This window comes from Phacochoerus africanus, chromosome 4, assembly GCF_016906955.1.
Source record: "Phacochoerus africanus isolate WHEZ1 chromosome 4, ROS_Pafr_v1, whole genome shotgun sequence".
NCBI classification, from domain to species: domain Eukaryota; kingdom Metazoa; phylum Chordata; class Mammalia; order Artiodactyla; family Suidae; genus Phacochoerus; species Phacochoerus africanus.
In genome coordinates, this window is record NC_062547.1 from 46,296,324 (window position 1) to 46,873,039 (window position 576,716).

The 576,716-nt window shown below is 41.8% G+C and overlaps 2 protein-coding genes across 3 annotated transcripts; one reads left to right on the plus strand and one right to left on the minus strand.

The window, feature by feature from the left end:
• The first annotated feature begins 51,978 nt into the window (after positions 1-51,978).
• Positions 51,979-124,213, plus strand: RRAS2 (RAS related 2). Of its 2 annotated transcripts, none has more exons than XM_047776235.1 (6): positions 51,979-52,390; positions 107,247-107,334; positions 108,264-108,366; positions 108,537-108,645; positions 120,808-120,926; positions 122,720-124,213. In XM_047776235.1, the coding sequence occupies exons 1-6, from the start codon at positions 52,283-52,285 to the stop codon at positions 122,805-122,807; spliced, it is 615 nt and encodes a 204-aa protein (XP_047632191.1). In that variant the 5' UTR covers positions 51,979-52,282; the 3' UTR covers positions 122,808-124,213. The 2 variants fall into 2 exon arrangements, with proteins under 2 accessions (XP_047632191.1, XP_047632192.1); XM_047776236.1 differs by lacking the exon at positions 51,979-52,390 and adding an exon at positions 52,790-52,809.
• Positions 124,214-132,104: 7,891 nt separating this feature from the next.
• On the minus strand, positions 132,105-467,858 carry SPON1 (spondin 1). The gene is made up of 16 exons (XM_047776237.1): positions 467,376-467,858; positions 447,108-447,214; positions 367,714-367,847; positions 316,293-316,366; positions 310,592-310,714; positions 263,717-263,865; positions 154,723-154,787; positions 146,076-146,277; positions 144,954-145,094; positions 144,177-144,252; positions 142,965-143,147; positions 139,087-139,257; positions 138,843-139,010; positions 137,887-138,051; positions 135,725-135,988; positions 132,105-133,842 (listed from the first exon to the last, which is right to left on the minus strand). Exons 1-16 carry the CDS (start codon positions 467,611-467,613, stop codon positions 133,679-133,681), a joined length of 2,424 nt encoding a protein of 807 aa, XP_047632193.1. The 5' UTR covers positions 467,614-467,858; the 3' UTR covers positions 132,105-133,678.
• Between the last annotated feature and the right edge of the window lie 108,858 nt (positions 467,859-576,716).

Below are 576,716 nucleotides of genomic sequence, written 5' to 3' on the forward strand. Positions count from 1 at the left end.
GCAGTGTAGGCAGCAGGATGGGGTGGGGAGGGAGACCCCTCAGCTTATCCAGACTCCGGGGTCCCTCACTTCTCCAGGGCCCCCTCCACACCCATTTCTCTTGGCCCAGCATCCATCCATCAGCTCCTGAGCTAAAGACAGACCCAGAGGTGAGCCAAAGCAACCAAAAATTCAAAAGGCACTTGATTGTGGTTGTGAAATTTAATAAATCAATGTTCCTACAGGAGCCAAATAGCCATGGTAGACTATAAAATGATCTAAAGTTTCCACTTAAACATCAGCATTAAATGATACTTAATTATTCCCCTTTTCACCCCTTTTCAACAGTTTCGATTACATCAAAAATAATTCTTTTGGCTGCTAATGGGTCTTTAACACCTCTCTAATACCAGTATGGCGCATAGGGGAAAAAAGAGAGAGAGAAAGAGAAAAGGCACACATAAATAATATTAGAAATAAAAATAGATATTGAAGCAGTGCTGCTAACATCCATCCCCTTTACATACTGTCATTGTCATCCCATTTCTTCCCATTCTCCAGTTCTTTGAAAACTTGTGATTAAGGGGATCTTTGTTACTTATTTTTATTTTTATTTTTTGTCTTTTTGCCTTTTCTTGAGCTGCTCCAGTGGCATGTGGAGGAGGTTCCTAGGCTAGGGGTCTAATCTAATTGGAGCTGTAGCAGCCGGCCTATGCCAGAACCACAGCAACGTGGGATCCGAGCCGTGTCTACACCTATACCACAGCTCACAGCAATGCCAGATCCTTAACTCACTGAGCAAGGCCAGGGATCGAACCTGCAACCTCATGGTTCCTAGTCTGATTCTTTAACCACTGCGCCACAACGGGAACTCCTGTTACTTATTTTTTCATTCTTTTCTTGTGTGCTCTGGGCACTGGAGTAGAGATTTCTGGAAAAACCAGTTTCTTTTATCCCCTCTTGCCTTTCATGTTGAGTTATTTTTAATGTTTTCTTGTAAATATTTTATAATAATGTAGTGAAATGGATCACAGTGTCATTTCCTAATACAAAACAAGATATGTGGGAAGAAAAGGTACAATTCTTTGATTAAAATTATTTCCCACTGGAGTTCCCACAGTGGCTCAGTGGTTAATGAATCCAACTAGGAACCATGAGGTTGCAGGTTCGATCCCCGGCCTTGCTCAGTGGGTTAAGGATCTGGCGTTGCCATGAGCTGTGGTGTAGATTGTGGACATGGCTCAGATCCCATGTTGCTGTGGCTCTGGTGTAGGCTGGTGGCTACAGCTCCAATTGGACCCCTAGCCTGGGAATCTCTGTATGCTGTGGGAGCAGCCCAAGAAAAGGCAAAAAGACAAAAAAAAAAAAAAGAATTTCCCACTGACCTAAAAAAAAAGAGATAAAAATAGTCATAGCAATTGACACAACAGATATTAACATTTTCTAATATAATGCAATTTTTAAAAATGTACCCTTTACAAAACTTTTATGCTTCTAGAAACAAATCTAACAAAAGCTATGTTCCTAGTATTTATCAAGAAAATTGTGAAACTTTAATGAAAAATAAAATGAAATAAAACTGAAGCAAAGGAAAAGATATAGCATAGCCAGGAAGAAGTTTCATGATTATAAAAGTGTCAGTTCTCCTAAATTATTCTAGAAATTTATGCAATCTCAAACAATATATGGGACAGGGTTTTGTTTGTGTGTGTGAAATTTTTATAGCTGATTCTAAAATGTATTTGAAAGAGCAAAGAAAGCTGCTGTCATATACAACATAGTCAGGAAAGGCCTTTCTGAGAGATGATCATGAGGAGTGAGGCGTTCTGGGCAGATTGAGCCAAGGCTCCGAGGCAGCAACTGGTTTGGAATATTCGAGGAATACAAGGGGGTCAGAATGGCTGGAGTGGACTGAATGAGTGGCAGAAATGAGGTCAGAGAAGGATCCAAGGGTCTTTGTAACCTGTGGTAAGAGCTCTAGAATTAACTCTGAGATGGGAAGTCACTGGAGTTTTTTGAGCAAGGAGAGAGCCAATATAATTTAAACATTTTAAAGATTTTGAAAGGGCTGGAAATACTCAGTAAACATGTTTTCAGGTGGTATGGAGATGCAGTGAAAACTGTGAAGGGGGACATGAATGAATGACTGAAATTTTGGAAAATGCTGCCTTGAGAAATTCCTTGGGTCACAGATTTGGTCTTTGTCATTCACTCAGTGCAAACAGATCGGGAAAAGAATCTAAGTTCTTGGAGCCAAGACTGACAAATGTGCAGTAGGGTTGGGCCAGGCCCAAGTCCTCTTCCTGCTCCTTTGGCTTGTGGCTGAGGCCCCAGGGAGTCTCTCCCACAGCTGGGCCTCTGATGACAGCCTCCCAGGGAGCCGGTCCAAAAGGCAGTAACTCTGTCTGGCTCCCGAAAAATATCACTGAGGACTTCCAGACTAATGAGACTTAAAGAAGGCTAAAGGTGAAAGGCACTTCAGAAAGAATAACAAAAATAGATTATAATACAACCAGCGTGTCCCTAGGGGAACTCATTATCTTCTCTAAAAAACTTCCTTCTCTGGTGTTCCCTAGTCCAGTAAAGGGCCACACCATTTTTCATTCATTCAGTCCGTCTGTCAGTCAACAAATATTAATTAAGCACATGTTGTCAGTATTGAATTCACTGTGATGAGCAAAAGAGACCAGGTCTCTGCCCTCATGGAGCTTATAGTCTAATGTGGAGAGAAAGTTCAAAACTAAAGAAGTAATTCTTAGAGTTCCCATTGTGGCTCAGTGGTTAACGAACCTGACTAATATCCATGAGGATACAGGTTTGATCCCTGGCCTCACTCAGTGGGTTCAGGATCTGGTGTTGTCGCGTGCTGTGGTGTGTGGACATGTGCAGAGGCCAGCAACTACAGCTCTGATTCAACCCCTAGCCTTGGAACTTCCATAGGCCGTGGATGTGGCCCTAAAAAGACCAAAAAAAAAAAAAAAAGTTATTCTCACAAAATGCTTAGTGCTGTGAAGCAAACAAATAGGGTTATGTAGTAGAGAAAGGGTACTATAAGAAGTGGGTAGGCCAAATGTGGTCCATTGTCTTGCTTTGTAAATAAAGTTTTATTGGAACACAGCCATGGTCATTTGCTTACATTTTGTCTATTCCTGCTTTCATGCTACAATGACAGAGTTGAATGGCTGCCACAGAGACCATATGGCTTTCAAAATGGAAAATATTAACTATCTCGCCCTTTACAGAAAAAGTTACCTACCAGTGTGACAGAGGATAATGGACATCTCTTACCAATGTCTGATGGAAATTCCTGCAATGACGGAAATGTTCTATGTGTGCTAACATGGTAGCCCCCAGCCATGTGTGGCTAGTGGGCACCTGAAAGTTGGCTAGTAACTGAGGAACTTTACCTCATTTAATTATTTTAGATTTAAATTTAAATAGCTACATGTGGCTGGTGGCTACGGCAAACACAGTTCTATATAATGGCGCAGGTCAGAAATGTAGAGGTCTTCCCCGAATCCTTATGTCTTCCCCATACCTCTTCTGAATACCTCCTAAAGTCCCAATAAGCCAATGAAAATCAAAATCGAAATGTATGTTCACCATAGTTGCGCTTGTGTGCAAATATGTACAAGGAGATGCCAAAGTCTGTATCTAATACTTGAAAGCTACAGCTATTGTCATTAGTTACTTTATTAAGTGGAGAAGCACGGTGGGTGATTGAATTTTGCATTGTCCTTCGTTCTATTGAATCATTATTACTATTATTATTATTATTATTTTGCTTTTTACGGCCACATCCACACCATATGCAAGTTCCCAATCCACACCATATGCAAGTTCCCAATCAGCACTGCAGCTGCTGGCGTATACCACATCTCACAGCAACGCCAGATCCTTAACCCACTGAGTGAAGCGAGGGATCAAACCTGCATCCTTATGAATTCTAGTAAGACTCATTAACTGCTGAGCCCTATTGAATCATTATATGTATTAAAAATCTGAGATTAAGCTTGCTTCATTCTTTTGATTGTTGGGAATGAAGAAACATTTATCTCAAGTCATGTGTCTGAATGTGAGGGTGAGAAAAAGAGAGAGGGAAAGGGAGACAAACTTCTCATTGACTCTAAGGAGAAGACCCCTGTTGTCATGTTGCTGGTCCATAAGGTCTGGTGGTCTTGCTCTGGATCTAAAGAGACTCAAAAGAACTCTTGGCAACAGGACTTCCATGGACCTTCATGGCACTGGTCTGGGAACGTGGCTTAGGACTCTGCACATGGACAAGTCTGCTCCATTTTCTCAATGCTACCCCCACTCATAGCTTCTGATTCTTCATACTTTCTATTTCCTTGCAACTTTTGCCTGCTCATCTTGGTTGCCCCTGGTTCACTCCAGATCATAACCCCTGAATGTCTGCTCCTGCTGCTAAATGTCTCATTCTCTCAACATTTCTCTGTTTAAATTCCTGAATAAGAAAATACAGTTATCCCAACTCCTGTTTTTGTGCCATCCCATACTGTAGGTCATTGGCCAGCCTGTGGATTTGTTACAGTTGAGTTCAGCTTTCTGCTCCCCAGTCAGTTGTAGCCAAAGGAAGGTGGGGTCCCATGGTAAAAGCGGGGTGATCCTTGACTGCAGGGACCATAAGCAGAGGGACCATGGGTATAACAGCTGACATGTTGACTACCAACCTAACAAGCCTGCACTGGCTGGGCCATTTCCAGGTGCCTAAATCTGTGATACTACGATTCTCTCATGAGGCTTTGGGCTCTGAAGAGCTGGTTCTGTGCCTTGAATTGATTCTTTACAGCTAGAGGTTCCCAGACGGTTGCTTGGTTGGGGTAAACCTGTTCCTCTCTCTCCTCCTGTCCTCCCCAACTCAGACTTCCCCTATCCACTCACCAATTTAGAAATGCTTCAGCAAGGGAGGGAAGGACAACACTTCCCACATGTGGGTCTCAGAGCCACAGAGAAACACTGCTGTCCCTTGGGAGGAAGCCTGCTGCAGAGGCTGCTGGAGAATTTCTGATTTTGTGCTTTGGACCTTGGTAATTTGGGGATGAAGTGGTTAGAGCCCGAGGAGAGAAGTTTGCAAATTCACCCCCAACAGCCTTGGCTTGGGCTCTGAAGCTTGGGCCACCTCTGACTCAGAGTTGAGTTAAGGAATTAAGTCTGCTACCTCCCAAATTTGGCAGGGACAGCAATGGGTGGTAGCTGCAGAGGCTCTCCTAGGAGATTCTCCTAGGCAGGCAGAATGGCCTTCACTTGGCTGTATCCACAGGGGTGGGAGGGGGTAAAAGAGACCTGGAAAGCTTCCATTCCTAGCACAGCCCTCCCCAGCTGCTCTGAATGACTTAAAATTAACCAATAGACCTTCTCTTTACCTTTGGAGGCTTTGGTCCCAATTAAAATGCAATCCCCCGTACTGCCCAAGACTGTCTTCAAAGCTGACCTCTGTCCCATGGGCTTTATGGTAGACTTGAGTTGCATATGCCTCCCTCTTATCCGGTTTGAAGAGGGAGATAGCGAGAGCAGTGGGAGCCTGAAGATGTGTGCGCGTGAGTATTGGAGATAGACATGGGACATGGAATTGACAGTAGAAACATGCTGAGAATTGGGGCTGGAGCCCTACTGAATGCAGATTATAATAGAGCTGTACCTCCAATAAAGACCTGGGTCTAATCCTGGCTGAGCCACTAATCCTCCCTGTCCTTCAGCAAGTTGCTTAATCTGTCTGGGCCTCAGTTTCCTCATCTGTAAAATGATGAGGTTGGGTAAGGAAGTCTCTAAGGGCCTTTCTAGTTCTGAATCACTGGACTTGAAACCAATGCCTTCTGGAGGAGAGCCAAGAGAGGAGGAAGTTTCCACTGGAATTTCTCCTTTTAGGCTTTGAAATAGAGCAGCAACAGTGGATCATGCCCAGAAAGTTGGAGGACAGGAAGGTCTTACAGCTAAACTCAGACTGCTCCAGCTTCCAACCCCAAATTCTAGCACTTGCCAATTTCATCTCCAATCCAACTGAAAAAAATGGGTCCCTTCTTCAAGGCACTTGACTGCTGTCTTAGTAGTTCTACACATCTAGAATGTCTGCAGTGTGAAGGGCATTCTCTGGAGGGTGCAAAGCACATCCTATGCTGTCTTCAGCAGCAGCCTCCCATGCATCACACGTTCTGCCAGGGGCAGGGTGCAGGTTCCAGAGGCACCAGGTACTGTAAAGACCGTACTTTACAGTGGTTCACGAGCTGCTGGACCCCACCCGAGTTTCTGATTCAGTGGTTCTGGGGTGGACCCACACAATAAAGTACTATCTAGCTATCTTTTTTAAAATGAGGACACTTTTTATGTACCGCTATGCAAAATTCTCTAAAGTATATTATTAAATGAATTTTAAAAATGCAAAGTATTTTATTTTTTGCTTTTTAGGGCCGCACCCACAGCATATGGAGGTTTCCAAAGCTAGAGCTACAGCTGCTGGCCTACATCACAGCCACAGCAACATCAGATCCAAGCCACATCTGTGACCTACACCACAGCTCACGGCAATGCCGGATCCTTAACCCACTGAGTGAGGCCAGAGATCAAACCTGCAATCTTATGGTTCCTAGTTGGATTCGTTTCTGATGTGCCATGATGGGAACTCCTAAAATGCAAAGTATTTTAAAAATAAGTAGAGGATGCTACCATTTTTATAGAATATATGTGTTGCAGTTGACCCTTGAACAGCATGGGTTGGAACTGCAGGGTCTTTCTACCCAGGAATATTTTTTAATAGTAAATACCACATTATGGTCCATGATTGTTTGAATCCACAGATATGGAGGAACCATGGATGTGGCAGGCTGACTATAAATTATATGTGCATCAACACCTGCATTGTTCAAGGATCAACTGTATATATATATATATTTATAATTGCTTTGTATTCATAGGATATCCCTGGGAGCATTCAAAAGACACTAGTAATGAGGGTGGGTAGTGGATTGGTTGACCAAATGTCTGGAGTATCTAATTTTTTACACTTTTTCACACTTTTTCATTTAGGACCAGGTAGATACATTGCCTATTTACAAAGAAGGAAAGAGGAAAAGATGGGTGGGGGGGGAGAGGAGAGAAGAAGAAAGGAAAGGACAGGAAGGAGGACAAGGGAGAAAGAAGGGAAGAAGGGAGAAAAGAGAGGGAAGAAAGAAAATAGAGGGAAGAAAGAAAAGAGAGGGAAGGAAGATGAGAGGGAGAATTACTCCTATTCTTTCCCTCTGGCCTTCTCCTCTCTATGCAGCCAAACTGCTGCCTCTCTCTCTCTCTCTCTCTCTTTTTTTTTTTTTTTTTGTCTTTTTAGAGCCACGCCCATGGCATATGGAGGTTTCCAGTCTAGGGATCGAATTGAAGCTGTAGCTGCTAACCTACACCACAACCACAGCAGCATCAGATCCGAGCCGAATCTGTGACCTACACCACAGCTCACGTCAATGCCAGATCCTTAACCCATGAAGCGAGGCCAGGAATCAAACCTGCGTCCTCATGGATGCTGGTCAGATTCGTTTCTGCTGAGCCACAGACAGGAACTCCAGCTGCATTATACTCTTATATACTCATTATATAAGAGTATAATGATCCGCAAGGTTGCTGTTTCACAGGTCTGGCTGTCCTCTACTGCCAACTCCTGTTGACAGTATTTGGGGTTCACGGAGGGCACTGCTCTCTTTTTGGCTCCTCTGGTCCAAATGTGAAATAAAACCTTGTCTTCCTTGTCCCATATCCCAGCAGCGACCAGCCCATAATATTTAAAGAGAGATGACTGATGCCTCTCGAATAAAGAAAGATGAGAATAACAAAGACCATCACTTCCTACGACTGCACAAACTCAGATTCTTCCTCAGGATCCCCTGCTGATCCACACCCCTGCTGGGTCCCAGGCTAGCCTCTCCCTGCAGGAGTCAGTGTTCACCATCACCAAGAACTCTCCAGGCATGTTCCCCACTTCAGAGGCCAAGCCACTCTCCTGCAGGCCCCAGCGAGCAGGGAGATTTTTCCCTTACCCCAGATTATGAGGTGGCTCACCAGAACTAACTTCTGGACAAAGGACCGAATTCTTGCCAGGGGGATTAACGATGGCAATATCCATCCCCTTCAGGAATTACCCCCCACATGCCCATAAGGATGTATTTTGGCCTTCTGATCCTCAGAGAGACAATGACAAGAATCTGACTTGAGTACATCTCTAGTGTCTTGTCAGAGGGCTTTAGAAATCAAATTAAAATCAAATTAAGGGAGTTCCTGTTGTGGCTTAGCGGTTCACAAACCTGACTAGCATCTATGAGGACATGGACGCCAGTTTGACCCCTGGCTTCACTCAGTGTGTTAAGGATCTGGTGTTGCCGTGAGCTGTGGTGCAGGTCACAGATGCGGCTTAGATCTTGAGTTGCTGTGGTTGTGGTGTAGGCCTGGGAACCCTAGCCTAGGAACCTCCATATGCTGTGGGTGTGGCCCTAAAAAAGACAAAAAAAAACCCAAAATAAATAAATAAAAATAAAATAAAATTAAGATATGTAAGCTGAGGAGGGGTGTAAAAAAAAAAAAAGAAAAAAAGATATGTAAGCTGGGTTATAAATTGCTGACCCAGGGAGAAGTATGCCAAACTAAGTTGAGTTTCAGTGGGTCTCTCCTCGAGGGCTCAAAAATCCTGGGTCAAAAATCCAGTCTTTCCCAGAATCTACTTGTTAGATAAGGAAACAACAACAGCCAGATCTTAGACACAACGTTAGAGAAATGAGAAACACAGTGGTACCAAGAGCCTGGGATGACATCATTACGGCTATACACATAGCTCTAAGTTTCACTGCTCTAAGAAAGAATGATGATGGATGGTGTAATTGTCCTTGGGTGGTGAGAGGATATTTGTCCACAGACACAAACTTGTAATTCAAGGAGAAATTTACCACCAATTCTTCTTCTTTTTTCTTTTTTGGTCACACCCACCATGTGCAGAGGTTCCCAGGCCAAGGAGCAAATCTGTGCCAAAGCAGTGACCCAAGCCACTGCAGTGACAAAGCCAGGTCCTTAACCCGCTGCACCTCCAGGAATTCCCAAATGCTTATATAGAGGATAGTCAGCAATGAGGAGGTGGGTAACAAGAAAGACAGAGGAGAAATGTTTTGGAGGAGTTGTTCACGTTGGAAGGGAAGGTAGTGAGGGCAGCCCATGTTTCTTATAGAGATTGTTGTCTGGCCCAGGCTAGCAGATTTGTTTTTGTTTTTGTTTTTTGTTTTTTAGGGCCACACCTGAGGCATATGGAAGTTCCCAGGCTAGGGGTCTAATCGGAGCTGTAGCCACAGCAAGATGGGATCCAAGCTGCGTCTGCAACCTACGCCATAGCTCACGGCAACGCTGGGCTAGGCCAGGGATTGAACCTGTGTCCTCATGGAGGCTAGTCAGATTCGTTTCTGCTGAGCCATGATGGGAACTCCAGGCTAGCAGATTTGAATTGCAGTGTGCTATGCTGCCAGCTCCATGGTGTGTGGACACTCAGTGGGCAGTCCGTGCTTCCACTTTAACAGAACCGTGATCTCGTTCTACCATCCGTGCAGCTATGTGCTGCATCAGGGGAAGTGAGCTTTGCTTCCAGCTCCAAGGGAGAGGTCTGACTAACTAGTCTAGAGGCAATCTTATTTGTTGCCCATGATTAGTCTAGGAATATGCATATGACCCAGTTCTGGCCAATGAGAACAGAGAAATCTGCTGGAGGACTCTGGGAAAAGTTTCTTTGTTCCAAAGCAAGAGCAATAGAGAGATGCTCTCTCTTCTTCCTCTGTATTTTGTGTGATGCTTGGAACTCTTACAGCCATCTTGCAGCTCGAAGGATGAAGTCAACATCAAAGACGACATACAGAGAGCTGGAAAGAACCAGGATTCTTATGATATTGTCGAGCTGCTGAATCCACCAACCTGGGAATCTACCCTATCTCTAAACATATTTTAAAGCAAATTTTATTGGAGTTTCAGTCACTTGGCAACTGAAAGCATATAGCCCACAAATATTTATTGGAATCCAACTATTAACAGTTTTAGATGATAACATCTCTACTTCTGTAGACCTTATCTTATAATGGACGAGGGCTAGACATCAGACAATTGACTTCACAGTTAACCCTTTAATTGTAAAAGTGTAAATGCTGTGAAGGAGGATATGCATAAGAGAGGATCTGACCTTGTCTGAGAGTGGCACATTTGTTTCTCAGTCTCTGTCTTACCTGAGCTTTTTAATTTCAATTGTGCTTCTTATAAGAAGGTAGTTTACATTCAGTTCTAAGGCTTTTGCTTCCTGGTAAGGGCTTGTGACATCTATTTGATAACTATAGGGATAGCCATAGAGTTGTTGTTGTTGTTGTTGTTTTGCCTCTCCCTTCCCTTTTCCATACCTAATCCATCATTGAGTCTCTTTTTTTTTTTTTTTCTTTTTAGAGCCACACTCATGGCATATGGAAGTTCCTGGGCTAGGGGTCAAATCAGAGCTGCAGCTTCTGGCCTACACCACAGCCACAGAAACGCAGAATCCGAACTGTGTCTTTGACCTACATCACAGCTCACAGCAATGCCAGATCCTTAACCCATTGAGCAAGGCCGGGGACTGAACCCCTGTCCTCATGGATCCTAGTCGGATTCGTTAACCACTGAGCCATGACGGGAGCTCCTGCCATGGACTTTAAATATAAGACCAACAGGACCAGAGCTGACATGCTTCTGAGAAAACTATGGAGCCCAACTGTGTTCTTTCTTGGATAGAAGAAGTCCAACCTGTAGTTTATCTGGGATGAGCAGATTCCATTTTGGGAACCAGCAATGCCAGAGAAATCCTGCGAAATGAGAGAACTAGGCGGGCTAGCACTTGGGGGTCTCTCACAGCAGTGCAAGTACTGAACAAATTACAACCGTTTTGTAAGTCATCACTTAGTGGACCTCTGATGACAAGATAGCAAAATCAAGGTCTTTTTCATTTTGTTTATTTGTTTGTTTGTTTGTTTAGTGCCTCACCTGCAGCTTATGAAAGTTCCCAGGCTAGGGGTCTAATCGGAGTGTAGCTGCTGGCCTATGCCACAGCCACAGCCACACCAGATTCGAACCCTGTCTGTGACCTACAGCACAGCTCAAGGCAATGCCAGATCCTTAAACCACTGGGCAAGGCCAAGGATTGAACCCACATCTTCATGGATACTAGTTGCATTCTTAACCCGCTGAGCCACGTTCTTAATCTGCCAAGACACAACGGGAACTCCTCAAGTCAATGTCATTTTCCTCACCTTCTTTCCTCAGAAATTAGCCCACATAACCAATGAAGTCAAAAAATGGAAACTGTATCTTTGATAACACTGTCTGAACTAGAGAAAGCAGGTGGGGAAATGTGTCCAGAATGTAGAGGAAGATAAAGCTGCTAGAACAGGTAGGTACCTGGGGTACCTCACCCACACATCGTCAGCCCATGTCTGATTTCAGCCATGGCTCAACCTTACCTTCCCTTACAGCATGTGCCTTGTGTCTTTTCTCTTTTTTGCCCTGGAGCTTCTCTGAGCTGCAGGGCTCATGTGCAAGTGAAAGTGTATTGCTGCTGGGGCCGGGGGTGGGAGGGGAATGTAAATTTCTGCTACTGGGGGTAGTTTTCAACCAAAGGGGGATCAAATACTGGTTAAGTGCTCCAGCATCCAACACTCTGGGCAGAAAATTCTGAGAGGCATGCTCTGTACTTCTCTGGCACCTGGTGCCCACAGCCACAACCTCAATAACATATCTTTTTAGAGTGGCCTCTTCTTCTTCCCTAACTTGTTTTTCTCTGTTTCTTTACTCCTGCCTTTTGCGATCATCTCTAAGATGAGCTACCTGCACCCAAGTTCATGTCTCAGGCTCTGCTGGTGGAAGAAAACAAACTAAGGCAGAAGCTACTTGAAGAGAGGATGCTGCTAATAAGCAGATTGATTTTCCTTGCTGTTCCCTAAAATGAGCCCTCAGGAACTGGAAGGGTACCAGATGGTCTGGAAGGCAGGAATGAGACCTTCCAGTGAACAAGCCAGCACTCTGCCTATGGGGAAGCAACAGGGAAGCCCTCTTCCAAAAATCCTGCCCCTAGACATGTTCTAAGCAGCATTTTAGTGCCACACTCTTTTCTTCCTCCAGAAGAATAGTAATTTTTAAAAACAGTCTCAAACCTACAGAAGGTTTGCAAGTATAATACTACGCATGTGTTAGTGGAAAGTGCAGGATTTCAATATTTGTGGAGTAACTTTTTTTTTTTTTTTGTCTTTTCTAGGGCCACACCTGTGGCATATGGAAGTTCCCAGGCTAGGGGTTGAATTGGAGCTGTAGCTGCCAGCCTACACACAGCCACAGCAACACCAGATCCGAGCCGTGTCTGCCACCTACACCACAGCTCACAGCAATGCTGGATCCTTAACCCACTGAGCGAGGCCAGGGATCGAACCTGCGTCCTTATGAATGCTAGACAGATTCGTTTCTGCTGAGCCACTAAGGGAACTCCTGGAATAACTTATATCCTCCCTGAACTATTTGAGAAGACGGCACCAACATGATAATCTAGCACCCCTGGGTCCTTTAGGGTATATTTCCTAAAAGCAAGAACAATTTCCTACTTAACCACACTACAACCATAAAAATCAAGAACTCAACATTAACACATTCCACCCACGCAAGTTTCTTCAGACTTTATGCAAATTTCACCACTTATTCCAATGAGATCATTTACGAAAAGCTTATCACATCAGAATCACATGTTGCATTTAGTTGTCATCTCTTTAGTCTCCTTTAATCTGTCCCTGTTCTTCATCTTCCCTTGACATTCCTGACCATGATATTTTGAAGGTTATAGTCTAGTTATTTTGTAAAGTGTTTCTCAATTTATTTATTTTATTTTACTTTTTGTCTTTTTTTAGGGCTGCACCCATGGCATATGGAGGTTCCCAGGCTAGGTGGTCGAATCGGAGTTGTAGCTGCCAGCCTACACCACAGCCACAGCAATGCCAGATCCAAGCTGTGTCTGCGACCTACACCACAGTTCATGGCAATGCTGGATCCTTAACCTATTGAGTGAGTCCAGGCAGCGAACCTGTGTCCTCATGGATGCTAGTCAGATTTGTTTCTGTTGAGCCACGACAGGAACTCCTATCTCTCAGTTTAGATTTGCCCAAGATGCAGTTCTGCCCATCTTTGGAAGATGGATCGCAGGAACAATGATGTGTTCTCATGGCTATTAGGCGGGACAGGATTTCATATCGTCCCATCACTGATGATGTTCACTTTGATCACTTGATTAAGGTGGTGTCTGCCAGACTTCTCCACTGAAAAGTTACTCTTTCCTTTTGTAACTAATAAGTATTTTTATTGTGGTAAAAATCACACGCATAACATAAAATTTACCATCTAACCATTTTTTAAGTGTATAGTACAGTGGCATTAATTATAGGCACATTGCTGCACAATAGCTCTCTAGAACTTTTTACTATATATATATTTTTTTGTCTTTTTAGGATTGCACCTGCAGCATGTGGAGGTTCCCATGCTAGGGGTCCATTCGGAGCTGTAGCCGCCAGCCTAACCTAGATCCACAGCAATGTGGGATCTGAACCATGCCTGTCTGCAACCTACACCACAGCTCAGGGCAACACTGGATCTTCAAACTACTGAGCGGGGCCAGGGATTGAACCCAAGTAAGTCCTCATGGATGCTAGTCGGTTTCGTTAACCACTGAGCCACGACGGGAACCCCTAGAACTGTTCAATCTTGCAAAACTGAAACTCTATCCATTGAGCAACAACTCTCTTTTTGTAACTAATGAGTATTTTGTGGGAATGCGTTTTGTAACCATGCAAATATACTGTACTTCATCAAGCTTTCAATTTACTTATTTATTTATATCAGTAGGCACTCATCATTTCCTCCCTCCCACTCCACTGTACATAGTGGATTATACTCCATGATCATCATTATTTATTTTGGTGTGCAAATAATCCTAGATTTGGCTGGTGGGGGTCCCCTCAGACTTCCTTCTATGCCCTTTTGACCTGTCCTCATTGTTTTTTGAGACTTACTTTCTGATACAAAAAGAGGTTCCAGGTTTATCTTGTACCAAAAACCAAAAACTGAGTGCTATAGCTATGCTCATAGTGAGTGGGACCCTAAGAATAGGCAGACCCTAAGAATGGGCAGCTGGGTAATGTGTGTGTGTGTGTGTGCATGTGCACGCGAGCACACACACACATGCACACGTGCACATGCTCACATAGACATTTATATGTATATTTATTTCTAAGTCTTTACGCATTTATTGAATTTCATCAGCTTCCACTAATTCCTAATTCAACATTACATTCTGGTTTTCCCCCTTTCAATATTTTTAACTCCATCCTCTGACAATGACGAATAGTATGACTATCTAGGACATTCTGTTGAGTGAAAAAAAAAAAGGAAGTTACAAAATAATATTTACACTATGAGATCCTGTTTTTCAAAGTTAATAAAGTTTACATACATTGCCAAAAAAAAAAGCCTAGAGGAATTTTATCAAACAGCTAGCACTGATGGTTTTTTTTTAATTTTTAATTTTATTATTTTATTTTTTTATTACTCAATGAATTTATCACATCTGTAGCTGTATAATGATCATCACAATCCAATTTCATAGGATTTCCATCCCCAAACCCAAGCACGTCCCCCCACCCCCCAAACTGTCTCCTCCAGAGACCATAAGTTTTTCAATGTCTGTGAGTCAGAATCTGTTCTGCAAAGAAGTTCAGTCTCATTGTATGGCTGACTTCACTTAGCATGATAGTTTCTAGGTCCATCCATGTTGTTAAAAATGCTGGTATTTCATTCATTTTAATGGCTGAGTAATACTCCATTAAGTATATGTACCACATCTTCTTGATCCACTCCTCTGTTGATGGACATTTAGGTTGTTTTCATGTCTTGGTTATTGCAAATAGTGCTGCAATGAACATCGAAGTACATGTGTCTTTGCGAGTCATGGTTTTCAAAAGTTTATTCAAAAGTTAAAAATAAATACTGGGATGTGAGAGATATTTTTAAAAATTTTAAAAAAGATAACTACTAATGGAGAGACACCCTGGAAGGTATGTATCTGAAGCAGGGGATTCTTCACATCTTTTCTCTGATTGTCACATTAGGAATATTAATAATCATGAAGCATGTTTTTTTTTTCCAGAAAACCAGGATTATAGGAGCTTTGTACTTTTGATGTTACATCTATATGTATGATACTGTTAAAAAATTTTGCCAAAAGCAGGAATTATTTTTTTAATAAGATTTTTTTTTTTGTCTTTTTAGGGCCGCACCCACGGCATATAGAGGGTCCCAGGCTAGGGGTCAAATCGGAGCTGTAGCTGCTGGGCTACGCCACAGCCACAGCCACAGAAACACTCAATCCAAGCCATGTCTGTGACTTACACCACAGCTCACAGCAACACTGGATCCTTAACCCACTAAGCGAGGCCAGGGATCGAACCTGCATCCTCATGGATGCTAGTCAGATTCGTTTCCACTGAGCCACAACGGGAACTCCGAGAACAGCCTACCTTTAGAGGTATACCCCCCTTATACCCTTCTGTCTTCTCCTGGGCTTATAAAGGGGGTGTAGAATTTGTCCAGCTTCTGCAGGGAATTCTAATGTCTATAAATAAATAAATAAATAAATATAAATATATATATATATTTATATATATATTTGGAACTCCCTTCTCTATGCCCTAGCACAAGGCTTCAAGTAGAGAAGAAAGAACCCACTCACCATGAAAAAACACTAGTTTCCACAGGCCAACTACCCTCAGGAAGAAAAGACCAGAATTCTGTTCTACAGCTGGACATCTGCTTAGGCAGTAAATTTCATGTCTAACTGAGCCTGAGAGAAGAAAATTAGAGGAGAATGGCTGGCTGGAGAGAGGAGGTAGGGCAGTGGAACAGTCTGCACACCCCACTGCTCAGAGCTGAAAGTTTCTGTGAGCTGAGCCGCCTTATTGTTATTCTGTCCAAGAGGGCCACCTGCCAGACAGAACACCCCAGCATTAAGAAGCTGCAAAGTGTGCCCAGGGTTGATATTCAGAGTTGGATGGCATGGCTGCTACTTAATCAGAATGTGAACTAGAAATAAATAACTTTGACAGCAGTACTGCTGCTATCACCCTAATAGTAGTAGCTGAGGACTTGTGGAAGAGCAGAGCCCCATCTCCCATGTCACATGTGCTGGGTTTTTTCCTCTTGCCCCTGTAGCTCCGTTCTCCATGCTTCCCTGCCCTTCTCTGTAGCCTGAACAGTTTACTTCCACGGACATTATCTCCAGGCTCCTTTGCCCTCTGGCTTCCAATTGGGACTGGGCAATAGGAGACATCAGCAAGACCTGAGAGGATGGGAGGAAAGAAAGATATTTATCCCCCTGCCCCAGTTCCCTCCAGGCTGGGGCACAATTTTACAATAGCTCCACTCATCTTCCTATGGCCACAGGCTGGTCCCTCTCCTGTGGTTTACAACTCATTCTCCATATCCCTTCCAGCCTTGGAGTCCTTCAGGCTTCCCCTGACTGCCCCTCGGGGCTTCAGCAGTCCTGCTTCTCTCCCTTAACCTGGTCCCTTCCTCTGCCAACAGTCCCTTCATGAGAGTCTCTTCAATTACTCTTGTGAATGCGGTGCCTGTTTCCTGCCTAGACTCTGACTGATCCATCAGACAGCGCCCTAGTGGGAGGTTCCTGCAACGCCCTCCCACAGAACTCTCACACCTTCTCCAAGAGAGAGCCTACTTTCGGAAATCTGTCTCACAGAGGTCATCGATGGCCAGTCACTGTCAGCCCAAGAAGCAGAAGTAACCAACAGAAGGAAGACGATAGCCAGGGCCAGACAAACTAAGACACTGTTCCCTACCTTCTTGCCTATCTCGAATACTAGAGGTTTAAAGAGGGAAAAGGGTTATTAGAGTCTCTGATGTGCCCCAATCAGATTACCCCTCTCACTGCCTGGATTCTAAACAAATCGAGGAGTTAAAGAATAAGGTAGGTAGATGGTGGATAAAATATCACCTTTTTAGTCATAAAGGCTACATTGCGGCATGTAGCCGACGGTGAGAGTCCACTAAGTCTACTAACTGATCTGCAAAATCAGGCACATTCACCATCCAGTGGAGGTAGTGCTGGACCACAGCAGCCTGCAGACATGGGGTCTCCCCAGGTAAGACTTAAAACAGGGAGAAGTTACAACTATAAGTGTAATAAAACTCATTGAGTAAAAAAAAAAAAAAAAGCTGGTGGGGAGAAGCAGGAGTCTCCACTCCAGTGCAATGGGATCTGTGGCGTCTCTGCAGTGCCAGGACACAGCCCACAGCCCTGGCACAGTGGGCTAAAGAATCCAGTATTGCTGCAGCTGTGGGGTGAGTCATAACTGCCGTGTGGATCTCAACTACCACTCAGATCTGATCCCTGTGCTAAAAACTCCATATAGCCACAGGGCAGCCAAAAATAAAATAAAATTAAAAAATGCCAGGAAGAAGCAGAGGAGAACTCCTTCCTGCGCAGACAGGTTCTCACCCAAGAAAAATGAGGGGAGAAGGAGTCCTTGAATCAAACCTATCCAAATTACAAATCAAAAAGTCACTCCACTTTCTGTGGACAGAATAAATAAATGAAGAGTATCACACCAATTCTCCCTCTTTGAAAATCCTGATGTTGGAGTAGCCTTCCCTGTATTAAGGAAAAGATGTATCTTTGCACTAGATTTCACCCCTCTACTTATGCTCTAAACAATTGAGGTCCCAACCTGTATTCTTAAACACTGAGTTTAAGATTAAATCTTTTTAACTCCAAATGGATTAGAGACTTGAATGTAAGAGTTAACACTATAAGACTCCTAAAAGAAAATGTAGGAATAAATCTTCATGACCTTGGGTTAGGTAAAGCCTGACATTCAACACCCAAAGCACAAGAAACCAAAGAAAAAGAAGGTAAATTGGACTTCATCAAAATTTAAAACCTTTAAAAGTTCCCTTGCAGTGCAGTGGGTTAAAGATCCAGCCTTGTTGCAGCTGTGACACAGGTGGAAACTATGGCATGGGTTTGATCCCTGGCCCAGGAAATTCTGTATGCTGCGGGTGCGGCCAAAAAAAAAATTAAAACCTTTCTACTTCAAAAGACATCATCAAATGAGTGAAAAGACAACTCACAGAATGAGAGAAAATATTTGGAAATAATACATCTGATAAGAGACTTGTGTTCAGAATATATAAAGAATACTTACAATTCGGAGTTCCCATCATGGCACAGCAGAAACGAATCCAACCAGGAACCATGAGGTTGGGAGTTCTATCCCTGGCCTCGCTCAGTGGGTTAAGGATCCAAAGTTGCCGTGAACTGTGGTGTAGGTTGCAGATGTGGCTCTGATCTGATATTGCTGTGGCTGTGGCATGGGCTGGCAGGTGTAGCTCTGATTAGACCCCTAGCCTGGGAACTTCCATATGCCTCAGGTGTGGCCCTAAAAAGCAACAAAACAAAACAAAACAAGCAAAAAAAAAACCTCTTAAAATTCAATGACGGGAAAGATAAATACCTCAATTAAAAAGTGGACAAAGGACTTGAATAGACATTTCTCCAAAGATGTACAAATGGCCCATAAGTAGATGAATAGATGCTCAACACCACTAATCATTAGTGAAATGCAAATCAAAACCACGGTAAGGTACCTCTTCTTATCCACTAGCATAACTATAATAATAAAAAAAAGACAATAACAAGTGTTGCTGAGACTGTAGAAAAACTGGAACCCTCAAACCTTGCTGATAGGAATGTAACATGAGACAGCTGCTTTGGATAATAGTCTATCAATTCCTCAAAATGTTACATAAACATAGAGTTACACTATGACCCAGGTATTCCAAGAGAAATGAAAATGTACATCCACACAAGACTTGCACATGAATCTTCATAGCAGGGTTATTCATAATAGCCCAAAAATGAAAATTAACCAAATGTCTATCAACTGATGAATGGATAAATAAAATATGGTATATTATTCAGTGATAAAAAAGAGATGAAGACCCTGGTGGTCTAGTGGTTAGGACTTGGTGCTTTCGCTGCTGCAGCCCAGGTTCAGTCCCTGATCTGGGAACTGAGATTCCACATTAAGCCACTGCATGCTGTAGCCAAAAAAAAAAAAAAAAGAAGAAACGACAAAGAGATGTTATATCCTACAACATCTCAAAAGCATTAGGATGGATATCTATCCATTTATCTAGAAAGAGGAGATAACATAGCAGACGAGCAAGAAAATATTTGCAATACAGAGTGCAAAGTTCTACTGCAGAGATAAGCTCTGAATACTACCGTACGGATTGGAGGTGGAGAATCACTGAAGCTTTCATGGGTTGATGATGTTTTGGATGTGCTAGATAGAGTGGTGGGCCCTGGGAATTCTGAAGTGAAAGAGATTATGGGAAAAACTCTTGAGCCCAAAGTCCACCCTGGATCAACTGCCCAATGTTTGGGATGAGGAATAAGGTGATGCAGCAGTAACACGGCTGGGAGTAGGCCCCTGAGGTGAGGCAGATGGTTTCTATAGAGACACCAGGATCTCAAGATATGTCTCACTAGGGCTGTGAAGGTAAGAGTTGGGTGTCCCAGGTTCTGATGGGATCTGTGCAGTGTTGACAGCTTTTCTTGCGTCTCCACCAGGTTACACACTCCTGATCCCCCCAGGGTACATCCCCCCCTCTTTGCACCTAGTCCCAGTGGTACCACCAAGGGGTAGACGGTGAGTGACTGGCCAAGGCAAAGTGCACTCTGAGTCTGAAGTGAACAGGGAGGCTGAGGGTGCAGCCCCCTGAGTCTGGCCCTGGGGACAATTGGGCTGACCCCAGAGGAGGCAGAAAAGATCCAGAGGCCAGATGCCTAGGATAAAAGGCTCCCTGCTGGGCGGCTCAAAAATGTCTCAGAGTCATTACCATGAAATTACCGCCCCGAGGCAGTAATAAGGTGATCCTAGAGACAGCCAGTATTTTGCATAATTCCCAATAGGCCAGTATTAAGTGGAGACTGTGACTTATATCTTCCAAGAATAATAGAAACATGTGGATGAATGCCATTGAAGGAACAGAGGCTAAGGGACACCTCGTGGCCCCTGTTAAGGAGCCATCCCTAGGGATCCCTGAAATGGCCCTGGGGAGGAGAGAACTCTAGCTTTTGTTTTTCTCCAAAACTGTGCTATATCTGGGTCAGGCAGGGCAATGATAGCATCTCCTGGCTCTAGGCACCTTTGCTCAGCCTGTAAACATGCTCAAGCCTCATTTCAGGTCTATAAAATCCTCCCTCACCTGCCTCAGTCATCGTATTATCTCTCTACTCCCCTTCACAGTCAGACTTCGGGAAAGGGTTTGCATCAAAGTCAGTAAAGCTGAAACCAATCCCTTATCTCCCTTGCTCCTCAGTAGGATTTTACACTCTTTTGAAGTCCTCTTCCTTTAGCTTCTGTAACATCACCCTTTCCGGCTCTTCTTCTACCTCTCTGATTTCTCTGAATGCATCTTTTTTTTTTTTTTAAATGAATTCCTGTCTCTGTCCCATTCCTTAAATGCTACTCACCCAGAGTCTGTCCTTGGCACCCTTCCTTTTCTGGGTGACCTCATCCATTCCTTTGGTTTTCACCAGTCCCTCACATGCTAATGACCTCAGCTCCCCATCTCTTTTCTGAGCTTCCAGCCTCTATATTGTCCTGCTATCTAGATATACTCTGGCCCCTCAACTTCATATTTACACAATTGAGCTCATCACCAGTTCCCTCAAATTTGCTTCTGTGATGTTCTTCAGTTCAGTTGGTAGGAAGCCTCATTTACTCAGATACGAAAATAAGAAATCTCAGGGTTCCGTTGTGGCATAGCATGGGGGTTAAGGATCTGGCGTTGTCACTGTACTCTCCTGGGTTTCTGCTGTGGTGAGGGTTCAGTCCCTGGCCCAGGAACGTTCACATGCTGCAGGTACAGCCAAAAATAAAAACCAGAAAGAAGGAAGGAAGGAAGGAAGGGAGGAAGGAAGGAAGGGAAAAGAAATCTAAGTAGCATTCTAGCCAATCAATCTGTGTCTAATGTCATGACAATTTAACATCTCAAATTCCCTTCTTCCCTACCTTCCTATCTCCCATCCCAATTCCTACCATCCCTAACTTGGTTCAGACCTTATCATCACCCATATAGATTTTGCAACCGTTTGCTAACAAGTCTTTCTGCTTCTCATCCTTCCCTCTCCTTATTCCAGCCTTCATGTTACTGTCTAAGTGATCTTTCTTGAGAACAGAAGTCTCTGACTCCATCACTTGGCTGAAAAATCCTTTAATGGAATCCAAATCTTTGACTTGGAATCTGTGACGAAGGCCTGAGAATGAGACCTGAGAGAAGGTCTGCAGGGGGAGTGTTGGGAGACATTTTCCTCACTGTAAAAAAGGGATGCACAGGAGCAAATGCTTTTCTTCTTTGGAGATGAATGTCTGCTTATGACATCTAGAAATGCTTTGGTTATCTCTTAACCTTGAGAGGAGACATTGCAGCCATGCTAAGATAAGAAGAGCAGACAGACAGAAAGCACTTGGATCCTGCTGATGTATGTGAGCCACTGAATTAACATGCCCTGGAAAGGCGTACTCCTAGATTTTTTTAGTACATGAAGATAACATATATCCTAATTATTTAAACTACTTTAGTTAGGTTTCTTGCTGCTTGCAGTTGAAAGCACCCTAATATGTTTCTATTATGTTTTCTTTTTTAAAAATGAAGACAATTCCAAAGTTTTTGTTGACATGAAGCCTCCTATGACCCTTTTAGGAAGAATTAGGTCTGTATCTTCATTTTTACATAGCAATAGGGACCTTGCGCTGCTGAGGCATTTAGAACCCAATTTTTGTTTCAGATTTCTTTTAACTTCTTACAGCCAAAACAGTTACTGCTGCAATGGATAGCCAAATGCATTCCCAAATTCACTCTCTTGCTTAGGCAAACACAATCTTCCCCGCCCCTCAGAGCCATACCTAGCCTGCTTTAGCCCTTAGATCAGTGCAAGGAATATAATAATAGCTAGTCAGCTACATTCTGTGGGGAGCTGGGTGTCACAGCTCAGCTCTGCTGAAACATCTAGTTATGCTGGGCTGGTTGTCATGGAAACATAGCTGATGATGTGAGCATATGGCCTAGAGCCTCTGTCTCTTACATTCCCAGTGAGGGAGGGGAGCTTGTGCTTGAAAGAAACGTGACAATGTCCTGTATTATCTGTTGTGCTTGTTGAATGAAGGGGCAAATAGGTTTCTGTGAAGAGATCTGAATTCAGGATGCTGTGAGGCTTTAGGACTTAGAGAGCTCTGGTCCCTCTGTGAACAGACACTAAGTAAGGCCTGGGCACCTAAAATGCACACAAAAGAATGTGTGGAGGGTGGAGGTGTGGCAAGGAGGATGCAGGGGAACAAATGTAGTGAATACTCACTGTGTGCCAGATACTCTAGTACAGATAATAACAATAATTGGCATGTTTGGAGCACATAGTAAGCGCAAGGTACTTTACATCATTATTTCATTTAATCCATGCAACAACCTCATGAAGCTGACCCCATTATTTTCTCATTTTTTCAGAAAAGGAAACTCAGTAAATAATTCCCCGAGGCCACATAACTCAGAAGTGATAAGCGTAGGCTTGAACCCAGGGTAGCCCATCTCTCAAATAGCTGTGGAAGCCCAAGCTATACTGTCTCTCTACTGTGATGACTGCTTCAGATATCTTATTTTGTTAAAAAAAAATTGTCTTATGGGAGTTCCTGTCATGGCTCAGCGGTTAATGAATCCGACTAGGATCCATGAGGATGCAGGTTCCATCCCTGGCCTTGCCCAGTGGGTCAAGGATCCGGCTTTGCTGTGAGCTGTGGTGTAGGTCACAGAGGCCGCTCAGATCCCACATTGCTGTGGCTGTGGTATAGCCTGGGAACTTCCATATCCTGCAGGTGTGGCCCTAAAAAGAAAAAAACAAAAACAAAAACAAACAAACAAACCAAAAAAACCCCCCAAAATCAAAAAAACAAAAATTGTCTTGGTATTAGAGTTCACATCAAACTTATAAGATATAGTACAAAGTGCTTGCCTGAAATATCCTCATCTAGTAGATGAAAGTCTTTTGAACTGTTAATCGTATTAACATGTAATCCTCATGATAACTGGGTGAGGTTGCTAAAATCATTTCCATTTTACAAATGAGGAGTCTTATGCTCAGGGAGATGAAGCAATTGGCCCAAGTGTCATATGGCTGATGGTAAAGAAAGAGTGGAAACCAGTGAGTGTCATTCAAAGCTGGTGCTCTATCTACTTCCCACTCTGCATTAGGGCCAGGCAGGCTACTTCTCCCTGTCCACTGTAGCTGCTTCTTCTTCGTTTTTTTTTTCTTCTTTTCTTTTTAGAGCTGCACTTGCTGCAAATGGAAGTTTCCAGGCTAGGGGTCAAACTGGAGCTGCAGCTACTCATGTACACCACAGTCACAGCAATGCCAGATCCAAGCTACATCTGCGACATCCACCACAGCTCACAGCAATGCCAGATACTTAATCCACTGAGCAAGGCCAGGGATCGAACCCACGTCCTCATGGATCTTAGTTGGGTTCATTACTGCTGATCCGTGGTGGGAACTCCCACTGTGGCTTGTGTTGCTTTGACCCCAAAGCCCACTCCTCTCTCACCAAGAGGCTCATGTATCTAACTGCTTTCTCAATTTCACAGGCAAACTTAGTCTGCCCGGACCAAAACAGCCAAAACAACCACCATCGCAACAGAAAACCCAGCACGGCCAAATTTGAACTAAAGGTCTTCTCCCCACAAAAGCTGCCCCTCCTCTCATACCCCATCCCAGTAGATGGCGCTGTCATTTACCCGCTTGTTCATTCCAGTAACTTGGGGGTACATCTTTAACATTGCCTCTCCCTTCCCTTTTTCTTATCTAATCCATCATCGAATCTTTTTTTCCTTTTCTTTTTAGGGCTGCCTCTGGGGCATATGGAAATTCCCAGGCTAGGGGTTGAATCAGAGCTGCAGCTGCCAGCCTACACCACAGCCATAGCAAAGCCAGATCAGAGCCTCGTCTGTGACCTACACTGCAGCTCATGGCAACACCAGGATCCTTAACCCACTGAGCAAGGCCAGGGATCAAACCCGCATCCTCAGGGATACGAGTCAAGTTCATTACCACTGAGCCACAATGGGAAATCCATCATTGAGTCTTGATGGTTCTACCACTTTGGTCTAGTGTCTCCACTACCCTGACTCATGTCATTATCATCTCTTGTCTGGATTACTATAGGAGCCTCTTAACAGACCTCCATGCCTCTACTCATGTGTCCTTCCAATCCAGTCTTCAGCAGACTCTATCACTCTTTTACTTAAATGATTTCTTTGGAGACTCTCCAAAATCTTGAACATGGCATCTCCGTCATGTTATGATATGTTTTGTGCTCACATAGCAGCCTCTATTTTTCCTTCACAGCACCTATCACGTTTATGATTAATCATTCCATTACTTATTTATATGATTATCTGTTAGATGTGTCTTTACATTAGAGTTCAGACCCTGCATTCTAGTCCTCACTCTGCCACCGCCTGTCTGTTTAGGCTTGAGCAAGAAGCGAGATTACCACTTTTGTGCCAGTTTCTATTGTCTGTCTTGTCTAGGTCCCCTGCTGAACTCTGAGTTCCTTTGGGAAGAATTTGACTAGAAACCAACTCTGTCTAACCTCAGAACCTCAATTTCTTAATTCTGGCAGTAGGACAAGAATTAAGAAAATAATTGTCCAGATGGGGAAACTGAAGCCCAGAATGGCAAAGTGATTTGCCCAACATCACACAGAGCCAGAGCGAGAACTCTAGCCTGCTGACTCCTAGCCCAGGGCTTTTTCCTTCCATCCACTGCCTCCCAAGCAGCAACACCTGGCAGAGGCAAGGGGAGCTCAAAGGCATGTCCATGTCTATCTTGAGTGCTGGCAGCATGACTATTAGACTATGTAGGGTCCCTATACCCGAATCTGTATTAGAGCTGAGCTCTGGATGAGCACTGCAGCTTGTTCTCACTGGCCCAAGACAGCACTGCTCTGCAGGAGTTCTAGGGGGCCTCTTTGTGAAGGGGATGTGTCCCTGTCTGGCCCCAGGGGACCTGCCTGGGTTTGATATCACCTTGGAATCCTTGATAAAAATTTCCTTGGGGTTCCTGTTGTGGCTTAGCAGAAACGAATCTGACCAGTATCCATGAGGACACAGGTTCAATCCCTGGCCTCACTCAGCGGGTTAAGGATCTGGCATTGCTCTGAGCTGTTGTATAGGTCACAGACATGGCTTGGATCTGGCATTGCTGTGGCTGTAGTGTAGGCTGGTGGCTACAGCTCCAATTTAATCCCTAGCCTGGGAACCTCCATATGTCATGGGTGCGACACTAAAAAGAAAAATTAAATTTGCCTGGGACTCACATGGGGCTCTGCCAGCTCATGTAGCACCCTACGGCATATTATAAGCAGACATCCTCTCAGGCAGACAAATAAGGAAAGGGAGCCACTCTGGGAGCCCATGTTAACCAATCTCCCTTCCTCTGGCTGGTTCAGCCTCAGCTGGGGACCCTGGGCTGCTCCTCTGCTGAGTGCTTTCCTTCAGGACACAGACTTCTGATTCCCTGGAAATCCTTCTCCTTCTCTGGCCATTGCTCTTCATCCTGGATCCTGTACAGTTTGTGCAAAGCTCATTCACCATCTACTTGTCCAGAGGTCTAGAGAACTCCACCTCCACACCTAGTGTTCCATACCAACCTCCTGAATCATGGCTCTTCTCCTCCTGAAGCTCACAGTCTAGGGAAAGAGAATCCCAGGTAGTTCTGGGGAGCCAACCTAATTGCCTCAACTCACTTCCTCTCAGAATCAGACATGGGCATATTGGTGGGACCTTGTGAGTGCAGACCCTGATAGAGGGGTCCACCATGATGGTGGGGGGAGGGACCTAGGGAAAGGCAGTGGGTCAAGGGGAGCCAAGGGCACCACACTGGGGGTCAGGAAGCCTCAGCTGGTCCCTCCTCTGATGTGTGACCTTTGGCAAGTCTGGTCCTTCTGCTGGGTTTCACTCTTCTTGACATAGTGTGGGGAGATTTCCCTGGTGATACCTAGGATTTGGAGCAGTGTGGACATGCCATGATGGGCCCTGTAAAGGGCTTATCCAACAACCAGAGCAGAATTTCCCAGTGTGGTAAGCATAGCCCACATATATCTTAACATAGCATGTTAGATGATCTTGGTGGTTAGAGGATGAATATTTTCTACTTTAATAGTTATGCATTTTTTTTTTTTTTAGGGCCACACTTGTGGCATATGGAGGTTCCCAGGCTAGGGGTTGAATCGGAGCTGTAGCCACTAGCCTACACTACTGCTCATGGCAACACCAGATCCTTAACCCACTGAGCGAGGCCAGAGATTAAACCTGCATCCTCGTGGATGCTAGTCAGATTCGTTTCTGCAGAGCCACGACAGGAACTCCGGTTATCCATTTCTTAATAAAGTATAGTATATTAGGGAAAATATATAGCAAGCACTTACAGGAGTGCTATATTTTTTTTCTTAGAAAATAATTTTTGGAATTCCCGTTGTGGCATGGTAGAAACGAATCTGACTAGCAACCATGAGGTTGTGGGTTCAATCACCGGCCTCACTCCATGGGTTAAGGATCTGGCGTTGCCATGAGCTGTGGTGTAAGTCGCAGACATGACTTGAATCTCGCATTGCTGTGGCTGTGGTGTAGGCTGGCAGCTACAGCTCTGATTGGACCCCTAGCCTGGGAACCTCCATATGCTGTGGGTGCAGCCCTAAATATACAAAAGAAAAAAAAATTTTTTGTTAGAGTTGCTTAAAGTATTTATTAACTGGAAGTACAGGTGGCATAGATACAGCATAGCACTTGAGGATGGTACTTCAGCAACTGCTACTTGAGCAAGGTGGACTTAGAGAACATTCCATTTCCCTTAAGTGGTTCCTTTTACACCTTCTCTGTTGTGAGACTCAGAACTAAATTCAAAACTCAGTCCTGCTGTAGAACACAGGGAACTATATCTAGTCACTTATGATGGAACATGATGGAGGATAATGTGAGAAAAAGAATGTATATATATATATATATATATGTGACTGGGTCAGTTTGCTGTGCAGTAGAAATTGACAGAACACTGTAAACCAACTATAATGGAAAAAATAAAAATCATTAAAAAAAACTCCTCAATCTCAGAAATTGTATTGACATCCATATTAGCCAGTATGTGGTGTTCTCCTTAGCTTTGGATCTGATATCCTTTCTAAATTATATATATATATATATATATATATAGTTTTTTGTTTTTTTGTTTTGTTTTGTTTTTGCTTTTTAGGACTGCACTGTGGCATATGGAGGTTCCCAGGCTAGGGGTCCAAATGGAGCTATAGCTGCCGACCTACACCACAGCCATAGCAACAGCAACACCAGATCTGAGCTGCGTCTGTGACCTGCACCACAGCTCACCATAACACCAGACCCTTGACCCATGGAGCAAGGCCAGGGATCGAACTTGCAATCTCATGGTTACTAGTAGAATTTGTTCCGCTGCACCACAATGGGAACTCCTAACTTATCATTTCTCTGTGGAGCCTTGCATTGCAAGCTGTGGAAGGCAGTGAGGTACAGTGATATACAAGTAACTTTCAAATTTGGAGAACTAAAAAGCATACATCTGATGAACATGGACTGACACTAGCTTAGTCCTTTGTAATTTACCAGGCAGTTTTCACATATCTTCTCTTGTATCCTTTTTTTTTTTTTTTTGACTTCATTAATAAGAGGAAGAGTTACCTGGGGGGATAAGTAGTATCATTATCCCACGTCACAGATGGGGAACTGAGGCACAAAGTGGTAAGAGGACCTGCTCATGGTCACATGTGTTGAGACTTAGGTCTAAGTCTGACTCCCATTTGCATACTTCTTCAGTGTGTTGATGAAAAATTGTCACCCATGGGCCCTAGAAAATACAAAAACAAAAAACAAACAAAAAATCCCCCCAAAACAACAACAACAAAAAAAACCCCCCAAAAAACAAAACCCAAAAAAAACCCCGAAACAAAACAACAACAACAAAAAAAGAAAAATTGTCACCCAGGGTCTGCCTCACCAAGGATGATGTCACTAGGCACTGCAGTTGCTGACCTTTAACACACCCTGAAAGGAGTTGAGGGTGGAGATCAGGAATGAGGCCCTTTGTACTCTGGGGAAAACTGGCAGAACAGGCCTTCAGATAGTTAGACACTTTCAGGAAAAGATTTTATGAGTCCAATTTACTACACCTTCTCATATCTAGATAAGCACTAAAATCATTAACGGTGACATCTGTTTCTCTTGACTAGCAGCAACTTTCAGCCAAAATGTGTCCTCGACAGCACGTATGCCCCTGCACCAAAATCACAGACATACTGGAGTTCCTGTCGTGGCTCAGTGGTTAACGAATCTGACTAGGAACCATGAAGTTGCGGGTTTGATCCCTGCCCTTGCTCAGTGGGTTAAGGATCCGGCGTTGCCATGAGCTGTGGTGTAGGTTGCAGACGCGGCTCAGATCCCGCGTTGCTGTGGCTCTGGTGTAGGCTGGTGGCTACAGCTGCGATTAGACCCCTAGCCTGGGAACCTCCATATGCCGAGGGAGCCGCCCAAGAAAATGGCAAAAAGACAAAAATAAAAAATAAAAAAAATCATAGACATACTGACCTCCCCTTTGCCTCTTCCCAGCAGTTCCTCAGAGCTGCCTGAGAGGCTGTCTTCCAGGCAATAGTCCTCATTTGGCCCCAAATAAAACTTAACTCACAGCTCTCATGTCATGCATCTTTTTTTCAGTTGACCAATGTCATTGTAATTACTTTGGTTTTGTGTTTTTAAAACGAGACGGACAGCCCCCTGGGTGAAAATGGAGGGGAGGAATGAAGCAGGTGAGGTAAGGCTGGGGCTCTGAGCTCACAGCATATGGTCCCCAACTGCTTGGATAATGTCTTCTTGCTGGGAGGGGGGCGGGGTGTGGCTGGCCAGGGCACAGCTGGATTTACAGCTCCTATCCCAGCTCTGGCTCAAGGCTGCCTTCAGCAGGTTGAGATGCTGGCAGAGCCCCTCCTGCCTGGTTGGCTGGAATTGTCACAGGCTTAAAACCTCATACCTCTGTGAGGTTTGCCTGTTAGCAGCCTGGGTCAGCAGCCCAGGGCCCTTGCAGAGCCAGGCATCTAAGAGCATCCTGCCAGCCTGGGCAGGGGTAGGGCAACAGCTCTTCGCCCCTGGCCCACACTTCTGACCTGCCAGGAAAAAAAAAAGAAAGAAAAAAAGTGGGCAAAACAAAACACTCCTCCCTTCACCTCTGTAATATTTAAGGGAGGAAAATGTGAAAAAAAGCATAAAGGAAACATACAGAAATTTCTTCTAATCATCCTTGCCCCTCAACCCAAGGATGACCACTGTTAACATGTTAGCATCTGTCCTTCCATGTTAATACTTTTTATGATGATAATAGCATGCATTGTTTTCTCTACAGAAAAAAAGGCATCAAAATAGTTACTATTTTGTAGGGATTTGGGGGTTTTGGTTGTATTTGTTTGGTTCCTTTCTTCTTCTGGGCAGGAAATTGTGAACATTTCCTATGCCAACCAATATTTTCCTAATATATATATATATATATTTCCTTTTATGGCCCATCTTGCAACATAGGGAAGTTCCTGGGCCAAGGGTTGAATTGGAGCTGCAGCTGCCGGCCTATGCTACAGCCATGGCAACGCTAGATTCGAACTGCATCTGCAACCTATTCTGCAGATTGCGGCAGTGCTGGATTTTTAACCCACTAAGCAAAGGCCAGGGGTCAAACCCGTAGCCTCACAGAGACAACGTCTGTTCCTTAACCCAATGAGCCACAACAGGAATTCCTGCCATATGATTTTTAATGATTGTACAGCATCCCATTATGGATATATCATAATTTAATTAATCAATAGTCTTATTTGGAATTTTAGTGGTTTCCATTTTTTTCTCTAATGCTGTGATGATTATTCAAGAACTTACATTTTGTAGTTCCCTCATGGCTCAGTGGGTTAAGGATCTGTCATTTTCATTGCTTTGGCTCTGGTTACAGCTGTGGTTCAAGTTTGATCCCTGGTCTGGGAACTTCTGCATGCCACAGCTAAAAAAACAAAAACAAAAACAGAAACAAAAAACTTACATTTTTACGCATTATTTATACTTTCTTTTTCTTTTTTTTTTCTTAAAGTATAGTTAATTTACAATGTTGTGGCAATTTCTGTTGTACAGCAAAGTGACTTAGTCATACTTATGTGTATTCTTTTTTGAAATACTACTTTCCATCATGGTCTATCCCAGGAGATTGTATATAGTTCCCTGTGCTATACAGTAGGACCTTATTGCTTAGCCATTCTTAATGTAATAGTTTGCATCTACTAACCCCAAACTCCTATCCATCCCACTGCTTCCTCCATACCCTTTGGCAACCACAAGTCTGTTCTCTATGTCTATGGGTCTGTTTATGTTTTGTAGATAGGTTCATATTGTGCCATATTTTAGATTTCACGTATGAGTGATACTATATGATATTTGTCTTTCTGACATTTCACTTAATATGATAATCTCTACTTGCATCCATGTTACTGTGAATGGCATTCTTTTTATGGCTGAATAGTATTCTATTGTATACATGTACCTATATACAATGTATACAATATATACAAAATATATATACAATATATACAAAAAAAGGTGTACCACATTTTTTTTTTTTGTCTTATTAAGGCTGCACCCATGCATTCAGAAGTTCCCAGGCTAGGGGTCATATTGGAGCTGCAGCTGCTGGCCTGCACCACAGCCACAGCAACACCAGATCTGAGCTGTATCTGTGACCTACACTACAGCTCATGACAATGCCGGATCCTTAACCCACTGAAGGAGGCCAGGGATGGAACCTGCATTCTCAAGGATACTAGTTGGATTCTTAACCCACCACAACAGGAATTCCAAGTACCATATCTTCCCAATCCACTCATCTGTCAATGGACTCTTAGTTTGTTTCCATGTCTTAGCTACTGTAAATAGTGTTACTATGAACACAGGGGTGCATGTATCTTTTCAAATTATAGTTTTGTCCAGATATATGCCCAGAAGTGGGATTGCTGGAACATATGGTAATTCTATTTTTAGTTTTCTGAGGAACCCCCATACAGTTTTCCATAGTGGTTGTACCAATTTACATTCCCACCAACAGTGTAAAAGAGTTCCCTTTTCTCTACACCCGCTCCAGTACTTGTTATTTGTAAATTTATTAATGATGGCCATTTTGACCAATGTGAGGTGGTACCTCATTATGGTTTTGATTTGCATTTCTTTAATAATTAGTGATGAGCATCTTTTCATGTGCCTACTGGTCATTTGTATGTCTTTGGAGAAATGTCTGTTTAGGTCTTCTGCCCACTTTTCAAATGAGTTGTTTCTATATATTTGGAGATTATGCCCTTGTCAGTTGCATCATTTGCAACTATTTTCTCCCATTCTGTAGGTTGTCTTTTTGGTTTTTTTATGGTTTCCTTTTCTGTGCAAAAGATCATAAGCTTGATTAGGTCCCATTTGTTTATTTTTGTTTTTATTTCTATTGCCTTGGGAGACTGACCCTAGAAAACATTGGTACAATTCATGTCAGAAAATGTTTTGCGTATGTTCTCTTCTAGGAGTTTTATGGTGTCATGTCCTATGTTTAAGTCTTTAAGCCATTTTGAGTTTATTTTTGTGCACGTTGATGGTGCATTATTTCCGATTATATTCTTACATTCTTGGAGTAGTATTGCAGGGTCAGACAGCATGCACATTTTTAAAGCTTTACCCCAAGAGTTTTACAGTGGTTTTATGTATTTATTTTGGGGGGCTGCATCTTCTGCGTGCAAAAACTCCCAGGCCATGACTGGACTCATGCCATAACAATAACCTAAGCCATAGCAATGAAAACACTGGATCCTTAACCCACTAGGTCACCAGGGAACGCCTCTACATTGGTTTTAAAACACGATTTTATTTACTGTAAAGATAACACTAGAGCAGTAATAATGAATTCCTCAAAAGAAGTATAATCTGTAAACTCCCTTCTCTGACAAATCAGTTTGGTTATTTGCCCATGTTCCTGTCCATATACAAAGAGGATTTTTACATGATTGTGTTTATACCTACCTTAGGTTATTATAATTCCCAGGAATGCATACTCACACAGGCTTCAGGATCTAATTTAGCTAAGAGGGAAAAGAGTTCCACCAAAATTCAGCAAAGGGGGCTGGAGCACAGTAAGGCTTGTTGGACTGGAGCTGGAAAAGCTCTTCTGGATCTAAGGCGGTTTTCCAGAACTCAGTAGGGCTTTCTGTTCTCCACACTAATGCTGTGTCATCTACCTCAGATAGCTATTCTTTGTGCTTTTGCTTCTTTCCATGTCTTTCTCTTTCTCTCCATTCCCCCGGCTAACTTCCTCCCACTCTACTCTGTAACCTTTCTCGCCTAATATTCCCTGATTCCTGACAGCACTCATGTTTGCAGCCTCTTATTCCCACAGTGGACTTCAAAAATCGACAATATCCTTTATGCTTCAGCCCCTGATATGGCTTGCCTGATTCTCTTAGTATTCCCCAGTTCCAATTCCAAATGATGAGAAACCTATTGGACCAGTTTTCTCCTGTTTGAGCAGAATTTTGCAGCAAAGGATCTCAGAGGATGTCAGCCCCTCCCTCCCCTCCAGCCAATGGGCTGCATGGAGAGGAGGGGTCATAGAGCCCAGAACATGGGTGTTTGGGCCACTCTGCTCAGCAGGTGCTGTGGGTGATACATACATAACTGAATCACTGCTGGACACCTGAAACATTGAACATCAACTAAACTTAAAAAAAAAAAAAAAAGATAAGGAAAAGGAACCCAACTCCAGTGAAACTAAACAAAAAAGAATGATAGTGGCTATGGTAGGTACCTGGGTTTTTATGTAGAGTACAATGATGTAGATAAAATTATCTAATATAGTGTTTGAATTATTATGTCATAAGCATGTAAAAACTTCATACTTATCCAGCTTAATGTGGGCATAATAGTTCATTGAGTGGGTAGACTGCAATTTATTTAAGCAATCTCCTATAGTCATTTAAATTTTTTTTTTGTTTAAAAAAAAGCAATTTGGAAAATTCTGTAATGAACAACTTATCAGTATATATTTTTACTTTTTTGGACTTTTCCTCTCGAGTGTATCAATTCGTACTGTTTTTAGCTGCAAGGAAGAGAAGGCACCTCTAAATGGCCTTTAAAATAGGCGGTTATCTTTCTTTCTTTCTTTCTTTTTTTTTTTTTTTTTTTTTTTTTTTGCCTTTTAGGGCCATACCCACAGTATATGGAGGTTCCCAAGCTAGGGGTCCAATTGGAGCTACAGCTGCCAGCCTATACCACAGCCACAGCAAGGCCAGATCCAAGCCTCATCTTTTTTTTTTTTTGTGTGTGTCTTTTTGTGTTTTTTGTTGTTGTTGTTGTTGCTATTTCTTGGGCCGCTCCCGCGGCATATGGAGGTTCCCAGGCTAGGGGTCGAATCGGAGCTGGAGCCACCGGCCTACGCCAGAGCCACAGCAACGCAGGATCCGAGCCGCGTCTGCGACCTACACCACAGCTCACGGCAACGCCAGATCGTTAACCCACTGAGCAAGGGCAGGGACTGAACCCGCAACCTCATGGTTCCTAGTCGGATTCGTTAACCACTGCGCCACGACGGGAACTCCCAAGCCTCATCTTTGACCTATACCACAGCTCACAGCAACACCGGATCCTTAATCCACTGAGTGAGGCCAAGGTTCCTAGTCAGATTTGGTTATTTGCCCATGTTCCTGTCCACATACAACCTCATGGTTCCTAGTCAGATTTGTCTCCACTGCACCACAACAGGAACTCCTGGGGGGTTATCTTTCTAATATAACAAGATATTTGGAGGCAAATGGCTGCTGGCTTTGGGTTCCTTGGCCTTTGGCCTTTTTCTCATGTTCATGTTCTCGGAATAGCTGCTGAAGCTCTAATCATAGCATCAGCATCCAAAGCAGAAAGAAGGGAGAGGTAATGCGGATCACATCGTCGTTGTGTTTTTCTCAACCCAGATTCACCCCAAGTAGACCTAGATTACGTCTCTCTGGCTAGAACTGTGTTGCAAGGTCACCTCTACCTGAAAGGGAGGCTACAAGAGCATTTTTCGGACTTCCTCATTTGGAGGCAGTGAGGAAGAAAAGAGATGGCATTGTGCCTTCCTGGTGCTTCCGAGGGCTTCTCAAATGTGTACAAGCTTCAGAAATGTTCCTGCAAATGACGTCTTGCCTGGAAGCCTATTTGGAAATACAGGTGCAAGTGGAGTTGCTATAGTTGAAGTGAGGATGGGGTTTGTAGCTCTGTGCGGTCAGTAGCCCATCACCCGGAGCAATTATTTCCCGCTTTCCAGATGTCAATATCATCTTGCAGTATGTACCCAGCTCTTCCGTTTGGAGGACTTGCCATATGTGTGGAGACTTGGGAGAGGGTTCCCATCTCCCATTGGGAAGACAAAGGCCAATATTCTTCACTCTTACCTCCTGCTTTCTTGCAAAACTCAAGGCATGTGATTTGGGTTCAGTCAATCAGGCATTCTTTCCTGTGTCTTTGAATCAGGAGCATGTGACAGTGTGGAGGTGACTGAGGTCATTTTCCTCTCAGCAGCAGGGCCACATGCACCAGACTCTTCCTGCTCTCTGGCATGTGGTGTGGTTCTAGCTGTCTAGCCCTCTGGAATTCTCTTATTTTCCTGCCTGTTTTCAGAACTTCCCTGTATAGCTTCCAAGAGATTCTGTGAAGCTCTGAGTTTTTTCAGTGCATTGACTTTTGGCTTAAGGTAGCCACAGTGTTTGTTTTGTTTTTGTTTTTCTAGGGCTGCACCCGTGGCATATGGAGGTTCCCAGGCTAGGGGTCTAATCGGAGCTGTAGCTGCCAGCCTACACCACAGCCTCAGCAACACGGGATCCGAGCCGCGTCTGCAACTTACACCACAGCTCATGGCAATGCCGGGTCCTTAACCCACTGGGCGAGGCCAGGGATCAAACCCACAACCTCATGGTTCCTAGTCGGATTCACTGCGCCACAACAGGAACTCCTAGCCAGGTTAATATCTCTTGCTTATAGCTTGAAACTCTGGCCAAAACATACCTTTCCTAAGAGTCCCACAGAAAATTCTGTGGAATTTCTAGGGTTGCAAGGATCATAGTTTAAAATCTGCTACCTTAGGATTAATCCCTTGGACTGGAATTAAGGGACAAAGTACAAAGAGTTTAAAGTTTCTTGATCATTACCGCCAAAGAGGGTTTCAAAAGAATGGTGTAAATTTACTCAGCCACAAGCACTGAGTATTCTCATTGTTTTAATTTTTGCTAGTATAATGGCAGGGAAATGGTTCCTATAAATGTTTTAATTTGCACATACTTTAAAACATGAAGCTAAACACATTTCCTTATGTTGCCTTATGGTTGTATTTCTATTTATGGAAAAAGTCTGTTTATTCAAGCTTTAATTTTTTTCTTTTTATGATAAATACTTATAAATTATATATTACTTCTTTGAAAACTTACTGCAAACACTTTTCTATTTTATCTTCCTCTTGTTACTTTTCTTTGTACAGAAGCTTCATATTTTTGTGTAGTAAAATCTGTTCATCTTTTCCTTTGTGATTTCTTCTTTTGCTTCAATGCTTGAAAGTTACTATTCATCCAAAGATCTGATAAATAGCTAATTCAATTTCCTGCCTGTTTTTCTATGATTTGGCTTTTATATATTTTACTCTTTTATCCAGCCGAGATATATTTTTAAGTATTGTACAAAGGTATTAATCTAGATGATCACACTGGGTTTTAGATTGATATGCTTTTGTGAATAAGCCAAGCCTCTAGGTTTTTGTTTTGCTTTGTTTTTGGGTTTTAGTAATACAAGGAATATTGTCCAGGGGGGCTGGGGCTTGTTATTGAGAGAAATGGGAATAAAATGGAGCAAGAACTTTCAGACAATAGAGATAGAAACAGAGAGAGCAAACGACTGAAACAGAGACAGAAAAGCTAAAATAGAGACTGAAAAAGAAACAAAGAGAAGTGAAGACTCATGGAGAAAAGATAGTCTCTTCAGCAAGACATATTGGGGAAGCTGGACACCCATATATAAACCAATGAAGTTAGAACACTCCTTTATACCATATACAAAAAATAAACTCAAAATGGCTTTAAGACTGAAATATAGGATGACACCATAAAACTCCTAGAAGAGAACATAAGCAAAACATTATCTGACATAAATGGTACCCATGTTTTTGTAGGTCAGTCTCCCAAGGCAACAGAAATAAAAGCAAAAGTAAACAAATGGAACCTAGTCAGACTTATAAGCTTTTGGGCAATAAAGGAAACCATAAACAAAACAAAAAGATAACCTACAGACTAGGAGAAAATATTTGCAAATATGAGACCGACAAGAGCTTAATTTCCAAAATATACAAACAGCTCATACAATGCAATAACAAAAAACAAATAACCCAATCGAAAAATGAGCAGAAGACCTAAATAGACATTTCTCCAAAAAAGACATACTGATGGGAAATAGGCACATGAAAAGATACTCAGATCAGTAATTATTAGAATAATTCAAATCAAAACTACAATGAGGAAGTTCCCGTTATGGTGCAGTGGAAACGAATCTGACTAGCATCCATGAGGATGCAGTTTCTATCCCTGGCCTCACTCAGTGGGTAAAGACTCTCGTGTTGCCATGAGCTGTGGTGTAGGCCACAGACATGGCTCATATCTGGCATTGCTGTTGCTGTGGCGTAGGCTGGCAGCTGCAGCTCTGATTCGACCTCTAGCCTGGGAACTTCCATATGCTGGAGGTGCAGTCCTAAAAAAAAATAAAAAGTAAAGAAAAGAAAAAAAAAGTCTTCAAATAAAAAATGCTGGAGGGGATGTAGAGAAAAAGGAATTCTTCTACACTGTTGATAGGAATACGAATTGGTGCAGCCACTATGGAAAACAGTAGGAAGTTTTCTTAAAAAGCTAAAAGCAGAGTTGCTGTATGATCCAGCAATGCTACTCTGGCATATATCTGGAGAAAATTCTAGTTCGAAAAGCTATATATGCTCCAATGTTCATAGCAGCACTGTTTACAATAGCCAAGACATGGAAGAACCTCAATAGATGAATGGATAAAGAAGTGGCACATATACAAAATGGAATATTGTTTAGCCAGTAAAAGAATAAAATAATGCCATTTGCAGCAACATGGATGGACCTAGCGATTATCATTCTATTTTTTTTTTAATTTTTAAATTTTAAAAAATTTTTTATTTTATTTTATTATTTTTTATTTTTATTTTTTTGTCTTTTGTTGTTGTTGTTGTTGCTATTTCTTGGGCCGCTCCCGCGGCATATGGAGGTTCCCAGGCTAGGGGTCGAATCGGAGCTGGAGCCACCGGCCTACGCCAGAGCCACAGCAACGCGGGATCCGAGCCGCGTCTGCAACCTACACCACAGCTCACGGCAACGCTGGGATCGTTAACCCACTGAGCAAGGGCAGGGACTGAACCCGCAACCTCATGGTTCCTAGTCGGATTCGTTAACCACTGCGCCACGACGGGAACTCCAAGTTCTTGTTATCTTCTATCACAGAGTGCTTCAGTAAATAGCTTCATATATCATATTTTGTACCTGAATATACTTGTTAAATAAGTTATTAGAATCATATTTGCTAGGCCAAAGGGCATGTAAATTTGTAATTTTGCTAGACACTACCCAGTCCTAAAGAATGTTTATATCTTGTTTGGGGTACCCCAGAAAAGTATTTCTCTGTGACAATGATTCTAGTGCAAGTAGCATGTTTGGAAGATACAGGAAACGCCAGAATGCTGAGGGGAGTGAGAGTGAAACAAGAAAGAAAGGCAACCACTAAAGGGATGTGTTATGAAGCCAGCTACCACAGTGGGTGACTAAAACATAATCCCACGTGGAAAGTATGAGAAATGGTGCAGGATACTTGCTTCTAGATTTTCCTCAACAAAGTTGAAGATACTGCAACTTCCAGGAGTCATTGGCTGATGGCTGCTCTGAGAGCATGAGGATGTGAGATGGGAATAGGGGGTTAACTCCCTAGTCTGGCCTCCTGATGGCCAGAATAGACTTCCATAGTGCAGAAAGAGCCCTCAGGCAAAGAGATGAAGTTCTTGGGACATTGAGTCCTTGAGTACATTGAAAGTACAGGATATGGGCTGGACTCAACTAGCAATGAATGAAAATTCCTGTTTCCCTTCACTTTTGCTCTGTAGTGTTATCAAATATTTGATCTTGCCAATTGTACAAGGGAAAAATAGTGCTAATAAAACAGAAAATAATAACTCTATGTAGGTTTAATGTTCAGGTCTATTATAATCCACATTGGCTTTTTTTTTTTTTTTGGTCTTTTGTCTTTTTGGGGCCACACCTGCAGCATATGGAGGTTCCCAGGCTAGGGGTCTAATCAGAGCTACAGTTGCTGGCCTACACCACAGTCACAGCAATGCCAGATCCGAGCTGCATCTGTGACCTACACCACAGCTGATGGCAATGCCGGATCCTTAACCCACAGAGCAAGGGAGCGAACCTGCAACATCATGGTTCCTAGTCGGATTCATTTCCACTGTGCCACGGTGGGAACTCCCACATTGACTTTTAAAATAATTTGATTCAAAATCAAACTTATGGGAAATCAGGGGGAGGGAGGGATAAGTTGGGGGGTGGGATGGGCATATACGAACATATTGGCATATGTATATAATAGATAACTGGCAAGGACCTGCTGTATAGCACAGAGAGATCTACTCAACATTCTGTAAAAACCTACATAGGAAAAAAAGAGTGATTTTATAGATATATATATCTGATTCACTTTGCAGTACATCTTTAATAAACCTTGTAAGTCAACTATACTCCAATAAAATTTTTTTAAAAATTAAAAAAAGTTCCTGTTATGGTTCAGGTTAAGAACCTGACTAGTGGAGTTCCCATCGTGGCTCAGTGATTAATGAATCCGACTAGGAACCATGAGGTTTCGGGTTTGATCCCTGGCCTTGCTCAGTGGGTTAAGGATCCGGCGTTGCCATGAGCTGTGGTGTGGGTCTCAGATGCAGCTCGGATCCCACGTTGCTGTAGCGTAGACCAGCGGCTACAGCTCCAATTAGACCTCTAGACCTCTAGCCTGGGAATCTCCATATGCCGCAGGATCGGCCCTAGTAAAGGCAAAAAGACAAAAAAAAAAAACCCAGCAAAAAAAAACAACAAAAAAACCCCCCAAACCCAACCAAACGAACAAATAAAAACAATAGAGGAGTAAAGAGGTTTAGTGGCCTGCCCTAAACTACTCAGTTTGTCAATGGTGGGGTGGGATTTGATGTTAGATTTTCTTGTTTCAAAACTAATGTGCCTTTAGAAAAACTTTTCTAAATGGGCTAAAACAGATCAGCCTCTTAACTTCTCGGTTTCTTGATATGTAAAACAAAAAGTAGTGAACATCTGTTGTTTGAATCTTGGAGTTCCCCTTGTGGCACAGCGGAAATGAATCTGACTAGGAACCACGAGGTTGCGGGTTCGATCCCTGACCTCGATCAGTGAGTTAAGGGTCCGGTGTTGCCATGAGCAGCTTGGATCCCCCATTCCTGTGGCTGTGGCTGTGGCTGGCAAATACAGCTCCGATTTGATCCCTAGCTCCTGGGAACCTCCATGTGTCTCGAGTGCAGCCCTAAAAAAAAAAAAAAAAAAAAAAGGCAAAAAATAGAAAATGTTGTTTGGGTCTTTCCAGCATCCATTCTCCATTCTTCTGATAGCATCAATATTACCACCTGGGAATTTGTTAGAATTGCCAATTATTGGACTTTACCCTAGACCTACTGAATCAGAAACTCCTGGGTTGGAGCCAAGCAATCTATGTTTTAACAAGCCCTCCAGGTGATTTTGATTCATGCTGAAGTTTGAGAAACCCTGGCTCAGGGCAGGAGAACTAAGTGGAACCATCTTGCCAATACCAGGGGAAACCCTGCTTAAGACTTGAGTCATAGAGAACAAACACGGCTGAGATACAGAGAGTGAAAGAATCCTGACGATACCATTTGAGTCTCTGAATCTAGTTTTTTTTTTTCCTGCTTTCTTTTTTAGGGCCACACCCTTGACATATGGAGATTCCCAGGCTAGGAATCAGAGCTACAGCTGCCGGCCTGCGCCACAGCCACAGCAAAGCCAGATCTGAGCCACATCTGCGACCCACACCAAAGCTCACAGCAATGCCAGATCCTTAACCCGCTGAGCAGGCCAGGGATCAAACCCGCAACCTAGTTGGATTAATTGTTCTTGAAGGTAGATCAACAGCTGTATCACTTAGTTACATGAGTCAATAAATTCTTTTTATTTCAGTTTGAGTTGGATTTCTGTTACTGGCAACCAAACAAATCAATCAGTTTTTCCTCTTTACATTTCCAAGTGGAGAGATTCTCTTTGAGCATTGGTTCCCAAGATATGGTCTCAAGATAAGCAGCATCAGCATTACCAGAGAACTTGTTAAAAAAAAAAAAAGAGATTTATCAGACCCTACCCGAGACCACTGAATCAGCGTTCTGGGGGTGGAGTCCAGCAATCTGTGTTGTGGTAAGCCCTCCAGGTGATTCTGATGCCCACTAAAATTTGAAAATCACCAGAGTAAGGCTCCTACCCTCTTTTTCCATTCCTTGTTCATCCTTCTCCATGAAAAAAGGTATGGCTTTTAGACTTTCCTCTTGAGTTTGGATGAATGATATATGCATGCTCAGTTTAACTCCTCCCTTTGTTTTCTTTGGGAGCCAGCCTAACCAAAAGGGGCAGTTCTTCTGTGTTCCTCTATGTGCTACAAGTTTTGGGGAGGCAGAACTCCATTAAGATGAGGCCTGCAGGAGTTCCCATTGTGGCTCAGCGGTTAATGAACCCAACTAGCATCCATGAGAATGAGGGTTTGATCCCTGGCCATGATCAGTAGGTTAAGGATCTGGTGTTGCCATGAGCTGTGGTGTAGGTTGCAGACGCGGCTTGGATCCTGCGTGGCTGTGGTGTAGGATGGCAGCTACAGCTCCGATTGGACCCCTAGCCTGGGAACCTCCTTATGCCACGGGTGCGGCCCGTGTCTTTCTAGACAAAAGGACAAAAAAAAAGATGAGGCCTGCAGTTTTCTCAACCCTGCCTGTAACTCAGTGGTGCATTCATGCTGAGAACAGTGAAAGCAAGCCCATGTGGCCACTCCTTTAAGCCATATGTGCCAGTCCATGTCATATCAGTAATAAAGCTGACAAGGAGCCCTTGTTTTTCTGTGTCCTGTTTTGCAGTTGGCTCAAAACTTGGGTGGGGAAGAGGGCTGTTATTTATTGGGTCCCCTAAGGCCACCACACTGACTAATAAAGGAGGTAGAGTAGATCTGTCAAGCTACCTCCCATTCTAGTATTTAAGACACTATGTCTCATATTCTCACTCCAGAGCTCCTAAGAGTTGCATGAAGAAAACCTTGTTTGTTTTAACCAGACCACTGGTGTACCTGCATGAGACACAATTATCCCATGCCTCATGGGGCACAGGAGGCAAGATTGCAATCACAAAACATTTCCTTTCAGTTTGCTCCCGAACCAGTGTAATTCTGTGGGGGCAGGGACAGGGCCTAGAAACCACTGTGTTTTAAAAAGCTTCCTAGGCACTGTCTACCTTGCCTTATTATCAGGTTCTGCTGGCTGTCTAACCTCAATCCACATGGCAGCATTTGAAGTTGTGGCCTTCTGTTCTGGAAGCTAAAGATGTCTTCACTTATTTAACAGAAGCAAAGACTTCTCCTCTCTTCCATTCTTTTGGTCTTTTCTGGGTTCTTTACAAATTTTTAAAACAGCCATAATCACAGTCCTGGTAAGGGGTGTGGGCAAAAGAGCTGTTTGGAGCCCAATAAACTGGGCCTGGGTGTGACAGGGAGCTCAGTTTTCAGGGCTCAATCTCCATAGAGAGGCAGGCTGCCTTTTTGGAAAGTAGCTGTGGGGAAGAGAGAAAGCAGCCATCACAGTTCAGCCTGAGTGATAAAAGATGACATAAGTGCTTTCTGCACATTGACCCTGATTCTCAATCTTTCTGGAATAGCTATTTCTCCCAGATTATATAACTACCACTTATTTTTACATAGTTAGCTCATCCATGTACAACTTTGGCTTCTGCTTTGCCCCATCATGAAAAGTTGTTCATCAGCATAATTTTGTTGTTGTTGTTGTTGTTGTTGCTATTTCTTGGGCCGCTCCCGCGGCATATGGAGGTTTCCAGGCTAGGGGTTGAATCAGAGCTGTAGCCACCGGCCTACGCCAGAGCCACAGCAACGCGGGATCCGAGCCGCATCTGCAACCTACACCACAGCTCACGGCAACGCCGGGATCGTTAACCCACTGAGCAAGGGCAGGGACTGAACCCGCAACCTCATGGTTCCTAGTTGGATTCGTTAACCACTGCGCCACGACGGGAACTCCCATCAGCATAATTTTATATTTTTCTTAACTAAAAAAAAAAATTAGAGATTGGGCTTTCATTAAAATAAAAAAATGCAGGAGTTCCCATCGTGGCTCAGTGATTAACGAACCCGACTCGCAACCATGAAGAGGCGGGTTTGATCCCTGGCCTCGTTCAGTGGGTTAAGGATCCAGCATTGCCATGAGCTGTGGTGTAGGTTGCAGATAGGCATGGCTCAGATCCCACATTGCTGTGGATCTAGGGTAGGCCGGCGGCTACAGCTTGATTTGACCCCTAGCCTGGGGACCTCCATATGCTGCGATGCAGCCCTGAAAAGACAAAAATAAATAAATAAAATAAAAATGCACATCAAAGCATACTGTCGAGGAGTTCCCTGGTGGCCTAGTGATTAAAGATTTGTCTCTGTCACTGCTGTGGCACTGGTTTGATCCCTGGCCTGTGAACATCTGCTTGCTGCGGGCATAGCCAAAAAAAAAAAAAATAGTTTTGAGAAAGTAAAAAGCCACAGAGAATATATTTGCAAATGACATAATCTGATAAGAGTTTAATATCCAGAATAAAGAACTCCTACAACTCAACCACAGAAAGATAAATAACCCAGTTAAAAAACAGGCAGAGGACTTGAATAGATATTTCTCCAGAGAAGATCTATGAATGGCAAATATGTGTAAGAAAATATGCCCAACATCATTAGTCATTAGGGAAATGCAAACCAAAACTATAATGAGATAACAGTTCAGACCTTCTAGGATGGCAATTACTTAAAAAAACAAGGAAAATAACAAATATTGATGAAGATGTGAAGAAATTGGAACCTTCTCACATTGCCGGTAGAAATGTAAAATGGTGTAGCTGCTGTGGAAAACAAATTGGCAAAAAGTTAGACATAAAATTACCCTTTGACCCTACAATTCCATTCCTAGGTATATACCCAAAAGATGTGAAAACAGGAACTCAGGTACTTTTACACAAAAGTCCATAGGGCATTATTCACAATAGCCAAACGGTAGAAACAACCCAAATGTTCATCAACAGATGCATACAACGGGATGCTATTCAGCCATGAGAAGGAATGAAGCATGAATATGGGCTACAGCATGGAGGATTTGTGTGTGTGTGTATGTCTTTTTAGGGCTGCACCCAAGGCATATGGAGGTTCCCAGGCTAGGGGTCAAATTGGAGCTGTAGCCAATGGCCTGCACCATAGCCGCAGCAATGCCAGAGCCAAGCTTCATCTACAACCCTACACGACAGCTCATGGCAATGCCAGATCCTTAACCCACTGAGCAAGGCCAGGGATCGAACTTGCATCCTCATGGATATCAGTCAGTAGGAATCTTGAAACGTTATGCTAAATGAAATAAGCCAGACACCAAAGGACGTATGTTGTATGATTACACTTATAATGTCTATAACAGGAAAATTCATAGAGACAGAAAGTAGATTAGGGGTTATTAGGGGCTGAGGTAGGAGAGAATGGGGAATTGCAAAAAATAATAAAGTATAGAAAAATGAAAAGTGGAAAATAAAACTCACCTGTGATCTTACTGCCTAGGATAATTGAATATCCTCTCAGTCTTATTTTTTTAAAAATATCTGTTCGCAATGATTCAGTACAATTTAGAGCTCAGACCTTACAGGTTCAAATATACACTTTGCCATTTACTAGCTCAATGACAGCTCTGTGCCCAAGCTTTTTTTTTTTCGTAAAATACAAACAATAGAACCAACTTTAGATGGTTGATTTGTGGACTGAATTGAATAATACGTTTTAACTGATTAGCACAGGGCCCAGCTTATAATAAATGCTCAGTAGATGGTAGCTATTGTGTATATATCTCAGTAAATGGTAGCTTTTTTATAACACTGGAATCATACTGAATATAGTGATTTGTATCCTACTCTTTCATTTTCCTGTATACATAAAAATTATTGCTATTACTATTTTTTTCTCTTTTGCCACCCTGAGGCATAGAGTTCCCTGGCCAGGAACCAGATCCAAGTAGTAGTTGTGACCTTAGCTGCAGCTTTGGCCACACCAGATCCTTAATCCACTCGTGCTGGGTATTGAACCTGCATCTCAGCGCTCCCAAGATGCCACCAATCCCGTTGTGCCACAGCAGAAATTCCAATAAAAATTACTTTTAATGGTCACATAATAGTCTATACTATGGCTATGGTATTATTTAATTGAGTCTCTGTCATAAAATATTTCGTTTTTGATTTTACTATTATTTAAAACAAATGCTAAAGTGGACACCCTTGCCTGATTCTTCCTGGCAGCCACAGCTGAGAAGGTGGTGTGATTGTGGCCCTGAGAAGCCTTCTCAGCTCTTGAGCTCCCAAGGCAGCATGCTACATTGAGTCAGGCCCCAGGCTGGAAGACAGAACCTGAGTTCCAGTTGTGCTTCTCTTCCCTCTCTAGGCAACGCTGGGGAGTTCTCTTTTCCATTTGGGCCTTTGCTTTCCCAGCTCTAAAATGAGAGCCTTAGAGAGAACGACCTCAGAGTGCCTCTTCTGCTCTTAAGACTCTGTGATTGATTCTCAGATGATCCTTCCCTAGGCTGTGGATTCCTCCAGCTCTGTTGTGGCCTTCCTTAGGGCTGTGTGTGCGCTCGCTCCAGCCTATGTTTCAGTTTCTATTCTTAGCAGTGTGATCTTTAAACAAGGAATAGATTTGTGCGTCTGTCTCATCTCAGATGCATGCAGCTCCTGCTGGGTTGTTTCATTTTCTAACAGCTATTCATTCACATTAGAAGCAGTGGCTCATTAAGGAAATGAGTGGATGGTGGTGCGCTTCCATCAACCATGATAAGAATCAAATGCTCTCTAATCTGGGGGGGTGGTGGGTGTGGTGGTGGTGTGGTTGGCCCTCTTTGGTCACCAGGCCTGGGCTCCATCTGACTCAGCTATAGATGAAGTCAGGGGAAGCTTGGTTTCAGCACCTCCCTCTCCACTCCACCCCCAGATCCTTTCTCTGGGATGGGCCAGGGATGGTATTTGGGCAATGGTCGTTTTTAGCGATGATGAGTAACTAACATTCCAGATGAGAGGGTCATTGTTTGTTCTGAAAAAAGAGTGGACCTGGATGAGTCTGCTCTTCTCCAAGAGTTCCCAATTGTGGCAGCATCTCAGGGGCACTTTAATATGTATTTAAATATACAAATTGACATTCTTGGTCTGCAACCTCAGAGATTCCTACTTATCAAATCTGGGATAAAGCCCAGGTTCTTCATTTTAAGATACTAGAGGGGATTCAGATGTGCATATAGCAGCACATGGGCATATAGCAGCAGGATTTGCAAACTCTTAAAATCCACAAAGGCCAGGCAGGTGACATCAAATGTGTGGGGTGTGGTATAAGAATGTTGGTCGCTCTGAAGAACAGAAACATCCATACCGTTTCTCAAAGGCAACTGTACTTACCTTTAGCCATTTGTCCTAGAATAATTCTGGCCCGGTGTTGGAAGATGTTCCATTTTGTTTTTTCAGGAAAACTTAGAAATCTAGATTTGTTTATGACATAGTCTAAAACCAATTCAGAATTCCAAAAAAAAAAAAAAATTGAATTCTGGGCGAAAACATACCTGTGGCCGAATCTGACCCTGAATTTGCCCATCGAAGTCTCTTGACAACCCTTTAGCCAATCACTCAACTTGAATCAAAATGGTACATTCAACAGCTCTCTTGATTGGCAGTCTCATGCTGCCTCTGTGCAGTGATTCTCTGTCAGATTCTGGATAATACCCAGCTTGGCATGGGGCAAAATGCTCTGAGCATAGCAATCAGGAGACCTGTATCCTGCTTACTTACAACTTGCTAGGTGACATTGGGAAAGAAATCCCTTCCCTAGTCACAGGATTTCTTTTGGTACGTTAAGGGGGATAACCTCTGTTGTCCTTTCTAAGGTTCTGGGTCATTTTTCTGATTTATGTACTTACCTTTCACCTCCTAGCTACTTGAGAAAGAAACTTTTTAGATTAAAATGAAAATTCATCTTTAATTGGCACGAATGACAACTAGTTCTTTCTCTCCCAAATACTCCTATGTCTTCAGTGATTGGTTTTGCAGGGGAGCTTCTCTTTGCTGTAGGCTTTTGGGATATTTTCTAAAGGTAGGAAAGCATTTTGGAATAGAATATCTATGTGGAACTGAGCATGTGAGCTTCTTGCCTGCCGAACACTCGACTTTGAAGTTACATTTAAAAAAATAAAATAAAATAGAGTTGATATAAGGAATATCTTGAAGTAAAAAGACATTTTCTTGGTAGCTCATTATAAAACCCTGCAAATGCACCTTTTATTCTCACAGCTTTGATATTTAATTAGTATACAATAAAATTTATTTTAAGAAGCATACAATTCAATGGTTGTTAGTATACTTAGAGTCAGGCAACCATCAAAGCTGTCTAATGCCAGAACATTTTCTTTCTTTTTTTTTGTCTTTTTTTTTGCCTTTTCTAGGGCTGCTCCCGTGGCATATGGAGGTTCCCAGGCTAGGGGTCCAATCGGAGCTGTAGCCGCCAGCCTACGCCAGAGCCACAGCAACTCAGGATCGGAGCTGCGTCTGCAACCTACACCACAGCTCACGGCAACGCCGGATCGTTAACCCACTGAGCAAGGGCAGGGACCGAACCCGAAATCTCATGGTTCCTAGTCGTGTTCGTTAACCACTGCGCCATGACGGGAACTCCCAGAACATTTTCATATCTCCAAAAAGAAACTCCATACCCATTATCAGTCACAGTGCATTTCCCCTCAGTCTTGGCAACCACTAATTTACTTCCTGGCTTTATAGATTTTCCTATCCTGGGTCTTTCATGTAGATGGAATCATACAACAATACCATCTCTTGTGACTTTCACTGAGCATCATGTTTTCAAGATTCATCCATGCAGCATGTATCAGTACTTCATCCCTTTTTATTGCTGAATAAGATCTCATTGTCTGAATATACTACATTTTATTTATCCATTCATCAGTTGACAGACAATTGGGTTGCTTCCATGTTTTTTCGGCTGTTACAAATAATGGGGCCATGAACTTGCATGTACACGTTTTTATATGGACACATTTTTTGGTTGTTGTTTTTTGCTTTTTAGGGCCACACCTGCAGCATATGGAAGTTCCCAGGCTAGGGGTCTAATCAGAGCTACAGTTGCTGGCCTACACCACAGTCACAGCCACAGCAACGCGGGATCCAAGCCACGTCTACGACCTATACCACAGCTCATGGCAACACCGGATCCCCAACCCACTGAGCGAGGGCCGGGATGGAATCATGTCCTCATGGATGCTAGTCAGATTTGTTTCTGCCGTGCCACACAGGAACTCCTGGACACACACACACACACACACACACATATATATATATATATATATATATTTTTTTTTTTTGTCTTTTTGCCATTTCTTGGGCCGCTCCTGCAGCATATGGAGGTTCCCAGACTAGGGGTCTAATCGCAGCTGTTGCCGCTGGCCTACGCCACAGCCACAGCAACGCGGGATATGAGCCGTGTCTGAGACCTACACCACAGCTCACGGCAACGCCGGATCCCTAACCCACTGAGCAAGGCCAGGGATCGAACCCGCAACCTCATGGTTCCTAGTCGGATTCGTTAACCGCTGAGCCACGATGGGAACTCCTGGTAACTCTGACTTTTTGAGGAAATGCCAGACTGTTTCTCAAAGCAGTAGCACCATTTTACATTCTTACCAGGAATGCATGAGTGTTTCGGTTTCTCTAAATCTTTGTCAACACTTTTCTTTTCCATTTACTCAATGAATTTGTCAACATTTGTTATTACCTGTTTTTTGATTATCATTATCCTAGTGGATGTGCAAGGGTAGCTGATTATAGTTTTAATTCTGCAGTTGAATCTGTTCTTGATTGGCCTGACCTAGATCATATGCTCATCCATCAGCTAATTACTGTGGACAGTAGAGGTTGATAATCGTAAATGAATTAAACCCTTGGAGCTGGGGGTGGGTATCAGTCACTCCCAAACTATAGAAAATAGGGAAATTTGGAGATATTATATGAAAAGAAGGGAAATTGGGAGATATTATATGAAAGGAAGGGAAAATAGAAGCCTGGGAGGCAACCAACACATGGTTTTGACAGGATGGATTTGCTTGCCTGGTCTCAGGGTTGGAACTGTCCTGTATATAGGGATTCTAGTGGTACAGAGTAGGAAGGAAAGAAAATCTTGGTCAGGCCTCAGGCAGAGAAGAAGCTCAGAAAATAAGTATTGAAATAGGTTCGGCTGAAAATAAGTTACTCCCTGAGAACTCTAGTCACTGGACATGTATTAGCACACCAGATTTTATTCATTACTGCCTTATCCTCTTTTCTTTTATTGGTCAAACTACTATCAGGTTCAGTACCCCCTGAGAGCGCCTCTGCCAGATGCAGTCACAGAATTCAAACAAATTCATTACAATTGTTTTAGGATCAATATCTGACTCCCTGAGTCTAAAGAGTTGTGATTGGTATAGCTTTTTTTTTTTTTTTTTTTTTGCTCAGGGATAAGTTTCTTTTGGATAGTTTTGAGAGTTGATAAGCCTTTCTGACGATATCTTCTTTTTTTAAATCATAAATTCTTGAAAGATTTTGGATAGTACTTTGGAAGGGAAGCTGCATAAAGAGGATTCATTGGCATATTTTTGGTCCTGAAAGATTATGGAACATTTCAGGGCTAGACAGACACTGAGAGAGGCATAACTGGCCCTTTCCCAGCATTTTCTCGCCATAGTTTCCTCTTTCTTTTTTCTTTCTTTTTTCCTTTCCACATTGTTAATGATCTGCATTAAGGCTTTTTCTGGCTACTATTGCTATGTAAAAAAATATCCCCCTCCCCTTGAAAAAATATAGATGCTTAAGACAACCATTTTGTATCATACTAAAAAAGCTAAAGAGATTTGCCAACTAAATGGAATGCCTGACCCTAGACTGGCTTCTGTACTAGAGGAGAAAAAATGCTCTAAAGCTCATCATTATTGAGTCAAGGGATAAAATTGGAATACAAATGGTAGGTCAGATAAAAGTATTTGTATCAATGTTAAATTTACTAAAGTCGATAACTGTACTATGGCTATGTACAAAAAGATCCCTATTCTTAGGAAATATACATTGAAGCCCTTAGGGATAAAGGGCCATAATATCTGTAACTTACCCTTAAATGGTTCAAAAATTAATTTTTATACATGAATTATGTGTGCCTATATATACATACCATAAATTTATATAAATGATTATATATCATATATATGAAGAGAGAAAAGTCAAGATAGAGAGGGGAGAATGATAACGGAAGTGGAGTAAAATGCTCACAATAGTTGAATTTGGATAAAGGTGCATGGGTGTTCTTTATACTTCATACATTCAAATTATTCCCAAATCAAATGTTTAAAAAAGCACACCCAGTTTACTTATTATTTTGTCCCTGATTTTGTAGGTCAGGAAGGGTGGTCTGGGCAGCTCTTGCTTAGGGTCTTTTATGCAGTTGCAGTCAGAGCCCAGCAGGGGCTGAAGTCATCTGAAGGCTAGATGGGGCTGGGTCTCCAAGGTGTCTCACTTGGCTGGCAGTTGATGCCCGCCATCAGCTAGGAGCTCAGCTGGACTTTTGACTGGTATGTTTACATGTGGCCTTAGCATGGCAGCCTCAGGGTAGCCAAACTTCTTACGTTGTTTCTCCCAGAGTGAGAATCCCAAGAGAACAGGTGGAAGCTGCATGGCCTCTCTGGACCCAGTCTTGGAAATTGTACAGCATCTCTTCTGCTGCATTCTACGTTCCAAGAGAGTCACTAAGAACTTGCAGTCATGTTCCAAAACTGCTCTAAATGCTTACTACATGCCAGACACTGTTTCATGTGCTCTATATGTTGTAACTCATTTGATTCATACTAAAATCCTCCTTACGGAAGGTAGTCTGTCTTTATTTTAGAGAAGACTGAGATGCAGAGGTTCAGTAAGTTCCCAACATCACACCATTATTGAAAGAGCTAGGATTTGAACCCAGACATTCTGTCCCCAGAGCTCACGGTCTCATCTATTACCTTATAATGTCTCTGTATACAGCTGATCCCTGTTACATTTGGTTAAACTGCCATACACATAGGTAATCACTTTTCATTTGCAAACACTTTTCATCTACAAGCACACTCCCCCAGCACAATCAAAATCATGTGACACAAGTCTAACCATCTCAGCTCTGACTTTTTTTTTTTTAGCTGCACTTGTGGCATGTAGACGTTCCTGGGCCCGGGAATGAGCCTCAGCCACAGCAGCAACCCAAGCCACTGCAGTGACAATGCCAGATCCTTAACCTGCTGTATCACAAGGGAACAGCTCTGACTTTTGCATATGTGGTTTGCTTTCCCTGGAATACATTTCTTCCAGTGATTCATCTGTCTACATTATTTGTTCTTCAGGTCTTTTAGGAAGCCTTTGCTGACCACCCAACTCCAGAGTGAGTGCTTCTCCTCCAGAAGAGCGTAGAAGCCACATGGTGCCTTTAGTTACAGCACTTATCATTATGCCTGACAATATGCCTGTTGTCCTGGCTGTTTCCCCACTGGACTCTTAGTTCCCTGAGGTCAGGGACATTATTTTGTTTATGAAAGGATTTGTAGCGCTAAGCACAGTGCCTGCAATGTAGTGTGAAAATATGTATAAACTAATCTCCCACACTCATCCCCTTGAATAAAATTACTGCATATTTCTCACATATAGACATAGCCAATAAGACACCCTCCCGACAGATACAAAATATGCCACATATACTCTTGTCCACGTGCCCTCAATCACTTGGTTCTGTCTCTGTGACATTCCTCATACAGGCTAACCACCACAAGCCTATCACACACACAATTATTGTGACAGCTCTAATCTTCAATCACTGTCATATACTGTTTTACATACAGTCACGGTCACCATCTGCACTCTCAAAACAGGATATTTGCCCTCCTACAAACTGAGTTAAGATGACAACAGCTTCATTTTTCACACACGCCTTTGCATACTGTATTTTTCATCCACACAATCCCTGACATACACAATTATGGTTACGCACTGCCTACTGTTTTCTTCCCACTCCCGCTTGACGCCCACTTTTACACTCGTTCTCACACACCCATTCACTCACGCATGCACACGCGTGCACACGTCCACTCACAGTCAAGGGAATGGAAACACAAGTCTTCAGGGACCGAGCCCTCGGTCAGCTCCTGAATCTCAGCCTAGGCCAGCGCAGCCCCGCCTCGCTCCGCCCCCTCATGCATATGCAGCACCTCAGCCTGGCGGCCCGGCCCCCAGACGGCCATTTGTAGCGGCGCTGGAGGCTGCGTTCGGCAGGCGCTGCGGAGACGTGTGGAGGAGCGCGCCCCCCGGACGCTGCGACCCTCGCCCCTGCGGTCACCCCGCTTCTCCGCGCCTCCTGCCGGACCTGGCCAGCCTGGGCGCCGCGCTGCCGCCCGGACCGGCCCTCCTGAAGCTCCCGGCGGTCGGGACCCTTGCCCGGCCGCTCGCCCGCAGCCCGCCGGCCGCACACGTCCCCGGAGCCGGGCCTAGGGCGGGCGGCGGCTCGGCGTGGCTGGGCTGGGCTCGGCGGCGTCCCCATGGCCGCGACCGGCTGGCGGGACGGCTCTGGCCAAGAGAAGTACCGGCTCGTGGTGGTCGGTGGAGGCGGCGTGGGCAAGTCGGCGCTCACCATCCAGTTCATCCAGGTACCTGGAACGGGCCTGCCGGGGGCGCCGGGGCGGCGGCGGGCGGGGGCTTGCTCTACCTGTGGCGGGGCGGCAGCGGGGACCCCGCCCCGGAGGCGCCGAGCGGGCCGGGGGCGGGCGGGCAGGGGGGCGCGGGGCCGGCTCTGCCTTTCTGCACTGCGGTCTGGGCGCCCGGCTCCTGCCTGCTGGGCGCCCTGCTTGGCGTCGGGGGAGTCGGGCTTCTCAGGAATGTGTCCGGGAGGGCGGAGCTGGGAGGGTAGCGCAGATCCACCTTATCGCTCCGGCGTGGCCCGAGTCCTTCGGGAGAGGTAGCGCCGCAGCACCGGGTTTCCTGCCCCGAAGCCGGGGCGCCGGGCTTAGGGCGTGAGGCTGGAGCCCCGCGCTCTGGGTTTCCAGCCGCCCCGGCCGCCTCCTGCACGGTGGGTGCGATCGCGGAGGCAACTTGGCTGCGGCTCCGCGTGGTGTTTGGGCTTCTCTGCGCACGCTGAGCGGGGGCTGCCCGCTTCTAGCCGAGTGTTTTCTCTTTGTGTGTGTTTGTGCATTTCTTTTAAGTGGTCTCTTAGGCAATGTGTCTGGGTGGGAGTGTGTAATAATGCCCCAGGGAAATGGTGGCCTCGAGGAAGTTAAGAATGTTCTCCGATAGGGCTGAGACCATTTCCTAGGAATTCCTGGTGCCTTCCTGCTTCTCGCAGTGCCAAGGTGAAGTTTGGGGTGGGCCAGGCTAGGAGATGACCGACCGACCGAGTCGCGTGTTCCGTGTCTGTTCCTATCATTCTCTCCTCCACTCCCAACCCTCTCTGGTAGCTGGAGGCGGAAAGCCAGGGTTGTAAAGGAAAGGGAGATGGAATTGTTGATTCTTAGGCTTTGCTCTTGGTAGGAGGTTTGCGTGATCTCTTTTTGAGACTGGTAAAAAGAGAAACCTAGATGTCTTTCTGCTTTTGTCAACCTGAAAGGTGTGGCATGTGCTGGGAGAGAATGAAAGTACTGCGTTATAACAGGTAACAAAGATACTCTCAATATATATGAAGAGTATTGTTAAGATGGTTTGATGAAATATTTGTTTTACCCATTGTTTTCAGTTGGGGTACCTGAATAGCTTATTTCGTTTCGCTTATATTGACATTAAAATACAAAGTACTGTAGCATAAATGTGATTGTTACCTTTCACATTGACTAAATGAACAATAATTGCTGCTATACTATTTCAAGGTATTAAAAACTGCTGCTAAAACCTTTGTATCCCGGAAGAGGAGATGTTTATGTATAATGAACATTTACAGTATGCTCATTAGTGGGTTAAGAAAATCACACTAAGAGGTGAGATTGGTTTTAGTTTAGCAAGCTGGCAGAATCAGGGATGCCGTCATGTTGCTATTTCCCCTAGGGCCAAGAGAGACTTTAACTGATAGCAAAGCAAAACAATTTATAGCTGATAGCAAAGCAAAACAATTTATAGCTAACTCTTTCTTTGGGGACGTGTGGGATGTGGTGAGGAGTGAAAGAATAATCCTGGGTTCCAGTATTAATAAAGAGTGTTAGCTAAAAGACTTCAACCACAAATATTTCTTGAGTTTTTTGGGGGGAGGGGCCGTCTGAATGCATTTGAACCTGTAAGTTAATTATTAAGGTATTGAAGTCTTTTGTTTTTGGAAATATTATTAGAAACCATGAAAATAACTTCATTGCTAATGATTTTCTAGAATTCATTTGTTTTAAGAAACACCTCTTTTATGACTAGACATGTACCTAGATGATCTAAAAGAAGTAAAGGAGGCATGTATGCATGAGTCATGTACTTACAGCTAGAGAACATTGAACCTTAATTTTCTTTTCAGTGAAATGGGTCTGATCACACATTCTTCATAATCCTTTAAATTGCAGGAACTTCCTTAGTCTTATATCTAGTATGTAGTATGTGCTCCATTAGCGGTGGCTGTATGTACACTTCTGTAACATAAATGCAGAGGGTCTTCAGGATTGGAAAAAGTCAGTTTGGGAAGGATTGAGAAAAGTTTTGTGAAGACGAGATGGTGGAAAGAGGGGGCATGTCTTATATGAGTGGGAATAGTATGGCAGCTTGGAGAGAGGAGGCAGGGAAGGAGGGGTGTGGGATAGGCCAGTGAAAAGGTGGAACTGAGACCCTGACTTTGAGGAGGCTCTCTGGAGAGGTAGGAGCTAGACCTGGATCAACTCTCAGCTCTACCACGTGCTGCATGTGTCATCTTACCCAAATTACTTAATCTCTCCCTACCTTAGTTTTGCCCATCTGTGAACTGGGGAAATACAAAGTACCACATACAGTTGTGAAAATTTAAATGAGTTAACATAGGTTCAGAGCCCAGAACAATGTCTAGTGCATAGTAAGGCTACAAACATTATTAATTGTTGTTACTATAGTAATCTTAGCTTATGATGCTAAGGTGACTATCATTTACACTTCTGAGAACTGCTATTTATTGTCAGACTCCTGGGAAATTAAAATTCATTTCTGTTGTCACTGTCTAGCAGTAGTAATTGGAGGGAGAGAAGACAGCAGAACTATAATAATCTTAAGCGGAAGTCAGTTCTCTTTGTAGGAGATCAGAATGGCACAAATTAGTTTTATTTGTTTTGTAAGACTCCTGAGATACAACCCTGTTTTTACAGTGTTCCGAATGTATTATTCTGTTAAGTAATCTTGAATAGAAAAGAATCTAATAAATTTGGAAGTGGAGAACTTAAAAACAACTTTGCCTTTAGTCCTTTCTTTAACCTTAAATTTACTTTTTGCCTTTTATGCATATGAGGAACTACAGAATTAGGACATTAAGGCAATAATTACTTAAATTGAGGTGGCTTTTCCTCTTTGAACATGAGTAGAACACATCATAAAACATCTGTGATTAAAAATGTAAAATATTACTAAGAGTGTGCATATGAACTCCTTGTTTTTGTTCATAGGGTCTTTTGAAAGATGTCTTAACATTTTGTTGGTAAATAGGACCACAAAGTGATGGGTGGACTCTGTAGAGAGGAAATGATATTATTCAATATTGTACAAAAAGAAATGGAGAGTGCGTTGACTTTCTGGGTTCTAGGTCTCCCTACTCAGGTGACGCTGGGGAATCTTTTAATCTTCCGTAATCGCTTCAGGGATTTAGTTTCTTTTCCATAAACTGTTGGGTTCGGGTGACCAAATTGCTGCACATTTGAAATTCTAGGTTCTTTCTTACTCAGTTAACTAGTTGTGTGTCGTAGGTTCTCCAAGCCTTAGTTTCCTGTATGAAAAGGGAAACTTAACGTTAGTACCCTCAGGGTCTTTGGAGTAAATGAAATAATTTATCCAAATCATTCAGCATAGTGCCATCTAGGAATAAGTAAAATAATAACTTTGCTGCTGTTATTTCTGTACATTTTTCCTCCAAAACTAAATTTGTGATTTACTCATTTTTCCTTGACATTGAATTGGTCTGTTGTAAGTCTTCGACCTCTTCCTTCCTCGACCTTGTACTTCCCTCCACTTCTGTGTGATATCTAGGTAATAAATGTTGATCCCATTTTGAGTTGGGAAACTTCTTTTGATCAGTTGGGAGTTGATTTTCAGAAATAATGGCGTAACAATTGGGGTTTCTCGCAACTCTGAGAAAAGACCATACGTGTTCTACAGAATTTAAGAGAGGAATTTCCCAGCCTCTGTTCTCAGCATCTTGACTTTTTATTCAGCAGTGTGTCAGATTTTGAGCTGTGTAGGGGGTAGCTGGTTGAGTTTTATTGAGTTTTAGTCATTGTTACAACCTGCTAGCCTGGACCTTACTCAGACATTGCTTTTTTACCTAGTTTGCCCTTTGCCTAATGCTTTTTCATTGCCTTTTCCTGGGGCAGAGATCCTAGAAGAGATTCAAGACACATGCATTTGTGTTAAAGTTAGTTGATCCTTGTGTGAAGTTTGTGATCCTAAATTGCTCTTCTGTTGCGTCTTGAATCCACGCCCTGCAGTTAGAAATCACTTAAAATAACTTATATCTGTGAATTTGAAACTGTACTGTAGACTTATTTTTAGTGTGCAAATTACTGTTTTACATTTTCAGAGTAATTTACAAATTAATTCTTAGCATTGAAATATAAGACATCCCTCTTAGGGGTGCGTACATACTAGAGATTTCCTCATTTTGGAGGGAGTTGAAATGGTTCTGATGGCACTTCCTAGATGCAAATGCTAGGCGCTCAAAGAACACTTTCTTTTAGAAGATGACTGCTTTTGTCAGAGGAGAAATTCTAACCTATGGATTTCTTAAAACTCACTCTTATGCATTTGTAACCTTTTTATATGTGTGGATGTCTGTCTGTTTTGTGATGGGGAAGCTGCAAGAGTTTAGTAGGGATATTTCTGTTGAGTAGGTTAAGAATTCGGCTTTCCCTTGGTATAATACCACTAGAAGGCAAAGTGATGACAGGCAGCGACCTACTGGGATGGGATTTTGAATTCATCTGTGTTGCTGAAATGTCAAGGATCTTTCCTAAGCTTTGAAATGAAAGTAGTCTGTTTAATTCAGTTAGAAAACTAATTTGGTAACTTTAAAGTGGGGGAGGAGTGCAGAAAGAGACTTTCTTAAAACATAATTGTTTTTAAAATTTTTAAAGTTTCCTTTTTCGAATTAAAAATGATCGTATAAAATAGAAGCAGATTTTGTGATGTTGCCTGAATGTTTATTCCTTTTTTTTTTTTTTCCTTTTGGCTGAGGAAAAACAGAAATGTCTTTAGGGTATTAGTTCCTTGCTGAAAAGTGATAATGAGTAAAAAGACTTTGCCTGTAAACAGTGTAAATTGTCATTGGATCTTCTTGAAAGGCCTTGAGCTTGAATTACTTTGGGTAGAGCCACTGAGTCTGTGTTTGGGATTGAAACTTAGTTTAAAGTAATGTCCTTGGTAGGCCTCTGATTTTTTTTTTTTTTCTAATGTTTCTCAAAGAAAAATGTCTCTTAGGCTTTTATGAAAAAGACAAAGAGGAGTTCCCGTCGTGGCTCCGTGGTTAATGAATCCGACTAGGAACCATGAGGTTGTGAGTTCGATCCCTGGCCTTGCTCAGTGGGTTAAGGATCCGGCGTTGCCGTGAGCTGTGGTGTAGGTCGCAGACGTGGCTCCGATCTTGCGTTGCTGTGGCTCTGACGAAGGCCGGCGGCTACAGCTCTGATTTGACCCCTAGTCTGGGAACCTCCATATGCTGCAGGAGTGGCCCTAGAAAAGGCAAAAAGACAAAAAAAAAATATATATATATATTCACACATATTCTGTGGTTCTGAAAGAAGCAAAGAAATATAAATTGTCTAAAATTGTGGTATTGGAGACATTAGACTTACGTTCATTGTTACCTTTTAAATTTTAGTTTAATGTTTTATGAACATAATGATTTTTTTATTGATTACATAGCATTAAATAACACTAAATAGTTTAGTTAAAGCATTAAATAACACTAAATCATAGTTTAAAGAATTTGTTGTTTATATATATTAGTAGTTTAATACTGAAAACCAGTTTATCTTGTAACCTCATATGGTGCTGTTTTTTCCTAGGAGAAAGAACTTTGTATAACAATAATTAAATGTTCAGTACTGGAAGTATGGGTATACATGTCAAAATGATATCTGGTGTTGCTTTTAAAAAAAACTTTACCTGAATTTCCCAGGTGCTACCATTTTATTGTATTTTATTTTCCCCCTGTGCATATATGCACACTTACTTCTTTTTGAATCAGATGAGTGTAAGTTGAAGACAACGCCCCCTTATTTTTAAATATACAGGGGTATTGGTTTATGTAAACATAATGTATAACCAAAATCAGAAATTAACATCGGTACATTACTAATCTAATATGCAGAACTTTTTCATATTTTGCCCAATGTTGCCCTTTATAGCAAAAGAAAATCTCATGCAATTATGCAGTGCATATTGTCCCCATATCTTCCTTAGTTTGGAACAGTCTTTGTGTTTTATGACAGCGACATTTTTGAGTACAAGTTAGTTATTTGTAGAGTTCCCTCAACTTGAGTTTGTTTCTTCATGGTTGGATTCATTCTGGCTCAGGAATAGCACAGAAATGATGTGTTCTTCTCAGTGTATTATATCAGGAGGTTGACTTGATTGCATATGTGCTTACCTTTTGACTCAGTAATCCCCAGTCTAGGAATTTATCCTGAAAATGTACTTCCAACAGTGTGAAAAGACATGTGTATGAGGTCACAGCATTGTTTAGAATTTAAAAAGTTAGAAGCAACCTATAGGATGGGGAGGGGTGAATATAATAAGGTTTATTCACCCAATGGAGCTATAAAAAGAATAAGAAAAGGTCTCTGTGAACTGATGTGAGATGCATTCCAGGATAAATTGTTCAGTGAAAAAAAAGTGCAAAAGTATCTACTGTATTTGTAATAGACTACTTTTAGTGTAAGAAAGAAGAGGAAATGAAATATGAATATATTTACTCATTGGGGCAAAAACAGCACAGAATGGATAAATCAGGTATTAAAGAAATTATTGGTTAGCTGTAGGGGTCAGTGGGAATAGAATAGGGATGATGACACTTTGAGGATACTTTTCTGACTTGTGCAGCCATATTTAATGCTTCACATACTCAGTATATAAACAGTAAACACCAGTAAAATCCAATAATGAAGAAAAAAAGTCACCCTAAGGTGGAATACAAACACACGAACCTTATTTCAAATGAATAACAGAACTACACTAAGCAGAGAAAGAAAAACTAATATAAGTAACTTTTGAACCCGGTATTTGGACTATGTCCTCAGGATAAAGACAGAAAGAACTCGAAACAAACACTGAATTCTAATTAATAGGCTTTTTTTCTCCACCTTCCTTCCAGAGGCATGGGTTGGCATGTCAGGAACGATTTTCTTTTTCTTTCTTTTTTTTTCTTTTTGTGGCCACACCTGTGGAATACGGAAGCTCCTTGGCCAGGGGTCTAATCGGCTAACCCTGAAGCCTAGGCCACAGCCACAGCAACACTGGATCTGAGCCGCATCCACAATCTATGCCACAGCTTACAGTAACACCGGATCTTTAACCCACTGAGTTGAGGCCAGGGATTGAACCTGCATCCTCACAGAGACAATGTCAGGTCCTTAACCCCACTGAGTCACAACAGAACTCCCTGAAACAATTTTCTATAGTAGGATTAAGTAAATGAGAAAGTGTATTGTGGAAATTGGGAGCCAGGTTCCTCACTATTGGAGAAGGGAGTTGAGTGTGGAAAGGGGAAGGCTAGGAGGAACTTGTTTTAAAAAATTGTAATGGAATATTTTATTTAATGCAGTATATCTAAAATATTATAATTTAAACATGTAATTAATATGAAAAAGTATTAATGAGTTATTTGACATTTTTGTACTGTTTGAAATCAGGCATGTGTTTTAGACTTTGAGCACATCTCAGACTAGCCACATTTCAAGGGCTCAGTAGGCATGAGTAGCTGAAGACACAGCCTAGCCCAGGGAACCAAATAGACTACTGTTTCCCTGAGCTGCCTCACACTCTGGGTCCTGTGAGCCTGGAACCCACATGTACTAGGAAGAACTCTTGATGCTTGATTGGAATTGAGGATGCCAACATGAGAAGTATATAGATATGGAAACAGGTGTGTATGGATACACATGCACACATCTGTACATCCTTTTTCCAGCTCTATTTGCTGAGAGAGCATAGAAACAATGACATCCTATTAACAGTTGATAACACCTAGATCCGGGTTTTTTTTTTCTTTTTCTTTTTTTGTCTTTTTAGGCCTGCACCCACGACATATGGAGGTTCCCATATAGGGGTCCAATTTGAGCTGTAGCTGCTGGCCTGTGCCACAGCCACAGCAGCAAGGGATCTGAACCGTGACTTTGACCTACACTTCAGCTCATGGCAACGTCGGATCCTTAACCCACTGAGAGGGACCAGGTATCGAACCTGCATTCTCATGGATACTAGTTGGGTTCTTTAACCGCTGAGCCACGATAGGAATTCCCCAGGTCTTGATTCCTAAATACCATGCTTTACTGAAAGGGACCTTGGAGAAATGGCTGATCCCTGGCCTGGGGCAGGGAAAAATAGAACATGAGCTTGGAGCATCTTGTAGTGCCAGAAAGTAAAGAAGTAGTGCTCAGAAAACTAAATGATAGTGGCATATCAGAGACACAGCCAGCCTGGAAGAACTCCCACTGACTAACTCTGGGACAATATCGTCAGAATAAATAATGATAGAAATTGATTATTGTCTGTAAATAATTTGCGAGTCCTTAGGGATAAATAAATAAATGGAGGAAGGGAAATCCTTCTGTAAGATAAACATAGAGGAGATGGTGGAAATTGAAAAATCACCATCTCGGAGTTCCTTTCATGGCTCAGCGGTAACAAATCCAACTAGTAGGACAGGGGTTTGATCCCTGGCCTCACTCGGTTTAGAGTCTGGAATCACTGTGAACTGTGGTGTAGGTGTGGGCACCGCTTGGGTCCCGAGTTGCTATGGCTGTGGCGTAGGCCAGAAGCTGGAGCTCTGATTTGACCCCTAGTCTGGGAACTTCCATATGCTGAGTGCGGCCCTAAAAAGAACCCCCCCCCCAAAAAAAAAGGAAAAAGAAAAATCACCATTTGGCAGTCATAACAACTTATTTAAGTAAGAATCATAAATGGATGTTAAAAGTAATGGGTAAAAGTTTGAGGGTAGGTGGATAGTCTCAAAGTGTCTCTTACAAGGTATTGTTAATTATCATCAAGGGGGAAATAATAACCATGGGGAGAAACCTGGAGATCGAAGTTAACATCTTTGCTGTAGCTTTAGTTAAGGATAATCAAAGTTTACTGTTATGCTAATGAGATCTGTTCTTCACAGTTACCAGAGCTAGAATTGAAATTAAGAATTGAAATTAAGCCTGAAGGAACCAAATTGAGGCAAAAAGGGGATCAACTTTTTCTCTGTTTAAGGAGAAAATTTTTGCTTAATTTTGTGGGCAGATGGCCTTTGAAGTGAAAGGGTGATAGGCTAGTACGGATTTTGGTCATGATCTTTAGCATAATGACCTCTCTTTGCACTAATCCTTTTTTTCTTTTTAGCCCTTACCTATGGCTCATGGAACTTCCTGGGCTAGGAGTTGAATTGGAGCTACACCTGCCCACCACAGCCACAGCAACTCCAGATCCGAGCCTCATCTGGGCAGCTGGTAGCAACAGCGGATCCTTAATCCACTGAGTGAGGCCAGGAATTGAACCGGCATTCTCACGGACACTGTGTTGGGTTCTTAACGGGAAGCCATGACGGGGACTCCGAGCACTAATCTTGGCTTTTGCTGTATAGATTTTTTATTTTTCTGTGTTCTGTGGCAGATTTAAAGAGGATTCTTTTTTTTTTTTTTTTCCTACTTGGATTTACCTTAAAATGATTCATATTCTTAAGATATTTAATTAGAAAGTCAGAATAATTGTGTCTTATTCCCAGTTGTGGAAAATGAGGAATTCAGAGTTTTGGTTGCTGTTTTCATCCACCCCTTTATTAGATTTAAGAGATTTTAAGAGATTTCTCTTTCAGCATTTATTTTGTTATTGTAATTGTAATAGTAAATAATGCTCAATGGTATTAACCACTTTCTCATTAGGAGTTATTGCCTTAATTTGCTATTTCTGTCGTTCTAACTGGTTTGTACTTATAAGTGATTCTCATTTAACAGCTAGTTTTTGTTTTGAATTATGATTTAGAGAACACTTTCAAGTACTTTTTTTTTTCTTTCTTTTTAGGGCTGCATACGTGGCATATAGAGGTTCCCAGGTGAGAGATATAATCAGAGCTACAGCTGCTGGCCTACGCCACAGCCACAGCAGATCCCAGTTGCGTCTGCGACCTGCACTTCAGCTCAGGGCAACGCCAGATTCTTAACTTACCGAGCCAGGCCAGGGATGGAATTTGCGTCCTCATGGATACTGCGCCACAATGGGAACTCCTCAAGTACTTTTAAATCTAAGATTATATTTGCTTTTTCATGATAAATGATGACTTAGGTATAAAAGTATTGGGTCCCAGTATTTTGGTATTAAAAGAGTCAAAGGTACTACTTTATCTTCCATTTCTTTACCTTTATCTAACTGACTTCAAATTTCTATTCTGCAGGAATAACTTGTATTCTCTTTGTATGCTTGTATCCTTCTCTTACACTGCAAATGGAAACATTTGTGAGGGTAAGGCTAGACGTTTTGCTCTTTTCACTAGTTTTCCCGGGGAGATGATGGAACATTTTCAAGTCTGGAAAGGTTTTCTTCTTCATTTTTTTTTTGTCTTTTTTCTTTTCTAGGGCTGCACCCGTGGCATATGGAGGTTCCCAGGCTAGGGGTCCAATCAGAGCTGTAGCTGCCGGCCTACGCCAGAACCACAGAAGCGCCAGATCCAAGCCGCGTCTGCAGCCTACACCCCAGCTCACAGCAATGTCGGATACTTAACCCACTGATTGAGGCCAGGGATCGAACCTGCAACCTCATGGTTCCTAGTTGGATTCGTTAACCACTGAGCCACGATGGGAACTCCCTCCTCTTCATTTTTTGAAATCATTTTCTCAATTATCTTCTGAAATACATATTTGTGCATTGATTCTTTGAAGTCTTTGTACCATATTTCTTAAAGAATCAGAGAGAAGGCTAAAAATAGTCTGTTCTAGGAGAATTTGTCAAATGTGCCTGATGAAAGTTTTTGGATGTCAAATCTAATTACTCTCTCAAACAGATTTAATGCCCTTGATATCTCAGTCTAATATTAATCAGTGGTGATGTTCTCTTGTCTTAAGGCCACAAAACTGGTAATTTCTAAAGCTTGGTATTGTTTAAGGAAACATCTCCTTCCAAGGAATGGTTTTTTTCTTGTGTGGCAGAATATATTTTTTAAATGTATTCTCTCATGATGAGTCAACCTTAGCTGTTCTCCGTGTTGGAAATAAAGACCTGATTTGAAATAAATCCCTTAGAATTATTGTAGGGCATTGAGATTCCCATTCTTTTTGATGCTGAAGGCCAAGTTGGTACTGGGGAGCTTCAGTTTTTGGAGTATCAGTAGCAGGGTTTCAACATATGTCAAAGTCTGTGAAATGTGCTAAGACACTCAGCCAAATTTAGGTTTTTTGGCTGAGAAGTCTAATTTTGGAGAATTAGAGATGCTTAAAAGGGATAGTTTTCAAGTTTATTAATCCTTCAAGTCAAAGCTTTCTGCATTGAGGCAAGTGGAAGAGACTTCAGAAAATAGTGGAGGAGAGTGTGTGTGTGTATGTGTGTCTGTCTGTCTGAAACCTGAGGTATGCTTATTTTATATAGTATTTTGTATAGATGTCTTTTTCACAATTTCTTTTATAAATTTTGTGCTTTCTTTTTCTTTCTTTCTTTCTTTTTTTTTGGTCTTTTTTAGGGCTGCGCCTGTGGCATATGGAGGTTCTTAGGCTAGGGGTCTAATTGGAGCTGCAGCCACTGGCCTACACCACACTAACAGCAACACAGGATCTGAGCCACATCTGTGGGCTACACTACAGCTCACAGCAACTCTGGATCCTTAACCCACTGAGAGAGACCAGGGATCAAACCTGCATCCTCATGGATCTTAGTTGGGTTTGTTAACTGCTGAGCTACAAAGAGAACTCCTGAAATCTTTTGCTTTTTATTCATTCTTAGATAATTTTAGTTTCCATTTGGATATGCCCTTAGTTTTTAAGTGATTTAAATTTGGTCAAGGATTGAGTGGATCTTTTCATAGATTTCTGGCTTTGTTAGGCTATGGTCAAAGAATGTGATCTGTAAAATTCCCTGTTTTGGAACATTAAGAATTTTTAATGGCTGAAAATAACATTGATTTTTGTAAATATTCCAAAAACAGAGAAGAATGAGTATTTATTTATAGCTTATAAGGTGCAAAATTTTACATAAATCTATTTAACTTGAATTTGTTGACTGTATTATTTAAGATTGTCTATATCCTTTTTTCTTGCATATTTAATCTGTGAAACCCTGAAATAATGTATTAAATTTCCCATGAAGGATGTTGTACTTTTTTTCTTGTGTTTCTGAATTTGTTTTTATTTTGATATTATTTGATATATAATGATTACATCTTTCTTATAATTAAATAGTAATAGTACCAGTCTTGTGCAGAGTTCTGCTTTAATTTTCAACCTATGATATTAATGTTGCCTTTACTGGTTTTTTTTGTATGCATTTATTTCATTTATATTTCACTTTTTTTGGTCATTTTATGGCAAGCTTTTATAACCAATATGTAATGTGATCTGAGAGTCTCTGTCTTTTAGTTGGGGCATTCAGCCTGTTCACATTTATTATATAATATCATTATGTATTTGTGAAATAAGCTAGATAAATTGTTTTGATCCTTTTTATATTTTTTGTATTTCATATTCTTTGTTTTTAGCCTTTATTTTGTAGGCTTGTTTTTGTTGCTTCATTTCTCCTGCATTGAGAGTATAAAAGTAGAGAGCATTTTAAAAGTAGAGAAACTTATTCCTTGTGGTTGCCTTCCTCATAGACCTAAATTGTCTATGAGATTAAACACTACAGCTGCTATCGTTTTGTTTTGTAAAAAGGCAGACCTGGAAACATTAATACTGCTTATTTAAGAACAGGGAGCTTGGCGTAGTGTAAAGAATCCTTGCAAGTCAAGACATTTCTCTAGATCTTGATTTAACCACTGTGTGACTGTGGCTTTGGACAAGATAATCATTCTGTGTCTGATTCACTTAGACATTTTTCTTTCAAACTCTATAAACATTAGAATGTTTACAGGTAAAACAAGTATTTTAGGAAGAATTTTATAGATTTGTACTTTTTCATGAATGTCTGCCTCTTGTTTCTATTTGTTTGTACTTTTTATTCTTCATATTTAGACCAGTAATACTTTTGTTATTCAGAAGTAAGCATATAGAAAAATATTTAATATTAATTGCTAGAATTGGGTCTTGAACAGGACATAATAAGTAGTTGGAAAAAAGAGGTCTTAGGAAAGATGAGTTGTATCTATTATGGTTCCATAGCAGCTGGTCACTGAAGAGAATATAGAACTGAACTGTTTTTGATTTTGGGTTTCAGAGTTTCTCTGTAATTAGAAGATTATCTATATGTAGCATATGCACGTTTGAGTTTTAGAAGTTCTAGCAGTTGAATGATAGTGTCAGTTTTATTCAGAATGATCTTTGGAGAAGATTGTCCTGTTTTAATTTCTCTCTGGAAATTCTGATTCAGGAAACGTAAAACATCTTGGGAGTGAGGTCTTAAAGATTTATCACTTTTGTCTTGTTTTCTGGTGGGTTTTCTTTTAATACCTTGGTTAAATGATGATATGTGGTTGAGATTACAACAGTCAGCAATTTGTTAGCTGAAAGGAAAAGAACAGTAAACAAGTAGTTGAGTCAAACTGCAGAGGAAGATTTGTGATAGATATAACATTTGTTTCAAAAATCTTGTGGAAAATATATGTGACTATTAGTGAGTTTGTCTCTTTTGCTTCTGAAATTAAGATGTGTCAAGGCAGAAAAATTTGCCTTATGCATAATATGCATGTGCACAAACACATGTATCTTACTTAAACTGAGAAAGGAATGAATTTAAGGTTAGAAAGGGATCTTGGGTTTTTGGAGTTAAAAAAGTGGAGATAAAAATATAAAACTAAGGTGTTAGTAAATGTCTGTGATCATTTAATGACTTGCAGATGTTTAAGTGAATAATAATAGTAGCTTAATTGAATACTACATGAATTTAGGATTTTCAGATATTGCCATGGTTCATGCCAACAACTTGGTTTGAATTAGCTTCTTTTTAATTGTTAAATTACTTAACGTTAAAAATTTCTTACAACTACTGCAGTTTTTTATGGCAAAAGCACTTTTCATTCAATTGGAAGTTAAGAATGGGGTAGAAATAGGTAAGCTTCCATTTTAGTAATTCCCATTTCATCAAATGTTGGGTTTTGGGATTATTTCCTTACCATTATAAAGTCTGATAGGTTCTATGATCCTCATTTTAGCAGGTGTTAAAATAGCATGGTAAACTTTGTCCTCTGTTATAGAGTGTGATTCTCAGTTTGTAATTTTACATTTAAAGACACAGACGGATGTTTTGTTTATTTTTTTCTCCTAACTCAAATTGCAAATTGTGTATCTAGTTAGATTTCCTTATAGCAGATAGTTTCAGGAAGGAGCCATTGGCTGAGCTGATTAGTCAAATGAAGTTGTCTGACATGGGTTACTTTAGTTTGTGGTTTTAGATGAACAGTACATGGTGCACAGCTGTTGATTCAACAGCTTTGTTCCAGCTGTCTTACTGGCCTGTCACAAAATGCCCCACATTCTTTTTCTTTTTTTTTTTAATGAAACTTTTGTAATATTCTGTACTTTATTACTTAAAATGGATTGTGCTAATCACTGATCACTTAAATGTTTTCTTCACTTTTATGCCTATCAGTAATTATTTATTTAGAATGATGCTGAAGTGGATTATGAGGAACAGGTTTAAATCTTGCCATATTTGTAATTTTTTGTTGTGAGTTAAAGGTGGAGTTGTAAAATATTTTTACAAGTTGTGTCAAACATTGAAAAGGGCACCAAACTTAAATAATGTCACCAAATGAGTAGTTGTGTCTGGATGATGAAACCGGCATCTTCTAACTAATTTCTTTTTTTTTTCTTTTCTTTTCTTTTTTTTTTGTCTTGTCTAGGGCCACACCACAGCACATAGAGGTTCCCAGGCTAGGGGTTGAATCGGAGCTGTAGCCACCGCCACAGCCACAGCAATGCGGGATCCGAGCTTTGTCTGTGACCTACACCACAGCCTACGGCAACGCCGGATCCTTGTCCTTAACCCACTGAACGAGGGCAGGGATCAAACCTGAAACCTCATGGTTCCTAGTAGGATTCATTAACCACGGTGCCACAACGGAAACTCCTAATTTCTTATTTTAACCTCACATTTGTGCTAATAAGCTTCAATAGACTTATAAGATGAAAAGCCTTGATTTTGTATTTATAAAGCTTTATAGAACCTGTGTAGGTAGACTTTAGTGTGTGTGTTTTTGATCAGGGGTTCCACTTCAATTCATTTTACAGAGCGACTAAATTATAATACTAAGGGTTTCAGGTTTTATTTATGTATCTATTTTTTGGCTGCACATGCAGCATGTGGAAGTTCTGGGCTAGGGATCAAACCCACGCCACAGTTGTGACCCAGGCCATTGCACCTTCTTAACCAGCTAGACCACAAGGGAACTCCTTATTTTGTTTTTTAATATGGAACAGGGACCTATGAAGAATATTTTGAATCAATATTTTGAATCAATAATAACTAATATATATCGAACATTTTTTGTATTGGATACCATGCTAAAACCCTTGCCTTACTTAGTCTTTACAACTTATTGGTTTTTTTTTTTGCAGATATGGAAACTGAGGCTCAGAAGTTAAATAAATTGTGCAGGTTCACACAGTAATGACTGAGATGAGACTTGAAGTTATATTTCCTTGATTTGCACCTAAGGGGGACTGTGCTCTATTACCTTGCCCCAATAAGGCATGTTTTATTTAACGAGTTACCTTAATAATGAAGTCTTTGCCCAAGTTTTTCTTAGATTAAATTCATGAATCATTTTCTATTTAGTTGAAATTAGGAGAGCTGGGATTGAATAGGGAGTGAAGTTTTGTTTAAAGTATCTATTTGCCTCCCTTTCTGTTCCCTCCTGCCTGTCCGTGATAAGTTTCCCATTACTCCCACACATGCTATTGTGGCTGCTGCTCTCCCCTGACCTGGCAGCCCCCAGACACCTGCCCTACATACACCTATTTGAAATTCTTGCTCACACAGTGCATTATGACTGGAGAAACAGTCTGATCACACTTACTCACAGTCTGCGTGAAGTGTACATCCATGACTCTCCTGAAGCTCTATCCTTTACCAAGCAGTCCCTTTTATCTGACTAATTCTTAGTCATCTTTCTAGATGTGACTCAGGGTTCATCCGAGCCTTTCCTGAGGGAATATCCAGATTGGATGAGGTGCCCCTCCCATGTGCTTCCATAGTATCCTGTGTGTTTTCTTCCTGAACCTTTCGAGAGCAAGTTGTGGAAGTGATGCTCCTTTTAGTGTTTATTTCCTGAAGAACAAAAAAAGAGTCTTTTATATAACCTTAGTACAGCTATCAAAATCAGATATTACAATGCTGTTATCTCACCTACATTATTCAAACGTCACCATCATTTCAATAATGTCCTTTATAACGAAAGAAAAACAATTTTTTTTTCTTGGTCCAGGATCTGCATGTTGCACTTACTTTTCATGTCTTTTTAGTCTTAACAGTTATTTGTAAAATACCCCACAATTTGGGTTGTCCGATGTTTTCTTGTCATTAGAGTCAGAGTGTGTAGTTTTGGCAGGGAAATCTCTGTAAAGTTTTTCTCTAGTACATCATATGTTTTCCCATAACTGTTGATGTGAAATCTGATTCCTTATTTAACCACTGAAAAATTACTACTGTTCCCTTTGTAATTAATATCTTGTGGTTAGAGATCCTGAGGCCAGGTTGATAACTCTTTATTTTTGAGGCTTTGTGGTCATATCTCTCTTTTTCTTCTTTCTCCCTTCCTGTTTCTTTCTTTCTTATTAAACTTACTCCAATTTGCATTTTTGTGACTTTTTTAAATGCCCTCAAAGAATGCTTGTATCTTACTCATGTTTTCTTTAGGGGCAAAAGCCCTGAGTTACTATATATTTTTTTTTTTTTTCTGCTGTGCCTGTGGCATGTGAAAGTTCCTCGGCCAGGGATGGAACCTTGGGCCACAGCAGCGACCCAGGCCACTACAGTGACAATACCCGATCTCTAGCCTGCTGTGCATAGGAGGACTACATTTTCTTTATTCAGTAGAAGAGTTTACACTTCCTTGGCCTTTATTTTTTTGCATCTATAAAATGAAGGTGTTGAAATTCAGATTATGTCTAAGATCCTTTCAGATTCTAAAGCAGATTCTAAGATCCTTTCAGTGAGTTTATGCGTTTTAAGAAATAGAGTTTATGAATTTAAAAAAATTAGATTGTTGTATTCTGTTTGACCTTTTCTACCGTAAGTTTTCTAAAGAGTTGATTTTCTGCTTCTTTCTGTATAACATATAAACATCTAATTGCTTTGGCTAGTAATAGAACTATTCTTATTTTGGGGCCATAATATTTTTCACACTTAGATAATGTCTCTTCCTAAACTGGAAAACAAAATGGTATTCTTTTTTTCTGGTGAGATGAAGGGTGAATGGGGTTATTAGTCCCATAATAATCAATCAATAGATCTATCATTCCTTGGAGTTTTCTAAATTACTTAACAGAGCAGAAAAAATTCAGTTCACTAGTGTTTATACCTTTAAAAACACAATTTATGTGTAATTTCTTTTGGAGGATTTTATAGTGTTTCTAATCATCATATGATTTCTAAAGAATTGAGAATCTTAATTTCCTGTGGTTAGAACAAATTTAGTTGTAGAATTTGTTGCGCTATAAACAGACTGAAAGAGTTAAGTTTTATTTCAACATTGTTAATACTTTTAAGTTCTTCAGTAAAAGCATTAGGTTATTTAGTGAGTTACTAAAAATTAATTGGCTGCATTTAAACTTTTTTGTGTGTGTGTGTGTCTTTTTGCCATTTCTAGGGCTGCTCCTGCGGCATATGGAGGTTCCCAGGCTAGGGGTTGAATCAGAGCTGTAGCTGCCGGTCTATGCCAGAGCCACAGCAACGCAGGATCCAAGCCGCATCTGCGACCTACACCACAGCTCATGGCAATGCCGAATCCTTAACCCACTGAGCAAGGCCAGGTATCGAACCCACAACCTCATGGTTCCTAGTCAGATTCGCTAACCACTGCGCCATGACGGGAATTCCTGGCTGCATTTAAACTTTTTTTTTTTTGTCTTTTCTAGGGCTGCACCCATGGCATATGGAGGTTCCCAGTCTAGGGGTCTAATCGGAGCTGTAGCTGCCGGCCTACACCACAGCCACAGCATCGCGGGATCCTTAACGCACTGATTGGAAGCCAGGGATTGAACCCGCAACCTCATGGTTCCTAGCTGGATTCGTTAACCACTGCACAACGGGAACTCCTGCATTTAAACTTTTAAAATCAATTCTTCCTTAAGAATTGTTAAGATAACAGCATTTACTTTTTGTGATGTTTACAGTGTTTTACATTTGTATAATGTTTTAGTTTTCAGAGAACTTTTAGGTAGGTGATTTTCCTTTTATACCAGCAACAACCCTTTATAGCTGGAAGGGTGCATTGACATTGTTGTGGTCATCATTATTTACATTCTATAGATGAGGAAATGGAGGCTTGGGAAGAAGTGGTTGGCTGAAGTTCCTGTGGCAAGTAAACAGTGAAGCTATGATTTAAGTTGGTTTTCCTGATTCTAGAGTATAGTAGTCTTTCTGCAGATTTAGGAATCTTAAACTGCAATAGAAATACCAAGACTTACAAAAAGGGAACTAAAAAGAGTGATACATACTCATGTAATGAATGAAATTTTTTGTCTTTTTGTTTGTTTTCATCTTTTTTTGAGGGCCACACCCGCGGCACATGGAGGTTCCGCAGGCCTATGCCACAGCCACAGCCACAGCAGATCTGAGCTGCATCTGCAACCTACACCACAGCTCATGGCAAGGCCGGATCCTTAACCCACTGAGCAAGGTCAGGGAATCGAACCCACAACCTCATGGTTGCTAGTTGGGTTCGTTAACCACTGAACCACCATGGGAACTCCATAAATGAAATTCTTTCTGTGCCTATTATCAGTATCAATATGGGAGGGGCACTGAGTAGGGGAGAGGTGAGGAGAGGAAAGAATAAGTGAGGTTTCATCAAGCACACTTGGTGACTTGATAGATTTCTACTAAAACTGCTGGTGATGGCACTAATGAAAGCTAGTGTCTGGCCCAAGATTTGTAATGGCATCCTCTCTCTATTGTGTAGCTTCAGAAGACTGAGGTATCCATTTTACAACCACTGTTGTATGAATGCAGGAAAATGACAGACATCAAATTTAGGTATTGATTACCTTTTGGGGTGGGAGGTGGAGGGGGGACTATGATTATCAAAGGACATATAAGGATCTACAATCATATTGCTGATACTTTATTTCCTAAGTTGGGAGGTAGGTATGCATAGTCAGTATTTTTTCTTCATAATGTTTTCTGAGATATTTTATGGTTATTTAAGAACAGAAATGTGCTCTAAATTGACTTAAATATGTAGTCAAATGGAAACTCTTAGCCTTTCATTTGGTGTTCGGTATCATGACTTGGTTGACAAGACACAAGTGTGTTCTTTAGGGGTTTTCCTTCAGAGTGGGAAAGAATTTTCCCCCCTGGCTATTCAAACAACAAATAAAACTTTGAGTATAATTCTTAGTACATTAAGAAGTTGATAGTTGTATTTGTGAGCAAAACTGTTTTGTCTGAATGTATAAGTGTATGTGTTGTGATTTGCTTTTAAAATTACTGTACCCAGTTTCTGAAGATTTCTCTCTCCAAAGCATTGTATCTGATTTCATCTTCTTGCTTACAGGAACTGATGATTCATTTTGCCTTAAATTTCCTGTATAAAGAACTGATACCTTTAACTTCCCAGCATAAAATTCTTAAATTATTAGTAGACATATGAAATGAATGATCACATAGTGTGGTTTTAGGTAGGTGTAAGGATTTAAAGAAAATCTAGAGTATTACTAGACCTGTGCTGTGTGCTACATACTGTTAAACATTTTTGCTTATGAAATTTACTCATTTATAAAATGTGCAATGGAGTTCCTGCTGTGGCGCAGTGAGTCAATGATCCGACTTGTCTCTTTTGGCGAAGCCAGTTTGATCCCTGGCTGAGGCCTGGCAGAGTGGGTTAAGGATCTGGTGTTGCTGCAGCTGTGGCTTGGATTCCACCCCTGGGCTGGAAACTTCCATATGCTGCAGGTGCTCTGAGAAAGAAAGAAAGAAAAATGTATATATTTATATATATATAAATGGGTAATTTCTAGGGTATTTTCATCAAAAGTTGATAAATTTTGGGGGTTGGATTATTTATATAAAATATGCTTCCTATTTGGGGGCCTTGTGAATGAAAGGAATTGTTTTTCCAGGTTTGGATGATTATAGGATTAGAAAAAATGCTGTTGATGGTTGTTTATCTGAAAGCTTTGCCTTTATTTGGCTACTTCTGCTTTTTCAGAGAGTTAAGGTGGGAGAGGAAAGGAATTTTGTGTTCTTCAGTGTGAAAGTATGTACACTTAGATGTTGCCGATTCCCTCAATAAAGAAGATCTTTTGATTTATAGATTGTAATATAAGGTGTCCTTAAGAGGAAATGGTGGGGTAGAGTGGATAAGAGGTGAAAGGTTGGGGAAAATGGAATGAATGCCCTTGTTCTTGAGTTTAGAGTTTTGAATTATCTCCTTTATGGGGGGTTACTTGCAAATTAACTCAGTGTAAGTTTCAGGGGTGTCTCTTGGTGAGTTTGGATGGATTCTGAATGTCACATAAAGACTCTTGGTGTTGATTTTGGGGAACTTGAAAAATGTTTTGCCTCTAGCATGGTTTAATTTTATTGTTTTTTTTTTTTTTTCTGGTATCTTTTTGTAAGGAGAGCCATCCTTCCCATTCTGGTGGCAAGTGGAAGCTGTGGTCCATTAAGACTTTTGTAATAAACAGCATTAGGAAAATGTTCAACTGGCAGGGGGTCTTTGAGTTTTTTTTTTTTTTTTGCTTGCTATAATGGTCTCTTGGCATCATGTTGAAGCCTCTGGACTCCTCAGAATGCTGCTTTTAAAATGTATAATATATATGTTTATAAAGGAGACAAATTACATTTAAATATAGTTATCAAAGTATTAAAAACAAATGTCTCTTTAAATGCATATTGAGTGTAAATGCTATTCTGATTTATTTGCAACAGCTATTATGTGAAATGTCTGTGATACCTATGCTGACAGTAATTGGTACTGCTACAGTGGTATATTGAAATAAATGCTAAATTTCTTTTAGAGGTTAGGGGAAAAAAAATTTTTTCCCCATCAACATTTTCGACGTTTTAATCCCGGGAACCTTTTTTTTTAATGCAGTAAAAATCAATCAGTCAAAACATAGTAAATCAACCATACTTCAATAAAATTAAAAAATCAGTCAGAGTTAGAACCAGATGACTATGGAATTGAGGCTCATATTCACCACATAATAGTACATACATACTATGTACTCTCTGAGTCTTAACTTTCCTCATCAGTAGAATGGAGATAGTAATAGTACTTGTGGGATTTCAGCTTATTTTACCTAGAACCCCCACAAAAGTAAATTCCCACAAGTACTGTTAGCATCTCCTTTTATCATAGTTGACTAGTATTGTCATTTTACCAGTTGCAGTGAAGTATGAAAACCTTACCTCCCTTTATGTCCCTATTTATGTAATTTAAAAAATTTCCTGTATATGCATGTAGAACTGCATCAGATAGTATTATAATTTTTGCTTCAGTGTTCAGGCATACTTTAGAAAACTGAAGAGAAGGAAAAACATGTATTTGTCTATATTTTTGCTAGCTGTTCTTCCTTTGGTTCCTTCTTTTATTGTTTTCTGTGTGTAGAACTCCTGATAGTCATTCTTTAAGAGTACATCTACTGGTGACAGATTCTTTTCTGTTTACCTTTTTTCCTGAAAGCTATGTTTTTTCTGGATGTAGGATTCTGGATTGATAGTTCAGCGCCTGAAAAGTGGTACCGCTTCTGGTCTTAATGTTTTCTGATGAGATATCTGCACTCATTCTAATTGTTTTTCACCTGTAGATAGATGTTTTTCTTCGTCTTCAAGATTTTTTCTTTGTTTTTAGGTTTGTTTGTTTGTTTGTCTTTTTTAGGTCCAAACCCAAGGCATATGGAAGTTCCCAGGCTAAGGTTGAATTGGAGCTGTAGCTACCTGCCACAGCCACAGCAGTGTGGTATCCAAGCCTCATCGGTGACCTACACCACAGCTCATGGCAACGCCAGATACTTAACCCACTGAACGAGGCCAGGGATCCAACCTGCGGCCTCATGGATACTAGTTGGGCTCATTACTGCTGAGCCACAACAGGAGTTTTTAGAAATTTAATTATGATATGCCTTGGTGTGGATTTCTTCAGGTTTTTTACCTTTTTAGGGTTTGCTCAGCTTCCTGAATGTGTAGGTTTATGTCGTTTGCCAAATTTGGGAGGTTTTCAGCTATTATTTCTTCAAGTAATTTTTTTTTTTTTTAAATGAGAGTTGCAACGTTTATTTCAGGTTCTCTCTTTTTTTTTTTATGCATTTTTTTTTCTTTTTTGCCACACAGGCAGTATGTGGGAGTTCCTGGGCCAGGGATTGAACCTATGCCGCACAGCGGCAACCAGAGCCACAGCGGTGAGAACGCAGGAGCCTCAACCCGCTAGGCCATCAGAGAACTCCCTCTTCAAGTACTTTTTTAGCCCTATTCTTTTGGTCTTCTCCTTCCCATATGCTGATAATATGAATGTCGGGTCTTTTATAGTCGCACAGGGCCTTGGGGCTGCTTCTTTTTTCCCTCCAGCCTGTTTTTCTCTTTTTTCAGATTGTGTGTGTATGTATATGCATATATTCCCCCCCCTCCCCCCGCCCCCTTCTTCCAGTCCATTGATTATTTCTGTCCTTCCATTCTGGTTATTTTGGTTATTCTGTTTTTCAGTTTTGTTCCCATTCCATTTGGTCCTTTATGACATACTTGTTTGCTGCACTTTGATTTCTTTGCTGAGACCTTCTTTTTCCCCCATTTATTTCAAGCATGCTTGTAATTGTTGAAACATTTTTGTCAAGACTGCTTTAATGTCTTTGTCAAATGATTCTGATATCTCTGTCATCTTGATGTGGGTATCTTTTGATTGCATTTTTTTTTTATTCAGTTTGATATTTTCCCAGTTTTTGGATTTTTCTTTTGAAACTAGCACGTATTTTGTTCTGAGGCCTTGGGTCTTACTCGAACTCATGTATATCAGCTGACTCCTGTTGATGCTTCTCTGACAGGAGAAGGGAGGTGGAGGTGCTGCTTCATTACTGCCAGGTAGAGGTAGATGTCCAGATACCTTACCCAGGATCCATTAAAATTTGAAGTGAGGGGAGACAGTCCTTATTACTACTGTGTGGGTGTGAAATTCCAGACTCCCCACATGATCTCCATTGATGCTATGGGGGAGAGAGAGTACTTACTGGTCGGTGGGGGTGAAAGTCCTGGCTTCCTACTTGGCCTTCTCTGACACTATCCAATGGGGTATTGAGGTGCCTCTGTGGCCTTCAGTGTGTGGGGTTCATTAATTTTAGGCATCTCACAGTTACATATTTTAAAAAAAGGCTGTGAGTTCCCGTCGTGGCTCAGCGGAAACAAATTTGACTAGCATCAATGAGGATGCAGGTTAGATCCCTGGCCTCAGTCAGTGGGTTAAGGATATGGCGTTGCCATGAGCTGTGGTATAGGTCACAGACACGGCTTGGATCTGATGTTGCTGTGGCTGTGGTGCAGGCCAGCGGTTGCAGCTTTCAGTTCGACCTTTAGCCTGGGAACCTCCATATGCCTTGGGTATGGCCTAAAAAGACCAAAAAAAAGAAAATTAAATTAAATGCTGGTGATACAAACAGTTCTTATGTGTTAAAAGAAAAATGACAAGTGAGCAGCAGACAATTAACAAAATACAGTGTTTTAAATCTTCACCTCTCACTGAATAGCAAAAAAAAAAAATTTTTTTTAAAAAATTAACAGCTGACAAAGATCAGTAAAAGGTTACCTGTTGTAGGTTGAAGATGTGAGGATATGTGTATGCAATTGTAAGTCAACAGAATGAATTGGTCTTAAATGTCATAAATTTTGACCCAGTAGTTAATTTTCAAGGAATTTTTCCTGATGAAGTAATTTTCTATAGGTATAAAGATTTATGTACAACATTTTATGACAGTGTTACTTAAAATAACAAAATTTTGGAAATAGTCTCCATGGCTATTAGACTATTAAAGATGGATTAAATAATAGTCCATGTCATTAAAATTAATTTTTGAGACTATTTGACAAGGTGGAAATGTTAAGTAGGAGTTTAAAGCAGGTTATAAAACTGAAAATAAAATATAGTGGAATTAATTATATATTGTTTTATTTTGTATTTGGCATTGTGGCTACTAGGGACCTGGAATTTTTAGTCATGAAAGAGGATTTTTTTTTTGTCTTTTGGGCAGGGACAGAGCCAAGTGTTGAGGGGTCTGAAGCTTATGTGATTTTTACGAACCCTCTTTAAGAAAAAAAATACAGAGTTATGTACACAGATGAGTATTTGTTTGAGAAAAGAGACATTTGTGTAAATGAAGGTCCTTAAAGCCCAATCCTCATTCATGTTGTGGTGAATTTGCCTCTGCTTTTAAATGATAAAATTTGGTTATGAAACATTATTAATTTTATTCATATCTTTTGGGTCTTGTATTTTTGACTACACGCGATAGACATTTTTCTAAACTTGCAGTGTTTCTAATTGTTTTTGCATTGATTTATACTTTTTGTGAATAATTTTGTTTCCATTATTGCATAATGGCATTTTAAACTCACTATAGCTCTTGCCAAATAAAATTTTACCATGTTTGATATTGATGTTTTCATCCTTGCTGTCCTCTGTTGACTAAATTTAATGCATTTTTTTTGCTCACCCCTTTATTGTTAGCCTTGTGTTTTTAAAACACTACGTTATTTAGTTTTATTTAAAAAGAAAAAAGACATCCTGTTGAGATTCTTCTAAGGAAGCCTCTTAATTTTATTACAATTATTTTGGTCTCAGTTTGGCCTCTTTGTATTTTTCCCTCCTTTCTTCTGTGTTTGACCTGTGTTTTAGTTATTTTAAATCTATTTTTATTACTGGCTGTGTGTGTGTGTGTGTGTGTGTGTGTGTGGTGTGTGTGTGTTTGTGTGTTGAGAGGAGATAAAGTAAATACAGTTTTCATCCATGATTTTTTTTCTCTAATGAGTTGTGGTTCTGAATATATATGAATGTGAGTATATATGAACTAGTGAAGAGTTGGTTGGAAGAGATTAAAATTATATAGTGCACATTTTCTTTTTCCCTAAAGCATTTATAGATTCCTTAAGTGGGGGAGAATTTATGTGGTTTGGATTATGTCGCATGAATTTATATTGTCACAATTCTAGTTGCAGTTTGACTGATAACTTGTCTTTTGGGTGAAGTCAAGTGAGAATTTGTAAGATAACCAGTTATTATCTTGGTTTTCATCCTCACATGCTTTTGGGGTCCTTTTAGGTATTGTATGTGTTATGTGTGTCTGTACACTCTAGTAATGCAGATTTAGTTTGCTAAGTTTATTGTTACAAATGAAAAGGCAGTTTTGTTAGTAGTGATAAAAATGCTTCTGAACCTAACACAACACTGCTTTCCTTTTCTTGTGTTATTAGTGGCAATGTGTATGTGGTCTTCAGACTTTTGGGAAGGTACTGGAGCTGACTCCTCCCTCACTCCTCCCACCCCTCTATATCCAGTGGAATAAAGTTAGTAGGTAGAATGAGACTCCCCTCCCTCCCCTTAACTCTGAAGAAGACAACTTCCTTTATTTTGCATTTTCTGGGTGGTGGTTGTAGCACTTGTTTTGAGGTTTGACCACCCTCTGTTCAGCTATTTTTATTTTTACATATCACTTTGAGTATACTCAGTGGTGTTCTAACTATAATATCTTCTGTAATGAAATTCATGCATGCATATTATGTCTTAAAACACCACTGTTGTTTTGACTTAATTTGGCTTAATTGGTATATGCTATTTCTACTGCATCTGAGTTTTTTTTTTTTTTAACAAATGAGTCCCTATTTTTCCACAGATGAACTGAATGGCAAAATCTTACTCTTAATAGATTTACAATGTTTCTTTTCTCTGTTTAAACAAGTGAAAATTTAAGATATGAAATGAGTTTCAACTGCTTGGTTTGCTTCCACCTCCCGCAATAGAGGACAGATAATTGGCTCTTATTGGAAGCCGTGTCCTCAATTAAAGTGAAACTCCTGATTTTGTCATGTCAGTTGGAATAAAGGTATAGGAAAACTTTTATCCCTTAAAATTGTTTTTCTTAACATCATTTAACTTCCAAAGGGCTTACTAAATAAATTTCAGAACGAGTGAAACTGTAAATATTCAACATAAAAGAATATATATATGATCTTTTTCAAAACTTTATTAGTCTTGGAAAGCATATATTCCCTGAAAAAAAGTTTTGTTCTCACAATAATTAGTGTAGTTGAATTTAATCTAGTATGTGCTGTGACTTTTTATTTAAAGTAAAAGCATCATGTAAAATAGTTAAAAATTGCGTACTTTCTGGCATAGAAATTCAGTATACAAAATGTTTAGAATTTTAGAAGCCATGTAATCTAATTACTTGCAGTTTTAAGTTGTTACTGTTTCTGGTTTTATGAAAAATATGTAAAGAATTAGGTATATGTCCTGAGATGTTCAGATTTTCTTATATTCTGCTGAAACCTCCACTATTTTCATGTTCTGTGCCATGGGATAATGAGGTCATTTTTAGTGTTATTCAAGGAAAGAAAACCAAACTCTTGGAGAGATTTTAATATGTCTGTTTTGTTTAAGGCCTTCCTACAATATTCCCAGATAGAAGGTCTTAAATTTGAGGAAGCAGACAAGAGATGTCTAGTGAGGTTCTAAACTCCATCCTCCCTCACAGTGGGATCAATTGCTGCTTCTTCCCCAGCCTCTACTCTGTTTCATAATTGGGCAGTGGTATTATATGCAAAAATCTTGTCATTTTACAAACCAAATAGAAGGTATATTGAAAGAAGAGATCTGTTGTACAACAGCAGAAAAAAGACAGTTCTTTGAAACACTTAAAAAATGTGTAATGTATCAGGAAAACTTAAATGCTACCCATAGTTTACAGAGAAGACTTGAATAAATAGGAAAGCACACTCTTGGATTTGAAGATTCAAATTCTTAACTATTTCAATTCTAGAAGTTAATTTACAAATTTAATGGCATTCTAAAATAAAAGAAACCCTAAAAGTCTCTCTCTCTCTCTATATATATATATATATAAATGAAACAACCCTCCAACCATTAACTCGGTGGAGGCAAGTGTTAGTGTAAGCTCATTTTGTAGATGAGTAAAATGAAGCTTAGAAATCAAGTAACCTTTCCAGGCTCATAAAGCTAGGAGGCAGTTGAAGCAAGGCATCGCAAGAAGGTGTTTGAAGGTTTAGATGTAATAATAGCTAATATTTAGCAAGCACTTACATAACTAAAGCATTACTGTCCCATGCAAAGTACCATATATTTTCTCAATTAGAATAGCATCTAAATATATTTAGAAAGTCAATATTTGTAAGACCTTTCTAGGGCAGTTCTAGAACTAGTGCATGCAATGTTTATAGACTTATAGGTCATTTATAATTCCTTCCTCCCAATTTCACTTTTTGATAACGTGCATCAGCAGTTGTTGTAGCGTTGTTTATTGCGTATTCCATCCTTCCCTTAGACCTGCTATTCTGCTTCTTTATATATCAAATTTCCTGTATGTGGATTTTTTAACCTGGTCTTCTGTTTTTTTTTTTTTTTTTGACTGTTCCTATATTGATTCCACTCTGTCTTAATTTCATGAATCATTAGGCTAAGCATCACTGCTCTACCATTCAATAAAAATTTCACTGTACAAATATTTATTGGGCAACTATGATATGCCAGGAACTGTGTAGGTGTAGGGAAAATAGCACTGAACAAAACAAAAATTTTTCATGCTCTTCACTTCTTCTAAAGAATTTGAGTATTTGTCTTTTATAATTTTTTTTTTTTTGCTTTTTAGGCCCACACCTGTGACATGTGGAAGTTCCAAGGCTAAGGGTCAAATTAGAGCTACAGCTGCCAGCCTGCGCCACAGCCACAGCAACGCCAGATCCCAGCCGAGTCTATGACCTACTCCACAGCTCATAGCAACGCTGGATCCTTAACCCACTGAGCAAGGCCAGGATCGAACCCACAACCTCGTGGTTCCTAGTCGGATTCGTTAACCACTGAGCCACGACAGGAACTCCTAGAATGCTTTTGCCTTCATATGTATCTTCTGTCTTTTTAGCCTTTGTTTAAAGCTTAATAGTTTCTTTTCTATAAGTTTCTAGGATATATTAGATTTATTTCCAGTTATCATATATTTTCTATTGATACTATAAAAGGTATCTTGTATTTAACCTATGTTTTCTAATGACTTGTATGCAGAAGTGGCTTTTTTTGGGCTGGGAGTTAATGTAGATTTAGTTTTATATCCAAATATCTTGCAGAGCTCTATTTCCTATAATTATTTTATATATTCCGTAGGTTTTTCTTTGTAAATAATCATATCAAATACAGTTGATCCTGAACAATGCAGGGGTTAGGGACACCCAACCTTCCTTATAGCTGAAAAATTCAAGTGTAATTTACAGTTGGCCTTCTGTTAAGGTGGTCTCTGTGTCTGTCAGCCAACTGTGGATCATGTAGTACTGTAGTATTTACTATTGAAGAAAATTCATGCGTGAGTGGACCCACGCCATTCAAACTTGTGTTGTTTAAGGGCCAACTGTAATTTGTGTGTGTGTGTTTAAGAAAGAAATGGAGGCGTTCTCTTGTGATACAGTAGGTTAAGGATATGGCTTTATCACTGCAGTGGCTTGGTCACTGCTGTGGCATGGGTTCAGTCCCTATCCTGGGAACTTCCATATGCCATGGGCATGCCCCCGCCCCCCTCCCCAAAAAAAAGAAAAGACAAAGAAAGAAGTGGAATAATTTATTTGCACCAAGCTAAGAATTATAACTCAGGAAGCAGTCTTTCAGTCAACTCTAAGTACTGTTTCAAGTGTAATCTGTTTTTAGTTATACCATTTTGTTTTCTTGACTTACTGCATCAGCTAGGATCTCCAATATAATGTAGCAATAGTGGACATTCTGTATGTATGTATGTATGTCTTTTTAGGGCTGCATCCACAGCATATGGAGGTTCCCAGGCTAGGGGTTGAATCAGAGCTATAGCTGCTGGCCTGTGCCACAGCCACAGCAGTGCCAGATCCAAGCTACGTCTGTGACCTACACCATAGCTCACGGCAATGCCGGATCCTTAACCCATTCAGTGAGGCCAGGGATCAAACCTGCATCCTCATGGATGCTAGTCAGATTCATTACTGCTGAGCCATGATGGGAACTCTGATTCTTTTTTTTTAAATTGAAGTATAGTTGATGTACAATATTATGTAAGTCCCAGGTGTATATATAGCATAGTGATTCACAATCTCTAAAGGTTATATTCCATTTATGGTTGTTATTCTCTGTCGTGCAGCATATCTTTGTAGCTTATTTTATTATTTATTTTTTCTTTGTATGGCTGCACCTGTGGCATATGCAAGTTCCCAGGCTAGGGGTTGAATTGGAGCTGCCGGCCTATACTATAGCCGGCCTATGGTATAGGCTTCAGCCACAGCAATGTAGGATCTGAGCTGCATCTGCGACCTGTGCTTCAGCTTGTGGATACTGAGTGAGGCTGGGAATTGAACCCATGACCTAATGGATACTAGTCAGGTTTTAACCCTCTGAGCCACAAGGGAGTGCTTGCAGATGTGGTTTGGTTAGTAGAGGGAGAAATGGTATGGACATTTCCTAAAGGTTTCAAAATATCCATATGAGTTTACTTGTTTACAATCAATTTATCTTTTATCATTAAGTTGCTTAAGTTACCACAAAGATGAGCTCACATTTTCAAAGTTTTTTTTCCTATTTTACATCAGACTTTTTTTTGTTGTGTGTGTGGTCTTTTTGCCTTTTCTAGGGCCGTTCCCAAGACATATGGAGGTTCCCAGGCTAGGGGTCTAATTGGAGCTGTAGCTGCTGGCCTACGCCAGAGCCACAGCAACTCGGGATCCGAGCTGAGTCTGTGATCTACACCACAGCTTATGGCAACCCCGGATTCTTAACCCACTGAGCAAGGCCAGGGATCAAATCCGCAACCTCATGGTTCCCAGTCAGATTCGTTAACCACTGAGCCACAACAGGAACTCCTCAAACTTCTTTACATGATTGGTTGTCAGGGCCTTGAGAGATGAATTTTGAAATACAGTTAAATTATTTGTTATTTTTATTTTGCTAATCCATGGTATTTTATATAAACTGACAGTATATTTAGTGCCTTTGAGAAAAAGTTTGGTTCCGGTGCTTTTATCTTAAGCCATTCTTAGCTAATGTTTTTGCATAACTTTTTCTGAAAACAAAAATTTGGTTGAGGGGAATCTCTGGGGCAACTTGAAATTTTGAAGCTTTGAAGGCTAAGGTCTACAGTAAAAACTTTCTGCTACATAAATTTTATTTACAAATTGAAATTAGCTAAATGTGCAAGTAAATAAGTGAGAATTGCTGAAAAGGGTATTTAAAAATTTTGACTGGATTAATTTCCAGTCTTCAGTGTCATTTGACGTCTGACTTTTGATAGAGAGCATGTGACTCTAGACAAGCAGGCAGTCATTCTAGGTAGATTGCCGCTTAAGAAAACGGCTTTTAAATGTTAGAACATGGGAAAAAAAGATGTTGCTCTCTTGTGGTTTTACAGAGTGCCAGAGGTTTAGTTGCTTGTATGTTTCACTCAATTGCTTTCTGTTCAATGAATAAGATCACTACCATGCATCATAACTTTGCAGACTCACTGCAAAGGAAATAGCAAGAGGTAAAATGACCTCAAATGAATGTGGCTTTTTTTGTGGGATGGGGTGGGTGGGCAATGCTACAACTACATAAACAAATTGAATTATGCAGAAAGATCTTTATTTAACTCATCTTTATCATCTTCTCACACTGTGACTTTTTTGGATATCATTCCTTGGTTTCTAAACATTTTTTCACAGTGATTAGTTCATTGTAAATAGATAATATAATTACAGTGAGTTGTTAGTATTTTTATAGTCTTATTATTTCTCTAGTGAGCCTTTTTTCTGTTTTGAACAGATAAGTTTACATGTTTTGAGCACCTTAAGATATGAGTGATCTTAGCCTCACTATGTGGGTTGATTGGAACTAACCCCCTTTACCTTGTCATGTTGGATTCTTTTACCTATGTTTTTGCTTGTTTATCCTGCAAGTTTCATTCTTTTAATCACACAGTTGTTTTGCACTCCGAAAAAATAAAACCAATGTTTGTATCTCTTTACCATAAGCCTTTTGGGTGGAATCATGGTCTTTTATCTGTTGAGTGTTGTGTATGAGATGATTTTGATAATACTTTAAAGGGAAAGGAGAAGTCCTTTGTTATGTATGGTAAGCTTGTAGTTATCTGTGCTCTTAGAAGGCAGAAAGGAGTCTGGATAGTTTATATCTGCATTTACTGCACTGCAAGTCATACTAACATGCCTAGGAAAAATGCTGTTTGCCAAGTTATTGCCAATGTCAGGATTGACTGAGGTCTGTGGGGAGGTCTGGACATTTTGCTTCATAAATATAGAGAAACTTAGAGGTAATGTATTTATTTCGTTTTCTGAAGGTAGCTTTCAGTATAATACAGTGGTTTGGGGGCATAGAATTGAGCCAGACTGCTTGGAATCAATCTCCACTCCACCACTTACTGTCCTGTGGCTTTGGGCAAATTACTTAACCTCTTATGTCTCCTTTTCCTCACCTGTAAGATGGAGACAGTAATAAAGGTACCTGCCTACTTTGTGGACTTCTTGTGAGATTTCAGTTAATATATGTACAGCACTTAGTGCCTGGCCCATAGTAAACTCTATAGAGGCATTGTTGCCAAGCCAATACATGTGACTTAAGATGTTCAGATGTATTTCCTTGAAGTTGAAAGTGTGAACCTTAATTTTTCTGAAAGTCTGATTTTTAGTTACTTTTGAATAGCCCCAAAAGTGGAGAATGAATCAGTCAAATGTCTGTGTTTGGGTTACTGTACACTGTTCTCCCTTCCTTTGGAAACATTTCTTCTGTCTTGATTGCTCCATGGCATGGCCTGGCCTGGCCCAGCCCCCGCCAGGCTCTCTGCTGGGATAACCACAGCAGGGGAGACTGTGGGAATGAGGGCCACACCTGGCTGGGTACAAGGGTCCTGCTGTGAAAGAAGGGTTTTGCTTCCTCATTAGGGCACCTAATTGAACAGGTGCCATCTCATCTCTGGGCAGTCTAGTGTTAAAAGAAGTAAACATACAAACAGGACTTATTAGGCCTGAGATTTCATTTATGCAGCAAATACTTCTGTAGGGTTTATATTGTGTGGCCTTAAAGGAGTTTGCAACAACAGCGTTTTCCTGTCCTAAAGAAGAGCTTTAGTCCTGACTGAAGGGAAGAATATTATGAAAATGTTTTGTTCTTTCCTACTGTCTCTGAAGATAACGCAATTCTCTTTTAGAAATTTATTTTACGGCTGTCCTCCTTTATGCACTAAAAGCTATGGTTTGTTTTGTAGAGGAAGATCAAGAGGAAAAACTTAAGTTCTCTCAAAGTTTCTCATTAGCTAACAAGGCTTTTTTTTTTTTTTTTTTCCTTTAGGTAAAGAAATTTCCTGTGAATTGTGTTTCCCAAATAATTTAATGAAATGTCAATATGAGTTTATTCACGTTGGCTTTAGTAATTTTTATTACTAAAGGTATTCTTCATCGTTACAGATATGTCTTGCCTTTTATAAACAGATCTGTTCCTTGCAAGATGTATAAATTTTGAATTCTGTTTTTCCTCTTGCATATGACTAAGTATCTGTGGAACTACTCATACCCTGCCCCCCGCCATTGCTGCTGTGGCTTGGGTTCAATCCCTGGCCCTGGAACTTCTGCAAGCCTTGGACGTGATCAAATTAAAAAAAAGATCTTCTTTTAATGTTCTTGGAATTAGGATGCATCTTCTAATTGATGGCATCCTTGAGTCAAGAAAGGTGGTGTTTGTTTTCTTGTCTTGCCTCCTGCTTGACAATGAATAGACTCCTTGAGGGCAAGAACTGATACTCATTTATTTTTATCTCCAATGTCTGATTTACATTTAGAACCCCTACTTTTGCTGAACTACATTGTAGCAATTTTTAAGATCATCTCAATAAGCATAAGTTGAAATGGGAGCTTCATCAGGACATTGTGCATGTAAAAGGAGGGCCCGGTAGCTGCTGATAGTAAAGTGCTGCTTCTACTTCTCCTTTGTACCCCTTCTCTTTCTCTTTTTGCTTGATTCTCTTGCATCCTACTGATGCCTGCCTTACAACGTATTACGTACATTTTACCTGATTCACTTGCTTTTAGCAGGTGCCAGTGATGTGAAAGAGTAAGAATGTCACATTCTTATCTATGATACACTTATTTTTTGAGCATCCTTTGGGTACTGTATGGTGCTAAAATCACTTTCCATTTTGTAAATGAGGAACTGGGGGAGTAAGTGTGTTTAGGGGACATAATGTGTAGTCCCTGTTGATGGAACAAAGGCCAGACTTCTTGCTCAAGGCTTGTGTTTTAGAATAATCCTCTTCTTAATGCGAGAAAAAGAATGTATATGTGTGTGTGTGTGACTGGATCACTTTGCTGTAGAGTAGAAAATGACAGAACACTATAATCCAGCTGTAATGGAATAAATAAAAATCATTAAGAAAAGAATCCTCTTAGGAATTACTTTCATTATTTTCATTAGCTTAAAATTATCTGATTTATAAATAGCTGTGATTGAGACTTTGGCTTTTCATACCCTTATCATGATAAACCAAATGTTTGCTTGAGAAGGTGGGATATGTCTAGTCTTCCTTTACCTTGCCGCTGAGTACCTTAGTTATCAGTCTTGAAAAATCTAGATGTAATCTCGTTACAGAAGAAACTGCTTAGTGGATCTAGTTGTTTTTCTTAAGTTAAGCTTTTACATTTGGGGTTTAGAAAAGTCCGATTTGGACCTTAATTAGTATTTTTCTGGAAATGACTGCCTGCCATGTAAATTTCTTTTTTTCTTTTTTCTTTTTCTTTTTTTTCAATGGCCATACTCATGGCATATGGAAGTTCCTGGCCAGGGATTGAATCTTAACTGCAGATGCAGCCTACACTGCAGCTGCAGCAATGCTGGATCCTTTCCCCACTGCTGCACTCAGATTCTTTAACCCTCTGTGCCACAGCAGGAACGCCTAAATTTTTAAAATGAGCTTTTTTTTTTTTTTTTAAAGAATTGTTTTAGATTCACAGAAAAATTGAAAAGATGAAACACAAGTTTCCATATACTGGCAATATCCAGATCCCCCATTATTAACATCTTCCATCAAAACGTACATTTGTTGTAATTATTGAACCAATATTTATACAGTATTATGAAGTAAAGTCTATACTTCATTCAGGTTTCCGTAGTTTTTACCTAATTATTCCTTTTATGTTCCATCATCCCACCAAGACACCACATTAGATTTAGTTTTCATGTCTTCTAGGCTCCTCTTAGCTGATTTTCCTTGTTTTTCATGACCCTGACCATTTTGAGGTGTACTTGTTAAGGATTTTGTAGGATGCCTCTCTATTGGAATTTATCTGTTTTCCTTGTAACTCAGCTGGAGTTATGGATTTTGGGGAGGAAGACCACAAAGGTAAAGTGCCATTTTCATCATATCACATCAGTGTTCTGTCAGCACCGTTATGACTGTTGATGTTGACCTTGACCATCTGTCTGGCTGAGGTAGTGTTTGGTTTCTCCACCGTAAAATTACGCCTCTTCTCTGGCTTTTTTCCATATTCTTTGGAAGGAAGTCATGACGTTCGGCCCACACTTTGAATGGGGGAATGATGTGTAATTTTGAATGAACACTTAAATGGCAGAACAGTTTAAAAATGTACCTGGAGTTAGTGAAATTTTTAAAAAAATTACTGTGTAAGTAAAACATGAAGGAATGTGCCTGCATCCAGAGATTTAGTGTCGCAAAAATTTTCAAGGTTTTTTTTCATGCTCAGTGTTTTCACCTCTGCTATTGCATGGTAGCTGTTAGATGTTCCCCTTGACCTGCTTTTTGTGCAGTCTATGTGATGCTTATTTTTGAGAAAATAAAATGAAAGGGAAATATGGGAGATCATTAGTCAAAAGCTCTTGAATAAAATTTGGTAATATTTTGATCTTTGACCGTTAGCTTTTCTGTACATAAAAATGTTATTTCTAAAATTGAGTGCTTAGTTGATATGTAAATTATGATTAGAGACCAGAACAGTTCAGGACCCAAAATGATCAAGGGAAAGCACCTTGTCGGAAACCCCCATGACAATAAAGCTCTCCCTGTAGTTCCCATTTGTGTGTTTCAATTATAAGGCTTATGTTAAACTTAGATCAGAATTTCCATTGTAGACTCTCAATTTCATAGTTGTGTAACTGCCTTACAAACTTGATTGTAAACAAAGACCTTTAATGGTAGGCCTTATTCGAGCAATTTAAGAAAGTTACTCAGTTTGCAGGGTAGAAAATAGATGTCTAGTTTCTCATTTTAAGTTGAGAAGTTGTGAAGAGATGCTTTGGTTCTAAAGGTGAGCTAAACATTTTTTTTGCCTTGTCTTCCAGTTATCTTTTTTTTTTTTTTGTCTTTTGTCCTTTTAGGGCCGCACCCGCGGCATATGGAGGTTCCCAGGCTAGAGGTCTAATCGGACTGTTGCTGCCAGCCTACACCACAGTTACAGCAGCGCCAGATCCAAGCCGTGTCTGTGACCTATATACCACAGCTCACGGCAACACCGGATCCTTAACCCACTGAGCAAGGCCAGGGATCGAACCTGCAACCTCATGGTTCCTAGTAGGATTTGTTTCTGCTGCGCCACGATGGGAACTCCAGGTTTTCCAATTTTCTGCAATGAAGAGGTATTATTTTATAATAAAAAAACTAAATTGAAAATAATTAACTTCTTAAAATCTTGAGGCTTATTATATTTTATTCATTTATTTATTTCATCTAACACAATTTTTTTTAAATGGTTTCTATTTTTTCCATCATAGCTGGCTTACAGTGTTCTGTCAATTTTCTACTGTACATCAAGGTGACCCAGTCACACATACATATATATGTTCTTTTTCTCACATTAACCTCCATCATGCTCCATCATAAGTGACTGGATATATTTCCCAGTGCTATACAGCAGCATGAGGCTTATTATATTTTAAAAGAAAGTCTTATTTGACTACTTTCCCAAGATTCCTAGAAATTTGGAACCAATACTTTTTGTGTTTTTATTGACTGTCTCATAATTAGAGAATGGAAATCGTTATTTCATGTGTCTATATATATATCTTTGCAATAAATTGTGGTGCCAGTATTGTGAAGACAGCTCAGCATTTGAGTTCCAACAGCTTGTGAGTAGAAAAAACATTGTTTTTCATCTACTCCTTGGGTTTATAAGCTACACACAAAATAATTAGGAAGAATGGGGAGGTCAAATTTTATAGGTCTTTATAGCCCCTTCCTATGTCTGCTATAATAAATTATCACAAGGTTGGTAGTTTTAAACAAAAAGTTTTCTCTCACTGTTCTGGAGAACAATTCCCCAAGTCAGATTGTCCAAAGGCATGGGTTCCCTTGGAGGCTCTGAGGCAAGGTCTGTTCCCTGCCTCTTCCCAGCTTCTGGTGATCGTTGACAGCTGTTGGCCATTCCTTGGTTTGTAGATGCATCTCTCCAATCTCTGCCTTTCCCTTGGGGTCTTCTCTGTGTTTGTGTGTCCCAAGTCATCTAGTCTTTTCTCTTATAAAGACATGGTGGTTGAATTTAAGTTCAGAAAGATCTCATCTGGAGATCCTTAACTGCATCTGCAAAGATCCTATTTCCAAATAAGGTTCACAGGTGCTAGGGGTTAGGAGTTAAACATGTCTTTTTTGGTACCACAGTTCAACCCTCTACAGTGAGTAAACCCTTTTCCCGAATTTTCTAATAAGCACTCTGTTTTTACTAAACAGAATAATAGTTATAGAACATGACATATATGTGTGTATGTGATTCAGAATTTAGTTGCATGTTTACTTTCTCTTCATGTGGTTTGCAATTGATGTGGCATTCTTTCACTGTGAAATTAGACTGTACACATACTGACAAGTTGTAATTTGTGACTTGAAATGGTGTGAGCAGTCTTAAATTCTGTGAACATTGGCCATTCAGCTCTTGACTTTTTAAACCTACATAGTTGGGTATTTTTGTAAGATGAATGTTTATATGGTTCTTTTTGATATGAATCATGTCTGTCTTCACTTAAAAGAATTTAAATTTATCCAGTGATCGAGTCTGACATAAATTTGTGCGCCACAAGGAGGGACTTTACAGAAACTATTGAGAATTGCTGAGTAGATAAGTGGGGTTAGATAACCAGAAGAAGCATGGTCCTTGGTATGAATAGACAGATCCACTTTCTGAGATGTGCTGGCCCAGCCTCCTGGCATGTGGTTTGTTTGGAGAGACATTCTGGTGAGCCTTTTTTTCCGATTTTTGAGATGAAAGTCATGAGGAATTCACTTTTTACTGGCTTATTAAGATAGTTTTTTTTTTAAGTTTAATTGTGCTATGGACCCATAGTTATAATATATGACAATGAAATTTCTAGACACCCCACCCCCCATTCTCTATCCAGAAGAGTCTTTTTTTGGAGGGGGGGGATTTTTGGTAGCACTTTTGTTGCTTTCATTCCCTTGCTTACGAATTTTCTCCTCCACTAAAGTGCCATTTCCGCAAGTGCCAGAACCATGTCAGTTTTATACACATTCAGTACTATGTCCCGGCTCCAATGTGGCAAAATACTTGTTGAATAAATGAACTTAATGTCATGGACATTCTTGAAATCCATACGTAGAAACATCTCATTCCCTTTAATGGCTATTTCCTATTCTGTAATATACATATGGTAATTCATTTAACTATTCTGTTATAGACATTTAAGTTATTAAATAGTTCTTGACAGTAGCAAAGCTGCCTGAACACCTTGTGTGTGTGCATATGTGTATATGTATCTTTGGTGGCTTATGATGTTGATATTCTTTTTGTTGTTGTTGTTGCTTTTTAGGGCTGCACCCGCGGCATATGGAGGTTCCCGTCTAGGGATCAAATCAAGAGCTACAGCTGCCGGCCTATGCCACAGCACTGCAGGATCTGAGCCATGTCTGCGACCTATCTACAGCTCATGGCAATGCCGGATCCTTAACCCACTGAGCGAGGCCAGGGATTGAACCCTCAACCTCGTGGTTCCATTCTCTGCTGTGCCGTGATGGTAACTCCTGATATCCTTCATTTTAGCTGTGTTCCTGTAAAACAGCTAAGCACATTTTAAAATGTTTTACTGAAGTAATTTTCAGGAAGAATTGACCCTCTGTGGGATGGATCTTGGCTTAATTCCTTTGAAAGGAAGTATCATAACCCTTCTGTCCTTTATGTAGTAAACCTGGGAAGGAAAGCAACAACCGATATAGGGTAAGATTAGAGCATCAAACTCTCCAGTGGTTTGCATTTCATTTAGAATAAAATACAAAGTCCTTACCAAGACCTGCGGAGCTCTGCCCACCTCCCTGTGCACTTTTGGAACTTGTTCCTTTTGTTCTGTACCTTCTTGCTGTTTCTCCAATGTGTTACACATACTCCCACCTCGCTGCCTATAACTTCATGTCCTCTGTGCCTGGAATGATCTGTCCCTAGATTGCAGGGTGGCTCACTCCCTTAACCGATCCAGTATCCTCTCTGTGTTGCACTGTCCCTGCGGTGCAGTTCTTGCCCATCTTCTGTGATGTCACTTCCTCCCTGTCGCTCCTGCTGCTGTCAACCCCTGTGATTTTTTTCAGAGTTCTCATCACCTCTTAAAATGTTTGTTTATTTGTTGATGGTCAGCAGACCAAAACTGTAAGCCCTGTGAGAGCTGGAATTCCATCCTCAGCTCCTGACACATTGTAGGTGCTTCATTGGCATCTGTAGACTGAGTGGATTAGTGAGTGAACCTAAGGAAGATTCTTGTGAAAATTTTAAAAGTTTGGTACCATGTAGGCTGGGAAAGTCACCACCCTCCTTTACTTCTTGTTTTGCTCTTCTAGGCCCCTTCCCTGCTCTAGAAGAGATGAGAAACAAAAAGGGTTTTAGGATATTCGTAGGTAGCAGTGGATAAAGGGGAAAGGAAATGAAAAAGGAAGTAACAGCCCAGGTAGCCAAAGTTACAGCCTGAAGGGAGCAAGTCAGCTCCCTGCCTGAGGGGAAGGAAGCCTTTCGTTTCTAAGTTTGGAGAGGAAGAGAACCAATTTTCAAATGTCTGTTTTGAGCCAAGCAGTGTGCTGGGTACTTTACAGTGTCATTTTACCTTCACAAATAGCCTTTTCAAGTAAGAATCACTATGGCCAACCTATAGGAGATTGAGATTTAAGAGATTAAATAAACTTCCCCAGATCATGGCAGCAGTTAAAATGTGATATCCAGATCTGACTGACTCCAAAATCATTCTGTTTCTATACTTGAAAGAGGGAGTCTGTGTATAATAATAATTTACATTTCACATAGTGGTATAAGAATTTCAGAAAATATTCACATACCTTATTTGACTCTTTAAAACAAACTTGTGAAAGTAGCCATCATCTCAGCCTTACAGGTAATAGTGGTGTCAGTGATGTGATTTGCTGCCAATCCTACAGCTAGAAAGTAGCAGGAGGTGGGGCTTTAAGCAAACCATTCTGACTTAAGATCTGAAATTCTATTATGCCACGAACTTAAAACAAAGACACTCTCAATAGCTCTTATAAATTATATTTGACACGCTGTAGGAGCTAAATATGTCATAATAAAATTAGAGAGCTGGAAAGAATCTTTTAAGAGATCATGAAAAGGAAATTCATCATTTACAGCTAAAAGCCAAGAAAGAGATTGGCTCATCAGGAACTCTCATCTGGTTGTCCAGCTGGGCCCAGAATCTAGGTTTCCTCACGCCCCTGTGCTCTGTTTTTATTACTGAAAAAGTTTATATTTAATTTGTCTAGGTCTTTTCCTCTGGTTAGTTACCTCTTTCATTCACATGTTTCAGATTTTGAGACCTACAAAATAATTTTCCTTTCCACTCCTGTCTCCCAGCAACCCAGTTCTCTACACAGGTAATTGAACTTAATCAGTTTCTTGTGTATGTTTCCAGAGATAATTTATGTATATGAAGCAAATATATAAACTGTGTGTATTTATTTAGTGATGTATCATGTGGATTACTTCATATTAGTATGTGAAGTCATTCTTTTTTTTTTTAAATGGCTGCATTCATGTTGAATGAATGATTCATAATTTAACCATTCGTTTGCTGAAGGACGTTTCCAATTTTTATTTTTTTAATTTTTTTCTTTCTAGGGCCACACCTGTGGCATATGGAGGTTCCCAGACTAGGGGTCGAATTGGAGCTGCAGCTGTTGGCCCACACCACAGCCACAGCAATGCCAGATCCAAGCCACATTTGCAAACTATGCCATAGCTTGCTACAATACTGGATCCTTAACCCACCGAGAGAGGTCAGGGATCGAACCTGCATCCTCATGGATACTAGTTGGGTTCTTAACCTACTGAGCCACAATGAAAGCTCCCTGTTTCCAGTTTTAAAAATTAAAAACAATTCAATAGTGATTGACATTGCACATATCATTTCTTTTATGAACAAATGTATCAGTAGGATAAATTTCTAGAACTAAAATTGCTAGATCAAAGTTTATGTTTTTAGAAAAATATTGCCATACTTAGACCTTTATTCTTTTTTTAAAAAATAAATTTTGGGAGTTCCCATCATGGCTCTAGTGGAAATGAATCTAACTAGTAACCATGAGGATGTAGGTTCAATCCTTGGCCTCGCTTAGCGGGTTAAGGATCTGGCATTGCCATTAGCTGTGGTGTAGGTCTGGTGGCTAGATGTGGTTTGGATCTGGTGTTGCTCTGCTTGTGGCGTAGGCCGGTAGCTGTAGCTCTTGATTCAACCCCTAGCCTGGGAACCAGTGCTGCTGGTGTGGCCCTAAAAAGACCAAAAATAAATAAATAAATAAATAAATTTTCTTGAAGTGTAGTTGACTTACAAGGTTGTATTAGTTTCAGGTGTACAGCAAAGTAGATCAGTTATACATACACATATATCCATTTCTTTTCCCATACAGCTTATTACACAGTACTGAGTAGATTACTCTGTGCTGTACAGTAGGTCCTTGTTATCTATTTTATGCATATAGTAGTGTGTATATGTTAATCCCAGTCTACTAATTTACTGCCCCTCCCATGTCCCCTTTGTTAATCATAAGTTTGGTTAGAAAATCTTTGTTTCTGTTTTGTAAGTTTTTTTTGTATTATTTTTATTCCACATGCTGTTGATCTCATAATATGTCTCTGTCTGACTTCACTTGGTATGATAATTTCTAGGTCCATCCGTGTTGCAGATGGCATTATTTCATTTTTATGACTGAGTAATAGTCCATTTTTGTGTGTGTGTATGTGTATGCACACATCGTTGATCCTCTGTTGATGGACATTTAGGTTGCTTCCATGTTTTAGCTATTGTAAATACTGCTGCAGCTCACATTAGGGTGCATGTATCTTTTCAAATTAGGGTTTTCTCCAGATATATGCCCAGGAGTGGGATTATTGCATCATATGGTATTTCTGTATTTGATTTTTTTTTAAGGAACCCCTGTACTGTTCTCCATAGTGGTTGCATCAGCTTATATTTCCACCAATAGTGTAAGAGGGTTCCCTTTTCTCCACACCCTCTCCATTTATTATTTGTAGACTTTTTGGTGATGGCCATTCTGATTGGTGTGAGGTGGTACCTCATTGTAGTTTTGATTTCATTTCTTTAATAATTAGTGATGTTGAGCATCTTTTCATGTGCTTCTTGGCCATCTGTCTTCTTTGGGGAAATGTCTGTTTAGATCTTCTGACCACTTTTTAATTGGGTTTTTTGTTTTTTTGTTTTTTTGTTTTAAAGCTGTGTATGTGATGTTTGTATATTTTGGAGATTAATCCCCTGTCAGTCATTTTGTGAAGATTTTCTCCCATTCTTTGAGTTGTCTGTTCATTTCGTTTATAGTTTCCTTTGCTGTCCAAAACTTTTAAGCTTAATTTGGTCCTATTTGTTGATTTTTGTTTTCATTACTCTAGGAGGTGGATCAAGAAAGACATTAGCTACGATTTATGTCAAAGAGTGCTCTGCCTATGTTTTCCTGTAAGAGTTTTATAATATCTGGTCTTAGATTTAGGTTTTTAATCCATTTTGAATTTATTTTTATGTATGGTATTAGAGAGTGTTCTAATTTCATTCTTTGACATGTAGCTGTTCAGTCTTCCCAGCACCACTTACTGGAGAGGCTGTCTTTTCTCCATTGTGTATTCTTGCCTCCTTTGATTAATTAACCATAGCTGTGTGGGTTTATTTTGGGGCTTTCTATGCTGTTCCACTGATCTGTATTTCTGTTTTGTGTGTGTGTGTGTGTGTGTGTGTGTGTGTGTGTGTGTGTGTGTGCTAGTACCATACTGTTTTGATGACTGTAGTTTTGTACTGAAGTCTGAAGTTAGACCTTTATTCTTAATGTATAAATGGAATGTTTTCATTTTAAATGAAACTGTTTTGACTGTCTTTTCTATTTGGCAGTTGGAGTTTATAATTAGAAATAATGTATTTTAGGAGTAATAGGATTTCTTTTTTAAACTGGTACATACTGTGTGCTTTGATGTTAATATCACAGGTTAAAGAAGGTTGTGATGGAAGCAGTATTGCTTTGGAGTCAGACCTGGATTTGGATCTCAGTTATACCAACCCACTGACTTTATGACTTTTGGTAGGTCACTTGACTGCTGACCTTCAGTGATTTTACTGAAATGGGAATTATGACACCAGCCATATAGAGCTGTTGTCTAGAACTCCTGCCTTTCATTGGTTCTAACTCACACATGTTTTTTTTTTTAATATACATATTTTTTTATTTTCCCACTGTACAGCAAGGGGGTCAGGTTATCCTTACATGTATACATTGCAATTACATTTTTTCCCCCACCCTTTCTTCTGTGCAACATGAGTATCTAGACAAAGTTCTCAATGCTATTCAGCAGGATCTCCTTGTAAATCTATTCTAAGTTGTGTCTGATAAGCCCAAGCTCCCGATCCCTCCCACTCCCTCCCCCTCCCATCAGGCAGCCACAAGTCTCTTCTCCAAGTCCATGATTTTCTTTTCTGAGGAGATGTTCATTTGTGCTGGATATTAGATTCCAGTTATAAGTGATATCATATGGTATTTGTCTTTGTCTTTCTGGCTCATTTCACTCAGGATGAGATTCTCTAGTTCCATCCATGTTGCTGCAAATGGCATTATGTCATTCTTTTTTATGGCTGAGTAGTATTCCATTGTGTATATATACCACATCTTCCGAATCCAATCCTCTGTCGATGGACATTTGGGTTGTTTCCATGTCCTGGCTATTGTGAATAGTACTGCAATGAACATGCGGGTGCACGTGTCTCTTTTAAGTAGAGTTTTGTCCGGATAGATGCCCAAGAGTGGGATTGCGGGGTCATATGGAAGGTCTATGTATAGATTTCTAAGGTATCTCCAAACTGTTCTCCATAGTGGCTGTACCAGTTGACATTCCCACCAACAGTGCAGGAGGGTTCCCTTTTCTCCACACCCCCTCCAGCACTTGTTATTTGTGGACTTATTAATGATGGCCATTCTGACTGGTGTGAGGTGGTATCTCATGGTAGTTTTGATTTGCATTTCTCTTATAATCAGCGATGTTGAGCATTTTTTCATGTGTTTGCTGGCCATCTGTATATCTTCTTTGGAGAAATGTCTGTTCAGATCTTTTGCCCATTTTTCCATTGGGTTGTTGGCTTTTTTGCTGCTGGGTTGTATAAGTTGTTTATATATTCTAGAGATTAAGCCCTTGTCAGTTGCATCATTTGAAACTGTTTTCTCCCATTCTGTAAGTTGTCTTTTTGGTTTCTTTTGGGTTTCCTTTGCTGTGCAAAAGCTTTTCAGTTTGATGAGGTCCCATGGGTTTATTTTTGCTCTAATTTCTATTGCTTTGGGAGACTGACCTGAGAAAATATTCATGATGTTGATGTCAGAGAGTGTTTTGCCTATGTTTCCTTCTAGGAGTTTGATGGTGTCCTGTCGTATATTTAAGTCTTTCAGCCATTTGGAGTTTATTTTTGTGCATGGTGTGAGGGTGTGTTCTAGTTTCATTGCTTTGCATGCAGCTGTCCAGGTTTCCCAGCAATGCTTGCTGAATAGACTTTCTTTTTCCCATTTGATGTTCTGGCCTCCCTTGTCAAAGATTAATTGACCATAGGTGTCAGGGTTTATTTCCGGGTTCTCTCTTCTGTTCCATTGGTCTGTCTGTTTTGATACCAATACCACAGTGTTTTGATGACTGTGGCGTTGTAGTATTTCTTGAAGTCTGGGAGAGTGATGCCTCCTGCTTGGTTTTTGTTTCTCAGGATTGCTTTGGTGATTCTGGGTCTTTTGTGGTTCCATATAAATGTTTGGATTGTTTGTTCTAGTTCTGTGAAAAATGTCCTGGGTAATTTGATAGGGATTGCATTGAATCTGTAGATTGCTTTGGGTAGTATGGCCATTTTTACAATATTGATTTTCCCAATCCAGGAACATGGAATATCTTTCCATTTCTTTACGTCGTCTTTGATTTCTTTGATTAAAGTTTTATGGTTCTCGGCATATAGGTCCTTTACCTCCTTGGTCAGGTGTATTCCGAGGTATTTGATTTTGTGAGGTGCAATTTTAAAAGGTATTGTATTTTTGTATTCCTTTTCTTTTTTTTTTTTGTCTTTTTGTGTTTTTTGTTGTTGTTGTTGTTGCTATTTCTTGGGCCGCTCCCGCGGCATATGGAGGTTCCCAGGCTAGGGGTTGAATCGGAGCTGTAGCCACCGGCCTACGCCAGAGCCACAGCAACACGGGATCCGAGCCGCGTCTGCAACCTACACCACAGCTCACGGCAATGCCGGATCGTCAACCCACTGAGCAAGGGCAGGGACCGAACCCGCAACCTCATGGTTCCTAGTCGGATTCGTTAACCACTGCGCCACGACGGGAACTCCTGTATTCCTTTTCTAATATTTCATTGCTGGTATACAGAAATGCAACTGACTTCTGAATGTTAATCTTATATCCTGCTACTTCGCTGAATTTATTAATCAGTTCAAGTAGTTTTGGGGTTGAGTCCTTAGGGTTTTCAATGTATAGTATCATGTCATCTGCATACAGTGACAGTTTTATCTCTTCTCTTCCTATATGAATGCCTTTTATTTCTTTGGTTTGTCTAATTGCTGTGGCTAGGACTTCCAAAACGATGTTGACGAGCAGTGGTGAGAGTGGGCATCCCTGTCTTGTTCCAGATTTGAGTGAGAAGGCTTTCAGTTTTTCCCCATTGAGTATTATATTTGCTGTGGGTTTGTCATAAATGGCTTTGATTATATTCAGGAATGTTCCCGCTATACCCACTTTGGCGAGGGTCTTGATTATGAATGGATGTTGGACTTTGTCAAATGCTTTTTCTGCATCTATTGAGATGATCATATGATTTTTGACTTTTTTTTGTTAATGTGGTGTATGATGCTGATTGATTTGCGTATGTTGAACCATCCTTGTGAACCTGGGATGAACCCTACCTGGTCATGGTGTATAATTTTTTTGGTATGTTGTTGGATTTGGTTGGCTAAGGTTTTGTTGAGAATTTTTGCATCTATATTCATCAATGATATTGGGCGATAGTTTTCTTTTTTGGTGGTGTATCTGTCTGGTTTTGGAATGAGGGTGATGGTGGCATCATAGAATGTCTTTGGGAGTATTCCTTCTTCTTCAACCTTTTGAAAGAGTTTAAGGAGGATGGGCACCAATTCCTCTTTATATGTTTGATAAAATTCACCTGTGAAGCCATCTGGTCCTGGACTTTTATTTGTAGGGAGTGATTTTATGACCTCTTCAATTTCATTTCTAGTGATCGGTCTGTTCATTTGGTCTGTTTCTACTTGATTCAGTTTTGGCAGTCACACATGTTTTTTTCTCAACATTTTAATATTTGAAATTGAGATGCTTCATAATCAAAGACATACCAAAGTTGTTTTGGCAGTTTTTTCATTCATGGCATGTACAATAATGATGGTCTTAGAACTGACTGCATCTTAGATATGCTAAAGTAGGGTGATTCTAAATTCTGGCACAAGTGATCTGTGCTAGGGTATGGTATAGGCAGAGAAAGTTCAGTGTGACAGGGAAAATTCAGAGTTGGCGTGGGTGTGTATGGGTGTTAAGGGAGTGGGTATAGCTGTGGAAGTTTTGTTCTAGGCAAGCAGTCAGCACAGCAGATCCACCACATAGTGGGGATGATACAGTGCAACTGATTGATGAAACACAAGAGCAGGTATTACGCGCAGATATAAGTCTATGGAAGTTGAAATTACGGTAAATCGTTGGTGGTAACAGGACTTTAGCCCAGGGTTGAGATTTAGAAACTGTGTATTCATTTTTGGTAGGAAGAGTTTATAATGGACTTATTGGAGAAAATATTTGCAAATTATGTATCTCATAAAGGATTTGCATCCAGAATATATAAAGAACTCTTAAACTCAACAATAAAATGACAGCCCAGTTTTAAAATGGGCAAAGATTTAACAGACATTTCTTCAAAGAAGACATACACATGGTTAGTAAGTATGTAGAAAGATGCTCAACATTCCACAGGGAAATGCCAGTCAAAATTGCAAAGAGATAACTATACTAGGATGGCTAGAATCAAAAAGACAGATGTCCAGTAACAAGTGTTGGTATGGATATTGAGAATTGAGAGTCCTTGAACACTGCTGATGGGAATGTAAAATGGAACAACCACTTTGGGAAACACTTTGGCAGTTCCTTAAAAAGTTAAACATGGAGTTACTATATGATCCAGCAACTCTACTACTAGCTATATACCCAAGAAAAACAAAAAAGTATGTTCACACAAAAGATTGTACATGAATGGCCATGGCAGCATTGTTTGTAGTAGCCAAAATGTGAAAACAGCCCAAATCTCCATTACCCAGTGGATGTATAAATATAGTATGGTATATCCATATGATGGCATGTCATGGGAGGAATAGAAAATGAAGTACTGATACATGCTACAACATGGATGAATATTGAAAATATGATGCTAAGTAGCCAGACACAAAAGACCACATGTTGTATGATTCCATTTGCATGAAATGTCCTGAACAGGCAAGCCTATGGAGACAGAAAGTAGACTAGTGGTTTAGTGGCCCTAGGGATGAGAGGGGATGGGGGAAATGGGAAATCGTTGCTAATAGTTGTGGGATTACTTTTGGGGGTGGTTTAAGTGTTCTAGAATTAGGTACATAGTGATGACAGCTACATAACCTTGTGAATTAATAAACACTAATGAATAGTATGCTTTAAATGGGTGACTTTTATGGTATGTGACTTATATCCCAATAATGCTCTTAGAAGACGAACAAAAAATGAGGACCTGGTTCTAGGAAGGGTCTGGATTACTTACTTAGCAGATTATCATTATAAGAAAAGAATTCTGGAGTTCCTGATGTGGCACAGTGGTTTAAGAATCCTACTACAGTGGCTTGGGTCACTGCGGAGGTATGGGTCACTGACCCGGAGCAGTGGGTTAAAGGATCCAGCATTGCTGCAGCTGTGGCTGGGATTCAGTCCCTGACAGAGCATATGCTGTGGGTGTGGCCGTAAAAAGAAAGAAAGAAAGAAAAATGCTGTAAGTGAATCACACAATTTAAAAAGAAAAGAGTTCAGAGTAGAAGAAGTGCAGTTTTGAGAGCTGAAACACATGTCGATTGGTAAAGTCTGTTAAAAAGACAGGAGAAATGGTGATATTGGGGTTTGGGAATAAAACAGAAGGAGTTGTCAGCATTGTAGTATTCTGCCAAGGTCAGAATAAAAAAGCTAACTGCTGAGACTCTGAATGTGGACCTTGTAACATTTGAAAATGCTTCTTGCCTAAAGTTGACATTGACTCTGAGGTCTGTGTGGTAGGGCTGAGCCAGCAGAGAGGACCTAGGGAACACCAGTGTGAGGAGGACCCTGATATGGAGAGGAAGGATGCAGACATAGGACCCAAGTTAAGCGTGGACAGTTTCATGCCCCTAGAGGTTAAGTGACATAATGCCACAGAGGCCAGCATTATGTTGTTGAGCGTGGTCCACATGAGGTAGGAGGTAAGGTTATAGCTGTGGGGATAGAAGGATGGGGTGGGGATGGAAACTCCCTAGAAGTGCAAAGTTCAGTCCAGGAAGAACCAGAAGACACAAGAAAGACTTGTGCCTTGGTATGAAAACAGGAATGTCTGGGATTTACTCTGATTTCCTATGAGGATGGTGTGAGATACATATAATATACAGTTAGGCTTGTATGGCCCTCTCTGTTTACCTGTTAATCTGTCTTGGGCAGTAATCATTGTGCTTTAAAAATTTTTTCTTAGTTCTTATCCTTAGAACTTCTGAAGCTTTTCCTTTTGGACCAGTGGTGCAGATATTACTAAAGTTTTATTTTGGTTTAGAATTTTGCTTCTGAAAAGGTCAAGCATGGCTTGCAGGGTTGGGGTGAGCTGTCTCATAATGTAGTGTGCTCTTATTTGAACTGATAATTCTGTCTTCTATCTGAGTGAGAGCTAGCTTTCCTGAGAGAATTACAAGTTTTAATTTGAGAGTAGAAGAAACAGTGGGGAGAGAGGAAAGAGGCTTTGTACCTAGATTGTTTTCAGAAGGAGACTAAAGCTAGGGTATGAGTGTAGTGGTAGTAGGGGGTTGGGGTAAAAGAGGAGGCTGCGGTGCAAGGGGTGCCCCAAGACAGGCTTTTCCCCTCTTTATAAGTGTAGCTTTGGGCTGGCTCTCTATTCTGGGAAGGGAAACAAAATTCTCTTCTCATTCTTCTTGGGCCAGATGACTCTGCTTAGGAGGTTAGAACTCAGTGTCAGTAATGGCTCAGGAGCATATTTCAGTGGTAGCTTTTGTGTCCTGGTCTCTGGACCTAAACACAGATTAGAATTCCCTGGGGAAATGAGCTTCTAATAACTGACTTAGAAACAAACTTTTTTAATAGAACCATATTGTAAGTTGACTTTGTATCGTACTTTTTCTTATTGCATACCAGGCCCATTGATTTGCAACCAGATACTTTGCTTGAGGTGTGTATGTCATCACTGAGATTGCACAGAAGTCATGTGAAAGGCACATGGTGGCTTTAGACAGTCTGAGACAATCAGCAACATTGACTGAAGGCCTAACTTTTGTTAAAAAGAAACTAAAGGGATTACTGGATTTAGGGTTGCTTTCATTATTCTGTTAGAGTTCTGGAGGATAAATTATGGAGATCTCTCTAATTATACATGTCAGATTAAATGAAGTACTAATTTCAGTCAGGAAAAAATAGGTACTTGAATAAAGGAATATCAAGCATATTGGAAACATTTGACATCAAAATAAGGGAGGGTGTTGTAGGGAACAAAGGTTCTCTGTGACTTGACAGCTGCTGTTAAAAAGTGACACCAGGAAGAGCCCGGCTCTGGCTCACAGCTGCCTGAAGTTGCTGTAGTTTTCTCTAGTGTTACCAGAGGAATTCGCACTGCTCCTGTTTTAGCAAATAGAGGCCACCGATGGCTAATCAGGTCCTCATTGTACTCTGGGAAATCAATTCCTAAGTCCCCATTACAAGCTTCATAATTCTGGGTTTCCCAACAGCAAATATTTTGAGGCTCTAACTATGTATGTGCAAGGTTTCTGTTTGTTAGTGGGTCTTGAGTGGAATGAGGTGAAGAAAGCTCAGGATTCAAAAGGATCTCATATCCTCTTCCCTTAATCGGACCCTTCCTGAAGTACTTAATGTGCTGGCTCCAGATTAAAAAAAATAATAATAATTTTGGGAGTTCCTGTTGTGGTTCAGCGGTAACGAACCCAACTGGTATCCGTGAGGATGTGGGTTTGATCCCTGGCCTCCTTCAGTGGGCTAAGGATCTGGTGCTGGCTGTGAGCTGTGGTGTAGGTTGCAGATGTGGCTCAGATCATGCGTTGCTGTGGTATATGTAGGCTGGCGGCTGTAGCTCTGTTTCGAGCCTTAGCTTGGGAACTTAGACGTGCTGCAGGTGTGGCCCTAAAAAGTCTCTCTCTCTATATGTATATGCAAAAGTAGGTTAGTGTAATATACACTCATCACATTACCCAGATTCAGTAGTTACCAAGGTTTTCCCACACCGTTTAATATGTTTCCTTCTGCTCTTTCCCTTTCCTCTCCTCTCTCTGCTGCTCATGTGTTTAGAGGACTCCTGATGAGAATCTCACTGTGCTCAGAAATGCCCTGTCATTTGTTTATAACTCCCAGGGGCACCTTGGGTCTAGCCTCCTGTCCTTTTTATATGCAAGCCTAGTGGACTTTAACCAGTGAGCTGGATTTGCTGAGTTTCCCAGAATCTCCAGTAAATTACCCTGCCAGAGTGTGGACCAGGCACCGCTTTGTGGCAGTGCTTGGGAACTGCACTTTCACCAGCAGCTTGGTGTCCGGAGACAGTGCCTTGTCATTCCTGCCCACTAAATGCAGAAGTTGCGTCAGCTCAGTCGCTTTCCTCCCTGGACCCCTCCTTATCTTCCTTAAGGCAGCTTCTTTGAATGGGAAGAGAAGGAAATGGCAATTCTCTTAAGCCAGGTGGAGCTCCTGTTGTGCAACCTAGTGGCATATATGTGGGACTGACATTCCCAGCTATCACTATTGTGTTATTAAGGACTTTGGACAGCTTTACTCAGACCAGATTTTATCAAGGAAATAGATCTCCCTATCTGCATGGGAGAGATTTTCTAATCTTAAACATTTCTCTATAACTCCCAACAACCTTAAAAGGACTTAGGTCCTTTTGCCTGTCTTTCCACCTGGAAGACATCTCAGCTTTTGAAAGGGGGCATTTCCTTTCTGGCTGAGATCCTTTTCCATTATGCTTTCCTGTGACTTCAAGAAAGCACATTACTTTCTCCACCCCAACCCTCATTCCCACTTTCCTTAGACTGAACTCTAGTTCACTGTCCTTTCCTGCCCTTGCCTTGAGCTGCTGCTGTCTTCTGCAGTGGAATACTGTCCTTGTTTCCCCCCCCCCCCCGCCTTGCTTTATGTTTATAAGTGAAAGTACACACAGTTCCTATGTAGGACTGCAGTATTAACTGCTTAAATTTTGTTGCGTTCTGAACAAGCATGGTATTGGAATTTCATGCTCTCTCTGTTCTTTGGTATGATTAATATTCCCCCCATTTCCCTTGCCCCAAATTATAGCACAATTACTAGATGTTGTATAAAAAGCAATGGGTTTTGTAAAAGTAGGGACCTTGTCCCTCTGGTGCCTCATGAGTGATTGTTAAACAAAAGAATGAAACCAAGAGAATGAGCAGTCAGCTGAAGGGTTTCAGGTAGTGAAAAATAGGACTGAGTGGGGAACACAGTCACCCTGGAGGGCCCTGCCCAAACTGGAGGGTTTTGCAAACTATGTAAAGAAAGGGATGCAGCCGCTAAGCAACTGGGAACCATTTACGTGTTTTATAGAGAGAGGTATAATTTGTATACGTACAAAGAAGTGCACACATCTTAAATGTACAGCTTGATGAGTTTTTACATATGTATATACTGTGTTATTACTGCTCAGACCCAGAAGATATTTCCAGGTCCCGATGAAGAACTTTTATCTTGATTCACATTTTGGATACCAAGTCCAAGGTTGATCAGTGGTATGACTAGGATTGGAATTACAGTAGGTGTTCCTGGCATTAGCAAATCTTTTTTTTTTTTGTCTTTTTGTCTTTTCTAGGGCCGCACCTTCGGCATATGGAGGTTCCCAGGCTAGGGGTCTAATCGGAACTGTAGCCACCGGCCTACGCCAGAGCCACAGCAACGTGGGATCCGGTTCCTAGTCTGATTCGTTAACCGCTGAGCCACGACAGGAACTCCAGCAAATCTTTTTACTTGAATAAAAATGCTAGTTCATACCATCTAACAGCATGGCAAAAACAATACACTGGTTAATATGGTTAACATTTATTAGTCATCAACATGTCTTGGCACTTTATATTCATTACTTTATTTGTTCCGTGAGGTTTTGTTACTGTCCTGTTTTACAGGTGCTGAAGGTTAGAGAGTTGAAGTAATTTCCCTCAAGTCCATCACTAAAAAGGAGCAGTTAGAAGTAAATCCAGGACTGTTCGTCACCAGAGATTGATCTTGTTGGTGATCTGCTGCCTCTAGTATCTGAGACCCGAGTTTAAGTAGCAAAAATGTTATTTCTTTGTGGTAGGAGGTGACAGTTTTATCTTTGTTACCTGCACACAATGAATTTTTTTTTTAAGGCATATTATGACCTGTAGCTTATTAGAATTATGAGAGGGAAAGGGATCTTTGACTCTGTGACAGGCCCTGGAGTGATGTTTGTTAAGGTTTTTGTGAGGAAAGATGATGCTTTCCATCGGGATGGCTCTTTATTTTATTTTATTTTTTGTCTTTTTGCCTCTTCTAGGGCTGCACACGAGGCATATGGAGGTTCCCAGGCTAGAGGTCTAATCGGAGCTGTAGCCGCCGGCCTACATCAGAGCCATAGCAACGCGGGGATCCAAGCCGCGTCTTTGAGCTACACCACAGCTCACGGTAACGCTGGATCCTTAACCCACTGACCAAGGTCAGGGATCGAACCTGCAACCTCATGGTTCCTAGTCAGATTCGTTAACCACTGCGCCACGACGGGAACTCCCAGGATGGCTCTTTAAAATCTACATGTAGCAAGGTTTCTTCAAATTTCGAAAATAGGACACAACAAAGGTGAAATGTGGACCCAAATATCCAGAAATTTCAGCAATTAATTTGTCTCTAAAATTAATGAGTGGAATAAATGCATACCAGTGTTAGCGGAATGACAAAATTCTTATAACATTAAGGTTATATTTTAAAGGCTAAAACATCCAAAGAAACAAGAAACTTCCACAGTCACAAAAAGGTAAAACGGTTATTTTAATGGCTCTCAAATTTGCTTAAACCAGCAATCCTTTATATATGTTATTTTCTTAATTTGGTGTCACAGTGGAAAAAACCCCTTTGCATTGAAAGAATTCTAGCTATTTTGCATGAAAAGATGTATTTAATATTTGTCCATTGTGTTTTTAGACAAATTGTGAGAGACATTTTGGCACATTTAGCCATAAACTGGGAGTAGTTGATGAAATTTAGGTTTTACAAGATGGATGCATGGCAAGAAATATTACTTTGGAGAAATGCATTTCAGGAAGCTAATCTTTAAATAGCAAGCTTTATCCAGCTTGCTTGGTGAAAGACTGCTGTTTTATGTTGTTTAGAGTAGTGGGTACAAAGAATAATGTTGTCAGTTATATTTACTTTTGAAGAGGTGTGGGTGCCAAAGAGTCAGTTAAGGATTGTTTTGCTATCAGTTTATTTTTAAATGGGGATTGGGTGGTGATGGAGATGGCTTTCTACTCAAAGCTGCTCCTTTTGCTAAATTTTTAAAAATAAACTTTGTTTAATAAATCATACACTTAAATGAAACCATCAAAAGGAAAATAGGATTATGGGTACCAAATTCTGTGATAAAGTTAATCCAAACATATAAATAAAAAAAGAAAGTGTCTTTCAAAAATAAAACAAAATATGTAACGTCATGGTAGCAAGCAATCAGCATCGCCTCCTGCCCCCAAACCAGGAGTTTGTTTGCTGCCCTGTTCAGAGTGCTTACTTCTGAGTAGCTTTCTGAGGTTTGCACAAGTCCCTATGCAGGGGTTGTCACTTAAGAATGATGACGTGTCCCTGGAGCCAGCAGATCCAGCTGCCAGGAGCCCTTGTCTGAAAGAATGAACACCTTTGGCGCTGGTTCCTAGCATTAAGGTGCCCTCCTCCAAAGTCATCCTTCAGATTTTGCGTTGAGCTAGTGGCAAAATAGGCTTTGAGGAAGTCAGTCAAGAGGGAGAGAGCAGAGGAGATACGCAGAACAAAAGATGGGATGTCAGTGTCCTAGTTAGTGCTCTTCTGTGTGAGGGGGGAGATAAGTTGTCTTTCAGATTCTTGTTTCTATTTTCTTTTTAAAGCCTCTAAAGAAGATTGCAAAGTGTATATATAAACATCAAGTGGTTCGCTAAGACGCTTCCCTTCTTACTCTGCTACCATAACTATCCCCTGGTGATGAGTTCCTAAGATAAAAGTTTGGAGGCTTTGCCAACAGAAGAAGGAAGAGAAGATGAAAAGCTAACAGATATATCAGTTGAAAAATAAGTTTGAGATCCATGCAGATGAAAAAAAAAATCCTGAAAAATAAAATCCTTCTTGTTTCCTTAAGAAAATAAACAAGTCAGCTGAAAGGGAACTAAGACAAGGGCATGAGAAGAGGGGAGAGAAGATGAGGCATTGAATTGTCCAGACTTCACGTTCTGTCACTTGTCTCAAACTACATTGTTGTAGTTTGTAAGCACTGATGCCTGCCATGTGGTTGCAAATAGACCTGAATTATAGCTTACTGTGTTCTTCTAGTTTTTCTAGAACTTCAAGTCTAGAGTCTTAGGTGTATATAAATTAATTATTAAAAAAAAACCCTGCACTGGGTCCTTTATAGTCTTTTTGCATATTTCAGATATGAAAATTCAGAGATATTTAATACTTTTCTCCACTTGGAAGCCACTCTGAATAGACTTCATTTAATGGGGAATTTTAATACAATGAAAATATTTTTGATGAATTCTAGATAAGTGGGATTCGATAAAGTAATTTTAAAATAAAGTTATTTTTCTTACAGTCCTATTTTGTAACGGATTATGATCCAACCATCGAGGATTCCTACACAAAGCAGTGTGTGATAGATGACCGGGCAGCCCGGCTAGATAGTAAGTAATCTTCCTTTATTTGATTGCTTACATATCATATTTTTAAAAGTAAGCTTTGACGTTTTGCTAGCTTGTTAAGTACTACGGTTGAGATGTTAGATAATCTTGAATATAAATCCGTCTCTTTCGTTCATTTTGATTGATGAATCTACGTATTAGGCAATTTTAATATTCCTCAGTAAGTGTAATGTAAAACAATAATTAGATTGAGCTTGTTCTGATAAAGTAGCCATGTCACTGAACTTGTTGAAGTTGTGTTTTTTGGGACATTTGGAAAAAACATGAGGTTTCAGCTCTCCTTACCTTTTGACGAAGGCTAAAATGGGTGAAGTAAATATAGAAAAGCTTCAATATTTGCTAACTTGCTTAGAGTTTATAGCATGAGGCCTTAGCAAATAGTGTTTTGTGCTTGACTAAACATTCCACCTCTCCACAAAAGAAAGCCTTGTTCTTTTACCTTGTGTGATCCTTTTATTCACAGAGATCAAGAAATCCATTAGCACCTGCACATTCAGTATGGTATTTGGGGGTGGGGGGTGGACCAAAATTTCTTCCTTGAATTTATAAGTATCTTTTTCAGTCCTTTCCATGGAGGAGGTAAACATCCAGGTGACTTCAGAGGTTACCCGACTGTCTGCCTAGATGTATTTGATATTTTTAACGTTGTAATTGCTATGCTAATATATTCTAAATACAAAATTAGCCTACCCTGATGAAGATAACTCTGACGTTGTCTGCCATTAGAATGTATTCATCTTTAGCATTGAGAATCAAGTACTAAGAGGATTCTTAGTACTTGAAATTTTAAAAAATTACGCTAAGTGTGATATGCTTCAAAGGTCCCACATTAATTGGGTCTGCCCTTGTGAGGAAGCCATTTTTATAAAAGGAAAACATGCACCCACTTACATTTCTTGTTTTTTCTTTAGTTCTGGATACAGCAGGACAAGAGGAGTTTGGAGCTATGCGAGAACAGTATATGAGAACTGGCGAGGGTTTCCTGTTGGTCTTTTCAGTCACAGATAGAGGCAGGTTGGTACCAATATTCAATTGTAGGTCTCCTGTTAATGTCTAGATCACTGTTTTATTGAATTTGCTTTCTTGTTTTTATAGAAAAAGGAAAAGTAGTAAAGTACTAAAAGGGGCATGGGACTTGCTGAATTATGATACTTGATCAAACTGATTAATTTTTGTGTTTTTAGTTTTGAAGAAATCTATAAGTTTCAAAGACAGATTCTCAGAGTAAAGGATCGTGACGAGTTTCCAATGATTTTAATTGGTAATAAAGCAGATCTGGATCATCAAAGACAGGTGAGAAGGAATTTTGCTGTTGGGAAGCCAATTATTTGTAATCATGTAAGTGAACAGATATTTTTAATGAGAAGGTGCCATGATCAAAAATACTGCGCTGAGTGTGGTGCAATGGATTTTTCAGCCTCTAGCCCACATCTCGAATACAGTTGTTTAACTTCTTAACTTTTGCTGGTATTTAGGTTCTATTTTATTTTTATATAACCTTGTGTTAATAGTCTTAAGATTTGGTTGGAAAAGTTCAAATCATCAGGAAAATTTGGTTGATAAACATCACTGAGGACAGCTTTCTATTGTGTAGTCAATTATTGTTTAAAACGTAATCTTTGATTTGTGTGCTCTATTTGTAAAACTTTGTTAAAAAACAAGTTTGAAACATGAACTTAAGAGAATATGGTTCTAAGATTTAGAAATGTTTACATGATGTAGAATAAATTTTACTGCCATGTCTCTTTCAAATCTGAGTTATTATGGATTTAAGCTGATTGATCTTTATTTCAAACCAGTATAAGCTGTTGGAAATAATTTAGGATATGACATTGCTTATGTCTGAAGACCTGGAGTAAACAGTCCATCTCTTTTTTAAAAAAATATGTATACACACACACACCCACACACACACACACACACACACTTGGAACTAATTCTTTCAGGGCTTCTGAATCTAATTATATTTCTTAAGTACTGCCCAGTTGTTCTTCTCAGTCAACTTTCTACCAAAAGCTTTCCACTGCTCTTCTCAGTCCTCGGAGGTACTCAAAGCACTTTTAGATGTCACTGGATCTGAGAAATAAAGGCAGAGTAGCTCTGCAGGGAACCAGGGGGGTTCTGGCCTTGTCCAACTCCAACCTTTATTCCACCCCCAAATGTTTCCTGCCCCGGTTTGTCTGAAACTTTTCCATGCTCGTAGTGCCAGTAAAGGACTAGGTGGCAGGCCTGGGGTGAGGTGGGAGTCTTTTCTAGGGTTGGTGGTGGCAGATGAAGGAGAACAGGGGAGTACACCCATCAGAACTCAACAGGTCATGTCATAATTAGCTTGGGGCAAGGGGTTATTTTTAAGTCCTCTGTATATGGAGGATTGCTGGTATTTGGAGTGTGGTTTCCAATTGCCTGCAGATATTAACATATTGTGCCACTTTGGCTTTGTTTTATACTGTAGACTTAAGAATTTTTCATCTAAGTTATTTTCTTTTTTTAAGAGTAATAGATTCTCAGAGTAAAATAAGGACAAGGTCATAGGGAATGATAGCTTTTATATTTCCTTCACCTTAAAGATAGATAGCTTGGAATATTTCTCTGCTTTAAAATATATACACAGATGTCAAGTATGTACATGCTGCAGTTCCTGTCGTGGCTCAGCAGAAATGAATCTGACTAGTATCCATGAGATTTGATCCCTGGCCTCACTCAGTGGGTTAAGGCTCTGGTGTTGCTGTGGGCTGTGGTGTAGGCTGGCAGCTACAGTTTGGATTAGACCCATAGCCTGGAAACCTCCATATGCTGTGGTTATGGCCCTAAAAAGACAATAAATAAATAAAGTATGTACATGCTGAAAAGTTCAAATATCTATCTATATCTGTCTATCTAGGGGAAAAAAGCAAATGGCTAAAAACTATTTAATTTCTTGCTCATTCCTATAGATTCTCCTCTCTGAAGCATAGGCACAAAGAAACATTTTGTTTCTCTCGAGCTTCATCTTCTCTTTTTTCTTTTCTTTTTTCTTTTCTTTTTAATTGTTATTTCCCCAATACAATTTTTTTTCTACTATACAGCATGGTGACCCAGTTAACACATACCTGTACATATTCTATTTTCTGTCATTATCATGCTCCATCACAAGTGACTAGACATAGTTCCCAGTGCTACACAGCAGGATCTCATTGTTAATCCATTCCAAAGGCAATAGTCTGCATCTGTTAACCCCAAGCTCCCGATCCACCCTACTCCCTCCCCCTCCCCCTTGGCAACCACAGGTCTATTTTCCAAGTCCATGATTTTCTTTTCTCTGGAAAGGTTCATTTGTGCCGTATATTAGATTGCAGATATAAGTGATATCGTATGGTATTTGTCTTTCTCTTTCTGACTTCTCTCAGTATGAGAGTCTCTAGTTCCATCCATGTTGCTGCAGATGGCATCATTTTGTTCTTTTTATGGCTGAGTAGTATTCCATGTATATATATACCACATTTCATCTTCTCTTGTAGCTATTCTCACTTAAAAGTCATGATCACTAGGTTTTTTTTTTGGTCTTTTTAGGGCCACACCCACAGCATATGGAAGTTCCCAGGCTAGAGGTCCAATCAGAGCTACAGCTGCTGGTCTACACCACAGCCACAGAAACATAGGATCTGAGCTGCATCTGTGACCTGTACCACAGCTGACAGCAACACTGGATCCTTAACCCACCAGGGGCTGAACCCTCATGAGGGCTCGTTACCACTCAGCCACAATGGGAATTCCTACTTTCTCTCTTTTTTTTCACTTTCTTATTTTTAAGCTTACAACACTTTCTTCTCCTTCCTTACTCTCGGCTGATGATGATGAATAATAATTTCCTATTTCACTGAGAAATTTCTCCATGACCACATGCACTAACCTAAGTACACGTGTGCCCCATCAGTTCTGCTTCTCTCCACTTACATGAATAAACTGAGCCTCTCTGACCAGCCTCTCTGGTAGGCACTGGAGCCCATCTGCCCCTCCTCAGCCTCTCACAGGCATCACCCCAGCAGTCATTCCATCCAGGGGTTCCATTTCTCTCCTGGGTGATCATTCCTGTCAGCGTGTGTCACATGCTTCAGTATTCTCATCTTTTTTTTTTTTTGTCTTTTAGGGCCACACCTGAGGCATATGGAGGTTCCCAGGCTAGGGGTCCAATTGGAGCTACAGCTGCCAGCCTACGCCAGAGCCACAGCAACACCAGATCCGAGCCGCATCTGCAACCTACGTCACAGCTCACGGCAACGCCGGATCCTTAACCCAGGGAGCAAGGCCAGGGATTGAACCCACAACCTCATGGTTCCTAGTCGGATTTGTTTCCATTGCGCCACCACGGGAACTCCCAGTATTCTCATCTTTAAAAGAAAAAGTAACCATAGCAAAAACTCCTTAGATGTGTTATCTGCACTTGCTCTCCACTTCCTTTCCTTTCTTTTTCTTGCTGGCACTGACTTCAGGCATGCAGCCCTGGTCAAGGTCACCACTTACGCAGATGTCAGTAACATTGGATACAGTTGCTTATACTTTCCTTTTTGAAACACTTTGTTTACTTAGCTCTGGTTCACCATTCCCTCCTCCCTTTGTTGTGCTTCCTTGTCTGTCTTAGGTGTCTTTGGGCTCAGGCACACTTTCCTCCAGGCCCTAGATATACAAAGACAAACATGCCTTAACCCTGCTAGCCTTTAGGCCATATGCTGTACTAAAAGTTTTTTACCTTTTAAAAGTCTCTTCAGGAGTTCCTGCTGTGGTGCAGAGGGTTAATAATATGACTGTAGTGGCTTGGGTAACTGTCGAGGCCTGGGTTTCATCCTTGGCCTTGACACAGTGTGGGTTAAAGTATCTGGGAGTTGCCACAGCTGTGATGTACACGGTACCTGCGGTTCAGATTCAGTCCCTGACTCAGGAACTTCCTTATGCCACAGGTATGGCTGAAAAAGAAGAAAAGGTTTCTTCAGAATTAAAGGTGCTGTTCTATAATGTCTTCTCACCCTTACTTGCTCTACCAATGAACCTAAAGAAGCCACAGGCATCCCATAAACATTTCATCCCACAGTTTGGAAATGCTGACTTTTTGGTCATTTCTTTAAGTTCAGTAACCAATCTGGCTTCCTCTTAGTTGCTGACCAGTGTGGTCTTTTCTCCCTTTGTCTTAGGTATGATCTTTTGGACTTTCTCTGGTTTCTCTTACATAGCAAATGTCAGTTCCCCATGTTGTTTGTTTTTTTAAAATATTTTTTAAATGTTGATTTACAGTGTTGTGCCAGTTTCTGCTGTACAGCAGAGTGACTCAGTCATACATATATACACATTCTTCAAATACTATTTTCCATCATGGTCTATCCCAAGAGATTGGATATAGTTCCCTATGCTATACAGAAGGACCTTATTGTCTATGCATTCTAAATATAATAGTTTGCATCTATGAATCCCAAACTCCCCATCCATCCTGCTCCCCCCCCCCATCCCTCCTTGGCAACCGCAAGTCTGTTTTCTATGTCTCTGAGTCTGTTTTGGTTTTGTAGATAGGTTCTTAAGTGCCGTATTTTATTATTTTCTTTCTTTTTTTTGCTTTTTAGAGCCACACTTGTGGTCTATGGACGTTCCCAGGCTAGGGGGCAAATCAGCTACAGCTGCCGGCCTACGCCACAGCAATGAGGGACCTGAGCCGGGTCTGTGACCTACACCACAGCTCATGGCAATGCTGGATCCCTGACTCACTGAACGAGGCCAAGGATCAAACCCACATCCTCACGGATACTAGTTGGATTCGTTTCCACTGAGCCACGACGGGAACTCCCTATGTGCCATATTCTAGATTCCACATATAAGTGATATCCTATGGTATTTGTCCTTCTCTTGCTGACTTAACTTCATTTAGTATGATAATCTCTAGTTGGATCCCATGTTCTTTGAAAGCCCGACCCTGGGCTTTCAACTACCACTGCTCCCAAGATTCAGAACCCATCAGGGAGGGGAGATCAGCCAGAAGAGGCTTTGCCTTTTTTCTTTTGGCTTCTTCCAACCACCTCTTTATCCAGTATTTATAGAACACTTTCTGGGCACTGATGACAAAGCAGTAGAAAAAATAAAGTCACTGAAATAAAAAGAGATCTGTGGAAGATGAATGGCGTTGTTACCATATACCTGGGCCCTTAGAGATACATTGATTATTTTATTTATCCTGTCAGAGGTGTAGGAAGAAAATATAGGTAAATGATTTGCTTGCCCTTGCTAAAATGTAAACATAGGTAAATATGACAGCATATCGATTCTGAAATTTAATACAGCAGTTGTGTGTGAGCTTGGACTGTGGACTCCATGGTAGCTCTGATTTCAAGTTCCTTGTCCTTGACTCAGGCTGGTCTAGAAATGGACTGTTTTTGCTTCTTTTGGGAACCCCCGCCCCCCCTTTTATCTCTCCTGGCTTGCCTTAATTTTCCCTTTTTCTTTCCCCCTTGTTAGTTTTTTAGTTTCTAGGCCACCATTAATTTGAGAAAGGAGCCTGTTACATTACAGTAATAGATGCCTAAGTGTACTAACACCTAGTCCTCCTTTCTGTTAGTACCTGGACTGCAGGGTGCTCCTGCAGCCTCCCAGGAAAAAGAACCCCCTCCCCGCAACACAGGGTAAGGGTCTTCTCTGGCCTTATTTGTGACTTGTCTGTATCCGAAAGGCTCTGAGCCACTGAATGTGAGCACCATGAAGGCTTCTCTCTTTTGACCACTAAGTTTTGTTCATGTTTTGTCTTTAGCACATAGAACAGGGATACACATACACCTAGTATACAGTTGCTGAATGGATGGACCAAAGCATCTGTGAATCAATATGTGGTATTAATATGGTGATTCTTTCTATGTAATAGATTATTTTTGAAAAACAAGTTTTGCTTCTGTAAACTTAGGGATGTGTCAAGTTAATAAATAACCTAAGTGAGTATTGCAGATGTTGTGGTCTACTCCTTTTAAACCCAGTTTGTTTAATAAAACTGCTTTCATCATTCCTATTTTGCTCTTCTCTATTTAGAAATATGTAGTACTAGATAAACTCATATTGTGGATTTCCACTAATATTCATTTGTACATTTTTTTTTTTTTTCCCTTTGGGTCTTCTTAGGGCTGTATCTGAAGCATATGGAGGTTCCAAGGCTAGGGGTTGAATCTGGAGCTGCAACTGCTGGCCTCCACCACAGCCACAGCAATGCCAGATCTAAGCCGCATCTGCAACCTCCACTGTAGTTCATGGCAACACCGAATCCATAACCCGCTGAACAAGGCCAGGGATCAAACCTGCATCCTCATGGATACTTGTTGGGTTCTTAACCCGCTGAGCCACAACGGGAATTTTTCATTTTGTACTTTTGAACTGAGTCTCACTGGAGGTTTGCAAATGTAAATCAGAATTTCTTGCATCAGGTTCACCTTGGTTGTTTAAAACAAAAACTTTTAATTCTCTGGATTGGGAAACCTCTAGGAAACTTGTTTGAGTAGCTTTCAGTCTTCTTTTGATTTCTGTGTTCACAATGTTTTAGCTTTTTGTTCCATGCGATGTTTTTTCCTTTGGTGGTAGCAATGCTATTTCTGCTTCTCAGTTAAAAGTACGCTGCACCAGTGAGTTCCTGAGCAGCTTTGTATGTGGTTAGAGATTTCTTGACCAGAAATGTGTGTATGAACTTTGCTGACCTCGATTCCTGGAAGACAGTGATGTGAGAAAATGCTCTAAAAATAAATAAATGAAGCACATCAATAAACAGTCTTAGCAATGAGTGGGATTTTTTTTTTTTTTAATCAGCTAGACCATTAATTCATTAGTTTTCCTTAATTGTAGAAAGATAGGTCATTCGCTGTTTCTCTCTGGCCAAATTACCTTATGTAGGAGGGTTAGGGCAAGATGGCTCTCTGAAGAATAGTTAAGCAGAAGAACAAAAAGCAGAGTTCTTAAGGACTATGTTTCTCTCCCTCAATCAAATTACTTTATATTAATAAAATAAGTAATAATTACTGAGATGGACACATCTCAAAATTTTATTTTCACTTTTCTTCCTATATGTTTTGTCTTTTACTTCAGGATGTCCTTACTTGGTCAGACTCTATTTCCTTAATATATGTTTGTTATATAACTACTATATGCTCTTCAAGGCTCTGAGTGTACAAAGACAACTATACCTTGCAACCTTGCTACCAAAGGAGAAAACAAAACCAAAAATTGTGGTGTAGTGTATTGTGGTTTTTTGCTGTTCATTATAGGGCATTCCGGGACACTGTTGTAAAGACAGCACTAAGGGGAAGTTTTTGATTTCTTGAGCCTTGAAGTATTGGTATGAAGCAGATTACGAGTGTAGAATTGGGAGAGAACGAATGACACCCCAGGAAGAAGGAACAGACTTTTTGACAACATGAGGGTATTTTTGTAGGAAGGAATTTCAAGTCAGCTTAAGATAGGAATTGTCCTTTTTTAATTGGTGGCTCTGTGAAGCTTTCTTTCCTTACCTGGCTTTCTTACTCTTAATTGCTTGCTTGATTTGATTGATTTATATTTCATAGACCTTGTGGTACATGTGCTGTTTTGAAGACAGGCAAGGTAAATTTTAAAATTCCATTAACTTGGATATATCAGTGCTGTGTAGGACCTGCCTGCCATTCTTTTGGAACTCAACAGGGTATATAGACTGTTATGAAGTAATTGTTAGATGTACATGCATTAATATAAGGGCCTAAAGCAGTTTCATTGAAGCTGCTGAATTTTGAGAATGTAATATCAAATTAGGAGAACAAACGGCCTGAAAGGTTTAGAAGGAAATACTACCTTGATCTAAAATAGGGCCAGGAATAATCATATCTAATCTGCTAGAGTGGCAAAGCTTGATAATTCTGGGGATATTGGATAGAGCACTGAGAAGGGTTTTGTTCTAGTAGTGGGACAAAATTGACCCTAGACAAAATGCTGTTCTGGTACGGTATAACAAAAAGGATCAAACTTTCCAAATACTGCATCTCAAAAGAAAGCTCAGGAATATTTATAGGAATACAAACTATCTAAAACCCAATAGGTTAAAAATTGGGTACACATGCATCCACTCAAAAATTATCAAGCATATAAAGAAGCAGGGAAATATGACCCATAATGAAAAAAAAAACAGTGAATAGAAATACTCTCAGAAACAACATGGGTGATAGAGTTGGTGAACAGAGAAATTAAAACAGTTACTATAACTGTATTCCATATGTTCAAGAAGCTGGAGGAAAGACTGAATATTGAATATGTTAAGTAGAGACATGGAAAATGTAAAAAGATAAAAATCAACTTCCAGAAATCAAAACTACAGTGTTTGCAATGAAAAATACACTGGATAGGATTAAAAGCAGAAGTAATGTCTGAAAAGTTTCTAAATTTGATGAAAACTCTAAAGCTCAACAAACCCTGAGCACAAGAAATATGAAGAAAATTAAAAGGTGCATTATAGAGAAATTGCTTAAAAACAGTGATAAAAGAGAAAATATGAAAAATAACCGGCGGGGGCGGGGAACACATTGCTCCAGCGGATCAGAGATAAGGATGAGAGCAGTCATATTGTTTTTCAAAGGAGGTGATACACGGAAGATGGTGGCACAGCATCTTTCAGGTGCTGAGAGAAAAAACTGTTGCCTAGAATTCAGTATCTAAAAATTTATTTCGAAAAGACTTCTCCCAGGTATACAAAAAGTGAAAGAATTTATTACTAGCAGATGTATAAGAAACGTGAAAAGAAGGAAAACCATACCCAATGGAAATCTGGATCTAAACAAAGAAACGAAGAATACTTTTACCTGTTATATGGGTAAATATAAATTACTTTTATTAATTAAATCTCCTTAAAACATAATTGGATACTTAAAGCAAAAATAATAACAAGATATTGTGAGATAATAGGTAATAATGACCAAAAGAGCAGGAGAAAGAAATACTATTGTTAAAAGGTTCTCAAACTATACATGAATTGGCATAATATCATTTGGATCAGATAATGATGAGTGGAAAATGTATAAACTCTAAAGCAGTCATAAAAATAACATGATACATAGTTTATTAGCCATCAAAGAAGAAGAATTATAAACACAATATAGTTAACTGAAAAGAAGGCAGCTTTTGATAAGTAGAACAAGAATAAATGGGATGATTAGGTAACAAATTATAGGATGACTCAACTGTATCAATAATCATGTTAAATGTAAATAATATAAACACCTCAAAAGGCAGACACTGTCAGATTGGATAAAAAGCAGGCTATAAGAAATAAACTTTCGACATAAAGACACAAGTAGGTGAAAGGTACAAAGGATGATGTAAGGTAGACCATGCTAATACTCATGAAAAGAAAGTTGAAGTGGCAATGTAAATGTCAGACCAAGTAGGTTTTGGAGCAAAGAATGTTACCAAGAATAAAGAAATTAATTCATCGAGGGAACTTAACAATCCTAAGTTTATTCAGGTACCAAAGAACAGCCTCAAAATTCTTAAAGCAAAAATTGAAAGAACTGCAAGGAGAAATAGACACATTCACACTTATAGTCAGATGTTTCAATGTCTCTCTCAGTAATTGAGCAAGTAGAAAGAAAATCAGTGAGGATATAGATGGTTTGAACAACACTATTGAGCAACTCATCCTAACTGATGTTTAGTGAACACTCCACTCAGTAGTAGCAGAATACACATCTTTGGAAATGGGAATGGGTCATAGAACAATTTTCAATACAGTTAAAGGGGTTCTAGTCAGATGGTATATGTTCTTTGACCACATTGGTATCCAAATGGAACTCAGTAACAGAAAGACACCTAGAAAATCTCCAAATATGGGGAAACTAAGATACATTTAATTAACCCTTGATACAAAGGAAAAAAAAAGGACATTACAAAGTATTAGGAAGTGAATGATAACTAAAGCAGCATATCAAAATTTGTGGGATGCTACTAAAGAAATGTAGAGAGAGAAACTTATAGCATTAAATGTTTGTATTAGGAAAGAAAAAAGCTCTTAATATGGTGGCTGTCTTCCACCTTAAGAACTATAAGAAAAAGAAAGCAAATTAAAACCGTAATAATCGGAAGAAGAAAAGTAATAAAGATAAGAATGGAAACCAATGAAATTAAAAATAGAAAAACCACAGGAAAAGTAAATAACCCCAAACTGGTTTTCAGAAGCTCAATCAAGTGACAGATCTAGTCTAGCCAGAATGATCAGATAAAAAAAAACAAAGATATAAATTCAGCAGTGGGAGAAATAACCTCACTTCAAATCTTAATAGATACTTAAAAGATAATGAAGAAATACTGTAAATAACTTTATACCAATAAATTCAACAAGTAGATGAAATAGACCTAGTCCTTAAAAGGCACAAACTACCAAAGCTCACTTAAGAAAAAAATAATCTGAGTAGTACTGTATGTTAAAAAAAAAAATAAAAATTTTTTGTTGGAAAAACCTCTCCTCAAAGAAAACTCTAGGCCACTTTTACCAAACTGTTTTTGCCAAACCTATTCCAGAAAGTTGAAGAGGAAAGAATTCTTCTCAACTCATTATATGAAGCCAGTGTTACTCTGACACCAAATCAAAAAAAGACATAAAACTACAGCTTGATATGTCTCTTAAACATATATGTAAAAATTCTTCATTAAAATTTTAGTAAATAGGAGATACCACTGTGGTACAGTGGGTTAATAATTTGACCTGTCTCTGTGGAGGCACTGGTTTGATCCCTGGCCCAGCACAGTGGGTTAAGGATCTAGCTGGCATTGCTGCACCTGTGGCATAAGCCACAGATGTGGCTTGAATTTGATCCCTTGCCGGGAAACTTCCATGGGCCAAGGGTGCAGCTGAAAAAGGAAAATAAATTTTTTTTTTTTAGTGAATAGAATTCAGTATATGAAAAGAACAGTGTATCATCGTACAAATGGAGTTTATTCTACGAATACAATGTCGATTTAACAGGCAGAAGTGAATCAGTATAACTCATCATATTAATAGACCAAAAAGGGAAAAATCGTATGAACTCAATAGATGCAGAAAAAAAAAAAAAAACCCATTTGACAAAATCCAGCATCCATTCCTGATCAAAACTCTTTATAAGCAGAATAGTGAGGAACTTTATTAACCTGATGAAGGGCACCTGCAATAAAATCCTGCAACTAACAGCTTGCTTAATGGTGAAAGACTAAATGCTTTGTCCCTAAGATCAGAAACAAGTCAAAAGTACCCCCTCACCACTGCTGTCTTGGAAATTCAAGGCAGTGAGGTAGGGCCAGAAAAAGAATGAAAGGCAGCCATTTCAGCAAGGTAACAGCAAAACTGTCTTTCTTTATTAGCAAGTGGCATGATTGTGTGTGTAGAAAGCGTATGGCATTTATTAACCACCTGGGTAAGTGAGTATAGCATATTTTCAGAGACTAAAATAAAGATACAAAGATTATTATTCTGCTTTTGCAGAGAAAAATGTGTATCATTGAAAAAAGATGAGAAGAATGTTGGTTCTGTATGGGTGATAGTTTCCTAAATTTTGTTTATTTTTTCTTTTTGCCGATGTATAATTTTCTAACTTTTTTAAGTGTTCACTCTTCATGGTAGTGACAGCAATGAAAGTTTTTTTTTTTTTTTCCAGAAATATAACTTTTAAGCTCCATTATATAAATATAAATGTAACATTGTTGAATATTTTTAGGTAAATATCACTCTTCCAACCGCCTACATTTAAAATATATAGGGCATTTTACTTATATTCAGTTAGTGTTTTCTTCTGGCCTTCCGTTTTATGTGTCATCAGCAGTGCCACCCTCCCCTGCCTACCTGCCTTCATCTCTTCATGTAAGGCAGACATTGTGAGGGTTTGTGGTCCTATTCATTATTCGTTTTCCCCACATATTTATTGAGTTTACCAGGTCCTAGGGAATGTGGACGCGAAGAGGACCCCGTGACTTCTTGAGGCTTGCCCTGGTCTCCATCCTCACTCACCGCTTGCTTCATCCCAGCCATTCTTGGCTTTCAGTTCCTGGAACTTGGAGTGCCCCTACATGTGCCATTTCCCTTGTCAGGAATACTTTACCCCGCCCCCTCCCAATTCCATACTCTTTGTTTAGTTCTTGGCTTACCTATCACTTCCTCAGGGAAGCTCTCCCTGACTTCTTGCCCAGCAGGGCTATAGACTCTCAGAGCACCTTGTACTTTTCCTTGCCAGTTTATCACTGTTGTATTTAATATTTTGAGTAATCACTAGACTGAAATCTTGCTTCTGTCCTGTGCTGAGTTGTTGTGCAGAGCTGGGCTTCATCCCTATGTGTTGAGCTCTTAAGTCTCCTGGTTCATCTCATAGACGAATCAGCTTGGCCTCTGGCTGGAATAACAGTGCAGCCTGTGGTCAAGGATTAGGTAGAACAGATCTGATTGTTAATACTCAAACACAACTCTCGGAATTTCAGGTAACGCAGGAAGAAGGACAGCAGTTGGCACGGCAACTTAAGGTAACATACATGGAGGCATCCGCAAAGATTAGGATGAATGTGGATCAGGCTTTCCATGAACTTGTCCGGGTTATAAGGTAAGCAAAACAGGTTTTAGAAGTTTTAAATGTATTGAATTTGACAGGTAGTCGCATTATGCTTTTGAAAACAATTAGCCGAGAAAGAAATTACCATTAAATGTTTAGTAAGAAAGGAAATTGTATGTAGGGATGATTCTGTTCTGAGAAGGAATGAATTTTTGACAGAGTTTGTTACAATTTTTTTATTGTATATGTATTCTAGTTACTTCCTACATAAAAAGCCTAATTTTATTGTATTGAAGTAGAGTACATATAGGGATTCCGAAAAGCATCTGTGCAGCTTCCAAAGGTGGCGACGACAGCAGCTAAGCCTTGAGTGTTAACTTCTGCCAGATCCTGTACTGAGTGCTTCACGTGATTGTTACATTTAGTTCTCCCCACAGCCCAATGATAGCCCCCCTCTCAGATGAGAAACCAAGTAGAGAGGTTAAATAATTTGAACATATTAAATGGCAGAGCTGGCACTTAAACCTGGCACTTAAACCTGTGTCTGATTTCAGAACCTGTGCTCTTAGCTTTGCTTCTTACCTACTCCTCCCCGGGTATGAAAAAGCCAGGTAGTAAGAATACAGCAGTCTCACAGGGCCGGAAATGTGATGTCCAGACTTCATGGAGGCTTTCTATTAGCTGGCCTAAGAGGTCCCTGTGGTACAGAAAGTGTTAATGAGTTCCAGGAAGCTTGAGGTGATAAGTGAGGCCAGCTGGAGCTTGTGTGTGTGAGAAAGAGTAAATTGCTTTAGTGGGCAGGGTTTGGTTTTAGGTCTTGTGGCATATCCCCACTTCACCTTCTGTTCTTAGATTTTCTAGTTTCTCTGCTAGCTAGTTTGACAGGTATATGAAATTAGTTCGTATTAGTTGTATATCTAAGGTGACACCTTGAACTTTTTTTTCGAAGCCCCTTACCAGGGCATCTCTTTGTGAAGGGGAAAAAAAGTGATGATTGTATTTTTATTTTTCAGTAGTTTGTTAAAAATCCAACTTCTGTTATTTTTTCATGAGCACAGAGTTTGGGTTTTACAGAATGAAAAGATTTGGGAGGTGAATGGTGGTGTATAACATTGTGAATATATTTAAAGCCACCGAACTGTACACTTAAAAATGGTTAAAATGGTAAATTTTGTTATGTGTATTTTACCACTCACATGCCAGTGCTCTCTTAAAATAATGTTTATTGCTTTTTTGAACTATTTTGTCCTTAGTTTTGATCTTTAGAATCAATCCATACCCATCAATCAGTCAGGAGTGAAGAGTGGGTAAAGGAGATTTTTTTTATGCCAGATACTGTTAGGCGTTTGAACATAACACAATCTTCTTTAATCCTCAAAGCAACTATGAAAGGTAGAGTTTTATTTTTATTATCCCTTCTAAAAAACTGGATCAGAGGGGTCAACCAGCTTGTCCAAAAGGGACTTGTAGCTACAAAGTGGCAGAGCAGGGATAGGAATGGCATACCTCATAAGGCCAGGTCCTCTGTGTCCTACTCTAGTGATGGATATTCATTCCTATGGATACCTTGGAGTCATGGATTGCAAACTGAAAGGAACTTAGATGTTATTGCCTTCGACATCTCATCTAATTGAAGACTCGCCTATAAAGGAAACTCAAAGACAGCTTGGCTTATGCTCATGTTGAAGTATTTGTGCCTCCCCCCGCCCCAAAGATACGTTTTGATTCTCTAGTTGAAATTTAACATTGGAAAGCCTATGCAACATTCTTGTTCAACATTAACCTGTATTTGTAATAATGTATTACCAAAAAGACAATTATCTGTAGATTTTTCTATCTTACAGGAAATTTCAAGAGCAGGAATGTCCTCCTTCACCAGAACCAACACGGAAGGAAAAAGACAAGAAAGGCTGCCATTGTGTCATTTTCTAAGAATCCCTTGAATTTTAGCTACCAACTGCCAGGAAAAGCCCTCATCTTCTTCTCTCCTTACGGTTTACATCATGTTGGTACCTTTCTAGCCTTAGACAAATGATCACCGTGGTAGCCTTAGATCAAGATGCTGGCTAATCTTTTCTATGAAGCTAATCCAATGGTCATTTCAAGACAGATTTAAAGGAAACACTAAGGCTGCTTCAAAGATTATCTGATTCCTTTAATATATATATATACACAGACACATTCTTTTTTAAGGGCTTACTTTTAATAAGGATGAATCAGTTTTGGAACCTAAGTTTTGCCAAGCCGAAGTCATAGGTTGTGAAATAACTTTTAACTTCTGGAATCATATTGCCTACTGTTAGTCTAAATAGAACCATAGGGAGTTTTTTTTTAAATGTGAGTTTTTGCCTATCTCTAAAAATTTTGATGTCAATTTTAGTTAACCTTAAATACACTGAATTGAATCCATAAAAGTGAGACATCTCAGACCTTTACTGATGCTACAGACTTTGTTTTCCAGTGGCCAAGATACCAAATGCCTCTTGTATTTATAGATTAAAAATTGTGTGTAAAGCCTTTACTATTACTCCTATTCTTAAAGATAGTATTCTTTGTGGCCAAATATTTGGACTCATTCTGGACTTAGGCGTTTCACTGTTATTGGTTTTTTAATTTAACTCTTTTCACAGCCATGTTGAGAGTAAAAATAAATAATTTCTGTCTGTCTTCCTTTTCAAGTATTTCTGGATAAGGGATTCAAAAAACTAAAACTTTTTGTTTGTAATATAAAATATGGAATTGATCTTTCCAGGGTCAGAGATGATTAATGTTTTTGCTATATACTTTTATACATTATTTTCTTATCAAACTAGTTAACAAGTATTTTTATATGTTTGTAAGCAAATATGCTTTCACAGCATACCTTGTGTATATGTAAAGATAAGTATTTAATTCTCACTGTTCACTTTTAACTGACAAAGAAAAGAACGTGAAAACTACAGAAACTGTGGTAGAACCTTACTTGCTGTTCCGGTCCTGGTTGTACCCACCTTTGGCCAGTCACATAGCTACTCAAGAGACCTTCCCAATAGAGTACAACAGGATGAGAAGCTGAAATCACTTCCGATAGCCCCTGCTAGATACTGACTGTTATGTCAAGTAGTAAGTGGTAAACCTTTTAATGACAATTAGTATAACTGTGGATGGCTTATGATTTTGTTTTTACTTCTGTGGATTGTGTTTAAACAATTCAAAGTTATGTTCTTGATTTTGAGATACTAAGTGGTATTGCACAGTTGTCACTTTATTGAATGTGTACAACAGTCCCATGGAGTTTATAAAGCGTACCCTTGTATAGCTTCAGGTGCTAGAATTAAAATTGATCTGTTACCACAAGATGATGCTTGACGACTTGTTATTTTGGTGGTTTATTGAAGGAATGAGTGTCGGAGGAAACTTATTTTAGTAGCACTATGCCTTTTCCTTAGGATTTGAATCTAAAGTTCAAGACAGGTTATTTAGCCGCTGAACTTGAAGTGAAATGGCTTGGTGTTTTTAGTGATTTCCTGAATATATTCTTAAGTCAGTCTTTCTTAAACTTTTTTCCTGTGGTGTGCTCTCACAGAGATTCCAGCTGTAGAGGAGAGAGGAGTGTGAATACCTGCACATACACCCTCTCTGAGGATGAAGCCTAGAACAGCTGAAGCAAAGTAAACAAATTTATTTGAATGCTAATTAAAATTACTGCTCAGGGAGTTACCACATTTATCCTGTGGCTTCTGATGCTATAGCTCTGTCCTTGTTAGTACTTTCAGTTGGGAAATTTATTTATCGTTGGTAACTTTAGATAATGAGAGACTATGTAATATTGAAATTTAGTGGGAAACCTTTTATTTTATTCTGAATAGATGATTTGTAGGAAAGCAGCCTAGAAATTAAATTTTGATATCTCAGAGTACTTTTTTTCCCCCTCTGTGCTTCACTTTGGATAATTTTTATTGCCACATCTTCAAGTTCCCTGAGTTTTCTTCTGCAGTTGTTTAATCTGCTGTTAATTCCATCCAATGAATTTTTCATTTCTGACCTTATGTTTTTTCCTCTTCTTCTGTAGAAGTTCTATATTTTTAAAATATATTCTCTTTTTCTTTCCCTATTATGTTCTTATATTTTTCTTATCCAGACCTTCTCAACTGGTTTTTCAAAGAATTAAATCTAATGCCTTATCTGTTGTATGTAGTGAATTAACTTTCTTGTGCATCTAGAATGGTTCTAGCTGTGTACCATTCTTGGGAGAATTAGGAAATTAATCCCTCATATAACTTTCTATAGGGCTTAATTTTCTCACAGAACCCTGGTTGAGAAAGGCTGCTTGGAATATTTGAACCTTGTTATTATAATAGATGTTTTAATATCCTTGTCCACTAATCATTTCTGTAATTTTTTGGATCTGTTTCTATTGACTGATTTTTCTCTAGTCATGGGCCTCATTTTTCTACTTCATAGCATTGTCTAGTAAGTTTTTATGTTGAGTGCCTAGATTTTGTCACCTTCATGTAAAGATTGTTGGGCTTTGATCTGGTAGGCAGTTAATTTACTTGCAGTTCAGTTTGATCCTTTTAAGGCTTATCTTTAAACTTCATGTAGTCTCAAGTAGCTTTTTTTTCTTAGGGTAGTTTAGCTTCACTACTAAGATGTGGCCCTTTTGGGGTCTCTACTGAAATTCCCTGTGTGATCAGTGAGGAGTCTTCAATTTGGCTCATAGGGACTCAGATAATTTTCAGCCCCATATGAGCTCTGGGGAGCCATTCTGTTCACAGCTCCTGGGTCATTCTTTCCCTAGCCTCCTGAAGTTCAGCCTATGCATGTGTATGTCTTAAAATTCAGCCAAGACTTGTTGACCCTCTGCATATTTTTGGAGATCTTTTTCTATGTAGCGCTCTCTCTCCTCCAGAACTTTGTGGCTGCAGCTTCCAGCTGCTTCAGACTCCCTGATCTCTAGTGTCTGTCTTTTTAGCTCAGGGAAACATTTGTGCCCTGCTTGGAATCTCCATCCCCTCTGCAATCTGGAATGTGCCTCTAGGCAGAAAGCCAGGGCAATCTTAAGGCCTAGTTTATTTGTTTCTATTCCATCTGGGATTGTAGTCGTGCTGCCTGGTGTACACTGTTTGAAACAGTTTTCACATTTTTACTGCAGTTTCTTGATTGTCTAAGGTAGGGGGGTAAATCCAGTTCATGCTACTCCATGACCGGAAGCTGAGGTCTCTCTCATTTGATGTCCATCAAATAATCAGAGGTGCCTTGTAGCCCTCAGTCTGTAACTTGGAAACTTTTCTCACAAAGAATGGCTAGTCTCATAGCATGAATCGTCTTTGCCTGTGTAGCCATTTTTCTCCTCTCTAGCCGACGGGATTGGCAAACTTTGCCTGAAGAGGTCCAGTTAGTAAACATCGTCTTGGGCTTTGTGGGCCATGTGGTCTTTGTCCCAGCCACTCAACTCTGCCATTGTAGCACCCAAGTAGCTGTAAACAACCTAGAAATGAACGAGGGTGGCGGTGTTTCAATGAAACCTTATTTGTGGACACTGCAATTTGTACTTCATATCATTTTCATATGTCATGAAATATTAAATCTTTTGAATTTTTTCAGAAATGTATTTAAAATTGTAAAAACCTTCCTATATAAAAACAGATGGCAGATTGGTTATGATCTGTGGGCCGCGGTTTGCCAATCCTGCTCTCTAGCACATTTAGCATTTGCGGTTACACTCCCAACTTTAGAATCTCTTATGTATGTGGAAATTCTTTCAAGTAGGATTTCTTGAATTCATAGTTATGAGTTTCTGTCTTAGGATTTTTCTCCCTATATTATTTATTTAGAACTTTACAATGTTTCAGAGTTGGACATTATGCCCTATTGACATACCTCCTACATTGATGATTCTCTACATTTGGGGCTTCAGAGTTTCATAATATAAATTCGTCCCCTACTTGATCCTTTGACCATTAAAATTCAGTGCAAAAAGTTGTATATACTTAAGGTCTAGCCTGCGTTCCCCCTCTTCTCATCACCACTTGTTTACCTTATTTCTTTCTCATTCCTATATGTAGTGATTCCATTGAACAGAAAACTGACAGGTGAATAAAAGGAGATGATGATAAAATGATCACTTTCAGTATTGCTCAGTCACTTAAGGGTCCTTAACCAGTGACTGCTTTTAAAGTTTCAAAGTACTTTTTAGAAAAAAGGCATTTTAATTTGAACAGATTTCTTTGTGCAAGACTTTATTAGGTGCCCTGGGGAAGTGGATAGATTTCCTTCCTACAAATTACTCAGTATCTAGTAGAAGAAGATGAAGTGTGACAAAAACAAATGATGAGACTGTAGAGTTAAGGTAGTGTGTGAGGAGCATGCATGCAGAAAGTTGTCAGGTCCAGCAGAAGTGATGGTATGTATTCCTCCTGGGAAATCTAAGGAGGCTTAGTTTCTTAATTAGAAGTGATGTTTTCACTGGAGCTTGACAGAATGGTAGGCTTTGATGTGGGAAGAGAGGAGAAGAGTGAGGTGGGGAAAAGCCTGAGCAGAAGTACAGAGCTGGCAGCATGAATGGTGAATTCTGGGATTGGAAGCTTAATCTAAAAGGATTTTAAGGAGTTCCCATCGTGGAGCAGTGGTTAACGAATCCGACTAGGAACCATGAGGTTGCGGATTCGATCCCTGGCCTCGCTCAGTGGGTTGAGGATCTGGCGTTGCCGTGAGCTGTGGTGTATGTAGGTTGCAGACACGGCTCAGATCCTGCGTTGCTGTGGCTCTGGTGTAGGCCGGTGGCTACAGCTCCTATTTGTTTGACCCCTAGCCTGGGAAACTCTGTATGCCACGGGAGCGGCCCAAGAAATGGCAAGAAGACCAAAAAAATAAAAAAATAAATAAAATAAAAGGATTTTAGGTGCAGTGGGGAAGAACATGACTGGGCTTGGGTTGTGGAGGGCTTTAATATCATGTCCCTTCTGTATATACTAGGAAACTGTTGGGAATTCTGAACAAGAAATGCCTGAATCAAATCTAGCAGAAAGTGACAGAGCGGTGTGGATTTAAGGAAAGGTGGCCAGATGAGAGGTTATCTGAATCACTGAATCAGTTCTCTTTCCATTTGTTCTGCCACTTTTATCTAAGCCCCTCTGATCTCACACCCACATTATTATTACAATGGCCTTGGAAGTAGTCTTTATTTGCATTTTGCTTTCTCACACCCTAGAACTTGCTGAATGTTTTCCAAATCACTTGCTTTACTGTTGTAATTACTAGTTTCACCTTTTGCTTCTTGGCTTAGATGCCACCTCAGAGAGCCTCCTAAGACCACCCCATCGTAATACCTCACTGCCCTGTATTTGCTTCATAACAGTTACCCATCTGTGATTTTGTCTTGTCTGACCTCTACGTTAATGTCATAAGCTCCCCGAGGGCAGAACTGTGTCTGTTGGGTTTCCTGCTTTACCTGTAGTACCTGGCATGGGCAGAAAATCATTTGATGAATGCATAAGGAGCACAGGCAGCCTTATAGTAATAGAAATAAAATATATGGTGATCGTGGCACTTATGTACGGGGTTAGCCCAGGCGGCACTGGTGAATGGGGCTTGGAGCTCAAAAGAAGAGACTGGATTAAAAGTGCAGATTTGAAATTGGTCTGTTTTGAGCTAATGATAGAAGGGGGGTGGGGGTTGAGGTAGAAAGTGCTTTTGAGAGAAGGTCCAGGGTTTTAAACTTTGGGGGGAAGTTTAAAGATTAAAAGGCAGGAAAAAGCCAAGAGAAAAGCAGCCCATAGTTGGTGGTGAAGAGCTTTGAGTGCTGTGCAAAGATTGGGGAGTAAGGGGCAGCGGTGCTTGTTTCGAGGTTGCTGATGAGTTTGGGAGATTTGATTCAGTCATATGCTAGTGGCCACCAGATTATAGTGGGTTGTGGTGTGATTGGAGGGCAAGGAAGTGGAGGAGGTATGTTTGGGCTACTACTTAGAGAAATTCCATGGCACAATCAGAGGGTGATGGGGCAGTTGTCTTTCACGATCAGGTAGGATGTTAGAGGAATAAGAAAAAGAGCCAGTGCAGGGCACTCAGACATAGGTATGTAGGATACAAGTGTGGAAGAAGATGTTACCGTTTAGGTGCATAAGCATTTGAGAGATTCAAAAACATATGGCTTGCAGGTGACATCCCTTTTTGACCAGTGTGTGACAGTTGCTTAGTGCAGTGCTTCTCAGACTGAGATGAAGAGCCAGTTAAAAAAATTTTTGCATCTTCACTATCATGGAATGATAGAGTTAGCTAAGTTTAGGAATACAAAAAATGAACTGTTAGAGAAATAAATCGCACTCTTGGATGTTGTGACAATGTCTACTGTAAAAGCTTTTGAACGTTTTAAATTTCTGTCTCTCATCTTAGGAGGGTAATGAACAGTTTGTGGATGTGCTCAGGCTGCACATCTCTCTTTGTGTGGCACTAATTAGCGGATGAGGGAGCCGGCGATCTAGGTATTTTTCACAAGTGGTCCTTCTGACTTTCTAGATGGGCTAGTCACTTCCAGGTTAAGCTCCCGCAGTAGGAGTTGCATGCTAACACTAGGGGGAAAGATAAAAGGTTCTGCTCCAAGACTATTGAAAAGAAGTCAGTAGTCTTGAATAAGATGTTGGCCCCTTTCCCTCCCACTAATACTTAACATTTTTTGAAGTAAAGGAAAACCGTGTAAACATGTAACAGTTAAACCATGAGAATTATTACCTTAAATATGAGTGCTATTAAAATAGGAGAATTTCTGCCTGTCAGTTCAAAAGCCAGGAAGTAGTTAAGGACATATTCTGAGTTTTATGAAGAATTTAGAGCAATATGAGAAAATGATAATGATAGATAATGCTGAGTGAAAAGTCTGGAATTGTGCTTTGCTCTGATGATAGCTGGGTAAAACTACTGCATGTGTATTTTATTTGTCAGGAGATTTTCAGTCATAAGTCTGGGTAAAAAAGTATTGCATATGTATTTTATTTGTCAGGACATTTTCAGTCAAAAGTGGTAGAAATGCAGCTCAAGCCAGCTTCACCACAAAGTGAGCATTTACTGGTTTATGAGGAAGCAAGAGACTGAGCAGCTAAAACTGGCGTTCAGTGACCCCCTACTGCCAGGATACAATCAGGACTCACTCTCAAGATGGGAACTGGCTATACCGTGCAGGTGGTAGAGAAATCCTTTAGTGTAAGAAAGCTTGTGACAAAGCCTGAGGCCAGAAAAGGTAAAGTGACTGGCCCAGCTCTCAAAGGTATTCAGGGGCACAGCAGTGGTTTGAACCCAGGTTCCCCGTGCTTAACCGTTACATGACTTCTGCCTCTGCTCGACAGAGCGTGTAAAACCTTCTGAACTGACAGGGTTTCTAAATCAGGGATGCCATTATTTAAATTTGACATTTTAGTACAGATCTTTTGCTCACAGATTTCAAAGGATTTAAATTGAAAATTTATCTTCACACCCGTTAGCATTCAGCTGCTATTTATAGTTTGCTACCAGCATCTCACTCTCTTTCAAAAGGGGCTGTTTTATTTTCATTCATTCTCCCTACTTTGGGCAATATGAAAAACAAAATGAATTGTTCTGTCATGAAAATTAATAGCACGAACATTTGGGTCTTCCTTGATTCTGTGTTGTAATTAGCGATTAAACATTTATGTTTTGTCTTGTTTGGACAATGCTGTCCATTTCTTTAGGATATAAATATTTAACTCTGGGGGAAAGGGGACTGACCGCATAGTCCTGGTACAGTTTAATATTTGACTGCTTTAAACTATAGCCTGAAACATGTGGCCTTTTTGTCAGGTCACAGAAGTGCACATTTTTGTGTCTTAACATTTTATTTTATTTATTTATTTTTGTCTTTTTAGGGCCACACCCATGGCATATGGAGGTTCCCAGGCTAGGGGTCGAATCAGAGCTGTAGCTGCTGGCCTGCATCACCATCACAGCAACACCAGATCCGAGCTGCATCTACGAGCTATGCCACAGATCATGGCAACTCCGGATCCCCAACCCATTGAGCAAGGCCAGGGATTGAACCTGTGTCCTTATGGATACTAGTCAGACTTGTTTTCACTGAGCCACGGCTGGAAATCCTGTGTCTTAACATTTTAGCCATGGACTTGACCTGGACTAAGGTTCTGTTGAATTGTAGTCATGTGAGAATATGTAATCAATCTTTACTTCCTGGAAGAAGTACACAGACCTTGGCTATACTTAAAAACATTTAATGCACAAAGTTCAAATTAAAACAGCACAGAATCTTTAAAAAATTTTTCAATTCTGGGTCTAAAGAAGCCCAGCCTTTATTTTCATTTGCTGCAACAGATATCCTTCAAATAATGCATTAGCAAAATGACAGGTGAGTGACCCCATGTTTGGTTGGGAGATATATCTCTGAACTTACTGTCATCTTAAAATGTGGATGTAAATTGGAGTCTGAGTGGTTTGGCATTGATAAGAATATACACAACAACTATGGTTGTTCTTTATATGGCAATTTTTACTCTCTTATAAGCTGTTTACTCTCTTAAGTGGACGTCCAAACAGATGTCATTTTTGTAGTAAAAAGTCTTTATTTCCAAAATGATTGGTTAGCCAGAAAAACTATAAACCAAGACTTTGGTAAGAAAGAGATTTGATGCTTTTTATAAATTCCCCCCTTGCAAGCAAAAAAAAAAAACCCTCCAAAACCAAAAAACAAAAAACCAAAGAAAACCAAAAAACAACCACCTAATGTAACAAGAAACATGTTACCCATTCTCAGCCGTTAACCAGTTGCCTGGTTTTAAGTCTCCAAAATTTAGGATTAAAAATGTACACAGTAGGGACCAAATAACATGAGACACTGGGGTGGCATATGTCCTTACCTAGGAATTGCCATTGTATGGAACTTTGATTTTTCATGGTTTGAGTGGAAGGATGCCTCTAGATAGCTAAGAGTAACCTTGCAAAAGTGAGCAGATTCTGTATCAGGACTCTTTTTTGGTCCAAGTAGAAAATTAAACCTCTTATTTCTTTATATTTTGTGTTGCTTTGTGGGAAGAGAAAGCCAGTTCAGTTAAGGATTGAAAAAATAATGTTGGGAACAACCCAAACCTCCAAAAAGCTCAGGAATCGTAATAGTGGCCCCTCTAGAGTGAGGGAGCAAAAGGCATATCTTTTTCTGAATGATTGAAATAGATACCTGTAAAAAGACCCAACCTTCTGAATACTGAGTTTTAAAACTAAAACACGAAAGACAGACCCAATGAGTTTTTTATTGAATAGTCTCTCTTGTGTTAAAATGGTACAGATTCAAGGCTATAGCATATATATATATATGTGCATATATATATATATATGTTGTGTTTGGAATATCCTGATGTGTTTAATGCAGATTCTTAAAAGTAGTGTATTCAGAGCATTGTATGCATCTCTTCCATGGTACATATTTGGATTAAGCATGATAAAGGCGGCCTGCAACAGAAATGAAATGATAATTTTAACAATGAACGAGTTGAGTAAAAACTGCTGAGGGACTCCACTTGGTAAAATGTCCTTTTACATACTAATCCTTGGTAGTTAGTCTCCCTGAATTTGGTGTGCTTATGAGTGCTCGGAAGGGGTGGAAAACCATGACCTTCCCTGTGGTTGTGTCAGAGAACCAGACCCCTGGTGCGGGGGCTTGACATAGGTTTGACTTCCCAACAGACTTTCCTGCCAAGTTTGATTATGTAACATTCCTTTCTCCCTAGATTTCTGTCTTTCTTATCTCTGAAATACTTTTTCTCTCTACATATAAAATGTTATGACTTAAAAAAACTCTTTAAGTCCAGACATAGTATTTTTGTTGAAGGAATGGCTTGGTGGGCTGTGGTGACAGACTCAGCAAAATGTTTGCATAACTAAAAAAAAGTTTTCTTGGTAGATACTGGCTTGAAAACTTAAGAGTCTTGTGTCGGAAGATTTAAAAAACTCAGGTTTGGGACTGCTATATATAGAGGCCAGTTTTGCTGCCTGGGTTCTAGTAAGGATCTAGCATCAGAAGGTTCATAAGGCTGGCTTCCTAAGAAAATTTTGTCCAAAAGCCCCCTAAAGAAGGGAAAAATAATTTCTAGACTTAGTACCTTTTACCTTAGATGTAAGAACTGGTTACCTGACATTCAAATAAAGCAGCCATCATTTCTTTCCTTTGGGGCATCAGGAACCAACATTAAGGGGGTGACATACGTGCATTCACAATTTCTCAGTGAAAGAAGAAAAGCCATCCAGCATCAGTGCTTCTCTTCCTGTTTGCCAGCTCCATTTTCCCCAAGAACTATTGATGACTGAGGAGACTCAACAAGGACCCTAAAGTTCCACTAAATGAGAAGAGATGGGCAAACAACAGTTTCCTGCAAGAGCAAGCAGGCCACAGATGAGAACGAGGGGAATCTGCCCTCCACCTGATGGGGGTGGGGGGGACCATTTGTCCCTCTGCATCCTTGACGGAGGCAGAGTTAAGCTGCAGACACAGATGCCTCTCCAGGTGGAGGAGCCCAGGTGGATGCTCCAGAGGGACACACTTCTACTCAGCATGGGTGGCTGACATTATTCTCTTGAGGTGGAGGAAGGCCAGCTGAGGATGAGGGACCCCCCCCCCCCACCATCTGCCACCAAAAAGTATACAGAGGGATGTCCCTGGCACCCCCAAAACTACTGGGCATACTGCACTGCAGAAATGAAAACTAGTGTACACGATTTAAACTGCTTTAAACAAACAAGCAAACAAACAATCCAACCATTGGTGACTGGGGGGTCTAGAGTGTAGCCCTAGGGAACGTGTGCCCTTGTTAACATGGATGGACATTGCATGCTCTGATCTCCTTCTTGTCTTTGCAGCTGGTAAACTGGGAGCTTTTGAACCTCTTCTTTACAGTCATGTAGCGTTCCTGAATCCCGCCTCCACACAGTTTGGTGCATTCCGACCAGGCCGTCCAGGGGCGCATCCTGCAGCCTGAAAACATGAGAAGACCTTGTTAGGCCAGCAGACACTGCACTCTAGGAAACAACTGTCAGCCTTGGTTAGTTGTCTGGGCTCTTATCCACAGTGCCTTGTTGAATTACATAATGGCTAGAGTCCTTATTAGGGACTCTTAACTCATATGTGATAAACTGCAAAAAATGGCCATCAGTACTTTGCAGCTCTTCCCTATCAAGGGGTGGAGTCTGTTTCTCCACCTCTTGAATCTGGACTTGGCTATATGACCTGCTTTTGGCCAGTGGGATATGAGCAAACCCACCTTGGAAAAAGCTGTCAGGAACCTTTCTACCACCATGTAAGCAAGGCCGGCTGTATGCTGGAGAGACCACGTGGAGAGAGGCCCCAGAAATGCAGGTGAGTCCAGACTAGACCTTCTAGCCCCAGCTGAACCACCAGCTGACGGTAGCCACTTGAATGACCCCAGAAGAATTATCCCCAAGTCAGGCCAAGTCTCTGCCCTACGGCATCATGTTAATTTCATTTCTCTTTTGGGGTGGCTTGTTAATGCACCAACCACTCAAGGAGCAATGAATTACTTTCTCTTGTGTTTTGCTCTCCCAAGTCGTCAGCCTCCCCAGTTCTAAGTAAACTCAGGTATGCTTTATTGTTTTTCTTGTAGTTAGACATGTGTTTCTCAAAGAAAATTTCCCTGACCCCAAAATTAGGTTAGGTCTTTAAAAAAAAAAAAAAAGCTTCTATAGCACTCATTTGTAGAACCAGTTACATTTATGACTATTCAGTCAGTACTTTGCTAAGTTTCATGGCATAGTGCCTCCTGGCACATAGTGGGGCACAATGAATGTTTGTTGACTGGCCACATGACCACCATGTGCAGCAGACAGCATTTTGATATAGGAACAGCTCCCTTAGTGAAAAGATAGTGAACTTCAGGTGGAGGTGTAATGCTTATGGAAGAGAAAAGAAAAATGGGTAATTTGAGCTGCACCTTTATAAATAGAAACCCATTAACCTTCACTCATACATAGCTCCTCACCCACTCCAGGGAATCCAGACCAGCAATTGGCCTGGATCCAAAACTGACCATGGATCTTCCCAATTACTGTTTCATTGTTTTGTTGATTTTGTGCTCTTGGTTTGGACCAGCGTATTCAGCAGTAAAGCCTTAGGTGGATTTTTTTTTTTTTAAAGTCTTGGAACTCCCTCAGGTTATGCTGGAGGAGTGGGATACACAGTCTCTCCCTTGGCTACAGAGAAAACTTATCCAGCTTCTGTGTCTCTGTTTTTTTGTTGTTGTTTGCTTTTTTGCTTTTTAGGGCCACACCCTCGGCATATGGAAGTCCCCAGGAGAGGGGTCGAATCAGAGCTATAGCTGCCATCCTACGCCACAGCCATCGCAACACCAGATCCGAGCTGTGTCTGTGATCCACACCACAGCTCACGGCGACGCCGGATCCTTACGCCACTGAACAAGGCCAGGTATTGAACCTGCATCCTCATGGATCCTCGTTGGGTTCATTACTGCTGAGCCATTATGGGAACTCCCTCTTGTTTCTGTTTTTGCCACCTCAAACCACTCAACACAGGCCTGTTAAAACCTTCATTTACAGAATCAAGTCTTCAGCTGGCCGCTGGACCTTTCATTTTCATGGTCTGGTCCCTACCCTACCTCTCCAGCTCAGTGTGGCGGGAGAGGCAGGAAACTATGTGTTCCTTCTGCATCCCACTTGTGACTTGAACATACCTTGCTTTTCGGTATCTCTGTACCTTTGCCATTCCTACTACTGCCTGGGGCACCCTTTTAACTGTTAGACTCCTACAAGTTCTTTGAGACCCATTCAAATTTCCTCTGCTTTGACATCTCCCTGGATGCCAGTCTCACCCTTGGGAGCAGTACCTGGAAACTGTTCCCCATCCGACTCTTCCCTCAGCTGCTCACTTCTCCGGCTCTCTCGGGCCTCCCTCCAGCGCAGTTTCTGGATGGATGGATTTCGGAGGCACTTCCGGATGCGGCACTTTTTCCGCTGCACAGTCTCTGGGCAGGGCGCGCCTCCAAACTGAGGCTCCATTTGGATCATGCGGGTTCGAATCATGTGGCCTTTCCCACATGACTTGTTACATTCTGACCACTGGGACCACTCGGTGAGCTCACAGTCAATGGCTGGCAAGACACAGATGGGTGTGAGTGTATCTCATGTCTGACATAAGATATGGTCACTGACACTCTCCTCTGAACATCTCAACACAGCCTATGGGAAAGGCAGAGCAGGTCCTATTACCCATTTTACAGACGAAGAAACTGAGGCTTAAGAGACAGGCTGACTTCGTCTAGCCCCCATGGTTGATAAGCAGTAGATGCAGGATTGGTACCCAAATCACAATCCCCATGCTGGGCCCTCTTCATGGTTTGAGAAGGCTTTGGGGAGGGACTTTGAAGATTAGTCCAAAGCCTCTTGCCCAGCTCTGTGTGCTTCTGGAATATTGTCAAATTAGCCTCAAGTGGCACAGATCCGCTTCCCACAGCCAAAGACCCTGATTTTTTAGGAAGGCACAGCGCATTGGTGCCATTTTTCAGAGGTGACCATACTAAGGACATTGTAGTAAGACCCAGGCAATGGCTCTTGTTCTTGACATCATCCTGGGCCTTATTTATGGTGGTCTGCAAAAAACACAGAGGTCAGAAGTAGGAAATTCAGGAGAGAAGAGACAAGTACAAGTAGTGTTGCGGTTTATCATGGTAAGAGATCCAGCACATTCTTCTCATTAAGCCAGCATCTTACAAATGTGGAGCGGGGAGAACCCACCAGAGTGATTCTCTAGATATCTCCTAGGGAGGCAAATGATTCCAAACCTCTGCCTTTGCAAAGTGAGGACCAGGCTGGATGGCTCATTTTGTTCACTGTCTCAGGCCTTTTCTCCCACTGGGAGCTTAGGCAGCTTTCCTGAGTGCAACATGGGATAACGGTATTTTTCTCACTAGGTTTTGAGGATTAAGTGAAGTAATGGTCTCAGCCCAGTTCCTGGCCCCCAGTAAATGTTCCCTAAGTGTTCTTTTTCTTCCTTCATTCAGTGGCCCCAGATACAGTACCTGTGGATACAGAGTCTTGTTTAAGTTGGTAACAACATCTCAGAAGGTTCTGCAGCCCCGGCTCTGGTGAGATGTGTTGAACTCTGGGTCAGTCTTAGTTATTAACAGTCCCAGGCTTTGATTCATTTGATGGTCTGGGTCAACACATGACTTTGGCTAAAACAGCCTAGGAACTGTGTAATACGTGACACTGATGGAGGCCCTCCACTTTGGCTAGGTCCAGTGCTGGGCAATTTGTACCATGCCAATTATGTGGTTTAATTCTCAGAGCAAGTTTTTCTTGCTTTCTAACAGATAAGGGACAGCGATGCTAAGTATCTGCTGAGGTTTCTGTAGCCAGGCAGGCAGCCTGAGTAGTAACAATGGAGACGAAGCACTGAAGGCTGCACGTGCATGTCAGAGGCAGCCAGAAAACAACAGATCATAGCAAGAATGTCTGACTTCCCACCACCTAAAAGGGAAAGCTCTCAGGGAGGACCAGTTAGAGAAATGGGCGCTGTCTTTGGAAATGAGTCCCCAGACAATAAACTCAGCTCATCCCAGTGATCTGGGAGGAGATGGGGGTGGATGTGGAGCTTTTGAATGTGTTGATTTTGTCGGCTTGTCTTACCAAGGCTGCAGAGGTACAGGAGTCATTGGTTTAAAGTCTGTCCTGAGTCCAAGGAGGAGGACTAGAATTAAAAAGCTTGGGAAACCCATGTGTCAGATAAGCCTCTAATTGGGGTGGGGAAGTAAGTTTTATTGAGCCTGTCCTAAGTGTTTTCCATCTAAGTAAGTTTCCTTTTGAGACTTTGCAGCCCTTTACAGGTGGGGTATTTTTTATAGGCCATAATGGAATCCCCCTTTACCACTGAGAAGATTGAAAGTTTAACTAACTTTCCTAACACAGAATAAATAGTCATTTTGTACTCAGCCCGGGGCTGGTTAACAGGAAGAGAGGAGAGGTGGCTTGCAGGAGCTCCAGGACTTACGGCATTCGGGCAGCATGCACTTTTCCACCTGCTCCAGCTCCTCGTTACAGTCCCCGAGTTCGGCCAGAGACTTGAGCATCCGCTGGCGGGTCCGCATGCCCTTCCCGCAGGTCACACTGCAGTCACTCCACTCGGACCACGGGGACAGCAAGCACGGGATGGTGTCTAGGTCAAGAGCCAGGTTTGCCATTGAAAATGGGCTCCCTTTGCTTTCTCTGATCTGGTGCCCCCCACCCTCTGTCCTCCGCTGGGGTCCCTTGAGTAAAGTGTTGACCAATGTATTTAGATAACCCAAGTGAACCCCCTTGCAGCTGGGAGGGACTCAGCAGACCACTGCTCTTGTCACTCTCCTGCATCTCGCTGGCTCAGCTGCTGCTCATGGCCTCAGTGATGAGTACACAAGTGCCCACTTGAAACACCCGAGGACCTTTGAGTAGGGTCTCACAGAAACATCCCACATGCCCCAAGAACCATGCGCTAAAAGATAAGCTCAGTGATGCATTTTTGGATGCTTCAGTGCTGAAATCTCTAGAATGGGCGAGTACTTGGGTGCATGTGTACATGATGTGTGGGCCTGTGTGCATTTGTGCACAGAGCAGGGGTTGTAATGCTTTTTATGGGGCCAGAGGCAACCTCAACATAGAATGAGAGGGTCTCTTGTGGCCTGAGGAATGCACACCTTGCCTACATGTGTCACCCTCCCCAAAGATACTCTGGGGTCCTGTCAAACACAGCTACAGGTGAATTCCATGCAGAGGCCGCCAGTTTGCCACCCCAGCATTGCTCAGAATGGCTCTCTGCATCTGGATGATGTCCACACATTATAGACCTTATGTTGTTCCTAGCAATATGCTGCACAGACAGGGACCCATACTTCCACCTGCAGCTGCCCAGCCGTAATGATGATAAGAATAGGGCTGCTGTGGTCCACTGTCCCCTCCCTCCTGCCCACTCACGGCACTCGGGCATCATGCACTTCTCTGCCTGAGACGTCTCCGCCTTGCACATGGAACCGTCCGCCGGGCTCATCTTGACCATGCGGTGCCGCTTCTTCATGCCCATCCCACAGGTGGCACTGCACTCGTCCCACTCGCCCCACTCGGTCATCAGGCAGCTGCTGGGAGCTGGGGAGTGGCACTGGGTCGCATCGGTGGCCTTGAGAGCCCCGTGCCTGCCCCTCCCTCCCAGGGCCCCACTCACAGCATTCCTCATTGACGGTGCACTTCTCCGTCTCCTCGGTGGGCAATGTGCACACGGAGCCGTCCTCTGGGAACTGCTTCACATACCTCTCACGGGACCGCATGCCGGTACCACAGGAGATGCTGCAAGGTGACCAGGTGATCCACTCGGACATGGTGCAGGTGGAGCCGTCTGCAATACACAAGTGAACGGGCACTGAGGAGCTGGGAGATTCGTGTGACCGAACTTGCCCAAAGGCAGGAATCAAGACCAGGTGGCATTCAGGGGGAGTTAGGAGTTGAGGATGGAAGCCCATGTAAAAGGCATAATTCTTTAAACTAGGAATTGTTCTCTAAAGGAAATGCCTTTTTCCAAGTGCACAGAGCACTCAGGAGTATTCCTTATCGCATGAAAATACATTTGAAAGATGCCTGGATCTGCATGGGTGTGTTTGCCTGTTCTAAAAAAAGAAGAGGGAAATGAAGTCATCCATCCCCATCCATTTACTCATGTCAATAATGATTTATGGGTTGCTTAGTGTTATGTACTGAGGTTAAAAAGAGTGTCAGATAGGAATTTTTGTTCTACTCCAGAAAGAGAGATGGGCACATAAACTGACAATAATTCTAGGTATTGAAAATATGACAACAGAGATGAGCTCAGGGAATTGGAAGAGAAAAAACTCGCTGCTTGGAGTTCTGGGGAGGATTTCACACAAGAGGGCACATCTGACTGCACTTTTGTTGGGGTAGAGAATATTTGCATTTAAGATGAAGGGAACAGTGCTTGTGAGTAGTTCTACAGGGCGTATTGTGTGTATTCCTGGGAGCTGAAGGTAGAAAGAAGGATTGAAGTTAGCATGAAGCCAGCCTATACATGTCCACAGGCTGTCATGTGCACATGTGTGATGGTGCTTACACACTGTTGTTTGGTCTCTGGACAGTGCAGCAAGACTGACAGCTGGACCCGGTGTTAGATGCTGGGAAATTCTGACATGTGCAACTACACAAATGAAACTTGACACTACGTTGAGTGAAATAAGCCACTCATCAATGGACAAATACTGTATGATTTCACTTCTATTAGATACCTAGAATAGTCAATTCTTAGAAAGTGGGATGGGGGCTGGGGGGAATGGAGAGTTAATGTTTAATGGGTCTGTTGTTTGTTTTGCAAGATGCAAAGAGTTCTGGATATAGACAGTGGTGATGGTTGCACAACAATGTGTATGCACTTAAAACCACTGAACTGTACAGTTAAAAGTAGTGAAGATGGTAAATTTGATGCTATATACTGCAAAAAACCAAAACGACATTGTACAACTATAAATGTAATAAACTCATTGAGTAATATAAACAAATGAAGAAATACCAATTAAAAAAAAAGTATAGCTGAACATGTTTCAGAATTATCATTGCCACCTGGATGCCACCTGAACACCCCTATGGTGAAGGTGGTTAAAGACCTCAACTCCCCCTGCAGGCTTCAGTCAGACGCTGCCCTTCCCCATCCTCATCCCCAAGACAGAGAAAGAGCTTCCAACATGACCAGTCCTGTCACAGCTTCCTCCCTGCCTGCTTGCAGGAAAGGCCGGCCTATCCATGCAAGGTTCACATCCCTCTGAAGTGCCTTATCCTGGGCATAGGCACCACCATGGAGTGCAGCCGGGAGAGGTATTTAAGACTTTTTCCCGGAAAGAGCCAAGAGAGTGACCTGCACAGGGGGGTAAGCGTTCTTCAGTTATCCTCCGCTTAGAAGTGGTTTTCTTCCTGCCATAAACAAGCCCAGCCTATACACTTCCTGTTGCCTCCATGCACCTCTGAGACAGTTAAGATCAGAGCACAGAGTATAGCTCTGTTCAGGTAGAGAGAGGAGTTGGGCCCCAGAAAGGAGGCCACTGGCCTCTGTGCCGCAGTCAGCACAGTGCCATCATTAAGCTTAAGCGGTCATGACACAGGCCCTGCAAGCTCACAGTTCAAGCCTGACCTTTGACCAGTTACCGAGAGAGACCGAATTGCTGCAATCAATCAATCCAAAGGTCCTGATACAAGGAAGTGAGGGCTGTGACTCAGGCTGAGGTAGGACGTGCATGGAGGTCAGTGAATGACACGGCCTTAGGGCAGTGATCTAGATTCAATCTTGGCCAACCAGTCTATATGCTTCTTAAAAAGACTGGAGTTAAAGCTCAGGAGCAGGCAGTTTGTGGTTTGTAGTTTGCCATGATGTTTGCTAGCTCTTCAGTAACATGCGTCTTTTTTTTTTCTTTTCCTTTTTTTAAAATTTTTGTTTAATATTTATCAGACATATAGTACAATTGGATTATTTTGATCAATGTGTTATGACACGTGATATCACTAAGATTTACTTTAGTGCTTTGAACCTTATATAAAAAAATATTTTAGTCTATATAAAACTTGGTGGTAGAAAAATATGCATGATTAAAAAGATATATTAAAGCACAAAATATATTACAGTAGTGAAAATTATATGAGGAAGTAGATTGGAAGTACAAGTTCAGGGAGAAAAGGAATGCAAAATTTCTGACAGTTATAGAGGGCATTTTCAAGTATTTTTCTTTTTTTCTGATTTTTCTTTTTTCAATTAGTTGATCTACCATGTTCTATCAGTTTCTATTGTACAGCAAAGTGACCCAGCCATATAACATCTTTTTTTCTCACATTATCCTCCATCAAGTTCCATCACAAGTGACTAGATATAGTTCCCTGTGCTATACAGCAGGATCTCATTGCTTATCCACTCCAAATGTAATAGTTTGCCTCTATTAACCCCAGACTCCCAGTCCATCCCACTCTCTCCCCTTCCCCCTTAGCAACCACAGTCTAATTGACAAGCTTTTGCATGGCAAAGGAACCATAAAAAAAAAAAAAAAAAACCCAAAGACAACCTACAGAATGGGAGAAGATAATTTCAAACAATGCAACTGACAAGGCCTTAATCTCTAAACTATACAAACAATTTATACAACCCAACAGCAAAAAAGCCAACAACCCAATTGAAAAATGGGCAAAAAACCTGAATAGACATTTCTCCAAAGAAGATATACAGATGGCCACAAGCACATGAAAAAATGCTCAACATCACTAATTATTAGAGAAATACAAATCAAAACTACTATGAGGTACCACCTCACACCTGTCAGAAATGCCATCATTAACAAGTCAACAAATAAATGCTGGAGAGGGTGTGGAGAAAAGAGAACCCTCCTACACTATTAATGGGAATGTAAATTGGTACAACCACTATGGAAAGCAGTATGGAGGTACCTCAGAAAACTAAATATAGAACTACCGTATGACCCATCAATCCCACTCTTGAGCATATATCCGGATAAGACTTTCCTTGAAAAAGATACATGCACCTGTATGTTCATTGCAGCACTGTTCACAATAGCCAAGACTAGAAACAACCTAAATGTCCATCGACAGATGAATGGATTAAGAAGATGTGGTATATTATACACAATGGAACACTACTCAACCATAAAGAACAAAATCATGCCATTTGCCGCAAGATGGATGGAACTAGAGACTCTCATACTAAGTGGAGTTAAATCAGAAAGAGAAAGACAAATACCACATGATATCACTTAGACCTGGAATCTAATATAAGGCACAAATGAACCTTTCCACAGAAAAGAAACTCTTGGACTTGGAGAACAGACTTGTGTCTTTTTTTTTCCATGGCTGGGCATAGGAGGGTGGAGGTTGGTCAGCCAATCTCAAGAACTCTTTTGATGTCACAAGACATGTCTGTGTTCACGGCCCTCAAAACACTGTTGGAGATGGGAGTCTGCTTGACCAGGTATGAGCCACCGGCATAGCCAGGCAGGACCCTCCCTTCCTGAGCTGTCAGGCACTCACTGGCCTAGGTATCCTTACCTTCGTCGCTGCACCCAGGGCCCATGCAGGGCTGGAAGTCCTGGGTGTCAGGGCAGGGGACGCTGAGATCCAGCTGCGCCTTCAGCATGCGCTGCCGCATCCTCTTCCCTTTGTCACAGGTGGAAGAGCTGCAGGCGGACCACGGGGACCAGTTGGAGTAGATGCAGGTTTCGGGGGTGTCATCTGGGAAGAGTATGTGACATGTTTTCTCTGGAGCCTGTAGAAGCTGTAACAGGCTCATGTGGGGACAAGAGAATCCCTGCCATCTGGCCAGCCTCAGGGAGCCTGGGTACTCTTGGGGTGCAGGCAGCCATTCGCTTCCCTTTGAGAATGATAACGTTAGCCTTTCACCAATACAAATCTAGACAGCAGCATAATAAGCAAAGATTCTGTTACTATCCCTTCTCTACGCATGGACAGCTTTTCATTTTCAGCCCCTCACCTTGGCAGACATCATTTCCATACAGGTGCGGGCATATCCTAGGCATTTGGGGAAGCGCAGCGTTTTTTGTGTTGTTGCTTTTCTTCCCAGGGCTCCCATACAGTGTCATGATGAGAATAAGGCCAGTGTTCACTGAGCACTTACTATGTGCCAGCGTCATTTTAAGAACCTTACTGTTTTGTCCCATTAGAGCCTTACCACAACTACGAGGCAGATCCTGTTATTATTCCCATTTTACAGTTGAGGAAGCAGTGGTAGAAAGGTGAGCTTGCTCAAGGCCACAGTCAGAGAGCCCAGGTTGTCTGGCTCCAGATCCTGTGAGATAACGAGCTGAAGCCAGGGCTCTGCCACTGCCTTCTGACCGTAGTGTCTGGATTCACTTTTCTTGCTGGGCAAGTGGTCAGACCCTGCTGCTGCCTCACAAGCTAGTGCGAGAATCAAAGCAGAGAGGAGCCATCTGGGTACGGTGATTCTTTAAAATATCACATACATTTGCATAGGCCCATGCAAACGTATGTGATATTTTAAAGACCCGATACTGTTGAGCATATTTGCCAGTGTCATACTCTCACCAACTCCCTTATACTTGGTGTCTAGCCCTTGCCCTGTTTTGGATTATCTCTCCAGCTGAAATCCTCAAAGATGGGATTACCTAATTGAAGGATGTATTTGTGGTTTTTAAAACATGTTAGCAAATTGCCTTCCCAAAAGATAGTTTATGTTTAGTTCCCAATGTATGTTGCCACCTGCAACAAAGGGAGACACTTTACCTTCATCTTTCTCTTCTGGAGCCAGGTCTGCTACAATATCATCCACATTGTCAGGTACAATGTTGCACTGTTCCCCCTGCAAAAGGAATTTTACTTGCAGGGCTCACATTAAAGAATGGAATGTGTATGGGGGGGGTGTTGGGAGGGATGAGGGGGGATATAAAATTGAATGCCCACCCTGCATACAAATCCTAGGCTGTGCAGAGTTCCGTGTCAACTTTTACAACTTGACTGAAAAAGAAATGGCAGGGAGTTCCCAGTGTGGCTCAGAGGGTTACAAACCCGATTAGTATCCATGAGGGTGTGAGTTTGATCCTTGGCCTTGATCAGTGGGTTAAGGATCCAGCATTGCCATTGCCATGAGCTGTGGTGTAGGTCACAGACTCAGCTTGGATCCTGCGTTGCTGTGGCTTTGGCATAGGCTGGCAGCTGCATCTTGAATTTGACCCCTAGCCTGGGAACCTCCACATGCCACATGTGTGGCCCTAAAAAGCAAATAAATAAATACATAAATAAAAATAACCAAATTCCTGATCTATGGCCGACATTAGCAATTGATATGGTATTTATGATGAAACGTAGTTTCCCAAATCATTTTGTCAATGTACCACTATGTTCATTTTGCTCATTTACAACCTATGAATAATTTACATTCTAGAAACTCTGGAAGGCCCAGGCCACATCCTAAATATGCTAGGGACCCTAGGATTCTGAAGCAGAAAGGGGTCCGCCTCCTGCTGGGAATGGTCTGTGTCAGGGTGAGCTCTAACCCAGTACCTTCCGGGCGATTCTCTCGATGACAACTCTGGCGACTTGAGTGATGGACCCGCCCTCTGGATCGTAAAAAGGACTCTGAGGATGGTCCAGACTAGTCAGGGGCCGGATCTTCTCCTGGGGAATTGTGGGCTTGTTGGGTGACTGCAGTAAGAACACAGATACAGAGAGTGGGAAATAAAACTGGTTAAAAACCACAAAGGCAATTTGATACATGATCAGAACAAAAACCTCGACAGGAATTTAACAAGTATAAGTGCTATATATATTTATAGAGTTCTATTCGTGCCACTGGTTGTGTAGGGAAATTTGTAGATCTATACTTTCAAATTCTCCCATGTACGCAGTAGGTTTATGCCCAGATGAAGATGCCGAGTTTCAGAGAGCCAGTTCCAGCTAGGAAATAGCCGAACCATGTTGGCCCGAGTCCAGGGTTTTTCCTTCTAGACCAGGTGTCAGCAAACTTTTGTCTGCAGAGGGTCAGATGGTAAATATTTTAGGCTTTATGGGCAATACTCTGTTGCAGTGGCTCAACTCAGCTGTCATAGTGAGAAAGCAGCCCCAGACAACATGGGGTCGGATGCATGAGGCTGGGTTTGAAAACTCCGTTTACAATTAGGGACAGTCCAGACTTGGCCCCCAAACCATAGTTTACCAACCTCTGTTCTAGATTGGTTTTTGGGTGGCTCCAGATTTCAATGCAGTTAGTGTGCTGACTGAAAAATACTGACATTCATGGGAGAGTCCAAATTCCTTAGCCTGGCCATTCAGAAATCTTCAGAATCTGGACCAGCTTAACCTGCATCAACTTCTGCTGTTCTCTGTTCTCTTTCTCTTTTTCTCCCTTTGCCTCCATGCTTCTTGCTTGCTATTTCTTTGCTTAACCCTGAACTATCCTTCAGCAGAGACCCTCCTGGCGTGCCCTGACTAGCTGCATGGATGCTTCTCAGAGCCCGAGTCACACAGCTGATGGGATCATGGTGGGCTCCCCCATCAGACTGTGAGTTCATCTAGTGCAGAGCCTGAGCTGACTCACCTCCATGACTGGTACACCCAGAACAGGGCTGGGCAGGGAACAGGCATTTGGAAAGTTTGTCACTCACCACTCCAGGCACCCACACATACCTCATAGGTCACCCCACTGTCAGTGCCGGCATCCCAGGGAATCAGGTCCTGCACCACCTTCTGGACCCAGCCGCACTCTTTGGTGCACAGATCCTCTGCGGACAAGCCCACATTCCAGTCGGGACTGGGGCCCATCATGGTCAGGAAAGACATTAAGTGGCGTGTCCTGTCCACGGAAAATTCAGCCGAGGGTGCTGCTCTCCTGGAAACCAAGTACAGAGCCCATTACATTCTGGGCCCTGAGGTGCCCTCTCTGAGGGACATCTGGCCAGACAGCAGCTCAAGGATGAGAAGGAAAGAAAGAAGAGGGATTCTTGGTCTCCCACTGATTTCTGCCTTTGGCCACTACTAGTTTCTCTCTCCAGTCCCATCCATTGGCCACGTGTGGAGAGAGTCATATGCTACCATCCTATCCAGTTATAATGTGTCCGCAGCACTTACTGTTACCTTGTGTTTTCTTAGTAATTTGTTTAGCTGTTTTTTGACTGTCATCTCTCACTGGAGTATAAGCACTAGGAAAGCAGGGATTCTGTCTGCCTTCTTCATGGCTTTATTTCCAGTACCTGGCACAGCGTGGGTGCTCAGCCAATGTTTCTGAAGAGACGAATTAACAGATACTATGGGCTATGTGTGTGCCCAGCTGTGCTGCATGTGAGATGAACTTGACAAATATAAACTGCACAGGAGTTCCCATTGTGGTGCAGTGGAAATGAATCCAACTAGGGACCATGAGGTTGCAGGTTCAATCCCTGGCCTTGCTCAGTGGGTTAAGGATCCGGTGTTGCCGTGAGCTGTGGTATATAGGTCACAGACGCGGCTCAAATCCCGCATTGCTGTGGCTGTGGTGTAGGCCAGCAGCAACAGCTCTGATTAGACCCCTAGCCTGGGAACCTCCACATGCCGTGGGTGCGGCCCTAAAGGGACAAAAGACAAAAAATAAAAAAATAAACTGCATAACAATGCCCCAAGCCTTCTCTTACAGAGTTTCATAGGTGCCCCAGAACAGACCCGGGGTAAGGATTATTGACTGCAAATTCTAGATGAGGACACCGAGGCTCAGAAGAGTTATGTGACTTGTCCAAAGTCACGAAGTGGAAGAATAGAAACCACAACCCAAATCAATCTTAGTTCAAGGTCTGTGTTCTTTTCATCATCTGTTTCTTGGTTGTCATCCCCCTGCCCCTTTCCACTCTCTAGAGCTCTCTTAGGCTATCAGAGGTGTTTCCCCAGCCTGCTGCCTCCACTGCCCTCTAGAGGCTGCTTAAAGCAAGGCCCTGCCCTGCCTCCACAGCTCACCCATGGCCTCGCCCTGGCTCCCTGGCCATTGCTTCCAGTGTGTGGGGAGCAGGGACCCAGCTAAGGAGCCAGAGATCTTTGGCTGATGATTCCCAAGCTATGAGACCAGTTCATCAACCTCCATCTCCTCATGTTGCCAAGAAGAGGTCCTATGAGTGTCCAGAGCTGTATGAGATCAATGGTGGCCACCCGAGGGGCGTGGTGGGAGAATTAGTCACTCAGCATACACTCGGTGGCACACCTGCATTCTTTTCCCCTCATGACACTCCTATGGACTTAGAATTATTATCTTGTTTTGTAGAATAGAAAGGAAAGCTTTATAGAGGTTAATGACCTTAGAGATGCAGCTGGGGAGGCCGAGGTGTGAAGGCAGCTCTGCCTGATTTTTCCCTGAGGCTGCTGACCATGGGGAATCCTTGGCTGGGGACCAACTCATCCGTTCAGTCAGCTGGCAGCTGTTTGGGAGGCCCTGTGCCTCTTTTTTGGGACCAGCTGCTACTGGCTGCCCTCACCTGTCAGCCTCGTTGGGCTCTGTGGAACTGGGCCCCTGAGCTTGGCTCAGACGATGGGCAGAGAAGGCGGGAAGCCTGGGTGTGCATCCCGCATTGGCTCTTCGAGCTGTGTATCTTTGGACAAATGACCAAACCTCTCTGTGTCTATAGAGTGGGCAGCCCCATAATGCCTACTCCAAAGGGTTATTATGAGTGTTTAGTGAGAGTACTCACCTCTAGTACTTAGCCTAGTGTCTGGCAGTTATGACTATTGCTGTTATTGAGAGAAGCAGCACTGGAGGGTCCTATGGAGACCAGAAAACAGAGGCGGTGGGGCAGGGATGCCGTTTTGCGTGCACCTCACATTTCAGCCTGAGGCAGTCTAGGTTCTGACACCCGAGTGGCAGAAGAGCCTGGCCTGAGCCTGGCTTTGGCATCAGCCAGTCAGCAAGGTCCAGTCATCCTGCCCGCTACCCCAGAGGCTCCCTGCGCTCCGGCCAGGCCAGCCTGTTGCAGGTCCCTTGTTCACTTGCACCTGCTGGGAAAGCCCATCTTCAGTGGTCTTATGTCCTTGGACCAGCAGCATCGGCGCCTCTTGAGAACTTGTTGGAAGTGTAAATTATTGGGCCTCACCCCAGGTTTGCTTACTTAGAGACTACGGGGGGTAGGACCCAGCATTTTGCTTTAAGAATCTCCCCAAGTGATTCTAATGGGTCTCAAGTTTGAGATTCACTGGTCTGCTTATCTTCCAAGCCTCAGTCACGAGTCAGCTCGTCTAGAAGCCTCTCTGATCCCCGGCATTGGGGCCAAGGCCCTTGGTCTGTATTTCCAGACACTGTGTGTAGGTCACTGAGCTGTGCCCTTTGATTTAATCTGTTCCTCACTGTTTGCTGTCCCCCATGAGACTAGGAGCTCCTTAAGGGCAGGATCCCTAAGTTTCACAGCCATATCCCAATACCAGGTGTCCAGTGGGCCAGCTGAACAAGTGGGTATATGATGAGCTCTACCACTTACTAGATCTTGGGCAGGTAACTCACCCTCTTCCAGTCTCAGTTTCCTCATCAGACAGTACCTACCTGCAGGGTTGCTGTGAGGCTCAGAGGAGATGCTTTATTAGGAAGTCTTTATAAACTGCTGAGGTCCCACACTTACACAGTCTGCTATTTAGTTAGGCACAAATTGGGAGACTTCATTTCCTTTCCCCATGTGTGCGTTTTTCCGGCATGTAGGTCATTGCTTTCAGCAGCTTCTTTAAAGACCTGGATTCTACAAGAACTGCAGTCTGGGGAGCTGTGGCACTGCTCACCTGGGGCCAAACAGGACACAATCCGGGGCGCCTTCCCCTAACTGCCCAGCAGAGAGCACGGGAATGTGGGCAGACTGGGGCTGCTTTATGCTCCCGCCTTCCTTGGCTCCTGCCCTTCAGAGTCCAGCAGTGCCTTGGAGGAAGGCTCTTTTTCCATCGCCATAAAGACCAACCGCGATACCTATTACTTTCCCATCTCCCTGAGCATGTGGTCGTGGGTCAGGTTAGTCATTCATATCTTATACCCCATGGGTGACACTATTCACCATGACAACCCAAGAGGACAAAAACAGCTCTCCTCAGGAATCTAGAGCTGGAGAAACCAAACTAGCCCCATCCAGCGTACTGTCCTGACACTCTGTCCAGTTGAAGGATGTAACCATATGAGAACATCCTAGGTTTTACGAGGCTTACACAGATCCTTCTCTTCTAATGCACTTTGGCTAAATCTGTAACCCGAGTGAGGTATCCTCCAGACCTTGGGAAGTGTTTCAAAGGGTAGGAAACTTGGGGCAACCAATCCCTACACAAAACACCTGACCTTAGGTTGGGTAATATGGTACATTTGAATCTGTAAAAGCCTGGGAGCTCTTTTCTGACCTCTTCAGTTATGCCTGCTCTTTTCTTATACCTTTGACTGGAAAATTCATCTTTGGACCCCAAGCTTACATAATACGCCCTGGAGGAAGAGTTTCCTGACCTCAACTCAAATTGCTTAGGACCGTAGCTGTCCCTTCTCAGAGCATGTTGAACATGCTCTTTCCTTGGAGTTTCTTATTTCATTTCCATCTTCCCTATGAGATTCCAAAAGAGTAGGGACCATTTTTTGTCTCGTTAACAGCTACATCCCAGTGCCTGGCATGCAGTAGATTCTCCTTAAATATTTGTGGAAATAAATGAGTTAACCTAAGAAATGATTATGAGCTCTTGCACTTCCTTTGACCTTCGATCTTTTTGTTGTTGTTGTTTTTGTTTTGCTTTTAGGGCTGTACCTGTGGCATATGCAAGTTCCCAGGCTAGGGGTCACGTCAGAGCTACAGCTGCCAGCCTATGCCACAGCCACAGCAATGCCAGATTGGAGCCGTGTCTGCGGCCTATACCACAGCTCACAGCAACACTGAATCCTTTACCTCACTGAGCAGGGCCAGGATCAAACCCACATCCTCATGGATACTGGTTGCATTCATTTCCACTGAGCCACAATCAGAACTACTGACCTTCAGATCTAATTATAAAATTGCCTCAAAGTATTTATTACTTCTGTAAGAAAAATACTAATTAAAATAATGAAATGGATAAGAATATATGCAAGTTTTCTTTAGGAAATATGACTGTGATTCTTTAGTTTGTCCAAACCACAATAAAAATTCTTATTCATGCTTTCTTATATGCTGTGTCTTCCCATATAGAGAACTTTGTTAATTTGATCTCAATTTCCTCTTTGGGATTTCAATTTTTATCACTTTTTCTGGCAAAGAAAGTTGATCTGGCCATACCATATGACAAAATGTATTATGAAGCATGCTAATTAAAATGGTGTAAGAGTTCCCACCATGTAACAGAGGGTTAAGAATCCAGCTGCAGGAGTACCCATCATGGTGCAGCGGAAACTAATCTAATTAGGAACCATGAGGTTGCGGGTTCGATCCCTGGCCTTGCTCAGTGGGTTAAGGATCCAGCGTTGCCGTGAGCTGTGATGTAAGTCGCAGACATGGCTTGGATCTGGTGTTGCTGTGGGTGTGGTGTAGGCCAGTGGCTACAGCTCCGATTGGACCCCTAACCTGGGAACCTCCATATGCCTCGGGTATGGCCCTAAAAAGACAAAAAAAAAAAAAAAAAAGAAGAAGAAGAAGAATCCAACTGCAGTGGCTCAGGTCACTGCATAGGCATGGGTTCTAAACCCAGTCTGGTGCAGTGGGTTAATGGATCTGTTGTTGCAGCTGTGGCTTGGATTCAGTCCCTAGCCTGGGAATTTCCATATGTCGTGGTTGTGGCCATAAAAATAATAAAATAAAAGTGGTATAATATTCAGGATAAGAAAGAAATATGTATATATCAGTGTCCAGAATGAAGATTCCAGAAACTTTAGATAAGGACTTATACAAAATCGAGGGGAGAGGAAAGATTGTGCAACAAGTAGAGTTGGACTAACAATTGCAGCTTTTTTAAAAAATAGGGGATTCACATCTAGTATTATACACACACAAAGCCCCCAAACCACAAAAACTCAGTTAAATAGAAATCAACCTGATCATAGGAAAAAAGGTCAAGTTTTCTGATCTTTTAGAGAAAAGTTAATTTTCTCAGCTTTGAAACAATAAAAGCAATCATAAAAGCAACCAATTGAAATATATGTATGTCAGCTAAAAACACCTGCATAATGGAAACAAGGGTATTGAATTAGAGGGAAAATGACATGTTGGCAAAAAACGTCTCCCTCTAGTGTGACTGACAAATGTTAACACCTGTGGTATGTCCAAATCTGTAAGAAAAAATACTACAATTCCTATAGGTAAAGGGAAGTCATGAACAGACGACTGACACTAGAAAAATGAAAACCAAATGAAGACCTGGAGAGATGTTTTGCTTTTTACACTCAGAGAGTCAGTGTGGCGTGGGGAAGAACAAAGGGGGCTGGAAGAGACAGCTGGATCTGAACCTTGGTTCAGCCACAGATTAGCTGTGACAGTGGCTTTGACCTCATCTCCCTTTGCAGTTGCTCATCTGCCAAATGGGAGCATCTTCAGACTCACTTCCGGGCTTTCTGTGAGGAAATTGCTTATCCTCATGACGTCACATTATAGGACTTGGTAAATGTTGATTTCCTTCTCATTCAGCTTTACTAAACAGAACTTTCAAAAACACTGTCAAAGAGGCAATCAAGGACTTTTACAGTCCTTATAGAGACCTACTATCTCATTCTAAATTATAGATCCATATCTTCACTGATCTAATTTAATTTCACTGGGGTCTCAGGTCCCCCATATGTTAAGTTCTCGCCCCTGTGCACCATCTCAGATAATCCCCACTAGCTTTTGAAGTTGCAGAAATTCAATCTTGACACTAGGGGGCGCGGGAGCCATTCACTAGGCTGAAGTTCTGTGTGGGTGGAGGAAGGTTTCAGTGAGGGTTCTGCCTTGGAAAACTGTTTATAACCTGGAGGCATCTAGGTTTCCGGGTCCATGTGGCCCATTAGATCTACTGCCTGCTTCTATAGTCCAAAGCCAATCTTTCTTTACAATCCCGAGGACATTGATGGACCTGGGCAGGGGCTACAGGAGGCAGGGAGAGCCCCGGAAAATTCGTCCTGATTTGAGATGATGAGCCTCAGGCTTGCCTGGAACCAAATCTAAGGATCATTATAGGGCTCAGACCTCCAGAGGCATGGTTTCTGGAAAGGGTGACCAAGGCTCTATTTTACCTGTCCCTCATCTGTCTTAAAACAGGGATCATTGTCTAATCAAATGTTAATTAAACAGAATGGCTGGGGCTAATTAAGAGGACACCAGCCTTTAGAGGATTCATTAGAAGAAAGGGGATAAAAACTATTTTTAAAAGTTCGTAGCATTCAGACTAAACCCGAGGAACTGGCTGGTGGAAACGCAGCACTGATGTGCAGGAAACCTGGGCATTTTCTACTCAAGCGCTGGAGGGACTCAAGAAGGATGTGGTTTGTTCAGAATTTGTCTTTCCTGTCTCTACCTGTGCTCTGGGCTGTCGGAGCCCACAGCTTGATTTATGGAGCTAAGACAAGTTAGCTGCTAATTTATTCATTCATGGCTGCCCTTTGAGACGTGGTCATGGGGATAAAGACGAAGATCATTGAAAAACAAGTCAGTTTCAATGGGCAGGACCTCACAAAGTAGGTCACCCTGGATTTCTACTGGCCCGAGGGAGGCTGGAATCCCATTAACCTCAATCGAGCAGGCTCCATGAGGAGGGGCAGGGCTGTTTCTGCAAAACAAAACTTGGCTGCATGTAGGCTTCCTAATTTGACTTCCTAATGAGATTTGGAAGAGGAAAGAGGAGACTGGGGTATGGGAAAACCAAAGGAAAATTCCTTTCCCTTAACAAGCTGGTGGCCCTGAGTGAGATGCTTTGGCTGTTTGGGAAGTCTGACTGTTGGCCATCAATGAATTCTGTTTCACTGGGGTCTCAGGAAGTCTGAGGGATAGGTGAAAGGTGGGAAGGTGTCCCCAAGTATTTTTGAAAAGTTTTCAGAAAGTCTCTTCCATCTTAAAAAAGAAAGAAAGAAAGAGCTCCATTGATTCTCTCATGCCCTTGGAGCTACTGCCCAGCCTCTCTCTCCTTTCACAGCGAACCTCACAGAAGAGTTGTCTGTATTCACTGACTCCATAACCTCGCTTTCTGTTCACATTTCACCCTGTTCCAAGCTGTTTACCCTTCTCTCATTACTCAGCAGAAAAGATTCCCAATAAAGTCACTGATGATCTTCATGCTGATAAATTCCAACAGGCATTTTGCAGCTCTAACCTCCCTTGATCGCTCAGCTGCCCTACACACAGCTGACCACTCTCCCCTTCTTGAACACTTTCTTCCCTAGGCTTCCCTGATGCCCAGCTTCCTTCCCCAATCTCCTTGCTGCTCCTTTTTTGCTTCCTTTGCAGCCAAGTCCTCCTCTGCATTAAACGTGGGAGCTCCTCAGGAGCCCTTGACTCTCTCATTCTCAAGTTCTCTCCCATCCACGTCCTTGGTGGTAGTCTCCCACTCTTTGGTGACACTTGATTTTATATTTTATATTCTCCCCCTGACTTTCAGAGCTTTATAGTTTAACGGGTTTGTTTGTTTGTTTTTGTTTTTTAGGGCTGCACTTAGGGCATATGGAAGTTCCCAGGCTAGGGGTTGAATCGGAGCTGCAGCTGCCAGCCTGTGCCACAGACACAGCAACTCGGGATTCAAGCTATGTCTGTGACCTATGGCGCAGCCTGTGGATCCTTAACCCACTGAGTGAGGCCAGGAACCTACATTCTCATGGATACTAGTCGGGTTCGTTACTGCTAAGCCACAGAGGAACTCCTAAAAATTTTTTTAATTATAGTTGATTTACAGTGTTCTGTCAATTTTTGCTGTACAGTAAGGGGACCCAGTCATACATATACATGTACAAATATATATACACATTCTTTTTCTCATATTATCTTCTATCATGTTTCAATTACAAGTGATTAGATATAGTCCCCTGTGCTGTACAATAGGACCTCATTGCTTATCCATTCGCAATGTAACAGTTTGCATCGACTAACCCCCGCATCCCAGTCCATCCCACTCCCTTCCATGTTCTTAATACCTGCAATGTCTGAGTGGGGACCTCTGAGGAGTTAAAGCCATGCGGACACTGAGACCAAGCCTGCATTTCCTGAGGAGGTAGGAGCCCTTGTGGTACTCCATGCATGGGCAGAGCCCCTCACCTGCTCAGCCACCTGAGAGGCAGTGCTGACTTTTACAATATAACTAGCACATGGTGGCCAGTGGGTGGGTGGCTCCAAGTTCAAGGTGACAACAGGGGCTGGGCAGGGCCCTGTTTGCTACTTACACGTTGAGAGGCTGCCAGGCTGGCCACTGAGCTTTGGCCTTGATGACGGTGAGGACCTCATCGCTCTGGAAAAAAAGGACCACAGGTATTTAGTGAGAAGATCAGGGATCAAGGAACAAGGGGGCTCTGACATGGTGACATTGTCCAAGCCCCTGCCTTTACCTGCTGCTAACACTTTTCCCCGCCCAGGTGTGGAGCCATCTTGCCCCAGGATGGGGGACCCCTGGATCCCGGTGGTGGGGCTGCGTCCAGGGTGCATGGTGCATCTGGACATCGATGGCCCACTGAGCCACTCCGAAGGTTTCCAGCTCAGACCCTTCTCCATGCGAGCCAGACTCTGACCGGCACCCTGCCTGGGATGGACAGAGTTCCACAGCATGTCCAGCCTGGAGGGCATGTCACACTTTTTGTGTTCAGGCACACACTGCTCCAGGCTACCTGGCGGCTACGACCTGACTCTGAGGCCTCTGCTGTCCAGCCTTACACACTGGACCAGACCCTCTCGGACAAAGAGGCCAAAATGAAGCCTGGAGCCCACAGCCCTGTGCCACTCATGTTAGCCTGTTCTATTTTGCTTTGGACAGTGTGTTGGACACCCTCAAAGCTTGGGATCTTAAAAGAATTTTTCTGAGGAAGAATTTGCTAATTAACATTTGGAAGGAAAGCATTAAGTCATCATCCTGAGGGGGAAAAAATTAGGGGTACCATTGACTTTTCCAGACTTAAGCTTCCACAGGTCCAAATTCAGCTTTGGCTGGGTTTTCCCCAGAGCAGATTCAGCTGGCGCTGGAGCCCCCCTTTGACTAGCCTGGGCTCAGCGGTGCTCAGACACCACCCTCCACACTGCACAGAAAATCCTGGAATGTCACCAGCCGGGGCAGGTTTTGTTGCCAACTGGACAGATCTCTGAGTTCCAGAAGGGCAGAGACAGGCGTGTGCCCCAGTCCTTAGAGTTGCTGCTGCCAGTAGGTACCTTGATGAACTTCTCCTTAATTGGTGGGTACCTTGCCCAGAAAATCCCATAGCCCTGAGGGAATTGCATGCAAGGGGGAGGTCAAAGGGGCCTCCAGGATCAAGCCTAAAGTGTCTTTTTTTTTTTGTCTTTTTAGGACCGCACCCACGGCATATGGAAGTTCCCAGGCTAGGGGTCAAATTGGAGCTGTAGCCGCTGACCTACCCCACAGTCACAGCAACGCAGAATCTGAACCACATCTGAGATTTACACCACAGCTCACGGCAACGCTGGATCCTTAACCCACTGAGCGAGTTCAGGGGATGCGTCCTTACAGATGCTAGTCAGACTTGTTTCTATTGAGCCACTGTGGGAACTCCCCCAAAGTTTCTAATAAGGTCTGGCCTGGAGCACCTTGTCCATAGCCAGGGAAGGGGTTGTTGTGGGGGGAGGGCGCTGGAGCAGTTAGAGGGGATAGGAGCTCAGTCAGAGCCAGGGGGGTTTGGGTACCTACTTAGACGATCCTGGGTGCAGTGAGGGGTGGAAGTGAGGCCCATAGGGCACCCCCTTCCCCCAGATGCTTGCCACCTGTTCTTCCCTGGGGGTCCCCCTTTGGGTCAGAAGAAAGGATCTGTGGATGCACAGACATCCCCACATTCACACGCAGGGAGAGCATTTCCAGGTCCCAGCTGAGCGTTTTACATTTCTCACGGGAGCCTTTGTTTGTTGAGAATGTATCCTTTACTCACTCCTCATACATGTTTGATAAGTGACTGGGACAAGCCGCCTGGCATGAAGTCACATGTGAGCGGTGACCTGTCTCCTGAAGGCCAGTACTGGTCTCCCGTGATCTAGGTTTCCTGTGCTCAGCTCACAGGTTCTGTGTCCCACACTGAGTTCTTCATCTTCCTCCAGGGGGCCCCAGCGGGCACATCCACCAGCCGCCTGCATCCCTCCCTCCCTCCCCGTCACAGCCCTCAGGCCCCAAGGTCCTCCGAGGTCACCGCCTTAACATCTCTTCCTTCCACAGTCTCCTCGCAGGTTGCCCGTCTCCAGTATCTTCTTGCTTTTCCCCAGTCCGCCCTCCGCACTGCTGCAAATCTGACCATATCTCTTCCCTGCCTAGACCCGGCAGCAGCTCCCTGCAACTTCCATGGGGATTTCTGAATGCCTGAGTTTTGCCTACCTGGCCTGCATCATCTAGCTTTTTTCTTTGATTTTTAATTTCAGAATCATGTATGCTTCTCGTGGGAAAATTTAGCATCACGGAAGCACACAATGTAAATGTTGAGCTTGTTTAGCATCGACCCTGCCTTCTGTAGAATGTTATAGTTTGGTACATATCATTCCAGACATTTTACTATAGTTAGGTACTAGGTGGGTGTGCTCGTGTGTGTGTATATATATATATTTGTGAGTGTGTGTGTGTGCTTATATATTAAATAAAGCTTACTCCAAAATATAGATCAGTGGAACAGGATAGAAAAACGAGAATTAAACCTTTGCACCTACAGGCAACGGATCTATGACAAAGGAGGCAAGAATATACAATGGAAAAAAGACGGCCCTTCAATAAGTGGTGCTGAGACAACTGGGCAGCCACATGTAAAAGAACGAAATGAGAACACTTCCTAACACCATAAAAAAATAAACTCAAAATGGATTAAAGACCTAAATATAGGTCTATATTTAGACTATAAAACTCTTCAAGGAAAACATAGGCCAAACATTCTCTGACATAAACCACAGCAATATCTTCTCAGATCCACCTCTTAGAGTAATGACAGTAAAAACAAAAATAAACAAATGGGACTTAATTAAACTTAAAAGTTTCTGCATAGCAAAAGAAACCTTAAACAAAACAGAAAGACAACCCACAGAATGGGAGAAAATATTTGCAAATGAATTGACTGACAAGGGATTAATCTCCAAAATTTATAAACACCTCTTACCACTCAATACCAAAAAACCAAACAACCCCATCCAAAAATGGGCAGAGGATCTAAACAGACAGTTCTCCAAAGAAGACATCCAGATGGCCAAAAAACACATGAAAAGATGTTCAACATCATTCATTATTAGAGAAATGTAAGTCAAAACCACTATGAGGTACCACCTTATACCATCGAGTGGCCATCATCAAAAAGTCTACAAACAATAAGAGCTGGAGAGGTGTGGAGAAAAAGGAACCCTATTACACTGTTGGTAGGATTGTAAATTGGTGCAACCACTGTGGAAAACAGTATGGAGATTCCTCAGAAAACTAAAAATAGAACTATCATTTGATCCAGCAATCCCACTCCTGGGCATCTATCCAGAGAAAACCATGACTCGCAAAGACACATGTACTCCGATGTTCATAGCAGCACTATTTTCAATAGCCAAGACATGGAAACAATGTAAATGTCCATTGACAGAGGAGTGGATCAATAAGATGTGGTACATATACACAATGGAATATTACTCAGCCATTAAAAGGAATGAAATAACGGCATTTTTAGCAACATGGATGGATATAGAAATTACGTTAAGTCAGACAATGAGACACCAACATCAAATGCTATCACTGGCATGTGGAATCTGAAAAAAGGACACAATGAACTTCTTTGCAGAACAGATACTGACTCACAGACTTTGCAAAACTTATGGTTTCCAAAGGATACAGGTTGGGGGGGGGATACGCTGGGGGTTTGGGATGGAAATGCTATAAAATTGGCTTGTGATGATCATTGTACAACTATAAACGTAATAAATTCATTGAGTAATAATAATAAAAAAAGCTTATTCCCCTCAAATTGCATCATTCCGAATATCTTACTCTGCACCATGGGTTTTACAATTTTTTTTTTCTTGTCTATTTAGGGCCACACCCGCAGCATATGGAGGTTCCTAGGCTAGAAGTCCAATTGGAGCTTTAACCTCTGGCCTACTCCACAGCCACAGCAAAGCCAGATCCGAGCTCTGTCTGTGATCTACACCACAGTTCATGGCAACGCCAGATCCTTAACCCACTGAGCGAGGCCACAGATCAAACCTGTGTCCTCATGGATATTAGTCAGGTTCATTTCCACTGAACCAGGATGGAAACTCCAGAGTTTACATTTTTCCTTAATTATCGTATGGGAAATTTTCCACATACCTATGGCATTGAAGATTTCTTTCTTGTTTTTTGTTTTTAAAGTGTTGGAGATCTTCCAATTAGGGTAAGCCAGATCAAGACTTAGGAAACAAAGATATCCAAGTATGAGATCTAAATAATGAGATACTGTCTGATGACAATCCTTTTGCCCTTGAAGAAATGCTTTACTAAAAAATGAAATCAATGTGGGTGGAGTTAAGGTGGTTACCAACCTAGCTGGCCATGCAGATGCACTTTATATTATAATTAAACCTTGATTTCAAGTCCCAATAGTGACATATTCATTTTGCTTTTGCAGCATATAACTCAACAAAAATTGTCGGGGCCCTCCATTAGTGTTTATTTATGGTGCTGACATTCCAGCTGTGTTTTTTTTAGAACCACAGAGGCGCCAAGGATGGTGGGTCCACATGTGCGGGTATTAGAACAGCTTCTTCCTATAAATTGTTTTATCTCGTGGTTACACACCATCTGCATGATCAACAGCCTTATTTTTTCTTGCTGTGACCATTCCTGTTATCCAATGAAATAAGAACGCAGGGACTTTCCTGAGAAAGTATTTAAAAAAACAAACATTTTTGGGAGTTCTCATTGTGGCTCAGTGGTTAACAAGTCTGACTAGGAACGATGAGGTTGCGGGTTCGATCCCTGGCCTTGCTCAGTGGGTTAAGGATCCAGTATTGCCATGAGCTGTCGTGTAGATTGCAGATACGGCTTGGATCCTGTGTTACTATGGCTCTGGCATAGGCTGGCGGCTACAGCTCCGATTAGACCCTTAGCCTGGGAACCTCCATATGCCTCGGGAGCGGCCCTAGAAAAGGCAAAAAGACAAAAACCAAATATTTCCTTGAAACATCAAAATTCTCTAGTAGAACCAAAGCTCTAGGATTGGAGAAGGTCTGGCTTGTTCATAGCCATATCCAGGTGTTGTGAATGCTCAGTCAACTGATGAAAAGGCAAAGCCACACCATTTTTTGGACATATGCATAGAATTCCAGAGCATGGATGTTCTCTAATTTATTTAACTGGCATTTGTGGTGGATATTTCATTATTTTTCCACAAAGGATGCTATGATGAACACCTGTGTACACAGTTCTTCGGTGACAAGGTCCAGTGTCAGAGATTGGCAGGGATGATCAAAAGATGAAGCAAACTGACAATTTTGGTAGTGCCTAGCAAATTATTCTCCAAATGTTTGTACCAGTTGATACTCTAGCAGGAATGTATGTGAGCCAATGTTGTCACAACTTTGGGCACATTAATCTTTTGAATCTTTACTAATCCAGCAGGAAGGAAAATAGTGTGTTTGAGAGCATAAGCCCTAGAGTCATACCTGAGTTCAAATCCTCACTGCACTGTGACTAGCTCTGTGTCCTCTTGCAGCTCTCTTGACATCCCTTAGCTTTCTCATCTCTGAAATAGGGTTAAAAAGTGTATCTACCACATGTTGTTATCTATCAGTGGTCCTAAATGACACAATTCAAGTGAGGTGCTAACGCTATGCCTGCATTAGCATCCACATTACCTACGACTCTCATTATTTTCATTCAGGCAAAGCTGGTATTAGAATCAACTTGCACTACCTAAGCGCAGAGAAGGGAGCACACAGTTGCATCTGCAAAGCCACAAAGCCTCAGGAGAATGTCCCCTTATGAAAAGGCTTATGTAGCTGGAGGAGCCTCAGATGGGGCACTGGAGCATCAGGTATTTTACATTCTGAATAATGAAAGGACATAAATTCAGAGTAAGCCACCCAAACTTGAGCCTTAAATTAAAAAAAACAAAAAAACAAAAAAAACACCTTCTTTAACAAGTCTCTGAGGCCCAGAAAGGATCTTTCAAGACTCCTTAGCGTCCTTCTCCATCTCCTATAGGACTGTTTTCAAAGTGTTTCAGGGCACTCACAGTTCATGCCTGTTTGGATGACATTAGCACTTTTCCCAGAGAAATGCCAATTAAAAAACCTCCAAGACTTATGAAGGATCATGGTTTTTTTTTTTTTTTTTGTCTTTTTGCTATTTCTAGGGCCACTCCCGTGTGGCATATGGAGGATCCCAGGCTAGGGGTCCAATCGGAGCTGTAGCCGCCGGCCTACGCCAGAGCCACAGCAATGCGGGATCCGAGCCGCGTCTGCAACCTACACCACAGCTCACGGCAATGCTGGATCCTTAACCCACTGAGCAAGGGAAGGGACCGAACCCGCAACCTCATGGTTCCTAGTCGGATTCGTTAACCACTGCGCCACGACGGGAACTCCCTGAAGGAGCATGTTAATGTGAGCAAAAGGAATATATACATGTGTGTAACTGGGTTACCTTGCTGTACAGGAGAAAGCTGACAGAACACTGTAAACCAGCTATCATGGAAAAAATAAAAATCATTATATATATATATATATATATATATATATATATATATATATATATAAAACAACTAACCTCCAAGAAACCATGGAGTATATGACTGTCTTCATGGGGGTGGGAGAGGGGTGGGGGGTAGAGGGCAGTGGGGTGCGGTTCTCTTTTGCTGCTTTTGATAAATATATTGTGAGGATGTCACAGCTGTACTCAGGCTTCCTCACTATAGGTACCAAATAGGAATCACACAGCCTAAAACAGACCACAGGCTGAGGTCAGATCTGGAGGGAGGAGCCTCGTGTGGAGTAGAAACAGGCCTGGGACAGGTCAGAGGCAGCAATCACCTGGATGTCAGGAGATCGATCGGTCTGAGCAGAGGAGACAGCCAGAATGGGAGTCTAGGGGTCCAGTGGGGGCTGGTGTCTGAAAAACTTACCCCACATGGATCCTCTGCTGCCCTCCAGTGCCAGCTCCCCAGGCGGAGAGCTCTGGCAAACCCACTGTGCTCACAGCCGACAGGTGAGCCTTTCCTCTCCTCCTGCCCTGCTCCTCACCTCCTCTCTGTTCCTGCACTTTCCTGGCTCCTGATCTTTTGTCTTCATCTCCCAGTCCTGAACCACAACCTGTGGCCTCCATCTTAAGGCCCCCTTTGCTCTGGGCGGCACCAAGGCTAAGTGTCCTTAACCAGAGCATGTCCTGCTCCAGACCAGCAGTCTAGGGGGCAGCCAACGTACCTCCTACCCCTGGGAAGAGAAATGGGATGCAGTCTATGGTCACAGAGGAAAGGAATCCAAAAAAGGAGAAACAATAATAATTACAACAATAATAAAACATCTATTGTTTTTATATGCTAAGCACCCTGCTAATTACCTTATAGATAGTATCTTTTTTTTTTTTTTTTGGTCTTTTTGTCTTCTCTAGGGCCACTCCTGCAGCATATGGAGGTTCCCAGGCTAGGGGTCGAATCGGAGCTGTAGCTGCCGGCCTATGCCAGAGCCACAGCAACTCGGGATCCGAGCCGAGTCTGCAACCTACACCACAGCTCATGGCAACGCCGATCTTTAACCCACTGAGCAAGGCCAGGGATCGAACCCGCAACCTAGTCGGATTCATTAACCACTGCGCCATGACGGGAACTCCAGATGGTAGGTATCTCATTAAATCCTTAGAACACATTCACAAGGTAGCCATATACTCTTTAATCCCCAGACACACAGTCAATGGCAGGTCTAGAGTTTAAACCATGGTCTGACTCTGGGGACCACTCCTGTCGCCTTGGGAACCCAGGTGGAGGGGACTGGGAGGGTAAGCAGTGGGGCAGGAGAGCAGGGCTCTTTTGAAAGTTTGGCCCCACCCTCCCCCCTACCTGTGCCTCCACTGCTTTTAAGGGCCTGTCCCTCCACTGCTTTTAAGGGCCTGTCCCAGCCTTCCCTGAGTTCTGACTATTACAGCCACACTGGGGGGATTATCAGACTGTGTTCACAATACATGGAAGGTTAACGCTGTCCTGAGAACGGCTTTTGATGAGGAGGGGGGAGTTCAGGGTCTTGGAGTTGGAGAGAAACTGCTACTACCAAAGACAAGGAAAGCCAGTGACATTAAATGCACGGGCAGAGATCCACAGGCATGCACGGAGAGACCCCTGCTCCATGGTGCATTTCCCCATGTATCAGCTTGCTTCTTAGGAAAACCTTTGGGAGTAACTACCATTTCATTTTGCTGATGAGGAAACAGAGGGGCAGAGAGTCAAATGACTTGTAAAGACCATCCAGGAACCATGATTCCAGGACAGATGCGTCTGACTCCAAAGCTCATGCTCTTTCCACTTTCCCTGACGATTCTTCCTCTTCATCTCCCCTTCGTCCCTCCCATGTGTTGCTTGTTTTTCAACAAGACCGTGGCTGCCCCTGGCTGATGGTTTTCTCCAAGGAGCCCCAGCTTTGAGGGACAGGGTCATCTGGTTGCCTCTGGAAGGGCAGCACCTGATATCTTGTGGGAAGACCCTGGAGAGCAGTGTTGGGTCCCTTTCTTTGCTTCTATCCTTTCCCAGAATTCCCACGAACCACCCGTTACAAATATCCTGATGGCTTCCACCTCTGAAGGGGACTTTTTAATCCCTCAGTGAGTGTCCTGGTGATGAACAGCAGGAAATGAGCCATTTTATGAGGTGATAATGGAGCTATAAGCATCTTTAAAATCAATTGGGCCCAACATCACCTCCCATCAGTTCAACAGGCTCTGGGCTTATTGAAGCATAAATAAAAACAGACAGTGAATATCTGGTGGGGCTCTACAGTTTGCTCTGTAGCCCGCACCCCTCTCCACTGCCCAGCTCTTAGCTTCCATGACCATTTGATGCAGCTGTCACTCCCTCTGCCTTGAAACACTTGCTGCCTGCCTCTGGCATTTGCTGCCTTTGCATTTTCTTCTCACCTCATTCTTTCTCAATCTCCTTTGCTGACCCCCCACTTCATCTTCCTCCAAGCACTGAAGTGCCCCTGGATTCAAGCCTTTGGTGCGATTCTCTTTTCTACCCATGCTGCCTTGGCAATTTCCTCCTGACTCATGCCTTAAAATACCAGCCATAGGAGTTTCCACTGTGGCACAGTGGGTTAATGACCCAGCTTGTCTTTGGGCATTGGTGGTTCAAACCCAGCGTGTCTGAAACCAAACTCCTGATCATCCCTTCCCCAAACCTGGTCGCTCTCTTTTTTCCTGTAATATTAAATGGCAATGACCTTCCTTCCAGTTTCTCACCCTTGATGCTTCTTTCTCTCATACTCCACATCTGATCCTTGAGCACCTATGTCAACTCCACTTTTAAAATGTATTCATAGGAGTTCCTAACGTGGCGTGGTGGAAATGAATCTGACTAGGAACCATGAGGTTGCGGGTTCACTCTGACCTCGCTCAGTGGGTTAAGGATCCGGCATTGCCATGAGCTGCAGTAGAGGTTGCAGATGCGGCTCGGATCTGGTATTGCTGTGGCTGTGGCTCTGGCGTAGGCTGGCAGCTGTAGCTTCCATTAGACCCCTAGCCTGTGAACCTCCATATGCCGTGGGTGTGGCCCTAAAAAGCAAAAAAAAAAAAAAAAAGTACTTATAAGCCAACCTCAGTCTGTCACCTGCTCTGCCACCATCCCGGTCCCAGCCACAACATCATTCACCTAGATTATTGCACTTGCTTTCCAGCTGGTCCTCTGCCTCTTTCCTCTTGCTCCTCTGGGCTCTTCTTCACACAGCAGCCACATCATGCTGTTGCTCTGGTCAAAATCCTCTAATGGCTTCACATCACACAGTCAACGGGGACCTCACCATGGCTCCTCAGCCTTCCATGATATGCTCCGCCCCTGAATACCACTCTAGTTTCATCTCTTACTGCTCTCCTCCTTACTCTGCTCTGACTGCCCTGGATGTCATTTCTCCAAACATGCTGTGCACACTTAGCACCTGCTGTTCCCTGTGTCTGGACTGCTGTCCTCCCAGATACCAGAGCACGTGTTCCTCCGCCTTCTCCAGGTCTTTGCTCAAATGCTACCTTCTCTGTGCAGCCTTTTCTGATTACACTATTCAAAATAGCATTTCCCTGTATCTATTCATTTGTGATGGAACATGATGGAGGATAATGTGAGAAAAAGAATATATATATATGTATATATATGTTCCACACACACACATATATACATATATCTATATATACACATATATATCTATATATATACATATACATCTATATATACATATATCTATATATACACATATATATCTATATATATACATATATATTTGTGTGTGTGTGTGTGTGTATATAACCTGGTTACTTTGTTGTACAGCAGAAAATAACAGAACAATGTAAATCAACTATAATAGAAAAAATAAAAACCAAACCAAAAAAAAAAAAAAAAGAAAAAAGTCAAAATAGGGAGTTCCCGTCGTGGCTCAGTGGAAATGAATCCACCTTGAAACCATGAGGTTGTGGGTTCGATCCCTGGCCTCGCTGTTGACATGAGCTGTGGTGTAGGTTGCAGATGCAGCTCTGATCTGGCGTTGCGGTGGCTCTGGCATAGGCTGGCAGCTGTAGCTCTGATTCAAACCCTGGCCTGGGAACCTCCATATGCTGTGGGTACGGCCCTAAAAAGACAAAAAGACAAAAAAAAAAAAAAAAGGTCAAAACAGCAGTTCCCTGCCCCACCCTCAATCTGGAACGCTCCCCTCACTTTATCTGATTTTCTTTTCTCTGTAACATTTGTCACCATCCTTTATGTTGTATACTTTGTATACTTACTTTTTCTTGTGGAGCTCCCCCTGCTGGAACAGGCATTCCATGCAGGCAAAGGCTTATGTCTGTTTTGCACCACTGTACTCTCAGTGTTTTGAACTGTGCTTAGCGTGTGCTCAGGCAATATTTGCTGGATGAGGAGTTCCCGTCGTGGCTCAGTGGAAGAGAGTCTGACTAGCATCCATGAGGACACAGGTTCCATCCCTGGCCTCGCTCAGTGGGTTAGGGATCTGGCGTGGCTGTGGCTGTGGTGTAGGCTGGCAGCTACAGCTCCGATTCAACCCCTAGCCTGGGAACCTCCATATGCCATAGGTGCAGACCTAAAAAGACAAAAAAAAAAAAAAAATTTGCTGGATGAACAAGACACTGTGTTGAGGAAGGGCCTGGTGTCCTTCCGAGTCCCAGCTCACCTGGACTTGACTCCACAGTGCTGGGTGTGGCCAGAGCTGGTTACAGTGACACTGATGGACCTGAGTGTGGAGCTGGTGGGCACTGGAAGAGGTGGGGGTGAGTGGCAGCCAAAGAACTCTTCTAGGCTGCTGGGAAGTAGAAGGAGGGCGAAGAGACAGGACACGAGGCCACTTTGGGAACCATGGTCAGAGTTCACAGGCTCTGAATCTGCCTCAGATGGACACCCCAGTGACCTAGGATGGCTGTTTCTAAGTGCCCAGGGCACGCCTTGACCCCAGCAGGTAGCTGCCATCACAAGTTGCTGGCTGATGAGCTATTTCAAAGCCAGAGGAGGTATCTGAAGCCCATTAACAGAGCCACAAGAAGATGATGTGGTTTCACAGAAGCATTTCACATTCAATTTCTTTTTATTTCTTTTCAAACACAGCCTGTAATTCCTATGGGAAAATTGCATAATACCCACAGATAATAATTTTCCCATGAGACAGTTTTGTGTGAGCAGCTTAGCATTTCTGAAGCGGGAGAGGAAGGGCTCACTAGAGTCGCTGGGCCTGCCCGCTGCCCCTGCACCCACGTCTGACCCCGGCAGGTGGGGGGCTCTGAGGATGGGTAGCACCCCATGACCTGAGGGAGAGGGCCAGTCTCCGTGTGCCGCTGTTACCACAGGAAACGCGTTAGCTTGTTCGTTGGTGACCAGAGTGCCAATGCTGGGCTTCCCCTCCTTTTCTGGACTTCCATGGTGTCCTTTATTTATTTATTTTTTTAAAATTTTTTTGTCTTTTTGCCTTTTCTAGGGCCGCTCCTGTGGCATATGGAGGTTCCCAGGCTAGGGGTCTAATCGGAGCTGTAGCCGCTGGCCTACACCACAGCCACGGCAACACGGGATCCAAGCTGAGTCTGCAACCTCCACCACAGCTCACAGCAACTCTGGATCCTCAACCCACTGAGCAAGGCCAGGGATCAAACCTGCAACCTCATGGTTCCTAGTCAGATTCGTTAACTATTGAGCCATGACGGGAACTCCTCCATGGTGTCCTTTAGAATGCTTATGACAGTCTGCCTCTCCTCCAAGTCCAACAGGGACCTGAAGGGGTCCAGAGGGCATGAATCTACCTCCCATCCCACCAGTCCCTCCACACCTGCTCTTCCTAGGCCCCCTCCCCACCATCTACTCAATCTCCAGTAATTGGAAAAACATTAGGGGAGTTCCCATTGTGGCTCCATGCTAACGAATCCAACTAGCCCATGAGGATGCGGGTTTGATTCCTGGCCTCGCTCAGTGGGTTAGGATCCAGCATTGCCATTTCCATGAGCTGTGGAGTAGGTCCAAATGTGGCTGGGATCCTGTGTTGCTGTGGCTGTGGTGTAGGCCAGCAGCTACAGCTCCGATTCGACCCCTAGCCTGGCAACTTCCATATGCTGCAGGTGTGGCCCTAAAAAGACAAAGAAAAGAAAAGCATTAGGGCTGGGGCCAGAGCAGAGAACTAAAAAAGGGCCAGGCAGGGTGACATTCAGACATGATGCTGGTGAGAGTATGCTAAGCCCGGGCTGTCTGTTTCCCTGGGCTGCAATGAAGCCCAGGCAGAGAAGAGCCAGCCCATAAGTAACCTTGGCAGCACCCCCAGCCCTGCCCCATGGGAAAGTCCCTGGGGGTCTTAAAGGTGCAGCACTCACACTCCTTGCCCCTCTTCCCTGTCTCCCTCTCTTCTCCTTCCTCTGAAGGGAGCTCGCCTCTAGTCCTGAGAGTCACTGTTAGAGCGGGGGCTGGACTGCATCCTCCCTTTGTCTCCAGCACTAGCCTGGTCTGGGAAGGTATATAAGGAATGATTTAGGAATGAATAATGGATTAGTTAATTCAGCAATTAATTAATGACAAGCTAGAGGAAGCCTCTGGCCTTTGCTGCCCTCCCAGAGGGGTCCTGGGGGCACTCTTGCCAGTGCTGTGGGACTGGGCTGCTGCACGAGGATCTGATTTATGTGTGTAGAGGGTTCTGATGACCCTCAGAACTGGGGTGGGGGAGGAAACTGTGATTGGGTGGGAGCTGCGACAGTCAGGCCACACTGGACCAGGAGAGAGCAATGGAGGGGGTGGGAAGGTGTCCGGTGCAAGACATGATTTTAAAGGGAGAAGCAACAGGATCCGCTGATGGATTGGATGGGGAGTGCAAAACAAAGAGGGGTCAAGGATGACTCCTAGGGGAGGTGTCATGTAGGCAGTTGGATATATGAGGCTGGAGTTCAAGGGAGAAGTTCAGGCAGGAGATAAATTTGAAAGTCATTAGCATAAAGGTGCTAGTTAGAGCCACGAGGCAGATGACCTGCGCAATGAGTGGACACAAAGAAGAGGGGACGAGCCAAAGAAGAAACAGCCAGAGAGGCACTGGGACCAGCCCCTATGGCCTCTTCAGAGCCCCTGTGCTGTCCCCGCTGCCCCCACTCACTGCTCCCGCTGCCTGTACAGCCCTCACCTCCACCAGCCCTGCTACTTGCTCACTGCTGCCACCACTACCCGCCCTGGTCACTGCTGACAATTCAACTGAAGCAGATTTAGGAAGGACAAGAAAGCTGGGGCAGTGGAGCCAAAAAGCCCAGAGAGCTCTTTTTGCGGAATCAGCCCTGAAGGGGAATGGAGGAAAATACCAGTAGCAGAAAGGCTAAATATGTAGCTATTTTTAAGAAAATGAGGGACATTAGGGCAATTTGTTTGGAGAAGGCTATAATCCAATACAGAAAGAGAAATGGCTATTGCAGGAGAGAGAGCGGGTGCTCTTGCAGGAGTGAGGGCCTTGAAAAGATGAGAAGAGGTGAGATACAGACCCAAGAGGGAGGGAGGGGTGGCCTTCCAGCCACCACAAGAGGATGGAGGAGGAAGGCAGAGAAAACAGGAGCTGCTGTCACTTGATTATAGGCATTGTGGGGGGCCAGCGTAAGGATTCATTCATCCAGCAGATAATGACTGAGCCCCTCCTTTGTGCCAGGCTCGGCTCTGGTTGCTGGAGACAGAATCCTGAACCAAAGAGACAGCAATCAATCCCTGCCCTTGTGGAGCTTTCCTCCTAGGGCGGGAGGCAGGTGGAAACAAAGGGGCAATGACTCGGTGCCAGACTCCAGTAGCTCTCTGGGGAAAATGATGCAGGGGTGGGCGAAGGTGAGGCCAGGGTCGGATGGGGAGGGATGTTGCAATTTTCAATAGCAATATAGGTGCTTAGTGCATATGTAAAGGACCAGGAAAGAACTCTAATGAGATGAAAATATACCTTACATACCTAGGTAAGGTTTTCAAAATTAAAAAAAAAAACAAACATAACTATATTATAGGAAGTTAGAAAAAGAAGCAAAAAAAAAAAACCCTCATAATCCCACCATCCTCATCCAACAGCTACCATCAGTTGGTATATAGTATATTCACTTCTATATTTGTGTCTTCTTTGTTACATAGTTGAGATCATAGCTTACACATATACACAGTTTCTTATCTTTCTTTTTTTTTTTTTGCCTTTTAGGGTCACACCTGCCACAAATGGAGGTTCTCAGGCTAGGGGTCAAATCAGAGCTGTAGTTGCCAGCCCACACCACAGCCATAGCAATGCAGGATTCAAGCTGTGTCCATGAGCTACACCACAGCTCACAGCAATGCCAGATCCTTAACCCACTGAGCAAGGCCAGGGATCGAACCTGCGTCCTCATGGATGCTAGTCAGATTCGTCAACCACTGAGCCATGACAGGAATTCTCACACACACTTTCTTTATCCCTATCATTTCTTTCTATCATGGTAGCTAGACTATTATACAAATAGACTATTATACAAACCATTCCTTGCTTTTCAATTTAAAAGATTTTAGAAATAGTCTCATTACTGATGTAGCTCTTTTAATGATGAATCCAAAGACCATATAGCAATATTTAAAAAAACCATCTGTATATACTTTTATATCTTTTTTTACATGCTATATAGTCTTTTGGGTTCATCCTCTATTTGTACAATAATCTAGCTTCTGTGTTACAAAGAAATGGTAGAGATAAAGAAAGTGTGTATGCATGTGATATGCACATGTGTGCGTGCGTGCATGTTTTTATTTACATTTGCCTAAAGTATCTCTGGAAGGAATATAAGAACATGACAAAGACGGAGTGCCTCAGGAGAGAGGAATAGGGCAACCAGAGAGCAAAGAAAATGAGACTTTTCCCTGTGTAACTTGACATAGCTTTTTAATTTTGAGCCATGCAAATATATAGCTTCTTTTTTTTTTTTTAAACAGGAAGGAAAAACCACTGTTCGCCATGGTTTTCTCATCTGGATAAACGTCCACAAAGGCTTTGGAGGGAGTGTGAAAAAAGGGGCAGGGCAAACATCTAGAGGTGATGGTCTGGGAGCCAGAGCAGCAGCTGAGAAGGTGGTGAGAAGGGACAAACGTGCCAGAGCTGGGGCAGGATTGATAAGACCTCTGATGGGTTCTTTACTTGACAATTTCAAACCTGTTAGGCTTTATTATCTTCAAAATAAAAGCCGTTTCAAAGAGAAGGGAGGATTCATCTGCACACTAGCATCTCCCCCTCGTCTCTTTCCTCCAAAGAAGCTTGCGACCCAGGTAGCCTACCATCAGCCCGTTTTGCTAGGTCCTTACATATAATAATGGTTCACTTCATCGTCTCCCTCCATCCACCGATTTCCATAAAAAGCTTTCAAATTATTAAGTAATGAAGCTCTAAACGACCTGGACGAGGGAGAAGCAAGCCTGCCTCAAGGTGCTCAGCATGTTAGCATCAAATAAGGTTCCAGAAATGCTGCTTTCTTAAATGGTGCTATTTAAATGCAAAGGAACAGCTCGATAAGCTGTGAAAGCTTAACTCTTCATACCTGAGACCCCTAATACGAAGAGGTTTGGGGAGAGACTGGGAAGGGAGGGGGAGAAATTGTGGGTCAGGCTGACACTTGAAGGGGTAGTCTTACCAGGAATTTAAGGTCACACTCACACAGGCTGGTCTCTGCCAGACTTTCCCTGGTAACAGAAGGTTCCATGACTTGACAAACTCCCATTCTAGTTATTATTGTGGCATTATGGGGCAGGGGATAAAAAGCTGAGGAGCAGTGTAGTGGAATACAGTAGACCCAAGTTCAAATCTGGGCTCTGCTATCTCTGTGCTGTGTAAGTTTGGGGAAGTCACTTATCCTTTCTGAGCAGATTCCTCAGTGTGTAAAACACAAGTTCATTGAGCTCGCCTAGGGTCAGAGACTGTGCTGGGCAAGGGGCACAGGGCAGCGGACAAGGCAACACGGTCCCTGCTCTTGTTGGGGGGAGTCTGCTAGCCGGTATGGACAATGATGATGTGGAGCCATTTAAGTAGAGCCATTCCAGGAATTCCTGTCATGTGCAGCGGAAACAAATCCAACTAGGAACCATGAGGTTGCGGGTTCAATGCCTGGCCTTGCTCAGTGGGTTGAGGATCTGGCGTTGCCATGTCATAGACGTGGCTCAGATCTGGCATTGCTATGGCTGTTGCACAGGCTGGCAGCTGCAGCTTGGATTCGATCCCTAGCCTGGGAAACTCCATATGCCATGGGTGTGGCCCTAAAAAGACAAAAAAAAAAAAAAAAAAAGTAGAGCCATTCCAGAGGAGCTGCCATACATGTCCTGCTTTCTCAACCTCTGAGCTGGACCAAGCCATCAACATTCCAAGAAGTCAGCAAGACTTGAGATGCTCCTGTTGAAAGGACTGATAAAAGTGAACTTTCACCTAGTGACCACTTCGCCTAAAGTGTGAATCTAGCTTTGCTTGTCAGCACCAGTGAACTTGTCTCAAAAACAAGTAATCTCTTCTTCTTTTCTGCATGTGGGAGTTCCCGGGCCAGGGGTCAAACCTGTGCCATGGCAGTGACTCAAGCCACAGCAGTGACAACCCTAGACCCTTAACCTGCTGAACCACTAGGGAAGTCCCATACTTCTTCTTCTTTTTTTTTCTTCCCCCAAATCCCCCTGATTCTGACTCTCATAATTAGGACACTTTTTGGGTTTCTACCTGAATCTGCGTACCCCAAATTACAATTCTTTGATGTTAGATAAATGCTTTGCCTCTTGAATCGGTTTCTTGTTTCTGAGGTTGATGCTGGGCATGGGGTGTAGGGCAGTGACCCGGTAACACAGGCGTAGTCCCTGCTCTAGTGTCCACTAGTGGGTTAATAATGATACATGAGGACTGAATGATATAAACATAAGGAAAGGACCAGGTGAGTGGCAAGAGGCAGGGCAGGTATGATTTCCTAGTTTTCTTCCAATGTCCCCACCTCTCTTCTTTCAGTGTAATCTCCCACTCCAGCCTGACCCACTGTTCAGCTTCACTGCCTGGTTACCTGTCATGATGCCCAGGCCTTCTCAAGGCTTGTGAGTCCATTTGCCTAGAATGTCCTTATCCCCGTGTCCTCAAGCAATTCCTCCTTAGAAAAGCCTTCCTTCCTTCCTTTTTTTTTTTTTTTTTTCTTTTTCTTTCTATGGCTGCATCTGTGGCATATGGAAGTTCCCAGACAAGGGGTTGAATCAGAGCTGCAGCTGCAGGCCTTTGCCACACAGCCACTGCAACACAGGATCTGGGCCACATCTGAGACCTACACTGTAGCTTGAGGCAACAACAGATCTTAACCTACCGATCGAAGCCAGGGATGGACCCCCCCCCCCCACCCCCGCCAGCCTCATATAGACAATGCTGCATCTTTAACCTGCTGAGCCACCACAGGAGCGTCCCCCCTCTTTTGCTGAATAGAAATAGATATATTTAAGGTGTACAACATGAAGTTTTGATATACGTTGTACAATGATTATGCCAGTCAAGCTAATGAACACATCCATCTCCTCCCATAGCTGCCTTTCTATTTTGGGGGATGAAAAAGAACATCTGAAATCTCTCTTAGCACGTTTCCAGTATACAAAACAGCACTGTTTACGACAGTCATCCTGCTGTACATCAGTTCTCTAGATTTTTTTTCATCCTCCATAAATGCAACTCGGAGAACTTGGACCAACATCTTCCCGTTGCCCCCACCTCCCTGCCCCTGGTAATTCCTTCTTGTTGCCCCCAGAGGCTCAGATCATCCATTTCTAGGACCTCAATCATATTGCATGGGTATCTGCTCATTTCATTTGTTCACTTAGATGTCTTTACCCCCAGACAGTTGTCTAGCAAAGCACCCATCTTAGCGTAGATGCTTGATCAATGATACTGAGTGTTCAATAAACAAAAGTATTTACTCCCCAAATGTGACATGTGACTTATGAGACGATCTGGTAATTATGACTGCCACTCAGAGAAACATTCATAGAACAATGTGATTTTTACGTCAAGGAGATATCACAGGTTTTTAGGGAAATTTGCAGCGGAGATAACCGGATGTCTCCTGATGTTCTTCCTTCTCAGAGTGAGGTCTAAGAAACCTTAGGGGTCTGAGAAGTTGTCGATAGGGTCTCTCGGTTCTCTATAGGAATGAAAACATTTACTATTTTTATGATAATAAAAAATCAATTGAAGGAGTTCCCGTTGTGCCGCAGCAGAAACAAATCTGACTAGGAACCATGAGGTTGTGGATTCGATCCCTGGCCTCGTTTAGGGGGTTAAGGATCTGGCATTGCCCTGAGCTATGGTGTAGGCTGCAGACACGGCTTGGATCCTGCCTTGCGGTGCCGTGGTGTAGGCTGGCAGCTGTAGCTCTGATTAGACTCCTAGCCTGGGAACCTCCATGTGCTGTGGGTGTGGCCCTTAAAAAAAAAATCAATTTAAGCATGTTATAGATGACCTTGAAGATCTTATAATCAAGTACTGCCAGGCAATTTCAGTGGCCAAGATGCATTTGTGTCTATGTCTAATTGACTGTGGGCTAATGTGGTGGACTGCCTTCCTCTGCCCAGGTCCCTCTTCGGCTACTGGGAAAGAGGCTAAAAGGTGGCCCTTAGCTATCAGTTCTTTTGGGGTATTGCATTGAGTAGATAGAACTGCTTCATGTGCTGTTGGCTCTGTGGGCCTGTTCTCCAGATCAGCCTCTCCCTCTGTGTGTTGCTGCTTCCTCCCACTTCCTTCTATAGGCAAGTGGTACCCCAGGGCATTCGCTAATAACTTCTGGTCATCTTCACCCCCTCTGCTGCCCAGAGAACCCAGCTGCTATAGCTAGTGGATAAGAAGAGAGGCAGAGTTAACTAATTAATGACATTCTCACCAAATAAAGCCCAGATAAAAAATGTGACGTTGGTGGAAGGGAGAGTTAGTGGCCAAAGGACAGCACGGTCTACATCTCATCAAACCCTGAAGCACCACGGCAGGGCAGTCAGCGTTGACTCTAGATGGTGAGCAGTCATTTAATGTCGGTAAAGAAGCATTCCCCACCACATTAAAGCAAGTTCCTAATTAGCATTTTAAATGGCTTGTAGTTTTGTCTTAGTATTGTTATTTTGCTTTTATAGTCATGGGAGAGTGATAAGCATAAGAAGTTAATATCTAGTTATCTTTGCACATTTAAATAATATGATGAAAATAATTATAGTTCAACCCTGAGGGTTTGTGAGCTTATATGTGCTCTTTAAAAGAGGTCCACACCTCAGGTTTGAGAATTATCCAATTTTGTAACAGCATGGTATGAAGAGCATGGGTTTGGGAGGCTCTGTGGCTTAACTGTGCAACCTTGGACATGTTGCTTAATTTTAGTGAGCCTTGATTTTCTCATCTATAAAATGATCTATCTTATAGGTTTGTTGCAAGATAGTAATGAGCCATCATTGAATATAGAATGCTCGCACAGTTTCTGACCCAGAGTAAGTGCTCAATAAATAACATCAGGCAGGAGAGGCCTGATAGTCAAGACTGTACCTCTTTGCAAGCCCTTTCCAATTTGGAGAAAACTCTGCTGTTTGCCTCCATCCCTGAAAGACAACCGGAGGTTCTGGCTTTAGGTAAGTGACTTCCAAGAGGGAGTCAGAATTAAATTTGCTTAAAAGCTAACAAGCAAGCAAACACTAAAGCTCCAATGCTCTCAGTGAAAGGTGGATAATAAAAACATAAGAGCTAATGGCCTAAATTTAAATTTAGAGAATTTTACATTCAAGGACCCCTCAATTGATGAAATAAATCTTCCCGTTGTAGGCTGAATAACGGTCCCCAAAGATGTCCACATTCTAATCCCAGGAGCCTGTGAACGTTGCATTTTATGTCTAAAAGGACTTTTGCAGCTGTGATTAAATTAAGCCTCATGAGATGGGGAGATTATCCTGGATTAACAGGATGGGCCCTAAATCTAAATGTCCTTATTAGAGGAGAGCACAGGGAAATTCGACTACGGAAGATGAGTGTGAGGATACGAGCAGAGATTGGAGTGATGTGGCCATGAGCCAAGCAATGCCAACAGCCACTGACATCCTGGAAGGGACAAAAAGCCTCCAGGAGCCTCCTGAAGGAGCTAGCCAGGCCCACACCTTGATATTAACCCTGTAAGACTCATTTTGGACTTATAACCTCCAGAAGTATAAGAGAATAAATCTGTTATTTTAAAAAATTTATTTATTTATTTATTTTGCATTGTGCTCATGGCATGCGGAAGTTCCTGGGCCAGGGATTGGATCTGTGCCACAGCTGTGACCAGAACAACAGCAGTGACAACGCTGGATCCTTAGTCTGCTGAGCCATGAGGGAACTCCTGTGTTGTCTTAAGCCACTAAGCTTGTGGTGATTTGTTATAACAGCAATCAAAACTAATACAGTTCCTATGGGCCCCACCTGTCCTTTCAATTAGTGAGCCTGGTGAAAATGAAATAACCAAGACCAGTTGTTAGAAGGAAGGAATGGAAGGGGCATGGTGATTAGATTCTGAAGAGCTCATCTGATTCTGGACTCTCCACCTTCCAGCTGTGTGACCTCAGGCCTGTTAGTTAACTTCTCTGAACCTCATTTTCTTTCCTTCTAAAATGGGACTAATGTAAACTCATGTTATGAGGATTAAACTCATGTTTATGGTTATTTGTGAACCACAAAGCTACGTGAGCTGTTTTCATTACTATCATTGTTTAAAAAAAATCCAAATGGCCTAATGAAGCATAAAATGTGCATCTAGGAATTCCCATCATGGCTCAGTGGTTAATGAACACAACTAGCATCCATGAGGATGCAGGTTTGATCCCTGGCCTTGCTCAGTGGGTTAAGGATCTGGTGTTGCCGTGAGTTGTGGTGTAGGTTGCAGACGAGGCTCGGATCCTGTGTTGCTGTGGCTCTGGCCTAGGCCGGCAGCTACAGCTCCGATTAGACCCCTAGCCTGGGAAACTCCACATGTGGACAGTGTGGCCCTAAAAGACAAAAAAAAAAAAAAAAAAAAAAAAAGGTGTATCTGAGGAGACCCCATGCACTTTAGATTTAAGCCTGGTGATTCAAGGTTTTGGAGCACAGTGTTGAAAAATCTCAGTTCTTAGACCCCTATCTGTAACTCCCACTGAACTTGACTAAACTTAGCCCTGGGCCTGCTTGCAGTTTCTTACTTTGACAAAGCAGGCTGAGTGTGGCGAGATACTGTCACTTGAACTTCTCTCTGATGTGATGTTTTATTTTCTTGAAGAAGAAAATATCAATAATCCAATCATCTCTAACTATTGGGCAATTTTTCTGCACTTTTCATTTCCTGAAGGATAAATTGTGGAAATAATCCATGCTTGAAGCTATAACAATAAAAACAACTGTTATTTTTCAAACTCAAGACCATCCACATGGCTCCAGTCTGTCTTTGTGGGCACAGTGCCATCTCCCAAAGCGAAAGGGAGAAAATAAACAGCTTAGAAGTTTGAAGTTGGATCCTATCAACAATCTCCCCCCATTTGTAATTTAATCAAACATTTCCTTACTCAGGTGGTAAGGAAAGAATTTCTGTTTTGATTGAAACTATGTGTAGTTTTGATATAAAAATTTTTATAGTGGATTTTTCCTTACTACAAAGATGTGTTCACTTTAGATCATTTAGAAAATAGAGATAGGGATAAAGAATAATCAAAAACAACCTGTAATCCCACCACCCACAAACAACCACCACTACATTTTCCATTTTTTTTTTTTTGTCCTTTTGCCTTTTCTAGGGCCGCTCCTGTGGCATATGGAGGTTCCCAGGCTAGGGGTCTAATCGGAACTATAGCTGCCGGCCTGCGCCAGAGCCACAGCAACACAGGATCCGAGCCCCGTCTACAACCTACACCACAGCTCACGGCAATGCCGGATCCTTAACCCACTGAGCAAGGCCAGGGATCGAACCTGCAACCTCATGGTTCCTAGTCGGATTCGTTAACCACTGCGCCACGACGGGAACTCCTACATTTTCCATTGTAACCTCCACCCAAACCCACTTCTGTGTGCCTGAGTGTGAAATTTATGGAATCACCAAAGCAGCTTAATTCCAATGATAATAGGAGCCTGGGTCCTATCTTCTTCCATAGAGTCAGGCCCTACTGTGAGTGAGTAGACCTGGCCTAATAAAACTCACACCCTGGGGTCTGAGAAATCATAGGGAACAAGATCCATCAGCTGTACTCGGTAGAGGCCCCCCCACCTTGCCTTTATATTAGTGCAAGAGCCTCCTAACTCCCATTTTTCTCTCCCACTCCTCCCTCCAACCCATCATGGCGTCCTTTCTAAAAGCATTCATTTACCAGGGCACTCGACTTCTTGCAATCCTTCCTCTGGCTTTAGGGATAAAATCCAAATTTTTTAGCATGGACTGCAAGGCGTCACCCTCAGCACTGCCTACTCCTCCAGCCTCATGTTCATCCCATCTACCACTATCCTCACCTTCATCCTCATGACCAAACCAGCCACCAAGTACTGGGTGTGGTATAGGCGCTAGGTACCACACTGGGCGTGTTCCGTGCATTATCTCATCTCTATGCCAACAGTCCTATAGGGTGGGGTTGATGGATGAGAAACCCGAGGCTCAGAGCAACCCAGCAATTCTCTCTTGTGCATACAGCTAATGATCAAAAGAGCCAGAATCTGGAGTTCCCCTTGTGGCTCAGTGGGTTAAGAACCGACTAGTATCCATGAGGATAAGGGTTTGATCCCTGGCCTTGCTCAGTGGGTTAAGGCTCTGGCTTTGCTGTGAGCTGTGGTGTAAGTCACAGATGTGGCTCTGATCCCGAGTTGCTGTGGCTATGGCATAGGCTGGCGTCTGCAGCCTGTTAACTTCCATAGGCTGTGGGTGTATCCCTAAAAGAAAAAAAAGAAAAAAAAAAAAGAGCCAGAATCTGAGCCCAGGGTCCTCTGATATCAAAGCAAAATTATCAGGATACTTTTCTCCCTATTGAATTGCTTGCAGTTTCTTGACCTAGATATGCTTTATTTCTTTTCTTTTTTTTTTTTCTCAAAACTTTCCTTAAAAAAGACACATGCACCTGCATAGTCATTGCAGCACTATTCATAATAGCCAAGACATGGAAACAACCCAAATGTCCATCGACAGATGATTAGATTAGGAAGATGTGGTATATATACACAATGGAATACTACTCAGCCATAAAAAAGAACAAAATCATGACATTTACAGCACCCTGGATGGAACTAGAGACTCTCATACTGAGTGAAGTAAGTCAGAAAGAGAAGGACAAATACCATATGATATCACTCATATCTGGAATCTAATATATGGCACAAATGAACCTCTCCACAAATATGCTTCATTTCAAGCTTCCTTTCCTTTGCATAACCCACCATCCCCCTGAGGTGTCTATAGCCCTTTCTCACCAGGACGCTGCCTCCTTGTCCTTTAGAATGCAGCTCAAGCTTTTGATTTAATGTAGCTGTGCTTCCAGGGTGTCCCAGGTTGACCTCAGTCATGGGATCTACCTCACTGAACTGCAGTTACCAGATTCCTGATCAAGTATCCCCCCCTCCCCTTTCTCCCACTGCAAGGGCCTCAAGGGGAGGGGGGAAACCCTGTCTTATTCATCAGTATATTGTTCTCCCCCCCTTCTCTAGCCCAGGATTTGGTACAAGGAAAGTAATATATATATATATTTTTTTCCTGCTTTTTAGGGCTACACTCATGGCATATGGGAATTCCCAGGCTAGGGGTTGAATCTGAGCTATAGCCACTGGCCTACACCACAGCCACAGACATGCCAGATCTGATCTACACCACAGCTCACGGCAATGCCGGATCTTTAACCCACTGAGCAAGGCCAGGGATCGAACCTGTGTCCTTGTGGATCCTAGTCAGATTCATTTCTGCTGCACCACGACGGGAACTCCAATAAATATTTGTTTAATAAATGAATGAATGAGCCCAGCTCCTAGAGCCTTCAAATAGGCTTCAACTGATCAAAATTTGATTTGTTCACCATGTTCCCGCCAGAAGAGGATCAGAGAAATAAGGAAAATGAAACCCAGAGAGGGCTCTTCTCTGCTGGATCCCTTGCCAGACTGGAGCCAGATGAAAGAACAAACTAACTGCTGATTCTCAGTGGTGTGGCAGTGAGCTAGACTTGTTTTTTTTTTTTTTGGCTGCATCTGCAGCATGTGAAAGTGCCCAGGCTGGGGATCAAACCCATGCCACAGCAGCGATCTGAGCTGCTGCAGTGACAATACCAGATCCTTAACCCCCTGAACCACAAGGCAACCTGTGATCTTTTTTTAATGTTTACTTCTTGACACTTAGTTATTTCCTGCTCCAGATAAGGTCCAGTGGTAGGTGAAGTGTAACAGAATATGCTGCCACGAAATAAGCCTCTTTGTCATAAGGATTATTTTGAGCTGATTATTGAGAAATTGCAGACCCAGGAGAAGCCCTGAAAACAAAGTAGAGGTTACCCTGTCGAAGGAGAAATTTACATGAGGAAGGGAATCTCACCATTACTAGAGATCTCTTTCTCATCTAAGGACTGATCTGCTTGGCAAGGCAGATTTTGTTTATGATGCATTTCCTCATCTCACCTTCTGGTGAATTGCCTTTCTCCTTTTGAAGCCCCAGATCTCTATCCATTTCCTTAGCTCAGGAGAGTAAGTCAGTCTCAATTACCTGGCTGTCTTTAGAGTCTGTATCTTTGTGGCGCTCCCGTTATGTACATATACGTATAAGTATATACGTAATTAAAACTGCTTTTTTTCCCTTCTGCTAATCTGTCTTTTATTATGGAAGGGGGGGGGTGGTCTCCTTGAGGGAAAATTGTTTCTTCCCCCTTACAGAGGGAAGCTAGCTTAGGAAATTCTTGGGAAACAAAGGACAGAAGGCAGAAAGAGGAAAACCATGTCCAGCATCTACATGGAATGGGGAGTTGGAGGTCAGGGTGGAGACAGGACCAGGGGAACCCTCAGCCAGTTTTCACATTTACAAAAGCCTCTGATTAGAGTCTACCATGATTTCCGGAGTCACAGAGCTACAACAGAACTGAATGAAGAACTCATCTTACAACTTTTAACATGTCCTACTACCATGGTGAAGTATAAATGAATATTTTTAGGACTCTTACAAACTACCTTCAGAGTACACAACTTTATTGCATGAAAGTTTTGTATTAAAACATTATCCCAATGTTGTTAATGCTGTTTTAGCATTTCCCCCACTTATTAATATGCCATGAGCTATTATAAAAAATGGAGAAATGGCTTCTGAGTGGCCCTGTCTGTGTTGAAGGATCTGCATGAAACCTCTGCATCTTGGGTGGTAGTTTGTTGATTTTGAGGGATAAGTCAAGCTGAATGGTACAATAGTGGAGCAGATTTCTCTGGCTCATGAGTATTGACTATATACATGTCTTCTTAACTCTGTGTCTAGGGACCTCACACTAGTAACTTGATATAGGCCATGGGAGAAGTATTTACACCATGGAAATAGGCAAACACTACAAATCATGGCTTCCTTCCCCTCCCCCCAAGAGCCAGTTGCTAATCACTAGGGCATCACTGTTGGTAGGAGCAGAGAAGGTGACCTTAAGCTGGAGGCTAGTGGTATTTTTCTGACCTAATGATGGTGAACATGAGGGAGGGAGGGAGGACTCAAGACACTCACTGGGTGTCAGGATAGAGGGAGCATCCAGATCCACGGGAAGGGGCTGTGTGTCAGTGCTTCCTAAATTGGCTGTGCTTCAGAATGTGCATCTAAAAGTGATCCTAGCCCCAGCAAAAGCCACTGATGCAGGTTGGAGAAGTCAACCGGAGTGATCCTAGGGCCCACATCTTCAGTGAGGGCTGGTGGTGACCAGAAGGCTGGTAGGTGGCAGAGACCAGGTAGACAGAGGCTAGAATGGCTGGGTGTGGGGAGTCCCAAGGAACATGTTTTTTTCCATGACATGGGATGTGAGAAGAAGCAGAGCCTGACCCCACCTCTTGCCTTGAGTTATGTGGGATGTGGGGGAACAAATGCTTTCACAGAGACCAAGTTATTCATAAGGCGGAGATGGAGGGAGAGCTGTGTGATGGGGTTAAGGATGCAGAGGAAGCTTAGAGGCATATTAGGACCATCCAGACATTTCTCACTGCTCCCAAAGTTCAGTGAGTCCACCCAGAGTGGGGATCTGGCTTTCCCCACCAGGGTTGTCTTGATCTATATTATGTGTATCATCTATCACACTGTATTATTATTTTAAAAAGGTGTGTTTATGTTCTATGTCCAAATTCTAGGTGTAGTGAAAACAGCCCAAGTCTTGAATTATGACAGGCCTTGGTTTGAATTATGACTGGTTCCTTTTCTAGCTATGAGGGCTTTGACAAATTTCACCTGTCTGATTCTCAGTTTTTTATATATGAAACAGATATAGTAACTTGACCTGCTTTTTGGGTTAGAGTGAAAAATAAGTCAGATATTGTCTTGAAATTCCTGCTATATTGTCTGAGATATGGTAGGATCTCATCATTCTTGGCCTTCCCTCCTTGACTGAATCACTTTTGTTTCTTCATGGTCTAACATCATTCGTGGTTTCATGAAGGTGTCCAAAATATACGGGTTGAAGGAATGAATTATTTGAAGGAATGACTTGGGTAAGTGATTGAATGAATAAATGCTAATTTTCAGAAAGATATGTTGCTTGAGAACAACAAAGGCACTCTGCATGGCTGCAAGGACTTCTTTTGCAGTTTCTGGAAGCATTTAGCCCAAGCCAGGTCCTCTGTTCTACTTCAAGGTCAAGTCCATTCCTTTGTCCTGACCTTGGCATAATGAGCCATGAAAAGTCTGTAGCTTTTTTTTTTCTGTTTTAATCCTTCTCTCCGCTTAATGGGCTATATTTTCTCTGGAAACAGTGGGGTGAACATCACCAAGATAATGGGTAATAACATTAACACCACTGGCGTGATCCAGATATTATTCAATTAAAGTAATAACTCCTAATGCAGGATGAATTGTTTTTATCTTAAGAAGCCAATTCAGCCATCAGCTCACCATCATATTCAGATGACAGAAATTACCTTTAAGTCATAGATCTGTAATGGGATGTCAAGATGGATTTCTAATTATATTTTATGATGCTATATTACAGACGTTTTTAAGGTCAGAGTGTAGAACTTGTGTTTTCATTTTCTACCACCAGGCAATTTGAAATCTTTCTCAAATACAGAATGAACAAAAATTAGAAATTTGGGGAGCAAAATCACTTCAAAGGAATACTTAAAACAACCTAACAATGTCACCTCAGTAAGGACAATAATAAAAAAAGACTGTCATTGTTACTTAACTTTAATACTGGTCCTCTGAAGACAGAGATCAGCAAGAAAAATCACCTTCCCCTCGTGGAATTTAAGAGCTGTGTCACTTAGGATGGTGGCTGGACCATGTCCAGCATATAGCCTTCTCCTTTCCTGGCCCAGGACCTTGATTTTGGTGGTGTGTGCAGAGGGGATCAACCAGAGGAATTGGTTCCTACTACCCAAATTCTCAAGATGTAGAAGAAATGTGCTCAACAGTGAAGAATAGGAAAGTCAAATGGACTTTACACAAACCCATGAGTGCCTGGTCAGCACAACTGCCAGATATTGGAAGGTCTTTTGGAGAAGCTATCATTTTAATAGAATATTGCCTGGGAAGCAGAGTTCTGAAGCAAAAGGGGTATGAATGGTTTTCTTGGATGGTCTTGGAGCTCTCTTAGTCAAATACATCCACCTCCTTTATGAGGACAGACCTGCCTTGTAGATCCAAACATCATGCCCAGCCGCTTTCCAGAGGCCATGCTGACCTCTCCCTTTCATCTGCATCTTCTTTCTTTAGCCAGGCTATAATACAATATAAATAGGTGGCAGTTGGATTGCAGACATGTGACTTTAGTGGACACATCCTAGATGAGATGGTGGGAGTCTGGCCAACATTCATCACAACCAGATCTCTGGAGCACTTCTGCGCATGGCTTACTTATGACCTTCTGCACTGATTCATCCTCCTGCAGCTCTTAGAGGGTGTCTGCCCCTCACCATTGCCCCATACATACTGACCATCCTTTCACTTAGGGAGAGAGACTAGAACGAGGATAGCTTTTCCCTCCCAGTCTGGATGTAACTGTTAAAATTTTCTAGCAAGGGATAAATTCCCCACTGCTTTTCAAGACAGTTGAATGTGGTTGTAGAAGGTAGAATGTTTGAGAAAGAACTAGGGAGGTTTCATAAATTAATGTGTGGAAGAAGAAATCTGTATTTATTTGGGTTCTTCGAAATGAGCTAAATGAATGGCAACTGGCATAGGTGGCAGTGGGTCGAGGGACAGGCTCGGGAGCAGGATGCACCCAGCCAGCATGGAAAGACCTAGAAGGCAGGAATGGTTCAGGGAAAGCCTGAAGGAGGTGCAAATTCTTCCTCTGCTGAGACGGGGCTCAGTTCCCACCCATCCCACTGAGAGCTTTGCTCATTTTCCACAGCCTGGAGCAGAATTCAGTCCTCCACTGTTGAGAATTCATGAAAAAGAAAAGTTATTCTATCTAAATTGTCAACAGACAGAGCTCATTTCAACCTCGCCTGCAACTGGGAAAACAAATTACGATAGAGAAAAGAAATGGATATTTGCCATTTGCTTTGCTAGGCTGTTCCTAATGCGGTTCCGATCTGCCCTGAGACAGGCACACAGCCTTCCTTGTGGCGCTGAACAGAGTGGGTGGACGGAGGAGGCACGGCTCAGGTAACCTTTCACAGGTCCCTAGGCAATCCCGTTGCCTACTTGTCACCAGGGCCAGAAATATATTGGCTGCCAGGCGCACCTACCACCCGAATGCTCGGGGAACAAATGCCCCTCTGATTTGGGGCTGACACTTCACTCATTCACCACCCGTTTATTATTAGGTGTCTACTACGCGTACCAGGCTGGGAACACGGAGATGATTAAGATGTGGTTCCTGCCCTGGAGAAACTCGTATTTTATCAGGGGGAACAGACAGAAGACATAATGACAAGTCAGGGAGATATGGCCCCCGGTGCTGGGCTGCAATAAGGAAGAATTCATTCTTTCTGGAGTGGCTGACTTCTCACCAGGTATTTCACAAGCTGCTTGACAGAGACAGGATGCAGACCCTCAGGAGGAGGAAGAGAAGACCTGGGAGGGAGGAGGATGTCAAATAAATTGGCCTTCCTGAGTCTCCCTTCCATCTCCTTGTAAGGAACAGTTCTGAGGGCCATACATGTTGCAGATGGGACTAAAGCAGTAAGACTCTGGGGCTATCATCCAACAAAACAGAAGAGGGCATGTCTGTATTTGTGTCAGCAGAAATTATTAGCTGTAGTGCAATGGAGATGAGAAAAATCATATTTTCCACTTCTTGAACACCTGGGTCAGGGGTTTGCAAACTGTATTGGAGTCATCAGAGGGGCTTGTTATAATTGCTAGACTCCCACCTTCTGAATTTCCTTTTTTTTTCCCTTTTCTTTTTTTTTTTTTGTCTTTTGTCTTTTTAGGGCCACACCTGCAGCATATGGAACTCCCCAGGCTAGGGGTCCAATCGGAGCTACAGCTGCCGGCCTACGCCAGAGCCACAGCAATGCCAGATCCGAGCCTCGTCTGCGACCTACACCACACCTCACAGCAACGCCAGATCCTTAACCCACTGAGCAAGGCCAGGGATCAAACCCGCAACCTCATGGTTCCTAGTCAGATTCGTTTCTGCTGTGCCTTGATGGGAACTCCTGAATTTCTGAGGTCTGGGGGAGAATCTGCATTTCTAGCTAGTGCCCAAGGGCCAACCACTGACCTAGACAGTACCTGTCACAGAGGAAGGGGTCACTAAATAATAATTACACATAGGATTAGGCCTTGTGCTTAGCGCTTTACATAAACTAGCTAACTTAACCCTTCTATATGGCAGGAATTATTCTTATATTTCTTATAGATGAGAAAATGGAAAGTTAGAGATCTCAATATTTTGCTCAGAGACATAGAGCTAACAAATGGCAGAGAAGAGATTTAAACCCCAGTCTTTTTGAGTGGAGAACCCATGTTTTCTGTCACTCTACTCCATTCTGCCTCTTTACTAGAGAAATGTTTTTTTCTTCCTTCTTCTTTTTAAAATTTTTTTGTCTTTTTTTTTTTGTCTTTTTCAGGGCTGCACCTGCGGCATATGGAGGTTCCCAGGCTATGGGTCTAATTGGAGCTGTTGCCACCAGTCTATGCCACAGCCACAGCAATGTGGGATCCGAGCCATGTCTGCGACCTACACCACAGCTCATGGCAACCCCAGATCCTTAACCCACTGAGTGAGGCGGGGATCGAACCTGCAACGTCATGGTTCCTAGTCGGATTTGTTAACCACTGAGCCACGAAGGGAACTCTCTTTTTTATTTTTTATCTTTTTTCTTCCTCTTCTTTTTTGCTTTTTAGGGATGCACCTGTGGCATATGGAAGTTTTCAACATATGGGTTGAATTGGAGCTACAGCTCCCAGCCTGCATGACAACCACAGCAACTCCGGATCCAAGCCACCTCTTCGACCTACACCATAGCTCCCTGACCCACTGATCGAGGCCAGAGATTGAACCTACATCCTCATGGATACTATTTGAATTCATTTCCACTGAGCTACAATAGGAACTCCACTTCCTTTTTTTTTTTTTCAATACAGAAGCTAAAGAGTCTAGTGAATTCTAGACTTACAGCCTTATTCCACTTCAAGTCCGTCCCCAAATATATTCTTAAAATTGTGCCTCAAGAGCCAGTGGAAAGACCATTTATTTCTTGAAAACAGTTGTAAAAATATATGAGCATGAGCTGGCAGTGCCCTGAGCCCATGGAGCCTCCTAAGCCACTGGCTATCAATCCTTCCTAAAAGCTAATGGAGCACATTTTGTTAAATAAGAGTATATTCAGGAGTTCCTGTTGTGGCTCAGTGAACCTGACTAGTATCCATGAGGATGCAGGTTTGATCCCTGGCCTTGCTCAGTGGGTTACAGATCTGGCGTTGCCGTGAGCTGTGGTGTGGGTTGCAGACTCGCCTGGGATCCCACGTTACTGTGGCTGTGGTGTAGGCTCTGATTTGACCCCTAGCCCAGGAACTTCCATATGATGTGGGTGCAGCCCTAAAAAAAAAAAAAAGAAAAGAGTATATTCAGAAGCCCAGTGTATAAGCAGACAGGAACAGGGTGCTTTCAGGCTTATGAAATTGATGTCAGTGCGGGCAGAAACGACTGAGCCTTCAGCACTGTGGGCAGAAAGTGAGAGCTCTCCCCACAGAAACATCAGCTCTCATACAAACAAGAGTCAACCCACCTGCTTCAGAGTGGGATGAAAAAGTGGGTCTGCGAGTTTCTCTGAACCAGGAAGAAGGCATAAGAAGTCCTGGTGAACACCCTTGACACATGCCCCTGTCTCCTAAGATGGGCTTCACCAGTGCTCCAAGGGGTAGGATTGGTGGGTTAGATGGGGCTGTTATTAGCCCTGCCTCATAGGTTTTAACACTAGGGAGATCTGCTTTCATATTTATGGTTGATAAACTATTTAGTGAATTATTTTAGCTCATTCCTTGTCAACTAATTCTTTTGTGGCCTTTGAAATGTTGAGCAAGATACTGCATTAGATATTTCTCAGGAGCAGGACTGAACCAAATGAACCCAAGGCTATTCAATGAGAGATTCAAGTAAGCAACCATTCCTAATTGGGGAGGAGGGACCTGGACATTATGTGCTTCTGCTTAGAGGAGTGGCCCAAGACTTACAGGTGTGTTCAGAATTCCCTATGACTCACTGCTCAGCCCTGGATGAGAAGACCCTCTGCATGTACAGGGCCGACTTACAGACCACTCCCAGGTATTCACTTCATTATTTAGAGTTGAATCTCATCCACTCCCACATATGTCTTTTGGGGCTGTCAAGAGAGACCAAGCACTGGAGTTCCCTCATGGCTTAGTGGGTTAAGGATCTGGAATTGTTACTGGTGTGGCATGGGTTTGATCCCTCCCTGGCCAGGGAATTTCCACATGCTGTAGATGCGGCAAAAAAAAAAAAAAAAAAAAAATCAGGAACTAATTGTCTCCCAATACCTGTTCTCTCTGTCTTCCATTTGGTAGTAACTTGTAGTCAGGTGTGGCCAGGTGGATAATGCTTAGCCAATGTGATGCAAACTTTTGGATGGCCTTTTTAAGGAAGCTGCTTGCCCTCTGTTTTCATTCTCTTCTTCCTTTTGTGATGCTTGGAAAGGAGAAGCAATGAGAACACCAGGTGTGGGAGCCACATGCAGAGCCTGGCTGAAAGAGATCGCCAGCCAGGTGTTGCTGACCTCTGGCCTGTCATGTGTGAGGGAAGGAAACTTCTATACAATTTAAATCTCCATACCTTTGGTATCTTTCTTACACCAGCTTAGTTCTTAACCTATATGTGGATCCAAGATGACCATCAATTCTACACTCATCTGTGAAATAAGATGGGGACTTGTGCTGCCTTGGCCAGTTTCTGGGCCCAGGCCATAAGAAATCAAGTTTCCACTTTCTTTGGGGACACTCTTTTTGGGAACCCTGAACCATCATGTAAGAAGTCTGACTCCATAAGACCACCAGGCTGGAGGCCACACGAAGGCACTGTAGTTGACAGTCCCAGCACACCCCTCCAAAGTCCCACGTGTATGAATGATACTATCTTGGACCCTTTAGATTAGCCCATCTGTTGGCTGAAGACCATGAATAACCTTATTGGCAGCACTCTGAGCAGAAGAAGTCACCTGGGTTGTCACATGAGGAGGACAATGTGGGGAATTGCTTGTGGCAGTGGCCATGAAGAGAGCTGCTGGAAACCCATTAAAAATGAAATTATTTACAATAGCCAAGATAAGGAAGCAACCTAAGCATTCATCAACAGATGAATATACATACACACATACATGCACACACAATATATATGGTGATATATACACACAATATATAGTGGCTATATAAAGGTATGACCTTTAACTACATGTATAAGATGTGGTGTGTGTGTATATATACACTATATATTATATAGTATATATGATATGTAATAATATGTATACATTCCAGTATATATATACTGGAATACTACTTAGCCATAAAAAGAAATTAAATTTTGCCATTTGCAACAACATGGGTGCACCTGGAGGGTATTTTTTTTTTTTTTTTGGCCATGCTCACAGCATGTGGAAGTTCCTGGGCCAAGGATCAAACTTGAGCCACAGCAGTGACAAGGCCAAATCCTTAACCATTAGGCCACTAGGGAACTCCCTTGGAGGGTATTATGATAAGTAAAATAAGTCAGACAGAGAAAGACAAATATGTTATCATTTACATGTAGAATCTGAAAAAAATAAAACATGGAGTTCCCATTGTGGCTCAGTGGTTAATGAACCTGACTAGTAACCATGAGGTTTGATCTCTGGCCTTGCTCAGTGGGTTAAGGATCCAGCATTGCTATGAGCTGTGGTGTAGGTCACAGACACGGCTCAGATCCTGTGTTTCTGTGGCTGTGGCATAGGCCAGCAGCTACAGCTCTGATTGGACCCTAGCCTGGGAATCTCCATACGCCACAGATATAGGGAATAAACTAGTGGTTACCAGTGAAGAAAGAGAGGGGAAAGGGGCAAGGCAGGGGTAGGGAACTACAGGATATAAACTACTATGTATAAAATAAATGTTACAAGGTATATAGTACAGTATAGGGAATATAGTCAAAATTTTATAATACTATAAATGGAGTTATAACCTTTAAAATTGTGAATCACTGTGCTGTATACCTGAAACTTACATAATATTGTAAATCAACTATACTTCAATAAAAAAAGAAAAAAATTGGCAGGGTAGAAAGATGTAAGCATCCTGATCTCTGATGACAACAATGAGCCCTTGTCCTCCCACTCATTTGCAAACTTCTCATTTAGTGAGATCCCAAAAGTCCACCTCGTTTAAGCCCCTCTCAGTTAAGTTTTGTGTTACTTATGGCTGAAAGCATTCTAACAAACATTTGCCCCCACATTCTGACCCTGAAGAGGAGTTTGTTATGGGGCAAGAGGATTTGGTTGGGCTTGAAACTATATTCTGACTTCTTTTAATAAATTCACCAGTTGGGATGAAGCAAGGTGGTTCAACCACCATGATGTAAGGCTTCAACCACCATGACTTATTTATCTTGAGGTAGCCTTCTGAGGTTCTCCTGGAACTTAATGTACAATCTCCAGTTACTCCAGTCTGGTGGTTGGCAGAGAAGATGGAATTCCATGGCATACCACATTCCATCTCACCTGTCTCCCCTTCCTCACCCTTTACCTTACCTGGGGCCAGAAAGTGGAAGAGAAGCTGGATTACCTCCATGACTCCTGGACAGAAAATGAAGGGAGTTCTTCCAACAGCTTCCTCAGTACCAGGTTTGTCTGGCTAGGGATTGGGGCTCTGTGGGTAGAGGACTGAAGCTCAAGACAACATGGAGGAAAAGGATAAAACTCAAAGAAGAGAGCAGAACCAAAATGTAGACAAGATTAGATTTAAGAAGTCAAACTTTGGAATTCATCACATTGAGAAGGGCCTGAGGCCAACTGGGAGTGAGGATTTGGGGCTGGAAAAATGCAATGAGGGATAGGTGAGCCATCACAGGTGAACTGGAAAATGTTTGTGTGCTTGTGTGCACACATGGGGATAGTGGAATGGCTTAGGATAGCTGCTTATTTTTGCTGACATCTGGGGAATAGTGCATGGTGAATTGGCTGATTCACCTTAAAGAAGTTCAGAACACATGCTCCTAGGAAGCCTATTTATGTTCCAAGATGCAACCTTAATGCAACTTGCTCATGAAGTCCTTGCAGATCCATTGAAGGGATCTGTGCTCCTCTAGGGTGTGACTTATGATCTGATGATAGCATTTATTTCCATTTCCTTTGCATTACAGAGAGTCAATCGTTTGACCTTTTCTTCAACTGGATGCCCTTAATTCTTCTCTCCTCAAAGGGCTTGGGAGTGTTCATCAGTGTAAATTCCTCTAGAGGTGGCCATTTTGGGAAAATCTGGCCCCACCCATCAATACTGAGAAACCCCAGGCCAAACAATAATCCAAGTGGGATCATAGCTCTACCAATCAGTAAACAGGCTGCCTAAAGACCCCCCAGGCACACAGCAGCCTCTAATCTCACCCAGAGACAAAGACCCACCCACCAGAGGGATAAGAATCAGATCCACCTACCAGTGGGCAGGCACCAGTCCCTCCCATCAGGAAGCCTACAGCAAGCCCCCCATACCAACTTCAGCCACAAGGGAGGCAGACATCAGAAGTAAGAGAGGCTACAACTCTATTGTTTGCAAAAAGGATACCATGCCAAAAACCTATAAAAATGAAAAGGCAGAGAACTACAACTCAGATAAAGGAGAAAGAAAAAAAAACTCAGAAAAGTAGCTAAGTGATCTGGAGATTATCAGCCTCCAGGAAAAAGACTTTAGACTGTTGATGCTGAAGATGATGCAGGACACTGGAAATGGACTGGAGGAAAAGATTGATAATTTATAGGAAACATTGAGCAAAGAAATACAAGATTAAAACTTAAGCAAACAGAGATGGAAAACACAATAACTGAAATAAAAAATTCATTAGAAGCAACCAAGAGCAGAATACAGGAGGCAGAAAAATGAATAAGCAAGGTGGAAGACAGACTAGTGGAAATCACTGATGTGGAACAGAAAGAGAAAAAAGATTGAAAAGAAATGAAGAGCGTCTCAGAGAACTCTGGGACAATGTTAAACACACCAACATCCATATTATAGGGGTTCCAGAAGGAGAAGAGAGGGAGAAAGGGACAGAAAAAATATTCAAAGAGATAATAGCTGAAAACTTCCCTAATATGGGAAAGGAACCACTTACTCAAATCCAGGAAGTATAATGAGTACCATATAAAATAAATCCAAGGAGGAACACCCTCAGACACATATTAATCAAACTGACCAAAATTAAAGACAAAGAGAAAATACTGAAACAGCTAGGGAAAAGAAACAAACAACATACAAGGGAACCTGATAAGATTTTTGAGCAGAAACTCTGCAGGCCAGAAGGGAGTGGAATGATATACTTAACATGATGACAGGAAAAAATCTCCAACCAAGATTACTTTACCCAGCAAGGCTTTCATTCAGATATGAAGGAGAAATCAAAAGCTTTACAGACAAGCAAAAGCTAAGGGAATTCAGCACCACTAAACCAGCTTTACAACAAATACTAAAGGAACTTCTCTAGACAGAAAAGGCCACAACTAGAAACAAAAATACGCAAATGACAAGGATCACCAGTAAAGGCATATACACAGTAAATGTAGGAAATCACCCATGCATAAATATGCTACCAAAATCAGAAATCATGAGAAGAGGGTACAAATACAGGACACTGGAGATGCACTTGCAATTAAGAGACCAACAACTTAAAACAATCTTGTATATATACATAGACTCCTATATCAAAACTTTAGGGTAACTGCAAGCCAAAAATCTACAATTGATACACAAACAAATAAGAAAAATCAACTCAAATACAACACTAAAGATAGTCATCAAACCACAAGAGGAGAGAACAAGAGAAGGGAAGAAAAAAGAGCAACAAAAACAAACCCAAAACAGTTAATAAAATGGCAATAACAATACAGATATCGATAATTACCTTAAATGTAAATGGACTAAACGCCTCAACCAAAAGACATAGACTGGCTGAATGGATACAAAAACAAGACCCATATATATGCTGTCTTCAAGAGACCCACTTCACTTCTAGGGACACATACAAATTGAAAGTGAGAGGATGGAAGAAAATATTCGATGCGAACAGGAATCAAAAGAAAGCTGGAGTAGCAATACTCACATCAGACAAAATAGATCTTAAAGAATATTATAAGGGACAAAGAGGGACATTATGTAATGATCAAAGGATCAATCCAAGAAGATGATAAAACAATTGCAAATATAAATGCACCCAACATAGGGTCACCTCAATATATAAGGCAACTGCTAAAAACCTTAAAAGGAGAAATTGACAATAAGACAATAATAGCCTGGGACTTTAACACCCCACATACAGCAATGGACAGATCATCCAGACAGACAATGACAAGGAAACACAGACCCTAAATAAAGCATTAGACCAGATGAATTTAGCAGATATTTAGAGGAGATTCCATCCAAAGGCAGCAGAATATACATTCTTCTCAAGTGCACATGGAACATTCTCTAAGATTTATCACATCTTGGGCCACAAATCAAGCCTTGGTAAATTTAAGAAAATTGAAATCATATCAAGCATCTTTTCTGACCACAACAATATTTGACTCAAAATCAACAACCAGAAAAAAACTGCAAAAAAACCACAAATACGTGGAGACTAAACAACGTGCTACTAAACAATCAATGAATCACTGAAGAAATAAAAGAGGAAATTAAAAAAATACCTAGAAGCAAATGACAACAAAGTTACGACACTCTAAAACCTTTGGTATGTGGCAAAAGCAGTTCTAAGAGGAAAGTTTATAGCAATACAAGCCTACCTCAGGAAACTAGGAAAAAGCTCAAGTAATCAACCTAACTTTACATCTAAAGTAACTAGAGAGAGAAGAACAGACAAGTCCTAAAGTTAGAGAGAAGGAAAGAAATCATAAAGATCAGAGCAGAACTCAATGAAATAGAACAAAGAGAACCACAGAAAAGATAAATGAAAATAAATGCTGGTTCTTTGAAAAGATCAACAAAATTGGTAAACCCTTAGTCAGACTTATCGAGAAAAAAAGAGAGATGACTCAAATCAATAAAATTAGAAATGAAAAAGGAGAAGTTACAATGGACATTACAGAAATACAAAGGATCATAAGAGACTACTACATGCAACTATATGCCAATAAAATGGGAGACCTAGAAGAAATGTACAAATACTTAGAAAAGTACAATCTTCCAAGACTAAACCAAGATAAAATAGAAAAGATGAATGGAATAATCACAAGTGCTGAAATTGAAACTGTGATTAAAACACTTCCAACAAATAAAAGTCCAGGACCAAATGGCTTCACAGGAGAATATTATCAAACATTTAGAGAAGGGTTAACACCTATTCTTCTAAAACTATTCAAAAAAATTGCAGAGGAAGGGATACTCCCAAGCTCATTCTATGAGGCCAGGCCACCATCACCCTGATACCAAAACCAGGCAAAGATACTACAGGCTAATATCACTGATGAACATTGATGCAAAAATCCTCAACAAAATACTAGCAAACCAAATCCAGCAATATACTAAAAGGACTGTATATCATGATCAAGTGGGATTTATCCTAGGGATGCAAGGATTCTTCAATATTTGCAAATCAATCAGTGTGATACACCACATTAACAAACTGAAGAATAAAAACCATAAGATCCTCTCAATAGATGCAGAAAAAGCCTTTGACAAAATCCAACACCAATTTCTGATAAAAACCCTTCAGAAAATGGGCATAGAAGGAATCTACCTCAATGTAATAAAGGCCATATATGACAAACCCACAGCTAGCATCATTCTCAATGGGGAAAAGCTGATAGAATTTCCACTGAGATCAGGAATAAGACAAGGATGTCTGCTCTCACCACTACTATTCAACATAGTTTTGGAAGTCCTAGCCATGGCAATCAGAGAAGAAAAAGAAATAAAAGGAATCCGTATTGGAAAGGGAGAAGTAAAACTATCACTATTTGCAGATGACATGATATTATAGCTAGAGAATCCTAAAGACTCTACCAGAAAACTGTTAGAGCTCATCCATGAATTTGGCAAAGTCTCAGGATACAAAATTAATACACAGAAATCGATGGTATTTCTATATACTAACAATGAAACATCAGAAAGAGAAATTAAGGAAACAATCCCATTTACCATCACATCAAAAAGAATAAGATACCTAGGAGTAAACCTACCTAAAGAGACAAAAGACCTGTACTCTGAAAACTATAAGACGGCGATGAAAGAAATCAAAGATGACACAACAGATGGAAAGACATACCATGCTCTTGGACTGGAAGAGTCAACATTATCAAAATGACTATACTACCCAAGGCAATCTACAAATTTAATGAAATCCCTATCAAATTGCCAAGGACATTTTTAACAGAACTAGAACAAAATATCTTAAAAGTTTGTTTGGAAGCACAGAAGACCCAGAATAGCCAAAGGAATCCTGAGAAAGAAAAATGGATCTGGAGGAATCAGGCTCCTAACTTCAGAATATACTACAAAGCAACAATCATCAAAACCATATGGTACTGGCACAAAGACAGAAATGTAAATCAGTGGAACAGGACAGAAAGCCCAGAATTAAACCCACCCACCTACAGTCAACTAATCTATGACAAAGGAGGCAAGAATACACAATGGAGAAAAGACAGCCCCTTCAATAAGTGGTGCTGGGAAAACTGGACAGCCACATATAAAAGAATGAAATTAGAACAGTTCCTAACACCATACACAAAAATAAACTCCAAATGGATTAAAGACCTAGATATAAGACCAGACAGTGTAAAACTCTTAGAGGAAAACATAGGCCAAACACTCTCTGACATAAACCACTCCACCTCCTGGAGTAATGACAATAAAAACAAAAACAAACAAATGGGACTTAATTAAACATCAAAGTTTCTGCACAGCAAAGGAAACCCTAAACAAAATGAAAAGACAACCCATAGAATGGGAGAAAATATTTGCAAATGAAGTGACCCACAAGGGATTCATCTCCAAAATTTATAAACACCTTCTGCAGCTCAATACCAAAAAAATCCTGACCTCATCAAAAATTGGGCAGAAGATCTAAACAGACAATTCTTCAAAGAAGACATACAGATGGCCAGAAAACATGAAAAGATGTTCAACATCATTCATTATTAGAGAAATGCAAATCAGAACCATTCTGAGGTATCACCTTATCTGGGCCAGAATGGCTATCATCGGAAAGTCTACAAACAATAAATGCTGGAGAGGGTATGGAGAAAAGGGAACCAACCCTATTGCACTGTTGGTGGGAATGTAAATTGGTGCAACCACTGTGGGAAACAGTATGGAGATGCCTCAGAAAACTAAGAATAGAACTATCATTTGATCCAGCAATCCCACTCCTGGGCACCTATCCAGAGAAAACCATGACTGGAAAAGACACGTGTACTCCAATGTTCATTGCAGCACTATTTTCAATAGCCAAGACATGGAAACAACCTAAATGTCCATCAACATAGGAGTGGATAAAGAAGATGTGGTACATATACACAGTGGAATATTACTCAGCCATTAAAAGGAACGAAATACTGGCATTTTTAGCAGCATGGATGGACCTAGAAATTATAAAGCTAAGTGAAGTCAGTCAGACAATGAGACACCAACATCATATGCTATCACCTACATGTGGAATCTAAAAAAAGAACACAATGAACTTCTTTGCAGAACAGATACTGACTCACAGACTTTGAAAAACTTGTAGTTTCCAAATGAGACAGGTTTGGGGGTAGGGGGATGTTCTGGGGGTTTGGGATGGAAATGTTATAAAATCAGGTTGTCATGATCATTGTACAACTATAAATGTTATAAAATTCATTGAGTAATTAAAAAAATTCTTCTCTCCTAGCATATAACCATAGAAAGTGCTCAATAAACTTACTTTGATTAATTGCTGTTGTCAACCTTTTGGCTTATTTTTCTGTTGACATACGTAAACAGATTAGGAATGTTTTTTTAAATAGTGCATTTTTTCTAAATGACAGAATAAACACAGAAATCCATCACCGAAGGGCCAAAATAAATCTCAAGCAGAAGAGCTAAACATATTTGAGAAAAGAAAGGGGATAGGGAACTAAGAGAAGGATTCGGAGGCTGAACATTTCTCTGTCTTAGATCAGCTCCAGGCAAATGAATGCCCTCTGAAAACTTCCTTGGCCTTTTCTACTCAAAGTGGTTTCTGACCATTTCTTTACAGTGTCTCTCTTATTGGGACACAGAGTTTCATTTATTAATCAAACATAATTGGGCCCCATTTCAGAAGGATGAACAAAGCCTGTTTTGTGGTCCCATTCAAAAGCTGGGTTTAGTCTGGGTCACAGTGTTTGTCAGCGTCTGTTTCCAGGCCCTGAAGGGTTGGATGCTGCAGCAGGACAATCGGGGATCCACTGGTCAACTTCCCACTCCCAGGAGCCCTTGAAAGGGCCTCTCCCAGGTCCGGAGCCTGTGCTCACTGACTATGAATATAAGGCCTGCACCTCCACATCCACTCGGCATGAAAGGTCTAGCCAGCCTCATATCAACTGTCATTTCTCACAGCATTGGCCCTTATGATGATCTGTTCTCTCTCTCTTTTTTTTTTCTTTTTTGCTTTTTAGAGCTGCACCTGCATCCCATGGAAGTTCCCAGGCTAGGGGTTGAATTGGAGCTGTAGCCGCCGGCCTACACCACAGCCACAGCAACTTGGGATCTCAGCCACATCTGTGATTTGCACCACAGCTCACGGCAACACCAGATCCTCAGTTCAACATTGAGCAAGGTCAGGGGTTGAAGCTGTGTCCTCATAGATACTAGTCGTGTTCGCTTCCACTGAGCCATGACAGGGACTCCGATGATCTGTTCTCAAACCCAGCTCAGATGCTCCATTACCAGAACTGGTGCTCCTTTTTCCAAAACCTTCAGTGCTTCTGAAAATACTAAAGCAGCTATGAAAAACAGCCCATGCAAATATAATTAAGAACAAAAGAGACAGAGGACAAATACACAATATAAGAAAAGAGAACACTGTAATATCATCTATTCATTGAGGACAGACACTGTGCTAAGAACTCACCTACATTATCAGTAATCCTCACAGCAACCCTGGGATGTAAGTAACATGATTCCTGTTTACAAGGAAAATGATGTGTCAGAAGTCAGGTTACTGAGTCTCAGTCACAGAACTCAATTAGAGGTGGGAACCAATGAGAGTTCAAATCTGATTTCATATATGAAATACGGCATTACTTACAAGGGACTACCCAAACAAATTACATGTTAATTGACTAAAAACCTCAGTAAAAAGTGATACTTTTATAATAAAAGTATAAAATACCCCAAATGGAACACCAAGGTAGGAAAAACCTATGAAGTCAGTAACAGAGAAAGAAATTTCAAAAAATTTTCGGAATAACCCCCCAAAGCAAGGCACACTCACTTAATGGATTCCTCTTAACTCCCAAGGAACAGGTAATTTACAAGCTATGCTAACTGTATCAAAATACAGACAAGGCTGGACTCCATCTAATGTATTCTTTGTGACTAATTTGATCTTAAATGAAAGTTACTGCAGGAAGGCAGAAAAAAATCAATAAATGAGAATCTATTAATATTAGATAATGCAATCCATTTCAATATATATTGAAAGAGGAATTTATAGAAATTTTGAGTAAGATAATTACAAGCTTAACTTGATAAACATACCTATTGTAAATTATGAGTCAATAACAGAATAATACTAAAAGATTTTCTTTCAAAGATAGGCCCAAATGGAGAGTGGAGTTACTCCACACAAGTGGAGTTCCTGCTGTGGCATAGCAGGACAAGGATCCAACTGCGGTGGCTCAGGTCACTGTAGAAGCACAGATTCAATCCCTGGCCCAGTACAGTGGGTTAAGGATCTGGCAGCTGTGGTAGAGGTTGCAGCTGTGGCTCAGATTTGATCCTTGGCCTGGGAATTTCCATATGCCGTGGGAGTGGGAGCAAAAAAAGAATGCCACTAGCATCGTAACTAATACTGCTTTAGACAAATTGCAAAATATATAAAGAACAATAACTGTTGCTAAAGAAGAGAAAAATATTTCTAAAGACTGTGCTATAGACAAGGAACTAAGTCAACAAGTTAGAAAGAGGGCAGATTTGGTATTCAAATAAAAAAATCAGTAGTAGCATTACTATATGCAATATATTACTGCACACGGTGTACACTGTAGTGTTATACACAAGCAGTAAACAGCTAGAAATGATATATGTATAATAATATAGAATATAGGGAGTTTCTGTGGTGGCTCAGTGAGTTACAAACCCAATAGTATCAATGAGCATTCAGGTTTGATCTCTGGCCTTGCTCAGTGGGTTAAGGATCCAGCATTGCTATGAGCTGTGGTTTAGGTTGCAGATGTGTCTTGGACCCATTGTTGCTGTGGCTGTGGTGTGGGCTGGCAATGGAAGCTCTGATTTGACTTTTAGCCCTGGGAATGTCCACATGCTGCAGGTATGGCCCTAAAAGGCAACTAAATAAATAAATTTAAAAAATTAAAAAATTATATATATAATATAAAATGTTTAGAATGCATGCAATGACTTAAGTATAAAGATGACATATTTTATTTTATTATTTTTTTATTTTTTGCTTTTTATGGCCACACCTGCAGCATATGGAGGTTCCCAGGCTAGGGGTCCAATCAGAGATACAGTTGCCGGCCTGTGCCACAGCCACAGCGACACCAGATCTAAGCCACGTCTGCGACCTACACCACAGCTCATGGCAACGCTGGATCCTTAACCCACTGAGCGAGGCCAGGGATCGAACCTGCAACCTCATGGTTCCTAGTTGGATTCATTTCATGCTGCACCACCGGGAACTCCAGATGATACATTTTGAATTAAAATTACCACTTTCTTTAGAATTTGGCAAAATGATTCTAACATTGATTAGGCAAACAAAATGTCACGAACATGAGAGGATATTTTGAAAAAGAATATCTCTGTTGGGGAAGACTAGCACTATAGATTCTATATACATTACAAAGTGGCAATAATTACAACAGTATAGTACTGGTGCAAAACCAGACATACATAACAGTGGTGGAGAATTAGGAGCCCTAAAAAAAAAGACAATTTGATATATCATGAAGCAAAGTAAAAGTTATGTAATAAATGGTATCAATTTAAATATTATTTATGTCTAAACACGTAACAAATATGCTCAAATGAATCAGAGTCAAATATACATTTTATTTTAATTTATTTATTTTTTGTTGTCTTTTTAGGTCCACACCTAGGCATATGGAAGTTCCCAGGTTAGGGGTCAAATCAGAGCTATAGCCTCTGGCCTACGGCACAGCCACAGCAATGTCAGATCCGAGCCGCATCTGTGACCTACACCACATAGCTCACAGCAATGCTGGATCCTTAACCCACTGAGAGAGGCCAGGGATTGAACCCGCGTCCTCGTGGATACTAGCTGGGTTCGTTACTGCTGAGCCTCAACTCTCAAATATACATTTTAAAGTCTATAGAACAACCAAAAGAAAGAACATCCCAAATTGCATCAGCTCTGGAGAACTAGGAAAAATGAACTATGAAGCTTTTTCAAAGGCTTGAAGCAATAGGAGAAATAACAGAGGAAGAGACCAAAACATTCAACTGGAGAATGCTTTCCCATATTTTAATCAAAAAAATATAAGAAATGGAAGAAAAAGAATATATTGAGAAAAGATTTGCCTCAGAATTATACAATCAAAACCATAAGAAACTTGTTAAAATCAATAAGGGCATGTTTATTTCTAGGAAAAAAGTCCTTGGCATGAGGATATTCAATGCAGCATTAGTTCTAAGAGTATGAAATAAAAAGTTGTTTTAACCATAATGGAAGATCTGAGTAAATTAGAATCAACCAACTTTAAAAAAAAAGGTAGCCATGGGGAGTTCCGGTTGTGGCTCAGCAATAACGAACCTGACTAGTATCCACGAGGATGCAAGTTTGATCCCTGGCCTCACTCAGTTGGTTACGGATCCAGCATTGCCATGAGCTGTGGTGTAGGGTGCAGACATGGCTTGGATCCAGAGTTGCTGTGGCTGTGGTGTAGGCTGGCAGCTGCAGCTTCAATTTGACCTATAGTCTAGGAACTTCCATATGCAGCAAGTGCAGCCTAAAAGGCCAAAAAAAAAAAAAAAAAAAAAAGAAGGGGGGGGTGGAGCCATGAAAGATATGTTTTGCATGATGGAAAAATGTTTATGATCTGGTGTTGAGTGAAGAAAGGAAATATAAAATAATGTATGCAATGACAGAAAAACAAGGATGTGTGCTCCAGATCCAGAAAGGAGTTCATAAAAATTAAAAACATAAATTAAAAATTTATAAAAATTAAAAACATAAATTAAAAATTTATGTTAGAGGGTTGGGTTGGGGGGTGAGTTTTGAGCTGCAAACTCAAATGATAGCAGGGATGAGACAGATAAGTATGAAGAGAAAAAAAATACCAAGTGGTGGGGACTCTGGTGAATGGAAGAGAGGCTCAGTCAAAGGCCTTCAAATAAAAAATCTCAAACGCAAAACATTTCAACGCTTAGATTTTGTGGCACCTCTTTGATTGGAGCAAAGAGTGTGGGGCCCAGGGCCACATCCCTCCCAGCCAGACTCTGTGGAGAACTTTCCCATAGGAGTGCTTAGGAACCCCCCAAGTTCCGCAAAAGAGCTTGAAAGTCACAGGTAACAGGGGATCTGCCAAAGGATTTTAAGTGGAGGAGTGACTCAACCAGATTAGCAGGGTCAAACCAGGCATATTGAAGAGACTCTTACTGTCCATGGGCTTTCAGCATGGGACCTGTGTACAATATTTCTATTAATGTTGTTATAATAATTAATTTTACAGAAATGAAATTCAGATCCAAAGAGAAGTAGCTAAAGGAAGTTGTGGTCTTTGTTAACATAGAAGCACTTGAGTTGGTTACAGATTGTGGCTCTGTGTCTTTGAATTCCTTCTGAATTAAGCTGTTTGGGAAAATGCCAAGGTGCTATCTAGTGGTGAATTAAAGAGCTATGCATTCATCCATCAAATATTTATTGAGAGCCCACTGCATGTCAGGACCTGGAGGAAGACGGAGGAAGAAAGAAGTGAGACCTAGGCTCTATCTTCCATGAGCGTGCAGACTGGTCCAAGATTCAGACACACATCATAATTCCACATGCATCAACACATACACTAATGCCTGTGGGAAGAGGGCTGACGGCTGCCAATGCAGGAAGAGCAGCCATCACAAGGCAAGATTTGAACTGAATCTTAAAACAAGAGTACAGATCTACCTGGCAGAGAAGAGGGAAGGGGGAACACGCCAGGCAGAGGGAACAGAAGGGAGCCTTGACAAAGGAAGAGAAAGGATAATCATAAGGCATGACTAAAGGTGTCTGGGGGACATCCAAGAAGTAGGATAAAGAACATGGAAGACTTGTCTAGATTTTTATCCTCCGGGCCAGTGTTTTTCAAACTTGGTTGCTAAGGCACGAAACTCTTTGTTAACAGTCCTACTTGGAAGCCCAACTTGTAGAACAGATGAAAGAAGAACTCTGATGGCGCAGAGGGGTTGGGCCAGAGAACGGCACTCCATCCTTCAGACCCCCACGCCTGACACCCCACAGAGCAATTGGAAAATCACAGCTGTAGGCAACAGGGAGCCACACAAGAACTTAGACAGGGAATGACTCAATTAGATTTGCAAGGGCCGAACTATGTGACATTTCAAAGAATGCTATCATACTGAAGATAAGTCTTCGGCAGCACCAATCCTGGATTTCCAATTTCATTTTCTCTGTACCTGAGCTGCTAAACATTATGCTCCCACTGCTGGGATGATTGTTCTAATTTTTTTTCTTTTTTTCTTTTTTTGCTTTTTAGGGCCACACCTGTTCCCAGGCTAGGGGTCAAATCAGAGCTACAGCTGCCAGCCTGCACCACAGCCAAGGCAACACAGGATCTGAGCCGCATATGTGACCTACACCCCAGCTCACGGCGATGCCGGATCCTTAACCCACTGAGCAAGGCCAGGGATTGAACCTGCGTCCACATGGATCCTAGTTGGATTCATTACCGCTGAGCCACAACAGGAACTCCCTGTTCCAATTTTCGAAAAGTAGAGAGGAAGAGTCCTTTAGGTTAACGTCTCCCCAATCAACAGTTGGGGGAATCAACAGTTATGTGCTGATGGAGAGTGTAAGCTATGCCCAATCTTTTCTTTTAATTCAGCTCATAAAAATCTCTGGGCTGAGGTAGTGTATTCCATATCCATTCATAGAATCTGGGCAACAAGGCACCAGAACCTCAGACCTCAACGTCATTCCCCAAGTCCCTTGAAGTGTGAATCTCTTCTTCAAGCCAACAGGCACTACTCAAATTACCTGGGTATATGTTGGCCAGGAGCAGGCAGCCACTTAGGAGTTTCCACACTTGTTTTCTTTAAACGCTCAAGTTCTCCATCTGCCACCTCCATTCTGGGTGACTGTGTGTGATGGGGTGTCAGCTACAATGCTTTTTGGCATAGACATCTAGATGTATGATAATCATCTCTTAAGGACATTTACATGCACATTTTTCTTTCAGAGGATAAAATATGACGATATCTTTCAATAAAACAGGTGCTGCTGCTTCTTGCCAAATCCTGCCTTGGGCATTAAAAGCAGCCCACCTAACGACAAGCCCCAGTAAGTGCCAGCAGCTATGCCTGTGTGTGGGGCTGATAGAGCCAAAGCAAATATCTTGCTGGAGAGGTGATTAGGTGATATTAAATATCAAATTCTCAATGAACTGCTCTCCGAGGTTTCATAAAAGAGAAATATGGTCTTGTTTCTATTGCCGCTGTGTCAAACAAAAACATTTTCTTGTCTGCTTCTTTGTGGAGAAATATAACCCTTGGCTTTTGATTTTGGAATACATTCTGAGGAGGAATTAGAGGAGAGATTAATCTCCTCATCAGGAGGTCTCGGGCCCGACAGAGTAGATGAGGAGGGTTTCTGGACTTCGAGGGCTGCCGTGAGTTTGTTTCCTGTGGTCTGGCACTTATCTTTTTGGCGTGGTGAAGGGTAGATGGAGGTTGACTATAGACAGACACTATTAGCACAAACACAGCAGAGATTAACAGCATCACGGCGTCCAGAGGAATCGGTGGAGAGCAGTGCCAACACCTCTGCTTGACTCTGCCCGGTGTAATCAGCGATATATCAGAGCCCACAGTGAGATGGCCTTGAAACTCGCGTTAAAGAAAAGATTACCCTCTGAGAGTTGAATGAGTCAAATAATCGATGATATTAGCCACCTGCAGAAATCGTGGTGAAAGATGGATGTTTCCCTAAGGGTTAAGCAGGAAGAATAGGATCTGGCATGATTGAAATTTAAAGAAATGGAAGGCTAATCAGTGAGTCTGGCTCAAAAGGAAGAGTAGATTAGCCCAGGGCTGAAGCTGGGGGCGGGCAGCAGGCAGCGGGCAGCGGGCAGCTGAACAAACTTGGCAAACAGAGTCCCAGAGACTGACATCGGTGGAGGGTGACTCAGTCAGGGCAAGCAAGTGCCCGACTCTGGGGGTGTGAGAATCCTCACCATTAGAGGTTGTTGGATCCCTGCCATCCCCACCCTCCTTCCTTATTTTCATTCGACACATATTTATCGAGCAGCGCTCTGACCCACACCGTGTCCTAGGCATGGGAAGGTTGCAGTGAGCAGGACAGAAAAGTCCTTGTGCTCACAGAAGCTGCATGACCTCAAAAAATAAACTAAGGTACAAGATGATTTCAGAGAGTAACACATACTAAGAAGACAATCTGGAGGATGACTGGGGAAAGGAAGAGAAGGGCTTTTGGCAGCAAGGACACGAGGCCACTAGCTTTTCAAGCCTCACCCAGGTCTGGATGACAGAGGCTTGGGGAGTTCCTCCCTCCCTTTGCTGGCATCCACGCTGATGAGAGAGGCTGCTGTGCTGGTCCTCAGATCCTGAGAGAAGGATGCTCCGGAGAGTGGATGGGAGTGCTCTGCTCACCAGCGGGTGAATTCCCTCACTGTGAACGGAAAGTCAGCAGTTTCCGTTCCCTCCTGGTGTAGGCGGGAGGCTTCAGGGATGTTGGGCTCCCTGACACACAGCTGGCATTCAGCCAATGTGACCATTCTGGCTGTATGATGTGACGAGGGCCCTCTGACACACTGCTGGGTGTCTCTTCATGACGGATGCGTGAACAGGAGTGATATCTTTAACGCATGCTTGATTCCTGCAGTGCTCAATTAGAGCGCTCAATGTAGGATTATTCCATATTAGAATTTAATCTTGCGAGGAAATCATATTAAAGGGAACTTTATTCCATGTAAGCTCTCTCTTCAAATGAGTCCAGCCAATGAAGAACTTACCCATTTTGTAGGTGAAGGAATAATCTTGGTAGCTTAATTGTAAGAAAATGAGCTAAACATACTCAAAAAAATAGTTTCTCTATGAGCTTATTATGTAAGTTCTCAGTGAATTTTTTTGTTTCCCTTTTATTAGAATCTGCTACTTGATAGTCACCTACTAATGCTGCCATAACTTATGATTGGGTGTATTAGATTTTGTCCTAATAATAATCATCATTTCCTGAATACTTATGTGTATTTACTCAATTGCATATATTTTCTCACTTAAAATTCAAACTAATGGTCTGGAGTTTGGAATTTTATTTTATTTATTTATTTATTTATTGGCTTTTTAGGGAGGCACCACGGCATATGGAGGTTCCCAGGCTAGGGGTCTAATTGGAGCTACAGCTGCTGGCCTATGCCACAGCCACAGTAATGCCAGATCTGAGCCCCATCTGTGACCTACACCACATCTCATGGCAACACCAGATCCTCAACCCACTGAGCGAGGCCAGGGATCAAACCTGCAACCTCATGGTTCCTAGTCGGATTTGTTTCTGCTGCGCCACGGTGGGCACTCCTGGAGTTTGTAATTTCGTTATCTCCATTTACAGATGAGGAAATCAAGGCACAGAGAAGGTAGGTAACTTGCCAGAGCCACATAGATAGTGAGGGATTTAAACACAGTTCTGTTTTATTTCAGAGCTCACGCTCTCAGCCACTATCCTACAGAGGACCCTCTTTTAGGATCTGGGAGCAATACCGGTTCCCATGAATCCTTTATAGAACTTTAAAACAAATCACCAAAAGTGAGAATGAAACATCAGCCAAAAGATCTTTTACATAAAGACTTTTCAAAGGCGTGAAGTCAACAAGAATACCTCAGAGAAGTTAATTAGATGTTAAAAATGTAGTCTTTTCTATGGCTTTGAGGGAAAGGAAATGATTACAGCTCCGATTTCCCACCTTTTCTTTCTTCTTCCCTTCCTTCCACAAATAACAAATAGCAAATTCCCAAGATGCAAAACACTAGGTAAGGCATTGAGGTCTTAAAAATTAATAATTCAAAGTCCCGGGTCCTAAAGAACTTACGCTCTAGGGCACAAGACAAGCTATAAACTTGAGTGCTCTGTTAACTGGAGATAGGCACGGAGCCACAATGAGTTTAAGGGAGGACCATACAGAGTGGATACTAAGGATATGGATGGAGCATGGAAGCCTTCCTGGAAGTGGTGGTTCTTGAGCTGTGCCTTAAAGGATGGGTATTTGCTAACTAGGTGGATGAGGGATTGGAGGGAAGCACTCAAGGAAAAAAGAGCAGCATGTGCAAGGTACAGGGGCACAGCTTGGAGGCTGGTGCACAGGGCATGTATTGGGGATTGGGAGGGAATGAGGCTGGAGATGTGGAAAGGCAAGACCAGGGAGAGCCTTGTAGGTAAGGCCCAGAAGCTTAGGTTTTACGCTCTAAGTCAGAGGTGCTCCGCTGAGAGCTTGCACACTCCTGAGTGGTGAGGTCAGCAATGCAGAAGTGGGGTGAGCTTACCGCAAGTATGCTGGGCATCACACAGAACCTAGCTGAGGAAATGAACCTGAAAATCCTGCCTGCATGTGAACCAACCCACTAGCAGGAGGAAAAGGTGAAGCGGCCTTTCTGAGAATAATGGGGAAGCATCAGTGAATTTAGGAAGGAGGGCGCTGTGATCAGATTTTTGTTTAGAAAGCCCTTTCTAGCAGAAGAAGCAGGGTCCAGGAACTCTGAGGGGGGTGAGGCAGGGCAAGGAGCATTTGAGATGAGGCAGGAAGTGAGAATGGAGAAAGGGGAGAAGCTGGGAGGATGTTGTAATAGTTCAGGCAAGAGGTGATGAGGCCCCAACCAGGAAAGAGGCAGAGGATGGAGAGGAAGAGATGAATTCAAGAAATAGTTTGGGATTTAGAGCTTCTGTGCAAAGGTGGTTGGCTGCTGTGGGTGTGAAGGAGAGGAATGGTTTAGCTTGATTACCTGGAGTCTGGACTGAACACCTGGGTGGGAGGTGATGCTATTATGAAGGGGATTTCTTTATAGAGTAGAGTAACTATGGAGACAGAGGGGTGGGGACAAAGTTATTCTTACCCAGCCTGGAAGGTATGTTGAAAGCTAGCATCTGCACATCCACCTAAAGTATCCAAGGGGACCGAATATTTTCAGACAGTTGTGACCCTCAGCTCAAGGCTGTGCACTATTTCTTTCTGTATCCCGCATGCCCAGCCCTGGGCTGACACTTAGGTTCTCAGTAAATCCATATGAAAGGGATTCTCTTGTTTCCCCCACAAAGTAGTCGATTGTGATGAAATTTTATGCTAGAACTGTCATTACTGATATCCGTGAGAGACTCAGTTAAGTGTGAAAGCGGGACTAAAATTCACTGAAGTCCTATGACCAGTGTTAGCTAGATTCCTGGTTACCTTTTAGAAATCTGTTCTTTATTGCCATGCTTGAGGCCGTTTTAAAAATACAGACAAAAGAGAAGCATCTTTTCCTCCTAACTTGAGGCTTTCCAAAGAAGTGAAAAATCAAATGTAGCAAACTAATTACCAAATAAATAATTTCATTTCAAAACAGCCTTTGGGTATACAAAGTTATATGAAGTAGCTTTCAGGAAGAAATGTCTTTTTTTTTTTTTTTTTCCCCAGGAAGAAATGTCTTTAAATGGGGATTTGTGATCACTCCATTGGGCCCAAGGAATCCTATAGCTGCAGTGTGCCCACCCTGCCAGGCGATGCCTGGAGCCCACTGGCCTGAGAGGGATGGACATGTGGGTGGGGCCCTTGCTAGGAACATTAGCAGAGAAGACACAGCTTTACAGAGAGCCATGTGAATAGGCTGATCAGGCAAGACCAGATTTCAATCCAGCACACATTCATAAAGCACCTATGTATCATGCCAGGTCCTGGTCTACTAGCTTTCATATGTATCATCTCTTTTTTTTTTTTGTATTTTTAGGGGTGCACCCATGGCATAAGGAGGTTCCTTGGCCAGGGGTTGAATCCGAGCTGTAGCTGCCAGCCTATACCACAGCCACAGCAACACGGGATCCCAGCCGTGTCTGCAACTTACTGCACAGCTCATGGCAATGCCGGATCCTTAACCCACTGATCAAACTTGCATCCTCATGGATGCTAGTCAGATTCGTTTCTGTTGAGCCATGATGGGAACTCCTGTATCATCTTTTAAAATTCCAAATATAAAAAAAAATCTGTTAACATTTATCAAACTTATAAAAAGCTCAGTATTAAAATAGGATGGAGGAGTTCCTGCCGTGGCTCAGTAGTTAACAAATCTGACTAGGAACCATGAAGTTGCGGGATCCCTGGCCTTATTCAGTGGGTTAAGGATCCAGCGTTGCCGTGAGCTGTGGTGTAGGTTGCAGACGTGGCTCGGATCCTGAGTTGCTGAGTCTCCGGTGTAGGCCGGTGGCTACAGCTCCGATTCGACCCCTAGCCTGGGAATCTCCATATGCCATGGGAGTGGCCCAAGAAATGGCAAAAAAAAAAAAAGACCAAAAAAAAAAGCTAAAAATAAATAAATAAATAAAATAGGATGGAACACACACATACAATGGAATGCTACTCAGCCATAAAAAAGGATGAAATGATGCCATCTGCAGCAACATAGTGGACCTAGAGATTATCATACTAAGTGAAGTCAAGTCAGAGAAATACAAATATCATACTATAACACTTATATGCAGAATCTTAAAAAAATGGTACCGATGAATTTATTAACAAAACAGAAATAGACTCATAGATGTAGAAAACAAATTCATAGTTACCAAAGAGGATAAATAAATTAGGAGTTTGGAATTAACAGATACACACTACTATGTATAGAATAGATAAACAGCAAGGTCTTACTATACAGTCCAGGGAACTATATAAAATATCCTGTAATAACCATAATAGAAAAGAATATGAAAAAGCACACACACGCTCACACACACACATACAACTGATCACTCTGCTGTATACCTGAAACAGTGTAAATCAATGATACTTCAATAAACAATAAAATAAAATGAAATAGGATGGAATAAACACCCCAGGTGAGAACCTCCCACGTTGGGTTCCAGCTAGAAATTGAGACTTGTCATGAGGCCAAGAGGTTTTCAAGTCCAGTCATCTGCATTTGTACTTTCCTTCCTTCCACCCAGCTCAGTGGATTTCAAACTTGAGTGTGCACAACAACTCAAGGTCACATACATAAAACTGCATATTCTGTACTTAATAGGTGATTTCAGGGATTTTAAGGACAATTATGACTGTGTGTGATTTTCACATTATGCACGGGATTTTAGAGTCTGCCTTTCACCCATGATGGGTGGCTCCTGTCATCTCTCTAGTTGTCTGCATGGGAACATGGGGAGTTAATTAATCAATTGCTTAAGCTCTATTTTTAAGCAGAACTGGAAGGCTAGGAGACTTATAATGCTAACTGCTTCTAACAAAGGACCTTTACACAAAAGCAAAATAAAATGCAATAAAAAGGAGCTGAGACAGGAACCTGGCTAGAAGCAGATGTACCAGGAGGCTAAGGAAGCTTTACTTTCAGAACCCTCCTTGCACAGGCTTCCAAAGATCTCACTTAATTTGTGTTCATAATTTTGTATGCTTGTTTCTGTAAAAGGGCCCCTTGTCAAACTGAGTAAGCTTTAAGCCCCATGGATTCTGGATTCACCCCTGCATGTAGCAGTTGCTACTCTTGAGTCCTTAATTTAGTCCTGCACTGAGGGCAAAATGCGACCTCGACTGCTCACTACCTGCAGAGAAAGGTTGGGAGGGAAATCGGAATGAATGTCCAAAACGCCAAATTGTGTCACTGCTGATTTCATTTACAGAGCCGGAGCTGACAGCTGCAGAAAATTTGGCATCAATGTTTGGAAATAATCCGATGTCTCTGCCTTTTTAGTTAGTATTTAATTTACTTGCAGTGCACCAGCAATTTCAGTAAACAGTTATCAAGCTCCTACTTTGTGACCAGCCCTGAGTGAGAGTCTCAGAGGATTCTAAAAGGATGAAATGCAGAACTTTAAAAATTTTTTAACCCGTTCAGTTCTGAGAAGAGGCAGATCAGTGTGTAACTGGCAACAGGGAAACATCTAATAGAGAGAACGCCAAGGGGATGCTGGAATCAACCATAGACAAGCTCTTCTTTTGAAAAATGAAGTAAGTGGAACAATTACTGGTTAGAAATCAAGGAATACGGATGAAGATTTCCTTTCCTTCTTCCTGCAAATGTTTACAGAGCACCTCTTCTTCTTTTTTAAAAAATTGAGATATGTTTTATATACTATAAAATTTACTTATTTAAAGGGTGCAATTCAATGGTTTTTTAGTATATTCACAGTGTTGTGCAGCCATCACTTGAGAATATTTCCATCGTTCTCCTCCCCCAAGCCCCCACACCCGTACCAGTCACTCCCCAGCTCCCATCCCCTCTCCAACCCTAGGCAAATGCGCTAATCTACTGTCTATTTCTATAGATTTGTCTCCATGGACATTTCCAAGAACCTTTCAGGTCTGAGGCCAGAGAGGCTACAGAAACCAGTGTCTCCCCGCAATGCATGAAGCTCTGCAATTAGCTTGGAGAAAACATCACCTACACATGCCCCCTCCCCAAATCTGCTTCAAGTTTTTTCTCCTAAAAATGAAAGGGATGGAATTCAGGTTCCCTTCTAGTCCAAACACTCTACAATTCAGTCTCAGAGAAAAAACAGGAAGCAAATGTGGCTAGGTGGGGAAATGGAAACTTTCAAAAGCCTTTTTTTCCTTTTTGCTTTTTAGGGACGCACCTGCAAGGCATGTGGAGGTTCCCCGGCTGGGGGTCGAATCAGAGCTACAGCTGCCAGCCTACACCACAGCAACCCGGATCTGAGCCAGGTCTGCCACCTACACCACAGTTCACAGCAATGCCGGATCCCTGACCCACTGAACAAGACCAGGGATGGAACCCGCATCCCCATGGATACAGGTCGGATTCATTTCCCCTTCACCACAGTGGGAACTCCTCAAATGTTCTTGTTACAAACAGAGAGATTACAATCTTCCTAGATACATATTTGCTAATATGCATTAGGAGCACTAAAAATATGTATACCTTTAGGCCCAGAAATTCCACGTAGGTGTTCTTCAAGGATAGTTGCAGAGACACAGGGACAAGGATGATCACAATGTTGATAGTACTATTGAAAACTGTGAAGTCAGTGTCTGACAATAGAGGGTGTGATGTCTAAATCCCACACACAAAACCCCAGTTAAGACCTCTTATTCTGGGAGTTCCCATCATGGCACAGTGGTTAACGAATCGACTAGGAACCATGAGGTTGCGGGTTCGATCCCTGGCCTCGCTCAGTGGGTTAAGGATCTGGCATTGCCGTGAGATGTGGTGTAGGTTGCAGTCACGGCTCGGATCCCACGTTGCTGTGGCTCTGGTGTAGGCTGGCAGCCACAGCTCGGATTCAGCCCCTAGCCTGGGAACCTCCATATGCTGCGGGAGCGGTCCAAGAAATGGCAAAAAGACAAACAAACAAACATACAAAAAACATAATAAAAAGACCTCTTATTCTGAGGAACATAGTCCAACCTTGACCACACTCTTACTGGCCCTTCTGCAGCTTCTGCATGCCATTGATTCTGCCTACGTCATAGCCCACTAAAACCTGCAAATCATTGGAGTTCCCATTGTGGTGCAGCAGAAACAAATCCAATTAGGAACCATGAGGTTGCAGGTTCGATCCCTGCCCTCGCTCAGTGGGTTAAGGATCCAATGTTGTTGTGAGCTGTGGTGTAGGTTGCAGACACAGCTCGGATCTGGTGTGGCTGTGGCTGTGGCGTAGGCTGGCAGCTGTAGCGCTGATTGGACCCCTAGCCCGGGAGCCTCCATGTGCCTTGGGTGCAGTGCAGCCCTAGAAAAAGCAAAACACAAACAAAAAACCTGCAAATTACTTTTATGCTGTTCTCTGACTTTATTATTACGCTCTTGGTTTTGGGCTGAAGTGTGGGACCTGACATTTTACCCTCAACCATAAAGCATTACCATCATGAGACTTGATTTGACCTGCACTGTGAAGAAACCCATGGTATCACAGTAGTTTTGATTGTGGGCTTTTGCTGTATTGTCTTGAATGAGTCCAGCTTTTGTCCTTTGACTCCAGGCTTTTTCCACTCGTTTTGATTTTCACCATTAAGAGCTTGCACTCTTTTAACTCATAAATAACTTTGATATTGTAAGAGAGCTGAAAGCCTTATCACAAGGAATCTTCAGGCCTATTTGTGATCAACTAGAAATGACTTCATTAAGGGCTCTGTAAAACCAACTGATCAGAAACAGCCATTTTTTGGAACTCTGGTTGCATCTATTAGAAGGATAATTTAGCACTTGAATATAAATTTTTTTTTGTTTTTTTTAGGGCGACACCCACACATATGAGGTTCCAAGGCTAGGGATTGAACTGGAGCTGGCTGCTGGCCTACACCACAGCTACAGCAATGCAGGATCTGAGCTGTGTTTGAGACCTACACCAGAGCTCATGGCAATGCTGGATCCTTAACCCACTGAGCAAGACCACAGATAAAACCTGAATCCTCATGGATGCTAGTTCAATTCATTTCTGCTGAGCCATGACGGGAACTCCAAAATTTTTATATCTTCATAATTTTATTATTTATTTATATTTATTTATTTACTTTTTGTCTTTCAGGGCTGCACCTGTAGCATATGGAGGTTCCCAGGCTAGGGGTCGAATTGGAGCTATAGCTGCCAGCCTACACCACAGCTGAAGCAACTTGGGATCTGAGCCACGTCTGCGACCTACACCATAGCTCATGGCAACACCAGATCCTTAACCCACTGAGCAAGGCCAGGGATTGAACATGCGTCCTCATGGATGCTAGTTGGGTTCATTAACCACTGAGCCACGATGGGAACTCCTATATCTTCATAATTTTAAAGCAGACAGAGGAACACACTTTAGAAAAAGGCATAATTTCTAGCTACTTAGTAGTAACAGCATGCGATGAGGCAGCTAAGTGAAATGATCATATCTACAGCAAGCATCATTAATTTCCACCCCTCTCGTTCACCCTTGAAGACATTTCAATATCTCAGCAACCTTGGCTGACAAGGGCCATCATGTAAACAGTTCATGTAGACTGCCCCCTCTAGTGTTTTTCAAGGACTCAAACCTGCTTTGCTTTCTTTGTCATTCATTAAAGGTAGAATAAATATTTATTTTAGGAGTATCTTTCCACATAGAATTTCCCCCTATAATAACACATAGAAGAAAGAAAACAGTTCTCAGTCTGGAATTATCATTCAAGCCAATGTTTCCCCCTAAATAATTTTTAGAAGAATGCCTTTATTTTCTGTTTGATAACAACTAATTTATTTGGTAGCTAATTCAATTACTTTATAATTAGCTTACCAGAGCAGCAAAGAAGACAAAATAAATATCTTTGCGATTGGGGCTTTGTAATGAATTAGATGAGTGAGTAAACACTGTGCTGGGCAAGGCAGCCCTATTTTTGTGGAATAAGCTTGGATTCTCTTTCATTCTTTCCCACTGTTTTTTTCTTTTTTTAAGCAATCTTCCACTTCAAGATTTTCTGTGGGTGTTTTCCTTGGAAATTAAGCTTGGAACTGACCCTACACTTTAAATTTCAGTGGCTGACATTTGCCACTCAAGATAGAGTCACTAGTGAAGGTTAATTTGCATTTATTACTTAAGAAGCTGAAGGATACTTAGCACTGTCAAGTCATTCAATTACACGCCCGTAGGAGAGAGCACATCAGGACCCATGTGAAGAGGGATCTAGCGCTGCTGCCAAATGCCCTAGAGATCAGATCTCAGATAGCAACGGAAAGGTTTATTAGGCATATTCTGCCTCACCAGTGAGGGGTGGGTGGGGAGACAAAAACATGGGGGAGATGAAATTCATCCTTAACCCGAAGGGCTGGAACCACTGCCCTGTGCTGGGCACTGGGATGAGGGCTTCAGGAGAGGCTATGAGTTTTCCCTGATCAGTCTCCCTAGGCCTGAGGAACTTTCTAAAGAAGGATGTTCTGGAGTTCCCTTTGTGGTAAGTGGTTAACAAATCCGACTAGGAAGCATGAGGTTTCGGGTTCAATCCCTGGCCTCGTTCAGTGGGTTAAGAATCCGGCATTGCTGTGAGGTGGTGTAGGTTGCAGACGTGGCTCAGATCCCATGTTGCTGTGGCTGCAGCGTAGGCTGGCAGCTGTAGGGGCACAAGTTTGGATTTTTTCTTCTTCATGTTGTCCTGTATCCATCTTTTGTTCAGCAGATACATGCACTTTCTTCAACTGGCACATAGCAAGTTAGAGGGAAACACCAATTTGGATGCTCTCAGTCTATTATGAGAATTCCTCAAGACTCATCCACTTGATTTCTCTTCACTCACTAGCATGTCTGGTTTGATTCCTTACCTTGACTATGAATTTTCATTTTATCCCTTGGCTTGAATTATTGGCCTTCATCATCTTCTTGTTCTTCTTCCCTGTGCTAAACAGCAGGATCTCATTGCTTATCCACTCCAAATGCAATAGTTTGCATCTATTAACCCCAAGCTCTCACTCCATCCCACTCTGTCCCCCTCCTCCTTGGGAGGAGGTCTGTTTTCCAAGTCCATGCATTTCTTTTCTGTGGAAAGGTTAATTTGTGCTATATATTAGATTCCAGATATGTATGTGATATCATACGGTATTTGTCTTTATCTTTCTGACTTACTTCACTCAGTATGAGAATCTCTAGTGCCATCCATTGTGCTGCAAATGGCATGATTTTGTTCTTTTTTATGGCTGAGTAGTATTCCATTGTGTATATATACTACATCTTCTTAGTCCATTTATCTGTTGATGGACAGTTAGGTTGTTTCCATGTCTTGGCTATTGTGAATAGTGCTGCAATGAATATCCAGGTGCATGTATCTTTTTCAAGGAAAGTTTTGTCCAGATATATGCCCAAGAGTGGGATAGCTGGGTCATATAGTAGTTCTGTATCTAATTTTCTGAGGTACCTCCATACTGTTTTCCATAGTGGCTGTACCAGTCTACATTCCCACCAACAGTGTAGGAGGGGTTCCCTTTTCTCCACACCCTCTCCAGCAGGTGGTACCTCATAGTAGTTTTGATTTGCATTTCTCTAATAATCAGTGACGTTGAGCATTTTTTCATGTGCCTTTTACACTGGCCTTGATCTTGATGTCGGGTTTCCTCCTGGGCACAATTCCCAGCACCCCCACCCCCACTCTCCAAACAATGCATCTTCTTTCTACTGAGAGGCACCTCACTCCCAGGTCCTGTTTTTGTCCTTGGGATGCATGTCCTGGCTGGGGATGTGTTTCGCCTGACTTCAGTCAGCTGTCTGTGTGACAGGAGGAAGGGGTGCCGTGCTGGAGTGTATCTGGACAAGAACCTGACTAGAGGCATTCAGTGTCACCCTTTCTGCTCAAGTGCTCTGTGCCTCCATAGGCTGCGGGGCCATGGTCAGGCACAGTAACAGAGTAGCCTCGGGAATCCTTTCTTCCCTGCTTCTTCTTTTGTATTTAGGGGCCAGAAAACATACCTTACTCTTGCGTACAAGGAAGTCCTTAAAATGTTGAACCTGCAACTGCCATATAATAGATCTCTATTATAGGCAAGGGAGGCCCTGGGATAGGACAGTGAAGGAGAGACCTTGCCCTAGCAGAGTCCCGGGTAAGAGAAGTTTTCCATTTTCATCAGCCCTCCAAGAAATAAAAATCATTCAACTCCCTAATGACACATTGATTTTTCACCCTCAATGTGTACCCAACAGTTTATCTACATCGCGACCTAGTAGGGCCTCAAATAGGAGAGGGCTCCACTTTCCGGAAACTAAAAGAAAGGTATAACTCCCCAAGGACACCTCGTCTTTCACCCACCATTGGCTACCAACATTTTCCATTGTTCTTTTTTTGTTGTTGTTGTTGTTGTTGCTATTTCTTGGGCCGCTCCCGCGGCATATGGAGGTTCCCAGGCTAGGGGTTGAATCAGAGCTGTAGCCACTGGCCTACGCCAGAGCCACAGCAACGCGGGATCCGAGCTGCGTCTGAAACCTACACCACAGCTCACGGCAACGCCGGATCGTTAACCCACTGAGCAAGGGCAGGGACCGACCCCGCAACCTCATGGTTCCTAGTCGGATTCGTTAACCACTGCGCCACGATGGGAACTCCGGCTACCAACATTTTCAACACATGTTCTGTAGTTTTGTTTTTCTTCTTCACAACTGAACACAAGCGAATGGTTGATGGCTTCAGCCCAATGACTGAGACTAAGGTTACTCTGTTTTCAGCACACCTCAAAATTTCTTCTTCTTCTTTTTTTCTTTTTAGGGCTGCACCCGCAGCATGTGGAGGTTCCCAGGCTAGGGGTTGAATCAGAGCTACAGCTGCCGGCCTACACCACAGCCACAGCAACAGGGGATCCGAGCCCCATCTGCGACCCACACCACAGCTCACGGCAATGCCGGATCCTTAACTCACTGATCGAGGCCAGGGATCGAACCCGAAACCTCATGGATCCTAGTCAGATTTGTTTCTGCTGCGCCACAACGGGAACTCCCTCAAAATTTCTTCTATTTCTCAAGCATCATGAGCTTATACGGCCTTTGCTTCTTATTACTTCTGTTTTTTTTCTGTTTCTCCCTCTTTTTATTGAGCCAATAAGGGCAAAATACAATAAAATCCTCAAATAACAATACAAACACTGCTGTACAAGCTGTGTGGCTGGCGGGCATTTGGTATTCAAAAGGCAGTTTAGAGGGGTCAGCGTTTAAAGTATGAAAGTGAAGGTTATTCAAAAGCTGAACACACGAAAAGCACAGGACAGCTTTGCATCCTGACTGCCTCTTATCTGACCATCACAGCTTTCGTAATCAGCATCGTTTTGGCAAAAATGTAGATTTCCAGCTGTTTCGAGTCACAGATGTATTCTTTCCTGGGTTGTTCTAAAAATATGTCCAGGCTGTTTTCTTAAGTTTTAAATCAGAATTCTCTTGATAGATTTTTGCTTTAGTTTGGAATCTCTTGGCTCAGGACTATTTGCCAGAGTGAGATGGATGCTAGCTTACTCTGGAGGAAAATTTCTGCAGCCAAGAAGTCAGGCAGCCCTTGCCGTTTCTCCCCTTCCACCAATTATTTCACAACGTGTGCCCGGTCCTGAAAGTTCATGAAGAACAAAATGTGCCCAAATGCTTTAAGTGTGTGAGGAGGGAAGAAAGAAATTCCTCTGCATTAGAGGAATCCTGCCTCAGGGGACGTGGGAGTGGGAAGGTCTGGGGGAGCGGCAGAAAGCTAAGGTACAAGGTTGTGAATTAAGGAAGAAATTGAATTATCAATGCGCCACCTATAAATGTAATCTAGGAGCTCTTCAAGGCAGAGACTGGGGCTTCTGTGTCCAAGGGCTGTGGCTTCAGGGGCCACTTGGTTCAAACTTGGATTTCCAGCCCAAGGTTATTATGGGCCATCAGATGGGAGATAAACAGACTCAGCTCAAGAAGGAAGCTCAGACTTGAAGCTTCAGAGAGCACAGAGGTGGACAGATTGTTGAGAGATGGCCTGGAATAGGGGGAATGAATACAGACTTTGGAGCTAATGGACCTGCATTCAAATCTCAGCATACGCAGTTCAGACTCTGATGTTGGACAAGTTAAGTTGCTTATCTGGCTCTGAGCCTCGGGTGTTCCTCATCTGTCACAAGGAGATGGTAATGGCACCTACCTCATACCAGGGTTATTAGATTAAACACAACAATGCATATGAGGTGTTTGGAGTGGTGTTGCCTGCTTAGCTGGCATGTGGTAGGTCAGAATTAATAGTGCCAACAATAAGAAAGCCCATGGAGGAGTAAATAAAAAATAAGTGCTAATGGCCAATAAACATACAAAAGTGTGAGATAGTCAACATTTTTTCAAGTCGGAGAATGTGAATTAAAACAGTAATATCTTTGTGCACACAATTGGCAGCAATAAAAAAGACAGGAACTGGAGTTCCCCATCATGGCTCAGTGGAAATGAATCTGACTAGCATCCATGAAGACACAGGTTTAATCCCTGGCCTGGCTCAGTGGGTTAAGGATCCAGCATTGCTGTGAGCTGTGGTGTAGGTCGAAGACTTGGCTCGGATCCTACATTGCTGTGGCTGTGGTGTAGGCTGGCGGCTACAGCTTTGATTCAACTCCTAGCCTGGGAACCTCCACATGGCTCGGGTGTGGCCCTCAAAAGACCCCCAAGAAACTCCCCCAAAACGAAAAATAGACAAGAACCTCCAGCACTTTTGAGGAAGAAGGGAGATGGGTAATCACAAGAGACTGCTTGGTGTGTGAATGTTTGCCATCTTTTGGGAAGCAATTTTGTGGTACCTATTACAGTTGAGGAAGATACATACTCTTTAACTCACTAATGCCACTTCTGGGAGTCTGTTATAAATAAATAAAACACAGCTATATGTATACACACACATACATACATATATTCCATATATTTGTAGATGTTCACTACATAATTGTTTATAACAATAATAGCACAAAAATTGTAAACTATCTAAATGTCTACTAGGAGGGGAATGTTTAAATAAATTATGGATAATTTAATGGAATACTAATCAGTCTTTAAAAATAATGAGTAGATTTACTTAATAATCCTATATTAAAGGAAGACAACTGTGGGGACTAATAGGTAGAGCATCATTCTGTTCTTCCAAGAAATCTCTGGGTATACAGATGGAGACAGAGCTTCATTTGGATACATTTCAGGAAAAGTTGGGAAAGACATACACCAATCTGCTAAGGTTCGTTACCACCTCTGGGGTTTGGAGGGTGGGATGAGAAAGAAGAAATGTTCATTTTTTTCTCTCTTTTTTTTGGCTGCAGTGTGCAGAAGCTTGATGTTGGATCTCAGTTCCCAGACCAGGGATTGAACTCCGGCCGTAGGGGTGAAAGCACAAAATCCTAACCACTAGGCCACCAGGGAACTCCCCAGGTTTTTTCTTTATATATGAAGTGGTGGGATTGAATGTGCTTTTCCTCTTTTTGTTTTTCAGCGTTAATTAAACAATCCCTAAGAAAGGAAAGAAGGAAGGAAGAAGGGAGGGAGGGAGGAAGATGGGCCAGAATGGACTAGCATGATCTATTTCTGTATCTAGTTCTCAGTATAAGATTCTTGATACACAGTAGGCGCTGAGAAAATATTCAGTTGAAATATTGGTTGCTTATTGTCCAACCAGAAAAACAACATTAAAAAGAAGGTATTACCCTCATACTTAAAAAAAATGCCCACAACTTGTGCAGCAATGATGAGAGGCCTGTACCCTAGGCTCCTGGGAGTGAGGGAAGGACAGGGCTGGGTACAGCCTGTTCTGTGCTCTGCTGAGGAGGTTCACTGAGGATCTCACCACATGGTGGGCTGGGGCTGCTCAGGGTCCAGATGTGGGAGCTATCAGAAAAAACCCAGTTGTGAAATTGTCTTTGGAGTTGAAAGCACTGAAGCCAAATGCTCCCCTGTGCCTGCCAAAAAGTGAAGGAATTGCAAAACGCACATAATTATAAAAATGCACGATGAACCAAATGCTCTCCCTCTTAGGCGTTATCAAAAGAAGTTTCAGCTTACAAGATAAAGGTAGACCAAGAGATTTTACAGAACTGTTTTTTTTTTTTTTTTTTTTTAACCAGCAAAATATCTGGGTCTCTAACTTCATGGAGGCCAGCTTTGAACCGATGTGGTTTAATACAATTTCAATCCTCTCTTGAGGGATGGCAGAACACACTCGAGGCTCCAAGACTCAGATTCAATGTCCACGGACTTCTAAATAACCTTTGATATCTAGTTCCGCATTTTACCTCCCTTCATTAAGTTTATTTGGATGAACGAATTTTGGATGCTCCAGAAAATATTTTCTCTAGCTTAGAAGACACAACAAACTGTTGGAAATAATGGGAAAAAGGTTGGAAGCAGGACAACAGCAGGGATGCGAGGTGGGGTAGGGACTGAGGAAGATACATTTGCAAGGCAGCCCTTGGGGAGACAGAGCCAGCTGAGTGGTCATGGAAAGAAGTTCTGTGTCTGCAGGGGAAAGAGCTGAAGGGCTGTGGCAGTTGGATGAGAAGCTGGGTGGGGTCTAGCATGAAGCCTCCAGGTGCCTAGATGGCAGAGTCAAGAAGAGGCGAGAGGATTGCTTGTCTGTGGACTGCAGGGAAGCCCTGCAGAGGAGAGGGCCGGGTTCATGAAATGAAAAGAATATGTTTGATTCTTGATGGACTTGACTCTATTTTTTTTTTTTTTTGGCTTTTTAGGGCCGCACCCAAGGCATATGGAGGTTCCTAGGCTAGGGGTCGAATCAGAGCTATAGCTGCTGGTCTACACCACAGCCACAGCGACGGGAGATTCGAGCTGCATCTGAGACCTACACCACAGCTCACGGCAACGCTGGATCCTTAACCTACTAGTGAGGCCAGGTTACCAAACCTGTGTCCTCATGGATACTAGTTGGGTTTTTAACCTACTGAGCCACAAGAGGAACTCCCGGGACTCGACTAATTTTAAGACATTGTTCTGAGCTCAGTATTTAATACCGATGCAAAGCATTTGCAGAGCATCAGCTGACTGCAGAAGGACTCCTCAGTCATCTGCTTCTGCTTCTGGATGTTCTGTGTGCTTCTAATTTCCCACAATTATGGTTCCTCTCCTCCCAGCCCCACCCTGGGCAGTGAGCCTCTGTGCATTTCACTCTCCCTGCATCGAGGACAATTTCTTAAGAATAGACTCTGAGAAGTGGAACAAGAGGGTCAAAGGATCTGAACATTTTTATGTGTCTTAATACACAGTGGAAAGCATGTGGAAAGCCAAATTGCTTTCCAAAGGGTTGGTTGAACCCAATCACTTTTATTTCAAACAAGATTTTATGGGTGATTATGCAGGGCTTTTAATGAGATGTTTGGCTAAGAAATGATAGCACAAAAAGTGACATTTATTCTGGGCTAATCATAGGCTTTCTATCCACTGTCTTCTTTAATTCTTACAACCCTGTGAGGCAGACATTATTATCCCCATTTGGCAGATGAGGAGACAGGTTCAGAGAGATTGAATACTCTTCCAAGGCCACATGGTCACGTGAGTGGCAGAGCCATTATTTGGATGAAGGCCTGTCTGACGTCTGGGCAGTACCCAGAAGCTTAGTGCCTGAAGCTTCCCTCCAAATCATGCTGCCTCCACTAGTTTCAAGAACACAATTCAAGGAACAATGATACACCTGAAATGTATTCTGAGTCCCAAAGATCTATGAAGCCATAAGCTGGTTCTTTACAGATAATATGACACTGTTCATTTTATGTCACAGCGAAATGAATTGATTCTTTTTTTTTTTGGTCTTTTTGTCTTTTCTGGGGCTGCACCCTGAGGCATATGGAGGTTCCCAGGCAAGGGGTCTAATTGGAACTATAGCCTACACCACAGCCACAGCAATGCGGGATCTGAGCCGCATCTGCGACCTATGCCACAGCTTGGGGCAACGCCAGATCCTTAACCCACTGAGCGGGACTAGGGATTGAACCTGCAACCTCATGGTTCCTAGTCGGATTTGTTAACCACTGAGCCACGACGGGAACTCCCTGAATTGATTCTTTATTATCATATTCTATTTCTACCACCATGACCTTGATTCAGACCCTTGTTACCTTGCCTCGAACCACAAAACAGGCTGCTGATTGTACCCTCCACCTGCAACCTCTCCATAGACCAAGATGGAGCAGGAAGGACAGTCCTGAACTGGGTCCCAGACTTCGCCTTCTGAAAACATGTTTTTATTATTTTTTTCTTTTTTGGCCACACTCATGGCATATGAAAGTCCCTGGACCAGGGATCAAATCTGAGCTTTCATTGGTCCCCTTGGTCAACAGGATCAAATGCAGTAAGTGTTGGTGTCGATGTTCTAGGACTTTAACCTGAATGCCCCACCAACACCTCTTGAGTCACATCCTTGGTACCTGGGGTCTGCTGTAAGATGGCAGCACGTGGAGAGTCTAGGTTTCTAAGGGTTGACTAGGGTAAGCCATCCTATCCAAGGGTGACCAATGAGGAAAGAACTAATGGGGGTGGACTAGGCAATAAGAGGCTGTACTGTGTGCCTCGTCATTGGGAATCAGGCTATGGGGTCAGACAGCTTGGGGTTCACATCCTGACTGTACCATTCATGGGCAATGCAACATCAGACCTTCTTCTCCTCTCAAGCATCCATTTCCTCATCTGAAAAACGGGGGTAAGAACACCATCTCACAGAGTCATATTGAGAATGAAAGGAGGTAGGAGACGTCAAATGTTTAGCCCACAAAGGTCAAGGTAAGTGGTAGCTGTGTTTCTGCAGGTTTGAGCCAGAATGGAGATGTGACCCTTTGAAGTCAAACATTAGAATCAAGTTCTCAGGGTCTGAGCAGGGGTGTAAATGGAAGTGGGGGCAAGGTTAGGAGTCTAGTTGAGCTGGGATGGCAAAGGATGCAGGGGGAGCAAGAAGGAGGGGATGGTGGGCAAAAGACACAGCCAGGACTGGAGCTTATTTTTCAGTTGGTTAGAGCACATGGCATAGGTGTACTGGGTTTGTTTAAAGCTAAGGAGTCAGAGCAAACATCATTCACAATTTCACACTACATCCATGCTCTGCTCTTCCCACTATCTCTTCTCACCCCAACTTTCCCTGAACACCCCATGGCCTATCTGTCCATCTGTCTCTACATAACGTATCTTCCCTGGAATGCCTCCCAACTGCCCTCCTCCCAACCCTCCGACCTACCAGCCCCAATCCCATCTGTCCTGCAAGGCCCAAAACAAATCTCTATTATTCTCTGCAGCCTCTCCAAAGCCCCATTCTACCCCTCCCCCACCAGCTAGAGCCAAACTCTCCCTGGTTCATATTCTTCTGGCAATTATTCTTTTCACAATTCACTTGGCAATTAATCACATACTGTCTTGTGATGCATTTACTGTTGTTGGCTTAAACAGATAAAAATATCTTCTCTGCCTGTTTAACTTGTCACATGTGTCTGGCTTGCCTTTCTGAAGGAGAGTCCAAAGGACGAGCCAGGAATCACTAAGCAGGGGAGTGCTCCTTGCAGGAAGAAATAATAATAACCACCAGAGAGAAATACTATGCTGTTCAAACTCATTTTGCATGTATTATTTCATTGATCCTCATACAACCTGGGGAAGTACCTATTCTTATTAGGATTTACTCTCCGATTTGATAATATTTGTTGACTATAGGATCAAATGCAAAATCTGGCATGGAAACCCCCCTACTCTTCCTCCTGTCATGTCAGATAAATTGGACTGACATAAAAAAATAAGGAGTCTTTGCCATGTGAATCTCGTCTCTGAACTGAGGAAAGGGCCAGTCTGCTGACTAAGAGTGTTGGTCATCCTGGGTCCAGATGTTGATCAGTGGAGATCATAGAACCAGAACAAAGATAAAAGTGGAGGCCCAGGACAGCTCCATTTGGCTGGCCAAGGCCAAAGGCTTGCCTGATGCCCTGTTTTGGAGGGGTTGATATTTAATCCAGCTTCATCCTGCAGTGATTTCTATATGCTATGTGTGGTGGCTGGGTACACATTTTATTTTTATTTTTTTGTCTTTTGTCTTTTTAGGGCCGTACCCATGGCATATGGAGGTTCCCTGGCTAGGGGTCGAATCGGAGTTGTAGTTGCTGGCCTATGCCATAGTCACAGCAATGAGGGATCCCACAGCCACAGCAACTTGGGATCTGAGCCTTGTCTGCGACCTACACCACAGCTCACAGCAACGCTGGATCCTTAACCCACTGAACGAAGCCAGGGATTGAACATGCGTCCTCATGGATGCTGGTCAGATTCATTTCCACTGAGCCACGACAGGAACTCCCTGGGTACACATTTTAATCTCTGGTAAACTGTATATAATTCTGCTTTTCAGTTTAAGGTTTCACGAATACCCTTGCTCTTGGTACTCTCTCTGACATAAGGAATCTCTCCAGCTCTTGAGAAGAACTGTTAAACCCCTCACTGCTTGGTCAGCATCCTGATGTCTGCGATGGTCAGGTCATGAAACACATCTCTTTACAGAAGAGTCTGTACTGAGAATCCTTCTGTTTATAGGGTCCAGCACTGTAACACACATATTTCCACATTGTTCTAGGAAGGCAGAAACCCTCAGCACGACTGCCATGATGCCCTTGCCAGTGAAATATCACCCAAGGAAGAACGAATGGGATTCATGAAAACCAAAGCTCTAAGCTTTGATTGGGCTAAGAGAGCTCAATCAAAAACAGTGGAATGCTAGATTCAAACCCAGAGCTGAACTCTGAACCAAGCTCTGGGTCTGTTTCTATCATTCTTTTAGGAAAATGGTTGTAAGAGTCCACAGATGAATTATGAGATCAGCCAAATCTGGCTGAGAAAGGCTCTTTAGGAGAAAGGGGTTGGGGGGCACAGAACTGGCCCAACCATCAGGGCTGACAGTCAAGGGAGGGAAAACATTCATAGGGATGGTAGATGGTAAAGGGTGATATGTACTGGGCAAATGTGACAGCTAAACTCTGCAGCCAATAGTAAGGAACAATAGCTACAATATTAAAAAAAAAAAAAAGATTGGTGAAGGGGGGAGGGGATCCAGGTAGACTCAGTGATGTGGAGCATGTGTTACTATGTTTGCTTCATAGGGATGATTTGCATCCCTGTGCAAATATGTGCAAATGTGTGCTTTGCATGGGCATTTTTCTTAGGACTAAGTGGAAATGCTCAGGATTAAGAGAATTGTAGGAGGGATTCGTGGGATGTTTCTTTCCCATATGAGAGCTGGGTGTGCACAGGGGTGGGGCCAAGTGGGCTGATAAAGGGTCTGGGCTCTCCCTGGTGTGCCCTTCTGCTGACTTGAGCATCTGGAGCTCGTGTCTTCCATGGTCTGTGAGTGCCGGAGGACACTCTCAGACATAGCGGTGACAAGACTGCAGCTATGCCCTGCATGGACTAGAGCTTACAGGGACCCCAGAGTGTGTGGGACAAACAGTCCCATTGTTTTCTTATCTTGCCTGGCTGGCTCTTAGGAATTCCTAGGTGGAGAGTGGTCTTGGGAAAAGTGCCAGCAAGGGCTAGGGTGTAATGTTGAGAGAATTATAGCAGTTTGGGGGAAATCCAGATCAGAGCCAGGGAACACCAAGGAATGGGCCAGTACAGCTGTGGTTTGTGCCATGGAAGTCTTAACACACTTCTACGCACATGAGGATGTCCACTTTCTTGACTTGGCTGGTGACAGCTCTCCTATTTCCCATGAGAGGAAGAAGCCAGCATTCTTTTAGCCTAGCTCTCAACTCCTGCAACCATTTGATACTTCAAAGGTAATAGCAATTAATGATGATTGGAACAGTTATGAGTCATTAATCTACCAATTAATAAATTAATCTCTTGCCTCATTCCACAAAGGCTCTGAGGCAGGAGTTATTAGTAACATTTATCATGGTAACTGAGAGAACATGATGATACCATTGCAAGGAGCCTGGACCCACAGTAATTGCAATCATAATTGTAATAACTGTAAGTTAGCAGATCGATGCCAAGTACGATGACTCTTTGGACAAATAATTTATGGCCATAGATCAATGAAGAAAGAGACCTGGAAGAGGGAATCTGTAAGTGAGCAGGGATTACATCAGTGGAAGATTGCCAGGGATTAAAATGAGTTGACAGGATTGGGAAATGGAATTATTGTTTGAGTTCTAGGCAGTGTGCTTATGGCTTTGCATAACACCATCTCATCTAATCCAAAGATCAGCTTGCACACTCTGTTTTCAGATGTGGAAATTGAGTCACCTCAAGAGCTGGAGAGCCATTAAACCACTGTTGGAACCATGAACAGCTCCTCACTGTGTTGCCTTCTGTTTCCTTTGGATCTAATTTACCTTGAGTTAAGATTTGATGTGTGCTCTCTCTGCTTTCTGTGGCAGAAGATGCGTGGTTTCAGGCCCACAGAAGGAAGGCAGATCTGGCCCAAGACCTGATGTGGCAAAGTCAGAAGACATTACCCGTTCCATCTGTAGAGTACGTCATCTTCTTCAAGGGTCAATTTCATTTATTACTATATATTCATAGTATATATTTTGCTTTTTAGGGCAGTAACCCATGACACATGGAGGTTCCCAGGCTAGGGGTCAAACTGGAGCTATAGCTGCCAGCCTACACCATAGCCACAGCAATGCCAGATCTGAGCCACATCTAAGCCCTACACCACAGCTCATGGCAATGCCAGATCCTCAACTCACTGAGTGAGGCCAGGGATTGAACCTGTGTCCTCCTGGATACCAGTCGGATTCATTTCTGTCCACTTATTACTATATTTGATCTGCACAATGAACTGTGAGGAAGTAAGCATTATTATCATCCCTATTTATAGAAGAGGATTCTAATGATCAGATTGTTCAAGTTCCCAGAACCAGTAAGTGGCAAAGAGAGGCTGACAGTTGTTGAAATCCCAACTCCACAGCTTGGCAGCTGTGTGACCTTGGGCACTTTACTTACCCTCTCTGAGCCAAAGTTTCCCCATCTGTCAGTGAAATAATAAGCCACAGCTCAGAAGGCTGTTGTAAGCATTAAGTATCTCACCCAGAACTTAGCAGATGCCGCCTAATAAATGTTCATTCCTTCCGTTACCATTCTTTCAACTCTAAAGTTAGAGGGCTGAGACGGAACAAATACTATGATCCTCAGAATAACAGGAGAAAAAACTAACTGGCTCTAATTAGATTTTAAAAACATTTCAACAACAGTGTCACATTAACCAGACGTTATGTCTGCTAGCAATACTTAACGGTTCAAGTGAGATTTTGTGCAGTAAAGGGTCTATACCTCTAATTGCACAGAAAGCTGTGTTCCATGAACACTGCTAAGCAGAAGAGGGGCAAACATAGTTCTTCTTTGGCTTTTTCTGCAAGGAACACCGAGACGATCTAATTAGCATGCCTGGTGTCTCCAAAATTGAATTCAACATAAGAGTATGCTATTAAAGGCTCCCACATTAGGAAAGTAATTTGAAATGACTGAGCTATCTGCACAAACACCTTAATGTTACTCTAATGGGCCCAGAAAAAGGATGACATCAAATATAGTTAAAAGGAATTTAAGTTTAATTGCTGCCTAATAAAATTATTAGTACATTTTCTTAACCATCAAGCCATTTCATAGTCATGGATAGGATTTTGCAATTTGATAAATGATGAAGCATAGCTTGCTGCCATAGGTCCTTGTTGATTTTGTTATATTCCTCACTTGCAGAAACATGAGCTTGAATGCTGACTAACTGCTGGTCTCTCCACATCTGGACTCATTTGGGGACTTGGCCCTTGCCAAGAGGACCCAATGGACACAAAGTTTTACTCCCCACCTGACATCTGAAATGGCATCTTCAAGATGGAGACTGAAACCCCTTCTGCTTTTTCATGAGTGGCACCCCTTCTAAGAGCCCTAGAGTGTGTCCATCTGACAGGGTTGCTGCTGGTCTATATTATGCCTTTGTGAATAGCAGGAAAAGAGGCCCCCTATGGATGGTCAAAGTAGAAAAAGGAGTCCCTTTAGGGGCACTCAGCTTGACAAGCAGCAAGGAGACTTGGATTTAGTTCCTATTTCCATCCTCAGCTGGGTGCCTTTGCACAGTGCATACACTGCACAACTGTGCATGTCAGTTCGGAAAAATGAGGTCCCTGACTTTTTTTTTTTTTGGAGACATTCTAGTGGAGGTAGGGTGACTATCTTCTAAGTATGTGATGCAGGGGTTCCTAGCACTGGATGAAAACTTGAACTGAGTGACAGATGTTTATAGAGGTTTTACCTAATAGCTGATAGACATAAGCGCTGATCATATATAAGGACGAGGAGGCCAAGATTAGAACCTGGGCCTTTGATTCTGAAACCTTTTCTCATTTAGTCTGGCTGAGCTGTATTCTTCAGTTCCCTGTGGGAAGATTTTGGCTGGAAAGTGAGTAAGCTTCCCTCACACATGCCTACTCAAATGTGATTTTAAAAGATTAGTGGCGGGGGCGTGGGGGGGGGGGCGAGGAGTTCCTATTGTGATGCAGCGGAAATGAATCCAACCAGTAGCCATGAGGTTGAGGGTTTGATCCCTGGGCTTGCTCAGTGGGTTAAGGATCTGGCGTTGCTGTGAGCTGTGGTGTAGGTCACAAAGGTGGCTTGGATCCCGCATTGGTGGCATAGGCCGGTGGCTACAGCTCTGATTGGACCCCTAGCCTGGGCGCCTCCATATGCCACAGGTGTGGCCATAAAAAGCAAAAAATAAAAAAATAAGTAAAAAATAAAAGATTAGTGAACTTGGAAGGTGAATGAACAGCAGTCACAAACAATAGTATATGGAAATAAGGCGTCTGAAGGGCAGACAGCAAGAGGCATATACAAGAGGTTAAGGCAGTTAGAGACCCTTATCCTTTTGGGAGACAGGAGAGCAAGTATGAGAGTCAAAGCAGAACTAAGGTGTTTCTAGACTTTTCTGGAGACTCACAGCAATTTACAAACCACCACTTTGTAGCATCCATGGTCAGCTCCTGGAGAACTACCGCATTTCCCAGATACCCCCTTGACAGTTCTGATTTTATCCTGCTCAACACACTTCTATTCAAAAGTAGGCAATTTTTTGGATTAAAGACCTAAATATAAGATGGGATACTATAAAACTCCTAGAGGAAAGCAGAGGCAGAACACTCTTTTGACATAAACTGTAGCAATATTTTTTGGATCTGTCTCCTAAAGCAAAGGAAATAAAAGCAAAAATAAGCAAATGGGACCTAATTAACCTTAAAAGCTTTTGCACAAAGGAAAGGCAAAGGAAGCCATCAACAAAATGAAAAGACAAGGGAGTTCCCTGGTGGTTAAGATCATTGAGGACTTGGTGTTGTCACTACTCTGGCTCAGGTTCCATTCTTGGCCCAGAAACTTTCACATGCTGCTGGCATGGCTGGAAAAAAACAAAGATAAAGAAAAAGACAAAAAGATAACCTACTGAATGGGAGAAACTATTTGCAAATGATTATATGACTGATAAACATTAATATCCAACATATAGAGACAGATTCTACAATTCAACATCAAAAAAAAAAAAAAAACAATCTGATTTAAAACTGATCAGGAGAACTGAATAGACATTTTCCTAAAGAGGAAATGCAGATGGCCAATAGGCACATAAAAAGATGCTCAATGTTGCTAATCATCAGGGAAATGCAAATCAAAACCACAATGAGCTATCACCTCACACCTGTCAGAATGGCTGTCATCAAAATCTACAAATAACAAGTGCTGGTGAGAATGTGGAGAAAAGGGAACTCTCATACACTGCTGGTGGGAAGGTAACTTGGTGCATTCACTGTGGAAAACAGTATGGAGGTTTCTTAAACTAAAAATGGAATTATCAGATGACCCAGAAGTTCCACTCCTGGGGATATATTAAAAAAAAAATCAAAAACACTAATTTGAAAAGATAACACATCCAAACACTCATAGCAGTATTATTTATAATTGCCAAGATATAGAAGCAACCTAAGTGTCCATCAACAGATGAATGGATAAACAAGTTTATACATCACAACTTCTTTATACACACACACACACACACACACACAATGGAACACAGCCATAAAAAGAATGAAATTTTGCCATTCACAGCAACATGGATGGACTTGGAGAGCATCATGATAAGTGAAATAGGTCAGATGGAGAAAGAAAAATACTGTATGATATCACTTGTATGTGGAATCTAAGAAATACAACAAACTAATGAATATAACAAAAAAGAAGCAGACTCCCAGATATAGAGAACAAACTAGTGGTTACCAGTGGCGGTAGGGAAGGGGAGAGGGGCAAGATAGGGGTAGGGAATTAAAAGGTACAAACTATTAGGTATAAAATAAGCTCCAAGGGGAAGTTCCCATGTGGCTCAGCAGGTTAAGGATCCAGCATTACCATTGCACTGGCTCAGGTTGCTGCTGTGGCGAGGGTTTGATCCCTGACCCAGGAACTTCCAAGTGCTGTGGGTGTGGCAAAAAAAAAGGCCACAAAGATCTACCATACAACAGAGGGAATATAGCTGATGTCTTATAACTATAAATGGAGTGTAACCTTTAAAACTTGTGAATCACTGTATCATATACTTGTAGCATATAATATTGTACAGCAACCATACTTCAGGAAAATAAATAAATAAATAAACCAGAAAAAACCCCATAAAGGTAATTTTGAAAAAGGATTAAATCTAAACATGATTTCGTTGAAAACAATCTTTAGAAGATTTATCATCATAAAGAAATACACAATTGTGGGGAAAAATCCTTTGTCAGACACGTATCATTTAAACACAGACATGGGAACCAAGAGAGGGGAAGAGGGTAAATGTGTACTGAACACACCCTGTGCCAAGTAGGTTTTGTTATTCTCACTGCAGAAATTAGAAAACGGAGGCCAGTTAACTGGGGTCACACAGTTCGTCCCTAGAAGAACTAGGTTTTGATCCCAGGTCTGTGTGGCCACAGGCCTTTGGACCTTTTCCATTCCACACTTATTTCCAGGAACAACTGCTCATGTTCTAATCTGCACTCATTTTCTCCATCCTGACAACCCCCTGAGATCTTATTCCCCGCTAGGCTTTCTACTCTACTTGCCATAAAACTTTTATAGAGGAGAAAGTTATAGCTTTCTGGATGGAAAGGTGGTTGGAGGAAATGGATGGACCCTGACTGCTGCCTGACTTCCTGCCATCAGGCAGTGGAACCTGCATTGTCAGAAAGGGCTCCCAGCTGTTTAACGCTGTGCTCCAAAAAAGACTAAACCACTACCGAAGTGGAAATGACACATACTTCATCTCTTTGTAGCGGGAAGCCATCTGGTGCAGCTTTCTCCCTATGTGCTAGTGGCCTTTATACTCAATTGTGCAGGGAATCGAGTTGAGAATTTCCTTAGATCTGAAATCAGCCTTTGGACAGAAACCATCATTCTTCTGGAATTTGTGTCTAAAGGAGAGGTCACGACCCCAGTGATTTCCAGCTGATAGCTACCTGGGGACAATATGGGGCCATGTTTGGTTCTGACAACTGGTGGCTTGGCCAGGGCACATGGCTCGGGGAGGGCAGGAACTGAAGGGAAGTTTTACCACGAATGCTCGTATCTAATGAAAATGTATTCGTTCGTTCATTTATTTATTCACTGGCTCAAACTATGAATGAAGCCTTGTGCACCAAGTGCTGGGGGAAAATAAAGAAATCAAAGCAAATCAAGACATGCATCCTTTCTACTTTTGAAGGGTTCACATAGTCATGGGAGTGAGGAGGCAGATGTGTATATCTCATTTGTTCATGCAATCAACACTGAGCCCTTACTACCTGTCAGTTCCTGGAGTTACAAAGATAAAGAAGACACAGGGCCAGTCCTCAGCGTCTCTCAGTCTCTTAGGGTAGACAGACCACGATCATAGAAAAGTGTAGTAGGCATCAGTTTATGGGCAAAATCAGGGTGTGACAGGAGCACAGTGGAGGAGCTTCTTTGTTAGGAAGGTGCTAAGAGAAGGCTTCTTAGGGGAAGTGATGCATTAGGGTCTGCAGAAGCCAGCCAGATGGAAGGGGTAGGGGAATGGGCATTGCAAGTAGAAGGAACTGCAAAGACAAAGCAAAAAGGGGCTGGGAAAAAGCATGAAACATGTGTGAAAGAAGTCCCAGTAGCCTAGTATGGGCAAAGCAAAGGATGTGGATTTGTGTGGTGAACAGGAGTTGGGTGGTGAAGATAAAGGTAGAGAAGAAGGCAGGGAGGATTACAAAGGGTTTGTGTATTACACTGATCAATTTCAGTTCATCTTAAAATCTTTGAGGAACTGCAGAGAGATTTTAAGTAGGAGATTCAGGATGACCATCTCATCCCGGTTTGCCCTGCACTGTCCCGAGTTTAAAACTCCAAGTCCCACATCCTGGGAACCCCTTCAGGTTTGGGCAAGCCGAGATGGTTGGTCAGGCTATAGCAGAAGGATAGGAAAGATCACTGTAGACGCCTCAGGAAATGCAGAGGAGGGGTTAAGAAGGGAGGGGTAAGACGGCATTAATGGCATTTATAAAGAAACCGTGCACGAATCAGGGCAGTTAGTAGTGAGGAGCAAGAGGAGGGATTGGATTTGAAACAGGAAGTAGAGGCAACTAAATTTAATCACATTTTTACTTGGGTAGGTGGAGGAAAGGTGGAAGAGGAAAGGACAGAATATAAGTGAATTCTTGTTTTCTGATTTGTTGATCAAATAGCATCAGGATATTTTTTCCTTTAAGTTACAGAATGTGCAGAAAAGGAAAGTAAATTATACCTATGATGTTCCTTCAATGACGAGGCATCATCCTGAGTGCTTTATATAAAGTATCTCATTTAATATGCATAACAAGTATGACCTAGGAGAATGGTAATTCTCCTCCAGGGTACAGATGAGGAAACAGGGCTCAGAGAGCCTAAGTCACTTGTTTAAAGTCACACAGCACTGGCATTCCCAATGAGAAATGTCTCGCCTAAGGTCTTCTGCTCTTTCAATACCCCACCCTCCCAACAATGCTCCTGAAGGGCAGGGCAGGGTAGGGCAGAAGGAATGGTAGTTGAGCTGAGCTTTGCTAGAAGATGCTATTTATCCAAATGGAAAAGGAGAGAGAAGAGAACAGCATGGGCTGTCTTTGGCTCTGTCTCTGTGGGACAATAAATAAATACACATGCATGTCAGAATGAATTATTCTTGAACCTTTTATGCAGAACACATACAAAGATGGCAAGATGCTGTCTCATAGCTTGCCCAGCTCAATGCATCTTAATTGCCCAAGTAAAACAAACAAAAATAAACTGAATGATGCTTTCTTCCTATCTTCCAATTTGCTTGCAAATCCCAATGGCTTGCCAATATTTCCCAACACAGAGATGGGTTGTGTTGCCAAGAAATGAAAAAAAGGAGATCTTTGCAAGTAGAGTTCACCACACCCTTCCTTTCAGGAGGTCTTTTGTTTTGGACAATGAACTGGGGGTGAAAGTGCTGCACTCTTGTAGATGTAATTAAAATGGAAGTGGCTTCCCTCTTCCTCAGTGATTCACGTCATTGAAATTAATCATCACTGGGCCAGTCTAGCCGGCTGCCACAGTCTCTATAGGAAATGCATCTCAAGGTGTCTGCTGCAACAGCTGCAATTAAAATCTATTGAGTGAAAAAGAATCTATATTTTCTTACTTTCCTTCCCCACATTGTATGATTTTGATGTCCTTTTTTTTTTTTCCCAACATCTTAATGTTTAGATCTGTATGCTGGCTTATTTAAGTGACGGCTTTCCAATTGTGGTTTCCTTCATCCTAATTCTTCTTTCTTTCTTTCTTTCTTTTTTTTTTTTTTAATTAAGAGAAGCCCTTTCAGTATTTCTTTTAGAATGGGTTTAGTATTGCTGTACTCTTTTAGCTTTTGTTTGTTGGAGAAATTCTTTATTTCCCCTTCTATTTTAAATGATATTCTTGCTGGATATCCTGCTGTGTAGCACTGAGAACTATGTCTAGTCACTTATGATAGAACACGTAATGGGAGAAAAAAGAATGTATACATGTATGTGTAACTGGGTCACCATGCTGTACAGTAGAAAAAAATCTGTATTGGGGAAATAACAATAAAAAAAATTGAAAAAAACCCTATTGAGTGGTGGGATGAAATGAACCAGACACTTGCCACAACAGCAGAGGTGCTGGATAAAAGAGAGATGTGTAATTAACAGATAACTTGAAACGGGGCTGGGGGCTTCATGCAGATTGACACTAGTGCTTTTTTCATGGGAATCATCTGATGGTGAAATTGCTTTATCAACTCTAGTTGTGATTTATTTGGTCATTTATTGTATTTATTACCAACTGCTGGTGGATGATGGTTCAGTCTCAGAAATAACTATTCTCATTTCCTTGAAGGGTATGTACCAATTGTACATATGTACCAAGGAATAAATTGAGCAGGCTGATTCCATTTTTTTTCCCACCTGTGGAGTGGGCATGGGGATCAGTTGTAAGATGAGAAGAAGTTTGTGTGGTTTGTGTTGTTTCTAACTTCTAAACCCTCATTTAATTGAAAAATAGTATGAAGAACACAGCAACCTATGAGAACAAATGACTCTTCTCCAGTCGCTTGAGACCAAAGCAATGTGTGTGTTTTAAGACGGTGTAGTGAAGAAAAAGAAAGTCAGAGATTACTCCATGTAACTTCCCTTTAAGTGACATTTACCTTGAAAGGGAAGAAGAAACAAGTATCTCAAACTCTGACATACTTTTGGAATTCTTACCTATGTCAGGAATAGGTTTGACTGAATATAACTTGGAAGCCTCAAATATCATAGCCTAAAACAAGAATAAAAGTTTATTTTCCTCTTATGTAAAAAGTTTGTAGGTAACGAGTCCAAGGGACAAAAGGGGACCTGCTCTCTCCTTTTAAATACTCTTCCAGGAGACTGCACACCTTCCCTCACCCTCTTATGGCTCATTGGTCAGAACTTAGTTTCAAGGGAAGCTGGGACATGTAGTCCTTATTCTGGGTGGCCATGTATCCACCCAGCAATTACTATTCTGATACTAAAGGTACCAACCATAGACATTAGGTTACTTGATAGTGGCAGTTTAAACTTTTCCATGGGCTTTCTCTGAGTTTCTATGTTTTAGTGCAACCAGTAAGTCCTTCCTGGTTGACAGTTATTTCAATGAACAAAGCTGTTTCCAGAGTTAATGGTTAACAGTGGCTCTCCTGCCCTGTCCACTCAACCCCAAGTGTGCCAGGTAGAATACTGCCATTTTTTTTTTTTTTTTGTCTTCGCACATAGCATGTGGATGTTCCTGGGCCAGGGAATGAACCCCCGCTGCAGCAGTGACCCGAGCCACTGCAGGGACAATGTTGGATACTTAATCCTTAATTTTAATGAAGTTTTTCCAAAAATCATGCTGTTTAGTCCTAACCAGTGGCCATCGGGTAATGCCTAGAGGGTTTAGTACTGCTGTTGTGTGTCAGGGGCTGAGTTCCTGGGAAACAGCTGCCTCCCAGGCCAAAGGGTTTTAAGGCACAAGCCCCCGCCCTGTAAACAATGGGGCATTTGTGCTGGGAAAGGAGACTTTATGGGTGTGGTTGCTAAGGGGGCAGAGGGAATTGGGGAGCCCCTTTCTCAGGACTAAATACAGAGGGCAACAGCTCAAGGGAGCATTTTGTTCCCATCACAGCATGGCATGAAGAGTAGTAGCTCAGGAACCAGAATTCTAACAGATTGTTTCTGGACTCTTTGTTGTTTTTCTTCCTACGTGTGTTTTTCTTTACCCTCTGTCACCATAGTGATCAAAGTTAAAAATCCTTAAATCACAAAGAGCTTACAGGGATGTCTTTAGGATCAATGAGTAAAGAGGGGGCTTAGGATGACAGAACCCTGCACTTTGCCAGGTTTGGGGAGAGAGGGGAGAATTTAGAGGACTGGAGGAAGGGAGAGTGTTAGCTCCTGAAGGAAAGTAAAGTGGGCTGAGTTTAAAGAAGCTTACTGGAGCAAAAAAAAAGAAAAGGAGGGGGAGGGGAAATGGTAGCATGGGGAGCTGGCCTTAACCCATGTGGGCTATAACAGAAGGGACTCAACACTAATTCCCAAGTTCCATGACGACGGATGCAGTCAGTGCAAATGTGGCTTCTGAATGCTCATGGCCTGGACTTGATTTCTGCATCTACCTTTTCTATAAGCCTTTGAGCAAGTCATTTCATTCCTCCAAGTCTCATTTTCCTTATATAAAAAGATGATAATAATAGCACAACTTAAAAGGATTGGGAAGAGACAGTGAGATGATTCACATAGTCTTTAGCAGACTGGTCCTTGGTAGCACACACAAAGTTCACCGTCATTATTAAATTTAGGCAATACTACAGATTGGTGAAAAAGCTATTTTCAGTTATCCTGGAATTATGCTAATAAATGTGAGGGGTAGTGGAAAGGAAGGCGACTTCAAGTAGACAGACACAACCCAAGTCTGAACAAAGTGAGTTGTACTCATTAGCAGTCCTGTAGACACTTTCTTGACTATCTGCCACTTAAACTCCTTGCAGGACTATCCAAGGCCTGTCATTCCCTCTGTAGTAAGTACTGACAGAGTCCATGGCAAGCTGAATGTGTCAGCGCTGTGCTGTTCTTGACTAGAGCAGCACCCTTCCGCTCTTGCAGTAGAATTGTATGCTTATTAAGTGTAAGTTGTATTTGTTCCCAAACCTCCTTATACCACTTATTCTTGTATTTACATAATGGAATTAATTTTTTGAAATTGAGGAGAACTGAGTGACAAAAGGAAGATATTATTTTATGATTGCTTTGAAAGGCAAGTTGCTAAAAATATTGTATAATTAGGTGAAAGCAAAATTACTGTCAAAGATCATGGGGAAGGTTGTAAAATCCAGGGATTCTGCACTGGGATGGCTTGCAAATATCTTTAAGTACTAGATTCACTTCCATAAGGCTGAAACTGGAAACCATGGCTGATGAACTATTCCTTTTTTTTTTTTTTTGCCACTCCCCTGGCATGTGGAAGTTTCTGGGCCAGGGGTCAAACCCATGCCATAGCAGCGACCTGAGCCATTGCAATGACAACACTGGCTTCTTAACCTGTTGTGCTACTGAGGTGATTTATCTTTGCGACTGAAGGAAAATTTATGTGCCATGGTTTAATTTAAAATATTTCACATATTCATCTTAAAATTTTATAATTCCCTGTTTTAACACAGTGTGTTTTATATTATAGTAATCAACTTCTGCTCTTAATTAAGTTGGATGGGAGGGTACCTGACACAATTAGACATTGCTACTTACGCATGGGATCAATATATAGCCAACATAGTTCGTTCTACATTTTCAGCAAGATATTTGTTATTTTAATATAATTCCTTTTCAAAGCCATCAAGAAAATCTTTGATAGTTTGTGATTTGTGTCTAATGTTGCAAACACTGAAAAAAAGTGGCAGAACAACAATCGATCAGAGTCCTATTAGGTGACCACTATAAAATATTATTTATTTTAAACCCATAGAGGATTTAAAAATTTTTTTTAAGAACTTCACTAGTTGGAAAAATCAAAACCCAATTCTCTTTGTACCTATCATGATATATTTAGCAAATCTGTCCCTCACATATTATGGGCACCAATAAGTTAGGAATCAAAGCTCTGAGAGCGTTAGGTTGAGTTCAAACTAGGCAGTTCCTTTGTAGTAAGTTTATGTGAGCAAGACACTGGACACAGAAGAAGGGTGCTTTGATGAGCAGGAGAGAGACACTAATTCAGAGGAAAGTCTGCCAATCAAAATGCCAGAGTGTTATAAACCTCTCCACATGAAGAAGTTTACCAAGATACTCTGGTGTAATACTGTATTTTCCAATATAAGTAAGGAATGGAAACAAGGCAGACATAGCTTATGCAGCAAATATAACTTAAGAGGGAGTTTTGAACAACTGCAGATGGAAAGACATAGTATCATTCCCCACACTTAGCACCCTAGTACTGATATCAGAGAGCAAGACTGGGTCAAAGACAAAAGGTCAGAATGATGTCAGAGACACAGCTTATGCTGGAAAGACAAACCCAAATGCTTAAAGAAGGGATTCTAGGTTCACCTCCAACAGTGATGAAACTTACTTGTATCATACCAACAACCTGCCAAGAACAACTAGAAAAGATGGATAAAACACAACAAAACAACTTGGAGAGATTTCAATGCAGCCAAGACTTGAAGGCCAAGGTCCTGGAGAGAAGGGAAATGCACAGAAGTGAGTCAGATATTCCCAGCTGCTTTTTCCCTCCAAGCACTGGCTTTTTCATCAGCCATGCAAGGCTAAGAGGCTGAGGTGCCAAGCACAGCTTTTGGCAGTCTCCCACGAGTGGGAAGAAAAAGGTGACTTGCGCCAAGATCCTGAAGAGAAAGGAAGGACAGAGAAGGGAGCCCCACACTTGGCATTGCCTTCCTGATTTGTAAGAGTCACAGGACAGAAAGCTTGCAAATCGGAGTAGAAGTGGGTAGCTAAGAGCTTGCAAATCAGAGAAGGGGGTAGCTAAGAGGTTGAACAGAGCTTTCAGCAGTCTCATATTTTGAGAAGATTCAAATTGGAAGTCAGAAACCAGAAGAAGACACTAAGCTCCCCAGGCTTTCAATGAGCCTCTCAAGAAGAGCTGGGTGCTTGGAGTTGGGGTGAACCATAAAAAAGTAGCTCTCACAAAGACTGAACCTCATCTTCACAACTGTCCAACTTAAGATCTGATTGAAGTGATCTGCCCTACTCTCACTGCCTGCTGGAAGTAGAAGTAAGTCTGTGAAGGAAGGTCATGTCATCTAGAGCCTCTACAGCTTTTCCCGCACAATGCCTGGCATTCAATACAAAATTACCAGATATACAAAGAAATCGGACCAAGGGAAGAAGCCAATAGACTCAGAAACACAGGTGATCCAGATACTATAGTCATCAAACCTGGATTTAAACAAAAATGGTGATTAGTATGTTCTAGGAGGCAGAAACCACAAAGGGGAATTTCAGCAACAAACTGAAATTTGTAAAAAAAAAAAAAAGGAGTCAAGTGAAAATTCTAGAACTGACAAATATAACTGGAATTAAGAACGAACAGGTTTAACAGTAGTAGTTTAGGCTAGCAGAAGAGAGGATTAGGGAGTATCCAGACTAAAGTATGGAAGGAAAAATGTAGAAGAAAAGTGTAAGAAACATATGAGAGATGATGGAAAAATTTAACATGTATGTAATTGGAGTCCCAGGTAAAGGGGAGAGAGAAAATTTGGGTAGAACCAATCTTTGAAGACATATTGGCCAGAATTTTCCCAAACTGACAAAAGATATCAAGCTATGGATTTATGAAGTGCTACAAACCTCCTAAATAATAAATTAAATAAATACAAACAAAACCACATCATATAGTGACTCGTTTACACAATTTTTACTCAGCACATAGTAGAACTGCTGAAAACCTGAGACAAAGACAACATCTTTAATGTAGCCATTGAAAAAGACATGTTATCTCCATAAAAGCAAAGTCAGACTGACATATGACTTCTTAACTCAATGGTGGAAGTCAAAGGCAGAGGAATCATGCCTTTTAAATATCAAAAGAAAATAACTGACAACTTACTTTAAAAAAATAACCTTCAAAAATGAAGGCAAAATAAAGATATTTTCGGGCAAACACAAACTAAGAGAATGTTTGCCTGCAAATTCTCCCTCAAAGCAATGCTAAAGGAGTTCTTCAAGTGCAAGAAAATGGTCCCTGATAGGAAACAGAGATGCAACAAGGAAGGAAGAACAACAGAAAGAGTTAATATAGGGGAGATGCTCAGTGAATATTAACTGTACCAAGCCATATGAATAATGTCTGTGCAGGGCTAAATGTATGCAAAATTTCATCATTTGGCACAATAATACTTAAGGCATCAATAAGGTGAGAGGAATTCAAATGTTTTAAGAAACTTGCATTGTCCCAGAAGTAGTGAAAGTATGTCAGATGCTAATATATTAGACCCCAGTAAGTCAAGATGTAAGTTGTAAAGAATGCAAAATCTTCACGGGGGCGGTGGCAACAAAATAAAGCCCTAATCCAGACAGCAGACCTAGACACCCGCCCACACTGCTGCTGTCTTAGGCCTCAATTTAGAGGACTTTGGAGTTAATCTCAGGCCCACTTCTTTGTGTTAGGATTGTATAATATATATATTTGCTCAAGTTTGGGGTTATCTGCATGCAGATAATGCAAAAGGGTGAGTTTTAGATGATTAGCAAATGCATTTGAGAAAGAGAATTCTTCAGCCATTAGTATAGAGGAAAACCTCATTTTGTTTCTTTTATTTACTTATTTTTTGCTTTTTTAGGGCCGCACCTGTGGCATATGGAAATTCCCAGGCTAGGGGTCAAATCAAAGTGACAGCTGTCAACCTATATATACCACAGCCACAGCAACATGGGATCTGAGCTGTGTCTGTGACCTACACCACAGCTTAGGGTGAAGCTGGATCCTTAACTCACTGAGTGAGGCCAGGGATTGAATCCGAATCCTCATGGATATTAGTCAGATTTGTTTCCACTGCGCCACAATGGAAACTCTGAAAACCTCATTTTGAAAGCCCCAATCATATTTGGGGTCATGATCCCAGAGCAGCAGTCAGATGAGCACACCCTTTATATTTGCATTGATTCTTGAATATATTATGCAGAGAGTTCATTGCCTTTTTTAAAAATTAATTTTTCTCCAGATAACATATACATATATCAGTGCTTATTAGTTTAATGTATGCAGCTATGACATTTTATGAAATTCTTAGTCTCTACACCAAGCAAATCATCACTCCTTCACTAATCCCTCTCATATACAAACATCCCAATAAGAATCTGATGTGTTTTGATGTATTTAAAGGCTATTTTGGAAAAAGATTCCAGTTCCCCCAGCCCTTCCCCAAAGGGCTGCTCTCAGGAGCTGAAGTTACCAATGAACAGGCTGCCTCTAACATGCATGGATCAATGCCCTTTGGGACAGCATAGCTTGCCAGTTAATAGACTTTTGATTTTCTTTAGTCATTGATTAATGAAGCAGTAATTTTGCTTTTGAATGGGAAGATAAATTAAGAATTTACTGTAACTGGAGCCTACTGGGAAATGGGCTGTGTTTGGAGAACTGGTGGTACTTATGAAGATAGAGAGGTCAGATGGCCAGTTTTGCTTACAGCATTCTTTCTGTCAGGAAACCGAGGGCTAAAGTGTTCAACTTAATTCAATAGACACTTATCAATATATTATGAACTGTATGTAAAGAGGAGAGGAAGGGGTGGGACTGGGGTACAGCCTGGTTCAGACAGATGCCTACCTTGTGTTAGTTCTTCCAGAGGTGTGGGCAGATACCAGAACACAAGGCAGGGAGGGGGCCAGCATGGGATACAAGACGCTGTGGAAGATTTGAGGAGCTAGAAACAACAGGCATTTGGATGGATCAGGAAAGGCATCATAGCAGAGAGGGATGTGGGAGGCTGTGGAATTCTGATAGATGCAGGTGGAAATGAAAGCACTTCTAGAGATGGAGGGTCAACATGAGGAAAAGCAAAGAGCCAGCAAAAAGGAATGAACTCAAATTCCAGTGCTACTGACTCTTAGCTGTGTGACCTTGTGTTAGTTACCTAAATTTTCTGGGCTTTAGTTTTTCTCAACTGGAAATGAAATCAATTATAACCACCTTTACAGAGTTGTTGTGAAGGTTCATTGAAATTGGTTAGTTGGTAAGGAATCTATCATAGCACCTGGTACAGGGTAGACACCCAGTAAAGGGAGGCTATGAGCCACATGAGGTTAAAAAATGGTAGCAAGATTTTGAAGGAATCATCTGCCTTCCTTCCTTACATCTTCCTTTTCTGAGAAAATGCACCACTTTTTTTTTTTTTGGTTTTCTGTCTATCCAAACTCTGAATCCTTGAGCTCTTGCAGGCTGAGATCTGTGGCTCGTGTACCTGTGCCCATAGCAGGCGCACAGAAAAGCTTCTGGAAAGAGTGACTGAATGAACATGTCTGTCCTACTCCATCTCCCAGTGCTCTCCCATCACTTAGAGCTTCATGAAGGTATTTCATGCCTCTGAGCAGCCTTGTGGGCCCTTCCCTTTAGTCTACCCAGAAAACTCTCTTCATCCTTCAAAATTCAGCTCATGATTTTGTTGAGGTTCTTCATTCAAGGCAGAATTGGACAGATTGGATACTTTCTCCTTAGTAGGCTCAGTACATAACTCTTATCATAATGTGCAGCTCATCAACTTGGAATTGCTTGCTGTCCCCTCTGTCTCCCTCAGACCTTGCAAACCTTATGGCTACTCAGTGTCAAGGGGACATAACGTCATAATGTGGGGGCAGAATCTGAGAAGGCAGCAGAACATCTCTCTGTGAGATGGGGCTCCTGTTTCCTCTTTTGTTTACCTATTTCTATCCTAAGGAAAAACTGATATGTTTACATAGTCACAGAACAATTGGAAGCATGACTTATGGTTTTATAATTTCAGCAGCTAAGTTCATATGCTATGATGTTTCAGAAATGATTTAATTTTCCCCCTCATCTCTTAAGATTAGGATTTTAAGTTGTTATGTGGGGTAGAGAGCGCATTATCACCTGAAGGGATGGCATGATGGGTCTTCCACATTCGGGCTTATTCCTTTCAGGGTCTCAGTGCCTTGCACACAATAGATGTTTAATAATTGCTTGATCAATGAAGAAATATCCTTGTTTCTGGTCACTTCCCTCCCAGAAACCTCAACGGCTGCCCTATTCCTCCTGGTCTTCGTGTAACCTCGGCAGCCTTTTATTGAAGTTTGTTCATGAGATGAGCCTGGGTATTCAAGTCTGTTCACCAGATGATGTAATCTCCCTTTACAGGCCTGTCCCTCTGCTCTCATGCCACATATCTCTCACTGCAGGCAAGATGGACACCCAGGTGGTGGCTCTTTGCTCCCTGGAGGGCATGTTCAACAGACTGGAGGACCGACTTGCATGGGGAGCACCTTCAGGTTGAGAGAGCTGAAGAACTGAATGGACAGGAGGACAGACCACAGAGACTCTGACCACAGGTGGGAAATGAACAACGCTTTCTCAAAATAGACCCGAAGACCAGATGTAGAGGTGGTGGGGGACACAGATCTTGGGACATCAATCCCCTTCAGATAAAGGGCAGGCACTGGCTGCACCCCTAATATGCTCAGTTATGGGTCCATCCTCACACAGAGGAGGAGATCACAAAAACTGCTATCCTTGTCCTGATGGTCCAGCAAGAGCAAGACAAGAAAGGCGCTAACATTTTTTGAACATTGAAATGCTGAGTTTAATGCTGTACATGAAATCTCAGTTTCTGGGGCGGGGGAAGGTTCTGCTCTGTGTTCCCTGTGTGCCCTGGACTGGACTTTTCTGGCCCAAGTTGTGCCGTGTTTTAATTACCTATTTCTATGTCAGTCTTTCCCAAGAGATCACGAGCCTCTTAAGGATAAGTGATCTTTCAAATACGGGGTTTGACATATGAATGAATGAATGGATGAAGTCTACACAGTGCATTTTTTTTTTTTTTTTACCACTAGATGGCAAATATTCACTGGCAAATGCACTCTAACCTGTCTCAGACACAGTCTGGTGAAAACCAGATACATTTTTCAGTACATACAACAGGATGGAATTTCAAGGGATTCCTATGCCTCCTCTTTTAGCAGAGAACAGAGAAAGCCCCCACACAGATGTTGGGAGCCCTGGGCGCTGATCTGTGCTGCCATTAACGTTTGGGCAAGTCAGGTATATTTTCCAAGCCTCAGTCTTATTTTTTAAAAAACCCATGGACCTGGTAACTTCAGATAAACATTTATTAGCATCTGTGATATCCCAGACCCTGACTCTGGTATAGGGGGTAAAGAAATGACTCAGGAAAACTTCTTGCCTCTAAAACAATGTTTCACATCTCTTATAAAAGCCCAGTTTGTGGTCATTCAAAAAATATCTGTTGCAGACTCCATTCAAGTTCTGATTTTTTTTTTGTTATTAGAATTTTGAATGTTGTTAAATGGCTATTTCTAATGCTTATTATTATTTTTTCTGGCCACACCCATAGCACATGGAAGTTCCTGGGGCAGGGACTGAATCTGAGCTGCAGCTGTGACCTAAGTTGCAGCTGTAGCAATGATGGATCCTTAACCTACCACACCAAGCTGGGGCTCGAACTGGCACCACTACAGAGACAAGCCGGATCACTAACCTGCTGTGCCACAGCAGGAGCTCCTCTAACTGCTTATTCTTTTTTTTTTTTCTCTTGCTTTTTAGGGCTGGACCCGTGGCATATTGAAATTCCCAGATTTGGGGTCCAATCTGAGCTACAGCTGCTGGTCTACACCATGGCTACAGCAATGTGGGATCCGAGCCATGTCTGTGACCTACACCACAGTTCATGGCAATGCTGGATCCTTGATTCTTAACCTACTGATTGAGGCCAGGGATCAAATATGCATCTGATCCTAGTTGGGTTTGTTAACTGCTGAGCCACAAAGGGAACTCCTAAATGCTTATTCTTTTTAAAAAATTAATTTTTTATTACTCAAAGAATTTTATTATATTTATAGGTGTACAATGATCATCACAACTGATTTTCATAACATTTCCGTCCCTAACCACTAGCACATCCCCCTATCCCCCAACCTGTCTCATTTGGAAACCATAAGTGTTTCACAAGTCTGTGAGTCAGTATCTGTTCTGCAAAGAAGTTCATTGTGTCCTTTTTTTAGATTCCACATGTAGGTGATAGCATATGATGTTGGTGTCTCACTGTCTGACTAACTTCACTTAGCTTTATAATTTCTAGGTCCATCCATGTTGCTGCAAATTCCATTATTTCTTTCCTTTTAATGGCTGAGTAATATTCCATTGTGTATATGTACCACATCTTCTTTATCCACTCCTCTGTTGATGAACATTTAGGTTGTTTCCATGTCTTGGCTACTGTACATAGTGCTTCAATTAACATTGGAGTATATATATCTTTTCAAGTCATGCTATTCTCTGGGTAGATGCCCAGAAGTGGGATTGTTGGATCAAATGCTAATTCTATTTTTAGTTTTCTAAGGAATCTCCATACTCTTTTCCACAGTGGTTGCACCAATTTACATTCCCACCAACAGTGTCTTGGATTGGAAGAATCAATATTATCGAAATGACTATACTACCCAAGGCAATCTACAGATTCAATGCAATCCCTATCAAATTACCAAGGACATTTTTTCACAGAACTAGAACAAAATATCTTAAAGTTTATTTGAAAGCACAAAAGACCCAGAACAGCCAAAGCCATCCTGAGAAAGAAAAATGGAGCTGGAGGAATCAGGCTTCTGACTTCAGATTATACTACAAAGCTACCAGTCATCAAAACTGTATGGCAATGACACAAAGACAGCAACATAGATCAGTGGAATAGGATAGAAAGCCCAGAATTAAACTCATGCACCTACAGTCAACTAATCTATAACAAAGGAGGCAGGAATATACAATGGAGAAAAGACAGCCTGTTCAACAAGTGGTGCTGGGAAAACTGGACAGCCACATGTAAAAGAATGAAATTAGAACACTTCCTAACACCATGCACAAAAATAAACTCAAAATGGATTAAAGACCTAAATATAAGATTGGATACTATAAAATTCTTAGAGGAAAACTTAGGCCAAACACTCTCTGATGTAAAGGACAGCAATATCTTCTCAGATCCACCTCCTAGAGTAATGACAGTAAAAATAAAAATAAACAAATGGGACTTAATTAAACTTCAAAATTTCTGCAAAGCAAAGGAAACCCTAAACAACACAAAAAGACAACCCACAGAATGGGAGAAAATATTTGCAAATGAAGCGACTGACAAGGGATTAATCTCCAAAATTTATAAACACCTTCTGCAGCTCAATACCAAAAAAAACCCCAAAACCAAAAAAAACCCCAAAAAACAAAAAACGAACAACTCCATGAAAAAATGGGCTGAAGATCTAAATAGGCATTCTAAAGAAGACATACAGATGGCAAAAACAAAAAACAAACAAACATGAAAAGATGTTCAACATCTCTCATTATTAGAGAAATACAAATCAAAACCATTATGAGGTACCACCTTATACCAGCCAGAATGGCTATCATCAAAAAGTCTACAAACAATAAATGCTAGGGAGGGTGTGGAGAAAAGGGAACCTATTGCTTATTCTTAACTTCCGGATTTAGCACACGGTTGCAAATGGCCTGTGAATAGGCTCCCATCCTAAGTGCACACTCTAAGAAGTAGAGTTTACACCAGCAGGGGACTCAGGCCCATGAATGTGGTGCAATCTAGAGACAAGTTCCCCTCTTCTGCAGAGTATTAACTCTTAAATCATGCAGAACCACACCCTGGAAGCTTTGGAGGTGAAGATGGAATGCTTCTGATCACTTCTGGAGCCTTCCTGGAGGAGTTCTGGCCAATCTTTTTTTTTTTTTTTTTGTCTTCTTAGGGCTGCACCTGTGGCATAGGGCAGTTCCCAGGCTAGGGGTTGAATTGGAGCTGTAGTTGCCAGCCACAGCCACAGCCACAGCCACAGCGACATTGAATCCAAGCCTCATCTGCGACCTATACCACAGCTCACAGAAATGCCAGATCCTTAACCCACTGATTGAGGCCAGGGATTGAACCTGCATCCTCATGGATACTATTTGGGTTTGTAACCCACTGAGCCACAATGGGAGACACCCTCTCTGATCTTTTAAGACATCAGGCCCTCCCAGGCCATGTGGCTGCCCCATACCAGAGGGGCTTTGGGCAGTTTTCAGCCCTTCCCACACTGCCTGGCTTTTAGGGTCTTCTTGTTTGTGGCCTCAGCACTCAGACCTAAGGCCAAGCACTTATTATGACCTTTGCTTTCCTCCTTGGCCATGTCTCATATTCTTTTTTTTGAGTTAACTGCTCTTCACCACCAGGATTATAAACCTCTACCTCTGCCTAGTGCAGTTCTTGGGACCATGTCTTCAGGGGAGGTTTTTAGGCATATTGGTTTCATGTTGGCCTGATGCCATGAACAGAGTCTAGACAAGCTCTGTTGGTCACCAGGATGAGAACCATCCACCAAGAACACCCAATGTGCTTTCTTATGTGCTATCTTTTAAAGATTCCTAAGCTTGAGTGTTTGGTTTATTTCAACTATAAAATAATCACTTTCTTGAGTAGATATTGCAAAGACATGGTACAATATTCAAAAGGCACCAGAGGCAATACAGTGTAAGGTTACCCTTCCATTCCCATCTTACAGTCTCTGTTTCTCACCCCAGAGGCAACCATTATTCATATTCTTATATATCTTTCAGGAGATGCAAACGTACATCTTTAGTGATAACACAAGAGGAGTACACTATAAGTACTCTGCTGTACTTTCTTTCTTTTCCCCCTTTTCTTATGATTTTTATTTTTTACATTATAGTTGATTTACAGTGTTCTGTCAATTTCTACTACACAGAAAAGTGGCCCAGTCAAATATATATATATACACACACTTTTTCCCACATTATCCTCCATCATGTTCCATCACAAGTCACTGGATATAGTTCTCTGTGCTATACAGCAGGATCTCATTGCTTATCCACTCTAAATGCAACAGTTTGTATTTATTAACCCCAGACTCCCAGTCCATCCTACTCCCTCTTCCTCCCCCTTGGCAACCACAACTCTCTTCTCCAAGTCCACGAGTTTCTTTTCTGTGGAAAGGGTCATTTGTGCCTAATATTAGATTCCAGATATAAGTGATATCACATGGTATATGTGCTTCTGACTTATTTCACTTAGTATGAGAGTCTCTAGTTCCATCCATGTTGCTGCAAATGGCATGATTTTCTTCTTTTTTGTGGCTGAGAGCATTCCATTGTGTATATATACCACATCTTCTTGATCCATCCATCTGTTGATGGACATTTAGGTTGTTTCCAGGTATTGGCTATTGTGAATAGTGCTTCCATGAACAAAAGGAGTATATATCTTTTTCAAGGAAAGTTTTGCCAGGATATATGCCCAAGAGTGGGATTGATGGGTCATATGGTTCTATATTTAGTTTTCTGAGATTCCTCCATACTGCTCTCCATGGTGGTTGCACCAATTTACATCCCCAACAACAGTGTAGGAGGGTTCCCTTTACTTCACACCCTCTCCAGCAGTTGTTATTTGTTGACTTGTTAATGATGGCTATTCTGACAGGTATGAAGTGGTACCTCATAGTAGTTTTGATTTGCACTTCTCTAATAATCAGTGATGCTGAGCATTTTTTCATGAGCTTGCTGGCCATCTGCATTTTCTTTTTAAATTAAATGATGTGGCTTGGCAATGTTTAATCTCAAATTCTCATTTTTATTTAACTGGTCCCCTGTTAATGGATATTTAAGTTTTTTCCCACTCTTTCTGTTGTAAACAATGTTTGGTAAATAGTATGTGCCGACATGTAAGTCTATCTGTGTATGTACGTTTATGGATAGGACTACAAGTTAGAGAAATGTGCCCTCCGCAAAGCTACACCACTCAGCACTGCAACAATTAGCATATAGCAGTGTCTGTTTTTCTACACCTCTTTCAACATATGGTTATCAAAAGCCTAATAGATCAAAAATTATAGCTCTGTGGAATGAATTTGCATTTCTATAATTGTAAATGAGGTTGAGCATATTTTAAAATATATGAAAGCCATTTGATTTCCTTTTCTGAGAAATGTCTGTCTTGATCATTTAAGAAATTAGTTTATTGGTCTTTTAAAAATTGATCCATAAGAGCTCTTTATAAATTAAAGAAATTAGCCCTTTGTTTACTGTATAGGCTATAAATATTTGTCATTTGTCTTTTTTATTTTTTGGCTTTTTTGGGTTGCACCCACAGCATATGGAGATTCCCAGGCTAGGCGTCTAACCAGAGCTACAACTGCTGGCCTATACCACAGCCAAGCAATGCCAGATCCTTAACCCACTGAATGAAACCAGGGATCAAACCTGCAACTTCATGGTTCCTAGTCGGATTCATTAACATTGTGCCATGACGGGAACTCTTGTCTCTTGTCTTTAAAATGACTAAATATAAAAGATGCTTTTAGGGAGTTCCCGTTGTGGCATGGTGGAAATGAATCTGACTAGTATCCACAAGGATGTGGGTTCGATCCTGGCCTTGCTCAGTGGGTTAGGGATCTGGCGTTGCTGTGAGCTCTGGTGTAGGTCACAGCTGAGGCTCCGATCCTGAGTTTTCATGGCTGTGGTGTAGGCCAGCAGCTATAGCTCTGATTCGGCCCCTAGCCCAGGAACTTCCATATGCCATGGGTGCGGCCATAAAAAGCAAAAAAAAAATAAAAAAGTAAAAAAAAAAATTAAGTTTTGTCTGGTATGCCAGGATTGGGATTGCTAGATCATATGTAAATTCTATTTTTAGTTTTTTGAGGAACTTCCATATTGTTTTGCATAATGACGGCACCAGTTGCATTCCCATCAACAGTATAAGAGGATTCCCTATTCTCCATTTCCCCTCCAACATTTATTATTTGTAGACTTTTTAATGATGACCATTTTGACTGGTGTGAGCTGGTACTTCATTGCAGTTTTGACTTATATTTCTCTAATAATTAGCAATGATTAGCATTTTTTCATTTTTGTGCCTTCTTTGGAGAAATGTCTATTTAGGTCTTCTATTTTTTGATTTTTTTTGTTATTGAATTGCATGAGCTGATTATATATTTTGGAAATTAAGCCCTTGTTGGTTGCATCATTTGCAAATATTTTTTCACTCCATAGGTTGTCTTTTCATTTTGTATCTTTTTTTTTGTATCTTTTTTTTTCTGTGCAAAAGCTTATAAGTTTGATTAGGTCCTATTTGTTTATTTTTGTTTTTATTTCTATGGCGTTGGGAAACTGACCTAAGAAAACACCGGTATGATTTATGCCAGATAATGGTTTCCTTATGTTCTCTTCTAGGAGCTTTATGGTATCATGTCTTGTGTTTAAGTCTTTAAGCCATTTTGAGTTTATTTTTGTGTACGGTGTGAGGATGTGTTCTAACTTCATTGATTTATAAGCAGCTGTCCAACTTCCCTAGCACTACTTGCTGAGGAGATTGTCTTTTTCCCATTTTATACTCTAACCTCCTTCGTCAAAGATTAATTGGCTGCACATGTCTGAGTTTATTTCTGGGCCCTCTATTCTGTTCCTTCGATCCATATGTCTGTTTTTGTGGCAATACCAAGCTGTTTTGATTACTATAGCTTTATAGTATTATCTGAAGTCTGGGAGGGTTATGCCTCCTGATTTGCTATTTTTCCTCAGAATTTTTTGACAATTCTGGGTATTTTATGGTTCAACATAAATTTTAGAATTTTTTTTATGGTTCTGTGAAAAATGACATGGGTAGTTTGATAGAGATCACATTAAATCTGTAGATTGCTTTGGGTTTGGATAGTACATCATTTTAGCGATCCCACTCCTGGGCATATAATCAGACAAAAATGTAATTCAAAAAGATACATGCATCCCTGTGTTCATAACAACAGTATTTACAATAGCCAAGACATAGAAACAACCTAAATGTCCATTGACAGATGAATGGATAAAGAAGATGTTCTGCACACCCCCCACCCTCCCACAGGAATATTATTCAGCTATAAATAAGAATGAAATAATGCCATTTGCTACAACATGGAAGGACCTAGAGGTTATCATACTAAGTGAAGGAAGTTGGAAAGAGAAAGACAAATGCCACATAGTATCACTTATATGTGGAATCTAAAATATGACATAAATCAACATATCTATGAAATAGAAACAGACTTGGACATAGAGAATAGACTTGTAGTTGCCAAGGGAGGTGGGGGAGGGAAGAATTGGGAGTTTGGGATTAGCAGATACAAACTAGTATACATAGAATGGATAAACAACAAGGTCCACTATATAGCACAGAGAGTTATACTCAATATCCTATGATAAACCATAATGGAAAAGAATATGAAAGAGATTATATAATAGTTCATATATATATATATATGTATATATATATGTATAACTGAGTCACTTTGCTATACAGTAATTAACACAATATTGTAAATGAATTGTTCAATAAAATTTAAAAAATTGGAGATATAAAAATACCCAAAGAAGCAAAATTTTAAAACACCAAAACAAAAACCAATCAACCAACCAACCAACCAAAAGAATAAATGTGTGTTGTACACTATTATATGCTCATTAGAATTAACATATTTTTAGTGAAAAAATTAAATTAACAATCTCATCCTTTAAAAAAGAGAGGTTTTTAGTTGATCAATGGTTTCTTTTTACAGCCTCTGGGTTTTGTGGCATGCTTGGAAGAGACTTTAGATTATAAAAGTACTCTATCTTGTTTTCTTCTAATGCTTTTATATCTTAATTTATTAATATTTAAATCTTTGCTATATTTGGGGTTTAAGGATTCAAGTATGGAGCAAATTGTGTTTCTTATGGCTTCTAGTTGTACCATGACTATCTATTTTAAAAACTACATTTTTTTCTCCAACTGATAGGAAATCATATGGATTTTTAAAATTTAAAATAAATTTCAGTCTTTTTCTAGGCTTCCTATTATATTCTAGTGATCTGTTTACTCATTGGCTAGTGTCACACAGTTTTATTTAATATAGATTTGTCCTGTAGTTTTTAAACATCTGGTTTGGCTAGTCTTCTTTCCTTACTTCCCCTTCCAATCGTTATTATCTTTCAGACATTTTCTTGACTATCAAGTTTTCATTTCCATACAATCAGCCTATATAATTTTTTAAACTATATTTTTTTGGGAAGAACATTACATTTACAGATTAAGTTTGGAGTATTGGTCTTTCTGCAATATTCACTTTCTTATCAGTTTTCTTTGTCTATTTAAATAACATTCTTTTAAAAACATAACATGTATATGTATAAATAGTACAAGAGGGCATATGGTGAAATGTGAATACGTCTTTTGGTTCTGACCCCTACTGCTTCCAGTTTGCTCCAGAGACATTGAGTTTCTTTTGTGTGTACATAGAAATATTCTATGCATACCAAATTCTTTATGTGCATATAATCATTTGACTCTGACCCACCTGTCTTTTCCCCAGATGGCAGCTTGCTAGAGATACTTTTCTGCTTTTCCCCACCTAAGAATATATACCAGGAAGTATTCTCTGTAAGTACCAACAGATATGCCTTAGTCCTTTTAATAGCTGGATGGTATTTAATTACATAAAAACAGTCAGAATTTTTCAATATGTCCACTATTGATGAAATATCACTTCTTTCCATCTATTATTTTATAAACAATGTTGCAGTGAGTATCCTTCCCCATATATCTTTGAGTGAGAATATTTCTGACAAATTCCTAGACACAGAATTACTATGTCAAGGTATAAAGAAAATGTATTCACAATAGTGTAAACATACTCAACATTATGTAAATGGTTAAAAATGGTGAAGATGTTATTACATTATATGAGTTTTTTTCACCACAATAAAAAAAGAAAAAGTACCATTTTGATAGATGTTGCCAAATGGCCTCTAAATCTTGATAATTATTATTTCCCCATTTAAATTTGCCTTCTGTTTGCAATATTTCGGCTCAACTGCTGTAAAAATAGATATTTAGTGAGTTAAATAATTTCAAGTTCTGAATAAAACTGTCCCCTATTTCTTTCATAGAGAGATCCTCAGAAAAATTCCCAGGGATTGATAATGCTCTGATATAAAACTGTGGAGGTCGGGAATTGCTGCTAAGAGCAGGGCTCTGCCTCCTTCCAGCAAAGGCAGCCTGTGCTAGTTTTATTAAACTACACACACACAGAAAAACAGGCATCGCTGAATCACTTTGGCTCATTCTGGCTGCTTGTCCTACTGTGATTTAGATTTGTTTGAAGATCCAACTGAAAGCAAGCAAGAGATTTCATATGACTGAAATCACACCTTTCAAATGATGTTCTAATTTCTGTATCAAGTATCTGTGACTGAGAATCTTTATTTAATTCATTTTCCATCCTCACCCCTAGTATCACTTTATTTTTATCAATCACAAGTGACCATTCACACACACTCCATGGAGTTAAGTCTTGAATGACAGAAGAGGACAAAAGAGGTATGGATGACAACATTAATGTAACCAAAAGAAAAGTGGGCACCCCTGGGGACCATGTACAGCAGACTGACAAACCTAAAATCTTTTACTCAATCTGATTCCAGGAAGCCTTGAAAACCACTGTAGGTCTTTACTGAATGCTTCTTGAAGAGGTAGCAGAGGGTTAATTACATTACACGGTGTTCTGAAAAAAAATGCTGCTAAAAATTCCCTTTTGATGCCTCTTCTTTTAGAAACTGAATTTACTAAAAATCTTCTTTAGACCTTTCTTTCTCTTCTGCATTTCCAGTCCAAATGGCAACTGCTCAAATATGTCTCTTCTCACTTAGAATTCTGACACTGTCCCTGCTTCCTGGCCTTACTTATCCTCTTCCTGTTCCTTTTTCCTAGTCTACTTTCTCTAGCAGCTTTTATGTAGCACAGTTTACCTCTTCTTTCAATTGCATTCCCACCCAATAAAACTAAAGCATCTTAGAAGGTGAGAGGACAAGGGGATTATAAATTCATCAAATTTAATTTTTTGTTCTAATACTAAGAGAAATAATGGGTCATAACTTCAAGCCAGACCTTGCATGTGTATTATTTCATAACCAACGTATGTAGTTCATATTCTCATTATCACCATTTGCAAATGAAAAATCTAAGGTTCAGTGAAGTTAGGTGACCTACTCAAGGTCAAAGTTGTAGGAAGCTTGCCTACTTGTCCTGTACTGTTTTCATGGTTCTTAAGTAAAAATGCAAGGCAGTAGGTAATTGCAATGCAATGCAAAATCCAATAAGTGGTCTTGACGCCCATATCTCTTCTCTGATCTTTGCCTTTCCAGATCCTTATATTTATATCTAGAGATATATATCCCCTGGTCCCTCCTCAAAGGCTGACCCAATCCCTAGACTTAGAATTTCTTGGCCAATTGCCTTAGCAGTCTGGGTTTCTATTGATCTCTTCTCTTTTTTTTGTGTTAAGTTTCTATTCTCTTTAGTGCTCCTCCTTGACATCCTGGCCTGATAATTCTGTCTGGTTTTTTTTTTTTTTTTTTGGTCTTGGGTTCTACAACTTGGTCTATTTCTTGCCATTCCACTGCTGCCCTGAAATATCAATCAATTTACCTTCTACCTTCAATTCCCTTTATAAAATTTTATTTATTTATTTATTTATTCATTTTTTATGGCTGCACCTGTGGCATATGGAAGTTCCAAGGCTAGGGGTTGAATCGGAGTTGCAGCTGCAGGCCTGTGCCCTGGCAATGCAGGAGCTGAGCCGTATCTTAGACCTATGCCACAGCCTGGGGCAACACTGGATCCTTAATCCATTAAGCAAGGCCAGGAATTGAACTTACCTCCTCACAGACAGTATGAGGGGTTCTTAGCCTGCTGAGCCACAATGGAACTCCTCAATCTTTTTTTTTTTTTTTTTTTTTTGTTAGTGTAAACTGTCCTATTCACAACCCCTGTATGAAGTGATAGGCTTTATGGTTCTTTACATGGGGATAGCTGCAGATTGGATTAGAAGTAGATATCTGGAGTTCCCGTTGTGGTGCAGCAGAAACAAATCCAACTAGGAACCATGAAGTTGCAGGCTTGATCCCTGGCCCCAATCAGTGGGTTAAGGATCCGGCATTGCGTGAGCTGTGGTATAGGGTGTAGACGGCGGCTCAGATCTGGCCTTGCTGTGGCTCCGGCGTAGGCCGGCGGCAACAGCTCTGATTAGACCCCTAGCCTCCACATGCTGCAGGTGCAGCCCTAAAAAGACCAAAATATAAATAAATAAATAAATAAATAAATAAATAAATAAATAAATAAATAAATAGAAGTATATATCTGATGCCTGGAGCACTCACGCACAGACTGTCTAATGATCAATCTGTCTTTCCAGTGTTTTAACTAAGAGTCACCAATACTGCTCAGGTAGCTATGGGAAGCTAGGAAGAAAGACATGTAGCCACTATCTGGAGCCATATGCAACCTAAGTAATGAGACAGCAGATCTATTGAGAAAGGATGGTGGAAGATTTTCACTTGGTGGAAGATGTTCACTTAGAAGAGCATAAAAAAGACCATGTGACTCTGGGGGGTGCTGACATGGGAGAGCATCAGTGATTGTCCCAGCCTGATGCCTTCTGGTTACGGTTTTCAGGAGGCTATTTTTTTTGCAGTCAGTGTTAACTTGTGTTCTTCTGAGTTATACTTTTCCCCTGCAATAAAGTCTCCTTTGTTCTTGAGTTATTTTGAGTGGGTTCCTGTTATTTACCACCAAGAGACTTCACTAGACCATCTCCTTCCAGGGATTGGGAGGCTTGTCTGTGTTTCTTCCCCCTGCAAGTGTCCTGTTGTAAATGGGAAGATCTCCTGTTTGGAGCTGCCTCTAGCCTTGTTCTGGAGGTGGCATTGAACTAGCTTCTGTGAGCATCCAGATAGAGCTGTTCCAAGGTAGAGGGAGAACGTGAGCACAGGAATAGCATTGGAACAGGCGTGGAGTGTTGTTGCAGCTCTTTTTAAATATGAGGGATGTGATTATTGTCCTCAAATTGTGTAGGGTCAACTTTGGGACAGACAGAGGGTTGAGGTTATCAGGAGATGACAAGCAGTGGTGGGAGGGGCAGGCAGTGGCAGGCCCTGGGGGATGGCAAAGTGGTGTCCTCATCCTGTGGTGTCCTCGGGCTGACTGACATGATGGATTTGAACCTTTAGAATCATTAACCTGTCTAGTTCCTGCAGAGGCTCTTCTGTCTTAGGAAAAACCCCTCACTTTACTGATGAGGAAGTAGTGACCAAGAACAAAAACATGGTGATGATAAGTAACATTTAGTGAGTACTTTCTACAGGGAAGGCTCTGCTCCAAGCTCTTTATACACATCAGCTCCATTCGTCCTCATGGTACCACTATAAAGCTAGCTTCTTACCATCTTCATCTCATATAAAAGGAAACCAAGACACAGAGGGCTCAAGTCACACAATAAGTAAAAGCTGGAACCAGGATTTGAACCCAGGAATCACTCAGAGCCAATGCTTTTAGCTATTATATGGGACTATTTTTCACAAGCACTGGAAATCATTGAAACTTTATTATTTTAAATAAAAGCTGTTTGTGTGCATGTATGCTGGGGGGACTTTCTCAAATAGATGAGGCTGTTTATATATTCATGATTCATGGAGAATGTCAGAAATCAGGTGATGGTTTTAATTTTTTAATTTTTAATTTTAGAGCCACACCCACAGCATAGGGAGGTTTCCAGGCTATGGGTAGAATCAGAGCTGCAGCTGCCAGCCTATGCCACAACTGCAGCCATGTCAGATCCAAGCCATGTCTGCAACCTATACCACAGCTCACGGTAACACCGATCCTTAACCCATTGAGTGGGGCCAGGGATCACACCTGTGGTAACTAGTCAGGTTTGTTACTGCTAAGCCACAGTGGGAACTCTGGTTTTAATTTTAATTAGAGGAAAGTGATCGCAAGTTTAGAAAGTGAAAAATCAGGAAAAATAATAGTTCAGTAGACTAATGATTCAAAGGAGATGAGAAAAGAAAATTCTCAAACTCTTTCTGCCAGTTCACAGAGCCTTAAAAACCATTTCAGCTTTAAAGAAAAAGAACATCTGCTTGTTTATTGACTCTTGTGCCATAGGTGGTGCGATAATCCTGCCAGGAGGTTTAAGGAATCCGCCAAAGTGAGGCCTCCTGAAGGTGAAATAATCAATGTCTATGTTAGGGTCCACTATTATCTAACTTCTTGCAGTCAGGGAAGTCTTGAATCTAGAGAAATATAAAAGTTGCAGTGTTTTTTCCTAGCATTTTTTTGTGAGTGAGTGCCTATTCATAGCTCATGGTTTTATGCAAGAGATTTGCCTGAGCTGCTCCAGGTCTTTGCTCAAAGCCCATAACACCCCCCTTTAACAGGAGTGAACATAATCTTTTGATTAAAGGGTCCAGAGAGAAAAAAGGAAGGTGCAAACAAAAAAACTCAGATGGAACCAGCTGGGACCAAGACAGCAATGAATCTGACCTCCAATAGACCCTGAGTCTCATTATACACTGATTCTACTATATTAGCACATTAAATGACACACCTACTAGCAGCTGTGACTTGACTTTAAGGACCAAAAAAGAATAAAAAGGGGGTGGCACCCAACTCCCTTGAAAAAGCCTTGTCTCTTCCCCTGTAGACTAGTGCAAATGCCTCCCCATTACTAGCGTCACTCCTCCTTCCTTTGCCTTTACTCTTTAAAGTCAAATCCCTCTTGCCAGATGGGCAAGAAGTTGATCTTAATTCCCACTTCTCCATTCTTCAGCCGCTGAATAAAGCTTGTGCTGTGTAAATCTCAGTTTGGGTTCTGTTATTCACTTCCTTGAACCAGAACTTCCTCGAACCAGAGCCTCAGCCGGACTAGGGCCCCAGCACAGTCCATACAAATTTAGTAGCAAGCCATTTATGGCACATGTGTCGAGTCACCAATTCAGACACTGGTTGAGCACCTACTATGTGTGAGAGAGTGTACTGAGTGCTAGGGACATAGTGGATGTCAGGAAACATGAAAGATGAGCTGATGCAAGGGATCTCCCTCCTACTACAAACACACAGTAATGCTAGACAAAATATAGCAAAACCAAGTTTCAAAAATACATAGGTGAGTTTAGAAAAATTCCCTGGACGCCAGAGTGGTGAGCAAGAGCTGATGCCTGGGAACCCATTGGGGCCAGGGACTGAGATGTGACCCCAGGAGCAAGAAGGGGAAGCCTTGAGTTGGGATGTGGTAAGACATCTCTGTATTGAGCTAGACATTTTGAAGCACTGCCATTTTTATGAACAGGGATGATAAAAGCAAAGAAGCTTGCCATCCGTCTAGGGCCCCGAATGAAAATTCACCTTCAAGAAAGAGAAGCCCCCACCCTCTCCCATGTATAAATGCAGAATCTATATTTACGCTGGCCAGACAGTGGGGAGCTCTAAGCTGAGAAACGCCATTAAATCTTGGGTGCAAACACAAAAATATAATCTCCTGCAGAGGAGACAACACAACTTGAGCACACAGGACTCCCACAGAAAACAAAGAGAAACATTCACTGACGATGAGCAAACAATCCACTCCTAAATGAGGAAAGGAGGGATGGGAAGAGAGGGCAAGTTCATTCAAAGGAACATTAGTCCCTAAGACTCCGCGATAATAGAATAATCTGAATGAGATGATTAGGCATGTTTAAAATGGAAGGGATAAAAGCAGTCATAATGAAGCAATGGAATGACACAGAGCCTGCCTGGGAGATGAGAAGGAAACAAACAGGGATCACTCAGTTCAGGAGAGGGACAGCACAGGAAGGAGCAGTCACCCCAGGATGGATCCAGCCTGCCCAGGGAAACTAACACATGTCTAAACTGTGTCCACAGGGAACTGGGGATATTACAGGCGGGGGGACTCAGATGGCACATTCAAGGGCTGCCACCATCAAATGTCTCCATTTCCTTAGCTACTGCAGCGATTTCCTCTAAAGAAATTAAGTCTGTTATATGGATATAGTTACGTATGTATCCACCTCTCCCACCCAGTCTGTGAATTTCTCCAGCATGGTGACAATGGATCCTTCATTCACATCAAGCCACACTCCCCTTCACCCATTCTCCTCTCTCTCTCTCTCTCTCTCTTTTTTTTTTTCCTTGAGCCACACTCAAGGCACATGGAAGTTCCCAGGCCAGGGACTGAATTGGAGCTGCAGCTGTGAACTACGCCACAGCTGCAGCAAAGCCAGATCCTTAACCCACTGTGCCAGAGCAGGAATTCCTCACCCACGTCCCTCTCGCCACACCAGTCTTCGCTCAGTTCTTCAAGTATGCTAAGCTGTTTTCTACTTCAGGGTCTTTGCACATGCTGTTGTCACTATCTAGAATGATCTTTTCCTTAAGCTTTTCTTTTGAATCTCTGCTTAATGGGCACTCTTCTGAGAGAACTTCCCTGACCACCAATCTGACATAAGTGTCTTTCTACTATTGCTTTCAAGGTCACCCCTTGTGGGTTTCTTTCCCTTACCTTAATTTCTAATTATTTCATCATTTTTTCCTTGTCTCCTCCATTAGAATGTAGACTCCATGAAGGCAGGGAATGATCTGATCACTCTTGGAGCACTAATGCCTGGAATTTATTTAGTAGGTGTTTAGTAAAGGTATCAAATAAATTAATATACTCAAGAAACAATGATCAAGCAATTAACACTATACCCAGCTCGGAGGATACAGAGCTGGAAAGCATGGATTTGAATTCTGCCGCTTAGTGAGGGAGAGACATCCAACAAGAACTTGCAGTAAATGCGACTATGGTAATGACAGAGGAGGTACAGGGTGTTGTGGGAGTGCCTGGCAAGGGTGCCCATTTTATACCGAATTCGGGAAGGCTTCCAGGAAGAAGCAACATTTAAGCTGAATCCTGAAAGATAAATAGGAGCTCACCCATTGAAGGGAGCTGGAAGATGTTCCATACTGACAGAAGGCCCAGATGCAAGAGAGGCATGCCTCTTGGGAGAGACCGAAAGAGACTCTGCATGGGTAAAGCTTAGAGATGCTGCAAGAAGCAAGATGGGGAAGGTTAAGCAAGGCCTGATCCTGGAGGGTTTTCAAGCTGTGATAAGGAGTTTAGACTTTATCCTGGAGTCAATCAGGAGCCATTAAACATCCCAATTGGTGTTTCATAAAACAGCCCTTGGGGCAGTGTGGATGATAGGAAGAGGACTGGAGGCAGGGAGATGAGACGGCCAGTGCAATAATTTAGGTGAAATGAGAACAGTTTAGATGGAGGCATGGTGATGAGGAAGTGAACTGGGCGAATTCAGGGGAGAAGGCAGCAGTTGGGACAGGTGGCAGATTGAGGATGATGGCTAGGTTTCTAGCATGAATAACATGGTGAAGGGGGGCCATGTTTGGGTCACACCCAGCGGAAAACAAGACACCTAGTATATATGCCATAATGTGTACTTGATGAAGTAGAAATGATCTCTGCGTAATGTTTCCGTAACGATGAGTATACATCAGCTCACTTTCAAGCCCTGGGTCTAACCTGGGTCTAAGTGTGACCTACTATTTCCCACTGCCTCCACCTGCCTTGGGTTCCCTATTCATGACCTTCCAGGCTAGCCTTAGCTTGATCTTTCTCACCCATGGTCCAGAAATTATTTGCCTCTGTCCCCTGCTAAGAAGTGTGTGTTGTGCCCCTCCCCCACTCTCTCCAGTCACCAATGTCATTAATGCCAATAATACTGCTGTAATTTTTCATTCATTTTCTTGGTATTTCACAATTACAGTAACATTAAAATTTACACTCAATAATATTATTACAGTTTTCCACGCTAATGGGATTATTAGTTTTGTTCATTGTGTTGGAAAGCCATTAGCATAAGATTTACCTCCAATAATATCTGCTGTGATTTTTAATGCCCTTGAAACTTTCAGTGAGCGATAAGTCTATTAATACGAGAATGCTGGAAAGCATATAAATGTCTTTCTTGGGAAAAGAGGGCTTTTTATTTTCATCCTGGTTGGACTCAGGTTCTTTGATACAGTGGTTGGTAGGATATAAGGTATTAAAGGCTGAGAACACTGTGTTAGTTTGTAGATGTGTTCAAACAAGTTCCCGGTTATTCAGAGGACACTTTTATATTCTAGGAGGATTCATATTTTTGCTTCTTTTTATGTTGTTTCTTATCCAACTTACAGAAAAATATAATAAATTGAGTGCTTGCAGGAACAATATTTAGAACCATGAATTGCCTGGAAGGAAAGGACCCTGAAATCATTCTATCCGCCTGCCTTTCTGAATTGCTGGGGAGTTGGATGCATTGCCAGCACAGGCTGGGCAGGGAGGGTAGATGGGCAGGGCTGGCCTCATGAGCACATGACCTGTGTAAACTCTCAGGGCCCTGGGCTGTAAAATTCACAGTGTCGATAACTTGAAATTCTAAAGTTTTGAACAAGGGACCCCACATTTTCATGAGGCCCTTCAAATTATGTATCTGGCCCTGCATACATGCTTTGGAGGTGGACAGGCTTTGATTCTGTTCTGGATTCTCTAATTACAGACTATACCTCAGTTTCCTTATTGGAAAAACTAGGGTAATGATATTATCTTCTCTAACTTGAGCTGAGAGCTAAAAGTACACGTCCAGCATCTAGGGGGCCGGTCAGGTGGTGACAGGACATGCTCAGTACCCATAATGTGTAGTACCCATAATTAAACATTACTAGGACTTAATGTCAGCAACACTAGCTGGTTGGCACAGCCAGACACTGTATGCATAGAAGCTAATCCCAGGTGTGCTGGTTAGGAACACACCAAGCAAAGAATGTTTTCCTAAGGGGGACATTCCTAAGGGGGGACACTCATCCATCAGTTTTCAACCTTCCTTGTACCATGACACATGACATAATGTTTGCCAGCACAAGGTGATCTCAGTTCCTCACAATTCACACATGCTTCCCTTCTCTCCAGAAGCATCTCAAGAGAGCCAGAAAAGGGAACCCTCCTATACTGTTGGTGGGAATGTAAAGCAGTACAACCACTATGGAAAACAGTATGGAGGTTCCTCAAAACACTAAGGATAGCGTTGCCGTATGATCCAACAATCCCACTCCGATAAAACTCTAATTCAAAAAGATACATGCAACCCTATGTTCATAGCAGTACTCTTTACAATAGCCAAGACATGAAAACGTCGTAAATGCTCATTGACAGATGAATGGATAAAAAAGATGGGATATATGTATAAAATGGAATATTACTAAGCCATAAAAGAATGAAACAATGCCATTTGCAGCAACATGGATGGATCTAGAGATTATTATTATTGTTATTTATTATTATTATTATTATTTGTCTTTTTAGGGCCACACCCATGGCATATGGAGGTTTCCAGGCTAGGGGTTGAATCAGAGCTGTAGCTGCTGGCCTACACCACAGCCACAGCAACTCGGGATCTGAGCCACGTCTGCGACCTACACCACAGCTCATGGCAATGCCGGATCCTTAACCCACTGAGTGAGGCCAGGGATGGAACCTGCATCCTCATGGAGGTTAGTTAGATTCGTTACCACTGAGCCACAATGGGAACTCCAGATTATTATACTAAGTGAATTAAGTCCGAAAGAGAACGATAAATATATCATTTACATGTGGAATCTAAAGTATGACACACATGAACACATCAATGAAACAGAAACAGACTTACAAATATAGAGAACATATTTGTGGTTGCCAAAGGGAAGGGAGGATGGGAGAGGGAAGGACTGGGAGTTTGGGATTAGCAGATACAAACTGTTATACCTAGAATGGGTAAACAACAAGATCCTACTGTATAGCACAGGGAACTATTTTCAATACCCTGTGATAAAGCATAATAGAAAAGAATATGGAAAAGAATATGTACATGTATAACTGAATCATTTTTTCTGTGTAGCAGCAATTAACACAATGCTGTAAATCAACTATACTATGATAATTTTTTTTTTTTTTTGGTAGGGCTGCACATGAGACACATGGAGGTTCCCAGGCTAGGGGTCTAATTGGAGCTACAGCTACCAGCCTACACCACAGCCACAGCAATGCAGGATCTGAGCCATATCTGTGACCTACACCTCAGCTCAAGGCAACACCGTATCCTTAAGCCACTGAGCGAGGCCAGGGATCGAACCTGCAACCTCATGGTTCCTAGTTGGATTCGTTTCTGCTGTGCCATGCTGGGAACTCCTGATTTTTTTAACTTTAAAATATTTTAAACTTTAAAATTTTTTAGAAAATCAAAACATAAAAAGATAGCTAATGACTAACACGAGCATTGCTATGAAGATGCCCATGACCTTGATCTAATTCATTTGTAAACTTTAGTGTTTCAACTACTATTTGTAACAAATGGTTTTCAACATACAACCCAATAGAACTTGACAAGCCAGCATATCACAATTCCTCACCTGAGAACCAGGAACCCAAATCAGGGATTGTCCCTCCATAACAGGATAGACAGATGAGGACCAATATGGAGATTGCATCTGACTTTGCAGATGAACATGGCTATGCTGCAGCCTGAATGAGCAATGCCAGTTACCAGAGTCAGAGAAACACTAAGTAGTTGGTAGGATAAACTCGTGATGAATAACATATTGTCTTCAAACACTGGGTAAAACATTTTTTCTAAGCATGGAGAAAGGTTTTACACTGTAAAGCACTGGGCAATCTATTCAAGACTCTGTGATAGCCTCTATGGGGAAACAATCTGAAAAAGAAGGAATATAGATATCCACTCTATATCCACACATATAGGTGATTCACTTTGCTGTCCACTGACACTAACACAACATCGTGAGTCAACTCTTCTCTGATTAAATTTATTAAATACACATAAAATCTATTTTAAAAAACCAAAAAAAAAAAACCCCAAAAACAAACAAACAAACAAAAAAAGGAATGGAGAAAGGTTTTCAATCAAATTAGTGAGAAACCTAAGCTAATTCCTAGGCATTTTGGGACTCTGGCCCAAAAGAATTCCTCAGAGGATTATAGCAGGAATCAGGTGACCTTCACTTCATTCAGTTCAGGCTTTATGGGAGCATGAGGTTCAGATGGTAGACATCAGGAGGAAGGACTGGGGGCCTCAGCTCTGCTTGTCCTCATGCACATACACATCCAGAGACACAGGGCCCAGTGTCTTTGGGGTCCCTGCATTGTCTCGGGGACACAGAACAGGAATGTGAGCAGGGCAACAGCTTTGCAGTGACTTGTGCTGTGAAGTGACCACATTCCAAACACGGTTTGCTCTTACTCCCTCCTGAGTGCTTGAGAGCAGTGAGCTGTGGCTGCCTACCCAGCTCACTCAGGCCCCAAGAGCTTTTGGGGGTCATGACTGCCAAGGCTGGATGGCCTCCTCCTCACATACGGCCTGTGAATGGCCTTCAAAAACCACAGCTCTTCTCCTAAGATCCCTCATTGGCCTCCTTCTCATGCTTTTGATGAGGTTGATGATGGTATTTCCCAAAAAGTAAAAAAGAATGACAGACTCTTTCTCCCTTATCTCTCATTGGTATGAATAGGGACCTAGATAATGGCCTGGCTCCTGGGTCCACACAACATGGTACTTGGTACCTAAAAGATGCTTTGGTCTATAATGATGCTGTTTAATCGCTGATGAGTTTACCAAACACCTCAAAACATAGGTGCAAAAACAAATGTTTCTTTCCGGAAATGGTGATTTTAGCTTAGTGTGAATGTCATTTCCTGACCCTGTCAAGGATCATAGTAAGAAAACCAACCATAATCCATTGCACTGACCCTCAGAACAGAGACGCGGTGCCCCAACCATGCAGTCACAGCAGCAGCTTTTAGCACAAGCTGACAAAGCCACACATGCCTTTAAGGAAAATCTGAGTTGACCCAATGAACATTTGCGCCTCTGTCCTCACTGAACATCACCCTCCCAGACTCAGCAAATAGATTTCGCTTCCCTTGGCACCAATTTTCCAGCACATTGTACAGTAAATTTTGAACCCCTGGGAAAGAAAGTTAAAGGATGGTTTGACTGCATTTCTGGATTTCAGTCATTCTGTGATTGTTTTTCTTACCTGCTGTCGAATTTCCTCCTCCATTTTCACTGGTGAGCCCAATTCTGCAACTTGTTTGACGCCTTCGCTCGCATATCCTCCATACTCCCACAGGACATAGTTCTTGGAATGGGATCCACCAATAATCGCAGACCAGTGATTGGCCCTACCTGGGAAAACCAATTGGGATGCAGGTATCAGTATGGCTGTGGCTGAAACACAAGTCCCTTAAAGGATGGGGAGGAGGTGTAATTGGACAATGACTCAACCAGCGTTGGCTAAGCACCTGCTTTGTGTTAGGTCCTGTGCTATTCAGGGATGCATATGACAGTCCCTATAAGCAAGACGTCTTGGGAATGGTAGATGCCTGAGCAGGACACAGAAGCAGCCCAGAAGGATGACTTCTGTCTGGGAGGATCTCAGAGAAGAGGAAAATTGAGAGAATTTAAAAAGCTGAGCAGATTCGTGAGACAACAGAGAGGAAAGACTATTTTGGGCAGACTCAGAAACATTAAATAACACTGTGTGTTTGGGGAGCCATAGGTAATTTAGCATTGCTGTGTCACAAACTGTCAAGGGGAGAGCCAGGAAATGATGCCAGGGAGGTAGGAGGGAGCCTGCTCACGAATGGCCTTGCTCTAAATGCTTTATGAGTTCAGATGTCATTTGAAAGGCTCTGAAACCATGGGAGGGTTCTGAGCAGGGGAATGACACAATCACATTTGGATTTTTGATAAATGATCCAGACAGCAGTGTGTGGAAAGCACTGGAGAGAGCAAAATTAAAGCATGGAGCAGTGGAAGTCAGCAGGGAGCAAAAGATAGAGGAAGTGAGTGAGGAATTAGGCTTAACAATTCCTGGGAATAAGTATTGCCATTTTTAGCTGGCTTTTATGCACACTCCAGGGTAAGGGGTAGGCAGGGTAGCCACGTGAAAGGATGGGATAGGTGGTTTGGATACAAGGAAGTGACAAGTCCACAGTGGTTTGGTGAGGATCGGGCAGGATGATGACTGCAGAAGGATGTAGCAGGGAAAAATGGGTGACACAAAGGGAGAAGGTTGGGGCAGGACCAGGAGAGAACTTGGTGTGAAAATGTTTCAAAGTCTCAGGGGGGAGGAAGGAGAGGAAAGAGAGTCAACATCAGTACCACAATGGTTTGTTTTTGCACATGATGGATATAGTTATGTATATATCAATCACTAAGTTACATGCAATTCATCCCATAGGATTGGCTCAGTTCTCCACCCTTCTTCGGTTGGTTTTATAAAGTCTCAAGTTAAAGAACGTTTGCAGGGAGTTCCTGTTGTAGCTCAGTGGTAACAAACCTGACTAGGATTCAGGAGGATGAAGGTTTGATCCCTGGCCCAGCTCAGTGAGTTAAGGGATCCGGCATTGCTGTGAACTGTGGTATAGGTAAGCAGACATGGCTTGGATCCTGAATTGCAGGGGCTGTGGCTGGTGGCTACAGCTCCAACTTGACCCCTGGCCTGGGAACTTCCATATGTCATAGGTATGGCCCTAAAAAGACAAAAAAGAAAAAAGAAAACAACAACAACAACAAAAAACAAAAAACATCTTCGGGCACAGCAAAGAGGAAGAAAACTTGAACCTGGTGGATCCAGCTAACATTTGCCATTTACCACCTTGAGGATCCAAGGTGAGCAGAACTCTCGACTCTAAACCACAACTTAAGAAAATGGTTCTGAACAGGCTCTGATCTTGTTATACCTGCTACCCGCCTACCTCAGGGCCCTCTGGCCCAGGGGCACATGAAGAACATGGGCACAAAGCCACCAGCCTGGTCTGCTGGATGGGATGACATCATCCAGGCAGATGATATCACCATGTGGGTCTGCCCAATTGCCGGATCATTATTTCCTACACACCAGGGAAATACAAACTCCATGGTTGACCATCATATCCCTAGAGAAGACAAATGGAGATGTTGCCAGCTATCTCTCTAACTCAATTCTTGAGTAGGGAAAATGTATAGCTACCATTTAGGCCAAAAGCTCTGCTTGTATAGCGGCAAGTGTTGGAGCCAGTCATGACATTTGGTTCGTGATATGAACAGAGGGAAACCAGTTTCAGCATCTCTTGCTCCCCTTGCTCTGTTCCACAAAAATGCCCCCTTGTTCCAGACCTATCCTACTTGCAATTTTGTAGTCAGTGGCTTAGCACATGCTCTTCCCTCTGTCTTGGCTTTCCTCCTCTTGTCTTGGCCACCTTTATGATTTACCCAGAAACCTTCCAAGATCACCTTAGAATGATTTAAGTCCTTGTCTTCTGTCTCCTCTTACCACAGACCACATTAAAAACAATTACAGTTGGTTTATAATATTATATTAGTTTCAGGTGTACAAAATAGCAATTTAGTATTTTTATAGATTATACTCCACTTAAAGTTATTAAAAAATAACGGCTATAATTATTTGTGCTGTACACTGTATCCTTGTGGCTTATCTATTTTAGACATAGTAGTTTGTATCTCTTAATCCCATACCCTTATCTTGCTCCTTCCCTTTTCCTTTCCCCATAGGTAACCACCAGATTGTTCTCTAAACCAGCACAGATCACACGTCTGTTTTCCCCTTGACTGTAAGGTCCCTGAGAAAGGCTGCCTTCAGCACTGTATCCTCAGTGCCTAGCCCTGTGCCTGATGCACTGTGGATGCTTAGTGCATGTTTACTGAAGCTTTTCATCCAAACAATCCCATGAAAGGGTGGCAATGTACGTGCTGGAAGCATTGGTGATCAGGCTTGCACAGATTTGATTCAATGTGATTAAATTCAAGTCTCAGTTCGGCAGAATTCCTATGTCCTACTGGGCTAAAGCACTTAGCTATTCTGCATGCTGTTAAATACATGCCAAATGACAACAAAAAGGAAAGGCACTGGTCTCAGAACCAGCATACAGAGTCAAATCCTAGCATTGCCACTTACTAGCTGCATAAACTTGGTCAAATTCCAACTACTTTATTTCTCCCGAGTCCCAGCTCCTTCCTTTGTGATTCAGAGATGATAATACCTACCTTATTGACCTGTTAGAAGAATTAAATTAAATTATAAAAATAATGATAGAAAATACATGCAATCACCAGCACACAACAGACCCTCTCAATGATGATAGTTTCTTCCTTCTCTGGTTGTTTGGGAGGTGACCATAATGAGCAACATTTGAACCTGCCTTTAATTTGATAAAGAAGAAACATATAATATGAACTCAGAGAAGAGAATAAGCACTGTCACAGAGGGTCAGGGGATGGACCCAGATGGCTCGTTCTGGTTTATTCATTCATCTCATTTACTATGTGCCAAGCACAGTGGCAGGCCCTGGGCACTGACAGCAGTTGGACATGGGGCTTGTCCTGGAGGGACTCATGGTCTGGGGGTGGGGAAACAGATGGAGAAGCAGATTACCTACAATCAAGCATGGTCAGAGTTATGGAAACAGGAACACTGAGCTCAGGGGATGGAGCTGCAGACTCTAAATTCAAGGATTCAAAGTATAAAGATGTGTTTACAGAGAGGCAGGTGCCTCAAGAGTGAGACGGCTTACTTTTTTTTTTTTTTTTAAAAAAAGGAATATGTAATTTTGATGTATTCAGATTTATCGCTTTTTTTTTGGCCATGCCCATGGCATGCAGAAGTTCCCAGGTCAGGGATCCAATCCATGCCACAGCAATGGCCTAAGCCACAGAAGTGACAATGTCAGATCCACAACTGCTAGGTCACCAGGTAACTCCTGATATATCTTACTGTTGAATAAAAAGTATTGTACCAGTTCAGCCTTCTGGTCAAGACAGTTGTTATAATGGTCTTGCAACATACCACATTTATTCAAATTTCCATACACTGAATGACATCCATCATAGAATAGATACCTGCAAGGTACTAGGCTAGGGCGAGGGGGCAGACTATGCTCTCCCTAGGGGGACAAGGCAGGCACTCATGGAACAACAATTTGCAATGTAAGAAATGGCAGTGGGGGAGTTCCTGATGTGACGCAGTGGAAACGAATCTGACTAGGAACCTTGAGGTTGTGGGTTCAATCCCTGGCCTCACTCAGTGGGTTAAGGATCTGGCATTGCTGTGGCTGTGGTGTAGGCCAGAAACTGTAGCTCTGATTATACCCCTAGCATGGGAACCCCCATGTGCTATGGGTGCAGCCCTGAAAAACAAAAGCCAAAAAAAAAAAAAAAGAAAGAAAGAAAAAGAAAAAGGCAATGGGAGATCCCCCTGTGGCACAATGGGATCGGCGATGTCTTGGGAGCCCTGGGATGCAGGTTTGCTCCCTAGCCCAGCACAGTGGGTTAAGGGTGCATAGGTTGCAACGGCAGCTTAGATCTGATCCCTGGCCTGGGAACTTCAATATGCCATGGGGTGGCCAAAAAAGAAAAAAAAAGCAACCAAACAAAAAGAAATGGCAATGAATTCAGGTAAGCAGTAGTCACTACTGTGCAGAATGGAATAGGGGAGAGTGGCCAGAAGGTAACCGAGAGCTAGAGGTTTGGGCTCTAGTCCTCCATTCATGACCATGAATCAGTCATTCTATCTCTCAGAGCCTCAGTTTACCGTTCAGAATAGTGATAAAAATGACTGGGCTGGACCGTCTCTCAGAGCTGTGCCAATTAATTGGGCTGCAACAGGAGAGAACTACTGAAAACTTTAAAGAGCTGAACAAAACAAAGTCTCCATTTTTTTGTTTTTTTTCTTTCTTTTTTTTTTGGTCTTTTTAGGACTGCTCCTGCAGCATATGGATGTTCCCAGGCTAGAGGTCAACTTGGAGCTGTAGCTGCTGGCCTACGCCACAGGTGCAGCAACACTGGATCTGAGACACGTCTGTGACCTACACCACAGCTCATGTCAAAGCCGGACCCTTAACCCACTGAGCAAGGCCAGGGATTGAACCTGCGTCCTCATGGATACTAGTCAGGTTTGTTACCACTGCACCACCACAGGAACTCCCAAAGACTCAGTATGTTTATAGACAGAGACACTAGGGGAATCCACAAGAGCAAGTCCAGAGGAAGGCAGAGGAGCCAGGACACTTTCCCCTTGGAAGGAGTTTCCCTTGGGAAAACTGGCAGGACAGTAGGAAAAGGAATCCTGTTAAGACAGATAAGAGGATTAAATACCTATTAGGTATTAGGCATAAAGCTTTCCTATGTACAACCCTCACCACAACCTCATTGTCATCTTATAGCTGAGGAAATTGAGGCCCAGAGATATTAAGGAACTTACCCAAGCTCACAGAGCTAGCAAGGGGGCAAAGCTAGGGTTCAAACTCAGGTCTGCCTGACCCCAGAACACATGCTCTTCTCCTTACATCCCATTGAGAAGTCAGGGAATGGAGACTGGTGAAGTGGAGTGTTAAAAGACAAAGAGAGAAGATGAAAAAGAGAGTCAGGGTGGCTGGGTTGTAAAGGGGGCTGAGTGCCCATCGTGGTAAACGGCATCAGAAGAGAAGGAAACAGGATGAGAGTTTCTTTTCTTTGGGTAAGAATGACACAACCATGGGTAACCCCTGTGGAGTCATTACCATGTGCCCAGTACCAAGGACTTGACCTATATTATTGTGCTGAATACTCAAAAAAGAAAATTCTTTTTTTTTCAAAGTCAATAGAATTGTTTAGCAGTTCAAGTACATAACAGAGAAACACAATTGTGAGCTTGCCTTATAATCTTCTGTTATAACATTATGTCAATGGGGAAAAATGCTTTCTGAGATGCAAACAATTAACTTATAAAAGAATGTCCACATCAGAAATTTAACAGAGAACCCTTTTTATAGCAAATATTTATGTAAAAGAACATCTATGAAATATTTAGGCATGAGGAAATTCTTGTATGTAGGATATATCTTTAAAATTAATAAAGTCTTTGGATACAGAATACAGCTATCAGAATTTCCACTTTCACATGAAGAAACTTAGAATCGGAGGTGAAATGAATTAACCTGAGATCACCAAAGCAGATGAGTGAAGATATTGGGATTCAAAGTTGGGTCTGTTTGGTGCCACTCTGCTACACCTCATCTCTGTGTCTATGGGACACAGCAGCCAGAAAAGGGAAAAGGACCCCAGGCGGAGAAGACCAAACAGAAGATACATCAACATCCCCTGCATGAGTTGGTGTAGGGCCTGACTAGCGCAGTGCAGAGGAAATGGGAACATGGGACCAGAGGTATCAGCTAGTAAAAGGGAGGACTGGAAAGTCTATGGGAGGCAGCTGGGTGAAGTAGTTAAAACTCTGGTTTGGGGGAGTTCCCTGGTGGTCTAGTGGTTAGGATTTGGCATTTTCACCACTGTGGTCAGGCTTCAGTCCCTGGTCTGGAAACTGAGATCACACATCCTGCTGCTGCTTGCCACAGCCCACCCCCGCAAAAAAACAAAACAGGACACACACACACAAAACCCTCTGGTTTATGGATCAGACCAACAACATATATTCTAGTCTCCATTCTGAAACTTTCTAGATGGATTAAGTCAGTCACTTTCAACTCCGTTTCCTCATCTATAAAGCAGGGATATTGACACGACCAGCTCCTGGTGTTTTTCTGAGGCTGAAGTTCATGAAGTCATGACTATCGGCTGGCACATCAAACGGGCTCAATAAATACCAGCCAGTCAAATTAAATCTTAAGGGGGCAGGGTAAAGCTAGATAAATTTCTGGAAGACAGGGGACTAAAGGGAATCTGACTGGGTGACTGGGAGGAACTCGTGGGAGGAAATGACAGGAATGTTATATTTAAGGAGCTGAGTCTGAAAAAAATGGTAGGGAGTCATGTAAATGGAACTCAGTGGTCTGGGGCCTGCAGAATGAGGTTCTAAGCAGACCCATTAGCTGGGACACAGAGACGTTTAGCTCCAGGCCACACCATCCTTTAGGAAATAAGGGATGAGGAGAGAAGCCTCAGGCATCAGGAGGCCTGGGAAGAATGGGACAAAGTAAAATGCCCCTGGCCTTCTTAACGGAATACTCAACAGGGCTATCACTGGGGTTCTTGGTGAAACACCTGGGCTTCAGTCTTAGGGCAAAGGTAGAGAAACAAAGACTACTGCCAACTCTTTGGCTTTCATGTAAGGCCACAGTTCTTTGGGGTAGCCTGCCTCTCTCTGGCTCCAGCAGTGTTTAAGAGGCTCATACATATCTGGGTCTAGGTGTTTCCTCCAGCAGCTTGGAGGAGGCATGGATGGGACAGAAGCAGGTAGGAAGCCAGGAAGAATGATGAGATATGTGAGCCTGAGATACTGCTGGCCAACAAGCTGTGCATTGTCTGAAAAGCCACTCCAGGGGGATATCCTGAATAAATGTGTACTTACCTCATTTCTGACATCTTTTCTGTCGTCACTGCTGGTGCTTAATTACCAGGGTTCACAACAATGATGCCTAAAAGGCTACTGCTGATGAAAGAAGAACCAAGGCTGGCTTTTTGTCTCATGTAGGAGGAGGCATGTTGCACAGGAGATGGATTCTCTGAGGTGTTCTACACATTCAGTGATGGCCCAGATTTCCTGGTCTGCTTTGCCAGTGGCTACATTTCTCTGCCAATGCCAGTCCTGCAAGAGCCACCCATTCATTTCCTTGACACTCAGTCACAGTGCTTCACTGAAGTGAATGAAGAATGTTCTATAACTTTGGTGACTAGTTTGCTACAACCTCCTGTAATCCAACCCCAGCCTCACCCATCACATCTCAGTGAATCTGTCTTGGGCCCTTATGGAATCTGTTATAGTAGCTATACCAGAGCTCCCCCAGTCTCTAAATCCCAGCCTCCTTTCCCCATATCACTTTGTAGATGACTTCGTCACTTAACTTTTCTGAGAAGACCAAGGTCAACACATCCACAGACTTATCCAGGTACCACATGGCCAGTGATCAACAGAAGAGCACTGCGGGTGGACCTACCAGCCCCATTCATAAATGTTGTCTTGTATCTCAGTTCCTCTTGTCCTTGTTATTCTTACCCTAAGCTCAGTTCCAGAATCTGCCTGGTTTCTGACACTTTGGATTTGGTCATGGAACTTGGCTCCTTTGGGTCTACCTCTGGGCACTGCCCTCTGGCTCTTCCTACTCTTGGCTGTTTCAGGAACTCAATCTGAGCCAGCCATTCTGGTTTTCAGGACTCCATCCCATTATAGCCTCCTGGAAAAAGCCCTGCATGGAGAAATCTGTCACTTAGGTCAGAAATTCCTCAACTTTCTATCTTCCTGCCTTGTTGCGAGACATGTTTTTATAATATGTTCTTAGCCTCTTTGCTGAAAACTCCATCTTATCCTTCCCCCTTCCTTACTTTGTCCCGTCTTCCTGCTTGAGAAACAGTCACGGTGATGGTAAATGACTTAAGCTTAAGAACAAAGACCTAAAGACATGGGTTATTCGCGGAGTCAGCTGAATGATGACATAATGCATTGGTCTAGGCACTCCGGACCTGGGCAGATTGGCACGCCATTTGCACAAGCATGATATGTCCTCTAAAGAATAAGAGAAAGAGGAACCTCATGGCCAAGTGGTTTAGAGTGGTCATTAACAGAATATGCATTAGCAAAGAGAACCAAGGTACAAACCTAGGCACACAGGGTTGCTGCAAATAGGCATGCTGGAAGCACAGTGAGGATTCTCTGAAATGCTATGCATAGACAGCTAACTCAAATGCTAATGATTCTTAAATGCCTAAAGTTTAGAGTAAAAAGTTTAACCATTTACCAGCTAAGTGACTTTTAAAATAATAAAAAAAACCCTATATCCTGCACCTACAACCCCCTTTTTGCTTGACGTAATACTCAAGAGCACAATAAAAGCAGTGTGGTTTCTTGAGGCAGGGCTCTTGGTCCCTGAGACCTTGAGTCCCCCGGTTCCCGCCTTTACTTAAGATAAACGTCTCTGTGTCTTGTTTTATGTTAACTTTTTTTCCTTAAGTTCCATAGCACCCGTTCTTTAGCCCTATCCTGCTGAGCTGGTCTCGGCACTGCCTTCTTTATTCAGCTAGCCTTTTATACTTCTTTAAGGTCTCAAGAGAAGTGTCACTTTTCCATTCTAGGGAAGCATTTAGGCAATAGATTACACTCTCCTACATTCCCCCTGAGGCCTCCCATAATAATATTCTATTCTATTAATTAATTAATTGAATGAACACTTACTAGGTCAATACTATGTGCTAAGCCAGAGATCAGCCATGTACAGCCCACTGCCTGTTTTTTGTTCCAATCAAGTTTTATTTTCACTTATTATTTATGCATTGTTTATGCCGCTTTCATCCTACAAAGGCAGTCAAGTAATTACAACAGAGATTATCTGGCCTTTCATAGAAGAGCTACTTTCTGGCCTTTCATAGAGAATGTGTGGTCCAGGCCATGGAGAGTCTGAAAAAATCAGATTTGGTCCCTGTCCTTGGAATGTTTAGTGTGAAGGGTAGGGTGCAAATCATGAAGGACAGGCAATTACAATAAAGTGTATCTTTATTGTTCATTCGTTAAGTCTATCTTTTCCTTTAAATCTTTGTACATATTGATAATAGATTTTTTAAAGTCCCATGTGATAATCTATGTGAAAACTAGTGCTTCATATATTTTGCACAGTTTTTTAGTTACTTACATCCAGAGGGCTAATCCGGTAAACCCATTGGAAACCATATTATAGTGTTTTACAGAATAAAACTACATTGGAAATTCTAGAATTGAAAAATATATCTATATTAGGACATGGCAAAGGAAAAAAAATCGGTAAACTGAAAGATAGGGTAATAGAAACAATTCAAAATGAAGCACAGAGAAAAATATTTGAAAAAAATAAAGGAGTCTCACTGACCTTTAGAACAAGTAATTTAACATAGAGATAACTGGAGTCTCAGAAGGAGATGATGGAGAAATTGGGTTATAAAATGTTTAAAGAAATAAAGCCTGAAAATTTCCCAAATTTGCTAAAAAATTTCAACCTACAGATTCAGGATGCCCAGTAAACCCCACACATGATTAAAACCAAGAAAATTACAGGGCTCCTGCTGTGGCACAGTGGGTTAAGAATCTGACTGCAGTGGCTCAGGTCACTGTGGAGGCGTGAGTTCAATCCCCAGACCCACACAGCAGGTTAAAGGATTCCAGCTGTGGCACAGGTCACATCTGTGGCTTGGATTCACTCTCTAGCCCACATACTTCCATACGCCGTGGGTGTGGCCATAAAAAAAAAAAAGAAAAAAAGAAAGAAAGAAAAAAGCAAAGCAAAGCAAAGAAAATCACACCTAGGTATATTTTTGTAATTGTACATAATCTACTGGTGATACCTAGAGATAAAGAGAAAATCCTAAAAAGAGTCAGGGGCAATAAAAGACAGATTACAATCAGGAAAACAAACTTAAGAATGACTACTGGCTTCAAAAACAAGACAAACCAGAAGATAATGAAATGATACCTCTGAAGTCCTAAAAGAAATAAACAAATGTTGACCTAGAACACTATATCGTACAAAAATATCCTTCAAAAGTGAGAGTGAAATAAAACACTTTTGATAAAATAAAAGCTGAGTGAATTTAGTACCAGCATACCTGCAGTACATGAAATATTAAAAGAAATTCTTCAAGCTTAAGGAAAATGAAAACAGACAGAAACTCAGATCTACATGAAAGGATGAAGAGTGCCAGAGACATTAAGTATGTGTGTATGGGAGTTTGCTGGTGGTCTAGTGGTTAGGGATTTGGTATTGCTACTTCTGTGGCTTGGGTTTGGGGTTTGATCCCTGGCCTGGGACCTTCTGCATGCCATGGGTGTGGCCAAAAAATATGTGTGTAAGGTAAACCCTTTAGCTCTTTTTCATTGAAGAGCTTCTCCTTTGAAGTAAAGAGATTCAAGTTTTCTCATTCTGGGTGAAAAAAATCTTCCATCAATGTTCTCTTTCCACAAAGCCTGCCCTTTTTCTTTTCTACACATCTAGGCTTTTCAGAAAAGCTAAGCTTACTGTTTCCACTTCCTCTCTTTGAATTCTTTTCTCAAATCCAGGCAATCTGATCCTAAGCTCCCACTCTGGAGCTCAATACTCCACTAAGGCTTTGAAACTTTTCCTCTTCTCTAGTCCCATAATTTCTGGGGGCAATGAGAAGAAAATCACTGTCTGCTTTATTTTCTATTTACAAATAAAAGTATACCTTAAATTCAATAAAATTCATCCTCTTTAATGTATAGTTTAGCAAGTTTTGACAAACACATGTAATTGCATAACCCTATCATAATCAAAATAAAAATAGTTCTATTAACTATTTAGTTAATAGTTCTATTAACTAAAATAATGCCACCTTTGTAGTCAACACCATTCTTCAACCCCCAGCCTTTGGCAAACTTTGATTTCCTTTTGGTCTCTATAGCTTTACCTTTTCTGGAATATAGTATAAATGGACTCATACAGTATATAGCCTTTTGAGTCTGACTTCTTTAACTTAGCATAATAAATTTGAAATTCATTCACAATGTTATATGTATCAGCTCATCCTTCTTTCAAATGTCTTAAAAGAAAAAAAGAGACTTCCTACTGGTTTAGGTCATCACTGCATTCCTGTTTCCACCATTTACTGGCTATGTGACCTGGAAGAAACTACCTAAGTTTTCTAAGACCCAATTTTCTTATTGAGAATAGCAATAATATTAATTTCTTATGGGAATAGCAATAATATTAATTTCTAGGTACATCTATGGTAATACATAAGGGAATTTATTATGGTTATTGCTGAAAGAAATCTACATAAAAGAGTACAGATCTTGATAGATAATAAACATTCAATAATTATTACTTTAAATATTAACATTCCATTTCTACAGGGAAGGTGGGGGTTGGAAGCAAACCAGAACATGGACAGGATCTGCTTATTAGGTTCCTGGAGAAAAATTTGATTTTCTTAGTGGTGGGCAGCTTACTTGTGGTTCAGGTGGCAATCAGCACTAGGAGGGTATAGAAGCCCAACAGGTAGGCAAAGAAGTGGTGGGAAAATGGCAGCAGAATGACAGGTGTACGGACAGAAGTTCTTAGAACCAGGCAGTAGAGCCCCTGACAAAGTTTGTAATTAAGGTCCAGGATTGGGGTGGGGGGGCTGAAAAGAGGCTGAGAGGGAAGTAGTGACCATAAGAAGCATCTCTGTTCTTTAACTTCGGGGCACATGGCAGGGATATCGTGTGTGTGGGACCAGGGGCCTGGATTGGGACTGATGGCTCTTTAGCAACTGTCTGCCTCACATAGGAATTGCCTTAGGAACTAGGTAATAATAATAATAATAATAATAATATTAATAATAATAATCATTAATATCTAGTAAGACTTCACTATGTGCTTTATATATTGTTATTTTGTTAATCCTTCAGAAAAGCTCATTTTATAGATTAGGAACTTAAAGCACTGAAACATAAGATAACTTGCTCAGCATTCTCCTGCTAGTACGTGCTAGAACCAGGATTTGGACCCAGGCAGGCTCACTCTAGAGAAGCTCCAACCGATTTTTTTCTGTGAGGATGGTATGTGTTCCATACTTTGCTGCCAATATGGCGGCCACTTTCCATCTGTGGCTATTGAGCACTTGAGCACATTAATTTTAATCCACTTAAATTTAAATAGTTACACGTGTCTCGTGGCTATCTTATTAGCACAGCTGTGGAATCTTGGACAGGTCTAAGGAGTGTTAGGCATAAGAACTAACTGTGCAGGTAGCCCCTCTAGGAAGTGGAGATGGGAGAGGACAGGTCTTCCTGGGGACTGGAGTCTCTCACAGCTGTGAATCGTGTGTGGCAGGTAGACCACATTCAGGGAGAGCCTGACCTTGAACTAAGATTTGGCCTGTAGCAGTTGCATTTGATGCTCTGTGTCATACTCCCTCCATTTATCTCTGACATCAGCCACAGTGGTAGGCAGATGTGAGCACACATTCATGCTGTCAGTGAGTGTCCACCTCAAGGGTACTTGCTTCTCTCCATTTACTGACTGTGGCCTTCTCTAAAGCTTTGAGTGTCTGCTTGGATGGCAAGCAAGCACCTAAGAGTTCAGGGAAGTTAGTTCTCCTGGAGACCATACTTAGCCTATGGATTGATGGGTACTAGTGGACAACCCTGGAAGGTGGATAATTCTGGAAGGCATTCTATACACTTTCCAGAGGTACACTGATGCCAATGGCCTCAACATCCACTCTTAGGTAGATTCCTCCTCCTCCCCTATTAGCCTTCCCCTCAATTCCTTCACTCGTGTTTCCTGGATCATGTTCTACATAAACTATCTGCACCAAAGTTCTTGCCTCAGGCTCTGCTTTTGGGGAAGTTGAGAAATGGATCTTTCAACTAAGACCATGTATCTGGGCCCAGAGAGCCAGAAAAGTCTGGGGATTAGACAAGAGCCAGCTGGGGCAGCTGCTCTTTTTGTTTCTGGAAGCAGAGTAGTTTTATAGAACACAGATGATCCTTCAGCATCTTTCCACCCAAAGCTACAGATGTTGTTTCCATTGTCATCATCATTGATGCTATGGTTACCATTACCAATATCATTGTCAAAACCCACTGCTATTTATTGAGCATATTCCCTGCATCATGCAATTCATAGGTGTTAGCACACACCCTTCTGTTCTCACAATGGTCATATCAGGTAGGTCAATTACTATCTCCATGTTACGGATGAGGGAACTGAGCTGCTGGTTAGTGGCAGAGCTGAGATCATCATCTGGTCTTCCAAGGCCAAGCCATTTCTATTCTACTGGGAATCTACAGCCTAAGCTAAGTCCAGAATTACTTAGGAGGTCATTCTGATGTCACCCATGGCTGTCACCAGGGGGCAAATAAGATAGTGCCTATCCAGTGTCCCTGACTATACTGGGTACTGGCTATTGAAATTAATAAACTTTGGCCTTCTTTAGACTCAGCCTTCCCAATCCAGTTTTTCTGAACTTCTGACTCCTGATTTATTTGGATATCTCTAAAGTCTAGTCAATCACCTGATTTTCATCTCAGAGGTAAATAAAATAATCTCAGGGCATTCTCAAACTCCCATACCCACTGCTACTCTAGAGGCTGGTTGAAGGTTTATTGGTCATTGACAAATAGCACCGGGGTTAAATTTCTGGAAAGAAGAACTTTATTTAAAAATGTTCTCCCCAGTTGTCTTTTCTATATAAACATCGTTATATATGGAAGAGATGCTATATTCCTGGCTAACTTCCAAACATTTAATATACCATTTACACCTGAGTTTGAAGCCCCAGGGAAGGAATTATAGCACTTTGGATGATAAATTCTAGCCATGTTTATCTAATTTAAAGAATCTAGGAGCATGTACCTAAAAACTTAGTGGGAGCAGTAAATAATTTTGCTTTGCTTTTTAGAGTGTAGCCCCCCCCCCGCCCCCAGCTCATGGACTTCTCCCATACCCATTAGTTCATTTTTCAGATTTAAATCTTAACTGTCAGCTTAACACTGAAAATAAGTAAGCCAATGCTCTTCTGTGTTTGAAAAGTTTTCAGGCAGCAGAGAGAAGAGGTAGTGAGAAATAGAAATTACTGAGCACACACTACTTATATCAGGTAATTTCATATCTATCATCTAATTTACTTTCCAATCGCATTTCATTGATGAGGAAACAGAAGCTCAGACATGATCTGTAACTTGCCAGTGAATAGTTAACTGGGATTTGGATTATGGTGGTTTTGTCTTGGAGAAGACTTTTTCTTTTGCCAGTGATAAAGAAGCTGGAGGCTCTGGGGAATGTTTGTTATGCTAATAATAGAAGCAAAATCTATTAAGCCAAGTTTATATAGGATGAAAGAGGAGTCAGGATGGACCAAGAAAATTCCACCTCAAAACTTCAGGTAAAAATGAAGATAGGGGCCTAGTTCCTTTCATGATCATAGATGCAGATACCTCAAACAAAACAGTAGCAAATCCTATATCCAGGTATTTAGAAAAAGGATACCATATCACAACCATGTAAGATTTATTGCAGGAATACAAGGTGATTTAACACTCAAAATTCAATCAATATAATCTATCATGTTAATAGAAAAAAAAGAAAAAGTATATGGATATCTTCATAGATACAGAAACATTTGATTATATTCAGTATCCATTCATGACAAATAAAAATCTCAGCAAACTAAGAATGGAAGGGAACTTTCTTTACCTGGTAAAAAATAAACAAAAAAAAAATGGCAAAAATAATACTTAATTATGAGATGTTGAAAACTTTCTTCACAAGATTGGGAACAAAGCATGAATACCCACTATCCCCACTTTTATTCAACATTGTACAGGAGGTTATAGTCAGTGCAATAAGGCAAGAAAAAGAGATAGAAGGCATATAGATTGGAAAGAAATTGTTGGTAGAAGATATAATTGCTTATGTAAAAATTTAAACATAATATATATACAAAGAAATAGAATTAGTAAGTGCATTTAGTGAGGTATCTGGATACTAATTCAACATACAGTTTAATTTCTATGTACCAGTGACAAACAAAAAATAAAAAATTTAAGACCTATTATTTACAATATCATAAAATATCTAAAAGTAAATATAGTGAAAAATAACAAGATCTCTTCTCCATAGGAAACTATAAAACATTATTGAGTGAATATGAATAGAGCAATAAAACATTTTTGTTGATTAGAAGAGTCAATAATGCTCTCAAAGATAGTTCCCTTAATTTGTCCCAAAATTCAACACGAACCACTAAAAATATTAGCTGGTTTTTTAAAATAAAAATTGAGATCATGATTCCAAAATTTATGCAAAGGACCAAAAAGAGCCAAATTAATCTTGAAGAAGATCATAGTTGGAGAACTAGTACTTCCAAATATGAAGGACAGACAAATAGACCAATGAACAGAATGATAGAATACAGAGTCCAGAAACAGATCCACTGATATACAGATCCATAATACATGGCAAAGATCACAGTAATGCAGAAAGAGAGGGATGGGCATTCCAATAAATGACCCTGGAAAACAAAAGTATCTTAACCCCTACCTCTCACCATACATAAATTCAATTACAGATTAATATAACATCTAGTCATGAGAAGTGAAAACAACAAAGCTTTTAGAAGAGAATACAGAAGAGTTTTTATGACTTTGAGGTAGGCACAGATTTTTTAAATGAGACACAAAAAGTGCTAACTGTAAAGAAAAAAGATCATTTGGATTTGCATTAAAATTAAAACTTCTGTTGATCAAAATATTAGGAGAGTAAGAAGGCAACCCACAGAATGTATAAAATTTACTTGACAAAGGACTTATATATATATATATATATATAAAATACATATAGTATCCTTACATAGCTATAAGAAAAACACAGACAATTCAACTGAAAAAAGTAGTCAAAAGGACTGAACAGGCACTTCAAATTATCCAAATAACCAATAATATCAAAGTTATCAAAATCAAAGAAATTCAAATTAAAACCACAAAGTTGTATCACTACATATACATTAGACAGCTAAAATGAACAAGACCAACAACACTGAGCATTAGCAAGAATATAGGTTCACCAGATCTCTCCTATTGTAGAAAACTGTTTAACAGTATTTACCATATCTGAGCTACATATCTATGACCCAGCAATTCCACTCTTAGAATATAACCAACGAAATACATATACATATTTACCAGAAGACATGCACTTGAATGCTTATATGGCACTATTCTTAATAGCCCCAAACTAGAAACTACCCAAATGCTCATTGATAACAAGATGGATAAATGAAATGAACTATATTCATGCAATGGAGTATTATACAGCCACGAGAAGGAACAAACCCAAATTGCACACCACCACAAGGATGACTCTCATAAACTATAAAGCTGAACAAAAAAGCCAGACACAAACAAGAGTTCACACTGTAAAATTCTAATTATAAATAGTTTTAAAACAGGCAAAATTAATCTAGGATACAAGTCAAGATGTTGGTTGCCCTTTCTTGGTGGAGTAGTCACTGAAAGGGGACAAAAAGGGCACCTTAGGAACCTTAGTAATTTTCTGATTTATTTGTGCTGCTAACACGAATGTGCTCAAATAAATGGGAATCTGTGACCTGTACAGATGTTATGTTTCCAAAAAAGCTCACTTTTTAGAAAGAAAATGTGAAGGTAGCAGCAGTGATTTTTCTTTCCTTGTCTCTCAAGCCTCATTCTGGACTATCTGAAGCTTGAGCTGCATTGTAGAGAAATCAAAAGTTTAATTCTCATGTAATGAAGATGATGGAAGGGAAATGACACAGAATGAGCTGTGAGTTTGTTAAAGGTGCAGGTGGGAGGTCAAAGGTTATCCCAGCATATTTTAAAGATCAGAGGTCATGTGCTCTGGGCCAGGAGCTCAGCCTGCAAAGAGCCATTAGTTTGGAACTGCAAAGCTAGTATCTTTATTTTAGGATTTGACCTGTCAGGAGGCAGCTAGGTAGAGAGCTTGGTTCATCCTAATTCAATAAATACTCACTGGTTACACATTATGCGCTAAATTCTATGCAAGGTCCTGTGGATTCTGAGCCAAACCAGACAAGGGCCCTGCTCTGTCTCAGCATTTTAGGGGGATTAAACATGCAAATGAGCAATTGCAATGCACCTTGGGAATGCCATGATAGGATAACCACAAGGCTGGAGCAGAAAGGAGGAGGGCTGTTAATCCAGACTGGGGAATTGAAAAAAGGATTTCTAAGGCAGTGGGGTTCATGCTGAGAACAAGAGGGTGGCCAGCATCAGCTAGGTGAAGTGGGGGATGGGGGGTAGGGAGTGCAGAACAGTGTTTCAGGCCCTTGAAATGGCTTGTGCAAAGGCCCAGAGCAGGGTGCTATCTGGAAATGTAAAATACAGGTGGAACCAAGAGTACAAGTTGTAGAGGAGCAAGAGATGAGACTGGTATGGGCCAGGTCCCAGTGAACTGAGTCCTATGGAAGAATCTATATTTGAACCCAAGGTAACATAATTAAATCCTGGATCTACCCCATCTGGGATCCGTGACCTTGGGGCAAGTGTCTCTTCTGTTTCAGTAGCATCAGAAAATGGTTAGTTTTGCCTTGAGACTAGCTTTCTCACCAATGCTTTTAAAAAATACATAAAGAGATAACTTTTCTTTGTTTTTTAGTTCTAATAGCTTGCATGTGGTAGGTGTACACAGGAAAGCTGGCATATTGATGAGTGTCCAGGGGGCTCTGCAGTGAGGAGGATAGCATCTCAGCTTTATTATTTAGAAACACAAAAGCCGGCTGGGACCCACGCCCACCACTATGTGCTGGTAGCTGAGAGCACAAAGGTAATAATCAGGATGGACAATTTCCCTTTCCAAGTTCCTGAAACCTGCAGCCCAAGGTGGCAGCTGGTGGCCTATCACTCCCCAGAGCTCTGAGAGAAATGGAAGAATTCTGTTTGTGCAACTCTAAGCAGGAGAAGTCTGTTTTCTCTTGATGAAGAGGGATAGTTTATGATTAGAGGGATATTTCCTTAGTAGTGGTGGTGGTTTTTCTTTCTTTTTTTCTTTTAACTTCTTAGAGATTAAATTATTACAGTAAGAGGGCAGCAGGAATTCTTTGACTTGATAAGGTCCGGCTTCCTAATTCTTTCTTGGAAGGAATAAAGGGTTGAATAATTTACTCGTTGCTTGAACAAATTTCAAGAGTGCTACAGAATGAAGACTAGACCAGGCAGACGAATTTAAGACTGAGATCCTGTAGAGGAGGTTAACTGGCAGGCCAAGGACCTCCCAGTGTCAGAAGACATCAGGGACACTGGGCATCTGGCCAGTCTGGCAGCTCTGAGAGGCAGAGTCTAGGGTTTCGAAGGATTGGTAGGGGCAAGAGAGGGACCTCATCTCCAGAGGGGCAAAGATAGGATTCCTGCATGGGTCTCACTGGGGAACAGGGCAACATTAAGGGCAATGCCAGTTGGATAGTAGTAAGTCCTTAGATACCCATGGAATCAATGGATGTCTGATGATTGAGACCCAATTATGAGACCTAGGGTACAAGGCAAGATCTAGATCACAAAAAATGAGTTATAACAATACTTAACACTTACATGACATTTAATATATGCCAGGCACTTTTCCAATTTCTTCACATCTATGAATTCATTTCTTCCTCACTATAGTCCTGTGAAGTTGTTACTGTTATCATTCCCACTTTAGAGAAGAGAAAACTGAGGCACAGAGAGGTTGACTAAGTGGCTTGCCTAACATCTCACAGACCTAAGTGGTAAGGGCAGGATTTAATTCTGCTCTAGAATCTACACACTTAACCATTAGATGTGATGATCCTGTTAGAAATGGGATGGTGAGGGGTTGCTAAACTCTTCCCACAAGGAAAAATCACTGGTTCCAGAAACTAGAGGTTGGACTGAGTCTCAAGAAGGGCCTGAAGATCCTCAGTAGGCTCACTCCTCAGGAGTACTTTTGTCTGAGAGCTCTATATGTTGTGAATTATTCTCCAAGCATATAATTTCTAGTAGCTGTGATTAGCAAATCTAAGACCTTGGTCTGCCAGCTTTTTTCTTTTTGCTTCCCCCCTGCCTAAGTTTTGGCCTAACAGCCACCAGGATGGGGAACTGATTTCTTGCCTCGGCTGATAGAAAGATCTGACTGACAACCTCTCAGTTGCTGCCTCTGGCATAAAGGTGTGTGAGCCATTTTCCCAGTGTTGTGTGTTCAGAACTCAAAGTGACACCACAATTCCACTAACTTGCTTCTATGCCCTTTGGTTGAAAATCCATGTCACTTTGTCAACCAAAATAAGCATTTCAAAACAGAGTTAAGACATTGCTCTAATCAGTGTAGCTTAAGTAAGTACTAATGAAGAATAAGACCCACATAAGTTGGGTTCAGGAGGCATTTTACTACTTTATTTCCAACATGAAACCCAAGAATCCTTGCAAATTGGGAGGATGTTTGGCAGGAATGCAGTGGTTGGCACAAAACAGGCAGCAATTCTAGTCACGATCATGAATAGTCGGCCTTATTTAGCATAAACAATTCTTCAGGGTATATTTTCAATTCATTGTTTGGAAAACTTAAGAACATAAATGCTTTTAGCTTCAGTGGAGTTTTGTGTATACAATTCTGGTAAATTTATTAAGATTTTTAGAAAATAGACATCTCTCCTTCCTATGATTGTTTTAAGTAGTTAAAATATTTTCTTAAAAATGAAGGAGACACTTTGCAGCACATCCATTAAAAAACAGGTACTGAGCACTAATTCCATATCAAATACTATGCTGGAGCTACAGATACAGTGATGGTCCCAATTAATTCCAACGCCTTTCACCAAGATCTATCATAAAGTCATTACAGATGGCTTCACAGGAAAATTCTATCAAATATTTAGAGATTAGCTAACACCTATCCCTCTGAAACTGTTCTTAAAAATTGCACAAGAAGGAGCACCCCCCAAACCCATTCTATGAGGTCACCCTGATACCAAAACCAGACAAAGATACCACAGAAAAAGAAAATTATAGGCTGATATCACTGATGAATATAGATGCAAAAATCCTCAACAAAATACTAGCAAACCAAATCCAACAATGCATTTAAAGGATCACACATCACAATCAAGTGGGATTTATTCCAGTGATGCAAGGATTTTTCAATATCTGCAAATTAATTGGTGGATATACCACATTAACAAATTGAAAAAAACCATATGATCATCTCAATAGATGTAGAAAAAGCTTTTAACAAATCCAAAACCTACTTATGATAAAAACCCCAGAAAGTGGGCATAGAGGGAATCTACCTCAAAATAATCAAGGCCATATATAACAAATCCACAGATAACATTCTCTGCAGTGCAAAGCTGAAAGAATTTCCACTAGGATCAGGAACAAGACAAGGATGTTCACCCTCACCACTTTTATTCAACATAGTTTTGAAAGTCCTAGCCATGGCAATCAGAGAAGAAAAGAAATAAAAGAAATCCAAATTGTGAAAGAAGTAAAAGTGTCACTGTTTTCAGATAACATGATACTGTAAATAAAAAAATCCTAAAGAGGCTTTCAGAAAACTACTAGAGCTCATCAATGATTCAGTGAAGTTTCAGGATGCAAAATCAACACACTGAAATCTCTCACATTTATATACACTAACAATGAAGGATCAGAAAGAGAAATTAAGGAAACAATTCCATTTACCAACACAACAAAAGAATAAAGTGTCTAGAAATAAACCTACCTAAGGAAGCAAAAGAGCTATACTCTGAAAACTAAGATGCTGATGAAAGAAATTGAAGATGACACAGATGGAAAGATATGCCATGTTCTTGGGTCAGAAGAATCAATATTGTCAAAATGAGTATTCTTCCCAAAGCAATCTACAGATTCAATGCAATCCCTGTCAAATTATGAATGGCATTTTTCACAGAACTAGTACAAAAATATTTTAAATTAGTATGGAAACACAAAAACCCCCAAATAGCCAAAGCAATTCTGAGAAAGAAAATTGGAGCTGGAAGAATCAGGCTTGCTGACTTCAGACTATACCATAAAGCTCCAATAATGAAAACAGTATGGCACTGGCACAAAAACAGAAATATAGATCAGTGGAAGAGCATAGAAAGCCCAGGAATAAACCCATACATCTATGGTCAACTAATTATAAACTGGATACTACAAAACTCTTAGAAGAACACATAAGCAGAACACACTCTCTGACATAAACTGCAGAAATATCTTTTTGGATCCACCTCCTATAGCAATGAAAATAAAAACAAAAATAAACAAACAGGACCTAATTAAACTTAAAAGGTTTTGCATAGGAAAGGAAACCATAAGCAAAATAAAAATACAACCCACAGAATGGGAGAAAATTTTGCAAATGAAATGGCTAATAAGGGATTAATCTCCAAAGTATACAAACAACTCATGTAGCGCAATATCAAGAAAAACAAACAAAACAATCAAAAAATGGGCAGAAGATCTGAATAGACTTTTTCTAAAGAAGACATACAGATGGCAAAAAACACATGTAAAAATGCTCAACATTGCTAATTATCAGAGAAATGCAAATCAAAACCAGTCAGAATGGCCAACATCAAAAAGTCTACAAACAGTAAATTCTGGAGAGGATGTGGAGAAATGGGAATCCTACAGTGTTGGTGGGAATGTACACTGGTGCAACCACTATGGAAAATGGTATGGAGATTCCTCAAAAAAAAAAAACCAAAAATAGAACTACCATATGACCTAGCAATCTTATTCCTGGGCATCTATGCAGAGAAAAACAATAATTCATTGCAGCACTATTTACCACAGCCAAGACACAGAAGCAACCTAAATGTCCATTGACAGAGGAATGGATAAAGAAGATATACCATATATATAATAGACTACTACTCAGCCATAAAAAAAGAATGAAAATATGCTGTTTGCAGCAAAATGGATGGACCTAGAGATTATCATACTAAGTGAAGTAAATCAGACAGAAAGACAAATATCCTATGATACCACTTATATGTGGAATATAAAAAAGAGATACAAATGAACTTATTTGCAGAACAGAAACAGACTCATAGACTTTGAAAACAAACTTATTGTTACTAAAGGGAGCAGGTGTGGGGAGAGACAGATTAGAGGTTTGGAACTGGCATATGCACAATGTGGTATATGAAATGACTGGCCAATGCGGATCTGCTGTATAGAACAGGGAACTCCACCCAACATTCTGTGATAATCTATATGGGAAAAGAATTTGAAAAAGAACTGTTATGTGTGTATGTATAACTGAATCACTTTGTTGCATAGCAGAAATTATCACATTGTAAATCAAGTATACTTCAATAAAACTTGAACAAACTTTATAGAAGATGAGGAAAAAGCAAAGAGGGCACAGGAGATAGAAGGTAAGGAAAAGGATCACATAGGTTTGTCCAATGTTATTTCTAATATTCCTAGTACCTGGAAGACGTTAATTATAATCACATGCCCCATGGTTAAAGGAAGATAATAAGAGATTTTTTTCCTCAGATCTTATAGATTAAAGGAAATAGGATGCATTTAACTAAGACAGATTTTAGAGAGGGTTTAGAGTCTGTCCTATGTGATATTCATTGCAAGGGGTGGGGTGGACCCCAGGAGCCCAGTTCATCTGACACTCATGAATGTCTACACTGTTTTGTATACACTGGGAGATCATGGTACAGTTATGAACAAGACATTGTCCCTGCCCTCAGGGAACAAAGAATCTAGTTCAAGAGACAGACTGATAAATAATTTTTGCCAGTTAGGCTCTGCTCCATGTTGTAGGAGTTGACAGAATGTTGGTGGAGGTCAGAGGAAGAGATAAATCTTTCCTGTTTTTGAGATAGAAGACACAACTATTTCTTCCTGCCCATGGAGAAAAGAAAATTGTTCTTCTTAGGTTCTTAGAAGAGGTCAGTTTTTATCTTCCTTAGCCCTTCTCAGGTTTCTTGAGTGTCTTTCATGCACCAGGTCTTTTACCAGGCACTGGATGTATTGCAATGAGAAATGGGTAGTGACAGTTGCTGGCAGCTATCCTTCACAGAGAAAGACAGCTAATTTAATTAAACAAATAATTACAGAGCAGCCTTATTTTATGTGAATGTGAATCATAGGGCATAGAAATATGCATATACATTAATAAAAACATATAAAATAGTAATAAAGTCCCTCCATGCGCAAAATGTAAAACAATGTAAATTCTCCCTCTCCCAAATTAAAAAGAATTGTCAAGAATCATAATTTCAAAGTTGATGACAGAGTGAGTTTTAAATGGTGTTTATGTAATTGGTGCACAGCTGTACCACTTCATAGCTGGTTTAAAAAAAGCAGTCTTAATCCCTTGTCAGAATTAATCTTGAATTCTGCAAAACTTTAAATAAATATAGATATCTAAAGGAGCATAACCCTAGGGAAACCTGAAGCATTTCTATTAAACGATAAATAGTTAGAAGGGTACAAAACATTGTAAAGGGGCTTTGAGAACCAAGCCAAGTCCAGTGTAGGGTATCAGGAAAGACTGCCTGGAAGAAGTGATAATTCAGGCTAAAAAAGAAGGCTAAGTAAGACTTGGCTCTGAGAATTGTTGACTCAGTTCAACAATTAGGTTGGTTTCCTTATCTCATCCCAGCTTTGCTTCTCCTCTAGTTGGTTGTTGCTCAGGTCCTCCTATAATTTGAGGCAGATCCCACCTAAGAATTGCTTGTGTGTATTTGGGGAGGTAGGAGGAAGAGAGGGAAACTGGGGAGGAAAACCAAGTAAAACTGATCTTGGCCAACAGAAATCACAGAGCACATAAATTCCAAGCTTTGTTTACTTCCCTTAGCTGATTTACAAAAATACAAGTCAGTAAATACTAAGTTGTAATTAAAATTAGCTGACTAGTTCCATGTGTTTGCCTGGTTGATTGTGAAATATATGTTGCATTTGTTATTAAATTCCTTTCTGAGGGGGAAAAAAAAGTCACAAGTGCAAACTTTATTTCCTCATTGCTGGTTAGGTTGTCTGTAGGATGAGATCTTTTGCAAAATCTTTTAACTTTTAAATTAGGGCCAGGAATCTTTAGTGGTGTTTGTAAAGTTAGGGATGACAAAATATACCTGAAACGCAGCCTTCAGTCCATTTGGGACATGAAGGAAGTTCAGATGTCAGATGGGAACTTCAGCAAATTCTCATTAGATGATGTAAGCCAATCAGATGAGAGGACTCATCCAAGATATTAACCCAAGATCAGAACTACATTCTTATTTAAAGTTTGAAAATTTGAGTGGTTGTAATGACAAGGCTAGAAATAAATGCATTACAGCCATAGGTAACACAGCACTTGCAGGGTATACTGAGCTAAGGCCCATTTTCACATTTTCTCATTTTAAAGAAAAAATGACTTTGTGAGCTCTCACTATACATCAAGCCTGTTTTAAGAACTGTAAGACTATTAACACATCTAACCCTACCATAACCCAGTCATGTGGACTTTGGTCTTATTATGCAAAATCAGAGCCCTTGGTGTCTTTTCCAAGGTCTTATAACTAGTAAATGAAGGAGCTTAGCTTTGAACCCAGGCCATCTTTAAAGTATGAGGCAAGTGTTTTGATTAGTTTTGTAGAAGAAACCGAGGCACAGAGGTTCATCAGTTTTCATAAGACCCTGTAACAAGGCTCAAATTCAAGATTCCAAGCTGATGATTGCTTCCAAGACTATGATCATTCAGATTGTATATGTAGTATTGCCTTTTTTCAGTGCTCACTCTTTTTATGTTGGGGCAAGAGAAACCAGGATTATACTTTCTCTCACCTCAAGAATGCTCTCAAATTGCTCTGATAGTTGGTGTTGAGATTTGGCATTTCAGCAAGTACTTGCTTTCTCTCACCTTCTTGCTTTTAGCATATTTTTCTGGCTTTTAGCCTCCACATTAAAAGCTATTTTCCTCTTTCTTTTTCTTTCTTTCTTTCTTTCTTTCTTTCTTTCTTTCTTTCTTTCTTTCTTTCTTTCTTTCTTTCTTTCTTTCTTTTCTTTCTTTCTTCTTTTCTCTTTTTTCTTTCTTTCTTTCTTCTTCTCTTCTTTTCTTTTCTTTTCTTTTTCTTTCTCTTTCTTTTCTTTCTTTTTCTTTCTCTTTCTTTCTTTCTTTCTTTCTTCTTTCTTTCTTTCTTCCTTCTTTCCTTCCTTCCTTTCCTTCTTCTTCCTTCCTTTTTCCTTTCCTTCCTTCTTCCTTCCTTCCTTTCCTTCCTTCCTTCCTTCCTTCCTTCCTTCCTTCCTTCCTTCCTTCCTTCCTTCCTTCCTTCCTTCCTTCTTTCTTCTGATGAATTCACCTTCAAAATACAGATAAAAGTTTAAGATGGAGGCAGAATTAGCCCAGGAGCTGGGTAGCCACTCAGGTCTGCAGGCAAGAAATGTTTACCTAAAAATTCAGTCAATGGAGCAAAGATGGAACCAGAGACTTGAAAAGCAAAGCCAAGTGAATCCATGTCCATGTCAGTAGGGACGGCCAGACATATGTACAGTTCTCTTCAAAGGTTGCTTAGGGACCCAATAATCCTGAAAAGACTGTGCCTTGAATTTCAATGTGGGTGGGCGGATAAAGGAACATTATTCCTCTTCTCTGTCTTGGTTTTCCCAGGGTATGGGCAACAAAACAAATGTAATTTGCATTCAATGACTGAAAGTCACTCACATCTGTAAACACTAACTGTCCCAGGCAGCAACACCCTCCAGAAAGCCTCTTAGCCCCATTTCAAGGAGCCAGATGTGAAGAGAAAGCCTTCTACTTTCCATTGTTCTTTCCATTTGAGCTGCAGGACCCTGGGGAGTTCCACGTGCCGGGAAAACATGGCACATTTTGCTCTTAAATTGAACCAAGCTTATTATGTTAGAGAGAGTTTAATTAAACTCTTGCTGGTGGTTGTGAAAAAGGTTAGTTAGCTTCCCCCCAGGCCTTTCTTCATGTGTTCTCTGCAGGTAGCACACACTTTTCCCTTCCAAAGGAAGGTCATTAGGATTGTATAAATATGCACAGACTCTGGAAGTTTCCAAGATGTTCCTGGGGCATTTGATCCATAATTTTCATTTTAATCAATCAACTCAGTGGTATCGTAAAGGGATTACAACTATCCTCCTCCCTGATCACAGGCCATTGGCTTTACTGCAGGGCCACCCGTACTAATCCTAAAATAAGGCAGGGTTGCCTGTATTGTGATTTCTTAAACCCTTTGTCCTCTTATATGCTTGTTCTTTCACTCTGAATTTAACTGAGGCTAGGAAAAAGCTGCAAGTATTTCTTTGTATTTATGCTTCACTTCTAGCCCAAGACAGTAGAGTTCTTGCAAATTGGGAGGGATATTTGCAGGACTGTAGTGCCTGGCACAGACCTCTGCAGAAACTCCACTTGTGATTATAAATAGTTGGCCCTTCTTGGCATAAACAATCTTGAGGGTATATTTTTCAACCCATTGTTTGGAAAACTTAAGAACTAAATGCCATTAGCTTTAGCAGAGTTTTGTGTGCAAATTCCTGGGTAACCATACATAACACTGTTGTTTAATGGACTTTGTATATTCCTCCTCCTGTCATTTCCTAAAGCTTTTTAGTGTTTAGAATATTTTCATGCAAAGGGAAAATTAAGTCTTTATTATTAAAGTATGCCTTTCTCAGAATCACAACACAGAAACCAGCAAACAGGTTTGAAGGAAATATTAAACGAAAAAAATGCATGGGTTGGTGTCATGCTTAAATGTTAAGTCATCCATTTTGCCAGGGAAACTAGTAGCATTAGAGTGTACATAATAATTGACATGATTTGCCAATGAGTCCTATCTTTCTTTCTCCCCATATCAGTTTCAAACAAGTGACTATTTAAGCTACATCAATGAGATGCAAGAACTACATGCTCTTTAAACTGCCATCCATCAGAAGTAAATGGCAAGCAAGTTATCAATAAATTAACTCACCCTTTCAGTGGCAATGGGACTTTATTTTGATAAATAAAAAGAAAGTAATACTTTGTATATTATGTAATTTTGAATGGAAAATCTAGTATAGTTAAGAAAGGATATGCCCAAGAAATATGGTTTGTGGACTTCCCGGAGGAAGGCAGAATAAGAAGCTGTGAACCTTCCAATTTCAAGTCCACTTAAATGCCAATAAAATAATCTGAAGCAAAGGTTTCAGAAATAGCAGTCAAAATCATCACAGGAAAAACTCAAGGGGAAAATGAGTGAAAGAGTGGTTTATGAACTATTAAGAATGGCACTATGAGAGAAGACATACATGATTGAAGAACCTGGGTGCAGAGTGAGGTGGGGTTGATGGCTGTGGAATCAGTAAACCATGAAATGAAAATCAAAACAGGATTTAGAGAATACTTGTAATCTATTTTTTTAAGTGTGAAGGAAAAACATTACACCTATTTCAGAAGAGCCGATTATGGGAGGAAGGGATGAGAAGAAATCAGTAATGATAACAGGGGCAAAATGTGGAATTGGATGCTATTGGAAACTAAACAGAGAAAATGAACTAGGGTAAAAATGCAAAACATGGAAAGAGATATGAAAAGTTAAAGCAGATGGGTCTAGAGAACGGACTACTCTGGGAGAGACAGGAAATCCCAAAGAAAGAGAAGGAGGGAGTTCCTATTGTGGCTCAGAGGTAACGTAATAAACAAGAATAAATGGAGAACATGCTGCCTGCATGCAATAGATGCTCTGAATAGATCTGTAGAATGAACAAACAAAAAAGACCAAAAAAGAGATCTACTAGAAGAAAAACGTCACCGCAAACAACATAGCTGAAGGTATAAATAAAGCCTTATTTAAGAGTCCATGTAAAAAATGAGATCAACATGCATCATCAAATATGTTATTTTTATCTACAAGAGAAAATGACAGCATACTGTGAGGAGCTATGTTACAGATTTCACGTAAAGGAATAGAACTCACAAGTAAATAGGGACTATGTTTTCTTTCATTGTAGTGGAAAAACATACACCAATCATAGTCAGAGTTAAAAGCTATAAAATTGGGTTTTTATCCAAGCAAGTTGTTATCCAAATACAAAGACTTTCACAGATTTTTGAGACTTAAGAAATTTAATCATCAACTAATGGACAACTGTTGGCTTCAAAGATTATTTCAAAAAGAAATCTGAATTTCAAAGACATTCGAATGAGAATGAATACTGTTAAAAATAGTAAGAAATTATGAATTAATAAGTATCTATTGAAGAGATAAGTAAGAACAATGATTAGGAAGAACTGTTTGTGATACGAATTGGGGATTAGGAGAAGTGTTAAAATAAAAGTAAATGATATCCCATGCTCATGGTTTAGAAGAATTAATATCATTAAAACTGCCATACTATCCAAAGAAACATACAGATTTAATGTGATCCCTATCAAATTACCCATGACATTTTTCACAGAACTAGAACAAAGAATCCAAAAATTTATATGGAACAACGAAAGATCCAGAATTGCCAAGAAGAGAACATAGGCAAAACACTCTCTGACATCAACCTCATGAATATTTTCTCAGGCCAGTCTCCTGAGGCAATAGAAATAAGAGCAAAAATAAACCAGTGGGACCTCTTCAAACTGAAAAGCTTTTGCACAGCAAAGGAAACCAAAAAGAAACCAAAAAGACAACTTACAGAATGGGAGAAAATAGTTTCAAAAGATGCAACAGACAAGGGCTTAATCTCTAGAATATATAAACAACTTATACAACTCAACAGCAAAAAAGCCAATCAATCAATGGAAAAATGGGCAAAAGACCTGAAAAGACTGTTCTCCAAGGAAGATATACAGATGGCCAGCAAACACATGAAAAAATGCTCAACATCGCTGATTATAAGAGAAATGCAAATCAAAACTACCATGAGATACCACCTCACACCAGTCAGAGTGGCCATCATTAATAAGTCCACAAATAGCAAGTGCTAGAGGGGGTGTGGAGAAAAGGGAACCCTCCTGCACTGTTGGTGGGAATGTAAACTGGTACAGACACTATGGAGAACAGTTTGGAGATACCTTAGAAACCTATGCATAGAACTTCCATATGACCCCGCAATCCCACTCTTGGGCATATATCCGGACAAAACTCTACTGAAGAGACACATGCACCTGTATGTTCATTGCAGCCCTATTCACAATAGCCAGGACATGGAAACAACCCAAATGTCCATCAACAGATGATTGGATTCAGAAGAGGTGGTATATATACACAATGGAATACTACTCAGCCATAAAAAGAAGGACATAATGCCATTTGCAGCAACATGGATGGAACTAGAGAATCTTATACTGAGTGAAATAAGCCAGAAAGACAAAGACAAATACCATATGATATCACTCATAACTGGAATCTAATATCCAGCACAAATGAACATCTCCTCAGAAAAGAAAATCATGGACTTGGAGAATAGACTTGTGGCTGCCGGATGGGAGAGGGAGGGAGTGGGAGGGATTGGGAGCTTGGGGTTATCAGACACAACTTAGAATAGATTTACAAGGAGATCCTGCTAAGTAGCATTGAGAACTATGTCTAGATACTCATATTGCAACAGAACAAAGGGTGGGGAAAAAATGTATACATGTAAGAATAACTTGATCCCCATGCTGTACAGCGGGAAAAAATAAAAATAAAAAAAAATAAAATAAGGTACAGATGAACCTATCTATAGAACAGAAACAGACTCATAGACATGGAGAGCAGACTTGATGCCAAGGGGGAAGGGGCAGGGGAGGGAGAGGGATGGACTGGGAGTTTGGGGTTAGTAGATGCAAACTATTGCATTTGGACTGGATAGCCAAAGAGGTCCCTAGCATAGGGAACTATATCAAATCACATGTGATAGAACACGACAGAAAATAATATGAGAAAAAGAATGTGTATATATATATAACTGGGTCACTTTGCTGTATGGTAGAAACTGACAGAACATTGTAAATGAACTATTATAAAAATTTTTTAAAAAGTAAATGAAGATAAAGTTGAGTAATAAGTCAAATCAATGGAGAATGAAAGTGAGAAAAGAGCTGAGAAAAACAAAAACAGACAGAAAAGTTTTCCCATAAAGAGAATCAAAAGATATTATTCTAATATGTATGTGTGCAATTCTATGTATTGATAAAATAGAATATCTTTGTTGTTTAAGTTGAAAGCTAATTGAATTAAAAAGATTATTGCCAAAGGGAGCAAAAATAAACAAAAACAAAACCAAGCAAATGCATTGTCTATATAATACCAAGAAAATTCAGAAAAAATTAATTATAAAAATTGAGAGGTAGAAAGTAGAATGGCAGAACATAAACTAAATAGGACTAAAATAAGTGTAAGTTTAAAAGTCATGTGGAATGCAAAACAAATAACCCCCCTCCCCACAAAACCCCACCACCAATAACAACACACTTCCAATTAGATTAATACAATAATTTGCTGAAAAATCTTTCAAAAGGGTTAGAAATTTTAAAAATAAGAAAAAATAAATTTAAAAATACTAAAAAGATTAATTAAAATGAAGGAAAAGGAGGTTGGATGTCAGATACAATTTAAGGCAAATGTTACTAAAGGAAGCCAATTATGTTAATTATGTGATGTTAAAAGTCAGAGTTAATAATAAGAGCATAGTGATATTACGTCTATAGGGCCCGAAGAACAAAGCAACAAACAGAAAGCAATAACTTTAAAAATCAAGAGAAATTATGAGTACACAATTTAAAATCAAGGTGTTAATACCCTCTTATCAGAATATAAAAAATCAAGAAGAAAACGATAAAGTAATAGAATAAAGAGCTTGAAAAACATACTTAAATTTACCATAATATAGCAGTAAGGAGAGATGTTGCTGAGGATTAAATGGAATGAATGACACAACAACAAAAACCCTGCAAGTTTATTACTGGTTCCCAATGGGACAGCAAATGAGCATATACTCCTCATTCCTCTAAATTCAACCCTGAGAAACTTCAGAAACAGAGGGAAGCACAGATCCACGGAACTAACAGAGACACTGAAATAAAGGGGAGATCCAAAGCTGTCCTGACTGGAGGATGGGGATGGGGTGGAAGTAGCCCAAGGTGGAAGGTGAACTGATGCAGGAGTAAGAGGATGAATGGAGGAGGGGGGAGGAGTCCTCTTCTTTCCTCTGATGCACTGGTGGGAGGATGAATTTGAGAGGACTGTTGGAGTTGTCCTATCTGACTTCTTTTGACATTGCCAAGGGAGGGTAATGACCCAGTTCTGCAGTCCACATGTCTGCAGCACTGTGCCAGCCCGACGCCTGTCCATAGCCATAATACACTCAGGGCAGCAAAAAGCTCTCCTCAAGGGAAGAGGAGATAAAGGGAGTTCAGGCACCCTTGGGTGTATTCTTTTCTATCCCTTCCCTTGCCAAACTCACAGAGCTGGGGAATAGACCCCAAGGAGATTTTCTTTCTATTCCTGCTTTGTGTAGAGGGTTGGGATAAATCCCTGACCAGACAAGGTATTCAGTGAAATGAAAGCAAAGGGAGGAGTGGATAGCAGTGGTGTGATGCCTGACTCTCTCTCTTCCCTGGTCTCATCCCCTCTCTTTCCCTTAAACATATCTGGAAGAAATACTACCTAGGATTTGGCCCTTTCCCATCACAGGCTACCAGGCCTAAAGTTTAAATCATCAGAGAAACATAAGACCATCTGCCATGATAACCAGATATTAAGGGTACAACGGCAAAAGTGAAAGTAAACTAAACATCAAGCAGCTTAATTGCAACAGATGGACCACAAACTTAACATGAGCACAATGCATACCCTCAAAGACATGGGCGGGTGGAGGGATATTAGTAATAGGAAGAAAGAATGAAAAGTGAAGAAAAAGAACCAAATGTAAATTGGGTGTTAAACAAACACTGATCATGGCTGTGGTATCCTTGCCAAATACACACAACCTGAATCTAAACACGAGGAAACAGCAGAAAACCCCAAATTGAGAGTCTACAAAATAACTGCCTGGTACTCTCCAAAAATGTCACTGTCAAGAAATTAAAAGAAGGACTAAGGAACTGTCTCAGATTAAAGGAGGCTAAAGAGACATGACAGGTAAATGCAGTGTGTGATACTGCATTGGATCCAGGACCAGACTATAGAGCAGTGCGGTCCACTCTGTTGGCCACTGGCCCTGTGGAGCTACTGAATAATTGAAATGCAGGTAGTCTGAATTGAGATGTGCTATAATTATAAAATACACACTGGGTTTTTGTATGAAAAGAAGAATGCAAAATATCACAGTTATATATTTTAATTACACATTAAAATGGTACTATTTTGGATATATTGGCTTAAATAAAATTTATTATTAAGGTTAATTTCACTTGCTTCTTTTTTAAGATAGGTAGAAACATTTAAATTACATTTCTGGCTTATTTTTGTGGCTTACATTATACTGCTATCATATAGCACTGCTATAAAGAATGTTAGAAGTATAATTAGTGTACTTTGAACAAAGAATGTAGATCAGGTCATAGTATTTTATCAATGTTAATGATACACATGCTGTAATTTTCTAAGATAATGTCCTTATTCTTAGGAAATATACACTGAAGTATTTAGAGGTGAAGGAGCAAGCATGATGTCTGCTACACAGTCTCAAAAGTTTAGGAAAAAATATATATACATTTATGGAGAGAGAACAATGAAACAAATGTGGTAAAATCTTAACAATGACAGAACCGAGGTGAAAGATAATAGCAGTCCTGTGTTCCATTCTGGCAACTTTTATATCAACTTGACATTATTTCAAAATAAAAAGGTTACAAAACCCACCCCTACACAATGGTTAAAATAAGCAGCACAGTAGTTTGGAAAAAAGGATGGGAGAGTTCCCTTTGTGGCTCAGTGGTTAACGAACCCAACTAGGATCCATGAGGATGCGGGTTCAATCCCTGGCCTTGCTCAATGGGTTAAGGATCTGGTGTTGCCATGAGCTGTGGTATAGGTTGCAGACGCAGCTCAGATTTGGCACTGCTGTGGCTGTGGTGTAGGCTGGAGGCTACAGCTCCGATTCAGCCCCTAGCCTGGGAACTCCATGTGCCGTGGGCCTCGCCCTAAAAATTACCAAAAAAAAAACAACAACAACAACAAAAAAAGGTGCTTAGCACTGAAGAAAGAAATGATGTGGGGAGGAAAAGTGAGGAACTCTCACCCGGAAGGTGGCAGAAAGTACGAAGAGAGAGAACACATAAAGTAAAACCTAGGTGACATTGAGATGAGTAGAAATGACAACACCTGGGTAACTGGAGGCTCAGAAAGAGGAAGAAAAAGGAGAGGAATTATTTGCAGAAAGAGAAATCTCCTAGAAAGAGGAATGATCTTGCCTTTAAAGGAATGATAGAGTAGAAAAGTATATTTCCGAAAGGAAATATCCACAGTTGGTCATGTTAATAGTGAAAATGAAATTAAGAATTAAGAACATCAGAAGTATTATTTATTTATTTATTTATTTATTTATTTATTTATTTATTTTTTGTCTTTTGTCTTTTTGTTGTTGTTGTTGCTATTTCTTGGGCCGCTCCCACGGCATATGTAGGTTCCCAGGCTAGGGGTCTAATCGGAGCTGTAGCCGCCGGTCTACACCAGAGCCACAGCAACGCGGGATCCGAGCCGCGTCTGCAACCTACACCACAGCTCACAGCAACGCCGCCGGATCGTTAACCCACTGAGCAAGGGCAGGGACCGAACCCGCAACCTCATGGTTCCTAGTCGGATTCATTAACCACTGCGCCACGACGGGAACTCCAGAAGTATAATTTAAAAAACTGAAGTGCAGGGAGTTCCTGTTGTGGCTCAGTGGTTAACGAATCAACTAGGAACCATGAGGTTGAAGGTTCCATCCCTGGCCTTGCTCAGTGGGTTAAGGATCCAGCGTTGCCGTGAGCTGTGGTGTAGGTCACAGATGTGGCTTGGGTCCTGAGTTGCTGTGGCTCTGGTGTAGGCCGGCGGCTACAGCTCTGATTCAACCCCTAGCCTGGGAACCTCCATATGCCGCAGGAACGGCCCTAGAAAAGGCAAGGACAAAACAAAACAAAACAAAAACAAAACAAAAAAACAAAAACAAATGCAGAGGGAAAAATCGAGTTATCAAGGGGGAAAAAAATCAGGTTGCCACTGAACTTCTCAACAGCTGGATATACGAATCTGACATTTCATAGTATGGATGAAAAAGTTTTAGAACCTAGATATATTCAGCCCCATGCAATTTAAATGTGAGAGAATAATAAAACTATCCTTAGGCATATCACACCTTAGGGGGCTTGCCTTGCAAAGACTTACCATGGAAATACTCTTGAAAGAAGGAGTCAATAAGAGAAATGTGAAAAAGCTATGGGTGATCAAAACTCTAGTGAGGTTTATGTTTGTGTGGAAAAAAAAAAAAGACTAAAGAAAAGAAAAAGAACACATCCATAACAATTCAGGGATAAAGTTCTAGAAAATAATCAATACGAAATGTATATTTGGCTATAGGGATCAGAGAGGCCAAAGGAATAAAAGCATGCCAATGTTCTCATTTTGTTTGGGGAAGATACAAATATTAAAATGTTTATGAAATCGACAGTGATAAATACACAGAAGCATGTGTCTTAATTTAAGGCAACACCGTAAGAACAGCAACAACAAAGAATCAAATAACGTATAAGCCAGCAACAGAAAACTTAACCCAGGCAGTGGAAAGAAAAGAAGTAGTTTCAGGAAATATAAAATGAGACGGCAGAAAAAATTTTAATATGACTGTAATCACAAGAAATGTGGGATAAGTGGAATGAAACAAAATAAATAAAGCCAGAGGGGCATGGCCCAATGATGCGTGTGTGCTGTAAGTTGAGTCACATAACGCTTGGCACCTAGGGAGGAACGAGACAAAAGGTTTTCTAAAGCAAACATATATGAGGTTATTAAAAAAGCAAAATAAAACAAACTGTAAATACAAAAAAAGCAGATATCACCTATGATATCCTCTCTTATCAAAACAAAATAAACTTTCAATGAAAAAGTGATCCAGAAAGAAGCTTAACTAGCACATGGAGACAAGAGAGCTTCTCTGTCTCCACCTGGATCCTTGGCTGAACAAAGTTCTCCCCCTGAAAACTTACAACCACAAGTTTGGAGATTGACACAGCTCCATTGTTGTGTAGCTTTTGTGTTGCTCTAAAGAGGTCTGATCCTTTATGACCCATTTATCTGAATGCCTTCATGGTTGTCCCTATCTCCATTATTCTAAAATGTCATGACCTTGTGCCAAGCATGTAGCTCTGGTTTGGCTTGAATTGGCTCGATTCTTCTGCCTACTCTCTGAGCAAGTACCTAGGACTCCTCTTGCCTTGCTCTGCTGGACAGCTGCTACTTGTTCATCTGTCTTTCATCTTCCCAGAGTTTGATGTTATTTCTTGTATGGTGTGGCCTTCTTTCCTCTTTGCCTGTGTTTGTGGATCCACATAGATTTAGCTAATGTTATTTTTACAGGATTTGCAGAAAGATCAGAGATTAATGGGTGCATTCGACCTGTGTGGTTGATGGAAAGACCAGATGATTGAGTTCTCCTTCTTGGCTCCCAATCCATAAAACAGGGAGTTGTTGCCGCATAGACTTCCCAGAGAGATAGAGGGGAGAAAAGGGTGAAGAAATTATCTAATCTGTTCTCTTTTGCCCCTCCTTTCACTGAAATTGTACCAAATTCTATTTCCCGGCAACATACTGTGTTCGTGACTCAGCCTGATGGTGGCACAGCTGGGAAAGCTCTGATGGGCATCATTACTCAGCTTGGAAAAAGATTTTCCCACTGATGGTGGGAAGAAGTGGGATTATTGTTTGCTGAATGTTTTATTGTTTCTGAAGCTAGATCAAGAGAAGGGCCTTCTCGTCCACATATGGCTCATTGCTGTTCCAGGCACTGGGCTAAGAAAACTCACAAACGGTCTTATTCATCGATGGGAAGAAATTCAGCAGGCTAAATATTATAAAACTAACAATTCTTCCCAAAGTAATTTGAGGATCTAATGCAATCGCATTTAAAATTTTGACAGGATCCTTTCCAGAACTTGATAAAATGATACCACAATTATAAAAACAGGCAATATTAGGGAATATTTTAGGAAGAAGGAATACCTCCATCTCCAAGCCAGCAACCTGGCCTGTCAGCTCTGATGCTTCGCTATCTCTTTCACGTCTCTACATCTAATCCATGGTAGAATCGCTCTCTAAAATGTATCTCAAGGAGTTCCCGTTGTGGTTCAGCAGTTAACAAAACTGACTAGGATCCATAGGATGTGGGTTCAATCCCTGGACTTGCTCAGTGGGTTAAGGATCAGGTGTTGCTGTGAGCTGTAGTGTAGGTCACAGATGCGGCTCAGATCTGGTGTTGCAATGGCTGGGGCATAGGCCAGCAGCTGTAGCTCCAATTGGACCTCCAGCCTGGGAACCTCCATATGCCACAGGTGCAGCTCTAAAAAGCAAAACAAAACCAAAAATGAAAACAAAACAAAACAAATTATCTCAAAACTACCCATCCTCTGCATCACCACATCCATCTCTTTAGTTTGAACTACCGCCATCATTTCATTATCCACCAAACCTCTCCCCCTACACCACCTGCCCCATCCAATGTGCTCCCCGCTCAGCAGCCATATAAGGTCCCATCTCTCTCCTGCCACAGACTCCTCAGTGGCTTTTCATTGTTCATCTGCTTCCACTCTCTTCCTTGCTCACTTTGTAACAGTTTCTGATCATTCAATCATTCAACACTATTCACTGAGAGGCCTGTGCCAGACAATGAGCTAGACCCTGGGGAGGTAATGAGCAAAATCAGGCTTGAGTCCTGCCAACACCCTAGTGACTTTAAAGACAAACATGAAAAAAAAAAAAAAGCTTCTAGTGTGTTAGTAATTAAACCAATGCCAATTTAAAATAATAAGATTAAATTTTTATAATTATTAAATTTATACTGGATGCTGAAAAGAAAAGTTATACTGGACGCTGAAAAGGCTGGGAGAAACATGGTGAACTGATACAAATGTTTTGGACAAAAAGTCTCAAGAGCCAAAAGAGTCCACATCTTTTGATCCAGCAGTCTTACTCTTGGGAAAGTATTTCAAGGAAATAATTCAAAGGAGGGTAGAAGAAAGGGGAAGACTCAAAGAATGAAGTTGTTTATTCCAGTGCTTTCTATGTTATTTAGCACGAGACCTGACATCACCTAAATGGTCAATAAAAGAACAGTTTGATAAGTGGTTGAAAGCAAGATGATGCAATAAATTATGACTATGGAAACAAAATCAAATGCAAAAAGTAGGACATGATGTCTTCAAATATGATGTAGAGACTCTGTATGAAGAAATTAAAGCAGTTGCCAAGAATTTGAGTGGTGGTCTTTGATGTGATTGGATTTAAGCATTAATAACTTTTAAAAATTAGGTGACCCAATGGAGAATATGGTTGCATTTCATGGTAAAACTAACTTTGATTCTGTAGAGTTTATTTCTCAGTGGCCATGTTTATTATATTCTAGGCAATATGTTGTCCAATGAAAAATATAATTGGCTCCTGACAATGAAATATCAGACAGAAAAATTAAGGAAACAGTCCCATTTACCATTGCATTAAAAAAATACCTAGGAATAAACCTACCAAAGGGGGCAAAAGACCTATACTCCAAAAACTATAAGACTCTGATAAAATAAATTGAAGACAACATAAACAGAGGGAAAGATATACTATGTTCTTGGATTGGAAGAGTCAGTATTGTTAAAAACAACCATGCTACCCATGGCAATCTACAGAGTCAATGCAATCCCTATCAAATTACCAATGACATTTTTTCCCCAAAGAGCTAGAATAAATAAGTTTTTTTCCCCTCAATTTAGGGCCACATCTGCAGCATGTGGAAGTTCCGAGGCTAGGGGTCAAATCAGAGCTACAGTTGCCAGCCTATGCCATAGCCACAGCAATGCATGATCCGAGCCACATCTGTGACCTACACCACAGCTCACGGCAAACCCGGATCCTTAACCCACTGAGCAAGGACAGGGATCAAACCCATATCTTCATGGATACTAGTTGGATTCATTGCCACTAAGCCACAACAGGAACTCCTAGAACAAATAATTTTTAAATTTGTATGGAAATACAAAAGGCCCCAAGTAGCCAAAACAATCTTGAAAAAGGAAAAAGGAGCAAAAAAAATCAGGCTCCCTGATTTCAGGTTATACTACAAAGTTACAGTCATCAAAACAGTATAGTACTGGCATAAAAACAGAAATATAGATCAATAGAACAGGATAGAAAGTCCAGAAATAAACCCATGCACTTATGGTTACTTGATCTATGAAAAAGGAGGCAAGAACATACAATAGAGGAAAGATGGTCTCTTCAATAAGTGGTGCTGAGAAAACCGGAAGCTACATGTAAAAGAAGGAAATTAGAAGAGTCTGTTAACACCATATGCAAAAAGAAACTCAAAATGGATTAAAGACCTAAATGTAAGACTGGATACTATAAAACTCCTAGAGGAAAACATAGGCAGAACACTCTTTGACATAAATTACAGCAATATTTTTTTGGATCTGTCTCTTAGAGTAATAGAAATAAAAATAAACACAAACAAAGGGGACTTAATTAAACTTAAAAGCTCTTGGACAGCAAAGGAAACCATAAACAAAACAAAAAGATGCATTATGAACTGGGAGAAAAATATTTGCAGACGATGCTGCTGACAAGGGATTAATTTTCAAAATATACAAACAGCTCATATAGCTCAAAGTAAAAAACAACAACAAAAACCAATAAAAAAAATAGGCAGAAGACCTAAATAGTCATTTCTCCAAAGAAGACATAGAGAATATGGCCAATAGGCACATGAAAAGATGCTCAACATCATTAATCATCAGGGATATGAAAATAAAAATTATAGTGAGGTATCACTTCACGCCAGTCATTAGGGCCATCATTAAAAAGCCTATAAATAATAAACGATGGAGAGGGTATGGAGAAAAGGGGACCCTTTTACCCTATTGGTAGAACTGTAAATTAGTATAGCCACTATGGAGAACAGTCTCAAAGTTCCTTAAAAAAACAAAAATAGAGTTGCCATATCATCGTGCAATCCCACTCCTGCACCACATATATCCAGAGAAAATTCTAAGTCAAAAAGACACATGCACCCCAATGCTCACTGCAACACTAGTTATAATATCCAAGACATGGAAGCAACATAAATGTCCATCAGCAGATGAATGGACAAAGAATATGTGGCATATATACGTATAATGGAATATTAGCCATAAAAAAGAATGAAGTAATGCCATCTATAGCAATATGCATAGACTTAGAGATTATCATACCAAGTGAAGTCAGACAGAGAAAGACAAATATGATTCATTTATACATGGAATCTAAAAAATGATACAAATGAACTTATACACAAAACAGAAATAGACTGGAGTTTCCTGGTGGCTCTGCATGTTAAGAACCTGGCATTGTTACTGCTGTGGCTTGGGTCACTGCTGTGGCTCAGGTTTGACCCCTGGCCAGTGAATATTTACATGCCACCGGTGTGGCCAAAAAAACATAAAAAACAAAAAACCAGAAATAGACTCATGAAATAGAGAAAACAAACTTATGGTTACCAAAGGGGATGGCAAGTGGGGATGAGATAAATTAGGAGTTTCAGATTAACATATAGACACTACTATGTATAAAATAGATACACAACAAGGACCTACTGTAAAGTACAGGGAACTTTATTTAATATCTTATAATAATCTATAATGGAAAGGAATCTGAAAAAGAATATGTATATAACTGAATCACTTTTTTTGTACACTTGAAACTAACACAACACTGTAAATCAACTATACTTCAATTTAAAAAATTGGCTCCTGGAAAAAAATGTTCTTTTCATCAACATGGATGTGTTAAATGATGTTAAAACTGATATTATATCAAAAATGGGGGAATTATGCCATTTACAGAGTCTCTGTGGGGTAGGAGCATTTGTCAAAAACCCTGAAGCTGTGTTCAGAGCAAGACAGCAAGGAGATTCAGCATCTGTTAGGTAACTCCCAAACCCCTGGTAAAGCTCGGGCATATCGCCAACCCATGGGCATCCCTCTGCAGTAATGTGCCTGGTCACCGTGTTCTTGTGAGGAACACTTGCAGTACCAAGGACAGTCACTGGAGGGCCTGTCTCTCTCCTAATACTGCAGGGTTCCACAGCACTGCTCAAGCTTAGCAAATGCAGACCCTCTCTGACTTAAAAGTTAGGATCTCTGCAGGCCAGGTGTTTGTACAGTGGGGCCAAGCTGTTCAGAATTTGGGATCAGGAGTTCCCGTTGTGGCTCAGGAGAAACGAATCTGACTAGCATCCATGGGGACGCAGGTTCAATCCCTGGCCTTGCTCAGTGGGTTAAGGATCCAGCATTGCCATGAGCTGTAGTGTAGGTCGAAGACGCGGCTCAGATCTGGCATTGCTGTGGCTGTGGTGTAGACCAGCAGCTATATAGCTCTGATTAGACCAATAGCCTGGGAACCTCCTTATGCCTCGGGTGCAGTCCTAAAAAGACCAAAAAAAAAAAAAAGAATTTGGGATCAGTTGAGACCATGGTGGTACAGCAGGGCCTTATGATGTTCTGTGAATGAGGTATTTTAATTTTACTGCAGAGGAGAGAAGGCTGCCTTGTGAGAGCCTCCAGAGGAAGACAAAAGGAAATCAGAAGATCTGAGCTTTGATTTTGGTTCTGAACTCTCTCTGGCTATGTGATCTGAGTCTATATCTTCTTTGTGCTTTGAGTTGTGTTTTTTTTTTTTCTTTTTCACTTATAAAATTAGGAAGTAAAACTTGCATGATCTAGCCTTCAAATGGATTTCTAGAAATTACTCAATTAGGAGGATTTTTAAAAGATTTCACGGCACTCCCATCATGGCTCAGTGGATACGAATCTGACTAGCCTCCATGAGGACGCAGGTTCAATCCCTGGCCTTGCTCAGTGGGTTAAGGATCGGGTGTTGCAGTGAGCTGTTGTGTATGTCACTCGTATCTGGCGTTGCTGCGGCTGTGGTGTAGACTGGCAGCTGTAGCACTGATTCGACCCCTAGTCTGGGAGTGCAGCCCTAAAAAGACAAAAAAAAAAAGAAAAAAAAAGATTTCATTATTTCCAGATGGCCAGCAGGGGCTCATGGCATTGCACTTGGAGGAAATGCCAGAGATCCTTTATACCCTCCTGCTTTCTTTATTTTATGCCTGGTGCCTCCTAGAGAGAGGGGTGTCATGGACACAGAGAGTACTCTGCCCTCCAAGAGAAGGAACCCCAGAAACAGCATTTGGGAGAAACCATTTTGTATAATGATTGAGAAGCACCACCTATAGATGTGGCCCACCACTAGAGATGGCTCACAGCTCAGAGTATTGTCTACTCCTCCATGTAGAGTCCACTGTGAATTCTCAAGGGCATGTCACTCAAAGACAACTGAAGGACAGCCCCCTAAGGTTGCTATCTTCTTCATCGCAGGTGTGGTTACAGACTCCCTGGGATCCCTAAGTCCTTTCAGAGGGCTCTGTAAAGGTGAAAACTATTTTCATAATTATATTAAGACAAAATTTGCCTTTTGCAATGTGTCGACATTAACATTGAGGGAGCAAAAGCAATTGTGAGGAAAACTGCTGGCATTCAGTGCAGGTCAAGGCAATAGCCTTGACCTGGATCATTTGTTAATGTATTCCTCACTGCAAACAACCACCACAAAAGTCGGTTTCACTTAAGAATGTCCTTGATGAAACAATAAACATTATTAATTCTATTAACTTGCTATTTTTGAGTGCACATCTTTTTATTATTCTTGGTGACTAACTGGGAAATACACATGAAGCCCGTCTACTGTATACTGACTACATGACTGTTTTCAATAAAAGCATTTGTACGATGGCTTGAGGTGCAAGCTGGACACTTTCATAAAACATCATTTTTACTTGAAAGAACAAATGACAAATTATGGTTATTCAGACATGAGAATTTGGTACACATTTTCTAAAGAAAATAAAGTGAGCCTGTCACTTCAAGAAAAACACCTGACAGTATTTGTTGCCAATGATGAAATTCAAGCTTTCAAGCAAAACTTGGGATCTTGGGAAATTTGTATCTGCTACCATGAATTTGACAGCTTTTCAATACTTAAACACTTTTCTGATGAGATCGAAAGTGACCTTAATTAATGTGATTTTTGATGCTGCATGATGTAATTTCTTAATATCTGGATCATCTGGAGCTCGCTTCAGCAGCACCTCTACTAAAATTGGATCACCTGCAAAACTCGGTAAACCGCTATTTTCCAAATGACCAATATATGACATTATAAAATCATTCATTTGTGAAAGATGCATTCAAAGTGCAAAGTAAAGAAATGCATTTTAATGTAACAGAGAACAAGTTCATTGACATGGTTGCACCTTCTGCCTTGTAATTATCCTTTAAGAAACAACCATTTGTAGAGTTTTGGTGTAGCACCAGAGAAGATTATCTGTAACTATCTGAAAGGTTATTTAAATATTCTTCCTGTTTCCAATTACAGATCTGTGTGAAACAGAATTTCATATACTTAAACCAAACGACGACGACAACAACAAAAACAATCCACCAAAACCCAAACCAAGTTAAATGCAAATATGAGGATCCAGATGTCTTTCATTAAATCAGGCATTGAAGTTTTGCAAAAATGTAAAACGATGCCGTTTTCAGTAAATTTCTTTTGTTTTGAATAAGATAGTTATTCTCCTAAAAAAGTTAACTTGTAATAAGTTAATTATTATGCATTACTAATATATTAGTAATGCTAATTCATCATACATTACTTTTTGAAGTTAATTAATAGGTAATATTTAAAATTTTCTACTTTAATTTTTGAGATGGTGAACATTGAGAGATACAACTCATACAAACAAAAGTATGTTGGTGTTCTCAATAATTTTGAAGGTCTAAAAGTGGTCCTGGGGTTAAAAAGCTTGAGAACATCTGCTCTGAGATGCTTGCAGAGAAAGTGCAGTTTGGGATGAGTAATTAATAAGAAGTGGACTCAGTGTTTATCAGTTTGCACTATTGTTGGGAAGCGTCCAGGCTTTATTGGGCTTAAGGGCTAGGGTACGTTATCAAGACAGACTCGTCCTCAGAGCAGCAAAATGAAAGTCACCGAATTCTCAAGGTCCTGATTAGACATTGAAGGGGACCTCTCTAGGCCATCCCAACTGCTTCCAGTGCCCCCAGGGTCTAAGTCCACCCCTTTCCCTCTAGGGAACATCTGGCCCACTTCCTGCTCCATACTGGCCATCAAGACAAGTGTGAGCTACAAATCTGCCTCCCAGGTCATGGCGAATGCCACTCTGAACCCAACAATCAGTACCCTGTGCTTGGGAACGCCCCAGGCACCAAGCCTGAAAGATGAGTATGCTGTGGCTTGTGTCCTGGAGGACTTCTCAGTCTCATGGAGAAGAAAGGCTCCTGAAGTAATAACTACAATATGATGTGATAAACACTCTTCTGTACATAGTGACCTAACTTCTTCCAACCAAAACTAGGATACACACTGGCATCTGCCAATGAAACAATCCTCTGGAACCCAGGTCTGCTGCGTGTGTTAAGAAACGCCCAGCAACTCCACAGACAGTCTGTATAGGTTTGTACTTGATTTGGTCCAAAGACTCAGAAACAAGGGTCTGTACCTTTTTCTCAAAAAATTAAAATTCTGGGAAATAACGATGTCAGAAGAGAAAAGTGCAAGAAGTGCCTCCGGATTACAAAAGATGAGTAATGGGCCCCTAACATTTTATTTCCTCTGGGTTAGTGAATGGGAGGTAATGGAGAAATTTTTCCATCATCCTTGTTCCAGTGGTTTCCCCCTCCCCCAGCCCCAGGCAGAGTCCAAGTTTGTTCACATAGGTCTCCCACACCAGCTGAAGCAGATCAAGCTGAATCCCAGCGTCAGAAGAATGAACTAGGAAGAGGCTTCTAAGATCTCCAGCCTTGATTACATGTGGGTAAAATTAAACAATAGGGCTCTTGATCTGCCAAGAAATGTTGGAGTCCCCTCTGGGTGGGCTGTTTGGGGACCGCAGAAGTTCTGGTCTGGACTGGTCTTCTTAAGTCCCAACCACGTACCCTTCCCCCCCTGCTTCCTTCAGGGCTGACCCAAATCCCTCTTTTTAGTCTCTTTTTCCTGGCCTTCCTGTTCTTTCCCAGATGTGGTAACTCCAAAGTGAACCAGAAATGAACAGAAGGAACAGTGAACACAATGAACAGAAAAAAAGCATGCACAGTGCTACACACGGACATCCTGCCACTCACGGTTAAAGCGAAGGGGAGACATGGGGTCCCCAAGGCCATCCAAACAGACGGCAAGACAAGGAGTCTGACAAACCCCTTCTGCATCTTGGACCCACTACCATTGGTCTCCTGTTTCTGAGAGTCCTGCACCCATAGATTCAACCAACCACAGATCACAGATACGTGGAAAATAAATTCCAGAAAGTTTCAAAAGACAAAACTTGAATTTGCTGTGTACCCAATAACTACTGACCTAGCATATACATGGTATTTACAGCTATGTAAATAGTATTAGGTATTGTAAACATTCTAGAGATGATTTAAAGCATGTGGGAGGATGTATGTACATTTCATGCAAATACTGTGCCATTTTATACAAGAGAGTGAATATCCGTAGATTTTGGTATTATGAATTGAAGTCTGGCACTTGCCATCAGCCTCTACATGGAGTACACCATGAGCCACTGCAACTGCCAACCCGCAGCAGCCCCTGAGTGGAGCTCAGTGGGGAGACCAGGAATGAGGCCCTCTGTGCTCTGGGAAAACTGGAAGATGGTTAGATATTTTTAGGAGATGATTTTATGAGCCCAATTCTTGCATCTCCTCATATCTAGAAAAACACTAACATCCTTCAATGATGACTAATGTCTGTGACTAGTAGCAACCTTCACAAGACCTGCTGCAAACTTCTGTAAAATGTGTGCATGGCTGCATGCACCTGCCCCTTCGCCTTTATGACTTATACCTTGATATTTCCCCCTTCCCTCCCTAGTGCAGTATTTCAGAGCTATCCGAAATGTTGCCTCTTGGGCTGTAGTTAGTGGACAAAACAAAAGATGTCATGGTCACCTGCGACAACAACCACTCTCAAGGGAGGGTCAGTGAGCCCTGAGGGAACTCAGGGAAGGAACAAAGAACACTGGCCCACAGTTGAGGTGCACATCAAAGGAGTGACTCCAGGAAGCCCACACTTCTACATCTTCCCACAGAAACTGGTTTTCTGTTAGTCTGGTTATCTATAAATCTTTCATTCCTACTACCTTCCGTTTGTAGCAAAACTCCTGGCACCACCACCCCCCCCTCCACCTGGCCTGCTCAGGAGCTCTTTCTCAGGGCTACCTGAGATGCTGTCTCCCGGGCTTAAGTCCAAATTTCACCCCAAATAAAACTTAACACTCAACTTTCGGATTATATTTTTTTTAGTCAACAGTATCCATGGGGATCCTTGAAACCATCTCCCTCCAGTACCAAGAGATAACTGTAGTTAGGCTGGACAAGGGGAAAATCATGCGGTCTCTGTGATCTCTAGTGAGCTCATCTGCAAAAGCAGGTTATTTTGAGGATTAAATGACACAAAGGTCATGGAAAATGCTTGCTACACAGTAAGTTCACTATTCATAGTTATAATTTTCATATCATTTGTACAATTATTTAGTGTCTGGTCCCCCATTAATCTCTACATTGCCTGAGAACATGGGTTGTGTCATTTAAAAATCACTATTATAGCTCTAGAGTCTCTGACACACACTAGGCATTTGATGAGACAATTGTTTGATAAAAGGGCGTAGGTGGGGTCCTGACTAAGAATCTGCTCTAAAACAGCAAGTTTGGGGTCACCTGACAACTCTCATGGCTTGGTCCTGCCTATTGGTAGCATGTTGTCATGAGAATTCTAAAGTGTATCTGGGATGTGTAGAGAAAGGGCATGCTGATACATTAACAATGCCTGCTATGGTTGAGGATGTTGAGTATTTGTTGACCTTGGCCTGTGGCGTCAAGAGCAGGACCCTTTGCTGGCTCTTTGCAGCACAAATAAGCCTGTTGTATGATTCATGGGCAGAGCTACATCACGAGGACTGAGGTTACCAAATATCTGACCTGAAGATAAGCAGCATGACCTCAGGGATGTTTTTTAAATCAAAGATAAGAAAACTCTTAGAACAATACTATGCAAAGAAGTGGAAAGCATACCATGATTCTGTCTGTCCTGATGAACTCATCTGCTTGGAATGTGTGTTTCATGAATTAATCAGTGACAGTGAGCAGCTAGTGTATTTCACAATTAGACAGAATTTTGTTAGACCCTTTCCCCCAACCTGTAAAGTAGCCATTCTACTCACGAGGGTAATCCTTTGGGTGTGTCTTCTCAGACCAATTCCCATAAAATGTGAGTCTGTACTTGGCAGTTCCACAGGCGCAGCAGTCTAAGATTGGTCTGTCAGTCACCCCATCAAATATGGAATCTGAAAGAGTCCAGGAAAGTCACCAGGTTAGAAAGCAACTGAGAGTCATTTACAAGGCAGCATCATCTTGGTCTCGTTCTGTCCTCAGTGATTGGGAAAAGAGGACGAGGTGCAGTTTCTTTTCTAATTTTATATATCATTTATTTATTTAAAATATTTTTTATTGAAGTATATTGATTTACAATGTTGTGTCAATTTCTGCTGTACAGCAAAGTGACCCAAGGTGCAGTTTTCACTGTTTCATATATAACACTAAGAACCAGGTCCAGCTCTAAAGGATTTTACCTACCTTTAAGGACGATACCTATATTTTGCAAATTAAAAAAAAATCAGAACTTTTGCTCTAATAATGTGAGGAGATCTATGAGACCAATTAGGCAGAATATTTGGGATGGGTGCTATCTTGGTAAGATTTACTTGGTTATCCTTTCTGGGTTTGAATCTCCTTCCTCACCTTCCTCACAACAGGATTTCTCTATTGAATTTTAAGAGGAATTTGCATGAGTGTGTTTTCACAAAGGAATATTCTCTGTGGCCAAATTGCCAGAATCAGAAGGAAAACCTTTGAAGGACAGCAATAAGAACAAGTAGAGAGCCTTAAACAAGTACTGAAAGTTATGAAAAACAAGATATGCCTCTATAGTCACATCATTTCTTATCAAGTGTTTGAAGACTTTATGAAGTGGGGGCTTGGGAACATGTTCATAAGTTCAGATTTACTTCTGAGTATAGAGACAGCCGGGAAAAATTCAAGATTCCCTCTCCGCCTCCACTTTTAGCTGTGAATAGCTGTTAAGTGGAGAGGGAGAGATAACATGAATAAATTCAGTATATCCGATTGTCAAGCCCACATCCCTAACTGCGCATTGTTGCTTTTAGTCTGTTCTGCTTCCTGCAGGATGAAAACAATGTCTACAGATGCAACTTGCTTCAGTTGCTGTTTCTTTGAGTCCTCTGGAGATATTAACATAAATGTTCTCCGCTTCCCCTCCCCAAATAGTTGGACATTTATTCTTAGCTATTATATAAAGAGCAGCGACAAAAAGTATAAAAATCTTTTTGAGTATCAGGAAGAGCATTTTACATACCTTCCTTACAGAATTCACTGGGTTCATTTGATTTGAATGTGCAAAATCAGTGATGAGTGGAAGTGAATTGTGGGTTCTAGGATGGACACAAAGGTATGGGATATTGTAATAATAACTTCATTGTATAGAGTCCTCGTGTATGTTGGTCCCTTTCTATTCAGTCTCATTTAATCCTAGCAATCTGTGGAGGTCAGTACTTTGGTTTTAACTCCATTTTATAGATCATGAAACTGAGGCAAGTTAGGTAACCAGCCCAAGGGACAGTGAAATGGTACAGGCAGGACTGGGGCCTAGGTCTTTTTGGGTCCACAGCCCTGAGCTTAACCTCTATACTACATCACTGCAGGGAAGACCTTCTGCTGGGTAGGTCTGCATAAACACCGATGAGAGAAATTTGTATCATGTGCTTCTCTTTCTGCTTTTTCAAATGAAGAATGGTGCATTTAAAAAATTACCTCCCTATAAGGCTCCAGAATTTCTAAACAGCCTTAAAGAAGAGATCTGAAACCATCCAAAATAGAAATCATTGTCTGGCTACTTTTTGTACACTAGGAAGAGGCTACAGCATTGTCTGTGTTGGGAGCAAGCTTCCCATTGCCTTATGTACATGAAGCCCAGATTTGATTCCTACATGAGTCACTTTGATAGTTCTTTGATAGTTAAGAGACAAGCCCTATTGAATATACTTAAGGAAAGGTAGCATAAATGAATACCTCCTCAAGATTTTTTTTTTCACATTTCCATTATGATCAACTACACTGCAAAAAAAAATAAAAATAAAATAAAAATAAAAAAAACCCCCCAAAACCCTAAACTAAATTAGTTTTGCAAAAGAGATTCAAAGCTAAGAGATCCATGCTGGGGCTTCAATTGTAACTACTAGGTGCTGTTAAATGAGGTGGCAAAAATCTCTAAAGAACCCAAATCAGGCAAATTGGTAGCTTTACCTTATCAAAATGGCTTTTAGATTTAAGCAGTGGGAACTTAAAGATACATCCCGGGGTTCAAAGGAATGCACTTATAATAAAACCTTTGGAACTCCAAAGGAAAATAATCTTCCATTTAAAAAGTAAATTTCTAAGTTTCAAAATAAAAGCAGACATACTGTTCCCTACTGAGGAAAAGCCTATTGAAAGTGTATCGGGTTTTCACAGGGCAGTGATAACTAGTGTTAACTTACCCCTCATCTCCTAACCTCACAGGGCCTGCCCAATACAGGTGCCTCCAGGCCAGGCAGCATCTCCAGCGCTGCCCCCACCCCCTCCTTTCCATTCTTAATCCATCAGCTTCCTTTTCAACGCTTATCCTTCCTCTTCCCTTGTCTTCCTTTTCTTATTCTTTCTCTGCCTACATTTTCCCCTCACTGCTGCTTTTGCCTTCCACTTTTCCTCTCTCTGTCTCTCCCTTACTTATCTGTGACACAGTATTAAAGTGATTCCATGTGTGCTCGAGTCTATGTGTGCATTTGTTTATTATAGATCAATGTTTGGGATATTTTATGTTTCTCTGTTCTTAATTGTAACTTAACATTTAAAAAATTTTGTTATTATTATTTTTAATTGTTCTTTCCCCAACACATTTTTTTTCCTACTGTGCAGCATGGTGACCCAGTTATACATACATGTACATATTCTATTTTCGCACATTATCATGCTCCATTATAAGTGACGACATAGTTCCCAGTGCTACACAACAGGATCTCATTGCTAATCCATTCCAAAGGCAATAGTTTGTATCTATTAATCCCAAGCTCCTCAACCACCCCACTCCCTCCCCCTCCCCCTTGGCAACCACAAGTCTAATCTCTAAATCCATGATTTTCTTTTCTGTGGAAAGGTTCATTTGTGCCTTATATTAGATTCCAGATATAAGTGAAATCATATGGTATTTGTCTTTCTCTTTCTGATTTACTTCACTCAGTATGAGAGTCTCTTAACATTTTAAGTTTCTTTTGAAAATTAATAATTGCCATTGCTTTTAATCTGTGCAGTTCTTATTTTTTTCTGATGGATTAATACCTTTAGCTGGGGGGAAAACTCTCCCTTTCCTCGATAGATTTGATTTGACTCAACAGAGTATGAAGACCTTAATGAAAGAGCTGGCAAAAATAATGTGGGCACCAACATTTAAGAAAAATCCCTTTGCTCTATGCTTGTATCTTAAAGACTTGCTGAACGGGATCTGCTTTGCTAACTGATGGATTTCCTCGTGGGTCTACTGATTCCAGGAATCATCCACAACTGCACCTTATGATCCTATAGCCCAGGTCCTGCTGGTCCTTTTTTGCCCACAAAGTTGCTGCTGTAAAGGTGTTTTTTTTTTTTTTTAATTAAAGTATAGTTGATTTATCATGTTGTCCCAATTTCTGCTGTACAGCAAAGTGACCCAGGCATACATATATAGATTTATATTCTTTTTCTCATATTATCTTCCATCATATTCTATCCCAAGAGGTTGGATATAGCTCCCTGTGTTTTTATATAGGTTGGTCAATTGATAGGATCTGTGGTTCAGAAGTGGTTACCCATAGAGATTTGCAATGCCATTTTGTTGAAACTGTATCTGCAGAATGCTAGCGTATTCATGGCTTAGACAAGGCTCCCACAACATTGGCACAGAGGCTTTGGAAAATCCGCTTTAGTTGATGACTGCTGTCAGTTCACAAGGGTGGCAGTGAAGTGTCTTCTAGGAACCCTCAAATATGGGGGGAAAAGGCTGTCCTTTAAGTGTCAAACAAACAAAACTGCACCATCGTGGCCGTGACCAGCCAACCTTGGGTGTGGACCAAGAGGTGAGGCAGGACACCCACAACCCTAACCCATAGAACCTGGTGTTGTCTTGTGGAGGCCAGGCAGGCGGGGGATCGGGAACCAAGACCCGCAACAATTGAGATGTTCTGCGTCTGGGGAAAGTCTGAGTGAATTTGTGGACTATTCAATACAGGAAAGAAAAGCGTCAACAGCCATGCATCATGACGCCCACCTGAACGCTGCCCAGGGCCCTGGTCTACAAGTTCCAGCTCTCTGGCCCCACTGGCAGGCATGACCCTAATGCAGGGCAGCCAGCTCTCTCCTTTTTGCTCTTTTCATGTTCTCCAAGGTGTCCTCCACATAGGACAGTGTTTCCATACCAGCTCATCTACAGGGGCACCTACTCTTTGATCTACCAAAAGCAGCAATTCAAGCTACAGAACTGGGAGATAGTTACTTTGATTAAAGGGCAGAGGTTAGTGCAATGGTTCCCAGGTCCAAACTCCGTCCTCCCTCACTAACTGAATGATGCTGAGCAAGCTATACAAACTTTCCATGTCTCAGGCTTTTCATCTATAAAATAGGAGTGATATAGTCTTTACCATATAGGATTGGTGTTCAGCTTATAAGATTAAGGCATGTGATGTGCTTAGAATGGTGCCTGGTGTGCAGCAAGCACTAAAAAAAAGTTAGCTATTGTTATTATTTTCCCAGAAGACCATTATCAACTGTTCCTTTTCCTAGTAGCTTATGATTTGCTAGAATTAGAGAAGTATTATAGAATTATTTTTTCTCAAAATGCTAATTGATCTACATGTAAAAAAGCCTGCAGAAGTGAACAGAAATGAGAGAGTTAAGACGTGTAATTGCAGAATATTTTCCATTTTTGTTCAGCTCTCTAATGACTTCTAAATACATTTGGATGTTTAAAAACCTTCAATTTTCATAGTAGATTAATAAATAATTTTTGGGTATAGATAATAATAGCTAACACATATATACTATAAACATACACAGGCATGTGTATATATTATGTATGTGTACATGTGTATATACACACATACATATACATATATATATTTACTAGCCGCCAAGGAGACATGGTACTATTTTACATACATTAAGTCACATGAAAGGGCAGAGGAAGGATTTGAACCCCAGGTGGATCTGAATCCAGGCCTCTGCTCCAAACTCCCAGTCTACTCAGTCCCCATAAGCTTTGTTAAATGCCTTCAACCCCCCAAAAGGGAGCTGATGAGCCTGCAAATTCAAGGACCAGACCCTTGAATGAGGGGAGATAACAATGCCGGGGGTCCGGGGCATCCCGTTGCCCTGGAGACAATCCCCCCATCCTGCCTGGGTGCCATGCAAGTTCCTGCTCGTGATTACTCCAGGGAACCATTATAGACTTTTTAAAGGTACACAATTGTGCATTCCTTAATTAAGTCCTGTGAATTATTCCAAGGAACCTCTTCAGAATAATCACTGTTTCACAAAAATAAGGAGACAGCAGCACCAATATAAGGTACATTATCTCCTACCCAGGGAATCAAGCTGAGTAATTAGAGTTTAAGGCAGATCCAATTACCCACAGCACACAGCCAGATTAAAAATCTGAGCTACATGAGGAAGCAGAACCCAGAGGAACTCAGAAAGCTCAACTACCTTAATTCCTGTGGCTGAATACACCACCCTCCATTTATCTGGCCCTCTCCCACCCACACGTCCACACGGCCTTACCTTGCTCACAAACTTTCTTGGTCAGAGAGCCCTCATCTTGAAAATAAATGATGCGTTTTTGTACGATGCTGGCCCTGTGGAGAAAGAAGACATGAGTCCATGTGAGGAGGGTGAGGCTGAGATATCAGATCCTTGCTTGTCCACCTCCAGGTGTAGTTTTGGGGGAGTCCCTGCTACTCTTTGTGCCTTGGCTTCTTCACTGGAAAACTGATATTTATTAATAAATAAGCTTTTGGGTGTAGATATTAATAATCTCACTGTAGTTATAATCTAACTGGCATTTATTAATGCCAGTAGATATGAATAATATTGACCTTCTAGAGCCGCTAGGAGAACTAAAAAATAAGTACATTAGGAGTTCAGCACATACCTAGAAACCAATTAATAAATACTACTTATTGTTGGGTTGGTGGTGGTGCTCATATTATTATTAAGGTAAGAAAGTAAACAGCATTTTCAGTAACTTTTCTCAATGGTTCATTTACTCTAGTTTTGTATCAAACTATCGAGGCCATTTATAGATCAAACAAATTCAAATCAGGGAAGCATGTCAAACTCTCTTCCTGAAGGGAAAAAATCCTCTAAAAATATATTTTGATTTTGTTCTGAAAATGTCATTCTACATCTTTCCTGCAAGTCTAGACAAAACTGTCTCCTACGTTCTGAACAAAGACAACTTCAGCTGTTATCTCTCTCTCTCTTAAACATGTCAAACACAGGATCTTGGAATTTGGAAAGAATATTTTGAGGTTGAAAAACGACTTGCTTTTGGCCAGCACACACTGGCTCTTTAATCTAGAATTGTACAGAAACACTACTTTTCTCCTTCAACCCACTCTGCTGTCTGTTTTCAGCTGGCCCTGCAGAGACCTGAAACCCAGTGTTCCAGTAATTCGAAAGTCTACAACACTTAACATTGAGATGGTGCCTATGGACCTTGAGCTATTTCTATTGATTTTCTTTGGCAATGCTACTCAATCAAGAGGTAGTTTTCACTTTGATTTGCTCTACTTAACAGGTAAAGGGAGCCCTTGACTCCATTAGAACTAACCACACTGAACAAGGAATAGAGTCACACAGGCTCCCTGGGTCACATGACCTTAGATGCAGGAATAGGCCCAAGTGTGCAGTGATCTGCAGAGCACAGCGGGAGTTTTCTCAATGGTCTGGGCTTAGGCCAAGATGACTTTCCAAAGAACTGTCTACTCTACACCCTGTCTTGCACAAAAGAATCAAGTTGAGGCCAGTCTACAGATGTCTTTTACCCACCCAAGAGAGAAAAGATGTTGAAATAAAATGAAATATACTTCCTGTCTACACAAAGCTACTGTGATCATTTATCCATTCTGTTGAACCACCATCAAGCAGAAAGTTACTTCAGGCCAAGAGAACACTCTGGAGAATGCTTACCCCAAAGCTAAATAACCAAGACTTTTGTTGGTTGGACTCTCCCATCATCCACCACAGAACATTCCCCAGTGACAGTGCCTTAGGGACCTCTGTGGAGGGCAAGGGGTGGCCTAGTGGGAAGTATCCCAGGCCCTACATTCTTGTTTCAACCAAAGGCTCCAACCTTACTTCAACACAAAGAAGCCTCTTCTCCCATTTGTCTTCCTGTTGTATCTGCTTGTATATTTTCAACAAATAGTTGCTGGAGGTCTTCTTTGTGGCCAGACATTGGCCAGGGGCACTGTCATGAATAAGACAGATGGGGCCACTTCCCATTCTCAAAGTTGACAGCATGGTGGGGAGAAAGCATCCAAGAACTAAATCCTCAGTTAATCATTTAACCCAATGGTGACTACGTGTTGAATGGAGATGTTCATAGGGTGTGGGAGAGGGTAACACAGGGGGTCCTGGTCAAGCCAGGAAGGTCTTCCCCCAGAAGAAGTGGCTGAGCTTAGATCTGAACAAGCAAAAGCTAATTAGGAAAATGGGAGGGAGAAGCAAAGGAGGGGGACATCCTTTGTAAGATCTTTGAGGTGGGGAGGACCATGACCCACTGGAGAGCCCAGGAATATAATTCAGGGAGGTGTGAGATGAGCTGGGCAGGTGGGAAGGGTCATGGTGCCCAGAGTAGGCAGGGAGATGGCATTTTTTTCCAGGCTTGTTGAGAAGTCTCTGAGCAATGTGTCCTGAGGAGAGGGAGATCAGATGTGCCCTTTTAAAAGAGCCTTAGGACCACAGAGTAAAAACAGATTGGGGTATGTGGTTGCAGTATACAGAGCTCCCATGCAAATCGAACTGTGTTTCAAGAAAATCCTTTTTTTTTTCTTTTTAGGGCTGCACCTGAGGCATATGAAAGTTCCCAGCCTAGGGGTCTAATTGGAGTGCGGCTGCCAGCCTATGCCACAACCACAGCAACGCAGGATCCAAGCTGCATCTGCACCCTACACCACAGCTCATGCAATGCCCACTGAGAGAGGCCAGGGATCAAACCCACATCCTCATGGATACTGGTCAGATTAGTTTCTGCTGAGCCATAATGGGAACTCCCTCAATAAAATCCTTTTGATAAAATGGTTTGACAACACCTGATCTACAGGATAAAATACAAACTTACCATGGAATTCAGGGTTCTTCGTAAAAGTTCACCCAATACCACCATGGCTTTATTGGTCACCATTTTGTGCCTGGGTTTTAAGACTGTGAGTTTATTTCCCTTGTCTGACACTTTTTCAGCTCACCCCACCCTTACCTGTGCTGTTTCCTTTCCCAGAATCTCTCCTCACTTGTTTTTGCTGGCATCGTTACAAATACTTTGAAAGTTCTTCCTCCTACTGTGAATAGCAGAACAATGGCAAAAGCCTACGCTCTAAAAGCATGATTATGTTTCAAAAAATTATATCACTCCCAAATTTTCCAAAACAATCACTGTAAAAATTTGACGGGCCAGAGACAGAAAATATGCATTTCCTTTAAGATAGTCTGTTTCGTTCATGCCTTGTTTTATAAAGTCAAAGTGGCCCTCTTTTTTTTTTTTTGGTCTTTTTGCTATTTCTTTGGGCCGCTCCCGCGGCATATGGAGGTTCCCAGGCTAGGGGTCAAATCGGAGCTGTAGCCACCGGCCTACGCCAGAGCCACAGCAACGCGGGATCCGAGCCGCGTCTGCAACCTACACCACAGCTCAGACCAGAGCCACAGCAACGCGGGATCCGAGCCGCGTCTGCAACCTACACCACAGCTCACGGCAACGCCGGATCGTTAACCCACTGAGCAAGGGTAGGGATCGAACCCGCAACCTCATGGTTCCTAGTCGGATTCGTTAACCACTGTGCCACGACAGGAATTCCCCTCTTTTTGATAGTAATTGTAGTTTCTGAGCCCTTACCATGTGCCAGTCACTGCGCTCACAAAGCCCTTCATGTACATTATCTTATATATCTTATGCTTGACATACACTAGAGGTCCTCAAATTCTTCATTCAAAACACTTGGGCTACATGCGTTTTTGAATTCAGAGTTTTTCAGATATTAGAAAGTTAAGATGGCAACGGGCCATTAACATCTGCAAAATCAAACACCTCAATATTCAGCAGCAAAATGTAAGAAGTGTCATACTAAGAGAGTAAATAAAAACTATAAACAACTTTACATCAGTTCAGGCAAGTCTGGTAAATTTACCCAAATGCTCTTGTCGTCGGAGGGATTAAGATGAGGGTTTGTCATGATGAAAGATAACATGAGAAAAAGAATGTATATTTATGTATGACTGGGTCACTTTGTTGTACAGCAGATATCCACAGAACATTGTAAATCAACTATAATTAATTTAATTAAAAATTTTTTTAAATGATGAGGATTTGTGGCTATTGTCACCCTTATCTTACAAGTAAGGGTAGTGGAGATGAAGGGAGGTGAAGTAACTCAAGGTGTTTTTTTGATTTTTTTGTTTTTTGCTTTTCAGGGCTGCCCCCATGGCATAGACCCAGGTTAGGGGTCTAATTGCAGCTACGGCTGCCAGTCTACACCACAGCCACAGCAATGTGGGATCCGAGCTGCGTCTGCAACCTACACCACAGCTCACGGCAACGCCAGATCCTTAACACACTGAGAGAGGCCAGGGATTGAACTCATGTCCTCATGGATCTTAGTCAGGTTTGTTAACCTCTAAGCCACGAAGGGAACTCCCACTGCTCAAGGTTTTAAAGTCTCCCCTCTACTGCCCAAGTCCAAGGTCTGTCTCAGGCTCAGAGTGCTTTTAAGGATTCAGGATGATTATGTATAAAGAGTCTAACTGCCCTGTGAGGAAAGTATTATCAAATGTAACCTCAGATTGGCTTTGGGAGGGGGGGGGAATCTGTTTTAGCATCTCTTGGAGCACACTGTGGAGAGCTGATACTCTGGGGGATGGGGGGGCTGTGGCGGGGGGTGGTGTCTCCCTGGAGCCTGGGTCATGATCACCTGATGCCCTCCATGAAAAGACGAGCATACACCCCCAGGCCCATGCTTGGCCAACCCACTGGGTCATGCTCTTTGGATTTCAAACTCTTGTGGAACACAAGGCTTGTTCTGATGACCTGGCCTTATCTCTATCTAGCTCTTCCTGAGCACCCTACAGGAGCCATATCCTCTATCTGTCTTTATAATCTCACGTCCCTGGGCCCCTGTCTGTGGGAATCCTTCTGTCCTTCCTATGACTCCTCAACACACACACACACACACACACACACACACACACACACACACACACCCTTCAGTTACCTAATTCATACCTAACTAAGATGTTACTGCCTTTAAAATTGATGTCTCGACTGGCTGCTCTTTCTATGACAGCCATAGCCCCCAGGGCTTCTCCTTCCCCAGCACTTATTAACCTGACCTGTAATTGTCTATTGCCTTTTCTATATCTCCTGTGCTAGAGTATAAGCTTCCCTAGAACAGGAACTGTCAGGAACTGTATCTTCCTTATTTCAGTAGATTTTAGAATCATGCACTACTGGGATTCAAGGAGAAGGAACAGGGATTGGAGAGAATTTGAAGCAGAGCTGTCTGTAGGGCGTGATGGTCGTCTTAGGGTGTAGTTAGACACAGGGACCTGTAACTCAGGACAGATGTGAAGGGTGGGGACTATGGAATGAGGAGTCAGTGAAGCAGAAGAAAGAGCCAAAGCTTTTGGAGTGGCCAACGACACCCAGGGCAAGTATGTGGAAGGGAAAGAGAATCTAGCTGAGCCCAGGACTCTGAAGTCCGATGTTCATCTACAGATATGCTGGCTGAGACCAAGATTTTGGTGTGCTCGGCTGCAGAAGATGTTTCTTTTTCTTTCTCATTTGGTCAACTCCTGAGAGAATTTTATATTCTGAGAAAATACATTTCAAGTCTGTTCCCATCAAAAGTATAAAACTCAGCAGAGATTTATAAATCATATTATGGTTCGGAAAAATAATAGCTTTACAAGATGAGAACGCTGTTAGTAAGAATTCCCTCAGCATTTCAAAATGACAAATTTCTCCCATTCTGTGTCACAATTTGGCAGCCTGTTGTATAGCATTTATAGACTGATATACTGAATGCTCTCTTATCATGAAAGAGCATGTTAAGGAAATCTAAATTAAATTTCTCAGTATGTTAGCTTCTCAAACTTCGGAATATTGAGATTCTAAATAACTTACTAATCATTTTAAAAGTTTCCTTTTAAACCCAAAGTAGAACATTTTAAGAAACTCCATCCTGAATCCCTTAGATGCTTGGCTCTTTTCTGTCTGAAGAGTTTCTTCATTTGCTGTTCTTTTTCCTTGGGGAAGCTGCCTGTTGGAGTGAAGTCAATGCTGGCTAAGTTGTAGGTCTGCTGTCTAATGCTGCAAAGGCCTGGGACCCCTGCTGTCACTGAAAAGGGAGAGGGAGACCTCAGAAATGGAAGGACTTGGGAGAGATCTGGGCACACAATGAATTAAGAATATACATGGAGCCTCAGTGGCTGGGTCACTGCCACGTAGGGATAATTCCCGTAAGGTCCTATGACAGGCACTTTGCACAAAGTAAATATTCAGGAGTGTAGCCATTATCGTTGCTGTTGTTAAATCACCAGCCCCTAACAAAGTGCCTGACATATAAAAGTGCTTAATAAACAGAAGCTATTATGATGATTGATGTCAGGTCTGTCTCCTTTGCCTGTGGAGGGAGGAGGGAGGGTGTTACCTTGGTCAACTACTTTAGGCGGAGATAATGAATGATTAAACGGAAGCTCAGGTTTGTGGTCTGCAGACTATTTTTTGCCAACCCTCTTCCCAATTCCAGTAAAATTCCTATTACTGAGCATTTCTTGGAATGTGTTACCAAATACATCTGTGATCTCAGGGATATTTTCCATAGAAATGATCCAGTTTATAACTAATCACTACTTCCTTCCTTCTACCAACTTTGTGGGAAGACACAGGGATAAAATATGAACGTCAGAGTGATGGTAACAGCATTAGGAACTGAGGCCATCTGCCTTATTTTACTTTGCAAAGATGCCAAGTGCTAATCTGACCATGGCCTCATATTACTCAGCAAATATTTACAGAAGCTGGGTGCATTCCATAATTCAGACTCTGACCAATCTTTTCTATGGTTTTATGTGGATCTCAGAAATGAAGCTGTGTCCAGGAGTTAACAGCCTTCTTGGAAGCCCACAGTAATGTGCTTGCAGGAGAGGAAAAGTGAAAGCTTATCTGCATGTGTCTCTCTACAATACACACGGGGACTCCATGGCTTCCCAATAGTAAGGTGACAATCTATACTTGGGGTCACAAAGCTATGGATTCAGAGACTGGTACAGTTGTCTATCATTACTGCAAAGAAGCAAGTCTAGGAAATTCTAGGAAATCTAGCTGCCCCAGGATTACACCTCCTTAATTATCACTCATTCATGAGCCACTTACGAGCACTTATTTTGTGTAGGCACTTGGCGGAGAGCTGAAGATTCAAAGATAAATAAGAGATGGCACCTTCCAGGAAGGAGCTTCTAGTCCAGTGGGGAAAAAGAGAGATAGAAAAAGGAAATAGGAAATTGATGTTGAGGACAATAAAGGAGGAGCCAGGGGATGCAGAAGAGCAGTAGCTAACCTCCTGGCAAAGCTCCAAGAGGAGGCAATGATTCTAAAGGTCTAAACTGGCCAAGGAGAAGTGGTAATAGAGAATCCAAGAGACATATCATAGAAAAATGTATAAGCACCTGGTAACTTACTAGGTCTGGGGCAAAACAAGGAGAGTGAGTATAAGACCTTTTATTTATTTATTATTTATTTAACAGATAAGCACACTTCTAAGGGTTTCATAAGTATTAATTCATTTAACCCTCCCAACAATTCCATGAGGTTTCCCTAATATTATCCCTATTTTAGAGATGAGAAAACTGAGATCGTTGGAGGTAAGGTGATTGATTCCCCGAAGACAAACTCCAAGGACTAAAGGGAGGATTGGTGATGCCAGTGGCTGAAAAAGAAGACAGAAGGGGTAAGGAAGAATTAAAAGTTTTGGAATGCCTGTTGAGATCATTGTAGCCTCACATATAATGGGAAGAGAGATTGTACACTTCATCCAGTTATCCCCAATGGCAACATTTCGCAAAACTTCAGTAGCGTAGTACAACTAGGATGTTGACACTGATGCAGTCCACCAAGCCTGAGACAGACTGGTAACAAAATGGTGCCAGAGGATGAGCTGAAGGCCAGGTCATGCCATTCTAAAGAAATTATGCCTATGACAAGCTGCCACATTCTAAGACAGAACATTCCCAAATGACCCTTGGAATACATAGTATGTTAGAACTCCAGCAGGAGAGTCATCTACAAGTGCTGTGGTGACTTAGGCGGATGATGTGGTGGTAGAAGTGGAATGGGGAGAACTATTTGAAGGATGCAGTCAGTCAGGATAACTTCTTAGAAAGATGGTACCTGAACTGGACTTAGAATCCCAGAGGCTGAGTCTGGAATGAGGGTTGAGTTCTCTGCAGGAGTTAAAGCTGGAAACCACTAAGAATTCCTCAGCAGGTCCACCATCCCTGGGCCTTGGATGCAATGCCATCTACTCTGGGCAGACGCCTTGACCTGAATCAGGGGAAGCAGCTCCATGTAGCACTGCACGTACACTCACAGCTTAGGTTATGACCGGAATCAGGCTAAGAGGTCAGTTCAGTTCTTAACAAGACTATAATCCATTCTCAACACTGTATGGCTACTGGATTTCTGGAGTTCTTGCTTCACATTATGGAACAAAGTTGTACCTATAAAACCCTGGTTTTGATTTTCACAAAAATTAGAGAAAAGCTAGTTTTGGCACTCAGTTTATTTCTTCTTAGAATGACCCTGAGGACAACAAGCTTATCATGATTTCTTTTTCTCTTATTGTCCAGTTTCAGATCTCTTCCTTACCATATATCTTATCAATACTATTACTCCAGCCCTTTAAATTTTACCCCCTAAAAATACAATGGAAAGTTAGCAATGGGGAGCTGATTTTTGTACCATATAAGAGACAGAAAAGGAAAAGAATAAAATTGGATTATGCTTTTAAAGAACTAATTTAGATGTGAGAGTCATTAAAACCAGAGAGACATTGATCTACTCATGTTTTATTTAACGGAGTAGGAGCCACAAAGCTGTGTTAGGAATTGGAGGTACAAAGATGAAAAAGACATAGTATGTGTGACCCTGAATAGTTGACAGCCTAAGAGAGAGAGAGGTGAATCACAATGCTGCATAGCAAGTAGTAGAGGTTACCCGATGCATCTATTCCTGCTACCTGCCATACTTGCAGAACTTCCATTTATCAAGGAGTAGTACTAGGTAAGCCGATTATGATGGTTCTATTCCCACTTTCCCAGCCTTCCTTGCAGCTGAGGAAGGGAGCATGTGACCCACATGTGGCCTCCATAACATAAGGGAAGGGGGTCAGCCTGGAGGGGAGAACTTCTGAGAGAGTTTTGCTCTCCAGATTAAAGAAATTAATGACCCACCCTGTCCTGTCTTTTTTCCAGCCTTGATTACAAAAACAATGTATGAAATAAGGCAACCATTTTGTGACCATGAGGAAAAGACCAAGAAAATTCAGAGACACTGGCTCTGATATCATTAAGCTGCTATCATTTGTCAATGGCATCATTTAGGTAGTGGTCATCTACTTCTATCCTTCTTGTTATATGAGAAAAATAAACCTCCATTTTGTTGAAGCTATTATTGGTCAAGTTTACTAATGAATGCAGCTCCCAAGCATGCCTAACTGGTGGAAAGAGGGCATGAACAAAGTCTTGTGGGAGTGTGGAAGAGGGCAGTTCAAAACATAAGACAGGACTGTCTCAAGTCTGGAAGAGTTATGCCTCCTGCTTGGTTTTGGCTCCTCAGGATTGCTTTGGCAATTCAGTAATCAAGACAGTGTGGTACAGGTACAAAAAAAGATATGCAGACCAATGGAACAGAATAGAGAACTCAGAAATAAACCCAGACACCTATGGTCAACTAATCTTCCACAAAAGAGGCAAGAATATAAAATGGGAAAAAGCCAGTCTCTTCACCAAGTGTTACTTACAAAACTGGACAGCTGCATGTAAATAAATGAAACTGGAACTCGCCCTCACACCATGCACAAAAATAAATTCAAAATGGCTTAAAGACTTAAATATAAGGCAAGACATCATAAAATTCCTAGAAGAGAACATATGCAAAACATTCTCTGACATCTACCGTACAAATGTTTTCTTAGGTCAGTCTGCCAAAGCAACAGAAATAAAAATGAAAATAAACCAACAGTATACAGTCAAACTTACAAGCATTTGCACAGCCAAAGAAACCATAAAAAACACAAAAAGACAACCTACAGAATGGGAGAAAATAGTTTCAAATTACTCAACCAACAAGGGCTTAATCTTCAAAATATACAGACACCTCAGTCAACTCAACAGCAAAAACAAAAAACTCAATTGAAAAATGGGCAGAAGACCTAAGTAGATATTTCTCCAAAGAAGACATACAGATGGCCAAAAAGCATATGAAAAAATGTTTAACATTACTCATTATTAAAGAAATGCAAATTAAAACTACAATGAGTTACCACCCACACACTTGTCAGAATGGCCATCATTAATAAGTCTATAAATAACAAATGCAGGAGAGAGTGTGGAAAAAAGGGAACCCTCCTACACTGTTGGTGGGAATATAAATTGAAAACAGTATGGAGGTGCCTCAGAAAACTAAATAGAGAACTACCATATGATCGAGCAATCCCACTCCTTGGCATATATGTAGACAAAACTTTCACTGAAAAAGATACACACACCGTATGTTCACTGCAGCACTACTCACAATAGCCAAGACATGGAAACAACCTAAATGTCCATCAACAGATGAATGGATTAAGATGTGGTACATATACACAATGGAATACTACTCAGCCATAAAAAGAACAAAATAATGCCATTGGCAGCAAGATGGATGGAACTAGAGACTCTCATACTGAGTGAAGTAAGTCAGAAAGAGAAAGACAAATACCATATGATATTACATCTGAATCTAACATATGGCACAAATGAACCTATATATAGAAAAAAACCCAAACTAGTGGACATAGAGAACAGACTTGTACTTGCTGAGAGTGAGTGGGAGGGAATGGGATGGACTGGTAGTTTGGGTTTAGTAGATGTAAACTATTGCATTTGGAGCAGATAAGCCATGAGATACTGCAGTATAGTACAGGGAACTGTATCTAATCACTTATATATATATATATAACTGGGTTACTTTGCTGTAGAGCAGAAATTGACAAAGCATTATAAATCAACTGTAAAAACAAACAAACAAAAAACACCCATAAGGCAGGAGTTTCTGTTGCGGCTCAACACATTATGAACCTGACTAGTATCTGAGGATGAGGGCTTGATCCCTGGCCTTGATCAGAGGGTTAAGGATCTGGTGTTGCTGCAAGCTGCAGCATAGGTCATAGATGCAGCTTGGATCCTGCGTTGCCATGGCTGTGGCATAGACCAGCAGCTGCAGCTCCAATTTGACCCCTAGGCTGGGAACTTCCATATGCAGCAGGTGAGGGCCTGAAAAAAAAAAAAAAAGTTAAGATAGAGCAGCCTCCGCTCACCCTCTATACTAGGCCAGGAGATGCACTGGGAAACCACAAAAGGGCTTAGGTAGGACTGGATGCAGGGATGTTTCAGGTCAGAAGTATCTGGGAAAAGAACACTCCAGATGAGGCTGGAGTGGGTGGCTGGGAGGTCATTCTGCCCTTTGGTAGAACTTGCCATGGGGTGCAGAGGACAGGCCCCTGCTTGTAGGAACTAGGAAGAAAGCAGCAGTTCTGCTTGTATGTTCCCATCTGAAGAGACACGGCTGTGAAGAGATGGGTGGGCAGAGAGATTGGAAGTTTGACAGGAAAACACAGGCAAGGGAAATATGCTTTTTTTTTTTTTTGTCTGGATCAGGTCTTCACTTGGGCCTATAAGCTGCGGCTGAGGCACCAGCAGAAACCCTTAGGGGAACCTGCTGGATCATAGGCTGGAAATTTGTCATCTAAATAAACTCCCAGGGACAAAATGAACAGACTTCAGAATGGAGTCCCAGTGGTTGAAATTCTGACAGGCAGGTCATTCTGGTAAGTGATGAGGACCTTCTCTTGTTTTCTTTAATTGTTTTCCACCAAGCCATCACTTTTTTTCAGCATCTTTTCACCCTTAACGGGTTCCTCCCTCTGGCTTAAATTGTCCACGGTATTTCTTAACCTTGCAAAGAGATGTATGTCTAGTCTTTGAGCCTGTGGAGATGGCAATAACTCACACCTTTAGGACAAAAAAAAATCTTTTTTCCCTAAAGGAGACAAAAAAACAAGGTTTGATGTTCCTGAAAAATTACTGTTTTTCTTCCAATCAGCCAGAGCACATTTTTCAGCATTTTATAATATGATTATTTGTACCTGGGGTATTACTAGTGAAGGGACAACTGACAGTTCACTGTTTCTATAAGGTTTTTGGATCTATGATTCCACTGTATAATGTAGTGCCTGTCTCACTTTCCCCTCCAACATCTTCATGTCTATGAACTCTTGCCAGACCATGAGCCCTGGGACTGTATCTTACTCATCTTTGCACGCCTGGAATCTAACAGAGGATGTAGCCAAGGGTTGAACCTGGAGTTCTTAATCTGGGGTCTGCAGACAGGATCCAGGATGATAAAATTTTGTGTGATGTGCACAAGTGCATATTTCTGGTTAAGAGTTCATAGCTTTCATCTGCTTCTCCAAGGGGTTCCTGACCTTGAAAACTTGAAGAACCACTATGCATCACAGTAGCTAAGGGAACTGGTATGACTGTCATTTCATTTCTTAAAATCTCCAACCAAGATATATACTCTCTTTCGAAAGATGAAGGTTAAATTTTTATTCCAAGCACCCAAGGCTTCAACTGCTTTCTTTCCAGACTCGCTCTGATCTGAAAAAGAATCTATTTCAGCTGGAAAACAAGAACTAGAAAGAGAAGCATTGCTCCTGGGTTTCTTGGGTGTTCCTTGCAGAGTCCTTGTTGCTCTGAGCAGGGTGTGAGTGTCATCATATAATCACGCCAGCCTGAGTTAGAGGAAATGCTGCCAAGCTGAAAGCTCCCTCCTGGCTGGTGCACACAAGTCAGTGTTCTCTGCAGTTGGTCCTATTCTGCCATGGCCACGGCCGCCTCCCCTCTCTGTGGGTTCCTTCTGAGGTGTGAAGAAATGATCCAGGTGACAGAGTAGAGTCCTTAAGTACAGGCCACCTGTCCTCTTTTCTGTTCCTCAGAGAGCCCCTTGAATGTCACCTCAGGTTTTCTGCTGTGGAAATAGGAGCTTCTTATTTTTAGGGCTACACCCATGGCATATGGAGGTTCCCAGGCTAGGTGTCGAATCAGAGCTGTAGCTGCCAGCCTACACCACAGCCACAGCAAAGTGAGATCCAAGCCGTGTCTGTGACCTACACTACAGCTCACAGCAATGCCGGATCCTTAACCCACTGAGCAAGGCCAGGGATCAAACCTGTCTCCTCACGGATACTAGTTGAGTTCGTTAACCACTGAGCCATGATGGGAATTCTGGGAACAGGAGCTTCTGATTCAGTAGCAGACCTATGTGTGGGGAGATGCTCCCCCTTCTAGATGGGTTAGGGAGTGTGTAGAGGGTGGTTATGGTTCTCCGCTAGGGATTCATGGTCCGTGAAAGGGTTTCAGGTGATTCTTGAATCCCTGGAAAAAACCCTACGCAAAAATGTAAGCATGTGCTTTGCTTTGGGGAGAGATGGTACAGGAACTGCTGCTGTAAGCCAGGAGTCAAGATTTTCTTACCTATTGGTACTCACTGAGTCCTCAACACCACCCTGCCACTCCGGAAGGACATGCGTGGAGATTAAATGAAGGATTCCCTGTACAATTACTGCAGAAACCTCTTAACAGGGTTCCTTTCTTTGCCAACCCATCCAATATACCTACAATCCACTAGAGGATTAATTGTCACCTCTAGTATAATATTAGGCAGCAGTGGTATCATAGCCCTAATGATTCCATTTCCATCTCTACTCTGCCCCACCCACCCCAGCTCAGGGTCTGGCACATAGTAGGTCTCACCTAAACAAAGGATTCCCCTCTCACTTGTAAATCACAGTCTACACTCTTGGCTAAACATCCACCATCCTGAAACCAGGACATAAGGTGCCTTCTAGGTCTGACACTCTCCCAACTCCCCTCAACACTCTTCCCAACCATCTGACCTCAGCTCTCCTGCTTCACTGTGTGTCACATGACCCCTCCCAGCTTCTGCTTGTGCTGCTCATAAACCAGGAATACACTCTGCTTCCTCTCTGCCAATCACATCCACTCATCTGTCACCATCTCAGGGTCTCACTGACCAGGACCTTGAGAAGTGATTCCTCTGGGTTCCTAGAACACCACTGATCTTCACCACTCATTTGGCATTTGGAACATCCTTTACTTGAACTTTAATATCTTGTATTGCCATTTACCTCACTATGTGTCTACTTTTTAGACTTCTGACTAAATTCTGAGTTTATTCAGGGACAGGGTCTTCTTATACCCTCAGGGCCGCTCTGGCACTCAGCACAGGGCATTTCAGGCAGGACACATTTAAGGTGGGTTGATCTGATATGTTTTCATGGACTGACTTGACCTGTAATTCCACTCTTTTGCATTTAACACACAGTGCTGGGTGTCTCCCGCATGTCCACAAACTGGCAAGAAACACAAACTCCTCTGTATTAGCAGTGCCACCCAGACTGCTGGGGGAACACCAAACACTGACTGGTCTGAATCATGAAACGTTTCCCACTGCATGAAGACCAGTTAATTCTGCTTTACTTGTTCAAGTTAGGCTGATGGCAACCATTGTTCTCCAAGGGATCCATTTGGGTTGAATTCAAAAACCTTTCACAAGGGTGGGAATCAGCAGGATGATGTCTGCAAGGAGGAGCTCAAATCCAAGGGCAGAGCTTTCCTTTACAGAAAAGACAATTTCTAATTATACTATGCACCCCTCTTTATTCCCTGAAGTTGACTCTTCAAAAAAAAATGCCCATAGGCTCTAGATTTGTTCCATGCTCCTTCTTTTTGACATCTGCACCCCTCTTGTAGCATCTGACCTCATTCTTATGTCACACGAGTTCATCAGAGGTAAGCCATGATCATCTGGACCTCCACAGAGTTCTGAAGCAACAACATGAGACCATGTGAAGCCACAGAATCTGATTTGTCCCATTTTCTCAGCCTTTCTCATGGAAAATACTTTCAGAGATAAATTAAAGGAAGACTGCAAGGGAGGGAGGAAGGGATGGAAAGAAAGAAAGAGAGAGAAAGAAAGGAAGAGGGGGAGAGAAAGAAAAAGAGGAAAAGAAAGAGAGAAAGAAAGTCAAGAGCTTTAACTTTCTGAGTAAAAAGATGTAGAAGAGAAATTAATGGCACCTCATTTCCATGCAGAGTAGAACGCAAGTGATCAGTTTTTTGTTTATTTTTTGTTTTGTTTTGCTTTGCTTCTTAGGGCTGCACCTGTGGCATATGGAAGTTCCCAGGCTAGGGGCTGAATCAGAGATACAGCTGCCAGCCTACACCACAGCTCACAGCAACGCCAGATCCGTAACCCACTAAGCAAGGCCAGGGAGCAAACCCAAGTCTTCAGGGATCCTATTCGGGTTAGTTACCATTGAACCATGATAGAACTCATGACCAGTTCTTTTTTTAAATATGGCACATTTAAAAAATTCTACTAATGCTTGAAATGGGGGATTTAGAAGCATGAACCTGGGGTCTCTTATCCATGTTACACAAGGTACTGCAAAGCTTTTTCTTCAAGCAGGCAAGGGATAAATGAAAACCAAACAAATTAATAAAAAAGAATCTATCCTGAAGGTGATAGTGTAACCACATTTATATGTTGCCTGTCTTGGGAGAGATGAAATTGAACTTGAGTGTATGTGTTCTTAGGAAATGCTTCCACCTTGGCTAAGTAGGGATCAAAGTGGAGATGGAAAGGAAAGTGAGGGATTGAGGGAGAGGAGGCTTCGATGTCCTCGTCTCTATAAAGGGAACAAGAGTAAAATCAGATAGCATCCCGATGGCAGCACAACAGAAGATCTAGAGGCTGGACCCTCACAGTGTGGTGGAGCCATCAATCACACTTTTTCTAGGGTCTGTGCCCTGGTCAGTGCTTCATTTTGTGTTTGCAAATGGGTGAGTTTATGCCATCAAGTTAGAATGTTTATTTCCCTACTTTCCCAGATGGCTCTATGTCAAGAATGTTTCTGATATAAAGTAAACTGCATTTCAAGAAAGTGAACCAGCAGAATCCTTATCCAAGAGGATATTCAGTAATGATCTTTTGGAAATGACATTTTGTATGATTTAACCCCCCCTGCATCTAAATGTATCAACATGCATAGTGTTTCTTGGGGTTGACATAGCTAGTCTTGAAAATCCATAATTTAACTTCCTGCTGACTTGGATTCTTCTCTGTTCAAGCTTCCCTAGAGATGACCAGGAGTCCATCATGGCAGAATCTGGCCCAGTTCCAGATGATAATATAGGAGTTTCCGCTGTGGCTCAGTGGTTAATGAACCCAACTAGTATCCATGCAGACTTGGGTTCAATCCTGGGCTCACTCAGTGGGTTGAGGACTTGCTGTTGCTGTGAGCTGTGGTGTAGGTGGCAGATGTGGCTCTGATCCTGCGTTGCTGTGGCTGTGGTGTAGGTGGGCAGCTGTAGCTCCGATTTGACCCCTAGCCTGGGAACCTCCATATGCCATGGGTACACCCCTAAAAAGATGAAAAAAAAAACACCCTGAAAAACAAACAACAACAACAACAAAAACCCAGATGATACTGTACTGGATTGTCAGTAGAAAAAGCTAATAAATCCTGGCCTTTCATGTGTCTGGTACCCTCCTCAGGAAGGCCAAACCAGTCCTTCGACCCATAAATTATTATGATATGTGTAACATATCGTTGAAACAAATTAAATGCAACTGATTGGATTGGGGATCAACACATGGGCCAACAGCCACCACAGATGGCTGCACATGAGGGATGCCTGCTACTTCTGCTTTCCTGGTAATTCTGCCACGTAGTTCTACACATTGAGTGGGGGTAAACTGGCCTCCTTGAACTGTCTTTTTTTTTTTTTTTTTTTTAAGCCAGATAAATAAGGGAAGATGGGTCACTTACACAGGTCTAGGTGCAGAGCAATGGACAACTGTCCAGAGCACTTTTTTGCTCTTCTGTGGAGCCCTGGCACAATTCCATTGTGACTCAGGAGACTGTGGCTGTTGTGATGACCTGACTTGCCCGCTGTATTCCCCCCCACCCCACCACCCCCCGCCCCCAGTATCTGCATGATAAACTTCCAGCACTGAAGGTCAGCTGAGCATGAGGAATATACCACATGAAACCTGCAGTCAGCAACATCTCCATTTGGATCCTGTTGGGCTCTTTTGGTTGTTGTCAGGGCTCATCAGCATAAACATGAAGTTGTTTTGATTAGCTACTGTCTCTCTGCTATCAGAAAACTGTTATTAGGAAAATCGCATTAATTAGCAACAGCTGAGGGGAGGACCAGCTATTTTGGAGCTGCAGCTGCAAGTCTCTTTGCAATCTTGACTGTTGCCTAAATTTTAACAATTAACAGAATAAATAGTCTCTGAATGTATTTAATCACGTTAATTTTGTTTTCCTCTTATTTGTATTACTGTTTAGGACTGATAGTTAATCTACATTAAATACTCTGATACCATTAGCATGCCTTAAAGCACAATAACCTCAGCTATCCTAATCCTCTATGATTTACTGAAAGTGATAGATTGTTTAGCTTAGTGCTAATTTTTAACTTTATGAGGGAAAATGAAGAATTAATATTTACCCATAAGGTTGGCCTATTAACTGAAATATTTGCTTGAAATGAAAATCTTACAGCCATGCTGTGGGACAGAACTAGATGGATGGATGGATGGATGGATGGATGGATGGATGGATGGATGGATTAACAATGGAAGGAATGATAAATGGATAGAACAGAATGACAGAGATACAGAATGACAGATAATGACAGATAAAATATATGTATATACAAGGGCTTGGATTTAAACCTTCTAAATACTAATCCCACTTGTTCATTTCTTTCCTTTATAATCACCAGGAAATCAGCATGATAAAGCCATGGTATAAGAGAAAGACATCTGCGGTCAAGCGGATCAGGTTTAATCTTGGATCTACCTCTAGAGTGTATAATAGGTTAATTATAGCCCTGAGACTCAGTTTTCTGCCCTACAAATTGGGGTTAATATCTACTCTTGTAGCATTAATGAGCTAAGCCAGTATAGAAAGTACCTGGCATGAATAAATGCTTAAAAAGTGTTATCTTCCTTTTTTTTACTTTAAACTTCATGATGTTATTTAGCTTCTCATGCATATGCCTTTTCTACCCAACTAGAGAGTTCATCCAACCTTTATAAAGTACAGAATTTTTCTTGCTCATCCCTATACCCACCCATAGTGCACTGCACAGTGGTTGGGTCCCATTGGAGGTGGGTACCAATTTATGAGTGTTAGCCCTCAAGCCTTGACTTTATCAGCTTGAGGGTGGGATGGACTGGGGGTTTAGAACTGGCAAATGCACACTTTTGTATACGGAACAGATAATCAACAGGGACCTGTTGTATAGCACAGAGAAATTTACTCAATGTTCTGTGACAACCTATATGGGAATGGATATGTGTATATATATGGCTGAATCACTTTGCTGTACAGAAGAAATTAATACAAGATTGTAAATCAACTACACTTCAATTAAAAAAAAAACAAAAAACCTACCGAGTGTGTACTACGTCCCAGGTACTCTGCAGTAAGCATTTTACATACTTCTCAAGTGTTCTCAGCCCAGGCTACTCATTAAAATCATTTAGGGGAGTTTTTAAAAAGTATTGACACCCTGATTCCATCCTAGTCCAAGGACATCAGATTTCTAGAGGTGGGCCAGAGCACAAATGATTTTAAAAAGCTTCCAGGTGATTCCATTGTGAAGCCAGGGTTGAGAATCACTGACATAGATTATCTTGTTTAATTTTCCCACCTATGAGGTAGGTACTATTACTATCTTCTTTGTGGATGAAAAAGAAGGTCCAGAGAGACCAAATGTCTTGCTCAAGTTTATATAACTCTTAAGCTGTGGAGCCAGGATTTGGAACACAGTGAGGCTGCCTCTACAACCCACAGCTTCCTCCACGGGATCTCCAACTCTCTTGTATAAAGGAAATCCCAAGCTAAAACTACTGGGAAAAAAATAGTATGTGTAAGATGCCTGTGTTATACAGTAATTCTGATCATCATTTAAAAAGTGGGCAAAAACAGGAGTTCTCTTGTGGCAGAGTGGGTTAAGGATCTGGCACTGTCATTGCAGCAGCTTGGATTGACGCTGTGGCATGGGTTCGAACTTCTGCATGCAGCAGGCACGGTCCAAAAAAAAGTGTGCAAAACCACAGCAAATCCTTGCTTTAAAAGTGGAGACCAAATTTGTATCTTGACTTTTACACTCAGGCTCTGCGTGATCCAGTACAAATCCCATTACCTCTGTGAGTCCCAGCTTCCTACAATGATTACAATGTCAACATTGCACGAGTTTGGGGAAGGTGCTCCATGCACCCTAAACTACTTTAGAAATGGAAAGAGATACTTCCATGCCTCAGCTTCGTACCCTCATTTTATAGAGAGGAAAACAAGTTCAGACTGGGTAGAGCCTGGACTCTGACCTTGACCTGTCTAATCTCAGAGCCCATTTGCAGGAGGAAAACTGTCTAATGCAATGTTGCTATCAGTCAAGAACCAACTTGGAAAATACTATTAGTAACAAAATCTGTGGTGATTGTGGAGGGCTGTGGAAATTAGGCTTTTCTGTAAAGAGGTGCTTTGGAGATGGCCATGGCAGTGGTCGCTGGGGGGAACTTTTTTTCTCCCCTCCTAATTCACTGCTCCCAGACAGTAACTCTCTGTCACTTCTGGCTTTGTTCCAGGCACTAAAGTGAACATAGAAACGCAGCCTGTTCCAAGGACAGCTTGGCATTTCAGGGTATCAGGTGAAATCCAAATGCAAGTCCCTCAGGCTTGTTCTCTCTTCTTCCCTCCCCCATAGCTGGCACAAGCCCGGCACATAGTGGGTGCTGATAAAAATGTTTGTCAAATGAATAACTAGTCCCCTGGGAGGTGGTGGGAGATGGAGGGTGGTGCAAGATATACTGATGCTCCTTCCCTCTGAGACCAAGTGCCACCTACAGCACCACATATAAATATGCCTTTTATACCTTTGCCTCACTTAGTCATAGTTTCCATCCTAAACCATTCACCTTGACCCAAAATTTTTCCTCTTTTTCCCTTGTGACTGACTTTCTCACTGAGGGCCCTTTGGACCCTTCTGTCAGCTCACAAGTTGACCTCTTAGAACCTTCTGCATCACCCCAGACTCTGCTGGGTTCCCCTGTCTTTAGCCTTTCTTTTTGATTTGGCCCTTTCTTGCCCTCCTCCACTATGAGCTGCCCTGGCTCTGCAGCCACACAGAATCCAACCATTCCTGGTCCAACCAAGGCTCCAGTGGTAGATCTCACATGGCTTTTGACAGTACAGGTGTGGGAAGGCAGTGAGGGGAGGGGACTTGAGTGGATAAGATGCAACAATGACAGTTCATAAGCCTGTCCCCTGTTTACCATCCCTCCCCCAACAGAGAACACTTGACACTCAAAAGCCTTCTTTATAAAAGTCTGCATAAGAATGCAGCCTCATTAAAATCTAATCATATACTGTGGTAGATCAAAAGCTTGGATTGTGAAGTTAGATTGAATTTCAAAGTTGGGCGAGTTGTGCCTCAGCTTCCTCTCTGTACAATGGAAGAATAGTATCTTCATTATAGGGCTGTTGGCACATATTTCAGCTATTATTATTACTGTTATTAAAAAATCAGAGCAACACTCAGCTGAATGCTCAAAGAAGGCATGTTTTGGCAAAGAAAAAAGAAAGAAAGAAAGAAAGAAAGAAAGAAAGAAAGAAAGAAAGAAAGAAAGAAAGAAAGAAAGAAAGAAAGAAAGAAAGAAAGAAAGAAAGAGAAAGAAAGAAGAAAGAGAGAAAGAGGATAGAGGAGAAAAGAAAAACATCACATTTTGAATGCCACTTCTGCCCCAACTACAATTCTTCCTGCTCCATCATCAAGACCCACTTGCAGACTTCAAATATTCCTCGCTTTCTCTGCTCTAGGGACACCCCCACATGCTGTTTCCTCTGTTCCTCCTCTCCTGTAGCCTTCTGTCAGATCACAAGTTGATCTCTTGAACCTTCTGCACCACCTCAGACTCAGATCGGTCACCCTGCACCCAGCCCTGTGCTCTTCCCATGCACATTGCCCCGTGACTGGTCCATTTTCCCACAACCCTGCAAGTTCCTAGGCGAGGCTGTGCCCTGCTCAGTTCTGTATCCTTGGTATCTGGCATGGTGCCTCAGAGCAATTGGTACTAGTGACCTGAAGAAGTCAAAGAATGAATGGACAGCCTAGCCTCTCCAGTCTAGTGAGTCCTGGCCTGATTGAACCCAAGCAAAATCTTCTCATCCTCATCTTAGCCCAAACTTCTGGGAGGAAGAAGCCAGGAAGAAAACAGAAAAAAAGAGACAAGAAAGGAAGATGCATAAGACAGCTCTTCTCTTTCCTCTCCACGCTCCCTCCTGTCTTGGAGCTGAGTCTGTTTAATTTGAAACCACTTCAACCTTAAGGAAAACTTCCAAGAATAGTACAAAGAACTTTTTTCCCCTGAAGCATTTGAGAGTAAGTGGTTGATGTATCTGATCACTTTGAGTAAGCTAGTGTCTTTTCTGTAAACAAGGATACTCTCTTATGCAACCATGATGTAACAATAAGATTTAGGAAATGAACATTGAAACATCTAATCCTCCAATCCTATTCAAGTTTCAACAATTGTTTCTTTATGCCCAAAAGGTCTAATTTAGGATCACAGTGTTGCCCTTAGATTTTATGTCTCTCTGGCCTCCTTCAACCTAGAGCAATGCCTCAGGCTTTCTTTGACTTTTATGACTTTGAAAGTTCTGGAGATTACATGTCAGTAATTCTGTAAACTGTTTGAGCTTGTTTGATGTGTCCTCAGAATTAGATTCAAGTTATGTGCCTTGAACAGGAACATCACAGAAGTGATGCTGTGTTCTCTTCATTGCATCCTGTCAGGGAGCACAGGATTTAAATTTAGATGTGTTCCATTACTGGTGTCTGCCAGCCTTCTCCACTCTAACATTTCTGATTTTCTCTGTTAAGCTATTCAATATTTTGAGGGCAAATACTTCGAGATTATATAAACATGCTATTCTTTATCAAACTTTCCAATTATCCATTTATGTACTTAGCATCAACTAAATACATGAATGGATAATATGCATGGCTATTAGACAATCTCCAGTTTCCCATTTTATTTAATGGGGTGTAAGCCATTACTGCCACAACTCTGTGGGAACTGAGACCCCCTCGTGTATGTGTGCTTGGTCTTCCCCTTTTCTTGGTTTTATATTTTTAATTTTCTCTGATCTTGATTTTTAAAATTTAACATGACTATTTTGTTTGATGTTTTTCTCAACACCACTTTGTATTCTTTATGGGAATTGGCAAGGAGCAAACAAGTGAAAAGAAAGGAAATGCTATCAGACTGAAATGTTATCTTTTTTTTTTTTTTTTTTTTTTGCTTTTTAGGGCCACACCCACAGCATATTGGAGGTTCTCAGGCTAGGGGTCAAATCGGAGCTACAGCTGCCAACCTATGCCACAGGCACAGCAATGCAAGATCCGGGCTGTGTCTGCGACTTACAGCACAGCTCATGGCAATGCCAGATCCTTAACCCACTGAGCGAGGCCAGGGATCAAACCTACAACCTCATGGTTCCTAGTTGGATTTGTTTCTGCCGCACCACAATGGGAACTCCAGACTTAATCATTTTTGAAGCTCAAAAAAAAAAAAAAAAATCATGTATAGTTTTTGTCCTAAGTGCCAGAAATTGGAACTTGCTTCTAGGGGTGAACTACCCCTTCTGACCTAGAAACATCTATGTGATCATCTTCATGTTATTGCAATGTGCAGCACTAATAATAACAATAGTAATATAGGCTTGTATGGAACTGCTTCTGGGCCATACATTCCTCTAAACACTTTTCTGGGACTAACTCAGCTAATTCACACAGCAGCCTCTAAGGTAGGTACTATTATTATCATCCCTATTTCATAGGGGAGGCATCTCTGGTGGAGCCGGATTTCAATCTGAGACATCTGATCTATATCCACCTTTGTAACTACAGTGCCAAACAAACTAACCCCAGAGGAGAGTTGGGTCTGGGTTTGGGTCAGCTGGGACTTGTACAGGGCATTCTTTTGAGGGGGCACTAAGCTGACCTCTGAGATTGGGAAGGGAGCCTGATGTCCACCAAGTATGAGGGCAGGGAACACCCAAGTATGAGCTTGGGCTTCTGGGACATGATAATGGCCAAACTCATAAGCTATCATGTAGGAGCTCTGAGTTATGATTCTCTTCTTCAACTTCCCAAGCTTTCCACAACATCTTAGTAACTACTACTTAGCCTTGGCTGTCATAGGGGGTAATAAGCTTGGAGCAGGGGTGGGGAAGCATTTTCCTGAGGAATAGATCCACAGTGTAGTCCCAGGTAGATGGCCAAAGTGGTGAGTAAGGGCCAGGAGGTTTTGATACCATAATAATTGCCCAAAGATTCCTCAAAATTCTTGGGCGGTCAACATGGCAGAAGCCTCATCCTGCTACAGTTAAGAAAGAATTAATTCCTGGAGTTCCCGTCGTGGCGCAGTGGTTAACGAATCCGACTAGGAACCATGAGGTTGCGGGTTCGGTCCCTGCCCTTGCTCAGTGGGTTAAGGATCCAGCGTTGCCGTGAGCTGTGGTGTAGGTTGCAGACGTGGCTCGGATCCTGCGTTGCTGTGGCTCTGGCGTAGGCCGGCGGCTACAGCTCCGATTGGACCCCTAGCCTGGGAACCTCCATATGCCACATGGGAGTGGCCCTAGAAATAGCAAAAAGACAAAAAAAAAAATTAATTCCTGATGAGTGATCTGGAAATAGTACTTTGCAATTAAAAAGATGGGGGAGCGACACCCTTTGAGGAGTCAGACTTGGTCCTCAGAGAACACATCCTTGGTTTTATTTAGAGCATCCTGTTATTTCTAGCACTAGTTGGATGAGGCCATGATCATTCTTTCATCAAACCATGACTTAAGAGCTGGGCTCCAGGACATCTGCCAACTTTTTCCTTGAGGTGGATGCTTCTTTCACACAGCACATATCAGTTGTTGGCTAAGAAAGAAGGTAAGATGAGTCTTTTCTCTCGACATACAAAGAAGTGCCATAAGTGCATTATGGCATCTGGTGTCCCCACAACAGAAGCATTGTCAAAGAGGTACTGAGGGCTAGTGATGGGACACTTGAGAGATGGGACAGAGAAGGAGCCAGGTGAGCCCACTGAAAGCCAAATACACAAAGAGAAAGCAGATCTGGGAAGTGGGTTTACCTAGCAACACAGCTGGTATGAAGGAAGATTCCTCCAAGCAGTGTGGACTGGAACAGCAGGGCCTGTTCAAGTACATTCTGACTCATCAGATTTCTACATGGAGCTACAGATGTGTTTAATTTTATACACTGAGACCTATTCGCACACTGTGAGAATGCACGAACCCAGCTGCCTAAGCCCCATAAGTGTGGCGGGTATGTTAAGAGTGAGGGGGAGACCCTGGCTGCCGTTCCCAGGGCTCTGTTTGTTCTCTCTGGCTTCCTGATTCCACAGCCGCAAGACAAGACTCAGCCCAGCAGCTTTCACCTGGGGCTGCAGCCCAGTCACCCATCATTCACCACTCCCCAATTTTTTTCTGTTCCCTGCAAGGCTTTTCTGGGTAGCTTGGACTGTTGTCCAGAGTCTGGGTGTAATTATCACAAAACAGCCTCTGACTTTAGGAATTAAAAAAAAAAAAAAAAAGAAAGAAAAGAAAGGACTTTGGACCATATAAGGAAATGATAGCTAACCAGTCCTGCACCCCAAACTGCAATTAGAGCAATTCTGATGTCATTGCTAATCATGCCGATTTATGTTTTGAAAGGAAACCAAATGATGAATATAATGATTATTTCTGTTTCAGCTTCCCCCTCTCTTTCTCCTCAAAAATTGGCAATAGCTCTAAAGTCAAATTAAACATCTGTTTGAAAAATAAGCTGGAGCACTGATGACAGCTGCCCTGGACTTACAAATGCACCACAGCTGTCAAACTCTAAATTAACAATGATTTTCATTTATGGATCGCACAGAACTAAGATATTACGGAGGTTTTTTTCTCCTCTGTTTTCCTGGCTTCCAGGGGCTGTTAAATGCAAAATGTTAAGGAAATGTCCAAGGAAAAAAATGTAGCTGAAATCAGCCCACAGTAAGTAATCACAGAAGGAGGAAGGCAAAGAGTTCAGGGACAATTCTTTGATTTCTCATCTATGGATGTGAGCATCTTCTATAGCACTGAGGACCCTCTGCTCAGCTTTCTAGCATTGTTTGTGTCTTCAGTGGACCTGAGCCCATGCTTCTTCCAGATGAAGTAATAAACGACTAGGTATATGACTTTGTTATACTGTGGTTACATACTGGGTGTAAAAGATCTAATCAAGCCACTTTGGTGAAGGATAAAATATGCCAACCTGTATTACACTTACTTCATGAGATCAGCCAAGATGACAGAGTAGAAAGAACCTGAGTTCACCTCCTCTCACCGGCACATCAAAATCACAATGAATTGTAGAACAATTATCCATGAAAACGACCAGAACCTATTAGAAAAGATCTACAACTAAAGGCATGAAGAAGGAACCACAAGGAGATGGATGGGAGGGGTGGATTCACCATATAGTCAAGTCCCATATGCACCCCCACCCCTGGGGTGGGCAATCCACAAACTGGAGAATAATTATAGGGCAGAGGTTTTCCTACAGGGGTAAGAGTTCTGAGCCCCATGTCAGGCTTTCCAGCCTGAGGGTCCTGCACTGAGAAGATGAGTCCCCAGAGCATTTAGCTTTGAATGCCAGTGAGGCTTGATTTAAGGAGTCCTACAGGATTGGGGGAGCAAGAGACTTCACTCTTAAAGGGCACACAAAACCTCATGAGCTCCAGGACCCAAGGCAAAAGCAGTAGTTTGATAGCAGGCTGGGCTAGACTTCCCTGCTAGTGTTGGAGTCTCCTGGAGAGGGAGGCACAGCTGCTGCTCCCCCTGGGGACACTGACACTGGCAATAGCCATTATCAGGAGCTACTTCTAGGCTGTGGATCCTAGCGCTGGCTGATGCTGGTGCTGGCAGGCACCATTTTGAAAATCTCCCTCCAGCCATTTAGTGCCAAGATCTGGCTCCATCCAACAGCTTGTAGGCTCCAGTTCTGGGATGTCTCAGGCCAAGCAACTAAATGGGCAGAAACACAGTCCCACCTCTCACCAGACAGGCTGCCTAAAGACCTCCTGAGCCCACAGCTACCTCTGGACACAGCACTGCCCACCAGAGGGCCTAAGATCCAGCTCTATCCACCAGTGGGCAGGCACTGTTCCCAAATCCCCTGGGCCCCAGCCCTGCCCTCAGGGAACCTGCCTAAGTCTCTAGACCAGCCTCACCCAGTAGGGGGCAGACACCAGATGCCAGAAAACCGCAAACTCACAGCCTGTGGACCCAGCCTGCAGCAGACCAGACTCTCCCACTAACAGGCCAAAACACCTATTTCATGATCCTGAGAGATGAAATAGGTGTGGAATCATCTCTTTGTCCTTTTCTACCCTTGTCTCAGAGTCATCACTGTCCTTCCCAGAGATGGAGTGAGCCTGAGGAGCAGAGCAACACATCTATTATATATCTATTATACATCCCCTGGTCTAAGAAAAAGTATACACACACACACACACACACACATATACATACACATACATATTATGAATATATATTATATATATGTGTGTGTGTGTGTGTGTGTGTGTGTATATATGAAATATATGGATTGAAAGGTTAATGGAGGTATGATGCCAATCTGGTGGTTTTTCACTTTTGCCCAAATGTTTCCATCTTTATCCTATGACTATTTCATGTCAAACTTGTCACAGGGACAAACTGTGGTATATACATGTGATAAACTATTATTCAAATATATAAAGAAAAAATACCAGTACTTACTACAACATAGATGAACCTCAAAAACATGGTAAGTGAAAAAAGCCAGATGCAAAACAGCCCACAGTGCATGATTCCATTAACATGAAATATCAAGAACAGGTAAATCTGCAGAGACAGAATGCAGATTAATGGTTGCCAGGGGCTGTGGGGAGACGAGAATGGAGTTTACTGCTTATGGGTAATGGGTTTTACTTGGGAGCAATGGAAATATTTTGGAACTAGATAGAAGTGGTTGCACATTGTGACTATACTAAATGATTCTGCCAAATTGACGACTTTAAAATGGTTAATTTCATTTGTGTGAATTTAATTTCAATTTTTAAAAAATGTCCACAAGGTCTGAACATCATGTTTTGATTCCACAAATCAGGGCAGGGAGAATATCTTGGCAACCATTGCTCCATCAAAGACTGGCACTCATCTTGTTGCCAGGGCTCTGGGCCCTGGTGCATGATTGGAGTGGGCCATGCACTCATGCATGCCCACTAAGCTGCAGTTGCACCCTGGCCCCTTACAGTGTGGGCTTCAGTCTTCCACCTGAGCTTCAGTTTGTTGTGCCCAGAGCACTTTTGTAGCACATACTTTCTGTTTAATTCTTGCCAGTTTCCTCCCTGGGGCTGGATCCTGCACCTGGGACTCAAGCTGCTGAATGAAACTCTGCTGCCATTGGACAGCTCCCCTGGAACTGTGCCACCCCCAGTCTCCCAGGAAACCCTGGCATCTGGACTCCACCTGTTGGAGAGTAGGTCTTCAACTATCTAAGTCTTCCTGAACAAAACACAAGCTGCCCTTTTAACCATGGCCTTGGTCTCTCCAACTGCTCTCCCAAGAACCAGACACTTCAGCTGGTCTGGGGTTTCCCACCCCCTTCTCTGTTGATTCCTGGCTTCCACCCGTGATTAACATTGCTGAGGTCCTAGCCGGCCTCAAAGGAGAGCCACCCTGACTTATGACAAAGAAGCCTGTGGTTCTTCTCAATACCTAATGCCAGAAAAATTGCAGGGTAAGCTGTACTTCAGCCACATCAGATCGTCCTAACCCTGCCAGCTTCCTCTAAATCACAGAGTCATCGCATGTGGGTTTTCTATGTTATTTCCTTCCAAGATAAAAAGAGTTAGTGATCTCTATGAAGTTACAAAGTATTAAGAGCACTGGATTATTCCTCCTTAATACTCATGCTCCCTTCCCACTAATAAGCCTTTCTCTTGCCAGGTTCCTGGGTTTGGTTTCCATTTTCTAAATGACATTTAGTTTCTTTGCTTGGGGAACAATACCTTCCCCCACAGTCAGTTCTCTGCTGCCTGGTTTCCTGGAAGGACTGTGCCCCTGCAAACTTCACAGACCACCTGAGAAGGTGGGGTATGGGGGGGTGGTCCATGAAGCTTAATGGTAATTAGCTAACAACAAGGGCTTTAGAGTCAGGTGAAGTGGGTTCAAGACCCAGCTTCATCACTTACCAGAGTTATTACCATGATTACAAATGCTCTAAACCTCCTTTTCCTCATCAAGAAAATGGGAATAGTATCATGGAGACCCTGCAGAGCTTCTATGAGCATTAAGTAAGATAAGGCATGCAATGCAGCTGGCATAGCTGTTAGCAATAAATGGAAGTAATTATTCATACTAATTGATGCATTGAGTATCTCAACTCTATACGCCTCTTTTCATTCTCTCATCCCAATTCTGACTCCATCAGCTATTGAATGAGTAGCTCTCTGTCCATTGTAACTGGATGACACACACATTGTCTGTATGGTGTACCTCTTGCTTCCTGTCCCAGAGCTTCTCTGATGTTGCTGTACATATTCAGAACCTGATGAATATTCACATATGTGCAGCCCAGAAGTGCAGGGGCATTAATGCTTGTGGGGCCCCCCTGATCAATGGAGGATGGAAACCAATGGATAATGGTTTCCCCCTTCGCTCCTGGTCACACTGTCTGAGACACATCATAAGACTTCTCAAAAGGTCCCAGCAGTATTAATTACCAATAGCTGACAGTCATGGCCAGGTCGATAACACATGAAAAGATAATCCCGGCGCCCCTTTGCCCCCACTCCCTTCTCCCTGAGATCATTTCCTAAATAAACTCTCTAGACACAAGCTTCTGTCTCAGCTAGGCTTTTAAGAGAATCCAGGCCATGAAACAATAGTTATTGAGCTCCTAGCACTGGGGTATGCATTAGAATGGGGCTGAGTACACTTATTTTCTATAGAGTGCCAGATAAAAAAATATTTTTGGCTTTGAATTCCATAAGGTCTGTATTGCAACTTCTTATTCTGCTTTTGTAACATGAAAGCAGTCCTCAACAATATATAAATGAATGGTTTGTTCAAATAAATTTTATTTATAAAAGCAGGCAGTGGGCCAGATATGGCCCATAGATGGTAGTTCGTCAATCCCTACATAAGAGCCATGGAGATGAGTAAGATTGATACCCTCCTCCATGTAGTTCACAGTTTTGGGTGGAAGAGGAGCACCTAGAAATGAGGCTGCAAAGGGTTCTGGAATCAAGTGATGTAGGACCTTGACTACATGCTAAAGAATTTTGGCTTTATTCTTTGGTGATGGGGAACACTTCATACATTCTTAGATCTTGCAGCAGCTACAGCTGGAAACAAGATACCTCACTGTCAAGAAATAAATTGCTAGTTTTCAGCATTTATGTGAAAACCAGTCCTGGCAGGGGAGTGCCTCCTCTGTACTCCAACAGCACTCTGAGTGATATTTCCATGACCAAATTTCCTATCAGATGGCCAAGTTCCCCTATCTGATACCCTTGAAGTCAGGGGTGTCTCAAAATTCAGGGTATTTTTGGATTTTGAAAAGATAATAAAGTTCACTTTCCATATACATTGTAACATTCCCATAATGACCTGAGGCAGCATCAAATACATTAATATTTATACTAAAAGATTATAAGCAAAAACAATCATACAAAATCAAGAAGATGCAGCAAAAGGAGTTCTTGCAGGGAAGTTCATAGCAATACAAACATTTAAGAAACAAGAAAGATCTCAAGCAAAGAACCTAACCCACCACCTAAAAGAATTAGAAAAAGAACAAATAAACCCTAAAGTCAGCAGAAGAAAGGAGATGATGAAGATCAGAGAGGAAATAAATAAAACAGAGATTTAAAAAACAACAGAAAAAAACGAAGTAAAGCCAAGAGTTGGCTCTTTGGAAGGGTAAACTAATAGACAAATCCTTAGCCAGTTTCACTAAGAAGAAAAGAGAGAAAACCCAAATAAACAAAAAGACAAATTAAAGAGGAGAAATCCCAACTAACACTGCAGAAATACAATAAAATAAAATAAAATAAAATAAAAGAGAGAGAGAGAATACTATGAACAATCATACACTGACAAATTTGACAACCTAGAAGAAATGGACAACTTTCTAGAAAGATACAGCCCACTAAAACTGAATCAAGAAGAAACAGATAAATTGAACAGACTGATCACTAGAAGTTGACAGAGTCTGTAATTAAAAAACAAACAAACAAACTAATGAAAAACCTCACTATAAACAAAAGTCCAGGACCAGATGACTCCACTGGGGTATTCTATCAAACACATAGGAAAGAATTTATACCCATCCTTCTGAAACTTTTCCAAAAGAATGAAGAGAAGGCAACACACCTAAAGATATTCTATGAAGCCACCATCACCCTGATACCAAAACCAGACAAAGACACCACAAAAAAAGAAAATCACAGGCCAGTATTTTTGATGAATATAAATGCAAACAAAATTCAACAAAATATTAGCAAACTGAATTCAACAACATATAAAAAAGATCATACAACATGACCAAGTTGGATTCATCCCAGCGTCACAAGTGTGGTTCAACATAACAAATCAATCCATGTGATATACCAATCAACAAAAGTCAAAAACTATGTGATCATCCTAATAGATACAGAAAAAGCATTTGATAAATCCAACATCCATTCATGATAAAAACTCTTACAAAATTGGGTATAGAGGGAACATATTTCAACATAAAAAAGTTACCTATGATAAAATCACAGCCAATATAATACTCAGTGGTGGAAATCTTTTTTTTTTTTTTGCCTTTTCTAGGGCCACTCCTGCGGCATATGGAGGTTCCCATATGGGGTCTAATTGGAATTGTAGCCACCAGCCCATGCCAGAGCCACAGCAACACGGGATCCAAGCTGTGCCTGCAACCTATACCACAGCTCATGGCAATGCCAGATCCTTAGCCCACTGAGCAAGGACAGGGATCGAACCTGCAACCTCGTGGTTCCTAGTCAGATTCGTTAACCACTGTGCCACGACGGGAACTCCTCAATGGTGGAAATCTGACAGCCTTCCTGCTAAAATCTGGAACAAGATAAGGATGTCCACTCTCACCGTGTCTCTTCAACATAGTATTGGAAGTCCTAGCCAAAGCAATTGTACAAGAGAAAGAAGAAAAAGGTTTTCAGATTGTTAGGGAACAGGTAAAACTGTCATTATATGCAGATGATATGATACTGTATGTAGAAAACCATAAAGAATCCAAACAAAAACTACCAGAACTGATAAACAAATTCAGCAAGGTAGTAGGATACAAATTAACATACACAAATTGGTTGCATTTCTTTACACTAACAATGAAATATCAGAAAGGGAATGTAAACAATCTTTTAAAATTGCATCAAAAATACAAAATACTTAGGAATAAATCTACAAAATGTTAATAAAGGAAACTAAAGATGATTCAAGGAAATGGAAAGATATCCCATCCTCTTGGACTGGACTGGAAGAATTGATGTTGTTAAAATGGCCAAGCTGCCCAAAGCAATCTACAGACTTCATGCAATCTCTATCCAATTACCCAAATCATTTTTCACAGACCTAGAATAAATAATCCTAGGAGAGGGATCAAGATGGCAGAGGAGTAAGATGTGGCACTCACTTTCTCCTATAAACACATTTAAAAAAAAATCTACACATAGAACGATTCACACAGAACAGCTACTGAATGCTATCAGAAGACCTTAAACTTCCAAAAAGGTCAAGGAAGCCCTCCATATAACTGGGTAGAATAAAAGGGGAAAAAAGAGAGAGAGAATGAATCAGGATGGGACTCCTGAGAGGGAACAGTGAAAGAAGAAAGGAACCTACACCCTGGGAAGCCACCTAACTGACAGGGAGATCAACTGAGGTGGAAGTCTCAGAGAAAGCTACAACTGGACTGAGTAGGGCAAGGCAGAGAGAGAGCTGCACAGACCATTGGTACCACTGCCTCTTGACACCACAGCCTGAGACTCAGGGGCAGGGCTGACTCAGGCTCTGGAGGTCAGTTCCAGAGAGAGGACTAGGGTTGGCTGTGTGGAGACAGCCCGAGGGATTAGGGAGTGGTGCACCATGGGCTGGGGAGTGAAGCGCCACAGCCGAGGGACCTGGGATGAGGTCCGGGCCCATGGGAGGAGCAAGGTGCCATTGTTGGGGAGGGCGAGGGGAGGAGGTGCAGATCACCCTAGGAATCTCTTTCCCTGTGCACTTGTGGGCTTGCAGAGGGCAGTGTGTCTCTGGCATAGGCTACAGGTGGTAAGGTACCACTTGTGAAGTCTAGGGGTGATAGAATGCTTCTTGTGTGGTCTACAGATGGCAGGGACAAACCAGAGCAGTCTTCTCAGGCACCAGTGGTAAGTGTGACACATCACCACTAGGGCTCCATGAACAGGTACCACGTGTGGATGCAGTCACCTCAGTGGTTGGCACACAGGAGGGCACAGCAACCCAGCACCACTTGTTGTTTCTCTAACTCCCCTGGGAATGCACATGCCCTGCTGCTGCGACCGCCAAATGCTCTGGGTACTGTCTACCCTTGCCTAAAGATCACTGTTACTTCTCAGGGCCCTGAAACTAGGAGCAGTCTGTGCCACCTTCCTATGGGTCCTTGCCATTGTCAAGGGCCCAGCAACCAGGCACTGGCTACCAGCCCTGCCCATTGACTCCATTTCCCTGGAAGCATGCACAGTACCCTAAAAATAAATAGTAAGCCCTCACAAAATACCCAGGGGCACCTTGCATATAAATAGCACTCTAAGACTACAGTAGTTGGTTCCCCTAAACTCACAGAATAAGGAACATACAAGCAAAATGAAAAAGCTCAGGAACTATTCCCAGTTAAAAGAACAGGAGAATTCACCTGAAGGAGCAAACGATGAAACAGACTTCTTCAGTCTAACAGATACCAAGTTCAAAAAGGAGATAGTGAAAATACTGAATGAATTAAGAGTGGATATGAACAGTAGTGCAGATTACTTTAGAAAGGAACTAGGAAATATAAGGAGGAGCCAAGAAAAATTATAAAATTTATTTGCAGAGATACAAGAAGAATTAATGGCACTGAGGAGCAAAATGAATAATTCAAAGGAATGAATTAGTGACTTGCAAGATAGAATAATGGAAATCACCCAATCAGCAGACAAAAAACCAAATGAAAAAACATGAAAGCAATATAAGAGATCTATAGGATAATATAAAGAGGGCCATTCTACACATAATAGGGATTCCAGAAGGAGAAGAAGAAAAGTGGATTGAAAACGTCTTTAAAGAAATTATGGCTGGAAACTTTCCAAATCTAAAGGAAACAGATACCAAGATACATGAAGCACAGAGGGCTCCAAACAGTTGAACCCAAACAGACCCATGCCAAGACATATTATAATAAAAATGGCAAAAGGTAAAGATAAAGAGAAGATTCTAAAGGCAGTGAGAGAAAAACAAAGAATTAATTATAAGGGAACCCCCACAAGGTTATCAGCTGATTTCTCTACAGAAAGACGACAGGTCAAAAGAGTGGCAAGATATATTTGAAGTTCTAAAGGGAAAAGTTTTCAGCTTAGAATTCTCTACCCAGCAAGAATATCATTTGAACTAGAAGGAGAAATTCTCCAACAAACAAAAACTAAGAGTACAGGAATACTAAATCCCTTCTAAAAGAAATGCTGAAAGGGCTCCTCTAATTTAAAAGGAAGTTAGAAAAAATGGGATGGAGGAAATCACAACTGGAAAGCAATCACTTAAATAAGCCAGCACACAGATCTAAAAGTAAAAACAGAAACAAAAATAAAACAAAATAAAAAAAACCCACCTGTTGTAAAAGCAACAATAAACACAAGGAACAGCAAAAGGACAAACATAAAGATGTTAAAAAAGGACTTCAAAAGCATAAAACGTGGGGAAGGAAAGTAAGAAAATATAGACTCTTTTTTTTAAATGATGTCTTTGAGGCTATATAAATATCAGGCTAAGGAAAGCAGATATAGGGAGGGGTTAACATACTTGTAAAAGAGGGCAACAACAAATCAAAACCAAATAATACATTCACAAAAAATTAAGAGGACACAAGCATAAAATAAAAGGAAACCATCCAACCAAAAAAAGGAAAGGAACAAAGGAGAAGCATAGAATCAATTGGAAAACAAGGTTTAAAATGGCAATAAATACATATTTCTCAATAATTACCTTAAATGTCAATGGACTGAGTGCTCAGATCAAAAGACAGAGAGTGGCAGATTAGTAAAAAAGCAAGAGCCTACAATATGTCTTCTACAAGAGACTTACCTTAGGACAAAGGACATATATAAATGGAAAGTGAGGGGATGGAAAAAGATTCACATGAATGGATAAGACAGGAAAGCAAGAGTTGTCATACTCATATCAGACAAAATAGCCTTTAAAATGGGGGCTATAAAGAAAGACAAAGAAGGACACTATTTAATGATAAAAGGACGCACTCAAGAAGAGGATATTACACACATCAATATATATATACCCCTAATATAGGAGTACTCAGATACATACAACAAATACTAACAGATATAAAGAGAGAAATTGATGGGAATAAATAATAGCAGGAGACTTTAACACATCACTCACATCAATGGACAGAGCCTCCAGACAGAAAATCAATAAGGCAACAAAAATCCTAAATGACACAATAGAAAAGTTAGACTTAATTGACATTTTCAGGACATTACATACAAAAAATCAGAATATACATTCTTTTCAAGTGCACATGGAACATTCTTAAGGATTGACCACATACAGGGGCAGAAAACTAACCTAAACAAATTTAAGAGTGTAGAAATTATTTCAAGTATTTCTTCTGACCACAATGGCATGAAGCTAGAAATCAACTCCAGGAAAAGAAATGAGAAAAAACTGTCTATATGGAGAGTAAACAACATGCTAGTAAAAAAAAAAAAAAAAAAAAAAAAGAGGGGGGTCAATGAAAATCAAAAGGAAAATTTAAAAATTCCTGGAGACAAATGGTAATGAAAACACACCTTTTCAAAATCTATGGGATGTTGCAAAAGTGGTTCTTAGGGGGAAGTTCATTGCAATAGAGGTCTTCCTTAGAAAAGAAGAAAAATCTCAATTCAACAACTTAACCTAACACCTAAGTAAATTAGAACAAGAAGAACAAACAAAACCTAAAGTCGGCAGAAGAAAGGAAATCATAAAGATCAGAAAGGAAATCAATAAAATAGACATTAAACAATCAATAAAACCAAGAGCTTTTTCTTAAAGATAAACAAAATTGATGAAGCTTTGGCCAGACTCACCAAGAAGAGGAGAGAAAGAACTCAAATAAGCAAAATAAGAAAAAGGAGATATCTCAACAGATACTGCAGAAATACAAAAAACCATGAGAATACTATGAACAACTACATGCCAACAAATGTGACAACCTAGAAGAAATGGACAACTTTCTAGAGACATACAACCTTCCAAAACTGAATCAAGAAGAAACAGATCAATTGAACAAACCAATCACTAGAAATGAAATTGAGTATGTAATAAAAACACTCCCTCCAAACAAAAGTCCAGAACCAGATGGCTTCACAGGCAAATCCTACCAGGTATACAATGAACTTATACCTATTCTTAAACTTTTTCAAAAGGTTGAAGAAGGAACACTCCTAAAGAACTTCTATCATGCCACCATCACACTAATACCAAAACCAGACAAAGATACTACCAAAAAAGAAAATTATAGGCCAATACCTTTGATCAATAGAGACACAAAAATTCTCAATAAAATTTTAGCTGATAGAATCCAAGAACATATAAAAAAGATTATACACCACAATCGAGTGGGATTCATCCCAGGTGCCCAAGGATGGTTCAACATATGCAAATCAATCAATGTCATGCACCACATTAACAAAAGAAATATCAAAAACCACATGATCATATCAATAGATGCAGAAAAAGCATCTGACAAAATCCAACATCTATTCATGATAAAAATTCTTACCAAAGTGGGTACAGAGTGAACATAACCTTAACATAATAAAAGCTATTTATGATAAACCCACAGCAAATATAATACTCAATGGAGAAAAGCTGAAAGCCTTCCCACTAAAAGCTGAAACAAGATAAGGATGCCCACTCTCACCACTTTTATTCAACATAGTATTGGAAGTCCTGGCCACAGCAATCAGACAAACAAAAGAAATAAAAGTAACCAAATTGGAAGAGAAGAGGTAAAATTGCCACTCTATTCAGATGATATAATACTATATATAGAAAACCCTAAGAACCCCACACAAACACTACTTGACTGATCAGTGAATTCAGGAAAGTAGCAGGATACAAGATTAACATTCAGAAATTAGCTGCATTTCTGTACACTAATAATCAAATATTAGAAAAGGAATATAAAAATACAATACCTTTTAAAATTACACCCCCAAAAATTAAATACCTAGGAAAAAACCTAACTAAGGACATGACAGACTTATATGCTGCGAACAATAAAACATTAATCAAGGAAATTAATGATGATTCGAAGAAATGGAAAGATATTCCATGCTCCTGGATTGGAAGAATATTGTTAAATAGCCATACCACCCAAAGCAATCCACAGATTCAATGAAATCCCTATGGCATTTTTCACATAATAAGAACAAACAATCCAAAAATTTACATAGAACCATAAAAGACCCAGAATTGTTACAGCAATCCTGGGGGTGGGGGTGGGGAAACAAGCCAACAACAAAACTAAAAACCAAAAACCAAAAAACAAGCAGGAGGCATGACTCTCCCAGAATTCAGACAATATCACAAAGCTACAGTAATCAAGACAGTGTGACACTGGTACAAAAACAGATATATAGACAAATGGAACAGAACAGAGAACCCAGAAATAAACCCAGACACCTATGGTCATTTAATCTTCAAGAAAGGAGGCAAGATTATAAAATGGGGAAAAGACAGTCTCTTCACTAAGTGGTGCTGGCAAAACTGGACCGCTGCATGTAAATCAATGAAACTAGAAAATACCCTCAGACAACGCACAAAAATACTCAAGATGGCTTAAAGACTTAAACATAAGACAGGACATCATAAAACTCCTAGAGAACATAGGCAAAACATTCTCTGATGTCAAAAGTACAAACTTTTTTTTTTTTTAATTTTATTTTTCCACTGTACAGCAAGGGGGTCAGTTTATCCTTACATGTATACATTACAATTACATTTTTTCCCCCACCATTTGTTCTGTTGCAACATGAGTATCTAGACAAAGTTCTCAATGCTATTCAGCAGGATCTCCTTGTAAATCTATTCTAAGTTGTGTCTGATAAGCCCAAGCTCCTGATCCCTCCCACTCCCTCCCCCTCCCATCAGGCAGCCACAAGTCTTTTTCTCCAAGTCCATGATTTTCTTTTCTGAGGAGATGTTCATTTGTGCTGGATATTAGATTCCAGTTATAAGTGATAGCATATGGTATTTGTCTGTGTCTTTCTGGCTCATTTCACTCAGTATGAGATTCTCTAGTTCCATCCATGTTGCTGCAAATGGCATTATGTCCTTCTTTTTTATGGCTGGGTAGTATTCCATTGTGTATATATACCACCTCTTCCGAATCCAATCATCTGTTAATGGACATTTGGGTTGTTTCCATGTCCTGGCTATTGTGAATAGGGCTGCAATGAACATGCGGGTGCACGTGTCCCTGTTAAGTAGAGTTTTGTCCGGATAGATGCCCAAGAGTGGGATTGCAGGGTCATATGGAAGGTCTATGTATAGATTTCTAAGGTATCTCCAAACTGTTCTCCATAGTGGCTGTACCAGTTTACATTCCCATCAACAGTGCAGGAGGGTTCCCTTTTCTCCACAGCCCCTCCAGCACTTGTTATTTGTGGATTTATTAATGATGGCCATTCTGACTGGTGTGAGGTGATATCTCATGGTAGTTTTGATTTGCATTTCTCTTATAATCAGCGATGTTGAGCATTTTTTCATGTGTTTGTTGGCCATCTGTATATCTTCTTTGGAGAAATGTCTGTTCAGGTCTTTTGCCCATTTTTCCATTGATTGATTGGCTTTTTTGCTGTTGGGTTGTATAAGTTGTTTATATATTCTAGAGATTAAGCTCTTGTCGGTTGCATCATTTGAAACTATTTTCTCCCATTCTGTAAGTTGTCTTTTTGGTTTCTTTTTGGTTTCCTTTGCTGTGCAAAAGCTTTTCAGTTTGATGAGGTCCCATGGGTTTATTTTTGCTCTAATTTCTATTGCTTTGGGAGACTGACCTGAGAAAATATTCATGATGTTGATGTCAGAGAGTGTTTTGCCTATGTTTTCTTCTAGGAGTTTAATGGTGTCCTGTCGTATATTTAAGTCTTTCAGCCATTTGGAGTTTATTTTTGTGCATGGTGTGAGGGTGTGTTCCAGTTTCATTGCTTTGCATGCAGCTGTCCAGGTTTCCCAGCAATGCTTGCTGAATAGACTGTGTTTTTCCCAACAAAGGTTTTCTTAAGGCACTCTCCCAAAGCAACAGCAAAAATAAACCAATGGGACCTAATCAAACTTAAAACTTTTGCACAGCAATGGAATCCATTTAAAAAAAAAAAGACAACCTATGTAATGGTATAAAATAGTTGCAAATGATGCAAGTGACAAGGGCTTAATCTCTAAAATATACAAACGGGTGGCCAACAAGCACATGAAAAAATGCTCAACATCACTCATTATTAGAGAAATACAAATTGAAACTGCCTTGAGGCACCACTTCACATCTGTCAGAATGGCTATCATCAACAAGTCATCAAATAACAAATGCTAAAGAGGATGTGGAGAAAAGGAAATAGTCCTGCACTGTTGGTGGGAATATAAATTGGTACAACCACTATGGAAAACAATATGGAGGTTCCTCAGAAAACTAAATAGAGAACTACCATATTATCCAGCAATCCCACTCCTGAACCGATATCCGAGCAAAACTTTCACTGAAAAAGATACATGCACCCCTATGTTCATGACAGCGCAATTCACAATAGCCAAGACATGGAAACAACTTAAATATCCATTGACAGACAAGTAGATGAAGAACATGTAGGTATATATACACAATGGAATACTACTCAGCCATAAAAAAGCACAAAATAATGCCATTTGCAGCAACATGGATATAACTAGGGATTCTCATAATAAGTAAGTCAGAAAGAGAAAGACCAATACCATATGGTATCACTTAAATCTTGAATCTAATATATGACACAAATGAACCTACCTATAGAAAAAAACAAACTCATGGACATGGAGAGCAAACTTGTGGTTGCCAAGGGGGAGGGAGTGAGAGGGACTAGGAGTATGGGCTTAGTAGATGCAAACTATTGCATCTGGAATGGATAAGCAATGAGATCCTGTTGTATAGCACAAGGAACTACATCTAATCACTTGTGATGGAACATGATGGAGGATAATGTGAGAAAAAAATGTGTATATATATACACACATGTATGTTTGACTGGGTCACTTTGCTATACAGCAGAAATTGATAGAACATTGTAAATCAACTATATTAAATTTTTTTTAAAAAAGAATAAATAATTCTAAGATCTATATGGAAGCATAAAAGACCCAGAACTGCCAAAGCAATCCTGAGGAAAAAGAACAAAGCAGGGGGTGTAACCCTCCCAGACTCCAGACAATACTACAAAGCTACAGTAATCAAAATAGCATGGTTTTGGCACAAAAACAAGTGTATGGATGAAGAGAACAGAATAAAGAGTCCAGAAATAAACCACACACTTATAGACAATTAATTTTTGACAAAGGAGACAAGAATATACAATGGGAAAAAGACAGTCTCTTCAGCAAGTGGTGTTGAGAAAGTTGGATAGCCACATGTAAATCAATGAAGTTAGAGCACACCCTCTTGTTGTGTAGAAAAACAAACTGAAAATGGGTTAAAGTCTTAAAACAAGACACCATAAAACTCCTAGAAGACAACAGAGGAAAAATATTCTCTGATATAAATCATACCACTGTTTTCTTTCTTTCTTTTTCTTTTTTTGTCTTTTTAGGGACGCAATCATGGCACATGAAGGTTCCCAGGCTAGGGGTGGAATTGGAGCTGCCTACACCACAGCCACAGCAATATCAGGTCTGAGCCGCATCTGTGACCTATATATACCACAGCTCACGGCCAGATTCTTAAACCACTGAGCAAGGCCAGGGATCAAACCTGTGTCCCCATGGATGCCAGTCAGATTTGTTTCTGCTGAGCCTTGATGGGAACTCCTTTCTTTTTTGTCTTCTTAGGGCCATAACATACCATACCATTGTTTTCGTAGGTCAGTCTCCCAAGGCAATAGAAGTAAAAGCAAAAATAAACAAATAGGACCTAATCAAAGCTTTTGTACAGCAAAGGAAACCATAAACAAAGTGAAAAGACAATCTACAAACTGGGAAAAATTATTTGCAAATGATGTTACAGACAAGGGCTTAATTTCTAAAATATACAAACAGCTCAAACAATTCAATAAGAAAAAAACAAACAACACTGATAACTGACAAGGACCTACTGTATAGCACAGGAAACTACTCAGTATTGTGTAATAACCTACATGGGAAAAGAATCTGAAAAATATGTATATATAACTGATTCACTTTGCTATACACACGAAACAAACATAACACTGTAATCAACTATTTTCCAATAAAATTAACCCAATTGAAAAATGGTCAGAAGACCTAGATAGACTTTTCTCCAAAGAAGACATTCAGATTGTCAGTAGGCACATGAAAAGATGCTCATCATTGCTAATTATTAGAGATGCAAATAAAAAATACAATGAGGGGAGTTCCCGTCGTGGCACAGTGGTTCACGAATCTGACTAGGAACCATGAGGTTGCGGGTTCGGTCCCTGCCCTTGCTCAGTGGGTTAATGATCCGGCGTTGCCGTGAGCTGTGGTGTAGGTTGCAGACGTGGCTCGGATCCTGCGTTGCTGTGGCTCTGGCATAGGCCGGTGGCTACAGCTCCGATTAGACCCCTAGCCTGGGAACCTCCATATGCCGTGGGAGTGGCCCAAGAAATAGCAAAAAGACAAAAAAAAAAAAACGATGAGGTACTATTTCACACTGGTCAGAATGGCCATCATTAAAAAGTCTACAAATTATAAATGCTGGAAAGGGTATGGAGAAAGGGAACTCTCCTACACTGTTGGTGGGAATGTAAATTGGTGCAGCCACTATGGAATATGGTGCAGAGTTTCCTCAAAAAACTAAAATTAAAGTTGCCATATGATCCAGGAATCCCACTCCTGAGTATAAATCCAGACAAAACTGTAATTTGTGAAGATATATGCTGTCCTATGTTCACAGCCACAGTATTTACAATAGCCAAGACTTAGGAACCACCTAAACGTCCACCTGCAGATGAATGGATAAAGAAGTTGTGGTACACACACACACACACACACACACACACACAGGAACATTACTCAACCATTAAAAAGAATCCAATAATGCCATTTGCAGCAACATGGATGGACCTAGAGATTATCATGCTAAGTGAATTAAGTTAAACAGAGAAAAACAAATACCACATGATATCACTTATGCAATCTAAAATATGACACAAATCAGCATATCTATGAGACAAAAACAGACTCAGAGATACAGAGAACAGATTCGTGGTTGCCAAGGGGGAGAAGGGTGGGGGAGGGAAGGACTGGAAGATTAGTAGAGGCAAACTATAATATATAGAATGGCTAAAGAACAAGGTCCTACTATACAGCATGAGGAACTATATTCAATATCCTGTGATAAACCATAGTGGAAAAGAATATGAAAAAGAATATGTATGGATAACTGAGTCACTTTGCTGTACGGCAGAAATTAACACAACGTATCAACTCTACTTCAATAAAACTTGAAAAAAAATTATCATAAATAACTTCAATTCAGTTCAAGGAAGGTTTGGGGGGCCCTAAATCAGTTAAGAAAACATCTTTTGGATTTTAGAGCTCTTTGGATTTCACTAATGCAAATGAACCATACAGATGGACCTGATTTGTTTTGTGTTTCACCTCTAGACTGTGCCATCCTCAGAGACAGCCTCTGAGTCCCCAGTGTCTGCATACAGAAGGCACTCAATAAATGTTACCAAGAGAATGAACAGATAAAAATGGCTGAAGAAAGGTGTCATGGAGAAATTCCGCAGAAGAGGCTGGTCAGGGACTCTGGAAAAGGACATGGTGAGACTTAATGCTCTGATCACAATTCCGGACTTTATGTAGAAGGTGATGGAGAGTTTGTTAGGTAGATGGTGTGACTAAGCTGCATAAGAGGACAGCAATTCTCATACTAGAATGAGGCAGGATCAGAGGGCAGGGGACTAGGGTGAGCAGTAGGAGGTTCCTGCAATAATGAGGCAAGAAGGGTCTGTGGATAAGGCAGTGAATGTAAAGCAAGGGAGAGAAGGAAGAAACAGATCTAGCAACTAATGATGTTAGGGATGAGGGAGAAGCTGCAGTTGAACTTGACCCAGTGGCGCCCATCTGAGATGGTAGAACGCAGTATTAAGGTCACAGGCTCCGGAACGCAGATGCTTCTGCTTAAATCCCAGCTCTGTCACTCCATGACCTTGAATAAGTTAGTTAACCTCTCTATGGAGTTCCCCTTGTGGCTCGGTGGAAACGAATCAGACTAGTGTACACCAGGAGGCAGGTTCAATCCCTGGCCTCGTTCAGTAGGTTAAGGATCTGGCATTGCCGTGAGCTGTGGTATAGGTTGCAGATGCTGCTCAGATCTGGTGTTGCTGTGGCTGTGGTGTGGGCTGGTAAGTGTAGCTCTGATTTGACCCCTAGCCTGGAAACCTCCATACACTGCAGGAACAGCCCTAAAAAGACAAAGACAAAAACAAACAAACAAACAAAAAAATACCTCTCTGTGCTTTAGCATCCTCTTTAGTATCTATTTCATAGGGTTTCTCTGAGAATTAAATAAGTATTTATAAAGTAGCTAGAGCAGGGTTTGGCTACAAGGCATTATTACTGCCTATAATCAATCATTGATTCATAAGGTCAATTTCCCAAATGGTTCACTGAGTGACTGTCTCCTCTGGAGTAAGGCAACCCACATCTCAGACCCCCCCCCCCCCCAGGGAGTTACAAGTGGGTATCATAAATCTAGAAATAAATATATATTATATAGAAAGAGAGGCTCACTTCAAGGGACAGAACTTTTATCAGACTTAAGGGGATAGGATTTCCCTTTGCTGGGTCTGAAAACATCTATCCTATTCACAGAGGCTCTTTTTCTTTTAATCAGTCACCACTTTGCTGTAACAGTTTTGCAGCCCTGTAGCATGCCAGGGAAACTTTAAGTGCCGGGTCATTCATTTGTAGGGAGAAGGCTACAAGGAGGGCTGCCTGGAAAACCTGTAATTTAGAAATGTTCAAATCTTTGCATTCAAGTAGAAAGCAGAAATGGTGTCAGGTTTGTGCTCAAAGGAAAGTCATAATTGCTGTGTGCTTCCCTTTCCTGTCCTCCTGGGCCAAGGAACAAAACCAGTGGAGTGGGCTTCAGAGCTGTTTTCTACAGACATTCAGCAGACTCTGCAGCTTACACATTGGGGTACCTTCTCCCAGGAAAATTACCTAAACATGGAAACACAAATGCCCATTTTTGCAGGTAAGGGCTCTGCAACAAAGTTAGTACCTGCTTGCTCACTTTTCCTGAATTTGCTGCCAGACTTAAGCATACTTACGAACTTTTTAACAACCATCCTTCCAGCATATCAGTCCACAGTTTAAGACCCAGCAGTGGCTCCCTTTTTCCTCCGGAGTCAAGTTCAACCTCTTCATTTTCACATTGGAGAAACTCCATGATTTAGCAATGGATTTTGTCCCCCAAAGACCTTCTAATCTCACCAAGTCTGTCTGGTGACTCTCTCCCAGGGCTGCCCTATTTATTCTCACCTTCAAGTTCTCACTTCAGTTTTCACTTTCCACTCCCTTCACCTGGAGTAAACTCTGCCCATCTGTCGACTTATACAAACCCTACTACTGACTTCAAGATATAACTAACATTTCTAAATTCTGGTGCTCCCATTATTACATTAGTCATTTATTTACTTTCTGACTAACCATGTTTAATTTGTCCCCAGTTCATGTCTGCCTTGGATTTGCTAAATTTGGCACACATTATTTTATTTTTATTTTTTTGCTTTTTAGGGCCAGACCCACAGCATGTGGAAGTTCCCAGGCTAGGGTCTGAAATGGAGCTGCAGCTGCTGGCCTACACCATAGCCACAGCAGCGTGGGATCCGAGCCATGTCTGTGACCTACACCACAGTTCACAGCAATGTCAGATCCTTAACCCACTAAGCGAGGCCAGGGATCAAACCCTCATCCTCATGGTTCCTAGTCCGGTTCGTTAACCACTGAGCCATGAAGGGAATTCCTGGAACACATATTTTAATATATACCACAACTAAACTTCATGAAAGTGTCTTAAAAGTTAGGATCCTTGTTTATACTCTTAGCCTTCTCAGTGCTGGTCTACTCTGAGCACACAGTAGGTACTCGTGGAATACTGGTCGGCTGGTTGGTTTCCCCAGTATCACCTTCCACGTGAAAAAGAAGGAAATTTCCTCAGCCAGATAAAGGGTGTTTCTTAAATTGATTCAAGTCATCAATTTGAAATCCATACTTCTTTTTAGACTTAAAAGTGAGCTACAATAGTATTCCCATTAAAATCAGGAAGAAGCTTGGATGCTACTATTTAATATTGTACTAGAGGTGATAGATAATAAACTAAAACAGGAAAAAGAAGCAAAGGTATATTTATTCATGATTTCCAAAAGAATGAAAAAATAAGAGAACTATCAAGAGAGTTCAGCAGTGTCTAAGCTCAAACTCAAGGTTCAAGAATCAATAGGGATACCACCTCACACCAGTCAGAATGGCCATCATTAATAAATCCACAAATAACAAGTGCTGGAGGGGGTGTGGAGAAAAGGAAACCCTCCTGCACTGCTGGTGGGAATGTCAACTGGTACAGCCACTATGGAGAACAGTTTGGAGATACCTTAGAAATCTATACATAGAACTTCCATATGACCCCGCAATCCCACTCTTGGGCATCTATCCGGACAAAACTCTCCTTAAAAGAGACACGTGCACCCGCATGTTCATTGCAGCACTATTCACAATAGCTAGGACATGGAAACCACCCAAATGTCCATTGACAGATGATTGGATTCGGAAGAGGTGGTATATATACACAATGGAATACTACTCAGCCATAAAAAAGAAGGACATAATGCCATTTGCAGCAACATGGATGGAACTAGAGAATCTCATCCTGAGTGAAATGAGCCAGAAAGACAAAGACAAATACTATATGATATCACTTATAACTGGAATGTAATATCCAGCACAAATGAACATCTCCTCAGAAAAGAAAATCATGGACTTGGAGAAGAGACTTGTGGCTGCCTGATGGGAGGGGGAGGGAGTGGGAGGGATCGGGAGCTTGGGCTTATCAGACACAATTTAGAATAGATTTACAAGGAGATCCTGCTGAATAGCATTGAGAACTTTGTCTAGATACTCATGTTGCAACAGAACAAAGGCTGGGGGAAAAATGTAACTGTAATGTATACATGTAAGGATAACCTGACCCCCTTGCTGTACAGTGGGAAAATAAAAAAAATTATAAAAAAAAAAACCAAGAACTAATATTAACAAATACCAATGAAGAAAAAAATCGTTTTTCTTTTCTGTCTTGTTCTTTTGATTGTATCTCTGTGAGATGATGGATGCTAACTAAACTTATGGTGATCATTTCACAATATGTAAGTCAAATCATACAAAATAATAATTATTTTCCTATGTGCCAAAAAAAAAAGAATCAATAGGTCTCCTAAATGCAAGCAATCAATGATTAGAAAGTTTAAAAGGAAAAAAAGAGCCCATTCACAAAAGCAATAAAATTATAAAATACCTGTGAGGAAAAAAAGCTGCACAAGAATGTGCAATCTCAATGAAGAAAAATTACATTACTTTCCCAAAGACGACAAAAGATGTGACCAGGGGATAGTCTATATTTCTTTCTTTTTCTTTTTTTTTGTCTTTTTGGGGCCACCCCTGCAGCACATGGAGGTTCCCAGGCTAGGGGCCCAATTGGAGCTGTAGCTGCCAGCCTACACCACAGCCACAGCAATGCAAGATTCAAGCCTTGTCTGCAAACTACACCACAGCTCATGGCAACGCCAGATCCTTAACCCATGGAGCGAGGCCAGGAATCGAACCTGCATCCTCATGGATGCTAGTTGGGTTCATTAACTGCTGAGCCATAACGGGAACTCCAGATATTCTATATTTCTAACTGGAAAAATATACTGTAGGGATGCTACAATTTGAAAACATAAGGGTTTGTAACACCATCCAAAATCCCAATATAAGTTTTTCATTGAACACAGCAAACTTTTTCTGTGATTTGTCTGGAATTATGAATCTGCTTGAATGACCGTAAACATTTGGAACCAGAAGATTAATGAGCGGTGACTTGCCATCAAAACATAAAAGAAGATTATGTTATAAAATGGTATGGGTTTTGTGCAGGAATAGATAAAAAGATTCACAGAAGAGAACATATCTATATAAAAATTTTATATTTGATAAAGTAGCATTTCATACAACTGGGAAAAGGACAAGCTCTTTGATAAATGGATGTGGAACAACTAACTAGCCATTTTGAGAAAAACAGGTAGATTTTGATTTCCCATCTGTCCTGGACAGCTTTGGTCTGCCTCTCCAGCTCCCTTCTCCATCTTTCCATCTTTGAGGGAAAGGAGAGCCTGTGTGGACTCAATGGGCTTTGCTGTCCTCATGGTTGGAGTCAAGGTCAAAAGGGTGAACTGATAGGGAATCAAGGTGGGGGTCCCTGAGGGGTCACCTCAGGCTAGTAGCTTCCCTTAACTAAAGGTCTCAGTTCTGGGAGATGGTGATCTTCTCTTCCCTGTCCTCTGTACCCTCCCAGTGCCCCTTCAGGCAGGGATGCTAAAGGCTTCTCCCATTGTTATTTTGGTAACACGTTGTTGTTGCTGTTGTTTTTCCACTTTTTGGGGCCACACTCATGGCATATGGAGGTTCCCAGGCTAGGGGTCGAATCAGGATCCAAGCCACGTCTGTGACCTATACCACAGCTCACAGCAACACTGGATCCTTAACCCACTGAGCAAGACCAGGGATAGAACGTGCAACCTTGTGGTTACTAGTTGGATTCGTTTCCTAATTTTTTTTTTTTTTGGCTGTATCATTGTAAATAATCCCCTAATTAAACTGACCCTTTGGCACCTCATATTGAGCATACCATCTATTTTCTGTTGAGGCTTATTGATACCATATTATTCAAAAAATTAAATTCCAGGAAGATTAAAGGCCTAAATTTGTTTTTAAATCTATAAGAATATTAACGATATGGGTTGAGGAAGTTTATTTTTAGATAAGATACAAATGAAAATTCATAAGAGAAAGTATGGATATGTTTGATTAAAATCAAAATTTCAAATTTCTGGATGATTAGATACTCATAAGCAAGTTAAAAGAAAGGTAGAGAGAAGTACTTGAAATTTATAACAAAGTATTACTATCTGCACTATGTAAGGATGAACTTTAAACATAAAATATATCAAGTATATAAACATATATTTACATATGTTTATATATAAAATACATAATATAAGTGTATTTTATACATACAATATACAATATATTTTACATATAAATATATGGAAATATATAAACACCAATTTTTAAAAAGAAATATTATTAGAAAAATGGACAAGAATATGAATGGGCCATTTATAAAAGGAAACTGAAATGGAATATATACTTGAGAAAATTCTTTTTTTTTTTTTTTGTCTTTTTAGGGCCTCACCCACAGCATATGGAGGTTCCCAAGCTAGGGGGCAAATCGGAGCTATAGCTGCTGGCCTACACCACAGCCATAGCAACGCTGGATACTGAACACACTGAGAGAGGCCAGGGATCAAACCAGCAACCTCATGGTTCCTAGTCAGATTCATTTCCACTGCACCACAATGGGAACTCCATATATTTTAGAAGATTCTTAACATTACCAGTAATCAGGAAAATATAAATCACCACGAGATACCGTTATTAACTATCAGATTGGCAGAACTTTAAAGAATGATAAACATCAAGAATTGTTGAGCAAGTAAGGAAACAGGCTCTCTTGTTCACAGTCAGGGAGAGTGTTTAGGTTGGCAAGGTTTTTGGAGGAGGATCTGGCAGTGTCTATTAAAATTATAAATGTGCATCCTTTATGATCCCACTTCTTGGCAGTTACCAGGGATAAAAACCTGCATATTTGCTCAAAGAGGCATGTAAAGATGTTTATCATAGCATTACTTATAATAGCAAAAAAGTGGAAACAATCTAAATGTCCACCAACTGTGGAATAACTAAGCCATTAGCATAGTAGATTCTATGCAATGTTTTTAAAGAATGATAGATCCATATGTTCTGACTGGAAATATCTCTTAATACATTTTATTTAGGGAAAACTAAGTCAAGTCAGTACATCATGTAGACCATGAAACCATTTGTGTAAAGTGTACTTATATGTTTATTTATATACATATAAACGCACAGATAAAAGTCTAATGAATAGACACCAGATGAATATGCATTGCTACTTTTGGATAGAAGACTCTGAGGTTTATTGGAAGAAATGTCAGGGATTTTTCACTTTTTCTATATTTTGTATTTTACTATTTTCTCTGTTTTTGAAATTTCATAATAGGAACGTATTTACATTTTACCTATAAAATGATTTCCTTAGTGGATAGTTGTAGTTTATATTTAATTCCTTCAGAAAAAGACAAAAGAAATGAAGAACATGGAGCTTTAGAGTTAAATCGATATGACATCAAGAAACTTGCCTAATTCACTGGGACCTGTCTTCTCTTGCATAAAAGAGGAAAGTTTGCTGTGAAGATTAAATCAGATAAAGCCAGCTAGATGTGCAGCTGTGTTCCTGGATGATAGAAAATACTGGTTGACTCTTTCTCTTCCATTTAGCCTGTGAGAACCTTGAGGGGCAAGATCTTAACCTCGGTTGCCATATATCCCGGACTCCTGGGCAAATAGCAGCTCAGTTACATTTGCTGAAAGAATGAGTGACTGAACAAGCCACATTTGTTCATTGTTAATGGTTAAACATATGCTCACATATGTTCATTGTTAATGGGTAAACAAGAGCTGCCTTTCTGGCTTCCACCAGCAAGATCAAATGCTTCTGGTTTGTGGGAACAATAAATCAAAGAAAACCAGAGATCTATGCCAGAGGGATAAGGGTTTTTAGAGCAGGAAGACACATCACGGAGATCTGATGCTGGAGAGCTCCAGGCTCTGCAGAGTGATAGGGCTGCCATAGACAGGCGTGTGGGTACTGGAAAGCCAAACTGAGAACTCAGTCTCCAGGCTGAGAGACTGAATATACCAATGGACTGTGGCCAGGTCGTATATGACAATAACAACAGAACTCTGATCCCCAACCTCTGCAGTAAATGGCCTGGGAAGCCAAATCATAATCTCTGTAGCCATCATCCCAGGATGGTTAGGACCTGGTCAAGGAGGCCAGCTCTTTAATTCTTGCCCCCATTGTCTCCTCTGTTCCCAAATCAGGACCAATCAGAGAAAGTCAAATATGCTCTCCAAACCAATCACAGTACATGTTCCATTTCTAGTTAGCCCACTTTCATTTTTCCCGGGGCCAACAACCTCCAATCAGAATGTACCTGCAATCCTCCCCCTTTTTCCTCCCGCTATAAAGCTTTCCTACTCCCCTGCCTGTCTTTAAGTCTCTGCCAAATATTAGTGATGGCAGTTGACATCCTTGCTATATAGCAAGCTCTGAATAAAGAGCATGTTTTAGTGATCTTCATTTATTTCTACAAGGTCTTCTCCCACATTGCAATGAGATACTACTTCCATGTTATATATTGGAATTTATATATAAGGTCTCATTTTTTAAAATTCTATTTTTTTTAAAGTAACACCAGAAGCCAAACTTCTCACGGAATCTGAGGAAGGATGCTCAGCTTGCATTAAACTAAGAAAAAAAAAATGATGTCCAGATTGATGGCAGCAAAGAGAAACCAGGCAAAGACAAGGCTGAGTCTGGACAATGGACAGAGGCTTCCAGAGATCTCTACAGGCTTTTTTTCCCTATAAGTTAAGCCCAGCTGGGTCCAGAAGCTGCAGGACTGGAGAACATAGGTGGAGTTTCTCCTTATCAGCCTCTCCTCAGGGCAGAGAGGTAGTTAACCACAGCTATAGGTCTGTTGAAATGTCCACCTGCCAGAGGTTCAGACAAATGAATGAAATACATAAATAAAATCTTCAGGGATTTAAAGAAGTGGAAGGTGGTTGGGAAGTTTCCTAGACCTTACCTCTAGGAAAAACAGCTTCTTGGATGCTGGCATTGGTTCTGCCTATCTACCCATGTATGTCTGCTTGTCTAAAATCCTAAAATTCCTAGCATCAGTTCATATAGCCTTTAAATGTGTTAAGATAGATACATTTTTTCAAACTGCTGAATGTTAATAGATGTCTCAGCAAAAAGAAAAAAAAAAGGCGCTTTGAAGTCAGGTTTGGGAAATGCTGGGTGAAACCATGTTAAACAGATTTCATTTTGGCAGGACTTTGCAAAGTCTTCAATATGCTAATATATGTTGTGAATCTGCAAGAAAGGGATACAGTATACAGCATTTGCCAAACTTATTTAACCACAGAAACTGATTTCCTACCCACCTATTTACATCTTCCTTAACATCATTCTAGGACATACAACTTTGGAAACACAGTTTTGAGACAATGCTACCTTTCAGAGGAAAACCACTAGCTGGCTCATACCCCTTATCATCTGTTGTAACTCACCAAAAAAGAAGATCAAAAGGCCTTATAGTAATTGGTAAAAGAGGGCAATTTTGATGGAAGGAGGAGGAAGATAGGATTCTAAAAAGCAGAGCCTGTGGTCAAGAGTCTCAGGTCAGCCTAGCACAGTTTAAGGATACTGGGTTTCAAATTCAAGATGCAGGAAGCCAAAAATTATCCTCATCTGGGTCATCATTTTTTTTAACCAGCTATAGGATCATTATCTAGGAAAATAGTGACCAGCCGATGAAAGGAAATAGAGATTCAGGCGATAGATCCTTTTTTATATCCCGTTACCAAAGAGGGGCCATAGTCCCATTTTAGACTCGCCATAACTGAGGGCAGAGAGATGATACAAATTGTCTGACGCCCCAGGAAAGCCACGTCCTTTTGCAAGCACACCAGAGACTTCAAAAGACCACAGGGAAGGAGAGCATAGTGTTAACATGTTCACTTACTTTAGAATCACACAGCCTGTTCCTGCAGGTGGCGCTATCCAGAACACCTGGATCCGCGTCCTCCTCCGTGGGGTGCTTTCCGTGACCGCAACTGGACAATTACTCATAAACTGTGTTTCTTCTTCATCTATGATCTACGGAAAACCAGCGGAAAATGAACACATTAAAATGCAATGCCACTTTGGGAAGTTTCCGTGTCGACACTTCCTAAATTTTATTTTTAAATCTGTCATTTCGTCTTAGTGGCTCTATATCCCCAGACACCAGAGGCGTGCCTGGCATAGAGTCCCACGCAAAGCTTGTGGAATTAACATAAGGGCAAGGGTTTGGCCCACCTTCTCTGCTCTCTGGGACCAGGATCTCATGTCAGCACTTTGAGGAAGAGGCCACTAGGTGATGATCTTGCTCATGTCAGGACAACCTGTGTCCCACTTCAGGGCAGGAGGATGGGGAGGGATAATCCAAAGCAAACACTATATATCTAGATGTTGGGATTCAATTTTTTCACTCGAATTTAGAATGTTAAAAGAAAATCTCCCTTTGAAGGAAGCATACCAAAGTACATAAAATCACTTAGCTTTATAGTACTCTTTATTAGTCCTTTCTAATTTGTGCCTTATTTTGGTGTTTGTTTTCCCAAGTTAACCCAAGTTTCCCTATGACACTGCAGAAAAGCTGCTAGCCATTCCCATTCCTGTTTTCAGCATTTCCCCTGTTTGCTTCTGGGTCTGGTGCCAGGACTTGCCTATCCCTCTTGTAGAACCACAGACTCTTAGACCTGAAAGAACCTTTGGGCGGAAATCATCTCCATCCAATGGTCTTAGGTGCCAGCTCTGACTGACTGGTAGTAGCTGTGTCATGAGTAGTGTTAATAATACTAATAGATGACACTTATTGAGTGTTTAGTATAGGCTCGGTACTTAGCTAAGTGCTTGGTCTGTATTACTCACTTGATTTTCAAATAAAATTTAATGAAATCATTATACTCATATTGCATTTATTTTAGACTATGATGGAAGTTAATACGAAAAGGGAATGTGTATGTATATATGATATATATATATGATTGGGACACTTTGCTGTACAGAAGAAACTGACACAACATTGTAAATCAACTATACTTTGATAAAAATTTTTTAAAATTAAAATATAAATATAAAAAATAAAATAAAATAAAAATAGGTCTCCACAGACTGATGAAAACTGATCATCAGATTGCAAAGTTCAGCCTAGTCACTTAAAAGCATCAGGCCCCTCTGCCATCCTGGCCCTTGCTACATCTGGCTCTGTGTGTGGCTGTGGGAGGCGGGGAGTCAGGTGTGTTGGACTTGAGGTCCTCCTGTGGCCAGCCATTTGGAATGCCTTAAGAATTGTCAACACCTTCCCCCTCCTGGCTCTCCTCAACTATTCCACCCTACCTTAAAAAAAGAGTATATATGAATGAGGATCCACTCTGTGTATCCATCTAAGCAGGCAGACACAGAATTACTTTTTTAAAAACACTTATCTTGGGATAAATTCTTCAAAAAAAAAATGCTACTATATGCACCTAAACAGAATTTCAAAATACAAGAGGCAAAACTGATGATAGAAATGCAAGGATAAATAGACAAATCCATAATTACACTCAGCTCACAATTCCTCTCTCACCAATTGATAAAGCAGGTAAATAGGAAATCAGTGAGGACAGAATGAACCTGAACAACACTCTCTGACCTGATGGACATTTATAGAACGTTCCACTCAACAACAATAGAAAATACAAGGTTTTCAATTGCACGTGGAACATGCACCAAGTTATCTTATATTTGGGGCCATAAGAGAAATCTTAATACATTTAGAAGACTGGAATAATATAAAGAACATTTTCTCAGGAGTTCCTGTTGTGGCTCAGCAGTAATGAGACGAACTAGTATCCAAGAGGATACAGTTTGATCCTTGGTTTTGCTCAGTGGTTAAGGATTCAGCATTGCCATGAGCTGTGGTGTGGGTCACAGATGTGTTTCAGATCCCATGTTGCTGTGGCCATGGTGTAGGCTGGCAGCTGTAGCTCTGATACCTCCTAGCCAGGGAACTTCCATATGCCACAGGTGTGGGCCTAAAAAGGAAAAAAAAAAAAAAAAAAGATTTTTCTCTCCACAACAAAATCAATTCAGAAATCAAGCAGAAAAGTATCTGGGAAATCTCCATACAATGGACTACTACTCAAGAATAAAAAGAAATGAGCCACTAACACAATGCATTCAAACAGATGACTCAAGAGTGCTATGCGAAGTGAAAAACGTCAGTCAAAAGTCTATATGTTGGATGTTTTCATTTATACGACCTCTAGAACTGGCAAAACTATAATGACAAGCACAACAGTAGCTGGGATGCAGGAAGCTGATTAACTGCAAAGGCGGATGAGGGAACTTTCTAGAGTGATGGAAATACCCTATAATTTTAATTGTGGTAGTGGCTACACAATGCTACATGCTTGTCAAACTCATTGAACTTTACACTTAAAATAGTTTAAAAATCACGCAAAAATCCCGTTTTCAGTTCCTCTTTTTGCTTAAGAGAGAAAGTAAAAAATTAAGTCACATCATATAGTTTCATCACTGGACAAGGCAAAGGCAATGTTTCATTTATATTCTTTATACTTCTCTCATTTCCCTCCTCTGTCCAGCACTCACTCCTAAGCTTTTAATATATACCCTTCTGACTATATGTATAATATATATACATATACATGATTTTCTTGAAGTTACCTAGAATTATTTTGTATAATGTTTATTTTATATAAAATATATAATGTATTAATGTTTCTTTGCACTTAATCTTATGATTTTTGAGCTATGTCAGTGTTACTCTATGTGAATGTAATTCACTCCTGACTGATGCCTAGTACTCCACTGCATGCATAGACCACATCTTACTCATCCATTCTCCCAGTGAGAGGCACTTAGCTGACTTCCAGCTCTTTGCCCCCACAAAAACTACTGTAATGCAAATTCTCATGCCGCTCTGCTTGGGATTCTACATCACAGTTTCTCAGCAATATAAACCACGTCATAGGATTGATTGGTTGTTGGGTTGCGGGTTTCATTATATCAATTTCACTAAGTACTGCCAGGTTGTCCTGTGGAATGGCAGTCTCTACTTTTATTCCATAAGCTATGCACAAGTGTTCCCATTTCCCCAAATCCTCATACCTGTGATAACTAGACTTTCTAATTGTTTCTAATCCAGTGGATATAAAGTAGTATCTTGTTTTCATTTAATAGCAGCAAATTTGAACTTCTCTTCATAAATTTATCAGGTTTCTCTTGTGAACTGCCTACTCAGAATCTTTACTGGGGGGGGTTTTCTTTTTTTGTGGGACTTTCTAGACATGATTGCTCATCATTTTTAAGTATCTTTCTGTCATCCATATGTTCATCTTATCTTTGGAATTCTTTAATAATGTTCGTTTAGTCAAATTTATCAATTTCTCTTCTTTGGTTTGTGTTTTGTTCTTGACTAAAAAACTGAGATTACAAAGATACTCGCTAATATTTTCTTCCATTAGCTTTATAATTTTATTTTCACTTTCAGCTCTTCAATTCATTAAGAATTAATTTTTAAATATGATGGAGTAGGGATCCAACTCCATTTTCTCCATACTGGGAGCTAGTTTTTTAAGTAGTAAACAATTTTTTAGAGCAGTTTTAGTTTCACAGCAAAACTAAGCATGAGTACAGGGAGTTCCCACATACTCTCTGTTCCCACACATGCACAACCCTCCCCATTATCAACATCAGGTATCAGAGCAGTACATTTGTTATAACTGATAAAACTATGTAAACCTATGTTGACACATCATCACCCAAAGTCCATAATAAACAATAGGGTTCACTCTTGGTATTAAATATTCTATGAGTTCTGACATATATAATAATATTATGTATCTACAGTAGCAGTATTGTATTGAACAGTTTCACTGCTTTAAAAATCTTCTATGTTGCCTATTTATACCTCCTTCCTCTCAAACCTCTGGCAGTCATTTATTTTTTGTTGTAACTGCTCATTAGTTCCAGGAGGTTTTTAGACAATTCTTTAAGATTTTCCTATGTAGACAATAATGTCATCTGAAAAAAAAAAAGTCAGCTTTATTTCTTCTTTTTCAATCTATATACCTTTTCATTTCCTTTTCTTGTCTTGTTGCATTAGTTAGGACATCCAGTATTATTTCGAAAAGCAGTGGTGAGATGAGACATTCTTGCCTCATTCTTGATCTTTGCAGCAAAGATTCAAGTTTCTTACCAGTAATTATGATGTGAGGTGTAGGTTTTTTGTATGTTCTCTATTAAGTTAAGGACATTTATCTCTATTCATTGTTTGCTGAGGTTTTTATCATGAATGGGTGTTGAATTTTGTCAAATGCTTTTTGACAAAAATATGATCATGTGATTTTTCTTCTTTCACCTGTTGATGTGATAGATTACATTAATTGATGTTCAAATGTCGAACCAGCCTTGAATGACTGGGATAAATTCCACTTGGTTATAGCATCTATTCTCTTCATACATTGTTGAATTTGACTTATTGATATTTTATTAAGGAATTTTGCATCCATGTTCATGAGAGGTATGGGTTTGCAGCTTTCCTTTTTGGAAATATCTTTGTCTGCTTTTGGTATTAGGGTGATGCTGGCCTCATAGAATGAGTTAGGGAGTTGAGAATTGGTATAATTTCTTCCTTAAATGTTTGGTAGAGTTCACTAGTGAATCCATTTGGGTCTGGTGCTTTCTGTTTTGGAAGGATTTTAATTATTGATTCAATTTCTTTTTAGATACAGTCCTATTCATATTGTCTATTCCTTATTGTGTGAGATTTGGCAGATTACATCTATCAAGAAATTGGTCCATTTCATCTAGGTTATCAAATTTGTGAGCATAGAGTTGTTCCTAATACTCCTTTATTATTTCTTTAGTATCCTTGGGATCTGTAGTGATGTCCCGTCTTTTATATCTAATATTAGTAATTTGTGTCTTCTTTTTCTTAGTTAGCCTGGCTAAGGGCTTATCAATCTTACTGATCTTTTCAAAAAACCAGTTTAGTTTTATTGATTGAAAGGAAGAGAAATCAATATAGAAAATCAATAAAACTAAACTGGTTTTTTGAAAAGATCAAATTGATACATTGAATTTTCATTTTCATTTAGTTCCAAGTATTTTAGAATTTCTTTTGAAATTCCTTCTTTGACCCATGTGTTGCTTAGAAATGCCTTGTTTAACCTCCAAATATTTGGGGATTTTCCAGCTATCTTTCTGTTATTAATTGTTATTTTAATTCCATTGTGTCTGAGGGCAGATATTATATGATTTCTATCCTTTTAAAATTTTTAAGGTGTGTTTTATGACCCAAAATGTGATCTGTCTTGTTGAATACTGCATGTGAGCCTGAGAAGAATGTGTAATCCGTTGTTGTTGAATGAAATAGTCTATAGATGTCAATTAGATCCAATTGATTGATGGTGCTGTTGAGTTGAACTATGTCCTTACTGATTTTCTGCCTGCTAAATCTGTCCATTTCTGATGGAGGGATATTTAAGTCTACAACTATGACAGTGGATTCATCTATTTCTCCTTGTAGTTCTATCAGTTTTCAGCTCACATATTTTGACACTCTGTCATTAGGCACATACATATCAAGGATTATTACATCTTCTTGGAGCACTGACCCCTTTATCATTATGTAATGCCCCTCTTTATTCCTGAAACTTTCTTCGCTCTAAATTCTGCTCTGTCTGAAATTAATATAGCTATTCCTGCTTTCTTTCAATTGGTGTTAGCATTATATATCTTTCTCATCATTCTTTTAATCTATATGTGTCTCTATATTTAAAGTGAGTTTCTTGTAAACAACATATAAGGGTCTTGTTTTTCACTGACAATCTGTCTTTTAATTGATATGTTTAGACCACTGATATTTAAGGTGACTATTGATATAAGCAGATTAATATTTACCATATTTGTTGCTGTTTTCTATCTGTTGCCCTGTTCTTTGCTCCTATTTGTCTTCCACATTTTTTTCCTGTCTTTTTTGGTTCTAATTGAGACTTTTATATGATCCTATTTTTTTCCCTTTCTTAGAATATCAATTACACTTTTTTTTTGCTTTTTTAAATGGTTGTCTGGAGTTTTCACTATACATTTACAACTAATCCAAGTCTACTTTTGAATAACACTATACTGTTTCAAAGATGTTCCTAATTTCTTCCTTCTATCCCTTATATCATTGCTGTCAATCATTTCACTCACACATAAACATATATAACCTAATAATACATTGTTATTATTATTTTGAATAAGCCATTATCTGTTAGATGAGTTAAGGATAAGAAAAATAAAAATTTATTTCTTCTTTAATGTTCTTCCTTTCATTATGAAGATCTGAATTTCTGACCCAAATTTCTGACCCATATAATTTTTATTCTCTCTAAAGAGTTTTTTAAACAGTTCTTGCAAGACAGGTCTACTGGCGACAAATTCAATTTTTGTTTGAAGGACTCTCTATATTTCTTTCACTTTTGAAGAATAATTTCACAGGGTATTGAGTTCAAAGTTGGTGGTTTTTTCTCTCATCACATTAAATATTTCATTCTACTCTCTTCTTGTTTGCATTGTTTCTGAGAGGCTGGATATAATTCTTATCTTTGTTCTTCTATAGGTAAGGTGTTTTTTTTTTTCCCTCTGGCTTCTTTCAGGATTTTTTTTCTTTATCTTTAATTTTCTGCGGTGTAAAAATGATATGCATAGATATAGTTTTTTTGGCATTTATCTTTCTTGGTGTTCTCTGAGCTTCCTGGATCTGGAGTTTGGTGTCTGATATTAATTTGAGGAAATTTTCAGTCATTATTGTCACAAATACTTCTTCTGTTACTTTCTCCCTTTCTTCTCTTGGTATTCCCATTATGTGTATATTATACCTTTTACAGTTGTCCCATAGTCCCTGCATATTCTGTGCTTTTGTGGTTTTTTTTGTTTTGTTTGTTTTTTTTTAAGGCTGCACCTGTGGCTTATGGAAGGCCCTAGGATGGGGTTGAATCCCTGGTGCAACTGTCAGCCTTTGCCATAGCCATAGCAACACCAGATCTGAGCTGCATCTGTGACCTACACAGCAGCTTTCAGCAATACTGGATCCTTAACCCACTGAGCAAGGCTAGGGATCAAACCCACATTCTCATGGATGTTAGTCTGGTTCTTAACCTGCTGAGCCACAACAGGAACTCCTGTTCTGGGTTTTTTTTTCAGTTTTTTTTTCTTTTCTTTTCAGTTTTACAAGTTTTTGTTGACATATCCTCAAGCTCAGAGATTCCTCAGTTGTATTCAGTTTATTACTACGCCCTTTGAAGCATTCTTCACTTCTGCTACAAGGTTTTTGATCTCTAGCATTTCCTTTTGGTTTTTCCTTAGTATTTCCATCTTGCAACTTACATTGTCTATTGTTTTTGCACGATGTCTGCTTTATGCATTAGTGCCCTTAGCATATTAATCATTATTATTTTAAATTCCTGGTCTAATAATTCCAGGATCCCTGCCATGCCTGGTTCTGATGCTTTCCCCATCTCTTCAAATGTGTTTTTTGCCTTTTAATTTTTTGTTGCAAGGAAGGCATGATGTGCTGGGTAAAAGGACCTGAGGTAAATAGGTCTTTTGTAACATGCAGACGTACCTCACTTTATTGTAATTCACAGGCAAAAAGAATGTATACATGTATGTGTAACTGGGTCACCATGTTGTACAGTAAAAAAAAAAAAATTGTATTGGGGAAATAACAATAAAAAAAGAAAGAAAGAAATTAAAAGTTTGTGGCCACCCTGCATTATCAGAGGATAGTTAACATTTTTAAATAGTAAAGTTTTTTTTTTTTTTGTCTCTGTAGGGCCACACCCATGGCATAGGGGTCTAATCAGAGCTGCAATTGCCAGCCTACTATGCTACAGCCATGCCAGATCTGAGCTGCGACTGTGAGCTACACCACAGCTCATGGCAATGCTGGATCCTTAACCCACTGAGTGAAGCCAGGGATCGAACCTGTGTCCTCATTGGACCCTTGTTGGGTTCATTATGGCTGAGTCACGATGGGAACTCCTTAAATAGTAAAGAATTTTTTAATTAAGGTATGTACTTGTTTTTTAGACATTATGCTACTTCACACAATAGAGTACAGAATAAACATAACTTTCATAGGCCCTGGGAAAACAAAAATTTCATGTGACAAAATTTATTGCAATCTTTGCTTTACTCAGTGGTCTGGAACTGAACCAACAATATCTCCAAAGTATGCATTGGTAAGGTGTCAGGGAGAGGAAGTGTTGCATAGGACCCTTATATCTTATGATTAGGTCTTATGGTTAGGCCTTTTGGTGACTTGAACCCCTGGACTGAGAATTTCACATGTGCTTCTCAGTTTTTCCCTACCCTTTAGGTGGGAGTGGGTGGCTGGAGGGTATTTCCCTTTCCCCAGATAGGTTAGGCTATGATAAAAGTTTAGCAGGTTAGGCTCTGATAAAATAGTTCCTCCTGAGGGTAGGCCTCATTAAGAAGAATAAAATGCTCTGGTGTATTTAAAAATCATTCCTTTTCTCCTCCCCTTGTCAGAAGCACAAAGAGATTTCTCTCTGATATTCACCATGAGGACCTGGTAGAGCTTCTGGAGGTGAAACTCACAAAAGTTTCTCCCTCCCCACCAATGGCTGGGGGCCTCTGGGGTTTTTAGCTCTCAGAGTTGCCCACACTGAGCCTCCAGAAAATCCGTCAGTAATGGTTTAGACTTTCCTACTCTGCTCTAGTAAGCTGTGATTCTCTGCATCTTACTGTCTGCCTCTCCTATTTGGGGGGTAGTAATTTGCTCTATGACCTCACTTCTCTGATGGATCTCAAGAGAACTCTTGATTTTTCAGTTTGCTCAGCATTTTACTTGTTAGGATAGAGTGGTAATTTCTAAACTTCTTAAAAGTGGGCCTAGAAGCTGGAAGTCCATGCTGTGAGCTACTTTTAAGACCATTTAATCCATCTTTCCCACAGCTGGTGATGCCAACTTTGTCAGATAAATTTTACTGCCCAAACAAAAATGAAAAAAAGTTATTAATAATTATTCTGAGACAATAGGCAAAACTGAGACTTTCACAGGTGAATGGGGCATTTATTCAACTTAATCCTATACTAGGTTCCCAAACACTTGTGTTGTTATTGAAACTTCCATTCTGGTATCTCCACCACCACCACCATAGCACTATAATATATTTTAATATCCATAAGTTCAAGTCCTCATTTATTGCTCTTCTTTATCAACATTGTGTTATCTCTTTGTGGATCTTCATTTTTTCATATGGGATATACATACTCTAAAAAACCCCTTGCTTCTCAGTCATTTCATCCTCCTGATGTGACAAAAATCCCAGCCTCTCACATATGCAGCTCAGTGTTGCTGGACAAAGCCATGTGATGAGACAATTGTCTCCTATATTAATTGACCCCTGGCCTCAACAACCCTGCTGTGGTTCAGTGCCATATGTATCTGGAAAACCATTACCTTTCCACTGTCAACAACCATGATTTAAAAATCTCCAGTCTCTCCAAACTCCCAACCTTTAATCTCTCCTCTTTCACTCTTATTGTATTACCTTGTCTCTTACTTCACAGAAAAAAACCAGAAGTCATCAGATATAAACTCCTTCATTTTCCCATTTGTATCCACCCTCTTCTCCTTCATTCCTGTTATAACAGAAGAATCTTCTCTTTCATCTCTGCTGGGTTCACATCCCTCTTCCTGACTCTAACAACTACCCCTTTTCTCTCCTCCAGATTCTCCAAACTTCAACTTTGGTCCCAAATGAATCATTCCCATTGCTCTTGAAAGCACATCTGAGTCTATCCTGTTTAAAAATTAGGAGATCTTCATTTAACTCTTCATACCTCTCCAGTTATGGTGTTATCTCTCCTTTCTCTGTAACAAACAACTTAAATGAGCTGGCTATACTGTCTTCATTTCACCTCCTACTCATTTTCAACCCCATCCCTTGTGTTTTAGGGGTGCATCACATTATTACACTGGTTCTAGCTAAGGCCATCAGGGCTTCTGCAGTGCTTAATCTAATAGATACTATGTAGCCCTTCTTCTTGAAGTGCTCTCCTCCAAAGGCTTCTTTGTTCCCTTCTGCCCTCTCCCCACCTCAACTTTCCTGTCCACTTTCACTACATTCTTTGGCTGCTCAACTTCCTCTACTGGCCTTTAAATTTGTAACTGCTCAAAGCTCAGTCCTAAGCCCTCTCCTGTTTTGACTTTATTCCCTCTCTGTAGGTTATCTCGTTCAACTTACAGCTTTAATTGCTACCTATGTGTGGAGGATTCACAAGTTTATGTTTCCAGACTCGGCCATTTCTCTGAGCTCTAGGTATGTGTCTCCAAACTTCTGTCTTTTACTTGCATTCACTCTTGGATGAAACATGCCTCAAATCCACCTCATCAACAATGAACTTATCTTCTCTCTAACCTGGTCCTACTCTTACTGTTCAAGTTAGAAATGCTGGGAGTCATCCTTGGTTCTTCCCTCTATTTGCTCTTCATGTTCAAATGCCGTCCATGTAATCTTCCAAATGTTTCTTGAATTCCTACTACCATCCCTAGTATCCCTACTACTGTTGTAGACTAAGCTACACAATTTTTAATCTGAGCTAATACAAAATCATCCGAACTGGCCTTTGTATACCTTTTCTTGTCTTCCAAACCAGAGTGATCTCTATACTGCAAACAAGAATGGTCTTCTAAAAACACACATATAATCTCCTTCCCTAGAACAACTCAATAGCTTTTCATTGTTTCCAGAATCAGGACTGAAATCCCTAAGAGAGTCGAGTCCCTGCTTTCCTACCTCTCTAGCCTCATACTCTTCCATCTCCCTCCTTGCTTTCTGCACTTGGCTACTTTGGTCTTGCGTATTCTCCAGCCAAAGCCCAGTTGATTGCTATTTCCTTCTTCTTTCCCTTCTTTCTTCCTCCTTCCTCTTCCTTCCTTTCCTTCTACTCTTTCTTCCTTTTCTTCATCTCAGCTCACTCCTCCTCACTGAAAAGCTTTCCTTGTCCTATTTCACCATGGCAGTTTCCTCCTGTATGTATTCTCATATATCCATCCCTCTCCCTTCAGACACTTTAGTTCTTTTTTAATTTTATAAGCATTTGTTTGAGTCCTTGATTAACATCTATTTCTCTAATAATCTACAAGCCACATGAAGGTGGCTCTATATCTCTTGCTTTTTTCCCCTTTGTTTCCTAAGCACTTAGCACAGTGCCTGATGCATAAGAACCAGGAACTGAAGAATTAGGTGTACTGCCTCCTCCCTTTGGTTGTGAGATTGCTGGCTCTATATCCTGGCTGCAATATCTGCCTTTACCTCCTATTTAGACAACTCCCTGGTCTTCCCTCTGACTCTGGATTCTGTTTTCTATATAACTATTAATAGCTTTGATAATAATATTAGCTTGCATTTTTGAGCAACATTTTTTTTTCTTTTTAGGGCCATACCTGTAGCATATGGAGTTTCCCAGGCTAGGGGTCAAATCGGAGCCAGTTGCTGGCCTATGCCACAGCCACAGCAACATCAGATCCACAGTTCACAGCAATGCCAGATCCTTAACCCACTGAGTGAGGCCAGGGATCAAACCCAAAACCTCATGGTCACTAGTGGGATTTGTTTCCACTGTGCCACAATGGGAACTCCCTTGAGCAACTTTCTATCCGCCAAAGTCTTAATATATATTACTTCCATTTCCTTCCAATAGCTAAGCATTATGAAACCTGTACTTAAGGAAACCTCTGTGATGCAGATGAGTTATATTACCTGTTCATATCCCACAGTGGTGGAGCTGGAGTTTGACCTACTACTGTAACGCTTGTGCTCTTTCCTCTATACCACAGTCCCTCCCAACAGTGTCATTCCCCTCTGTTAGGTAAGAATTTTTCTCTAGCCAAGTTGAGACCTACGGAACCACATATATTGGACCAGCCCATGATAACTCCACTCTAATAAACATACATACAAGTACTTGGTAAATGTTATAGTGCTTTTGCTTCATATTTTAAAAGGGTACTTAGATTCCATTCTGCAGCTGTGTTGGTATGATGGTAGATTTCCAAACAATGTGACTGTCTTGGAATTGTGCACTTGGCCTCCATGAAGACGCCCTTTACTGGTGGTTACAGAGAACTTCTGCAGGTACCTTTAACCCTAAATCTTTAAAATCCTTGGGAGGGTTCTGGACGACTATATTGGAAAAACCAAAGGGAACTAATATTTAATTAGTACTTACTATGTGCCAAGTACTTAACATGGTCACATCATTGAATCCTTGATGGGAATAATTATTCTCATTTTACAGATGAAGAAATAAAACTCAAAGCGATCTGGTCTGGATTCTGACTCAGGGCTGTCAGAAACCAAAGCCTGCACCTCTGTAAAAGATGCCAACAAGGGATAAGACTCCCACCCTTGGCCCAACACCGAAACAAAGAAGAATGCCTGCCAAGCCATAGAAGCCACCTCAGGTAAATACGGTTGTTTATCCACAACTTCAGTTGCCAGATGGTAACTGAGCATTGAACAGAAGGGGTTGTTTTCTCCAATTCAGAGAATGCTCCCAAAGTTGTTTGCTTTTCAGAAAATATCAGCTTTCTCCAATGAGCTTTGGGCCTATCGGAACTTGTTCTTGTATGTTTCCCCATCGCCAAGCATCTCCACACTTGTCCTGGTCTAGAGGAGACCCGCCATGTTAGTCACCAACAAAATGAAAGTCACTTAAAAAGGCTTCAATACTCATTTTAATCTATGGTTTCTTTTCTGAGTACCTGAGACTAGAAAATTAAAACATAATGAGTGGTTGTGTCTGGCAGTAGTATTATGGGTGATTTTTATTTCCTTTCTATGCTTTTTGCAGTTTCTAAGTTTTCTAAAATGATGATGTATTAGTTTAAATGAAGAGGTTTCTAATTATTTTTAAGGGACTTCATTACAACATTCCACGGGTAACACTCCCCCTCAACACACCTTTTTTAAAATGTAGGCTAAAATTAACCTTCTCAGGTTAAGTTTAAAGTCACATGTGAGAGATTTTTCTGGTTAAGACTGGCCATTTGACTCCCTTAAGAAGACAGAGAAATTAAGGGGCCTGTGACTAGTCCCCACACAGCCAAGTAAGATAGCCAGGTAAGGGAGACCCAGGTTTAGCCAAGTGGACAAAGTTTGATTTCCAGAATGCTTGGCAAACTGTGGTTAAGGCAACTGGTTGGGCATCTGGTCATGAATAGGCCTTTTCAAATATTAGGGACTTCCTAAGCTACCTCATCAGCAGGATTTTCAAGGCTTCCAAAGCCTTCTATTGATTCCAATCCTGAATCACCTACCATACCCATTTTGAAATCCACATCATGGCATACCTTTCCCTCCCATCCTATTTATAGCCTCACTTTCTTTTCAAACTCAGATACACAATACTTCTTTCCTATATCTAATTTTGGCTCCCCTCTTCAACTCCAACTGGATTCTCTCCCTTGCTATGTTGTCCCATCCTTTCTGGCCCCAAAGACAGGAGCCTCAGGAGATGGACCTCAATAGTATCAAGGTGACAGAGAAAGTCACAAGCTCTCTAACATGTGACTGGACCATGGCAGCAGGGCATCCAGAAGAATACTATTCAGGAGTTCCCATACGTGCCATCTTGGACATGTGTCTTCAGGAAGCAGAACCCTAGTCATAGAGATCAGGGCTAGTGGTCAGGGTCAGGGCTTCAGTTCCCACATGAGGGCCATGGATAAGTCTGAGAACTGGAACAGGAACTTGGAATTGCATCCTTAGAGGGAAACAAGTCGCATGAACATGGGCTTAGAACAGAGTTAGATTTGGGCCTTGAAATAAGAAGGGACTTATGCTGGTAGGGGATGTAAGATGTGAGTAAGAAGACAACTCGGAAGCCCAGTGGTCACTGCAGAGCACCACGACCAAGGATGCCTATCAGGGATACTGATGGGCACAGTGATTGCTTAAGCAGGCTGTCCTCAAGTCCTTATTGATCTGTTTAGTGGGTGGTCTGAGTCTGAAGGAAAAGGCAACCGCATACCTAAATACAGACTGTTGAGTCAGAGAATATATGAGACCATGATATTTAGGGACCAGGTGAAAAAAATAGGGAATATATGTCCTAGAGCATCATCTTGTACATGTTTCTCTTGAGGTTTGTAAGAAGCAGTGGTCCCTTAGTATTCCGTAGCTGGAGGGAAGTCGAGCTACATCTTAGTCTGATTGTATTAATACAGGAGAAGGATACCCTGAAAAGGAGAAGCAGGAATACAAGCATACCTCAGAGATCTTGTGGGTTCAGTCCCAGATCTCTGCAATAAAGCAACTCACACAAATTTTGGGGTTTCCCAATGTGTATAAAGATTATGTTTACAATGAAAAGATGCTCAGAGTCACTAATTATTACAGAAATGCAAATCAAGACTACAGTGAAGCATCACCTCACACCAGTTAGAATAGCCATCATTAAAAAGTCTACAAATATAAATGCTGGAGAGGGTGTAGAGAAAAGGGCACCCTCCTACACTGTTGGTGGGAATGTAAATTGCTGCAACCACTATGAAGAACAATATGGAAGTTCCTTAAAAACTAAATATAGAACTACCATATAATTCAGCAATCCCATTCTTGGGCATACATCTGGCAAAGACAAAAATCTAATTTGAAAAGATACACGCACCCCAGTGTTCACTGCAGCACTGTTAACAATAGTCAAGATACGGAAGCAACCTAAATGTCCACCCATCAACAGACGAATGGATAAAGAAGAGGTGGCATACACACACACACACACACACACAACAATGGAATACTAGCCATAAAAAAGAACGAAATAAAGCCATGTTGCTGTGGTTTGCAGCAACATGGATGGACCCCGATGTTATCACACTAAGTGAAGTAAATCAGATAAATACCATATGATATCACTTATATGTGGAATCTAAAAAATGAACAAATGAACTTATTTATAAAACAGAAACAGATGCACAGACATAGAAAACAAACTTGGAGTTGCCAAAGGGAAAGTAGGGGGAGGGAAGGATAAATTAGGACTTAAAGATTAACAGATAAACATTACTATATATGAAACAGATAAACAACACTCTGTAGCACTGAAAACTATATTCAGTATCTTATAATAATCTATAATGGAAAATAACCTGAGAAAAGATATATATATATCTTGAATCAATTTGCAATATACTTGAAACTAACACAAGAGTAAATTAACTGTACTTCAATTAAAATTTAAAAAAGTAAAATAAATTTAAAGGTTAAAATTAAAAGAATAAAAATTATCCACAGTATACTGTAATCTCTCAAGTGTGCAATAGCATCATATAGAAAAAACCAGTGCCCATGTATTAAAAAATGCTTTGTTGCTAAAAAATGCTAACCATTTTCTGAGCCTTCAGCAAGTCAATCTTTTTGCAACTGTAACATCAAAGATTACTGATCACCACAACAAATATAATCATAATGAAAAAGTTTGAAATACTGTGAGAATTACCAAAATGTGATGCAGAGACATGAAGGGAGCAAATACTGCTGGAGAAATGGCACTAAGAGACTTGCTAGACACAGAGTTGTGACAAAATTTCAACTTGTAAAAAACAGAATACCTGCTGAGTACAATAAAGCAGAGTGAAATAAAAGGAGGCATGCCTGTATTTGTTCATTGTAGGAAAATCAGAAAACATAGAGAAGCAAAAATTATGAAACAAGCAATACTCACAATTCAACTGCCCTGAAGGTTGTTCTTTTTGATGTATATCTTTTATACATTTTGATGTATATCTTTTTTTGATGTATATCTTTTTTTGATGTATACCTTTTCAGATTATACATGCATACACACATATGTGAAATTCTAAAAAATTATACTAGACTGTCTTTTCCACTCAACAGTCCATTGTGAACATCTTTCTCTTCTACTCAATATATAACTCAATCAAACTTTCTATGGCTGCATAATAACCTATAGTATGGATCGTCCCCATTTTGCCTAACAAACTTCAGAGTGTTGCACATTTTGTTGTTTACATTTGGAGACTATGATGATTATCTCTTACTGCTAAATTTCACATCTTTAATTTTATAAAATTAATGCAGGTTATTATTGCTGAATCTGCCCAGTAAGGGATTTTGAACAGTTCAGTAAGATCTGAGAGAATCCAAAGAAAATAATCCCAGTCATTAAATCGCCTGTTCCTCGTTTCCCGTGTGTATTTTCTCAGTCTGAAAGTCATGGAATGAAAGACAGCTGCTTTGTCTTTTCTGAAAGAGCTTTCAATATGGACTTTTAAAACTGAAATAAAGATTTTGCCTTTATTACTCTAAAGAGTACAATATAGAAAAGTGTACAAGGACAGAAAAAGGGGAAAATCCCCCACTGTTTCAATAATTTTGGTTTCTTTCCTTCTAAACTTTTCTCTGTTTATACTTTGAAACTTGTAGACAGTTGTATTCATACTGTGTGTGTAACATTATCTTTTTTTTCCACTTGTCCTAAGAGCCTCGACATTTCTCTAGGTTTTCTCTAAATGCATCAGAAACGTCATTTGAACGCCTGTGTTGGCCGCATTCCCCTTTGTAGCCTTTAACAGAAGCCCCTCTTCTGGGCTGTAAAGATTTAGGTCTAAACTTGTCCTCCTTCCTTTCAAAGACTCATTCTCCCAGCCCCTTGTCAGTTGTTAGAATTCCTTTCTGTTGCAGCATCTCTTCCAACAAGTTCTTATTTTCACGATATTCATCTTTTTCACCCTTTCTGCTTTATTTTTTCCTTTCCCAAGGGAGTACCCTCCACCTTCCAGACCGGAGAAGAGACGTATGAGAGAAGGTGGAGGAGGAGGAGGAGTGCACAGGTGGCCGTGAGCCCCACAAGGTGTACACAGCCCCCAATCATCAAGGACATGTCCGGAGAGCGAATGGATTTTGTTTCCTCTGAAAAGCAGATGAATCTTGCATGTTATTTGAGTTGTTTTACTTACTGAGAGTGAACACAGCAGGCCAGGCTTGGGAGTGGGGCTGGACCAGGATATGAAGGTGGCCTGAGCAGGCTAATAAGCTGGCCTCCTTTCAGAGGATATTCTCTAAGCATCTGCCCAACATGCATCTGGAAGAGAGGCTGAGTGCGGGGAGAGGGAAGGGGCTTGGTACTGTCTACTCACAGCTCGGCTGACCTCACTTGCCCTGAACTCACCTAGCAACTAAAAGGCCAGGAAGCCAGCCGAGACACATTCTCTTGCCACCTTAGAGCTCCTAGAGTTTTTGCCCCTACCAAGAGGCTATGGTGAAGGGGCTGGGAGGGCCCTGTAGCCTATCTACTGATGGTGTGACTCTGGCAAATACCTTAACCTTTTTCTGGAAGGAGTTTTCTTATCTGTAAAATTGGAGATAACAGCAGTACCTCCCTCAATGGGCTGGAAGGGCTTAAAAGAGTTATGACATGTAAAGCAGTTAGAGAAGTTCCCAGTACAAAGCTCTTATAATCGCAGACTATTATTCATAATAATAAAATCATTATTCTCATCATTCTCATATCATGCTTGCTTTCACTAATTCTTGAAAAGACCATTTTATCCATCTCATTACCTTTCCAGTGACGTTTTAGTGTTTCTTACAAACTGGTGTCCTGGCATCAGCTCAGCTGGCCTGCACCTAAATCCAGCTTGGCTTGGGAGGCTTGGGTTCAATGGACAGGCTCCAGTGGAACTGGGGTGTGTGTGTGTGTGTGTGTGTGTGCGCGTGTGTGGCCTTTGGTTGAAAAAGAGAGTCTTACCTTCCACATGAGGATTGGGACATACTGAGAAAGGTAGAGTTGGACTTGGGGGAAACTGCTCATTTACTGAGGTAACCCTCAGTAGGAAAAGACACATCTCCTCTAGAAAATCCAGGAAGGAGAGAAAGAATTCTCCTTCAAACCAGGGGGAATATGCCTCCCGGGATCCCGACAGAAAGCATGGAGTAGTGGGAGAATATGATGTTTGGACTTTGAAGCCAGGCAGACCTGGATCCTATTCTGTCTTAGTCACTGAATGACCTTGAACAAAGTAACTCACCTTTCTGTGCCGCAGGGTCTGTGCCCATGAAGTGGCTGAATCATGCCAGTGAAAGAAGATGCTCAGTGTATAGCACCTAGCAGGGTGCCTGGAATAGGAGGGTACCCCTAACTGTGACTTCTTTTGAGTTCTTAAAGTGACAGTCAGAAAATGGACCCCGGCAGCCGCTTCAGAGTCCAGAGCCTCATCAGTGATTGGTGCCCATGTGTGAATAACTGAGAATATTGTCATTTGCTGAATGTAAAATACAGAGCATCCCAGAAGACACAGTCATGGTGATGACAATCTATTGTTTACCAAATCCTTACTCTACGTTCTTGCTGACACTTCATACCCATTATTTCACATAATGATCCCAATAATCTTGAAATGTATAAATTTTACAAATTCAGAAACTGGGACTAGGAAGAAAGTAGCTGGGCACATGTCCCCCATGATCTCAAAGCTAGTGCCGGCAATGGCTGGACCTAAGTCATTGTCCCCTCATCTTCCACTTGGGGAGATGGTTTCAGCTGCAGCTCGATGCTAGAAAATCACTCTGATAAACAGGTTTAAACAAACAGAAATGTATCATTGGAGAACATTATACGGGTAGTGTCATGCCTAGGAAATAAATCAGGCTTTTAAGTTTTATGTCGCCATACAGTTGAAATGCTTAATAATTATTGCCAGAGAATGGTATAATGCAGTACTAAAAATGAGTAATTGAAAAGCCCATCAAGGCAGATGAGGCATCTTCTCACTGAATTGCTCTTGAATACTTTACATAATTATTTCATGCAGATTTATGATCGGCTCAGAATGTATGGCTCTCTATCCCACTCTGCCTGAAGTTGTTCAAGAAGACTTTTTATACTGCGCTAAGACCTTCTGGGGCATTGAGAATGTCTCTTGTACACTGAGGGGGCTCTCAGTGGTTTGACTTCATTTAGCAAAGAACAAAGTTAGGAGCAAAAACTCAGTTTTCAGAGGCCCTTATGTGTCCCAGTCACTGCGCTGGGGTTGATATGTGTCAACTGCGTTGGCTCATTGGAAGTCCCCAACAATCCTAAGAAGGGACTATGTTTTTCATCTCATAGAAGAAATCAAGGCTCAGAGAAACAGTGTCACTTAATCAGATTCTCCAGACCCACAGTTGACTCATACCAGGCAGTCTGGCTCCAAACCAGTGGCCTTCCACTCTGCCACCAGCCTCCAGAAAGACCCTATGTACTCAGAGAAGGCTTATATGTTTGGAAAGAGGATTCAAGGAATGTCGGATGCAGAGGAAAAAAAAATTGATCCTAGACAGATTTTATTTGCAGCTCTGGCTCCTTAAACTTCTGAGTTGCTCCTCCCCCCTTCCCCCTCCCTCCTCATTCCTTCATTCTTAACAAGATCAGCATGTCCAGGCAGAGAGGGATCCAGACCAGTCCCCAAAAGGGATGCAGTTTCCCACAGACTCTGCGTCCCCACCCCGCCTGGATCATCCAAGGCTGTGGGCTTTATCAGAAGCACAAGCTTATCAGCCTGCCTTTCCCGGGAGCCGGCAGAGTGGGAGTTCTTGGCAAATACAGCTCACTGGCAAATGTGGCCAGATGGCTAGCTGGCTGAGATGGCAACCTTTGTTTCTGGTCTCACCCATATGTCAACATGGCCCCAAATGAGGCGAAGTGGGAAAGGAGGAAGAAGGAAGGAAAAGAAGGATGGAGGCTATTTAATAGCCAGGAATAAAATAATGGTATAGTCCTTTTTTTTTTTTTTAACATTGCATTTAGAAAGTTTTATCTTTTTTGTTTTTTCGGCCTTTCTAGGGCCACATCTGCGGCATATGAAGATTCCCAGGCTAGGGGTCTAATCGGAACTGTAGCCGCCTGCCCACGCCAGAGCCACAGCAATGCCAGATCCGAGCCGTGTCGGCGACCTACACCACAGGTCATGGCAATGCCGGATCCTTAACCCACTTGGCGAGGCCAGGGATCGAACTTGCAACCTCATGGTTCCTAGTTGGATTCATTAACCACTGAGCCCCGATGGGAACTCCTCATTTAGAAGGTTTTAAACAGAAGAGGGGATTCTCCCTTACCCTAGCATAGGACAATGACATTTCTGGCAGAGGGCTGTGTTTTCTCGTGAATGCCCCCATCTCCTCCTTAACCTAGGCTTATCTGTACCCTGTGTTAAGTCAATGGACATCAGTACAGGGTCAAAACTGTGCTCCCCTCCCCCCTCCTCTCCCCTGAAGAATGAGGGAAGGTTCTGCTGAGGATTGTTTCAGAGGAGGTTTAAACAGATCCTTGAACATCTTCATTCTCCAGGACAGAGAAGTGTGTCAACATTCATTCCCTCTCCTTTTAGCAGGAAAACAGCAGACAGGGCGCATGGACTTAAATCTTACTGAATATGGTACATGTCCGTGACCTTCTCCTCACCCTGGGGAAATGCCAAACTTTGATCTAACTGTATTTTAACACTAAGAATCTCTCTTAAAGAAGGGGATTTACAGTCACTCTCAGTGGCTATTTATCAAACACATCCAGTGTGGTGACCAGGCATGGGAGTACTGAGCTTTTGCAAAACAAATCGAATATTTGAGAAGGCATTTTGTCTTTGGGCTCCTGAAGGAGGAGGGGTTGGGGGTGGGGGGGGTAGGGGAACACTGATCAAATCATGCAGAAAAGAGTGCGAGGTATCCCCCTCTGTTTCAATGGACCCCCACCGGGAGGGAGCCAGAGGCTTGCTCCTGCCTTGCAGAGAAGCAGGAGGTGTGAGCAATTCACCAGCTGATGGATGACAGGAAGGAGCTCTTCCAGATAATTATTAGAAGCCAAAGTATCTGCTGTTGTCCTGTCAACACAGTGTATCACAGGAGAAAGAACATTCATGGGAAGGGAGTGGGGCCAGGACGAGCAAAGGAACCCTGGACTGAGTAGGTTTTGGACTGTGTTTGTGTGTTTGTTACCTCTTCATCCATCACAGCGATTCTCTGATGGCCCCTGGCCTTCCCAGACCCCATTCCTTTCTTGCTCCATTAGGTTCTACTTGCAGAGGGGGGAGGCTTCTCAATTTATATGTCACTTCCCCTGGGAAACCTTCCTGAAAACCTCAGACCATGTGTCAGATGGGCTGCTCTCTGGACCAGGAAAGGAAAATCTCGGGTTCCTGTTGTGGCTCAGTGGTTAAGGAACCCGACTAGTATCCATGTGGATGCAGGTTTGATCCCTGGCCTTACTCAGTGGGTTATAGATCCAGCATTGCTATAGCCGTGGCATAGGCAAGCAGCTACAGCTCCGATTGGACCCCTAGGCTGGAAACCTCCATATGCCTCGGGTGCAGCCCTAAAAAAAAAATAAAAGACCAAAAAAAAAAGATTATGCAGAAAAATGGACTCAGTTTTGCTAAGAGAGCTCCCTAAAATGGAACTGGGGGCGGGTATGAAGCAAAAGGGATGCACACACATCTCAGCCTGGATGGAATCTGACCTTTGGACTTGAGGAAGGCATCCAGAATACGGGCCAGAAACTTAAGTTACTTCTCAGACCCTTCCCCTAAAATAGCTTGTGACAGTCTATCTACTTGGCAGACCCTTACCCTCAAACAGCTCCTGATTCCTTGAAGACAAACATTTTCTGACTTAAGTCAGAATCAATCATAGCTCTCAGCAAGCAACTTTTAACAACCTTGTGACTTTTTACCTTTATAAGCCTCTGACTCTTTCTCTTCCCCTCGGAATACCCTTTTGGGGTTAGCTGAATCTGTGTCTCCCCAGATGCAATTTTTTTAAATAAGATTTTTATTTTTTTCTGTTATAGTTGATTTATGATGTTCTGTCAATTTCTGCTGTACAGCATAGCCCAGCTGCAATTCTTAAGACTGAAAAAAAAAGAAAAAAACAACAACCCTATATTCTTACTTATAGCCTCCTAAGTTTTTTTTTTTTTTTTTTTTGTGGTTGACATTACATGGTTGGAGAAGTGAAGATACAGAGGCACCTGCCCCCCGCCCAGGGACTGGCACCTCTTTGGATGCGAGTAATGTGCCTACAAGAGTACATTGTGCTCTATTATCTCCTTCGAGGTTTAGCATCCAGCAGTAAATCTTTCTATCCTGGAACCTCCTTCCTTGATAGAGATTCCAGTTTATTTGGGTGTCCTCTGTCCTTTGGGATTTTGCTTCCTGATTTTTTTTTGTCTTTTTGTCTTTTGTTGTTGTTGTTGCTATTTCTTGGGCAGCTCCCGCGGCATATGGAGGTTCCCAGGCTAGGGGTCAAATCGGAGCTGTAGCCACCGGCCTACGCCAGAGCCACAGCAACGCGGGATCCGAGCCGCGTCTGCAACCTACACCACAGCTCATGGCAATGCCGGATCCTTAACCCACTGAGCAAGGGCAGGGACCGAACCCGCAACCTCATGGTTCCTAGTCGGATTCGTTAACCACTGCACCACGACGGGAACTCCCTGATTTGTTTTGTTTAAGTGACCTTCAGAATTTCCCTTCCTGTTATGTTTGTCTGGTTTGAGGGGCCTTCAGAATTGCTTCCCATTTTGTTTGGCTTGCTGGCTTTTGGTCTTGGGATTTCATTTCTCATTTCTGTTTCTTTTTTTTTCTGGTCATTACCAGACTAGGACGTTCACTCTTGGAATATAGGAAGTCCACTCTCCAAGGCTATGGGGTAGCCTCCTTCCAGAACTTCTGCTGATTTTACATATAAGAGCCATGGGTCCCACAGGTATTCGTTTTGCTGGATTTTGATTACCCAGGATGATTCACAGTTAAACTGGCCAACCTGGGGCTCCTCCGAAATACCTGCATTAGTTTATTTGCCCCACTGAGGCGCCTGACAGCTTGCTCCCTCTCTCCCCCTCCCTCTGCACCTTCCTGGGATCTGATGCCCACCGCAATCCTCTCCTTGTTGTCTGTCTCTCTATAAACTTCCTTTTTATAACACTGAGGTTGATCACCTGCAGAAGGCAACAATAATTCTAAAGGCCTGTTGAAAATATCTATGATGATTATGACCATTTTGGAAAACAATGCAAACCATTTTTTTTCTCCCAAATTCTGAACTTAAGGGAACAAAAGTCCGCCTAGGTGGTGTTAGCATTTCCCTGTGCCTTTGAGATAAAATGTTCCATCTGGTCTTCTTAAGGAACTCTTACCTAGACCATCTCCAGTTCCTAAGATAGATGGAAAAAAAAAAAAAGGAAAGGAGGCTGTTTAAAACTCAAACTCCTGAAAGGACTCTTTTGCCCAAATGGCCTCCTAAAAATTGTCAAGGTAAATACAAATATTAAAAGTCTTTCCCACAAATAAGAGAATACTTTAGCCATCTGAGCGAGTAGACAATTTATTATTGCAACTGTTATTTATACACTGGTGAATTTTTTTTTTTGCCTTTTTGTCTTTTTAGGGCCGCATCCATGGCATATGGAGGTTCCCAGGCTAGGGGTTGTATCAGAGCTGTAGCTGCCGGCCTATGTCATAGCCACAGCAACATGGGATCTGAGCTGCATCTGCGACCTACACCATGGCTCAGGGCAACGCTGGATCCTTAACCCACTGAGTGAGGCCAGGGATTGAACCCAAATCCTCATGGATGCTAGTCAGGTGCATTAACCACTGAGCCATGGCAGAAACTCCCTAAACTGGTGAATTTTGTATTGTACCTGAGTTCACGTTTTAAAGTGAAAATGATGAGATCTCTGTCTTTGACTAACTGGATGAATGTACTTGTCTATGTAGATACTTTATTTTATTTTTTTGCCTTTTTCTAGGGCCACACTTAAGGCATATGGAGGTTCCCAGGCTAGGGTCTAATCAGAGCTGTAGCCACCCACCATAGCAACGTAGTATCTGAGCCGTGTCTGCGACCTACACCACAGGTCACGGCAACACCGGATCCTTAACCCACTGAGCGAGGCCAGGGATGGAACCCACAACCTCATGGTTCCTAGTCAGATTTGTTAACCACTGAGCCACAACGGGAACTCCTGTACATACTTTATAGACATGCTACATTTCTACCTCTGGATGGTACTGCCAAAATTAATTTGCAAAAGAGCTCTGTTTAATTGGCTTAAAGAAAATTGAATGCTTATATAAGTTAGCAGAAATATAATAAAAATGAATTTCAGGTTCTGGAAAATAGTTGATATTAAATTAATTTTTGGTATTAGAGCTGGTCTAAGTTTGTTAGTTTAATTAATATGGACATATCTTTAAAGTTATTAATGTTAAGAATAATACTGTTATGGTAACTAGGTCTACAGAAAGTCAAACGAGTTCATCTTATCTCTGTTATAAAATTTGCAAGCAAGAAAAATCACTTGGTATGATGTTATTTCTATAAGTACAGTAAATGTAAATGACAGGATTTTTTAGGTGAACTCTTTAAGAATAATTATGTTTTATGATATATCTACTTAAAAATAGTTTCCTCAAATCTTTTTAGTAACTTGAAACTTTAGAATTTTGCTAAATTATGGATATTTATTGATTATATAGATCATTCCCAAATAAAGTAAGATGCTGAAACATTAATTACTAAAACTAGGCTTCCTTTTACATAGAAACTAAAGATATTTGAGATTATAAGTGAGTATGTTTGGTGCCACATTGAGAAATTTTCTATGAGAAAGTACATGTTTATTGAAATTCTAATGAATATATCTAATTAAACTATTAAAATTAATAAGGAAAATATCTTCATCTGTGGAAAAAATTTTTAAAGGTATAAAGACCAGATATGCGCTTTGTTAAGGGAAAAGAAAGTAATTTTGTCCTAAAGCTGGTTATTTCTAAATGGGAAAGGAAGTAAGGGGCAAACTAAAATGGATATGGACAGTTGTAGAAGGTTTGTAGGGGGAAAAGAAGCAATCTTTAAAGACAGGCAGATGGCCAAAAAGCACAAGAAAAGTCGCTCAACATCACTAATTATTAGAAAAATGAAAATCAAAATTACAACAAGGTATCACTTCACACCGGTCAAGATGGCCATCATCAAAAAGCCTACAAACAATAAATTCTAGAGAGGGTATGAGGAAAGGAAACCCCCCTACACTGTTGGTAGGAATCTAAGTTAGTGCAACCACTATGGAAAACAGGTTTCTTAATAAACTAAATATGGAACTACCATATGATTGAGCAATCCTACTCCTGGGGAAACAATAATTTGGAAAGATATATGCATGCCAATGTTCATAGCAGCACTATTCACAATAGCCAAGACATAGAAGCAGCCTAAATGTCCATCAACAGAGGAATGGATAAAGAAGATATAGTACATATATACAGTGGAATATTACTCAGCCATAAAAAAGAATGAAATTATGCCATTTGCAGCAATATGGATGGACCTAGAGATTATCATAATAAGTGAAGTCAGACAGTGAAAGACAAATATTATATATTACTTCCATGTGTAATCTAATAAAAATGGGACAAAGCTTATTTATAAAACAGAAACAGACTCATAGACTTTGAAAACAAACTTATGTTACCATAGGGAAGCCATGGGGGAGGGATAAATTAGGAGGATAGGAATAACATATATACACTACTGTACATAAAATAGATAATAAACAAGGACCCATGGTATAGGACAGAGAAATCTACTCAATAATGTAATAAGCTATATGGGAAAAAAGAATGGATATAGGTATGAATATAACTGATTCATTTGCTGTATACCTGAAACTAACACAACATTGGAAGTCAACTGTACTATAATAAAGTGTTAAAAAAGAAAAAAGAAGAAATTTTTAGAAAGGAATTTTTTTGTGTGATCAGGACTGGCTAAGATTGGAATGAATTTAATTAAGTACTTGAGTTTTAAAATCAAAAGTAAGATGGTGCTCAATTAAACTTTGTTTCTTCTCTCTGTTAATAGGAAAAATTTTCTTAGATTATTAGTCTGGTCTTAATGAGAAAATGTACACAAAAATTTTCTTTATCTTTAATGTAATCTGCCTAGAAAAGCAAAGATTCTGTATTTTGTAGCTAAGGCTTTTTAAACTATATACAATTTTATATTTGCCTCTTAAGTCTTTAATTGCATTTTGGTTAAGTGGATAACTAAGCATAGTTTCACAGTGACCTATGATCCTATTTGGCTAAATTTTTTTAAGTTTGATAGTTTTAACAACTTCCCAAAATCAAATTCCATATGAAGTCTTTTGACTTAGAACTAACTTTGAGATATGAGATATTTCAAGGGCTTCTGAAATATCTCAAAAGAGTTGTTTTCTCTCCTTATAAAAAGGGAGGTGTTAAACTAATTAGGATTATTTTATATGTTAAGTTACATAGGAAGAATTGTCAACTAAGAAGTAATACTTAGCCTTCTTTATGTTGTGTCTGTTTAGGTATATTTTATATGTGTTTCAGAAACTATGAAGTTTCTGGAAATCTGGTATATCCTGGTATAATATTATCAGTCATAATTTCAGTTACTATCTTCAATTATTTTGTGTCACAGAAATAACCAAATTTCCTTGTTAGTTCCATTGTAACGAACTCTCAGATCTTTAATAATGGGCATTTTAAGACCTTTGTCATTTATAGATAATTATTGTTTTATTCTGATGCTTTTACAAATATGTTGCATTTTCAGAGACACTCATGGAAGGGACTCTGACACTAACTCTAGAATACAGACTTCTGATAAACTTTCAGATCACACCATTGAAATGGGTAAGAATTACTGCTCTAATGAAAAACATAATGGCTTCATAAAACTGCTAATAAGCTAAAAAATTAATCCCACAAGATTGATGAGGCTGATAATAATTTTTATGACTTTTTCAGCATTGCGGGGTTTTTTTATGTTTTACTTTTATAGATTTAAGGAAACCTTTTCTCTCAAGCTATCTGTGACTTGTGGCAATTTGATCAAGTATAACTTCCTAATGATGATGAAACATTTAGGAGTTTCTGTTGTGACTCATTGGTAACGAACCTGACTAGGATGCACGAGGACGAAGGTTCCATCCCTGGCCTTGCTTAGTGGCTTAAGGATCTGGTGTTGCCTTGAGCTGTGGTTTAGATCAAAGATGTGGCTTGGATCTGGCATTGTTGTGGCTGTGGCATAGGCCAGCAGCTACAGCTCAGATTCAACCCCTAGCTGGGAACTTCCATCTGCCATGGGTGTGGCTCTAAAAAGACCAAAAAAAAAAAAGATGAAACATTTATATTTTTCTCCCTACCTGATCCTTCTGGAATTGGAAAGGCTTAGTGACTATTCTTATTTTCAAGGAAATATAGTCATTTGCATAAGTTCAATAAGAATCTGTTCTCCCTACAACAGGACACAATTGGAAACACTGGTTATATTACCAAGGCTTTGACTGGAATGTCGTATTTGAGAGAAACATGCATAGACTCAGATATGACCAGACAGTTTTAAGAAACTAAGACTGACTCTATGGAGCCAATAAAGACCCTTGAAAAAACAGCCTGGGACCTTGCTTACAGGATTCCCAATAGCCTTATTAGGTGAGTAAGGGAGGTCTTTTCCTGGCAGGTGCAGGAACTCAAGATATTGAGGGGGACCTCAAGGAGAGAGGTTCACCCAAATCAGTACTGATTGCAGACAAAGCCTCATGGCAAGTCCTTGCTTGGCCTTCCTGAGCTCAAGAGGCTTTTAAAAGTTCCATCTGAATTCCTCATGAAAAGTTCCAGCAAAGTATATTTAAAAGAGCCTGTATGATTAATTGCTATTCTTGTTATACTAATGTAAATAACCATCCCATGTTTATTGAAAATAGACTTCTTTTGCAAACAAATTAGTCTCAATTTGGCTATAATTGGTAGACATGAAGGTAATTGCACCCATGGCATATGGAATTTCCCAGGCTAGGGGCCGAATTGGAGCTACATCTGCCAGCCTATGCCATGGCCACAGCAATGCGGGATCCGAGGTGTGTCTGTGACCTATACCATAGCTCACAGCAATGCCAGATCCTTAACCCACTGAGTGAGGCCAGGGATCAAACTCACTTCCTCATGGATCCTAGTTGGGTTCGTTACTGCTGAGCCACGATGGGAACTCCCAAGGTAATTTTAGAAAGAAAAAAATTATGTTCAGTAATATACTTTTGCAGATATTAGGTTCTAGTGCTATTAATTGTCTTCGAGGTTTTTGGTATTTATTCTGTAAAATGGACTACATCCTGAATTATTCTCACTTCCTCCAATATCTGGTGACACAAGTCTCCAAACTAAAACTAAAAATCAGTTTTTCTTGGAACCGTTAAGAACCAAAGCTTCTTTTTACCTAAACACCTGATGACACCTTTCAGAAACTGTTTCAAACTGTAAATGATGTTTCAATAACATCTAGAAATCTTTGGCCGGCTCCCCTCTCGACTTGATAGCTTATTGCAATCTGGATTTCAACTAGTTATACTAATTATTGTTCTAGCTTGTTCTCTCTTTGTTGTTTTTAAGCTGTTTTATGTCTCTCACTGTTGTGCTATGACACCCTCCACAGGAATGATGATAGCTTGATATCTGGAGATGACTGACAACTCCTATAAGATTCTTGCTAGTGAAGATCCATGAACTTTTCCTACTTTGAACGCTGCCTGAGACTCACTTCCCAGATGGCTCCTTGTTGCTTAAATGTGGCCATAATCTCTCTAAAAGCATACCTCTCACACAACCACCTTTTTCTCTCCTCCTTGGGACATGACTGGAAATGAGCCTTCTCAATGCTGATGGAGTTGATACTGTTGCCAGATAATCAAATAGTTGACCACTGAAGCTTTCTAAAGAAAGATCGCGATCAAAGGGGAGAGATGGGAAAGGAGAATCAAAAGGGAGTCAATATTGCTAAGAGAGCTCCCTAAAATGGAGCTGGGAAGCTGGTAAGGAGGTGTGACATTTGCACAGCTCAGCCTGGATGGATTCTGACCTTTGATCTGATGAAGTAAGTCATCCAGAACACCTGCCAGATACTCAAGATACTTCTCAGACCCATACCCTAAAATAACTCATGACAGTCTATCTACTTAACAGACTCCTATTCTAAAGCAATACCTGATTCCTTAAAGACAAATGTTTTCTGACCTGAGTCAGTCAATCACAGTTATTACCGGGCAACTTTAAACAACCAAATGGCTTTTTGTATTCATAAGCCCCTGATTTTTTCTCTTTCTTGGAATGCTCTTTTGGGGTTATCCAACTCTGTGCCTCCCCAGTTGCAATTCTTAAGACTGCAAAAACAAAAACAAAAACAACTCCAAAAACCTCTTTTCTTATGCCTCCTGCGTTCTTATCATCATCATTTTCATCATTTGTTGTTGCTACCCAGTCATCACCCTCATCAGCCTTTATCCTTGCATCTCCAGGGATTCTTCACCCTCTGAACTTAAACAAAAGAACCACATTGGAGCTTTGTGAAACTAGTGATGCCTGAGTCCCACTTCATACCAACTGAATCAGAAGCTCTGAGTGTGGGGTCAGGGTAGCAGTGATTTTTTTTCAAAGGCCCTGGATAATTTCGATGGCACTTAAGATGACAACCATCTTGAGTCTAGTGTGTCACATCTGAAACCAGGGGCTAGTTCTACTTTTCTTAACTTTTGAGTCAGCAGCACCCAGCACTGTGACTGGCAATCATATACCCATAATTAATCCTTGCCAAATGAATAAATTAACTAAAATCAAAGAAGTATTACTGCTCTGTTCTTAGAGAAGAGGAAACTGATTCCTGGAGGCAAAACAGCTGGTCTATGGTGGCAGAGTTGCTGGAAGAGGAGCAACTGGAGTGTAAACTCCATGGAGACAGGTCTGTTACAGGAGACAGATCTGTCACAATGCACACTGTGTTTCCAGTGTTGAGAGCTGGGTCTAAGACAGGAGCTCAGTTCACCTTTATTGAATAAATGGCAGCATCTGCACTCTCTTATTTTGAAAACCAATCTCTTTTCTCTATGTCTTGCTACCAGCCCTGTCTCTGCTATTACCTATGTGGCTTTGCACAAGTCACTTCTCTCTGGATCTCAGTTTCTTAAAATGACAACATTGGATGAGATGGACTCCCAGAATATTTATTCCAGTTCTAATCACAGGAGACTTTCCTGCCATTCCTATACTGTCACTTATAAGGATGCCAATCCAGCTATGATGCCAGCACCTTCTGCACACAGTAACATCTTTATATTTATCAGGAGATCCATGAATTGCTCTTTTTAGTCTTTTTCCCATGCTTCTCTTCTCTCCCTTCTACCTCTCTTTACTTTTTCCCTCCCACTTTTGACAAGTGTTCCCAGCAGGCAGGCTGTGGTCCGCAAGAGCTAGCCTTCATCTCTTGGTCTGCCCTTCCTCCAAAGAGCAAATCCATACCTGAGAAATGTAGTTATTAATTTATTATCCCTTAAATCCAAGTCAAGAGAAAAACATCCCTTTGTGGACATAGTTGCAACATGAAGGCAGAAGGAAACTTGTCTTTGTTAAATGTCTACTACCTGCTTAGAAAGTCATTATGTGACATTATGTAAGCCTCACCTCTGACTGCCCATCAGTTGTAACTCCACATTCTTTCTCTCCAGTACCCCAGAGCCCCCAAGCTCAAAAGCCGCAATAGGAATGGCCTCACTTATCTCTCTGCTTCTGTACTTAACACCTACAATCCTATCTTCCCAAAGAAGACAGAGTAGACATTTAAAACAATACATCAAATCATGTCACTTCCCTGGCAAAAGCCTTCCAATGGCTTTTGATTATACTTCAATTCCAAACTTTATAATGCCAGCTGGTAATTCCCCACTGATCTGGCTCCTGCCAACTTCTTGGACATCATCCCCCGGCACTTTCAATCTCCTCCACCATGCTCCAGTTTTTTTTTTTTTTAATTTATGAAAGTATAGTTGATTTAACAATGTTGTGCCAATTTCTGCTGTACAGAAAAGTGATTCAGTCATACATGTACATATACTTTTTAAAAATATTATTTTCCATCATGGTCTATTCAAGGATATTGACTATAGTTCCCTATGCTATATAGTAAGACTTTACTGTAATAATTTGTATCTATTAACCCCAAACCCCCAGTCCATCCCACTCCCCACCCCACCCCCACCCTTGGCAACCACAGGTCTATTCTCCAATCTTTTAAACGTGATCCACTCAAGAGCCTTTGATGGTTCCCTTTGGTTGTCTCTATCCTACATGATCCCAGCCATGGATCTTAAAGAATTCGGGAGGAAAAGAGTGAAGAACAGATTTAGATTTGTTTGAGACTTCCGTGGCAGCTGGTTTTCCAGGTGAACCAATATAAACTTGCTTTTAGATTTGCTCCTCACCTTTGCTTTCTCAATGTTGCAGGAAAGGCAGATGAAGCAACTCAAGGGATTCTACAGATAAAGTCAAGTGCATATGCAAAATATGGCCAAGAACTAAATATGCTGCTTTCTCTCTGCCTACTGAAGGATTTTGGTAATTTATAACTTGATTTTTTTTTAGATGGTCAGGGAACAGAAGTTCAGTTTTGGGGGAAGGAAGCTAGAATGTATTGAACTATGTGCCAGGCTTTTAAAACCCAACTTGGTTGCCTTTGCAGAACAACTCTCTGAAATAGGTACTGGGATCCTAAGTCACAGAGGAGGAAATGGAGATTCAGCAGAGTTGAACGATTTCCCTAAGAACACACAGCTTTCCAACATTCCAACCAATATTCTACCCAGCTGTATCTGGTCTCAAATCTCTTCTGCCACATCATCTTCCTTTACTAAGCACATCCTTTCTGCCCAGCACAGACATCCCCAGAATAAACAATGTATGGGTAAGTAAAAATTACGATGTAAAAGCTAGAAAAGGCTGTTTTCCAAGAGCACATTTGAAGGCTCCATTACCTGTGCTAATTGTAACATCTCAACAAGTTGTTCATAAATATTCACTAAATTGGATCCCCTAGGGGCCTGTACTTAAGAACTCAGTTGGCTGATACCTGAATTCCTAAGCGTACTTGAAAAACACCAAAAGTCTTTTGTCCCAAAGCTTTCTATAAAGTTTAGATTGATAACAAATTCAAAATCACCCCTTGGTCAATTAGTGCTTTTCTGCCTTTTTCTCTTATTCTTCTGAACCATAAGGTCAAACTTCAACAGTGTCACCTGCTGAGCCCCCTGCTGGGCTCTCTTTCTGGATGTGTATTGCCAAGAGAACAATCTTGCTTTTGACAATAGAAACAACAATCAATGCTTGCACAAAAGATGTAAGGACAATGGAAGATGTGGGTGAGTTAATTATGTTCCCAGTCATTTTGTTCTTTACAAATAAAGGGTATGGGTGATCAGTGAACTTTAGAAAAGCAAGTCACGCTACATAACAGAAATGGGTTTCTTAGGAATCCAATGAATGTCCTCTCACCACAATCTCATTTATATCTGAAATAGCCACACTGGTGGGTCCCTGGAGGAAGGAGACAGCACCAGAGGGGGAATTGGGAGACACAACTGGGGAGCCTGGTGAACTCATTCAACCTTTCCCGTCTTTGTTTTCTAGTGTAAAAAAATGACTTGATGGAGCAAAATCCCCTGCAGTTCTAAAGTTTGGTTTTGCTCTCAGAGTCGGCCTGTTTGGGAAGCACTGAATAGAAAGAGCCAGGGACTAGACTCAGTGCTCTTGGGGCTGTTTTCCTCATATGCTGTCCATGTGCTGGGAAACTGCAACATCCGCATGCATGACTGCCAGCCTTCAGGCCTGAGCTCTGTTCCTTTTTGTACTCCTCCCTGAGGTCTGCCCCAAGACTTGTGGGTACAGAACAGCTACATCTTTGAAATCTTGGCCTATGCAACTTCCTCCCAAACACAACTTCTTGTCTTACATTCATTTATTCAACAAACAGTTACCACCTGCTTGCACTGAGATATGGTGATACACAGTTGTGCACAAAACAAAAATGGTACTGGCTTTCTTGTGGCTTAGAGCTGGCCAGGTGAATAAGATAGTAAATATTATCAGGGAAAAGGAAATTTTCTTCTTCCCTTCTAGGTTATTCTGGCTGGTCTAATAATTAAATTAACATGAGACAGATTAATAGGAGAAAAATCAAACTGTAATAACATGTAGAGATGGGAGCGATCCGGAGAACTGAGCAATTCACCAAAATGGCCTTCAACATAAGTACCATCTTCGGTACTAAAGATGAAAGAGGATGAGGAGTTCCCGTCATGGCTCAGTGTAATTGAGTCTGACTAGCATCCATGAGGACGCAGGTTCGATCCCTGGCCTTGCTCAGTAGATTAAGCATCTGGTGTTGTTATGAGTTGTGGTGTAGGTCACAGACATGGCTCGGATCCTGCGTGCCTGTGACTGTGGCATAGGCCAGCAGCTACTGCTCTGCTTCAGCCTCTAGCCTGGGAACCTTCTTATGCTTCAGGCGCAGCCCTAAAAAGAAAAATAAATAAATAAATAAAGATGAAAGAGGATGTTGGGTGGAGTGGTTTGGAATGTCAAGGGGAGGAAGGCAATGGAGATGGAAAAGCAAATGTTTGACATATAAATGTTTGTTGGGCCATGAAGAAACAATGGGGCACAGATTCTGATCTTCAAGCCCTACCTGGAGTGTCCCTCCTACACCTGGCCCCTAGCCTTTGCTGGTATCTCTAGTGATAGTGCTCAGACAACACTAAATTCTTTTAGTTGACTTGGGAGAAGGTCAAAGTTCTTCCTGAGTCTTTTAGGACTTAATTATTTTTGGCTCAAAATAATCTTCACACCAAAGGGACATTCTGGGATGGCAAATTTTTTTCCCCTACCTTTATTTTAAAGGTAAGAAAAAACACAGAAATATATAAAATAGAAAGTGAATGGTACCCATGATTCTATCTCCCAGAAAAAAAAAAGCACCATTTAACTGTTGGGTCATATTATGTTGCTATTCTGTCACTTCATTTTTTTCTCTTAATATCTCATAAACAGCTTTTGATTTCCATACATAGAGACCAACCATGTGTTTTTAAATGCCTGCATAATAATATATGCCAGACATATTTGACATGTTTCATTTGTACCAGCTTCCTTAATTCCTACCATAGTTTTATGAGTCAATACTGTAATTATCCCATTTTATAGCCAGAGAAACTGAGAGTCTCAGAAAGTTTCCCAGAGACCTTGAGGTCACATAGCCAGTAAATGGCAGAACTAGAATTCAAACCCTGACTGTCAGATTCCAGAACTTCAGCTCTTAGCCACCATGCCTAGTATTCCATTGCCAAGATGTACCATCATTTGTTTATTTTATTTATTTTTTTATTTTTGCTTTTTAGGGCTGCACCCTCAGCATGTGGAGGTTCCCAGACTAGGGTTTGAATCAGAGCTACAGCTACCAGCCTACACCACAACCACAGCAATGCAGGATCCGGGCTGCATCTATGGCCTACACAACAGTTCATGGCAACATGGGATGCTTAGCCCACTGAGCGAGGTCAGGGATTGAACCTACAACTTTATGGTTCTAGTCAGATTCATTTCCGTTATGCCACGATGGGGACTTGTTTTTGTTTGTTTGTGATTTATTTTAATTAATCCTGTATGATGACCATTTAGGTCAACTGTCCCTCTTCTTTTTCTTTCTGTAATAAACAAGGTTGCAGGCAATACCCTTGTACCTAAATCAGCCTATACTAGTCTAATTCTGCCAGTTGGAGTAATTCCTAAAAGTAGAATTTCAGAGTTAAAGGGTATAAGCATTTTGCATTTTGGTAGACGTTGCCAAATTGATAGAAATGTTGAATTAATTTGCACTCCCACCAACTGCATATGGGAGAGATTGTCATTCTCTTCTCAACCCTTGGAGCCACTGAATCTGCTCTGGCAGTGGCCTCTATGGGGCCTCCTCGCTGCCAAATCAAACAGCTCTTTACAGCCTCATCCTGCTCCAAGCTCTGCCCATGAACCCCTGTAGACACACCCTCCCTCCCAAGAAATTATTCCTAGGCTTCTCTCCCATTTCCTCTCTGGCTCTCTTCTCCTTTAATGTCTTTGGCACCCGAAATCTCTTTTCTGTATGCATATCAGGCCTCTGTGGAGTCCTGGGTCTCCCCTTGTCCTCCTCCTGTTCTAAATGCTCTCCTTCCCTAGGGGGGCAGCCTTGTTTAATTGCAGGCCCAACAACCATCCCTTTTTTCTTCCTCGCTAAAAGGACCCTCATTTTGTTGAAGGCTTAAAGTGTTCACCCTTAAAGGATGAATCATGAGCAGTCTAAGCCAATCATGGCTCTCCTATTTCCGTTCCTGGAGCTGCAGTTGGCCATGTGACCCAGTTCTAGCCCATGAGACACAAGGGGACTCTGCCTGGGAGCTCCTGGGATTTTCTTCAATGGTTAAAGGAGAGAGGCCTGCGAGGGGAGCATTTTTTCCCCATTAACCTCATTCCGTTCTACTCAGAACACAGGAGGTAAAAATGAGATGCTTTGAGCTAGTGCAGCCATTTATGGACCAGGAGAGAAAGGCCAAGTGAATCACAGGGACCTGACATCACTGAGCTTCTGAAAAAAAGGCTGAAGCCACTTACCTCCAAACTCCTTGGGAAATAGTAAAAGAACCTATGAGAAAAGCCTCAGTTGGATTTTCTGTTTCTTATGGTCAAATACCTCCTTTCAGATAGATATATAAGGTTAGCTTACCTAATACTCTACCCTGATGGTGCTAACCCCACACCCCTCTCTTGAGACTCAGAAGTATCTTTGATACTAATGAATAACAATATTGAATATTCATTAAGTACCTACTATGAGCTAAGCACTATTCTAAATTACATATTTAAACATCATTATGACTCCATAAAGTAAATGTTAAAGTGCTCCTATTATTCCCAATTTATTATTGAGAAAACTGAGGCATGGGGGGATTAAGTAACTTGTCCACAGTCATAAATCTCTTAGGCAGCCGGGCTAGGATTCAGACCAGGGCAGTATAGATTCAGGGTCCATATGCTCAAATATAATCTCATACTTCTCAGCTCCCTGGATGACTAAAGGGACATCAAATTAAAAGTGTCCCAAATGGAGCTCCTCCTCCTCCCCCCTCGTAAGTGGGCTCCTCCTGAAAATGGCCCCTTTGGGTCAAGGCAGAAACCTGCGAGACTCCTTGGACTCCTGTTTCACTCTTCTCTCCTGTTTCCAATCAACTGCCACATGCTGACAACTCTACCTTCTGAACACATTCTGGACTCATCTTCGGAGCTGGGCTTACAGTCAGTGCTTAATAAATGCTAGCTGCTATTCCCAGCTTCCTCGTGATTAGGCTGCTCCAGCTGTGCTGGCCTTTACCACCCAAACCCTCCCGCCCACTGACTTTGCCTGATCCACTGGCGGTTCTTTGGGCCTTTGAGTGTATCATCCCCCTGCTTTCAATGCCCTGCACTATGCACTCCCTAGTTATGTAATTTGTTCACAATTTAGCCCACATGTCATGTCCACGAGGAGGGCTTCTAATTCCCCCACCTCCAGAACTGGTCTCCCAGGATGCCTTGCAGCTCTTCACCTCAGCTCTTATACTGCAGTTTAATCCTTGGATCACTTATTTTACTCCCTCCCCTGTCAACCCCACATTCCCAGACCTGGTTATAAGTGTCTCAGGAGTAGGATACAGTAGTGCAAACTCAGCTCCTCCCCTTCTCCTCCAAGTCCCTGCCCTTCCTTTGTTCTCTATCATAATTATTGGTATCATTAAAACTAGAAATTTCCATATCCTCTTTAAGCCCCACAGCAAACTTCCACCTCTAAAACGTGTTTGAATCTATCTTCTCCTTTCTATTCCCAAGTGACAACCTGCATGCTTGGTTTAAGATCTTAGCTTTAATGACTTTGGCAAAGCAGATCTCTTTCCCATTTGGGACCTAGTGAGGGCTTCCTGCAGAGCTGAGAGATGGAGCTGCTTGTCTGAAAGTTGGTTCAGATTTGAACAAAGGCCCTCTGCCTATTTGTAGATTGAATACAGTCCTGCCTTGTAACACATTGTACCTCTTTCTATCTACAAATTAGCAGCAAAACTCAACTACTCTAAACAATACCTTGCCCCAGGGTTATTTTATAAGAAAAGTGAGTTAAAGATTTGTTCAGTAGCTCTGGAAAAGCCTTCTCAAAACCAAGTAAAGTATAAGGTAATCAATCAGTCAAGTGATCAATAAAATATAAGACCAAACAGAGGATTCAATACTAGTGAGCTGCTCAAATAGCCCATGATTCATGAGTTTAGTCAACATATTACAAAGATGTAACAAGTATAAAAATTCAAGGGGCCGAAAAACCCTTAGTTGATGTAATGACTTCATTATCGGAATGTACATATTTTTCAAGAGACTTAGCTAGTCCTGGTTAATTCAACCATTAACACTTGCAAAATACTGAATAGCGAGCAGAGCGTTAGGGAAGGTTTTCCATTCCAGCGTCCGATGTTGTAAATGTCTGTTGGTCTCACGAAGCATGCCTGACCCTGCCACTTCCTGGCTTGGATACTTTAGGCAAGTTGCTCACCCTCTGAATCTTCATCTGTAAAAGCAGGTAAGAAGCCATCACAGGGCTATTATGGAGTTCAAATGAGAGGATGAATATGAACATGATTTAAGCACCACTAAGTTCTTCAGAAATGTAAGACACACATTTTGCAAAAGGATTAGAACATATGCAAGCCAGACAAAAGAGAAGAGCTTTATTCACAGATTACTAAACAAAAATAATGATAATTAAGCTAATTAAAAAATCCTCCAGTTAATGCTTAGCCTAGAAAAAAGGATACTAGTTAAAAAAAAAAACAAAAAAACATGGATACTGATTTTTAAAATCAGTATGTTTCACTTATTTCATTATTGGTTCCCCCAATTAACCAAAGGGTTGAAAAATTTTAAAAACAACTCTAGCTGTTTTTATTTGTGACCTCATTGGCTTACAACTCAATGAAAATGTTTTAAAGAAACGTCATTATTTTGGGGCTCTGAATCCAGTCACACTTGGCCATCTGTTCAGTCTCAAGTTGAAAAGTGATTTGTAATATTTTCCTTTATAATTAATACTTCTGGAGAGTAAAATTAAATTTCTCATCTGAATCTAGGAAAATGTAACCTGTGCCAGGAGGGCCATTGCCAATGAAAATGGGCCTGACCCCAGTACCAGAATGTACAAAAGGCTCCTTCAACACCAGCAATCCACACACACCTGCAAAGGGGGTGGAAAGGCTGCCTTGCTAAGCCGCAATGCCCTACGTCCATTTCAGAAGCAAAGGTCTGCTGATCTGCCTCAGTGCTGTATCATACACATAGTTCTTGATAGGTCTTGCTGGCCAAAGGCAGCCCCTGGCACTTACTAAGTGATCAAGAAGTGTTGCCTGAATTAAAATGGGAAAAAAAAAAAAAAAAAAAAAAAGGAGAGTTTTTGTTGTGGCTCAGTGGTTGATGAATCTGACTAGGAACCATGAGGTTGCGGGTTCCGTCCCTGGCCTTACTCAGTGGATTGGGGATCCGATGTTGCCATGAGCTGTGGTGCAGGTCGTAGACGTGGCTCAGATCCCGCGTTGCTGTGGCTCTGGTGTAGGCCAGTGGCTGTGGCTCCGATTCGACCCCTAACCTGGGAACCTCCATATGCCGTGGGAGCAGCCCAAGAAATAGCAAAAAGACAAAAAAAAAAAAAAAAGGGCACATTACCTCCCGTGGAGATTAAAGCAATTGTGGCAATTGTGTGAGTCAACAGTAAGCTTCCTTTGCCCCAATTTAAGTCCCCAAAGCACTACTAAAATGATCATTTAAAAAAAAATTCTATTTTAAAAGCATTAATTTTAGATTAAATATGAGCTATCTCAGATTCTTTTTGAACAAGGCTTGGTATATATTTCTTTTTTAATGTCAGTATAAAAATATAACAGAAAAAAAAAACCTATGCTGAGAACTTGCTTTAAAGCTTCAATTAGCAATAAATGAACAGTATGTTCAGTTGACAGCTAATCAAATTTAGAGAAAATAAAACCAATGCTATAGTTAGATGAGCCCTTTCTCAAATAAATGAGTAAGTTGGCTGTTATTTTGGTATTAACTGTCTACCTGGATGCATATAGTTGTGCCTCCTTGCTGAATATGTAGATAGTAAAATTGACTCTGTCTGGCAGATCTATTCATCTCACCAATTAAACCCTCTCACAGTGTACAAGTGGGAAGTGCACAGATCATAGCATCTTCTTACCAGTTTCCTGAACTACTTAGCCTGTTGAAGGTTCGGTTAAATGAAGTGTATTAAATGAGATAATCTATGAAAAATGCTTACAACATTGTAAGTATTCCTGTGAAGAGCCGACACTGACATTACACCCACAGAGAAAAGAAAATTCCTGAGGCATCACTACGTCGTGTGTCCAGGAGCTGGAGGGCCTGAAGCTGCTGTCAGGACCCCTCCCCTTCTCTGCCTTCCCATCCCCAGCAAAGGAATAGAAGAGGAATCAGTCCAAAGATGAGATGACCCCTAGGAGTGAGTCATCAAATGCACAGCCCTCTGTGGCCATCTGCACTTGACCTGTGAGAAGGAAAAGCAATGACTGGACATTTCCGAGATCTCTCCTGGAGTCCCGGGGGGCAGACATGTCCCCAGCTTGCAATTCAGGAAGACTAGTAAATCCAATGGTGACTCAAAGCCCTCCTATTTGTTCCTGAGTCCCTGAGTTCCTGATGCTCTGCATAGGGACAGCAGGACTTGCTCCCCTCCTAGCAAGAGTTGTACTAACCAGCCAGTATGGATGCACACAGATATTTCCAGTGCTCTCGTGTTCTTTGGCACTGAAAACACAAAGGCTTTATTCCTGAGCCGAAACGTATTCATAGTTACAAGTCTTTGGAATCATCAATTTACAAATTATCAAAAACTTTAAGCATGCGCATAACCCTTAATATACTAATTCTAGTTCTGGGAAGCCATTTTAATGAACTAATTTAAAACATAAGAAAAGCTTTTCTGGCTGAAAACTTGGATAGGGGGGATGTGGTAGAATTTATAAGAATGAAAAATAAGAAATAACCTTTTTAAATTAAAAAAAATTTTTTTTGTCTTTTTAGGGCCACACCCACAGCATATGGAGGTTCCCAGGCTAGGGGTCCAATTGGAGCTGTAGTCGCTGGCCTACACCACAGCAATGTCAGATCCAAGCCACATCTGTGACCCACACCACAGCTCATGGCAATGCCAGATCCTTAACCCACTGAGTGAGGCCAGGGATTGAACCTGTGTCCTCTAGTCAGATTCGTTTCTGTGGAGCCATGACAGGAACTCCAGAAATAATCTTCATGCTACACCTCAATGGGGAAAGGTTAAGTGGACTATTTTGTGCATATTAAAAGTGATGCCTACCCAGAATTATACTTCTAAAATTTACTGTATAGATCTGCAGGTGAGTGTGCATGGGTGTGGGTGAACACACATATAAACATGCATGTTGGTTTGTAATAGAAGAAAAAGTAAAAATCATTCATATGGCCATTAAAAGTAACATCCATACAATGACATTTTTAGATTTCATATACTTCTACATACCTCTTTGTTTCATAACAAGCAGGTACTAATTTTGCCATTAAACTAATTCTTTAAAAAAAGAGCAAAGTAACAAATCTATGTGAGAGGAAGCAGTCCTCTGACCTGGTTTGGGAGGTGGAGACACTGAATAATAATCTCTGAACTAGGAAGGAACTCTGAGACTGAAAAATGAAATGGGCAACTCCATAAAACGGAATCATGAGGCTTACTGTGGGTAACTTAATGTACACACAGGAGCCAGAGGCATTTGCAGCTGCACTTGGTGCCTCTGAAAGGGTTACAGGGGGACTTCAAGGGGCCAAAACTAAACATGGAATGTGATTGGAGTTCCCGTCGTGGCTCCGTGGTTAATGAATCCAACTAGGAACCATGAGGTTTCGGGTTTGATCCCTGGCCTTGCTCAGTGGGTTAAGGATCCAGCATTGCCATGAGCTGTGGTGTAGGTCGCAGATGCGGCTCGGATCCTGCATTGCTGTAGCTCTGGTGTAGGCCGGCGGCTATAGCTCTGATTGGACCCCTAGCCTGGGAACCTCCATATGCCGTGGAGCAGCCCAAGAAATGGCAAAAAGACAAAAAAAGAAAGAAACAAAAAAAAAATGGAACGTGACTACCAAGGAGAAGCAAGGTCACACGAATGGGAACAGGGCGGGTGTGTGTTTTCCTCCCCTTCCCCTCCCCGGGGGGCTCATGACCAATAACCACCGCATCAGCAAAAGGCACCCATCCAATTTTCACATCAGATGAAGACAAGGGTAAACAACACTGATAGGGAGCTTATTTGGCTTGGCCTCGGTGTATTCCTGATGAGTAGGCTCAAGCTCAGTCATGCAGAGACTGGAGGGGGTTGCACTTCAGGCCTAAGATGGAGCTGCAAAAATGGAGTGAGTGTGGTTCAGCCACACACCTGGGTGCTGGGAAACGTTCTCTGTCCCTCCCTTTATAATTAGAGTGTGGGGAACTCCTCCTTTTCCTCCCATAGGCTGAGGGCAAGGGGTGCAAAAGCCCATGCACCCTGATGCCCCGCTGCGATGAGAGGCGGCACCCAACCCATCTCCTCCCAAACTCCAGAGTCTCTGCCAATTGATCAGAATGGATACACAAGATGAAACCTGCCATAGTTTCTCCAGTCTCAGATGCCATTCAGTGAGAGAGGCATCAATGACACCTGGGGAGAAGGAACCCTATATCGTGTAGGTAATTGTCAGCTGCATTCTGACTTCTGAGTACCATGGAAGTTTTAGAATCTGAGGAATGCTGCTGTTGCCCTCCCTGGTCTCCTTCTCTCTTTCCCCAATCATAGTGCTCTGTGCTTGCTGCCATCTCACCTATTGTCAAGAAGCCACAGCACAGATGTGAGTCACTGGGCTGGGCCCACTGGTCTGTTCGACAGGAAGGACAAGAGGAGTGGGCATCCAGAAGGCAAATTCAGGCAGGCCAGGGGCACCTTAGGCTGAGCGAGGGCCAGGAGGTCCTGAGTCTCTCACACAGAACTTCTCCCAGAATTAATTTCTCATTTGGTTACAGTCAAAAGTTTCAAAAGAGGAATTCCCCTTGTGGCTCAGTGGTAATGACCCTGACTAGTATCCATGAGGACATGGGTTCAATCCTGGCCTCGCTCAGTGGGTTAAAGGATCAACGTTGCCATGAGCTATGGTGTAGGTCTCAGAGGCGACTTGGATCCTGTGTTGCTGTAGCTGTGGCTATAGTGTAGGCCAGTGGCTACAGCTCTGATTTGACCCATAGCCTGGGAACTTCCATATGCTGCAAATGTGGTTCTAAAAAGACCAAGAAAAAAAAAAAGTCTTCAAAAGAACCAGCTTTTTAATTTTTTTATTAAAGTATAGTTGATTTACAATGTTGTGCTAATTTCTGCTGTATAGCAAAGTGACTCAGTCACTCATGTACATATATTCCCTTTCTTTTGTTTTTTTTTGTCTTTTTGTCTTTTTGTTGTTGTTGTTGTTGTTGCTATTTCTTGGGCCGCTCCTGTGGCACATGGAGGTTCCCAGGCTAGGGGTTGAATCGGAGCTGTAGCCACCGGCCTACGCCAGAGCCACAGCAACGCGGGATCCGAGCCGTGTCTGCAACCTACACCACAGCTCACGGCAACGCTGGATCGTTAACCCACTGAGCAAGGGCAGGGACCGAACCCACAACCTCATGGTTCCTAGTCGGATTCGTTAACCACTGCGCCACGACGGGAACTCCAATATTCCCTTTCTTATATTATCTTCCATCATAGAATCAGCCTTTTTAGATTGCTATGCTTAATGCTTCTCTTTCTCTTAAACCCATGACATCTGCAAAAAGGGCTTAACTTTCTTGATTCTCTCTAAAAAACAGCCAGAAAAAGAAAGCACCCCTCTTGTTTGGCAGTCATTGCTATGGGGGCTTGAGCAAGTAAACAACCTCTCTGAATCTGTTTCTTCATCTCTAAAATATTCAAAATACTTTGCTCAAAGATGGCTTGTGAAGATGACAGTTAAAATAGATACACCCAGTGTAGATCCTGGTATACAGCAGGTGCTCAATAAATGCTGGCCATTAAAAGTAGAATAATGATGAGCACAGTAGGAAACAGAAACTACTTCCTTTAGTCCTGTAGGGTTATGACCTGAATGGAGCCTAAATCTGTAAACAAATAACTTTTAAAGTTATGTTGACACATCCAGATATTTCAGAATTGTTTCTTACAATCTAACTTTCCTGAGAATAACGGCATTGGGGTACACTTAAAAACTTAATAAGGTGCACTAGACTTCTCCCAACTGGGTGAACTGGTTGCCCAAGAGGCAAGTATATTCAATAGTAACAATACGGCCTGAGCAAAATTCAAGCAGCTTTCAGAACTACTTTCAAGCTGCACGTACCCCAGGAAGATCCTACTCATTCCCCAGGCAATGTGGTGAATGGGACTTTGGGCAACTGCACAGCCACAAACCCATCAGTGAGTCAGAGAATTGGGGGAAACAATTGTTGCAAAGCCCCTTAATTCCCTTCTTTTTTCCCCCCAAAGAATGCCCAAAATGGATTCATTTGCAAGTCTTATTAAGAGAGTAGCTCTAAAATGATTAAATTATCGCTCCTTTACTAATAGTCAGACTTTTTTTTGTTCCAAAATATCATCCTAAGATAAAAGCTGGCCAGAAGGAAGCAGAGTGGAGTGGGTTTGGTTTTCCCAGTCTCTGAGCCCCACCTCCCCAGATCCCCTCACCCCCTGGGACCTTACTGATAAAACAGATAAGGCTACAGAGAGTGAGTTTAAAGAACAAGAAGCAAAAGGATTATCTACTGGAGAACTTGCATAATCAGCCTAAGAATTAGCAGAAGCTGTTAGCATGGGTCTTCTGGGACTGTCTGGATCTCTATTCCCAGCCTGCAACTTATGCTGAAGAAGCAAGAACCCGGGTTCAGGCTGGAGCAAACTGATTTAGTAACATGTGTGAAATTACATTTGGAGGCTGGGGTTGCTGTCAGAAACAGACCCACAGGGAAAAGACGTAAGAAATATTGGATACAGTCATGGGGGACCATTTTGTGCAGGAATAAGCAACTCTTCTCCAATAAGGTAGGATATATAAATAGATGTATTTAACATTTAATAACTATAGAAGAGGACATAACAGTTTAGCCACCCTTTTATTGAACAAGCATTCATTAACTACCAAGAACTAATTTTGGTTCTAGGCCCTAGGGATTCCAAGATGATTAAAATATGCTCTGCCCTCAAGGGACTTGTGGTCTAGAAGACTAAGGCCAAGAGGTGCAAATAAAAGGGAAATTCACCTGAACCAAGGACAGTGGAAGCCTCAGGAGGGCCTGGCTTTCACTGTGGGCTGGGGTTGGGGACGATGTACAGGAGCAGGTTTATGGAGGAAATGACCTTGAGCTGAGTCTCAGAAGAGGAGTGAGTGTCTGCCAGGCCAACAGACTGGTTCATCCTTGTTCTTATTTAGAGAGTTAAAGCATGTGGAGAACGCACCTAGGGAGAAAAGCCTCTTTCCCAAGCACACAGGGCAAATGTGGTCTGCATGTCTCTGCAGTGAAACAGGTTTGACACGACTCAGTTGTTCTAAAAAGAAGCAGGTGCTAGTCTGGTTCTTAGATATACCCCACGAGGGTCAAAAGCTGACCTCCATTGGGGGTCACAAGAAACACCTCTATGGCATGGCACCAACTTCCCCATTTAGGGCACATGGCCCTGGGGAAAATGCCAGGGTGGGCATTGGGAGGGAAGGTGCCTGTCGGCCGGGCTGGGTCTTCCTAGGTTGTAATCACCATTGGCACTGGGAGGCTTTGTAGCAAGGAGTTACCAGGAACAGAGCTGCTGGGTATGCTGAGTGTTGGGCCTCTGGAAGGTTGACCAGTAAGCCCTGACTGGTGAGGCTAAGGAGGATCTCCTGTGGTTCCAAAGACCTTTATGATCTGACCACTGATCACAAAGGCTCTGAAGCAGTTGGTGCCCCACCTCCTACATTCATCTCCTGTTCACAGCCAGATTCCCCTAAGTGTGCACAGCTGCCTCATATCTCATACCCTCCGTGAGTCACGTGCTCTTTCTCCTGAGCCTCTTGAGCTGGATTCAAACCCACACAGAGGAACAGAGATGGCTGAGATCTGCTCTGGGGCTGCCTGTGCTCCTCACATTCAGTAGCCCTGGACCAGAGGCACATTCTGTGCATAAGACCTTGGTCCTGGTCTGTTCTGATCACCCACATGAATTAGGAAAACGTATTGGTCTTAAAGGCTCCCCATTAACAGAAAAAAATGGTTTGTCACAAGGGATAGCAGGATTTTCTAAAGCCAAGATCCTCTTATAAAGCCATTTACCCAGGCCATCCTATTTTTGCCTGACAGAGGGGCTGATTTCATCTGCAATAGATTCAAATGCTGAAAGATGACCAACCCCAGGCAGGGAGGCTAGAGCCGGGTGAGATAGTTGTGGTTTAGTGGGAAAAGCACAGGCATAGGCATTAGTATTGCATTGAGAAAAGAAAGATCATCACACCTGGCTTACTCGTCTCAGTGAGTCTGGAGAGCCGTAAACTGATGCTAGGTAATCTATTGTGAAACATGATTGTGTTGAGAAGAGCGTGGTCATGTCTCCCCACACAGGTGCTCACACATCCACACACACACACACACACACACACACACACACACACACACACACACACACTCATACACACTCGCTCCTGTAGGTTAGCTGCTTGGTTACCTCAGCAGCAGGAGCTTTCCTCATCTCAGAATGTCTAAACCTTCCCCATTCTCCCCAAGCCCCCATTCTGCCCCCAACCCTCCTTCTGTCCTCACCTTCTGTTTCAGATCTTTTTATCCTTTCCCCCCCTCTCCCATCTCCATACTTATCTCTGTCCGCATCCATCTATCACATCTGTGCCTCTTCTTTCTAAAATGAGGTCCCACTAATGCTCTTAATCTCAACCCCCTCATCTCCACATGCTAATAAAAATCCTCTTGTATCTCCAATCTTTCCAGTCTACCACAGTTTCATTAACCCCCTAAGTCTTAATAGCCAGCCTGAACTCTGTCTTAAGCTCCCAGTCCAAAATTCCAACTGGCAGTGAACCTCTTCAACCATGTTACAGGCTGGGCTCTCCACTATGTGCAAAACAGAATGGTGACTTTTCCACTGAACCCTCTCCTTTTCCTGTAGTTAATTTCAGCCCAACTTTATGCCATTGCTTCTTCATTTAGTCCTGCAATACTTGTTTACTGAGCATCTGTGTGTCAGACAACATGCAAAGAAGTAGGAATCTAATAGCCCTCATCCTCATCTAATGGAAAGAATGGCCATCAATCAGACAGTAACATACAAACACAAACACAATTAGAGCTGGAGAACTTTCTACAAAGGAAAGATATAAGTGTGATGAGAACATGAGAGCACATGAGGGTGCTAAGGAAAGCTTTTCCAAGAAGCCACTTGCAACATATATACTGAGATCTAAAGACTGAACAGGCACTAGGTAGGAAAATATGGGTTGAGTGTTCCAAACAGTGAAAAATATTTATTTACAAAGGCCCCAGGGTAGGAGGAGACGGAGTATTTATGGAAGACCAGAGCGTCTAGAGCCCAGGGAGCAGGGGGGAAGCAATGTGAGAAGGGCTAAGTAGGGGCTAGACCTTGCTGGGCCTCATAGAGTGTTAAGGATTTTATCTTCTTTCTGGCATTAGTAATAAATTGACTACCTTCAACAAGCATTTATTGAGTACCTACTATGTCTGAGACACCTTTATAGATGCTGGGGATACAGGGAATACAGCAGATAATTAAGCAAAATGCTGACCCCATGGAGCTGCCATACTGGTCATATAGGCCCCTGAAGGGTGCTTGGTAGAACTGCTTTGAGGTGGCAGACCAGGGTGCAAGGAGGTCACTGAAGTTGTCCAGGGAGACGTGACCACTAGTTGGAGTAGGACTAGGCCGAGTGAATTGGAAAAGAAGCTGGTGGATTGGAAAGATACTTGGGAGGTATAATCAATAGGACTTATTGATGGATTGCTTGGAGATAGAGTTTTTGTTTATGGTGAGATTTTTTTGTTCTTGTTATAATTTTAAGAAAGGAGATTCGGGAAAGAAGAATCATAAAACTTGAGCTGAAGGGAAGGAATTAATCAAGAGGAAACTATTGACTCTGCAAAAAGGAGAAGACTTTATTAGCCACATAAGGCTCCTGAGGAGGCTGGCAAAGATGGTATTCAGAGCCTAAGTAGAGAATTTGTCCTTAAGAGGAGGGAGAGAGTACATCATTATTTCGGTAGAAGGGATGGTGAGGAAAGATGCAGGTGAGTTTGTTAACTTGGTACCAATAAGTTAAGCAGTTCTGGTCCAGGGATTTCCTTTTTTTTTTTTTTTTTTCCTATAGAGCAAGAAACACAGTCATGTGATAAAAGTGATGTGGAAAGAGGTGGAGAAAGGTGAGAAATTAGAGGGAACCAGAATTAGGGATGTGGAAAGGAGAACCTTTCAGAGTAATTTAGTCAGACCACACAGGTTGAGGGCCCTCCAGGATCAGTGTTCCTGACTAACTATGTACAGTAGGTGGAAAAATGCTCCTTCGTCTCACAAGAACATTCACTTCCTAATCTCCAGAACCTGTGAATATCAACGTACATGGGAAAATCTGCGATTGATTTAAAGATGGAGAAGTTTATCCTGGGTTATCTGGGTGGGCCCTGGATGCAATCATATGTGTCTTTAACAGATAGAGGCTGAGGGAGTGAGAGAGAGGGCGAAGGGGGGACTTCCATGTGAGAATGGAGGCTAAAGTAATGTGGTCCAGCTTTCTGGACTCCAGAGTTGTGAGGGAATACATTTCTGTTATTTTAAGCCACCAAGTTTGTGGTAACTTAGAGCAGTTCTAGGAAGCTAATACCATATGTCAGTGTACCAGTCTGTACAGTGGTGTGACTTTCTGTGTGGACAGGGCTTGAGTGCCAGCATAAAGACAGGAAAAGTATGCTCATCAGGGTTGGAGCTTTGCCAGTAAAGACAAATGGTAAGGACATTCTGGGCTATAGCAGGAGTATGACTGAGATAAGGAGTCTAGATGATGAGTGAAACTGAGCAGGACACTGTGACGCCCTCCCAGATATGAAAGTGCCTCTGTGTCCCCTCGTTTCTTGTTTGTAGAAAAAGGTTTTGTTCCCCAGGCCTTCCCTGAGTTCCAAAGAGCAGGCTTAAGCAGTTGCAAACAAAAGAAGTGAGGGAACAAAGAAACAAAGGAAAAATTGTCAAGAAACTATAGTTCAGCAATAAAACAAAATCACAGGACTCCTGGTTCCTCCTCAAGGGATATACATAACAATTTGATGTATACTTTTGAGCTGTTTTGCAGAAACTAAACTAAGATGGTGACTACATGTTGACTACAAGTACATAGACCTGAGGCTGGCTGGAATCAGAAGGTTGATGCTTAAGATTCCTGAAACATCACCCTATTACCTCAATGTCAAGGAATCAGAAGAAAGTCCATGAGCTGATCATGCACCCTGCAATGCTCATCTTTAATGTTGCCTTTAAAAACTCTTCCCTGAAAGCCATTAGGGAATTGAGGTCTTTTGAGCACAAGCTTCCCATTCTCCTTGCATGGAACCCTGCAACAAATGCTGCACTTTCCTTCACCACAACCCTTTGTCAGTAGATTGGCTTTGTTGTGCACTGAGTGGACCAAGTTCAATTCAGAAAGAGTAGGAGAGAGAAGAGAGGAGAGAGCAGTCATATGGAGAGATAGCAGAGGGCTCAATGCACTGGGCATCTACCACTCAAGGCCAAGCATAAAGCTTCAGAATCCTACTAAGCCCTTCATTTGTCTCCTGTCTTCAACTAGTCAAGAACTCTGGCCATGCTACTCTTTCATATTGGTGGCATTCATCTCGTGATGGTGGACCTCATAATCTTTCACTGGAGCTCTTGCTACAACCTCTTAACCAGCCTTCCTGCAACTGATCTTTCCTTCTCCAAACTCTTCTAGATTAATGAGGGTTTGTAAATGCAAATTTTACTATGACGTTGTTCCCTAGTCTAAAACTCTTCCATATCCTTCTGCCATGCCAACAGACATATTTCTGTTCACAGCTGGTAAAAAGATAAGTCTGTAGTCCTCAAGTGGCATGGAAGGGCATTTAGATTCTGCCTTTCATCAGTTTCGTCTTATGTTCCACTGTATGCTCTAGCATTCTGGAATTTCTTGGCATTCCCAGGTCATAGCACTCTTTTCTGTGCCTCCAATCTTTTGCTCATGCTCTCCCTTCCTTCTGGACTGCCTTTTCCTCAGGCTCTGAGATTCAGTTAAAGATTAGATTCTCCTATGTTCCCACAAAAATAATTGTTAATGTTCATTAAGTCCCCACATATTAGATATCATGTTGTACACATTTCCTAGAATTACCTTACTTGAGTCACCAGATGAAGGAGGTAACTATTATTATTCCATTTCATAAGGAGGAAAAAAAAAACAGGTTTGAGAGACCACAGTGTGGAGATGTGGAATCAGGATCTCAACTTGGGTCTCTTAAACTCCAGAGAACTCTCAACATTCTATTACCCAACAAGGCTAACGAGACCTTTTGTGCTTCAAAAGTCCATTGTGCATACCCTTAAGATACTGTGATAATGACTGTGATAGGTATGGTTACTAACACTTAAGAACTTACTATGTGCCAAGGACACTAATGATTGTATTTTATGAATTTGAGCTCTTTGTTATTTCAGACAAAGAAATGAAAGGTAGGAGGGCTTAAGTCACACGCGTAGCAAGAGTAGAACAGGGATTGAAATCCAGGCTAATTTGAAAAGCCACAGTCTTACTTTATCCTCTCTCTCAGCCCAATGTCTAGAACATGGATGTGGGTAACAAGCATTAAAGTGAAGCATAAAATGGGCGTCGTTATCATGAGCTGGCATTTTCAGCCACAGTAGTAGATGAACCTGAGTATAGAGAATGGACAAAAAGGGTTACAGGACTGAGTTCGAAGAGTGCATCCTTTAGGACAGTGGGTCTCTTTAGGGGTGATTTTGTACCCTAGGAGACATTTGACAAGTCTGGAAATATTTTGGTTGTCACAACTTGTTGGGGGAGGAGGTGTAAAGGTCTCTGGTGGATAGAGGCCAGGGATTTTGCTAAATACCTTTCAACGCACAGCTGCCCACAACAAAGAGTGATCTGGCCCCACATGTCATCAGTGCCAAGTCTGGAAAACAGAGATTTAGAAGTCAGTAGGGGATAAAGGAAATAAAGACACAGCCAGAGCCAGAAAGAAATTTTTAAAACCAAGAAGACATGAGAGGGGAGTGTTTTGGAAAACAAGGAGTAGAGAGTGATGGAAAAGGGTGTGTACATAAGGAAGTGATGGCAAAGTGTCTACTGACAAAATAGAGACACTGAAGAAACTGTCAAGGGCCATCTTGGTGATTCCTGGGGCTAAAGACAGGCTAGTGGGGGCTGAGAAGTGAATGGACAGTGAAGACATGTGAAAAGTATATGTAGGCACAACTTTCTTGAGATGATTGGCTCTGAAATGGGACAGAGAAATGAAGAGGTTGCAAGAGATGTGGGGTATGGGGTCCTAGGACTTTTGGGGTTGTTTTATAATCAGAGATACTGGAGGCACTACTGTCTCCCCAGCCTGGACCCCAAGCCCTGCCAGCCTTCTCAGTGGTAATCTTGTTGCCTCTCCCTGTGTCTGGATGCCTGTTTCTTCCCATCTTCTATTGAATCCCATGGTTTGCCCTGAGAAAATCACATCACCTGTTCATTGGCTGCTGCAACAAAGTTTTCAAGGATTGATGGGAAGAATTACAAATCTAGTGTTAAGGTTCTTTCTAGGAATGTGGTGTTTTTGTTTTGTTTTGTTTTGTTTTGTTTTTTGTCCGTTTAGGGCCGCGCATGCAGCATATGGCGGTTACCAGGCTAGGGGTCTAATTGGAGCTGTAGCTGCCAGCCTGCCAGAGCCACAGCAATGCCAGATTCAAGCAGTGTCTGTGACCTACACCACAGCTCATGGCAATGCCAGATCTTTAACCCACTGAGCAAAGCCAGGGATCAAGCCCGCAACCTCATGGTTCCTAGTCAGATTCGTTTCCACTGTGCCACAATGGGAACTCCCAGAATGTGTGTTTTCTAAACTAGGTCTCTCTGTCTCTGGGCAATCCTTGTGTCCAACTCTCATGGACTCCCTGCCACATTCCTCCTGCTCTTGTTCTTAGCCTCTTCTATTTTCTCAGTCCTATCCTTGCTCCTCTGCAGATGAGCTTTGCCTCTGCCTACTTAAACATGTGTTGAACATGTTTCAGGCCAGGCTACAATCAATATGCTCATATATTTACTAAAAGAAAATGGAATACCTGTATCAAATTTACCTGGGGCACTTGCTAAAAAAAAAAAAGTAAGGTCTCTTCCCCCAACTCCTCACCCCCTTAGATGCATAAAAGCAAATTTTCCTGGCTGGGGCTCAGAGAGACACATTATAAACATGTTTGCTACAACTTGACTACCACTGTTAGACATTATTTAATTTTTTCAGCTCTGTGAAGGAGATATTACTATTAAAGTCAGAATCACATGGAGAGCATCCTATGTGAACTCTCTCACCTTCATTTCTCGTTCATTCTCAAACTGTCATGTATTTCCACCAGTTTTCTTTGCCTTTGTCTTGTCTCAAATAAAGAAATCTCCCTTCTATCCCTGATTAAGACTATGTCCAAGGTTGCCTTTCATACAAATTCTTCCTTCCTCCTCTGGTACTTTCAGCTACCAGAGGAAATGAGGATGATGACAGTGGTAGTTATAAGGGCTATCATTTAGTATGAGCAAGCTAACTTTGATAAGTCTTTTTTATTTATTACTTCATCCAGTCTCTTCAAATATTTCTGCTACTTCTTCCTCTCTTTGTCTGGTATTGGCATTATATGTATTTTACGCCTTTGATTATTGTCCCACAACTCTTAGATTTTCTGGTTTTTTTTCTTCATTCTTTTTTGCTCTTTGTGTTTCAGTTTGCAAAGTCTCTACTGAGATATCTTCAAGCTCACTGAAGATATCTCCTTTCCGTGCCATGACCAATGTACTGGTGAGCTCATCAAAGGAGTTCTTCCTATCTGTTACAATGGTCTTTATTTCTAGCATTTCCTTTTGGTTCTTTCCTAGAATTTCATTACTTTGCTTACATTACCATCTGTTCGTGCATGTTGTCCACTTTTTTAAAATTAGAGTCCTCAGCATATTAATCATAGTTATTTTAAATTCCCAGTCTGATAATTCCAAAATCTCTGTCATAGCCAAGTCTGGGTCTGACGCTTGCTTTGTCTCTTCAGGCTGTGTTTTTTTTTATTGCCTTTTAGCATGGTTATAATTTTTTGTTAAAAGCCAGATATGATCCATGAGATAATAGGAACTGAAGCAAAAAAGGCCTTTTGTGTGAGGCTTTAATGTTCATCTAGCTTCAAGTTCAGATGTGTGTTTAATGTTTGCTGGAGTGTAGGCTTCAATTTCCTCCAGTGTCCTGATTTTTGTCTCCCCTATTATCTTTGGTTTTTCTCTAGCAGCTCCTTCTTAAATAGAGTTTGTGCCTTGAAGCTCTCTCACTTGTAATCCACTGTTATTATACTGGAGTCCTGTTGATGTGATGGCAAAGTATTGGAAAGGGGAAGCAGTCTAGAATCTCATAATTACATTTCAGGTTTTTAACAGACCATAGTTGCTGGCTGTGACCTCTAGAAAAGTTTCCTAGCCTTTTTTTTTCTCCTTTTACTAGAGACAAGAAAGCTAGATGGAGCTAAGTTGGCTAATTCCCCTTTCCCTGGGTCAGGTGGTTTCCCTTGAGGGAAAATCTTTGTTAAGGAGAATGATCTGAGTATATTTCTAAATGGTTATTTTTCCTCTTCTTCTGCCTGAAATATGAGAGGGTTTTTCTCTGATCATCCCTCTGAGAAACCTGGTGGGGCTCCTAAAATTCACAAATGTGTGGGGATCCCCTAACATTGGTTCCTAGGAGTGTGACTATCAAGCTAGTCCACTCTCAGCCATAGCTAGTCATCAATTATGATGTTGCTATCTCCAGTAGCTGTTGCTCCTGAAAGCTGTGATTCTCAGTGTTCCCTGTCTTTCCAGTTTGAGGGTGAGTAGGGGAGCTTTGTGACCTCGGTTCAATGATCAGTCTAATTAGAGTTGTTGATTTGCAATTTTTCAGCTTCTTTCTTGTGAGGACAGGAGTGGTGACATCTAAACTCTTTACATGTCACAGCAGAAACCAGAAATCCTTATTTTATCTTTAGAGCTTTTCGAATTAGTACTATTCATAATTGACAGGCAAGGTTAAATTAAGTGGCCCAAGGTTATGCAGTCAGTGAGAGGTGGAGTGGCTATGTTGCCACTAAAATGATAAAATTAAATTGGGATTTAGGTAAAGCCCTCAACTCAAATCCAGAAATACATCTGAACAAGTACAGGCTTCTTTGGAAAGAGGCCAGCGAGGTGTGCCGAGCATGCATCCTCATGCGGGTATATGTGAGGGAATCCCTGGAATGTCAGCTGACTTTGGGAAGGAAAGGAGCAGAGAGTGGAAGCCATAATCCTTACCCTTACATAGAGTCAGTGTCATTTCACTGCCAAAAAAAAAAACAACTAGCTTTAGGGCTGAACTCAAAAAAGCACACCTAAGAAACTGACAGCTATTTATTAATTGCCTACTATGTGCCAGACACTGGGATAGTGCTGAACAGACACAGTGCTGAACAAAGCAATGTACCTACTCTTGTGGAGTTGGCACTGCAGTGAGGGAAAATAGCTAACTCACCAGCAAGGATATACCAACCATGTCAGGTGGTGCACAGTCAAATGAAGAAAACTAAACAGAGTAAATGGGATTAAGAGTGATGGGGGTATTGTTTTATAAAATATGGCCAGAAATGGACTCTTTGACAAAAATGACCTTTGAACAGGAACCTCAAAGAAATTAGGTAGTGGGAGTTGTGGTTACCTGGGGGAAGAGTATCCTGGGCAGAGGGAAGAGGAAATACATAGTCTTTGAAGCATGCATTGATGACTTAGCTGCTGTTACAAGCTCATTCAGTCTGCAGATGACATAGGCTGTGGGCACAGTGATTAACTATGTCAGATAAAAAAAAAAATGCCACATCTGAAGAATCCTGAAATGCTGGAGAGACAGGCCATCTTGAATGATTAATTTATCAGGTCAAAAATCTAAGGTCTTGACCTTGATTACAAGAAGGTAATTGCACAAGAATGGGATGTGCAAGTTGGGGGTTAGTAACCACATCATAGATAGATGGGAACTTTTTCCAGCCAACGCCTTGGCCTCCCCAAAATGAAGGCCTAGAGGTACATCAGATACCAGCTGGGTCAACTGCATGGACAGTTTTGTGTCCAAAGGGAGAAACCAAGACAAAGTAACTTAGCAAAAGTTAACGCAGTCTCTCTAAAAGAAAGCTCTGAACCAGGTACCTACTCAAATTCCTACTTGATCATCTGAGACAGAAAGTGATATAATAATATATATTAAGAGCCAAAAGAAAAAACCTATTCAATATAGAAACTCGAGACTCTGTCCCATGGAAATGATCTAAAATACAGAAACACAAAGTCCATAAGGGCAGGGAGTTTTGTCTGTTTTGTCACATCTATATTCTCACAGCCTCTAATATGTCTTGTACATACCAGGCTTAGTAAAATTTTTGTAGAAAATAAATAAATAAGAAGGTTTTCTTTATAAAAATTATTTACAAAATTAAGTAAGTTTACCTAAATATGCTACCATAGGCTATTATTTAAGTAAACTACGATCCATTCGCACATTGGATTTAACTCTAAAGCAAAATTTAACAAATTTAATTTAAATTTAAACTTAAAAGGCAAACAGATGGCTTACATGTTTGTAAAACCGGAATTAAGATCTATCCTACAAAGTAGTTACATCTGGAGTAGAAGGTCATCTCTCCCTCATTCTAAAGATAAGGGGATTGCAAGGCCACAAACTGACTTAGTGACATTCCTAAACTACATAATACATACATGATTAAAGCCCTTTATCATGGTGGTAAATGTAATATATTACCTGCTACCCAATTCTGTCATGTATTTGCAAATGATTTCCAGAGTTTTAGAAAAATAGATGTGGAAACAATGCTAATTCCCATGCAAGGAAGCATGACACCAACTAATGCCAGTGAACAAGGCAGGGGTAAAGCCAGAAATTCCAGCAGCATTCATCCATCAATTTGGAAAACATTTATCAACTGGCCAGTGTGCCAAGCCTCGGTGAGGCCGTGGGAATACAGAGATGGCTGCCACCCAGCTTCCTGCCTCTTTGCAGAATCTTGTAGGGAAACCGGGATTTAAGATGTTGGGGCTGCATGGTGTGGGAAGAACTAGAATAAAGGGATGTACCAAGGGTTTGAGAGCTCAGAGACAGGGCAGGGGCACAGATTCTAAACGAGGTAGAAGACAGACACAAGTATCAGGAAACACAGGGAAGAAGGCAAGTTGAGACCTGGAGAATGAGGATCTGTGAGTTCATCAGCCTAGTGTGACCCCTGGAACGACCGAGGAAGGATGTTAGGGGACCCAGATGGATGTGTCCGTCTCTCCCGCACATCTGCCCCTGGAGCTACAGGAGATGCTGAATAGAGAAGATGGCACAGACCACTGATGTTTTCATCCTTGCTCACTGCCACTTACTGGCTCTTTGCCTTTTCTCACATTTCTAATTCCCTCAGTGTTCCCTTGCCTCTAACTAACACAGGGACGAAAACAGTGCCTACCTCATGGGATGGGTCTGAGACTGACAGGAAATTAATACACTTATTTATTTTTGTGACAAATATTTACTGATCACCTGCCATGTGACAAGCACTGCACCCACACCCAGCACTGGCTGTGCAGTCATGAAAGAAACAGTCCCTATTCTTGTGGAACTTACAGCCCGAGGGAGAGAGTGAAAGTAATGAAGCCACCAGACCCATTAGTACCCAGAAGGGGCAGTCATGGTTTTCTTCATCTGCTTATTCCCAAAGGTGTAGAGCCTTCATCATGGCACCATTTGGACCCCATTTTTGGTGAAGTTGCTGTGTGGGAATAGGTCACAAAGCCAGTCATTGAGCCCAACCAAATGGCTAGCACCCACATGGAACAGAATTTTGTTTTTATTTACTGGATACCATGTATCCACTGAAAGTTTTCATTTTCCTTTATAGCCTTTCCAATCATATTACAGTAGAGATAGAAAGCATTAAAGAAGCCTTTCTCTCCCCTCACTTGGTAGAGCCAGAGAGATAGCCGGTATATAATACCTAAGACAGGATGTGCATCACATTTATAGAGGGATGGAGTTTGTGATTTGGTGAACACTGAAACATGGGGAAAGGTTGTAGCTTGCTGAATCAGAAGGGAGAGACCTTGATTAAGGGTCCATTACATCCAGGCACTGTGTTGGGCAGTTTGCATAAATTATCTCATCTGCTATGCAGAACAATCTTTATTGTGCCTATTTTATTTTATTTTTTGTCTTTTTTTCCTTTTTTTTTAGGGCCACACCCATGGCATATGGAGGTTCCCAGGCTAGGGGTCTCATCGGAGCTATAGCCGCGGATCTACGCCACAGCCACAGCAACTTGGGATTCGAGCCGCATCTGCAACCTACACCATAGCTCACAGCAATGCCGGATCCTTAATCCTCTGAGCAAGGCCAGGGATCAAACCTGCAACCTCATGGTTCCTAGTCAGATTCGTTAACCATTGCGCCATGATGGGAACTCCTATTGTGCCTATTTTAAAGATGACAGAACTAAGGTTCAGAGAAATTATGTGACCTCATCACCCAGCTGGGAGAGGCAGAAATTGAGCCCAGGTCCTCAAACTCCAAAACCCGTGTTCTTTCCAGACACCCACTGTACACTCTAAATAGAATAGCTAAACTAGAATTGGAAGAATAATGAGATACATGGTCCTTTGTGAGAAGAAAGATTAGCCTAAAAATAGTGATGCTTTCCACTGTCATAATAAACTCTGCCCACCACTGCCACTGTCAAATTCCAAGTGATTACCTCCAGAGAGGAGCTAACATACGCATATACGTGTATGTGTGTGTTTGTGTGTGTGTGTGTACACAAGGAAATATACCAAAATGCTAGTAATGATTATCTTTGGATTATAAGATAATAAATTTTATCTTGTCTTTATCCTTCTCTGTATTTATCCTTTTCTATAATTTCTACCATAAAACATTGATGTGCTCTATTGAGAGGAATGATGCTCAAGTCCAAATCAGGTATCTGGTTCCCAGACTCAGGGCTTCCCTGCCTAGAAAGAAACTACTTTCTTGTAGCAGTCAGCAGGAACAGGGCTATGGAAGTCTGAGGACCCAATGTCCACCCTAGGCGCTCACATGCCATGCTGCCTCTGACTTTCCCTATAAATGATTTTAAATTACAATTTAAAAAAAAGGAAACTGAAGTTCCTGCTGGAAACAAAGCTGACGAGCATCCACGAGGACGCAGGTTCCATCCCTGGCCTTGCTCAGTGAGTTAAGCATCCAGCATTGCCATGAGCTGTGGTGGTATAGGTTGCAGACTACAGTGGCTGGGACCTTGCATTGCTGTGGCTGTGGCATAGGCTGGTGGCTACAGCTCTGATTCAACTTCTAGCCTGAGAACCTCCATATGCCATGAGTGTGGCCCTAAAAAGACAAAAAAAAATTTACTATGCCTTCACTGGTCTCTATGTACTTGTCAAAGTAGATATAGTGAAACATTAAAATAGAGAATGTTTTAAAATAGAGGAAAGAAATCAATCAACGTCATATACCACTTTAACAAAAGAAAAGTCAAAAATCATATGATCATCTCAATAGACACAGGAAAAGCATTTGACAAAGTCCAACATCCATTCATAATCAAGACCCTCGCCAAAGTGGGTATAGAGGGAACATTCCTGATATAATCAAAGCCATTTATGATAAAGCCACAGCAAATATAATACTCAATGGGGAAAAACTGAAAGCCTTCTCACTCAAATCTGGAACAAGACAGGGATGCCCACTCTCACCACTGCTCGTCAACATCGTTTTGGAAGTCCTAGCCACAGCAATTAGACAAACCAAAGAAATAAAAGGCATCCATATAGGAAGAGAAGAGATCAAACTGTCACTGTATGCAGATGACATGATACTATACATAGAAAACCCTAAGGACTCAACCCAAAAACTACTTGAACTGATTAATAAATTCAGCAAAGTAGCAGGATATAAGATTAATATTCAGAAGTCAGTTGCATTTCTGTATACCAGCAATGAAATATTAGAAAAGGAATACAAAAATACGATACCTTTTAAAATTGCACCTCACAAAATCAAATACCTCGGAATAAACCTGACCAAAGAGGTAAAGGACCTATATGCCGAGAACTATAAAACTTTAATCAAAGAAATCAAAGAAGATGTAAAGAAATGGAAAGATATTCCATGTTCCTGGATTGGAAAAATCAATATTGTAAAAATGGCCATACTACCCAAAGCGATCTACAGATTCACTGCAATCCCTATCAAATTACCCAGGACATTTTTCACAGAACTAGAACAAACAATCCAAATATTTATATGGAACAACAAAAGACCTAGAATTGCCAAAGCAATCCTGAGAAACAAAAACCAAGCAGGAGGCATCACTCTCCCAGACTTCAAGAAATACTACAACGCCACAGTCATCAAAGCAGTGTGCTATTGGTATCAAAACAGACAGACAGACCAATGGAACAGAATAGAGAACCCGGAAATAAACCCTGACACCTATGGACAATTAACCTTTGACAAGGGAGGCAAGAACAGAAAATGGGAAAAAGAAAGTCTATTCAGCAAGCATTGCTGGGAAACCTGGACAGCTGCATGCAAAGCAATGAAACTAGAACACACCCTCACACCATGCACAAAAATAAACTCCAAATGGCTGAAAGACTTAAATATACGACAGGACACCATTAAACTCCTAGAAGAAAACATAGGCAAAACACTCTCTGACATCAACATCATGAATATTTTCTCAGGTCAGTCTCCCAAAGCAATAGAAATTAGAGCAAAAATAAACCCATGGGACCTCATCAAACTGAAAAGCTTTTGCACAGCAAAGGAAACCAAAAAGAAACCAAAAAGACAACTTTCAGAATGGGAGAAAATAGTTTCAAATGATGCAACCGACAAGGGCTTAATCTCTAGAATATATAAACAACTTATACAACTCAACAGCAAAAAAGCCAATCAATCAATGGAAAAATGGGCAAAAGACCTGAACAGACATTTCTCCAAAGAAGATATACAGATGGCCAGCAAACACATGAAAAAATGCTCAACATCGCTGATTATAAGAGAAATGCAAATCCAAACTACCATGAGATACCACCTCACACAGTCAGAATGGCCATCATTAATAAACCCACAAATAACAAGTGCTGGAGGGGGTGTGGAGAAAAGGAAACCCTCCTGCACTGTTGATGGGAATGTAAACTGGTACAGCAACTTTGGAGAACAGTTTGGAGATACCTTAGAAATCTATACATAGACCTTCCATATGACCCTGCAATCCCACTCTTGGGCATATATCCAGACAAAACTCTACTTAAAAGGGACACATGCACCCGCATGTTCATTGCAGCACTATTCACAATAGCCAGGACGTGGAAACAACCCAAATGTCCATCAACAGATGATTGGATTCGGAAGAGGTGGTATATATACACAATGGAATACTACTCAGCCATAAAAAAGAATGACATAATGCCATTTGCAGCAACATGGATGGAACTAGAGAATCTCATACTGAGTGAAATGAGCCAGAAAGACAAAGACAAATACCATATGATATCACTTATAACTGGAATCTAATATCCAGCACAAATGAACATCTCCTCAGAAAAGAAAATCATGGACTTGGAGAAGAGACTTGTGGCTGCCTGATGGGAGGGGGAGGGATTGGGAGGGATCGGGAGCTTGGGCTTATCAGACACAATTTAGAATAGATTTACAAGGAGATCCTGCTGAATAGCATTGAGAACTTTGTCTAGATACTCATGTTGCAACAGAACAAAGGGTAGGGAAAAAAATGTAATTGTAATGTATACATGTAAGGATAACTTGATCCCCTTGCTGTACAGTGGGAAAATTTAAAAAAAAAAGGAAAAAAAATAAAATAGAGGAAGGAATAGTGTGGTTTTCTAACAAACCCTTCATCTTCACCCTATGCCCACCTGCAAACTTAAATCACCCAAAGAGACAAATGAAAAGTTATTGTCTCAAGAAGACATACAGATGGCCAACAGGCACATGAAAAGATGCTCAACATTAAAAAGGAGAAATCACAATGGATACTAGAGAAATACCAAAAAAAAAAAAACATGAGAGAATACTATCAACAATTGTATGTCAACAAATTTGACAACCTAGAAGAAACGGACAACTTTCTAGAGACTTACAGCCTGCCGAAATTGAATCAAGAAGAAATATATCAACTGAAGAGAATGATCACTAGAATTGAAATTGAATATGTCATAAAAACACTCCCTACACATAAAAGTCCAGGACCAGATGGCTTCACAGGTGAATTCTACCAAACATACAAAGAGGAACTTATAACTATCCTTTTAAACTTTTTCAAAAGGTTGAAGAAGGAACATTCCCAAAGATATTCTATGATGCTACCATCACCCTAATTCCCAAACCAGACAAAGATACCACCAAAAAATAAAACTACAGGCCAGTATCTATGATGAATATAGACACAAAAATTCTCAGCAAAATTTTAGCCAACTGAATCCAACAACATAAAAAAAGATCATACACCATGACAAGATGGGATTCATCCCAGGTTCACAAGGATGGTTCAACATAACAAAAATCAATCAAGGTCATACACAACATTAATAAAAGTCAAAAAGCACATGACTATCTCAATAGATGCAGAAAAAGCATTTGACAAAGTGCAACATCCATTCATGATCAAAACTCTTACCAAAGTGGGTATAGAGGGAACATCCTTTAACATAATCAAAGCCATTTATGACAAACCCACAGCAAATATAACACTCAATGGAGAAAAGCTGAAAGCCTTCCCACCAAAATATGGAACAAAACAAGGATGCACACTCTCAACATAGTATTGGAAGTCCTAGCTACAGCAATCAGACAAACAAAAGAAACAAAAGGCATCCAAATAGGAAGAGAGAGGTAAAACTGTCACTGTAGACAGATGACATGATACTATGTATAGAAAACCCCATGGACTCAACCCAAAAACTACTTGAACTGATCAACAAATTCAGCAAAGTAGCAGGATAGATTAACATTCAAAAATCAGTCACATTTCTGTATACTAACAACGAAATATTACAGAAAGAACACAAAAATACAATACCCTTTTTTTAAGTATTCTTTTTTTATAACAAATGAATTTATCACATCTGTAGTTGTATAATGATCATAACAATCTGATTTCACAGGATTTCCATCCTACAGCCCAAGCGCATCCCCCCACCCCCCAAACTGTCTCCTCCGGAGACTGTAAGTTTTTCAATGTCTGTGAGTCAGCATCTGTTCTGCAAAGTTCAGTCTGCCCTTTTTTCAGATTCCACATGTCAGTGAAAGCATTTGATGTTGGTGTCTCATTGTATGGCTGACTTCACTTAGCATGATAATTTCTAGGTCCATCCACGTTGCTAAAAATGCCAGTATTTAGTTCTTTTTAATGGCTGAGTAATATTCCATTGTGTATATGTACCACATCTTCTTGATCCACTCCTCTGTCGATGGACATTTAGGTTGTTTCCATCTCTTGGCTATTGTAAATAGTGCTGCAATGAACATCGGAGTACATGTGTCTTTGTGAGTCATGGTTTTCTCTGGATAGATGCCCAGGAGTGGGATTGCTGGATCAAATGGTAATTTTATGTTTAGTTTCTGAGGAATCTCCATACTGCTTTCCATAGTGGTTGCACCAAATTACAATCCCACCAACAGTGTAAGAGGGTTCCTTTTTCTTCACACCCTCTCAGCACTTATTGTTTGTAGACTTTTTGATGATGGCCATTCTGGGTAGTGTAAGGTGGTATCTCATAGTGGTTTTGGTTTGCATTTCTCTAATAATGAGTGAAGTTGAACATCTTTTCATGTGTTTTTTAGCCATCTGGATGTCTTCTTTGGAGAACTGTCTGTTTGGATCTTCTGCCCATCTTTTGATGGGGTTGTTTGGCTTTTTTTGGTGTGGAGCTGTAGAAGGTATTTATACATTTTGGAGACTTATCCCTTGTCAGTTGATTCATTGCAAAGATTTTCTCCCATTCTGTGGGTTGTCTTTTCGTTTTGTTTGGGGTTTCCTTTGCTGTGCAGAAACTTTTAAGTTTGATTAGGTGCCATTTGTTTATTTTTGTTTTTATTGTCAATACTCTAAGAGGTGGATCTGAGAAGATGTTGCTGTGGTTTATGTCAGAGAGTGTTTAGCCTATGTTTTCCTCTAGGAGTTTTACAGTGTCTGGTCTTATATCTAGGTCTTTAATCCATTTGGAGTTTATTTTTGTGTATGGTGTTCGGAACTGTTCTAATTTCCTTCTTTTCCATGTGGCTGTCCAGTTTTCCCAGCACAACTTATTGAACAAGCTGTCCTTTCTCCATTGTTTATTCTTGCCTCCTTTGTCATAGATGAGTTGGCTGTAGGTGCGTGTGTTGAATTCTGGGCTTTCTATCCTGTTCCACTGATCTATATTTCTGTCTTTGTGCCAGTACCATATGGCTTTGATGATTGTTGCTTTGTAGTAGCGTCTGAAGTCAGGGAGCCTGATTCCTCCAGCTCCATTTTTCTTTTTCAGGATATCTTTGGCTATTCTGGGTCTTTTGTGCTTCCAAACAAACTTTAAAATATTTTGTTTGAGTTCTGTGAAAAATGTCCTTGGTAATTTGATAGGGATTGCATTGAATCTGTAGATTGCCTTAGGTAGTATATTTCTTTTGATAATATTAACTCTTCCAATCCACGAGCATGGTATATCTTTCCATCTGTTTGTGTCATCTTGGATTTCTTTCATCAGTGGCTTATAGTTTTCAGAGTACAGGTCTTTTTCTTTTTAGGTAGGTTTACTCCTAGGTATTTTATTCTTTTGGATGAGATGGTAAATGGGATTGCTTCTCTAATTTCTTTTTCTGCTCTTTCATTGTTAGTGTATAGAAATGCCATTGATTTCTGTGTATTAATTTTGTATCCTGAGACTTTGCCAAATTTGTGGATGAGCCCTAACAGTTTTCTAGTAGAGTCTTTAGGATTCTCTAGGGATAGTATCATGTCATCTGCAAATAGTGATAGTTTTACTTCTTCCTTTCCAATCTGGATTCCTTTTATTTCTTTTACTTCTCTGATTGCTACAGCTAGGACTTCCAGAACTATGTTGAAGAGTAGTGGCGAGAGCGGGCATCCTTGTCTTCTTCCTGACCTCAGTGGGAATTCTTTCAGCTTTTCACCATTGAGAATGATGTTCACTGTGGGTTTGTCATATATGGCCTTTATCATGTTGAGGTAGGTTCCCTCTATGCCGACTTTCTGAAGGGTTTTTATCAGAAATGGGTGTTGGATTTTGTCAAAGGCTTTTTCCATGTCTATTGAGAGGATCATATGGTTTTTATTCTTCAGTTTGTTAATGTGGTGTATCACACTGATGGATTTGTGGATATTGAAGAACCCTTGCATCCCTGGGATAAGTCCCAATTGATCATGATGTACAATCCTTTTAATGTATTCTTGGATGCAGGTTGCTAGTATTTTGTAGAGGATTTTTGCTTTGGCCTGTAGTTTTCTTTTTTTGTGGTATGTTTGTCTGGTTTTGGTATCTGGGTGATGGTGGCCTCATAGAATGAGTTTTGGAGTATCCCTTCCTCTGCAATTTTTTGAAATAGTTTCAGAATGATAGGTGTTAGCTCTTCTCTAAATGTTTGACGGAATCCGCCTGTGAAGCCATTTGGTCCTGGACTTTTGTTGGTTGGAAGTTTTTTAATGACAGTTTCAATTTCAGTTCTTGTGATTGGTCCGTTCATCTTTTCTATTTCATGATGGTTTAGTCTTGGAAGATTGTACTTTTCTAAGAATTTGTCCATTTCTTCTAGGTTTTCCGTTTTACTGGCATATAGTTGTATATACTAGTCTCTTATGATCCTCTGTATTTCTGTGATGTCCACTGTTACTTCTCCTTTTTCATTTCTAATTTTATTGATTTGAGTCCTGTCTCTTTTTTGCTTGATATGTCTGATTAGGGATTTATCGATTTTGTTGATCTTTTCAAACAACCAGCTTTTTGCTTCATTGATCTTTTCTATGGTTTTCTTTGTTTCTATTTCATTGATTTCTGCTCTGATCTTTATGATTTATTTCCTTCGGCCAACATTAGGTCTTGTCTGTTCTTCCCTCTCGAGCTGCTTTAGATGTAAAGTTAGCTTGTTTATTTGAGCTTTTTCTTGTTTCCTGAGGTGGGCTTGTATTGCTATAAACTTTCCTCTTAGAATGGCTTTTGCTGCATCCCATAGGTTTTGGAGTGTCGTATCTTTGTTGTCATTTGCTTCTAGGTATTTTTAAATTTCCTCTTTGATTTCTTCAGTGATCCATTGGTTGTTTAGTAGCATGTTGTTGAGTCTCCACGTGTTTGTGTTTTTTGCAGCTTTTTTCTTGTTGTTGATTTCCAGTCGTATAGTGTTGTGGTCGGAAAAGATGCTTGATATGATTTCAATTTTCTTAAAGTTACTGAGGTTGGATTTGTAGCCCAGGATGTGATCAATTTTAGAGAATGTTCCATGTGCACTTGAGAAAAATGTGTATTCTGTTGCTTTTGGATGGAATGACCTATAAATATCTATTAAGTCCATCTGGTTTAATGCTTCATTCAGGGCCTGTGTTTCCTTATTGATTTTCTGTCTGGTTGATCTGTCCATCTGTCTGTTGATCTGTAAGTGGGATGTTAAAGTCCCTCACTATTATTGTGTTATCATTGATTTGTCCTTTTAAGGTTGTTAGCAGTTGCTTTATATATTGTGGTGAAACTATGTTGGGTGCGTAGATATTTAAAATTGTTATATCTTCTTCTTGGATTGATCCTTTGATCATTATGTAATGACCTTCACTGTCCCTTAAAATGTTCTCCATTTTAAAGTCTATTTTGTCTGATGTGAGTATTGCTACTCCAGCTTTCTTTTGATTCCTGTTCGCATCGAGTATTTTCTTCCATCCTCTCACTTTCAATTTGTATGTGTCCCTAGAAGTGAAGTGGGTCTCTTGAAGACAGTATATGTGTGGGTTTTGTTTTTGTATCCATTCAGCCAGTCCATGTCTTTTGGTCGGGGAGTTTAGTCTATTAACATTTAAGGTAATTATTGATATGTATGTTCTTATTGCCATTTTATTAATTACTTTGGATTCGTTTTTGTTGCTCTTTTTTCTTTCCTTCTTCTCTTGTTCCTTTCTGCCTAGAGAAGTTCTTTTAGTATTTATTTTAAGGCAGGTTTAGTGTTGCTGAATTCTCTCAGCTTTTGCTTATCTGTGAAGGTTTTGATTTCTCCTTCAAATCTGAATGACAGCCTTGCTGGGTAGAGTAATCTTGGTTGGAGGTTTTTTCCATTCATCACATTAAGTATATCATTCCACTCCCTTCTGGACTGCAGAGTTTCTGCTGAAAAATCTTCTGATAACCTTATTGGGGTTCCCTTGTATGTTTTTTGTTTCTTTTCCCTAGCTGCTTTCAAGATTTTCTCTTTGTCCTTAATTTTGGTCAGTTTGATTAATGTGTCTCGGTGTATTCCTCCTTGAGTTTGCTTTATATGGTACTTGTTGTGCTTCCTGGATTTGAGTGAGTGATTCCTTTCCCATGTTAGGGAAATTTTAGGCTATTATCTCTTGGAATATTTTTTCCTATCTCCTTCTCTCTCTCTTCTCCTTCTGGCACCCCTATAATACGGATGTTGGTGCATTTAACGTTGTCCCAGAGTTCTCTGAGACTCTCTTCATTTGCTTTCAATCTTTTTTCTCTTTTCTGTTCCACATCCTTAATTTCCACTATTCTGTCCTCTGCCTCGCTTATTCATTCTTCTGCCTCCTGTATTCTGCTGAATATTTTATTTCAGTTATTGTATTTTGCATCTCTTCTTGTTTAAGTTTTATATCTTGTATCTCTTTGCTCAGTGTTTCCTCTAAGGTATCCATCTTTGCCTCCAGTTTATTTCCAATGTCTTGCATCATCTTCAGCATCAACAGTCTAAATTCTTTTTCCTGGAGGCTGAGAATCTCCTTATTACTTAGCTGATTTTCTGGGGTTTTTCTTTTCTCCCTCATCTGAGTTATACTTCTCTGTCTTTTTGTTTTTGTACGTTTTTGGTGTGGTGACCTCTTGATGTGTCCTCCTCTTTTTCTTCTGGAGTAGGATATCTTTTTTAAGGTTTCTGGTCCATTTGGGTGAAGAATGCTCAGTCTTTAGTTGTGAATTTTGTTGTTTTTAGGAGAGATGTTGAGCTCCAGTCCTTCTATTCCACCATATTAATCCCATCTCTCAAAAATAAAATACCCTTTAAAGTTCACCCCAAAAAATCAAATATCTGGGAATACACCTAACCTAGGAAGTAAGGGACTTACATGCTGAGAACTATAAAATATTAATCAAGGAAATTTAAGTGGATGTAAAGAAATGGAAAGATATTCCATGCTCCTGGGTTGGAAAAAGTAATATTGTAAAAATGGCCATACTACCCAAAGCGATCTACAGATTCAACGCAATCCCTATCAAGTCACCCATGACATTTTTCACAGAACTAGAACAAACAATCCAAATATTTATATGGAGCCACAAAAGATCCTGAATTAACAAAGCAATTCTGGGGAACAAGATCCAAGCGGGAGGCATAACTCTCCCAGACCTCAGGCACTATGACAAGGCCAAAGTCATCAAGACAGTGTGATACTGATACCAAAACAGACAGACAGACAGACCAATGGAACAGAATAGAGAGCCCAGAAATGAACCCTGACACCTATGGTCAATTAATCTGTGACAAAGGAGGGAAGAACAGAAAATGGGAAAAAGACAGTCTTTTCAGCAAGTATTGCTGGGAAACCTGGACAGATGCATGCAAATCCATGAAACCAGAACACACCCTCACACCATGCACAAAACAACAACAAACAAACAAACAAACAAAAAACCCTCAAAATGGCTGAAAGACTTAAATATAAGACAAGACCCCATCAAACTCCTGGAAGAGAACAGAGGCAAAACATTCTCTGACATCAACCTTACAAATGTTTTCTCAGGTCAGTCTCCCTAAGCAATAGAAATAAAAGCAAAAATAAACCAATGGGACCTAATCAAACTGACAAGTTTTGCACAGCAAAGGAAACCAAAAAGACAACTTACAGAATGGGAGAAAATAGCTTCAAATGATGCAATTGACAAGGACTTAATCTCTAGAAGATATAAGCAACTTGTACAACTCAACAGCAAAAAGCCAACAACCCAATGGAAAAATGGGCAAAAGACCTGAATAGACATTTCTCCAAGGAAGATACACAGATGGCCAACAAGCACTTGAAACAATGCTCCACATCCCTGATTATTAGAGACATGCAAATCCAAACTACCATGAGGTACCACCTCACACCAGTCAGAATGGCCATCATTAATAAGTCCACAAATAATAAATGCTGGAGGAGGTGTGGAGAAAAGGGAACCATCCTGCACTGTTGGTGGGAATGTAAGCTGGTACAACCACTATGGAGAACAGTATGGAGGTACCTTAGAAATCTATACATACAACTACCATATGACCCAGAAATCCCATTCTTGGGCATCTATCCAGACAAAACTCTACTTAAAAGAGACACGTGCACCCGCATGTTCATTGCAGCACTATTCACAATAGCCAAGACATGGAATCAACTCAAATGTCCACCGAGAGATGATTGGAGTAATAAGATGTGGTATATAAACACAATGGAATACTATTCAGTCATATAAAAGAACAAAATAATGCTATTTGCAGCAAATGGATGGAACTAGAGACTCTCCTACTGAGTGAAGTAAGTCAGAAAGATAAAGACAAATACCATAGGATATTACTTATATCTGGAATTTAATATATGGCACAAATGAACCTTTCTACAGAGAAGAAAATCATGGACTTGGAGAATAGACTTGTGGTTGCTGAGGGGGAAGGGGAGGGAGTGGGATGGACTTGGAGCTTGGGGTTAATAGATGCAGACTATTGCCTTTGGAATGCATTAGCAATGAGATCCTGCTGTGTAGCACTGGGAACTCTGTCTAGTCACTTATGATGGAACATGTAATGTGAGAAAAATGAATGCATACATGTATGTGTAACTGGATCACCATGCTGTACAGTAGAAAAAAAATAAAAGGTAAAAAAAAAAGATGCTCAACATTGCTAATTATCAGAGAAATGCACATCAAAACTATAATAAGGTATCACTGCACACTAGTCAGAATGGCCATCATCAAAAAGTCTACAAACAATAAATCCTGGAGAGGTAATGAAGAAAAGGAACGCTTCTGTCCTGTTGGGAGGCATGTAAATTGCTGCAGCCCCTATGGAGAGCAGTCTTGAGGTTCTCTAAAAAAATTAAAAATAGAAGAGTTCCTGTTGTGGTGCAGCCGAAACGAATCTGACTAGCAACCATGAGGTTGCGGGTTCAATCCCTGGCCTTGCTGAGTGGGTTAAGGATCCAGCGTTGGTGTGAGCTGTGGTATAGGTCTCAGATGTGGCTTGGATCCAGCATTGCTGTGGCTATGGTGTAGGCCAGCCCCCTAGCCGGGGAACCTCTATATGCCTCAAGTGCAGCCCTAAAAAAAAAGGAAAGAAAAAAGAAAAATAAAACAACTAAAAACAGAGTTGCCATATGATCCAGCAATCCCATATATCCAGAAAAGCTGGAAACTATTTCAAAAAGATAAATGTGCTCCAATGTTCATAGCAGCACTATTTGTAATAGCTAAGACAGGGAAGCAACCTAAATGCCCATCAACAGATGAACAGATAAAGAAGATGTGATTATATATATATATATAATATATATATATAATATATATTATATATATATATAAAGAAGATGTGATATATATATATATATATATAAATGAAATATTACTTGACCATAAATAGAATGAAATAATGCCATTTACAACAACATGGATGACCTGGATTATCATATTAAGTGAAGCAAGCCAAACAGAGAAAGACAAGTATCATATGATATCACATATATGTGGAATCTAAAAAAATGATTCATTTTTTCTCTTTTTTTTTTGTCTTTTTTTGTTGTTGTTGTTATTGCTATTTCTTGGGCCACTCCCGTGGCATATGGAGGTTCCCAGGCTAGGGGTTGAATCGGAGCTGTAGCCACCAGCCTACACCAGAGCCACAGCAACACAAGATCCGAGCCACATCTGCAACCTACACCACAGCTCACGGCAACGCCGGATTGTTAACCCACTGAGCAAGGGCAGGGACCGAACCCGCAACCTCATGGTTCCTAGTCGGATTCGTTAACTACTGCGCCATGACGGGAACTCCTAAAAAAATGATTCAAATGAACTTATTTACAAAACAGAAACAGACTCACAGACATAGAAAATAAACTTATGGTTACCAAAGGGGAAGGGGGGATGGATAAAATAGGATTTTGGATTAACAGATACACACTACAATTTATAAAACAGATTTTATATGTACATTATATATTTGTAATACATAAAACAACAAAGACTTACTGTATAGCACAGGGAATCATATTCAATATCTTATTACAACCTATAATGGAAAAGAATCTGAAAAAGAATACATATACATATATGCAACTGAATCACTTTGCTGTATACCTAAAATACAATATTATAAGTCAACTATACTTAATTAGAAAAAAATAATTATTGTCTCTAAAAACTATTTTCTCTTCTCCCAAATCAGTACTCACTCCTCACTTCCTGCAAATGATTGCTTTATTTGCACACATGCAGCAATTATAGCACTCACTATGCTGCAATATAGTTTTTTTTTATACAAATCTCTTGATGTCACAGGTAGGAAATGACAGCGTTGCCCTGAAATGACAGCATTTTCCTGCAGTAGACAGATGAGACCACCCAATATCTGAGAAAATAGATATCTAGGCTCTTCCATTTTTGTCATCCACCTGGGTACCTAGCCTATCAGGGTTGAGACGTTCTGCAGCAGATCTTGACCTCCTAATTAATACCAGTGACTAGACCTTAATTATTCATCTCAATATGCTCAGAGCCTATTATGCTGCTTTTTACATAGCTGATAATTAGTGCTTTTATTAGTTCATCTCAGCTAATGTTTATTGAGTGTCCACCAGGCACAGTGCTAATTGATAGAAATACACTGGTGAACAAAGTAGATATAGTTTTACCCTACAATTTGGTGGGGCAGAGAAATACTAAACAAATATATAAGTTGGAATAACCACTTCAAAGGAATAGTACGGAGTGCTATGAATGGTATGGAAATATTTGAATAAACGAATGAAAGAAAACATTGTCTATTTCATACTGTGACATCCATTTATTAGAAAGATATACTCAATAGGAAAAGATAGAGAATATTGTGGGCTCTCTCAGGACAGATTAAGAATCCCCCAAAACAATCTAACTCCTGTGTTCAGGCTCCCAAGATGCAGCCTAAGACCTCATTAGTTTTTTGGGGTCCTATCTCATGAGTGACTCATTCTGAATTCATTCACAGGCAACTAAAAACCCTAAGATATTTTTGCTGTTGTTTAACATGCTGCCATAAATCCAAATCTCCTTGTATGCATCCAACTGGTTATTTGGATCTATGTAAGAGGCAACTTTCTGTGTTTGTCCATTAGCTTTCATCTTGCTGGATTTGGTCTATCAATTTGACCTGCCCAAATCCTGTCATGCCCAGTCCTGTTTGTATGTTTCCCTTCACAGCAGTGGGTATGGCTACTGAATGGAATTCCCATATTCAAGTTGCTGAAAGGAGTGAAAATTGAGTAGGGGTGGGGGCGGGTGCCTGGGGGTAGAGATCACCTGTGAAATACAATCAGAAACATAAAAATGTCTGTATCTTTCCATTTGTTTGTTTGTTTGTTTTTATTTTGGTTTTTTTGTGTTTTAAGGCTGCACTTGCGGCATATGGAGGTTCCCAGGCTAGGGGTCGAATCAGAGCTATAACCACTGGCCTATGCCACAGCCACTGCAATACTGGATCCTTAACCCACTAAGTAAGGTCAGGGATTGAACCTGCATCTGCATGGATACTAGTGGGGTTCTTTGACTGCTGAGCCACGATGGGAACTCCAAAAATGTCCATATCTTTGCATTTGTAATTATACTTCTGTGAATCTCTTCTAGCAAAATAATACCAAATAAGGAAAAAAGTTTTATGTAAGAAATTGTTTTTACTCCATCATTTACAGCAGTGAATAGCAGATTGGAAAATTCTAATATCTTATAATGGTCATGATTAAGCTTAGATGAGCGTAACAAGAGAAGGTTTCCTATAAACTAAGAGAGAATTCCTCAGAACATGCTTGCAATAGCATTTTGTTTTTAGAAAAGTGTGTTGAGAACTCATTTAGCTCCTCACATGGCTTAAAACTCCTTAGGTGCTAATAAATATGTATTGTTAATAAGGAGATAATGAAAATAGTTTATAAACAGGTGATTAAGAATATGGAATAATTAATTATTGAAAGATACTTGTTTGTGTGGTATTGATAAGGAATCTTCTCAGGCAAACAGCTTTTAAAATGAGGCTTTTTTCCTTGGATTGGCAGACTATTTCCTAAATTAGCTGATGCACATAGGCCTTAAATTAAAAATAAAATAAAGCAGCTGGAGTTCCCTGGTGGCCTAGTGGTTAATGATCTGGTGTTGTCACTGCTGTGGCTCGGGTCACTGCTGTTGTGCCAGTTCGATCCCTGGCCCTGGAACTTCTGCATGTGACGGGCCCAGCCATGCATATACAAAATAAATAAATAAAATAAAACAGTGGTATTATAAATTAGCAGCTTGAATTTTGGTACAAATACTGTGCTTAAAATTCTGCCAAATTTGAGTGCCTACTGCATGAAGGGTGCCGTTCGAGGTGCTGGGATATAGCAGCAAACAAGACAGGCACAGATCCCTGCCTCCTAGAACTTACTGTTTAGTAGAAGTGAAAGATAACACTCAAGTCAGCAAGTGAACCAGACAGCACGTCAGGTGGCAATAAAGGCAACAGATAAATATTAAGTGGTGGCGAGGGATACAGCTTAGGGGGACTGAAGTTTCAAACAGGGCAATGGGGCAGCACCCCCACCCCATTCCCCCAGGAAAGGGATGTCTGAGCAGAGACCTGGAGGAGGAGGGAGAAAGAGCCAGTTAGTTGGCTGGGCCATGAGCATTCCAGGGAGCGACTAGCAAGAGAATTTTAAAGGATTGGTGGATTACTTTTGTACAGGCAGTCCAGCCGCTACATTCCTTGTCACTTTCAATTAACCATGAGTACACCCAGCTAGCTCATCAAAGAGACTCCCGTGTCTCTCCCTTCTGGAGGCCAGGGACAGACACCCTAGTCTGTGCCAAAGCTGCCACGCTGGACCATGCAGCTGGAAGCAGAGGAGGGAGCCCCACCTCCTCCTCTTTGGGCCTCTGGCTGGGCTGGTGAAAGCTGTAACCCTTGCCTCCCTGTTCCTAGCTGCCCCATTCCCTCCCTGCTGAGTCTAAAGGGGCATTAAAGTTTGCTCTCGTTTCTTTTGTACCTGGTGAGTCTGTGCTGTCTGTGTAAGGGCTCTCTCATTTAGAAGCAAAATCACCCACTCTCAGAGTCACTTTTAGAACTAAGCATGTAATCTTTCCCCACATTTAAAGGGTATTAGAGTTCTGTTGTTGGTGTTAAGTCATCAAAGCTGTCATATTTGGAGTGAGGGTGAGAACAAAGAAGTATATCTAAATATTTGTTAATTGCTATGTATATATTTTAAAATTTACATTGGCATTTGCAGCTTCTGATCATCTGCTCATGTTCCAAGTGATGACTTGCTGACTTTTTGCCACATCTGTTGATCTAAGGCACAGTTACAAGGAGGATGCTGTGAGCTCCATGAGGGCAGAACTATGTCTGTTTTTCTCCCCTTTGTATCCCCAGTGCCTGGCACATGGGAGACACTTACTATATACTGATGAATAAATGAGTGACTCCACAGATGACAGATATGGTACAGAGAGGAATGACTTTTATGCTAGAGTGGAAGAGGGGAAGCACAGAGACCACAGTGTCTGAAGCAGAAGAGGTAACTTCTGAGATACTGAGTATACAAGTAAAGAGTTTAATTAATGCACAAGGGCAGGGCAGGGCTGGGGAGATGAGTGTGAGAAAATCACCAGCACAGGGTCCCTTCTCCCTCCACCTTCCACCCACCTCCTATGCCACAGATGTTTAATTACTTTGGTCAATTTACTTAAACCCTTGGAGACTCTGTTTCATCATCTGGAAAATGGGAATAACCATCCTGCCTTCACAGTGTTGTTATGAGAATTAATTAGGACAAGGAATATAAAGCTCTTGGCATAGAGACTATTACCATAAAAAAGTCATAATAGATTCTCACTTTTTCACTTAACACATACATATTGAGAGACAGTGTACGTGGTTGGGAGCAGGGATCTGGAGTCAGACTGCCTGGGTTTGAATCCCAGCTTTATCACTTAGAGCTGAAAGACCTTTAGAGTTAATGAATTGCTCTGTGCCATTTCCTCATCTGGGAAAAACAGAACAATAACACTTATCTTCTGGTGCTGCTCTGAGGGTTAAATGAGTGAATAAATGTAAACCACTGAAAACTGTATCTGGCACACAAGAATTATTATCAATGCTAGGCATGTTTCATGTGTGTTTCCCACTTTGATCCCTCTAGGGCTCAAACAGCAGATATGTTGATATAGGATGGAGGAATTCACTTTGGATGGGCTGGATCCATTTCTCATTTCAACAGTGGTTCTCAAACTCAGTTACATTGGATTCACTCTGAGAGCTTGCTCAAACACAGACCTGATTCAGTAGGTCTGGGTGGAGCTTGAGATTTTTTTTTAATTTTTAAAAATTACAGTTGATGTACAATATTCTGTCAATTTCTGCAGTACAGCAAAGTGACCCAGTCTCAAATATATATACTCTTTTTCTCACATTATCCTTCATCATGTTCTATTCAAAGTGACTAGATATAGTTCCCTGTGCTATACAGCAATGAGATTCTGTACCTCTAACAAGTTCTCAGGTAGTGCTAATGCTTCTGGTCCAAGGACCACGCTCTGAGAACCTCTGTGGTAGAACAAGAAAGGATGTCAGAAACTCCAAGAGAAGGAGAGAAGGAGGATGTATAAAGAGATATGGGTTTGGGGAAAGAAATAAAAGGCATCCAAATAGGAAGAGAGAGGTAAAACTGTCACTGTATGCAGATGACATGATACTATACATAGAAAACCCTAAGGACTCAACCCCAAAACTACTTGAACTGAACAACAAATTCAGCAAAGTAGCAGAATAAAATATTAGCATTCAGAAATCAGTTGCATTTCTGTATACTAACGATGAAATACTAGAAAAGGAATACAAAAATACAATACCTTTTAAAGTTCACCCCAAAAAATCAAATATCTGGGAATACACCTAACCTAGGAAGTAAGGGACTTACATGCTGAGAACTATAAAATATTAATCAAGGAAATTTAAGTGGATGTAAAGAAATGGAAAGATATTCCATGCTCCTGGGTTGGAAAAAGTAATATTGTAAAAATGGCCATACTACCCAAAGCGATCTACAGATTCAACGCAATCCCTATCAAGTCACCCATGACATTTTTCACAGAACTAGAACAAACAATCCAAATATTTATATGGAGCCACAAAAGATCCTGAGTTAACAAAGCAATTCTGGGGAACAAGATCCAAGCGGAGGCATAACTCTCCCAGACCTCAGGCACTATGACAAGGCCAAAGTCATCAAGACAGCGTGGTACTGGTACCAAAACAGACAGACAGACCAATGGAACAGAATAGAGAGCCCAGAAATGAACCCTGACACCTATGGTTAAGAACAGAAAATGGGAAAAAGACAGTCTTTTCAGCAAGTATTGCTGGGAAACCTGGATAGATACATGCAAATCCATGAAACCAGAACACACCCTCACATCATACACACACACACACACAAAAAAACAAAAAACCCTCAAAATGGCTGAAAGACTTAAATATAAGACAAGACCCCATCAAACTCCTGGAAGAGAACAGAGGCAAAACATTCTCTGACATCAACCTTACAAATGTTTTCTCAGGTCAGTCTCCCTAAGCAATAGAAATAAAAGCAAAAATAAACCAATGGGACTTAATCAAACTGACAAGCTTTTGCACAGCAAAGGAAACCAAAAAGAAACCAAAAAAACAATTTACAGAATAAATAGTTTCAAATGATGCAACTGACAAGGACTTAATCTCTAGAAGATATAAGCAACTTGTACAACTCAACAGCAAAAAGCCAACAACCCAATGGAAAAATGGGCAAAAGACCTGAATAGACATTTCTCCAAGGAAGATACACAGATGGCCAACAAGCACTTGAAACAATGCTCCACATCCCTGATTATTAGAGACATGCAAATCCAAACTACCATGAGGTACCACCTCACACCAGTCAGAATGGCCATCATTAATAAGTCCACAAATAATAAATGCTGGAGGAGGTGTGGAGAAAAAGGAACCATCCTGCACTGTTGGTGGGAATGTAAGCTGGTACAACCACTATGGAGAACAGTATGGAGGTACCTTAGAAATCTATACATACAACTACCATATGACCCAGAAATCCCATTCTTGGACATATATCTGGACAAAACTTTCCTTAAAAAAGACACATGCCCCCACATGTTCATTGCAGCACTATTCTCAATAGCCAAGACATGGAATCAACCCAAAAGTCCATCAACAGATGATTGGATTAGGAAGATGTGGTATATAAACATAATGGAATACTACTCAGTCATAAAAAGAACAAAATGATGCTATTTGCAGCAAATGGATGGAACTAGAGGCTCTCCTACTGAGTGAAGTAAGTCAGAAAGATAAAGACAAATACCATAGGATATCACTTATATCTGGAATCTAATATATGGTACAAATGAACCTTTCTACAGAGAAGAAAATCATGGACTTGGAGAATAGACTTGTGGTTGCTGAGGGGGAAGGGGAGGGAGTAGAATGGACTTGGAGCTTAGGGTTAATAGATGCAAACTATTGCCTTCAGAATGAATTAGTGATGAGATCCTGCACTTGGAACTATGTCTAGTCACTTATGATGGAGCATGATAATGTGACAAAATAGAATGTATACATGTATGTGTAACTGAGTCACCATGCTGTACAGTAGAAAAAAAATTGTTTTGGGGAAATAACAATTAAAAAAAAGAGAGAGAGAGATAGGGGTTTGGGAAAAATCTCAAATAGGCCTGATTTATAGAAAAAATAATTTGTTCATTTATCCATTCAACAAATATTTATTCACTGCCCACTGTGAGTAGAGCCCTGTATTTCCCAATTGCTTGCAAAGACCAAGATTTAGCCAAGCAGAAACAACAGCGAGTTGGACAGGATTATCAAGTTATTGAATTAAAATAACTCATGCATCGTGTGTGTGTGTGTGTGTGTGTGTGTGTGTGTGTATCAGAATACACCTAATATAAAATTTACCATTTTAACCATTTTTAAGTATACAGCTCATGGCATTAAGTATACTCATGTGTTGTGCAAGCATTACCACCATTTATCTCTAGAACTTTTTTCATCTTCCCAAACTGAATCTCCACACCTGTTCATCATTAATTTCCAGTTTCCCCCTCCTCCACATCCCCAGGCAACCACCATTCTTTCTGTTTCTGTGAATTTGACTCCTCTATGTAGCTCATATAATTGGCAACAGACAATATTTGTCATTTTTAGGCTGCTTATTTCATTTCATTTAGTATAATGTCTTCAAGGGTCATCCATGTTAGAGGATATGTCAGAGTTTCCTTCCTTTTCAAGGGTGAATAATATTCCACTCTGTATATGCCACATTTTTTTTTAATCCATTCATTCATCCACGGACATGTGGGTTGTTTTTGCTTTTTGGCTATTGTGAATCATGCGACCATGAACATGAGTGTACACATGTCTGTTCAAGTCCCCACTTTCTACTTGTTGGGGTACATACTTCTAAGCATCATTTTAAAGCAGATAAATTTTGTTTGGGTGAATATGAAGATTACACCCCCCCCCCAATCCCCCACATTTTCCCCTCTTAGAACTTTTCCCTTCCTGACACTCAGGTAGCTAGATCTCTCAGCTGCCCCCATGTGATAAATCATTCACACCTTCCAGTAAATTAGCACAACGAGAACAAGGGGAATATATTTTAGCACTTTGTGGACTGAATGCATGCATGGATCTTCCTTTCCCTTTAATGACATCCTTGCTGATGCACTGTCCAAACACACCCATGCCAGGAGTTTGTTCAGTACTATAAGGAAGCCATTTAGTTGTTGGACTCAGACACCTAATAGAAAAGCCTGGCCTTACCACTTACTAGCCCTTTAGGCAAGTTGATCTAATCTCTCCAGTTTCCATTTTCCTGATCTATAAAATAGCAATAATAGTTCCTGTCTACTTGGTTGTTTTGAGAATTAAAGTAAGATGAAGTCAACTAATTAAATTAAGATATGATCAACCAAGATAAGCTTAAGCACTTAACCAAGTGCCTGGCATATTATAAGTACCCAACAAATACCTAAGGCATCCTTAATGTTATTGGGTAACTCCTTCAGATACATGCCAAGAAAGTTCCTACCATGTAGGTCCATAGAAGGACATTATAATGAGCATGGAATTAACAGTCTCACTAGACCAGAAACCCAGAAACCTAAACACTAGACAATTTTTTTTTAATTACAGGATTCAGGAAGTTCCCTTGTGATACAGTAGGTTAAAGATCTGACATTGCCACAGCTGTAGTGCAGGCTACAACTGTGGCACGGGTTTGAACCCTGGCTTGGGAACTTTCACATGCCATGGGTGTGGCAAACAAAAAAAAAATCACAGGATTCAAAATTACAACCTGGCCACAAAGGGTTAAAAGATGTCTTTGGAGGGGGAAGTTATTTTGGGGACATGGTCCTCTGTGGAACCCACAAATGGTACCAGAGTCCCCAGCAGCAGCTATGGGTATAAGTATTCTTAAGATTTTTTTTCTTGAGTTTGCAAATGCCAGACCAAAATGGATTCCAGAACAATGGAAACTGGAAATGAGAAATGGTTCCAGGAAATTTGGCCAGGCCTCCTCCTAGGATCGCCCCAGTCCTTCTGGGACATGTTCTGACAACTCGCTGGCTGCTTTCTAAAGCTCTGAGAGGGGGTGATATTCCCGCCACTGCCTTTGGAAGAATATTCCCCTGTGAAATATGACTCACTGTCAGGGCCCTTGCCTTTGAGATTCCCTTTCTTCTCCTGACCCACTTTCGTCTTGCTGTGCCCTTTTGTCCAAAGTCAAACGAAGCACCCCTGGAGGAGGCGGCTCTGCGCAGACTGACATTTAAAGACCATTACCACCTCTTAAACTCAGCCCTGTTCATTTAGCCAAGCAAAGCATGTTTAATTCTTTTAATCGTCCCTCATAAATCAATCTCTTCATTCCTTTAATAGTCCTTCTCCTGTGCTTTGAACTCCCTGCAGTCTGGCCATCCTGAGCTCTTGTTCCATTTACACTTGAGAATTGCCAGTCAATCATGAAACGGCTGCATAGGAAAAACAGCCAGGCCTCGCCAGTGTTCTGGGAGCTCTCACCATGCTGGACAATCTGCTGCCCAAAGGCTCCATAAGCCCCAGAAGAGCCCTGCCTGGTGCTCAACCCAAAAGGCTTGAAGGTAGACTTGAGCCATTTGCTGCCTGCTCCGTTATGGGTCTTTCTATGGCTCTGGCTCCCTGGCCAATGATCAAGGGCATTGCATGAGGTGCCATCTCAGACAACTGCCCCCTTCCTTTCCCTCAGCCTCCTCAGTACCCCCGCCCACTTTTCACTTGGGCTTCTACCTGCAAGGCGACAAGGGTCACTGGATAAACCGAGAAGGGGTCTTACCTGGAAGGTCCCAGCATGGTCTTCCTCTTTATCACCCTCTCTATTCTCTTTGAGGGCAATTAATGTGAATCCTCTGAAGTAGGAGGGAGGGGCTGCTGATAGTGTCACTGCAGAGAAAAAAGAAAGCAGATGATAAGCATGAGAATCAGCTGGCTTCCATTTGTTCTCCAACATCCCAGACCTGTGGGTTGCAAGGGACAGTTGACAGTGGGAAAGGCTCATTCCACTGAGCAGTGAACTTTCACCTTCCCCACCCAGCTCCCTCTCACATTTCAGAACCTGATAAATGCCTTTACTGAGATTTCACTTGGGAAATTTTTTTTTACATATTTTCTAAATTTTAATAGTGGGTTGACTTACAGTGTTGTACCAGTTTCTGCTATGCAGCAAAAAAAAAAAAAAAAATACACACACACAGAGACATATTTCTTTTCTTATATTATCTTCCATCATGGTCTATCCCAAGAGATTGGATATATTTCTTGAATCAAACAAGGCTGAGATGAGCTCTCTCCTGGTAACCACAATCTGATAAAAATAGTCCCTGGTTAGCAACTCCAGTCTTGAGAGTTACCTAATGTTACCCTTTCATGGATTGGCCCAAGAGAAATCCAGCTGCTCTCAGCACAAACTCCAGTAGGATGCCCTTTGTGGCAGAGACTGCTGTGTGTTTTGCAAAACACATTTCCGATTTCTTGTGGATACACAGCTAGATCACATTCCCATCATCCCTTGTAGTTAGGTCTGTCTGTGCCCCAGTCCTGATGGTAGAAAGGATAGACAGACATGATGCATGCCACTTCCTGCCTGGCCCATCCTAACTTTCTACATGATTCTCCATTCATTCTTCCTCTCCCATCTCTGTTTGCTGAATGCAGGACAACCAGCAAAGGACTCTGATGCCCCAGGAGAAGGATGGTGGAGCCACAAGATGGAAGGAAACTGGGTTTCTGAATAACCACACAATTAATCACTCATGGACCAGAAACATTCATATTATACTTTGCATAAAGTGGAAGTAAACTTATATGGTAGGAGATAGTTTATTACAGCAGTTGGAGTTATGAACCTACATTAAACTCTTCCTTCCTGCATCTACCTAGAGAACAAGATATTCATTGAAATTAAGCTCAAGGATCTTAGCAGTGATGTTCACCCTTCCCACTGTAGCTCCAGTCTCCTGAGATGGAAGCCCTTTATTGCAGTTTTTGCACCGGATTGCAATTTTCTTTTTAGCAGCCTTCTCCCAGGAACTCTGAGTTAATGCTAGAGAGGAACTGGGTTTTAATCCTCTCTGTATCCCTATCACCTAGCACAGAGTCTGGCATCTAAAGAGACAGACACTCAATTCAAGTTTCTTGAAATTGATGTAAATTGAGGTTTAAATTACCTTACTGCCTACATGAAAGTGCTAAGATTCTTTAAACATAAAATTAGAGACTATTAGAGCTATCTTGAGAATCTTCCACTCCAAACTTCCAATTGCACAGATAGGAAGCAAAGACCCAGAAATGTCAACAGACACCCTCGCAGTAGTAAGACCACCCAGAGGCAGCCTGAGGGTCTGGCTCCCTCCCCAGTTTAAGTCCCCACCCATTGTTACACATGTTGAGTATATATAGCAACACCCATAATGTGCGTATTCCATAAGGATTGACTATGTTTTCAAAATTTAAGAATCAGTTCATCGAACCTATAATATTTATGGGATTCTGATAAGCAACCCCCTGTTGGGGAGAGGCATTTAGTCTTCTAGTTTCAGTCCAGAAAATGAAACATCTCAAAAACCCAAAAACTATAAACACTAGGGCAATGCAGCCATGGTCCCTGAGCCATCAACACTATATCTCAGAGAAAGAATTGGAGACACAAAGATTGCATATCTCATGCTGTGATTGGTCAGTTCATCCCAACAAAAGTAAAGGTACATTCTGATTGGCTACTGACATCTATAAAAGGTCAGATCGAAAGTAAGGAAGAATGAATGAGAGAAAAGCACAGTGAAGTAAAGAAGAGCAGGAGATGTGGGGTGCTTGGCAATGAAACAAAGAAAATGATGGTTATGATGTCAGGGGGGAAAACTGGGGTCTCTGAGGGTCAGAGAGAGAGCCCCGCCTCAGTCTGAGGTTATCTAGGGTGGGGTTGGATAGGGTGGACCTTCAGGCCCATTCTACACAAAACTGGAGGAAGGGGAGCAGAGGAAACAGAGCAGACTGTAAAGGTTCCCTGCCCAGATCATGGCAAATTCCTTTTCACCATTGTAACACCCTGGTTCTGATGTGCCTTTGCTTTTATCAGCCAACACTTGTCGCTCGTTCCTGGAGGACTGGCCTCAGGTCACTAGAGTCTGCCCTAATATGAAAGGCCCAGCTCCCTTGCATCTGATGAGGACAATTCTGAGAGGTAACTGACACCTTTAAATGGCCCTGCAGGGTCAGAGCCAACCTGGGGTCATGGCCTGGCAAGGCTTCAAGGCTTCTTCCTCCCGTCTCCCTTCCCTACTCCCTTATTGGCTTCCCTGGGAGGACTTCCTCAACAAGTCACTCACACGTAAATCTTCACCTGGGGGTTTGTTATAGGTTAAATTGTGTCCTTCCCAAACATATGTTAAAGTACCAACTCCAGGTTCCTGGGAAATGTGAGCTTATTTGGAAATGGGGTCTTTGCAGATGTAATTAGTTAAGATGAGATCCTACCAGATTAGGGTGACCCTACATCTAACATGGCCCACGTCCTTAGAAGAAGAGACACACATGAAAGAAGGCCAGGAGATGACAGAGGCAGAGATTGGAGTGAGGCATCTACAAACGAACAAATGGTGAGGATTGTCACCAGAGGCTAGGAGAGGCATGGAAGAAGCGGCCTCAGAACCTCCAAAAGGAACCAATGCTGATGACACCTTGATTTCCGGCTTTTAGCCTCTAGAACTGTGAGCAAATACATTTCTGTTGTTTTAAGCCGCTAGTTTCTGGTACTATACACAGGAGGCCTAGAAAATGAATAATATCTGCTTCTGGGGAAGCCAACCTAAGACAGACAGTCAATCTCTGCAGGCTAGTCCCTGGCTTCAGGCCACAACTCAAACTCCACACACTGTGCCTCTCTGGAGAGGCTCACCAAACACATTTCCATTCTCTGCTATGCTATGTTTCAGTCCAGGGACTCACTCCCCAGCAGTTTCCTGAAAAGCCATATCATTTCACCCTACAGTATTTTTTTTTTTTCCCATTTGTTATTCATATGCCTGGAATGTTCCAGTGCCTTCATTCCAGGCAAACTTCTCTAGAAATCAGCTAAATTTTCACCTTTTCTGTGATGTTTCCTCTGACTTTCCCATCAAGACCCAGGCTCTTTTTTTCCCTTGGATCTTGTTAAGACTAAAAGTACCTAGGCAGGAGTCCCCATCATGGCTCAGAGGTTAACAAGCCTGACTAGCATCCATGAGGATGCAGATTTGATCCCTGGCCTCACTCAATGGGTTAAGGACTGGGTGTTGCCATGGGCTGTGATGAAAAGGTTGCAGACATGGCTTAGATCCCACATGGCTGTGGCTGTGGCCTAGGCTGGTGGCTACAGCTCTAATTCAGCCCCTAGCCTGGGAACCTCCATATGCCACAGGGGCGGCCCTAAAAAGACAAAAACAAAAAATAAAAAACAAAACTAGGCAATGGGCCTAATACCAGCATGTACCTCAAAGTATCACTGTAAAGCATAAATAACACACTGAAGTTCTTAAAATTGTGGCAGATTAACAAGCACTTAATAAACCTTAGTTCTTATTATTATCAATGATGAGATGATCACATCAAGTTACATTTTACGTGTATTTGTTTACATATTTATAAGTCCTTCAAAGGCAAGAACCACATCTTAGCTCAGCACAGTGATTAGCACAGAGCTGATGTGTAATTATATTTATTAAATCAAGTTTATGGGCTGGTAGACTCAGTGTTATAAATATGTCAATTCTTCTCAAATGGATTTACAGATTTAGTGCAACCTAAATTAAAATTGCAGCATGATTTCTGTGATGGTGACAGGTCGATTCTAAAATTTACGTGAAAATACAAAGGGCCAAGAATATCTAAGGCAATCTTGAAACAGAAGGGCACAGTTGGACGGCTTATTCTACTAGATATCGAGGCTTAGTGCACCTACAGAAGTTAAGCCAGTGTACAATAGCAAGGAAAGAAAAATATGCCAACTCAACAGTTTGAGGTCCAGATAAAACTCCACAAATATATGTAAACTTGATTTATGATTAAGGATGCACTGCATAACAGTGAGGGAAAGAAGGCATTTTCAGTGACAACTAGAATGATCTTGGAGTAGGAAAGAGTTTTTAAACAGGATGTTAGCAAAAAAAACCCAAAAAAATAAAAAACAAAAAAAAACCCTGACAATAAAGATGTATAAATGCAATTATATCAAAATTTTGCTTATCAAAAGACACTATTTTAAAAAAGCAAGCCACGGTGTGGAAGGAGGTATATGTAATCCATTTAACCAGAAATTGACTTTTATCCAAATATATAAAGAACTCTAACATCAATCAGAAAAAGACAGCCCAAAGGAAAAAAAAAAAAAGGAAAATCCCATGAACGAATACTTCACAAAGGAAGGTGGCCAAATGACCAATGAACACACAAAAAGGCACTTAGCCACACTAGCCAATGGGGAAATAAAAATGAAACCCAAAGTAAAATACTACTGCATTGTCTAATGTTAAAAGGATTCACATTATCAAATGTTGTTAACTGGAATGAATGCTCACACACTATTGATGAAGTGAAAATGAGCAATTTTCCTGGGAAACTCTTCAGTAGCATTTGTTGAAGCTGAGTATATATACCTATCTTCTATGATCCAGTACTGCCAGCCCTAAATCAACAGAAATGCAGACATATGTGAACCAAACCACACCTATAAGATGCTCATAGTAACACTATTTCTAATAGCACCCAGTTGGAAGCACTCCAATGACCATCAGCAGGAATGGTTACATAAATTGTAGTCATTGAATTGAATGCTTTAGAGTAATGAAAATGAACAAATTACAGTTAATTTCAACAACACGGATACATCTCACAAACATAATCTTGAGTAAAATAGACAGACCCAAAAGAATACAAAAAGAATGATGACATTTATACGAAGCTCCAAACCAGGCAGAGTAATCTATGATTCTGGAGGTAGGGTCAGCACCTACAAGTGTGGGAAAGGGAGGCAGCATTGATTTGGAGGGACAGGAGGGGCTTCTGGAGTGCCGGTCGTGTTCTTCTATTTTCTGATCTGGGTGCCAGCTGTGTGAACGTATTCAACAAGCAACATTGGCCAAGACACATGATTCATGACTTTGTTGTATGTCAGTTTTTTTTTTTTCTCTTTTTAGGGCCACACCCACAGCATATGGAAGTTCCCAGGCTAGGGGTCAAATTAGAGCTGTAGCTGCCAGATTACACCACAGCCACACCAACACCAGATCCAAGCAGTGTCTGCGACCTACACCACAGCTCACAGCAATGCTGGATCCTTAACCCACTGAGTGAGGCCAGGGAGCAAACCTGAGTCCTCATGGATGCTAGTCAGATTTGTTTCCTCTGAGCCATGATGGGAACTCCTGTTGGTTTTCTTTTGTTAAAAATATTATTAAACAATGTTTCTCAATGATAGATACCCATCTTTTCTGTATAACTGTGCAGTGCACTTAAAGGACTAACCATAAACTCAGCTTCCCAGAATGATGCATTCCTGGAGCTTCCAGAAAACTATAGGTTTTCCTCTACCTTATTGGATACAACACAGAATATGGAGCCCCAAGAGGCTGAACTTGAGTGGTGTTTCGCTCCATAATAACCAGTGATGATGATTATGTTACACAGTATAGGAGTTTCCGTCATGGCACAGTGGAAACGAATCCGATTAGGAACCATGAGGTTGCAGGTTCGATCCCTGGCCTCACTCAGTGGGTTAAGGATCTGGCGCTGTGGTGTAGGTTGCAGATGTGGTTCAGATCCTGCGTTGCTGTGGCTGTGGCCAGCAGCTGTAGTTTCTGATTCAATCCCTAGCCTGGGAACCTCTATATGCTCTGGGTGCAGCCCTAAGAAGCAAAAAAAAAAAAAAACAAAAATTATGTTACACAGTGTAAATTGAAGCAAGAGAGGAGACCCTATCCCTTCAGAGAACCCCATTATATGACTCTCTCTTGAAAGGAACAAATGTGCAGCATGTTCTGAGTCCCAGTAATGACTGAAGATGACTGCTTGGCAATAAATAATAGAATCTTCTCTCTAATGACTCCTCCCCAGTACCTCCCAAGAGAGGCCATTAAGAGACCCAAGAAGTTCAAGAAAAAAGCTATGAAGGATTAAAATAAAGTTTAAAAAAGGTCCATTTGGAGCCATCCTGTGAGCATATACAGGGAACTGGTTAAAAGCAAAGATTTCAGATTAGACTCCCAGAGCTAGCGCTTATCAAATACTTGACCTCTGGCAAGTTTTTTCACCTGTTTCCTCATTTTGAAAATGAGGTTAATGATATTAGCTTTCTTGTAGGAATGTAGGGATGACTAACTAAACATTTATCATAGGTCCTGTCCTAGGTAAAGGATTCAAAATTGTCAAGGGTGATGATGGTGGTGCTGGTGCTGATGATGTTGGAGATGAAGGAGATGAAGATCAAAAGGATCAGAAGGACGATGGTGATGATGGAATGAAAGGCGCAAATGAACCTTTCCACGAGAGGCTTCATGAAAAGAAACCCATGAACTTGGAGAAGAGACTTGTAGTTGCCAAGGGGAGGGGGGAGGGAGTGAGATGGACTGGGAGTCTGAAGTTAATAGATGCAAAGAAAAAAAAAAAAGCTGGTCCTTGGGGACAATGATTGAAGCTCCAGAGGAAAACCCTGGTAGGGGCCAATGTAGGAACACTGACAGGACTGCAGTAGAGATGATTGTCTTAGGGAATGATCATCCCAGGGCCAGGCTATAGGGACATTTGAGTGAGTCCTTATAAGGCACTGAGTCTTCCTGCAGCTCATCACACCCAAGACAGTGAGTCTCAAGAGTCTTCTCAGCCCCTCCCAGCTCCCCACCATAAAACCTTTCAACACGCCTTTCTTTTTCTTGAATACCTCTCACCCAATCTTAATGAAATATTTATCTGTGAATTATTTGCTAAATGCCAGTTTCCCCTAATAACTTATAAGCTCTGTGAGGGAAGAGACCAAAGTCTGTCTTGCATTACACCTCTGAAAATGCAGAGGGAAAAAACTCAACCTCTCCTTTCTAGGAGCACACAACCTAATAGCCAGAAGAGGACACACTCAGCAGATACTTTTTATAATATTTGATGGGTGTTATGAATGAAGTGCTCTGGGATCTCAGAGGAGGGAACATCAGAGTCTACCAGACATGTTAGAGGAGACTTTGAGGGTGAGGTGGCATTTGAGCTGGAAGTTGAATGAGGTATAGGAGTTTGTCCAGTGGATAAGAGGAACAACAGCATCTCAAGTAGAGGGAAAGACATGGTGGGCCAGTCTTGGCCTTGGAAACCAGAGGTGATTCTGTATTTCCTAAGTCGCAAGCTGGGAGGGAGGATGTTATAGGAGGCTAGGGGAGGAAGATGAGAAGAGGGGAGGTAGCTGAAAATCTTCAGAGCCTTGGTAGGAAGTGTGGACACCACCCTGGAGGTGATGAGGAGGCACTGAAGGACTTGAGTTAGGGAACGTCATCTTCATGTTTACGTTTTAGGAAGATTAGGCTGGAAGCTGTGTGATTGCTGAATTATAGCTTTTCCCTAAGAACAAGCTCAGTGGCAAGGACCTCTCTGGCCTGGCTTGTTTGAGGACTGGTGTTTTGCACTGGGTCCTGACTTCAAGCTTCTATGTAAGGTGAGGTTCTCCCTTCCTTTTTGTAGAAAACTCTGGTCCCATGTCATTCCCAAAAAACTTTCTGGGCCATTCAAATGTTGGTTTATCAACCATCTAGCCTAAACTCCAATATATCTGTCATGTCTATTGCATTAACTTATCTTGTCTGGTGCCATCACCCTCCTCACTCAGTCTCTGGGTTTCAGATCCCTCCAGCCCCAACCTTAATGAGAAGGTCCTAAACAGGATTCCAGTTCCATTGCAAGGCCAGCCCCTGCCATCCTCATGCTATGTGTTACTGAGATGTCCCAGTCTTGACACCCCACACATTGACCACGATGAACTTGAGTTTCTGCTTTAACTTGTAACATGGGATTGGTTATAAGGACAGCTAGAGCATTGCATAAGTAACCTCCAACTCCACACAACTTTTGAGCTCTGGGCAGCTGCAACTCACATACTTCACATAGAAATTGGCAATTCAGCCCACCCAGCCAGGAGTAGGCAGGAGAAGATGCTGGTGATAGGTTGGCAGGTAGGAAGGTAGGGCTAAAAGTCCAGGGGTAACAGACAGTTTCCTCTGTTTACTATGTGTTACCTTGGATTAATTATTTAACTTTTCATCACCTCAGTTGACAATCTCCTATAAGATGGCAGGAATAGTACTTATGTTGTTATTATGACAAATAATGAATTAACATTTGCCACAGTTAAGTATATATACATTTTTGCTAAATTTAATAAAATATATTTAAAAATAAATGCATCTCCTCTCTAAAATAAGGATCATCATTATCAGTTTATGTGGACTAAAGGAGATAAGGTAGATGGAGTACATAGCAGCCCCTCAATAGAAGTTCATTCTTTCCCTCATATGCTCTCTCATTGTGGAATAGCTGGGAGTCAGGTGGATGGGTCCTGTGCTGGCCAATATGTGGATGGGAAGAAGAGTGGATGGGAAGGATGCTTCTGAGAAATTGGAGATACATACACCAGCCAAGAGAATGTAGCTGGGGATATGGATGAGGGCAGGGAGTTCTAAGGGACATATGCTGTCCAGGACCCCCACACCTTCCCTTACTCTGACCATGTGATCTTTGGTGCTGCCAATCACAGTCCCCCCTCTCCCTCCTGAAATATCAAGTCATAGCCATGACTATGACCCAGATGCATTCTACCTCCATATCACACCCCATTTCCCTGGGTATGTGACCTAAGCTGGGCCGATCAGATTCCTTCCCTGGATTTTCTGGTTGGGAACTAAAGGGAAAAAAAGTCTTTTTAGTTACAGAACTGAAACCCTTTTCACTGAAGATTGGTGACAGCTATCTTCTCTGATGTTGGGAGAAAGTTTATCTGCAGTTTGAAAAAATATGCCAACACACAGAAACAGCCAAGAGATTAAGGATGGAAGAAGAGAGAGAAGGTGGAAGAGGGAGATGGAAAAGGATGGAGAGGAAAAGAGAAGGGAGAGGGAGAGAGGAAATGAAAAAAGGAGAGAGAGAAAGCAAAAGAGAGAGAAGGAGGGAGGGGAGGAGGGAGGGAGGGAGAGGGAGAGAGAGGGGGAGAGAGAGAGAGAAAGGGAGAATTTGTTCAAGTCCCTAGATCCATTTATACCTGAAGCCAGAACCACCCCTGGACTTTCCAAATATGGGTCTCAATAATTTTATTTTTTGCTTTAGTTAAACTTTGTTCCTGTCACTTGTAGTGGAAAGACTCCTGACTAAATTTGGAACAAAGGAAGAAAATAATTCTGCCTAGAATATAAGATTCATTAACAGGCTAAAGAAACAGTATTCATGACTAAAGTGAGGTGGCTGACCAGGAGGGTAGCAGTTAGTATTTAACTGTCATTGAGGTAGCAGAAAATCAGTTGACCTCAAAACTATTTTAATTAGATGTCAGCTTTAGAGAAAGATTCTAAGGGATGTCAGAAGGCTCGCTCCTAAGCCCTGACCTGCTTAACATTCTTATCAAATTCTTAGATAAAGACTTTCAAGACTTGCTTGTCAAAACTGTGGTTCATCCAAACTTAGCTTATGTGGGTAAGTCCCTCAGTGACAGAATCCAGATTCATAAATGGTTGACAGCTACCAGGATGGACCTAAACATGTTGGATTAAGTCTAATGGGGAATCATGTCAAGTCTTAGGTTCCAGGACCAGTTTTACTAGCACAGGGAAAGCAGGGCAGCAAGCTATTCCAACAAATCACAGGAATTTTTTTGCTGGCTGCAAGCTCAGTGTGATTCCAGAGTACAACGCAGCTGCCAAAATAGTGAACACAAGACCTGGCAAGGTTAACACAAACACAGTGGCCAGAACAAGGGAGGTAATCATTCCACCATGTTCCATCCTGATCAGAGCACATCTGGAGTCCTCTGTGCAAGGGAGGAAGGAATAGTGCCCATAAAGAATGGCACGGAGTTCCCTTCATGACTCAGCGGTTAACAAACCCAACAAAGAGCCATGAGGATGTGGGTTTGATCCCTGGCCTCGCTCAGTGGGTTAAGGATCCAGCACTGCCGTGAGCTGTGGTGTAGATCACAGCCGCAGCCCAGATCCTACACTCCTCTTGCTGTGCCTGTGGCTTAGGCCAGGGGCTGTAGCTCTGATTCGACCCCTAGACTGGGAACTTCCATATGCCACAGGTGTGGCCCTAACAAGCAAAGCAAAGCAAAGCAAAAAAAAAAAAAAAAAAAAAAAAGAATGGTAGAAGACATGGAGCATTTTAACCAGAAGAGAAGTTACAATAACTACTTCTCCACAAACACCTCAAGGGCTGAATATGGCCAAGGGAAGACCTTATTTTTCTTGACTCCAAAGGACAGAACCATGACAGAGAGTAGAAGTTACACAGGAGGCAGTCATTGGCAGCAGAGACACACAACGAGGTCCGCTCTAGCTCAGGCTCTACTGATCTACATGCTGTCACCTAGAAGCTCACAGGTCTTCTCTCCCCCCACCACTCCACAGCCAAGATGGGGGAATGTCACCATTGTGCCAGCTTTGAGGATGTTCCACTGGCCACTGTGTTGACAGCAACGGGATAGGGCAGTGCTGTGACCAGGTGCTAAAGTACGTGAGACTAGGAGGCTGGGAGTGGGACTGGGAGAAATGGGGACAGGGAAGCACAGTTGGGAAAGTGACCATCTTTTGGTCACCATCTGTTTGTGTCTTACCATCTTGCTTTAAAATAAAAAAGAAAGGAAGGGAGGGAGGGAAAAAGAAAAAGAAAGGAAGGAAGGAAGGAAGGAAGGAAGGAAGGAAGGAAAGAAAGAAAGGAAAGAAGGAAGGAAGGAAGGAAAGAAAGGAAAGAAAGAAAAGAAAGAGAGAAAAGAAAGAAAAGAAAAGACAGACAGAAAGAAAGGAAGAAAGAAAGAATAAGATTCCTGGAATCCAAATATCTAAATCCGCCCCTTTGTTGGGGTGGGACCACTTAAGATACACACACATAACATATATACACATATATGTCTATATCTATGTACATATCTATATATATACACACATATACAAATATATCTATGTATATACAATATCTATCTATACACACACATACAGATATATCTGTATATACATGTCTATATATATATATATACACACACATATCTATCTATCTATATACACACACACATTTTTTTAAAACTTTCCAAATGATTCTGAAGCATAGCTAGGTTCAGAAACCATATAAATGACTCCACAAAGTGCTGATTCCAGGGAAAGTCACTTTAACAATAATAGGTGTCTAGGTTTGATGGATCAACAATCCCCTCTGCCTTGTTCTCCATGTAATCAGAGTCAGTGTCTGAAGCTGGCGGCTCCTTCCCTTTGCTCTCTTGACTGCTGTCCTTTTGCTTCTCACCTCTGAACCATCAACGATCCTAGTTTCCCACCATGCATATGACTGCCCATCTTTTCCTCCTCAACAGCCTTCACCCTGCACCCAGACCATCTGCCGGCCCTCAGCCTCCAGCCAGTGCCCCCAGGGCACACTGAGCATCCTTTCTCTCTGCTGCCACCGCCTGGAGATCCTTGCCATCTGTCCCCATCCCTTGGCCTCACCTCTCTCTGGCAGAGGGGAAAATGCTTTCCTTTCCTTCCATCCAATCCAGCTCTCTTAGAGAGAGATCTCATACCTCTCTTAGAGGGGTTCTTGGGGTTTAAATGATACATTCATTTTTCAACAAATAATGTGGCTCCTATGGCTTCATGCTCTTCTGGGTGCTGGAGATCTAACAGCAAACAAGAAAGCCAACGTCCTTGCTCTCATAAAGCTTGTACTCTAGCTAGAGCGGGCAGATGATAAACAAGGTCATTTTAGAGAGTAGTGCCGGGCCACGAAGAAAACAAAACCAGGCCAAAGTAATGGGAAACATAACTCAGAGGTCAGAAAAGCCTCTTTCAAGAGATAACATCTGAGCTGAGACTCAAAAGACAAAGAATGAGCCATGAAAAGATCTGGGGGGACAAGTATTCCAGACATGGAGAAGGGCACATGCAAAGGCCCTGGGGTGGGAATGAGCTTGCTGTGTTTGCAAAATTCAAAGGGCAGGGTTGCTGCTATGAGGGGACAGAGGAGAAAGAAAAGGAGGAAAGAAAATGAAGAAGCAGGAGGGGAAAAGGAGGAAAGAGGAAGCAAAGGAGCATCAGAAGAGCTTCCTGTAGCATCTAGAATCCCCGTTCAGTTCTTCCCACCTGATTCTGAGTCTGCCCACCTCCCCACACTCCCGTCTTCCCCAACACTGGTCTGTGCCCCGAACCCCGCCCTGCGCCCCTCACCCAGTCCATGAGACATATTTGCAAATAACTGAACTGCAACTGTAGACAGGATTCAAGTTATTTCTCTTGGGTCTCCAGAACCTCCGCAAATCCGTGGATGTACATAGGCACCTACTTAGAGTTTCCCTGAACTTTTCATGGCTTTTTGAATATTCTGTGACAGTTGGAAGCCTTGTCTACGTAGAGCTTACAAAGGACTTCTTGTGGTATTACCTAACTTCTTACTCTTCTTAGCCTAGCCTCAACTCCAGCCCAGCTAAAACACCTGGTAAAAATGGGAAATTTTGTATCACAAAGAGCTGGCCAGCCACGTGGAAAGCATTATGTGATGTAATGAGCTCCCTGACACTGTAGGTGCTCCAGAGAGGTGCCTCTGATGAGAATCAGACACAACTGCACACTGTCCGAGAAAAAAAAAAGAGAGAGAGAGAGAGGAAATAATAGCTGAGATGGTTTGGGGAACTTGCCACTGTATTTACTGTACACATGTGCGTGAGTGAGCATGCAGAGGGACTCTCAGCTCCCTCAGTCCATCATAGAGTATTTTTGTACCTGTCACATCAGCATTTACAGACAAGCAAACCCACGGTTTTATGCAGTATTCAATGGAAGAGACCTTGGCCTCTTCCAATGCTGGAGGGGAAAGTAGAAATGCTGGACTGGCTGAGAAATGTCAGTGTGTTTCATTTCCCCCTTAGCAAAAGTATCTGCAGGGGCACATAAATAAGGCTAGATGGCATCTAGTATCCATGTGATAGTTTATGTACAATTGCAAAGGATTTTTAAGGAATAATTGTGACTTACATGATTTTTACTTTCCATAGTGCCTCTTGAATCTAACCTTCAAGAAAGATAGGACTCCTCTCTTGAAAAAGAACACACACACACACACACACACACACAACTGAATCACTTTGCTGTACAACTGAAACTAACACAACCATAGCTGTCAATCAACTATACTTCAAATTAAAAATTTAATCTTGACAAATTTAGTAAGTTCCATAGCAAATTAAGAGCACTTATTTTTATTTTATTTTATTTTTGCTTTTCAGGGCCACAACTGCAGCATATGGATGTTCCCAGGCTAGGGGTCGAATTGGAGCTACAGCTGCCTGCCTACACCACAGCCACAGCAATGTGGGATCTGAGCCACGTCTGCGACCTACACCACAGCTCACAGCAATGCTGGATCCTTAACCCACTGAGCGAGGCCAGGGATCGAACTGGCAACCTCATGGTTCCTAGTCAGATTTGTTTCCGCTGCACCAAGACAGGAACTCCAAGTGCACTTATTTTTAAATTAATCTTCATAAAACAATGCATGATCAATGGGAGCTGACTTAGGGGAACTTCTCTATCCACAAAAAAAAATGAGAATGCTTCTCTTCATTAAAACTTTAAAAATCTAAGCAAAAAAGAGAGAAAGAGAGAGAGATAGGACTCCTCTGTACCCAAATTCTTTCTGTTTCATTCTAAATGTATACCCCTGTGAGCTTTTTTTTTTCTTTTCTCTTAAATTCTTTCTTCTCCTTCCCCTCCTACTCCTCCTCTTTCTCCCTCTCTTGAACTTTCTTGTTTTATTCATTTCTTCCTTCATCCCTTTCTGTGCTGCTTCCTCCTTTTCTGAAATTTTATTTATTTATTTTATTTTTAGGGCCGCACCCATGGCATACAAGGTCCCCAGGCTAGGGGCTGAATCAAAGCTACAGCTGCCAACCTATACCACAGCCACAGCAACATGGGATCCAAGTCGCATCTGCGATCTACACCACAGCTCATGACAACACTAGATCCTTAACCCACTGAGCGAGGCCAGGGATTGAGCCTGCAACCTCATGGTTGCTAATAAGATTAATTTACCCTGTACCACAACGGGAACTCCAAGTTTATTCTGTTCTCATATTGACTATTCAACAACCAGTGTGCATCTTATATTTACAGCACATCTCAATTTGGATCAGGCACATTGCAGGTACTGTGACTTGTGGTTACCTTTGGACAGCAGAGTGCTAGAGGATGGCAGAGCAGCAAGACAGAAGGAACCTGGGTTCCTGATTGACCTTGAGGAGGTCATTCCTCCCCTTTACGTCTTGTTTAAAACCCTGTATCTGGGGTCTCTTTGCAACATGAGCTTAGTTTGTATCCAGACTAATATAAAATGGTAAGCATTTTTTCACTCCACAGAAATTGATATTGACCTACATTTGACATCTTGTATAACAAGCAAATGGCATGTTTATAAACATATCAGCAATTACAGCCTGTTGTTCCAGTTGAGTCAACCAGATGGAAGGGAACAACTTAACTGTGTATGTGGAAGTACTCAAATTTTAAACCTTGAAAAATTCCAATTGGTATGCTTTCATTTTTATATGTTCTGATTTTTTGTGTTTTGTGAAACTCAAAGCAACAAACCATCCCCACAAGCATTAAGCATTTAGATATATATGTGTATTTTAATTTGTATTATTAAGTCAACTTAAATACTTATTAAGAGTGAGCAAAAGCTTAAAAATTAAAGTTACATAATGAAAAAGAGGGGAACGGAGCAAGAAAAGAGGACAGGTGGGAGGAGTTGCTTATAACTAATTATAATATCATCAGTAGTACTTAATTAAAAAAAAAAAACCTACTAGATAAGAAATAGGTCATTTAAAAGACCTTATCCTGGAGTCCCCATCATGGCTCAGTGGTTAACGAATCCAACTGGGAATCATGAGGTTAAGGGTTCAATCCGTGGCCTTGCTCAGTGGCTTGGGGATCTGGCATTGCCGTGAGCTGTAGTGCAGGTTGCAGACATGGCTCGGATCCTGTGTTGCTGTGGCTCTGGCTTAGGCCAGCGGCTACAGCTCCAATTAGACCCCTAGCCTGGGAACCTCCATATGCCACAGGAGCGGCCCAAGAAAAGGCAAAAAGACAAAAAAAAATTAAAAATAAAAGACCTTATCCAGCTTAAATTTTTCAGATTCTACATACATAATTTTGAAACATACAATTTTACAGGTATAGTCATATAATATATGCATGCAAAAATAAAATAACGGTCAAATTAGTTTTTTCTTTTTCTTTCCAATTTGTTTCTGTCTCCCTACAAACAAAAGGAATTGGCTAAGGATAGGCCAGGTTTTTTTCTGTTTCTAAATTAATCCTCTAGTTTATGGGGAAATGCAATCCTGAAGCCTCTAAAAAGAAAAAAAAAAAGGAAAAGGAAATAAGGACCCATCGCTACACACTTGTGACCCAAGATACTGTCAGTTATTATCTTTATTTGCTGTTGCTGTTTCCTTCAACAAAGACTCACCATCCAGAAGGCTGAGGGTGGCTGGGTGAATGCATTTGACTAATTCATTTTACTGTATTAGTATAGAAGACCAGTTAAGAGCACAGATTTGGGAGTTAGACATCCCTTTGTATTTGGACTCCACTGATTATTAGCTGTGTGACCATAGGTAAGTTTCTAAACCTCTCTGAGATTTAGTGTCCTGATCTGTAAAATAAAAATAATAAACTGCCCAATGTACTGAAAGGAATAAGTGAGATGAGTAGGAAGTACTTAACACAATGTCTCATCCAGTGCTAGCTGCCAAATATTTTCCTATTTCCAAAATAATGATCGCATAACACACACACACACACACACACACACATCCTACTGTATGAGTTTCTTTTGACATGGATTATTTCTAATTCTCACAGCTACACTGGGGGTGGTGGGAGAAGCCATCTCATTGGAGAAACTATGGCTCAGAGAGGTAAAGTGGTCTGCCTGAGGTCACACAGCCTGAGGTCACACAGTGAATGTGTGACCGAACCGGAGTGGAAACAGACCTAGCCAACATCAAAGCCTGTGTTCTTTCTACCAGGCGGAAGTGGGACACTCTGGGACACACATTCATTCCTATGGCAGTGTGTGCCCCAGAGTGAGACAAAGAAAGAGAAGGCAAAGCAGCTTTGGAGGTCTCCGAACCTCCCAGTTTAGAATAAATCCCTCAATTATGCTTGAAGTTGGACAGGCTTTTGAAATCTCGGCTGGACATTCTTTCCCCATCAAGTTCCTTGAAATTTCCCTTTAAAGAGCATCTAGGAAAAGCCACTCTCATTAGCCAGGGTCCGGCTTTATTTTCCTAATAAACAGAACTTTGGACAGACAAAAGAGCCTCTTTTATTTTCAATCAATTCCTGAACATTTCAGCTGATTTTCTTCTATTTGGCTTGAAATCGTGATCTGGGAATGGCCGGTCTTGCAAATTGTCCTCCTGTAAGGGAAGCCCCTTGAGGATCCTCAACTTGTTATTTTTAATCACCGTAATCTCCTTTTCAAAGGAGGCCACGGCCAGAAACAGAGCAGGCCTTTCAGAGCTTTCTAAAGCACAATTATTGCAAAGGGAGGGGTGTTGGGGGAAAGCAGGAGGGAGAGGAGAGAGATGCGGTGGGAGAGAGAAGGCGGTCAATATAGGACTAACAACTTGGAAAAAAGGCTGAATCATCATCTCAATTGGATCCTGGCTGTTGAGAAGAAATCCCATGTTTCGAATATTTTTAAAATAGTGACCATTTTATTCCAGTCTAGAATACCTAAAGGAGAAGCCAGGGTCGGGGAGAGGTGGAGGGGGGAGGCCTGGGGCATGGAGACCAGAAGCTATTTGGGGATGAACTGGAATACGGAGGACAAAGGTCTGAGGCAGGAAAACAAGGCACTGATTCCAAGGATTGTGAGGGGCCCTAATTCAGGAAAAAATAAAAAAGCAAATGAACACTAGGGGAATGTTAATTTCCATGGCCCCAAGTCAATACCCGGGAGCGGAATACATTAGATTTACTCCTAACATAACTATTCTAAGAAAGTTATACTTAGAAAACAGAAAAATGTCACAAACTAGGCCAGGGCCCTTTTCTTCCTAACTTTGAGTGGCGGAATCAGGTTTGCTAATCACAGAGTGTTTACTCAGAGGGCCTCAGCATGGTTCCTGCAAGTTTTTCTTTCGAGATCTCTTAGCCACCAGAAAAGGAGATGGTCGACCACCACCAGCCTGAGTTGATTGTCACAGTCCCCAAGGCTAATATTTTAGGCTAGAATAACCTGTAGGGTTAAAGTCTGGTGCTCCCCTCCCTACAGTTTCTACTTGCTGGCCATGGACACTTAGTCAGGGAACCTCTCTGCCCAAGGGAATCCTACATGCATCTCTCTCTCTCTCTCCATGCTGGGACCACTTGCTGCTGATGCTCAGCTAAACTGGGAGGACTCATGTGGAAAGAGAGACCCAGTAAGACTCTTGGCCTGATCCCCAAACTAGCCTGAATTACCCAAAAAAAGAAATCCTCCTGGTCTTAAACAAGAAATAGTCTTAGGCAAGTCTATGGAGAAATCATTCATTCATTCAGTTTTTTCATGAGGACTCAGATAAGTGGTATTCTCTGATACACCGGCTTGAAGGGGTGCTGAGAAAACGTACTTTTAAAAAAAACCATTTCTTTTGGCATGCCTGTGGCATGGGGAAGTTCCAGAGCCAGGGATCAAACCTGCGCCACAACAGTGACAATGCCAAATATTTCATTGGCTGAGCCACCAGGAAACTCCAAGAAAACCTACTTTTAAACACACACACACACACACACACACACACACACACACACACACCAGAAACAAGACAAATTGGACCAGGCACATCCCTCCATTACAAAACCATTAGGGCCTCAGAGCCAACTCCAATGAACATGTATTGATTGGGGACCCGAGGTAGCTCACACACGCTCATCTTTATACACTCATCTTTATACACTCATTTACTTCTTACTACTGGCCAAAGTGGCTGGAAAAACCACTGTTTTCGATAGCTGGCAAACAGGTTCAGAGAAATGAAAGGACTTGCACAAGGTCACATAGCTACTAAACCCCGTCTGCCTGACTCCAGAGCCACCTCTTTCCTTGCCACGTGGAACTGGGGAAGTTTTCCCAGAACCCAGGTCCTCGGTTGGGGGAGGACTGAAGAGGCCATTGGGGTTACGCCCACTTCCAGGGGACTAGCTACTTCCCAGCTGTGGCCACAAGTAGATTCAGCTGGCCAGACAGACCAGCCAACCTGCGGCCTCTCCCCAGGGCCGGTGTTCTCCGCCCCCGCCCCCCGACCCGTCCCTTTGAGTACCAGCCCCACCGGGAGTACGCCGGGTCAGAGGGACTGCGCGTCCGTTTGAGCGCGTCCGCATGTGGACAGCGCCGGGAAGCCGGCTCTGGGTGGCTCCAGAGGGCGAACGTCGGGGACAAGAAGCCCAGGAAAACCCAAGAAGCATTCTGCCAATGTGGCCCGGGCTCCCGCTGACACTGCCCCAAACTTTTACCAGTGTGGCTTCCACCGCTTCCTCCCGCAATGCTCTAGGGACAGGGAAAGCGGGGATGGAAGGGCGGCGGATACCGGTCCATTTGTCCCACCAAGTACCCCAAAGCCTCTCTCTTCTCTGCTTGGCCCCAGAATTGATTTATGAAGGGGCTGGAGTGAGGGGACGCACGCCCTGTCACTCCCCGCCTGTGGGACCCCAGTGGGGCCAGGCAGGATTCCTTCCCCGCCGTGTTGTCCTGGCTCTCGACTGGAGAACGGTGGCTGCTGCACGGGGAAGAGATGTCTGGGGAGATGACCTGGCTGAAGAGAGAGGCAGTGGGCCGTGGGGATGGTCAGGAGTCTTCAGGTCTGTGCTGGTGGTTGAGCTGCCCCTTCTGCCCAGAGGCACTTACTGGCTTGGCCATACCCTCTCTGCGCTCCCCCAAACCAGCTCTCAGCTGAGGAGCATAGCAACATCCCTGGGGCAAGAGCCTTGAGGTTGAGGGGAACCAAGCCAAGCCAAGCCCCCACCCCCACCCCCACCCCCACCCCGGGGCCTCCGGGGAGCAGGCCTTGGGAATTCAGGCTTCCCTTTCCTTCTTCATCAGGTTCCTCTTCCCTCTCTGAAACTACCCAGGGCTCCCTGTCCACCGAGAGCCTGTCCTTGAAATGCAGGGGCTTCTCTCTCGCCTGGGATCGTCAGAGAATAATTCGGAGTTCTTTCCAGGGACTCCTCCGAAAAGCTTCAGGCTCTTTTCTCCTCCCTGTGCTCTGGGACCAGTTAAGGGAAAAAACCAAGTCCCTTCTCCTGCAGGGATTTGTCCGGGAAAACTGGACTGCCGGTCCCACTGGTGGTCGGGCAGCCAGAGGCTGGTTTCCTCTCCTTAAGGAATGTGAGTGGGAAAAGCCGGAGTCACCACCTTGCCTGGAATCCAACTGAGCGAAGCTAGGGTCCCCTCAACTCCAGATACAAATCTGGAGAAAGGCGAGCCTCCACTGCTCTCCTGGAGCCGACGGGAAGGTATGGGGGAGAAGCCAGGTTCCCTCCCAGCCAGACCGTGGTTCTTCTACAGCCCACGCCCGGGAACCACGCGTCGGAGGTGGGGGCTACCTCTTCTAGCTATGGGGCCCCGCGAGGGCCCTGGATGCTGGATCGGAGCTAAATGGGCTGAAGGCATCCAGGACAGAAGGGCCCTTGCCGGGCTGCGCCCACACCGTGCACCGGGAACCATGCACGCTCCTCCAGCACCGAGCAGTCGGCGCCCTCCGGGGTCCGGGTCCCGCGCCCCCAACGTCACTTACCACGGTAGCTGGTTCCTGGCTTGTAGAAGTCGGGGTCACCCTCCACGCGGAGGCTGAACTCAGTGTAGCCCTCGCGTCGCGTTCCCTGGACGCGCAGGATGCGGCTGCAGTAGCCCTCTGACTTGGGCACTTTGTCCAGCGTCTCGTCGGAGAAGGCCAGCGCCGCGGCCAGGGGCAGCGCCAGGGCCAGCAGCGCTGGACTCCCGCTCAGCTTCACGGACGCCGGGGACAGCCTCATCCTCGCGGGCCCCCAACTTTGTGCCGCGGCCGCCGGCTTTCGCCACGCGACTCCCGCCCGAAGGGGTCCCCGCAGAAGCGAGACCTTGCTGGAGCCCAGGCGGGAAGCGGAGCTCAGAGCCGGCGCTGGCAACTGGGAGACGGTGCCCGCCTCGGCTTGGCAGCTGCTGAGCTGCGCTGCGCTGAGCAGAGCTGAGCAAGCGGAGCAGCGCGAGGAAGGGAGGGCGGCGGTGAAGGAGGAGGAGGGAGGGCTGATTTTGCCCAGATCCCCGAGCGCAGCGCTGTTTTGTTTCCGAGCTGGCGATTAGCGGCGGCGGGGCCGTGTTTATTTTGCGACGCTAGATTCCCAGGGTCTGGCGAGAAAAACCATAGGGTATGGGGACACTGCGGGCTCTGTCTCACCACGGAGGAGGCTGCTGCCCCAACGCCCTGGTCCCCGTGGAGGAGGGTGCTCCAAGAAGGGAAAGACTGAGAACTAACTTTTGTTGCACACCTACTCTGTGCCTGGCAGTACTCTGGGAGGTTTTCTTACATACAGTAACTGCTCACCTTCTCCACTCTCACTGCACATAATAAACGTGACATTACTTTCACTTATGTTATAGATGAGCAAACTGAGGCTTGTGGCCAGTTAAGACAGGGTCAGATACCATGGCTATCTGACTCTACTGCCCTTCTTATTGCTGTTGGAACAGGTCAGGCTGGAGGACAGAAAGAAACAGAATGACTCATATCCGTTGGGCTCAGTAGGCACAGTGCTATAGCTTGTAGTACTTTTGGTGATTATTGAAAAAAATTTTTTTTAAATAAGAAAAAGACATTTTGTTCCAAAAAAAATTTTACTATATAGTATTAATATATTGATGTTAAGGAGTTCCCATCGTGGCTCAGTGGTTAACGGATCCGACTAGGAACTATGAGGTTGTGGGTTCGACCCCTGGCCTTGATCAGTAGGTTAAGGATCCCGCGTTACTGCAAGCTGTGGTGTAGGTAGAAGACGCGGCTCGGATCTGGCATTACTGTGGCTCTGACATAGGCCGGTGGCTATAGCTCCGATTAGACCCCTAGCCTGGGAACCTCTGTGTGCCACAGGAGTGGCCCTAGGAAAGGCAAAAAGGCAAACAAACAAACAAACTATGTATATATGTGTCTGTGTGTTAATTCCTACAGTCATAAAATACAATGTTTATTATTGTTTCATAATGCTTATTATTGCTTTATATTGTTTATGTTTATTATTTTATAAATTTTTAAATGTTTATTATTATTGTTTTATAATGTTTATTATTGTTTTATTGCCCACAAAGACGAAAGTGCCTGAGGCTTATAGGAGTCCTCATAGAACCCTGGAAAGGGGTTTTGAAAGTTTTAAAGAAAAGCCTGTTTCCTTGGCTTAGATTTTGCCCAGTTTCTCAGTCAGTGACAGATGTTTGGAGAGGAGCTGAGAGGGAGGGCCCACTGGTCAGAGCCTCAGGCACCAACCCCAAAGCCAGACAGAAGAGGGCCCAGGAATCTTTCCCAGTATGTCCTTGGGGACAGACCTGAATCAAACACTAGTCCTGTCACTCACCCACTGTGAAATTTATGTGAGTTATTTCACCTCTTCAAGCTTGAGTTTCATGCTCAGAAGGAATATGTGTTGTGCCTGTGGCCTAATACACCCTTCCCCTAGGGGGCACTAGAGTTCAATGAAGTGACCAGTGCGAAACACAGGGCCTGGCCTCTCCAGAGTTCGCCCACTCCCACCCTGGATCTCAATAGGTATGTCTGTACTGGCCCTGGGTACCACAGTAACCAAGACCAAGCCCACCGTGGGGATGCCTTAAGGCCTCTACCTCCCCCTCAAGGTGCACAAGCATCCCAAGTCAGCTTTGGTTATGCAACCCCCTCCTTCCTCTGGGCTGTTGACATACTTCTAGAGCCTGCATTTAAAAAGCAATCCCCTTTGCTTTCCAGGTCAGGTTTTTCTCTTTGACATCACTAACAAACTGCCCAGAGGAGCCTTCTCCATTTGGAGGCTCCATTCTTCCTCATCTGCCCTCAGTCCTTGTGCTGGGACTCCCATTGCCACTATGAATTGGGGACCTTCTCCCAGAGGTCCCCCGAGAGCACCGCTTTGCAGAAGCCAATTATGCTCTTTTCTTTTTTCTTTTTTTTTTTTTTTTTTGTCTTTTGTCGTTTTTGTTGTTGCTATTTCTTGGGCCGCTCCCGCGGCATATGGAGGTTCCCAGGCTAGGGGTCTAATCGGAGCTGTAGCCACCGGCCTACGCCAGAGCCACAGCAACGCGGGATCCGAGCCACGTCTGCAACCTACACCACAGCTCACGGCAACGCTGGATCGTTAACCCACTGAGCAAGGGCAGGGACCGAACCCGCAACCTCATGGTTCCTAGTCGGATTCGTTAACCACTGCGCCACGATGGGAACTCCCAATTATGCTCTTTTCTTGGCTTGCCTTGACCCTCATCAGCACCTGATCCAGCTGACCAGCCTTCCTTTATGGAGGTGACATTCGGATGCACCTCTGGATCCTGAGTAAATTATCTCCAGCATGACTGGACTGGCTCAAGGCTCACATAAACTCCACAGTGCCGAATCCCGTGCATCCAGCAAGCTTTCATGGGGTGTAGATTTGGGGCCAAGTCTGTGCTGAGTAGTGGGGGCCAGAGGAAACTAAAATTCATTCACTCACTCATGTCTAAAGCCCTCATGTGCTCAGCACTGGGACACACAAGTAAATGACTTGCCTTTGTGGACCTTACAATCTGGGGGAGAGGCAAATATTAAATACATTGTTACCTGAGTCTTTTCTAATTATAATGGTGATATATATGCTACAAACTAAAATAAGTGGTTCGCAATCATGTACCTGATCTTATCTCAGAGGGCAGGAAACTAAAGAAGTAGATAAAATGTGGCTCCTGTCTTCACGGAGCTTATTTTACATCCAATAGCTTGATTAGGTGTTCTTGAAAATCTTTTCAGCTAAATCAGCATATTTAAATCTAACATGGAGGTGGGTGGGAATAGAACAGAAAGGGGTGTAATAGTTCATTTTTCATCCATCACTGACGGGAAAGCCACATGAGGTAGGAAGCCCCCTCCCTTCCTTTATTTTCCAGATTAGGAACCTATAAAATTTACCTGTCTGTGTGCTCTGGCGAGTAAGGGAAAAAGAACGAGGATTCAAAACAGGCCTCACTAACACCAAAATTGGGTTCTTCCTACTACACAGTGGTGACCCCATCATCTGAGCTATGGCATCAGGCTCCAAGCAGCCCATGGAGCCACAGTCCCACTGCCAGAGCTAGATTCTCCTTCTCCACATGTCCAGTCCCTCCCCAGGGCACCAGCTTCCAGCTTCCTCGTCAATCTGTCCACTGTCAATCTGTCCACTCTTCCTGTCTCTCTGCCACCACACCAGTCTGAGTTGTCACCATCTCTCAGCCTCCTAATTGGGCCGCCCACATCCACTCTTACTGTCTTCCAATCCATCTTTTGAACTGAAGCCTGAGCGATCCTTTTTTTTAAATGCAGATTTGAACATCAATCCTTTTTCAGTGGCTTTTCCTGGATTTCTGAACAAAGATGGAATCTCTAATGTGGCCTTGGAGGCCCTGTTCAATCTGCCTCTCTAGACCACGGCCCCCCTTCTCTCCAGAGCTCCAGCCATCCTGGCTTTTCGGTTTTATGAACTTTGGCCAGTGCAGTTCTCTCTACCTGGAATCCAGTGCTCTTTCTTCTCTCTCTTACCCAGCACCCTCTCCCAGCCAACTCCTCTGCATCCTCCAAATCTCAGTGCAAAAAAGCCTCCTCAGAGAAATCCTTCCGGATTTCCCGGAATAGATCCTGCTCCTCCGTGTATGCTCTCCTGGAACCTAGCTTTCACTTAATAGTCTCAAGATTCATATCGACTTATTCACTTTTATGTTTGATTTTTACATTTTGTGGTTGTTCAGTATCTGTCTCCATCACTAGATTCCAAGCTTCCTAAGGGCAGAGACTGTCTCTGGGGCCCAACCACTGTATCTGCCATGTACATTGTGGTGCCTGGCTCCATAAATATTTGTTCTGTGAATATTCCCAGGGCCCTCTGATGCAGCCCAAGTCCTTCAAGTGACCTTCAAGGCCCTCCATGATCTGGTCTTAGATCCCAGACTGAGCTCCCAGTGCTACCCAGAGGGGGTCCCTGTGTTCCCCACTTTGAGACTTGAAGAGGCACCTTGTGTACAGTACCATCATCTAGGATGCCCTGCCCATTTAAGTTTTCCTCTCCTCCATGGGACGAGATCTCGCAGTCTCTCCTCTGGGCATCAGTAGAACTTGGGAGAAGAAAGTTTCTTATTTATGACTTGTGTTCAGTGGATTGTCATGAACTTGTCTCTATGTCTCTGTCTCATCTCCTAGCAATGAATCCAGTTTACTTTCTATTTAATTTCCTGTTCAGATGTTTTGTTCTGTTGTAAAATACACTGGACTTCAAGAAATCTCTTTCCAGTTTTTCAGCCTAAGGCAGAGCTGATGTTAGTTGCTAGGGTGTTGCTAGGGAAAGTCATTTAGCCAGGGCAGATAATTAACTTTATCAGTGTGTGTGGGTAGGTCACAGAAGAGAAGAGCTAGGGGCTACACTGCTCCAAGAAAAAAAAAAAAAATTTCTTTGATTGCTAAGAGGTGAGATCAGCCTCTTTTTTTCCCTTTTAAGAGAGACGGGAAAAAGAAGTATCTAGATTATTGTTTTTGTGAGTATGATCATTCAAACAGAAGCATCAGATGCTTGCCTTAAATGCAAATTCCAAAACTCCATCCCAGACTATTGAATTTGCACTTTGAACAAATTCAAACTACAGTTTAGGGACCCTCTATTCCAGAGCTTATCATTCAGACTTGAGGTACAAGACTTCTGTCTGGCTTTCCCACGTTTTGGCTGTGGACCTTAGTGGTTTTAGGAAGTCACAGGACCTGTCTAAAATGCTCACATAGGAGTTCCCGTCGTGGTGCAGTGGTTAACAAATCTGACTAGGAACCATGAGGTTGTGGGTTTGATCCCTGGCCTTGTTCAGTGGGTTAAGGATCCCGAGTTGCCGTGAGCTGTGGTGTAGGTTGAAGAGGCAGCTTGGATCTGGCATTGCTGTGGCTGTGGCCTAGGCCAGCGGCTACAGCTCTGATTCGACCCCTAGCCTGGGAACCTCCATATGCCATGGGAGTGGACCTAGAAAAGATTAAAAAAATAAAAAATAAAATAAAATAAAAATAAAATGCTCACATAGAAAACTGGGAGTAGTAACACCCATCTTGCTTACTTCCTGGGGTTTTGATAGAGAAATAAGTAACTAAGGTAATTTGTAAACTTCAAAGTGATTCATCAAAAAAAAAAAAAAAAAAAGCTAGTGTTGTTACTCTTACATCGCTTACTTAGAACAAGAATCTAGAAATGTTCTCATGTCCTTGTTTCTCTCACTCATACAGTTAGACATTTTCTGGGAAGGGGTTTCTAGAAAAAGAAAGAAGATAGACAATGAAGAAAGCTGAATTGCACAAAACAATCTATTTGTGGTCTGTCATGAAGAAAAGCCTGGAGTTGTCTACCAGGGAGCCAGTAGCTTCTGGGACCAAGTTATGGAAGATGAAGATTAAAAGTACAATTTTTAAAAATTCTGAAAGCAACTGTATATAAAACAGATAGTTAACAAGGACCTATGGAATAGCATAGAGAAATCTATTCAGTATGCTACTAACCCATATGGTAAAAGAATCTGAAAAGGAATAGATATATGTATATTTAACCAATTTACTTTGCTACACACCTGAAACTAACATAAATTTATAAGTCAACTATACTCCAATAAAATTTTTTTAAATTCTAAAAGCAAAAGACATTAATTAGCTGAAGCACATTAATTTGTGTTCTAGGCATTGGCCAAATCACATATATTTACACTACCTTTGGGATTCCGAAGCTGAGCGGGTCCATCCTACAACCCCACCCAAGGTGTGAGTTCCTCCACTCACATGATTTCTCCAGTTCTTTGGTCTCCATTCAGGTTTACCCCTCCCTCTACACTCTGGAGCATCTCTCTATCTATTTTTCACTGCCCTGTCCATCTGCATCCTCGAATAGCCTTCTAAAGTCCCTCTTACTTTAAAGTTCACAGCACCCAATTTATGCTCCTTCATCCTCCCTCATCCTCCCTCCATCATCAATAGCCCCAGACTACTCCCTGAAGCCACAAATAATTCTGCAACTGGCTCATTGGCTTCCTGGCCATCCTAGCTCATGCTATAGTCTTAGGAGATGAGAGTCTGTACTGATACTCAGCCATCTCTTTATCCTCCTCTATTCCCATGAGCTTGGGTCCTTCCATATCAGCAGCCCTCCCCTGCAGAAACACCCTCAGCTTTGAAAATATCCCAACAGCCCTCTCTCACTCCACTTCCAGTCCCACTGCCTCACTCCCTTTTATTGACTTCTCTATGTCACTGAGACTGATAATTGTTTCATCGGTTCTGATTTTTCCTGCCAATCTTGTTGGCAGTTCCTTCCCCACCCAATTTGGACACCATGCTTAACTTTTTTTTTTTTCTGCACCCATGGTGTGTGGAAGTTCCCAGGCCAGGGACCGAACCCACACCACAATTGTGGCAATGACGCATCCTTAACCCCCTGTACCACAGGAGAATTTCCGAAGCTTAACCATTTCAACAACATCCTCACCAACATTCATTAGGTGGCCTCTTTTATTTATCTACCTCCTCTCCAACTAACCTCAACCCTACATCCACTAAGCAGAACAATGGTACCATCTCTGATTTCTGAATTCTGCTGCATGAAACCCAGTGACCTTGCCAGTTACCTTACTACAAACTCATGAATTCTACTCTTAACCATAACTGTTAGTCAGTCTCTTTTCCCATTCTTCAAAATGCCTTCTCTCTTCTTTCCGGTCTGTACCATTTTTTTTTTTTAAGAAAACCTGCTGTATCACTCTTGATATTCTTACTCTTGTGTTGGGAGGTAACCTGGTCTCTTATTTCACCCCTCCCAAAAAAGGACATTAGGTATGAACATCCTCCATTTTCTGTCCCTTCTATCATCAACCCAAACTGGAAAAACCTAAGTTCATGTCGTGCCTCAAAGGAAGAGGGGCTTTGATTCTTCAGTTCTTCCAAGGCTGATCCCTAGCTTGTATTCTTGTTCTCATCCCCTCTTGGTTCTGCTGAACACTGGTCTGATGGGTATCCTATCTATTGCTCGTAGTTCAGTTTCCCTTCCTGTCCATGTCTTCATCCTGCGGACGTGGGTGAATATCCCCCACCCTGGAGTTGGGGCAGGAATGAAGGGCATGGGCATGACACTGACCTTTCACTGCTCTCCTTTCCCTCTCCAGCTGTCCTCCCCCTATGCTTCAGAGCCAGACTTTTGAATGACTTGTTCTCCCTTACTCTCTATGCTTCCCTCAGTTTCCATTCATTTTTCCATGCAGTGAACTTTGGGAATAGCTCATTAGTCTTTATTGACACTGCTCTAACAGAGGTCACCTAAGACCTCCTAATCACCATAGCCATTGTCTGAATTAAAATAGACAAAAGCCATTATTAAGGTCCCTGACATTGCCCCACTGAATGGAAGCTTACCACTGGAAGAAGTTAAAGAGAAGTGCACAGCGGGAGGTCTTCAAAGATGAAGACCTGATCCCAATCTGGAGACCTCTCAGTTTCCCTGCTCTGAGTATATAGATCAGAGAGAGCATCCTTTCTGAATGAGAAATACAGCCTATGCCAGGTGCAGCTGCGGGCAGCTCCCAAAAGCTCTTGCAAACCCAGCATGTCCAGAAAGTAGACACAGCCTACATTTCCCCAGTGGCTCACCTGCTATTAACCTAGCAACCCCAATGAAGCACAACCACCTTTTTGAAGTTCTGGAACGTCTGAGCTTGGACCACATGACAATGGCACACTACTGCCACCTGGTGACAGTAAATGGAACATGCAGCAGTATTCTGTAAGGCACTTCTTGACCCAGGTCCTTGGGCCTATCGTAGACTAGATTGTTTGCTCTTTGAGACACCGAGTTTTCCACTGTGTTTGGAATAATGTGTCTGTATGAACTAGGTATTCAATGAATTTTTGTGAAGTTCAATTCTTTCATTCAATGTTTATTGATTAACAAGGAAAGTGATATAAAAATGACATAATTATGGCCTTCAAAAAGCTGCAGAGACAGATAAAGCAGATATATGTAAGGTTAAAAAAATCAGATATACTAAGTATTAATGAAAGCACAGAGCAAAGGGACCAATTATACTTGAGATGAGGGCTCGGGAAAATGCAGCGTTTGAAAAGGCACTCAACACCTTCTTGAAAGACAGATGAGAACTTGCCAATTGGACAAGGGGAATAAGTAATCTAGTAGAGGGAACATCTAGTACAAAGACAGAGAGGTGTGAAAAGGCAGAATGTGTGCTTGGGGTGACAGAATGACACTTTCAGAGGCACCATACAAAGATGGCTTATCAGTGAGAATCTGGAGGAAGGGACATATGCTAAAAGGCTTTAACCTTGGTCCAGAGGAGGCCATGGGCTAAAGCTAGAGAGGAAGGGATGACATGAGGGATTGTTTAGGAGGTAGGGTGAACAGGGCTCAGTGCATAGTAATGTGCAGGAGGGGAGAAGGGAGTCAAGCATGGCTCTGAGGGCACATGAGCCAAGGGGGTGAGGGGTGTCAGTGGTGTAACTTCCTGTGATAATGAATTCAATAAGAGAAATCATGGGCTGGGGTGAATGGAGGGTGTGAGATGATGTACATTCAACTGTGGACATGTCCTATTGAGAGGTCTTTCAGGAGTTCCTGTTGTGGCTCAGTGAGGCTGGGAAAAGTGGACAGCTAGATAAAAAAGAATGTACATGAAAAAGAATTAGAACACTCTCTAACACCATGCACAAAATTAAACTCAAAATGGATTAAAGACCTAATTATAAGACCAGATACCATAAAATCCTTAGAGAAAAGCACAGAACACTCTCTGACATAAACTGCAGCAATATCTTCTCTGATATACCTTCTAGAGTAAAGAAAATAAAAACAAAAACAAACAAATGGGACCTAATTGAACTTAAAAGTTTTTATACAGCAAAGGAAACCATAAACAAAATGAAAAGATAATCTACAGAATGGGAGAACATATTTGCAAACGAAGCTACTGACAAGGGATTAATCTTCAAAATACAAAAAAACCCTGCAGCTCATTACCCCAAAAACAAACAACCCAATCAAAAAAAAAAAAAAACAAAAAAAACAACAGGCAGGAATTCCCCCCTGTGGCACAATGGGATCAGCAGTGTCTCTGGAGTTCTGGGTCACAGGTTCAATCCCTGGCCTGGTACAGTGGGTTAAGGATCCATCATTGCCACAGCTGTGGCATACATCACAACTGCGTTGCACATCCAGTCCCTGGCCTGGCAACTCCATATGCCACAGAGAGGCCAAAAAGGGGGAAAAAGGGTAGAAAAGCTAAATAGACGTTTCTTTAAAGAAGACATACAGATGACCAAAGCACATGAAAAGATCCTCGACATCGTTAATTATTAGAGAAATACAAATCAAAACTACAATGAGGTACCACCTTACGCCAGCTGGAATGGCCATCATAAAAAGTCTACAAACAATAAATACTGGAGATGGTGTGGAGAAAAAAGAACCCTCTTACACTGTTGGTGGGAAGGTAAAGTGGTGCAACCACTATGGAACACAGCATGGAGATTCCTCAAAAAACTAAAAATAGAACTTCCATATGATCTAGCAATCCCACTCCTGGCCATCTATCCAGAGAAAACCATAATTCAAAAAGATACATGTGGAAGACAGGATCAAGATGGCAGAGGAGTAAGAGGCAGCATCTACATGTACACAATTGGCACAAATGTACACAATTGTACACAAATTGTACACAATTGGCACAAACGCCCACTACTAAACACTAGCAAAAGACCTTAAACCTCCAAAAAGGGCTAGAAACCTTCCACATAACTGTGTAGAACAAAAGGAAAAAAAGAGAGAGAAGAGGGAAAAAAAGGAATCAGGAAGGGACCAGCACCTGAGAGGGAGCTGTGAAAGAGGAAAGGAATCTGGATCCTGAGAGGCCACCTACCTGACAAGATCAGCTGAGGTGGAGAGGGAACCTCAAAGCCTCAGAGAAAGGTGCAATAGCCAGTATGAGGAGGGCAAAGCAGAGAGAGGGGCATCCAAACCAGTGGTACCACCACCCTGAGATGCTAGGGTGTGGGCTGGGCACTGAGACTCAGGGTCTGGAGGTCAGTTCCAGGGAGAAGACTAGGGTTGGCTGTGTAGAGATAGCTTGAGGGGCTAAGAAATGGTGTGCCACATGGGTGTGGGCTGGGCACTGAGACTCAGGGTCTGGAGGTCAGTTCAAGGGAGAGGACTAGGGTTGGCTGTGTAGAGATAGCTTGAGGGGCTAAGAAATGGTGTGGCCACATGGGTGTGGGCTGGGCACTGAGACTCAGGGTCTGGAGGTCAGTTCAAGGGAGAGGACTAGGGTTGGCTGTGTAGAGATAGCTTGAGGGGCTAAGAAATGGTGTGCCACATGGGTGTGGGCTGGGCACTGAGACTCAGGGTCTGGAGGTCAGTTCAAGGGAGAGGACTAGGGTTGGCTGTGTAGAGATAGCTTGAGGGGCTAAGAAATGGTGCACCACAGGCTGGGGAGTGGAGAGCCACAGCCAAGGAAGCACAGGAGGAAGCTTGGGCCTGCAGGAGAAGTAAGGTGCCATTGTTACAGAGGATGAGAGAGAGGAGAGGCAGGAGGGCCATAGGAATATCTTTATCTGGGCATGTGCCGGCTCTCAGGTATGGGGTGCCTCTTGCGGGCAACAAGTGGTAGGGGCAAACTGCCACGGGGATCTCAGACTCCAGAGGTAGGCATGGCCTGTCACCACCAGGGGTTTGTGAAAAGACACCACCTGTGGCCCTAGTCACCTCTGCACTGCAACCAAGAGCCACCCATTGTTGCTCTCGCTCCCCCAGGAATACACACGCTCTGCTGTTGCCATTGCCAAAGACTCTGGGCACTGTCTACAGTAGCCTGAGGGTCAGTGGCACTTCCTCGGGCCCTACAACAAGGAAAATCCTGTGCCACCCTCCTTGTGGGTCCTTGCTACTATCAAGGGCCCTGATTATGGGCCCTGCCCATTGCCTCCATCTCCCTGGAAGCACACACAGGCTACATGGCAGCACACCACCTATCAAGGGAATAACAGCCTGTGCACACTAAGGAAAAAAGACAACAAGAACAAGCATCCAAACCAAAACCAACCCTCACACCAAAAAAAAAAAAAAAAAAAGGTAAGCCATCACATAATACCCAGGAACACTCTTGTATATAAATAGACTACAGACGACACTAGTTGATTTGCCTAAACTCACAGAATAAGAAAAATGTAAGCAAAATGAAGAAGCCCAGGAAACATTCCAAGTTAAAAGAACAGGAGAATTCCCATCAAGGAGCAAACAAGGAAACAGACCTGCAGTCTAACAGATGCTGAGTTCAAAAAGAGAATAGCAAAAATTCTGAAGGAATTAAGAGCAGATGTGAAGGAATAAAGAGTGGATACAAAGGAATTAAGAGATGATATGGGGAGTTCCCATTGTGGCAGAGGGGTAATGAACCTGACTAGTATCCATGAGGATGCGGGTTCAATACCTGGCCTCTCTTAGTGGGTTGAAGATCTGGCATTTCCGTGACCTGTGGTATAGGTCGCAGATGAGGCTCAGATCTGGCATTGCTGTGGCTGTGGCATAAGCTAGGAGCTGCAGTTCCTATTAGACCTCTAGCCTGGGAACTTCCATATGCCATGATGCGGCCCTAAAAAGAAAAAAAAAAAAAGCAGATATGAATAGTAATGCAGAGTATAATTAGAGAGGAACTAGAAAATTAAGTAATCACTTAAAGAAGCCAGTATATACAGATGGCCAGCAAACACATGAAAAAATGCTCAACATCGCTGATTATAAGAGAAATGCAAATCAAAACTACCATGAGATACCACCTCACACCAGTCAGAGTGGCCATGATTAATAAATCCACAAATAACAAGTGCTGGAGGGGCTGTGGAGAAAAGGGAACCCTCCTGCACCGTTGGTGGGAATGTAAACTGGTACAGCCACTATGGAGAACAGTTTGGAGATACCTTAGAAATCTATACATAGAACTTCCATATGACCCTGCAATCCCATTCTTGGGCATATATCCAGACAAAACTCTACTTAAAAGGGACACATGCACCCGCATGTTCATTGCAGCACTATTCACAATAGCCAGGACGTGGAAACAACCCAAATGTCCATCAACGGATGATTGGATTCGGAAGAGGTGGTATATATACACAATGGAATACTACTCAGCCATAAAAAAGAATGACATAATGCCATTTGCAGCAACATGGATGGAACTAGAGAATCTCATCCTGAGTGAAATGAGCCAGAAAGACAAAGACAAATACTATATGATATCACTTATAACTGGAATGTAATATCCAGCACAAATGAACATCTCCTCAGAAAAGAAAATCATGGACTTGGAGAAGAGACTTGTGGCTGCCTGATGGGAGGGGGAGGGAGTGGGAGGGATCGGGAGCTTGGGGTTATCAGATACAACTTAGAATAGATTTACAAGGAGATCCTGCTGAATAGCATTGAGAACTTTGTCTAGATACTCATGTTGCAACAGAAGAAAGGGTGGGGGAAAAAATGTAATTGTAATATATACATGTAAGGATAACTTGATCCCCTTGCTGTACAGTGGGAAAAATTAAAAAATAATAATAATAATAAAATAAAAGTGAATAGAAATTGGCTAGGGAAATGAAGGAGTGGTTCAGGTAGAGAGAAACACATATAAAGGCCCAAGGTGAGCAAGATATGGTGGGTTTGAAGAACTAAGAAAATGGTACAGCTGAGGCACAGTGTGTGATCATGATGGTGGAGATAGGGAGACAGGAGTGGAGGGTAGAAATCAGGCTGGAAAGGTAACAGGAGCCAGATCATCTGTGATAAAGGAAGGTTCAATAAATAGCAAGGTCCTGCTGTATAGCATGGGGAAATATATTCAATATCCTATGATAAACCACAATGGAAAAAATATGGAAAAAAATGTATAACTGAATCACAATGCTGTAGAACAGAAATCAACAAAACACCATAAATCAACTATGCTTCAATAAAAAAAATTTAAAAAAAGGAGCCAGTATATAGACCTAAAATTGGGGGGGGGGGACTTTTTGTAAATGCCAAGAAAATTAGACCTAAGGGGGGGGACTATTTGTAAAAGCCAAGAAAATTAGAAAATTCATTTGCAAAGACACAAGCTAAGTTAAAGGCATTGAAGAGCAGAATGAGTAATGCAGAGGAATGAATAAGTGACTTGGAAGGTAAAATAATGGAAATCACCCAATCAGAATAGCAGACAGAAAACCAAATGAAAAAACATGAAAGCAGTATAAGATCTATGGGATAATATAAAGCGGGCCAATCTACACATAATAGGGATTCCAGAAGGAGAAGAAAAGAAAAGGCAATTGAAAATATATTTGAGGACATTATGGCTAAAAACCTTCCAAATCTAAAGGAAACAGATATCAAGATATGCGAAGCACAGAGGGCTCTGAACAAGTTGAACCCAAACAGACCCACACCAAGACATGCTGTAATAAAAATGGTAAAAGTTAAAGATAAGGCGAGGATTCTAAAGGCAGCAAGAGAAAAACAAAGAGTTAATTATAAGGGACTGTCAGCTCATTTCTCTACAGAAACACTACTGAAAAGAGCAGCAAGATATATCCAAAGTTCTAAAAGGGAAGAATTTACAGCACAGCAAATACTCTACCCAGTAAGAATATCGTTTAAAATAGAAGGAGAAATAAAGAATTTCTACAACAACAACAACAAAAGAACTAAAAGAATATAGCAATACTAAACCCATTTTAAAAGAAATACTGAAAGGTCTCCTCTAAACAGGAAAGAACTAAGAAGATAGAGGATGGAGGAAATCACAATTGGAAAGTAATCACTTAAAGAAGCCAGTATATAGACCTAAAAGTGGGGGGGGGAACTATTCATAAAAGCCATTATAAACACAAGCAACAGCAGAAGGATAAATATGAAGATGTAAAAAAAGGACATCAAAATCATAAAATGTGGGGAAGGAAAGTAAGGAAATCTAGAACTTTTTTTTAAAAAAAATGCTTTTGAGTCTATATGACTGTCAGAAAAAAACAAGCAGATATAGGAAGGGGTTAATGTACTTAAAAAACAGGGCAACCTCAAATCAAAATCAAACAACACATTCACAAACTAAAAAGAAGAGGACACAAGTGTAAAATAAAGGGAAATCATCCAACCAAAAAAAAAAAAAAGAGAGAGAGAGAGATGCTGTGGAAGCGGCCCAAATAGCAAAAAGACAAAAAAAAAAGAGAGAGAGAGAGAGAGAGAGAAAGGAACAAAGGAGAAGCATAGAATAATGTGGAAAACGAGGTTTAATATGGCAATAAATAAATATGTATCAATAATTACCTTAAATGTCAATGGACTGAATGCTCTAATCAAAAGACATAGAGTGGCAGACTAGATTAAAAAAAAAAAAGCCTACAATATGCTGCCTACAAGAGACTCACCTTAGGGTGAAGGACACATAAATTGAAAGTGAGGGGATAGAAAAAGATATCTCATGTGAATGGAAAAGACAGGAAAGCAGGAATTGCAATGCTCATATCAGACAAAATAGCCTTTAAAATGAAGGCCGTAAAGAAGGACACTATTTAATGATAAAAGGATCCATTCAAGAAGAGGATATTATACTCATCAATACATATACCCCTACTATAGGAACACCCAAATACATACAACAAATACTAACAAACATAAAAGGAGAAATTGATGGGAATGTAATAATAGTTAGAGATTTATCACCCCACTCACATCAGTGGACAGATCCTCTAGACAGAAAATCAATAAGGCAATGGAGATGACACAATAGAAAAGTTAGACCTAATTGATAATTTCAGGACATTACATCCAAAAAAACAGAATATACATTCTTTTCAAGTGTACATAGGCAAAGCATTCTCTTGTATCAACTGTACAAATGACATGATACTATACATAGAAAACCCTAAGGACTTCACACAAAAACTACTCAAACTGATCAATGAATTCAGCAAAGTAGCAGGATACAAGATTAACATTCATAAAACAGTTGCATTTCTGTATAGTAACAATGAAATATTAGAAAAGGAATACAAAAATATAATACCTTTTAAAATCTCACCCAAAAAAAATTATATACCTAGGAATAAACCTGACCAAGGAAGAGAAAGACTTATTTGCTGACAACTATGAAACATTAATTAAGGAAATTAAAGAGGATTCAAAGAAATAGACAGGTATCCCATGCTTCTGTATTCGAAGAGTTAATCTCATTAAAATGGCCATGCTACCCAAAGCAATCTACCTGTTTAATGTAGTCCCCATCAAATTATTCATGACATTTGTCACAGAACTAGAACAAACAATCAAAAAATTTATATGGAACCATAAAAATTCCAGAATTGCTAAAGCAATCCTGAGGAAAAAGGAAATCAAGCAGGAGGCATAACTCTCCCAGACTTTAGGAAAAATTACAAAGCTACAGTAATTAAGACAGTGTGGTACTGGTACCAAAAAGAGACATAAAGACCAATGGAACAGATAGAGAATCCAGAAATAAACCCAGACACCTATGGTCAATTAATCTTTGACAAAGAAGGCAAGAATGTAAAATGAGGAAAAGACAGTCTCTTTAGCAAGCAGTGCTGCCAAGACTGGACAGCTGCATACAAATCAATGAAACTAGAACATACCCTCATACCATGCATGAAAATAAACTCAAAATGGCTTAAAGACTTAAACATAAGACACTGTCAAACTAGAAGATAACAGAGGCAAAACATTCTCTTATATCAACTGTACAAATGTTTTCTTAGGTCAGTCTCCCAAGGCAAAAGAAATAAAACCAAAAATAAACCAATGGGCCCTAATCAAACTTACAAGCTTTTGCACAGCAAAGGAAACCATAAAAAAAAAAAAAAAAAAAAAAAAGGAGAGTCTACAGAACTGGAGAAAATTGTTTCACATGATGTAACTGACAAGAGCTTAATCTCCAAAATATTCAAACACCTCAACAGCAAAAAAACCAAACAACCCAATTGAAAAATGGGCAGAAGACCTAAGTAGACACTTTTCCAAAGAAGATATACGGATGGCCAACAGGCACATGAAAAAATGCTCAACATCACTCATTATTAGAGAAAAGCAAATCAAAACTACAGTGAGGTACCACCTCACACTGGTCAGAATGGCCATCACTAAAAAGTCAAGGGTGTGACTGGAGAGGGTGTGAACAAAGGGAACCATCCTACACTGTTGCTGGGAATGTAAATTGGTAAAACCACTATGGAAAACAGTATAGAGATTCCTGAGAAAACTAAATATAAAACTACCATATCACCCAGCAATCCTACTCGTAGGCATATACATGGACAAAACTTCCCTTGAAAAAGATACAAGCACCCTTATGTTCATTGCAGCACTATTCACAATAGCCAAGACATGGAAACACTAAATTTCCATCGACATATGAATGGATTAAGAAGATGTGGTACATATACACAATGGAATACTACTCAGCCATAAAAAAGAATAAAATAATGCTGTTTGCAGCAACATGGATGGACCTAGAGATTATAATACTAAATTAGACAGTAAAAGACAAACATCATATGATATCACTTTTATGTGTAATCTAAAAAGAGGATACAAATGAACTTATTTGCAAAACAGAAACAGACTGACAGACCTTGAAAACAAACTTATGGTTACTTATGGGGACAGGTGGGGGTGGATGCAAGGACGGGGGGTTGGGGACTGGCATATGCACACTGTGGTATATGGAATGATTGGCCAGTGGGGACTTGCTGTATAGCACAGAGAACCCTACCCAATATTCTGTGACAATCTATATGGGAAAAGAATGAATGTGTATATTTGTATAGCTGAATCACTGTTGTATAGCCGAAATTATCACAACATTGTAAATCTACACTTCAATAAAACTTTAAAAAATGAAAAATTTAAATAAAAGTAAATTTAAAAAAGAAGTACCATTTTCTTCTGTTCCCTATGTGACTCACAGAAAGCCATGTGTGGGTATTCACAGTGGTGTAGCAGGGTGAACCAAAGAGGTGGGTTCTAGACTCCTAACCTAGCAGGCACCTGTGCTCTCAGGGAGCTTCCAGGCTTGTTGGCTGGCAGCTCCTCTGCTCACACATAAAACTAGACTGGAGGAAGGCAGTGAGAGAGGAAAAAAACGAAAAAACGGACCCACATCCTTTTAGCTTGAGGTCATGAGGAAGAGACAGATGAGAGATGTGACATAGTAAAAAGAACAGGGCATGAGAGAAGAAGACAGAAGTGGCCAGAAAGCGTATTTAGTGCATAACGGAATTCAAGAGTAACTGGAAAAAAAGATGTTCCCCTCCTTCTCCCACCATAATGAAGTTTCCATGTGATGCAAAGTTTTTAAAAAGGCCTTCTTTGCCTTCCAATTAGCTTTGGTCCAACTTTTACACCTCTCCCAATCTGGAAAATATAATTGCTGAAGTGTCAGGTTTACGGATCGGATTGTGGCTTTAAATAAGCTGCATCCAACTGTTACTCTATACACAGCCCGAGGAGCTAGGACCTGAAAAAAAGTCCCCACACATAATTCAGCCCCAAAATTAATTCTCTTAGAAAATTGTAGCCTGGTCTGTTGGTCTGAGCATTAAGAGGGAATAAGAATAAAACACATTTTATTCATTCATCAGGTTGTGGCGACATTGACATTGCTGAGCCTTTTATTGAGTCTCTGAAGGACAGGTGGGCATGTCTCTTATCTCCAAAGGGCCATTACAACAGCAGACTATCATAACATGCTTACCCTGAACAAGGCAGTGGATCTAAATGGTTCACAGATATGGATTCATGTAATCCTCATAACAACCTGGGTACTTTTATTACCCCTGTTTTGCAGGTGAGCAAACTGAGGCATAGGGAGGTTAGGTGTCTTGCTTGGCCAAGGTCACAATCAATTTGAGAACCATGAAGATCTACAAGAGACATTTCAGGGCCAGCTAAGAACCAGGACAAATGGTCTATGTACTCCTTGCACAATATGAGAAATCTCCTCAGGCTAAAGTGGTCCGAAAGATTCAGGGAAAGAGTAAGACTTGGTAGAGAAGTCAGAGTGGGAGAGATGAGGGAGAAAGGCATTCTGAGCAGCACTTTCTCTAGGAGCATGGAACAGCAGCAGAGTGGTGAGGGGGCCACGGGTTCTAGAACAGAAGGTTTGTGGTGGGGAATCACGGCTGTTGTGACAAGAGCAGAGTCGTGATAAGCCTGTGGTACTGGAGTTTCTCTTGAGAAGTTTCAAGTGTGAAATGAGCCTTAGTTTTCTTGGCACAGTGCATCCAATGCAGTAAGACATACAAGAGCTGGAATTCAGAATGTGTTCATTCATCAGGCTCCATTAACTCATTGAACTTAACATTTCACTTCTGTCTCTGTTCCTTCATTCTTCTTAATCTGGGGTGCTGACCTTTTAGAGAGACTCTTATGCCAATTGTTGATCCCTTTTCCCATCCTTAAAATCTCAGCTCAAATGGCATCTCCAGGGATTTCCCCTTATGGTTCAGAGGTAACAAACCCAGCTACTATCCATGAGGACATGGGTTCGATCCCTGGCCTTGCTCAGTGAGTAAAGGATCTGGCGTTGCCATGAGCTGCAGTGTAGGTCAGAGGTGCAACTCAGACCCTGTGTGGCTGCAGTGTAGGCTGGCAGCTGGGGCTCCAATCTGATCCCTAGCCTGGGAACATCCAAATTTTGCTGGTGTGGCCCTAAAAAACAAAACAGACAAACAAACAAAAAGGGCATCACCAAGAAGCCTTCACCGATGCCCCAGGCAGGGTTATTCCTCCCACATGTGTCAGGTTCCATGTACATAAGCCTGTAGCACTTATCACATGGGACACCAGCATCCATGCATATATCTTGTTATCTCTCACAAGACCTCATGTTCTCAAAAGGCAGGACTGTTTGTTTTGTATCCCTAGTACCTTGCCCAGTGTTTGGCACATAGCAGATACTCAGTAAGTATCTGTTGAATGAATTTTTTAAAATGGATGAAGGAAGGACCATCATTATACTGGAAGGAATATATAGGATTATATGGTTGACACATTTCTCTCTTTCCTGAACTCTATAAAATCAATGTAGCTCTCTAGAATCTTAGTTGCTATTACAGTAGCCTATCTATTTATTGCCTTCACACCACTCATCACAACCTGTAATAATTTGATGAGCTTGTTTATTCTTTTAGGACAGTGTAAACTCCACAGGGTGCAGGAGCCAAACCTGTCCCACTCACTGTTGCATCTACGGCTCCTGCAGTGTGTGACTCACTAACATGCTCTAGAGATGTTTGCTGAATAAGAGAATGAAGATCACATCTCCAGTTAACAGTTCAGGTTCTTTTTGGATCTTTCAAGTGAAGGAAAACTCCTTCCCATTCTTTTAGGCAACCCTAATTATTAGGAAAGTTTTCTTTCTATTGAAATAAGAACAAGCCTAACTCTCTTCCATGGTGATTTTTAAATGTATCCACACATTTTAAAAAAATATTCCTTTCTTTCCTTAAGAGAGAGAGCTTAATTCCCCCTCCCCTTGAGGGTGAGCTGGAGTCAGTGACTTGCTTCTAATGACTAGAATAATACAGAAGTTATGGTGTGTGGTTTCAGAGATGAGGTCATGAAAGTCACTTTGTCCTTGCTCTCTTAATAGCTTGTTCTATGGGATGTCACCTGCCATGTCATGAGGATGCTCATGCAACCCTATGGAAAAAAGACCTACATAATAGGAACTGAAACCTGCTTCCCTATAAGTGAGCTGTCTTAAAAGCAAATCCTCTAGCTTTAGTCCAGCATCTAGTCCAGCCTTCAGATGATTGCAGCCCTTACTGACTTTCTAGCTGCAATTCACAAGAGACCCCCAGATAGAGCCACACAGATAAGCTATTTTTGAATTTACAATTTACAGAAACCACAAGATAACGAATGTTGTTTTATGTCACAAGTTTTGGTACAACTTATTACACATCAATGGGTAAGCACGATATAGGTTTTTAAATATTTGCTGAGAATCATCACATCGTATTCTTTTCTTCTCTTTTCCAGGTTAGACATGGTTTCTGAATCCCTCAACCTCCTGCTCTCTCTCCCAAGGGCATGTTGCAGTTTGTCACCAACCCTGAAAAAGGCTGGCACCCAAACTGAAAACAGGAACTAAAGTATGGCAGTGCTACCCAAGAAGAAACAATCTCTATCTTTCCCATCTACACCTGGCCACATCATGCTACCAATTTACAATGACTTTCCCTCTCATTTCATTATGAAAATTTTCAAATATTCAAAAAAGTTACATTTTACAATCAACACCCATATATCCACCACCAGATTCCACAATGAACATTTTACTACACTTGCTTCATCACAAACCCACCTCTCACGCTACCATTCCACTAGTCTTTATTTGTTTGATGCATTTCCAAGACAGTTGATATCCACGTCGACTTTCAGCCAACCAAAATCTCCAAATCCTTTCCTTACTTGCTCCCTTCCCCAACCTATTTTTTCCCCATCTTGTGCTTGGTCCTGAAAAACAGTTCTTGGTTACATTTACTGGCATAGGAAAGCAGAATGGCACAGAGAAACTAGAAAAGGTTTTGAAGGTTAAGAATGCCTGAGGAACAGTCTAATTCTTTCATTTCCAGCTATGTGCTCTTAGGCAAGTGACTCAGTCTCTTGGAGTCTTGGTTTTCTTCATCTGTAAAATGGGATTCCCATCGTGGTGCAGTGGAAGCGAATCCGATTAGGAACCATGGGGTTGTGGGTTCCACCCCTGGCCTTGTTCAGTGGGTTAAGGATCTGGAATTGCTGTGAGCTGTGGTGTGGGTTGCAGACGAGCCTCAGATCTGGCATGGCTGTGGCTGTGGTGTAAGCCGGCAGCTGTAGCTGAGATTGGACCCCTAACCTGGGAACCTCCATATGCCAGGGGTACAGCCCTAAAAAGATAAAAAAAAAAAAGGAGGATGATAAAAAAGACTTACATTGCAGAGCTATTCAGAAGACAAGAGGTTATCTATGGAAAGCATTTAGTATATTATCTGGCATATAGTAGACATTTAATAAATGATAGCAGATATTATTTAGTCCATTATTCCTGCCCATATGCATAATTTTGTATTCCTAATCTGTCATCCAGATTAACATCATCAAGCCTATAGACTACACATAGGTCTTCCAGATCCTCAGCATAGGAATTGATGCGGAGCATGACTGGGATAAGGACTGAATCTTTTGTCCATTATACATATTGCTGTTTTTAATGAGTCTGGTAGTAATTAAAATAACACAATTTAGTACTAACAGCTATTGCTTAGAGAGCTGACATTAGCTATTCATTAGCTGTCTTTTGAGTCTTTTAACCAGTCATAAATCTCCCTTACTCTTCTGTCACATCAGCCATATTTCTCTTAATTACCTATAAGGACAAGTGCCTTGGTTAAATGCCTTGCTGATGATGAATGCATTTACCTCTTCCATCTTTCCTTTTTCTACCAGCCTGGTAATATTTTCATTAAAGAAAAATTATCTGCTTGGAAGTTTCTTTACAAACTCATGGCAGTCCCTAATAATCAACTCTTTCTTTTTACTCTCTTTTTTTTCTTTTTTGACTGCCCCACTGCATATGGAGTCCCCAGGCCAGGGAATCAGATCCCAGCCACAGGTGTGACCTATGCAGCAGCTGCAGCAACAGCAGATCCTTGAACCCACTGTGCTGGCCTGGGATCAAACCTACACCCTGGTGATGCAGAGATGCTGCAGATCCCATTGTGCCACAGCAGCAATTCCCAACTCTTTTTTAAAACACATACTTAAACCTGTTTCTTAAAAAAGAAAAAAATCTCTTGCAGGAGAGACTACTAGTTGTCTAAGTATTACCCTTCTCTCCTTCTTAACTTACAAATCCCTAGTCTTATTGGGGGCAGGGAGCAATGTGCTCATTTAAAAAACCCACATTCTCTAATTGTTTCAGATACTAGTGGACCATCTGACACATTCTGACCCATGAGATATGGGTGCAAGTTGCTAGGTAGAGCTTTGAGGAAAAGCACATTCAAGGGTTAGGCTGAGGGAGATAAAACAATCAATTTGCTCTTACCATTCCCTTATTTCTGCCTGGAACACAGAAACATACACTGGCCATGGCAATGAGGGAAAGGCAAAGAGAATCTCCTACAGTAAGTCCTAACATCCTTGACCCGTTAACCGATATCCATCTTAAGACTGCTCCTATGAGGAAAATAGGTCTCTAAATTGGTTAAGCTACTCTTTTAGGGTTTCAGTTACAAACAGGAAAATGTGATTCCTAGGTGGTACATCTGTCCTGGAATTCTGACAAACCACCAGTCTAGCATTTGAAGACTCCATCTTCTTCTAAGACATAGAATCAGAAAATTATCAAATAGCATCTTGATCTCCGACAGCACTGAATTCCCCACAAGTCCCCCGTCTAATGCTGGCAACTCATCTTCATGCCCAGGTAGGTAAACTCTAATTCTAGGAGACATGGCTTCATTGGGAATGGCTCCATTTTCAAATAATTTTTCTTAGACTTCAGGTCTCTTGTGCCAATACTGGTTTCACTCTCTGTAATCCAGTGAGCATTCACATGGACAAAGACAGAAGCCAAGCAGAAAAGCTCTGTTCTCTCTCTGTCATCCACAGCACTCACTACCCCTCCCTGAGCCACAAACACTGAGCCCTGCACTTATTATCCTTCCAGACAGAAGAAAAAGTCTATTTTGTTCATCTTGACATGTCTTGCACGTCTCTGCTCAGTTTGGTCTCCAAACTTCCTTACTCAATTCCCAATATAAGTTTGCTGATGGAATGAATGTATCTAAGATATGAACAAACTAATGAATTCAATCAACCATGGAAATACAACAGGGAACACTCAGTGGCTCAGACAGTAAAGGCATGGCTTGGGGTTTTGTTTCTGCTACATGTACAGTGTGGGCCAACCACACTTCTTGGCCATATTTGTGTGGTCACATTCACGATTCACAAACACTGGGGAGCCTTAGTAGAATATACTAGGAAAACAATTAACGAACAACAAATTGCTTGATTTTACTATTTCTTGGGCTAGCCACATCTCTGCCAGGCTAAATCCAGGCTCCTTCCCTGCTTTTGTCTTCTAACTAGTTTTCTAGAGCAGAGGATGGTTCTCTCAAAACCAATCGGAATCATACCAAATTATTTGTTAAGCATTCTGTATTTTTATGTATTTATTTATTGGTTGCACCCACAGCATGTGGACAGTTCAGAACCCTCACCACAGCAGAAACCCAAGGCACTGCAGTGACAATGCTGGATCCTTAACCAACTGAACTACCAGGAAACTCCCAAGTATTCTGTATTTTAAAGGTCACCATACTCTCTAATTTCAGAAAATATTGGTATGAAGCAGGGCTCTTTTCGTTATGGGAAATGGAGTAGGGAATGACAAACTTTTTCACATAATAAATATTTTAAGCTTGACAGGTTGTACGGTCTCTGCAGCAACTATTCAAATCTGCCATTATAATGTGAAAGCAGCAACAGACGATAAGTAAGCCAGTAAGCGTGGCTGTGTTCTAAATACAATTTTATTGTTGGACACTGAAATTTGAATTTCATATATAAATTTTTTTTTGGTCTTTTTGTCTTTTAGGGCCATACCCACTGCATATGGAGGTTCCCAGGCTAGGGGTCCAATCAGAGCTCTAGCCACCAGCCTACGCCAGAGCCACAGCCATACAGGATCTGAGCTGTGTCTGCAACCTACACCGCAGTTCACAGCAATGCCAGATCCTTAACCCACTGAGCGAGGCCAGGGATAGAACCTATATCCTCATAGACACTAGTCGGGTTCATTAACCACTGAGCCATGACAGGAACTCCCCAATTTCATATATAATGTTATGGTTCATGAAATATTGTTCTTCTTTTGATTTTTTTTTAATGATTTAAAGATGCAAAAACCATTCTTAGCTTCTGAAGTAGAAGATTGGATTTGACCTACAGGTCGCAGTTTGCTGATCCCTGAAAGAGAAGTAACTTTAAGGCTGGTTCAAGAAAAGGTTTCCTTTCTATAAAGCTATAGCAAGAACTCATGGGAACTGGAAAAGCAAAGTAGAAAGCTCTCAGGACCTCAGTTCACGCCACACCAAATGGTCTCCTTCATGGCTTCTCTGCATCTTTCAGTACTTCAATTTTTTCTCTAAGTACAGACAGCTACTCTTCTGCACTCAGAACCTCCACAGGTAAGTCAGGAGACAACCCAATATGGAGGGACAAATCTAATGACATTGGTTTACGTGAGGTGTTATGGGACACAAGAAGAAGTTAGGAGCTCATGAGTAAGGGCCAAGGAGTTCCCGTTGTGCTCAGTAGAAACAAATCTGACTAGCATTCGTGAGGGCACAGGTTCGATCCCTGGCCTTGCTCAGTGGGTTAAAGGATCCAGCATTTGCCATGAGCTGTGCTGTAGGTCACAGACACAGCTCAGATCTGATATGGCTGTGGCTGTGGCATAGGCCAGGAGCTGCAGCTGTGATTCAACCCCTAGCCTGGGAACTTCCATATTTCGAGGGTGTACGCACCCCCCGCCCCCAGAAAAAAATAGTAAGGGTCAAGTTGAAGAAGGGCATTGCTGCTCAGAGGTTTGAGGAAATGTAGGTTAGAAATGGTCAGTGTGAAGAATGAGATAGGATTCAGAAGAAACAAACAAACAAAAACCCTCCTACATATCACTGGAGACCCAACTGATGCTGAGAGTTTTAGCATTTCATAGGGCTATTAATTTGGTTGCCTTTGGCAGCAAGTCATAGAGAATTTTCCTAAAGAAGTTTAATCACTAAGTTCACCAGAATGCAAGTGTTCTAAGTACAGGAAATCTGCATTGGCCCAAATTTCTAGGACAGTAAATCTGTGCTGAATGAACAAATGAATCTCTCACAGCAGGAAGTCAGATCCAGGCTTCCTCAACTCAGTGGCTCATTGGCACCATTAAGGATTCAAGTTCAAAAGTCTATCTTTTGGTGAGTGGGCTTTGTCTTCAGGCTATTTTTTCATGGTTGCAAAATGACCACTACAGTTCTGGTCTTTATAACCGGACCCAGAAACACCTAACAGAATGAAAAGAAGCTATCTACTCTGTGAGTCTCATTTTAAGAGTGAAAAAATGTTTTTCAGAAGCTTCTTCAAACTTCCCCTCAGTTCTATTGGCCAGACATGTATCACATTCCCATGTCAAAATGAATCAATGGCAGGGGAAATGTGACTACTATGATCAGCTTAGACCAGTGTTTCCCATTTCGAGTGTGTTTGTGCTCCCAACCCCTGCCCACCAAGGGGACACTGGCAATGTCTTGAGACATACTTGATTGCCACGATTGGGGAGGGGGTCACCTGGTATGTAGAAGCCAGGGATGCTGCTAAACCATCCTACAATGCATAAGACAGCATCTCCCACAGGAAAAAAACTATCCAACTCAAAATAACACTAGTGCTGAAGAGGAAAAACTCTGTTTTAGATCAATCAGAAACTCCCCCTGGATCTGGGGCAGAAGCTACTTACCTTAAAGCACATGGCCAGGGAGGAGGAGAGAATCTGTATAGTCAAGATTCTGTAAGGCAGGAGGGAATAAAAAGGAGGTAGGGGGTGGGGAGAAATGGATGCTGGGGAGGCAATCAGCCGAGTCCACACCAGAGGGATTGATTGGATTTTCCAGTTTAGCAAAGGACCCAAGGAGCCTTTGGAAAGAGCTCTTTTTTTTTTTTTCTTTTACAAAATGCGAGAGTTCTGCCTTCCATAAACAAAATAAAGAGTTCCTGCCTTTTGAACCAAATAAAAAATTTATAACCTGATGGCGATTCACCACTACAATAAGTATATGTGTGGAAAGATCAGGAGGAACTGCTGTTCACTGATCGCCTATGGTGAGTGTCAGTGCCCAGAGCACCTAAGATGTACAGAAGCCACGCCAGCCATACATCTCACTCCATGTCATCCTCACCACTACATAGCGAGGTGCGCGTTATCACCTGTGCTTTACAGATGAGGGAACTTAGGCCCCAGGTAATCCTCCCGTAAGTCAGAGAGCTAGGATTCTCCATCTCATTTTGCACTTGAAGCCCCTTCTCTGAGTTTAGGATGCAGCATTTCCAGGAGAACAGTTGAGAGGGTACCGCACCGCACCGCATACTGACTCATGATCTCTGATGCCTTAGAGGCTACAGCACTATCGGAGCGCAAACAGGCTGAGCCAGAACTGCTCTGGAGAAAGGGCCTCTCTTGACAGGTATCTGCCTTGTTAATGGCTTACAAAGCCCAGGAGAATCTCCCAATCTAAAACTCCATAAATTAAGGGATTTCTTTAAAGGCTTCCCCTCCCCCTTCCTCTTCAGCAAGTACTCAGCCTTTGTATCACTCTGCTTTCTCAGTCTGCTGGGGGAACAAAAAAAAACAGGAGTGATAGAAAATAGAGCCAAATTCTTTTCTGATGTCTTCCTGGTCATTAGAGAATATGCACCTATGTGCCATTGAAAATCTGCCCTGAGAAGCCCCCATCTGACCGCCTGGAATTAGGATTCAGCCCGAGTCTCCCGGCAAGCACTCTGGAGAGAGACGGCGGGGGCGGGGGGCAGTCTCAGCTGTCCAAACAGAGGGGAATTGAAGGGCTTTGTCCCACATGAGACCGCTGAGCACCATGGTGATCTTCTGCTCTCACCCCGGGGGTGTTACAAAGACCTGCTCCTTCCCTCTTTCTTTGCTGGGACTCTTCTGTTTGTTTTGGAAGAAGGAGGGGCCTGTGGTAGGTAGGCTGCAGGTTGGGACGAGGGTCTTAGAATGAACAAGAAAGGCAAGGTGACTTAACCATTATGTGGGCTGGGTCGAATCAAGGCACATGCCTCCACCCTCCTGCTAAGGGTGCTGCAGGACTTTGGGATGTGTTAAAACACAAATTGGATTCCATGAAAAACCAGAGGCTTTTAACACAACTCTTTTGGCTTGAGTTAGCTCGCCTATGATACATCTGACTTCATAGGGAAATCAAGTGAATTATAGGCTCCATGTTCAAAATGTAGGTGATATAATGCAGTTATATAGGTTCACTGGTTATTTCATTTGTTTTTTTGAGCTCTCAAGTTTGAGGATCAATTTCATACTCACCAAGATATTTTCGCTGTGTGCCCCTGTGTTGGTGATCTTTTGTTCTACAACAAACCACCACCACATAATATGGCAGTGTACATCAGCCACTGTTTTAATTACTCATGGTTCTATGGGTCAGAGAATTTGGCTGGGCTCAGGTGGGTGATTCCCAGGTTGGTTTTCCCTGGGGGCCCTTCATGCAGCTGCAATCCTTTGGTGGCAACATTCTATAACTGGATGGTCTGAAATGCTTCACTTGGGGTGGTATTGGCTGTCGGCTGGGCCACGTACCTCCAGAAGGGTAGCCAAGAGCAGCAAGAGAGCAAGCACCAACGTGCAAGCCCAACCAAACCTCAGCTTGCCTCGTGTTTGCCAACTTCCTCGCCGGAGCCATTCTACCATGATCTGCCCGTCCCCCTCTTCCTGGAAACAGATCCTTTGCTTCTCCCTGGATCTTCAGATGTGAACCTTAATTACAAAACTCAGTTTGGCTGAATTCAGTAGAGTTTTGTTGATCCTCCCCACCCCTTCTTCCTGGATGGTGGCAATTTAAATTTAATTTTTAGTTTCCTCCCTTTCCCTACCTCCTGAAACTCCCATTCAAGTTCCAGAGTTGGGGAGGCATTATCTGCTCTGGATTGTCATCTATTTATGATGGCGCTTGTGGAATGTTCTGGCTCTTCAGTGGAGGATCCACGCAGTTCCCTTGAGGTCTGGCCACCTGGCAGCTACTTTTCTATCCCTCTGGAGCCCACTCAGTTATTCCTCTTCTGCAACTTCCACTGGGCAGTGGGAATCTCCCAGGGCTGTTTAAGGCCCTCTCCATACTCCATGTAACTCTTTTCTTTCTGAGGTCTTTTGTATTCCACACAGAAAGTGAGACAAGGGTCTTCCATCCCTCCATTTGCCCACCTTTTCTGGAGCATCTACCCTACTCTGAGCTCAGCCTGCCTGAAGGGTAAACAGGCTTTTTCTTCAGAGATCCATCATGACATTGATGCTCTTATCCCTCCCCCTCCCCACCTCAGAGACTCTTCTAGTTGGAGGTAAACACAGCCTGTCTCTCGCTCATCTGGTTGTCTTCCATCTACTGCTCCAGAGTTCTCCCTGTGACCCCCAAGGACTGGCTTTCTTTACTGAGAAGAAGATATTGGAATTGAAAGAATGGAGTTTTATTTGGGGAGATAGTAGTCAGTTTTCCAAGACTGATATCTTGATCTGTATGGTCCTTTTTTGAGCCATGGTAGCAGAGTTCCTTCTGGAATGATTTTGTCTTATTTATTTCATGATTAATGGTAATTTTTTAAAATGCCTCCAAATTTGTATTAGCTTTCTATTACTACATAACAAATTACCACAAATATTATCACTTAGAGTGTTGCTTATCTCACAGTTGCCATGTGACCCATGGAGTCTGAGCCCAGCATAGCTGGGTCCTCTGCTCAGGGACTCACAAGGCTGTAATCACAGTGTCAGCCAGGGCTTTGGTCTTATCTGAGACACAGGTTTCTTGTCCAGGTTCACATGGTTGTTGGCAGAATTCACTCCCTGGCAACTGTAGAACTCTTGGTGACTCGCTTCTTCAAAACCAGCAGGGGAATCTTTCATTTAATTGGAGCAGACCCACCTAGGATAATGTCCCTTATGATTAACTCAAAATTAACTAATTTGCAACTTAATTACATCTGCAAAATCACTTTACCTTTGCCATATAATTTACTAGAGTGAGATCCATCATATTCACAAGCTCTGTCTGCACTCCAGGAGAGGGAATTCCACAGAATGGGCATATGTGGCAGTTGGGATCAGGGGGGCCATCCTAGAATTCTGCCTGCCACATAGCTGCATGCTTGCTCGAGGCCAGGCACTATGCTATGCACTTTTATAAAGACCGTGTTGTTGTAAAGATGATCAACTGAATTATATCACTTGTCTGAGGTCATCATTACTAATAGCTGTCAGTCTCCTGGTTTAATAGCTGTGTATTCTGCCTTATACTGGTACAAGGATGCTGTTCTAGTGATTAGAAGGGCTGTCTTAAACCAGGAAGATAACAAGTCCTAGAAGAGATCCATAAGCCCCTTTTAAAACATAAAAGGCCTTGCAGAGATTGGGTTAAGGGCTCTGGCCAATGACTGGAGAGGAAGCAAAGGAAGCATTTATTGACTACAATGTGCAAGATGTTCAACTAGATTCTTTCACAGGATTCGACTTTTATATTATCATAGCCTGCAAGTAAGTATTAGTATCTCCATTTTTTTTGTTTGTTTGTTTTTGGTTTTTTTTGCTATTTCTTTGGGCCGCTTCTGTGGCATATGGAAGTTCCCAGGCTAGGGGTCGAATCGGAGCTGTAGCTGCCGGCCTACGCCAGAGCCACAGCAACATGCGATCCGAGCCGCATCTGCAACCTACACCACAGCTCACGGCAACGCCTGATCCTTAACCCACTGAGCAAGGGCAGGGACCGAACCCACAACCTCATGGTTCCTAGTCGGATTCGTTAACCACTGCGCCACGACGGGAACTCCCAGTATCTCCATTTTGAAGGACAAGGGAAATGGAGTTCAGGAGGCTTATGTAACTTGCCTGAAGCCACAGAGCCAGTCAATGGCAGAAATGGATCTGGATCAGTGCTGACAAAACACCTTTGCAAAATCCCACAACCCATGTAGGTGGATGGGAGGGTTCTCCTGGTGCACGGATTCCATAGGTGATAAAAACCACCAGGTGTCTGCGCTGTCTCTCTTTTCTGGACTGGAGATGCAAAACAAGGAGGGGTGGAGATTGCCTCCCATTCATGTAGGATTCCCTGACACCTGAGCTCTGCCTTGGGAAATGGAAGCAACACAGCAGCCCCACATGGGAGTTGTGCTTCTCACTGTGGGGACAGAATTAGCCCATGAGGCTCCCTTCATCTCTAGGAATGTCAGCATCAGGACCCTTGCTGGTGCAGATATTTTTCCAGCCCCATCCTCCACGCACAGCCTGTCCCTCTTTAAGGGGCACTAACAACATTTCCATTCAGCACATCTTTCTTCTAGAAAATGTCCTGACAGCTTTACTACTTAAGCTTCTTTAAGGGGCAGTGGAAGAGTGAGGGTGGGAGAAAATCAATAGCGGGCAAAGGAGAGCCCAGAACAGTGCTCCCTGCCCCCCTTCACCATCCCCTGCCCAGCCCCAGTCAGAGCTAACAGGATCAGATTTTAAAGTGTGCTGCCCAAGACCCAGAGGGCATCAAGCATAGAACTGACCTTTTCCATGGAGGCTTTAGGGGAAGGTCATGACCACAGATTTATTTGCTCAGGACCTCCAGGCTGCAGGGAAGGAAGTGGGATGCTGCCCCAGGGTGACAAAAAGTCTTTGAAACAAAGCGCTTGGCAGACTAATGTGGCCTCTCCTTCCAGAAGCAGCACTAGGAAAAGAGGGAGGATGTAAAGGAGTAAACTGTATCTTTTGAGGCAGGAGTGATGGGATGACAGGTCAGTAAGAAGCCATGAGGTGTGGCAAAGTCAGGCTGTTCTGACTGGCAGAGCTGCGAGATCTTTTAATAAGGAAAGCCAAGCTTCCTCACACTGGCTGCCCACCTCGGAAAGGGGCTACCTTTCACTTAAGTAGCATCCTTGGTGGACAAATGCACCCCTGGCTCCACCTGGGTCCCCTCTGCAGACACAACATCCTGGGGGTTAATAATACAGGGTAATGAATGCAACCTGAAGCAGAGCGGGCCTCTCCCAGCTAGGCCCAGGGCAGAGAAACTAAACTGACAGAAGATTGGGAGAAGAGCAAATGGTAGTCTGCCACCCTCTCCCAGCTATACCCAGGGAAGAGATACTAAACTGCCAGAAGGTTCGGAGAAGAGCAAATCATGGCCTGCCACCCCTCCCTAAGTGGAACTCCCATGAGAAGAAAGTAATTTCCATCAAGGCATTATGATAAATTCCCTGAGCAGCTCTATTACTGTGTGTTAAATGCGTAAATGACTGTTAAATGTAATTGCCCTTCTGTGGCTATTACTACCTAGTGCATATTCCCAGCCAAAGGGCTGTGTCAACTTACATTGTCACAGGAAATGAGGCCTGTTTCCTTGTAGGCTTGGGCTTTCTTATTTTTTAAAAAAAATTTGCCTAGGTTAATACCATTCTCATTTTAATTTGCATTTCTTTATTTGCTAGAGAGGTTATAGTTCTTTTCCAAGACTGGTGTTCTTTTGGTTTCCCTGATTATGAAAACGGAGCAGAAGTGTCCTTGAGGCACCAATGAGAAGAAAAGAGAAAAAATGATAAGGGGGAAAAGAGTGGAGAAAAAGAAAAACTCCTCAGACTGCATTTGGAGTAGTACAAAACACACAGAATCTGGAGTCACCTCCTAATCAGTACCTCCCAATTAAGTCCCAACTCTTCCACTTAATAGATATATAATCTTGGGCAAGTCACCTAATTTTACCCATTAAATCAGAGGTAATAACACTTGATTCATAGAATTATCATAAAGATTAAATGAGCAAATGTATGAAAAGTACCTAGGTTCATGCCTAGTAATTACTAGAATGATAATAATTATAAATTCATAATAATTGCTAGACAGTTATATAATTTATTTAATATATTAATATATTATTTATTAATAACATTTGTTTTGCTATTACTATAATTATTATTATCCAAGCACTAACCTAGGCAGTTTCCATGGTGCCTATTATATATTTACAATACAGCGGCAAGATAATGAACAGAGTGGAGTGTCTGAAACTGGACATGCCTGGAGTCCTAGATCTGCTAGGACTGCATGTAGGAGTTGAAGTTGTAGTGGTTGGAACATAGAATGTTGCTATGCCAGGCCATGTGTTCCACAATCTCTCTCTATATATATATCTCATTTTAATCCTTAGAAAACCTTGTGAGGTAGGTGTTACATCCATTTTATAGATGAGCCAACTGAAGTTTAAACAGAACAACATGACTTGTGTCAGGTTACATGCATTGTAAGTGACAAAAGTTAGAATTTGTCCTTTTAAAAATTATCATAATACTTTATTCTAGTGCCTCATGTTCTGGGGCTCAGCATCAATCTCCCATTGCTGCCCCTTGGACTCTTGGATGCTCCCTTTCCCCAGGCTCTAACAGCTTTTGCCTCCATCCCTATCTTCTGCTCACTTGCATGGTGCTGTCTCTGTGTCCCCAGTCCACTTCCAGGCTAGAGGGGAAGAGATGGTCTTAAAGCTTTAGCCGACTATCTTTCGCCTTGCTGGCCCTTGGGCACACCACTCTTGTGCCTGTGATAGGGACGGAATAGGATAGTTACACGGGTAGTTGTGGAAGTCCATAAGATAGAGAGGACCATAAGATAGAGAGGGAAACCTAGGGAACTTTGGGAGACCACACGAAGTTAATAATTGCTCAAGAGAGCCATCAGAACGAGCCAGGCTTGCTTGACTAGTGGAGGCATGAGATATGCCTCATGTCATTGGGTGAGGGATGGGGTGAGGACTGAATTCAGGTTGAGACCAGTGGCAGGAGTTTAAGGACCACCCTCCTGCTGATCTGAATAAGCACCATGACAGTCCTAGTTTGACCCTATAGGATCAAATTCTCTCTTACCAAGGAGGAGCTACTACTTGAAGAAAGAGGAAGAGGCGCTCTTTTCCCAAGCCTACTCCACTTAGATGATAAAACTGTAGCCCACCTAATCCTCAGGGCAGAGCCTTCTTGCCTGCCTGCTTGCATCTCTCACAAGCATCCTACCTTAATAAATCTGTCTTGCCTATTACTTTGTCTCTTGCTGAATTCCTTCTGTGAGGAGGCACAAAGAACCTGAACCTCAGTAAATCCAGACACCAGGTGAGTGATTCTAATTTTAAAATTGTGGGTTTAAGTCCCAGTCTGAGTTTAGGCTGGGATTGGGTCCCAGAACGTGGGTTCAAGTCCCAATCTGGGTTCTGGATAAGCTCAAGTCATAAGTGCTGTCAGTTTCACCTGTGGCTAAGAACTGCAAGGCTAAGCTCCCAAAGATGCCAGTTGAGAGGATTTTTTTCATGGCTTTCATCTCAAGTCCAGAAAGTGAAGTGAACATCCTACAAGTCCCAGGGAAGCCAGCTAGGAAGGATGCATTCATATGACTCTAATCTTATAGATTGACATTTTGTATTTCAGACTCAATGGTTACATAGCCTTTTCACTTAAAATGGAATCCACCCCAGCAGCAGGTATTGGGTACCAGCTTTGTGCCCAGAATGTGTGGGGTACTGGAACAGGTGATTTAAAATACCCAGTCTTGGAATTCCCATCATGGCTCAGCAGTTAATGAACACAACTAGTATCCATGAGGACACAGGTTTGATCCCTGGCATCGCTCAGTGGGTTAAGGATCCAGCGCTGCTGTGAGCTGTGGGGTAGGTCAAGGACGTGGCTCGGATCCCGAGTTGCTGTGGCTGTGGTGTAGGCTAGCAGCTGCGGTTCTAGTTTGACCCCTAGCCTGGGAACTTCCATATGCCATGGGTACAGCCCTAAAAAGACAAAAATAAATGAATAATTAATTAATTAAAAAATGAAAAGACCCAGTCTCTTGAATTGGAAAACATAGTGGCAGGAAAGCAGCTCATCCCAGATGGCTGTGGGATCAAATACATCCCTAATCATGGCCCCCTGGACAAATGGCAGGACTGCACCCATGTGACCCTTACTTGTGCCCAGCAAAAAATCCTACTTTCCAGTCAAAAAACAGACCCAGCTCTTGTTTTTGGGGGCACTGTCATCCCTCTGGTCCATATTTAGATTGGTTCACGTTTACTGTGGTACTGGTCTTTTACTTTCATTTTACTTATAGGTTTTTGCATTTAAAAAGCCACCATGCCATCTTCGTGGATTACTTTTTCCAGCACTTAGCTCAGTGTCATGGGCCTGAAGGTAATTAACATAAGCTCTTTGATGATATTGAACTTCCTGGAAGCTTCAGGCATTTTCTTTGGTTATCCTAGTTGGTGTCTTAATGTGATAAAAGGCTGACTGATTCTTATGTGCGTCTTAATCACCCGTCAGATGTTCAACTTGAAATTCAATTCCAGCTCCACCAACCATATGACCTTGGGCTTGTTTAACCTTTTTGAACCTCAATTTCCTCATCTGTTATAATAGGAATAATAAAATCAACTTCACAGGCTTGATATAATTAAATTAAATAGAATTCCAGTCAAATGGTTATATACACCCCTAATATTCTACTCAGTTAACTTTTTTTTTTTCATTTTTTTCAGCACACATTGTGGCCTGGATTCTGTGCTAGACCTTGGGAACACTAAGAAAAGGATACACAGTCTTTGATCCTCTCTGAATCCACAAACTGGTGGGCAGAGACACATGTAGGCAAGTAGTTATGATACAGATAGATATCTTCAAGAGAAGTGTTTTAAGGACAGGAGGGAGGGTATCAACATTTATTAAGCAGAGTTCCCACTGTGGCGCAGTGGAAACGAATCTGACTAGAAACCGTGAGGTTGCAGGTTCAATCCCTGGCCTCGCACAGTGGGTTAAGGATCCAACGTTGCCTTAAGCTGCGGTGTAGGTCACAGACACAGCTTGGATCCTGTGTTGCTGTGGCTGTGGTGTAGGCCGATGGCTGTAGCTCCAATTGGACCCCTAGCCTGGGAACCTCCATATGCCAGAAGTGTGGCCCTAAAAAGCAGAAAAAAAAAATTATTAAGCATCGACTACGTGAGTGTGAGGGTCCTTCAGGAATCACTGTGTATTTGTATCTGTGTATCCAGAAACCTATTCTCATTTTGGACTTGGCCTTCTCTGTAGGATGTCTGACTTTCCTGTAATAAGTACTCAGAAGACAATCTTGATTCTTCTTCCCTCGGGAACAACCTCTTCCCCAAGAACAGCAGGGAATGCTGATGACCGCTTAACACATTCTGAAACCATCAGCCAAATTGGGGCCGACCAGATAAATATTCAGAGAAGGGCTCCCTGTTGACCATTCCCCTGAATGCTTTTCCCAGCCCTGCTGCCTCTTGCTGCCCAGTAACCCGTTGCCGTGGGAGACAAGTGTACTTAGTGTGACAAGTCACACTGTACCCTGAGCCTTCCTCAGTCCCATGTCAGGCTGACCCCCATGCACAGACAACTCCCCCAAGTGATGGAGGATGGAACACAATTATGTGGAAATGCATCACACATTTCTATGAGTTCTTCTCTTGCATAATGGTAATGCCTTGCCCCCTCCTTGCAGGAGCCTGCAGAAGAATGCATTTTGCCTGGCTGACACCTCTATAGATCCCTGGGTTGGTTGATTCCTTTGCTGCTACCCCATCTCCTGGGTGTCAGCTTCCAAACATACCCCAAAACAAGCCCAGATGGGCCCCTTACTTGATGAAACCAGAGACCCTCATAGAATACAAATCGCTACACTGCATTAGGCTCTCCAGCAGCGCTGGAGATGAAGGGAAAAGAGATAACCAGAGGCCAGCTTTTAAGACTTCAGTTGTTAATATCACGGGACAGAATTCAGGTAAAAGGAGGCAAACAGGCTTAGCTCTCTGAAGCTTAACCTAACTTTTTTCCTCTCTAGCAGAGACAAATTACAACATTTGGCAGCTTTTATATATCACTTGCCCTTGTAATGGTTTGCTTGTAGACTTTATTATGATAACAAAAGCAGTTAATATTTATTGAGCACTAACTACAAGTCAAGCACCTGATATATGTTAATTTCACTTAATGCTTATAGCAACTCTGAAGTAGGTATTTCGATTTAGCCCCTCTTTACAGATTAGCATTTGAGGTTTAGAAAGTGTGATTCCTTTGCCCAGGGTCACATGGTGAGTGGGGGAGGCGGCATTCAAACCAAGGATGTCTAACTTCAGATGGCACACTGTTAACTCTTGCAGGATGCTGTTGCTAGAGAAGCAGCCTGGGAGCATGATACAGTGATAAAGACCACCCATCTCTGCCACTTACCACCTGCACCACTTGCATAATCTTGAGCAGGTCACCTAAATTCTCTACAGGATGAGCATACTAATAATATCTACCTGATGCAGTAGCAGTCATTTCCAAGATTAAATATACCTAAACCATTCAGTACCATGCCTGGCATAGAATAAGGACTCAAAACATGTTATTTTTATAAACAGTAAATCCCTCCAAATTAAGGGCCTCATCTTAGTCCTCTTTGAATCTTTAGCCCCAGTACAGAGCACAGTGCAAAGTACACAGTAGAAATGGATTCACCATTTCTGGAATAAATTAAGAGATTAAAAATTATAGAATATGATTATAATTAACCCTCCCCCCTTTTTTTTTTTTTGATCTTTTTAGGGCCGCACCCATGGCAGATGGAGATTCCTAGGCTAGAGGTCTAATCAGAGCTACAGCTGCCAGCCTATGCCAGAGCCACAGCAACGCCAGATCCGAGCCATGTCTGCAACCTCCAACATAGCTCATCACAATGCCGGATCCTTAAGCCACTGAACAAGGCCAGGGATTGAACCCAAACCTCATGTTCCCAGTCCAATTTGTTTCCACTGCGCCATGACGGGAACTCAATGCTTATTTTTTTTTATAAGTGCTTTATTATTTACAAAATGTTGTCCTTTAGTTTAATTGGGTGTAAGGTTTGTGTTTGAGTTAAAACATCAAGAAAATTTGACACCACAATTAAACAGCTAGGCTTGTACTCAAGAGAAATGAAAACACATGTCCACACAAAAACTTGCATGTGATTTCTCACAGCAGCATTATTTCTAATAGCCAAAAGGTGCAAACACCCTGACTGTTCATATCAAAGGAGGAATGGATGAACAAAAATGTGGTACAGCCATCAAATAGAGTATTACTCAGGCATAAAAAAGGAATAAAGTGCTATTAATTATTACAGCATGGATGAACCTTGTTGACACTATGCTAAGTCAAAGAAACCAATTACTAAAGACCACATATTATAAAATTCCACTTATACAGAATATCTAGAAAAGGCAAATCTATACAGACAGAAAGTAAATTAACCATTCCCTAGGGTTAGGAGGATGTTGGGGAGAGTGAGACTAAAGGGTATGGGGTTTCTTTGGGGGCTATTTAAAATATTCTCAAATTGACTGTGCTGTGGTTGCCCCAGTCTCTGACCGTACTAAAAACCATTGAATCATACACTTTAAATGGGTGAATTTATGTCAGTCAATTCTATCTCAATAAATAAAGCTATTACCAAAAAAAAAAAAAAGTTCATAAAGTGGTAAGTCTTCAAATCAGAAGCTCAACACCATTAAATTATACCATATTACCAGATTTCCCATTCTGTCCATGCACAGGTTCAGGCAGCCTCAGCCACCTGCACAACACACATCCTTACCAAGGAGGACCAAGGGGAGATTAAAAGACCAACTGCCTGTCATTGTTCAAGGTGTGATGGGAAAAATTAATTAATGATTATTCTTGTATTCCAGTCCAGCTGCCCCTCAAATGCTTCTATTTTGTCTCCTGTCTAGCTCTGTTGGGCAAGATGAAAAGCTAGTGAGCTGGTCAATTCAGTGCCGAAATGAGAAGGTGTAAAATAAAGCTGCAGCAACAGCCTGGCCTCTCAAAATTAAATGCAAGCTCCAGAGCTGGAAGTCAAGGCTAGAAAGTCTAAATATCAAATCTATTAATCATTTGCCAGTTACTTCCCTCCATGATCTTATCTCAGAAACAAATAAAAGCCCCATGGTCTAGCATACTCATTGCATCCTTTGTTTTAATGATGTTTTTCAAAACTTAAGCAAATCACAGATGGAAAACAGAGATGTCAAGATTCTAATTAAGCTGCCCCAGTTTGAAAAGTTGTAGAAGATTGCCAACAGGATTGCAAAACCTATAGGTATTCAAAAGTGTAAGGAGAGGAGAAATGCTATTTGGAATTCATGAGAGTTGCTGGGAAGGTGTGTAATTATGACTGAGACTGAAATGTAATTTTATCACTTGGAAATCTTGTTCTTTTCTCCACTTTTCATCAGAGATGCTATGTATAGATATACTCACAAGGGAAATTCCTTAGGCAGAAGGCAAAAAAAGAAAGATTACATTTTCCCTTTCCCTGATTACTGTTACAACTATTTATTTAAGGAGTGGTGTTGAGATTTATAGGTGAAATTTGGTTTCACTAGATGGTGAGTATGGACCTTTTTGAGTGCTCTCAGCTCCTCACAAGTTTCAGCTCATTTAATCCCTGCAGCTACCCTATGAAGTCGGTATTATTATCATTATCATTATCATTATTATTATTATATTATTATTATGTTTTATAGATAAAGACACAGAGAAGTTAAGCAGCTTGCCTTGGGTCATACACCTAGCATAAATGACAGAGCTGAGATTTAAACACTGTCTGATTCCAGAGCCTGTACATAGTCATCATATTCCATCTCTCCAGTACACTGAGGGTTCTTCATTTTACTCTTGATGCGCCTACTCTGAAGAGTTGAACTGTGTTAGAACATTGGACAGAAATACTGGAAGTTCCTGTCAGTGGCTCAGCAGTTATGAGCCCAACTAAGATCCAGGAGGACACAGGTTTGATCCCTGGCCTCACTCAGCGGGTTAAGAATCCAGCGTTGCCATGAGCTGTGAGCATGTAGGTGGCAGATGCAGCTCGGATTCCGCATTACTGTGGCTGAGGTGTAGGCCAGCTGTAGCTCTGATTCAACCCCTAGCCTGGGAACTTCCATATACTGTGGGCGTATCCCTAAAAAGAAAAAAAAGGAGAAATATTACGGCATGCCATAATATCATTCTATTTAATATGCATTACCATTTTTTTTTACTTAATACACAGGTGTTGGGTAGCTCTTATGTGCAAGGTGGTGTTCTTAGCCAGCTGCATGGTGATCCGTGCCTCAGGGATTTTGCACATTCTATTCCTTTGCCCAGCTTGCCCTGCCCTCCCCCTCCTCTACTTAGCTGATGCCTCTTCAACCTTCAAATATGAACTTTAAATATCATTTCCCAGACCAGCTCTTCTTGACCTGCCCTTCACCTGCCCCTCTGTTACATATTCACTTATCCTTTTATACTTTCCAAGCTTGGAATTAAATGTGCCACTAGTTGTTAAATGGCTGTCACCCCTGCTAGAATGCAAGTTCTTTGAGAAGTAGGGCTGATACCTAGCTTGTTCACTATCGTTTCTGCTATGCTTAGCAAAGAATTTGCTGTGCTGCGTTCATGTTTGAACAGCAAATGAATAGATAAAGGAAGGAGACTTTGGTAGTTCCCTTGTGTTGCTCACATTTTAGTTGTGTGATATATAAGCACGTATCTATAAGGGGGCAAACATTGATTTAGAAGGAGTAGGAGCTCAGAGAAGGGGCTTATCAAGGCCATGGCATCTAAGCTGGCCTTTGGAGGATGGGCTGATGTTTCAAATGGAGAGATCCAAGAGCAAAGCTCCTGCAAGCAGAGCCCGCTGAGTAAAGTGCTGTAATGTATTATACTTATTTAGAAAATAAAGTAAGAGAAGAGTGAAACAGCAAATGTTGTTTTCCTTTCCCCTGAAAGCATTTAGGTAGAGACGGTCTTTGGGGCCTAAAGACAAATGGAATTGCTTAGCTTGAAGCGAGCTGTCTTCATATACTGATGAAAATTATAAAAGCCAAGATACAAGATACAACGTGTGCCTTTGACCCAGAGACCATCCCTCACTAAGAAGGAAAAGCAAAGAACCTTGAATTCCCAAGAAGAGATGGGTAAGCTGTCCCCTTTGTTCCTCTGCCTCACGGTGTCCTATTTCCAGTGAGGGGCATGAAATCGCAGAATTTCTCAGCCAAGATGTTAAGAGTCTCTTAAAATCCAGTCTTGTTACTTTTTTTTTTTTTTGCACCTTTTGTCTTTTTAGGGCTGCACCTGCAGCATATGGAGGTTTCCAGGTTAAGGGTCTAATCAGAGCTGTAGCCGCTGGCCTAGGCCAGAGTCACAGCAATGTCAGATCCAGGCAGCGTCTGAGACCTACACCCCAGCTCATAGCAACGCCAGATCCTTAACCCACTGAGTGAGGCCAGGGATTGAACCCACAACCCCATGGTTCCTAGTCAGATTTGTTTCCACTGCACCACAATGGGAACTTGTTTTGTTACTTTTTAAGCTAAAAAAATCAATACAGAAAATCACACAAAGATCAATTCATTTAACTCTATGAAAATGAAAAACTATGTCAAAGTCCACACAACCTAAATGAAAGGCAAACAAGATATCAGGAAAACTATTCACCACGACAATAGTTTGATGGCAAATCCAGTCCAGTCCAACATACCAACTCTGCGTTCTCATGTAACTAGAGCTGTTGGCCACGGGGTGCTCAGAGCTCAGTCAGAAAGTGTCACTTCTCATGGGATTCTGCTGAGATGGCATGATGTACAATGGACCATTCCAACGCAGTCCTCTAAAACCATGAGGGGCTCTGGGAAAGAGGAAGGGTAGACACCCAGTGTGGCCTGAGGTTCATGAATAGCTTCCTGAAGAGAGGCCTCAGACTGATGAAGATGGAGGAGAATTTATGCAAAGCAATGAGGAGAAGAGGGGCGGGTATTTAAAATAATGACAAAAATGGGTGAAGGCATGGAGATATGAAACATCTTGCTACATGTGCTGGGGGGGTTACAAATTCTTCAGGGGTCTGGCATAAAGTCCAATGCTGAGTGTGATGGGGATGAGACTAGAGAGATCAACAGGGATTACTTTATAAAAGTTTTTATTTTATCCTATAGCTGAAGGGAGTCATCAAAGCATGTAATGGGGGCCTGGACAAGGGGATTTTATTTTATTTTATTTTATTTTATTTTGCTTTTTAGGGCTGCACCCGCAGCAAATGGAGATTCCCAGGCTAGGGTCAAATCTGAGCCTGGAGCTGTAGCTGCCAGCCTGTGCCACAGGCACAGCAACACAGGATCTGAGCCATGTCTGCAACCTATACCACAGCTCATGGCAACACTGGATCCTTAACCTACTGAGAGAGGCCAGGGATCGAACCTGCACCCTCATGGATACTAGTCAGATTCACTTCCGCTGCGCCACAACAGGAACTCCAGGACGAGGGGATTTTAAAGCCAGTCTTACAAGGCAAGGAACTAGTTAGGACTGGATAGAGTTTTTGGCATAATAACTTTAAACTGGTGAGCACAGTGAGGTTAGGATTTTGAAGTGAGTTTTGAGTATGCTCTTAGTTTTCATGATTTAACTGTTCCATTGATTCCCAGCTTTACCTTGTAGGAGTTTCCTGGAGCAAGCAACTAAGTTAATGTTTGCTTGTCCTCAGGATTGTTGATCAAAAGCATAGGAAAATGCCTGAACTCAGTATTGTTTGATGCACAGACAGGAAGTCAAGTTGATTTCAGTGTAGAAACCTACTCAACCCTGTCTTGCATCAGTACCCTATTTGCAGCCTAACCTACCCTCTTCACGATGCTTTTGGGTGAATCGTCAGATTAAAAAAAAAATAATAATCCTACCTTTAGGAAATGGGGTCTTTGTGATCCTGAGATGGCCTGATTGCAAGGAATAAATGGGTTCCAGAATTGGATCAGTAACTGTGGGTAGAGGGTTAAACTTCTGATATTGTGGGTAAAGTGAGTTTACATGTGCAGGGAGTTGAGGAAGATGGGTCATCTGGAGGGACCCATTCCACTGGAGGGGAATGCTCACCTCAAGATAAAGGAATAAATTGGCACCTTGGAAGACAAGAGTGTCATTCTCTGGGAAAGGTTTAACTATTTTGTCATCCTTTTTCCATAGACCATCTGAGCCATTTTGACGTAGTGTTAAACATTTTCTTCTCCTTTACTGAGATAATTTTTGGACATCCCAACATTTGGAGCTTTGAAAATAAGGTGTTAGGAATTAGAGGTCTGAGCAGTAAAGGGAAAGCCAATCTTTGCAACACTATCCATCTATTTTTGCTTTATGGTGGGATGGAGTATGGAAGCATGAAGAAAGGAGGGAAAGCATCTGAGCACCAACAGAGATGGGAGAAGCAGGAGGTGTGCATCAGGTCCAAATAACTGCCATGAAGATGCCAAGACTAAGCTTCACCCCCTTCCCCCAAATAGGTTGGAGGAAGGCTGCCCTTGACGAAGGCAAGCTGACACTTGGGTTTCCTTTTTATCACTAGAGCAAACAATCTGAAAACCAAAAAGAGAAAAACAAAAAGAAAGTTATTCTAATTCTTCATATATTTTATGCAAAGAGCCAGAAAGAGCTAGATTAAAAGGAGCAAGACTAGCCTACAAAATGCTTAATTGATAAAGGAAGAAGAACTCATTTAATTGAGGACTGTCTTGAATAACATGCACTGGAAAGTGTATCATTTAAAGTAGCACATGGAGTGAGAAAAATAACCAAGGAAATAAGGAAGTAGTCAAGAAAACCTCCATAAATTAAATCATGGTTTGAAAGGATAAAGTCATGTTAACACTCATTACCATATTTTAATTTCATGGTGATTAAAATGATAATGTAGCATGTATTACCACTTAATTGATCTGCCAACATCAAGTATTTCCAAGTTTCTTTTTGTTCTCCAAAGTCATAAACTATCTATTCTTCACTGCATAATTTCGGAGGTAATTTCAAACCGTAAATATTTCTCTTTATTAAAATTCTCAGGAAATGAGAGCCTCGATAGCTACTTATTTATATCTGCTTTTGGCAAGAGGCCAGGAAATTCGTTTTCTTCTATTTTGCATTCTACAGAATTAAAGTGCTGAAGAATATTATCAATTAATCTTCATGCTTCTTTTCATGACAGCTTTATACTTTCATAGCAATGTTCAGATATCCGAGGATGACTAGCTAAGCTATGTCCATTTAAAGCTGGGCATTTTTCTCTGATAGAAAACCTTCCCTTCTTAAGGATGCAAACCCTTCCCACTGCCAAGCCTTGGTCCTTTTCAGCCCTGGGCCAGCCTGCCCAAGACAAAGTTGTCCCTGGTGATGCAGATCTGCAGGCCATTTTCAGGGCCTTCACTCCATTTAGGTATCCCTACCTCACTTGCACCACTGGGACAAGATGATGTCCTTTTCTTTTCTTTCTTTCTTAAGCCCACACCATAGCAGTGACAGTGCCAGACCCCTAACCAGCTGAGCCACCAGGAAACTCCAAGATAATGTCCTTATGCTGGCCCTTTGCTGCAGTCTGTTCTGACCCCTCAGGATGCAGCTCCCTCTGGCTAGATTTAGTTCATCCCTCATCAGTGCATCTGTGGTAGGTCACCCTAGTTTTAGAGGTTGAATCGGAGCTATAGCCGCTGGCCTGTACCACAGCCACAGTAACGTCAGCTCTGAGCCTCATCTGTGATCTACACCACAGCTCCCGGCAACGCTGGATCCTTAACCCACTGAGCAAGGCCAGGGATCAAACCTGCCATCCTCATGGATACCAGTCAGATTCATTTCCACTGAGCCACGACGGGAACCCCCTAGGCCACCCTGGTTCTGAGGACGTAAATAATACACATATGTCACTGTAGAGCCTCATGAGTCTCTTTAGATAAAAATAAAATTGGAAAATTGCCAAACCTTCCAGAGACAATACTCTAATGATTCCTGACTTTTTGGACACCCCACTGCACTGATGAATGGTCAATCAGATGACCGCCTGGCATAGCTAACTGTGAAAATAAAAAAGGACATTTTCAGAGGTCAGGTGCCATTTTTCTTTCTTTTTTTTTTTTTCTTTTTATGGCTGCACTTGAAGCCTATGGAAGTTCCCAGGCTAAAGGTCAAATGGGAGCTGCAGCTGAGATCTACGCCACAGCCATGGCAACAGCAGATTTGATCTGCCTCTGTGACCTATGCTGCAGATTGCGGCGATGCCAGATCTTTAACCCACTGAGCGAGGCCAGAGATCAAACCCACATCCTCAGACAGACATCAGGTCCTTAACCCACTGAGCCACGGCAGGTACTCCAGGTGCTGTGTTTAGTGTGGTAAACATGAATATGTGCCTATGCATGTGTGTGTGCAAATATGAATATGTGCCTATGCATGTGTGTGTGCACTTATGACAATTACGGATTCAGTATCTGAATTCTAAAGTTTATTGGCCCTGACTCTATACGTATGTTCTCCAGGACCATTATTCTTGGGACTTATAAAATTAGTCATTATAATTAGTTCTCATATTTAGAAAAATGATTACACTAAGGCTGGCCAAATATTTTAAGCTGACTGGTGGTCAAGAAAAGCTTTGTAGAGCTCTTTGGCATGAACTATTTGGAGGTTAAAAAAAAAGGAGGTAACGAATAGCTTGTTTTATATCTTTATAAGCTGTGAGCAAAGAAATCTACTTTCAATGTGGAGGCTCAGTATGGGTTTGCTGACTCCCTCAGATATTTCTTTTTTAATTTGGCTCTGATGAGGTTTATAACTGAGCACACATAAAACACACATGAGAACACCAAGGTTACATAGCAGAGTCAGTGAATAAGTGATAGTAAGAAACAGAAACCCATTTAAAATGACACAAACCCCAAAGGAGAGCTTATTGGAAGCCGACAGGGATGATCTCACAGGTCCCAAGGGCAGAAAGTATAGCCAGACAGTCAATGTGAATGAAAGTCAGGATCCAAGGTTATAGGCTGCATAGCCTCTCAATAGCTTGGGCGGTCCAGCTCTCATGGGCCCTTGAGCAGAGCCCAAGTTTCACTCCCCTCCAAGTTCCAGCATCTCAGTCTGAGTCTCTTCATTCAAGTGAGAGAGAAAAAGCCTTGAACTGGTCACACACCAGCCAAAGGACCCAACCCTCCTCCAAGTGGCTCAGAACTTTGGGTAGGACCGTTTTAGGTAAATTGGCATCTCAGCAACATTGCTCATTATCTCTGAAAAGCATGATCTCTTGTTAAGAGATGCTGGGTAGAATCCCACCTTGGGTACTTAAGAAGGAAAGAGTAGGATGAGGTTCAGATATTTCAGGAAGTGCCGATGGGAGGTGTATGTCATGAGAAGGCCTGGGATTAGAAAATCTAAAGACTCTAGAGAGCCATTCTAGCCTTGGGATCAAATACAGAACTACAAGGGCCCATGTGAGACTCTGACAAGTGAGAGGTGACCACATTAAGGTCACAGACCATGACATGGGGAGAGGAGTAAGGAATTAATCAAAGGGTTACTCATATCATCATTTCAGCATGACATGTTAGAGATGGCCTAGAGTGGTCATTACATATGCAGCCTATGGGATCCAAATTCCTATCTTGCCATTCACAAGGGTCAGAAACGTGGGCCTCCTATTTTTCTTGTCATGCCTAAATTTCTCATCTGCAAAATCCCAGCCAATGACTAGCTCCAGCCCAACTGCCTACTCTGGGGTTCAACAAGATTGGGAGGGGAAGAGAGAGGAGGTGAAAAATTAATTTTTGCTGAGTAATCTAGTTAGGAGCCAAAGCCTTTATGTCTGTTTTTAGATCTTGGTCAATTCTCAAAACTTCAGCTATACCAAGAGATCTTAGCTGACTCTCTCAACTTCCATTCGCTCAGTTCTTCCAATTATTCCCACTGTTTACTCAGCAGCTAAGGGGACTCTTTTGGTAGCATAGATCTGATCATGCCTCTGCTTTAGATTTGGTGAAACCTCATCCACAAGCTCAAATCCTCACACTTGAGTTGGGCACACAGAGTCCTTCCTGAACAACCCCACTCTGCCTCGTGTTATGGTCCACTTCCCCTCCATCCTCCCCCTCTTCCAGACATCCCAGAGGCCTTTTCTCAATGGCATTGCTCCCATATCTCCATTTGTATGTTTTCACACATACAATTCTCTCTGCCTTAATTGTTCTCTCTCTTTTGGCACAAGTTCAGTTATTCAAGATCTAGATCACATATCCATTCATTCATCAGGCTGTGACTTGCTTCCTCCTATCCCTCCATATGTAGCTCTATTACAGTCCATACAGACAGCTGTCATAGTCACATGGGGGCTAGTTCCATGGCCCCCGACAGACACCAAAATCCATGGATGTTCAGGTCCCTTACATGAGAAGGCGTAGTACAGTCGGCCCTCTGAAACTGCAGGTGCCACAGACCTGACAACATAATGTTATATATGGATCATATTCATCCTTTTGCCTGGGTGTCTTTCTCACCAGCACATGACAATCTAGAGGTCAGGTCTTGGGTCTTCATCCCTCCATCTCTAGACCTAGCACAGTTCCTGGCCTAGGGAAAGCTTGTAATCAACATTTATTAAATATGATCACTGAAGATTTCACACTCATAGTGTGTCTTAAATTGGTATTTGACAAGGATTTCATGTCACTCCTGTTACAGAGTCCAAATTCATACTGCTCACCACCCAACAGGCCAATAAATCAAGATGAGTTGTCAAGGCAAGGCTTTCCTTATTTGGAAAGCCAGCAGACAGAAGAAGGTGGTGGTCTAGTGTCCCCAGAGAAACATCCGAGTTATAATTCCGGCTTCTCTTATATTAAAAGAGGAGGGGATAGAGGAGTTCCCATCGTAGCTTAGCAGTTAATGAATCCGACTAGCATCCACGAGGATGCAGGTTCAATCCCTGGTCTCGCTCAGCAGGTTAAGGATCCTGCGTTGCCATGAGCTGTGGTATAGGTTGCAGAAGTGGCTTGGATCCCACATGGCTGTGGCTGTGCCTGTGGCATAGGCCAGCAGCTGTAGCTCCAATTAGACCCCTAGCCTGGGACCCTCCATATGCCATGGATGTGGCCCTAAAAAGACGAAAAGACAAAACAATAAAATAAAATAAAAGGAGGAGGGGATAGAGTCTTGGATCTGGCCAGACTCAGGAGACAATGTGTTAATTTCTTCCTTCCTGCAGCCATTCACAGATGGGCCTGGTCAGGATCATTCCTGGGAGCTCAACAAGGGTATTTTAGTTTAATGCTCATTATCTGGGAGTCAGGGTTCCCAGAGATGGGCCATAATGTATAATTTAAGCTTATAGGCAACATCCCTTCGGTAATTGACCTGTAATAGAATACAAAGGTTCTTCCCTATTTTAATTCCCCACTGTCAGTTTTACCTGGAGCTCTAGTGGGGAAATTGGAATTGGGTACATCGAGGCCAGGGGAGCCCCTGGGCCTCTTCATTCAGTGTTCCTCTCTTTCTACCATATGAGAGACTATCCTCTTTATGTGTATTTTTATTTCTTTTTGTCTTTTTAGGGGTGTACCTGTGGCATATGGAACTTCCCAAGCTAGGGGTTGAATCCTAGCTACAGCTGTCAGCCCATGCCACAGCCACAGCAAGGCAGGATCTGATCTGCATCTTTGACCTACACCACAGCTCATGGCAACACTGGATCCTTAACCCACTGGGCGAGGCCAGGGATCAAACCTGCATCCTCATGGATGCTAGTCAGATTTGTTTCCCCAAGCCACAATGGGAACTCTGAGGGTATCCATCCTCCTTATTGTTTTTCTTCTTAGGTTTTAGCCTTGGGCAATCTTTTTTCCAGGGCTCTTTCTCTTTACAGTAAGCACATTCTTGCTTCTGCAGTGGTGGTTTACCTCTCTTGGGGTTACTTGCCTTCCAGGAATGCCAGAAAAGTGTTTTTCCTCTTTCTTATGTCATTGTTCCCTGTTGAACACTTTCAAAGCAGCATGTACCAATTGAGAAGGTACCAAAGTACCACCTAATTTTTGCCACTTCCCCCTGATATCTGAGCTGTTTTGCCCCCAAAAGATCAGGTTTACCATCCTAGGATTTTTTTCAGAGGCCTCAGGATCTGCGTCAGTAAAATGTCTATAGGCTTGATAAATCCCTTCTAAAAATTCAGAGGGTTTTCTGTCTGCTGACCTGTTTGGGCAATTTCCAATATTCTATCTTCCACGTCACTAATTCGTTCCTCTGAATTATTCATTCTGGTCTTTATTGCCTTTAGCTCAGTTTGTATCTCTTTTCTAGTTTTTCCTGGCTCCTCCTTATATTTTCTAGTTCCTTTCTGAATCTGCATTACTGTTCATATCCTCTCTTAATTCCTGCAGTATTTTCACTGTCTCCCTTTTGAACTCAAAAGTCTGTCAATGAGATCCTGCTGTGTAGCACTGAGAACTATGTCTAATCACTTATGATGGACCACGGTAATGGGAGAAAAAAGAATGTATACATGTATGTGTAACTGGGTCACTATGCTGTACAGTAGAAAAAAATTCTATTGGGGAAATAACAATAAAAAAATTCAGAAGGATCTTCATTTATTTTTTAATGAATTTCTTGAATTTTATTTAAAAACTCTTCCGCTTTGGTTACCCTTTTCTTTTTTTTTTTTAATTTTTATAATTTTTTTTTCTTTTGGCTACACTTGTGGCATCCAGAAATTCCCAGGCCAGTGACCGAACCTGCACCTCAGCAGCAACAACGCCAGATCCTTAGCATTGTTTCCTTTTGCAAAGGCCTGCCAAGATGCATTTACAGTTGTGCTCTAATGAGGGCATTCTTCCCTCATTGGAGTCCCAGTTTGGTTCAGCTGTGGGTACTGCCAAGTGGGCTTCAGGTGTCTGTTAAGTGGAGCTGGTACCCTTCCTCCCTGGCCTTATCAATGGCCATTCTCCCTTCATCTCCTGTAAGTATCAGATTGAGAAGAATGTGTATGTTTGCCCATGAAGGGAGGTGGTTAGCAAACATAGCTTTAGAAGAGGCCCCTCCCTCTAAGAAAGGTTGCATCTTGCCAGTTAAAAGTCTGAGAAACCCAGCCAGCGGGCCACTTGCATTTAGTACCCCTACGGGATAAGAGGATAGTGAGGTAACAGCATAATGGCATAGGAAATTGCCCTGCCCCAGGAGTGGCTCCTGGCCCAAACTGGGCATCGTGTCAGGTCTTTAGATGGTGATACCAGACTAGATCCCTGTTCCCCAGGAATTAACACAGGATGTTCTAATTGTTCCCTATAAGGATGCTCCTTTGGCATTTCTTCACCTACCCCAATCCTGGTTTTTAAGATTTCATTGCCTAATTTTCTTTGCTTCCTGAGCCCTAGTGTCAGGAACTGGGGCTGGATGGGAATAGTAAGTGGTGAAAGGAGTGGATATATTGACATAGTAGCAGAGGGGCTGGCACAGCTGGCTCAGCTGGAGGAGTCAAGATTTGAAGCACATAGCCTCATTCTCATTCCCTTTCCTAATTTTCCCTGATGTAACAGCACAAATGTTGGCACATGGGGGATTTCATCATTCTTCCCATTTTTTTCACAGAACAGCCGTAATTGCAGGATTGTAGGGAGCCATTCAAAGGGCACCAATCTCCCAGCGTTTTATCGTAAACCCATAAATAGCAACTGACTCTAACCATTTTGCCTTGGCATCAACCAACTGGGCTAAATTCTGGGCTGGGTTTTTTTTTTGGTAATGTCAGGGACCAAGCAGAACTTTTCTTCCAGGCAGTGTCCTATTCTCAAACAAGAGCCAACAAGTCTTTTTCTCTTGTTCCTGCCCTTCATTTGACACCAGTAAACGTTTTCAATATCACAAAACTGATCTGGCTGAAAATGGAGAAACAGGACCAAGACAAAATGAAATGAAAAACTCGAAGGACAAATAGAAAACCCTAAATAAACCCTCAAGCTTGGTCTTGGGGTTTTCCATATACCAACACAGGAAGCCACAAACAATGTAATGAACACAGCACGGGTGGCAGTACATGGTACCCAGGGTCACAAGATAACCTTGTATAAACCCCTTGTGGAAATGCAAACAGGTTCTGTAGCCACACATCGCTCATCTTCCTCCTAGTCATGGGTTCAAAGCTGTCATCAGACCACTTATCCAAAATGCGCCCCAGAAGACTTTCTTCAGGCGTAGTTGAAACAGTCCCCATTTTAAACAACAGATATACAAAACACAAAGGTGTACACAAATGCTAGCATCCAAAGAAACAAACAAACCAGTTCACATATCAGGTAAATATTCAGCAACCATTTCTTCTCTCCAACAGGTCACCCCCCCCCCAATAAAACAAATTGGCTTATTCCAGAGAAAAAGGCCCAAGCCAAAAGGAAATAAAGTTTCTGGCTGTACACACCAGAGTGACTTACCCCACTGGATGCAGCCTGTGTTGACTCCCAGATGGCAATTCCTTGCTCCAGTTCCAAGCGCTGGGGCAGCCAGGGCTGCTTTGGGAAATTTTGAAACAAAAGATCCTAAGGACAAGTGGTCTAGGCAGCTGCTAGGGCCCTACGTGAAAATTCCCCAACAGGGGCCAGGGCCAGGGGACCAAGGCTGGGGGCCGGAGGCCAGGGGCCGGCCAGCCACAAGCATCTAGTCTCCTAGCTGGCTTCACCCACATTTGTTACTAAATCCTGCTCAAAGGTGTGCTGCATAACAGGCCAATGAATTGAGAGCTGAGTTGTTGAAGAAAGGAGTAGTGACTTTATTCCGAAAGCCGGCAGAACACGAAGATAATGGTCTGGTATCCCAAAGAACCATCTTTCTGGAGTTTGAGTAGAGACCTCTCTTAGGCTATAAGGTGAGGCGATAAAGTCCTGGTTCCCTGTCAGAATCAGGAGGGGATGTGTCAATTTCTTCCACGTGCCACTTACAGGTGGACCTGGTTACAATGTTTCCTGTGAGCTAAACAAGGGTATTTAGCTTAAAGCTTATCACTTGAGAAGCAGGGCTCTCAGAGATGAGTCATTATGTATCATTTAAACTTATAGGTAATATCCCTTTAGTGATTAACTTGCAGCAGAAACGAATCTTCCCTATTTCATTCCCTCTGGTTGAAGCCGGTTCATGTTTAGACAGAGAAAAAGAAAACATGGAATGCTGTTGCTGTGGAAACAAACTTGGAAAATGACTTTCCTTTCTCCTTTATATACATGTAGGAGTCATATCTCATGGCTAAGCTGAATATAAATACGTACACAATGGCATTGAGCTTCCTCCTGAGGTGCTTGGTGGCAGTCAGCTCTGTGGACCACAGTACAGGCTCCATGCGCCATTCCAGCATATAATCTTTCTCACTTTGATGTGTAGTCACTGGGTTAAACATTATTTTCAGTGTATCCTACAATGAAATGATTGCCTTTCAGTGGATTTCTGTTTGGGGATTTAAGATGTTTTAAAATCACAATTTTTTGAAAAATAACAATTTTTCAAGAGAAAAGAACCACTTTCTCATTATTTTTAAAAGTTCCCTTCAAAACCCTCTATTCTGCTTTATGTATTTAGGATCAGCCCACATGGAAAGGTTCTCTTAAGATTCTATAGAAATATTTTCCCTTTCCTCCCATGAATTCCTTTTATAAGAATGGTATAAAAAAAGCTATAACAAAATATGTTATATTTTGTGTTATTTTCTTGGTAGAATGATTCTGTCTGACCACCTTTTCTCCTGACCAGTTATTTATTTTAGTATTAGCATGTGGAAATGTTATTTGTTTTTTTCACCTTAGCTGACCAATAGACCATTTTCATGTATTAAAACCTACATGTGGAATTCCCGTCGTGGCACAGCAGAAACGAATCCGACTAGGAAACCAGGAGGTTGAGAGTTCAATTCCTGGCCTCGCTCAGTGGGTTAAGGATCTGGCGATGCCGTAAGCTGTGGGTGTAGGTCAAAGACACACTCAGATCTGGCGTGGCTGTGGCTGTGATGTAAGTCGGCAGCTGCAGCTCCAATTAGACCCCTAGCCTGGGAACCTCCATATGCCGCGGGTGCGGCCCTAAAAGGACAAAAGAAAAAAGAAAAAAAAAAAAAACCTCCATGTCCTAGCTGACCTCTGTGTTTCTATACTCAACTTTTACCATGTTGATAACTTTCCTGGCTCACATTCTAAACTGCAGCATCAGCCCCAAATATCCTTGCCTCAAAAGTCATAAAAATGGGGAATTTCTCATTTCAACCTGTATAGGATATTGTGTAATTCTAGTATTTAAAAAAAAAAGGCTTCATGACAGCACTCAAACTTTCTTCACATGTTTTCATGTGGCAGGTGCTCCTCGTATAATACGTGTGTAACTCACATGTAAGCAGGTTTGACACAGGACCCCATCTGAGACCTGGCAAATGCTTCTGATTATCTAATCAATTGACTCCAGAGAAAACTGAAAAAAATAAAACTCAATTCATGGGTTGTTAAACAGATAAGTTAGTGTATATGGATACTTTGGGGTTCTGTCCCCTTCACTTTGCATGCTCTACACTAACCCTGGGTGACCTCCATCCACTTTGAGGGGTGTGTGTGTATGTGTGTGTGTCTATAGGTATTCTGGATGTATGTCAGATTTCACCCATGAGTTTCAGATCCACACACTCAACTTTTTACCTGGATATTCCACAGCTACCTCAAACACAATATATGCAAAACTAAACCGGCCCTTCCAGATCAGCTTTCCTTCCTGAATCTCCATATTGGTAGGTGTGCTGCCATCCACCCAGAAGACCAAGTCAGAAACCCGGGCATCCCAACACCCTTCTCACACCTTGCCCACCCTTCATTTCCAAACCTAGCTGGACCCACTCACTGTTCTTTATCCTTTCCCACTGCAGTGGTTAAGGTCACTAGTCTCTCTCAGCTGGGCTCCTGTGACAGATTCTGGGTGGGCCTCCTGCCCTCACCCTTGCCCTTCTGCTCACTCTTTATTGCAGCCAGAGTTCTATTTTTTTCTTTTTCTTTTTTGGCTGCCTCCACAGCATGCAAAAGTTCCTGGGCCAGGGAATTAAACCTACACCACAGCAGTGACCTGAGCCACAGCAGTGACAATGCCAGGTCCTTAACCCAATGAGCCACCAGGGAACTCCTAGAGTTCTCACTCTAAAGCACATGCCTTCTCTCCTTTAATGGCTTTCATGGTCCCCCTGTTCGCCTCAGAACAAAATCCGAGTTCCTTATGGTCCTTTCCACTTTTTCTCTGATCACTCTCCAGTCTCTTCTTTATCCATCCCCCTCACATCCCACTCCAGCCCTTTGGAGCACCTTTTATTTCCTCATAAACCCATCATTTCTCTTCTTTGTCTTCTTTTGTACTCAGGTGTTGCTAACAGGGTCAAGATTGGGAGCTATTAAACCACAAATAGAGAAAAATTCTAGCATTTCTCCTCTATTTTTTATAGTGAAGTATTTTCATTCACCTCTCCCTTGAACTCCAGACCCATATTTCCAACTGTCCCCTGGGTCACCCTTCATTTGCATATTTAACAGACATCTCAAAATTAACCATATCCCAAACTGACCTCTATCAATTTATACTACTGTTCTCCTTAACACATATCACCGCTTACACATACATTAGGTATTTTCCTCATTTATTTTCTTTATCATCTGTCTTCCCCACTGGAAGGTAAGCTCCAACAGATGGAGTCACTTTTTTTTTCTTTTCTTTTTGCTTTTTAGGGATGCATTGCCAGCATATGGAGGTTCCCAGGCCAGGGGTGAAATCAGAGCTACAGCCATTGGCCTACACCACAGCCACAGCAATGCAGGATCCGAGCCACATCTGAGACCTACACCACAGCTCGCCGCAATGCCAGATCATTAACCCACTGAGCCAGGCCAGGGATCAAACCCGCACCCTCATGGATACTAGTTGGATTCATTTCCACTGTGCAGCAATGGGAACTCCAGGAGTAACTTTTTCTTTTTTGTTCAATTATGAATTCCCAGAGTCTCATATGGTTCTCATATGGTGGACTTCTTCAAAATTGACCTATAGAAGCTCTACTCCACTGCCCCTCACTGCCCTACTGTGATGTTATTAGAAGGTTAGATCCCTGGGAGGTAATTAGGATTAGACAAGGTCATATTGGTGTAGCTCTCATGAATGAGATAGTGTCCTTATAAGTCACAGTTGCTTCCTGTGCTCTGTTCTTCACCATATGAAGATACAATGAGTTATCAGTCTGCAACCTGGAAGGGTTCACCAGGATCTGACTGTACTGGCACCCTGAGCTCAGACTTCCAGCCTCCAGTGCTGTGGGAAATAAATTTCTGTTGTTTAAAAGGCACCAAGTTTGCAGCATTTTGTTACAGCAGCCAGAACAGACTGACATCAACACAAAAAAGGACACTTGGCAACTGTTTGTTGAATGGCTAAATGATCCTCTAGCAATGGATTGAAGATGAACTAAACCTTGCCCAGAATTCCCCGGATCTGGATAGCCATGATGCAATAGAAAGATCATAGATTCTGTCAGGCAGCTCTATCTAGTTGTGTGTCCTAGGGTAACTCATTTAACCTCTTTGAGACATTTTTCTCATTTGGCAAAATGAAGATAGCTCCTAAGATTGTTGTGGGTTAATTGATATAATTGGCTTTAACCATACTGTGGGTTAGCCCTCAACAAATACTCGATTCCCACATCTTGGTTTGATAAAGACTACTGGAAGCCTTAAAAGCTTAACAAGGTCAGCAAGCCTTATCGAAAACAGACCTCAGATGAAACATCTCAGGAATTAATCAAACTGTGCTCTATAAGGAGCTTGTTTTAGAAAAACTGCTATAGCCCTCACTGGGAGGAACAGGGTTTAGTGTGAGTGTCAATTGCAAAGCATATTCTTGTAAATGGATGCTCAAGGCATGGTTTCCTTGAGGAATTGGGGGCATGAACTCCTCTTGACCCTTATTTCTCTCGACTCACTGGGAAGTGTTTCTTCAAGGCACTGTTTATGAAGCTTGGAGTACCATGGCTCACTCTCCTGCAAAACGCCTAATAGCTGTGCAGTGACGTATCATTTCCTTTTGCTGCAATGTGACTAATAGTCTCTCGAGGGGTCTAGAGTGGGAAGGGAGTTGACATCATTGAAGAACTGAGCCAATCAAGGGAGAGGTCCAAAGTTTCCAGAGAAAGGAAATGAAGATGCACTTTTGCCCAGTGCTTATGACAGTCAGGACAAAATAAAATACAGTCCTCTTTTAATAATGAACTTGTGAAGGGACATTGATGGGATGATGTTTGCAGACACACTGTAAGGGCACTGATGTTTGTGGATGTGGCAGTGACTCACAGGGATGGAGCATATTGGATGTGGAAGGAACTGATAATCACCTAAGAATCACAGTCTCACATAGCTCCATGAAACCTTAGGAGTCTTTTGTCTTGAAGACCAGGAAAATGAAGGTCACACAGATGAAGTGATTATATGAGGGTCATTCTGCTGATAAGAATGACACTTCAAACCCTGGACCTGAGCCCTTTGTAGCACAGTGTGCTCACAGCTAGGAAAAAGAGGTCAAAAGGAGCTAAGTGACTTCAGTTTTCAAGGACATTTTTAAGATTTTCTCCATGGTCATATTAAAATGACCCAAAATAGTGCCAGCATTTAATCGATGCATAATGAGAGTGCATTGTAAATTATAAAATAGTGTCTAGCCATTGTGTGAATTGCTGATTAAATCTGTGAGGTTAATAAATAAAATGGCCTGACCAGATGGATATAATCATTCAGTATTACATGTCACATTTTGATGGCAATCAAACACATCAAAGTGATTTTTACCTGCTTTGTCAGCTGTTCCAGTGACTCTTTCTTGCTGACTCCAGAAGAGGTAATACATGAATTATAATTTATATTTAAAATGTGCAGGAAAATTAATTTATACATGGTGGCTTTTATTAAGATTTTTTTCAATTATAAAAAGAATGCATAAGTATGTTATTGTAAAACACTGGGGAAATATAGCAAAATATAAAAGAAACAAAATTGGAGTTCCCATCGTGGCTCAGCAGAAATGAATCTGACTAGTATCCATGAGGATGCAGGTTCAATCCCTGGCCTCGCTCAGTGGGTTAAGGATCCGGCATTGCCATGAGCTCTGGTATAGGTCACAGACATGGCTCAGATCTGGTGTTACTGTGGCTGTGGTGTGGGCTGGCAGCTACAACCCTGATTCAACCCTAGCCTGGGAACCTCCATATGCCACAGGTGAGACCCTAAAAAGACAAAAAAATTAGAACAATGACAACAACAACAAAAATAGAACAACCTTTAAATCTACCCTGGAAAAAATACTCTTATTATATTGATATATGTTTTCTAAAAGGTTAATATCTTATAAGTACATACTGTATATGCAGCTTAAAATCCTATCTTCAAACATTATTTAGTGATTTTTTTCCATTAGTCTCCAAAGAATACCATAATTGATTGTATATTATTTCTTTCTATAGAACTATTATATCCATCAATTTATTAGTGGACATTGATCTTGTTACCGCATTTTCACTATTACAAATATATTTGACATGAAAACAATCCTTCTTTGGGCCACACTTCTGATTTTTATCCTTTCTAGAATACATTCCTAGAAGTCAGATTATTAGATCAAAGGCTATGACAATTTTTAGTTTTCCTCATAGGGATCATTCAGTTGCTCTTCAGAGACTGTGACCTATTTATACTTGCACTGGCCTTGTGTGCAAATATACATCCCACCATGCCCTTGTCAGTATTATCAGATAAAGCAATTGACAGGGGAGTTCCCATCGTGGCTCAGCGGAAACAAATCTGACCAGCATCCATGAGGATGCAGGTTTGATCCCTAGCCTCACTCAGTGGGTTAAGGATCCAGCATTGCCGTGAGCTGTGGTGTAGGTCACAGACACTGCTCAGATCTGGCGTGGCTGTGGTTGTGGCTGTGGCTGGAGGCTACAGCTCTGATTCAACCCCTAGCCTGGTAACTTCCATATGCCATGGGTGTGGCCCTAAAAAGCAAAAAAAAAAAAAAAGTTGACAATGACAATGGGTGAAAGTTTGATGAGAAACAGGGTATTTGGATGGTCTCAAAATAAATTTCTACAAGGGGCTTAATGACTACAAAAGGAAAAATTTTTATAGAAGAGAAATATTGCAGACAGCACATTAACAGAGATACAAGTTAGGCTCATCAATAATGGGACAGTTGTCATTATGTTCGTCATAAAAGAATGCAAGAAGGATACAGCATCATTTCTGAGATATTCCTGCCCAAAATGCATAACCTGAATCTAATCATAGGGAAACATCAGACAAACCCAAATTAGGAGACATTCAACAAAACAAATGGTCTGTATTCTTCAGAAATGCCAACATCATGGGATTTAGTGTTTGCTGGTTTCTATTGTGATTAAATTCTGCTCCCCACAATATCATGTGAAGGGTATGGGTGGCATGGAGGAAATCTACAGGATTTTGCACATTTTTCTTGTATGCCACAATTTTACTTTTATTATGAATTAATGTGAGGAGATTTCAGTTAATTCCCCTGCAGTTTCTTAAAGAAATATAATCATATTGTTTGCAAATCACAGTAGTTTTGACATTTCCTTTCTAATAATTTTACCTTTCATTTCGGCCTGATATCTTATTGCATCAGATAAAATTTCTGAAACAATGCCACATAATAATACAGACACTGAGCCTTTCTGCCTCTTCCTAGTTTTAATGGGAATGTTTCTGGTGTTTCAACATTAAGGGTGATACAGGCTGTCAATATGAGATATTGTAGATTAAAGGGAGTTATCATCCCATTCCTAGCTTTCTATGAGGATTTTTTTTAAACCAGGCATGAATGTTGAATTTTATCTGAATGTCTTTTTGTCATTTATGGAGATTATGAATACAGTTTTTCTTATTGAGATGGTTGAACTGATGTCATTATGTGAATAAATTTTTGCAACGTGAATTTATCCATGCTATCTGGGAGTAAACCTGATATAGCCATGGTAAATAATCCCCTTAATACTTCATTTTGCTACTATATTTTTTTTTATGTGTGTGTTTTGTTTTTTATCATTTTGCTACTATATTTTTTTCTTTTTTTATGTGTGTGTTTTGTTTTTTATCATTTTGCTACTATATTTTGTCCTTTGGCAACTCCACAGAGGATTTGCATTGCATTAACTTATAGTTAAGCAGGGACTGTTTCCAAAATTCCCCTCTGTGCATAGCGCTGGGCTGTGAGACACTTGTATGAGGTTGGGAAGAGGAGGTGAAGTGGGGGACAGAGTCTCATACATCCACTGGTCAGTGGCATTGATGCCACTCAGAACGTTGTCTGTGAACTGAAGTGTGGCACTTACCATCAGCCTCTACATGGATTAAATCTTGAGCCACTGCAGCAGCAGACCTGCAACACCATCTGCACAGATCACAAGGTGAAAAATCAGGAGTGAGGCACTCTATGCTCTGGGAAAACTGGAAGAACAGGTCTTCTTCAGAAAGTCAGATTTTTTTAGTCTTTTTGTCTTTTTAGGGCCGCACCCTTGACATATGGAGGTTGCCAGGCCAGGGGTCTAATCGGAGCTCTAGCCACTGGCCTATACCACAGCCACAGAAACGCCAGATCCTTAACTCACTGAGCAAGGCCAGGGATCAAACCCGCAATCTCATGGTTCCTAGTCAGATCCATTTCTGCTGCACCATGACGGGAACTCCCTGATTTTTTTTTTTTAATTTTAATTTTATTGTGGTAAGAGCACAACATGAGATTTACCCTCTAAACAGAATTTTTTTTTTTTCTCCTTAAGGCCACACCCCTGGAAGTTCCTGGGCCAGGGATTGAAACTTCACCTCTGCAGCAACCTTAGCACTGCAGTTGGGTTTTTAACCCACTGTGCCATAATGGGAACTCCCAAGAAAGTCAGATATTTTTAAAAGGTTTTATATGCCCCATTTTTGCATCTCCTCATATCTAGAAAAACACTAGAATCCTTCATGGTGATGTCTTCTCCTTGTGACTGGTAGTAACACTTCTTCCCTCGCCCTTTCTAACAAGGAGATCAGCAACAAATTTTTGTAAAATGTGTGTCTGGCTGTGTGCACCTCGCCCTTCACCTTTATCATATCTCTATATTCCCCCTTTCCCTCTTTGGGCAGTATTTCAGAGCTGTCTGAAATATTGCAGCCCTGGCTGTAGTTAAGGATAAAACAAAGCATGTCATAAGGTCATCTGTGAATGCAGTCACCTCCAAGGATGAGAGCAGGTGAGTTCTTCAGGCTGTGAAAACTCGGGATCCTGGCCCTGATAGAGGAGGTACATAGCAAAGGAATGATTTCAGTGAGCCCAGGTCTCTTTTGTTCCTGCTCCCTGCCCTTTGTTGCAAAAACTCCTGTATAGCCTAGCTCCTCCCTCACTGCCTGGAGTGGTTTCTCAGGGCTACCTGAGATGCTGCCTTCCAGGCTTAAGGCCTAATTTCACCCCAAATAAAACTTAACTCTCAATTTTCAGGTTGTGCAATTTTTTTAAGTCGACAGTCACTGCTCTGTAGGCTCTCCTGATTGGGGTTGGGACAGCAGCCAGGTCACAGCACACCAAGTTCCCAGGAGCCAACCTCTTCAGTTTCATTTCCACTCCATGAGAAGGGTACCAATTTCCCTGCAGATCCTCCCATCATCAAAACTGGAGACTTGAGGGCAGTGAAAGGCCAGAGTATGTTTCGGTCTGAATTTCCAGGCCCCAGTTCTTGCTGCTTTACTTCATCATATTCATCCTTCTTTCCTCATTGCCTGCTTCACTGACTTTGGGCTCTGGCTCCAGACGCAGAAGCAATAGCCATATAGAAATTGTTTAACTGGCTTCCACAATCGCATAAAATCCAATAAGTATAATATATATACCTCCTCGGGGGTCTCCCTCTCTGACCAATCCTGACCAAAACACTGCTCATAGGTGAGACAGTCAAAATCTGTTCTCAGTATTCTTTGTTGGCTCTGTAAATCGTCCTCTGACCAGCTCAGCCCAGCTCTGTGCCCCAAGGCCAATCATTATGGACTGGGCCTCACCCCCCAATTTAACAGCAGCATTTATTCTCTCATACAGTTTCTGATAGCTGCACAGTTCTGGCTCAAGGTCTCTCATGATGTTTCCATGAGGCTGTGAACTGGGCTGGCATCATCTGAAGGCTTGACTGGGACCGGAGGGTATGGTGCTGAGCTCATGGTTGTTGGCAGAGACCCCAGGTCCTTCCCCTGTGGGTTTCTCCAAAGGGTTGCTTGAGTGTCCTGTGGAAGGCAGCTGGCTTCTGTGACAACAACCAACCTGAGAGAGAAAACAAGAAGGCACAAGCCATTTAGTCTCAGAAGTCACATATCCTCCCCACTTCTGCCACATTCTATTTATTGGAAGGAAGTCACTAAGTCCAGCCCACACTCAAGCAGAGGGGAATTCAGCTCTATTTCTTCAAGGAGTAGCAAAAAATGTGTGGCCACACTTTAAAACCTCTATCCTCTCCTTGCCCCTTTCAGGCCTGGGATGGTAATGGTTTCCCATTATTGCTGGCGTGGTTGGGATACCTCAACATACATGAACTTTCTAAACCCTTGCCCACATTTCTATAAATAGTTCCATTAAAATGTCTGTAGCTAAACACATTTGGACATAATTCTGCTTCTGGGATTTTAAGACAATATGTTTTGGAGAGAAGGTGTGCACAGTTCTATAGCATGAGAATTTCATGGGCTTATATATTTATGTAATTATATATTATATGTAATTCATATAATTTTATAATTATGACATATCTATACAAGATATATAATCACCATATAATTTATATATATATAAATTTATATTATTAAATATATAAATTATATAGTAATATAAGATATAGTACTATTATATATATATAACATATGCGTATAAGAGAGAGAGGGAGAGAGAAATATGGGCTTCTTGTTTTTTCCTAAATAAATATCCAATAATAAAATGAATAAATGTGTCAGGATGGCTGCTGGTACTTGGTACCATTCCCCTCTTCCACCCCTTCTAGGCTCTCTCTCCATTACAGGGGCTGGAGATCTGAGAACTACATTTTCGCAAATCCTTGGCCAGCAGGGTAGTCTTATACATAGTATATTCATGAGAGGCACTCACCGTGAGATTTAAAAGGCAGGAGGGAAAACAGTTCAGTGGCCCCAGAGCCTTTCTTCCCAGAGACATCTACCTTGGTGCTGCAGGCACATGTGACAACTGGCAAGGATTGGTTTCTTGCAGTTGCAGATTGGGGTGATAGTAGCAACTTCCAGATTTCCTGAAAGCTGGCTAGAACCTGAGTGCTGTTAGCCAGGTTCCCTGCTCTTGCTTCTGTTTCCTCCAAAGGTTTTGTCTGTGTGCATGTGTGTGTGTGTGGGGGGGGGGAGTGTGGTGGTATGTATGTATTTGCCAATAGTTTTTAAAGCATATATTCTCTATATATATAAATATATATAAATAAATTCTCTATTAACCTAGTTTTGTGGGGGGGCAGGGTTGTCCTAATTTGTCTACAGAAGTCACCCCCAAATTATACAACTATCAGTTTTCTCTTTGTTTGTTTGTTTTGGCTGCACCCACAGATATATGGAAGTTCCCAGGCCAGGGACTGAATCTGAGACACAGCTGTAACCTCTGCCACAGCTGCAGCAACACCAGATCTTTAACCCACTGGGTTGGGCCAGGGCTCCAACCATGTCTCCAAAGTAACCCCAGATGCTGCAGAGACAGTACTGTATCCTTAACACACTGCACCACAGTGGGAACTCCTCTTCTTATGTTTACAATCATAGCCTTTCTGTGCCTCAGCTTCCTCATCTATAAAATGGGAGAAATAGTAGTTCTTAATTCACAGAACTGTTGAGAGGGTTAAATGATTTAATTTCATGTGAAATGCTTAGAGTAGTGCCTTGCACATGGTCATCGCTCAATAAGTGCTATTAAACTAATCGAAAAAGGAGATCGTTAGACTGAGATGGCTCCAACACCTTGATAGCATAAGAAACACGTAAGACAACCCAAACCTACACCTGTCAGTTCCTGTAAATGCCTCAAGGATAAGAAGAACAATTAATCACCAAAGAGCCAAAGAGGCTTCACCAGATAATGCAACTGCTGAAGCTATAGCCAATCAATTTCCTTGTTTTATTTTGCAACTTCTCTATAAAAATCTTGCCCCTAGCTCCTGTCAGTGGATCACCCCAAACCACTTCTGGTGTAATACTGCCCAATTCCAATCAACCTTTGCTCAAATAAAATTTTTTTTTTGCTCAAATATGCCTCATTTTATGTTTTATCAATGTTAACTACTCTTATTATCATTACTGTTTTCAGTCTAGCAGGCTTCTGTTTCTAATAACAGAGCAAGGACAGGAGAGGACCTGCATTCTCAGACTAATTTCATTGGCATTGAAGTTGGTGTTAATTAGTCCCAGATTCTGGCAGCAATTTGTCAGTCCCAGTCTATACAATTTTTTTTAAATGCATTTTTGACATTTTCTCTGTTTTATGGACTTTTATTGGGAGGTTGGAAGAGGTTGTATCAAGGGTTATGAGCCAGCCACCTTATAAACCAGAACACTTGTATCTAATTTTTAAAATAACCTGCTTCACTGTGATTCAAGTTAGGTGGAGATTGATGCTATACTTCAATTGCCGTAAAAAAATACAACCATTAAGGCACTTTTCAGCCCTGGCTGGGCACTTTCTTAATGACTTCAAAAGATTTTGGTGAAATATTTCACAGAATCTTTTTTGTTCTTATCAGGAGTTCATTTGAGAATGTAGGTCTCTTTTTCTTCACATGTCATGAATTTCAACACTATCCTTCTGATTTGTATCTGATATACTCTCTAAAAACAAACACAGAATCATCTCTAAAATAGCATCCCTGCCTCAACAAGAGCTCCCTTTAAAAAAATAAAAGTCTGACAGGCATCATGCATTTTAAATTGAACATAGACTGCAAAGCAGGCCTCATCCATTAGTCCAGCTGACCTTTGAATAACCCAGAGCAGGAAAGAATAAGACCATAAATCGAAGAAGATGCTAATCCTGCCTGGGCTTGGTGATCCTATCAACCCAGGAGTGAAGATAGCAATCATGCATAACATGGGAATTTTATGTTCGTCCATAAAGTCAACCTCCTATAATGGAAGGAGCACTTGAGTAGGGGTCAGAAGACAGGGGCTAACGTCCTAATTTCAAAACGTGCTGACTACGTTCGTTTACCTTTCCATAGTCTCAATTCTCGTTTATAAAATGAGGTTAGGGTCCTAGGTCATTTCTCCTTCAAGACTACCTTTTCCCACCCTCATGGAGCTGGTGGTTAGTCAAAGGATAGTAGAGAAAATGGCAACTTGGAAGAGCTTTGGAAATTTAGGATTTGAATACGAGCTTCGACCACTTGTTAACTGTATAATTTTGGGCAAATTATTTGTGTTCTTGGTGCCTCGGTTTCCTCATCTATAAAACTGAGGATGATAATAATATCTATGTCATAGGGTGTTTGGAGGATTAAAGGAGACAAAGTACACGGAGCTCTTAGCCCAGTTCCTGGCACAAGGTAAGCGGTCAATAAATGGTATGTGATACTCAGATATGACTAGTTCTCTTTGGGCAGCCTTGGATTTGTCTTCTAAGCCCACCGCAGGGCTAGACAGTACTTTGCCCCAGATTCCTAGTATCCTCCCCAACCCTCCAAAAAAGACCAGCTCCAAAGGATTGACAAGTAATGTTAATGAAGATTTCATGGCGATTCAGAGAAAGGAGTAAAATATTAACGACAACAGCAGCTAAACTCTATTGATTCTTAGTATGTTTTAGGCATGGTGCTGAATATTTCCCATGATTTCATTTCATTCCATACAATACAGCAATGTGTAAGCCGACTTTCTCTTGGATATTTTAATTTTTTTCTCTATAGCCTCTTCGCTTTAGAGAAAGAACTACTTTCTGAGGAGTCTCTTTCTTCTGTCTTCTTTTTGTCAAGACACTAAAAATTCCCTCCACTGTCCCAAGCAATTCAGTTTTCCCATCAAGCTGCACACCTCATTCAGTAAAACCAAGGTAAGACAGCCGGACTGATGCTATTCTTCCTTAATTCACACTGCCTGGGAACATCACAGTTCAGCCCACAGTGCCTGCTATAAGGGGGCTGCAACCAGTGGTCCTCATGCCCCACGTGGCCAGAAAGGATGTCTAGATCGCAGTCTTGCTCCCCATTCATCTCCTGTGTCTGATGCGGTGCCTGATACATAGGGGGCGAATTGTAAATATTTATGGAAGAACAATGGTATGATCAAATTAACATACCAGAGGCTAGAATGAACAGGTGTTTAACAAAAGAGTGGCAATGCGTGGTGGGGAATAGACTGAGAGACTCTGGGAAATTTTCATGAAGACAGGATTTGACCTGGAAAGCTGAGTAGGATTTTTAAAACATAGCAACTAGGAAAAAGAACAATTTGAATAAAGGGAACCGGGCAGTAGATACAAAAGGGTCAGTGACTTACTCAGTGTAAAGAAGTCACATGAACACTCGGCATCATGGAGGTTTAGTGCCTGAAGCCCAGAGGTGCCTGAACCTTCAGGGTGGCCAGAGCAGGGCATAGTCAGAGGTGGCGATGGGAAGCTTACGGGAAGCAGCTCAAAGGAAGAGACTTGAACACCTTGCTCAGGAGTTTGCTTTATTTGTAGGCAGCAGGGGAACTCTACCACTGAGAGTGTCTAAGGATACTGGCTTGCTTAGATGTGTCTTTTAAAAAAATGACTCTGCTGAAGAGGGATTAAGGAGATAAGATGGCCGAGTACACAGGGGAACACGTCCCTCCAAAGTCTGGGAGGCCACGTCCTCAAGGAAAATTTGTCTGGCACGGCTGGTGCTTCTGCCTCCAGCAAATCTGAGAATATATTTGTCATATGAAAGAAATAGGGTTGTGTCCTCCATGTTCTTTGCAGGTATTTTTAAACCCAAGGTCATAGAGAGGAAGTTAATTAACATAGAAAACATACCACAGACAGTAAATCTTCTAATCAAGGCAAACAAATCTGCATTAATTAGGCTGGGGTGGGGTGAGCATATTCATAAATCCAAAGCCTGAGAAAAGAAAAGGGAAGAGAAAAGCCCTTTTCAGATCCTGGGAGCCTCTTCATTGCTCTTTCAGAGCGTCCACCTGTTCCCAGCAGGTGCTTATGTTATTAATTCTTTGACAGTCTCTAAAATATTCCTAGAATATGTGGAATTCCAGACAACAAAGCATCTTCATGGGGCCAGGCTCTCCTCTGAAGCCATAATTACCACCATGTGTCTACTCATAGCCGCCATCTTCCTTTCCTCCATAATCACTTTTCATTTACCATCGCTCTATACAAATTTAAATCTTTGATTAATTCTGATATAATATCATCATAAAAATGTCCCCTACTCCCACTTCAATTCAAAAAATTATCTCATGTCCATTTGAATGCATGTTACAAAGGCATCAAGAGTGGAGTAGGAGTTCTCACTGCGGCACAGTGGGGTTAAGAATCTGACTGCAGGAGTTCCCATGGTGGCTCAGTGGAAATGAATCTGACTAGTATCCATGAGGATATAGGTTCAATCCCTGGCCTCTCTCAGTGGGTTAAGGATCGGGCATTGCCATGATCTGCGGTGTAGGTCACAGAAGAGGCTCAGATCTGGCATTTCCGTGGCTGAGGTGTAGGCCAGCGGCTACAGCTCTGATTCAACCCACAGGCTGGGAACCTCTATATGCTGTGTGTGCAGCCCTAAAAAAAAAAAAAAAAGAATCTGACTGGAGTGGTTTGGGTCACTGTGAGGGTACAGGTTTGATCCCCAGCCTGGCACAGTGGGTTAAAGGATCCAGCATTTCCACAGCTTCAGTAAAGATCGCAGCTGTGGCTTGGATTCACTTCGTGGCCTGAGAACTTCCATATGCTGTGGGTATGGCCATAAAATTTTTTAAAAATAATGGAATATAGAAGGGGATTAACATTAATACTCAAAATAACAATGGTGATTGTGGCAATTTGAGACTGGTTGGGTATGGAGATAACAGATCAGGAAACAGTCAAAGATAACATACATTTTTTTAGCTGGGGTGCTAGAAGGATGCTGCCGTTATTTGTTAGAAACAGTATTTGGATTTTAGGTGCTAAGACTTCATATTTAGCCAGAAAACCATGGTCTACCACACTCCCTTCCCAAACCATAGCCACTTACTGTGAAGTTATCCAGAGCGCGTGCACACACACACACACACACACACACACACACACACACACACACACGACAAATAAGAGGCTAAAACAGGTAAAGAATTATGGCCAATTTCCCCTCCTTCCTCCCTCAAAGACCCCACTCAAGTTTCAACTCTTGCCACACTGGTCACATGGATGGAAGAAGCCAAAAATGACTGAGAGGGTATAAGACAGCCAGGCTGGTTGCTGACCCTTATCATTTTAAACGTGTGGAAGGAAGAGAGAGATGAGATAGGTGATCAGATGGGCTTAGTTGGAGAAAGCACTGGAGAATGCTCCACAGAGCATTTGCTCCATGGAGAAAGAAAAACAGTCAAGTTTTGCTCCACGGAGAAAGAAAAACAGTCAAGTCCCACCATTACCTTTCAAAGTGGAGGTTGGCAAACTACGGAGCATGGGCTAAGTGTGGCCCATTGCTGGTTCTCATGACTCACAAGCTAAAAATGATTTTTACATTTTCAAATGGTTGGGAAAACATTAAAACAAGAATGATATTTCATGGCAAGTGAAAATTACATAAAATGAGAATTTTAATGTCCATACATAAAATTTTACTAGAACACAGTCATGCCCATTCATTTACCTATTGTCAGTGACTGCTTTTAGAGAGATATAGCCCACAAAGTTCTCTGCCCTTTACAGAAAAAGTTTGCCAGACCCTGTTCTGAAGCATAGTGGGAGTTCCAGTCATAGCTCAGCAGAAATGAATCTGCCTAGCATCCATGAGGATGCTGGTTCAATCCCTGGCCTTGCTCTGTGGGTTAAGGATCCGGCATTGCCGTGAGCTGTAGGTTGCAGACATGGCTCAGATCTTGTGTTGCTGTGGCTGTGGCATAGGCCAGCGACTACAACTCCGATTCAATCCCTGGTCTGGGAACTTCCATATGCCACAGGTGCGGCCCTAAAAAGACCAAATAAATAAATAAATAAATAAAGCATAGTGATGTCCCCCAAATAAACAGGATCTTATTCAATTTTTTTTTTTTTTGGTCTTTTTAGGGCCGCACCTACGACATATGAAGTTCCCAGGCTAAGGGAAGAATTGTGCCTGCCTACACCACAGCCACAGCAATGCCGGATCCTTAACCCACTGGGTAAAGTCAGGGATTGAACTCACATCCTCATGGATACCAGTCAGATTCATTACGCCTGAGCCACAATGGGAACTCCTGATTAGATTTTAAAAACTGACCCATGCAGATCAATTTCTCCTCTCTGGGAAAAGCAAGGAAGAGCTCAGAAAGAGGACAAAGGAGCTCTGAACTCCTTCCTTTAAAGGAAACTATGTCCCATTTTTGAAACACAGTAGGAGGAGCATGTTTGGAGGAGGCAGCCTGCATATTTAGCTTGAGGTGTTTGGAGAACATCCAGGAGGGGACTGAACTTCTCAGCTGGAGTCTCAGGAAGCAGAGTTGGAAACGTGGACTTTGAGACATGTTTACAGATGGAATAGCAAAGCCTTGGATAAACCTTCCCAGGGAGAACATAGATGGGCAAGTAGACAGCAGGTCAGGGTTGCCAGGTAAAACAATTATTTACTTGCTAAATCTGGCAACTCTGTTGCGGACAGAGCTTTGAAATTTGAAGTTTGAATAGAACAGGAAGGGCCAAGAAAGGAAACAGAAAAAGGAGAGTCAGAGGAGTAGGAGAAGAATCCTAACAGCTCCGAATCCATTTGTGATCCTGGAAGTTTGATTGGAATCATGGCAGCAGGAGCCAGTAGATTGAAAAAGTAGAGAAACTATGAATATAGATTCGCCTTTCTGGAAATTTACGTGTGCTGCAAAGACCATAGTAGGGCAGGTTGAGGGGAGGTTGGGGCAACGGCTGATTTGGGGTAACAGGGGCCACGTGATCCTGTCTTTCGGGGAAGGTGTTCCACGTTCGTCTGGGTTACTACTCACACAAGTGAGTTCTCCTCACCACCAGCATGACCTCTACCAAACTCACTACGAGAGAGGACAACGTAGTTACATCACCGTCAAAAATAAGACCCAGAAGCGTGGCATAACCAGTCCCCACCACCCCAGACTTTATCTCCAGAGAGAGTTCCCAGCACAGCCTTCGGGGAGGAGTGACAGTAATAATTTCATTGTATCCTGGAAGCCAGGACACTTGGTCACTCAGACATCAGCAGTGAGAAATGAATGAGTTCAAGAATTCACAGGGCAATGATTGGTCAATGAGCAGTCAGTTCCAAGCAGATTCTGTAACTCAATCAATTAAAATAATCAGCGAAATGCAAAGGATGGGGCCAATGGTTTTCAACCATGGCTACACATTGAGATCACTTGGGGTGCTTTACAAAAACACTGGTGTTTGGCAGACTGCCCCAGAGATTCTCCTTGAATTGGCCTAAAGTACCTGATAGACTGGATTTTTGAAATCTTCTCAGACGATTCTATTGTTCATCCAAAGTTAAGAAATCCTGGATAGAGGAATAAGCATATTGATATATTGATAATAGAGTTATTTAGTAATATATTTCAAATGCCTTAAGATATATCTGAGCATATGTATCTCCAGTTATGGGAAAACTTTAGATATATGGTCCAGTTCTGGGAAAATACATACACATGTATATATGTGTTTATTCATTGAAAAGAGATTGAAAAATAAATAACCAAATAAATAAACCTCTGAAGCTGTATGTCTTAGCAACTATCATCAGAGCTCCTGTCTTATGAAATGATTTTGCTTTTGTGTTTTAATTTCTCACCATTAGACGTAACTGGTTTATCGGGCCTACGTTACTCTAGCACTCATCTTAAGGAAGTCTCCGTAGAAATTTTACCCAGGTGGATAATAATAGTGATAATAAGAATGATGAGGATGATGGGGGGGTTAATCATAGCAAACATTTTATTTATTTATTTATTTAGTTAGATAGTTAGTTAGTTAGTTATTTTGTCTTTTTAGGGCCACACCCAAGGCACATGGAAGTTCCCAGGCCAGGGGTCGAATTGGAGTTATAGTGGCTGGCCTACACCACAGCCACAGCAACACAGATCCGAGCCACATCTGCGACCTACACTACAGCTCACGGCAATGCTGGATCCTTAACCCACTGAGCAAGGCCAGGGATCAAACCCACATCCTCATGGCTCCACTGAGCCACAACGGGACTCCAGATAGCAAACATTTAGGTAGCACTTACTGGGTGGTCACATTTCTGAATGGAAGGAATGGGCTGACCCACACGTGAAAAGTTTACTGGCGTTTTCTTGGTGATAATCATAACAGTAGCAATAGCCAACATGAGTTGAATTCTTATGTGTCAGGCACTATGGAAAGCATTTTACTTGTATGAGGATGGAATACTTGATGTAGCAAGAGTGCTATGGAGAGAGGAGGGGATTAAAAACACAGGTCAGAAGAAAAGAACCAGATGAAGCTCATTCACTCTGGGCCAGAGTAGGGACGGGGTTCCTCTGTGACAGGAGAGTGAGAAAAATGGGCACGGACACAACATGGCAGGTGACAGAGGGGGAACAGGGTATCAAGCTTCTTGCAGCTTCACGTCTCGGAGAATAAAGAGGCTTTCTCACCGGCTGTTGAGTGAGGAGGACTTCCCTGTTAGACTAAACTCTGGGACACGAATATATTCTGAGGCAGAAATTGCTGAATATAGCTGATATGTTTTGCTCCCATGAACTTTAGCCGTGAACAAGGAGTAATCACAGACCAGAGAAAGAAGCTCTGGTTTGGGGTAACACATTACAAGGCCAGGCAGCCAGCCCTCGTTTAGCACCCAGTCCCTTGTAGATGTATCCAGTCAACTCTGTGGATGTTGCCTGCAACCTCAGGTCAGTTCTGGCCTCCCCTCGGGCCTCATATCCCTTTGACCCAATCCAGCCTCCTGAAAGTTGGGGACTTAAGGTTGGACTCTCTCACCCTTGGAACAGACCAAGGTAAAAATGTGATCACAAATCCGTTAGGTACCTGAGAGCTCTGATTCTCTCCAAGGGGCCCCTCCCCATCCCATGCACATCATGAAATCATTCAGCAGCAAGAGCAGCCCAAGAAGAGGCAGGCCCAACCTTTCTTAGATAAAAAAAAACTGATGCTGCTGAAACCCATCTTTACATCATTCTCTTTCTCTTGGGAACCTATCATTTCATTCATAACTTTGGGAAGATAATTACACTATGCTAGCGAGAGACAACTTGATGAATAACTGTTTATTTTCAAAGGAGGCATATTTCATGCACTGGCTCCATAATGGGGTCAGGAACACAGCAAGCTGTCACCATATTTTCTATGTCATTTAACTGCCTGGCAGGGTTAGACACAGGAAATGGAAAATTTCCTTGTGATAGATAATATAACAAGCGTGGCTTTGCTCAGAAGCTGTATTTTGGAGGCAGGATTTGTAAGTATCTTAATATTATTTGTCAAAGAGTATCTGTCAGCTTTGTCTTGTTTCTGCTCCACCTTCAGACTCTGCCCCACCCCAGATCCCAGCACAGGCCCTTACCTGACGGGCCTCAGAGGGAGTAGTTAGTAGGGTTGCAACTATTGAGTACCCCATGCTGTGTTCATTGCACATCAGATCCAGAATCCAGTATCAACATGCCCCCTCTCCCCCGCCCTAATGCACAGAGGTTTTGAAAACACTGATAACATTATATACAATAAAGCCATATAAAAATGCATTTAAAGCTTAGGCCATAAAATATAGGAACTAGCATAATATTAATAGCTAACATTTAATGAGTGCCGACTACGAGCCTGCTATGGATCTAAACCCTCTATACAGATTTACTCAATGAATCCTTGCCAAAAACTTATGAAGTAGAAAATATCATTATCTATTTTGTAGATGAGGAAATGAGAGACCTAGCCAAAAAAGTCATTCAGCTAGAATTCAAACTGTGTGACTCCAGAGTATGCGTACTTTACCAGGAGGTGTGTTTCTCCATGTGGATGCTGTAGTGTGCTGTGCAGATCCCTCACGTGCCTCACAGCACTTATACCACCCATCCAATGACCAGTGCAGGAGGAGTATAAAGGCCCAGCCCATTGCCCCCATTCAATACAACACTGAACTGCCATCTAAGATGCAGGGCTCTCCGAGAAACTGGCTGAGATTTTTATGTGGTTGCATTGCAATTCCCTTTCCAATCTGTCAGTCCTACTTCTTTCCCTGCTCCGCAGGTCTTACTAACAAGAGAACAGCCCTATCCATCACCTGCATACACATCTCCATCTCAGAGTCTGCATCCTCAAGAAACCTGGTCAGCAACACTCTCCTAAACAGGATTCAGCAGAAAAATTAAAACACGGGTGTACGGGCTGCAGGACTGCTGCATGATTATAAAGGGAAGCTGCCATTTATGTCTGAGCTTTCTGACAGCCAAAGGGGAGATGGACACAGGAGGGGAATTGAGCCAAGAATCCAGGGACAACCTCATATGCCTCATATGCCCTGGATGGAAGGATTAAGAAGCTGACCACCTCCTTTTCTGGTGGACCCAGGAGAGCTTGCTGCCTTCAAATCTCTGGCCTTCAAATCTTCTTCCAGATACTGTCTGGGCAAGTATAATATTTTCCCATGGAACACACATGGGCTACACTCAAGAAGGGCAGACTTAGGTCCTAACATTTGACTGGAGGGCAAGGAGTTTATTATTCATAAAAACTGATGTGTGTCCCTGAGTGAAGACAAATCCATGCAAGAGGGATGCAGTAGCAAACTCAACAGAGTCTGAGAGTACACCCCAGAAGGAAAAAGTTCAGCTCAGACATCCACCAGGCCAACACGCAGGCCAGTTCTCTACACGCGGGTGGAAAAAGAATTTTCTGGATTTAAACCAAGGTGTAGAAAAGACAAGTTTGTTACAAGAGACACTGATAACACAGTGGGCCAATTTCCGGATCATCAGGGAGAGCCAACTCTGGGAGCATGGTCATGTCTGTTTTTATAGCCCAAAGACAAAGAAGTATGAGGAGTGGTCCTGCCACATACACTTGTTGACCTGCTGATTGGTTGGGCAGAATGGAGTCTTCTGATACACTTTTTGATTGGTTGGGGAAGAATGGGGTCTCCTGATACACTTGCCAGTTGGTTGCAGGCATATGTTGCCCCTATAGGGGCAGGGTAAGGAGTGGGCTACATACCTTTTCTAGTGGGGGACAGGAAGGAGTAGGCCATGTCGATCAAGGGGAGGAAGTGAGGAGTGGGACAAATACCTTTCCCAGTAGGGTGCAGGAAGGAGTAGGCCATGTTGCTGGCATGGGGAGGTCCATAGGAACATTCTAACAATTTTAGTGAGACAGGTAGGCTGAAAAGGGTCTGGCAATTCTTATCTTGGCCAGATGCTTTTAGAGTTTTATCTCCTTGGAGAAGCCCTGAAGTCCCACAGGTAAGAGTACACATTTCAAGCAAGACCTTTCCTACCCCACCAACTCCATCCTCCCCTGACTGGGGAGATTGACTAGTGAGAAGCCTGGGGAATGGGGATGGGGACCCAGCCACATCACCACCATATTTCCCGTTGCAGTCTCCCATTCTAAAGTCGGCACCAATTGGGAGAAGGGAAGGAGAAGACACCGAGTTAAATCAGGATTAGAGTTTGGGACTGAGCATTCTTGTGTGTGTGTGTGTGTGTGTGTGTGTGTGTGTGTGTGTGTGTGTGTGTGTTTGTCTTTTCAGGGACGTACCCACAGCATATGATGGTTCCCAGGCTAGCAGTCTACAGCCACAGCAATGCCAGATCTGAGCCACATCTGCGACCTACACCACAGCTCACGGCAACGCCATATCCTTAACCCACTGAATGAGGTCAGGGATCGAACCTGCAACTTCATGTTTCCTAGTAAGATTCGTTTCTGCTGCGCCATAATGGGAACTCCAGGACTGAGCATTCTAATTACTAAATTAAACTGTGTTTGCCATGTAAATTGACCTAGGGATATCTATTACCTGAGAGTGATCAGATAATTGTGTGCGTGCTAGAGATTTCATCTTGGGCACAGGGAGATTTGCCCCTGGTGAATAAATTGCAAAAGGGTTGTGAGAGACAGAGATAAAACTGTTTTGATTATACCACCAGTGGGGCTTGTCCAGCATCCCAGTTAACATTTGCGCATGTGACCTCATCTGAGCTGGCTTCAGGTACTTGCTCAGGAGGGGGGGCATTTTCCTATTTCCCAGGAAACTTGGGAAGTGAGGGGGGGCAAGTGAGCAAAACTGGGGCAGTGGTGTCCCTGAGGACAGGGTCAAGAGGGGATAGGAATCCAGTGGTCTTGCAGGGAGGGGCTTCAGAGATTGAAGGCTGGCACTGCCTTCACCCCGTTCCAGCAATGGGCTACGGCCTGAATCCTGGGAGCATCTGAAGACACCAGGGGGTAGCTCATGCCAGCCATCATCTGCCTGGCTTGGTGTGCACTCGCTTTTTGTAAGGCTGGAGGGGAGTAGTGTGCGAGCTGAGGTGCAGAATCCCTCTCCCCATATATACACACGCACACACACTTTAGCTTAACAGCCATAGTAACCCTTAGCCCTCCTGCTTCATTCAGCATCTCTCTCCACCTTGCTTCCTACAACTAATGGATTACAGGAAAAGTGAATGCTATAAGCAAAAAACTGTGGGTGTTTTGCGTGTGTGTGTGTGTGTGTGTGTGTGTGTGTGTGTGTGTGTCTTTCACGTGCTATTCCCTCTGCCTGTTAACACCTGCTCGACCAATCAGGGTCTCAACAGGAGGCGATGGCCTACTCAAAATCACATAACTCAAAAAAGGGTCTATTTGCAAGGAGCCCTTTACAGAGGTGCAGGTGCAGGGGACGCACAGGGAATTTGTGCCGGCGGCATCCTACCCTGAAACCCAAGGAGACAAGCTGGAGGGAGAGAGTGGTTTCTGGATGCAGCTCTTCCCACACACTTGTGGGTGCAGGATAAGAACACTTGGAGACCTCCCAAACCGCATGTCTAAATATTCAAAAGTCATAAACTAACAAACTGCTAAACAAAATATATTCTATCTGTTGACCTTGGCAAAGAAACCTTTCGAACAACCTGGAAGACCAGGTTTGAATTTAGACATCTCCCACTGCTCAGCCTTCTGTGTTCAGATGACATGGCAGAAGGGAAACATCTGGGCCTGAGCCCCTGGCTCACAGCCCACCCCTGCCTCTGCCTATAACCACATGTGACCTCATGCACACAGCTGGACTCCCCAGCCTTCAGGCCCATGCTAAGCCCAGAACCTACCTCACATGCACCCCACATCCTCTGACCAAGCCCTGAGGCCTGGGGCTCAGAGCACTGTGGGTGCTGCCCACACTGAGGAAGAGAGATGGGTGTGGACACGCAGCATGGAGGGGCAGGGCCTCTTAGCACCATGGGCAGTGATGCAGCTCCAGGGGCTGACCTGAACATTAAAGCTCCATGGCAGGGGGCCTCTCTCCTGGGTTCAAGGGCAGCACAGCTGGATAGAGAAAGCTCAGGAAGAGTAACTTTTGCTTATAGGACCCAGCCCCTGTTTCCTCCCGAGGCAATTCCACAGGGAAGGAGTCAGGGTATAGGAGCCCCAGTCCTGACCTCACGCTCCTCCCTCCCTTTGATTCCTTAGGGAGCTAGGGCTGCCCAGTGGACAGTCCAAGGGGACAGGCAGGTCTGTGGCGCTCTCCCGGGCTGTCAGCCTAGAGGGTCACAGAGCAGGACCAAGAAGGGAGGAGAGTGTCTGGAAGACGCCCAGCACTCTCTCCTCCTTGTTTCCTCTAGTTAACTTCTACTCAAGCTTTAAATAGCAGTGTAAACCTCATAAGAAAATCCTACCTGCCCTCCAGAGCTAGAGCAAGTTTTTCTTAGGTGTCCATGCATCTCTGCCCTTGTCCTTCAGAGCATTCGCTAAAGGTTCTAACTGTGATCTGTGTGGTTACTTTTCATTTTATTTTATTTTTATTTTATTTTATTTTGTTTTGTTTTGTTTTGTTTTTTAGGGCTGCACCCACAGCATATGGATGTTCCCAGGCTAGTGGTCGACTCAGAGCTACAGCTGCCAGCCTACACCCCAGTCATAGCAACGTGGGATCCGAGCCCAATCTGTGACCTACACCCCAGCTCACAACAATGCCAGATCCTTAACCCACAGAACGAGGTCAGGGATCAAACCCATATCCTCATGAATACTAGTCAGATTCATTTCCACTGTGCCACAATGGGAACTCCTGGGTGGTTATTTTATTAACGGCAGAATCCCTACTAGACTATAAGCTCCAGGAGGGCAGGGACCAGGATCTATTTAGGTGGTTGCTGTATCTATTGCCTGGCCCGGGCCTGGCACGTCAGGGTAGGAGGTTTCTATTGTTCTGCCTGTGGTCTTGCCCTCTCCGCTGGGGTCGGGGAGAGCTACATTCAAGGAAACGTAGACAGCATACATGACACTAAGCGACACAATCACATGTACACGTACTCACACACACACACACATATAATACATACACAGATACACATACAGACATACACACAGGGGCTTGGAAGTAAGTGAGTCTTTGAGGGCTAAAATTCAGGTTCCCATACAATTGATCAGAACCATGAGTAGCTTTTTATTTTTATTTTTATTTTTTGTGTTTTTAGGGCCGCATGTGCTGCAGACGGAGGTTCCCAGGCTGGGGGTCTGATCAGGGCTGTAACCGCCGGTCTACACCACAGCCACAGCAATGTGGGATCCCAGCCGCATCTGCAACCTACGCCACAGCTCATGTCAAGGCCAGATCCTTAACCCACTGAGCGAGGCCAGGGGTCAAACCTGTGTCCTTACAGATTCTAGTCAGATTGTTTTCCTCTGAACCACGACGGGAACTCCAGAATCGTGAGTAGCTTAATGAGCCTGCATGACTCCCAGACCCAGTCAAGAATGGAGGGAAAGTATGGTCACATCTAGAGGACATTTGCGAGAACCAAACAACTGGGCAGCTATGGAAGCACAGAGCTGTCCAAACAGTGCCCAGAGGAGAGAGTGCCCAGCCAGGCGGGGTGAGTGCCTAAACCACCAGACAAGACTGTCCTCCTTAGGGAAATGGAGCATTGGTTTTTCAGGGCCTGATGCCACTAAAATTTCAGATTCCATAACTCCCTTGTTCTGTTCCCACACCCACAAGCAGCCATCCAATAATTTGGCTCCTATGGAGCTGGCTGGTCGGGACTATACAAGGACAGGTTTGCCCATCAGGAGTATTGCTCCTTATAGATTAGTGAATCGCTGTTCTGATTTTATTTCCATCTGGAGAGCCTGTTAGCATGGGTGGGCATTCCCAAGTGTGATCGCCTCTGGAAAGCTGATGAGTGTAGGTTGAGCCCAGGCTGCAGTGAACGTAGAGGCCCGTACCCAGCACAGAACCACCCCCACACACCCAGCCGTGGAGAATTTTCTCTCACGAAACAGAAAAAATGGCATTTTCAAAGGGCCTAACATTTATCAAGGGGAAGAGGGAGGCAGATTGAGTTGCATGCAGAGAGAAGTGGTTTTGATTTTTCATTTTTCCTTTGCTTTCTCCAGACCTAAATTGTCTTTTCAGCTTGAATACATAGTAGCAGAGAAATTCTGGGGAGGCCAGGGGGCGGTGGGGTGCCCTTGAGGAAGGAGACAGGGTGAGAGGGTGCTGGGAATAGTACAGGGGACAGAGAGGGACACTACCTGAGGCCACTGAGTGCGCATGGAGAATAAAGTCATCATTAATAGGAGTTCAGAGGTCATTGTGCATGTCAGGTCTGAAGGGCAAGGAGAAAATGCAGGAGGTATTGAAAAACTGGAGGTGGGGGAAGTTGGGAATGAGACAGGCTGAGGCCTGAGGAGTGACCTCTTTTGAAAAGCTCAAATAGATAGCTCCATGCTATGGTCTCCTACTGCAATTCAATTTTTATAAAAATATAAAGGTTAAATGCAGTGTGGTGTCCTGGATTGGATCCTGGAACAGTAAAAGAATACGAGTGAAAAACTTGGTAAAAATGTTCATAGCCTATAGTTAACTGTCCTGTGCCGATGCCAATTTCTTCGTTTTGGCAAATGTACCATGATTATGGAAGGTGTCAACTTTAGGGGGGAAAGGGTATACAGGAACTCTGTGTTTACAACTTTCCTATAAATCTAGAATTATTCAAAATAAAGGGTTTCTTGGAGTTCCCGTCGTGGCGCAGTGGTTAACGAGTCTGACTAGGAACCATGAGGTTGTAGGTTTGATCCCTGGCCTTGCTCAGTGGGTTGAGGATCGGGCATGGCCGTGAGCTGTGGTGTGGGTCGCAGACACGGCTCAGATCTGGCGTTGCTGTGACTCTGGCGTAGGCCGGTGGCTGTGGCTCCGATTCCACCCCTAGCCTGGGAACCTCCATGTGCCACGGGAGCAGCCCCAGAAAAGGCAAAAATAAATAAATAAATAAATAAATAAAAATAAAGTGTTTCTTCAAAATATAAAGACCTGTTTGGTTTTTAGCTTGGGCAAGTTTTCTTCAAAGTGTCTTTGATTAGTGTTTCTATTCCAGTTTTTTAATCAAGGACATCCATCATTCTTAGATCAGTTCTTTTTTTTTTTCTACTTTTCATAGCAATCATATCATTTCTTCTGTTTTCCTCTTTGTTCTTTTTCTCTCTGCATCCTGGGAGACCTTCTGCAATTTGTTCTCTGCATCACCGATCTGATTTTCTGCAATGCTGCGTCTGCTTGTCAGTCCTCTACTCTTGCATTTTTAATTTCTTTGTAATTCATTCTTATCTCAGTCATCTTTGTTTACACCTGCTCCAGCTATATTTTAATCACGGGATGTCTTCTACGGTCACTGGTCACTGTATGCTTTTGTTTCACAAGAGCCATGGCGATTTCCATTTGAACAGATATCCATCGAGAGTGACTCTGCAGACAGAAGGGGGAGCTGTCTCTCATTACCCTTAACGACTAGTCTTTGCTGTCTGCTTATGGAGCACATAAACACTCAGGAGAGTTCCCTGGTGGCACACTGGGTTAAAGATCCAGGGTTGTCTCTGCAGTGGCTTGGGTTGCTGCTGTGGCACAGGTTCAATCCCTGGCCCAGGAACGTCTGCATGTGGCAGGCATAGCCAAAAACAAAACAAAACAAAACACCCCCACACTCACAGTATGAACACACACAGAACTCATGCTGTGTCTGGAGCTGCCTGTGATATTTGCTTGTGAAAATTCCATTACTGACAGTTTGGAATTCTTAATCAAAATCCCAGGAAACTTGTGTCTCCTGAGTAATGTAAAAACCACAAATAAAAGACTCTTCACTGCCTGGCTAAAGGCGGACACTCCCTAACATTGAAGAAAAGCTCATCAACACTTAGAAAGTGGTTTATAGGACCTGAGAGTGTGATTTGGCATCACCAGGAACTGAATCGGGAAAAAAAGTCTTTGCTAAAATCATGATGCCTCTGTGTAAAAAATTATATTTCTCTTACTCTGTGTCTGATAAAGAGGGCCCTGTTTGGTATTTGAGATATTATGCCATTGGAATCTAAGTGGACAAAGCCTACTTCTGTGAGTAGGAAACAGGGTTCTCATCTGAAGAGTAAGTTTCTTTTGTGAGTGTGTTATCAAACTGGCCAGCTGGGGAGGGGGCAAGGCCGTGCCCTCAAGACCAGAGACTAGATGAAAGGGACCGCTGGCAGGGAAGTGGGGCATTTTCCCTGGCAGCTCAAGGATGTTTGAGAAGCAGGTTTGTGGGTGGTGGAGGCAGCCTGGCACATGCGCAGGAGGGAAGACACGCAGGGCATGTGAAATGAAGCAAACCTTTGGAGCCAGAAGCCACATAGAATAGAATAAAAGGAGCAAGTGTAAAACATCATTTTCAAAGTCTATTTTTGATGCTGCTGGCACTTTCTAATTTTCCCCCTTTTGTTCTTACTATTTAGTAAAGTCTCTTTGGGAAGTCCGACTGCCTTAAAAGATATTTCCATTTCGTCAAGGCCAGCCTTCAAAGATGGTGGTGACACCCCCAGGGGATTAGAGAGTGATGGCAGGTGGAGCTAAGTGGGAGCCCCTCTAAAGGAAAGAGAAGCTAAGATCATGGGAGGGGCCCTCACTCTGCAGAGACCCTCGCTGCCCTATCTCATGCTTCGCTTCGAAAAGGAGCCTGTTTGGAGATGGTTCTTGTGTCCACCTGTCATTCACTGCCTAGTTTCAGACTTGCTCCCCTCTGCTGTTTCTGCCCTTTCCAGAACCTCAGAAGAACCCAACTGCCTGCCAAGAAGGAGTCCTTTTTGCTTGCTGAGCCACCAATAGTGGAAATCACGGAGATCACCAGAAACTCATGAACCTTCCTGTCCTTGGTTGGATAAAAGATTTGCTTAATTAAGAAAAGAGTTCAATAAGTTCTAAAACCTGCTTTGCATGTTTAAAGCGCTTAATCCACTGCATGCATCCTGTTTTAGCAAAGTTGGATCTTCATCTTCTATTTTGTATAAATAGATCTGACAGGACGCTACACCCTCAGATTCAGGACTTCAGCCACAGGCATGGAAACTTCCTTCACCCAGTCACAACTTCTGGGCTTCTATATTTTTTTCCAGCAAAGGTGAATTGCTGCAATTCAGGCTTAGAAATTAGTGCCCAACCCTGACCTCACAGTAAAATCCCAGGAAGAGTCACAAATATTTATAGAACACTTGCTATTTGCCAGGTATTCTTTTAGGTGCTTTATGTGCACTTAAAACAAGAAGTGCAACAATAAACAAGAAAGGTGGATGTTATAATAAAAAGAAAGATACAAGATAATCTTTGGGGCTTGACAAATTTGCTCAAATTCTCACTCTGCCGCTCTATACCATGGGTGTCATTTTTGTCTTAACCATTTTCTATCTCATTTTCCTTCTCTGTGAAAAGGAGTTAATAATACTACCTGCTTTCCAAGATGTTTTGTGAAAAGAGAAATAACATTTGGAAAGAATACATGGCACATAACCAGGGTCTTTCTCCTCTCCTCCTTCCTGATGGAAGCATAAGTGTAGGAAAGTGTGTACAGTTTGACCCACGACACTTCAAAACGCAGGGGTTGGTATTCTACCTTCCAATAAATGGTCTCATTAATTTCCTGGCAAAGAGGGAAGAGAAGGGCTGGCAGCTTGCCAGGGCTAATGGAGTCATTTTGTAGGACTCTCTGGCTTGTTGCTGATGAATGAAACTCTTACCCATCATTATTATGCAGGGCAGCACAACCCAAATTGGGTGCAATGAGGAGAGTCCAACATCTAAGGGTGTGGGGAAGTATTGATCCTAGACAGGAGCCCTCTGAGGTCAGAGGTCTGGTCTTGCGAACACTGCCTCCAGATGCGGATGTTGGCTACTGTAGGTGCCACCCTTCTGTTCTATTGCTGCTGCTGTCACCACTAACTACACCACGTTGCTGCTCCATCCCATCTGCCTCTTTTCGGCCAGAGATGGGTTACATCCACTCCTAGAATTTCCCCAGGCTTCCCTCAGTGTCTAGGCTTGGAGGTACCTGGCTACAATTGTGGGAGGGAAGGGAGAAGTTTCTCTCTCTACTAGTCCAAAGACCCACCTCATAAACATTTCCCGAGATGACTGGCTACTGGGATATTTATCTCTTCAGAGAAAATTCCCACCCCATCCGCTAGATGCTGGACTATTTTGATGGTCCCATAAGATGCTCACAGGTGAGCCCCAGGGAATGTATTTTCCATTGTCACATCCAGTCTCTTCTAAGATTGCCTTGAGCCCATGATTGGAAATGAGAACCACATGCACTTTACTCTGAGTGTATCCTCCGGTCTCCAAGGACCCACAGTCTCCAGTCTGTGTTCACTAGGAGCTGGTAATTAGGGTATCCAGTGTGACTTAGGGAGTAATTCTGGTCTAACTGGGAGTTCCGTGCTCCTGTGCTTTATTCTTTTGCCAAGCTGGGATGTTTCCGTCTCCTTTTAAATCTTAGACTCTGTTCATGCACTTGCTTAAAACTAAGCAAGTCTTTAGCATTGCTTTTTACAGAAGGCTTATCTTTTCCTTAGGGCATTGCCATTTTATCATTTCATGCATCATGCAATCTATTTTTAAAAATGATTTTCAAAAGTTTTTTCCATAAGTTCTATAAAATATTCAAGCAAGACAAAAGTGAATATAGTACTTAACCCTTCCCTCCCCCAGCAAATGCTACTCCCTGATATTAACTAACTTTGATTTGATGTATATCCTTCTAGACGTTTTCCCAAGGGCTAGAGTTTCATATTCCTAATTAAAGAATATACATCATTTATGGAATAAAACATTCTATAATAATTTTCCAGTCTCCTTGAGCATTATTTTAAACAATTGCACAATATTCTAATAAGTGGATTTACCATAATTAGCCATTTACCAAGTGTCACTGAATTGATCATTTCTAATATTTCATCATTATAAATAATGCTGTGATAAACATCTTCATGCATTTTTTTCATTTAATGTAATTTACTTTGGTTCAATTTCTATAAATGGAATTACTTGGTAAAAGAGTATGAAGAAGTTAAAGAAGCAATTTACAATTTAATGATAGAAAAATAATAAAGACATATATCCAAGCAATGTGTTTGTTTAAGTAAATGATAATTTATCTATATAAATGAACATTACAAAGTCATTAAAAATAATGTTGCAGAAGAACCTTCATTACCACGGCAAGATTTCCACTATATATTAAGTAATTTATAAAACAAATTACAAAACTTTCTATGTAATTTGTATAAGAACATTTTTATAGTCAAGACATGTCTGAAGGGGAATACAAAGGCTCAAGAACAGTCAAGAAAATCTTGAAGAAAAACAAAATTGGAAGGCTTATGCCATCAAAAATCAAGATTGATGGTAAAGCTACAGCGTAGCATTAGTGAAAGAATAATTTCTTTTTTTAAAAAAAGGAACAGAAAGCAGAGGTCATATACTTTTTCTGAAAAGGTCCAGATAGTAAAAACTATTTAGGCTTCGCAAGTCACATGATCTGTCACAACGACCCCAACATATTGCTGTAGCCTGAAAGCAGCCAAGACAATACAGGTGGCATGGCTGTGTTACAAAATAACCTCATTTACAAAAACAGGCAGCTGGCCTTAGTTTATCACCTCTTGTCAGAGAACTCAGAAACTTACCTGTGTGTGTGTGTTTGTGTGTGTGTGTGTGTGTGTGTGTGTGTGTGTGTGTGTGTGTGTGATTTGTGACAAAGGTGACACTGAGAAGCAAAGAGAAAAGATAGTTTTTTTAAACTAAATCATATGGATCCAATTGGCTTCCATGTTGAAAAAAATGAAATTTGATTCCTACCTCATAGCACACATAAAAATAAATTTCATCTCAGTTATAGACGTAAATGTGGAAAATCAAATGATAAAGCTTCCAGAATATATTCATGACCTTATGGTGGAGAAAGATTTCTTAGCTAAGACACAAAAAGCATTAACCATAAAGACTAGTATGTTCGGCTATCCCAAAATCATGAGCTATTTCTTCATCAAAAGGTATTGGAAAACTAATGTCTGAGAATTCTTGTAAGCGAAAGGGGGCTTATATCCATAAAATATTAAAAATAACTACAAATCAATTTTTTAAAAAGAGACAGAAAAATCAATCCAGTAGTAAAATAGGCAAGAGACTCAGACACATGATAAAAAGAGAATATCCAAATGGTCAATCGATATCTAAAAAGATGTTAAACTTCAAAAGTTATCAGGGAAATGCAAATTTAAAGATAATGATGTAATTGTTAGAATGTCAAGAGTTCTTCATCCATAACTGGGGATATGGAATAATTGCTAATACTTTCAAATACTGCTAGGTATGAACAAGTACAAGCTCCTTGGGAAGATCTAATAATGATGAGCACATGCATACCTGTGACCCAGAAACTCTGCTCCTACGTTTGTACCTAACAGAAATCTGTATGCATGCACTTCAAAAGATATGCACAAGAATGTTCACAGCTACATTATTCATAATAGCCTCATATTGCAAACAACTCAAATGTCTCTAAATAGCAGAATAAAGAAACTTTACTGTATTCATACAGAGAAAACTCCACAACAATACTATTCCAATGAATGAACTCTCCTTCACAAAATACAGATGTTTCCCACGTTCATAATTTGCACTAAAAGAAGCCCAGATACTAAAAACTGCCAGGCAAAAACCATGCCCATAGATGTTGAGATACTGAGAGAGTACTTAGTAATTGAAGGCAAGTATGAGAGGGCATTTGGGTTCCCTATAATATTCTATGTATTGGTCTGTGGGGGTATTTACCTAGATTATTCACTTTGCGATAAGTCTTAAGATTTATACTTATGGGAGTTCCTGTCGTGGGACAGTGGAAACAAATCCGACTGGGAACCATGAGGTGGCAGGATTGATCCCTGGCCTCGCTCAGTGGGTTGAGGATCTGGCATTGCCATGAGCTGTGGTGTGGATCGCAGATGAGGCTTGGATCTGACGTTGCTGTGGCTCTGGCATGGGCCAGTGGCCACAGTCCGATTAGACCCCTAGCCTGGGAACCTCCATATGCTGCAGGTGTGGTCCTAAAAAGAAAAAAGACCAAAAAAAAAAAAAGATTTATATTTATGAAGATATGCTTTTCTGTATCTAATTTTTCTAAAAAGTTTGTTAAAAATGTATGTGAATATAGATAACCAATAAGGACCCACTGTATAGCACAGGGAACTATATTCAATATTTTGTAATAAAATAATCTATAAGGGAAAAGAACCTGAAAAAAATGTGTGTGTGTGTGTAACTGAATCACTGAATCACTGTGCTAAACACAACATTGAAACTAACACAACATTGTAAATTAACTATATTTCTGAGCTAGGAGATAGCTGGGTCCCAGGTCGAGTGGCTTGAGGTCAGTCTCCTGATGACATTTTAAGATTAAGACACCTGCAGGAGCATTAGACCCTGGCAGGTGAAACACCACAATTTCCTCTCACTCTCCTTCGGATGAGAGGGACTTCCCTGCACAGAAAAGGTCCTCAATCTAGGGAGGGAGCCAAAGGAGAGAAGGGTCTTCAGCCTGTGATATATTCTGCCAACCTCCTAGAAATGTTCATCCTGAAATCCATCTTTTTTTTTTTTTTTTGGCTTTTGTTGTTGTCGTTTTTGTTTTATTGCCGCACCAGCAGCATATGAAAGTTCCCAGGCTAGGGTTCCAATAGGAGCTGTAGCCTCTGGCCAGAGTCACAGCCACTTGAGATCCAAGCCATGCCTACACCACAGCTCACAGCAACACCGGATCCTTAACCCACTGAACGAGGCCAGAGATCGAACCTGTGCCCCATGGATACTAGTGGGGTGGTTAACTGCTGAGCCACTGTGGGGACTCCTGAAATCCATCTTGATAAAAGATGCTCATGTCCACCAGGACGGACCCTAAGTCAGACCAAATATGGGCACAAACAGGATAGTTGGCTAGAAGCAACACCCTACCCCTGACAACCCGGAGGACTGCATAAAAGCAGTCTAAACCGCCACTACTGTGCGCAGCTCATTCGGCAAGCTCACCCATGTGTGCTTCTTCATATGTGCTGTGCTTTTCATAAACTCACACTTGCTTCACAATCTTGGTCTCCTAATTTCTTCTCCAAGAAAGACTGGGATCAAGGTCCTCTCGCTGATGAATTCATTTCAATTAGACTTGTCATTGCCAAGGGGGAGGGGGGAGTCCTGAGGGAGGGATTGGGAGCTTGGGGTTAATAGATCAAACTATTGTTTTGGGAATGGATTAGCAATGAGATCCTGCTGTGTAGCACTGAGAACTATGTCTAATCACTCATGATGGAGCATGATAATGGGAGAAAAAAGAATGTATACATGTATGTGTAACTGGGTCACCTTTGCTGTACAGTAGAAAAAAAAATCGTATTGGGGAAATAACACTAAAAAAATTTTTTTAATAAAAATTTAAAAATTTTTAAAAAGAGAGAGAGAATCAGAAGAAAACAAAAAAACAAAGCCAATCACATCCTCCCACAGCGACTAGATTATTCCATCCTCTTCATACAACAAAGCTTACCTCCTGGTGTTCACTCTGTTCCCAAGCACAAGCCTCTTGTTGCTCTGTGTGACATGCAGTGTCCTCCTCCTTCAGGATATAAGTATATGAGACTAATAAACTGCTGTCTCCTTTTTTTTTTTTTGCCTTTTCTAGGGCCGCTCCCACGGCATATGGAGGTTCCGGGGTTGAATCGGAGCTGTAGCCACTGGCCTGTGCCACAGCCACAGCCACACAACTTGGGATCCGAGCCGAGTCTGCAACCTACACCACAGCTCACAGCAACACCGGATCCTTAACCCACCAAGCAAGGCCAGGGATCTAACCCGCAACCTCATGGTTCCTAGTCGGATTCATTAACCACTGCACCATGACGGGAACTCCTGCTGTCTCTTTCGTTAAAGGATATTTTTATCTTGAGTAGCACTGTCCAAAAAAGTTTCTTTGATAAAGGAAACGTCCTGTGTCTGCTCTGTCCAATATGGTAACTTCTGGCTTCACCTGGCTATTGAGTATTGAACATACCTAGTGAGACTGAGAAGCTGAATTTTTATTTTTGTGTACTTTTAATTAGTTTTAACTTGAAGAGCCTCATATGGCTAGTGGTCAGCATATTGGACAGATCATGAGCCATGGAGGCAAGCACCACAGGAGGCAGAATCCACTAAAATATGTTCCTTCTGGGAAGTGGGATAGTGTGAGGAGTTTGAGATGGAGCAAAGTTGCTTATGATAAACTTTTCTGTACATTCGATGTGTAACTGTGTGCATTACTGAGAAATTAAGATTTAATTATAAAAAGGAAAGAAAGCTTGAAGCACATGCTCCAAACTGCTAAAAGTGGTTTCTCTTTGAGTAGGGGTATTCATGGCAATTTTTCTTTTCTACCTTTCAGAAAACGTATCCATTTTCTAAAATGCTTACCATAAGCACACATGGAAAGAAGAATAATAAATTAATTAATAAATCAAAATCTAAAACTAAATACTGATGACAAATCAGAAAATTCCATAGGGGCCTATCTGTGCTCATACTATTAAGGCAATAATGTGTGTAATGAGAATTTATGGCAGGTCATATTTTTTCTTTTCAATGTTTAATATCTAAACATGCTGGCTAAGCAGCGATTTCACATAAAGCATGTCAGATTTCTGCTGCTCCCCACTTCCTCATAAGGTACACAGATGGTTGCTTTTGGGCTGAATCGACAATGCAGAAGTGGGTGTGTCCACCCTCCAGATGGTTTGAGCAGGTGTCTTTGGAGGAATGGCTCTATTTTCCGGCTGCACAGGCTTCAGCTCAGCATCAAGGTCTTCTAAAAGCCCAGATTTGGGGGGAACTTCATAGCAAGTTTGGGGTGAAGATGACCATAAGTTCCTAACTCTGTATCCAAACATCTCCTGAACCCTCCCAATACAGATGTTCTATAGGCCCCTCAAACTCAGGATGCCCAAACCAGTCCCATCCATTTTTCACACCCAGAAGTACAATCTCATTGAACTGCCAATGTGTATCCACCCAAACAGACACACTATAAACCCGGAGGCTGACATTCAGCTTACACCACCTGCCTTCTCATCCAGGACCCTGTGCTCCAGGCTCTCCAAACCCCTCACTGTCCTTGTTCATTCCTGTTTTGGGCACCTCTGCATTTGCACACATCCCTTGGCTAGAATGTTCTTGCTTTCTTTTTTTGCTTCTAACCTGTCCTTCCAGGCCCATATCCGTGTCCTCTCCTCTTAAAACCCATCTATATCGCACATAGGAATATATAATAAAGGCCCACAATCCCCCCCTTTTTTTATCTTTTATCTTTTTAGGGCTGCACCTGTAGCATATGGAGGTGCCCAGGCTAGGAGTCAAATCAGAGCTGCATCTGCAACCTACACCGCAACTCAAGGCAACACCGGATCCTTAATCCACTGAGTGAGGCCAGGGATTGAACCCTCGTCCACATGGATATTAGGTTTGTTAACCACTGAACCACGACAGGAACTCCAAGGTCCACAATCCTAATTGAAACTGTTCAACCTTCAGCACCCACTCAGAGGATAGTCACATGAACTATTGGGCCAGAGGTGGGTCCATGACCTAGGGATGAGCTCTTGACCAAGGGCAACTCATTCATAAACTACTTACAATCTGTTGCAAAGTTAAATTAGGAAATAAGTGACTCTTATGGTATGTAAAACTGTTTTTAAAAAATTAACTAAAAACTTTGAAATACTGAAACGTCTGCTAGTGAGAACTGAGACTAAAAGCCTGGAAATAGATTTGGGCCTCTGACTAGCAGAGAAGGCAGCCAGGAGTGAGAAGGGGAGATGCCCAGAGAGAGACGGTGAGGCTCAGGGAGACACGGAGAGAGCAGCGTAGAGGAGCCTCAGCTCCCCACGGTTTTCCAACCACGACCCCAGTTCCTGGGTTTCCTCATAGTAACTTCTCTCCTTTTATGATGAAGTCATTTGACCTGAAACTAAAAGAAGTTGGTGAGAACAACTCCCAGGTTACATAAAGTTCATCTCTCTCTCTCTTTCTCTCTTTCTCTCCTATGTGGTCTCACAGTTTTTGCTTGTTTGTTTGTTTTTGTTTTGTTCTCTTTTGCTTTTTAGGGACACACCTGCGACATATAGAAGTTCCCAGGCTAGCAGTTGAATCTGAGCCGCATCTGCCTTCCTACGCCACAGCCACAGCAACATGAGATCTGAGATGAGTCTGCAACTTTACACCACAGTTCATGCAACACTGGATCCTAAACCCACTGAGCAAGGCCAGGGATCGAACCCACATCCTCATGGATACTAGGCAGGTTCATTACCACTGAGTTACAATGGGAACTCCTTTCACAGTCTTTCGATGTTGAAGTTTTTGTATGTGTTTATAAAGTATATTTTCGTTGGAAAGAGCAGACCTGGGTTTTAACCTTGACTCATCACTTACCAACTCTGAAAGCTTGGGCATATGACTTCTTTGGGCCTTAATCCTCTCAATGGTGAAACTGGAAAAACACTGATTGTAAAGAGTTACTAAGATAACACAGGACACTTTGTCAATGGCAACCAGGTATTACTAGGTGCTCAATAAATGCCTGCTTAGTTCCTCTCTACTTCCTCCCTCACTGGCCTTTGAGATGGTGGCAGGAACTGTGTCTTGTTCCCTTGCCACCCCGGCATCCAGCACATATCCTGGCAGAGAGAAAATTGTCAGCAAATAGCCCTTTGTTTAATTGAATAGTTAAATCCATAGAAACATGTATTCCGTCTTGGTAGGACTGCCATATTTGTCAAAAACAAAAACAAAACAAAACCAAGATGCCCAGCTAAGTTTGAATTTCAACAAACAATATGTGATTTTTACAAGTAAGTATGTCCAATGAACACTTGCACTAAAAAATGATTTATTGTTTATTGAAGTTCAAATTTAATGGAACTCCTTGTATTGCTCTGGCAACCCCACATCCTGACTCTAACCTTCTCATCAGTGGACACATTCTGTTTTTAGGTATGAGGCTTTTCTTTCTCCAAACTGGACTTTTTTCAGAAGAAAAAAAAAGAATTGGATGAGTGCCTTGAACTGTGTGGTTCCCATTAATGAATCCTAGGGGCAGGAGCTGTTTACCTGGGAAATAACTATATGAAGGAGTCACAAAAAGCAGCCTGCCCTGGAGAGTCCCCACTTGCCCTGCTCCCCTGTGGTACGTATATAATGGGCCACAGCTCCCTCTTTTACTCTCACGGGTGACTCCATATAGATGATGAACTATATGGCCTCTGGTGTGCCGGGCACGGCACCCGGATGTCAGCCCATGTTTTCTGAAAGCAGGAGGTGGATGCTGCTCCTCCAGAAGGCATTGCACCCAGGTCCCTCCCCACCCCACTTCCCCATCATTTCACCCAAAAGGAGACTGAGGCTCCGGAGCTGACACCCCCTGCTGGCAGTGACCGCCCCACCCATTTTTCCAGTGTTACTGTCCCTGTGTCACAAGGCTGCCGCCCACCCTCCCTTTAGAGCCTGTTAACCTCTTTCCTTTACTCTCTCCTTGTCCTCCAATTTCTCTGCATTTCTATGCTATGAGTCCCTCTTTTTCTCTCCCTGTTCTTGTGTTATTAGCCTTCTCTTAAGCCCAACCTGTATGAGCTCTCAACACTGCTGGACTCAAACACCTGTCACACTGAGGCAGGACCAGCCATTTATTCGTGGATATCCAAGAAAACCACTTTCTAGGCATTGCTTGTTTCATCTTCACAGGAACCTGCAGGAGGCACCAGCCCTCTCCCTGTCACTCAAGGTCAGGATCAGCTCTTAATCTGAGCTCTTTGGCCCCATGTTCCTAGCATGACCTGTGTTCCTGGCTGTGATACTGTTTTGAGCAAATATGAATTCTGTCAGTGCCACCCTGTGGGTGCACTTGGAGGGTATGGCAGATGACGGAGGCAGGTCAGATGCTTTTTATCTAATTTATTTGTTTTTTAGGGCCACAGCCATGGCATATGGAAGGTCCCAGGCTAGGGGTCAAATCAGAGCTATAGCTGCCGGCGTAGGCCACGGCCACAGCAATGCCAGATCCCAGGTTCATGTGCAACCTACACCACAGCTCATGGCAACATTAAGTGAGGCCAGGGATTGAACCCGCATCCTCCTGGATGCTGGTTATTACTGCTGAGCCACAACAGGAACTCCCTGAGAATGAATAACATTAATAACTGTCCATACTGTGCTGTGACAAGTTCTTAGAGCCTTTACACGGGGCCTCACTTAATTCTCTCTGCCACCTCACAAGATGCTACTAATTTTAGGAAGTAGGACACAAGGGCTCAGAGTTGGGATGGGGTCCAGGTCCTTGGTCCTCGAGGCCTAGGAACTTCCTAGGGCCCTGAATGGGATGCACCAAATGATGTTGCTTTTGGAACAGCCCCCTAGGCAAGGAGAAAGGATCATACCAGGTGAAGATGGGAAGTATCCTGAAAAGAACACTGAGAAAAAAAATTTTTGTTTTGGCTCTTCTAGCGCCGCTCCCACAGCATATGGAGGTTCCCAGGCTAGGGCTCTAATCGGAGCTGTAGCCACCAGCCTATGCCAGAGCCACAGCAACGCCAGATCCAAGCCGAGTCTGCAACCTACACCACAGCTCATGGCAATGCCAGTTCCTTGACCCACTGAGCGAGGCCAGGGATCGAACCCACAACCTCATGGTTCCTAGTTGGATTCATTAACCACTGCGCTATGACGGGAACTCTGGGAAATTCTCTCTTAAGGAGTTCCTGTCATGGCTCAGTGGTTAACAACCCGACTAGCATCCATGAGGATGCGGGTTCGATCCCTGGCCTCATTCAGTGGGTCAAGGATCCAGCATAGCCATAAGCTGAGGTGTAGGTGGCAGACGCAGCTTAGATCCTGCATTGCTGTGGCTGTGGTGTAGGCTAGCACTATAGCTCTGAATCGACCCCTAACCTGGGAACCGCCATATACCATGGGTGCAGAACTAAAAGGACAAAAGACAAAAGACAAAAAAAAAAAAGAAAAAGAAAGAAATGCTCCCTTAAGACATGTCTAGGTCTAGAAAGACTCCTGGGAGGGGTGCGTATGCAGACATACACTTTCTCTACCAGGAGGATCTGTCCCCTAACCTAACACCATCACAGACTGTCCTGGTTCACGTTTTCCCCCAGCTTTGTAAATATTCAGAACAGGTGGGCCTAAATAAGAACAAATGCTATTTAATTTGAACCTGAACTTCTGCCTCACAGACCAATGCTTCAGTCAGTCCAAGAGGAAAAGCAATTATTACACTCCAGCTAGCACAGGCACTGGCACAATAGTTTATTGGCAAAGAGATGGGAGGTTTGAAAAAAAAATCAATTTTGTTAAAAATAAACAAACTATAATTCTACCTTTCTGATGAGAGAACATTTATTTCCAAGGCAAATGAATAATGGCATGGTATTTTTGTCCTCAGAAATGATTCCAGAATCATCTTCACCATGCATTACCTAATATCAGAGGTCTTGGCGTGACAATCAAGGGCCCCTGCAATCTGCCTCTGCCAACATTCCCACCCTTACTACCTCCCCCTTCCCTGCAGGAACCTTAGCTCCAGCAGTGATGAGCCATTTTCCAGGGTCCACTTTCCTGATCATTCTTCAAGACTCAATACAGCCACCACAATCTCCACGAACTCTTCCAGACAAGCCTTTGGTGCTCCTCCGGAATCTGGTACATCTTTTCATCAATACTGCGTGTACCACGTGACTTGAATAGTTGGCTTCTCTATGCTGTCTTAGTCTGTTCCGGCTGCTATAACCAAAATACCATTAATGGGGTGGTTTATAACCACAAACATTTATTTCTCAAAGTTCTGGAGGCTGGGAAGCTTAGGATCAAGATGCTGACAGATCTGTGCCTGGTGAGAACCAGCTTTCTCTTGGATGGCTATGTTTTTGCTGTAACTTTCGTGGCAGAAGGAGGAAGAGATCTTCCTGAGGGCTCTTTCACAAGGACGCTTAATCCCATTATTGAAATTCTGCCCTTACAACCTAGTCACCTCCCAAGGCCCCATCTCCTAATACCATCTCCCTGAGCATCATGTTTTCAACATAGGAACTTGGAGGGGCTACACACACTCAGATAATAGCATATACTAACCCCTAGGGAGCATTTACAGAGTGCTAGCATGGTTCTAAGAGGTTTTACATATATCAGAACAGGTAGTCTTGGCAATAATGATCTCATGAAGTAGGTACAATTTTTATATTCCCATGTTATAAGTAAGGAAATCGAGGCACAAGGAAGGGAAACAAGTTTTTCAAGGTCAACAGCTTGTAAATGATGGAGCCAGACTTAAACCTGAGAGGACTGATGCCAGGGTCTACATACCCAAAACTGTCCTCTATTTTTCTGTCTCTTTTATAAAACAATCAGATCCTGGGCCAGTTGCCTAGAAAGGGCTTGATAAAGGCAAAATGAATCCACAAATGAGAGAAACCTATTTCTCAGTTCCCAGCGGTCCTCGGCTGCTGATGCCTAACGTTGGCTTTCCTGATGCGGCCACCACCACCCCAAGTGCTCCGACTCGAGGCAGAGCAGAGAGTCGGTGACTTCCACGCTCTGATCTGCGGCAGGCACCTTTCCTGGCGCACGCGCAGTTCCTGGTTTGGTACAGATGCCCCCCTGATCTTTAAAAGAACACACGCTTCCACTGAAACAGGTAAATTGCTTCAGGGACTGACAGGTTACTCCTCACTCTCAAGATAGAAACTGTTCCTCTAGCCCTGAGTGAGTTAGTTGGAAAAAACTGATTTCACGCTTTACTGAGTCTGATTGTCCTTGAACATGAGCGCATTATCTGCCTGCCTGCGTCGGCTGAGGGCAAGGGCTACGTGACTGCAGCTCGGGAGGCACGGTGGGCCCCCTTCGTAAGGGGAGATCTTGGATCTGGAGGCTTCGCTGCTCCTGCAGGAACTCAGGAAGAGCAGAGCCATCGGCAGGCAGTCTTTCTGGTGATAACACTACTTTCTTGCCCTCAATTCCCCCTGCCTCCTCCCAGCCCCGTTTTTCTCCAGGGGCTGCAGACCTGTTTTCCCAGCTGCTTGCTTTATGGCCTTTTGCCCTCAGTTGTTCACAGGCCCGTCAGCCTTAATAGGCCTGAAAGGGAACGTTCCTTCCCAAATCTGCTTTGCTCGTGTTCCCATTAATGTCACCTTCAGGCAGCCAACTCCTAAGCCAGGAGCTGCCTAGATTCCATCCTCTCTTTTATGGATTTCCTGGTCTCCTCTCCCTGCCCCCCACCCCCTTGTGGAGGACATGTTCTAACTTTAGATGGTGGCCCCAGGTTCCCTGCCTCCAGCCCCGACGAACAGGATGACACGAGACTCCTCACTGAACGAATGGCCTTGCTGCCTGGACCCTTCCAAAGAAGTGTCACTGGCCCCCTCCAGAGCCAAGCACAGAAAACAGGGCCCAGCTGCAGTGTGCCTGGCCTAGGCTACAGTGTGTGTGGTCAAGGACTGTGAGGCAAGAAAGTGACATCCAGTCCAAGCAGCCTAATGGTCAACTAGGGTTAAACGGAGTCGAGGAATCCAGCTAAGGCAGTGAGAGGGAAGTGGGAAAACAGATGGAGGAGGAAAAACAAACAGAAGTCCAACACCCCTGGGGTGGGGGTATAATTGGGGGGGGAGGGGTGGAGGTTCCTCAGACAAAGGAGAAGCTCTTTCTAATGAATCCAGCAAGTTGAAAGGAAAATTTATTTCAGAGCCTCTTAGGGTCTTTTTTTTTTCTTTTTTTCTTTCTTTCCTTCTTTTTTTTGCCTTTTATGGCTGCACCTGTGGCATATGGAGTTTCCCAGCCTAGGGGTCCAATTGGAGCCACAGCCGCCAGCCTACACCACAGCCACAGCCACACAGGATCTGAGCCACGTCTGCGACCACAGCTCACAGCAATGCTGGATCCTTAACCCACTGAGCGAGGCCAAGGATCGAACCTGCGCCCTCATGGATGCCAGTCAGATTCGTTTCCGTTGAGCCACATGGGAACTCATGGGTCTCTTTTAAAATAATCTTTTATTGGAGTATACTTGACTTTCTCTTTGGGTGCCTTTGGATGAATTTCATAAAAAGATGATAAAGTTCAGCAGAGCCCCTTAATGCATTTGGGGCATGCAAAGGGATGGACAAAAGGAATCTAAACTTTGTGGGTAGGGATGGATAGCCAGAGTGTTCTCAGCATGAAATTAATAGGAATTTGGTGGTTTGGGTAGGGACCTGACAGCATGGGAGGGGAGAAGAAGGTTCTCAAGGCTAGCAGCTGTAGGTAGCTCTGATTCAACCTCTAGCCTGGGAACCTCCATATGCCTCAGGTACAACCCTAAAAAGATTCCCCCCCCCAAAAAAAAAAGTCCTAGGATGAATGTGCCAGAGGTGCAGAAAGAGGGAGGGGCAGAGGGGGACGTGGTGGGAATATTCAACCAGCCCCTCAGCATCCATTCTTGGGACTGACCCAGCTTGGATTTCACTTTGCTTCCATCCAGCTGATGGGACAAACACCCAGGGAACTCTGCCTGGCTGTGTTCTGTATCTCTGGAACCACCAGGCCCATCGGCAGACCCCAGGTCCTGGCAGAAGGGCTCCTGGTGGAAGCCCAGGGAACTAACCATGCCCCTTGCTCCCTACCCCCAGTAAGTCACTGCCTTCTGCAAATTCTACTTCCCAGATAGCTCATTCTCCTCTGAAATGCTCCTTTCTTTGCCTACTCCTTGTAGGTCTGTTTTCACAAGGCCTGATAGGCTGCCCTTTCCTCTGATCAGGCATCACACTTCCTTCAAGGGCTGGGCACATGCCAGCAGGTGTGCCATAAATACTATTAAGTCAGGAGCCACACTCTTGTACTCCATGCTCCACTACATACACACACACACACACACACATGCACACACACACACACACAGTCTTTTTAGGGGCTCCCCCATGGCATATGGAAGTTCCCAGGCTAGGGGTTGAATCAGAGCTATAGTTCCTGGCCTATGTCACAGCCACACCAGATCCAAGCCACATCTGCGACCTACACCACAGCTCATGTCAATGCCGGATCCTTAACCCACTGAGCAAGGCCAGGGATTGAACCCACATCCTCGTGGATCCTAGTTGGGTTCATTAACCACTGAGCCATGAAGGGATCTCCATTAACACATTTATTGTTTAAATTTAAAATAACTGAAATGGATTTTGGTCCTTGACAAATCACATTTTGATTCTCTATCTGCCTCCATGGCTTCCGTCTAAGCTGGGAAAACAAGAACTGAGTCCAATTCATGTATGTGACCTTCAAAATGTTGCAGAGATTGGGCACCAGGAACATTTGGGCAGTGTTTCTGAGTAAAGAGCAACAGCAGGGGATAGAGCATGAGCTCCACAGACGAATAGTCTGAGGTCTGATTCTATTCTGTCACATGCAGCTCCGTGACCTTGGGCAAAAAGCTCACCTTCCTGAAGCTTGTCTTTCAAAATGCAGAGAATGAAAGTAATCACTCAATAGCATATAAGAAATACACGGAGTTGCCCTTGTGGCTCAGTCATAATGAACCTGACTAGTATCCATGAGGATGTGGGTTCGATCCCTGGCCTCGCTCAGTGGGTTAAGGATCCTGCATTGCTGTGGCTGTGGCGTAGGCCAGCAGCAGCAGCTCAGATTCGACCCCTAGCCTGGGAACTCCCATATGCCATGGGTGTGGCCCTAAAAAGGAAAAAAAAAAGAGAGAGAGAGAGAGATGAAAAACAAAGAAATACACATGAAGGGGTTAGAAGTTAGCATACTGCCATCACTGTAAGTGCTAAACAGATGGTGGCCATCGGTGGTAGGGAGGTGGAGGTGGGGGTGAGTGATCAATACAAGTCTCTGACCATCTCTGACCTTTTACCATCATCCAACCTAGCTGCCCAAACCTCCCTGGTCTGTTAGCGGCAATTCCTTTTGACCTTTCTGATCGTTCCCACCCCGTGGTCTCCCTGTTCCCATTCCCCACCTGTATACTCTTGGTCTCTGTATTCAGTCTCCTGACTCCAATCTTGCCTTGCCCTTGGCACTTGGATTTTATGTTTGGTTTCCAGTGCTTGACTTGTGGGTGCTCCCTCGTGGTCTTGGGCTTGGATGGGGCCTTTGGTTCTTCCCAACGCCCAGAGTCAGACCCTATCCCTAACTCAAGGCCACCCAGTGTTCCTTAACTCTTCCCATTTCCTAGTCACACGCCTGCTACCAAAAAAGAGAAAGAAGGAAGGAAGATGGAAGGGCAGGAGCGAGGGAGGAAGAAGGGTGAAAAGCAAGGAAGAAGAAAAGGCTTCAGTTCAGTTCTCCTAACTTTTTTTGTGTGTGTCTTTTTTTTTTTTTTTTTTGGTCTTTTTGTCTTTTTAGGGCTGCATGTGTGGCATATGGAGGTTCCCAGGCTAGGGGTCCAATCAGAGCTACAGCTGCCGGCCTATGCCACAGCCACAGCAATGCTAGATCCGAGCTGCGTCTGCGACCTACACCACAGCTCATGGCAACACCAGATCCTTAACCCACTGAGCGAGGCCAGGGATTGAACCCACAACCTCATGGTTCCTGTCGGATTCGTTTCCCCTGTGCCACGACAGGAACTCCTGGTTCTCCTAACTCTTCTCTGGAGTTTTTGCACTAATGTCTGAACTGGTATTGCTGATTTTAACCTTATTTTCATCCAGTTCACCTACCACATAGTCACAACAGCAGCAGCAGCAGCTAGCAGGTGTTGATCCTGTATTATGTTCATGTCAAGGGCAATTCAAAGCACTTCATGTTGGAGTTCCCGTCGTGGTGCAGTGGTTAACGAATCCGACTAAGAACCATGAGGTTGCGGGTTCGATCCCTGGCCTTGCTCAGTGGGTTAAGGATCCGGCATTGCTGTGAGCTGTGGTGTAGGTCACAGATGCAGCTTGGATCTGGCGTTGCTGTGGCTCTGGCATAGGCCAGTGGCTACAGCTCCAATTAGACCCCTAGCCTGGGAACCTCCATATGCCGCTGGAGTGGCTCAAGAAAAGGCAAAAAGACCAAAAAACAAACAAACAAAAAAGCACTTCACGTACATTAATTCATTTAACACTCACTACCAACATGCAAAGTAAACAGGGATTGTAACTTCCTTCTAAAGATGGAGAAGCTTATACCTGCTTGCCCAACTGCTTGAGCACCTTGCCCAAGGATGCATAGCCAGTAAAGTAGCAGAGCCGAGATTTCCCGCAGAATAGTCACTCAAGTTGAACCTAGTTGCTATCTTTGTTTTTTTAATTACTTAATGAATTTTATTACATTTAGGTGTATAGCAATCAGCACAAGCAAATTTTACAGCATGTCCATCCCAAACCCTCAGTCCATCACCCCACCCGCCCCCAACCTGTCTCCTTTGGAAACCATAAGTTTTTCAAAGTCTGTGAGTCAGTATCTGTTCTGCAAAGAAGTTCATTGTGTCCTTTTTTTAGATTCCACATGTAAGTGAGAGCATTTGATGTTGGTGTCTCATTGTCTGACTGACTTCACTTAGCCTGATAATTTCCTCATTGCTGTCTTTGCATGAGACTATAAGCACATCAAGGTGTAGGCAGCTTTTGAGGCAGCCTATTCAGATTTGCCTACTGCCTGGGTCCGGTGGATTTGGGATAGGAGCAATATTTGTGTGAGGGTGTCCCATACTCCCTTAGACAAAATTTCCCCCATAGGCAGCCAAAACCTGGGCAAGGAGAGACTCAAAAGACCCATATGTCTTCCCCATCCTGATTCTCACTCATGACAGTGGGTTCCCGCAGGCCAGGGCTCTGATCCTTTTCTGCACCTTACGCTCTTACCCAGCACCATGCCCGACCCAATACATGCCTTGCCTGCATGGTGTTTTTCAGCCCAATCTCTCCAGGTTGTACTGAGAAATAATATTTGGAAAAGTGGCTCATAAAATGTTAAGTGCTTCTCAAATAAAACTTATCACGTTACTATTACTGCTGTCTCCAAAAAATTCTAACTTTTTGAAAGGCTACTGAAAAAGTTTCACGTCACTGGCACAGATAAGGAGGCATAGCCACGCAGAGTTTGGTTTGGAGGGGTCAAATTGTGGTTTGAAGACCTCTTTCTAGTCTCAGTTCTGCTTTTCTGGCTATGACTGTGTGGAGAAAGAGCAGCCTGGGGGTCCCACCTCTGCCCCCCGCCACCTGTTTGTGGCAGAGTCGTCTGGAGCCCACCCTCTGGACTGGGTACTCATTCCTTGACTTTGGTCAATAAACAAACCCGGGGGGCTGAGTAGCCAGTATGGGTGTTTGTATAGAGCAGTTGAGGAAACATTCCCAGCCCAGAGCACACAGCTGGGGCGGCTGTCAGAACAATCCAGGCCTCTGGGAAAAGGCAAGGCTTAGCCCCGCAAACATGGCCTCGGCCTGGGCTTGACCTCTGGATGCCACGTGTCACCTTTGGTGGGAAAATAAATAGTGCCTTTGTCTGGAATGCACACCCCTTCTCTCGTGGAACATGGGAAATAGCCAGCAATTGTGAAAGAGGAAAAGCCTGTCTGAAAGCTGTCCTCAGAGCCTGCGGACGGGCTGCCTCTGGGCAGGATGGCTCTTGTCTCCCTGACAGGCATGCTCGTCACTCAGCCTCCCACGTTTCAGGCTCTAGGCTTCCCAATGAGTCAGGGTTGCTGCCCATAACAGTTTTGGAAGGTGGGGGTTGGGGGGCAAAGGGCCACACTTCACTTGGGTTAGGAGAAGCTGCTTGGCTTGTATGAAGACTACAAACAAGGGAGAGAGACAAATATCATATGATATCACTTATATGTGGAATCTAAAAAAAAGATGCAAAGGGATTTTTTACAAAATTACAAAACTAAACTCACAGACATAGAAAGCAAACTTAGAAAAAGGAAAAAGTGGGGGGATAAATTAGGAATTTGGGATTAACAGATACACACTATTATACATAAAATAGATGAACCACAGGACGTGCTATATAGCACAGGGAGCTATATTCAAGATCTTGTAATAACTTATAGTGGAAAAGAATCTGAAAAGAATATGTACATATATGCATGTGTATATATGTATATATACTATACCTATAAATGTATATATATATTGTACAGTGTATATATATGTATGTATATGTATATATACTATACATATACATATATATATATACACTGTACAGTACATATGTGTATATACTGAGTCACTTTGCTGAGCACCTGAACCATTGTAAATCAACTATATTTCAATTTTTTAAAAAAAGACTATAGACAGAGAGAAGACCCAGGTCAGGGCGATGCAATGCTCACCTTTAGATCCTGGCTGCCGACACCTATAAGTATATGTATAACTGAATCATTTTGCTATGCAGCAAAAATTTATTTTTTTTAGGGCCTCACCTGTGGCATATGGAGGTTCCCAGGCTAGGGGTGGAATTGGAGCTGTAGCCGCTGGCCTACACCATAGCCACAGCAACGTCAGATCCAAGCTGCGTCTATGACCTACACCACAGCTCATGGCAAAGCTGGATCCTTAACCCATTGAGCAAGGCCAGACTCCTACATCCTCATGGATCTTAGATTCATTTCCACCGAGCCACAATGGGAACTCTGCTACGCAGCAAAAAATAACATAACTTCGTAAATCGCCTATACTTCAATTTTAAAAATTAGAGTTTTGGGAGTCCCTGCTGTGGCGCAGTGGGTTAATGATCCAGCTTGTCTCTGTGGAGGCAGCAGTTCAATCCCTGGCCTGGTGCAATGGGTTAAGGATCTGGCATTGCTGCAGCTGTGGCAGAGGCCACAGCTCAGACTCGGATTCCGTTCCTGGCCCTGGATCTTCCCTATGCTGTGGGAGCAGCCAAAAAAGAAAAAAAGAAATTAGAGGCTACAAGACTTCAACACAGCGAGGAAGATCTCTTCAAATGGTGAAAGAAGTATCTGAGACAGCTCCAGACAAACAAATCACATCTCCTTGAACTCCCAGAGGCTAAAATTCAAGATATTCTCTAGTTTCCTTGCTCCCTGCACTGTTCACTATTCTCTCTCTCTAGCTCTCCTTCTCTCTCCCTCTTTCTCTTTCCTTCCCACCCTCCCTCCCTTCTTCCTCCATTTGCTTTGTTAACAGATCCCCTAAAGGCCTTCCAAAGCATCCTTATTCAAGGACGTGTAGTAACCAGTTCAAAGATCATTATTCTTCAAGCTCCAACATCTAGGAAAACTGATCATTTTCTCTTGATCTTCCAGTAGCCTTATTATCCCTTCTGGTCATTTGGCTCCTGTCTGTAGGGGAGTCAGGTGCCCAGAGGAAGCTTGAGGCAAAATATGGGTGACCACTGGCCAATGAATGGGAAGCTGTAGGACTCAGGAGATTCTCTCCTTGGAGAGCCAGCCCTCAGCAGAGCATCTGCCCTTGGTAGTAGAAAGCTGCTGTAGTTTATTTCAACCAGCTTCCCTGAACCAGTACTATGGGCTTTATAGGTGTGGAAGAGGAACACAGCATTTTGTAATAAACCCAGCAGATGCTCCTGCCCAGTAGGAAAGAAACCTCAGTGACTCAGACATTGAGCTGTCAGCGCATGGCTGGACAGGTCAAATGAAGACAACCCTTAAGGAGGGCCAGATTCCCACATTTGGGGGGGGGGAGACTTGAGCCACCTACTGGTGAAGGATAAATAAGACAGCTTCCAGAGGGTCTTGTGGGAGGAGCCAAAGAGCCAATGCACCACTTTTTTTTTTTTTTAAGATTTAAAAAATATTTGAGGAGCTCCTGTTGTGGTTAAGTGGTTAACGAACCTGACTAGTATCCATGAGAACTCGGGTTCGATCCCTGACCTAGCTCAGTGGGTTAAAGATCTGGCATTGCCATGAGCTCTGGTATAGGTCGCAGATGTAGCTTGGATCCCACATTGCTGTGGCTGTGGTGTAGGTGGGCAACTACAACTCCAATTAGACCCCTAGCCTGGGAACCTCCATGTACTGCGGGTGCGGCCCTAAAAAGATGAAAAGACAAAGAACTAAATTAATTAATTAATTAATTAAAAAATAAAAAATATTTTAGGAGTTCCCGTCGTGGCTCAGCAGTTAACAAACCAGACTAATATCCATGAGGATATGGGTTCAATTCCTGACCTCCCTCAGTGGGTTAAGGATCCGGCGTTGCCATGAGCTATGGTGTAGGTCGCACGCAGCATGGATCTGGTGTTGTTGTGGCTGTGGTGTAGACTGGCAGCTGAAGCTCTGATTTGACCCCTAGCCTGGGAACCTCCATATGCCACAGGTGCAGCCCGAAAAAGGAAAAAAAAAATTTTTTTAAATAGGAACAGAGAAGTTTTAGACTCAAGTAGAAAAGGATTTTTTCCCCCACAGTAATTTCACTAATAAATGTGTTTTCATAACCAGAGATATATCTGGTCATTGCCAACTTAAAAAAAATGTGGATCAAAACTAAACACAGATCCTTCTTTCCTTGTCCTTTACTCTGGGTATTTACTACCTTCTGATTCCCTGGATCTGCTGCTGGACAATGCACTACTTTTAACTGCAAAATCCCAGGTGTCAATTTTTATTTTAATTAGTAAACATGGGACATTGTACCTGAGCTTTATGCCTAAGAGAAAAGGTAACAATTATTTTCAGGGTTTCCAAAGGACTTATGATCTGTTTTGATCATTTTTGCTGGTGTCTCCAGAAGCATCCTAAAGCAGGGGGAGAGATGGAAAATGTGGATACCAGTAGATGCCTAGGCAGGGTAATATACCCAGGAGGGTGGGGGAGAAAAGATTGGAAGTATTGAGATCCATTAGAAGGCAATCATAAGTGCTTTTCCTAGATGAAAGTTGAGTGGATTTTTGAGATAATTGGAAATTAACATTTAAACTGAAAAAATACCCCCCCCCATTTTAAGTAAAGGTGTTCTTTTTCTTCTCTTTCTTCTCTTTCTTCAGGAAGGACCTCTCTGTCCCGAGATTGGAATAGATGACCCTGTTATGCAAATTTGTTGCCTCCTATACTTTCCTTTCCAAGCACTTCTCAAAATGTTTGATCATACATCTGTATGTTTCTTCATGTATCTAATATCTGTTTCCCTGCCAGACTTTAAATTCTGGGAGTACAGAACCAGTCTGTCTGTTCTTCCCTGCTTTATCCCAGCATCTAGCACTTGCCTGAAACATAATCTAAACCCAAAGAGACTGATGATAATGATGGACTCTAAGGTGGGTGGTGGGAAGATAAAGACATGGTCATGGACTAAAGAGGACAAAACAGTAGAGTCTGTAGATCAAAGGGCCACATGAAGATGAAGAGTTATTACAGTGTGGTTTTAGAAGGTTGGCAGAAGGTTACGGGAGACATGGAACTGAGATTTTAAGAGGAAGTGTAGCTACTGGTGATGACAAGATCTAGACTGGGATATTGCCTAGGAGTTGGGAGCTGAAGTGGGGTAAAGGAGTCAACACAAGAGGTGAGGAACTGAATGTCTGGGGCCCAGCTCTTGGCTGTGTCTTCTCCACAGATGCTGACAGTAACAAAATGATTGTTAATGGTATAAAGAGCTGGAGACTTTATAGTGAATGATGGGACCAGGGGATCAGGGAAAGACAGTAAGGAGGAGAGCTAGAAGGAGGCACAATTTGATGGTATATGTTTCCTCCATCCATTTTTTAGACAAATATTTACTAAGTGCATATTATATGAAGTCCAGCGCATGCTAAGAGTGATATACATAAGAGGAAAATATTGTCGTTCCTTCAAGAAGCTTATAAGTTACTGCCTATAAATGTCAATAACGTTGAAAGGCATTTATTGACTCAAGCATTGTTGATGATCTTAGTCTATGGCAAGCATAAGAGCAATGATGATAAGTATAATAAAGCCTTTAAGGATTAAAAATACTCATGGATCTTGCTTTAAGATGTTTAGTGTGTGGGGGAGAGACAAACAGTAACATAGAAAATTATAACCCAATAGGATAAACGCTAATATTAAAATTTGTACATGACGTAAAGTGGTATTGAGGAGGTTTCCTAATCAAGACTGAGGAAAGGGAATCAGAAAATTTCCTGGAAGAGAAAATTGAATCAGCTGATTCAATGGCTGATTTCAATTTTGAAGAAAGAGTAAAAGAAAGTGCACGTGGGTTAAGACCTGGTGTTGTCTCTATGGGGGCACCGGTTCTATCCACCACCTGGGGCCATGTGTTAAAGGATCTAGCATTGCTGCAGGTGTGGTGTAGATTGCAGCTCCAGCTCAGATTCAATCCTTGGCCTGGGAACTTCCATATGAAAGTGAAAGTAGTGTAAGACAGCCAAAGACTCAAAATGCTAATTGGCCAGGCTGGTCTCATGCTCCACCCCTTGAACGAGGATCAGTGCCCATTCAAACTCCCTGGAAGGTGAAGGGGGAAGGTGGTTCCCCCACCTCAGGGTACTGTCACCAGGATAATGGTGAATGGATAGTGGGCAGGTAAGAACAATAAAGGTGTGCTTTAGTTCTAAGAAAGATCATTCTTGGCAATTGTGTCAAAATGGATTTGACAGGGAAGACTGAAGCAAGCAACTTCTTTTTGCTGTTTTTTGTTTTGTTTTTGCTTTTTTTGCTTTTTAGGGCTGTACCTGCAGAATATGGACGTTCCCAGGCTAGGAGTCGAATAGGAGCTGCAGCTGCTGGGCTATACCACAGCCACAGCAACACAGGATCTGAGCTGTGTCTGTGACCTATACCACAGCTCATGACAATGCCAGATCCTTAACCCACTGAGCGAGGCCAGGTGTTGAACCCACATCCTCATGGATGTATGAGGTTCGTAATCTGCTGAGCCACACAGGGAACTCCCAGGATACTTGTTAATCAGTAAGTACTAGTCTAAGGAGTGATGAGAACCTGAACTAAGGCAATGGAAATATGAGAAAATTTTAGGTCAAGGCAGTAGAGTTTTGAGGATGGCTGGGAATCAAGAGGAAGTGAGGCATCCCAGGTTTCTAGCTTGGACAATTGGACAATGCTATTCAACAAAGGTAGAAACTACTGGAAGAGGAGCAGTTTGGGTGGTGGTTGAGACTAATAATTTTAGTCTTGACATCTTAAATTTCAAGTGTCTATGACACACTCAAGAGGTTTCCAAGAGGCAGTTTAAGAATTTGGGACTTGAGAAAGAAATCTGAACCAGAAACCTATGATTCAGAGCCTTCAGGTTATAGATGAAGATTAAATCCATGGGGGTGGGGGAAAATTGGATTAACCCAGGAAAAGTTTATAAGGTAAGAAGGAAAGGGAGTCCGGAAAAGTCCCAAGCACCCAAACACTTAAGGGGTTGGGGGAAATGAACTAACAAAGATGACTTGAAAGAAACAAACAGACAGATATGTTATAAATCAAAACAGAGAATCATCAAGGATGGCAAAAGTGAGGCAGCAGGGTGTGGAAACAGCAGGGCATGGAAGCAGCCATGTGGATGCTAAGAGGCTAGAGGGTGCCCACTTTTCACCCCATGCCTGTAGGATAACAAGCTGGTGATGCTTAGAAGGAATGCAGCAAAGCAGCACTTGTAAGGACAGGCTTGTCTTTCGGTTAGGACAAGAAGATGGTGGAGTACACAGTGAAGATGTTGAGGGGAACTTGTTCATTCTGGAGTTGGAGGAATCTAAAAGACAGAGCAGAATTGTTTTGAGGGAAAAGAGTGGCATATGGAGAGATGAAGCCACAAAAGAGAATTGGTGACTGCAGCGGCTTGAATTTGAGGACTCAAACAAAGCTGATAGGGAATTAGGTGTGGTGGGGATAGGAGATCTCAAATTTCAAAATAAACTGCTGTAAAGGGTTATTTCAGTGCTGGTATAGACCAGAGATATATAAATCAGATTATACCATTCCCCTGATGCAACACTTGATGGCTTCCCCTTGTCCTGGAATAAAATACTGTGTCTTGCCCCAGCCTTCAAGACCCTACCTGGTCTGGTCCCTGACCACCTGTCTAACTTCATAGCCAGGCACTTCCTCTCTTGTTCACACATGCAAGCACAGAACTATTCCTTCTGCACTTGGAAAATCCCAAGCCTGCTCCCACCTCAGGGCTTTTGCACATGCTGCCCCTTCTGTATAGTCTTCTCCCCTTACTTAAGCCTGGCTCCTTTGGTTCCTTCAGGTTTCCCTTAAAGCACCACCTCCTCAGAGACACCTCTCTTCTGCATCCACAAGCCACCTGCTTTCCCTTCACCCTGCTTTTTTCCTCCAGAGGGTTTATTACTCTCTGAGATGCTCTCATTTTTTTATTTCCTATTCCTTTCTACCAGAGCATAAGATCCAAGAGCTTGTGGATCTTCTCTGTCTTTGTTCACTCGTTATCTCCAGCACTAGGAACAGAATCTGGTACAAAGTAGGTGCTTCATTAATGTTTACCGACTAACTAATGACTGAATAATGAATATTTAAAATTTCAACCTCCGCTGTAGGCTCTGGATGGAGCTGTGGTCAGATTCCTTTGAGCTTTTAGGAATAAACAAACTGACATATTTTGAAGTGAGAAGTCACTGAAGGTTCTTCAAATAAGACATTTTTCTCTGATGTGAATTATTCTGAATATCACATAGCATGCCCAAAAAGACCAAAGTTTGCTGATGAAAGAAAATATATTAAGAGGTAGCTTCCCAAAAAACAACTCTATTCAAATAGTTCCATAAGGAAATATCACACAAAACAAAAAGCCACCTACTCTTTTGGAGTTTCAATTTCAATGAAAATTTTAGAGTGCCACATTCTCAGGCACTATTGAGGCTTAATGAGACAACTGCACTTGGCAGAGACTGTCAGAGTCCATATCTTGACTATATTTTTATTGTCACGCTGTGTTTCCTAAAATAGAACTTCTTTAGGGGAGGAGATTGGGGTGAGATCTCCTGAGTTAAGTCTTGCCAGAAAATTAAGAAGGTGAGAAGGGGGGAGTTCCTATCATGGCTCAGTGGTTAACGAATCCAACCAGGAACCATGAGGTTGCGGGTTCCATCCCTGGCCTTGCTCAGTGGGTTAAGGATCTGATGTTGCCATGAGCTGTGGATTAGGTTGCAGACGTGGCTCGGATCTGGCATTGTTGCGGCTCTGGCGTAGGCCAGCAGCTGTAGCTCTGATTAGCCTGGGAACCTCCATATGCCACAGGAGCAGCCCTAGAAAAGGCAAAAAGACAAAAAGAAGAAGAAGAAAAGAATGTGAGAAGGGCAAGAGCCACGAACCAGAAGGGGACATTAATGTTTCCAAATTGTGCTCCAAAGAAGGCTTATTCCCTCCACCAGAGCAAGAGCAATGAAGACTTGGATGGCTGTGGGAGAGAGTGGGATTCTGTCAAATAAATCTGGTCTTGTAGGTATTAAGACTAAAATAACAGGTTTCTTTACTGCATAATTTCCATGCCTTTGGAGATGTTCCTAAGCTTCGAGGTAACATATTATATTCATTCTGTTGGCCTCAACATTCCCAGGAAACAGCTACTAATGTGGGTCATGGTACCAATGGTTGTTATATGATTCTTTGGTGATAAACTTGGCTTTGACATATTGGACTGAGTAGCGGGCTGTGGAAATGATAAGAGATGGGTCAATATACACTGAAAAGGGAAGGTGAATGGCAAAGACATAGCTTTGATGATCTGTTGCCTTGAAGGGTGCAGGCTGCAACACTTGAGGTGGGAAGTGTGTGGGGATTTTAAGCAGATTTCATGCTAGCTAAGCCAACCTACCTGACAGAGGCTTTTAAGTCTTCCTCTGCTCCCTATAATTTGTTTGGCTAGAAGCCACTTCTGACAAAAGCATTTCCTTATCTAAGGTCTGGAGTCAACTTTTTGCATTCTATTTTGGTTTGAGGAGTATTACTGCTTCTCTTTTGATTAGCATAAATTTAGGTAGAAAAGATGGTTTCTGCTTCTTGTCATGTAATTTTAGAACCAAGATGTTCAGAGAGGCAGGGTTAAGCACCAGGATAGTGTTACAAAATACAGTTACAACTATAAATTACATGTATAAATACAAGGTGTATATAGAATATATCTTGTGGGATTTTTTTGGTGGTTGTTGTTACACTGGAGGATTCCCTAAAAATTCTTTTGAGGAGTTGTGGCTTAGTGGTAACGAACCTGGCTAGTATCCATGAGGACACAGGTTCCATCCCTGGCCTCTAGGGTAAAAAGATCTGGTGTTGCCCTGAGCTGTGGTGAAGGTCACAGATGAGGCTCAGATATGGCATTGCTGTGGCTGTGGTGTAGGCCAGCAAGTGCAGCTCTGATTCTAACCCTCATCTGAGAACTTCAATATGCCACAGGTGCAACCCTAAAATAAATAAAATAAAATAAAATAATAAAATAAATTCTTTTGAGTGGTCCAAAGTTCCTCTGAATATTGACTGGGGCAGTGGTAGCTGGATGTACTTTAATTAACAAGCCATCACAGCTATGGAAGAAGGCATAGGTGGACCAGGAAGCTAGTCAGTTATTCCTATGACTTGACTGTTGCTGGGAAGAAAGATTAGTCATCCTGCTGGTGTTTCTGACAGGCCCTCTTTGAAGGGTCTACAAAAACATCGGCACTGGTTTCATGGAATGCTGGTCTCATGGCCTACCAATAAACTATGGAGAAAAAAATAGGACAATTGTACAATGCAAGATGGAATTTAAGTGTCATAAGAAAAGATCAAAAAATGTACATAGAAGGCAGAGAAAAATGGCAGAGGAATAAGAGGTTGCACTCGCCTTCTCCCACAAATACCTCAAAAACACAGCTACGTATAAAATGACCCACACAGAACATCAACTGAATGCGGGCAGAAGAATTTAAACCTCCAAAAAGGGCAAGAAACTCTTGACATAACTGGGTAGAACAAAAGAAATAAAGAGAGAGAGAGAAAAGGAATCAAGATGGGACTAGCATTCCTGAGAGGGAGCTGTGAAGGAAAAAAGGAACCCACCTCCTGGGAAGTCACCTAACTGACAGAAAGATCAGCCGAGTCAGAAGGACCTCAAAGTTGCTGAGAAAACCATAGCAGCTGAACTGAGAACGGCAAAGCAGAGTGAGAGCCACACAGATCATCTGAACCACCAGCTGGACACCACATCCTGAGATACTCCGATGGGGCCTGGGTGCTGAGACTTAGGCTCCAGAGGTCAGTCCCCAAGAGAGGACTGGAGTTGGTGATGTGGAGACAGCCTAGGGGGCTAAGGTGCAGTGCACCATGGGTGGGGGAAGGGAACACCATGGCAGAGGGAACCCGGGAGAAGGTTTAGACTCACAGGAGATGCAAGGTGCCATTGTTGGGGAGGGCAAGAGGAGGAGGGGTGGACCGCCATAGGAAACTCCCTATGAGCAAGCTTGCACGTGTGCCCAGGACAGGGCGGCTCTGGTGTAGGCCTCTAGGGGCCGAGAAGCCACTTGCTACTCTATGGGGACCTGGGACTCTGGTGCAGGCTGTGCATGGTGAGACGCCTCTTGCTCATTTAGGGGAGACTGGGCACTCCTTGTGCAGGCTACGGTGGCCAGGTACCTCTTGTATGGGCTAAAGGCATCAGGGGCCTAAGGGCAAAGCAGTGCCTACCAAGCACCATATGCTATTGTTCTCACTCCCCTGAGAACACACCTGCCCAGCAGTTGCCACTGCCAAATGCTTTGGGAGGTGCCCAGACACTTCGTCACTGTCCCTTCCCAAGACCCTACAACTAGGAGCAGCTGGTGCAGCACCTCCTGCATAGACTAAGTGGGACAGGGTGCTTCCTGTGTGGTCTGCAGGTGGCAAGGGCAAACCACCGCAGTTATCCCTGTGTGGGCATGGCCCACCACCACTGGGGATAACTGAACAAAAATCACTTGCAGCCCCAACCACCTCAGAGGGCACCACAGAGAAGGACATTGTGACAGAACACTACCTGTTGTTGCTCTCACTCTCCTGGGAGCACACATGCCCTGCTGCTGCCATTGCCAAATGCTCTGTGCAGTACCCAGACAATTGATCACTGTCCCTTCCCAGGAACCTGCAACTAGGAGCAGCTTGTGCAGCACCTCCTATGGGGGCTAAGCAGGACAAGGTGCTTCTTGAATAGTCTATAGGAGGTGGGGGCAAACCACTACAGTTATCTCTCGCTCCAGAAGTGGGAGTGGACCACCACCACTAGGGGTCTGTGAATAGGCAGCCCCAATCACCTCAAGAGCACCCCAGAGAAAGGCATTGTGACCAAACACCACCTGTTGGTACTTTTGCACGCCTGGGAACACACCGGCTATGCTGCTGCCATGGCTGAATGCTCTGGGCTGTACCCACATGCCTGATCTC

Excerpts from the sequence above, each read along its gene's own strand:
- RRAS2 (XM_047776235.1), top strand. The coding sequence starts at position 52,283 with ATGGCCGCGACCGGCTGGCGGGACGGCTCTGGCCAAGAGAAGTACCGG. Across the intron at positions 108,367-108,536 it reads TCAGTCACAGATAGAGGCAG|TTTTGAAGAAATCTATAAGT; the intron begins GTTGGTACCAAT and ends TTGTGTTTTTAG. Across the intron at positions 120,927-122,719 it reads GAACTTGTCCGGGTTATAAG|GAAATTTCAAGAGCAGGAAT; the intron begins GTAAGCAAAACA and ends TCTATCTTACAG.
- SPON1 (XM_047776237.1), bottom strand. The coding sequence starts at position 467,613 with ATGAGGCTGTCCCCGGCGTCCGTGAAGCTGAGCGGGAGTCCAGCGCTG. Across the intron at positions 154,788-263,716 it reads AGGAGGAAATTCGACAGCAG|AGCGATGAGGTCCTCACCGT; the intron begins GTAAGAAAAACA and ends CTTTTTTTCCAG. Across the intron at positions 135,989-137,886 it reads GTGCATGCTGCCCGAATGCC|CCATTGACTGTGAGCTCACC; the intron begins GTAAGTCCTGGA and ends GTGTCTTGCCAG.